Source organism: Triturus cristatus, chromosome 12 (genome assembly GCF_964204655.1).
Source record: "Triturus cristatus chromosome 12, aTriCri1.1, whole genome shotgun sequence".
NCBI lineage: Eukaryota > Metazoa > Chordata > Amphibia > Caudata > Salamandridae > Triturus > Triturus cristatus.
The window spans coordinates 498475008-499051723 of record NC_140595.1 but is presented as its reverse complement, the minus strand read 5'-3'; positions in this window follow the sequence as shown (position 1 = coordinate 499051723).

Sequence of the window (576716 nt, the reverse complement as noted above, 5' to 3'; positions counted from 1 at the left end):
AAAATGTTTAAGTTTCCCGTCAATAAATCTGAACTTTTTTATCCAAAAAACTTTTGATTTTCCTTGATGTTTGGCAATGCTCAGCACTTACCACAACTTAGACACATCACCTCTTAGTCAGACCAATTGAGTGTATTCATTCTAGTGACAAAAAACATACAGTTTGTTGTGCTTGCAGTGTCCACATTTGTTCCTAAACACTATCTTCTGGTTACCTTAAATGTACTGCATGATCAGTCCTTATCAAGAATTATACAAAGAGTGAAGTCATTTTTGTTAAGAACCCTGCAACGAATTTTCAAGTGAGCTGCTATTAAAATTCAGTGCGAGTTACACTTCAGTTCATCACAGACACCTCTCTCCAAAGGTGTTTGTCTCAGTGGGGATTCTCCTTTCTCCAGCAGAGGTGTGTACATGTCTACATGCAGGCGGGGAAAGCCTTAAGAGGGAAAGATCAAGCCAATACGAACAAAAGCATTTTACCCTACTGAATGTGAAAGATTTATTTTTTGAATATATGCATGAAAGCAAGGCTAATCAGTAGTTTTTTAACCCCACCTGTGAACTCAGACAGACACAGCCACAGCATTATATAGCACAATTAACATTTGAAAACCACCATTGGATCAATTTGGTCTGTCCACCTCTACCTTTTTTAAATACTGTAGACCCTTCATAGCCTATAATTGGTTTTGCTTTCCTTTCACATTATTAATACTTCCATTTGTTTGTGGAAAGTTTGCATTCTTTTTAGGTCCCGCCAACCAGAAATTGCAAGCTGTTTGCAATTGAGGGGCTACAGCCCACCCTTTGCTTCCCATTGGTTGGCATTATTTTCATTCTCATTTTTTTGGATTCTTACTTGATGGCTACACTTGTCCATGTTGTGTCTATCCCTCCTCTGGCGCATAGCCTATTTACATGTTTCCTTCTAGGGGTCACGTTCAGGAAACAACTTTTTTTCTTTTTTGCTTAAGCACTACACAAGACTACATGGGTTTTCCAGCTTTCTCCCTCAAGTGCTTATCTCCACCCAGGCCTTTTTGCTCTTTCTTGCCTGTGTGCTTCTTCCCCCACCGCTCCATGTTACTCTCATACCTGTTTTCTTTTCTTCTCACCCTCCATGTTGCTTCCCCTAGCATCTGTGTTGCTTCCACTTGTGCACCAGACCTTCGTGTTCCTTTCAACCCACACCAGGGCCGGACTGGTCATAGCAGGCACCGCTGTTTCCCCGGTGGGCCGCAGGGGTGGGGTCTGGTTTTGCAGCTGTGGGGGCCTGTTTTGTCACTGGTGGCCGGTTTTGCAGCAGTGCTGCATTATTGACCCCCTGTAACAAAATAAAAGCGGCAGCGGTGCGTGCCACTAGAGCTTCTCAGTACCACAAATCCATCCCCCCGGGCCGGTTGAGTGGAATATCTAGGACTGGTTTTTCTTCCCAGTCCGGCCGTTCCCCACACCCTCTCCGTGTTGAATCCCCCACTTGCGTTTGGAAAAACAAAACGCTTTTGAGCTACTTTTTATTTTATTTAGAGTTCCTAGATTTATTGAATTTTACAAAGTAGCATGAAAGCGAGACCTAAAAAAGATACCCTGTGTTCCCTACTCAGTCCCAAACCCTGACCTTGCAGAAGCACTGAAGTCTTTCAGAAGTGTTCCTTAGTAGTGTCCCCTAAGAACTAGGGATGGTTGTGTGAAAGTGCCTCATGAAAAGGGTGGAGGAGGGCGGCAGACTCCATGAAGGCCTGCAACAGAAATGGGATGCAGGTAATCAATATAAACCATTCAGTGAGCACATGATACAAAGTGCACAATTTCAAGGCGCTTGAATAACACATATCATTATAATCTAGCGCAACAGTACTCACCTATGCTGTTATTCCAACCAAGGCCAATAGGCTGCTAATAGGTTTTCACAAAATTTGGCCAACCCACTGAGCTATCTTACCAGTTCATAGAAAAGCTCATAGAAAAGCCTCCCAAACTGGTCATGAATTAGACACTAGACCCCAGGTTGGTGAAACAACAACTTTTGTCCAAAATAAAAGAGCAGCTTGGGGGTAGCAACAGGAGCCAGTGCAGCTAAGTGGAAAGCCATGCTAACAGGTCCCAACAGCAGGGAGGAGAGGCAGGATGAGGGAGAGATCTGAACAGTTTAAAAACCAAGAGCTGGATGGTCATATTATAATAGGAATCCCAGTGTAGCACATCCCACAAACCAAAGTGTCGCCAAACACTCAAATATTAGGTGTTAATAGCCCAAGGGTTATTTTCAAAACCTCAAGAGGAAGAAAAATAGAGTCTGCCCTGCCATCTTTTGGATCAGTGATGCCCAATCAGCAACCTTATTTGATACTTTAAGGGTGGTAAACAGCATGTCGAAGGCTTCAGGAAGACAGGTAAATACCGGCATGCACTGTCAGAAATATCACACTCTGTACACGGGAGGCTGGGTATTTACTGTACAACTACTGATGCGTCATCATTTAAAGTATATTGTGCCAAGAAAAGGAAGCACTACTTGGGGTAATGAGCCAGGCACTTAAGGTACATTTGCTATGTGGTGTCATTTCCTGGGAACCCGACCTTTAAATAGTGTGGCCTGCCTTGAAACTAGAGATTTTTGTACTCAGCAATGGATGCCACGTCCAGTCCCTGAAGCCTCCTCTGAAGTATGGTATCCAGAACTGCAGCGTCCTCCTCTGAAGTATGGTTTCCAGGACTGCAGCGGCCTCCTCTGAAGTATGGTTTCCAGGAGTGCAGAGGCCTCCTCTGAAGTATGGAATCCAGAACTGCAGCGGCCTCCTCTGAAGTATGGTTTCCAGGAGTGCAGAGGCCTCCTCTGAAGTATGGAATCCAGAACTGCAGCGGCCTCCTCTGAAGTATGGAATCCAGAACTGCAGAGGCATCATCTGAAGTTTTTTGTCCAGCACTGGAGGCCTCATCTTGAGTATTGTATGCAGAGCTAGAATTCTCGTCTGGAGTATTGTAAGCAGCACTGCAGGTTTCGTTTGAAGTAGTGTATCGAGCAGTGGAGGAGCCACCTGGAGTAATGTTTCCAAATCTGACAGCCTCACTCTCTAGTCCTGAAGTACTAGGTCCAGTACTGGAAGCTTTGCTTAAAGGTTGTGTACAACTCTGGAGAGATGAATCCAATTCTGACAGTTTCAACCTGGAGTATTGGATCCAATCCTAAAGTCCCTCATCTGAAGTAGTGTGCCCACCATTGCAGGCCACATATGAAGTATTGTGCCTAGTACTGCTGACTTAAGCTGGAGCTTTATATCCACTTCTGACAGCCTCACTCTGCAATATTGGGTCCTATTCTGAAGGCCCTAGTTAGAGAATTGTGCCCAGCATGAGGGCCTTCTTTGAAGCATTTTGTCCAGCACTGGAGGCCTCATTTGGAGTACTTTGTTTCCAATACTATAGGCGGCATCTAGAGTTTTTTTATCCACTGTAGAGACCTTGTCTGGTATTGTGTGTTAGGGACAGAAGCCATTATTTGGAATATTGTATGCTCACCACTGAATGTTAATTTGAAGTTTTGTGTTTAATTTTGATAGCATCACTCTGGAATTGTGGGTCCAGTCCTGAATTACTGTGAACAGCACTAAATGCATCACAGGTAGTACTGTGCAGGCCTGGTTGAATTTTAAATCATGCAGGTGTTATTAGCCACTATGTGTAATTATGTGCCATTCTCAATAAATATTTATTTTGAACAGCGGAATTTGCAGTAATTCACAGAAAAATGCACCAAAAAGACACAGAAGCAACAACAGAACGCAAGGAGCTTTTGTTTGCCGTGCTCTTGTTTAAGTGCATCCTCACGCCTAAAATTGATTGGAGTATACATTTCAAGCTAAAATGTAATGTGATATGACAGATTTTTATTTCACGTAATTTTGCATTAATTTGCCATAATTTTGCGTAATTACATGAAAGCAAATTATATACATTTCGCACACCTCTTGTATTGTGATCAGCACTGGAGCCCTCTTGAGTATTTTTGTGTCCAAATTAGAGTTTGCATCTGTAGTTTTCTGTCCATCCTAGAGACTGTTAGAGCATTAACGAGTTGGGCCTTAATAAAATTAATTTATTGTTTAATTTTCTCCTCAACCCAGATTACCACTAATTATCATATCAAATCTCTTTGGTTCTCTGATGGATCTTGTTCTTTGCTGAAATACACTAGAAAATTTAGGGAATGAGCAATCATCGAATGAGGAACAGGAATAAGATAATTGAGTAAATACAATATCATGAACAATCTCCTCAAGTAATCCCACCTCCAGGTCAAATAACCAACCAAATCAGATTGAACTGAGCTACAACCAAATAATGAGTCAGAATCAGCAGAGTAATGTATCTCATTTTGTAATTTTTGTTTAAGACTCAAATGAAATAACATACAGCCTAAAGTCAAATTAGTTCATGTAATAGGCATTTGCAAACCCTGCGAGATTCAAATATGGAAAGCAACCTACCGCAGCCGAGTGGGATATTTATGTAAAGAAAGTTGATTAGCAGAGAAATTCAGTTGCATCTCATACCAACCCTTTGGGAAAGTTCAGTAAATTCCAAATTACCAGTAACAGTTCATGGACAGAATCATTTGCCTCTGTCCACACTGCAGCGTCAATGCCGCAGCTGTTTGACGGGAAAGCCCTTTCAGCCGAAAAGGTTCCACCACACTAGCATACCATCCGGCAGCAGAATGCAGAATTTCGCCACAATTTGTGTTGTTTCTGGAATTCCTAAATGTCAGTGTCTGTATCGCAAGATGGGTAAAAGTGAGATAGAGCGAGAGCGTACGAGAAAGCGTCATCAGTTCAGAATTTCGGCAATTATACTCCATCAGTTGTGGTTTACACCCCTTGACATCACCAAATTTGTCGGACCACTCTGTCTCATTGGTCCCTCTCGATAGGATGAGATGATGTAGTAAGTAAAAGTATACAGTTCCGGAACAATTACGTAATCATTACCTGTAATTTCCTTAGAGCCACTATAGTTCAATCATACAATCATTTGTTACATTTAGAGAGTAGGCAATTTTATACTTTCATCCTTTGTCTGTCCATTCTCAAGCATTTTCTCTCAGAAGTAACACTTTGGTTGCAAGTCTAGTCAAGTAAGCTACAAGTGTAAAAGAAGGCGTTTGAAAGTTATAACACAAAGTGCAACTTCGTGAGAAGTTCCCATAGGCTTTAGACTATTCAGTTCATGAGTTCATACTAGGAAAAGAGGCAAAGTTGAGGCCTTCATGAAAAACAGCTTGTACACGATGAAATTGTGTTAAAATATGAATCTCCCATTAGCTAGAATAAGGCATTAGTTCTTCAACTAAGCATACTAATATTACTTCAATATGAATTGCAATTATTTCATGGAAGTACAGTGTACTCATAATTATTTTTTAATAAGTCACCATCATTTCACACATAATTTTGTAAGTCTCTTTTGCACTTTATGTATTACAGCAATACGAGGTTTAAAGGCACATCAATGATAAACTTTACTAAATGAAATTAACATAACTGCGTGTACCACCTACTCTTTCTCGTCATTGTCAGTGCTCAGGTTATACATTTTAATATTGCTATCCATTTTCAAACACATGAAACATATGATTTTCATATAAGAGTTTTCTAGGTTTTCGTTTATTTATCACGTTTATCTAAACACAAAAACACATGCTGCTAAAATATCAGATTTCACATCTACTTATTGACTGTTATGTGTTGCCCGAAAACTATTTTACATGAGTGTTAAAAGCCTATTGTGGAGGTGAGGTGCCATTCAGTCAGAGCCTGATGTGCAGCTGTGGAGTCACGTACCCTTTTGCGGTGTCTCGCACCCCACTTCCCCGTCACAAGTATGTGACAGCAACTGCTAGGCTGCTCAGGCTGTAAAAGAACCAACTGCTGCTGCTGCGGCCGTGAGGAGAGAGGAGAGAGGAGCAGCAGGGGAGTGGCATGGGAACGCCAGCAAAAGGGAGCTGTCCCGGTAGCCTCGAAGCTTCGCAATCGATTTCAGGCAAGAGAGGAAGACGCCAAAACCGCCGGCTCCTAGCCCGCCACCCTAAGCCGCCCAAACCCGCTGCCCCGGCTGATCCCCACACAGCAGGGGCCCCTACTCAGCACCCACAAGCCATGGGCAGCCAGCCGGCAGTGTGCTGAGTGCGGTCGAGTGCAGCAGAGCATGGCTCTCCCGCCGCATTGCATCGCATCGTGTCGCCCAACTCTCAACAGTTGCATCAGCGGCAGCGCCGGCACAGGGAAGCATTGTGCAGGTGAGCAGCGGCCACGGCAACAGCCAGACAGATACCACCGCGGCAAGCAAAATACAGCGGCATACAGCAGTCAGCACACAGAAAATGGCAAGCGCGGCCGCCATTAGTCGGCGGCCGCAGTGAGTGTGAGTCCTCGGCGGTCTCACGGAGGCGGCCAATCAGATCGGGCGCAGCCAGTGACCCACCCGGTGAGCCTTGCTTGTCTCCCTTCCACCTGCTCCATGCTCCCCGGCTGGGACCAATCCCATACTTTGGGAGTGCGTAACCACGTCTCCTCTAAAAGGGCCATATTCCTGCAACTCCCCAGCATTATCAACTGAAGCAACTCCATCAGCAGTAGCACCCAAATGGAAAGTGAGTGACGCGGAGCAGTTGGGCAGTTGGAGGAGCACCCTTGAGCATCCCGGCACCCAGGCACTAGACCCGGACCTGGTTCAGCCGTGTCAACAGCAGCCTGAGGTGGGGATCAACAACAGCAGACATGATTTCCCCACCATCAATCACCACCTTGTTACTATTCCTTCAAATCCTGGCAAGCCTAGCAAATCAATAAATCCACTGTGACCAATTACTCCACAGCGCATTTGGCTGGTCAGCCACTCAGCCTCTCAGCCAAGCAGCCAATAGCGCTTCACTTAGCAAAATGGTCCCCAGAAGAAAGGGCCAACTGCATACGACCCCTGAGGAAATAGCCATTAGTCATTCCTCCATCAAAAGGATCACAAGGAGCAAATTACTAACAGAAAGCTTAAACGAAATGCCCCAAGACGCAGAAAAAAGAGGGTCGACCAGATACTTCTTCAAGAAAAACAGCACCCCCAGCACCGGCCAGGACACACCATCTCACGGCTCTGACCCATGTATCATTCAAGAGAGCAGTTCTATAAAACTGAACGGTCAGCCCCCGATTACACTTTCACATTCAAGGGTGGCTCACCCCCCTGCTTGGAGCCCAGCAATGAGCAGGAAATCATTGACCCAGCCTGCGGGCAACTGGATTCAGAGCAGATTAATGGATTACCCAGTGATCAAACCCCTTCTCTACCCATAGACAAGGGGCACAACTCTACAATTGGCAAGAACCATGAAACAGCTCTGATCAAAGACGATCATGTTGCAGTGATAATGGCGCAAATCCATCAGCCTATAGGCCACGGCCTAGACCTCCAGAACACGGAGAGCACCGTGCCCCTACCAACACCTACGAGCTCACGGTTGCACTCAGCTGACTTGTGCCTAGAGTCCTCAGCAGCAGGGTAGCTCACAGCTTTGTTCCTTTAACATCTAGGCCAAAAGATTGAAAGAACTTTAGAACTAACCCCAAACCTGCTGGGGTTGGGTCTATTAGTGCCTTCACGGGTCTCCAATACTAAAGCATACCACTACACCCTCAATGATAGCGCAGACGCAGACCTGCAGAAATCATCCACGACCGAGATAAAGAGTGCTACCAATACAGCCCTACTGTGGCAGTCATCTAAGATGGAAGTCCAAATAGATCTTCTGCACTCGATTGCAGGCCACCTAGGCAACATAAGCTCCAGGGTGGAAAAACTAGAAAATAGGATCGCCCAGTACCTGGCCTCCAATCCGGGGGAATGTTCCTGCTCCTGCTCAATCCTCATGGAAAAATGGATGTCTCTTCCTGAGGTCTTAGAGGGCATTGTAGAGATAGCCAAAGGAAGCAGGGAGACGCCGATTTTGAGCAACACGGAAGATAGGGCGACGGCTAACAGCTATCTCCAGGCAGTGAGACAGACAGAAGGAACCCTATCTGACCCGAAAACAACAGTCGGACTGGGCCAAAAAGTGGCACAAAGATTGAGAATTCCTCCCGTAGATCCAAAGTAGCCCAAGGTACACAAAGCCTCAACAGTGGGGGATGCAGGGGTAGCAATGTCCTGGCAAATGACTCACAAGAACATACTCCCAGCAAAATGAACATTCACAAACCAACTCTATCAAGGAGAGCCAAAAAAAAGCTGAAGAAACAACTGAAAAAAACAAAGTTAAGAGGGAGACAATCGCAGCTATGGAAGATCGATCACTAACCCCCACAAGGGGACACCAAAGTCAGCCAGCTCTATCCAATCTTCATTGCCAAAAATTGGGGCTAGAAGGACTCTTCCATTGCCCCGCCTCCCGGAGACCAGCAAACACGGCCAATTTCACCAAGGAACCCTACTGCGAAGGGCCAAAAACCACTTGCAAGTTCAGGCTGGCCCATAAGCAATGGATCAATAGTGGGAACAAGTTCCGCACCAGCGGAAATAAACTCCTAGCCAGCGATGGCCACAGCACCGCCGCAGCCGGATGGTGCAAAATCATTCCAGCAAAGCCCCAAGCACCGGTCCGATACCAGGAGCAATCAAGGCCAGAGTAAGAGGTCCCAAGTAGGATCCACCATAAGCAAACAAGGAAGCATAAGCCTTGGAACAAGTTTGGCAGGGAACTCCCTAGGAAGGGAAAAGCGGCCCAAACCCCCGGCACACCAACAATCGTCCACGAGCCAGTCCTCACCCCAAGATTCCACAGCACAGGACAGCACGACATTCTGAACCGGGGCAACATTCTTCGCCTCTTTAAACACCTGGCCACCCTAGACCAGATACAAACTGGGGACCTAGAATGGGTGAGATTTCTGAGTATTAAGGGGGACACGCATGGCGATTCAACAGTGGTGGGCCTGAGGCAACAAGAAATACAACAAGCCATCCTGAATAATTCCACACAACTCGCTAAGTGGGGCTTTGATGTTCAGACTCTGTCGCACCCAAAATATCCACAAGTCTTAGCACCAGATAATGGGGACAAGGGCCCTTGGTCGGTCCTGCATGGGACAAACAGCTCAGGATCCCTTGACAGAAGTCAGACAAGCTCCAAGGACCCCACGGCATCAGGATTTCATGCAGAAACAACCATCGGGTCATCCGCGCAACACCCCTCGTACCGGACAAAACCGGAATTTCAAGAAGATGGCAGCAGCCCTAACAGCGGTGACACCAGGCCCGGCAGGGGAGAGGCCAAGGGAGGAACACCTTCTAAGCAGCAATTAGGCACAATCTCATGGAACATTGCAGGCATCAGTAAAATCAGTGAAAATGAAAATTTTAAGCAGTTCCTGGAAAATGGAGACTTGGGCTCTGTTCAGCACTCCATTGGCAGGGTACCACAAACATTATGTTCCAGCAACAAAAAGGAATCTCTTTGGCCGTCTGTCTGGAGGTCTATCAGTTTTCATAAGACATGTCTGCACCCTCGCTGCAACAGACATCAATCTGAACTCATCCGGGTTGCAAGCTCTACAGATCAGAGACCTGAATCTCAATTTACATCCAAAGCGGCTTTTGATAATGAAATTACTACATCAACCCGGCACAGACCACCATGAAAGACCAGATGGAGGCACTGTCATGGAAATTAGGTGACCTTTTAAATAAATACAGATCTCACCAGGTTATCCTAGCCGGGGACTTCAACTTGAAGGATCTTGATAACGCCGAATCTCCCCCTCGGGGACTGGGCCGGTCTGCACCTCTTCACGACCTGCTCAAAAATCACAAGCTGACCACAACCCACGCATTGAAAGAAGCACGCTCAAATACCTGGCATCCCCAACCTACCTTCTGGGACATCTCAAGAATCGACTACATCATGGTCAGTGAGGCAATGGCGGCTAGTCTGGAAGACTTTGTAGTCGAGGTTAGGATGGAAAGTGATCACAGGCCATTAAGAGCGGTGTTCCAGCTGGAAGTACCGTCAGCCACCATTCTCCAAGTCATTGGAGAGTCAAGAGGGGACGAAAAACATAGCGTCCTGAGGAGGAGCAAATGGTCAGACAAGATAGGCAAGAAGCTTCATATATGGTTGGATCGGAAACAGGAAGGGAGCCTATCAACGCTGCTCTCACCCATAAAGGACTGGGAGAACACTGTAGAGGACCTACAAGTGAAGGTGGGTCACCCCCAGTCACAATGCTCCAGGTCCAAAGGGCAACTAAATGTTGGAAGCACTTGCTCAACCAAAGACATACACTAAAACAAACGGCTCCTGCGCAAGGCCCTTGCAACAAAGAAAAGAGGGGGTAGTCAAACAGAGGGCCCTATGGTCGCATCACTGAGGGCTGCCCAAAGGAGGAAATTGTGGGAACACAAAAAGCCCACATAGAGAGGGACTGGCTCAAAGTCTTCTCCCTGCTCAAGCAGAAGAATCCATCAAGATTATGGAGACATATAAATCAGCTAAGCAGCAGAGGAGTCTTAATAGAAAACGGAGTAGCAGAGCAAGACTGGCTGATCCAAGTGAAGCAATTATATTCAATCAACCCTTTAAACAAAAGCAGCGCAGAAGAGACTAGCTGCTGGTTGGGACAACTTCAGCAATTTAGTACAAAGCTAGGAGAAACGACTCCCAGCCTTGGCAACTCTCCCATGGGTGAGAGCGCCCTGGCTGAGGTGCACTGCGTACCGCCAGTCCACTTAAACCATCAAATGGTCATCAAGACCCACAAAAACATGAAGAAAGATGGGGCCCCCAGGCCCAATGGGATACCTGCACCGGTCCTTAAAAAGGCCCCCGACTTTTGGGCAACAATTCTAACTCCCCTTTACAACCACAACTTTTCGACAGCTAAAACCCCTGATTCTTGGAAGGGCTGTATTTTGGTCCCTATTTTCAAAAAAGGGGATCACTTAAAGCCATCAAATTACAGGCTCATCGTCCTGCTCGATCTTGAAGCCAAGGCCTACGCCCGCCTCCTAATGAAGGATCTGGAGACCTGTGCTGAAGAAAAAAGCATCATCCCCTTCTATCAGAACGGCTTTAGGTCACAGTCATTGACCATGGACAATGTACTAGCGCTAGCGCACCTATCAGCCCAGGCAGCTAAGAAGAAATATTCACCACTCTTCTGCTGCTTTATCGATTATAGTTATGAGAGACAAGGGAACCCGAAGGTAATACACTAGGGACCTTGGGCGTTAACTTATTACAAAAAACAGTGGACCCTAGTAGTTGGGAGATTAAGATAAGGATAGACACAAACTAAATAGTATTTATTTCCTTTGTCCAGCCGGACAGGAATTTATTTGGCGATGCACAAAATCAGAAAGTAATGTCAAGGGGGCACAGCCCGTGACCTACAGTGAACAAGACAAAACAACAAATATAGGCAACAGCGAGCAAATCGGTCTGTATACTTATAATCAGTGAACAGACTTGATTATAAGCATATTCAGTACATATGATCCTATTGTGTCGACGACGTTTCGATGCCGAAAAACAAAATAAATGTTATCATCTTCAGGGATCCGCCAGAGATGCCACGTCCTGCGATTCTGCAACCGACACCACTTGAGCCGTGATCTGGACGGTTTCCTTGATAAATACGCGGAATATCCTGATATCGACGCACCACTGATGGTCGTAATCTTTCTCTACCTGAACGACCTTCCCCGCTTTATGGACCAGCCTTGCATGAAAGGCAAATTGTTTATAATTTCAAGACAAACATGATTTATATATTTGTCCTGAAGATGATGCCATTTATTTTGTTTTTCGGCATCGAAACGTCGTCGACACAATAGGATCATATGTACTGAATATGCTTGTGAATGCTATGTACAATGGTCACTCAAATTATAATCAAGTCTGTTCACTGATTATAAGTATACAGACCGATTTGCTCGCTGTTGCCTATATTTGTTGTTTTGTCTTGTTCACTGTAGGTCACGGGCTGTGCCCCCTTGACATTACTTTCTGATTTTGTGCATCACCAAATAAATTCCTGTCCGGCTGGACAAAGGACATAAATACTATTTAGTTTGTGTCTATCCTTATCTTAATCCCCCAACTACTAGGGTCCAATGCTTTATCGATTATAGCACAGCCTTCGACAAAGCTGTACGCAGAAGATTATGGTGGAAACTAGAAAAGTGGGGTATTCCACCAAACCTCCTGAAGGCAATTTGATCACTATACGAGGACACTTGGGTGCAGGTCAAAACAAGCGCCAGCACAGTGTCCCCGAAAATAACAATGAATAATGGGCTGAAAGAAGGATGCGTGCTGGTCCCCATCGTATTTAACTTGTACACTGCGGATTTGGGGGCACGCCCTGAAAGGAGCAAGCCTAGTAGCACCAAGACTAGGATGCGTGAGGCTGCCGGTGTTACAATACGCCGATGACACAGCTATAATGGACCACATGAAGGTGGGCCTACAAAGAGCCCTAAATGCACTGAATCGCTTCAACAACAAGAACAACCTGACAGTTAACCAGGAGAAGACCAAGGTCATCATCTTTGGCAGCTACCATCTGAAAAAAAAAGCACAGCGGCTAATGGGTAACCTGCAAATTAACACAGTGGCTTCATATAACTACCTTGGGGTTTGGATCACGGAACGGGCCAAGGCGAACGTCCACCTGAAACAGCAGTCCTCTAAGGCCAATAAGGTCACATACCTGTTGAAGCAACTGAGCCAACACCTGATAAGCCCTTCTGTCAGACCGATATTGCCCGATGTAAAAGCGAAACTGATCCCTGCCATTAGTTATGGCCACCTGGCCTTCCCTGGGTCTCAGGACGCCCTCCTCAACTCAGCACAAGCCAAAGCATATAAATCAGTGCTCCACATCCCGATGTCCACGAGGAAATCAAGATTAAGACTGGAGCTGGGTTTAGCGAGGCCAGATTTGATGTGCCAGGGGGAAATCATAAAGCTTTCTCTAAGGATTCTAAGGGCTCCAGCCGATTTTCTAAAATGTCAATTGAGATCTATTTTCGAGGGGCCACGCTCGGCCTGGCACACTAGCCTCAGCAAAGCGATCAACATACTGAAGATCAAAGAGGAGAGTTTACCAGTGCTGTAAATAGACAAGTACGCGAAATATCTTTTGATCTTGCCTTCAAATCTCTCCGCTCAAGCTCCCACTTAGACCCGCTGAACAACTCCTACATGGTAGGTAAAGCACAAACCTACCTAAGAGAAGCTCTCACACCACAAGCCCGAAGCAAAATTCTTTTCATGAGACTAAGCACACTAGGAATTGCTGACTTTAACCACACATGGGCCCACAAGGGGGGAAGCCACAAATTGTAGACTGTGCTCTTACACAAGGAAATCTTGGCTGCACCTCCTTTGCTGTTGCCCTGCCCTCAACAACGAACTCCGGCTTCTCCTGCGCCCGATTTGTATTACCCACAGAATAAAGTCCTGTAGTGAAGCGTCAGCCTTGTGCTTTTCCACAACAAACACGATGACCCTAGCAAGACTGGGGAAATTCACGCATCAGATCAGGATCGCTCTAAAGGCTGCCAATGAATACAATCAAACTTTGGTGACGAGCGCTGCAAATCCAGTGAAGAAAGCAGTCTAGCCCCCAACAAGCACTGAGGCTCTTGTCCCCCTTCACTCACCCCTTTAAGAGTGCACTATTATATGGACTCTAATCGCAGTGACCAGAGGCGAACGGTTCCTAGACTTTTTAAGTAGACTATTTTTTTTGTAACATTGGGGGCTCCACAAACTTGCGCAAGGGCACTCGATCATTACTACAAATCCAGGTGCCAGCTGTACGAGTGGGTGCCGGGGAGGCGGCACTTTTACCAAACACAAACTGAAGTTTTTACTATTTTTAGTCTTTTTATCTCTCTACATGTCGATACTTTTTACTGTAATGATTTTTTAATTAATTGTACAGTCAATAAATAAATGTCCTTCTTGAAGCTGTCCGCACGTAAGTGTGACCGCCTCCAGAGGGGCCCAACCCGTGCTGTCAGCCCCCTCGCCTCCACTGGCATTTATTGTATGGCGTATCGACCTTACCCATCAAAGCGGTTTCCGATTCAGTCCCAAGCCAAGGCGGGCTCTGTAAAAAACTCAGGGGCATATTCTCAAGGAGTTATCGCCGAGTTAACGACACTTTAGCGCAGCCAAAGTTGCGATAAATACATCAGCCCAGTCACAGGCTGGTGCAAACTGCTGATACCACCAGTTTCCCTGCAATAGCAACCTAAAAAAACATTGCCACGGATGACCCCAACAACTATCGCTAATGAGATGCAGAATAGGCGTTCGCGAGCAAAAAGCAGCGACAATACCACTCCACAACATTCTCAACGACCAGCCCGATCTGCGATAAGAACACAAAACAGGTGATAAGGAGCGTTAGCAGCAGGAAACTAACACCTGCTCTGACCTGGTGCAAAGTCGGACGACAACCAGCTGCAGCCAAGGGAGCACAGCTCATAGCCAAACATGAAGCACAACAGATGCCCCCGGGCAACTGAACATGTAGCCCAGGGCACCAAGAGGGCAACAACACATACCCCCACCCCGGACCCCTCCCTCCTGACAAGGAGAATGCACATCAACCCCACAAAACCATAACCCAAACAAATCGCCTGAAGTCGCACATCCACAACACCTAACAGAGAGGCGTGGCCACAAAAATTGAAACACACATCCACATCATATAACCAGAACAAAACCGTTATTACAGATGAAACAAATAAAAACAATCATGAAGAGGCACTGTGTGTCTTCTCTGGGCATTCCGTGAGTCACAGCCTGCAAGACAGAAAGACAGATAAGAAGGTGTGTCATGCGCCCATCAAAGGACAGAGAGGGAGAGCGAGAGAGGGAGAGAGAAAGAGAGAGAGAGAGAAAGAGAGAGAAAGAGAGAGGGAGAGAGAGAGAAAGAGAGAGGGAGAGAGACAGAGAGACAGAGAGAGGGAGTGAGAGAGAAAGAGAGAGAAAGAGAGAGGGAGGAAGAAAGAGAGTGGGAGGAAGAAAGAGAGAGGGAGAGAGAGAGAAAGAGAGAGTGCTGACACTGCGGACCCAGGCCCCACTGCTCACCTGCAGCCACCGGTTTGTCTCCAAGCACGTGCTGTCATGCACTGCAGTTCCCCAGGTCACTCATCTGAAACAGTTGCCAGAGACATGAATGGCAGAGTCCATACAGTAGCACACGCCATCATCGCTTGCCTGCCCTGGCGCACATAGGCTGCTGCACCCCAGCCCCTCCTGCCGCCCAGCAGAGACTGCCCGCCCCTGCATGACCAGGCCTCACTGCTCACCTTCCGCCACCGGCATGTCTCCAAGAGGGCCCACCACGTGCCAGTTGGATCTCCAAGCCCGGGGCCAGCGACCATGGCAGCCTCCACATCATGCAGCCATGCACCGCGGGCCACCAGGTCACACACATGATTCTGGGTCTTGATTTCACAATGGCAGAGAACACATCAGTGCACAGGGCATCATAGCAAGCTGCACACCCGCTCAGCCCAAAAGGTGCCACTAACTCTGTGAACTGTGATGCGACACCACATGGCCGTAGGCACGCACTGCCCACTGGCTCAGGCCTACATTGTGGTCCAGCAGGGCTCACACCAATGCCACCATTCTAGAATGCCCAGACGGCACATCATCGTAGGCTGCATACCCGCTCAGCACTGAAGGTGCCCCTACCTCAGTGCACCGGAAGACACCATCCCGTAGCAGTGTGCCTGTGCCTACCGCAGTGCATCCGGTGCCACCAAGTCTGTGCACTGCTAGCCATGGACCATTTATGATTGAGTCCCATGGTGCGGATGCCATCATGTCACCCCGGCACTGGACAATGTGACGTGGCAGGGCCCTAGGCCCTCATACATAAATGATACCCACACTGAGACACCCAGTCAGAGTGGACATGGCGTCCAGCATGTGCGCCAGGCCCTTTTTATTGGCACGGTCACATGTGCCAATAAAAAGTGGGTGTGGTGTGGGTGTGAACCAGCCCTGAGGGAGTGGCCGTGGCATGCGGACAACTAGACCTGTGAGCAGCAGATCCCCACAGGGAAGACCTTGGACATGTAGCGTTGTTGTCCCCCACCTCCTTGTAGCGTCGGCCCATCTCTGGCCAGCCAGAGTCCTTCTGTGAATGACATGTTCCTCAGTAGTGGAGGAGTTCAGTCCACAGTCTGCTATCTGTGTCATGGGTGAGCAAACAGAATATGGCAGTCCATGTCGAGATCCAAGGTGAGTGTCGCAGAATGCACGGGACACTGAAAGGGGATGATGCTGAGGGCAGAACCAAGTAGTAACAGGCCATATGGCGGACATGGATGCTACCGCTTCCTTATGACCACGAGGCCAGATTCATCTGGATCTTCGTCCTCTGCTGTTTCAGGTGCCTCACATGTGGGTGGTGGTGTTCTCTCTCCAGCACTGTGTGGCAGTGACACCCCAGGTGCCGGAGGTGGAATGTTTGCCACACTGTGTGGCACTGATACATCAGTGGGCGGAGATTTGGATGGATTGGTAGCAGCAGCATGCATTGGCGCCTGGCCTTCTGGCTGCAATGCCATGAGGATGATCTTTATGGCATTGAGGGACCCAGCTACCTCTCGCTGGTGTGCAGCCAAGCCACCCGCTGTTTCCGCACCCTTACGCATGAGTCCCAACTCCTGGGCGAGCTTGCTGGAGCCACTATGACTAGACAGTCATCCTTGCCTCTGAGACAGGACCCTGGCAATGTCGGACATGGTTTGTTGGAGAGCATGAAGCGGATTGTCGGTGTCCATTAAGGACTGTGAGTGGTCCCTGATGGGACTTATACACCCACGTATGCTGTCTAGTTTGTCTGCCATGAGGTCGAAACCCACCTGCACCTGTTCGGCCAGCTTCTCCTGGTGCCCCAACACACAGAGTTGGAAGGCCATGTTTTGGTAGTGGGGGCCCTGGGAGGCAGCCATGGTGGTGGGTGCTGCCTGCTGTGTGTATTGTGCAGGGGGAGGGTTCTCCTCATAGCAGCTGGGCTGACCTGCCCCTGGGAGTGGGCTACGAAGGCTTTCCATGAGCTGTTGGAGGGCGTCGGAGTCGAAGGTCTGGTTGTCCTCTTCGTCATCAGAGAAGAGAGGTTGGGACTGCTCTGCAGGAGGTGTTGAATTTCCCTCTGCAATGTGAAGGGGAGATGCAGTTTAACATTGTGTTCACATGTATGTTGACGCATTGAACATGTTTACATGCAGACTGACTGACAGTGTACATTGTGACTGTTTGTGGGGAGCTGCCTATGTGATGTGGACATTTTGACCACTTCACGGATGTGTGTTTGTACTTGTACATTGTCAACTGACATTTCCCTGCAATGCCATATGTGATTGGCCAGTTACTGCACACAAGCGGAACCAGTTGTGTCCCTTGTTCTGTTGTGGACGTGTTGCGGATTGTGCCACATCATTGTCAATGTTGTTGTGCTCTGCGTGTGAGGTGTGTGCCGCGTTTTGGGGGAATCGCCCCTGCAGCTCTGAGTTGGCTGCCACTGATCCCTTACATGCGGTGTGCCTCTGCCTTCTGTGCTTCTACAGTGCTGGGATGTTGCATTCATGGGTGCATTGGTATGTTGGTGGGATTTGAGGGTCTGGGGCATGGTTTATCCGATGATGTGCTGTGCTTACTTGTGCATGTGTGCCATTATGCCCATCTCCCCCCTTCCCCCAGTCCCTGGTCATTGCTCACCCTGTTGCTGTTGTGTCCGGTCCTGTTGAGCAGTGTCCGGTCCACCTACTCCTGCCACCATCTCCCCACTGATGACTGTGGACACCATTTCCTCCATCTCGTCCAGCTCCTCCTGTGGCGCTGGACTGCCACCTCCAGTCTGCATTGCTGTCTTCCGGTTGTTTGCGAGTTTCTGCTTGGTTTTGCGTTTGACATAATTCAGCACCTCTTGACCTCGTCCATTGTCCTCTTCACCACTCCGACTGCATTCACCTTGTTCACGATGGTCTGTCATATTCCATTTTTAGTTGCCGGTAACACAGTGGATGTGACGACAGTAGTTGATGGTGTTCTCTCACCTCCGTTATCAGGATCCGGTTTTCCTGCGGACTAAACCTTTTCTTCCTACTCTTCTTCTCCTTGTCCTTCACTGACCCTGTAGACTCTCAGGCTGGTCCTCTGGGGTGCTTGTGGGGTTCTGGTTCTCCTTTGCACTTGCTCTGGCTGACTCCATCGTGCTTCGATGTTGTTTGGTTTTTGTATGTGTTTTTTTTCACCTTTTGTAGGCATTTTCCCGCATGTCGCGTGGGTATTGCAGGCCTGTGGCTGGTTTTCGCTGATTTTTGCAACGCGATTGGCGTCATCGCCGCTTTTTTCGCGTTGGTGTTTCACATTGCGGCGTCGCGTTGGTTTGACGCGTTGTCGTGGGACTATCGCATGTTCCCGTTGGCTTGGGGATACCACGTTGACACGGAGTTATTTTCCCACGATGGACTGTAATGTGGTGAGTTGCGATAAGCTACTCTTGCAGTAGTTACCACACGTTCTTGAGAATATGACCCTCAGTGTGCTAGTCTTGGATTACTTTCAGCTTTGCTGTGTAGAGCAGAGAGTATTGGACATGCAGTACCCGCAGTCATTTTTTCACATCGAGGGAAGATTAGCATTGTTGATGTACCAATATTGTGTAATCGGAAAATTCTGATACGCTTCAGTTTTCTAATTCAAGAGGGGCCTTCTACTGGGAAGCCTGCAAGATGGTGTCCCTGTCTTTGTAATGCAGGAGCCATGCTACGATGGAATTTGGCAGTATGCCCAGAGGCAGGCTGCATGCAGGCAGCCTGTGGGCCAATTCCAGGGAGAAGTATGAGGACAGCACCTGAGCTGGGGTGAAGGATTTGATCCAGTCTAGAAGGAAGGCAAACATGGGGTGGGTTTTCTCTGCCCCTTCTGGGCGTCCCATCACACATATGTTATTACACCATGCCCGTTCTTCGGCATCTTCTGCCTTGTTCTCCAGGCGCTGTACCCATTCGATGAGGTCTCTGGTGCATTTCACCTGGCTGTCCAGCTGTGGTTTGAGGTCAGCAATGGAGTGTTCTGTGTCCGTTACTTGGATAGCCAGTGTCCACTGGTTGTCGCGCAACAGTCTCAGTTCTGCACGAAGTTCCCCTATCTTAGTTTCCAGCAAAGGCCAAGAGGTTTCTATAGCATTCAGGATGGCATCAAGTTTATTGGAAGGGTCCTGGGAGTGAGTTGGTTTGGCTTGCTCAGGTGCAGACTATTTCAGCAGCAGTGGCGCAGGGGACGGCAGCCTAGAATGTCCCTTGCTGCCTTTTGGTGACCCATCGCAGGTAGGGGTGGCCACGCCCAGGTGTGGAGGTGAAGTTGGGCAATTAGTGCAGGGGAGGTGAATGCTCATTGCCTCTCAAGTGAGCACCTTTTGGCGGGAGGATGGTGGGCAGGGAGGGGAGAAAGTCATTGTTTATGTATCCAGGCCAGGATCCCGGTGGTGGGTCCTCATTTGCCATTTTTCAATGGAGGTTGGGAGTCTTTCTCTCATTTGAGGATCAGCTTCTGATGCTGGGACTGTTCCCTGCCCCAACACCCGGCCCCACTGCTCCACCCGTCAGAGTATTCCAGGGAAGGTTCACAAGTCCACCTCACCCCAGGGAGGACCCGGGGTGCCAACTTATGGATGTGGCCCTAGGGCAATACGCAATGGACTCACAAAAATATTTTGGCAGTCACTGGCTCATCTGCCTCACAAACAGTGCTATGGCTCCCTTTCTGGGCCCCAAGAAGCCAATTCCAACCTTTCTGGGTTGAGTCTGCATAGGTCACTCTGCACAGGCTATGGTATCCCTTCCCAGTTCAGGACCAGGAGGATGGGGGGGAGGGGAAGGTTCAGCAGAGGACTCTTCAATAGGGGAGTCTCTTGGACTTCCACCCCAAAAGTGGCCTTGCCATGCTGTCATTTCCTGTCCCCTACTTTTGCAGCCTCCAGTGAAGGCCTCCAGTTGGACAGGCCCGGTGCTACAATCGAGCACCCCTCGGTCGTAGGCATCATACTGTCGCATCGGGCCCACCCGCCATTTCAGCTTCAAGAAGAAACTGGTGGGCACTTTTCTTTCCACTTCTCAAGGAGCACCACGGCGTCCCACTAATGTGCCGCCCGGGTGCGGCTGTCTGATCAGGCTGAGATTGTTGTCTGGACCACCGTCCCACTCCTCTCATCATTGTGGCACTGGAGACAATGGAGGCCAAATGAGTGTGCAGCACTGGCAGTGGCCTATGGCCTACCAGTAGAACCAGACTCTCCTGCTTAGATTCTGTAGCGAGGGAGAGCAGCCGTTGCTGTGTCCCCACTGCATCGCACATGCAGCCCTGCTGCAATGTTGGGATATAAGTCCGGGTTTGAAGGATACATTTGGATGTTCCTGCCCGCCAGCCTGGAGCTCTGTCAAAGGCCAACCACCATCTTTGACGGCTTGGCAACTCCCTCCGCGGCAGAACCTCCTTACTGTGTGCTGTTTTCTGTTTTGCTGTGGAATTGAAGAGATTCTATTTTTATGACACACACTGAGCTGGACAGGGAGCTATTGTGTCTATTGTTTGATTATTGAGTTCTGAATCTCTGGACCTACACATTATCTCTGTGAGTATTATTTGACCAGTTGCCCTTAATACCCTAAAAGCCAGATGCAGATGTGGTGCACTTCACCCAGTTTGCAGAGCCATAGGACACAAGTGCAGTAGCGGCCCGTGGTGGGAGTGCTGCCGGGCGGTGACGCAGGGCAGGGGAAGGGCAGGGTGGGGGGTAGTAAACTACAGAATACGGCCAAATAGAGGTAAGTAAACATATAAATGAATAAAACGAATTTTGTTGCGCGCGCTGCATCGCATTTGGCGATGCAGCGCAACGAAATTCATTTTATTCATTTATATGTTTACCTACCTCTATTTGGCCGTATTCTGTAGTTTACTACCCCCCACCCTGCGTCACCCCCCAGCAGCACTCCTACCACTGGCCGCTACTGCACAAGCGGCAAACAACCTTAAACCCCACCTCCCTATAGCACCATGCCTGCCCTGTGGCACCCGATTGGGGTCTGATAATCCCATTTTGAAGTCAACCCAAAAGGTGAGAGCTGGAGGAAACAATACAACAGTATCAGGTGAGGAGCTCTGAAAAAGTAGAGTCAATGCTTCCGGCTCTGGATGGGTTTAGTATTATGAAGGATAAGGCTATATTGTAAATAAGGGCAAAGAGATCATTTATAATCTGCATTATTAAATTGGTATAAAGCATGACCACTGCACTTTGCAAACTATATTGTTGTAAACACCCAGGTAGTGAGGCTACAATTTCATTTAAATCTTTGTTTCACTTTAAAGATATCTCAAACTATTTATTCACCCATATTCAAATCTTCTAATAACCAGGATGCCATCACTTATTTTATATTTGCCAACAATGAAACGTCCCCAAATGTCCGGATGATTACAGCAGGTCTCTACTCCCCACACCGATCAAGACATTTATAAGGTGTGAGTGAAAGATTGTTTACCTGCATGCCCTTCATTTGACACCGGTTCTTGCCAATATAATTCTCCTTCAGTAACAGTTATCTCTCCCCTTGAATGTGGGGGCTGGGTCCTGGGTGTTAGGGAGGAAACCCTGGCTGGGTAGCCTGCTCCCCACATGAGAATAATGCATTCTGGTTGCACTAACCCAGCCACTGCCCTTGCCCCTTATTCTATCTAAGGTTCAGGCCTAATGCTTTGATCCCCGACTGAACCTCATGGAGCTTGTGTGAGCTCCTGCCAATTGGAGACTCTTCTTGCATTCTGTATTTTTCTATTTATAAGGCACAACCACCACTCAAATAGCGTACCTTGGCACTGATAAAAACGAGAAAATATATCACCACAGAAGCACAGTCAGCTATGAGGAAAGAGGACAAGAAAACATAAAATAAACCTGCAACAACCTTGCCTTGTAGCTACTATTTTCCGTCCATGCTACTACCATAATGTTCTCCCTTGGTTTGTGGGTTGTGGGGCTTGAAACCGTAATTCCAGCTAGGGGCTGGTATTGAGGTTTTAAAACTGGTTCACTTTGCAAAAATATTGTTTTAGCTGCCCTTTGCCTATGTTCGCATCCTTTCATTCTGAGGTGTAGGGGCCACCGCTTAATTTGTGAAATAAAGGGTGCCGGTGCCCGAAGCTCTGCTCAGAAGCTGGAGACCCGGTGCAATTAAACGTTGGCGCACCGAATACCTAGACTGTTAGTCTTGAACCTACTTTCCGACACTCCCTCTCCCTTTTTCTCTCTCTTTCATGTTCCTGCTTTCTCTCTTACGCTTTCTCTTACTCCGTCTTTCAGATCTGTCGGGCAGATACATAAGAACTGACGCATCTCTGCATATTAGCAGAGATGCGTCAGTTCAAGTGTGTCATGCAAAAAAACCCGTGCGCCACCATAGATGCGTCACATTTACAATGTGGCGCACCATGGCGCAAGGATTGACAGATGCGTCACGCATCTGTTGGCGTACCAGTAGCGCATTGCTGGAGTCGTGTCGCAAGCACGACGCAACTCCAGCAATGCTTAGGAATGCCTATTCCTAATGTGCTGCGTCACTCCTTATGCCTGCTTCAAGCAGGCGTAAGGTTTTGAAGCAGTGGCATCTTAGAAGTGACTCAGTGAAATCCGGTAGAGTTCACTGCGTCACTTTTACGAGACTTTCTTGCATCGGAACGCGCACCCTGCATACATTATACCTGCACCAGGTATAATGTGACGGAGGGCTTTACAACTTGACACATCTCCCTAGATGCGTCACGTTGTAAATGTGTCGCCGCGTGACGCATTGTTTACGCTGCGCCACAAAAGTGATGCAACGGTGCATAAAAGTGTCGCAAGGGGCTTGTAAATCTGCTCATGTGTGTTTCTTTCTTGCGCTTGTTAAATATATGATGTCGCAAATAAGTGTTGGTGCCTAAAAATAGGTGCTGGTGCCCCGTATCGGCAACCACCAGCTCAAATTAAGCACTGGTAGGGGCCCATCAACCGGCTGACATTGTGCTAATCCGGGCATTGCTCCTACCCTTGGTTGCAGCTATACCCACGGCTTGACCCTTTAAAACTGGACTTCTAAATTGTCACTAGGTTTTGCGTTGAGTTGCACGACGTGAGCGCCCACACAAATCATTAGTTAACGCACACCCTGGTAAACTGTTCCTTTGAAAATGCACCTAATTTTACATGGGAATACAGGAGCTTTAACTCTAGATAATGTTCCCTTTGTTTTGTCACTTTGTTGGACAAAGGATGGGAAGCCCCAGTGCTCGTAGAAATTACTTTAAAAGTTAGTACCTCTGTTCCCAGAACAGCAATAGCCATTGAAGGTTTACTTTGCAGGCCTAATATTGTTTTCAAAAAGGTTAGCCAGGAAAGAGTTCTTTCCATGGTATATTACATTTTGTTGAAAATCCAATTGGAATGTGGATCCTCTCACTCCTTGTGAATCGGTAATCTGAATTGCGTTGATTTAGGTTGCCTGGTAAGTAACTCCCTCCTGGGCAAGAGAGCGAGAAAAAGCAAAAAAATGGAAGCGTTATCTCCCGTGGGAGTAACGTCTCTTACTCAGCACTCCGATATTTGTAAAATTTCCAATATTTGTACAGCAACCGTTGGTGTGTTTGAAACACTTTCTTTAATTATTCTTCTGTATGATATTTATGAAGTATTCATACTATTTCACTCATAGTATTCAAAAACTGTTTCTATCATTCATCTTGTTTCTGCCCAATGCATTTCGGGCGGACCCTTCATCAGGGGTCTTACGTTCTGAAAGCATTAAACATGTTTCAAATAAACCAATGGAACACAAATGCAAAATATCAACAGACATTTACAATTTTCATTACGTTGTGCTAGCGGAAAAGGTAATAGCCAAGTTGTCATAGGATAAAAGGAAAGGGCGCCGGACGGTAGGAAAGATAGTACCATCTACTGCATTGCGGTGAACTCAGGTGTTCTTAAAATAAACGAAAAACCAATCGTATACTTGTATCACGTGGTGATTGTGAAGTGCACGGCTTCAAATTAACTTTGACAAAGGAGTTTCCAAAGTGGCCTTACGATCATGTGAGGTCGTAGTGACTGAAGAGTTCATGCGAAATCTACGTGACAGTAAGTGATATACCGATAGTGAAACAGTTTATAACGGTGTCAAAAATAAATAGTAAGATCTGACCTTTTTACTAAGTTTCACCAAGGTCCAAGGTATCTACCATGGTTCATGGTTTATATTCAAAATAAAAATGGCGGAACGTTGTAATTACACTTTCTGTAGAAAAGAAAGTCACATATATACTAATGAGTATACCGAACGTGAAGGAACATAGGAGTTAATAACGGTGATTTAAAACTGCCGTGAATATTCTAAATGACGGTCATTGTGTCGTGGAACCTTACCGTAATCGGTGAAATCAGCTGTATTCCGCCAAAAAGAATTCCCGTTCGTGTTCAAAACGTTAGCTTCCTGGGTGCAGGAAGTAGAGTGAAGATTCAGTCACGTGATCATAGATTTCGAAAACAGACTGTGATGTGTCTTCCCGGTGTAAATAAAGTTGAACGAGGACAAAATGTGATGTGAAATAACAGTGTCAATAAAGGTGAATGTGAAATATTACACGAATGAAGTATAAAGGTGTACGAAGCTAAATCGTGTGAAAAAGCTAGTTACACCGGATTGGTATTGGAAAGAGGGTAAAAAAAATGAAGTGAGAAATCAGAAGGGTGATCGCGTGGATACGATGATATCAATACGATAATAACGAGTGGTACATAAATAAATGCGTCAACCAGCGCTAAATTAATTGGTAGCTGAATGTTACAAGAAGCAATTAAAATCTAGCCGTTCATTCAATCCTTTTGGCTGGAGGGTATTGAGATGGGTAATCCAAAATATCTCTCTTCGTAAGAGATGTTGGGAATTGTCTCTCCCTGGGAGAATGGGTCCATTCTCTAATATGCAGAAACGCAGTTGACTGGGGTTGTGATGCTGTTAATTGAAGTGCGTAGCTACTGTGGATTTCATGTTTCTTAATCTGATGTTACTTTTGTGTTCGATAATCCGGGTTTTTATTTTTCTCTGGATTTTTCCAACATAAGCTTGACCGCATGGGCATTTTAACATATAGATGACATTACTGCTGTCGCATGTGCCTGTGACTCGTAGTTTTATGACAGATCCTTTTGTTGGATGTAAAATTTGGTTGCCCTTAATTATAGCGTTGCAATTACTGCAGTTGTGGCACGGTAAAGTACCACGATGTTTTATTCTGGAAACATCTTCCTTGGGTTGCAATAGTTCCTTAAAGTTGCGCGTGCGCTCATATGCAAATTTTGGAGTGTTAGAAAAAATTCCTTTGAAGTCTTCTTCAAGCGCAAGTAATGGACAGTGTTTGAGAATAATTCTCTTGACATTGTAGCTTCTTGTAGAGAATTTGGAGATGAAAACTGATCTTTGTTCTTCTTCTTTGATTCTTGGAATTAGCAACTGTTTTCTTTCCAGTTTCCGGACCCTTTCCATAGCTTCATTGAGCGTGGCTTCCGGATATCCTCTCTGTTTAAATTTGTTGATAGTGATGGTTTTGGATTCGTTGTAATAATCCTGTGTGGAAGAGATTCTTTTGATACGGAGCAATTGAGAAAAAGGTAAATGTTGTTTTAATGATGGTTGATGAAAACTGGTAAAGTGTAGGAAATTGTTTCTGTCAGTTGATTTGGTGAATACTCTGGTATCCAGTTGCCCCTCATTGTTAATAACGAGTACATCCAGAAATGATATTTCCTTTTTGTCGATGTTGAATGTAAAACCTATTCTCTCATCAACTAGATTGAGTTCTTCAATTGCTGTCATTAATGCAAGTTCCATGCCTTTCCACAGTACAAAAATGTCATCTATGTACCGTATGTACAAAATGAGATTACAGCTCCAAATTGGGTTACACAAAATGTGGTCTTGTTCAAATTTATGCATAAAGAGATTCGCATATGCCGGTGCGGCACAATTGACCATTGAAGTTCCTGACGATTGAACGAAAAAATGTTCACCTGATTTAAAATAACTATGGTACAAGGTGAAATGTAGTAATTCCATCAGAAACACTTTGAACGTTTCTTCTTTGTCGCTTGATATTAAGAAGGATTCCACTGCTGTTAAACCCATGTTATGGGGTATAGACGTGTAAAGAGATTTCACATCAATTGTGCATAGTGTCATATCCTTTGTGAATGATGGTTTGTGTGTTTCTAGGATATTGAGAAAGTGAGTGGTGTCTTTGTTGTAAGTACTCATACTTTAAACAATGGGTTGAAGATGTCTGTCCAGGAACTTTCCTACTGGTTCATGAATGGAATTAATAGTAGAAACAATAGGACGAAACGGTGGTGTATTGGCATCTTTATGGATCTTTGGGATCATGTAAATGTATGGAATTGCGGGGTTGATTTTGGTCAGATAGTCTTTTTCTTTAGTACCAATGATTCCTTGATCTACGGCGGTGTCAACTATCCGGCTTAGAATGTGTTTGAATTCATTGGTTTGATCCGTATCAAATTTCTGGTAAATATTGGTGTCATTAACATGTTCATTGACATTTTTAGAATAAAATTCTGTGTCCATGATGACTAGAGCGCCTCCCTTGTCAGCTTGTCGAATAGTTATATCTTTGTTCATAGCTAGTTGATTCAATGCTTGTCTTTCCTTTTGAGTTATATTAGTAACTTTTGATCGAGGTTGTTTGAATGTTTTGTGGACGTCTTTTAAAACAATTTTTTCAAATGCGTCAATTACTTTGTGACTGACAGGTGAAATGAATTTACTTTTGTTTCTTAGGCCCAATAATTTGTTCTGTGGTGGTATTTCTGGTGTTTCCAGAACGTTGGAAAAAAAATGTCTTAACCTCAATGTTCGAAGGAATTTATATATACTTATTTGTGTCTCCACGATGTTCGAGTGGTATGTTGGAACATACGAAGTTCCTTTTTATAATGTTTGCAGCTGGAAACTTGAGATGGGTTGCTTTGATATGTTCATTACTAAAGTTTCTGGCTTCTTGTGTTCTTGGCGATTGTATCCAATGTGGGTCTTCTTTTTTGACCTACCCCTCCGGGTTCTTCTTGTTGGACGGTTCCTATCTCTGAAAAAGACGTATCCGTAGATGTAGAAGGTTCGCTGTCTTTTGGTACAGAAGAAGATGATTTGTCTGTTCTTGGATGAGTGTTTGAGGGTGGAGGCTGTTTTCTGTGTTGAAATTCATCCGAAGATGAAGTGTCTTCTGAGGATCTACCAGTGGTTGGTCTCTGTTGTCTTCGCCGTGCAGATATGTCTGCCCAAGTGTAAACCTCTCCAAGTCTATAATCCCTGGTATCTCGTTTGAATTTTCTTATCTTTCAATCGTTAATTTCTTTTGAGTAGGTTTCCAATTGTGCATTGATGTCTTCAAGGACGTTGTCCCATTCTTCCTTATTTAAGGAGGTACTTAGTTCTTCTTTGAGTTGAATGGCCTCTTTATTGAGCTCGTCAATGAGTTTTGCCAATTCTTCAATGATTAGCATTATCGGATCTAAGGAACATTTATTAAGAATCGCAAACCATTTCTCCGTAAAACGTGCATTGTTTTTGCATAATGTGGATTTGAGTGATATCCGTAGTCCACGTGGTATTCTTTGGGCTTTGTGATATTTTATTAATGTGCTGGCCTGTAAACGTTGGTTGATAATTTGCTTTGACATGTACATCAATTGTTTGATGTTTGATTGGGTTGATCCGGTTGTAGTTGTAATGCTTTCAGTGTCTTCAATTAAAGAATAAATTTGTTGAGTGTCTTCATCAGTCAACAAAAATGTATCAGCACGTTGGTCCGATGTGTGTGCTATATCTTCAAATTGCATGATGATTGATTGGGTGCGTGTCCACGTTTGCTCAGGTGAGAATTAATGTTGAAAATCCAATTGGAATGTGGATCCTCGCACTCCTTGTGAATAGGTAATCTGAATTGCGTTGATTTAGGGTGCCTGGTAAGTAACTCCCTCCTGGGCAAGAGGGCGAGAAAAAGCAAAAAAATGGAAGCGTTATCTCCCGTGGGAGTAACGTCTCTTACTCAGCACTCCAATATTTGTAAAATTTCCAATAATTTTACAGCAATCGTTGGTGTGTTTGAAACACTTTCTTTAATTATTCTTCTGTATGATATTTATGAAGTATTCATACTATTTCACTCATAGTATTCAAAAACTGTTTCTATCATTCCTCTTGTTTCTGCCCAATGCATTTCGGGCGGACCCTTCATCAGGGGACTTACGTTCTGAAAGCATAAACATAATGAAAATTGTAAATGTCTGTTGATATTTTGCATTTGTGTTCCATTGGTTTATTTGAAACATGTTTAATGCTTTCAGAACGTAAGTCCCCTGATGAAGGGTCCGCCCGAAATGCATTGGGCAGAAACAAGATGAATGATAGAAACAGTTTTTGAATACTATGAATGAAATAGTATGAATACTTCATAAATATTATACAGAAGAATAATTAAAGAAAGTGTTTCAAACACACCAACAGTTGCTGTACAATTATTGGAAATTTTACAAATATCGGAGTGCTGAGTAAGAGACGTTACTCCCACGGGAGATAACGCTTCCATTTTTTTATATTACATTTTGTGACATTTTGTTATGTCATGTTATGACATATTATGTTATGATATAGTATGCTATGGTATATTATTATATGGTGAATTCATTATGCTACGCTATAATGTGTTTTGGTATGTTGGTATGTAATGCAAGTTATGCTAGCTTGTGTTATGCTATGTTTCGCTATGCGACTGAAGAAAGCGAAGGGAACAATACATAGGTGAAAATTCGAAGGAACCCTGCTCTTGAATATGTCTTTGTTGACATGAGGCCATCTGGCAACATTTCTTCCTCTTTCTCTCCTGGTTTATCCATCACTTCTTTGCTGGTGTTAAACCGTCACTTCCCTGTGTTATGTTCTCATTAATTAATTTTCATTCTGTTTCTTCGTGTCCTACTTAGTAGCTTCTTCTTATCTGCAACGTTTTGCTCTCTAGACTGACCTTCTATTTTATTGTCTCCTTTCCTACTCACATATTTTCTTTCCAATCTAGCCATTCCAAACAGATTCTCATTGTCATTCCTTGCAGTCTAGGGATGTGTCATTTCTACCTAATACACTCTGTGCCATGCATTTACCTAATTTCCAGCTTCTCAGGTCCTTGTGAGAGCTTCACATCCACTGCAAATATTTTTATGAATTCTGGGTTTTGTAGTCCGAATTATTTCATGGCATGGATACTAACACAAGTCCATAATTGAAAAGAAAAACCTGAACTTGAAGATTTAATTATTCAAGGACCTAGAAATATTAGAGCTCTGTAATAGCTTCTACCCCCATGCCCTGCATGCTCAGATTCTTTTGCTGACATTGTTTTTAATTCATTTATAAGTTTTAATCTCCTTTTGAAGCTGAATACATTTTCCCTATATATTAAGACATAGGATTATTGACCCTTGTGTTTCCTTAACTGGACTGTTGGACCTGGCCCTTTTTGCAGGGTCATGCCCACATGTTTTGCTTTCTTCCTACTATTTTTTCTGACCTGTTGTTGTTGGCTTTAGGGCTCTGGACACTTTACCACGGCTAACGAGTGCTAACTTGCATATTCTCTCTGTCTACATTGTATTGGTGATTGGTTTATCCATGACTGGCATATTTGATGTATTAGTAAGTCCCTAGTAAAGTGCACCAGGGGTGCCCAGGGCCTGTAAATCAAAGACTACTAGTGGGTCACCATCACTGATTGTGCCACACACATGAGTAGCCCAGCAAACATGTCTCAGACCTGACACTGCAGTGTCTGTGAGTGTAGTTTTAAACTGCCATTTTGACCTGGCAAGTACACCCATTTGCCAGTCACCCTTAAGGTAGTCCCAAGGCAGCCCCATGGGCAGAGTGAAGTGTATTTAAAAGGTAGGGCATGTACCGGTGTGTTTTACATGTCCTAATAGCAAAATGCTGCTAATTTCGTATTCACTATTGTGAGGACTATCTCTCCCATGGGGTAACATAAGATTTGCCTTGAAAAATCTTTACAGTGTAATACCCCCTTGGGAGCTGATAGAGATTTGGAGATTGGGGACTACGAACCCACAATTTAAAAGCACTTTTTGCTGGTGAAATTAGTTTTTAAATTGCATGTTTTAAAATGCCACTTTTAGAAAGTGGGCATTTTCTTGCTTGATCATTCTGTGCCTCTGCCTGTCTGTAGCATCCACGTCTGGGTGAGGATGACATTTGGGCTCTTGTGCATGCACTCTAGACGGTCACACAAAAGAAGCAGAGGAGTGCCTTGCAGATCCTGATGGGCCATCACTAGGCTGATGGGCCTTCCTGAGTTAGAGTGGAGGGAGAAATTGTCACTGACACCTGAATAGGACTGTGGCTATCCTCACACAAAGCGGCCTCACCTCCCCTGTAGAGTGTCTGGAGCCAGGTCAGGGAAAGGCAGGGTCTTGTGCACTATAAATATTTTCCGTTGAAGTTTGCCTACTTCAAAGACAGAAAGGGGTATAAGTATTGGACCTCTGACACTCTATAATCGGAAAACTTCAGGACTAAAGGACATTCTGCCAGGAAGAAGAGCTGCATGCCGTAGGAGGGACCACCACTTTGCCTGTTGTTTTGTTGTGCTGGCTTGCTGCTTCTGTCCTGGGAGTGAAGGGACTGTATTTTTCTTTCTGTATCCTGCTTCTAAGGTTATCCAAGGGCTTGTGTGTACTTGCCTCCTGTTAAGAAGTCTCAGGGCCATTAAAGACTTCACCTACTAGTGCCTGGGCTCTTCTGCTGAAAGCCCTAACTTGGAAAAATTATGCCAAATCCAGTTCCTGGACCTTTCGAAGTAGAATCTGGTGATCTGAAGAGAAAATCCAGGCATCGACTGTCAGCACTTGTTTTCTCGTCACAGCACTGCTCTGGGGCTAAGCAATCGATGCATCGCCTGCTTTGCGGCTGAAAAATCACAGCAGCCTGAGTGCCGAGCATCAAGTCAACGACATCTGTGGCACCCGCTCTGATTCCGACAGGGCACCTGCTTTGCTGCTGAAGAATCGATGCATCACCTACTTGCAGCTATGAAATTGGACCATCGCCTGCATTGCAGCATCGACACAGCACATCTGGATTTTCGACACATCGTCCTTCAATGCTATCTCTTCATCGACATTACCCAGCAGTAAGGAACCGAGGCCACATGTCCAGAGATCGACACACCACCTCCCCTTCTATAAAGGAACTGCCGCATCACATCCCCTGACAGTAAGGGACTGACACATCAGCTCCCTTGCCTACCAGTAAGGAACCGATTCATCACCTTCCCTGAGAGTAAAGATCCAATGCATCACTTTGCTTTTCTGGCACCTCACTTCCCCATCGCCTGTTTCCTCTTTGAAGAATTGAAGGCACTTTGAGCTGAAAGAAATGCATCCATAGATTTCTATGGACTGAACTTATTTAACCTTTGAAAAGGGAAACCTTTACTTGAGTATGTTGGATTTTTTGGTCTTGTTTTATTCTGATAAATATTGGCTATTTTTCTCAACTGGTGTGGACTCATTTTGTAGTATTTTCACAGTGTTACTGTGTGTGTGTGTACAGACACTTTACACATTGCCTCTGCGATAAGCCTGACTGCTTGTGCCAAGCTACCAAGTGGGTGAGCAGGGGTTATCTTAACTGTGTGACTCCCTTAACCTGACTAGAGTGAGGGTCCCTACTTGGACATGGTGCAAATCACTACCATCGAGAGACACAATTCATAGCATGGGCCATAAAAGTTACATGTGATTCCAAAATATTCATGATTGCAGCCCACATATATGCAACAGTTCCTGAAATAAATATGGACCATAAACTCTCAATTCTCATATAAAGCCATAAACGCAGACAGCAAGAGCTTCCACCATAGGTCTTTTCCTCAGCAGTGTGCTAACCGAAAGTCGTTTTAAAAAATAGAAAAAAGATCAAATGGAAGAGAAACGAAATGGTAAACAATCTAAAGGTTGTTAAATTGCATGATTGGTACAGCATGCGGCTGTCTGTATTTTTATTTCCTTAATGATATGGTTTGTACAGGACGGCATGCCTTTAAATGCCAAGTTACTCAGACAAACGCCTCAGCCAGAACAGAAAACTAAAACAGGTTCAGCAGTGCAAAATCAAAGTGCAAAACATGTAAGCTGTTTTTTGTTTAAATTCCATATGGTTCCGCAAATTTCCCCATCTGATAATAATGGAAGTTATCACCACATGGGATCAAGGAAGTCGGTTTTAATTGGCAGATGGAAGGGACAGTTTTTTTCCCCATGCGGTGCCGCAACAGTTTTCTAAGATAGAAGATTGCTGTTGTTATCATCAAAAAGAACTCCAAATTACCCTCGATAAACAAACACAAGTCAATATCACTGCATCTGCATGAGAATTTTGACCCCCTCCAAGACTATGCTTTCATATTTGACCAGAAACTCCCAGCAGGGCTTTTTTACAGCACAACTTTGCCATGCTTTTGTTCCACTATTAATTCTTTGCGTATTTCTTGTTTGTGGGTCAAAATGAAAATGCAGAAAACATTGCTTATTCTTTCTACTGGAAGTTTTATGTAATGCCTCTGTAATCCGCACTTCTATAAAAATGTTATAAATATTATTAGTCACAACAAGTAGGATTTGCCAAGTAATACATTGGAATAAAACCACTTAGACAGGTATATCAGTAACCAGCTCAGATCAAATGCCATACACAGACAGGCGGGGCTAGTGAAAACATACAGGCAGCCAGCCCAGTGTTTCTTTGGTTAATCCCTCCCAAACTGCCGGCTAGGGGCCCCCGAACAGCGTCCCAATGGTTTATTCTGTTGTGAGAACGTATGTGCAAACCTCCTTAACCAGCATCCATTCAGTAGGATCAGTGTGTGGAAAACTTGAACAGGTTATTAAATCCGTGGAGAACAGGAACTCTTAGATATGAGACTTTCCGGTGATAGTGTAAAAGAAACTCCCCAATCATGCTCATTCGCCTCAATTTTTCCATGGCCACGCAAGGTGCTGATAGCAGAGAACACACGAAGCCTTTCAGCAAGACTGGCGCACTCGCGGTGACACTGGGAAAACAAGGCCTCTGAGTAACTCGCGTAACAGCCGTCATTACGTCATGAACTGCCGATATCCGTTGACGCGTTATCTAGGCCCGAATTGAATCGGGGATGAATCTAGGTGGAAAATATGCAGTCGAACTTGAAATACTGACCATGAAATACGTTTATTTTCCTTGAATCATATTATGATATCAGTAAGCCTGCAGTCCCACAAATAGGCCTCCTTCTGAGAATGGCGAACGAATGCTGCGTGTAATGTCAAAAATACGACAAACATCAAAAGCCAAACCCTCCAGTCCAGGCCTTCACTCCTCATTCCACTCTTCCTCAAATCAAGCGCTCCTTTTTTTTATCTGAGCAGCAAGACATCCATTTGCAACCCAGATGAATCTAGAGTAATGGGATCAGTATGAAATAATATATATATATTTTTAGAAAAATACAATACACAGGATTCATATTTCTTTTTACTGCTGCTCTACCCATGCCGTGGGGCATTTGCTAGGTCGCCAAGGTGGCATTTTGATAGATTACTTCCTTCGTGGAAGCATATTTGCCACAAGCCACAGATATTTTGCATGAATCAGTAAATTTTGAAAGTGCAATGGGTGTACTTTATCCATCCAAAGTTGAAAAAAAATGTTTTATGAAAACATCCATTCTGCCATGCACTGCAGAGTTTTGTAATCCAGCATCTTTATAGCACAAACCAGAGCTAAATATGAATCTTATTTATAATTTATCTCCTGCGGGTTACTTAACATGAGTTTGATACAAATCCAAAGAAAACTCAAAATGTAATTTCATATTTCTCTTCACAGTTTATTGCCAGTACCGAATTATGTTGTTTCTTTCACTTCGGATGCTGACACAGTTTGATGGAAGCCACTTATTTAAAAGCAGAAGTTTGTTAAGCACATAAATAATACAGACATTCCATTTTATTTTTCTTGGGCTGTAGTAGCAGGAGTTTAGGCTTTAATCACATTTGTGTTGGATATAATGCGACCAGTGTTTACTTAATTATTGCTTAAAACAAATTTCGCTTTCAGGATTTCAAATTGGAAATGTTCTGGAGATATGACAACAGTTTACTCTGGAATTTTTTTGCAACTACTTTTGATATGAAAGGCCATAGTCAGCAGTGCAAGAAAGAAGGCTAAAATATTGTAAATTAAAAGAACAGCTGTAGGTTTAACAGTTCATTAATGGCCATTCTTATTAGAGCCATCCCGCGCAGAGCAACTGTGTGCGAACCAGTATCTCTAACAATCACCAACAATAGGCGTTCTAGAATGTTCGTTTGTTTGATGATGTTAGCTGGGGATTTGAGATGTACTGAGCGATCACTCACAGGATGTCCCATTTAATATATGTCAATAAAACACATGCACTGCAACTGAGCACTGTCATCTAGCCTTAGAGCTTGCTGCCAAGGGCTATATCGTTTGTTAAAGGCCCTGATCCTGAGTTATAGGCCCAAGCCACTGGCCTATTACGAGGGAGAGGGTCTTTAACAACCATTATAGTCAGACACAGAAGGGCTATAAGGCTATTAGAACACTTTCTCTACTAAGGGCAGAATATTCTAAATTAAAAAAGGAGAAACACAGATTGAAACATTGGAATATTGGAGCGGAAGGCATATACCAGCCATTATTAGCAGCAGAGTCTCACTACTGTCTTCTATGGAGCACTCAATATCTCAATATACTAGTGCTATAATATAGCCTTACAGCCCGTCGTAGCGGGTTTATCATGCCCATTAAAGGCCCACTCCTGCTTTAAAGGCCCGAGCCGAAGGTGAAGGCCTTTAAGAAGGGAGCAGGACTTTAATGTTGGTATAGTCCAGCTACGGAGGGCTATAAGGCTATTAAAACATTCCGCCACTAGAGGGCAGAAAGTTTTAGCAAATAAAACAAAGGCCTCACGAAGCCCGAGGGAACTGAATTTTGAGGCCTTTCTTCACAGCAACAGCTGTGAATGAAAACATTGAAATGTTGGAGCTCTGGGCTTCTACAAGCAATTAGAAGCCCAGAGCACGCTATTGCTTTCGATGGCACTCCCAACATTACACTGTTCAGTGATAACAAACCTACATGCTTATCTTCCAGAATTCAAATGTATGTCAGCATTTAATTAAGCATGATATTGCAGATTCTTAGGCGACATTCACATTAACAAAATCTGCACAACAGTGGGGAAGAGGTGTGTAAAGGAGATATGAGTAAGTGCCTGTGTATGACAGAGACTGAACACAGTAAAAGATAACACTTACTTGACATTCATGCTATTTGAAGGTGTTTCACTCACCAGTCATTCATGCTACAACAGAGACCTAGAGCGAAATACAGCTGTTCGTGAAAAGCGAGCTCATGCCCTATTCTGTTTAAAGTACACACATGACCCACCTCATAAACACAGATAAAGAAAGCAATTGCAGCCTTAAATTAACAAGCAAAGTGAAGCAGATGAAACCAAGGTTTTAACTTCTGTTTTTCTTTTACTGTTGATGGTCTTATAGTAAAGACACTGGATTTATGGTGAGTTTAAAGAACAGATTAATCTAACAAAGCTTTAGCTAAAACAGAACTTGTGGAAGGATAAATGAGCAACTTCCACAAACACACAATTCAAGTTTCCTGGTGGTGTGCTGCACCTCACACAGTAAGAAACTCTTTATTAGTGACAGGGAGGCTTATCAAACCAATGTTACGCAATTCACTGCTTTATCCCAGTGGATAAAGCTTGCCTCGAGAAGCACAACCACACACCACCAAAGTGTATCTCTGGGGCCACACTACACAATAAGCGCATTTTCATTGTTTGAGCCGGGAGCACCTTAAAAAAGGTGTGTCCAGCGCAGACAATAAAATTGTGCCCTATTATGATGAATACACTGACCCCAGGGCAGCCGCGAACTCGCGCTGCCCCCGGGCAGCGCATTCAGGTAAACAATGGAATGGCTGCTTTACCGCCGCTCTGTGTTTTCACAGTGCAGGCGGACACCTGCCTGCACTTTTGAAGGGGATGAGAGATCCCTTTACAGGCGGGTGCAGTCAGTGACTGCCCCCACCCGTAAGGGGATATCTGGGGGGTCCATGGGATCCTGTTTCCCCCCACCAGAGGGCTGGCATCAGGGGAAGCAGTACCAGGGCGCATCCTGAGGGCTTCTTTGTATCTGTAATGTGGCACAGTCGCGGAGCCAAAGGTATTCCCTCATTTACATGAGGCATGCCCCCATGCAAATGAGCGCACGTCGCCTACAGATAGCGCTGCTGCATCGGTATTACAGAAGGGGCTGCACAAGTGTCTGTGTCCCCTTCTTTAATACCAAAGTGCACCGAAGACATGCAATGTAGGCGCAAATGCCCATTGCACCCCCAGGGCACTTTCTGTAATACAGCCCTAGTGGCCAGCCCTTCCGGATCGTCTCATGCCCAAGCCTCTTGCTATCTAAAGCAACAGAATGTTCTAAGACCTCGGTTCACTAGGCCAAACCTCTCACGTCTCCCAGCAGTGGCCAAAACACGTCTTCTCTGGTTCCTGGTAGCAACCTTTCATTCCTCCTGAAATTGTGTCCTCCCACAGAATGGTGATGAATCCTTGAAACCCTCTATACTGCCCTTGCTTGGCAAGAAAGGGAAGCATGGGCTTACTGGGATTACTCGACTCCAGTGGTTGTCTTTTCTTCTCCAGTATCTCCTGCTTCAATGTAAGAAGACTGCCCAATAGTCGAGGACTGTTGAACAGACTCCATTGGGTGCCATCATGTCCTCTAGTCCTTCCATGAAGCCTTTTGAACTTTCAGGTTCACCCTCTTCTCAGCAACCAAGGTGTAAGTTGTGGGTGGAGTACTTAGAAATATATTTAGCTGCCACAAGCACTGTGAGTGATAGTAAGAAACCTCTGTTACTCCATCCAGCAATACAACGCATCTTTCAATTAAACTATCAAATACTTTCACAGAGGGTCATTCTCTATACACCTGTGCAAGTGCAGACCTTAACACACAGTCCACAACACTGCAACCACAGACTACAAATCAGTCTTACTACACCAGGCTAAACAAAGATTACACTTTTCAAACAACTGGAAAGCCCCTGCATGGTGCAATATGAAAGAGTAAACATGCCCCCAGCTAAAGCTGTGCCTCAGGGAGACTATGTCATCCCATCCACCAAGATCCTGGAGGTCTCTCTATGACATCCTGAAACTGGGACTCTCCCTCAAACTTACTAAAGCAAGGGCATCCCTAATGGAAGCAGGGCTAACAACCGCCTTTTGAAATTAACCTTTTAACCAAATACAAAAATAATTTACGAAAGGTAAACAGGCTCTAAAACCATAAAAATCCCTAAAGTGTGGCCACTCTCATTCACGCTCTCAGGAGTATGTCCTGCTCAAGGGACGAAATATTAATTTTTCAGGAAGGTAAACTATTGTGCTAAAGATTGCCACTCAACTGCGTCCCATGCCTGCACCAGTAAAGAGAGTTTGGGCAGTGGAACTGGTATTGTCTACACCCAGAGCAGACAACATGGACGATAACAAAGAATAAGAAACAGCGCATGTGGCCTATGCAGTAGACCTCTAAGACATCCAACGTTGATCACAAGTCAAATGTGCCATTTGAGGTTGGTGCTTATAGACACTGAATCATCCATAAATGTAATATGTAAGGAAGAGTTTTACAATCTCTCGTCCCCTCCTGTGGTAAAAACAAACAACGTCCAGATATTCACCTAAGGCAACATTATTCTGCTTCCGTTGTATGAAGTGTTCCAAACCAACGTCACACATGGCAAAAACCATATCTCTACAAAATTCTAATAAACTCAGGCAGGGCCTGGAGCCCTCATTAGCTGCGGAACCACTGAGCTGCTTCGCCTAGTGCAATTTGCCTATGTTGTCTGTGTATGTTGCTTAGAATTGCGTCTGAAGGAATTCAAATCTCACTTCTATTGCATTTGGCTGCCTATAGCACAAAATTATTTATCTCCAGACTGACACAAATGTCCTCCTTCTGGTGCTATGGCACCCAGTAACCTTTCACCCAAGTCTACACAGAACTGCAAAGGGGAAACAAATTGTGAAATCTTAGAAAAAGTCGAGGTGCAGTCTCGCTTGGTATCCCCTGTGTTGTGGCATGCAAATATGAAAATCCCAATGGGGTCCCAAGGGAATCGGTGCACAAGCAGCTGTCCCCTTGGGAAATTCCGCGCGGTGGAACAGTCCACACAGCGCGTGAGGGCTCTAGGCAGGCAGGGGGCGGGGCTTAGCAGCACGGGCAGAGCAGGCAGCAGTTAGGGAAAACAGTGTTTTTTTCTGTGAGGAGATTGGGAGGCTGTTGTTTTTGTGACACAAGCCTTGACAATTTTTCCTCATTTTCTGCTAATTTTGGTGGGTTTGTCTTCAAGCTTTGCTTCAGGATGGCAGAGTCAGAGGCTGTGAAGGAGGCATTGCGCATTATTTATGACGCAGGTCGTGAGGACCTATTGCAGCCTGGTGTCTCAACAGTTTTAGCGGCGGTGGGGAGACGCCCGAAGAGGATGGCAGCTCAAGGACTTTCGGAAGCAGTGGCAGCTTGTTTACCTGCGAAGAGCCGGTCGCAGGGGGCTGTGGGTCATGCTGAGGTGGAAACATCGACGCTGCAACATAGAGGTCGTGTGGCGCGTCGCAGCGGAGCTAGCAGGCCACAGGCTACCAGATGTCACTCGCTTCCTGACAAGTCTTCAGGTCAGTTGAGGGCGGTATCTTTTCTCCGCATGGGGCGTGCTAGGAGGAGAGTACAGGGCAGGGGTGGTACTACCTCCAGTAGACTTACTACACCAAGTTCCCTGTCAAGCAGGTGAGGGGGTTATTATGACATTGGGGTAAAGGAAAATTTGGTTTTGCCGGCGCCTATATCAGTTTTTAAGAGAGCGCACGTCGTTGGCAAGGTGCTTACAAACATTGCTAATTTTCAAGGAATGTCTTCTATTAATATTGCGCCTCCTGTGTCTTTTGAGGGACGCTCTGCTGTTTTGGTGGATTATTCTAGTGACAGTGGTGATGACGGTGAGGGGGTGCAAATTTTGGCAGCGGGAAAGCACAATAGTACGAACGATAATTTTGTTCCGGTGCAGGGTACTGCAGAGGAGGGTGCCGTTCCTGAGGTGCTTTTAGCCCCGGTGCCTAGGGGCCCGCCTGGGGAGTATGTCAACTCATATTTACACGACAATATCAACACTTTAGCTGTTGATTTAACAGACTCAGCGTTTGAGGAGGTTCAGGAATTGGATGGTGCTGACTCACTGTCTCACAATATATACCCTACGTCACGTTCTGAACCTCCTGGTTATTCTTCAGGATTTTAATCTATTTTTCCGGAATCTCGTTCTCCTCCTTGTTTCTCACAGTTTTCTTTTGACTCTGCATTAGGGCCAAGTCGAGGGCAATGGGTCTGGGTGGATCATGCCACTCCATCTTCAGCAACGGGAAGTGCCACGCAGTTTCTGGATGGTGGTAAGTTGGTAGCGGCGTCTGTCACGAGCGGCTGGAAGTCTTCATCCTACAAGGTCCCGCAGATGGCGGCGGGCGTGTCCAAGTACAAGAAGGCGAAGCATGGCGCGGCTGTTGGTAAGGGTGTGGTGTCACAGAGCGGATCAATGGCGGATTTTGTTGTGACCAATTGGGATTGTTATGATGGCGGGGTGGGAGACGGGGAAATGCCGAGTGGGAGTAATAATGATTTGGTCATACCTGATGAATATGCTGGTTAAGGTTTGGTGGACGAAAATATACATGAAGGTTTTCTATTTGAGGAAGGGAATTTTGATGCAAGAGCTATGCGTCAAGAGCAAGTAGCAAAGGGGTCGGGGTCAACTGTTGTTGCTAGTATTTTTCAGAGGTCACGAGCGGGCAAGACAGTGGAGCAGGAACGGCTTCGGGGGCAACAACGGCGAGAGGATCCTCAGGAGTTCCAGAAGCGGGCTACTCAATTGACATCAGGTAGGCCTCAGTGGTGGTCTTCGTGGCCGCAACCTCTGACAGACAAACCTAGTGTACGGTGGGGGTGGGTGATGACTCAGTGAAGGAAGGTTCGGGTTGCGGGGCTGGGGAGGTGTTTGGTAAATCTGCAGAACAGGTGGGAGTGGTTTCAGGTGCTGTGGGATCCAATAAGGCGACAAGCATTGATAAACAGGTTAGCACTGATAAACAGGTCTTGGATGGGTCTGAATCCTCATCTGGGCAAGTTTCAGGTGCCGTTCACCCCATGTTTAAAAAATTACCTTACATGGGTTTGTCCATGCCCCGGGTACGCATTTGGCTGAGAAAACTAAGAAGAGGATTTGGGACCACGAATTTGTAGATGTATTCAATCTCCTTCATAGGGATATTCAAGCAAAGGAGGGGTCCAAGGAAGAAGAGTGGGAGCTTTCGAGGCATCCTAGGGTCCCAAAAAATATCGAAAATTGGACGGCAGTGTTTTTAATTTATGCAAGCGTCTATTGTGAAAAACATCAGGGCAGGGCTGTTGCAATGTTTAAGTATATTGATATCATACGCAAAGCACATTTACAGTCCGGGGGGTTCGCATGGCTCAACTATGATGAGGAGTTTAGGGCTAGAGTAAGTCTTTTCCATGATAAGCCTTGAGGGGATGTGGATCAGGAACTGTGGCTTCAGTGGATGTCCTCGTCTCAGACGCCTGCGACAACGTATACTGTAAGCGGGCTCCCAATTACTTATCGGCCCTTTCTGCCTTGCCCCGCCCAATTTGGGGCGGGTGTTGTGGGAAGAGGACAACTACCAGTTACGGGATCATGTTGGAACTTAATTCGAGGTTCCTGCATCAGGCAATTTTGCAGGTTTAAGCACGAATGTTCTCAGTGTGGTGGTAAACATGCCATCATTCAGTGTTTTGCCAACCAAAGGTTTGGGGATCAGGGAAAATCACCAAGAGGTAGGGGAGCTTTTCCGCAGTTTATCTCAAAAGGCTCATACCCCAATTAAGTTATCGGTCATGACACAGTGGTTGGAAAGGTATCCTGATACGGAATCAGGTTCAAAATTCCATTGGGGTTTCAAGGAGGGTTTTAAGATAGGTTATCAGGGTCCCCGTTATAATAGGTGGTCTGACAATTTAAAATCGGCGAAGGAGTTGCCTCAAGTGGTGCAGAAGAAATTGAATTTGGAGATACAGGAGGGCAGGATAGCAGGTCCATTTAAGCACTGTCCTTTGAAGAATTTGATGATATCTCCATTGGGTTTGGTTCCCAAAAAATTGGCAGGTGAATTTAGACTAATCCATCACTAATCATGGCCGGAGGGCCAGTCTATTAATGATTTCATTTCCCCGTCAGACTCCAATGTGTCTTATACATCTGTTGATGATGCCCTGAGGATGGTACGCACAGCTGGGAGTGGTGCGGAACTGGCTAAATGTGATATCCAGTCAGCGTTTCGTTTACTGGCTATTCACCCATCAGATTTTGAGCTATTGGGCATGTTTTTCAATGATTCTTTTTACATAGACAGAGTCCTCCCAATGGGTTGTTCGGTGTCATGTGCACTCTTCGAAATGTTCAGTACTTTTCTCCAGTGGTGTTTTTTGGGAAAAAGTGGTCACAAACAGGTACGTCACTATTTAGATGATTTCTTGTTTATTGGCAAAGCTCAGTCACATCAGTGCCACAGATGCCTGAACATTTTCCAACAATTGGCTGAGGAGTTCGGCGTTCCTTTGGCTCTGGAAAAAACTGAGGGTCCAGGTACCAAACTTACATTCTTAGGTATTGAAATTGACACAGAATTTATGATGGCTAGGTTGCCGGCGGCTAAAGTGACTGAGATTAGGTCATTTTATTGGAGATCCTTGACAAGAAAAAAGTTCAGCTCAGGCAGGTTCAGCGTTTTTTGGGCTATTTGAATTTCGCTTGCCGCGTGGGGCGTGCTGGCAGGACTTTCTGTAGACGCTTGGGGATGGCGATGTCTGGGGCATTTCTTCCTCATCACAGGATTAGGCTCACCAAGCAGATTAAGGAGGATTTACTAATTTGGCTGCAATTTTTGAAGGATTTTAATGGAGTCTCTATATATTTTGTGCAGGATGACACCATCTGGCATTTTCAGATTTTTTCAGACGCTTCTGGAGCACATGGCTTCGGCATTATTTGGGAGGGTCATTGGTGTGCGGAAAAATGGCCTCCACATTGGCTACAACAGGGTCGAAGCATAGCCTTTCTTGAATTGTTCCCTCTCATAGTGGCTGTTTTAGTTTGGGGGGAGGAGTTTAAGGATAGGAATGTTCTTTTTCATACTGACAATATGGCTGTTGTGGAGCTAATTAACAAGCAAAAGGCAAAAGATGTGCGTGTATTACACCTGTTGCGTGTTTTTATGCTGCAAAGTCTCAGATTAAACATTGTGTTTCGAGCAAGACACATTCCAGGTGTTATTAACTCAATTGCGGATGCTCTGTCTCGATTCAATTGGCAGACATTTCGCAGTTTGGCGCCGGGGGCGGATGGCTGCAAAACTTCGAACCCGAAAGACATCTGGGCGTTGGGGGATGAGAATCGTTGATCTGGTGGAAAATTCTTTAGCCCCTTCTACTAGACGCAGTTATCATCAGGCCTGGTTGGAGTTTTTAGGTTATGTTAAGTTTCACAAAATGGTTCTTTCTACAGAGGGTATCAGAGAGGTTATGTTACGGTTTGTTTTGCATTTGGTCAATTTGGGGTTATCTCATACAACAATCTCAGGAAATTTGGCCGGCATTTCGTTTTATAGTCGGTTGTGGTGGGGACAGGAGTTTACAGGGGATGTTTTATTAAGGCGTATGTTGAAGGGACTGGGGAGGGAACGTTCTTCTTCTTCGGAGTTACGTGAGCCAATCACTTTTCACATTTTGCAACAAATTTTAAAGCAGTTAACAGTGTGCTGTTATGATTTGTGGGAGGTTTCACGTTTTAGACTTTGTATGATTTGGCTGTTTTTTGGCGCTTTTAGAGTTTCCGAGTTGTTAGGTCTGCGGGATCAGAAGGGCATGCAGGTAGAGGATATTCAAGTGCAAGGTGGGAAGGTTAGGATTCTTTTGAGGAAGTCAAAAACTGATCAGCTGGGTAGAGGCACTTGTATCTTTTTAAAGGGTAGCGGAGTGCAGGATTGTTGTCCAGTGAAGGAATGGGAGTCATTCTTTGTTTCCTTAGGCCTACAACATAGGGACATATTCATTCACAAGAATGGGAGTAAAATTACTAGTGGACAACTATTGGCAGTTTTACGTAAAACATTGTCATTGTTGGGAAAAAACCCTGCACTTTTTGGGACTCACTCTTTTCGGATAGGGGCAGCGACTGAAGCCTACAGATTGGGTTGGGGTTTGGATGACATTAAAAAGATTGGGAGATGGAAATCTGATTGCTGCACACGTTATGTAAGGAAATGAGATGGTTTTTAATATGTGGACTAATTTTGGTTTTTTCCCGCTAGGTCGTGTCAAAAGTTCATTATCATCAAAGAGGCGGACATGTATAGTGGGCCATTTGTTTGTAAAGTGGTCAGCCAGCTTCGCCCAACAGCAGATTTATGCCCGAGCTCTTGGTTTGCCTAGCAAGGGACATGAAGTTGTATGGCGGGGCAAAAGGGGGATGAAGTGGGATGATTTATTTCCTATGCTCTCTGAGCTGTCTTCTGCTAGAGGTTTCCCTGATTTATTAATAATCCATTTGGGGGAAAATGATCTTGTGGCACTGTCCGGTTTATCCCTTTTGAAGAAAATGAAAGTGGACTTGGCGGTGCTCAAGAATTACTGAGTAGGTACAACTCTGGCTTGGACTGAATTTATTTACAGGCACCATTGGAGGGGAGCTCGCAGCCACACGGCGATGGAAAGGGCTCGCAGGAAACTCAATAGGGAAATGAACATTTTTTGTTCTGCAATGGGGATAAAGTTTTTAGCTCATGATAATATCACAGGTGCGGAATATCATCTTTTCAGGGAAGAAGGGGTGCACTTGTCACAAATGGGCTAGGCATGCTATTTAATGGAGTTGAGAGATCTATTGGCGGATTTTTGGGGTGAGAATCTTTGGTATTCTTTTAATATCCACTAAGTTTGTGGCAGCAAACATATTTTTTGTTTAAAGGTGGGGGGGGGGAACCAGGAAAACTCTCTGGTTTTCCTGGGTGGCGTTTTTTCTTGGGGGTTGGATGGTCTGGAGCGGGCTTATCCTTCCCTCTGGGGTGGGGCAAGGGCGTTGGAAAGGTTGATTGGGATTGTGCATTTCATGGGGTATTTTTGATGAGAAGTCTTGTGGGGAATGTTTGGTTGGATAGCAAAAAGTTTCAAGAGTAATGACAATGGGGTTTTTGTTCCAAGAATGTTTATTGTAGCAAGATTCTAATTTATGTTGCCTGGCCTAATAAAGTGACCTTTTATGCTAAGTGCAAATATTTGGTGTGGTTGTTTTTATTGCGCGATGGGGTCCCAAGGGGATCGGTGCACAAGCAGCTGTCCCCTTGGGAAATTTTGCACGGTGGAACAGTCCACACAGCGCGTGAGGGCTCTAGGCAGGCAGGGGGCGGGGCTTAGCAGCACGAGCAGAGCAGGCAGCAGTTAGGGAAAACGGTGTTTTTTTCTGTGAGGAGATTGGGAGGCTGTTGTTTTTGTGACCCACCCACCCTCCCTATAAGAATACAATAAAAAAAAAAATATATATATATATATATATATATATATATATATATATATATATATATATATATATATATATATATATATATATATATATTATCTACTGGCGATCGCCAGTAGATAGTTATAGTTAGGACCGTGTTTCCATAGGAAATCTCAAAATTCTATTTTGAATAACTTTGGCGCCGGTTGACGAATCTTCGCGAAATTTTCAAAACTAATGGGGCACTCCGCTCAGCTCCTACCCTGAAAGTCTCGGGGGGATTCGTCAAGCGGGGGCTGAGAAAAAAGGGGGGTCCCAAAACACGTTTTCCCCATGCATTTTCCCATAGGACCTTTAGTCGAAGGTACCGCCCGAACGGCTGAACAGAATTACTTGAAATTTGGCAGAGAGGTAGTCCTCAGGTCAGGGATGTGCCTTTTGCATATATGGAGTCAATCTGTTCAGTAGTTCCTGAGAAAATTGCAGTTAAAAGCACATACATATCTATAGCCGCGCACCGTGCACGCACCGTGCGTGCACCCTAACGTGCGCGAGCGTAATTCTGATTGGTTGTTACATGTCAGTCAACGTTCAAATCGGTCGAAATCAGGAAGTGTCGGCCGCCATTTTGTTTGTTTTCAGTGAGAGAGTGGAAAAGGAAGGTGGCGAACGTGAAAAGGGGGCAGGGTAGAGAGTTCCTGACCCCCTAGCCTTTGTCAGGGGGTCCCTGCAGGACCCCGAAGGCAGAAAAAAACATTTAAAATTCTTTTTTTTTTAAATCGCGGGTGTGCGCGCACCGTGCGCGCACCGTGAAAAACCATAAAAAAAAAAAAAAAAAAAATAAATATATAAAAAAAATAATATTAGCATTTAAAAAACCGTACAAATTCACTGAAAAAACCATAGGTTTCACACACTTTATAGTTAGGAAATAGCATTTAAAAAACCTTGCAAATTCACTTAAAAAACCATAGGTTTCACACATGTTATAGTTAGGTGGATATTTCACTCGTAAAAAAACAATGAAATTCCACCGCTATAGTTAGTTCAGATAACTATAACTCGCGCGACCGCCACTCTATCACAAGGATGATGTCATCAGTGATGTCAAGAGTGATGCCACTGACCATGTCATGAGTGATGTAATATGTGACGTCATGAGCAGAGGATTGCGGGCGCGCGAGTTATAGTTATCTGAACTAACTATAACGGTGGAATTTCATTGGTTTTTTACGAGTGAAATATCCACCTAACTATAACATGTGTGAAACCTATGGTTTTTTAAGTGAATTTTATATATATATATAAAGTCACGTTAGGTCAGGTAGCATTTTCCTGGTTCGCTGATTGATCCTTTGGGGGCGTTTTTTTCTTGGGGGTTGGATGGTCTGGAGCGGGCTTATCCTTCCCTCTGGGGTGGGGGAGGGGCTTTGGAAAGGTTGATTGGGATTGTGCATTTCATTGGGTATTTTTGATGAGAAGTCTTGTGGGGAATATTTGGTTGGGTAGCAAAAAGTTTCAAGAGTAATGACAATGGGGTTTTTGTTCCAAGAATGTTTATTGTAGCAAGATTCTAATTTATGTTGCCTGGCCTAATAAAGTGACCTTTTATGCTAAGTGCAAATATTTGGTGTGGTTATTGCGCGATGAGTTTCGCCTATGCATCAACATGCAAATCCCTATGGCAGCCATTAAAAGAGATACTCCTCAAGTGCAACATTGTAAACCCCATTGCAGTGTATTAATATTCTAAAGTCGCCCTAGACTCTGGATACAACCACCTCCCTCTTGACTTGGAAGCTCAATACACAAGAGCCTTTTCCATCCACGTGGGCTGCAAGGCTACAAAAGACTTAACTGTGGCATTTGTAGCATAGCCATTGTATTCCAGATCTGTATCTGCAAAATCCAATCAAGATTAGAAGGGTTCATCAATGTTGGCAATGACATCTTGCCTCCACCAAAACATTTGATGAGCACAATAGAAGACTACAGATAATTTTCAGGTGATTAAAAGTCTCTGGGCTGATGCTAAACAAACAGAAATCTTAGATCCTACTGCGAAGCATCAATTTCTTTGGCTTCCACTTCTCTATGAATAGGGTAGTCCACATCCCATAAAGTTTGTGAATGTGAAGTCTGCTCTCCCACTGACATTAGTCTCAGAGATCTGGAGTTTTCTGGGAATGTTGACTTACAGTGGATGATTTATCAAAAACTTCACATCACTCACAGGTTCACTAAGAGATCGAATTAAACACAATGCCACTTGGGACTGGTACAAAGAACATCAGCACATGTTCCAAGTCACGAAAGACACACAGTCTGTTCAAATGAGTACTTAAAGATTAAAAATTATCCATATACGCCTTTGGCCTGTAGTATTCCTGTTGCCAAAAGAATTGTGAAGAGAGTGGGATCCAGCTGCTTACACGGGCCCGCTCTTACACAGAATATTGATGCTCACATATTGAAAAAGAGGCAATTATGATTCGTTAGTGATGGTCAGCATTTCTACATGTAAATGTTTGACACTCTTTCCAAGTCTCAACCAATCACAATTCTGCCACACCCTTGTTCCACAGGTCTGCTTCCAATTGCCCACCCTGGATCAGAAAATGGATTCTCCAGTTGCAGGAATACTCGTTTCCAGTGGTGTACATGCCAAGATTCTCAAAACTTGCTGATAGACCAACCAGCACCCCTGACCAGCTACACCTGAAGTAGCTTAGTTAGGCTTCTAAGAATACGTCTGTCTGATAGTGAAAAATCCTGACTCATTCCTTTTTCTTTGGAAGAAATATTAAAGCCTTTGTAAACGACCAGTATATATATATTATATATATGTTATCAATGTTCCTTAGAATGGGAACTGAGATATCTTCTTTTGAAACCATTTATGTCGAACCAAAGAAGCCCAAAGAACATTTGCTTAACTGCACCATTTGATATATAAGCTCACTGTCACACAGGATGGCTGTCTGTTATAGGGGAACTGACGTGTTACCCTCAATCAGCACAAGATTGAATACTACAACTAGACCACAGCAACCACCAAGGTATAGACAAAACAAAGCTCAGAATCTACATCAACGTATGGATTCCTTCACTTGATGAGGATGTAGAAGCAATGATTAGCGAGACGGTGGCCTGTCAAGTAGTAAAGGCAGCCAACCCACCACCACTAAACATCACAGAGTACATACCTTAGCCACCCTGGTTCTGTGCCAGCTTAGATTTTGGAAGACTGCCGATGGATGACAATCCCTTATGGTGGTTGTGAGAAATCGGGTTGTCGTTTGACTGGGTTGTGAGCCCCATCCTAACAACAGCCACAATCCCTGAGAAGTTGAACCACAAAAAAGTCACTAAACTAACCTGTGCTGAGCCCTGGGTAGCTTGGCACAAAAAAAACAGCCAGGTTTAACTTAGAGGCAATGTGTAAAGTACTTATGCAGCACTCAAACAGTAATAAAGTGAAAACACAACACAGGTAAAATCCCACTCCAATTTAAAAAAATGAGTACATTTTCATAAATTATTTGACATGAAAACAACAAAAATCCAATCAGTAGAACCAGAGGTAATAATCTTTTATGTTTTTAGTAAAAATTAGCACATAAAGGATCAAAGCGCTAACTGTGGACATCTAGTCGCGTGAGACCGGATCGAAGTTGAAAAATATGGCCGATCGTGATGGAGCGTGGGTTGGATATGTAATAAAACAGGGCTTTTTGCCCCCACTTTTGGCCCCCATTTGGACTACTGGATGCTGTTGTTTTTACTCTGACAGTGCACTGAAACCTGCTAACCAGGCTCCAATACCAGTGCTCTCTACCTAAAACTGATCTGTGTAAATTAGCAATTCCAATTGACAAGGACTTTACCCCCCTTTTAAGTCCCTAGTATATGGTATCAGTTATACCCAAGGCATGGTTGGTAAAGGGGTCCCCAGGGCTTGCAACACTGTTTTTGTCACCCTGAGAGACTCGAATAATCTACTGACAGCAGGCCTACCATTGAAGACTGGAGGAGCAGTGCAAACTGCTCAAACTCAAATTTACCTTCACCACATGTGATATATGCCAGTCTCCCACAAGAAAGGTCTCCCAAAGCCCAGGAGGCAGGGTGCATTATATTAAAGGTGTGGACATGTAAGTGCAAGCTTCTATGACCCTATTACCTTTGCCATTAAAGAACACTATTAGTGATAGATGGTCCCAAGGATAACATGGGGTGGCACCCTGGCAAACCTGAGGTTGGCAGCTCCGTCATGGTACCACCTAAACTTGTTGTGTTTGGTATAAGACAATATGCCTGCTCACTCTTGATATGAATCTTGTGTCGACGGTGATGAGTCATGCACCCAAATGGCTGTCTTAGAGGATGAAGAAATTAAAGGAGTATGAATCACAAAATCTGTTATTACCAGGGTCTAGGGTTCTGGTATAATGAAGGCCCTCATTCACATGCGATCTGTGGAGCAGTATATCTTGGTTCTCCGCCTTGTCCGCTATTTGAGTAGCCTCATCATTGGGACTTTTATCACTCGAACACTGGGTTCCCCAAGTGATCTCCTTTTATTACCCGGAGGTGGACGGTACTGCCCTCAGTATGGAACTTTAATTACTGAGGATGGGGCAAGATTAAAAAATGTGGGGTGGTGCTCTGGTGGAAGTGTTACTGTTCCACTGTACCTAGTGATAGATCGTGAAAGGTCGACATGTTTCGGCCCTTGGTAGCCCTCAGGGGTCTGTGGGCCTTCTTCAGGACCGGATCGAGGATAGCTATTGTCAGGAATAGCCTATGGTAAGTAAGTACGTTACTCACCAATATTCATTGAGCTTATTCGCTTGTCTTCATTTTTGAGTAATACTTGCTGATTTACAGCCTCATGCATCAAGCCAAAATCCAGTCGGTAAAATACCGAATCGCTAATAACACCCGTTAGCGATTAAAAAAAAACGAATCCCAATGCATCAACCAAAACGGTGACCAAATAACGAATTGCTAAATGAAATCCGGTAAAATACCGAATCGCAATTAACCAACATGCAAAAATACCGAATCGCTAAATACCGAATTAGCAATCACCGAAATCACTAATAGCTCCCGGCAAGTGCCAACGGCTAATAACGAATCGCTACCCAATGCAACAACAGTCGCAAATACCGAAAATCCCAAAAATCGCTATTTAGCATGAGCTAAATAAGGGGAATCAGAACCTGGAGGTAAAGTTAAAAAAAAGAAATTTGTGAATAAAAAAAAATGATCCTACAGGTGCAAATGATTGTGGTAATCACCAACCCCTTAAATGTGGCCAAGGAGACCCTGTTGGCTACCACAAAATGGCAGCCCTCTACGTGCTTGCAAGGAGGATGCGTATCAATGCGGCAGGACAGCGCAGGAGAAGGGTCCAGGAGAGAGTTTTCAGACTGCGCATCACCTTGCTCGGCCAGAATGAGGACGAGGTGTACGAGAAGTATCGACTCAATCGTGCCATGATCATGCGCCTCATTGCAGACCTGGAACCATTACTGCAGCACCAGACACACCGGACCAATGCAATCCCTGCGCACGTCCAGGTCCTATGCAGCCTGCACCTACTGGCCTCAGGAAGTTTCCAGGGCGTAATTGCGGTAGCTGGAGGCCTATCGCAAAGCGCACTCTCACGCTTCTTCCAGAAATTCCTAGATGCCATGCTGACAATGCTACACTCCCACATCAGCTTCCCCACAACCCCACAGCAGTTGGACCGCAACAAACAGGCATTCTACCAGGTGGTACAATTCCCCCATGTAATTGGATGCATCGACTGTACGCATATCGCCATATGTCCACCGGCAGCAAATGAGTACGTATTCCGTAACCGCAAGTCATACCACTCAATCAACGTGCAGGTTGTGTGCGATGCCAATCACATCATAACGGACCTAGTGGCACAATTCCCAGGGAGCACACACGACTCCTACATATTCCGCAACAGTGGAATCCACAGGCGTCTACTCAACGGAGAATTTGGAGAGGGACTCCTGCTTGGTACGTACAAATCCAGCTTCCCAACATGAACACCACACACGTATGAACTTCACCATTGCTAAGTCTTTGCTTCTATCTTCTAGGTGACAGTGCTTACGCCCTGCGTGATTTTATACTCACCCCATACATCAATCCAGCAACCCCACAGGAGCAACGCTACAACGCAGCACACATTAGCACCAGGAATGTAATAGAGAGGACATTTGGGATTCTGAAGAGTCGCTTTCGAATCCTACACAAGACTGGCGGCGCCATGCTATACAAACCTGAAACCTGCTGCCGGATTATTGCCGTATGTGCAATGCTGCACAACATTGCGACCAGAAGGGGGATACCCATAGAGGTGGACAGGAATGGGGACCACCGGGATGACCAACCACCCGCACAACACCAACAGGCACACGTCCCTAACACAGCGGAGGGCCATAGGAGGCGGACATACATCATGCAACATCATTTCTGAATCAGGTGAGAATGATACATAACTAATTTGTTGGGGGTGCAACTGTTTAATGCACAGTAGCACTGCGGTATGTGCAACAAAACAAGCAATGGAAAAAATGCACCACATGTAAGAAGTTAAAACAAATGTGCGTTAAAGTCATGGCTGTGCAGACTCAGGAAGGGGAGGACCATGGTTGCCCCACCACGGTCAGGTAGGCCTGTAATTCTGTCTAGTGGCGCTTGCCACGTACACCAAGCCTCCGCTCAGGTGTCTCCGACGCCTCACCACGCCCTGTCCCCGTGGAGGCCCGTGAACTGCGGCGCCTGGTGCTGGCCTCTGCCACTGACACACTGCTGACACTCGAGGCAGCCTCACTGCCATCTTCCCCTCCCAATGCACCAGCACTGAATGTGCCGCTCTGTAGGTGTTCGACAGCAGCGGTCATCTGCCCTAGTGCCTTTGCTACATCCCCGCAAAAGTGCCCAAGGTCCACCTGCAAGGACACAGAGCGGCGTGCCAACACTGCAGTGCTGTTGCTGAGACGTGTGATGGCCTTTGTAGAGGCCGCGGACCGCAACAACTGCTGACGGTGCCTCCTCCTCTCGCACTCATGGCCCTCCCTCATGGCACGGGTGAGCTCTTGGATGTCCTCCCTGAGGTGCCCATTGCCCTCTGCCACCACAGTGGACATGTCCCTAACCGCCGCACTCATGGCACGCATTTCCCTAGCAAGGCGCACGATATTAGAGCTAATTGTTGCCATGTGTCGTCCCTGCAGGCGCTATACACGTAGCATCCTCTCCTCGATGACAGAAGTGTGTGGGAGATCAAGGTCGCCTGAGGAGACAGAACTTGGCCGAGCCCTGCGCCGCTGTTGGAGTCTGGCGCGTCCAGGTGGTGCAGCAGGTGGTGTGATGGTGCGCAGACTTTGTCCCAATTGTGTGGAGGGTGTTTCCATCACCTGCAAGGGCGCTACTTGGGACCTGCGCCTCTGCACTTTAGTGGCTGTTGTTGCTGCAGCTGGTGTGGATGGTGCAGGTGCTGGTGTGGCTGGTGCTGGTGGTGCTGGTGGTGCTGGTGCTGGTGGTGGTGGGGTGGCAGGTGGAGGTGAAGGATGCGCATCCTGCGCTGTCTCCATGTCGGAATCCACCGGTGTCTCAGATATGATCAGCTGGCCGCTGTCGTCCGATTCCCCAGGAGATGCATCTGTGTGTGAAACAGTGCATTGTTAGTGGGATAGTTACACCTCCGTAGTATTGTACACGTACATGTCCCTCTGTGATCCACTAAATAAACAGTCTACATCCATGTTCAACTGATGTGGTGATCCGTAATTGTATTTACGCCTGTACATGCACACTGGGCTGACTAGACTACAACTCCCATGATGCACTAGTGTTAAGAGTAAAACTGTGTGGCCCAAAGCTGCATACACACTCAGGTCCTGCTGGGGGCATGGGAATGGATTTATGCTATGCTGGGTATGGGCACAGGCATGCATCTTACCTTGGGCACTTGTGGCTGCGCCGGACGTGTCCATCTGGGTCACTCCCACGACGGCTTACCGCTCGATCGTCCCTTCCATCAGGTCCTCCAGGGCAGTGTTGGATTGTACTGTTGAAGGGCCGCCTCCGGTCCTGCTCGCCTCCCGGAGCCTCTCCGCAATCCTCTCCTTGGCACGCTTCCGCAGGTCGTACCACCTTTTCTTGAGGTCGTCGATGCTGCGGGGCGTTACACCAACTGCATTCACCCTCTCCCGGATGCACAGCCATATGCGCCGCTTCTCCTGCTCAGGCACCTTGAGGGACAGCTTACCGAAAAGGCGATCGTGCTTGCTGCTGACTCCCTCTATAAGGTACTCCAGCTCCCTGTCAGAGAACTTGCGCTTGCGCTTGCGTGCTGACTCAGCGCTGGATGGCACTTCCTTCTCCATGTTGAATAGGTTTGGCTTCACTCTGCACAGGCAGTCTTCACTCACAGCTCCTGTTTGCTCCTCTGTCGAGGCAATGAGGGTGGGGCTGCAGTATTTCCTGTTTGGTGATGTCATCTGCACGTTCCCGGAGCGACGCGGTCAATTGCGATTTCGCTAATACCGAATTCGCTAATAGCTAATTCGGTATTATCGAACTCGCAAATAGCTAATCGGAGTTTGCATGCCCCGCTATTGATTATTCGGTAAATATAGCGATTTTTAAGGAATCGCTAAAATTTACCGAATCTGTTGATGCATGCTCATTAGCGATTCCTTAATAACGATTCCTTATTTCTCGCTATTAAGGAATCGCTTTTGGTTTGGTTGATGCATGTGCCCATTAGTCTATAACCCTTTAAAAGGGGAATGATTTGGCTCCTGCGGGGTTGTGAAGTGATCTCGCTCTTGTTGTGCTCCTGGTCGTGCTTGTGCTGACTCTGTCCTTATCACCCCGAAAATGGTTGTCTTAGAGGATGCTCACCTGGTTTCCCCAGATTCTCTGTGCTCTGGCAGGTAGCCCGCGCTTGCTGCACCAAGACAGGATTCTGACCTCCAGTCAGGCAGTGTGATCACTCCCAGGAGTCAGGAACATAGGCTTGGGCAGGAATGAGGTCACACCCCCTCCCTCCCAGGCAGTTGAATTAAGTGGTGTATCAAGGCGGTGAGCTTCAAAGGCTGCACCACTTCTGATATGCATCAGAGCTGAATCCCAGTGGAGTAAACAGCCCTCCACCGGCCCCAGGCACATTTGTACCCAGCAGGTGGGAAATTAGATATTCAAAGAGGTGTACACCTCCAGAGGTCCAGCCACACCTCCAGGGTGGAAATACCAGTCTGTACACTGGAAGAAGGGTTCTGCAATTTTTTGAAATGGCAGAATAGAGGATTCTGGTTAAAAAAAGGTGACCAGAACCCCCAGATGTGATATTTCAGGGGCAAATTAGCTGTAGGGACTATCAGCCCATTGGTTACTTGCTCCCACACTTCTAACTCTCCAAAATCTATGATTTAAGGGACACCCCTGACGAGAATCGTAGTTCTGAACAACCTGCATCAAAGAGGACAGAAGAAGACACCTGTGTCTGTGACAACAAGACTTGCACAGGACAAAAGAGGGACCCCCTGCACCTGTTGCAACGCTCCTGAAACTGCCTGATCAAGACTCATCCTAGTCTATCTCTCAGTTCCCCCTAAAAGAGGGACCCCTGTGGAAACTTGTAGCAGCCTCAGACTCTTCTGGACTCGTGGCAATAGTCCCCTGCAAACTGCACGTAAAACAATGCTGTGGATCCAAAAAATCACTGGCCATAAGCAATCCAGCAACCGACCACTTCACTCAATGCTGCAACTAGACAGAACTCGATCTGACCTTTGATCAATGACAGCAACCACCTCGTTGTTGTGTTTTTCGATCTTTTTCCCCAACAGCACTGTTTCAGCCTGAAATCAGCTCTCCTGCGGCTCCCTTTCACCATCAGGAACAGCCAGTAAACTCTGCAACTGGGCCCCACAGGCCAGGTAAAATGTAACTGACTGTCGTTGCTTGGTCCCCCATCACCTTTAGCCTGTAAGGGTACCACTCAACTCGACATACAAGTGATCGATTGTCACTAGTGGGTTTTCACATTGACTGCAATAATAAAGTTTCTATTGATGATTTTGCACTAATTTTATATTTTTTCAAAATCTATAACTCCAGATTATATATATATATATATATATATATATATATATATATATATATATATATATATATATATATATATATATATATATATATATATATATATATATATATATATATTATCTACTGGCGGTCGCCAGTAGATAGTTTTAGTTAGGACCGAGTTCCCATAGTAAATCTGAAAATTTTATTTTGAATAACTTTGGCGCCGGTTGACTTATCTTCGTGAAATTTTCAAAACTAATGGGGCGCTCCGCTCAGCTCCTACCCTGAAAGTCTCGGGGTGATTCGCCAAGCGGGGGCTGAGAAAAAAGGGGGGTCCCAAAACGCGTTTTCCCCATGCATTTTCCCATAGGACCTTTAGTCGAAGGTACAGCCCGAACGGCTGAACAGAATTACTTGAAATTTGGCACAGAGGTAGTCCTCAAGTCAGGCATGTGCCTTTTGCTTAAATTGTGTCAATCCGTTCAGTAGTTCCTGAAAAAATCAAAAGTAAAATCACATACATATCTGGGCGGAGCCTAACCACACATCTCATCGTGAGATCTGATTGGCTGTCATCACTTCATCCAAGAAGTGTTGGCAGCCATCTTGGGACCAATATACATGATAGCACCTCATTAAAAAGCATTGCAGTTAATAGAAGGTTTTAAGACGTTAGTTACATTATAAATCATTTGTTGATGGTACCATACTCATTTTAGGAATTGTGGTGTGTTCTAAGGTGATTTTACCATGTGAAAAAGCCTTCTGCTGTGATATCATGAATCATGTTTGAGAGAAAACTATTTTCTCATGCTTTTCCCACAGAGGTTTGGAAGGTGATCTATAAGCTAACTGTGAGCATATTTTCTGTAAATTCACATTATCTTTCTCAGTCATGTGAGAATGAAGTCTGACATTCTCAGTAAAACATGTACATCCAACAAGGGCAGAGACTGTCAGTTGATTCCTTTGTGTTCTACTGCAGCTTCCCAGAGTGTTCTAAAGAACAACTAGAGCGCTAACAGTCCTACTTATGACAAACGTATGGCACACCTGAAGCCATCTTGGTTGGAATAAAGTGGAAATTCTTAAAACATTTAATTTAAAAAGGAACAAAATGAGGGGGTTCATTTTGCCATAGAAAGTATGATTAGTGCTGCAGAAAGAAAAATTAGGGCACATTTTGAGTGACTTCTCAAATCCTCTTCTATTTCATTAAAATATTCTGATATGCAGACTGAAACATGCACTTTCAATACCAGCAGCAGACTTCCCTGGTGAGCAGTAGCTTTACTACAGTGATCTAATAAGCAACTAGAGTGCTAACATTCTGAATTTATGGCAAATTTGTGACACATCTGAATGCCTTCTTGATGGAATCAAACTAAAAAACGGAAAGTATTTTCTACTGAGGAGACTGCAGTAAGTGAGGAAATTAGGAAACTTCATAACAAATAAATCTCCCAAGATGGCCACCAGAGACAAAAGAGCCCAAATGTAGCCCAAATATCACCCAGATGTAGCCCAAGTATAGCCCAATGACAGAATGTCCCAGAGTGTTCTAACGAACAACTAGAGCGCTAACAGTCTTACTTATGACAAAAGTATTGCACACCTAAAGCCATCTTGATTGGAATAAAGTGGTAACACTTAAAACATGTAATTTACAAAGGAACAAAATGAGGGGGTTCATTTTGCCATAGAAATTATGATTAGTTCTGCAGAAAGAAAAATTAGGGCACATTTTGACTTCTCAAATCCTCTTCTATTTCATTAAAATATTCTGATATGCAGACTGAAACACGCACTTTGAATACCAGCAGCAGACTTCCCTGGTGAGCAGTAGTTTTACTACAGTGATCTAATGAGCAACTAGAGTGCTAACATTCAGAATTTATGGCAAATGTGTGACACATCTGAAAGCCTTCTTGATGGAACCAAAATAAAAAACTGAAAGTATTCCCACTGAGGAGACTGCAGTAAATGAGGAAATTAGGAAACTTCATAACAAATAAATCTCCCAAGGTGGCCACCAGAGACAAAAGAGCCCAAATGTAGCCCAAATATCACCCAGATGTAGCCCAAGTATAGCCTAATGACAGAATGTCCCAGAGTGTTCTTAAGAACAACTAGAGCGCTTACTGTCTTACTTATGACAAAAGTATGGCACACCTGAAGCCATCTTGATTGGAATAAACTGGTAACACTTAAAACATTTAATTTAAAAAGGAACACAATGAGGGGGTTCATTTTGCCATAGAAATTATGATTAGTGCTGAAGAAAGAAAAATTAGGGCACATTTTGAGTGACTTCTCAAATCCTCTTCTATTTCATTAAAACATTCTGATATGCAGACTGAAACATGCACTTTTAATACCAGCAGCAGACTTCAGTGGTGAGCAGTAGCTTTATTACAGTGATCTAATGAGCAACTAGAGTGCTAACATTCAGAAATTATGCCAAATGTATGACATATCTGAATACCTTCTTGATTGAATCAAAGTAAAAAACTGAAAGCATTTCCTACTGAGGAGACTGCAGTAAATGAGGAAATTAGGAAACTTCATAACAAGTAAATCTCCCAAGATGGCCACCAGACATAAAAGAGCCGAAATGCAGCACAAATATCACCCAGATGTAGCCCACATGTAGCCCAATGACAGAAGTGTGCAAAACACTTATTTTTTGTGTAATTGCAGTTTTATATAGTGCAGACTTGTCAGGTATTGGAATGCTTTACATGAGCATTGGTTACATCACACAAGATCAAATTCATTTTGGTTGCAGACATGGGGAGATTAAGTGATTTGACCACAATCACAGAATGTTGAGCTGAAGCAGAAACTCCAACCTGGTTCCCCAGTTGCAAAGTCTGCAGCTCTGGAAGTAACACCACATCCTCTCGCGAAGGTGCAACATTTAATCAAGTGGTCAACTGGATAAAAAAACATAAAGATTACAAATAATTTAAAAGTTCTTTGTCGCTATTTGAAAACTCAAATATGTCCTCATTTTAGTTTTTTAGAGCACTAACCGTAATTTTGATGAAAATAAGACCCTCTCCTATATGTAATTTCTAAAGGAAATACTCTAGGTATTACAGTTTTGATTACATCAAGATGACGTCAGGCGTTCCACACTTTTGTAATAAATATAGAATGTTAGCAATCTAGTTGTTCATTGGGATACTGTTGAGAGGCAGAGACCAGGGGCACGGACTCTGAAAATTGAAGGCAGGTAGGAGAGTGCAGAGGCAACAATTTGACCACACTGGGCAGGCAGGAAGGGCAGTGGCAGCACAACAGACTATGGAGGGCAGTGGAAAGGGGGGCAGGGGCAGCAAACCAACAATACAGGACTGGCAAGAGAGGCTGTGGCAATATAATAGACCATTGTGGGCAGAAGGAAGAGGCAGTGGTAGTACAACCATACATGCCAACAGACCGGAATCAGCCAGGAAACGTTCAATGTTTTTAAGCTCAAATGGGGTTTATTTGATCTGTCTCCTGTCTACAATCCCCTCTTTTTCAATGTAACTCAAAGGGGAAAATCAATACCCCAGTTTTTTTTTCAAAATCTCCCTCTTACCAAGTTCAAAATGTTCGCAAGTATGGTACATTGAATCATGGTAGGCAGGAGGAATTGGGGTAGGGACATGGACTCGGATAACAGAGGACAGGAGGGACATGGAGAGGTGCACCAAATTGACCCTACAGGGCAGGCATCAGGGCTTGCAGCAGCACAATACACCACACAGCGCATGCGGGACGGGAGTGCAGCACAACAATCCATTGAAAGCAATAGGGAGGGGACAAGACCATGCACATGGACAACAGAGAACAGATGGGAAAGAGGCAATGGTAGCTAGCTGACCATAATGGACAGACAGGAGAGAAAGCTGCAGCATAACAGACCATAAAGGGCAGGAGGGACGGATCAGGGGCATTACAATGGAACAGACAATCCAGGAGGGAGGGAATAGGGGGTCTGCACATGGAAACAGAGGGCTGCGGGCCAGGTGGCAGGGCAGGAGCAGCAAGATGACCATGGAGGTCAGGCAGGATGGGCACTAGAAACAAGACACACCATGGAGAGCAACAATGAGACTATGGTGGCATGCACACAGACCATGGAGGGAAGGTGGGAGGGGGTCAGGGGCAGCTAGCTGACCACACAGGGAAGGTGGGAGGGGCCATGGCAGCACAGAAGACCATGCATGGCAAGCGGGAGGGTTAGTGGCAGCACAATGGCTATGATGGGCAAGAAGGAGGGTGCAGGGGCATGCACAAAGGACCATGGAGAATAGAAGGGAGGGTCAGGACCTGGGCACAGACAAGAGAGTTCAGGGGAAGGGGCCTCACAACAGACCACGCGGGGCAGGCAGGAGGAGCAGTTGCAGCACAACAGATCAGGGAGGGCAGAAGGGTGTGGCAGTAAAATGGACCATGGAGGACAGGAGGAAGGGGATAGGGGCATGGCATGTGGACAGGCAGGGTGGAGGTGGCAGGGACAGGTTACAGTCATCTGACAATGCTAGGCAGGTGGGAGGGGAGTGGCAGCTCAACAGAACACTCAGAGTAGATAGGAGTGGCAGGTCCATGGAACATAGTGGGCAAAAAGGATGGAGCAGGGGCATGCACAAAGACATCGGAAGGCAGGGGGAAGGAGAATAGGGGCAGTAAGCTAAGCACAGAGTCTAAGCAGGAGGTCAATGATGGGCCATAGAATTGGGCAATGGAGGGCAGGAGGAGTGGACTGGTACATCATGCTAAATGGAGGGCAGTGGCAGCACATCAGACCATGCATGGCAGGAGGGAGGAGGCTAGTCCATGGATTCAGACAACGGAGGATAGGGAGGAGGGGGATGGGGCAGCAAGCTAACTGTTCAGAGAAGGTGGGTATTAGGAACGTTATTGTTTTTAAAATGTTTGTCTGTGCGAACTACTTAAAATATGAACAAGTATGCAGCATAATCTCACTTTTATTCAGGAAGAAGAGGACGTTTGTTACTGTGACTCTGGGCTCACTTGGCAGAAACACCCCCTGACCCTCCACCCACATCACAAAATGTAATGCCTGTGAAAAGGGTAGGTGGACGCAGTGTTATATAGAACATAGTCCTGAGAGCACGATTGAAAATGAAAACTAGATGTAGTATATGGTATAAACTATGCACCAAAAAGTGTGATATAAGATGAACCGGGGCGTGAAATATAATGTGCAATACATTGTGCGCAATGACAGATTAATTGGAGAGCACGAGATAGCAAAGGCACTAGCGCGTGCAATGCGATATGCGCCTTGGAGTGTAATATGCGCAGGGCAGTGTTGTGTAACATAACTAGTCTCTAAAGTTGTAATTTAAAATATGTGCTGGGGAATGTAACGTTGCATATGCACTGTGACAAAGATATGGATGCCAGATTGTAATATGTATGGCATAGCGCTGTGCGTTATAACATACACATCGAGGAAGGCACGTTAGATGGGGCAATATAACCCGTGCGAAGGCAAGTGTGGCATGACATATTCACGGGGTGGTGTTACAGTGCACATGGGCTAGAGAGTGTCATAGCATACGCACTAGCTGGTGGAATACAACACAGAGGTGTGAGGCAATCGGCGGGCACTAGTGGGTGTAACACAGCATTGGGCTCAGCCAGGAGCATGCTGTGACTCTCAAGTGAGGTTCGTCTCCTTTCCAGAGAGTAAAATAAAAAGTATTACACATCCGGCGGTGGATGTGTTTTTTATTAACCGTGAGGGGGGTTTCTTGCATAGTTTGGTCGAATTTTTGTCGAATCCCCTTTGAATGGCTTGGTGTGCGTGATTATTAAATGTGCCCGTCAGTAGCTACCCATGTTTGTATAAATAAACGACAAGGGTGTCTACTTGGAGAGTACCCACCGGCGGGGGCGCCGGGATTAGGCACGGTAGGGCGTCAGACACGTCAGAGCTTCACTAGCGGTGTAAATTCCATTTTGATTCATTCTATGCATAGTCGCCTTTTAATGAATATCACGCAAATCGTCATGGTGATAGATACATACGGTTTGTCCAGCATGTCCTAGGTGTTTCTATAAATATATATATTTTTAAAATAATAAACAACAAAGGCCAGTCCCGGGGGATGGGGTCCCCGGAGCCATAAGTGGCCTGAGGAGTGGGGCAACGCAGCCCCCTCCTAAAGAATTTCAATAAAAAAAAGGCCATGACCCGGGGGTTGGGGACCCCGGGGCCGATTAAGGCCTTGGGAGGGCCAAATTTATTTTTTTCAACAAAATATTAGGGTGCAGGCCCTGGGAGATGGGGTCCCCAGGGCCAGTAAATTAGAAAAAGAAGGGGGGCCACACAGCCCTCCTTCTTAAAAAAATAAAATAAATAAAAGACCGGCATCGCGCTGGAGGCCACGCCCCCTCCTTGCAGCACTCTGCAAGCGTGCCCCCTGGCCAGTTGTAAGTTGGGGAATTAATTCCCCTTCAATACTGAGGGTCCCTGAGGGCCAACTAGCCCAACAGGTATCTCCAGTGTGCGCCAGGGAGCTGCGTTGCAGACAGGTGTTCTGTGGCCACGCCCCTTTTTACACCTCTATGCAACGCAGCTCTGTGGCGTTTACTGGAGGTACCTAGTGGGCTAGTTTGACCCTAGGGACCCTTAGGTTTCAAGGAGACTTAATCTCTCAACTTAGAACGGCCACAGGGCGCGTTTACACAGTGGTGAAGGGAGGGGACGGGGCCTGAGGTGACATGTGCAAACACGCCCTGTGGCGCGTTTTAAGTTGGGGAAAAAATTCCGTTTCAATCCTGAGAAAACCTGGGGGCCAACTAGCCCACCAGGTGCTTCCAGTAAGTGCCACTGCTCTGCGTTGCAGAGAGGTGGTGCAGGCCGTGCCCCTTTTTACACCTCTCTGCAATGGCGCTTACTGGACGTACCTAGTGGGCTATTTTGCCCCTAGGGATCCTCAGGATTCAAGGGGACTTAATCTCCCAACTTAAAAAACGGCTACAGGGCATGTTTACACAGTGGGGAAGGAAGGGGACAGGGCCTGAGGCGACGTGTGAATACACGCCCTATGGCGCGTTTTAAGTTGGGGAAATAATTCCCCTTCAATCCTGAGGGCCCCTGGGGGCTAACTAGCCCACCAGGTGCTTCCAGTAAGCGCCACTGAGCTGCGTTGCAGAGAGGTGGTCCAGGCTGTGCCACTTTTTACACCTCTCTGCAACGCAGCTCTGTGGCACATACTGGAGGTACCTAGTGGGCTAGTTGGACCCTAGGGACCCTCAGGATTCAAATTAACTTAATCTCCCAACTAAAAACGGCCACAGGGCGTGTTTACACAGTTGTGAAGGGAGGGGACGGGGCCTGAGTTAACATGTGCAAACAAGCCCTGTGGCGCGTTTTAAGTTGGGGGAATAATTCCCCTTCAATCCTGAGGGCCCCTGGGGGCTAACTAGCCCACCAGGTGCTTCCAGTAGGCGCCACTGAGCTGCATTACAGAGAGGTGGTCCAGGCCGTACCACTTTTTACACCTCTCTGCAACGCAGCTCTGTGGCGCATACTGGAGGTACCTAGTGGGCTAGTTGGACCCTAGGGACCCTCAGGATTCAAATGAACTTAATCTCCCAACTAAAAACGGCCACAGGGCGTGTTTACACAGTGGTGAAGGGAGGGGACGGGGCCTGAGTTAACGTGTGCAGACAAGCCCTGTGGTGCGTTTTAAGTTGGGGAAATAATTCCCCTTCAATCCTGAGGGACCCTGGGGGCCAACTAGCCCACCAGGTGCTTCCAGTAAGCACCACTCCGCTGCGTTGCAGAGAGGTGGTCTAGGCTGTGCCCCTTTTTACATCTCTCTGCAACGCAGCTCTGTGGCGCTTACTGGAGGTACCTAGTGGTCTAGTTGGACCCTAGGGACCCTCAGGATTCAAGGGGACTTAATCTCCCAACTTAAAACGGCCACAGGGCGTGTTTACACAGTGGGGAAGTGAGGGGACGGGGCCTGAGGTGACGTGTGCAAACACGCCCTGTGGCACGTTTTAAGAGGTAGTTTTAATCCCCTGCCCTATTATATACTAGGGGCTTACAGAGGAGGTCATGCTGATCACAGGGGGACCCCAACGCATAGTGTTCCCTAGTATATGTAGGTGTTTTCACTGTATTCTGAGTGTCTTTTAACATAGCACTGGCTCTAGGACTGGTTAGTCAGACTCAGTTACCACCAGTATCCGTCTGAAAAAGTTGAGGGTACAGGATGATTTTGCAACAAGGCTTCTTTCTGCTCTTCTGTTTGTTCTTTCTGCACGTTATCCTTCTTCCTGCACTTTTCTTCGTCTTTGAGGACTTCTGTTGCTTCTTTCTGCATTTCTTTTTTTTCTTTCTTTGCGTTTTTTCTTCTTTCTTCACATGTCCTATCTCTGTAGGCATAGTTAGAAATTAGCATTTAAAAAACCTTTGAAATTCACTGAAAAAACCATAGGTTTCAGGCACGTTATAGTTAGGAATTAGCATTTAAAAAACCTTAGAAATTCACTGAAAAAACCATAGGTTTCAGGGGCGTTATAGTTAGCTGGACTTTTCACTCGTACAAAACCATTGAAATTCCCCTGATGACATCATCCAGTGAATGTGTGTTTTTCTGAAAATTAAATACGTTTTATATATGTATATCTCAAGGTCGATGGAAGAATAAATGGGTTAATAAGTGTCTAAATGGATGATTTTTTTAATGAAAAATTGATTGTATAACTGACTGATTAAGTGTATCTTAGTGAATACATGGGTTAGTGAGTAATGTTTATATATATCAATATCTGTATCAGTCTCTCACTTTGTGTATAAGTGGCTGCATGGGTTGGTGAGTAGCTACATGAGTGTCTATATGGGTTATTACTTGGTTTTTCGAGTATCAGTATGAGTGTCTGAGTGTCTGTATAGTTCAGTGGGGGGTGATACACTAGGGAACACTATGCGTTGGGGTATTCTTGTGATTAGCCTGACCTCCTCTGTAAGCCCCTAGTATATAATAGGGCAGGATGAAGGGAGGGGGGGGCTGAGGTGATATGTGTGCAGACACGGCCTGTGGGCATTTTAAGTTGGTGGATAAAGTCCCCTTGAATCCTGAGGGTCCCTGGGGGCCAACTAACCCACCAGGTATGTCCACTAAGCACCACAGAGCTGCATTGCAGAGAGGTGTAAAAAGGGGCACGGGCTCGGACCACGTCTCTGCAACACAGCGCAGTGGTGCTTACTGGAAGCACCTGGTGGGCTAGTTGGCACCCAGAGGCCCTCTGGATTGAAGGGGAATTATTTTCCCAACTTAAAACGCGCCCCAGGGCGTGTTTGCAAATATCACCTCAGGCCCCCTCCCCTCCCTTCACCACTGTGTAAACGCACCCTGTGGCCGTTTTAATTTGGGAGATTAAGTCCCCTTGAATCCTGAGGGTTCCTAGGGTCAAACTGCTCACTAGGTACCTCCAGTAAGCGCCACAGAGCTGCGTGGCAGAGAGGTGTAAAAGGGGTACGGCCTGGACCACTTCTTTGCAACGCAGCGAAGTGGCGCTTACTGGAAGCACCTGGTGGGCTAGTTGGCCCCCAGGGTCCCTCAGGATTTAAGGGGAATTATTTCCCCAACTTAAAATGCACCACAGGGCGTGTTTGCACACGTCACCTCAGGCCCCTTCCCCTCCCTTCACCACTGTGTAAACGTGACCTGTGGCCATTTTAAGTTGGGAGATTAAGTCCCTTTGAATCCTGAAGGTCCCTAGGGTCAAACTAGCCCACTATGTACCTCCAGTAAGCGCCAGATAGCTGCGTTGCAGAGAGGTCTAAAAAGGAGCATGGCCTAGACCACCTCTCTGCAACACAGTGCAGTGGTGCTTACTGGAAGCACCTGGTGGGCTAGTTTGCCCCTCGGAGACCTCGGTATTGAAGGGGAATTATTTCCCCAACTTAAAACACGCCACAGGGCGTGTTTGCACACGTCACCTCCGGCCCCATCCCCTCCCTTTACCACTGTGTAAACACACCCTGTGGCCATTTTAAGTTGGGAGATTAAGTTCATTTGAATCCTGAGGGTCCCTAGGGTCCAACTAGCCCACTAGGTACCTCCAGTAAGCGCCACAGAGCTGTGTTGCAGAAAGGTGTAAAAAGTGGCACGGCCTGGACCACCTCTCTGCAACGCAGTGCAGTGGCACTTACTGGAAGCACCTGGTGGGCTAGCTAGACCCCAGGGGCCCTCAGGATTGAAGGGGAATTATTTCCCCAACTTAAAACGCACCATAGGGCGTGTTTGCACACGTCACCTCAGGCCCCGTCCCCTCCCTTCCCCACTGTGTAAACGCGCCCTGTGGCCGTTCTAAATTGAGAGATTAAGTCCCCTTTAATCCTAAGGGTCCCTAGGGTCAAACTAGCCCACAAGCAATGTTCCCCCTAATTTCTTTCCTCTATGTGCGCCAGGAACCAGACCGCACGTGTGCGCAGCGCCAAATGTCACTCAAAACGTTTACTTTAAAAAGTGAAAAGATGGTGCATTTTCACACATACAGTGCCACAATAAGGGTCTTAGGAGCTGAAGTTGTAAACCAATGCATATTATGCTGCTAACATAATGTTGCAAACGAACTAGATTTAGCATTCGAAAACAGTTTTCCTTTTATGGCATTGATAGCCTGGGAATAGACTCGAAAAGCATAATATTGGGGATTCTCAGCTGTCAAGTGCTGTTAATAGCCCTTAAATGCTTTTTTGTCTGCCATAGCATAGAAGACTTTTTAGTTTTATGTTTTGCATTTAATTTGCTTTCTCAAAATGTCAATGTCGTTGAGTCTTTGGCTGAATAACATATTTACTCAACTCCCACTGCATTAGGGTTATGCTGGTTTTCACATGGCAATACATGTATTCCAAGTTTTCAAACAGAGCTGTAAGAAAGTAGGATGTTTCTAAGGCAGGAAGAGGAAAACATGAACATGACAGTGGGCTAGCTAACTTAGATGGAGTTGTGCTGGATATTGAGGATAAGAATTGGGGATAAAAATAATGCAAGCACAATGAATGAGGTTGCACTTCAACTGGGCATAAGGAGGGAAAACTAAGGGACAATGTGGGGGATCAAACTCTGAAACGTTATGTTTTTGTATAGTGCACTAATCACCCCAGAGGGTTTCCGGTCACTAGGGCAAGTAAGTGTGTAGGTGCTTGGTCCCAAAGGTCATTATATGAAGGGCCAGGACTCCAGCCTCTTGTATAACTTAAGAATTGAGGTGTAGGTTTTGATGTATTGAGGGAGGTCGGTCAATGACTTGGGTGCGCACACAAGCTGCAATGGCAGGCCTGAGACATTTTTGAAAAGCCTACTTATGTGGGTGGCACAATAAATGCTGCATGCCCACTAGTAGTTTTTTATTTACAGGACCTCGGTACATGAAGTACCACTTTACTAGGGACTTACATGTAAATTAAATGTGCCAGTTGAGTGAGAGCAAATGTTACCATGTTTAATGGAGGGAGCTAAAGTACTTTAGCACTGCTTAGCAGTAGTAAAGTGCACAAAGTTCTAAAGCTAGTAGAAACAGGAGTATGGAAGGCAAAAGGTTTGGGGAAAACCAACGTAAGAATGTCAAGTCTAACAGAGAGAATATGCTGTTGGTCAGTTGGCCATGTAGATTTGTTCATATTTGCTTAGAGCAAAGAATAGTAAACATCTTGCATTCTATCATATGACATAGTGTAAAATGTGGCTGGTCTAATGCTCTCTGCACATTATCACTACACTTGCACATCCTCTTTTATCAGTCATAATATAGATGACAAATAATCAATTCATTTGAGGTCACGTTTGTAGATTAGTATCTTCCAACAAAATAGCACAATTATGTCCATGTAATGGGGTACAATAAACTGCTTTAGCAGTTGTTGTGGAAGTTCTAAATGTATCCTTCACAAGATGATTAAGTTGTAGCATTATTATTTTGTGACCCTTCAACAGCACAATACTATATCAACTTCAATATAAGATGCCACATAATACAATGAACAGTAATTAAACATTTTAATATTAGGAATTTTCATTACTCATCTCAATAGTATTTATTTTCCCATTCTTATAGAGGTGAAAGGTTGTGTTGGCCTTCCACACATTGAAACCTTTGATCTGATGGTTCTACTGGGTGGTGATGGTGGCATCACTCCAAGAAATATTGTGGACTTCCAAGATTATCTTTTATCTGAGAGGAGTTTGAGAGGTCTCTGCTAAACTGCAGGTGCTTGGTCTAGATGCCAACTATCGATTGAACTGTATGGTGCATCTCACCCATGTGCATCTCTCCTTCAGTACTGACCGCATGTGCCCACATGCATCCCCCTGGCTCCGGACACTTGCAACGTTTTTGATTTGTGGGTGCTGCCTCAATTAATAAAAATGCATAAGCTGTGAATTTCTGTGTCTGACAGAGCATAATTATATGCAACCTGGCATATAGCACTGATTCAGTCACATTAAAATGTTGTGTACTGCATAATTAATGTCATATCCTCCAACATAACTGCCTCAGAAATGTATATTCAACTGCTACTATCATTTGGAATTCCCCTATACCTCCCCATTTGTCCTTCTACCCCTCCGCCCCCACTTACTTTCTGTTTTTATTTTTTTGCATCTTTCATATAGCGCAAACTCGACCCGAAGGTATTGGAGCGCTGTACATGAGCACCGTATTTACATTACATATTCAGGCACAGGGAGATTAAGTGATTTGCCCACAATCACGGGATCTGGACGCGACCTCGAGGCTTGAACTCTGGTTCCCAGCACCAAAGTTCATCAGAGCAAAATGCCACAATAATCCCCGCACCGCGATTTACTAACAAAAAGAGTAGAGCCAGTTTCAAAATACAGTGTGTACTTTCTGAAAGTACACGCTGTGTTTTTAAACTGGCTCTACTCTTTTGTTAGTAAAGCGCGGTGCGGGGACGATTGTGGCCTTTTGTTTAAGTATTGATGGTAATCATAGCCCGTGAAGGGGCTCTGATTACCATCAATACTTAAACAAAAGGCCACAATCGTCCCCGCATCGCGCTTTACTAACAAAAGAGTAGAGCCAGTTTAAAAACACAGCGTGTACCAAAGTACACCCTGTGATTTGAAACTGGCTCTACTCTTTTGGTAGTAAAGCGTGGGGACGATTGTGGCCTTTTGTTTAAGTACTGATGGTAATCAGAGCTTCTTCACGGGCTGTGATTACCATCAATACTTAAACAAAAGGCCACAATCTGCCCCGCGCTCTGCAGCCACACACCCCCAAGCCAACAAGCCCCCTTACCTGTACTCCGTCACAACGACTCCTCCAGCACCGCAGTCAAAAGACTCTTGCGACATCCTGGCTGTGTTGTGCGCGCTCCACAGACGGCAGTGCACGCTGATGTCAGGTGAGGTACCTCCAGTAAGCGCCACAGAGCTGTGGTGCAGAGAGGTGTAAAAAGGGGTGTGGCCTCTGAACACCTGTCTGCAACGCAGCTCCCTGGCGCATACAGGAGATATCTGTTGGTCCAGTTGGCACTCAGGGACCCTCAGTATTGAAAGAGAATTAATTCCCCAACTTACAACTCGCTGCGGGGCGCATTTGCACAATGGTGAAGGAAGGGGCGTGGCCTGAGGTGACATGTCTGCAAACATACCCTGTGGCGCGTTTTAAGTTGGAGAATTAATTAATCCTCTTCAATCCTGAGGGTCCCTGCGGGCCAACTAGCCAACCAGGTACCGCCAGTATGTGCCAGAGAACTGCGTTGCAGAGAGGTGTTCAGAGGCCACGCCCCTTTTTACAACTTTTTAGCTAGCTGCCCCTGACCCCCTCCCACCTTCCCTCCATGGTCTGTGTGTATGCCATCATAGTCTCACTGTTGCTCTCCATGGTTTGTCTTGCTTCTAGTGCCCATCCTGCCTGACCTCCATGGTCATCTTGCTGCTCCTGCCCTGCCCCCTTGACCCCAGCCCTCTGTTTCCATGTGCAGACCCCTATTCCCTCCATCCTGGCTTGTCTGTTCCATTGTAATGCCCCTGATCCGTCTCTCCTGCCCTTTATGGTCTGTTATGCTGCAGCTTTCTCTCCTGTCTGTCCATTATGGTCAGCTAGCTACCATTGCCTCTTTCCCCTCTGTCCTCTGTTGTCCATGTGCATGGTTCTGTCCCCTCCCTATTGCTTTCTATGGATTGTTGTGCTGCACTCCCGTCCCGCATGCCCTGTGTGGTGTATTGTGCTGCTGCAAACCTTGATGCCTGCCTTGTAGGGTCAGTTTGGTGCACCTCTCCATGTCCCTCCTGTCCTCTGTTATCCGAGCCCATGTCCCTACCCTAATTCCTCCTGCCTTCCATGATCCAATGTACCATACTTGTGAACATTTTGAACTTGGTAAGAGGGAGAGTTTGAAAAAAAATTGGGGTATTGATTTTCCCCTTTGAGTTACATTGAAAAAGAGGAGATTGTAGACAGGAGACAGATCAAATAAACCCCATTTGAGCTTAAAAACATTGAACGTTTCCTGGCTGAATCGGGTCTGTTGGCATGTATGGTTGTACTACCACTGCCTTTTCCTTCTGCCCACAATGGTCTATTATATTGCCACAGCCTCTCTTGCCAGTCCTGTATTGTTGGTTTGTTGCCCCTGCCCCCCTTTCCACTTCCCTCCATAGTCTGTTGTGCTGCCACTGCCCTTCCTGCCTGCTCAGTGTGGTCAAATTGTTGCCTCTGCACCCTCCTACCTGCCTTCAATTTTCAGAGTCCGTGCCCATGGCCTCTGCCTCTCAACAGTATCCTAATGAACAACTAGATTGCTAACATTCTATATTTATTACAAAAGTGTGGAACACCTGACGTCATCTTGATGTAATCAAAACTGTAATACCTAGAGCATTTCCTTTAGAAATTACATATATGAGAGGGTCTTATTTGCATCACAATTATGGTTAGTGCTCTAAAAAACTAAAATGAGGACATATTTTCTGAGTTTTCAAATAGCGACAAAGCACTTTTAAATTATTTGTTATCTTTATGTTTTTTTATCCAGTTGACCACTTGATTAAATGTTGCACTTACGGGAGAGGATGTGGTGTTACTTCCAGAGCTGAAGACTTTGCAACTGGGGAACCAGGTTGGAGTTTCTGCTTCAACTCTACATTCTGTGATTCTGGTCAAATCACTTAATCTCCCCATGTCTACAACCAAAATGAATTTGTTCTTGTGTGATGTAACCAATGCTCATGTAAAGCACTCCAATACCTGACAAGTCTGCACTATATAGAACTGCAAAAACACAAAAAATAAAAAGTGTTTTGCACACTTCTGTCATTGGGCTACATGTGGGCTACATCTGGGTGATATTTGTGCTGCATTTGGGCTCTTTTGTCTCTGGTGGCCATCTTGGGAGATTTATTTGTGATGAAGTTTCCTAATTCCCTCATTTACTACAGTCTCCTCAGTAGGAAATGCTTTCAGTTTTTTACTTTGATTCCATCAAGAAGGTATTCAGATATGTCACAAATCTGCCATAAATTCTGAATGTTAGCACTCTAGTTGCTCATTAGATCACTGTAGTAAAGCTACTGTGCACCACAGAAGTCTGCTGCTGGTATTAAAAGTGCATGTTTCAGTCTGCATGTCAGAATTTTTTTAATGAAATAGAAGAGGATTTGAGAAGTCACTCAAAATGTGCCCTAATTTTTCTTTCTTCAGCACTAATCATAATTTATATGGCAACATGAACCCCCTCATTGTGTTCCTTTTTAAATTAAATGTTTTAAATGTTACCAGTTTATTCCAATCAAGATGGCTTCAGGTGTGCCATACTTTTGTCATAAATAAGACAGTAAGCGCTCTAGTTATTCTTAAGAACACTCTGGGACATTCTGTCATTGGGATATACTTGGGCTACATCTGGGTGATATTTGTGCTACATTTGGGCTCTTTTGTCTCTGGTGGCCATCTTGGGAGACTTATTTGTTATGAAGTTTCTTAATTTCCTTATTTACTGCAGTCTACTCAGTAGGAAATACTTTCAGTTTTTTACTTTGGTTCCATCAAGAAGGCATTCAGATGTGTCACACATTTGACATAAATTCTGAATGTTAGCACTCTAGTTGCTCATTAGATCACTGTAGTAAAGCTACTGCTCACCAGGGAAGTCTGCTGCTTGTATTCAAAGTGCATGTTTCAGTCTGCATGTCAGAATTTTTTAATGAAATAGAATAGGATTTGAGAAGTCAAAATGTGTCCTAATATTTCTTTCTGCAACACTAATCATCATTTCTATGGCAAAATGAACCCCCTCATTTTTTTCCTTTGCAAATTAAATGTTTTAAGTGTTACCACTTTATTCCAATCAAGATGGCTTCAGGTGTGCCATACTTTTGTCATAAGTAAGACTGTTAGCGCTCTAGTTGTTCTTTAGAACACTCTGGGACATTCTGTCATTGGGCTATACTTGGGCTACTTCTGGGTGATATTTGTGCTACATTTGGGCTCTTTTGTCTCTGGTGGCCATCTTGGGAGACTTATTTGTTATGAAGTTTCCTAATTTCCTAATTTACTACAGTCTCCTCAGTAGGAAATACTTTCAGTTTTTTACTTTGATTCCATCAAGAAGGCATTCAGATGTGTCACACATTTGCCATAAATTCAGAATGTTAGCACTCTAGTTGCTCATTAGATCACTGTAGTACAGCTACTGCTCACCAGGGAAGTCTGCTGCTGGTATTGAAAGTGCATGTTTCAGTCTTCATGTCAGACTTTTTTTTAACAAAATAGAAGAGGATTTGAGAAGTCAATCAAAATGTGCCCTAATTTTTCTTTCTGCAGCACTCATCATACTTTCTATGGCAAAATGAGAATTTCTGTTTGTTTTGAGAAACTGAGTATATGTTATTGATGTCTTTGCTTGTAAATTGAGAAATGTAGGATGGTCTCCTGCACAAATATTTATTTAGTATACATTGTCATGATAAAGCATGGACCAGAAACTGAACAAGAAGGGAGACCAACGGGGTGCCTGGCACTAACACATTTCATGCTTTTCAGGAACATTACACTGTGGGCTCTGTGGGTTGTCCAGACAGTGAAGGTGTTGGAAAATGACCCTCTCTACAAGATCACCACTAACTTTTTGCCTCCTTCCTCCTATTTATATTACCTCGCTTTTGTTGCCTTTAGGACTATGAGCACTTTACCACTGCAGACCAGTGATAATGTGCATGTGGTCTCTCCTCTAAACATGGTATACTTGGTTTAAACCTGTTTGGCATATTTGATTTACTTATAAGTCCCTTGTAAAGTGGTATACAATATACCCAATGCCTTTAAATCAAGTGCTACTAGTGGGCTGCAGCACTGATTGTGCCACCCACAGGAGTAGCTTTTCAAACCTGTTTCAGGCCTGCCATTGCAGTGCCTGTGTGTGCAGTTTACTGCCACTTTGACTTGCCATTTAGAACTACCTGCTAAGCCTTAAACTCCTCTTTTATTACATATGTCACCCCTAAGGTAGGGCTTAAGTAACCCTAAGGGCAGGGAGCAATATAAGAAAAAGGTAGGACATGTACCTTTATGTTTTGAATGTCCTTGGCAGTGACAAACAGCCTATTTCCTTTTTCACTACTGTGAGGCTTACTCCTCTCATGGGCTAGCATTGGGAATTCCTTAATAGACTTTTAAGCTGTAATTCCTGATCAGAGAGGAGTAGTTTTTTCATGTTACTGGCGAAGTTGGATTTAATATTACTATTTTAGAAATGCCCCGTTTGAAAGTGGACATTTCTCTGTACTTAATGCTCTGTGTGCTTGCCCGCCTGTCTCAAATACACGTCTTGGTTGGGTGATAGCTACACTTTTTGTCTTTCCTCTAGACAGCCACAAAAACAGAAGGTGGGGGTCATCTGTATTCTGAGCACTCATCTGCATTCATCTGCATTCTGATGGGTCTTCCAGGGCAGGTAAGGAATGGGAGGGGCTGACACTTACTCTTCAATAGGTGGTGTCCTGTCCACACACAATGCACTGATTTACCCCCCAGGGTTAGCCTGGCAGGCAGGACTAGGTTGAAAGGGGTCCTTGTGAACATCAGTGAGTTCTTTTGAAGTCACCCCCTACATCAAATGCACTTTTTGGTGTAAGTACTGGGTCTCTGATACCCTGAAATCAGACAGACATTTCTGGATCTTGAACTGAACCTCTGTCAGGAGGACTGCGGTGCTGCTTAAAGGACTCAACTGGACTGGTTTTCTGGAAGGACTGCTTTTCAGCTTGGTGCCCTGCTGCCTGCTGCCCCCTGACTGCTGGAAAGACTCTCTCTCCCCTCAAAGTGATCTCCAAGAACTTGCTGGCTTGCCTCCTGTTTTCTGAAGTCTCAGGGACACAAAATACTTCCTACAATTCTTCTGGTCCTGCTCGACTCTGCCTTCTGTGTGTCCCACCCTTGCCTGAGGTGCCCCATTCAAGCTTTGGGCCTCAGAAGTGGATTCTGCATCTGATTAATATCCTGCAGCTTCACCCCATCTCTCCCTCCTGGAGAGAAGACCTCCACCCTGGGGAATGCTTGCTGTGAAGGGCTAGGCCTCTGATGCTACAGCTTGGGGAGGAAGGTAATTAATCCAGCCAGGCAGGTTCACACCAGACCTGGGCTCTGGTTCTGAGCTGAGTCAGAGGAATATGTCATATCTGGATGACCCACGAGCAGTACAGATATGCCTTTGGACATTACAGAATGGTTCTTTTCACACAACTTACAGTGTACTTTTGTGCGTGTCTGGAGTTTGTAGGCCCAAGGGATCTGAAACTAACTTATGTGGTCTCACTTTTGATAGAAGTATAATTGAGTGTTCCTACAGTGAAACAGTAAAGCACACTGACTATCCCTTACATGTGTACCCCCACAATATAAGGCCTATTCCATGTCACCACCCAACTCTATAGTCCCTAAACCATTCTATCAGTACCCAGCTCCTGCGCTGCACACAACAGGAATCTCCCCCCATACAGCCCTTACACGGCGGCACATACGTGTGCATACAAGTCCACATGTAACCAGCCCATGCCCCTTACCCTGGCTGCTTCGCAGCTGCATGATCTCACTAGGTGTTCACCAGCAGAAAACACATGCAGTCAATTTTACCATGAGTTTACCGTGGGTGAGTTCCATATTTTGAGGCTCCCCCACAGTAAAAGATCAAAAATCAGGTGATCAAAAAGTGAAACATCCAGGCAGCTCAGATGGCCAGAACCACCTTCTCATAGGTGGTAAGAACGTCCAAACGTTGTTTCACCTGTGTTTTCGATCATGGCCCATACTTCTTTCTACAATAATCAGACCTCATCACAATATGCTTTTCCTGCCAATTGATTTTAGGGTTATGCAGTCTTAACAAAGTGGTACTTAGCACAATTGGAAGCATAGGTAAAGCAATAACATCTAGTGTAATCAATTTGTCATGTCCATTTTCCACGACAAGCAGCACCGCTTCGGTCTCTCACTGAACATTGCTGAGGAGAAAGGAGTACAGTCTATATACCCAGTACTGCTTCAGCTAGAGTTTTCTGTGCTAACCGGATCTGTTGTTTATCACAGAAATTGTTATCGATGATACAGTCTGAGGCTCTGCAATCAATCAAAGCAGTTGTCTGAACTGCTTCTTTTGGGGCAGTAAGACAAAGTCTCAGATGAAAATGTGATCTCTTTATAGCAGACACCTTTTTTGATTGTAAATGCTTGTCCAGTGTTTGCTCTGCATAGACAAGCATGTTTGTTTCCCTGTAGCAATGGGTAATTTCCTATGAAATTTCCACCCTGCCCCCAGTAGAAACATAGCCTCCCTTTCTTTCGACGTTCTTGTTCTTCAGTACTCAAGGTGCTCCATGTTCAACCGATTTGCATAAGTTCTTCACTGGTCATTTCAGCATTTAGCAATTCAGAAACGTTGATCGTAAACCATCTTTGTGGAGGGGGCTTTCTTCTCAATGTTGCAACCCTGCTGTTAGGTCTCAATCTGCTATATCAGATCGAAGGGTGCCTCAAGCTCTGTAGGGTCATTAGTTATTAGGGACAAACAATCTTTTAACTCTTCTGTTAAACCATTATAAAAGGTTGCTGCCACTGCCTCATTGATTCAATTTGTTTTTGATCCCAGCTACCGGATTCTGAGAAATTGGGTCTTTGGTTGAATGGGGTGTTAACCTTGTTCGAGCAACAGCCACAAACTCTGTCATGGTGAATCACAAATTCACTAAATTAACCTGTGCTTAACCCTCTAGAAGTTTGCACAAAGTAGTCTGGTTTAACTAAGAGGGTAATATTTTTCGCTTCTTTCTGGCCTGGAAGATCTGGGTCCTATTTTTCAGCCCCACCCAGCAATGACAGAGCCTCCACAATTTCCAATACTCCAGTGTTTGTCTCTTAGCATGTGTGCAGTTTGTCCCTTTACACAGTTTATCTCTCGGACCTTTGCTGTTCTTCCCATGAGTCATGATACCTAATGACAGAAATACCTCATCAGCAAAGTCCTAGCAGCTGATGGGCAAGTACATCATACCTATTTGGAATGTCCCACCAGTTCCAGTCTTTCTTCTGGAGAATCCAGCACCATCTGAAAAATACAAGGACTTGGTACAGTGATTCTTTTGCTTCCTTTTCTGATGCGTTTCCACTGTGGTTGAAAGACTTTGGGGCATATGTATGAAACCAAAATTTAGTCGCAAATGCTGCGAATCGCAAAAAACAGCGTTTGCGACTAAATGTTCGCAATTTCATATGTATGAAACACATTCCTAGTGAAAATTAAGAAATCAATAAATTAGCGATTTCTTAGGCTGCGAATCTCAAATTTTGCGATTATGTTTGCGATTCCTTAAATTGCGATATTCTCAAATTGCGAAATTCGCAATAAGGATATCGCAAAATAAGAAATCGCTAGCAAATGTATGAAAAACTCGCTAATTGCGAATTTACGAAATTCGCAAAATAAGAAATCGCACTTAACACCAATTGCATGCAGGTGGTAAACTTGTGCAAGTTACTTAAACCACCCCACAATGCAACAGAACCAACCACAATGGCAGCACTGTTTGTGATAGCCAGGAGGCTGCGTATTCGTGCTCTTGCACAGAGGAGAATGAGACAGGAACGTATATTCAGGCTGCGCATCATTCTGTTCCAGCACACTGAAGAGGACATCTATGACAAGTACAGGCTGCACCCACAGACCATAATGGACCTGATTGAGGAGCTGAAACCCTACTTGGAACACCCTACACGCAGGACACAAACAATTCCCACACATGTGCAGGTCCTGTACTCCCTGCACCTCCTGGCGTCAGGGAGTTTTCAACGGGTAATAGTGGAGGTTGGTGGGGTGTCACAGAGTGCAGTTTCGCGCTTCTTTCAAGCCTTTCTAGATGCAATGCTACAGAGGCTCTCACATCACATATACTTCCCAAACACCCAACAGGCATTACAGCAAACAAAACTGGACTTCTACCAGATTGCACGTTTCCCCCACGTCATTGGCTGCATCGATGGGACCCATGTGGCCATCACACCCCCATCAGCAACTGAATATGTGTACAGAAACCGTAAATGCTACCATTCCCTGAACATACAGATTGTGTGCAATGCAAAGTATATCATCACTGACATTGTACTCAAATACCCCGGCAGTACACATGACTCTTTCATCTTTAGACACAGTGGAATACACAGACGTCTGAGTGCTGGAGAGTTTGGGGAGGGATACCTGCTAGGTAAATACATGGCACACATCCATACATACACTACATCACTGGAGGGTGGGGACATTGACTCACCTATTGTGTCTATCCCTGCAGGTGACAGTGCCTATGCAGTACGGGACTTCATTCTGACCCCGTATCTGGATCCAGCAAATGCAAGTGAGAGGAGATACAACAGAGCACACAGATCTACACGCCGCGTCATTGAGCGTACGTTTGGAATCCTCAAGAGCCGTTTCCGGTGCCTGCATAAAAGTGGAGGCGCACTGCAATACAGCCCTGAGACCTGCTGTAAAATCGTGGCAAGCTGTGCAATGCTACATAACATGGCTATGAGGAAAGGCACCACAATTGATGTGACCGATACAGACACATCGATGATGATCGCCCTGCCCCCCTGCCAGACAGGAGTCGGGGCAGCTGCTGGACGCTAGAGACGGACTGAGATCACACAAAACTACTTCTAGGTGAGCAATGATGACATGAGACAAAAAATCTTTATAATGTGTGCAGTGTTTATTCACACTTCACAATCATTAAAAATGTAGCTGTACCCAGCACATGTTATGCACACAGTGCAGGTACGGCACAAGTAACTGCAATTTGCATAGTTGGGTTACTTCACCCTTTTTGTATTCATTGTCACCGGACAGTTCACCTCCTTCGGTGATGCATTGGTGGTGTTTGGCGTCCAGGCTGAGTGCCCTCTATGGTGTTCCTGGGTCCTGCACCCTGTCTGGAACTGCGCCGTCTTTTTCCAGGCAATGTAGGAGTGATGCTGATCCTACTGGAGGTTTCTTCACTCTCGCCAGAGGCCATGAGAGCGCTGCCAACTGAGTTGGCCGTCTGCAGCTGCTCTACTGCACTGGTGACCTGTGCTAATCCTCTGGCTATGTCCTGGCAGCAGTGCGCCATTTCCACCTGCATTGTGACGCTTCTGCGTGTCAGAGTGCTGGTGGTGGTGCAGAGGCGGTTCACGGCCTTAGTATATGTGTGAAGGCGTGCATTGGCATGTCGGGCAGCCCTCTCACTGGTGGCTTGGTTGTGCCTCAGAGTGTCACACAGGTCACGGATGGCACCTGCCATGGCCATGATGCCCTCCCCCATGTTTTGCTGATCTTTGTGAATGTGGCTTAGCTGCCTATTGATTGACCTCAAAGATTTACTTTGCAGGCGCTGTTCCTGCAGCATGCTGTGTTCTAGCCCAGAAAATACGGTTTCTTCCGCTTCAGTGGCAGTGCTGCTCCTGGGCCTTGACCTGCGTGTATCCTGTGGTTGAATCCTTGGCCTTGGTGTGTCCTGATTGGGCATGTGTGACACACCCTGACTCCCCTCTCTTCTGTCACTGTCCTCCTCTGTGGCCGGTATTTCATCCTCAAATGGAGGCAGTGGGGGCACATGTGTGCGCTTCCTGTGCTGGATTGGGTGGGCTCCGTATCATCACTAGAGTCCTCAGGATGTGCAGGCTCCTCTCCCTCTGCACTGTCGTCACGTGCCCTGGATCGTGCTGTGGATGTAAAGGGGACTACATGAGTTTCTGTCTTTGTCTGCAATTTGCAATCAATAAAGTTCCTACAGTTTGTATCGGCTAACCTCTGACACTGTATCATTCACTTATCCCCAACCCACATGTTGCATTAGATTTCCTATGTCTCATGGACACACTGTCAGACATATTACTACAAGTTCCATGATGCATTGCTGGGTGTGCTGTAAGACTTGGACTGGAATAATATTTTGTGAAGATATTTAGCGCATTTGTGGAAGTGTGCATGGGATCAGGATCAGTGCAGATTGATTTTGCATGCATCTTACCTTGGCTGCTGGATGCAGGGTCGGAGCTGTCAATGTCAGCCACACCACCAACGCTCTCAGGCAGGAGAGTGGACTCCACAAGCTCCTCGTGGGGTGTTGGCTGTGCTGCTGTGGATGGTCCTCCCCCAGTCTGGTTTGCATCCTTTAGTCTGGCTGCCACCCTCTCCTTCGACCTCTGGTGCAAATCATACCATCGCTTGCGCAATTCCTCGATGGTGCGATTGGTCACTCCCACTGCATTCACCTTCTGTTGGATGTCCAGCCAGATTTTGCGTTGTCTTGCCTCTGGGCTACGCAGTGCCTTTTTACCAAACAGGAGCTCATGGCTGCAAACCATCTCCTCTATGAGGACCTCCTGCTTCTTCTCAGAAAACGTGTGTTTCCTCTTCCTCTTCTCTGCAACCTTGCCCTCATGTTGCTTGTTGGACTCCATTGGTGTTTGCTCTCTCCTGGGATGCCTCCTCACACTCTCCAAACAGCCTCTGGGTGTGGCTCAGGTGAGCAGGTGCAGGAAATCACTCCAACTTCCTGTTTGTGATGTCATCAGGCTGCACCTGTATTTTAGATTCCCGTTTTTGCGATTTCTTAATTAGCGAATTTCGCAATTAAGGAATCGCAAATGAGGTTTCTGAGACTTTTTTGCGATTATTAAGAAATCGCCAAACATTTGCGATTTTTTTTTTTACATCTCGATTTGCGAATCTCAAACTGCAAATCGCAAAATATCGCAATTTGAGATTCGCAAAACAGGAGTTTCATACATATGCCCCTTTGTCATAGTGGTCCTGTTATGATGACTTCAAATTATCTCTTTATTTTGTTTTGTGGATGGGTGTAGCATCTGTGTGTGAGGCTGTAGCTTTCCTTTAGGTTCTCTCCCAATAACTGGACCATGTTAGTTTATCCATGAGTTAAATAATACATATAATTAATTGGCCCCTCCTGCTGTGGTGCTTCTGTGGCAGGACCCTCTATAGAAGTATATATCTCCCGTGGTACCCTGTGCTGCACACAATAAGAAACACTTCAGGAGGTACTGGCACAAATTGTGCTACAGCAAACAGAAAAGTTTACACAATTTAGCAAAAGGAAGGGTAGAACAATTAAGTGATAGTCCCTGTTATGGAAAAAGAGGAAGTAAAGACACAAAAATGCTTAGTGACCAACAATATTAGAGTAAATAATTTGCTGTACAATTTCCCACCCACAGATCCCATCCCAAAGTACTTGAGCAATTTAACACCTAAAGTAACATTTTCTAAATATTACATTCTATGGACCATATTTATCATTATTTCATACAACACAGAAAGACACCTTGCTGTGCTGCGTTGGCAGAAAGGGAGAGGGCAGGAATGAACCACATCTATCAAGTTATGATGCATTCCTCCTCTGCTTGCGCTGGTGCAAAAACTGCTGCCTAGTGTCAATGCAGGTGCCCTTGCACCAGGATGGTTGAACAAGAAAATAGCAACTTTCTAAAAGATGTATTTTCAAACTCAGAATGTAGAAATCACCTTTCCTAAAAGATGCATCTCTAGATTCTGACTTCAAGCATACTAAACTTTATTTTCTGATCTGGTCCCGATGGTAAGTTATATTTATAAGATGTTATAAATTAACTCCAATGCTTTCCTATGGGGACAGATAGTCTTACAATAGTGAAAACCGAAATTGGCAGTATTTCACTCTCAGGACTCACCACACACATCAGGGCATGTCCTACCTTTGACATACACTGCACCCTGCCCACAGGGGTACCTTGGCCCTACCTTAGGGGTGAGTGACATGTAAAAAAAGGGAAGGTTATGGCCTGGCAAGTGGGTGCCCTTGCCAAGTCGAAATGGCAGTTAACAACTGCGCACAGACACTGCGGTGGCAAGTCTGAGTTACCACTTGTATGGGTAGAACAATCAGTGCTGCAGGCCCACTAGTAGTATTTGATTTAACAGCCCTGGCACACTCAGTGCACTCTACTAGGGACTGACCAGTAAATCAAATATGCCAATCAGTGAGAACCAATCATAATAACAATTTACACAGGGAGCACTTGCACTTTGACACTGATCAGCAGTGGCAAAGTGCCCAAAGCATCTAAGCCAGCAAAAACGTAATCTAGCACAGCATCAACATTACAGGAGGTAGAGGCAAAAAGTCATGGGAAACCACTCCAAAAATTCCAAGTGTAACACCAGAGATTTGACAAATGATGGAAGGACGTCACTCCATTTTGAGGAAGAGTAACATCAGTTTTTTATAGATGGGTTGGCTTTCTTTGAAGAGAAGAGTAGAAATTCAGTTCTCACTGGGTTTAGTTTGAGGTGGTTATTTGTCATCTAAGATTGAATTCTTTCCAGGGTGTTAGATAAGAGGGTGAAGTCATCTGGGAAAGAGACTTTTAGGTGTATTTGAGTGTCATCAGCATACGGCCTTAAGTTAATACTTTTATTGCTCATTTTAAGTGATAGGGTCGTATAAAAAAATATGGTGTGAGGTTTCATAGGGGAGAATTCAGGTTTAGGGAGTACTGGAATATTAGACACAATAAATAAAATAAAAGAAAATGTATTGCTTTTCATGGGTCTCATGATTTCCCCCAAAACTTTTGCCTTCACTCCTCCCGGTTTGCGGAAATAGTTTTTGCTGATCTTAGGACATACTTTACCCCTGCTAACCAGTGCTAAAGTGCTTGGGCTCACTTCTTTAAACATGGCAAAACTGGCGTACACCCAACTGGCACATTTAATTTACTTATAAGTCCTTAGTAAAGCTGCATGTACCCAGGGCCTTAGATGCTACTAGTTGGCCTGTAGTGCTTATTGTGCCACCCACTTAAGCAGCCCTTTCAAACTTGTCCCAGGCCTATGATTTGCAGCCTGGGGCAGTTTTTAACTTCCATCTCGATATGGCAAAATACAACTCTTGCTTTGGCCTAAACCTTACTTTTTAATACATATAATCCACCTTTAATTTATGCTCTAAAAAGCCCATACGGTAGGGCATAATGTACTTTTAAGTTTCACATGTCCTTGTAGTGAGAAACTCTTTAACATGTTTTTCACTACTGAAAGGATTACCTCTCCAAAAGACTAACATTGGGTTCCCTTAAAACAGATTCTAAGTGATAATGTTTGATTGGGAACAGGTAGAAAAGTCAAGTTTAGTCTCTATTGAACTGTAATTTAGATGCCTCTTTAATGGTAGAGTAGAATTTTAAAAAATAATTCAAAAAATGTCAATTTTTGAAAATTGTAATTTTCTTGTCCTAACCCTTTGGTGCCTTCAGCCTGTATTCTGGGCAACATGCCTAGATGTAGTTGGCAGTTGACCTTTGTGTATTCCACCCAGGCAGTATCACAAAAGGGGAGACTGGGTGTTGTCAGTAAGGTCCATCTTCATAAGTTAGGAGGGGTGGAGCTGTCACCTACCATACTTGCACTTCAAAGGCACTGCTCCAGCACACTCACAACAAACCTCAGGCTAATCTATTGTTACCCCAGCCCCCTTGGAGCCAAGGAAGAGGAAGGAACACATTAAAAGCTCTACACATTAAAAAAGGTAGAGGCCACTAAAGTCTGAAGTTAATTGACCCACTTCAGTGAGCACAAAATGTCCTCCTTTTACAGGTGAGGATTTAGAGTTGGCAAAGTATGATGCAGTGTCAGAACGTGAGGATTGTACAGGACTGTCTGAGTGCAGGCACCAGGAGACTCTTGCAAGGCAGATAGTTGTTGGGCACTAGGATAGAATGACACCTTCAGGAACCATTTTCCTTCAACAGAGAAATGACACATTCAGAGAACTAAATTCCATAGTATACAGAAATGCACTAATGGCAAACTGCTAAAAAGCTTAAAGCTGAAAGGCCAGGCTCATTAATGCAATGAAGAGCATTAAACCATGAAAAGAAGGTGTGTCTATAGTTTCTGTTTTGAAGGTTTCAATAGAGCTTGGGGTTGAAGACCAATCCCAGAAAAGCTGTCTTGTGGTTGAAAATGGTTGTTCCACACACATAAACAAGCATGCCAACAGATAATGTGGATCTCCCAGACAGAGACCTCTGTCTTAGAAGAGGAGAAATGTGAGATCGACACCCCAGGACCATGAGAATACAGAACCACTGCAGTTATCACAAATGGGCTTTTGGTTTATTATTATTAGCTCAATGTTCAGGAAAGCTTCTTCGCGTGAGCCAGTAATGATGCACCATAGACAGAAATTACTTCAAGTTGATCAGGTGGGATTTTCAGCAAATTTCCTAAACTGGCGCACTTTAAATTTTGCACAGAGGCAGACAGGAAGTTAATTTGGGTTTGAACAGCAGTAACCAAGAATGCTCTGTCTCAGAACCTTGCAGATCATGACCTTGGGACTGACAATAGAGAAAGCTTGCCTGAATTCAAGGTTTGAGTTGATGAATATCACCCTAACATAGCTGCTATAAAGTTGGGTAAGAGTGGCGTCAGGACCCACTCCCACTCCTTCCAGTATTTTTAGACAGCCAGTGACATGGTTATTTTAGACTGTCGGAATAAGGACTGTGGCTCTTACCCACCATCAGTGCCCTAAACCATGATGAAGTTTACAACATTTTCAAGCCCATTTCAGAGGCCTAGTTAAACGTTTCCTGCCTTTTGGAACACTGGTAATCATTTTGAAACTGAGTGTGGTCCCATAATAATGGAGGACCACACCCTGATTTACCTGCCAGTGGTAGACATAAGATTTAAAGGGATTAAGAAAATTTAGAAAATGTCAACATGGCCCTTATACAGGGGGGGCCTCCGCACGACCTGGATATTGAGTCGGCCTGTGATGCCTTAGACAGACGCATCACAGAGGCTCTCGATAATAATGCACCCTGGTCCACCAAGGTATCAGGGAGACAAAAAAAGTCTGCCCCCTGGTTTGGGGTGGAATTTAGAATGGCCAAGGCAGCTTGTAAACGCCTCAAAGACGGTGGAGAAGAGACTTCTCGGCTATCGGTAGGAGTGAATAAAAAGCAAGTCTTAAGGAATATCATGCACTAATTAGGAAGACAAGGGCTTCATACAATGGGGGGAGGATAGAGACAGCGGAGAACTCAGTTAAGGAGCTGTTTAATGTCTTTAAAGAGATATCCTCCTTGTCCACTATTGCTGCACCTGTGATAGGTTCAGTGGAGTCCTGTAATCGAGTGGCAGACTTCTTCTCAGAGAAGGTAGAAAAGATTTACTCCGCCTTCCCGGTTTCGGCTCGGGATGGGCGCAGGGATGCTGTTGTATCCACTAATATATTGGGGACAGAATGCCTTGATATTTTCACTGTTCCATTCCATTTCACCTTAAATAAGATAGCCACCAACATTAAGTCTGGCTCTCCCAGAGACCCTGCATCGCCCAAGGTGCTGAGAAGGAGTATTGAGACTCTTGAGCCCTATATTAGATATCTTTTAGAGCTCTCCTTTACCTCAGACATCGTCCCAAAAAAATGGAAGGAGGCTGTTGTTCTCCCTTTGAAGAAGAAACCCAATGTCAGCATGGATCATTTGGACAATCTCCGCCCTATCTCGCTACTACCCTACTTTGCGAAAATCGCTGAGAAGGTAGCCAATATCCAATTGACGGCTCACATTAGTAAGCATAACCTTCTCCATCCGACCCAATCAGGCTTTCGAGCATCTTATTCTACTGAATCAGCCCTGCTTCTGTCTACTGAGACCATCCGGAAATTTGTGGATGAGGGACAAATGGTGGCCTTAATTCTTTTAGATTTGAGTGCCGCATTTGACACTGTGGCTCATCACACATTGCTAGAGTGTCTTAGAAAGGGAGGGGTGGTCGGTAAAGCCTGGGAATGGATGGAATCTTTTCTGCAGGACCGCAGCTTTCAGGTAGCACAGGGTCTCCACAGATCAAAACATATCAAATTGAAGCAGGGGGTCCCACAGGGGTCTACCCTTAGTCCGACCCTATTTAATCTCTATGTCACACCAGTGGCAGAGATTACGGAGAACTTTGGGGTCAAGGTTGTGTCGTATGCTGACGACATGGAACTGGTTGTGTTTCTTACTCAACCAGATGAGATGGCAGCCAGTAATCTTACAACACGTCTGCAGAAGCTGGCGTCCTGGATGGCCAGTAATTGCCTCAAATTGAATGGAAACAAAACGGAGGTGCTGGTCATAGGCAAGGCACCATCAGTGTGGACATCGGCATGGTGGCCACAGACACTGGGCCCCACACCCACGCCTAGCGAACAGGTTAGGAATCTAGGGGTGTGGCTTGATAATAAGCTCTCATTTGAACACCATACTAGACAGGTGGCAGGCACCTGTTTTGGAGTCCTGCGGGGACTCAGGAAGACGTTGGATCTGCTACCTACCACAGTCAGGAAGACGATGGTCCATGCCTTAGTGACATCTAGGCTGGACTATGGAAATGTCCTCTACTTGGGAGCTAACACTAAGTGCATTCACAGGCTACAACGCATTCAGAATGCAGCAGCTCGCCTGGTCTTGATGTTGCCCAAGAGAGCCCCTTCCAACAGAGCTTTGGCCACCCTGCATTGGCTTCCTATTAAGGAGCGAATTCTATTTAAAGCGCTCTGTGTGAGTCATCAGATTGTACAGAGGAAGGGGCCCACCTACCTTCATAACCTCCTAACCTCCTTTGCCCCTACCCGTCAGTTAAGGTCTAGCGGGAAGGGGCAGGTTATCATACCTACCATCAAGAGAGCAAGGATGGGCTGGCGCTCCTTTCGCTTCATGGCAGCACAACAGTGGAACAAACTCCCGTGGGGGCTCAGGACGGAGGTCTCAGAGACGACCTTCCGTAAGGAGCTGAAAACGTATCTTTTCCCCTCAGAACAGAGTAGCAGGGAGCTCACACGGGTAGAGACTGTATTTTGACAGGGTAACCGGGGCCTTGTTTTCCGTAGCGCGGGGACACACTAGCCTAGTGTAACCATGCACTCTATAAATTTGCTTATTATTATAAGGTAAACCTCTATTGAGGAAATAGATGTTTTCTTAAAAGACAAAAGCTCAGAAGGGCCAAGACTTAGAGAGATTTCTTAAAGAGATAAAAAACACTTTGTACTTCCTCTGAGAAAAGGAAAATACATTCTTTAAGACGGCGACTGAAACAACATGAGCTTTGAATCTGAAATTTTGCTTGTGGATTCTTAGTAAGACAAAGACTTATTTTAAAAGCAGAAAGGATTTTTTGGGAGAAAAAGTCAAAACAGTTTGAGTGAGCGTCATTCTCAAAGGATCAGAATATAACCCTAAAAGGTGACTCAAGAGAACCAAAGATTAAAAAGATCGATTACAAACACAAGATTTAAAAAAAAAAAATCTTGTGTGGAGAGAAGCGCTCACAGACTTATTGTCACTCTTGAGACTACAGAACTTGTAAAGAATCCTCAGGAAAAGATTTGATTCATAAAGTTTAGCAAAATTCTAAGCAGGTACTGTTAGACGGCGACCTCAGAGGAGCCCGGAAAGGGGGTCCTGGCTACCCTGAGACCCACCCTCAAAGTATCGTAGCCGGGCACTGGCGGGAGACTCCTCAGGAGGAGGAATCCCGTATCGAGGATCGTACTTCTGGCACCACACGACACAGAAACACCACACCGTGCGTTCTTAGGAATCACTCTTTATCAAACAGGTTAGCACTGCAAATATGTACAAGGAGAGCGCGGGCTCAATGAGTCTCGGAAGGGATAGGGGGTAGCGGGACAGTCTCTGGTAAGGTTCAAGGCAAGGACGTACCCGGTGCACAGCTCACAATCCTCGAGCTGGGGGGTAGGCTTTGTTGTCGTTGGGGTCCGGCGGGACCAGTGGAGTCGGTGGAAGCCGCGAGTCACTCAGCGGGCTCAGGTACAGTTCGGAGGTCTTACGATCTTCAGGGAGCCGCGAGTCACTCAGCAGGGCTCAAGTACAAGTTCGGAGGTCTTACGATCTTCGGGGAGCCGCGAGTCACTCAGCAGGGCTCAGGTACAAGTTCGGAGGTCTTACGATCTTCAGGGAGCCGCGAGTCACTCAGCAGGGCTCAGGTACAGTTCGGAGTTCTTACGATCTTCAGGGAGCCGCGAGTCACTCAGGAGGGCTCAGGGGATTCTAAGTTCCAGGAGCCGCGACCGCGTCAGCAGGCTCTCGTTGTTCCAGCGTCGAATCTGCCGGACAGTCTCAGAGCACCCCTTGTTATAGGTCGACCCCTCTTTGATGTCCGGAGTCTGTGCAGGCAGGGGTCTTGTCACCTGGGGGTCGCTTGTCGGGGTTTCCTGCCATTGTCTTTTGATCCTCTCAGGGCCGGGTCGGGAGGAGTCCCAGACACCCAGCAGGCGTGGAGCCAGCTCTCAGGGAGGCCGGAGGGCCGATCAAAACTCATCGTCCCAGGGGAGTTCAGAGGTGCGATAGAACTGCTCCTCCCTCTCTCATCCCCTGGCAAGCGTGGTGTCCTCCAGCCGGAGTGGCGCCGCTAGGCCCGGGTCGCGCTGGGGCCGGGCGGCCATCTTGGTGCATGAAGTGGGCACGCGGGCCCGGGGTGGCCGAAGGGAGAGAGGCCATGGACGAGGATGTCCGGGTCGGGTGCGTGTGTTCTGGTGGAAAGGATCGGCTAGGCCGTGGGCTCGGGGCTGCAGGTACCAGGTTGGGTGGTGCGGGGACAAGTAGAGCCATGCTACGAGGCCGGGTCCAACACGCGTCCCCCCCAGCTGAAAGCCGGAGAGAACTGCCCATCATCTTGGGGGGTTCTCTTCGCTGAGGCGGAAGAACCGGGAGAGGCCGTCAGCGTTGGCGTGGTCCGTACCAGGGCGATGTTCTACGGTGAAATCCATCCCCTGGAGGGAGATTGACCACCGCAGTAGCTTAGGGTTTTCTCCTCGCATCTGCATGAGCCATCGCAAGGGCCGATGGTCGGTTTGGACTTTGAAATGGGTGCCGAACAGGTAGGGGCGTAGTTTCTTGAGTGCCCAGACCACGGCAAAGGCTTCGCGCTCAATGGTGCTCCATCTCTGTTCTCTGGGCAACAGCCGCCGGCTGAGGAAGGCGATGGGCTGGTCTAGGCCTTGGTCATTCACCTGGGACAGGACGGCCCCAATGCCATGCTCGGAGGCATCGGTTTGGACTACAAACTCCTTGGAGTAGTCGGGAGCCTGGAGGACGGGGGCAGTACACATGGCCTTCTTTAGGGCATTGAACGCCTCCTGGCAGGCAGTCGTCCACTGTACCTTCTTTGGCTGTTTTTTGGATGTGAGTCCTGTGAGGGGGCCGACAAGACTGCCATACCCCCGGATGAATCTTCGGTAGTAGCCAGTGAGGCCCAGAAAGGCTCGGACCTCCGTTTGGGTGGTGGGGGGTTCCCAGGCCAAGATGGCGTCGATCTTCGGCTGTAGAGGGGCGACCTGGCCACTCCCGACCTGGTGCCCCAGGTAGACTACTGATCCTTGCCCAATTTGGCACTTGCTGGCTTTTACTGTGAGGCCTGCCTGGCGCAGGGCGGTTAGCACCCTCCGGAGGTGCTGGAGGTGCTCACTCCATTCGGAACTGAAAACGGCGATGTCGTCTAGATAGGCCGCGCTAAACTGTTCCAGCCCGGCCAGGACTCTATTCACCAGTCGCTGGAAGGTGGCCGGGGCATTTTTCATTCCGAAGGGCATTACGCGGAAGCGGTAATGCCCATCTGGGGTGGAGAAGGCGGACCGCTCCTTGGCTCCCTCGGTGAGCGCAATCTGCCAGTATCCGCAGGTGAGGTCGAATGTGCTGAGGAACCGGGCTGCCCCGAGTCGGTCAATGAGCTCGTCGGCCAGGGGAATGGGGTGGGCATCGGCTCGGGTGACGTCATTGAGCCCCCGGTAGTCCACACAGAATCGGAGCTCGGGGGCGACACCGGGGGCCGCTGCCTTCGGGACCAGGACCACGGGGCTGGCCCAGGGACTGTCAGATGGCTCGATTACCCCCATGGTCAACATCTTCGAGACTTCAGCTTGAATGCAGGACCGGACCCGGTCAGGGACCCGGTATTCTCGGTGTCGCACCGGCGGGCTGTCCCCGGTGTCCACGTCATGGACACACCAGTCAGTGACTCGGGGGATCAGGGAGAAGAGGTCGGCAAATTGTCCTAGGAGCTGGCTGCAGTCCTCTTGTTGCTGGGCAGTGAGAGCTGGGGAGAGGTTCACTCCTTCCACGGAGCCATCCTGCTCCTTGACACACAGGAGGTCCGGGAGGGGATCGGACTCATCTTCGGCCCCGTCATCGGTGGCCAGCAGGAGGCTCAGTTCTGTCCGCACGAAGTGAGGCTTGAGGCGGTTCACGTGAAGGACCCGAAGGGGATCCCGAGGCGACTGGACGTCCACCAAGTATGTGACTTGACTCTTCCGCTCAATCACTTTGTAGGGCCCGGTCCACCTGTCCTGGAGGGCGCCTGGCTTCACGGGGGCCATGACCCATACTTGTTGGCCCGGCTGGAACTCGACCAGAGTGGCATTCTGGTCGTACCAGCGCTTCATCTCTTCTTGGCTTGCCTCTAGGTTGGCCTCGGCCAGTGCTCGGAACTTCCTGGTCTGGTTCCGGAGGGTCAGAACATATTGGAACACATCTCGTGGGGTGGTCTGGGGTGCCGCCTCCCACCCTTCCTTAACCAAACTGAGGGGACCTCGGACGGGGTGTCCATAGAGTAACTCAAACGGGCTGAACCCTAGGGACTTCTGGGGGACTTCTCGGTAAGCGAACAAGAGGCAGAGGAGCAGGACGTCCCACTTACGCCGGAGGGGCTCTTCTAGGCCGGTGATCATCCCTTTCAGAGTCCTGTTAAACCTCTCTACTAGGCCGTTCCCTTGGGGATGGTACGGGGTGGTGAACTTATAGGACACTCCACATTGTTGCCACAGGGACGTCATGTACTTCGAGATAAAATTAGTGCCGCGATCGCTCACGACCTCGCGGGGAAAACCCACCCGGGAAAAGATCCCCATCAGGGCCCGGCCCACCACGGGGGCCGTGATGGTGCGTAGGGGGATAGCCTCAGGGTATCGGGTGGCGTGATCCACTAGGACCAGGATGCAACGGTGACCTTGGGAGGTGGGGGGGTCCAGGGGCCCCACGATGTCGATCCCGACTCGTTCAAAGGGGGTACTGACGACCGGGAAGGGTTGGAGGGGAGCCTTGCGCTTCCCCCCACTCTTCCCACTAGCTTGGCACGTGGGACAGGACTTGCAGTGGGCTTCTACAGCTGCTCTCATTCTAGGCCAGTAAAAATGGGTCACGAGACGGCTGTAGGTCTTGTCTTGACCCAGGTGGCCGGCGAGGGGGACGTCGTGGGCTAAGCCCAGGAGGAAGTCTCGGAAGCGGAGGGGTACCACCAGCACCCGTCCGGATCCCAGCTCCACCGACTTCTGCTCACTGTACAAAATGTTATTTTCCCAATAAATTCGGTGCGTTCCAGTTTGGTCGCCTGAGGCTTGGCCCTCGGCCTGGCGCCGCAGTCCGACCAGGGAAGGACAAGTGGCTTGCTCCCGGCAAAATTCCTCCCGGGTGGGCCCGCCCTCGTGGCGCCATTGGGCCAATTCGGGTAGATCGCCTAACTCGGGGACCGGGGCGGTGTCGGACGGTGAGGGTTCGTCGCTGGTGACTGGCCCTTCCGATGGGGGGACGGGAGGACCCTCGGGGGTTACTGTTCTGACTTCCTTGGTCGGGGCGTCTTCGACTTCTCCCAGGGGGGGAAGTCGAGCTGACATAGATCGGGTGGTGGCGCACACCCACTCGGGGAGCCCCATCATTCCTAGGTGGGCCTTGCGCTCGACGTGCTTCCAGGGAGAACTCTCCAGGTCGTTCCCTAAGAGGCAGTCGACCGGCTGGGAGGTTCTTACGGCAACCCTCAGTTTACCTGTCACCCCACCCCACTCAAACGGCACCAGGGCTACCTGACACATACTCTCTCTATTATCGGCGGAAATTACCGGGCAAAAGACGTTGGGGAGGATCTGCTCCTCGGGGACTAAGTGCCTGAGGACACCGGTGATGCTGGCCCCGGTGTCCCGCAGGGCCTCTATTTGGTGGCCATTGATCTTGACGAGCTGCCCGTATTTCTTCGTGTTGGAGGGCAGGAGGCTACCAGGGACCATCTCTCTATCTCCCAGGGATACTAGGGCCATAGCTGCGGGTTCCCACTCCCCGATTTCCTCAACCTCCTCCCCCAGAGCTATGTTGGCTATCTGTCTTGCAGGGGTGATTTGGGTGGCCATGGGGCACTCTGGGTCATTGGCGTAGTGCCCGGGCTTCTGGCAACGAAAGCAAGTGACGGTTACCCGGTGTCCCCGTCTCCCGGGGGGTCCCGTTACTGGTGGGGGGGGCGCTGGAAAAGGTGGAGGTTGGGTCTTCGGGGGGCTAGGCTGGGACTCTCGCTGCCCTCCCTGGTTCCCTCTCCTCTCTGGCGGGGTGGTCCCTGACTGGCTCGGGGGTATTCTCCTACCATGCCCCGGGGGACCCGGGTGTTGGTCCAGCGGTCTGCTTCCACCGCCAGCTTCCGGGGATCGGTGAGTTTGCTGTCAAGCAGATGCTGGCGTAGTTCCACAAAGCAGTTCGCAGCCAGGTGTTCCCACAACATGAGGTTGGTGAGTTCCTCAAGGGTGGTGACTTTGCTGCCCTTGATCCACCCATCGAAGGCCCGACTGAAAAAGTTTACATATTCCACCCAGGTGGTGCCCGGGATTTTCCTGCAGTCCCGGAATCGCTGACAGTACATCTCGGGGGTGAGACCGTACCTTGTGAGTAGAGCCTCTTTCATGTGGCTGTAGGAGGTCTGCAGAGAGATGGGTAGGTCGAGCAGAGTGTCTCTTCCTTCGCTCAGAAACCATCCCCACAACCCCGCCCCCCAGTCCTTCTGCGGGACCCGATGGGAGGTCATGGCGACCTCGTAGGCCCTGAACCATTGTTGAATGTCATCGTTTTTATAATATTCTTTGACCACGTCCTTGGGGATGTGGACCTTCTGTTCCGCTGGGGAGGCCGCCTCTCGGTTTCCCGGGGGCCTCCCTTCCTCGCTTCTGGCCTTGAGCTCGATTTCCTTCAAGCTGCGTTCGTGCTCTAGTTGGAGCTTCCTTCCTTCGTGTTCCCGTTGGAGCTTCTTCTCTTCTAGCTCGCCTTGCACGCGCATTTGCTCTACTGCTAGCTTTTTTTCCGCTAACTTTAATTCGCCTTCGATTTTGAGTTTGGCTAACTCGAATTCGTGATTGCGGCTTCTCTCTCAGTCCGCGAGTTCTTCCGGGGATAGGCCCCCGTCTGGTACGATGCCTCGCACCTGATTGCTGCTGCTTTCGCCTTGGGGGGGTTCGGCTTCGTCGGGGCGCTCCCCCGTGCCTTCCGGGCGGGAGGCCCCGGCATCCACCCAAGCTTTCAGTGCTTTCTGCAAATCTTCTTTGGTGTTGAGACCGGTGGTAGTGATTTTAAGTTCTTTGCAGAATTGCTTTAGTTCTTTGTGCGTGTATTCTTCCAGTTGTTCCACCTGGAACACCCTGTTGGCGTTGGTTTCTGCGGGGATCATGACGTTTCCTTCTGCCATCTTTGTCGGTAGTGCGTCCGTCGTTCACGGTACGATCTCTAGGTGATGGGCCCGAATCCTGTCGCTTGCCACCAATGTTAGACGGCGACCTCAGAGGAGCCCGGAAAGGGGGTCCTGGCTACCCTGAGACCCACCCTCAAAGTATCGTAGCCGGGCACTGGCGGGAGACTCCTCAGGAGGAGGAATCCCGTATCGAGGATCGTACTTCTGGCACCACACGACACAGAAACACCACACCGTGCGTTCTTAGGAATCACTCTTTATCAAACAGGTTAGCACTGCAAATATGTACAAGGAGAGCGCGGGCTCAATGAGTCTCGGAAGGGATAGGGGGTAGCGGGACAGTCTCTGGTACGGTTCAAGGCAAGGACGTACCCGGCGCACAGCTCACAATCCTCGAGCTGGGGGGTAGGCTTTGTTGTCGTTGGGGTCCGGCGGGACCAGTGGAGTCGGTGGAAGCCGCGAGTCACTCAGCGGGCTCAGGTACAGTTCGGAGGTCTTACGATCTTCAGGGAGCCGCGAGTCACTCAGCAGGGCTCAAGTACAAGTTCGGAGGTCTTACGATCTTCGGGGGAGCCGCGAGTCACTCAGCAGGGCTCAGGTACAAGTTCGGAGGTCTTACGATCTTCAGGGAGCCGCGAGTCACTCAGCAGGGCTCAGGTACAGTTCGGAGGTCTTACGATCTTCAGGGAGCCGCGAGTCACTCAGCAGGGCTCAGGGGATTCTAAGTTCCAGGAGCCGCGACCGCGTCAGCAGGCTCTCGTTGTTCCAGCGTCGAATCTGCCGGACAGTCTCAGAGCACCCCTTGTTATAGGTCGACCCCTCTTTGATGTCCGGAGTCTGTGCAGGCAGGGGTCTTGTCACCTGGGGGTCGCTTGTCGGGGTTTCCTGCCATTGTCTTTTGATCCTCTCAGGGCCGGGTCGGGAGGAGTCCCAGACACCCAGCAGGCGTGGAGCCAGCTCTCAGGGAGGCCGGAGGGCCGATCGAAACTCATCGTCCCAGGGGAGTTCAGAGGTGCGATAGAACTGCTCCTCCCTCTCTCATCCCCTGGCAAGCGTGGTGTCCTCCAGCCGGAGTGGCGCCGCTAGGCCCGGGTCGCGCTGGGGCCGGGCGGCCATCTTGGTGCATGAAGTGGGCACGCGGGCCCGGGGTGGCCGAAGGGAGAGAGGCCATGGACGAGGATGTCCGGGTCGGGTGCGTGTGTTCTGGTGGAAAGGATCGGCTAGGCCGTGGGCTCGGGGCTGCAGGTACCAGGTTGGGTGGTGCGGGGACAAGTAGAGCCATGCTACGAGGCTGGGTCCAACAGGTACTCTGATACTTTGTTTAAGTGAGAGTTTGGTATGTGAGATGAGGGCATGAGCCACACGTTAATTAAGGTCAATGTGTTAGTGATTATGCCTTTGTAACCTGGTTGCAACATTTTTAGACAGGCATCTAAACGATCTGCTTGGGATCATAAATCCTTGTTGAAAGGTGGTTTATTAGAAGGTACAGGTAGTTATCTACAGCTAGTAATAACACCACAATCACAAATAAGGTCCAGTCAAGTCTCAATAAATTAATCCTTGCTCAACCCTTGGTAGCTTGGCTGACGAGCTGTCACCATTAACTTAGGAGAAAGGTGTGAAAACATTTCATATCACCAAAACAGTAAATAAGTAAAGGACACAACATATTGAAAATCCAATACCAACTTATAAATATAGAGAATATTTTTATCTTCAAAATCTAGCGCCTAAAAGTGTAAAGCGCCAACTACGGCCATCTGGTTGTGCTGGACCGGGACAAAGACAAAGTTTAAGGCAGACCGCGATGGAGCGCAGGTCGACTATGATAAGTGGTTGGGCCCGGTCAGGTTTTTACCTTCTGACAAAGCTACTTTTTTTAAAGCTTTTTCTCTCGATGTTGAGTAATCAGGTCCAAGGAGCTGGATTTCGATTTGATGATGCTGGCCTGCTCCAACACAATGCCGGCAGGGCAAACCTGCTTGGTCAAGCCGAGTCATGGTTCGACATCGCTGGCTTGACTCTCGTCGTCAATGATGGTCTTCTCATAGAGCTTTTTCACAAAAGTTGACAAAATGTTTGCAAACTTTCAAATCTTCTTCTGAAAGGTTCTGAAGGGTCCGGAAGGGTCTACAGCACCAGCCAAGGGTTCAGAAGCTCTGGTTTACCTCTTGGGGTCTGAGAAATCAGCTGCCACAATACACCTGGTCAATCAAAGTAAATTCCAGGTGAAGCTGTTCAGCTGGAGTTGTCCTTGAAGGGGATTTTGCAGATGGCTTCGTCCAGCCCTTTTTACCTACTGCTGCTTAGGGAGTCCACTCCTCATCTTTCAAGATAGGCAAAGTCCTCCTGTTATGGAGCCTTTAGAGTTCAACAGGTACAGGCCTTCTGAGTGCAGTCCTCTTTTGTACAGTCCAAGGGTCCAGCAGGGCAGGCCTTCTTCTCCAGATGTTTCAAGGCAGGGATCTGAGGTGCTCTCGCAGCTCTCCCATATTTATTCCCCATTCTGGGCAGGCAATGGGGGGGGGGGACACTCCAGCCATTGGGGTTTAAGTTGCTGCCCTCTGCCATGAGAACTTCCTGGGAAGTGTGGCATATTATTGTCCCAGAATGCAGATTTCAGCAAAAATCAAAATGGAGTAAATCTCTCCTTGGAATTCATGTTTGGATAACCCAACCCACAGGTGTGGCTATCGTTTCCCCTAAACTACCCTTCCAGCCCCTCTTCTAATCTAACTAGATGGGCTCCCATCTGTCTGGGGATCAGGGAAGTGGGGGCTGGCCTGGGTGTTATGATATCTGGGCTTCTCCATTTGAAGACCAGTTTATCTCCCCAGCCCCCCTTCCTGGCTTATCCAGAAACCTAATTTCCTCACACCAAATGGCTGTATTGTTTCAGAGCCAGACCTCTTCATACCAAATCAGGGAGCAGCTTGGCTCAGGCTGTCAAAAGCTGGCAAATCAGAAGAGGCTGCTACCGGGCTGCTTTAGGCAACTTCAGGAAAGTAAGTTCTAAAGCTATTTTCCTACAATAATTATAATAAATCAACTTAGCAAGTTGTTGGATTTATTGTAACTATTATTTTTATACTGAATTAAGTTGCTAGCTCACTCCTGTTAAACGTTAGACCTTATTAAAGTTTAATAAAGGCTTTCCATGTTAGCCTATAGAGCTAGCAGTACTACAATGGGGTAAAAATAGCTTTTTTCCTCACCAGGGAATATAAAACATCTTTTATAATCTCCCTGCTTTTTGTAACAAGGCACCCTACCCGTGGAGCACCTAGGGAAGACCTTAGAGGTGACATATATGCAATAAAAAGGTAATTTTAGACTTTGGAACTACTTTTAATACCAAAGTCAAATTTGAAAAAAGTTTTATTTTAAAACTAGCCTGCAAGGCACGGCTGTCTTTAAAAGGAAACCAGACACCATATACTCAGGACTTACAGGTAGGTTGTCTGAGCCTATGATAATAACATCAATTACCATATATCTTTTTAACAGAGCACTGGCCCTGGGCTTGGTTAGCAGAGCCCATTCAGAGTCAGTAGCTACCAGTATCAGTCCAAAAATGGGGGTGATCAGGGCAAAATGGATGACTTTCCTACACTCCTTCCATCACAACACCAGGAAAAGGGTACAGTGTTCATTCTCCACAGTTGAGTATGAGATCCATCCATCAGGTAGAAGAGATCTTTAATTGTATCATACACACCAATTCGAAAATGTATTCCACAGACCACCCTATAATGAGTTCTCACCTTCCACAGGATCTGCTCCCCAGTATTCCCTTCCTAGCCCACTCCCCCCATACTTTGAGCAAGTTTGGCTTGTGATTTTATCCAAGCCTGCTACAGCAAGGTGCATTCTGCTCCCACATAAGTATTCACAGGCCCTGACCAAATAACTGGCCTATAAAACATTTTCCACCTCAGCAGAATGGATACTCTTCTAGATCCCCTGTCCCCCATTTCCAAGGCTGTGGAAAAGATCCAGAAATAAATAGCCACTTCTCATGCTGAGAATGCTGCTTTGGACAGCCATGTTGATTATTTGTAAGTACAGATTACTCTTGTGCCTTCCAGAGTTCCTGTATCCTCTTTGGGTAGCACCTCGGGAACTTAAACTTTCAGTCCCCATCACACAGTTTCAACTCTTTTTCCCAGTCAGTCCTCTCTAGGCCCTTCTCAGACATCATCTCAAAATCCTTAGGTTGTAGGGTTGCCTCTAATGTGTTTGCCTCCCCCCACAAGTTACAGAGGGGAAGCAAGAAAGGATCAGCAGTTTCTGACCCACGTTCAGCTGCACTTTCTTTGTAGGCCCCTTTCTTTTCCTGACTCCCAAACCCAAGTGGCTTTTCGGATTTCTTACTTGACTGGAGATGCAGATTCATGGTCAGTTCTATTTGTTGAAGCAAATGATCCTATTTTATACAACTGGACGACCTTCTTGGCAGAATTTAGCTGAATCTTTGATAGGTAGTCCATAATTCAATCCATGGACAATGAAGTGATGAACCTCAAGCAAGGGTCTCAAGAAATGTTGTCCTATTTGACACAATTCAATCATTTGGTAGGGGATTTAGGATTGCCTGGTGGCAAAAAAGCATCTGTCTTTTATCGCAACCTTTGGGACAACCTTAAGGACTCCCTCTCCCACATAGAACCAGGAACCCAAACCTGTGCTGCCCTAATAGAGTTAGTGTAGTGCTTAGACCACAGAAATTCAGAGCACAAAAGCAAGAGATGCTGTGTTGATTTATGATTCTCTGTCACCATATCAACGGAATGAAAAACTGAAAAAGAACCTATACAGATATGTAGTGCCATGGGTCCTCTATTGAAAGAGGAAAAAGAATAGACATTTCTTACCTATATTGAGGAAAATCAGGTCATTTTGTAAAGGTGTGTCCCCAGAAGCCTAAGGTAGATTTAGGCGGAAACTTTCAATGCCTGGCGGTAGTGGGAGGAGCTGCACTGAACAAATACATCAGTCCTCCACCCCATAGTTTGCCAAACACACTCCAGGAAGTGGTGGCCCTTCTCACTTTGGCATATGAACTGCAGTTCAATCAATTACGTTTACGAGATGAGATTATGATTGACTCTAGGGACACTGGCAATTTTATTGGCACTCAATATGCACAGGTCATTTGTTTGCCCCTTATTCAGAAGCAACAACAAGAAAAGGTCAATTTAATTTTGGCTTGTAATGGTCAACAACATTAGTAGACTATATGTTTTGATGTTATAGATGATCCTCAGTTTAAAATCTTGTTACGGCTTCCCTGGCTGTCATTCCATGACCCCGATAATAGATGGGATTCACTATCCATCACATTCATGTCTCTCTATTGCCAGAAAACTGTAAATTGAAGCAAAAAGATCTCACTAATCCTCCATATCCACCCCAGGACCTGGCTCATGGAGCTGAACATACCATAGCTGCAACTGAAGAACCAACTCAAGAGTTACCCGAGTGCTATTTCACTTACGGTGATGACTTCGATAAAAGAAGGCTGAGACATTGCATCCATTCCTCTCTTTTAACTGCTGCATAGACCTCTCAGAAGGAGCTAAGGTTTCTAGCAGTCGTGTGTGCCCTAACTGCAGTGGAGAATGAACATCTAAAACAGTGTCTAGAGGATACCGTCCTTCATTCCCCGAGCTGCGCCGGAGAGCTACAGGATGATGTTGCCCTTTAGATGCGATTCAATAGTAAATTCAAAAATGTCAAGGAGGAAAAAATATATATAAACACTCTTCAATAGGGGACTATGAATTCCTCTATAATCAGTCCATTGTCCTGTCATTCATTTCATTTTGTTTAAACAAGAGACAATCACATACCACAAAGCACAAGATAACATACTTTAATTATTGTAATCTGATATCACTTCATCATAATTTTTAAGCTATTTTCCAAAACGCTATATACATATATATACACACACACTTACAACAATTATAGACAAATTGACATACAACAATCCTATACAAATCACAAAATATAAACAATAATTCATAAATTCCTTTCCACCCAATTCATCAAAAAGAAAGTGTCCACCTATTCCATACAGGAAATACCCTCCGAGGTAGTCTTGTCAACACAATCGGTTCTATTATCTCCAGAACCTAAATCGCACAATTGTGCGAAAAATATATTTCCAGACTTAATCAGGTAATCATCAGACTCCTCTTATTGTAATCTGTCTTTTGAAGTTTTCAAATTTACTGTGTGTGTTCTAAAGTCAACAATCGTTTTTTCAATTGATTCTAACAAAGCCTTGGCATCAATAATCGTGGTATCCGCACCAATCTCGTCCTCCAACTTCTTAATCTCTTGCATTTCTTCCTCACTAATTCTCAGAGCAGTCTGGATAGAAAGAACTATCCAGTCTTGTGAGCATTTAGTGCCCACTCCGCTAAAGTCCAACAAATATGGTTTGTCTTTTACAAAAATCACCGGTATATTCTTAACCTGCAAGCCTGCTGGAATTGTGTTACTTTTAAAGTGTTCTAAGAGTAATTGGGCATGTAATTGGGTTCTGGTATTCTTTTTTCTTAATTGTATAAGGCGTTCACCTTTATCCGAGTTGTAAGTACCTGATGTTACTTGGTCTCTACCCAACAGGGAAGGGATTTGTAATAGTCTATTAATTTCTTCTTCCGAATATTGTTCCATATGAGGTTCAGACATTTCCAGTCTAAGTCAACTAAGCGCACCAACCTTCAACAAAAAATAAATAAACAAATTCTATAGTCACTACAACAAAAAATACACAAAATGTCTTCAAGGTATGCGATTGAACCAATCACTAATACATTGAAAAAGTTTTATATCAGTTCTCCAATACAAAACTACCCTCACACTTAAAAGTGTAAACAATTATGTTCAAATAGTTTTGGGGGTGTACCCAAATAACCCTCCTATACCTGGGTAAAGAGCAATACAATAGTATTCATCACCATCTTGGACCGTGCCACAGTCTTTGTGAGTCCAACCCATGGTGGACCAATCCCAGAAGACCTCTTTTTCATAAAATATGGCTGTCCCTTTTATCACCTTGTCCTGAGGAAGACCCGCCGTGCCTATAAGTAAATCACGCACCCCATTGGGTCGAAATGTCGACGCGCTCATGATAATCCTGACCCTACTTTCTCCGCCCCACGTGAAACGCACATTTTAAATCCTAAGCGGCGCAGAGCTTTATGTACCAAGAGATGGATGTCCTTTGAATGACCATTTTCAGCATTTCGTACAACACTGTATATATTTTGTTCACATTCAGCACTTTTTTCGCACCTTTTTTCACCATATCACTTGCGCTGTTGGAACAAATTGTATGTTCATGAACTTTGACAGCCTGTTAATGTCATTTCGAAACCATAACATGTAAAAAAAATATGGATTTACCCTTAAATACAGACCTTGATTGATTTAATTTTGGTGTGTCTTTGTTTTAGTTTTTTGATTCATGGCATTTGCTTATTCTTCTCTTCGCTTCATTGATTATTACTGAAAGGTTTGAGTATTGTTATTCAGTAAACCTATAATAAATTCTGTACCCAACAGAACCGACATTTTCCATATTCTTGTACACCCAGGTTCAGATGGGCACTGGGTCAGCTCATTATACTAGATGTAGAGGATAACTTAGCCAATGGTTTCATAAGATCCTCCTGTTTACCAGCCGCATTACTGTTGTTCTTTATGCCAAAGGCTAATGGAGACCTTAGCTGATGTATAGACTACTGAGTTACAATCAAAAACAAGTACCCTCTTCTACTCATCCCAGTTATACTTGAATGGATCAAATCCGCACCTATATAGTCAAAATTAGACGTCAGTAGAGTCTATAACCTGGTTAGAATATGCAAAGGAGATGAGAGGAAGACAGCTTTTAAGACTTAGTTTGGCCCTTATGAATATTTAGTGATGCCCTTCGGGCTGTGTTTCACACCCGCAGCCTTCCTGTTCTTTGTGAACAAAGTATTCTGAGAGTTTTTAGACCATTTCGTAGTCATCTTCATCAATGACATCCTTGTGTACTTGAATTTGGAGGATGAGCTCAGGAAACACATACATATGGTCTTACAAAAGTTGTGTGAGAATGGGCTCAAAGCCAAATTGACCAAATGTGAGTTTCCCACCACAACAGTAGAATTCCTAGGTTTTGTTTTCACCCCAGTTGGGATTCAAATGGATACCAAAATTATCAGTGCATTGGTTGACTGGCCATCTCCAAAGTGAGTAAAGGATATTCAATCTTAGGATTCTAAACATTTTACAAATACTCCATTGTAAATTTCTCTCAATTGGTTACTCTCATAACAAGTCTTTTGAGAAAAGGTGCCATTTTTAAATGGACTCCAGAGGCAGAGGAGGCCTTTCAGGCTTTGAAAATCGCATTCACCACTGCATCAGTCTTACAACACCCACCATTGGATCTTCCTTTTACTGCAGAAGCCTGTACTTCTGATTCAGCTGTAGGAGCAATATTGTCCCAAAGGGATCACAAGACTTCTGAGATCCATCGTATTGCGTTTCATTCTCAAAAGTTGACATCCTGTGAAAAACATTATACAATTGCCAACAAAGAATTCTTAGCAATTAATGATGCTTTCACAGAATGACATCATTACCTGTATGGAACCCCCACATATTACTACCATCCATACAGACCACTGCAACCTGCAGTTTAGTGTGCAAATACTCTGACACCAAGACAACCACTTAGGTTTCTATTCTTCACTGAGTATCCCTTTACCTTCATGTTTTGCCCAGAAACCCTAACTTGAAAAGCAGATCTATTAACACGCATTGAGGAGTCTGTAAAGGTTAAAGATACACCAGGACGTAATATAACCCCAGAACGGTTTCTGGCACCCATTACTAAGGACTTCTTTGATCAGGAATTATTGCAAACTGTCCCCAAGATACAATTAGACAACTAGGATTCTGAAAAGGCACTCAATTTCTGCACCAAGGAGTTCCTTTGAATGCACCTTAATTTACATTCCAAACTGAGAATTACAGAATAAAAGTTTGACTTGGTGCCACAACCACCCTTTAGTAGGTCATCCTGGGGTACCGAAAACCTTGGATGCAGTTCGGGGAAGTTTTTATTGGCCAACAGTATGTCATGATGTTAAAGAATTTGTACAGCAGTGTTTGATTTGTATTCAAAGCAAAGCTGACCATCAAAAGTCACAAGGGCTGTTAAAACCTATGCCTATCCCTGAACAACCATGTGTAACCTATCAATGGATTTTGTAACTGATGTGCCATCTGTTTGAGGATACAATACGCTACTAGTTGTCATAGATTACTTGACCAAAACAGCCCACTTCATTCCCACTAAAGGGATTCTATCCTCCCCAAAATCGGCTACTTTATTTCTGGATAACATTGTAAAAATACATGGTTTACCCAACAGTACGGTCTCTGATCGGGAATCTCAGTGCACTTAGAAGGTTTGGAAGTCCCTCAGTAATCTATTGGGAATGGACTGGAGTTGAAGTTTTCAACAAGCTTGCAGTCACAAACCACTGGCCAATCAGAAAGAACGAATCTATCCGTGAAACAATATATAAGATGTCACCTTCTGCAATGTGGGGGGTCCTGGTTAGATTATAGGTATTGCAGATTTGCATTACCACAGGGTTTTCACAGTTATTTTTTTTTGTATGGCTACCATCCTAAGTTATTCCCAGAATTACTTCCTGAGTACCCTTCTTACCAACCTCCTATGAACGTTGGAGGCTGAACCCTCACTTACACCCAAGGGAATCTCCCCAAATCTCTGCAAGCTTTTAAAAGACAAGCTGACAAACAATGCTGTCCACCTGACATTTATCAATCAGGGGACAGGGTGTGGCTTTCAACCCGTCACCTTGCCATAAAAGGTCCCCAATATATGACCCCAATTTATTGGCCCTTTTACAGTAAAACAAATGATTGGCACCTCAGCAGTCAAACTGGTCCTCCCATCTACGATGCAAGCGCACACAGTCTTTCATATGTCGTTGTTAAAGAAGGCTTACCCAGCTTTGAAAGTTTTTATGCCTATTTTGCCAATGTTGAAGCAGAACACTAAGCCATATAAAGTACAAGACATCCTTGATTTTAGAATATGGAACAACCGGGTATGGTACTCGGTGGATTGGGGGGGCTATGGTCCGGCGGAAGAATCCTGGGAATTAACACCCGAGATACATACGCCACATGCTGAAAGATGGTTTCACCATGACCCTGTCACTGTGCAACTGCTTAACAACAGGGACTACCTCTCCGTTTGGTCCATAGAGACTCTTTACTGTTGGATCGTATACACAGAAGACTATTTTATCCACAGCATTTTGGACAAAATGTGATCCTCCCAGTAAGCCTGATAACCTTAGGCTATAATAAGCCCACTTTGCCTTGAGAAAGCCCCAGGCTTGCACACCAAAGGGGGTGAAACAAATGTTGGCGGGCTGCAGCTTGCTTATTTCTGTACTATATTAATGATATTTGAAAAGCAACAAGAGCTAATAAAATAATGAACAGAATGCACTCTAATATCAAGACATCATATTTATATTTTGTGACTAACTCATTTGGGTCTTTTTTTTTCACAACAAAATATTATTTTCAACAGCCAAAATACACCCGTGGAGGCCATACTCCATAGCAGCAAAATATACACAGTACAAATATTGATGTCAACATTTTGTGTCAAAATATGCAAAGGAGAATCATATGCATAACAACATATTACAATAACTAACAACTGAAGTGCCATATATCCAGTGTGGGATATGATACGTGTCGAGTCAACCCCAGAGTAAAGAGTCAAATCTCTGATTCCTCGATCACCCAACCTAGCAGTAGTCAATCTATTGTGCGATCTGGAATAGGTTCTAACTAAATTCCTTGGAAGTCTGCCCATCTCTTCCATATCTTGGGATGTTTCTGTTGGCAACCCCATGCAGCAAATATGGGTATCTCTAATCCCATACAAAAATCTAGCCCCTTTCTATAGGCCCCGAGAGAGGGCGGGGAGGTTTCCTTCCAGGCCTTCGCAATGTCTTGCTTCACAAGGGTGAGGCCCAATAACAGAAGGTGACGTTTGTAGATATTCCCCCCAATATCATCAGTGATGTGCAGATGAGTCAGTCGGGGTGAATGAGCCCAAAACCTGCGGCATACATGCAATAACCCAATTCCAGAATCTAGAGAGAGATGTGCATAACCAAATGGTATGGAGGAAGGTTCCCTCAGCCGCCCAACATCGCAAGCAGAGTGGAGGGGCAATAAGTCCAGCCCGCCAGAGTCGGTGTCTAGTGTAGTATACCCTATGTAGATATTTGAAGTGTATGCACCATAGCCGTATCACTATGACAGCACTCCGAGGGGATGCCAGCACCTCAGTCCATTCCTTATCATCCAGAGGGCCCAGGTCTGTCTGCCAAGCCTCCCGTGTGTTAGGCAATGTCATGTGACTATTTGTGATGAGTATGCAATATATGTTGGTAATCTTGTGTTCTCCCAGTTCTCCCATGAAAACTTTGGCCTCAAGTGGGCTAAAATGAGGTATGGTCTCCTGGAGAGCGAGATATGGAGAGAAGGCATGGCGGAACTGGAGGTATTTATTGAATTGTGATTGACGCATCGCATATTCTTGTTGTAGTTCCTGAAAATACTTCAGGGTCTGTCCATGTAGGATATCCCCCATAGTGGAAATCCCTATAGCCTCCCATCCCGAGAAACCTAGAAGCCCCGAAAGCTGTGGCATAAGGCCATTGTGCCAGAGCGGAGCCTCTTTTGTAATTCTGCCCACCATTCCATCTGCCGGAGCGTGCCGCAGCGTGCGTTTCCATAGTTGAAAAACTGTGGCAGTCGTCGGAGGCAAAGCTTTCCAGGCTTGGCCCGCATAGAGAAATGTATGAAGGGTCATGCTGTCCATCAGCCAGTGCTCGAGTGCATACGCGGGATCCGACTTATCACCATACCACCAGTCATTTAATATGAGAAGGTGCGATGCCGCATAATACACCTGGACATCAGGTGTTGCCAGTCCACCGCAATATGTTGATTGAAAGCACGTCTTTAACACCACCCGAGCTGAGCCGCCCCACTAAAAAAAATGTCGGAGAGTAGAGTGAAACCATCTTGAAAATGGCCGACCTCCCGAGTGGTAGATGTGACCAAGAGTGAGTCTGCTCCTTGATTTGCACCCAGAGGGGAGCTTGATTTCTATTCCAGGACAGGGGCTGTGAGGCAGCCAGGAAGACCCCCAGATATTTAAAGCCATCCTGCACCACCGTGACCTCCTCAGACCACCCGCACTGCGCAGGGGACACAGGTAGGATTCTTCAGGAGTTCATATGTAACCCAGACATATCGCCAAAGATCTGCATGATCCTGAGGAGTCTGTGTCCCGATCAGTCAAGTCTTGTAATGAAAAATAACACATCGTCCGCGTATAGAGCTATGTGATCAGGCCGCTCCCGGTCATTCCAGGCCATTGCGCTGTGTATCCACCTGCACCCATGCCGTGAGAGGCTCCATAGCAGGCACAAAAAGATATGGGGAGAGAGGGCAGCCCTGTCGGGTGCCGTGCCCAATAGGAAAGGTTGGTGAGACGGTGTCCGCCACACGGACGGAGGCAGTGATATCAGTGTAGAGTAGTTGAATATATTGGAGCAGACGGGGGCCAAAATTAAGCCGATTAATGAGCGCAAAGAGATACGTCCAGCTCAAGGAATCAAAGGCCCTATCCATGTCTGCCAACAAGAGAGCAGCCGGCTCACCCAAGTGGTCTACCGAGCCAGCGGCATTATGGGCACGTCAGATGTTGGGTGGTGTGGCCCGGCATGAAGCCCACCTGGTCCAAATGGACCAGACCAGAGATGTGTGGGACTTTACGATTAGCAATTATCTTGGCAAGTAGCTTAGCCTCGACATTGAGGAGTGATATCCAGCGATATGAAGAGTGTGATTAGGGAGGCAGGCCCGGCTTCAGGAACACCACTATCTCAGCGTGACGCCAATCTCTTAAAAGAGATCCGTCGGCATGAAGCAGCAGAGAGTGCGGCAAGGTAAGGAGCAATAAGTATGGATTGGTACTTCCCATAAAATTCACATGGAAAGCCATTTGGGCCGGGAACCTTGGCAGAATGCAAGTCTCCTCTGTTGTTATTGGGGCATCAAGGTCATCTCCCACCTGGTCCGAAAGGGCACGCGGAGGTAAATCATCAATAAACTTCTGAACCAGCTGGGATGATATAGTCTTTCGGAGGGTGTATAGCTCCGCATAATAATCTGCAAAGTTTGTGGCTATCTGTCGGGCATTCGTGAGAACCCTCCCATCAGGATCACGCAGACTCGGGATAGAAGTGGGGCAGAGTGCTCTTTGACACAGACGGTGCAATAATGCACTTGATTTATCACCCCATTGATATATTCGACTACGGGTAGCCAACCAGGCCACCTGAGCCTTGTCCAGCAGCTCACTGGCATAAACCTGCTAGGTATAAAGTAATTGTCTATGCAAGTCAAGACCATCCGCGCCATGGACCGCACGCTCCCCAGCCAGTAGCTGGGCCTCAAGCAGCACAAGTTTTTCCCGGCACAGCTTACGCTGTGCTGTGCAGTATGCAAAGTCTATCCCTCACCGTTTAGGCTTCATAGCCTCCCACACAACAGCAGGTGATCCCACTGATCCAACATTATGTGAGAAATAGTCTGTAAGGGCATTGTGTATATGGGTCCTATATTTATTATCTACAGGAGCCAGAGTTATAAATGCCAATGGAAGGGGGAGTAGGTGTATCCCTTTTCTGTGGGATGAAGTCGTCTCCAGGTGTCCACCCAATCTAGACTCTACATCAGGGATTTCAGTTTTGACTCGTGAGGTTCAGCTACATTTCCTGCGCTACGCCACCTGTCTCTAGAAGGACATAGTGTGTCATTCCAATCACCCCCAACTAGGCATAGACCAGGGGATCTCAACCCATAATCACACTAGCATTCTGTCAAGTTCTAAGTGAGGGGCGGGGGGCATATATAGATCTAAGGACAAGCAATTGGCCGTACAGCGAGCCAGTGACTATGACATATCTACCTTGAGGGTCTGTCCATGCTTTCTCATGTACAAAGGGGATTCTACAGTGGATTAATATCACGACACCCCGGGAGCCCCTGGTGATTCCTGAGTGGAAGGCCTGTATAAACTCAAAACGCATCAGACATGGAAGTCTATACCCAAGCAGGTGGGTTTCCTGCAAGAGTAGGATGTCTGCACCATAACGTTTAGCTTGGCTCAAAATGGCCCCTTGCTTGACCTTATCCAATAGACCTCTGACATTCCAACTGACCACCCGAAGGCACCGCTCTGTTAACCCCGACATGTTTATTGCCAGGTGGATATCAATGTATATATTCGGGGGACCGCAAATAGTGATCATAGACCTTGACATAGCTGTCGAATTAACATGTACATGGCACTGAAAGACAAAAAACAGTAACTTTCCCCAACATCCCCCCTCCTCCCTCCCACCCCAATACCTCATAAACGTAGAAGCATCTGTAGTGGCATGGGGCCTCCCCAAGCCCCAATGGGGGTCCAGGGCAGCACCCAGCCAATGGATCCCTGTGTGGCTTCCCCTAGACACAATGATGTCTCAAGGTCCAAGGGAGAGCATTAAAAGGTGCAGCCCATATTAATATGCCACCAGCAATAAAGTGTAAAACACACATTACGATAAGGGACAAGGTAAGATGTCTTTCATGGAGTAGTGTCCGTGGGCCAAATGTGTGATTTGGTATGAGATTTGGAGTGCTTTTTGGACAATGACTGCCGGCGTTGCTCACCGGGACCTGGGCAGGCCCATGGCTCGTCCCCCCAGACGAAGAGTCCAAGTCCAGTTCTGGCAGCGTATGCGGTCTGAGCTTGATATTTTCATCAGTCCATGCAAATACCTCCTCAGGGGAATCGATGAAGTGTGTACGCTCTTTACAGCAAGGATTTTAAGATGGCGCAGTTTGGCCTTTGCCTCCATGAAGGCCTGCCAACACTGTTGGACCAGCCTAGTATAGTCCGGGAATATCATGATCTTTTTTGAAGTGAACAAGAGAGGATCCTTAAGCCTTAACCTGTTGAAGGATAATGTCCCTGTCCAGGGCCGGACTGGGAACCAAAACCGGCCCTGGCAAAGAGCTCGGCCCAGGGCCGGTTTTCGGCCCATTTTGTTACAGGGCCGATTTTGCAGGTATGCTGCAAAAACGGCCCTGTAACAAAAACAGCCCCTGGGGGCCCAAAACCGGCCCCCACCCGTGCGGCGCACCGGGGGATTGCCCGGTGCCCGCTACGGCCAGTCCGGCCCTGTCCCTGTCTTTGAAGTTAAAAAACTTGTGCAATCATGGGTGTAGGTCTCGGGCCCAGTGGCGGTTTCTGCAGCAGGGCCCGATAGGCATGTTCGATGATGAAGCAAGGGGACAGGAGACCGGGGGAAGCCAGTCCACCAATCATTTAACCAGGAAGTCTGCCACATCGCTGCCCTCACAGCCCTCAGGGAATCCAACAAAGCGGAGGTTGTTTCGGCAGGCTCGCCCCTCCACATCCTCCACCTGTATCGCCAAGCCTTTTGCGAAGGATTCCAAAGCGGTAACCTTCTTCTGAAGTGTCGGCACAGAGTCTTCAACAGTCGATATCCTAGAACCCGCTTCGGTTATGCACTGCACCACATTGCACAGATCTTGTCTAAGGAGCATAACATTAGACCCAAAGTCCCCCATCTTTTCCTCCAGCATATCTCTGGATTAGGGGTGGGCGGAATTTGCGGAATTAACCTTCGCAAATTATCGCGAGAATGTTTAAAATTATCGCAAACAAGCAGAAATATCGCGAAGATGCGGAAGTTTTTTTCCGGCATGTTCGCGAGATTTTCTGCATGGTTGCGGGTCGCCAACTTACCCATGTGGTTGCTTGCGGGCGCGGCCATCTTGTTTTGAGTTGTTCTCGCGGTGCATGATCGCGAGAAGAAAGACGTGATCGCGCGACGCATGACGTCACTGCGGGCGCGAACTGTCGCGAGACAGCGCAAATGGCTAAAAACAATACAACATCTCATGGAGAACGCGACCGGATCAAGAAAACTTGTCGGCGAACGCAGGGATTCAGGTAAGGCGATCGCGCGCGCGCGAGAATGTATCATTTTACAGCGCGAGCAAGAAACAAATTATCGCCAAGCTGCGGAAACCGGAATTTTTGACATTTTCGCGCTCTCCGCGGAACGCAAAAATGTCAAAATATCGCAATTTCCGCGAACGGAACGAAATTTTTGCCCAGGCCTACTCTGGATTATGTTATGGTGGCAAGTATGGGCGCATTATCTGGCATATCCGGTGAAGGACTGCCTGCAGTCTGGACTAGCGCAGCTGTGCCAGTATATTTTACCATCATACTCTGTCGGGCCGCCGCACCGTGGTTCTTTTCCCTAGAAATGTTGTAGGAAAGTGAGGTTATCGTGATAGATGCCCCTCAGCAAAAAGTGGATGTGAGGGCGTGAGCTCCGTAGGGACAACAAAATGAGACAGAGAGGGGGGAGCCAGCCGGGTCAGGGCCCAACGAGCACCCGCAATGCAGGGAGCTGTGGAGGTAGGGACTACGGCACCAGGCAAGGCAACTCCGCAGTCCATCACCGTCCCCCCTCTGGACAGGGGCACCGGGTAGGCACCTTCTGGCAGGAGGCCGAGACACAAATCACGCGTGGCCTTGCTCACCCAGGTGATGCAGTCGGCTCCACACGGACACAGGTAGCAGAACTCCTCCCAGACAGAAAATCAGAACAGTCTATAAGTATCCCAAGGGCCCGGGACCAGCAGCACAGACACAGGGGTCATTATGGTGCCTCCAGCGCACTCGAGGGTCGCCCTCCCAATGCAAAATATATCAGTGAGGTCAGCACTGGGGCCACATGTCCTCCACGACCAGCCCATGTCACCCCAGGGGGCACCTGTGGGCCGAGAAGAGTAAGTGCTGCTCAGGGAAGAGGCAAAGTACCGCATCAGGCCCCTCCACGCAAGCGCGGGCATGCCACGGCCCGATAAGGCCGCAGAGTCTTGCTAGAACGCACACAGCCGCGCTCTATGTCCCCAATGGCAGCGTTGCGGCACCTGTGGCCTCTTTGAGGTATATCGTCACCATTTAAAACAGCACTGATGTAATGCACGGATCACTAGGCCCCGGCCACCCGCACACACCAGGCTGAACTGACAAGTACGTAGCCATTTGTAATCCGTTAGACAGGTACACCACGATGTCAGACCCACTCATCTCCACATCCAAGCAAGTCCGCCGGGGTGGGGCGACAATGCGTGGAGGCTCGATATAGCCGACGAGGCGCAACCGGTTAGCAGGCAGCACAACCCTACCAGGCTGCCCGATGTCTCAGGCTCCCTCGAATGTTGAGGGGAAGAGATTCTCTGTGGCTCGGCACAGCCACTGGGTTTTGTTGACTTCTACATAGATATTGCTCCCCCGGTCGTCGCGCCCCACCATAGAAGAGCATCAAGGTAGCATGGCGCTCACCGCAGCTCGACACCGTGCCCCCACAGCAACGTCTCCAGCGCAAGGGTGGGGATCGATAGGCCACAACTTTCCCCCTGCACCGGAGCGTCCCCAGGCAAGGCAGATGGGTCGGGCACGGCACACCGAGTGCCGCCAGACCTCAGGAGCGTTTGCATATATTATAGGCCCGCATAAAGGCCAAAGACAGCAGGATATATGGTGGATTATTTTGGGGCTGCAGGAGCTCGTCTAGAGCGTGTCCACAATGTTGGACTGGTAGGCCACGCGCCATCCCCCATTTGGGTCTTTTTGACTCATATATTGCATATGACTTACCTAAACCTTTGATCAATAAATCTTTTAGTATTCTGAGTTGTTAGGGGTACAGGCTATCTAGGAAATTGTTGGCCATCCATCTTTGGGTAACCCCTCAGCAGTCTACCACAGAGACCTGAAAGGGTCTAGATTGCACTTTTTGTTTGCTAGTCCAAAGATCAGTTGCATGTCTTCTGCATTTATGTAATAGTGGGCTCCTTTTAAGGGAAGCAATTTTGACCAGGGAAAGCATGTGGATATTGAATAAAAGTGGATACAAATGTACCCTGTGTGACACTGCAACTAAGCATCTTTTGGGTTTGAGTGGGCGGGACAAGGGCAAGATTGCAATTTGTTACTGTTTTTAAATTAAAATTGCATCCATTTAAGATCTGTCTGATTGTCAGGAAATTGGTATGGCATTATTGATGGCAATGAAGGCCTGCTGAGAGATCCAGGAGCACTAGTGCCCTGTCACCACCTTCATCAACCAGTCTTTTATCAATCAGTCTATCATCAAAGAGCATGATAGAGCTTCAGAGCTTCTGGTGGGTATCTAACCTGGGTGGGAAGAGAGGCAGAGGACAACTGGTCTTAGATTCTATATTTGGACAGCCTATCGATTGCTTGGATTGTAGGAGTAGAGTCTGCTTTTTTGATGTAAATTTTAACAGCATTAACCCATGGTCAAAAGGGGAATCAGAATAGTTAGTCTCCGAAGTGAAGGCCCTAAAACCAAAAATAGTGTTTCTTATGGTGAAAGCACTAAATGTGGCCAGAAACACGAATGACTGACCACAGACTGTTATGAGTGGACAGTAGATGGAGATGGGATACATTCTTGCCTGAATGCAGTGGTATTATGCCCTGACCTAATCTGAGACTCTGGTACTGTGCTCTTTCACAGTGACAATAAGAGAATTTAAAGATGAGTAGGAGTAATATGTTGCATAACTGTTTGTTATCACTAACAATTAACTTTGGTACGAGGAAAGTGACTCCTAGTCTCTACCCTAAATTAATGGGTGAGGTAACATTTGTATGGACTGAACATTGAGTTAGGATCAATGCTTCTCACATTTCCAGGTGATTTAAAAAGGTCTTCACTTGCTAGGGATAGTCCCAGTAACTACAATGGAAAGCTTATATTCTACACAAAGGGGTATATAGGTGTTTAGATTTACCCATGTGCCAAACTGATATCCCTTCTGACAGTAAAGAGGTAATTAAGGGACTTTAATGCTCACCAGTAACCAAATATGACATGTCTTATGAGTTCCTCCACTCTGACACCAGGAAGGAGGCACTCTTGTCTAGGCACCTTAAGATTTTACTGTTTTCAAAGAAGTGTGCCAACCAAATTTCTAAAACTGTAAGTTGCTTTCATATATACAAATAAAGTTAATTTAGGAAAGCCAAGGAGATGTCTTGCAGTTTTGTTTAGTTGTGAACATCCTGCATATGTTTTACATAGAGGATAAGGCATTTCATGCTGTATTATAAGGATATTGCAAGCCACCAAGGAGTTCCGGGTGATTGCAATATCCTTATAATGTAAACCAGTAGATACTTTATTTCTTACAATAAATGACCACACTATCAATCTTCTCACAAAATGCTTAAATCCTTGATGTGTTGCTTTTTTATGTGAAAGAGAGAGGGCATTTGTAAACATGAAGAATCAATTTATAATCTCTAGCACAAAATTAAAAACACCAAAAATCAGTTAATATTTCTTGCAAAATTATATCAGAATCAGTTTAATGCAATCCAGATAAAAAAAACTGTGAATGTGCAGAAATATGCAGAGAGATTCTATCTTTCCTTTCTTTACCTAGAGCGTGGAAAAATAAACATGTTGGATAAATGTCTCCTTTCTGCTTATTACTGCTCATCTAGTTTTCTATTTTGGAACTGCAGCTTTTATTATGCTCTGTGACCTGCCTTTGTTCTAAACTTCTGGCTCTGGCAGCAGGCATTTTGACATCAGAACTCAACTATAATAAGTTATTGCAGTTCAGCGGCTATTACAGGTGGCTAGCTAAATTACAAGTCGCCTATAGGAAGGGGATTAAATACGGGATTTTTTAAAGGTACATAACATCACTTTGTTAACTAATCTGTGACCTACATTTTGAATAGTCACAGCACCCAAATTACATTCAAAATATTTTGCAGAGGTGTGCATAATTCCCCCGCTCCCAAATGTATGCAAAATGTTAACAAAATAACACATTATTGTGTAATGCATGGACGAAATTGTTTTGATGGCACCTCAGGTGATTTTTTGTTGAAAGGTATACCTTGCATTGAAACGTTACTCAAGATACTGCAGGACACTGGTTCAAACAGAAAATGTGTGGTTTGAGGAGATAATGGGGTATTATTTACAAGAACTGCCACTAAAGAGTTTTTGCAGAAGTTAGCAGCAATTTTTTTTACGTGGCCTATCACCGAAAACTATCACCCTGTTATCGATGTATTTAAAATATATCGCTAGATGGCGATAGTATCAGCTAGCCGCGGTGAAAATTGCAGCTAACACTACTGTCAAGGCGATACAAATTTGACATTAGCAAGAGAAAAGTGACATAAGCCTAATTAGCAGCAAAAAAAATCACCTTAGTCAGCCCAACGTCACTTTTCAGCCTCTAGAGGGAAAAATCGCCTATAAATACACTCATAATGAAAAAATAAACCAAACAACAATGGAATGGTGAATGGATCAGCCAGGGCCAAGTCCAGCACAGGTCAACAACCCCACCAAACCCCCCAACAGCCAGGATGACCAACCAGAGTCCCTGGGGAAGAGAAAATGTAGAATCATGGACTCATTAATGAAAAGAGGCGCATTCTTGGAGAAAACCAGTAATGCAGCACTTTTAATAGCGTCATCCTTGTGACAACATGACATCCGATGCCTGGAAGCACGGACAGTCTCCGGGGCCCGGAGGACTTGCTGGGCCTGCATCTGAGACCCGGAGTGGGAGACGTCGGTGCTGTAGAGTTGCTGCAACATGAGGGTGGAGGCGGGCTGCATTAGGCCCAAGCCTGTGGGCCATGGCGTTAGACATTGAGGCATCGGTGATTGCCCTTACCTGGTGGTGAAGTCTGGCAGTTCACATGGAAACACATTGCTGACCTGTGTGAGAAGACCACCTGGTGCCCCTTGGAGCTGTGATTGGTAGAGGTGCTCCTGTGCACCTACGTAGGGAGGTCTGCATTGCATAGCACACGCCACCACTACACTGGGGTGCATGGAGGAGATTGCCTATGGTGGGCCGTCCCTCTCTGAATTACAGGCCAGAGGAAGTGGTGCTGCCCGGATGCTGTGTAGGGTGAGGCCCCTTAGCTGGGCTGACCTTCTGTGATGGGAGCACCGCAACTTCACGCCTAAGGGGGCGCTTTTCCATCACCTCCATCGGAAAGTTCCCCAGCGGAATAATGTACCCATGCTTGTGAAATCCCACCTGGCTGAGGCTCCTGCCGGCTGAGTCACAGATTCTGAGACAGCTCAGTGGATTGAATCCCTCTGTCGATGTCCAGGTGAGGAGAAGGTGGGACAGGGAGCGGAGGAGGCCTCGGGGTCATGTCGGGCCCAGGCCTAGCACCTGTGGGTGGCGCACACTGTGCCCTGAGCAATCCCTGCACTGCGGAGGACCCACACTGCAGAGGACACCGCACAAGGCTGGTGAGGGACTCCACTAACTAACTCAACTTGCTGATATTGGGCATTGGTAGATGTGGGTGCTAGGGGCCAGCTAGACCCCTTGGGTATGCAGCTTGATCCGCCGTTACTCGCTGGGGAACACTGAATCTGGTCACCACTGTTAGATCGGAAGAACAAACTGGGTGGTACTGCCTTTCCTCCCCCCCTGTCAGTTTGCTGTTTGGTGTACGGGGAACTATCTCTTAGGGGACAGGCTCCTCCCACAGCACTGCACTGTCTGGTAGCTGCTGCTGCCATCCCCATCTGCTGCTGCTGGTTCCTCTGACCCGGAGGTCATGAGTTTGAGACCCACCTCCACCCGCAGGATCTTGCCTGCGCCTCATCCCTTTAGGTCCAGTGGTAGAGCATCACTGCTCTGCTTCTTGACTGCCCTGCTGTCTTTCTTTTCTGCTGTTTATGTCCCTCATTCTGCTCTTCTCCGTTGATTTTCTACCTTTGGTTTGTTTGTTTTGCTCTGTTTGGCTATGTTTCTTCTGTGCTCTCCCTTGTTGCAGCTGCGATCCCCTGCAGCCCGCTCCATCCAGTGTCCTTTCCGGTATTTCCCACCTCCCAGCTGTCCTGCCACAAGCAGCACTACTTAATGGTGGCCTCTGTGCAGCCATGTGCAGTGGGCATGCCACTGGTGCGCCGAAGGCATGCCAAAGGGACCCTGCCTCTTGGACACTCCACATATGATGCCAGCACCCTCCTCACCCTCAACCCTGGACACCACACCACCCGCCTTCTAGCATTACCGAACAATAACCTTGCTCCCTTCACCTGCTGAAAGTGCAACGCACCTTCTGCCACATCAACACACCTGCGCCTCTCGTAGCCCAGCCGACAAACAGCGCACCTGACTGGCTCAAAAGCATCCTCCTCAACGTGCGGGCCCTCCACAAACATGCCACAGAAGTCTGGGACCTCCTCGATGCAACCTCTCCAGACATCACCTTCTTCATGGAAACCTGGATCAACCTTTGCTCTGGACCGGATATCGCCATCACCATCCCCGACGGCTGCATAATCACCCACAAGGGTATTTTGAGAACCAACCTATACATTAATCGGATGATTCTCAAAATACTGATTCGTAGTGGGTTGCAATTTCGACCTACCTCATTACTATGCATTTAGGTAGGTCATAGATTGAGACGCATTTTGATTGGCCGCAATGGCAGCAATAGGGCTTGGCTGGAGTTAAGAGGTTACCATGTCTGCGATTGCTTTTAAATAAAGCAATCTTTTTTTTCAATGCAGCCCGTTTTCCTAAGTGGAAAATGGTATGCGTTTAAAAAACATACACAAACCTTCTTTATGAGTAGGCAGTGGTCTCTATAGACCTCTGCCTGCTCGTAAAAAGCTGATTTTGAACATTCTCAAAAAGGAAGGGGTCATATGGGGGCCTCTGACCATTTGTGAATGACTTACCACCTCCTTTGAAGAGGTGGTAAAATATTAATATTTTGCAACCAGATTTCTGTCGCAAAGCATTATTACATTCCTAAAGGAATCAGTCTACGGAAGGAATGCCCTTGCATACCCCTGCCAAATACCAACTCGATGTCTATTCTCAAAACCAATTAGCGATTCAGTAATTTTCTGTACCACATTATTGAATCCCTAATTGGGTTTGGTGAATAATAAAATGCCATTTTGTGGTCAGCAAGGCTCTGATTTTACTAATTGAACCCTTACCAACTGTAAAATGGCATGATATCTGAGAGCACTAAGGTTTTATGCATTAGGAATTTATGGCTAGATGTACGAATAGGAATAGCATTTCCCTAATTGCAATTGTTTGTGAATCACAATTAGGAAATCACTATTCCTAATATATGAAACTCTTTTGAGTTTCATTAGCAATTTATGGTGGGTCACAAATAGACCTACCTCATGAATATTGATGAGGTAGGTCGCAATTTGTGACCACTACGATTCACTGCCATCCCATGGCTGGTGGCCTGCTGGGGTCAGCAGACCACCATGTCTGTGATTTGTTTTAGGTAAAGTAATCTTGTTTTTTTTAAATGCAGCACATTTTACTTAAAGGAATATGGGATGTGTTTAAAAAGAAAAAAAGAATCTTTGAAATTTGATTTTTAAGAGTAGGCAGTGGTCCGTGTAACCGCTGCCTGCTCTTAAAAAATATTTTGCCAACCATTCTCAAATGGCAAGGGGTCCCTTGGGTACCCCTTCCCATTTGTGAATTGGTTACCACCAACTTTGAGCCAGCGGTAATGTGCGAATGCTTACCGACCGCATTTTTGTCACAAAATGTTTGTGCGTAACAATGTAACCGGTTACCTAATTGCAAATTGGCCTTTGTACATTTGGAAATGCCTTTTTACATTAGCAAGTGGCCCGATTCTGTGAATCGGGCTGTTTGCAACCTCAAAAAGGCTTTGTACATCTAGCCCTTCGAATTACAATTTGGAAATCACAATTTTTATTTTTGTACATCTGTCCCCTAGTCTGCCCCTGTTAAATGCAAAGCTACAGAACATACTCAAACGCACAATTTTGGAAGTAAGAAAGGGAATGGAGTTTTCAGACAGGACTCGACATGAGAAAAGTGGCCAGCCATTCAAAGAAATAATTCACAATTGGTTAAAGAAGCACAAGAGGCATAGCTGGGGAGGAGAGGAGGGACTGCAAGTAAGACTTCCTCTGCATATAATGAGGATCATTGTATGGATCTGTAAGTAATTACTTTCTTTTTTGCAAGTAGTCATGGATACAGTCCACTGGTAATCCATTTTCCTATATTTTAAATTAGCTTAAAATATTTCGAAACCATGCATCAGATAGGGCTTGTGTGTGCATGTTGTTTGTTGATTTTGGCAAAACATAACTTTTGGACTATTTTGTGGTTCATAATGATTTCATTTTAAAAATCAAGGAAAGTGTTTGTAGTATAACTGAATATGCCGTGTTGACGAACAACACAGTCTTGTATGTTAAAATGCGCACCAATGTGGCTTTGCAACTCTAAATAAGGGTCAGTTTGTTCAGACCTATACATGGGCCAAATTATAAACAAAATATCTAGGGGTCCTTTTTTCTGGTAATGTGCCATGTTAACATGTTATCCGTGCTAATGAATTTTGACCTGAGAACTGTATTCATTGCTGTGCATTAAACCTCTATACATTGAAGATCATATTTACTAACATTTCATGAAGCTCAACACAGCATGGGAAGTTGCAGTGCTGCGTTGCATGAAAGAGAGATAACTGAACTGCACCGTATATACAATGAAATGGAGCAGTTCAGCTCTCTCCCTGCACTGGAGCACTTTGGGCTGCCTACCGCCAAGGGATGAACCCTGGCATCATAGACTAAAGGTGTCTTCTTTGTTGTCAGGATAGCTTTTGTGAAGGAAGTAGTGCCTTCCTGCGCAAAAAAATCCTTCAATGCTTATTCCTGCTTGTATATGTGCGGCAGAATGCAGCACACATGCAAAGCAGAATTAACAAGGAGAAATAAATATATTTCTCCTCTTTGCTCCAGTTTCGGGTAGGCACACCATTTTGGAACAAACCCATGTTTACTGACTTTAGTAAATATGGGGTTGAGCCAAAATACATGTGTGCATGGGAATGCCAATGCTCCGCCCAATATAACGCATTCCAGACACAAGGTAACACAAGGTAGCATTATGCATTAAGTCGCTGGTGGACATTTCTAGCATTGACATGAACCACTAACATGGCACTTCCTGCCAATGCATTGTAAGTAGGGGTGGGCGGAATTTGCGGAATTGCGTTACGCAAATCTCCGCGAAACGGTAAAAAATCTCCGCGAACACGCAGAAATTCCGCGAACACGCGGAATTGCTTGTTCGCGATGCTTTTTTCCTGTTCACAATTGCTGTTTGCGTGCTCGGGGAGAAATATCTCCCGAACACGCATTTTGAGATCGCGAACAAGCAAAAATTTCGCGAAATCGCGGAAAGCAGACCTTTTAGCAATTTCGCTTTCTCCGCGGAACGCGAAATTACGCAAATTACGCAAATTCCGCGAGCGGAACGGAATTTGCCGCCCAGGCCTAATTGTAAGTTTGATGGACGGCTCTGTTAACATGAAAGAAAAGGATGTCAAACTTACAACTTTTTTTTTCAAAAGGGAAAACAAAGCTGGATTTTTTTAGTGAAAATATATATTTAAAAAAAATGCCTTAATTACTATGGGAATTTCCTCCCATGGCGAGGGGGCCATTGTGCACTTTTCTATGGCCCCTACTGCCTGTTTGATCATGCCAGTCAAGTCAGCAAGGACAGCAAGTACAGCCATCCAGATAATACATGCCACAGGAGAGATTATCACCAGCTGAATGCCAGTGTCCTTGCCTACTCTTTGTGACTGGTGGCATGGATGCAGAGTGTTGTACTGTAGTAAAAGGAGGCAACCGCATCACTCTACTGTGGTTTGGAGGCCTAATTGACCTATATCTGGCAACATATTCTCCCAGAATACCAGAGAAGTATCTTACAGATCAATTAATGCATTTCAATCATACAGTAGAGTAGATGTGATGGACAATATACTAAATAAAGCAGACGGAGGCAACCTCATAATTATGATCATGCTTGGTCTATCGCTGGTATTCAATATAGTGGAGCAGGTTCCTTTGTCTGCTAAGTGGAGGATACTACCTATACTGTAGGAGGGAAAGCCCACCCCTGGTTCTTGACCTTCTTTTACAGTTGATACCAGAAAGCAAAGCTAGGGTGTATCTTCCTCTAGAACATCATTATTGATTGATGATCAAGAGGAGTCTCAGTTGCCTATATTCATATTTTATGTGTCTACAGATTATGTAATGAATATGATTCTTGAGTATGACCTGATGGTAAAATCACATGGGAAAATACCCAGGCCATTATGAAGGCTAAGTGGACTCTTGATAAATATAAAACATCTTGAATCTAGCTAAGATATAGCTATACCATGGGCTGCATCCTCTCAGCATGTCAAAGGCTGATTCATTCTATTCTGTAAAAGTTTGCAGCTTAAGAAACCATTATATTCCAATCTCATTTAAAAATTCTTTGACACAGATACTTAAATAGTAACCAAAGTGAAGCACTTTGGAGCTCATTTTGATAACATCTCCAGTAGATGGTGTAAAAAAAAAATTTGATATGGTGTCTGAAACTTAATTATCAAAGCTATTGCTAATTGTATGCTAAATTATGCAAACACACCTTTTCTATACATTATTGGAAATGTTCCATAAGGTGAAGAATGCACAGAAAGCATAGGTCATGAGTCAGTAACACAGGAAAATGCCCCTTTTTGCTTGGTTACTGCTACTTTTTGCTAGATTTTATAGCTTTTTTTTAACTATGTGTACTGGGACTCTGCTTCTCAGGCCCCAGTGCATGTTCTCCGACCCTTAAACATGTTTAAAATGGCTACACTCCTAAATGGTATATTTAACTTACCTATAAGTCCCTAATATATTGGACAAGGTGTATCCAGGGTGTTATAAATGGGATTCCTGTTGGCTGAGGTATGCACCCTAGCCAGGCAGGAACCACCACTCTAGTCAGGATAAGTAAGATACTCACTAAAAGATTACCTGTGCTCACCCTCTGGTAGCTTGGCACTGAGCAGTCAGGCTAAACCAAAGAGGCAATGTGTAAAGTATTTGGGCAACACACACACACCCACATACACACACACACATACTAACACAATGAATACACCACAAAAATAATATACACAGGATTAGAAAAATAGATTATTATATTCTGAACAAAACAAGACCAAGATGACAAACATCCAATGTACAAAATTTGAGGTATTGATATTTAAAGGAATAAATGCAATAAAGCACTCAGAAGCAAATAGTGCTAAAAAGGTTAGTCACGCTGGACTGAGGCAAAATCAAAGTTCAGCCAAACTTTGTGGAAGTGCAGGCTGGCTACAGGACCTACGCAGGCCCCAGTAAACAAAGTGGCTTTCCTGATCGCAAGCAACATGGTATCGATCTCCTCCATGCATTAAAGGCAATGCATCAGTTTTGATTCATGCAGTCGGGTTGATGTATCAAAGTTGAGCCTCGCAGTCAAGACCTCAGATCAGCGCTGCATCGTCGTCAAACCTCACAGTCGAGTTGATGCGTTAAAGTGGAGCCTCGCCGCCTGGAACCCAGATTGGCGCGGCGTCATCATCGAACCTCGCCGTCAGCTCCTGTATTGTCGTCGAGTCACGCAGGCTGTCTCCAGATCAGCAGTGCATCAGCGTCAAAGGGCACTGCGTCGGTTCTGATTGACTCAGTGGTGACAATGCATCAATTTTGTAGCAAAACAGCTGCAGAACCCACTTCGTAGGCCCAGTACTGGAGAGGACACCTCATGCAAGAATACAACTCTTAGATAGAAGAGTCCAGCAGCACCAGCAGGGTTGCAAGAAGTCTTTTGTGTCCATGAGGCTTCAGAAAACAGGAGGCAAGCCGATAAGTCCTTTGATATCACTTGGAGGGAAGGTGGAGCAGAGTCAGTAGAGAGCAGCAGGCAGCAGGGCAACAAACAGAAAAGCAGACCTTCAAAATCATCTGTCCAGTTGAGTCCTCCAAGCACCACAGCAGTTCTTCTGGCAGGGCTTTAGTTACAAGTCCAGTAGTGTCTAATTTTAGGGGGGTCAGAGACCCATTACTTATACCCAAAAGTGCCTTTGATGTGGAGGGCGACTTCGAAGCAGCTCGCTGCATCCCTTTCAATCCAGTCTTGTCTGCCAGGCTATCTATGAGTGTAACCAGTCCTTTGTGTGGGGCCAGGACACAGCCTATTCAAGTGAAGTGTTTGCCCCCCTTCCATCCTGCCCAGTATAGGCCATTATAATGCAGATGTATGTAGAGTGGTACACAGACACACGTATCCTTCCTGGTATTGGAGGCTGTCTAGAGGGAATGCAGAAAGTGTAGCTGTCACCAACCCCAGATGTGTATTGGAGGCAGGCTGTCAGGCACACAGAGCAGGAAGTACGGATTAATTTCCACCACAGGAATGTTAAATCAAAATTCAAAAGTAAGGAGGATTTGTCATTACCAATCTAAACATGTGAAACATAAAAAAGCGACTCCTCTCTGATCAGCAATTACAGCTTTAAAGTGTATTAAGGAATTCCCAATGCTAGTCCATGAGAGGAGTAGGCCTACAGTAGTGAAAAACAAGAAGACGGCCCCCAGGTGATTAGTTTGCACTTTACAAATACCAGATACGTATATACATACAGACATGGATACCTAACAGTCACTGGCAGATGAAGCTCACACCTGGGTCTGACTCCCTTTAGTCTTCCTGGCCAGCCAGGCTCCAGTCCCAATGAGAGAGGAGCTGCATCCAGAACTTGTATTGAGTGACCATAGACGAGTGGTTCCTCAATTGTCTGGCTGCACCTCTAGGATGGGCACAGGGACTCTGCACATAGAAAGAAAAGTTCTGTCATCTTGGTCTTAGGTAGAGAGGGGCTTTATGAGATTGTTTGTAGTAGGGCACACAGGAACTGCTGCAAAAGTGGGTAAGGTCCCCAGGGAATTTGTTGCACCAAAAACATTTACCTATTGGTTAGGGAGGGGACAAGAGTCACCCCTGCTACAGGCCTGTGTGGCACCCCGGACACATTCTTCAGAACACTACTGGATCTTAGAAAGACAGAGGAGTGTCTACACCTGCTGTTGTGACATGTGAGGAGAACCCTATGGGCTGGATATACCACCACTTGCACTCATGACCAAGAAGGGGACTCGGAGGGTCAGTTGGCTGATTTCCTGTTAAGCTACAGGGACACAAAAGCTGCCAAAAGCCCATTTTGCTACAAGGGCCGACCCGACCAGTTTCAACTAGACCTGCTCTGGAACATGCAGGTGACTTCTGTTGGGATGAGTCCTGATCCTCAAGTGCTGGAACCCTTGGCTTGTGTAAGAGTGTACCCCTTCTGCCTAAAACTAAACTCCAGAACTTAGAAACCATTTCTAGACTTTTGGCTTGGAGGACTGACATAAGACAGGGACAAACCTGCCTAGTCAATTTGAGTAAGGATTGTTGCCACTGGGCCAAAGATTCAGGTTGTTCCCACTCAGAGCTTTTCACAGCACCAAATCCAATTCAGCAGGGCGTCTTGGAGAAGGCATCCACTTTAGTGGAGCTTTGTTCAGCTACTGCTTTCAGCCTTGCCCTACTGAAGGTATCTGAGCTCCAAAAAATTGGCTAAGTCCATGGCAGAAATATGAATACATTTGGAATGAAATGGTTGAACAAATACATTCAGTGCAGCTTATCACCCATGAGGGTATCTAGGTGCAGTCCATGGGCATGGGGGAGATTAAGTGATTTTCCCAGAATCAGGCGATGTTGAACTGACACCGAGATGCAAACCCAGAACCACAGCTGCTGAGTCAGTAGCTCTGGCTGCTGCACCACATCCTCTCCCACGGAAATCTTCATCAGACAAAGGCGCCAACAGTAAACAGGCTGTGAGGGACCTTTCTTGGGCATGAACTTTAATTGCTCTCTCTCTGATCTTTCCTCCTAAACTTCAATGGGTACACCTGGACTTCGTCTGATGGCTTCCCTTGATACAAGGAAACAATCTCTAAGGGCTCAATTTAGAGTTTGTCAGAGAGGGTTCTCTGTCACAAATGCAATGCAGTGCCTTCTCTGCTAAACAGGCCTTCAGTATGTCAACCGGGGTGACTATTTCCTCCCCACTCTCGACATACACCAGACAATATATGTACAAATGGCAAATCTCCAACAGCCATTACACTGTCAGGCAGTAGGTCTGCCCGCCCTATGTAGACCGGGTGGACAAATGGTACGTTTTTACTGTCTGTCACTGCCAGGTAAAACCAGGGGGTAAAGGAACACTGCAAAATGAACCCAAGCCATGGCAAAAAACTCCCATTATGAGGGGGTCCTGTTTTTATATTCTCAAAAACAAAATCCCGCTTTTGGATTTTGTTTTGAAAAATTGGAAAGAATGTTATACGTTTCAATTACCACTCCGTCATGTTGATGGAGTTATCCATCAAACTTTCAATGCACTTACAGGAACTGCAGTGATGATGTTTCCTGGAAATGCAAGAGATGTCTGTGGGCCAGCGGACATTTCAAAATGTGGTGTTGGAGTGCATTACTTTAGTCATGCCGATGGTACTGAATCCATCCGGCAATATCCAAATCATGCCTTAAGTCAGAAAGCAAAATTTCAGTCTGGCATTACCTGGTCTCTGTATCCAACCTGTGCTCTATCGTGAATGGCCTTAACTCACTCCTAGCTACTGGTCAAGTGCAACCAGGTGACAACGGTTGGCACATAATACTTTTTGGTGCTAGTATTATCTAAAACTTTGAAAATTCAGATCTCTGGTTTCCCTTATTGAATTTCTGTTGTTTCGGTGTAATTTTGTTCATTTAATATTCTAGATTTTTATCAATTGGAGTGGGATTTTTATTGTGTTGCGTTTTCCACACTCTAGATGGTTTGGTACTTCTAAATTCTTTACACATTTTCTAAAGCTAGCCTGTCTGGTCTGAGCCATAGCTATCATGTGTTGACCTCAGGTTTAAATTACTGAAACCTTTACCTGTGTTAGACTACCATCCACCCCATTTATTAATCCACTTTCACACATGGTGTAACTAAAAGTCTCTAGTGGAATATGGTGGAGCCAAAAGTCAAGTAAAATTGTTTGGACATATTATTTAAACTCCTTAATGGTATTGAAACATTCCATTTCCAGGGTACAATTTCACTCTACAGCACCTCCAGAACACTGTGATCCCAAGATAAAAAATTCTGCATACAGATAACTTTTTGATTAATTTATACTGCAATTTTGCTACTTCATTTGTTTTTTCTTTTGAGTTTTTGTAAAGTGCTGCTAACCACCACACAATGGCCTCAGAGTCCTTTTGAGGTGTAAAGGCAATACAATTCCAATGTTGAAATTGAGAGTGGTGGTAATTAATCAAGCAGCAAGTATGATCTGTCCTAGAGAAAATCGGCCATTAAATATTATCTTGATTGGTGTTAAAACCTTGATGGAGGAATAGTCAAAGAGACCAAGTGAACAGGTCAGTCTTTGGCATCTGATGGGTCAGACATGGAATTCAGATGACGTATGATATCTTAGGGAGCAAAAAGTAATTTAAAAGACATGGTGAGAAGGTGATTTCCTGAATTTGAAGGCATTATTTTCCAATCAAAAATGAAGGAACAGGGAGTCCCAGAGAGTGCAACCCTGAACCTGGAATTATTGACCTGCAGAAAAATTGTTGGTTCATCAAAATGCCTCTGTTAGCGGACTTTTGGATTGCCAGAGCACTGAGCCGAACATCCAGATTTCCCTGCGATGGACCTTTTTAGATTTCTAAGAAATAAAGAGGAGTTAACATCATCTAAAAATTCAATTTACAGTGTGCCAATTTGGCTACACAGTGCGGACCCAAAAGTCGATAAATGAGATTAAATGTAAGGTTATTACAAATTCAAAGTCAAACTGATGTATAGCAATCTCAAGAATATGCTGTAAAATATGGTATCACTACTGGCAGTATAAATAATCAGACAAAGTTTAGTCTCAACAGCATGAAACATACAAGGAATTCAGTAAAAGCAATACAAAAATTAAGGAACAAAATCTGGTGATCAGTATATTATTTCCGGTCCTCTTGCCTATACATGAGTAAATCTAAATTACATAAACAAGACCTGAACTAAGTAGCATTAGCTTGGGGAAACCATAACTAGATCTAGTAAAGCAGAACGGTGTCAGAGGATTGTATAGACTTCTGTAGAACTTCTCCAAAATCAGGAATATTGAATAGCATAAAGCCACATTACAGCAATGTAGACAAGAGATCTGTACCGCTCTGAGTTTAAAAGGAATTTGCCTAAAGCTAAAGAGTGACCACCAATGAAACCTCCACAGAACATTTTAGAATCCCACATCACTTGTCCCAGTACTTTTCCACCATCTCAAATAGAACTTGAGCACCGTATTCGAAACTCCCATCTCCCAGTATGAACATCTGAACATTCTTGGATTCCTCCAGTCTCTAGATATAACATGAATCAGGGTCCTCCCTTTGTTCGTTAGCGCCTCTCGTTCTTGCCAAAAGTTCTTCTCCTGAACCTCACTATCTCTCATACACAATGTGCCTTTCACTAGCTATGAGATCATATGAACGTACCTGCAAAGAAGAAGAAAACATTTCAACCCCAGCAAACTTTCCAGTTGAAGGACAAAAATTAGATTCCAAATGCTTAAGGCCTTTAGTCAAGCTAACTTTAGAAAAACACTTCAATACACATCTTAAATGCATAGTTATGAATACATATACAGTTATAAAAATAAATGCAGGATACTATATTAATGAATATGTGAGTATTAATACAGTTAAAAAAATTACTCAAGCTAGACAGATGCAGATAAATAATAAAACTGCAATTTGGTATCATATAAGAAAAACATTAGTATGCACACTCATGTAAATGTCTGAATTATACAGCAAATGCACCTTCAGCATTTTGATGAAGTGCATCATTTTACATAAATGATATTAAAGCACACAAATATATGGTGCTAAATGCACCTATATGTGACATAGTCGAGATGTGAAAGTATGGAGCCAAAATTATGGTGCTCCAGGCTTCTGGATGGTTAGTAAAGAAAGAACACTTTTACAGGGTAGTTCGGTGGACAGCGATGGTGTGCTCTTTCTTTTTCTAGGAGCCAGTGGGGTGTGAGGATAGGGGGAGCATAGTCCTCCTATTAAGCCAAATGTTAGAACTTGAAACATAATTTTGAATTCTCTGCGGTTTTATGAGCACATGAAGGAGAGGCCAGTGTAACAGCTGTTTTAGTAGTTAAGGCCTGACTAGACCACACCGAGAACAATACTTATTTCAGGAAGCAGTGAAACAAAATCAGAACCTATTTATAGAGGGTGGAATGCCAGTTTGAATACTGCATTGAACTAGGGGATGTAGTAGAGATTGCAGTCAAAAATCACACTCCAGTTTTAAGCCTATTGTCCAAAGATAGGTGATGACCCCATATCTAGTGGACAAGGAAGAGGGAAGAATACTAGTCTGATCAAGAATGGGGGCAGGAACATGGCTCTAGAACTCCTCCCACTGATCCGTATTCAGAAGATTCCTTCATAGTCTTCAAATCTTAATTGAATGTCCATGTTTCCAATCATGATCTCATCAATAAAGGCAGCTGTGAAATCAGCCATGTAGGAAGACTTTAGTTAGATTTGGACAGAGGCACTGCCCCCAATTGGGCCTTAAAATCCCCACTGTACCTATGGTAGGGCATCTTTTCATATGGAGGGGATCACAAACTATATATCACCCATTCCTCCGTCAAATACGGAACACTTTTAAATGTATAATGCAGTGGAGAGTCCTAATGTAGCTGTCCTTAAACTTTGAGCATACCATAAATATATAGGACCCGATTCGTAAAGGTAAACTTACACTTTTGTGCAAGTTTACTCCTTTTCGGTATGCAGAATATGTCTCCATTCTCTGTTTGTTCTGCCCATGAAACAGGAAGTGATGCAGCATGTCTTTTCCCAATCAGCTAGGCTTACCACTATCCTGTCCAGTGCCGAACGCAGGGATTCCCTCCTCCCTATATAAGCAGTGTCTTAAAGAATCACCACAAAGATATTGTGAACCGACTGATGTGTTCATATATCTCATACTATTTTTTTATATATTTTTTTTATTGGTGTTTATTAGTTACCAAACATACACCCATTTCAGCAAATACAGTGTTCAATGCGATACATGCTTGTCACATTTGAAAGGGGAAAAAAAAGAGGATAAAAGAAGGAACAAAAGATAATCCACACATATAGCAGTGTCATCTCATACTTACAGGTCAGTGTTTGGGTGGAACTTGTGGCCTTCTATCCAAAAAGTGTGGGCATATAATAAGGGAGAGATTCTGTGAACAGGAATACTGGCCTGCTGACTCCTATACTTCCACTTTCATGACACAACATAGAGCCTGCCCTATTTAAAGGGAGAATTAAGACTCAGAGGAATGATCCTGCTACCAAGGAATACAGAAAAAGCATTTGGATATGCCGCTATCCAGAAAATTAAGAGGACTTATTGAGTTTTGTACTTAATTAAAAGAAAGACAAAATACCTCCTCTTTAATAGGAAAATAAAGGAAGGACGAAGAAATAATGAAGGACCATTGAGTTTTCTAGCCAACATACATGAAGGGTTCTCAGAGCACCGTGGACAACTGCCATTTGCCCAATTTTCTTCTGCTTCAGACAGGCTTTGTGAGGGTCATTTTGGTGTCAAATATATTAGACAAATTAAAAAACTCTATCCTTCTCGCACTCACTAGAATTTGTATACTTGCTACAGAGGAAATATTTAAATATTAGTGCTTTTCTTCAACCATCGACAACCACAGTTTAATCAAATATTCCACTTTCCTTACACCATGTTTACCATTTGCATGTAGTGTTGCATGGAGTCTGCTGAAAAAGCAGAACTGTGTATTAAGACGACAGGACATCAGAATGTAGGGACAGAGTCTCCCTGCAAGGTTAGTACCTGTCAGACCAATTTTGGCTAGCTCACAGTGCCTTACCTGTGGTCTTAATCTTCCCTGAGCAACAGTTGATGTTGGCAAACTCGAACATGACCCTCTAGTCCCCAAGGGAACCGTGGAAACAGATCCTCCCATTTCGTTGCTCACTTACTCACTCACGCATGCCAGTAGTAAATATAAGAAAGACACAAAGAAAGTTTACAATACATTTATAGAAACTTTTGCCATCTATTATGTAGCAAACGCGCTGCAATCATTAGGCAGATGCAACTAACCAAAGTAATTAGCATTACTAACAGACTGTAGAGGACAAACAACCCAACCATCGCAAATTATATATCTGTCTAGGTCTACCTGTACTATGTGAGCACAGGTATATGTTTGCGATCACTGGGATTGGCCTTAGACCCCATACCTGGTGTATGTATTTAGGTGGTCCGCATCATGATTGTAAACAGTCCCCTCTGCTGGAATTCCCTCTCTGGCCCCCAAAGGGATGAAACTCAGTTTATATGATAGAACTATTGTGCTGGAGATGCAGCTGTGTGACCATGTTCTGTCTAAACTGTAAGAGCTGTTGCTGAATGAACAAATAAAACAGTACCCTATGTCGTTATGTATTCCAAGCAACCTTGTACAAAATGTGTAGAATAAATCTCAAGAAGAGTCCCTGAATAGCAAACAACATGTACAGCATGTTCTCAAAATAATGTTGCAAAAACAAATGTGTTATATGTGACTATGCAGCTAAAGGTCCAGATTTCCATACTTGCCAGTCCTACTGCCTATCAATATAACATTCCTTCTCAGCTGTTTTTTTTCTATACCTGTGGATGATGCAGCAGCACCCAAACACAATGCACAATGCATACATTTTGTACAAATACAGACCCTCGGTGAGTAAAGAAGTGGAAGAGCAATAAAGACTGCCAATATGATTGCTCTTCCACTTCTTTCCTCACTGAGGCTCTTTATTTGTACATAATATATGCATTAAAACAGGTTCATGACTACTGGAATTAGGAAACAAAGAACAGAACGACCGACCGAGGTCCAGCTCAACCAAAACACATGTATCATTAACAGTCAACAAGTTGGTGCAAAGACACTTCCTGCATCCGTCGTCCAAAGGTGCAAAGCGAATCACAATGTTCATCCAAAAACGGAAGGTGCACTCGTTGAGATTAAACACAGAATCAGGTAGTCCAAAAAAAGTAATAATTCTTTCTTTATTCTGATAGTTTTAACACGAACAGCACACAGCCAACGTGTTTCGTTCCAAGCAGGAACTTCGTCAGGGCTATTTGACTGGCGGGTAAATTACCCCAAAGAAGGTTTATATGATCCTCAAAAGAGCCACGTCTCATCTCAGGAAAAGAAGGGCCATAGAAAGAAAATTATATTCCTATAGCTAATAATACAGCCTGACAATACCAATAAAAGATGACCAATATAGTCGAACTTATTGCAACAGAATCAATGCAATATGTTACTAAATATTAAAGCGCACTGCCGGACCTTGATGCAAAACGAGCTGGATAAACAGGTAAGTTCCTTGTTTTATTGGAAATATAAAGCCGAACCGGATAGTGAAGATGTGAACAACCCTTTTTTGATTGAAACGCGTACCCTGGCGTAGGGTCACGACTACTGCTCATGTTTCCAACTTCCATTCTTGCCCATTGGCATTATTTTATTTACTTACCAGCATCTCTGCCTTGCAAACATTGCCATACTGATTACCAGGCCATCTCTGCTTACCCTGTTTTTGTAGTGTATTTGCACACAGCACACTGTGACCCCTCTGCCTAAGTTGGTACATTGTTCCTGCCTATATGTTCGAGTACCCTGCCTTGAAACTAGAGCACCATCCAGACAAATTGCTGCCAATTTCCCCTTTCCTCCTCTCTTTGCACGCCTATCTCACACACCCCCTCCTACGTCACACTGATCGATGCTGAACCACAAGACAAGTCAAGAACACCTCACTAATAACTCACGTCTGCCTTCAAAAAACGTCCTACATAGGATCACAACAAATACAACACTCTGCCAAGCACTAATTCCATCACAGTGTAGTTCGCTATGCGTCCCACGATGCGCATTGGCAGCCCATAACAGGGAATGAAGTCCAGTTTTAATGTTGAAGTACAATAGAAAAAAAAAAATTGATCATTTACTTAAATGTTCCCAGGGGCGATTCTCCCCACCTCCTGATTTCACTCACATGCAGTAAAACTGCAACAAACTATCCACATGTCGACAACATTTAAGGAAAATGACATACTCACAAAGAAACTCAAAGTAAATATTTTGATTTGTAATTGAATTTAACATAAAACAGTGTCAATATGTACAATTAGAATCTCCAGCTAATCTGAGAGCAAAAGCACTCTCTTAGAGTGTTTTGAGAAAACGAAACAAAATGTGTTGAAATCACCTTGAAAAACAATAAACACCTTTTTCAGAGTTTTCCCCACACATGAAATTACTCTTCTGGCCATACCAAAATACACAGCAATACTTTGCAGAGCAGTTATATTTGTTGTGAGCTGCATCTAGTTACGAATTATCTCTTTAGGAACCATCGATACAAAATTGAAACCTTTCTCACGTTTGTTTAATGCAGCCTTCTCACATGGACAAAACATCATAGAAAGTATCTTTTAGCTTTGAAAACAGACTGACCATTGGCAACTTCGTGTGTAATTAGAAACTGCCCAGTTTAGGGAAATGTCTATTTCTCCAAGGGCCTGATTACGAGTTTCGGCGATGAGAGGGCAGGCAATATTCCACCGCCATGCCCCTGCACCCCCGAGACTCCCCACCGCCCGCCCACCAGGTTACAAGTTATTTGTAGTCTAGTGGGCGGGTGGCGTGGCGTTCCCGGGGCGGTGCCTCTTTCAAATTGCCGCGGTGCCTTCGAAAAAGGCACCACAATGGGAAAGCCTCACAAGGTTTCTGCATGGTATGGACTGAAAAGTCCATGGCCTGCAGGAATATTTGTGTATGCACACGGAGGGGCACATGATATGCCCCTGTGTGTGCATGCACAAGTGGAGGAGGCACAGGTGACCCTCTAGGTCCCTCTTTGTTTCCTCTCCACCAGGTTTGAGATGGAGGAGGAATCTTCATGTCACCGACGGCGGAGAGGAAATTCGTAATAAGTTTGGCGGGACCATGTCAGTCCTGCCAAGCATACTGGGGTCTCTGACTGCCACGCAATCTCCAGTAAATTGCAGTTCCCTGGCGGCGGCAGTGGTCCCAGGGCGGTCTGACTGCCCCACTCGTAATTGGGCAGTCAGACCACTAGTCTGGCGTTGATTGGACCGCCACATGTACCCACCACGACTCTGGTGGTCCTCAGACTGCCAGGCTCATAATCAGGCCCTTAGTGTTACTATAAATAATCCTGTTTTGCTCATAATACGTCGTGAAATCTTAAACACTGAACTTTGATATGAAACAGAATTTGAGTATCAAATAAGCACTGAACTTGGCATACAATCTTTTTTTCAAAAACTTTTAAGTACGAGTAATGTTCAGACACCGCACATCAGATTCAAATATCTATATGAAATTTTGTTGACAAAAATGTATTTCCCATCAGTGCACCAAAATACAGGTACATTCAGAGTAAAAAAAAAAAACGGTATCCTATGCATGCATGCTCTCTGTGCAGTTATGAATTTTTTTTTATTTTATTTGTGAGTGTGCAGGTTTAATTTACTTTTTAAATGAGAAATATTAGTTGCATTTATATATGTTGCAGAGTGGAAAGAGTCATACTATAGGCCTCCCTGTAAATGTTATAGTGGAAAAAGTGATACAATGGTCTAATTTACTTTAAAAAAAGCATTTTTTAGAAGGTGAACCTGGTTTGAACTTTATCTGAAGACAACTGCAGTTCAGATATCAGAGCTCTGACATGCTGAGGGAGATTTCCAAAGTGTTTTAGTTCAAAGACTAGCCAAATTAAAGGGACACAAAAACTTGTTTCTCAGTATGCACAAGAACAACGGCACATTTTACATAACTTTGTGTATTTAGCACATTAGAAGACTTAGCCACATTTTGCATATCCATTAGCTACTGCTCCATTTCTAACATCCAAATGCATTTTCCCAGAAAGCTGCCTGTGGAAATCTGCATTCCCCACCAAATAAGGCATTTACATTCTATGGCTTGTTATTTAACAAGTGGATACTGGGTGCTGATATATATGTATAGCTATAATTATATATTACCTACTAGCAGTCACCAGTACTTTGTTATATTTAGGACCTAGTCTCCATTGTAAAGACATTTTTGTTTTGCCAATAAATTTGGCACCATTTGACGAATCTTCATCATATTTTCTAAACTTGTACAATAATTCTTACAGCTGATGTATTGAAAGTTCTTGATTCATGTTTTGTCAAGTCGGGGTTCGCAAAACGCACTTTTTCCATGCAATTTCCTATTGGGATTTTGCAAAACACTACACCCCAAACCAGTGGACAGAATTACACCAAATTTTGCAGAAAGCTAGCTCTTGGTCCACAAAGGGTACTTCTTGTGATTTGGTGTAATCCATTCAGAAGTTTTATAGATATTAATTGAAACCAAATATATCTAGGGACGTGGACCCTCCGTAGATCCACCCAAGGGGGGACTATGATTCCACGCTCCGCTGCAAGGATCTGATTGGCTGGCTGCAACATGACAGAAAAGTTGTAGCCAGCATTTTATATTCAGGAAACGGTCCTAGGCTCAAAAGAAGCATGCAAACTAAATGAAGGGGTCAGTTTATAGCTTGCCTGACCCCATGTGTGAGTTATAGATGCGAGGTAAGCATGTAGAATGAACAGCAAAGTGCCAGAAATTGTTTTGTTTTGTCTGCACAAGATCCACTGATCCATCGAAGTGCTCAGTGGGGCCCCCGTGTAAATCCACGATAGATACACGAAAAACAAAAAATACATATATATATTCACACACCCACTCAGACACAAAGACAGATGCTCTTATACCCACTGTGATACTCCAGCTGCCACTCTCACATGCAGTCATACACCTAGACAGGCACTGTTCCACTCACAGTGACACCTAGACAGACACTCTCACATGCACTCTGAAACCCATACAGACACTATCAAATACGCTCACACATCCAGACAGACAGTTACAGCCACACTGATGCTTATACAAACACTCTCCCACCCACTCACATACCCAGACAGACACTCTAACACCCACTGTGACACATAGGCAGACACTCTCACACCCAAGCAGACACATAAGGAGACACTCGCACACCCAGTGACATACCCAGACACTATCACATCCACTCTGACACCCATACAGATACTCTCACACCCAGTGACACACACAAACACTCTCACATCCACTCTGTTGCCCACACAAACACTCTCACACCCAGAGACACACACAGACACTCTCACATCCACTGTGACACCCAGGCATCCAATCTCACACTCCCTCACTCACACAGACACTTTCAAACCCACTTACTTACAAAGATACACTCTCACACCCACTCACACACCCAGACAGACACTCTCACACCCACTCAGACACTCCTCTCACACCACTCACAGATGTGCCCAGACACTTACACACCCACTCAGAGACCCACTCAGACACTCACGCACCCTCTCACAGACCCACACTGGGACATACACACCTACTCACAGACCCACACAGAAACTCATTCATCCACTCACAGACCCTTACAGACACTTACACAGCCACTCACACACCCACACTGATGCTCAGACACCCATTTACCATCTCATGCAGACACTCACACACCCACTCAAAAACCCACAGAAGCACTTACACTCCACTCACACACCCACACAACCACTCACACACCCACTCACAGACTCATACATCCACTGACACACCCACTATAGACCTGCATAGGCACTCACACAGCCACTGGTACCAGTGAATGTGTTAAAGGTAAAGTACATCAGTAATTAGGGAGTATTTGGCTTTTATTTCAGTCGTTTTTACAAAGTAAAACATAAATGGAAAGTACAAATAGTAAATTGCGACATGGCTGGCGGATCCGTGAATCCATCATGAAGTTGCACGGGGGTCACGCTTGGCTTTGTGGTAGATCCGCGAATCCACACAAAAAAGCATTCAGATTGGACTTCTTCCCTGGAAACAAACAGCCAAATTGGGCTTGTTCCCTGGAAACATGGAAAGGGTTAAAAAATACTGACCATTTACAAGTGGTAAAATAAGACATGAAAGGAAGCTGATGATTTGTTAATTACTACAGTGTAAGTAAGAGCACATGTTGAAGGTTAGCTATTTTAGCTGCTTTTATACTGAGAGTGGAGGAAGACTGCCATAGTTGTGGCTTGAAAATTCCAATGAAAAGAGATGTTAACTAAAGTTGTCCAAAAGCAATCAGATTTTACAGGCATGTTAATTAGGTTGCAGTAGAACAAAAATATATTTAGAAAAAAAGTGTGAGTGTATATAAGCTGAAAGAAAATGTATAGCTTTTAGACACTATAGTAGAAGGCAAAATAAAAGCGAGCTTAGATGACAATATCAAACTAATATTAGAGTGAGCAGGAAAGGAGAAAGGAGACTTGATATTGCCTTCTACTGCAATATTCGATGGTCAATCATTTTTAGATAGTTTTCAGATGGAACTTGTTTCAAGAGACTAGTTCTTCACATTATGCCTTGATAACCACTTGCTGCAAGGATGACACTGGATACATTTGGAAGTAGCCTTTTTTGCGCATGAAGTTATACTAACATTTTTCCAAACTTTATTCTTTTTTTGCAGGTGGCATGTCTTCCTCCTCATCCAGTACAGGGTCAGGATTTCCTTGTTAGTTTAAACACAAACCTGCATCTATCCGAAGCTCTTGGTTACAATTGCATAATAATGTATTATTGTGTGCTCTTACATAGAACTTGTCCCATAAAAATGCTTTTTACAAGTCTGTCTTGATAATTACTTGCTGCAGATATTACTCTGCAGTAACGTGAGAAATACACAACTCTGCCTTTACGTTTTCCTGGTGTCTTTAATTCAGTAAAACACACAAGATGATGGACGGAATGTTGCACATTCGCAAAACATTCACCCCCAGTCACAGATCTGCTTTTAATCCATCGTTATTTTGCTCACCACGCCACCCCAGTTCAGACATGTCCATATGCAAATCAGTCTTGACCCTGTGCCTCATGGGAACAGTCCAGCCCCAACTGCCAAGCCATGTCTTCCCTGGACCAGAATCAAGCATCCTAGGACCGGTTTCGGGGTTTCACCCCTCTTCAGCCAGGATAGCTTGACTCCAGTTGCGTAGTGAGCACGGTACCCACGTCTGGGCATACCCTTCCCACATAGGGCGAAAAGCAAAACACACAAGATGATGGACGGAATGTTGCACATTGGCAAAACATTCACCCCCAGTCACAGATCTGGGTTTAATCCATCGTTATTTTGCTCACCACGCCACCCCAGTTCAGACATGGCCATATGCAAAACAGTCTTGACCCTGTGCCTCATGGGAACAGTCCAGCCCGAACTGCCAAGCCATGTCTTCCCTGGACCAGAATCAAGCATACTATGACCGGTTTCGGGGTTTCACCCCTATTCAGCCAAGATAGCTTGACTCCAGTGGCGTAGTGAGCACGGGACCCACGTCTGGGCATACCCTTCCCACATAGGGCGAACAGCAAAACACACAAGATGATGGATGGAATGTTGCACATTGGCAAAACATTCACCCCCAGTCACAGATCTGCTTTTAATCCATTGTTATTTTGTTCACCACGCCACCCCAGTTCAGACATGGCCATATTCAAATCAGTCTTTACCCTGTGCCTCATGGGAACAGTCCAGCCCGAACTGCCAAACCATGTCTTCCCTGGACCAGAATCAAGCATCCTAGGACTGATTTTGGGGTTTCACCCCTATTCAGCCAGGATAGCTTGACTCCAGTGGCATAGTGAGCACGGGCCCCACGTCTGGGCATACCCTTCCCACATAGGGCGAACAGCAAAACACACAAGATGATGGATGGAATGTTGCACATTGGCAAAACATTCACCCCCAGTCACAGATCTGGGTTTAAACCATCATTATTTTGCTCACCACGGCACCCCAGTTCAGACATGGCCATATGCAAATCAGTCTTTACCCTGTGCCTCATGGGAACAGTCCAGCCCGAACTGCCAAGCCATGTCTTCCCTGGACCAGAATCAAGCATCCTAGGACCGGTTTCGGGGTTTCACCCCTCTTCAGCCAGGATAGCTTGACTCCAGTGGCGTAGTGAGCACGGGACCCACATCTGGGCATACCCTTCCCACATACTGCGAACAGCAAAACACAAAAGATGATGGACGGAATGTTGCACATTGGCAAATCATTCACCCCCAGTCTCAGATCTGGGTTTAATCCATCGTTATTTTGCTCACCACGCCAGCCCAGTTCAGACATGGCCATATGCAAATCAGTCTTCACCCTGTGCCTCATGGGAATTTAATTCAGTGTCTTTAATTTTAGTTTGTTTCTCTCAAAAGGAAAAGAAAATTATCCCATGCATACTCTGCACAACTCAGGGTTACAAACCAAGTTGGCACATCTAGATTTTGCAACAGACACTCCAGCTTCATATGATGACGATACCAATACTCATTGGTCCTGTGTTGGCATGAGGTTAAATTGATCAAATTTTCCTCAAGCTTCTCATCTATTCCATGAATTTTGCAACAAAGTCTTTTGCAGATATATTTAGTAGATTAATTCCTATCTTTAGAATATGATTAACAGTATATGACAGTTCAGATAAATCACTTTCCAAAATGAGATGGAATAGATATGGAATGCTTAGATGAAATGTAGGATCCTCTGAATATAATCTGGTTGACCTATACTCAGCTGTAGGTATTTGCACAGGGCAGTCATTATACTGTCAACCTATTCCAGTTGAAAATAGGTGAGGAAAACACTGAGCTTCTAAATATTTCTCTCACACACTCATTGAAGCTTCTTTAGCTTGTTTCATCTGATATAGTTCAATAGCATCTGCTATAAACTCTTTTGAATGCAGTGAATGGATACTATAGTGTTCATATATTTCTTTGGATCTATTTCTATCCTTTTTCGCAAACTGTCCAATTGAAGGCAACTTTTCTCCCTCCATGTAACTTCTATGTGCAACAACTTCAATATATTTATAGTACACATTATTCTCTTTAAGATATAAAGTAGCTTCCTTCATCATATGTACATCCACTTGTTCCTGCCGGATTTATTTGTATTTTGTGGCCACGCCATTCATTGGAATAACACGTGGCTTGGATGGCTGAATGAATTTTCAAATGGTTAAATAAGTTATGTTATTTGTTAATTGCTTGGTTTAAATTGTATATTTGTGTGCAATTCTGGGTCTTTTTCTATAATTTATGTGATTGTTTTTTCCCCACTGTTCAATGATGATTCTTTTAAGAGTACATCATTTTTGGTGTATGAGTACAGAAACGAAGATCAGTAAAAAAGGGAAACTGCTCCCACAGAAAATATTTTTATAGTGACACGCATGTGGCATTTTGCACAGTGAGTAACTATCTTACTTAAATGTTCACAGGCAGCTGGTGTTATAAAGACTTCTTCTGGTAATGGTTCTCCGAAGGATCCTGGGGAGGTGGACTGTCCTGCTGCACCTCGTTTCGCCCGCATCATCCAGTTGTAGACCCTTTTATGATTATTTTAAAGTGCTTCCATATGAAAGTTGCCCCATATGAATACTTTTTTGCTGTGCCCCTGGTTAAATGCTTGCCACAAATATTGCAGCGCACATATTTAGCTACACTCTTCTTTTCCCCTGAAGGTATTGTAACATGGTTACAAACATCCGTTTGTGTTCTTGCAGGTGGTATATCTACCTCCTCATCCTCCACAGGTTCTGGATGTTCATCCTGGATAGAACATTAACCTTCAGACAATTTTTTTTATTTTGGCCACAAAAGAGAACAAAAGCAGAGCACCACTGGTTCTGAATTCTCTTTCTACAGACCCCACTGGAGAAATAAATGTTTTTAGGTCTGGTTTAAAACAAAAGCTAACAGCAGTGCTTCTTCACTGTGCAAGAATGCACCCATACAAAACTGTTTAATAGTAACAATCATGTGGCATTTCACTCAGTGAGTAACCATCTCTCTTAAATATTCACAGGCAGCTGGTATTATAATGAGTTCTACTGGTGATGGTTCTCCCAAAGCTGCTGTAGAGTTGGACAGTTCTGCTGCACCTGGTTTCTCCTGTGTCATCCAGTTGTAGACCCTTTCATGAATTGTTGTTAAATGCTTCCACATGGAAGTTGACTCATGTGAATACTTTTTTGCAGTGCCCTTGGATAACTGCTTGCAGGAAATATTGCACTGCCCATATTTAGCTGTAACCTTCTTTCGCCCTGAAGCTATTGTAAAATGCTTCCAAAGATCACTGTTTTTGTTTTTGGTTGAGCAGATGTGTATTTGTAAACAGGTACATATGTTATGTTATGTTTATTTGTTAATTGTTTGATTTAAATTGTTCAGAAATGTGTTTATAAAATGTATTTGGAAGTTTTAAAAATGTGTATTTTAGTTTCACTCTTAGGTCACAAACCCACCCATACAGGTACTCATACATGAACTCACACACCTATAGTCAGTCACATAGGTACTGACACACTTACACATATACTCACACAGCCACTGAAAATCCCAGTCTGCCACACACCATTTCACAGATGCAAACACCTACTGACATAGACTCATACACCCATACAGCCATTTACACACCCACTGACATATTGATACAGTCACTCACACACCTATGTATACACTGATATACCCACTCACACTCCTACACACACCGAAACAGCTACTCACACACATAGCCATACACCAATAAAGCCACACAGAGATTGGCACATCGATGTACAGATTAATACAGTTACTGACACTTCCAGGCACTTACCAATACAGTCACTGAAAGACCCAGACTCACACTAATATACTGACACACCCAGGGACACACCTATAAGTCACTTCCACTCATACAGTCACTCATACAACCTTTCACTCATACATACTGCTACTCACATAACCACTCACTAATCGATACAGTAATTTACAAACCAATTAACTCAAACATACAGCCACTGACATACCCCGACACACTCTGGTGCAACTACTGATACACTCATCCACACTCTGATACAGAAACTGACACACCATGGCACACACTCATACAGGCAATGACACTCCCAGTCACATATTGATAGAGTCACTTACACATTCAGCCAAACACTGATACAGTTTCTCAAACACCCATACACATACTGATACAGACAGTTGCATACCTTATTACACACTAATATAGATAATATTACACCCACTCAAACATTAATGCATCCATTAACAGACCCAGGCTCACATAGATGCATAGACTGACCCACATAGGCATACACCAATGTAGACACTGGCACAGTCAGGCATACACCAAATGAGACACTGACACACCCAGGCAAACACTAATGCATGCAATAACACACTTAGACACACCCTTATACATAGACTGACACACCCAGGCATATACCAGTGCAGACACTGACACACCCAGGCAGACACCAAAGCCGATACTAACACACCCATCCAAACAGTAATACATCCAGTAACACACCCAGACACACACTGACACAGACACTGACAAACTCAGGCATACATTGATGCATAGACTGACACACCCAGGCATACAGCAATGCAGACACTGACACACCTAACCAAACTGTAATGCATGCAATTACCTACCCAGGCACACACTGATGCGTACACTGACACACCCAGGGACATACTAATGCATATGCTGACATACCCAGACATACACGAATGCATATGCTCACATACCCAGGCAGATACTGACACAGCCAGGCATACACTGATGCATCCACTGATACAGCTAGGCATACGACAATGCAGACACTGACGTACCCAGGCACACACTGACCCTGCCAGGCATACTCTGACACACTCAGGCATACACTGATGCATTGACTGACACCCAGGCATACGGCAATGCAGACACTTACACAGCCAAACACTAATGTATTGAATAACACACTAAGGCACTCACTGACGCGCACACTGACACACCCAGGCATACAACAATGTAGACACTGACGCACCTAGGCATACAGCAATATAGATAGTGACAAACCTAGCCAAACACTAACACGTGCAATAATACACTCAGGCACATATTGATGCACACACTGACACACCTAATCTCACACCGAAACAGTCACTGACACATTAGAAACACAGAGTTAGCTCTTTGTTTGACCAGATGGTGGTTCTAAAAAGAACTGTAGTTTTTTTCTAGAAGATTTTTTTAAACCTTTTTCTTTTTTTCTTTTTTTTAACAAAAAGTGAACAGGTTAGTAAAAATGGTAAGGTTCAGGAAATGCAAGAAGCAACTGGCTTCAGCCTTCAAAAAACATTAAGTGGTCAATAAAACAAACAACATGCAGTGATGCTTCTTCACTGTGTCCAGAAAATGCACCCACAGAAGACATTTTTAGACAAGCATTTGGCATTTTGCACAGTGAATAACCATGTCACTCAGTTATTCGAACGTATCTGGTATTGTAATCACTGCAGCTGATGATGGTTCTCCCAAGTTTGCTGTAGAGGTGGAGTATCCTGTTCTAGATGCTTTCTCTTACATCATCTGGTTGTACATACTTTCATGTATTGTTTTTAGATGTGTCCTCACAGAACGTTTCCCATGTGAATACTTCTTTGCAGTGCCTCTGGATTACTTCTTGCCAGAAAGATTGTACTGCACATAATTTGTGGTTACTTTCTTTTCCCCAGAAGATATAGTAAAGTGTTTCCAGAGATCACTTTCTTTTGTTTGAGGTGGTGTTTCTTCTTCCTCATCCTCCACACCTTCTGGATTTTCCTCCTGGACAAAAGATGAAGCTTCAACCATTCTTTGAAATTATCCAGAAAAAGTGAATAGAAATATGAGCACAACTGGTTCTCAATCCTCTTTCTTCAGACTTCTCAGGAGAAATAACTGTTTTTGGGTGTGGTTTAACATGTACATGGGTGGGGTCCAACTGTACCCAATGAAAAGGTAAGGTTTGGGTGTGTCATCGAGTGGATTCACGATTGTGGTCCGCAAAATTCCTAAAACAAGTAACTTTCTTGAAAAACAGGAATAAGGTGCTATCTATATACTTATAAATATGTTCACACTGATGACATGAATGAAAGTAGAGGGATGCACATATGGAAAATAATTTGACACATTTTCTGCAGATCCGCGATTCGGAAAACGCGGATCCATTCTGATCACATGATCAGAATTAAAAACCATAGAGCACATGTAGTCCTTTCTATGGTTTGGGACAATGGAACCCACACATAATAAAAAAAAACATAAAACTTGATTAATGTCATTTACAAAGCCATTAAATAATTTATAATAAGTAAATATATCTTTTGAATCTTTTAAAATGTATGTAACTAATTTGTTGTAAAAATCAAGATCTATAGTTTAGAAAAATATGTTTCTAACTGAAAATATAAATACATATAGTATATTTAGTACTAAAAATAAACCCAAGAGAATAACTGAAACAACTAAAAATTACACAGATAAAGTACATTGAAAATAGAATTTGTAAAACCTTAGAAACTCATTAAAAAAACAAAGGTTACAGGAACGTTATAGTTAGAGTCCGATTTCAATGAAATTCATCAGTTATAGTCACCTGAGCTAACTATAACTTACGCCCCCACAATGCACTGCTTATGACCTCAAATATTATATCACTCATAATATGGTCAGTGACATCACTGATGGCATCTCAAATGACATCACTGATGTCATTTGGGATGATGAAAGGATCAATCACTGATAAAAGGATTTCTCCTGCATGGAGGGAGAGGCTTTTCAGCCTTTCCCGCTGTGCAAAAGCAATGCCGGCTCCAGCAGGAGACGGGGAGCTGGCAGGGACCACGGTGCCTTGAGAATCCCCCCACGGTCCCAGGGAAAAAGAGATGCAAGAGGCAAAATAAAGGTGAGAAACAAGCAAAAAGAGGTAGAATAAAGGTCAGCAATGAGCAGAAAGAGGAAGAAAAATGGTCAGAAAAGAGACGCAAGAGGCAGGATCAGGTGAGAAACTAGCAGAAAGAGGCAGAATAAGTGTCAGAAAGAGGCAGAATAAAGGTCAGCAATGAACTGAAAGAGGCAAGATAAAAGTCAGAAACTACCAGAAAGAGGCAGAATAAAGGTCAGGAATAAGCAAAGAAAGGCAGAATAATGGTCAGCAATGAGCAGCAAGACGCAGAATAAAGGTGAGAAATAAGCAGAAAGAGGTAGAATAAAGGGAAGAAATAAGCATAAAGATGCAAAATAGAGGTCAGAAACAAGCAGAAAGAGGCAAAATAGAAGTCAGAAACAAGCAGCAAGAGGCAGAATAAAAGTCAGAAATTAATTGAAAGAGGCAGTATAAAGGTAAAAAATGAGTAGAAAGAGGCAGAAAAAGGTCAGCAATTAGCAGAAAGAGGCAAAATAAAAGTGAGAAATTAGTAGAAAGAGGCAGAATAGAGGTCAGCAATGAGCAGAAAGAGAAAATAGATATAAGAAATTAGCAAAAAGAGACAAAATAAGGTCTGATCAAGGTCTGATAAACATCTGTTAAATTTGTGTAATGAGCAGAAAGAGGCAAAATAAATTTCAGTAAATGAACTGAAAGAGGCAATACAAAATAAAAGAAAGGTTAGAAATGAGCAGAAAGAGGCAGAATTAAGGTCAGCAATGAGCAGAAAGAGACAAAATAAAGGTCAGAAGTGAGCAGAAAAAGGCAGAAAACGAGCAGAGAATGAGCAGAAACGTGCAAAACAGAGAGAACTCGACACACACACCTACTCACAAACCCACTCAGAGACTCACACATCCACTCTCAGGCTTACTGAGATTCTCATGCACTCACTCACATATTCACTGTTAAAGGTGGGTGTTTACATTTAGGAAATAAAATTTAAAAACTTTAGAAATTCCCTGAAAAAACCAGAGGTTACAGGATGGGTATAGTTAGGAAATAGAATTTAAAACAGCCTTAGAAATTCACTGAAAAAAACAAAGTTGACAGGTTCGTTATAGTTAGACTCAGATTTCACTCGTACAAAACCATAGAAATTCAGTCGTACTAGTTACCTGAACTAACTATAACTTACACCCCTGCAAGACACTGCTTATGAACTCATATATTATATCACTCATGACATGATCAGTGACATCACTGATGACATCTCAAATGACATCACTAATGACATCATCCACAGGACTATTCACCCCCACAGAACCTCTCATACACCCATTCCTACTCCCACACAACCACTCACAAACCCATGCAAGTATTCACACACCAAGTCACTGATCCATAGAGCCCCTCATACAACCACTAACTCACTCATATAGCCACTCATGCACCCACTCACTCATCAATGAGTCACACACATCCAGTCATACAGACATTTACATACATACTCATACTCCTCACACAGCCACTCACACATTGAGTCAGTCACCCATACAGCTAATCACACACCTTTTCACTAATCCATACAGTCACTTACATAGTCACTCACTCACTTATAAAGTTACTCACACACCCACTCAATCACCCAAACATCACTTATATACCCACTTACTCAACCATACAGTCACTCACACTGCCCATCACTCACAGCATCTCACATACCCACTATACCATACACCACTGACACATCCACTCACTCACCTACACAGCCACACACAGTCACTCACTTACCCATACAGCCACTCACACACCAATATAGCCCTTCACTCACCCCCACAACCACTCACAGACCCATAGAGCCACTCAGACACCTACTCACACAAGGATACACAAATTCACACAGCCAGTCACATAATATGTTACAAATAGAATCACTCATTAGTAGCACACAACGCAAAGTGTGCCCATTTAACATGTGTAGTATCTTAGTATATATCTTTAGTACTATGTTATTTGAGATATCATAAATAATGCTTTGTGGGGGTGTAAGTTATAGTTAGCTCAGGTCACTATAACATCTGAATTTCTGTGGTTTTGTGAGTGAAATCTGAGCCTAACTCTAATGTTCCTGTCACCATTGCTCTTTGGTCTCTTAAGTGAAAATATATATATATATATGTGTATATTTGTGTATGTTTAATTTTTTACATGGGGGGCCTCTTGGAGCACCTAGCCCCGGGAACCACCACCTCCCAGGGGCTTAATCAGAAAAGAATGCAGGGGGCCATGCGACCCCAGTCGTAGCCCCAGGAACCACCACCACCTTGGGGCAAATTCTAAGAAAGGAGAAGGGCTGCGCTGCCCCACTCTTGGAGCCATACATGGCCCTGGGGACTGCCCCCCCCCTGAGCAAGCACCTGCTATGACCCGGGGCTGAAATAGGCACAAGAGGGGGGCAGCATGGCCCCCTCCCCTTGTAGCTTGAAAAAACAAATAAATAAATATCAAGGCTGGGTCATGGTGGATGTGGTCCCTGGGGCCAGAATCATTCCCCCTCCCTTTATTATTTTTTATTTAAATCCCCCAAAAAAGGACTGGCTCAAATTGGCACAGGTAAGTAGGGCCTGAGGCCCCGTGCCATAATAAATACAAAAAAACTATTTAAACAAAGATGGCAACTCATCAGAGGCACTGCCCCCTTTTGCTGCCACTCTCCAAATGCGCCTCCTGGTGCATTACTAGTTAGGGGATGGAGTCTCCTTGATTCCAGATGATCTTTTGGGGCCAACTACCCTTAATGTTACCTCCAGTAAGTCCGATACAGTGGGATTGCTTAAAGGTTGTTGGAGGTCACACCTCCTTTCTCACCACTCTGCAAACGTACCTCCTGGTGCACTACTAGTTGGGGGATGGAGTCACCTTGGCTCTTGAGGGTCCTTGGGGGGCCAATTACCCCTCCTGCTATCTCCAGTAAGTTCCACACAGCAAGATTACTGAGATATTGACGGAGGCCATGCCCCCTTTGTCCATCACTCTGCAAACGTGCCTCCTGGCACACTGCTGGTTGTTGGATGATGCCCCCTTGGCATTCTAAGGGCTCCTGAGGGCCCTTTAGAGCCTAACATGCCCTCCTTTTACTTGCAGTAAGTCCCACACACCTGAATTTCTGAGAGGTCTTTGAAGGCCAAGCCCCCATTCTCCACCACTGTGCAAACACACCTCCTGGTGCACTGCTTGTTGGGGGTTGAAGTCTCCTTGGCTCTAGAGTGTCCTTAGAGGCCAACAAGCCCTCCTATTACCTGCAGTAAGTCCCACACAGCAGAATTGCTGAGAGGTCTTTGAAGGTCACACCCCCTTTCTCCACCACTCTGCAAATGCGCCTCCTGGCACACTGCTGGTTGGGGATGTAGTCCTCTTGGATGTTGAGGGTTCTTGGGGATGCAATGTAATGTGTGAGGTCAGAAGCGGTGCATTGCGGGGGCGTAACTTATAGTTAACTCAGATAATTATAACCGCTAAATTTTACTGGTTTTGTATCTGTGAAATCTGAGACTAACTATAACAACCCTCTAGCCTTTGTTTTTTTCATTAAGTCCAAAGCTTCAGAAAAGGGATGCCACTTACCTCGTGGAAGGTGGAACGGCCGCCAAGGGATCATGCTCGTTAGGATATATGCAGCAAAACCCAAAAGATTTTGTTCAAAACACAAGGGAGAGATCCAAAAATGTTTCACTCCTGGTTTATTCTGCAAAAGCACCATATGATGCATTTCGGCCAGATGGCCTTGTTCACACGACCTATGGATATATATATAGACTGTTGAAGATAGATACTATCAACGTCCATTCATCATATCCAGTGGTACGATATATCCGATAATTGCCATGTCCGAAGACGCGTTACGTGAACGTGAAAAAGCAGCCGAAGAAGTTTTCACCAATTTACCTCAAATCCCCCTCAAAACCAATCCTAATTCAAGTAAAGACTCCAATCAAAGTGGTAATGACATAAAAACTTTATTGAGAGCACTAGAAAAAAACAGCAAAAGTGAACTGACAAAATGGTGGGAAATTAAATCATTGGAGAAATATCATGAAGTGGGCAGGATACCACATGGGTTACGAATTATGCTAGCCCCCAGTTTTGACAGTCCGAACCCGCTTCTACTAAAAGAATGGGCAGAGAGCAATTTAGAGGCGTCTATGCATCTGGTATGTTTACTGATTAAATATGCCCGCATTGATCGTGACGTAAATCTCAAAGAAATAGAACGCTTAAATTCTGAGCTAACGAAAGTTCGCAATTCATCTACCAATGACACCATTGACAAAGGCATTGACGAAATGAAAACTCGCCTCCTCAAACAAGAAACCATCATTAAAAACAGAAAGGCTTTCAAATTTGCGCGCGACAAAAGAGACTATGAACTCGGACAAGTGTTCACATTCGCGCGCAAATATGATTATTTGAGAAAATCCAGAAACAGTCGCAAGGAATCCAGTGACAATGCATTACAGGCCACAACATCCAATGCGAATGCCTCCACGTCTGACCTCAGTTCCCACTTGAGTGACTCAGACTCAAATTTCAGTGGTGATTCCTCCAGCACCAACAAAGAAGATTTAGGTCATTTGACTTATGCTGAGGAAATTGATTTTTTAACCGAGGACCGCAAAAAATCATTGAGATCTCGGAACACCACAGCACAACCACACAGACAAGAAACCAACGCAGAAGAGAGAGGCGCAAATGCGCCAAGAGGAAGAGGAAGGGGGCAGCAGAGAAAGAGATGGCAACAACGCTAGCATCAGCGGATCGCACCATCATCAATTTAACGGATGTGGAGCTCAGCAATGCAGAAAAACAATTGCTAGCTCTAGGTCTCAGTTTCTGTCCAGAAAGTAACTTCAATTACAGTTCTACAAGAATCGATGTTTTCAAATTTATACGTAAACTTAAATTCACCAAGTATTATACCATCAAAAAACAAGTCAATATAAACGATGCCAGCAATGAAACAACCAAAAAAAGTAAAGAAAAAGCAAATAATGTTTCAGTCACTAAGCAAAAAACTACAAAAGAAACTACAAAAAAAACTACAAGTGCTCCCGAACCATTGCAAAGTCAAGAGCTATCTAGCCAAGCTACCAATCAATGTGAGAACCTCGTGGCCGGTGATCTATTATTGTTGAAAACTTTCCATTCACTGAGTGATAACAATGATGACCTCAGCAGTCACAGTATCAACACACAAGAACTGACGGACATAGACGGTATCAACATCTCCCTTCCTGGTCTAAGTCCCTTTAAACCTACCTCCACATTTGTTCCTGTTATGCCCCGCGACGCGGTAGATATTTTTCACGACAGGATTGTTGAAGAATTAAAGAAAATCCATATAACTAGAAACAAGCAAAATCAGAAGGGATTTTACTCTAAACATCAACCACGTGCTTATTTCCAACTGATGAAAAAACTCGGCACTAATCATGAAATCATCATCAATAACAGCGACAAAGGTGGAAATATAGTACTGTGGGGCAAAAAGGAATATAAAGCTGAAGCCTATCCACACCTTAACGATGAGGATTGTTACCGCAGAACCAATACAACTGAGTTCAACAAAATTAGTAAAAACTATAAAGACGACCTCACGATGTGGAGAAGAGACAATTTGATCAGCAAGGACGAATTTAATTTCCTTCACAACCCGTTTCCGGTTCTTTCAACAATGTATTTCATACCTAAAGTTCACAAAGGCATCAATCCAGTACAGGGTAGACCAATCATTTCTGCCAAAAAAAGCATTTTTGAAAACACTTCTCGTTACATTGATTATTATTTACAGGACCTTGTAACTCAACTACCAACATATCTACGTGACAGCAAAGATTTTTTGTGCAAACTCAACAATCAGATTTGGTCCTCAGAATACTGTTTCATAACATTGGACATATCTTCACTCTACACCAGTATCCGGCACACTGATGGAATTCAAGCTATTGAATTTTTTCTCAGCAAAAGACCCATTGAACTTTATTCCCATAACAAGATGTTGATTTCTATGATCCGTTGGTGTTTGTTTAACAACATTTTTACATTTGATGGTACTTTGTTTCAACAATTGCAGGGAGTTGCGATGGGGGCATGCTTCTCCCCCAGCTACGCGTGTTTACACGTGGGCTGGTGGGAGGAGCATGTCCTACAGCAAGAACACAGGTCCTTGTGGAGCAAACATGTCATTAGGTGGTGGCGTTATATCGATGACATTTTTGTCATTTGGCATGGTACGCATGAGGAAGCTGAGGATTTTGTCAACAAAATCAACTTAAACACCATCAATCTACACTTCACAGCCAACATAGACAATTTAGTCTGCAACTTTCTTGACATCAAAGTGTACATTGAGAACGATCACATAGAAACATGTTTGTATCGTAAACCATCAGCAGGCAACAGCATTTTACATGCCAAAAGTTTCCATCCGGCCCACACCATCACCAGTCTCCCATACGGCGAATATCTTCGCATTCGCCGAGCATGCAGCAAGTCTAATGAGTTGATCCGACATCAAAATGAGGCCACACAGAGGTTCTTAGAGAGAGGATATAATCCTCACAAACTCAAATCAGCTAGAGACAAGGCTAACAGCACAGACAGATTATCATTACTCAGCAACACGTTGCATACATTAAACACACCCTCAGCAAATCCTACAGATGATTCCCAGTGCAATCAAGCGACATGTAGGCTCATTACCACATATAGCAGACAGGCTAAACAAATCAAGTCCATTATCAATAAACAATGGCCTATTGTTTTGACAGATTCCACGCTTAAACAAGTACTCCCGATGAGGCCTACCATTACTTTCCGGAAGGCGTATTCAATGCACAACGACTTAGTGAGATCTAGTCCTGAAGTAACATCCAAAGCCAGTTGGCTATCTCCCAAATCTGGATTTTACAGGTGCAGTTCCTGCCGCGCATGCAAATTTGGAACAAATACAAATAGCTACACCACTGCTTTTTCGACGGAAAGTTTTCCCATTAAAGGGCACTACTCCTGTAGAACGGAGTATGCAGTCTACATGTTAGAATGCACTTGCGGACTGAAATATATCGGCAGCACCAAGTTACCGGTGCATGCTCGCATTCTCCAGCATTTGCGAGCCATCGTCAATTCAGACCCCGCATATCCAGTGGCCAGACACTTTAAAATGATACATGCCAACAATCTCAATTGTCTTAAATATTGCGTTCTAGATTCCGTACCCAATCCAAAAAGAGGAGGGAATCGCGAAAAGCTATTGCGACAATTGGAGTCTCGCTACATCATCGAGCTTGACACCAAATGCCCTCATGGTCTCAATATTGGGGAGGACATGCACCGCTTTCTGTAAGCAATGCCTGGCCAATACACGGGATTTGGGCACCAGTCAGTTGTTGGGCCATTCCATCCCAGCTGATCAATCCAGGTCCCAGAGTGTTAATTACTGATGCATTCCATCTACATGCCCACGGTCAATCCGTCACTACCAAACATGCAAATAACATCTTACGATGTTTTTGGGTAATAATCTATTACTGTCTAATCCTCAACTTTGACACTGACATGGTCAAATTATTCAAACAGTTGTGCACTTCCATTTGGAGTTCTACTAGACCAACACAACATTCAGGGTTGTTTTTTAAGGGGGATCCCTTTTGTCAGCCTCAGGTATTCATACCTTCTATGTTGACAGAGTGCTCGTTAATCCCTCTCCACATTGGAGTTGGTGATTTTTCGGCTGTACTGAACTTATCTTTTTAACCACTAGCACTTTACACTTAACTGCATTGGCACCTTAGCACTGAGCACTGTCCATTACTATAGCATACTAACTGTGGCACTCTCGTGCACATACCTTAAAATATGGATTTAACCACTTATATGAAATGTTTCTGGGATGTTATCTTGGGTGACCATCTTCAGTTTATCAGCATACCTGCTTACAGCTATCAAATGATTATTTAACCTGTGGAGTCATAATACCTGTTTCCAATTGAGTATTTGTACCCAGTAACAACAACTGCCAGTTTTATACAACAAATAGTATTGAATTGTTATGTATATATCATGCATTTTTTTATTTATGGAAGTTTTTCAGGCCAACAGACTAACCACCTATAAAAATAACTCCTTTCCGTGATAGATTGAATCTTTGCGTACAGCTGACAATGTTAGTCATATGAATGGTCTACACAGTAAACGTATCAGCAGAAAAACTTATATTTTGTTGACAGTTTTCAAGCCCAAGTTTACAACGTTGCAGAAGTATTTTTCGTGATTCTTTCAATAATGTGACATCAAGTCGTCAATACAATGAATCTACACGCAATAGTGTTTTTTCTATTTCCTTAGTTATGCTTTCTGATTGTTTTCAGGTGCTAGTTGGTGATTTCACTTTAAATGTACTGTGATGCACGTAACGCGGTCATGTGAGCAAGGGCCGAGTGGCTCGAAACGCGTCATGGACTAGGCACGTAACTTATTGAATAAACACCATTTCCATGCACTGGAAACTGAAGTTGTCCGTTCCTTTCGTTGTGCGAGACTGCACATTTGGGAAGTTTCTTTGATATATATATATATATATATATATATATATATATATATATATATATATATATATATTACCTACCTATTTATGGATAATAGGGTTAACATCACAATTCTAGTTATTGTTAGGTGCATTAAAAGTTTCAGTAATTTAAACCTGAGCTCAACCTCTGGTAGCTATGGCACAAAGCCGAAAGGTTTAACTTAAGAAAATCTGTGAAGCGTTTGGAAGCACTAAAACAATTAAAAAGTTAACAACACAACTCAACAATAGTCCCAGAGAAATAGTTAATATTTTAATGAACAAAATTACACTAAAACGACAGCAATACACGAAGGGCCACCTGAATTAGGAAGTTTTACATTGAAGTACAAATAAGGTTTGCATCCGACAGCGATGACGCGCGGTTCAGACACAAGGTCCAGGTCAAAGAGTTACCTTCAGACCTAGAAACCCTTCTGGCAAAAAAGTTGTCATTGACAAGCCATCAGCTGCATGCTGGAATCGAACATGGGATTCTGAAATGTTGGGTCTCAGTGGAGTTGATGACAAAGGCAGGAAAGCTCTGAGGCGGGTGAAGTCCATGCCCAGAAAGGCCTTGACGTCGAGCAGATGCTGCTCTGCATTGGTCCTAGTGAAGCTCTTTATGTTGAGACTTAGAAACTTTTCAGGAAGTCAGATCTCCTTTGGCAGAGCAAACCAGCAAGTTGAGGGCAACCGGCATTCAACGTCCATGGCTACAGCTTTGTTTAAGACCACAGTCTCTGTCGGTACTCCAGTCAGAAAGTTTTTTGTTTTTTTTAAGTTTATTTTTATTTTGCAAAACCAACCAAAGACAATGACATGTTCAGCATAGTGATGACATTTCCGTGAAGATCAAAAATAAGCAGCCCCTTTCCTTGCCATCATATCAAAATGAAACTACAGATGTGTACAGTACCAATCATGCAAGCCCTGTTACTCTTCTGTGTACTCTCCCCCTCTCTCCCAGAAAACCCCTTGCTGTGTATTACGAAGATCTAACTGTAAGGGCCCACTACTCCGGTGTGCTCTGTCGGTCAGGAGGGGGACGTTGCACCTCGGCGTCTGTATCCAAGTCCGGTTCAGTCGAGTGCGTCAGTCTAGTCTGATATAGAGTCCAAAAGTTCTTCGTACGATTGTGAGGTGGTAGCAACTCGCTATACTTTTCCGTCTGGGTGGAGCAGTATGTCATATCTCTGGTCCACTGTGCTATCGTAGGCATGGGGCCCCGCAGCCAACACATCGCCACACATCTTTTAGCTAACAGTAGTGCCATATTACTTAAACGTTGTGTAGCTTTGGGAAGGGGCTTGGAATATCCAATTAGTGCCAGCAACGGGTCTGGGACTAGCGCCAGTTTCGTGATAATGTTGAGTTTATTAAAAATCATACTCCAGAAGTGAGCTATCCCCGGGCATTCCCATACCAGATGGATGAAGTCTGCAATCCGTTCACAGCACCTCTCACATGAGGGCTAATCCCTTAAGCCATACCGATGTAATCGTTCCGGGGTATAGTATACCCTGTTAAGGAATTTAAAATGGACTAGCCTATGCTGGCAATTCAGTGAGATCTGTTTAGTGTTCATACAGCAGTAAGACCACATGACATCCATGAGGTCAACCTGCAAATCTCGTTGCCAGGCTAACCTTGGTTTCGTGTCTGTGCTGCCCCTGGCTGACATGGACATATGATATATTCTGGAAATCATCTTAGCGGGAGATTGCGCTTTGATGACGGCCGTGAGCGCTAGCACCTCAGGAGGCTCCGCCATATCATCACCTAATAATTCCTTAAGCGCATGTCTAAGCCTATGATATTGAAATTGAGCCAGGGTCGTGGGGGTGGATTCAACATCCAGCATGTCAGTCCATGAGCGGACTGTCCCATCAGTAAAGAGGTCACCTATAACCTGTGCACCAAGTGTATGTAACGCATTTATAACACCCCTATCCCTACACGGCACCAGCCAGCGGCACCACTCCAAGCGGGCAACCGGCAAGTACAGCAAATAGCCCGCCTGCATGGACAGCAAACTCTGCCAAGCATGTGTGATCAAGTCAAGGGACTGTAAGATGTCCGTACATCGATTGGGCGGCGTAAACAGTAAGGCTGGAAGGGGTACAGGGTCCGCGACTATCGACTCAATCTGCACATGGGGGATATCGGCCGGGCTGTGTATCCAATGATCTACATGGGAACTTTGAGCAGCCCGGTAGTATAGTTCCAGGTCAGGTGCTCCTAGGCCACCTAGTGAGTATGGTAGCATCAGTATATGTCAGGCCACACGCAGTTGTTTGCCCGCCCAGGCCAAATGGATCATTAGAGTTTGTAGGTGTTGAAAGACCACTCGAGGGAGTATCATGGGGATATTCGTAAAGAGAAAAAGGAAGCGTGGCAGGACCACCATTTTCATGAGAGCCACCCTGCCCATCAGCGATAAGGGTAGACATATCCAGCGCTTAACATCCTCTTCCAATTTAGAAATCACGACTCCGTAGTTCTCTTTGAGGACCACCTCGGGGTCTGTATGTATTTTGACGCCCAGATATCGCACCTCGTCTGTAGTCCACTGCAAGGGATAATCAGGTTCTACAGGTATCGTAGCAGGGGTCAGGGGGAACTTTACAGATTTGTTCCAGTTTAACCGTAGACCGGACAGAGAGCCAAATAGTACAATCTCCTGCAGCACAGGTGCGAGGTTGACATCCGCATCGCGGATGTATAGGAGTGTATCGTCCACATACATGGAGGCTATCAGGCGGCAGTTCGGGAAGTGTATGCCTCTATGGCTGTGGTACTCCCGAAGGGCGCACGCCAGTGGTTCAGCAACCAGACCATAAAGAATGGGAGACAAGGGGCATCCCTGCCACGTGCCCCTGCGTATTTGTATAGGCTCGGTAACCAGATTGCCTATTTTTATGCGCGCTGAGGGAGCGTGATATAATACCGCTATAAGCTGTAAGAACACCTCACCCACCCCCATGCGAGTGAGCACCTGCCGCATAAATGGCCATTCGACGGAGTCGAACGCCTTCTCCATGTCGAGGAATACCGCAATGGCAGGGATTCCGGCTTAGTAAGTTGCAAGGCCGCAAAGACCGTACGAAGGTTATAAGTCAGGTTCCGGCTTGGTACGAAGCCAGCCTGTTCCGTGGTTACCAAGGTCGTGACGAGGGGGAGCAGGAGGTTAGCCAGTATTTTCGCGAAGATCTTTGTATCTACATTCATCAATGACAACGGCCGGTATCAGGCGCACTTGCCTGGAGGTTTATCCGGTTTGAGGATAGCTACTATGAGTGCTTCCCTCATAGATGGAGGCATCACCCCTGAGGTGCACATATCTTCGTACAGCGTAAGCAGGTGTGGTAGAAGCAAATCTATGAATGCCTTATAAAAGGCAACAGTGAGGCCGTCATTTCCCAGTGCACTACCCGCCCTCATGCCAGAGAGTGCCAGCAGTATTTCGTCCTGTTCTATCGGGCGCATCAGGAACTCCCTGTGCAAATTCGTCAGCCATGGCAGCTTAATATGAGTTAAATAATCTAATGTTTGTTCATCTGGGCTGCATCCTCTAGAGGAGTACAAGTCGGAATAGTATTGTCTGAATTGCTCCGCCACTTGGGCATCCGTGAGGGGGGCGTCCCCTGTGGCCGAAGCAATTTCCGGTATTGCAGAGGCTTCCCTATTCCGTTGAAGGAGCCATGCCAGGACAGCCCCCGGCCTCTCCCCCTCGCCATAAGTGCGAGCTGTGGCGTAGTTACCAAGATGCCTAACTTCCGCATCTGCCTCCTCATTGTAGTCCTGCACAGTCTGTGCAAGTTCCGCTCTGAGTGCCGCATTCGAACCAGTCAACAACGAGATTTCCAACTACTTGATCTTGCGCTCTAGGTCAGACAACCTGGCTCGTATCGATTTGAGGACCCCCCATGCTTAAAGATGGTAACCCCTCAAATATACACTTTGAAAGCCTCCCATACCGTTTGGAACGACTCAACCGAACCTACATTCGTCTCAAAGAAAGGTTCGATAGCAACAGACATCTCTTCTTTAAAGGCGTTGTCCGTTAGGGAATAGGTTGGGAAACACCACATAAAGGGGGGGTACCAGCGACTTAGGAGTCGCGAGGACCAGCAAAAGGGGGGAGTGATCCGATAGGTGCGGGGCAAGATCGTGCAGGACTGGATGCGCTGCATTACCGGTCGTGTAGCAAACCAATAGTCTATTCTAGTATGAACATTATGGTATGCGGAGTAGTGCATGTACCCACCTTGTCCCGTATGTTTCGTGTGCCAAACATCCCACATGTCTAACCGGAGCAGCAAAGATTCGATAACAGTAGCCAAAGCGGACACCCGTCTGTCCGGGCTCTCAGACCTATCCAGTGTGGGCTGTCTGATAAAGTTAAAGTCTCCCCCCCACAAAAATTGGGCCGTTGTGTGAGTGAGGGAAAGTTCAGTCAAACTGCTGTAAAACTCAGGGTTATCATAGTTAGGGCCATAAACATTGAGGATATGCAGGTCCAGTCCTCTAACATTGCATGTGGTAAGTACATACCTCCCCTGCCTGTCCGTCGCTAGCAGTGTCAGTTTAATGGCCTTCTTAGGGTTAACCCACGTCAGTACCCCTCTAGCGTGTGTGGTGAAACCGGCTGTGTGCACCTTGCCGAAGAGTCCTTTAGCGCGCAAAACCGGGCTATCCTGTGGTAAATGCATCTCCTGGAGTAGAGCTATATCAACGTTATGTCTACGTAAATAGCTCAGTATCTTCTTAACTTTCCTAAAGTCGTTCAGGCCTCGCACATTCCACGTGAGCACTGCAATTGTCTCAGGGCCAGTCATCAAACATTCCCTCCCCCCCACATCAAACCTAGCTCAACAGGGCCTAGATGCTGAAACATCCTGTCTCGAATACATTGAAAAGTAGCATCTATTCCCAAAGATCGCAAAACACAATACAAGCCCCTCACCGCCCCCACCCACATTAGACCAGCCCCAGCTTGGCCATGGCACAACCCTGTAAACCCAAAAAGGCTACCCTCCCAACAACAGAAAGAACATTCCCCAGTGTAATTCACGTGTGGGTGGATGTTGCTCAGCAAAGAAATAGAACGGTTCAGGTTTGTTAAGGCCCCACTCCATGCACCATCAGGTGGATATTGTGCAGCTGCATTGGGACACACCCTGCACGTTCAGCTATAGATTCACCAATAGGTGAGTTGTTCTGTGGGCAGATCGGACCATAATGTCCCTGATCTATAGGTGTCAAACTTAGGGTCCCACCACCCTATAGCAGACCCTCCCATATTACAGAGGGCTATTCTTCCAGTCAAGGGTCAGCCCCACAGCTCCCGACCAGGAGTTAGTCTCTAGCCCAGGCCTCAAGTCAGTGCAAACACATCCCAGGGGAGCATGTCCAGGAAGCTGTCCCAATAGGCCATCATGAAGGAGACAGAAGCATCCCCACATCCTGTCCCATGACCCCCATCGCTGTCCCCTCCACTCCACCCCCTCCCCAGCAGTATACTTATCGCACATGGTTAATAGCTAGGCATCAGTCCTGCTCCTCCAGCGACCAGCCTGTTGCCTCATCAGACAAGTGCTTCTCTGAGCTGTGTCTCATCTCTTTGGACCATCCTTTCATGGCTGACTGCAGGGTCTTCGGGTCCGTAAAGATATGGATCGGCCCTGCCTGTTGACATGTAGTCTCGCCGGGTAGAGCATGGCATAGTCCGCACTCAATTCTCGGAGTTGTCTCTTCATCGGAGCAAATTGTCACCGAGCGTCTTGGACCCTCTCCACCACACACATATCAGAGAAGGAAGACTCACCAAGTAGGGTTTTCAGCAAGTGTTCAATAAAGAGTTCCATGTTGCCAGTTGGTTTATTTTCTGGAAGGCCTGTGATGCGCAGGTTACATCTTCGAGAACGTGCCTCCAAGTCCTCCATCTTGTCTTGCAGGAGCCTCAAAACCCTGCCAAGCTGCTTGTGTTCAGTATCCAAGGCTGTTTGCGCTTGTTCTGTCTCCGTTAGGCGACGCTCCGACATGTCAAGTCGCTCTGCGTGCTTGTCAAGCCGTACCGCCATGCGGTCCATTCTATGTGACAGCGCATCCATCTTAGAGCCAAGGGACGTGATGCCCCCCTGCAGATTCTTTTCTATGGTCAACAGTAGGCCTTGTATGTCTTGCCTAGGGTCTGCGTCAGACTGCTCACAGTCTCTGGTTCCATCCTCGGTGGCAGCGTCAGAGGATTTGGATCTCTTCTGCTCGAAGGACAACTTCGGCTGTGCCCTGTTCACCCTGCCCATCCTGGCCTTTGAAGGCACCACTGTGCCCACAGGTCTGTATCGTCGCAAAGGGAATCTGCCTCAACAGTAGGAAGTGGCCATATCACACCACAGTCGGGGGGTACAGCTCCAGGAGTATCGCACGTCAGCGCCCCACTGACAGAGCGCTCCTTCACCTCCGGTTGCCCAGGGCCTCCACTTCAGCCTCACTGATGCCAATGAAAAGGCAAGTTCGCAAGCCCTTCTGCCGCAGTGGTAGGGGGGGTACCTAACAGTGGCCTAGCGGCACACCAGCCTCCAGGGGGTTCTGTGTCAAGTCTGCAACTAGGCCTCAAGCAAGACTCGCAGGCATTGAAAGACAATCCAGGCTGCCTTCCCTGAAATCTTTGGCGCGGGCGTATCTCCCCCAGGGCAGCACAACCTCCTTCTAGTGGTCTATAGCGGTCAGCTGACAGTGTGGCCCCCTGAGTCGCACCATCCGCAGCTCAGCAGTCGACCTGCTCAATCTGAACGCAGCGTCTCAGTTGCTTCTGCCCCCAACTTCCCCTCCAGCTCAGGGACTAGCCTGCCGTGGCCGCATGCCCCGTAGCATTCAGAAGAGGGGGAGCATGAATGGGCGGTCTCGTGGGTGCAGCGGTTGGGTCGATCTCAGCTCAACCTGCCCGTGGTGCCAAATAGAGGAAAAGGCTCACCTTCGGGCCTTCCCCGCATTAGCCGCAACGTCCGCGAAGCCTGGCCGGGCCCGCTGCTCCGGACCACTCGCGTCGTGGGCTCCACACCAGCTCGGCCGCTCAGCGCGTCCACCAGAGCCCTTCCGCAGTCCTCTTCAGTGCCATCGGAGAGAGGACGCCCGCCTCAGAATCACCCCGCTGCGTTGTAGGCCGGGGGGGGCTTTACCGCAGTGTACAATCGCGCCGAACACGCACCACTCCGCCCTCAGCCACTGTCGGACCAATCGTTTGCCGCCTCCGGCTCTCGCTCGAGCCCAGGGTCTCAGGCCCAGTTCGGCTGCCTCGCGTCACAAGCCAGAACTTCAGTCCTGAGTGTCGTAGAGCTGTCGGGGGCACCGCAAAATGTCCCTGCGGGGTCCGTGAGCTTGGCAATCACTGGTTTCATACACTAGCAAAGCGCAGCTGCAGGATGATTGGAGGATTGTGTGACGGTTTCAGGGAGCTCTCGGCTCAAGTGGCCATCTTGGTCGCAAGCAAGCTCCGCCCCCCCTTCTCCAGTCAGAGAGTTGACAAAAAGTTTCTAGGTCCCACTTCTACAGTTTGGGATTAGAAGGAGTACACTCTAACACCAGCCAAGGTTCCAAGATCTGATGGGCACCACTTAGGGGTTAGGACTCACCCTAATAGAGGCCAGCAGCAGGATCCAGAGCAGGTCAAGTTGGAACCGCTCAGCTGGGAAGCTGCTGAGAGTGAGGCCTCTGGAAGTTTGTTGTGTCCCTGTATCTCAAACAGGAGGTCAGCCAACTGACCTTTGAAGTCATTTCTGGTGTTCTGTGTTCAAGATGAAAAGGCCCAGTCTTCCTACAGGTTCAGGTGCAACAATTATGCCTGCCACTAGCGTGTGGGTGGGGTTCACTCCTGGCCCCTCCCTATCTAATGGGGAAAAAATCCCCAGGGGTATTCCTACACTCTTCTGCAGCGGTTTTGGAGTGCCAGAAAGCAGAAACCACCAGAATGCTCCATTCTATCTAAATCATACATGGCAGAACCTTTCTTTCCCTGTTCAGAGCTCCTGTGCCCTGCGCAGATGTGCGGCCATGGAAATGAACAAAACCTTATCTGTGGTCACTCAAAGCCAGTTCTGGGAGAAGCTCCTCTCCCACTGGGATTGGAGCCTGGCTGGCAAGAAAAACAAAAAGGAAGTAGGGCCAAATGTGAGCTACATCTGCCAGTGACATGGCAGACATCCTTTGAAGATATACAGCGGGCTGGATGCAGACCCCAGGCCATCCTTCGAGGGAAGGTCAACTTTTCCCTACACCCAAGGCCTTTGCTCAGTGCTGGGATTCAATTTGCAACTCATCAAGGAGCTATTCAGCTGGGTGACTGTTGGAAGCTTATGCAAATAGGCTTCTAGAGGCTCTAAGTAGATTAAAAGAAACATTCAAAAAGTACTTTTGCTAAATATTACTACAAATCTGACTTTAGAATCTATAATAAATATTTCAAAACGTTCAATACCAAACTCTGTATATGGTTCCTAGGTGAAGATAAATGATTTACTTTTGCAGTCTAAGGGCCTTATTACCAGTTTGGCGGTCCATAGATCCGACCACTGCCACATTACAGGACTGCCCGCATTATAATGACTGTGACAGTCAGACCGCCACAGGACTGCGGCAACCGCCCAGGATCAAGGATCCCAAGGCAGTCGTGCAGCAGTCAGGAGGAGTAAAATGCTGGTGGAGCCGCTGCAGCACGGCCAAGAATATTATGAGTTGCCTGTCCACCGCCCATTTCATGACGGTGAGCCTGCCATGAAAATGGAGGTGGAGAGGCAGCAAAGGGGGCCCTAACAAGGCACCCTGCCACTTCTGGGCCTGGTGGTGAATGCGGGGGGAACATTTAGTGCCCACTTGGTTGTGAACCCAGCATGTATACCACACCGTGCAGGTACATGCAGTCGGCGCTCTGAGAGCAGCGGTTTGCATGTCAGGTCCTTCAACGACCCTGACAGACTGCTGCCCTAGACCACCCGCCAGGCCCGGATTTAACTCTTAATCTGGTGGGCGGGAGCACCATGGCTTTGGCAGTCCTACAGCGGACAGTGCTTTGCACCATCCACTGCAGGACCGCCAAATTCGACATAAGGCCCTAAATCTGCATGGCCTCATTACTGGTGGCACATCTGCGGTCATGTTTTGCATTGTAACTTTGGTGGTGGTTCAATATGTTCTTCAGTACACGAGTAACATTTATCTTGCAGGCTGTAGGTGTACTTTGTACAATATACTATGGACTACTGATGAGTTAAATGAGCCAATTAGGCATATAGGCAATGTTGACTTGTTTTAGAGGTCTCATGCCCTGGGGACTGAATAGCAGAGTCCCAGTTCACAGAGCCAAAAAACCAACAACATCAGTCCAAACAAAATGGAGATGATCATGCATAGAGAGTCATTTTCTTACAAGTATGCACTAGCAACTGGGAATGAATGAAAATGTATAAATATGAAGAGTGTTAGCCTACTAGAGGCATAGCTAGTATTGTGTGAGCATGTGACAATGCATTTGTAATGAATAAGATTCAGGCTTACATTTATAAGTCTCTTGTTCTCACTTTCATTAGAGGTTTTTCTTTAAAAATGATTTGATGGAATACCACATAAATATCATTGACCACTTGATTGAGTCTGGATGCAAGTGTATTCAATTCATTTGTAATAGGAGTGCTGGACCTGACCCTTTCTGCATGGTCACCCCAGCTTTTTACCTTCTTCTGACTTCCTTTGCAGAACCTGTTTTTGTTGTCTTTTAGAACTCTGTGCCCTTTGCCTAGCTAACCAGTGGTAACATGTTTGTACTCTGCATTGAAAACATGATTAAATTGGCCTACACCTGATTGGTACATTTAACTTACTTGCAAGTCCCTAGTATATGGTAGTAAATGCACCCATGGTCTGTTAATTAAAGGCTACTAGTGGGCTCCCACACTCATTGTGCCACCCACTAAAGCAGCCATTTAAAAAATATCTCAGACCTGCCACTGCAGACTGCAGTGCAATTTTAAACTACCATTTCAACCTGGCAAAGTAAACATTTTACCAGGCCTAAACCTTCCTTTTTAATACTTAGAAGTCAGCCCTAAAGGCTCAGTGGGTAGGGTGCATGGCATTTTATTTAATGATTTAAGAAAGATTTATTGGTTTTAGAAGATTGAACATAGGTCATACATATATTGAGAAGCCTCAAAAGACTAAAATATGCAGACACAGTTTATATTGAAGGTTATCAACAGGACTGCTTAATAATAAATTATATGAAAGTAGACGAGAAAGGAAGAGAAAGATTAGAGTAGAAAGAAGAAATGGTGATGATAACACAATAAGGCAAATACATTTTTAGCATTATTGAAGAAAAAATAATATTAGTAATGAGTCCAATATTCACTGATGCTTTATTTGATAAAGAGAGAAGACTAGTTTTTCCCTTATGGGTCGCGTCTTATGTCTCCAAAAGAATTGCTGTAATGTGATGTTATCTGCTCCTCTTGTGTAGAATAACAGTTCTTTCCAGACTTAGAAGGGTATGTTGTTGGTGCTTTTCCAGTTACGGAGTATAGTTTTTATAAGGATGAGGTCAAAAAGATATATGTCATTAACATTTGTTAGTTGTGTATCATGAGGACAAAGAACAAGATATGAGAAACAAAATATTGGTTTAATTTGCAAAATATATTCAATAAAGCTAAATACTTTTAGCCAAGATTCCCTGAGAAGATGACAATAAAAACACATGTGAGCAAGGTCTCCTGTTGTAACATGACTATTCCAGCATATCAGGTAATTTCTTAACTTTTTTTATACATACGTTACGGAGTCTGAAAAGATCTGTGTAGGAGATGATATTTGGTTTGCAACAGGGAAGGTATGATTTTATAAACCAGAGGTCCACATTTCTTGCTAATTTTAAGAGGAGTTGTCTATATTGGTTTCATATTCCCATTTGGATTGAGTAGATGTCAGTAATTTAGAGGATTTAGGGAGAAGGACGGTGTGAACACTGGAAACAAAGTGACTGCTGCAATTGTACAAGGTTATCGTATCTGTTTTAACCCATACGTTAAAAAATTTATCAGAATCCTTCTGGGTTTCAAACGGTTTGGATTCAGTCTGAAAGGGTCTCGGTGTACCCTCTGGATATCTAACGAAATCTCCTCATCAGTTTCTTCCAACTGTAACTCAGTTTGTAGTAAGTGGACAATCAAGCCCTTTAAATCGTCCCCTTCCTTCCCCTCTGGGAGCTTCAAATTTTTTAAATTATTCCTACGCTGTATGTTTTCCAATTTTTCCAAACGCTCCTCATAGGCTTTTTCCCTAGACTTAACCTGCTCTAGCTCCTTGCTGTTCTCATCAACCTTGCCTTGAATCACCTTAACCTCCGACTCGAGAGATACTGTACGCAAATTTAACTCATCAAATTTGGCTTCCAATAACCCAACTGCCTCCCTAATTCCATCTTGCTTCGCCTTAGATTCCTCAAACCCCCTGTGCATGTCCAAATCGAGCTTTTTTAACAAGGCGATGACCACACTGTCTGTTAAAGGTACAGTGTGTGACATATTATAGGATACAATACAATATTGTGCATGTCCATATTAAAGAAAGAAGAATCACAGGACGTAATGGAGGTCATCAAGACCAAAGAAGTCAAAGGTTCCATATGCCACAGATCATTCGAGTGTATAAACAGAAACATTGTCATATATCGAGAAAAATACGTTATTTGTATCAATTTACAGGGTAAATGTAATGTGATCCACATACGCGTAACGGTATGAAATTTTCGACAAGTCATAGAGTATGGAACACGAGAGTGAATAAATAACAGTGCCAAAAAAGTATACATTGGTGAAGAACGGCAATGACGAAACGTATATATGACACATTGTGGGCCAACAAAACATTAAAGTTTGGTGTGTAAATAAGTAAAAGTTATATATTTACAGGTTTGTACCGGGTCATGGGCATCAGGGTGATGAGTTGATATTGCGTCGGTAGGGTTTATCACGAGAGAGAGGATTTAAATTAGTCTTTATAATGGAACTGGTCGTAGCGCATGCAAGGCGAGTATGGTGATATCTCAATTATAGACGAGAAAAGTGAGAAGGCTTAAAGCCAAGTGGTCGTGATTCAGTGATCAGGTAAAATCAGGTGGCGTGGTTGTTGTGTAATAAAATGCTCGAGGTGAGTATCTTGGTTGGTTGTACGCGAGATCGTGAATAGGGTAATCAAGGAGGGAATTTACAGGCGTCTGAATCATTCGAAAGAGTTCATTAACGTGCACTAGGTATTTCATGCGTGAACTTATAAATCGGCCGTCAAAAAGTCGAGGTCGGCAGCACGGCAAATTGTGGTCCCAAACGGGATAGACGTATTTATATTTACGTGGCGCGGTATTGTGAGGGCATATGTAAAAGGTTTAGCGTGCTCTTGAATGATGAAGTTAAGTAGAAACTGATAATACAGTGGTGACAAGACTTGACGTGATTACAGCAAGACGTGATCAGAGAGGCGTTTTCACTGTGCGTGTTTAATTTTAAATTTAAAAGTATAACAAAATACGAGTATTGTGGTCGTGCAGATTTATATTTTACAGTGATGGTATTCGTGACGAGTGAGGTATTTAAGCGTTAGAGGCAAGGAAGGGCAGAGTAGAGCTTACCGGGTATTACTGAAAATGGACGTTTCCACGATGTGCTAGAAAGATATAGTCGGATTCTAAGGGGAGGGGATCAAAAAGGAGAAAAGAAATCCTTAGTTCAAAGAAGGAGGTAAAGCCGACGGGAGTAACTGCTTCGTTGCAATGCTTACCTCAAATCTTGGCTAATGCCCGGTACGAGTGTTCTGTTTCATTCAGTTCTGTTTGTGCGCTTAGCGGAGGCAGCGTAAATAGCGGGGCTCATGGAAGGACATCCGGGTCGGGACCCGGAAGTGGCCTGGTTCGTGCGGGAGCGCCATTTTGGATAGGGAAGGGGACGGGGGAGGTAGATTGGCCGTTTAAATGTCATGTTAGTAGTCAAGGACAAATAAAGTTTCTAGTAAGAAAAATTATAAGGATTTAGTTGAGTTGAAAGGGGCCAATGGATCATTGGCCATTCAAGAAGGTGCGTAGAAATATAAAGCGAAATTCTAGGGGATACCAAGGGTCGGACTGTGGAATGGTTCTGGATATATAGTGTAGATTTTGTACAAAATACTATTCAGACACATTTCCAGGGGAATGAGAGGAAATTCTAGGTTTTAAGATAGGGATGTTAATCATAATGGTTTCACAACCTAGGGAGAAAAAACAATCAGAAAAGGTGGACATTCAGTTAATACAATTAGTCATCTCCCAGCCATACATGCATTTCTGCATCTTTGTTGAGTCCTAGTTCAGTTGTTTTGAAGTTCATGATCAGCTCGCTTTCGCGTCTGCGAAGTCTCAGTTCTCGGTTTCCTCCTCTTTTGGTCTGGTGTACAATTTCCAGTCCATAGAAGATGAAATCCTTTTTGTGTTGATGTTTGTCTGCAAAATGTTCCGTCAGGGGGTGACCGGATGTGTGTTTGTGGATATTACGGTAATGTTCTTGTATCCGGATACGTAGGGGTCGGATTGTACTCCCGATGTATGGTAGGTTGCATGGACAAAGGATCACATAAATGCAAAATTTGCTATTGCAATCAATCCATTCTTTTATTGTGAATTCTTTTCCTTGTGTCATTGGTATCTTTTTGGTTTTGTCGCGGCTCAGTTTACAGACACTACAGTTCTTGCAGGTATGGTATCCTGGCGGTCTGTCTAGAAAGGTGGTAACTTGTTTGCGTTTATCCTCAAATTCTGATTTGCACAGTATGTCTTTTAGGTTCGGGGCACGTCTGAAGGTTATCTCCGGATAGGTTTTGATTTCATCAGCTAGATTTGGAGTGTGTTGTAGCAGGTGCCAGTGTCTTTTCAGGCTTTGCCTGATTTGGTGATGACCAATGCTGTAGTCTGTAATAAATCTTATTGCTGAGTCATTCTTATTTTTTCTTTTACCATCAGTTGTAAACATCTGTTTGCGATCTAACTTTGATACTGTTGTCATGGTGTTTTTAAGTGTGGACTTCTCATATCCTCTTTCGGATAGTCTTGATATGATCTCATTCCCTTTGGTTTCGAAGACTTCATCCTCGCTACAGTTTCTGCGGGTCCTCAGAAGTTCTCCTTTAGGGATATTTTTGATGTTGTGACGTGGGTGGAAGCTGTCAGCTCGCAGGATGGAATTAGCTGCAGTGTCCTTTCTGTAAAGTTTGCTTTGTAACGTATTGTCTTTGACATAAAGAGTAACGTCCAGGAAATTGACCTCCTTTTTGGAGAAAGTGTGAGTCGTTTTGATTCCCCAGGGGTTTTGGTCGAGTTTTTCCAGAAATCTTTTTAGAAGTGTTTCATCTCCTTGCCAGATGCATAAAATGTCATCGATGTATCGTCGCCAGAGTATTATGTGTGAGGTAAAATCGGCGAAGTTATGGTCCCACAGCCAGAATTTTTCCACGTGGCTCATGAAGATACATGCGTACGGCGGCGCGAATTTGGCTCCCATAGCTGTCCCGCGTCTCTGTCTGTATATCTTCCCATTGAAGCTGAAGACATTGTTTTCCAAGCAGAAGTTCAGCATTTCAAGAGTCATTTTGTTGCATTCCAGTAAGTTGGCTGATTGTGTCCATAATGAGAGTTGTGCTGCAGTTAGTCCATCGCGGTGTTCGATGGATGTGTACAGGCTGACAATGTCAATAGAGACTAGTATGAAATCTGGTTCCCACGTTATATCTTGGAGTTTGTTCAGAATGTCTTTTGTGTCTTGGATGAAAGACGGTATTTCTTTCATTAGTCCCTGTAGTTTTCTGTCCACGTACTCTCCTATTCGTGAGCAGGGCGAATTAATTCCTGCTATGATGGGTCTTCCTGGTGGAGGGTAGGTGCCTTTATGTATTTTGGGAAGGAGGTAGAGGGTTGGCATGGTGGGGTACGGTATGTACAGGAATGATTTTTCTGATTGGGATATAAGTCCCAAGGTATACCATTTGTCAAGTCTGGTTTTAATGGATTTGAGGATGTCTGCGGTTGGATCATTCGTGAGAAGTTCGTAACAGGTGTTATCCCCAAGTTGTCGATTTGCTTCTAGTATGTAGTCATCAATGTGTATTGTGACCGGGTTTCCTCCTTTGTCAGCCTCTTTCACAATCAGGTCTTTCCTGTCTTTTAGTTGTTTTATCGCTCTCCTCTCTTCTGGAGTGGTGTTATGTGGGAGGTATTTTAATTTTCGTTGGTGTTTAGTGTATTCTTTTTCCAGATCACGTGTAACTGCTAAGTGAAAGGCATCTATGTTGTTCCCTGCCGGTAGTTGTGGTAGGAAGGTAGATTTCTTGGTTAATTTGCTGTCTATGGAAATGTTGGTTTCAATTCCTAGTTCCAGCGCAGTTGTGGTCAGTGTATCTGAGTCATTTTCTTCCTCGCTCAGGTGAGTTAGTAAATCCACATTTTCTAGTTCTTGGATTGATAGTTCCGAAGTGGTAGCTATGAGTGGCGCTTCCTGTCTTATGTCCCTGTCTGCAAAGAAAACCTTGAGTTTTAGTTTGCGAATGAATTTGAAGAGATCTATTTGTGTTTTGGTCAAATACCATTGGGCAGTTGGGCAGAATGAGAGTCCTTTGTTGAGTATGCTGGTTTCGTTTTCGGACAGTTGGATGTGGGATAGATTTTTTATTAGGTTGCTGGACATTATGTTCTTCTTTCCATCTCCTTTTTTCTGGATCTCGTAGTTACGCCGATTGTTGGTGTCTGTTGGCGTCCAAATTGTTGGGAACCTCCCATGGTTGTAGTATTTGTGGTGTTTGAGGCTTTCATACCGAGTCGGTAACGTAGTACTTCCTCTAAAAAATTGACCTTGCATCTTGGATTTTCACTTTCCGATGCCGGTGCAGGTGAGTCGATGTCAGAGCTAGTAGTGGTTCCTGGGTATTGCTCAGAATTGTTCGTATTTGGAGTATCTTGTGGTTTCGTGTCGTACTTTTTGGCAAAAGTGTACACTCTTCCGAATTGGTAGTCAAGTTGGTCTCTCCTGAATTTACGATTCTTTCTTTTTATGATATCCTCTTCGTATTCGTCAATGATTTGATTAAGGATCTCGTAGTTCTTCTTTATGAGTTCTCCCCAGTTAGAATCCTCTATGTGTTTGCTTAATGAGTCAACTTCAGTTTTTGCTATATTGTATTCCTCTTCTGCATGATCTATGAGTTGTCTGATCATGTTATTAGAACATTCTTTAAGGTTCTCCTCCCATTTCTTCATGTATTGAGGGTTGGTGGAGTCTGAAGGGGGAAAGATTAGTATTCTTAACCCCCGTGGGATTCGGTCTGCTTCAAGGTATTTTTTTAAAGATTCTGCTTCCCACCATTTGCTGGTTTCTCTTTTTACTGCGCGTTCCAAGTTTTGAAATGTATTTCTTGCTGATGTAGGGTTTGGTTTGGACGTTGTGCTCCTATTGGTTAGAGGTTCAGTTGAGAAAGTTTCCTCAATCCTTGTTGAACGTTGTGCTCGTCGGTCTTGGCACGATGCCATGGGTTCTGTATTTGATGTATTTTACAAGTTTTCCGATGTCACCTGGTAGGTGGTGTTTGTTAGTATCTATTCACAGAATTTCAAGCTTATCGGTTTTCGAGGATATGGCCTTATGGTAAAGTTTTTCTTCGGAAGAGGGGAGAAAGGCCCCTATCCCTTACTCGCCAGGTAATAAGCGTTAGTCGAGAGGTACTGGTTCTTGCCCAATGACAGGGGGAAACCCCTATCCCCCTAGTTTTAGCAAAAGTTCTGATGGGTTGTCAAGGCAAGATTAGTGTATTCTGATTCTTGGAGGAAAAAATTCCAATTCAAAGCAAGTTGATTTAAACGTGAGCTAGTCCTTTATTTGCACTCATACATAGGGGTGGGTATGAGAAAAAACCAAGGGGTGGCACAGCCAACACGTGTTTCGCCCCCTACATGGCCTATAGGCCTGGGGCTTCTTCAGGGCTGTTCATTTTAAGGGTAGGTAAAAAACATTTGGGATATGCGAATGCATATGACATGTTAAGCACAAGAGTTAAAGAGAAAACAGGCCAGTGAGTCAAAATGTAAGAACGTTAATGGGAGAAGAAAACAGAAAGAACAATAAGATACACATTTAGGAGTAATGTTTAACAGCGGAGAATTAGTAGGGAAAAGGATAGTGCGTTTTATAGAAGAAAGCCAAAGGAAAAAAGAAGGGGGGTTTGTTTTAATTATTTGGAGAGGTCACGTGAGGGTTAGTGTGGACGGTACAGTAGGTATCAAGAATAAGTAAGTTAAAGGTACAGTGTGTGACATATTATAGGATACAATACAATATTGTGCATGTCCATATTAAAGAAAGAAGAATCACAGGACGTAATGGAGGTCATCAAGACCAAAGAAGTCAAAGGTTCCATATGCCACAGATCATTCGAGTGTATAAACAGAAACATTGTCATATATCGAGAAAAATACGTTATTTGTATCAATTTACAGGGTAAATGTAATGTGATCCACATACGCGTAACGGTATGAAATTTTCGACAAGTCATAGAGTATGGAACACGAGAGTGAATAAATAACAGTGCCAAAAAAGTATACATTGGTGAAGAACGGCAATGACATATATACGTTTCGTCATTGCCGTTCTTCACCAATGTATACTTTTTTGGCACTGTTATTTATTCACTCTCGTGTTCCATACTCTATGACTTGTCGAAAATTTCATACCGTTACGCGTATGTGGATCACATTACATTTACCCTGTAAATTGATACAAATAACGTATTTTTCTCGATATATGACAATGTTTCTGTTTATACACTCGAATGATCTGTGGCATATGGAACCTTTGACTTCTTTGGTCTTGATGACCTCCATTACGTCCTGTGATTCTTCTTTCTTTAATATGGACATGCACAATATTGTATTGTATCCTATAATATGTCACACACTGTACCTTTAACTTACTTATTCTTGATACCTACTGTACCGTCCACACTAACCCTCACGTGACCTCTCCAAATAATTAAAACAAACCCCCCTTCTTTTTTCCTTTGGCTTTCTTCTATAAAACGCACTATCCTTTTCCCTACTAATTCTCCGCTGTTAAACATTACTCCTAAATGTGTATCTTATTGTTCTTTCTGTTTTCTTCTCCCATTAACGTTCTTACATTTTGACTCACTGGCCTGTTTTCTCTTTAACTCTTGTGCTTAACATGTCATATGCATTCGCATATCCCAAATGTTTTTTACCTACCCTTAAAATGAACAGCCCTGAAGAAGCCCCAGGCCTATAGGCCATGTAGGGGGCGAAACACGTGTTGGCTGTGCCACCCCTTGGTTTTTTCTCATACCCACCCCTATGTATGAGTGCAAATAAAGGACTAGCTCACGTTTAAATCAACTTGCTTTGAATTGGAATTTTTTCCTCCAAGAATCAGAATACACTAATCTTGCCTTGACAACCCATCAGAACTTTTGCTAAAACTAGGGGGATAGGGGTTTCCCCCTGTCATTGGGCAAGAACCAGTACCTCTCGACTAACGCTTATTACCTGGCGAGTAAGGGATAGGGGCCTTTCTCCCCTCTTCCGAAGAAAAACTTTACCATAAGGCCATATCCTCGAAAACCGATAAGCTTGAAATTCTGTGAATAGATACTAACAAACACCACCTACCAGGTGACATCGGAAAACTTGTAAAATACATCAAATACAGAACCCATGGCATCGTGCCAAGACCGACGAGCACAACGTTCAACAAGGATTGAGGAAACTTTCTCAACTGAACCTCTAACCAATAGGAGCACAACGTCCAAACCAAACCCTACATCAGCAAGAAATACATTTCAAAACTTGGAACGCGCAGTAAAAAGAGAAACCAGCAAATGGTGGGAAGCAGAATCTTTAAAAAAATACCTTGAAGCAGACCGAATCCCACGGGGGTTAAGAATACTAATCTTTCCCCCTTCAGACTCCACCAACCCTCAATACATGAAGAAATGGGAGGAGAACCTTAAAGAATGTTCTAATAACATGATCAGACAACTCATAGATCATGCAGAAGAGGAATACAATATAGCAAAAACTGAAGTTGACTCATTAAGCAAACACATAGAGGATTCTAACTGGGGAGAACTCATAAAGAAGAACTACGAGATCCTTAATCAAATCATTGACGAATACGAAGAGGATATCATAAAAAGAAAGAATCGTAAATTCAGGAGAGACCAACTTGACTACCAATTCGGAAGAGTGTACACTTTTGCCAAAAAGTACGACACGAAACCACAAGATACTCCAAATACGAACAATTCTGAGCAATACCCAGGAACCACTACTAGCTCTGACATCGACTCACCTGCACCGGCATCGGAAAGTGAAAATCCAAGATGCAAGGTCAATTTTTTAGAGGAAGTACTACGTTACCGACTCGGTATGAAAGCCTCAAACACCACAAATACTACAACCATGGGAGGTTCCCAACAATTTGGACGCCAACAGACACCAACAATCGGCGTAACTACGAGATCCAGAAAAAAGGAGATGGAAAGAAGAACATAATGTCCAGCAACCTAATAAAAAATCTATCCCACATCCAACTGTCCGAAAACGAAACCAGCATACTCAACAAAGGACTCTCATTCTGCCCAACTGCCCAATGGTATTTGACCAAAACACAAATAGATCTCTTCAAATTCATTCGCAAACTAAAACTCAAGGTTTTCTTTGCAGACAGGGACATAAGACAGGAAGCGCCACTCATAGCTACCACTTCGGAACTATCAATCCAAGAACTAGAAAATGTGGATTTACTAACTCACCTGAGCGAGGAAGAAAATGACTCAGATACACTGACCACAACTGCGCTGGAACTAGGAATTGAAACCAACATTTCCATAGACAGCAAATTAACCAAGAAATCTACCTTCCTACCACAACTACCGGCAGGGAACAACATAGATGCCTTTCACTTAGCAGTTACACGTGATCTGGAAAAAGAATACACTAAACACCAACGAAAATTAAAATACCTCCCACATAACACCACTCCAGAAGAGAGGAGAGCGATAAAACAACTAAAAGACAGGAAAGACCTGATTGTGAAAGAGGCTGACAAAGGAGGAAACCCGGTCACAATACACATTGATGACTACATACTAGAAGCAAATCGACAACTTGGGGATAACACCTGTTACGAACTTCTCACGAATGATCCAACCGCAGACATCCTCAAATCCATTAAAACCAGACTTGACAAATGGTATACCTTGGGACTTATATCCCAATCAGAAAAATCATTCCTGTACATACCGTACCCCACCATGCCAACCCTCTACCTCCTTCCCAAAATACATAAAGGCACCTACCCTCCACCAGGAAGACCCATCATAGCAGGAATTAATTCGCCCTGCTCACGAATAGGAGAGTACGTGGACAGAAAACTACAGGGACTAATGAAAGAAATACCGTCTTTCATCCAAGACACAAAAGACATTCTGAACAAACTCCAAGATATAACGTGGGAACCAGATTTCATACTAGTCTCTATTGACATTGTCAGCCTGTACACATCCATCGAACACCGCGATGGACTAACTGCAGCACAACTCTCATTATGGACACAATCAGCCAACTTACTGGAATGCAACAAAATGACTCTTGAAATGCTGAACTTCTGCTTGGAAAACAATGTCTTCAGCTTCAATGGGAAGATATACAGACAGAGACGCGGGACAGCTATGGGAGCCAAATTCGCGCCGCCGTACGCATGTATCTTCATGAGCCACGTGGAAAAATTCTGGCTGTGGGACCATAACTTCGCCGATTTTACCTCACACATAATACTCTGGCGACGATACATCGATGACATTTTATGCATCTGGCAAGGAGATGAAACACTTCTAAAAAGATTTCTGGAAAAACTCGACCAAAACCCCTGGGGAATCAAAACGACTCACACTTTCTCCAAAAAGGAGGTCAATTTCCTGGACGTTACTCTTTATGTCAAAGACAATACGTTACAAAGCAAACTTTACAGAAAGGACACTGCAGCTAATTCCATCCTGCGAGCTGACAGCTTCCACCCACGTCACAACATCAAAAATATCCCTAAAGGAGAACTTCTGAGGACCCGCAGAAACTGTAGCGAGGATGAAGTCTTCGAAACCAAAGGGAATGAGATCATATCAAGACTATCCGAAAGAGGATATGAGAAGTCCACACTTAAAAACACCATGACAACAGTATCAAAGTTAGATCGCAAACAGATGTTTACAACTGATGGTAAAAGAAAAAATAAGAATGACTCAGCAATAAGATTTATTACAGACTACAGCATTGGTCATCACCAAATCAGGCAAAGCCTGAAAAGACACTGGCACCTGCTACAACACACTCCAAATCTAGCTGATGAAATCAAAACCTATCCGGAGATAACCTTCAGACGTGCCCCGAACCTAAAAGACATACTGTGCAAATCAGAATTTGAGGATAAACGCAAACAAGTTACCACCTTTCTAGACAGACCGCCAGGATACCATACCTGCAAGAACTGTAGTGTCTGTAAACTGAGCCGCGACAAAACCAAAAAGATACCAATGACACAAGGAAAAGAATTCACAATAAAAGAATGGATTGATTGCAATAGCAAATTTTGCATTTATGTGATCCTTTGTCCATGCAACCTACCATACATCGGGAGTACAATCCGACCCCTACGTATCCGGATACAAGAACATTACCGTAATATCCACAAACACACATCCGGTCACCCCCTGACGGAACATTTTGCAGACAAACATCAACACAAAAAGGATTTCATCTTCTATGGACTGGAAATTGTACACCAGACCAAAAGAGGAGGAAACCGAGAACTGAGACTTCGCAGACGCGAAAGCGAGCTGATCATGAACTTCAAAACAACTGAACTAGGACTCAACAAAGATGCAGAAATGCATGTATGGCTGGGAGATGACTAATTGTATTAACTGAATGTCCACCTTTTCTGATTGTTTTTTCTCCCTAGGGTGTGAAACCATTATGATTAACATCCCTATCTTAAAACCTAGAATTTCCTCTCATTCCCCTGGAAATGTGTCTGAATAGTATTTTGTACAAAATCTACACTATATATCCAGAACCATTCCACAGTCCGACCCTTGGTATCCCCTAGAATTTCGCTTTATATTTCTACGCACCTTCTTGAATGGCCAATGATCCATTGGCCCCTTTCAACTCAACTAAATCCTTATAATTTTTCTTACTAGAAACTTTATTTGTCCTTGACTACTAACATGACATTTAAACGGCCAATCTACCTCCCCCGTCCCCTTCCCTATCCAAAATGGCGCTCCCGCACGAACCAGGCCACTTCCGGGTCCCGACCCGGATGTCCTTCCATGAGCCCCGCTATTTACGCTGCCTCCGCTAAGCGCACAAACAGAACTGAATGAAACAGAACACTCGTACCGGGCATTAGCCAAGATTTGAGGTAAGCATTGCAACGAAGCAGTTACTCCCGTCGGCTTTACCTCCTTCTTTGAACTAAGGATTTCTTTTCTCCTTTTTGATCCCCTCCCCTTAGAATCCGACTATATCTTTCTAGCACATCGTGGAAACGTCCATTTTCAGTAATACCCGGTAAGCTCTACTCTGCCCTTCCTTGCCTCTAACGCTTAAATACCTCACTCGTCACGAATACCATCACTGTAAAATATAAATCTGCACGACCACAATACTCGTATTTTGTTATACTTTTAAATTTAAAATTAAACACGCACAGTGAAAACGCCTCTCTGATCACGTCTTGCTGTAATCACGTCAAGTCTTGTCACCACTGTATTATCAGTTTCTACTTAACTTCATCATTCAAGAGCACGCTAAACCTTTTACATATGCCCTCACAATACCGCGCCACGTAAATATAAATACGTCTATCCCGTTTGGGACCACAATTTGCCGTGCTGCCGACCTCGACTTTTTGACGGCCGATTTATAAGTTCACGCATGAAATACCTAGTGCACGTTAATGAACTCTTTCGAATGATTCAGACGCCTGTAAATTCCCTCCTTGATTACCCTATTCACGATCTCGCGTACAACCAACCAAGATACTCACCTCGAGCATTTTATTACACAACAACCACGCCACCTGATTTTACCTGATCACTGAATCACGACCACTTGGCTTTAAGCCTTCTCACTTTTCTCGTCTATAATTGAGATATCACCATACTCGCCTTGCATGCGCTACGACCAGTTCCATTATAAAGACTAATTTAAATCCTCTCTCTCGTGATAAACCCTACCGACGCAATATCAACTCATCACCCTGATGCCCATGACCCGGTACAAACCTGTAAATATATAACTTTTACTTATTTACACACCAAACTTTAATGTTTTGTTGGCCCACAATGTGTCATATATACGTTTCGTCATTGCCGTTCTTCACCAATGTATACTTTTTTGGCACTGTTATTTATTCACTCTCGTGTTCCATACTCTATGACTTGTCGAAAATTTCATACCGTTACGCGTATGTGGATCACATTACATTTACCCTGTAAATTGATACAAATAACGTATTTTTCTCGATATATGACAATGTTTCTGTTTATACACTCGAATGATCTGTGGCATATGGAACCTTTGACTTCTTTGGTCTTGATGACCTCCATTACGTCCTGTGATTCTTCTTTCTTTAATATGGACATGCACAATATTGTATTGTATCCTATAATATGTCACACACTGTACCTTTAACTTACTTATTCTTGATACCTACTGTACCGTCCACACTAACCCTCACGTGACCTCTCCAAATAATTAAAACAAACCCCCCTTCTTTTTTCCTTTGGCTTTCTTCTATAAAACGCACTATCCTTTTCCCTACTAATTCTCCGCTGTTAAACATTACTCCTAAATGTGTATCTTATTGTTCTTTCTGTTTTCTTCTCCCATTAACGTTCTTACATTTTGACTCACTGGCCTGTTTTCTCTTTAACTCTTGTGCTTAACATGTCATATGCATTCGCATATCCCAAATGTTTTTTACCTACCCTTAAAATGAACAGCCCTGAAGAAGCCCCAGGCCTATAGGCCATGTAGGGGGCGAAACACGTGTTGGCTGTGCCACCCCTTGGTTTTTTCTCATACCCACCCCTATGTATGAGTGCAAATAAAGGACTAGCTCACGTTTAAATCAACTTGCTTTGAATTGGAATTTTTTCCTCCAAGAATCAGAATACACTAATCTTGCCTTGACAACCCATCAGAACTTTTGCTAAAACTAGGGGGATAGGGGTTTCCCCCTGTCATTGGGCAAGAACCAGTACCTCTCGACTAACGCTTATTACCTGGCGAGTAAGGGATAGGGGCCTTTCTCCCCTCTTCCGAAGAAAAAAAGATGACCACACTGTCTGAATGAGCCTCACCCAACACACCTTCACTCCCTACATCCTTACTCTCTGAACCTCCCTAAAAGTTCAGTGACTCAGCCATGACGGAGGAGGACTACCTACTGGGCAACCCACTTCTCCAGAAGATTCTAGCGGCTGCGCTGAAGAAGGGCTTATTAACTGTTGGAGAGGCAAGAATTGAGGTCAGGTCGGACCTCTCTGTGGTAACTGCAAACAGACAGTTGGAGTTGGGTAAGAGAATTGAACCTCTGAGGAGGTTGGGTGCCACGGTACAGTTGAAATTTCCGGCGTTTTTAAAAGTGATGTGGAATAATAAGATGCATACTTTTAGAGCGGTGGAAGATGTTGATAGTTTTTTGGAGCACTGTCAGGGCGGAGGTTTATAATATATTGATACTACCACAGGTCATTGAGGGTAATAAAAGTTTTGTGGCAGGATCAGCACGTCCACTAGAACCGGCACTCGGTAGGCCTAGGTTGGGCCTAATGTTACTGGTTGGGTTTTCCCGGGAGGGGGGTGGGGGGTTGAGGGGAAGGAAGTGAGGGGGGTTAGGGTTGGGTGGTTTGGGGGAGGGAGGTGGGGAAAAAATTATTAAAAAGGTTCTCATGAGCTACTTTTTCACCTGGGTGGTAGAGAGAGTGAAGTGGGGGAATGATGGTGGAGGGTAGGATAAAGACGGTGACCTGGATGTCATGGAATGTAAATGGTCTAAGGGTTAAAGCAAGGAGGGATAGGATTATGAAATATCTGAAAGATGCTCCAGCAAATATTATGATTCTTCAAGAGTCCCATTTAACGGAGGAAGAGAGCAAGACATTTATTGGGTCACTCCGGTGGTTAAACTATGCTTTTTATACGCCACAGACACTGGTAACAAAAGGCATTGCATTGTTGGTCAGAAGAGGGCTAGACTGTCAGGTTGAGGGCAAGAAGGCAGACATCAAGGGTAGGTGGTTGATAGTAAATATGAAGATAGGTGGCCTTATGTATAATGTTATAGGTTATTATGGCCCAAATCAAGATGATGTTGGTCCACTGGATGAACTAGCTAAAGAGATGATGGGTCTTACGGGTTTCATAGCTTTTGCTGGGGACTTCAATACAGTACTGGATCCTAGGCTAGATAGATCGGCGAGCAGTAGAGCCCAGGTAAACAGTAAAATGGCATCTAGACTAAAGGGTTTGATGGATCAGTTTGGATTGTGTGATGTATGGAGACAGAGGGCAGGCGAGAATGTAGGGTATACTTTTTACAATAAAAAATATCGCCATAAATCCAGAATTGATTATTTTTTAATAGATGCAAGACTAGTGGATAAGGTAAAACAAATCATGCATGTTGGGGGACATCTATCTGACCATTCTGCGGTTACTCTAGAACTTGTGGTTGGGACTCCCGATTTGGATTCAGTATGGAGGTTGGATCGTACAGTTTTGTACGACCAGGAGGCAATGCAGTGTCTACAGCAGGAATTCGAGATATTTATTGAACATAATCTGGGCACGGCTAGGATAGATATTGTATGGGAGACGGCTAAGGCCTTTCTTCGGGGCAGATTAGGTGCTATTGGGGCTAGCAGAAGAAGAGACTATTTCTATGAAGTAGAACGTCTGGAATTGGAAATCAGGCAGGGCGAAGCAGCTATTGTAAATTGGGGGAGAGCCCAGAAGGAAGAGATTGTTCAAAAATTGGTAGAATTGAAGGAGAAATTAGCCTCCGTAGTTAACAATCGGGTAAAAGAAAAATGGGAGGCCAGTAGATTGGCCCATTTTGAATATGGGGAGAGCACAAGTAAATTATTAGCCTGGAAAGCTAGGAAAGACCGGATAAGGAACATGATTAAAGAAGTGAAAGTAGGTGAAGCAGGAGGCATAGTTACAGAAACAAAGGATATTGTGGAAGCCTTTTATAAATATTTTGTGGAGGTATATAGGGAAGATCTGGTCCCGGATATGAAGCTGATAGAGGACTGGTTAAAAGTTTTAAAGCCCTTAACTGAGGATCTACAGAACTTTTTGGATCAAGAGATAAGCCAGGGAGAAATAGACGAGGCCATCAGACAAGCTAAGATAGGCAAGGCACCTGGCCCAGATGGCCTTCCGGTAGAAGTGTACAAAAGTCTATCTGGGAGTTTGTTGTTGTTATTATCTAAGGTATTCAATGGGGTTTTTCTTGGCAGTATAGAGCTTCCCGCTTCCTGGAATCAGGCGAATATAATTGTGATTCCAAAATCTGGGAAATCACCAAAATATATGGAGTCATATAGGCCTATTTCACTTTTAAATAGTGATTATAAACTGTTTGCAAAGATTATGGCAGATAGGTTGGCTAAGGTGATCCCCGGTATAGTTCACGAGGATCAAAAGGGGTTTATTAAGGGCAGGTATCTAAAGGAACTAACATTTTCCTTGATAGCCAGTATTGACGTTGCTGTCGATTAGAAGCTTCCTCTGGCGATTGATGCTCTTGATGCCGCCAAGGCTTTTGACCGCGTAAATTGGGTTTTTCTGAAGGCTTTAGTAATGCACTTGCGATTGGGGAAAAATTTTGGTCAAGCTTTAATATGTCTCTATCAGTCTCCCACCTCAAGAGTATTAGTCAACGGAGTATTAACCAAGCCTATAAAGGTAATGAGGGGTACTAGGCAGGGATGTCCTTTGTCCCCTCTTTTGTTTGATCTTTATATCGAACCGTTGGCTTGTAAGACCAGGGAGGCAGATAGTATTCCTCCTTTCAGATTTCAGGGTTGGACCAGAAAGATTGGCCTCTATGCGGACGATATAGTCATTTTAACATCTGACTTGAATCAAACACTGGCTACGATAGATACAATTACGAAGAATTTTGGCGAAGTTTCAGGGTTCTGCTTGAACACGGATAAAACTGAAATTATGTCCTGGAACCTGGCAACGGAGGCTGTAATTCCCAAAAAACAGATTAGATATTTGGGGGTCCAAATTACTCAGAATATAAAGCAACTCGCCACCATCAATTTTGTTAAAATCAGGAAAGATATTTCCATGCTAATGAAGGGTTGGAGTCATCTTCCACTAACTATTTTCGGTCGAGTTAATTTGATCAAGATGATGGTGCTGCCGAAGTTAACTTTTTTATTTGATTCTATTCCTCTTATGTTCGAGAAAACTGGGTTGGCAAAACTGCAGAGTGAGATAGGGGTATTCATCTGGTCTTCCAAGGGATCTAGATTATCGTGGAAAAAAATTAGGAGAAAGTATATTAAGGGAGGTTTGACAGCCCCGGACTTTCAGATTTATTCCTGGGCTTTTTTGCTTAAAAACTGCAGAATGCTTTTGGGTAGTCCAGGGAACTCAGTCAATGGGGAACTATTTTCTGCCTTGTTGAAAATTGAGGGGGTCAAACAGGTTGGCTTTATGTATAAATGTTCGGACCCAAAATACTTCAAAAAAGTAAGATTGAAGATCTTGAGAGATTTGGCTATGGTTTGGTATCGGGTCAGAAGGGCCACAAGAATTCCTTATTTTAGTGCTGGAGCACCAATCTGGGAAACTCCAGGCGCCCCAAGTTGGACGGAAGATGCATTGGCAAAGGCTTTAAAAACAGTAGGTCCCCAGAAATGGGGCGAACTATTTGTGGATGGAAGTCTATTGCCGTAGTCTGTTTGTGACTTATACTGGGGGGGCTAACTTTTCTAAATTTAAATATGTTCAGATTCAAAGCTGGGTGGCCGGGAAAGAACATCTTATTGGACGGCACAACGACTTTGAGGAAAGTTGGCATCGGATGTTTGCATTAAAAAAGAGGTGGCGATGTGGTATTGGGCTATTATTGAGTTGGAAGATGGCCCTTTTCTATTGCCGGAGACCCTATGGAGAGAGTGCTTGCCGAGGATTGCGACAGAAGAACAATGGCAAGTAACTATGTTGATTCTATATAAGGTGGTAAAGCCTGCAAATTTAAGAAGGAATCATTTGTTCACTCTCCACAGGGCATACTGGACTCCAAAGAGGTTGGCCAAATTTAAAGATGGTGGTAATGTAAGATGCCCTAAATGCAATAGCCTAAATGAGGATGACATTCATATGTTCGTTACATGTCCGGCGATCAAGATTTTCTGGGACGCTGTAAGTAATTGTTTGTCAGTGATCCTAAAGCAAAGTATTAAGGTAAGCCCTGAAACCATCATTACAGGAAGATTGGATTTGCAAGGTAAGGGCTTGGACGATAAAACAAAGTTGGTGTTCTATGCTATTTTGTTGGCCCGGTGGGAAATTTGTAGACTTTGGGTTTCTCCTGACCCCCCGACAGACTTGATCTGGATTAGAGCTATGAGAGCTAGAGGTAAATTGGACATGGCAGCTCCCCATAAAAAGAAGTGTAGATTTTGGACTTTATTTTTGGAGCATTATGGGTGATGGGTAGGGATATAAGGTGTTTAAATTTTGGTTATTGTAAAGATGAAAAGTAATGGTCCTATGATTAAGTTGTTTCGAATCTCTTGGAGGAAACTTGCTTCGGAAGGTTCGGTTACGATTTGGCATCCCCCCCTCTGCCTTCGAGTAAGCGAGAATCTTTCGTATATGAGACAAATAACACCCTAGGGCGTTACAATGAGAGAAAGGGTGGGAAATGGCATATGAGGACAAAAAAAAAAAAAAAAAGGTTATCGTATCTGGAAAATATGAGGAGGAGAATGTGAGTTTAAGTTTGGGGATGACTGATTTAAATCCAAGGAATCAGTAGAATTCCATATTGTGTTAGCAATATTTAATTTCTAAGTTTGCAAATGTCTGAGGGAATTGAGGAAGACCAAGTTGGTCCAACATAAATATATCAGCCAGGGTCTAACTTGGCCAGTCGATACAGATTACTACACACATTGTGTTAATGAACACGTGAAGGACGCCAATACGTACATCGAAATGGCTCAAGATCCCACGAAAGAATTTTTGAAAACACTCAGTTGCATTTTACAGACAGGAGAAGAGGAAGGCAACATTGATGCAAACACCCAAAAATTCCTATTTAACCCAACACCGAAGGTTCCTCATATGTGTATGCTTCCCAAGGTACATAAAAACAAGCAAAATCCACCGTTTAGACCCATAGTAGCAGGCTGTGGGTCTATTCATGAAGCAATAGGACGGTATCTAGATTACCATTTGCAACCTCTGGTACAATCATGGGAAACATACATCAGGGACACTACTGATTGTCTGTTGAAGTTGGAAGCTATTAAACAACATTGTGGAAACGACTACCTGTTATGCACGATTGACGTGGTGGCGCTTTATACTTCTATAGCTCACGATGAGGGACTTGAAGCGGTAGAGTGGAGACTTCTTCAATCATCAATGACTAAGGACATAAGCATTTTTCTTTTGGAATTACTACATTTTTCACTATATCATAGCTACTTCTCATGGAATGACAAATATTATTTACAGATTACAGGTACATCAATGGGCTTTCCAGGAGCCCCAGTCTACGCTAATACCTTCATGGCTCATTTTGAGCATCAATATATTTTACAAAACCCAATTTGGCGGACAAATGTGGCTATTTTTTTACGATACATTGATGATATTCTAGTAATATGGAAAGGCTCAAAACATCTTTTAGAGCAATGCATTACAGAATTGAATTTGTGTAATCCAAGAATACAGTTTACACACGACATTCAATCAGAAAAAATTCATTTTCTGGATATTGAGATTCACAAATCTACTCATGGCCTAGTTACCACGATGTACAGAAAGTCCACAGACGTTAATAATGCCCTGCATTATACAAGTGCACATCCAGAATCAAAAGAATTACTTCAGACTACAACCGATGTGAGACTGACATTAAGGCACAACTGGGAAGATACAGGGACAGAGGTTATCCTGAAAACATACTTTTGGAGGCAGAACAAAAAAGTGGTCCAAAAAAGACGAGAGGATTTACTCTCAACCACCCAAAAAAATCCTTCTAAACGGGAAGTTTTTGTATTAAAACATTCAGTTCAATCGACACAAATAAAATATATAATTCACAAACGGTGGGAAATAATTGAACAAGAGTCTGACTTCCAGGAACTGTTTAGGGATCCTCCACTTTTTGCACACACCAGGTCTAAAAATCTGAGGGATTTTCTTAAAAGTCATATCATCACCAAAAGTTTGAATAATGCAGGCATGAAAAAATGCCATAATTGTGGGCAATGTGGCAACGTAATTCTTGGGAATGTTTTTACACATCCCCGTACAGGTCAAAACATAACATTGCAGCACACATCAGACTGTAATACAGAGTGGGTAATCTATGCTATCAAGTGCCCTTGTGGATTTGTATATGTTGGAAGAACTAGCAGAAAGATTAAAACTGGGATGATTGAGCACAAAAGCAGGATTCGTAACAGAAATATGAATTCTTCCTTAGTAACGCACTGGGTTAATACAGCACACACAATCCCTCAGTTACGATTCACAGTCTTAGAGCGCCTCCACATGCGGTCAGACACTGACATAAACACAGCCCTAGCATGCAGGGAGACGCACTGGATCAAATTCCTGGGAACAGTCATTCAGGGAGGATTAAATGATCATTACGAATTACTATGCTTTATTTGAGATTTTTACTCACATCTCTGTACATTATTGTTCATTAACCCAAGTTTCTCCTGTACAGGATTTGCACTCGGAGTCCTTTTCACTAGCATATCTACTTTCACATTTTACTATCTACAGCTAGAGTTTACCCTTACTTTTAACCCGGTAATTCATTAGTTTCCATAATCTTTTTCAACTTCATAGTGTTGTTATTTTGACTTTAGCCGCTCTTAACATTTTGAACATTTTTTCGTCTCCTAGTAGTTATTTTAATGCGTCTCTTTATAATACAGACCAAGAACGTCCAATACAGAGAGTCCTTTGTTTATTTTTGTCACCCAAGAGTTTTTTTCTAGATAGACACTAGCCGCTCTTTATGACACATGCGCTTAGGCGTATGTTTGTCATTGCCGGAAGTAACCCTGGGAATAGGCGGCTGCTTTTCGTTCAAGGTGAGACGCGAAGGCATTTTGTATACACAAATTTTTCGCATCTCTTGTATACATATTTTTGAGGTTCCAGTGGTTTTAGCTGATAGAAGGTCTCTCTATTGTCTATGTCTCTGGTTTTAGATCCATATTTTTTCAAATCCAAGAGGCGAGGCACATTACACGAAACAGGCGGTTGAAGTGGGTAAGCCAATTTTAAAATGTTGCGTTTCTTGTGTTCTGAGGTTCGATGGAACATCAGGGGTTAAATGAGTTAGTGACTGTATGTTTTTTTGCAGAAGCTTGCGTACTTATCGTCTTGAACATCCATTTGACCCGTGTTATATTACGCTGTGGTAAGCACACACATAGTGCCTTTGGGTACTTCACTGGTCTATTAAACATTTAGGCATTTTTACAATTGAGCACTTTTGTTAACACAGCATCTGTTGCGCACATTCACTCTCAGGTGAGGGGTTCTGTTTCACTGTCTTTCTTTTTGGTCATCTTTTCTGGATTCCTCGAGTGCAAATCCTGTGAGAAAATAAATGCATTTTGTCTTTTCTGATTTCTTAATTTATATTCATATGACTTTTGTTGTAGCTCCGGTTGGAGGTCTTCAAGACACGACAGAGAAAAATAATTCATTGTTTGTTGTGATTCATATATCCCCTGACGAAGGGTTAGCAATTAACCCGAAATGCATTGGGATCGTTTATGAAACATTTTCATATGTATTATGGAATTTAATTTATGTGTTAAATGAATTGTGTCGCTAACAGTACATCTATGTATAATTGCTTGAAATACAAGGCATATTGTTGAATAGCTCCATATTCGCATTCATTTCTCAAATGTGGATCATTTTATGCCTTTTTATTGACAACACTTTTTCTTGAATACTTTATGCACTTATGGTTTACATTTATTGAGACCTTCGGGTCCAAGCAGTGATTCACGTAGGTTATGGTTTTCCAAAACCTCCTTAAATTAATGTTACAGCCAGGGATGTAGACTCACTTCCCCTCACGTGAAAGCACGCTAAAAAGAGCCCTTACAACTCTGGTGTTAAATTATTACGTTACGATTAAGTTAAAAAATAGGTGTGCAGGCCCACCCCATTTTCCAGTTGATATTTGAGCCATCAACTTTGATTACGTTATTTTCCATATGGAATCCAAGTTTTGTGGCTGATTTTGAGTCAATAGATAAAATCACTTGTTTGGATTTATGAAAAATCTTAGTGGAGTGAGGGAGATTCACATTAGTAGCTGTTAAAAAAATAAATAGGATTGGAGGTTTGTTGGATCTGATGTTCTACTTCAAGCCAAATTGGCATGAATCTGGTTGTGATAACCATTCAGAGCTTTGTTTGAAGAAGACAACTTTATGATATAATTATCAGTGTGCTAATCTGACCCCATCCAAGTTTTTGCGTAATCTTAGATGTTTCAGGGAGATCCTTGTTCTCGTGCCACACCAAAGGAATTTAAAAAAAAGACCGTCTAGTTTGTAAAAGACATCTTTCGATAGGGAGATCAGAATCATAGAAATCATAAAATTAATCATGGGTGTGATCATCATTTTTAGTGTTTCAATTCTCCTCCACTAAGTCAGAAATTTTGGGGACCAGTTTTCAAGATTTGCGTTGCGTTTCGTAATGAGATAGAGTCATTATGTTAATGGGATTCATTCAGATCATCATTATATTCAATGCTGAGGTACTTTATAAATTTGTTTTGCCAATACAGGCCAGACATACCCAGGACTTCTTTGTCCCCCAAATTATTAAAGTCCATCACTTCAGACTTATCTTTATCTAATGTATATCCTGATACTTGTGAATAAGCTTCAATAGTTTTTTCAAGGCCTGATTAGAAGATTCAGAGTGTTCGGTAAATATTAATGTATCTTCCAAGTATGCAGCTGCTTCAAGCATAAGATTACCAAATGTAACACACCAGCAATATTCTTGTTATTCCTTCCGGCTTGTAATAAAGGTTCAATTACTAGAGGAAAGAGTGCAGGTGGAGGTGGGCAGCCTTGTCTCATACCCTGTTTTAGGTCATAATAATCAGAAATGGTACCAATGAGTCTTACTCTAGCTTTAGGATGAGTGTATACGGCCATAGCCATTTGTTTATAAGCATTTTCTATTGCATTTTGCACAGATGGTATAGCAAGACACTTGATTCTCATGACTGCTTAATCATAGCAGTTAGCCACGGTACAGGGCAGTAAGTTATTATGGTATCATAGATCAGAGGCAATACAGATAAATGTGGGCTCAAGCCAGCTGCCACACCCACTTCTCCCACACACAAGCATGTCTCAAGGGACACCCCCGGGCTTCATACACAGGTCACTCTTGTTGTGCACACCAGTCCATTCAGCATCTCCAGTGCGAGAGGGTAGGAGGGACAGTGTTCTTCAAGTGAGCGGCAATGTCTTTTGGCTACAATGAGTGCTGTGCCCTAAAGTTCCCAGAGCCCTCCATGACCCCCAGCAGGAGCATCAAAGGCAAAAGGTTTTCCTCCAATCCCAGAACATCTGTTAGCTCTCCCACTGCAGTTCAGAATTACTGAATCATGGGACACAGCCACACCATGTGATAAAAGTCAGTGGGGGAGTCAGTACAATGGGGGTAGGTGGGTTCAGGATGGAGACCCGTCTGGTGCAACCTGGCCAGAGTAAGAGAAGCACAGTATAGATAATAGGTCAGAACCAGACTCAGCCTGGAAGAAATAGTAATAATCCTGGGTGCCATCAGTGCATCCCGCCAGTCATCTTCAAGGGGACTAGTCAGCCCTCCCATAGAGTCCAAAGGTGAACCTGAGTTCCCAGGACGTTTATTAGTGTACGGTATACTTTGGAGATGCCGTCCCAAGCCAGTGCACCCACCCCCTTTTTCATAACTTAAAAGGCTCCCTCGAGCCGCCTGAGCTGACGAGCTTGGGAGCGCCTGCATGCCCGGAGTGGAATTGTGCCTGAGAAAATTAAGCGGCAGCATGTCCAGCAACCTACGATTATTTTCCCTACTGATGACGGAGAAATCCAGAAACACGTGTCTAGGGATACGCTTTGAAAATGATGGAATTGAGCCAAGTAATATCTCGAACTTTGTCCTGTGCCAAAAACAACAAACTACATCGACCAAGATGCCTAGAGGTAATGACGCTGAGACGTGAAGTCAGTGTGCTCCCACCCCCTTTATCATAACTTAAAAGGCTCCCTCGAGCCGCCTGAGCTGACGAGCTTGGGAGCGCCTGCATGCCCGGAGTGGAATTGTGCCTGAGAAAATTAAGCGGCAGCATGTCCAGCAACCTACGATTATTTTCCCTACTGATGACGGAGAAATCCAGAAACACGTGTCTAGGGATACGCTTTGAAAATGATGGAATTGAGCCAAGTAATATCTCGAACTTTGTCCTGTGCCAAAAACAACAAACTACATCGACCAAGAGGCCTAGAGGTAATGACGCTGAGACGTGAAGTCAGTGTGCTCCCACCCCCTTTTTCATAACTTAAAAGGCTCCCTCGAGCCGCCTGAGCTGACGAGCTTGGGAGTGCCTGCATGCCCGGAGTGGAATTGTGCCTGAGAAAATTAAGCGGCAGCATGTCCAGCAACCTACAATTATTTTCCCTACTGATGACGGAGAAATCCAGAAACACGTGTCTAGGGATACGCTTTGAAAATGATGGAATTGAGCCAAGTAATATCTCGAACTTTGTCCTGTGCCAAAAACAACAAACTACATCGACCAAGATGCCTAGAGGTAATGACGCTGAGACGTGAAGTCAGTGTGCTCCCACCCCCCTTTTTCATAACCCAAAAGGAGTTTACCTTCCAGCAGGCTGAGCTCAGGGAGAGGGCTAACCTGGGATATGTATGTGAAATGTGTGTCTCAGTTGTAAGTACGTATAGTATTGTGTGGAAGTAAGTGCATAAGTACCTAGAATGGCAATATGTGTGATCCTGACAATGTGTCAGCTAGCTGTGTCATGCCGATGAGGTCCCATTTCCCAAATCCCTGCAGTGCCGCTACCTCATGCAAGCAACTACCATGTCAAGTGGGGTATTTGTTGTGTAAGTTTAGAGTCCCATTGACTGGGGTGATGTTCTGCCCTTCAGGCAAGGAAAAACACTCTGGTCACCACAGAAGCGGCATGAGGGAATTGAGATCCGTAAAGCATGGCCATAATCTGTAGAAATCCCAGGAGTGACTCTTCCAACTGGTAGGTGGGATCTGACCATCCCCCATTGAATCAATCATGGATTACCATGAGCTGTGAGGCAAGATAATAAAGATAGATGTTGGTCATCCCTAGGCCTTCATCGTACAGGAAAGGTTGGCAATGGACAAGGGCCAGACAGGGCCTGGACTTGTGCCAGAGGAAGGAGATTGTGACTCTATCCAGATTCCGCGGCATGGATATTGGGAGATTTTGAAATAAAAAGAGAAATCTCTGCAGAATCATCATATTGTAGTGGGCTATTCAAGCCATCACGGTCACCTGAAGGGACTGACATTTGTGAAAGCCATAAGCATTTTAATAAAGTCTTCTCCTAGGTCGAATTTGTTAAGAACTGCTTTCCAAAAGGGCCAGTATACCTTCCCAAATGCCTTTTCAGTATCAAGGGCTATTGCAAATGTAGGAGAAGTTGACAGTTAGGCCTTTTCAATAACGTGCCAAAAGAATCTGGTATTATCACTGGATAGTCTATTTTTAACTAATCCAATTTGGATGTGGTGAATTAGTTTAGGAATTAGATTATCCAACCATGTAGCAAGAACTTTAGCATAGACTTTACAATCTGTATTAATCAATGACATCGGCCTGTAATGCTTTGGAAGAGATAGTTCTTTACCTTCCTTAGGAATGGCAACAATAACTGGTTTAGCTGGTGTGCCAGTAATTTATCCTTTAGAGGAAAATGACTGATATAAGTTTAACAAAGAGGAATTTAATTCTAGCCAAAAATGTTTACAGAAGGATGCAGTGTATCTACCAGGACCCTGGTGCTTGGACATCTTTAATCGTTTTATGACTGACCAATCTTCATCCGCTATATAAGGTGTGGCAAGAGTTGCTCTTTTCTCAACAGTAATGGTATTGAGATTAACATTTTTAAGGATTTCTGTACACTGCTCATAATCAAATTGTTTGCTGTTATCATAAAGGGTTCATATAGAAATGTATGAAAAGTTCAGCTATTTGATCCAGATTGGTGTATATTATACCACCTGAGTCTCTTATACTAGTTATCGAAGATTTATTCTCGTTAAATTGGAAATATGCAGCTCGCATCTTACCATCTCTATTAGCTTACCACATCAGGGTACTTTTTTTGTTTTTTAATCCAGACACTAGCCTTTAAATTCAGAAAGTCATTGTATACATACTGTTTGTTATTTAGTGTGGTTAATAGCTGTGTATTAGACATATGTTATCTTTTCTTCATTGAGTCATTAGTTTGTTTGTTCATGGAGGATCTGATACTGATGAATGTACCTCTGATAGCTAGTAAGAGGGGAGGTTTCACTGACTGGGTTAGCATCAAGAAAGTTCTGAATTTCAGTACAAATTGTAGCTTTATGTTCATTGTCATTAAGAACCTCATTGTTTAAGCTCCTGAGGTTTTTATTAATAATTGGCACACCCCATTTAAGCAATAAAGTGATACAAGAATAGTTATAGATATGATTGATTTCTATAATAGTAGTATTAATGCAATGAGTGGGACAACCCAAAAGCATTAGATAGTCTATCCGTAAGTAAGAAAGGCGCGGTGGAGAGAAGAACGTGAAATCTAACGTATCTGGATGTTGAAGTCTCCATGCATCCTTCAGATTGAAACTCGAGCATATGTTTTCATATATTTAGGAGCTTTAGGGGGGCTGTAGGAACACCTAAATGATCTGTCTATTGTATAATTCATTGGTAAATTAAGGTATCCCCCAAAGAAGATCAGGTATAAAAATGATATTTGAAGAGCGCTCTTCTCAAAAGTCTGGTTGTACCCCATTTGACGCATATACATTAATAACATAAAAGTATTTCCCCTCTTTACACATGTATGAGATTATCCATCTGCCTTCTCTATCAGATTTCTAGTAATTATGGCGATATTAGATTTCTTGGTAACTAGGGTTAATGCATCATGTTTCTTACATATCGCAGGAGAATAGGGTACATCCCTTGCACATCTGTTCAGAAAAGAGAATAATATCCTATTTCATTCTATAGAAATAAACAGTCACTTTGTGCCCTTTAACAGGGTGATTCAGACCCGTGGCATTGAGTGAGAGTGAAGCTAGCAGTAGCTGTAATAAATGGACAGTTAACAACCAATCTGGTTAAACCATTTCGAAAACATCACACTAAATGAACATTTTGAAAGCAATCCAAAAAACAAACTAGGACTCCACACTAGGAGAATAACTATGCAAGAGTACAAAAACATAAGCAATGTGGTACCAAAACTGATAAAGAATCTTTTATTAGGAAATATAGAAGTACTTCATGGGCATATAGAATGTCACAAAGAGTAACATCTGCATGAATACCTGGGTATAGCAAATCTACTTGTCTCAGTCTGGAGAAGAATTAAACTTGGAAAATTAAATATCCATGTCTACATCGCCAAGTTCATCCAGCACCTATCTCATTCGATGCGAAGATACACTTGGAGCCATTCAGAGAGACTCAAAGTTTTGATGGACCTGCAAACAAAAATTCCATGTTCTTGGCTCTCATCCTTGGTCTAAGGGCCAAGAAGGCTTTCTGAATGTCCACTGTGGTTTCTGGGAAGTCTTGGGAGACATATATCTTATGACCTTTCCTGATGCAGTGGCTATTTTTCTTTATGTAGTTCAGGATTAGTTATGTTCTTGGAATTTGAGAGGTTTACACACAGTTGGTCTTGGAGACTTCTTATTTGAATTGAGATGGGCCAAGACCCCATGAGCTCTCTCTAATTGAAAGTCTTTTTGAAAGGATAAGCATGTTATTTAAGGAATCCATGTCTCCAATAATTTGATACAAGCATTAAAGTCCTGACCCTCTGATCCTTCAAGTAAGCCAAAATATGAATGCTGCCCCTTCTCTTCTGGTCTTCCAAATCGGCTCTTTGTGTACACAATGTGAGAGAGCTGGTCATAAGACTAGCGATCTGTTTCACTTGAGAAGATACTCTGTCCTCCAGACTGCTGGTTTGGTACTCTGCCACTGCAATTCTGCTGTTCCTCTGCTTAACCTCATTTTTATTTATAGTAATATCAGATTGCATACTGTCTATATTGTTTTCAGTGGAGGTGGACAGATCATGTACTTCTTCCAGTTTCTTAAGTATCGACTCCATGATAGAGAGTGATTCAGATTTGGGTTTAATGGGAGAGTCAGGGATTGGAGGATGTTTCTTCGATCTTTTTATGGCCCTTTTTAGTTCCTTCTGGTCTTCCTAAGTCATTTCCTGTTAGAACTGGATTAACAGTGAAGCAACCACACAATGAAACTGAGATCATCCCAAATTTATCTGCAGGATATTTTACTTCTGAGGTGATGGATGCTGCACTGCTAATAAGGAGGAGCTGCACATGCAGTAAGTCGAAGGATGTAGTGTTCCGGCACAGAGTGAGTGTTATAATGACTGACTGCAAAGGTTAATGACCATGTGTTAATAAAGTCGCATTCGGTAGGCTTTGGTATGAAGACGCAGCCCAATTGTGATCATTGTAACCCAAAGAAGTCAAGGGTTTGCAGATTATGCTTCATTAGTAGGATTGCCTTGAAAATTCCACATGAGCATAGAAGGAACTCAATGATCATTAGACAGATCCATGATCCACAGGAGTAAAATTTCATGAGGTACAACGGGCAGGTATTTGATTTTCTGCCAGTATGAAGGGAGTTCAGTGTAGCCTGGAGGTAGGCCAGATATGGAAGATTGTAAGAGCACATTGAAGGGTCACATTTCCAGCAAAAATACAGAAACAGCTTGTGAGTAGGTACTCTCAGGGAACTCAAAGAGAATGAAGATCTCATTCAGTTAGGTAGCTATTTGATGATTGGTATGTTAAATAGTTGAACAGTATCCCAAGTATAGAAGGCTGCAAAAACATAAGAAATAGAAGATCTTTCCTTCATCAAAAGGACAATCAGAAATCTCTCCCCTCCAGGTTAAACAGTAGTGGGATGTTTGCTAGGAGCAGCAGCCAATGTAGCTCAAAAATAGCCCAAGTATGAAAAGCCAAAAAAAGATATTTTTAAATGAACTTTTCTCCATTAAAACTCCAGGTATTGCATGAAGGTAACATTGACTATGGATTGAAGAGGTAGCAAATGCCCATCTCCTTATGGTATTCTATTAGGTAGCATCATGGCCGTGACTCTCCAGCCATCGTGGAAGTCAGCATGGGATACACTAGCATGGCAAAATCCGATTAATGGGCTGTTTTGGGGTATGGATATGATCATTAGGTTCTCTGCCACTGCTTTCAACCCGTCTAAGGATTTGGATTCATCATAGGCGTGTGCAAGGCCTCCACATCTCCCACACTGGGTCGCCGCTTCTGAACTAAGTGGCCGTCTTGAGCCATGACATAGCCATGCCCCTGGGTGTATGATATTTAAATAGTAGGACATGTGTTTTTAGGTTTTACATGTCCTGGCATTGACAAACTCCTAAAGTAATTTTTTCTCTGTTATAAGGCCTATCTCTCTCCATAGACTATCTCTTGCATAATCTTAAATTTAATAAGTGATAACTTCAGATTGGGAGCAGAGAGAGCTATGCACATGAACTGTCAAATAGGATTTTAAGTTACAATTTTGAAAATACCACTTTAAAGAAGTTGTCGTTTTTCTGGCCCACAACAATTGTACCTTTCTGCTAGTGTACTGAGTTATGTGACTGTGAATGGTCTTGCTGTTGCACTTTCTGTATTGCTCCACACATGGAAACAAAGAAGGCATAGGTGTGAGGGGATTGGGAGTTCCTGACCGGATGGCTGGAGAGCAGCTGTTCCTGCCCTGATTACTCTTCAAAAAGCTCTACCTTCAGTACACACAAAGGTACTCAACACCAGGTCTGCCCTTGCCTTTGCCACCCTACAAAGCTTGGAGCCAGGGGAAGGGGAATAGATATCCAGAACCGGTTGTAGGTGTAGGTCAGGGATTCGCCCATACAAAGAATGGCACAAGGTATAAAACTGGGACCTTGAGAACCACTCCTCAGAACAGTCCTGGACCTGTGGAAGATTTAGAAGTAGGACTGCCCTTCTCTCTGAGTAAGAAAGACTGCTCTGCTGGCTGAAGAAGGAAGATTGAACCTGCTTAGCTTGAACCCAGGCTTCCCAGAGTGACTCCAAGAGTCAGTTGGTACCAAGCATTCAGAGGCCTCCCTGCAACAAACCAAGCTGACCAACACCAAGTGGATCGGCCTTGATGTTCCTGAGCTCTGCTGCTGGCCTCTGGTAGAGTGAGTCCCGATCCCCAATAGTTATCCCCCTGGTCGTAGAACCTTAATTCACATCAGAGTATACTCTTCCTGAAGAAAAGATAAAGATGCAGTCGTTTTGGACTCCTTGCAATCGTAATGTTACCTCTTTGCACTGAGAATAGATAGCCTATGACAGCTGCCAATGTACAGCTCCAGCGACAACTGGCACTTTGCACTACAACAATGACCATCAGTAACACTTGATCTGCTCCTCATGCCGAGAACCTAATCCACGCATCCTTGCCAACGTGAATGGCACACTTCATGGTGAGGAAGAGAACTCTTCAGCAGGTCTGACATGGACCTTGTACCCCACCCTTGCTCCATCATGATCATACTAAACTTGTGACTTTCCTTCAGACTAGTGCGAGTGGATAACCGTGAGTGGTGCTTTGTGCTTCTCAGTAGTATTTTTACCTAAGAATTTAAAAGCTAGCATCTCTGGTTCTATCGACTGGAGTTTTATTGTTCTGGTATCATTTTCGTTATTAAAATGTGCCCATATTTTTCTATATTGGGTTTAGGATTCTTCTTGTGTTGTGTTTCACTTTATTGCTGTTGTGTGCTGCATAAATACTTTTACATTGCCTCTAAATTAAGCCTAACTGCATTTGTGCCAAACTGCCAGAGGGTTAATCACAGGTTAGTTTAGTGACTTTTGTGGTTCACCCTGACAAGGATTATGTTTAATTTTTGAGTGGTGCTTCCACCCCTCTCAACTAATAACCGAATTTCCTGGCTAATATGATATACTTTAATAAGACTTATTTTTATAGTATGTACTAGCAACTAATAAGTGTTATCTTACTAGAAGTGTAACAAGAATTGTTTTAGCGTGTAACAATTTGTTTGAAATGTTATCCTTAAAATTAATTACAAATAAGCCAAAGATGAATGAGAGTTTGTTACCTGGCAGTTTTACTATTCCATCAAGTAAAAGAGTGAAGTATACAAATTGCATGACTCATAGATGGCAAAATGTTTGTTCTTTCTTCACAATATATTTTTGCACAGAGACATAATGTAATGCCAGGAAAGATATTTTCTATGTTTATGTAAATGTATTCTATGTGCACATTAAAAACATTTGCAATATGGCACCCACAATGTGAGCAAAGCCGTGAGAAGCGGTTGAAGCACGTCATGGTGGGCAATATCCAATATTAAACACATTCAGCAATTCTAGAGTGTTGCTGCCTGTTTATTAAATTGGGAATGGAGGTTGAAGTAGCTCCATCTGGTGAGCTGAATCCTTATTGGCATTGCCACCCTTGTTATGGCACACAGTGGCGGTTGGACCACGTTTCCATCAGAAAATAATGTTTTGTTTGTTTATAATTTTGGTCCCATTTGACGAATCTTCACAAAACCTTCAAATAAATAGTGTCACCCACCTCAGCTCCTTCATAGAACGTTTTAGGGTATTCTGTCAGGCTGGAAATGAGAAAAAGGGGGTCCCAAAATAAATTAACCTCATTCAATTATCCATTGAAAAACTGAACAGTGATAACACAAACACTGTTGAATGGAATTACCCAATTTGTGCAGAAAGCTAGATCTTGGTCCAGAAAGCATGCTTTGATGTGAATCCATTCAGCAATTTTTGAGAACTTAAGGTTTAAAAAACACCCAGGCCACCCACACTACAGCTACTCCTTGGGGCTGTGGGGGGACCCCCAAAGAACCAAAGGTGCTTGCTGACTCCCCAGCCAGCACTCTTTATGGGTGTCATTGGGAGCCTACTTCTTTCCTTCACTCTAGCTCAGATGGGAGCAGCTTATTTGTGTTCTCCTGTTGGAACTGGAGCAAAGTTGTGTTCCCTGGCAGGCAGCCAACCCCACACTGTGCACCACCTTCTGCTGTGCACAAAGGGGGGTTGGCAACAGGGACAATTTGACCTAAAAGCAACTCTAGACTGTAGTTAAAACCATTACATCTATCGGCCCATCAGAGTTCCCACTGGCAAGGTCATTTTGATCTACTTTGAATTGTTTATTGGCCCTGTGGCCAGGCCCTGTGGCCAACCCACCCGGAGGCTGCCAACTCCCGAAGTCTGTCAACCCCATGCAATGCACAGCCTTTGGCAACGTGATGTAGGGTTGGCCTTCAGGACCCAGGGACACCATCACCTGGGGCTGAAACATATATATTAAGGGGAGGGGGGCATTCAGCATGGCCCGTTCCCCAAGCCTTATCAAGCCCTGGGGTCCCCATACCCCAGGGCCAAATATAACAAACAATGGAGAAGCAAGAGGTCTCACATTTTATTTAAATTAAAGCTTTGGGCATTGTAAATGGCAATGTCTTTTACCTAACAAGGGAGGAGTGAGGGAACAGTGGGGCAGACTGCCAAAATGCTCCTTTAGATAGTGCATGCATGAATGCGTGGGTGCGAGGGTTTTGGTACAGGCTGATAAAAGGTGTACCAAAAACATGTTAAACAAAACGAGGGAAGTGCGGTAAAAGATGGCTATAAGGGCTGACCTGTGATGTGTGATCACCAAGTGTATGTAGGGAGGGAGGAGCATCTGTATGGGAGACTACATGCAGGTGTGCTGCATGGTTACAGGAAATGCCCTGAGCCTACCACACTTCGACTGTGCTCGGTTTGTACTGCACACAGGACATTACCAGTACAGGCATTACCTCAGACTCTGTGTTGAGTCCTCGTAGGCCATGTCATGTGTGCCCAGGGTACAGTAGAGAAACACAGGTAATGGAATGTGCAATGATGCACACAGGGTGAGGGCTACATACAGTGAGTACATAGCAAAGGCAGAGTGGGAGGGGGGAGAGCTCTGTGCCAAACAGCAGAATCTTGCCCTTGATATGCTTGCAAGTTTCAACCTTTGTTTAATGCGCAAAAGGCACAGACAAAGCCCTGAATGCACACTACATGATGTGCCCTGTTTTGCGTGCTGTATTGTTTTGTTTCAGATTGCTAGTTTTAAGCCCCTACAGTGAAACTTTTACAGGGTATTTCTTTATCTGTTATGAATGTAATTCAGCCCTTTTTTCCTAAATTCTAGATTATTAACATTCAATTAACTGTTTTAAAGTCAGTCGTATAGAAATGTATTTGCAGAGAGAGGGCCGGAGATAGCATGGATACACAATGCACCTATTACAACACTCTCTGGCCTGAACCTTGCAAGGCACAGCCTCAACTCCATTAGTGGAGTGAAAGTCATAGTATATTGTCTTGGAGTGAAATAATGTACCAGAATTTTTTTTTTAAATTGACATTACACAATATTGAGAAGCCCTGTTTTGGTAATTACCTGTGCTGACTCAAGAAAAAATCTGCCGCAAGCCAGATGATTAACAGAGACAACAGACTCTCGCTTCAGAAGAACAGCAAGCAGAGTAGAAGTGAAAGTGAAATGTTAAACTCGCTCAGAAGTCAGAAGATGTACTTGGAACAAACAAAATTTAACACGGCCCAAGTATTTAATAAAAAAGGACATTGTCTTGGTAAGGAATGTGCTGTAACATCCAGAGCTGACGACTTTGGAAGTGGGGAACCGGGTTCGAGTCTCGGTGTCGGCTGTCCCCTGGTGAAATATGAAAGCAGACATGCCCTTTCCAAAAGCACACACGCTACCTCCTCGAAAGTAAAAAATAAAATGGAATGTGAAGCGCAGCGCTGTGCCCGTCCATGAAGTGGGTGCTGTGCTGATAAAACAAAAGAAAGTATGTTTACACATGCTACCGGTTGGAAAATGCAAGCCCAACGTCATATGTGAAGAGCACTGCAGCTGTTCAGAACAAGATGCAAAGAGTGCACAAACACTACGGAAAAATCCTACAGAGAAAGGACACTGTTATAGACCAATACTCCAGGCGAGACTTAAGACACGAGAAGGTGGGGCATATACACAAAAGAAAACATAGAGAAGAAAGATTTTCGGAACGATGCAGACTTTAACTAATCGGCATTGAGGGCATGGCCAAAGCCCGTAGAAGTGAATACAGCATGCCTTGCAGAGCACCACATGCACGCTGGTAGGCTTGATCTAATAAAAAAGGGTAGGGGTGACATGGCCCTCCTCCACAAGCCCTATCAGGCCCGGGGACCCCATCCCCAGGGTTTTATCAAATTCTCAGGCCACTCAGCCCCCTCACCAAGACAAAAGCACTTAAAAAGGGTAGGAGGACCTCACAGTCCCCTTCCTGAGCCTAATTAGGCCCTGGTCTCCCATCCCCCAGGGCCATAGGTGGGTGGCCTGGTACCCACCTGGGGCACCCACATACAACATGCTGGAGGACAGCAAGCATGGTGCAGGAGCCCTTTTTTGCTGCAATCCCACTGGCCTCCCATGAAATGCAGCAAAATCTGCTATTTCTTTAAATTTGGTCCCCAGGGAGGATCCGTCTGGATCCCCCACACAAGGCCATCGATCCACTGACTTGCTGATCTCGTTGGAACAAGTTTCACACTCCAGTCCAGAGAATCCAGAGAATCCAAACCGGAGTTTCCTGCGCCCTCGTAGCAGAGCAGCCACGGAGTGCGGCGTGGCGGGCTGCAGTCTTTCGACATGTGGGACTCGCGGGACTGTTCCCCGTACCAGTCACCCATTACCCGCAGAGGCTGCTTCAAACAGCCCCCGGACCAACGGAGTACGGGGGCGGCGCAGACTTGCGGGACTGTCTCCTCCCCGCTCCCGTCACCCGTCACCCGTCACCCATGGAGGCAGCTTCTAACAGCCCCTGGACCAATGGAGTGCGTAGACTGGACTGACGGCAGTCCCTATTCTGTTTGCCCCATGAGCCTGAGTCTGCAAACTGTGGGGTGCTGGGGTGCCGGAAACTTGGAGCAACGGCTCCCAATCTGCCAAACCTGCGAGCTCGAGCCCGCCACCCTGCAGAAGCAGCCAGAGGCTTTAGAAACGGGAAAGGCCAGCAGCATGTGATGTGGACCGCTGTGTTGGCCCATCTGTGCGCTGGAATTCTCCTCCTTGCTGTGCCTGCCTGGAACTTCCATCTTTGAGTCCTTACCGCCAATCAAAACGGTAAGGAGGTTTGATTGCAAGCCCCATAATCCTGATACTTCTGACGTTCCCGGGCTCTTTCCTTTCATCTTGTTTCGCCTCTGCCCCCTCCCAGCTGCCGAGAGGATTGCTGCCACCATCCTCAGCAGGCCAATTGGGGGCCTTCAGTGGCAGTGACAGCACCAGTACGAACAGTGGAGTGAGGCAGAGTGAGTGTGCCCCTCCACCGGAGAGCGTACCATGATCAGCTTGGTTGGGAGGTTTCAGTGGCAGAGGCAGCATTAGCGTTAACAGTGGAGAAGGGCAGAGTGAGCGAGCCCTCACCACCGAAGAGTGTATCATCATCAGCTTGGATTATAATCTTGTAATTTGAACTATGAGATCAGGGAGGGTCAGGGTGAACGAGTAACTTTGGGAAAAAAGAATAAGTCAGTTACTGGGAAAAAAGCTATGGGCACCCAGGAGATGTGGAAGGAAGACAAAGCCACTAAACGTCAAGAAATTTAAAATCACAGCTTAACGAAGACCCTCTAATTGATTTTTCAAATCAAGGGGACCCACCCGAAAGGAAGGGTTCACAGGGAAATCTTTCAGACCCTAGGCAAACTACTTGCGACATTCAACCCAAAATTTATACAAAATTTGCCTTTTTAAAAGATGCGGTTGCAGTGCTGTTTTCAACCAACAACAATCTTATAGGCCTGCAAACACCATTATTGTCTGCTGCACCAAATAAATGTGAATTGTCTCCCGAACCTATTCACTGTGATCTCCAGCATCCAACAATACAATCTTCACCCTCAAACTTACATACGAAGGGGGAAACTGGGCCATCAACAAATTCCTCTCAATATTTAAATCCGTCAGAATCAAAGACAGAACATCTGCAGCCAGGCTCTGAGGACCTAAATGTGAGCATTCTTTGCTCCCAGGCTAGCAATGGCATGCAGGGCATTATTTCACAAAACAAATTGATAGTGAGAAGTCCCACATCCTCCAGTAACTCAGTGATTCCTAATAGCACACCATAATCAAATCTCCGGCAAGGTAACACTTTACCGTCAGTATCTTCAGAGCCCCATGAAGGAAAAGATAGCGGGCCACTCTTGTATTTAAAGACCCCAGAATGGGATGAGATTCTTGCAGCCTATATGCAGGATTCCCACAAGTCACCAATTCGTACTTGTGAACTTGGGAAGAGAGAAACAATTCCAACTGAAGCACAAACGATGCCTATGTTTTGTGCTTGGCAATCCCTCCTCAGTAAGACCCAGTTATCAACCGACGCATTACAACTGCAGTCTAAAATGATGGATATCCAACTTTCATTATTAAATACTATGGCAGTGTACATAGCAGGGATCGATGGTAAGCTTGGAGAACTAAATTGCCTTATAAAAAAGGGTGCAGGACAACACCTCATATGCTCAAATAGAGTGCTCTTGCTCTAAAATCGTTGACAAACTGGCATCGGTCATCTCAATCTTAAACGATCTATTAACAAATGTGAAACAATGCACGCAACCTGGGAGGCCGACCTACCGGACAACAAGATCAGAGGACTCTTCTTGTCTCAACCACATGGGGGAGGGAACCCCTGATACTAGTAATCAAATGAATAATTTAAGTATATAACTATTATCTAATACAGACTTTCCAAAGGAAAATAGTACTAAAGAAGGGCAGCCAATATGTGGACCCCCAATATGGTGGAAGGGTGGCAAGATCCAAAACTAGGAAATGCCAAATATAGACGCACATAAAAAAGAAAGGAACGGAATAAAAAAGCCATGGACCTGATGCAGCTCTATCCTCTGTTTGAGACCTTAAAACAACCAGATGCCAAAGTGGCGCACAAAGAAACTGAGTCTATACAAGGAGAAGAGGAAAAGGGATCATCACGCCATTTAGAACCGAATTGTGTGAAGTCAGGTAAACAACCTACTGTGACCACTAAAATCCAAACAGTAGCCAGTATTCATAAGGCACCTCATGATACTCCTCCAGCACAGCAAGCAATTGCCTCTAGGCCTACGACAACTCAAACTGAGGTAACTTTAGATAAAAGAACTGTATCACCAACAGATAGAGCTTAGAGGGATAGAAATAGCTCAAGGGATGAAGTACTTGTCATAAAAATCAGAAATAACCTTTCTACACAGACAGAAAAATCATTGATTACAAACCTAATTGTGGATCCAGCTCCGACGTCTTCCACTAATGTTTAACCTGCTATTTCCTTCGGAGATCTTACGAGCATTACAGTACCTAGCACAAGCCAGCAAGAATGTATTACTAAGATATCAGACCACATCAAAACAACTTCCAGCTCAATCTCTAGGAGCACTACGGCGTCTAGCTGGAGTCCGCAAGTAAACATTCCCAAAGCACTAAATCACATAAAAATATTTCCAACTTAGAAAACCTTTGAGCTGAAGAAAAAATTGATTACAGTAAAGCCCCAGTTCTAATCTTCATCCCAGAATACGTATCTAGAGGCAGTCATGATATCCTAAATAGGGGAAATATTCTAAGACTCTTAGCAGCTATTCCAAGTCTAAGTAATATTACATCTAAAGACTTGGATGGAACACAATTTGAGAACTCGGATGCGGCTCCCAGGGGTGAAGCAACCAAGACCACGTGGTCCTCAAGTGAAATTGCAAAAAGAATTCTTGTGGAAGGCCCAGCATTAAACAAATGGGGAATAAAGGTTATCCCTGGACAATCGACAGGATACCCACTGCCTCTACTACTACAAGGACAAAAAGGGCTACCAGACACGAGGAAGAAACAAACCACCTCTGTACTAAAGGGAGCAAAGGGCTCCACAGACACAGTTTGTTTCGCAAACAGCTCCCATGGAGTTTTAGAACGGGTTGCCTGGACAAAGCCGTAAGATGGCATCTGAGGTATTATAAGAACAATAACACTCACTCGTACTTCACCATGACAAAATTCAGGTGGAATGAATCAAAAAAGGCCCAACGCTAGACCACTACGCATGTGCTCCTGGAATATAAACGGCCTAAATTCTGAATTCGCTGATCCAGAGTTGCATACTTATCTTGCGTCCTTTGATATTATTTTCCTTCAGGAAACTTGGTTAGTGGAACCCGTCTTCATTCAAGGATATATAGGCTTTTTCACACCTGCCATAAAACATGCAAAACATGGGCATCCTTGAGGGGGACTGGCTACTTTTATCGCGATAGCTAGTGGAATCCTAGGAACAACTTTGGACAAAAAGGACTTGGGAATGAATGCGACCAAATGTATTATAAACATCCAAAATGCTGCGACAGAAGTTATTGTGATCAACACTTATATCCACCCTAAAAATAAAGTTGATGGTAGTAAAACGGTAGTGCATGAATTAACTAGATTGCTGGAAACAGAGAGTGCGACCCACTTTATAGTATCTGGGGATTTCAACCTATACCTAATGGGCTCTTTGGCAGATGATCTATTAATCTCCCAATCTGCGTTTTGGGAAATACCGGACCAGAGCAGTAACACACTACGGAAAAGGTAAAAAACGGGTTACCAACTTCTGGAGGATCTTGAACATCTATCTCTCAGGGCCTTAAATGGAAGGTTTCAAACAGATAACCTGCCTAATGCTACATACCATTCTAGCAATTCCAGCTCATGTTTGGACTATACATTTGTCTCTCTGAGTTTATTTCAACATATCTGCTCATTTCTAATAAAGGTCAGAACTGGTAGTGTTTGTTATCAAAAGAGGGACTGGCGGGCTTTTATTTAAGAAGGTCCAGCATACATGCCCAATTAGTCGTATTGAAAAGAAAGAGTATGCAGTTCCTAAGCGAGACGGGGGAGTGTGGGTGCAGAGAAGAGACCGTAAGAAAGAGGAATTCCTCTATTCGGAACTAGGGTCCTCACACACCCAGCAAGCTAGGTGTCATGCTTCATCATATGGACCTGCTCCTCGTCGGGCCGGCGCTGCAATGCCCGACGGGCACCCTAAAAAGGGGCTCTTTGGCGGAGATCTTTAGTTCCTGGCCGTATGATGCAGTGTGTGTGAGAGGAACCTAGTGGTGTAGATGTGAGTGCAGGTGTGTGGGTTAAAACAAGTTGGAGAGTCCAGAAATATAATTTTATTAAGGGTGGCTCTCCACCTGATTAAAAATGAAAACAGAGTGGCAGCTGGCTGATATTATGATTCAGCTTGGCTAAGCTCTTCTGTGGTGGTCGACATGTTTCTTGCCCGGTGGTCCTATTGATCCGTGGCAATTCCTCAGGACCTATTGAACTGTCAATAATCTACACAACGTGGTAAGTACAACTGTTACCTGCCACCTGTTATATGGAAAACAATCTCGCCATATGCCTAAGGGAACCTAGAAAGAAAGGAACGTTTTAAGGAAGGCATCCCAAGCAAAGGCAGTGATCAAAATAAGTACTGTACAGGTCGATCTCACATAGTGGTGATTACCCCCTTGACCAAATGGCACAAGTAAACGTCCTTTGTCACCAAGTGTCAACATACCCTATACAGTGAGTAGGAGTTCTCCTACAAAAGTGAAAATAAAAACAATTTAAAAACAGAAGACTGGAAGTGTTCTGCTCCCTATAAGGAAGTTATATGAAGTGACTACAGGTATCTCCATAGTGGAGTCATGGGACACTCACCTATTGTGGTGTGATACCCTGCTCCTATCCGTGGCCGTGGCGCCACCGGGACACCAAGATTCTGGTGTCCTAGTAAGAAACAAAATGGTACATGGAATAACAAAATAACTGGCCCGACAAGTATCGTCAGCATATTAAAACCATATCGCCCGTGTGCGATCCCGTCACATGAGCTGCTGTGATGCGAGTCATAAACCACAAGGGATAATAAGATGATAAAATAGCACCACGAAGCAAACTAAGAAAGAAGAAGTCACAGAAGTCGTGAATGCCAACCTGTTCAAGGTATCAGCCAGTCAGAAATGCGTAACCACCAAATAAAGGTCCCACCACATAATCGCTCGCTCCACGCGTTGAGTCTAGGGCAAGCCCGGTTTGCCGTAAAAAGTAACCAGCGAAAACCCTGGGAAGCCACGAGCTCCCACGGAGTGCCGAGCAAAGTGCGCCAGCGGACCGATAGATGTGCATCTCGTGCGGCACACTGACAGCATATGGTATTTATATGCTCAACGCATATAAAGGAAATAATTGACCAAACATATCTAATAAACTGCAGACGTATGAAGAGCTCAATGGTAGGGCTTGACCAATGGCACAAAACTGTAAAGGATACGCTCCAGGAAATTTAAAGCAACGAAAGCACAGCAGTAAACACGTGGGAACGACTCATATGTATAATTTATGAAAAGCATTCTAAACCAGTAAAACCCAAAGGTAACAACAAAATAAATAAAGAAGCTGCTACTGTAAATCATGAAAACAGATTTCGGGAATATAAATCTAGGATTAACAAAGCACTGAGAATGCTTAGGAGTAAGCTGGGTGATTTAACTGCATTCGTAGAACTGAAGTCAAATAAAGAACAAATCAAAAAGCTAAAATGGAGAATTCAAAGACAACGAACTATGGGCCATATTGCTTTTCAATACAAAATGTAAAAATGCCATTAGATTTTGGTGCACAATAAACCAACTCCTGAATCCAGACAACAGAGGAATTAATTCTCATATTTCAGAGGCTACATGGGTCCAATATTTAAGAACCTACTTCAATGATCCATCAGAAGAAAATTTACTGACGAGTCTTCCGGTAATTCCTTCAAAAATGCAGTACAAGGACGCATCGGAGTCAAATATAGAAATTATCAAAAAACAGATAATGGAAGGACAGAAAGAGGGGGTCCCTGGCCCAAACTGTGTGTCTCTTGCGGTCTTCAAACACAAGCCAGACCTTTGGGCAGAAATCCTGGCACCAGTTTTTACTGAGGTTAGGAGCATACAAATTATTCCTGAGTCTTGGAAGGGGTCGATAATATCTCCCGTATTCAAAGGAGGGAATAGATCACTTCCGGGAAACTATCGGCTCATAACATTGATGGACGTCGAGGCCAAATATTTCGCCGAAACTGTCCTAGAGGAGTTAACATCATGGTCCTCTAGCACCAACATAATTCCATACAATCAGACTGAATTAATAAAATCGACCGGCACAATCACAAATATTTTGGCAATTTCTTTACTCATGGATGCGGCCCACGCATCAAAATGTCCTTTATATTTGTATTTTATACATATAAATCAGCCGTCGATTGTGTCGACCGGGGAAAATGATGGCAGAAACTAGTAAATTCGGGTATACCACAGAATCTTTTACAAATGTTGATAATGCTTCATACTGATACATGGGCCCAAATTAAAATAGGAGCTGGCACACATCTTTCTCGGAAAATTCAAACTACCCGAGGCCTAAAACAAGGCTGTGTTTTAGCACCAACCTTATTTCATCATTTCTTGGCGGACCCGACGGAAATGCTGTGATTATGTAACCCCCATCCCCCGAAACTAGGGGCAAACTTAATATCATCCTTTCTTTATGCCAATGATGTGGTACTGGTGAGTCGTACTCGGGTGGGGCTCCAACAACTTCTTGATTCAATGTCTACTTACTCGCAAACCAATGGCCTGCAGATTAATTACGGGAAAACGAAAACTATGTGTTATAATGTTAAGAAGACACAAGCATAGGCTTGGTTTATGAGTAAACAACAGTTGAAAAACCCAGCCGAATACAAATATCTTGGAGTAATCATAAATAATAAAGGAAACTTTTTTGCACAGAAGGAGGCAATCAAAAAGAAAGGTCTGGTTTAGCTTTTATCGCCCCTACTAGAAGTTGTAAGAGTAAAATTTCTTCCAACAATTTCATACGGAAGTGAGGCTTTAAGAGGGCAGGATGCAACCACGTTGGACAACATAGTCTCCCAAGTTTATAGGATTATATTCTCCTTGCCAAGATACACCTCCCTGGATCAGATAAGGCTTGAATTCGGACTATTAGCACACAATCACTAGCCAGGCACTGCTCATATATAACATGCTCGAACAAAATTAGAAAAGCTGAATTGAATACATTGAATTATATCCTGTGAGTTGAGTTACAGCATCATCATATATCACCAGGCAGAGAGTATCTGCAAAAGTCTCTCGAGTATACAGGTCTTGTCCAGCTTTGGGAAATGTCAATTGACCAATAGGCCTTTAAACGTTTAGTGAAGACGTCTCTTAAAATTCAATCAACAACAGAATATAAAGATACACTAGCTCCAAGGGCACATGGGTGGATGACACTAAACAATTATAAGTCCATCTCACCACAAGGTTACTTTACCACCGGCTATCCAGTTTTTATTAAGCAGCAGTTTTTAAGATATCGGCTGGGGTTACTACCAGTCAAAGAACATATGGCTCCTTTGTCTATCACTTGTCGCCTTTGTGGGAGCTGCAAGGAGGATCTTTTGCATTTGGTTTGTTCCTGCAATACTGTAAGGGAAGAAAGAAAACAACTGTTAACAAACGTTTCAACCTAAGAGGAATAAAAACAAGAAGACAGGCTATTTTATCCTGCTTCGATCCAGGGGACTCTCAACTAAATTGCAGTTTTGTCAAATTTCTACTGAAAGTGGAGCAAAGATTTAAAGAACTTGAAAATCATTCTGTGTTTTTGACATAAGAAGCAATTTAACTGTTATACCAAACATTTAGAAGCAAATTAGAGTCCCCACAACATTACTAGGGGTTGAATTATTGACTCTAACTGAATCCCCCTAAGGACAACCAATCAACTTGAATGTTCTTTTTCCCTAAATTATGACCTATGCTTGCCTCCTACCATTACAAATATTTGTATACTACAGATTTTATTTTCGAATTTTGCCTCATTATGAATTTCTGTTTTTTTTATGTATATATAAGTTACTATCAAATGACAATATTAATTGGAAGGCCGTTAGGGCGAATTTTAATCTCTTGGCAGATAAACAAATTGAAATGTTTCCGCGTACCAGCATTTTCAATTTTAAATTGAAATTACCAGATTTCTTTTAATCCGTTATATTTGATAAACAACGTTTTTTATTAATCATTTTAACTCACTATGGAAACATATATTCTGTATATATTGCAAGGGTTTTAAGTAACCAAGCAATTGTTCAAATAAAAACTCAAAACTCAAACCCACACAAGGCCTAGGGGGACAGGCAATTCCTTCCCTGCCCCTTTAATATTATTAGTTTGTTAACTTCAGTACATCTGACTAACTCCCCATATCATCTAATGGCTGCCAGATAAATTGTTCTCCTGTTGCTGGAAGCAAATCACAACTCTCGCTCCTACGTGAGGCTGTCTCCATCTGGAGCGAATTGGCCCTTGGGAAAAAGGCTACCTGGACTTATCAGAACGCTCTATTTTTCAACTGACTCTTGCGGGAATCACTTGGACCCAATGGTCCGGATATACAAATATTTTTATACCTTTTTTTTCAAAAACTACTGAACAGATTTACACTAAATCACAAAAAGCACAATGTATGGACCATGATTTCGGTTCCTGCCATATTTGGTGTAATTCTATTCAGTAGTTTTTGAAGTAGCACTGCTTAAATACGTGCAAAAACAACAGTTGATGGACAGAATGCAGAACAATGCCATACATTCACCCCAGTACAGGGATCTGGGCCTAAAGCCATCGATATTTTGCTCACCATGCCATTCCAGTTTGAATCCAGCCATATGCAAATCAGTCTTGACCCTGTGCCTCATGGGAACAGTCCAGCCCGAACTGCCAAGCCAGGTCCTCCCTGGACTGGAAACAAGCATCCTAGGTTTCGGGGTTTCACCCCTCTTCAGTCAGGATAGCTTGATTCCAGTGGCATGGAGAGCACGGGACTCACGTCTGAGCAGAGTCAAGACTGATTTGCATATAGCCAGGTCTAAACTGGGGTGGCATGGTGAGCAAAAGAATGATGGATTTAACCCAGATCTCTTGACTGGGGGTGAATGTTTTGATTTGTTCTACTTTCTGTCCATCAATTGTGTGTCTTTTGCTTTCTCGCCCTAAGTGCGCCAGGTATGCTCAGACGTGAATCCTGGGCTCACTGTGCCACAGGAGTCAAGCTATCCTGGCTGAAGAGGGATGAAACCCCGAAACCGGTCCTAGGATGCTTGTTTCCGATCCAGGGATGACCTGGCATGGCAGTTCGGGCTGGACTGTTCCCATGAGGCACAGGGTCAAGACTGATTTGCATATAGCCAGGTCTAAACTGGGGTGGCATAGTGAGCAAAAGAATGATGGATTTAACCCAGATCTCTTGACTGGGGGTGAATGTTTTGATTTGTTCTACATTCCGTCCATCAATTGTGTGTCTTTTGCACTGCTTAAATAAGTACATGGAAAATGCATGGGGATTTTGCATTTTGGGCCCCCCTTTTTTCTCAGCCCCCGCTTGACGACTGCCACTCGGTAATATAAATACATATATCAAAATAAAGATTAAAGGACTGCTATAGTTTGCTAATTTCATCTTAACATGCATGCGCTGACAAACTCTTAAATTCAGAACTTGTAGTTCAGTGAAATAACTGTTACTTACAACCCCGTCATGCACTGCTTATGACCTCACATATTACATCACCCGTGAAATTGAAAATGACATCATTGACGATACCGCTGATCACATCTCAATTATCATCACTACATCACTAATGACATCATCCAAAGATTGTGACAGTGTGCTATAGGTTCTGTGGACTGCATGTAATTCCCCAAGCTATGTTGATACCCAATCTTCTATCAGCAATCAAATGATAATGAACATAGCCTTTGGCAACATGCACAATACATTGCATGTATGCGAACTCACCCACGTTTTGTGGATGTTACCCTTTTTTCCTAGTATCATCCCTTTACATAAAAAAGCTTCCATAGACTTTAATGGGCTCACCCACCTTTTTTAAACTTTTAACACATTCCAAAAATGTATTGTTTTCTAGTCACTCTACCCTCTTAAACACCTAACATGACCCCCTCTTAAACACCTCATATGATCCGCAATTTTGAGCCAAGAGGCTGTCGGGTTTGCATTAGCCAGTGATAAGGCATCTTCAGCCAGGCCTTATGGACAACCCTCCATAATTTGGTCAAATACACTGCACACATTCCTGAGATGAGTAAAATGGAGTAATATCTCAAAGCAATGTTTACAATCACATTATGGGTCAAACCATCTTGATGTGGGTCACCCTTACATTATACGTTCTTCAAAAAAATGCAGAGCCTCACATCCTTCAGGCAATTTCTACAAATAAATATCCACTTTACATAGAATATATTTGTCAATAGCACTGTATGAAAATTATTTAACATGGGCATGTACCCAGGCTTCCACAGGTAGATAATCTATTGTGAACAGAAGCTTTGGCTTTTCTCACTGAATTTTGGCTACAAACTTTGGCTTTAAGCCACAATCTACCTTGAAACATGCCCCTATAACCCTCACTAAGTGCACAGAAACTTGTTTAACATGGAGCTCTGCTTGCACCTGGAACATAACTTGCAAAGCAAACCGTCCACCAAATACCTTTCGTCGTGCACAGCCAGTAATGTGAATAGCAGTATTGTGGATGATGTCGCCAGCCTGCGGCCAGGTCCAGTGTCCCCCATGCTGATGCCCGGCCCTGCTCTGCATGACCCTTGACCGTCCACAGAGGGGCTGATGTGCTGTGCCATCCACTCTGATAGCACTATGCTAAACCTGTGCTTAAAACCCTTTTAGAAAACAAACATTAGAGGTGAGCTGACTGGAGTGACAGTGGTGTGGTAGAGTATTCAATATAAAGGAGCTAAAACTTGGGAACTACCCAAGGTTTCCTGTTTCCTTACTTTTTTGAATAATGTATGCAGCACTGCCTTAAAGGGCCAACAGGCACATGCATCAAGCAAAATACCGGTCGCAAACGGGCAGATTCTCAGAATCTGACCCTTTGCTCCCGGTATTTTTGCATTTGGGATGCATCATCCCAAATGCAAAAATCGCTATTTAAGGAATCTCAAAATTGGGATTCCTTAAATAGCGATTGCATTTAAGGAATCCCTAATTGAGATTCCTTAAATGCAATGCATTACAGTTTAAAAAATAGCGATTTCGCTATTAGCGTGAGCAAATTACCATGAGGCTGGACCTCATGGTAATTTGCGAAAACTTAGACAAATGCACTTATTTGCATTTTTCTAAGTTTCATGTTGCCCACACACATGCCCTTAGAGCATGTGTGTATGCAACATTTGTGCAGAGTGAACATACATGGGTGCAATAGGGTGTCATTTTGACACCCTTGCACCATCGAAATTGCGGGAGCAATTTGCGAGTACCTACTGGTACTCGCAAATTGCTCCCGCAATCTCTAATTCATTCCTATGGGCCTGGAGGCCCATAGGAATGAATGGGAAGACATTCCTTAATTGCGACTCGCAATTTGCTAGTCGCAATTAAGGAATTTGTGGGAATCGCTATTTCTTTAGCGATTCCTACATGCATAGGGTTTTGCTATTCCTTAATTGCGATTCCTTAATAATCGCTATTAAGGAATCGCAAAACACTATGATGATGCATGTGCCTGTTAGTTTTGACTTGTGGGTGGTCCCTTGTGTCTGGACAAAGCTATGTCTCTCTGGTGAACTCTATCAATAGTCACACGCATATTCAAGGGTTGCTTTTATGCATTCCAGGTTGGTTTTGATGGTATTATACAAATCCAAAGCTGTAATAATGTACCTGAAATGGCAAAATGATTTTGTTATTTTTGTTTTACAGCATGGTATGGTTGGGACTCACTAATCCTTGCTTTAAGACATTGCTGCAAAAATTACTAAAGGCTTTGTCACTCTTCAAGCTCGGTGTTGATTACTCTGTGCTAAATCTTTGCTTAAAAACTTTGATAGAAAATAGATATTAGAGGTGAACAGTTTTGGAGTGTTGATAATGTTGTAGTTTTGGAATTACTCAAATAGATATACAAGCTGAAGCTTTGTGACTTTTGAGGATTATTTTGCAGTGATTTGTTTGTCTTGCATGTTCTCTTGCCTCAGTTAAAAAATTTCCTTTTTGACCCCACATGTATACATTTTCACTATATAAGCAATGTATAGAGTTCTGTGTTGATTAATTCCAAACTTTCTTTTCTGAAATAAAATGGTTTGGGGCTAGATTAATGTTTTAATGTAATGCTCACACATTTATAACATAAACCTATTTATATTGCTACATTATAATATTTCAGAGCTTAGGGAACATATTTGTTCAATCGCTCATGATAAAATCTTAACGGTTAAGAGATAATCTCTCCATTGCTCTCAACTGGAGGCTTGTCCTCTATGTGTATGTCATAAGCACATACATGTATCTTACTTGGGGCCAGTAAGATCTGGTCTCAAATTAGTCTTGACAATGCTATTTACTCTTCTTTTCTTCAGTTGTTAAATTTGGAGACAGATTGACTCCTGCACCTTCCTTGATATTCTTTCAATGAAGGTTTATGAGGTGCCTCATATATTCCTCCATATACAAGATAAGTAGCCATCTCTACTAAACAGTTGAAGGAGCATTAGTTAACCTCTCTAATATGTTTCTGAAAAGTAAAGGATTAGTAATTTTAGCCTTCAGAGTTCAAAGACTCACAGGTTCCTTGATCAAGACATCTAGTCAGCCTCATGTTCTGGTGGTACAATTCCTTCAATTAATTCTTGCTTGACAGCTTTTTGCTCCATTTTGAATTAGTTAGGCCATTTTTCTTAAGAGGTCCATTAAGAAATAAACTACATCATGTGTGGATGATCTTTAAGTCCTTTCCTAAATGATGTTCATAAAAGTAAGCAGATAGCCCTCCGAAGGGGTGCCTATATAAAAGATCAGTACTCCTCTGTGGTGTTACATAATATTCAAATAGTAATCACTTTTGCATACTATAAAAGGTCCAAGGTATTGATTATTCTTTTTAGAACATGTCATTCCACAATAAACTCATAGAGATCATCATAAAGTTGATCCTTTGATCAGAAAATATCTCTTTAGGAAATCCAACAATTTTAACAATGCCAATGATTGCTTTGGCTGCCACAGAAGCAGTCATCCTCCTCAATTTAAGTGCTTACCTTTTCACATGGTCTGCAACCACTAATAAATATGTATCCCTAGACATCATGGGAGGCTACAGGGGTGAGCAATATAGCGCATTTTGTTGTTGGCATGCAGAGTAACGAAGTCCTGGAATTGCTGTCTATGGAACCATTAGTTATTCCCAGGTTTAAGGTTGCAAACCCAAGGACTAACTTTAGTATGCTCTATCCTCTACAGAAATTTGAAGTGACAAGCTTCCCTTCCTACAGCTTGCACAGCAGCAATTTGCCACAGCATCAATAGGGACAGTCCACCCAAACTACCAAGCCAGGTCTTCTTTGGACCAGAACACAAGCAATAAAACTGATGAACCGCAATCATGCGCCACACTGGTGAAACTGGTCTTGGGCTGCTTGTGTTCTGCTTCAGGGAGGATCTGGTCTGACAGTTCTGGGTGGACTTTTCATAAGGGAGCAGGGTCAAGACTGAGTTGCATATGGATGGGTCCAAACTGAGGTGGCATGGTGTGCAAAATTATGTGGACTGGGATGCTGCCCTGAGTAATTACTAGTGGATAAGATGAATTCAAAAATTCCATCCATCTCGTTTTTTGTATCATAAAGAAGTCTGCTGTACCCTTCACCAGGGACCCAAAGATAGCTGTCCAATAATCTGCAGTGCACGTATAGTTAAGATTATTGATGCCTCTGTTTGAAAAACACACTTCCCCTGTACCCCTCCCTCCTTTGTTCTCTTGAGGGACAGTCCACCTTGCCATTTTCTCAGTACGCAGTAGCTTCCATACTTGCTTTCTAACTAGGTCCAAACCACAGAAAAAGGTCATAATTTCTTTGTCTGCCCATTTCCTAGTGAGCTTAAAACTTTTTCCACTCGAGGGTCTTAACCTCAGATCTACATTGGCACTGTCTATTTTTCCCAGATTCAGAACACATGTCACTAGCTTTAGTAGCTTAAAAGAACTTAAACTCTGAATTATGCACACTGTGAAGAAACTGGCATCCCATTAAACATTACAAATGCTGTTGGCAGGAGAAAGTGCTGGTCTCTGTACTACTATCCATCTGGCGTCTCATCATAGGTGTTTCAGCCTCACCCACAAAGTGAGCATGTTTCATCACACAACTTGATATCTAGCACTTGGGGAAGAACTCATGAGGTTGTCTTTAGGCATATGCCCAGGAGTGAAAGGATATATATGAACTGTTACTATGCCCTAACCCCTATTCTCCTATACCTGTTCTGTGTGTGTCTAACTATATCACAGTCTATTTTAACACATAAGCTAAAATGTATGAAGATGGGCAATGCAAGGTTTATTAATTGTCCCATGTGGCATAGGTAAAAACAGAGAGATACTTATTATTATCTTAATGTTATGAAATGCATCAACATGTTTCAGCGTACCTCACAGTATTTGCACCTTCATCAAGACTATTAAACCTATAGAATACACTATACCACATCAGTTTAAAGTATTAGGGTGACACAAAAGGTGTATATCACAGCTCATTTACCAATTTTGGTAATGAGGTTGGATTTCCTCATGTAAGCTTTCGAGCAGACACATTTTGGTTGTTAATACTTTCAGGTAGTGTCCACTCCACACAATCTCTAAATCTGTCAGAGGATAACTGCCTCTAAGGAGTCATCCTGTGGGGACAATGGCTGCTGCATTTCCCTCTGAGGATCTGATTACAAGTAGGATGTATTTAGGTTGGGAGATGGTAAGTGTCCTTCACGATTCTGGACAGTATCTCTACACCTGAATTAAACTATTTTGCAATTTTGTTTTTGCTGGCTTGATTTTCTGGTCAGTAGAAATAATTTTTTGTGGGTATTTGCTTTGTCACGCATGCCACACTTTCATTAAGAAGACATTTTGATCATGACTTTGTTTAACTAACATTTCAGTGCTTTGCAGAGCAGTCACAGAGAATGGGTGTCTTTAGTACAGATCTAAAACAGAATGTATATATAATCATATTCTTAAAGAGTTAAGTTGAGAAACTAACAACTTTTGAACATTAGAAATTCAAAACTACCGGCAAGCAGTTGATTTTATACAATCATACTTAACCTTTTCTAATAAACTGTTTTGTATTTTTTTGGTTGTGTTTATGTTTCCCAGACAACCCTGTAATAGGATGACAAACTGCTGTAATATGTGATTGAAAAGAATCCTTGGGATTACGGTGCTTGGTTTCCGGCAGGGTTTCCATGCCGGCCTTTCTGACATGGAACCCCTGTCAGAAAGTGTGTTTGGGGCGCCCCTAGCAGGGGCCCCCTTGTGTGCGCTGCCTCCAGTTGGGTGCCGAGGGTGCACCTATGGTGCCTCCCTGTTAATCCCTGCACCCGTGGCAGGCACCTAGAGGTGCCTGCCACAGGGTGCAGAGATTAACACTACCTCCCATTTCCCCATGGGAGCATGTACTATGGCCAATTTACACCCGTGGCACATGCTTCCATAGAGAAATGTCAGAATGCGACCGAGCAGGCGGTCGGGACCGCCGACCACACAGGCAGTCGGGACCACCAACCAGAGGTCCATCCCAATTACGAGACGGTGTTGTTCGTCCAACATCGCTATTGGCCCCTTAGTATCTTAAAAAGGCAGTCCCAAATATTTATTTTTTCACTGTATAAACAACTTTGTATGAAATCCATGCTTAATACAAGTAATAGAAATCCAATTGAAATGCTAAATTTACCCTCTTCAGGAACGCCACTTGTAATTAAGTATCACTACCCTTGTCCAAGTTCTCTTGTGGTTTAATACAAGACATGCCACTAGAACTTTATGTGCTACATCTCTGCTCATGGTTGGGCAACAGCCCACAAAAAATCATGAATCCGTAGAATTTGGGACAGTGATATCCCCCATTATAGACATAAGATACTCCTATATAGAGCTAACCTGCATCCTACCACATTGAAACATCTTAAGAAATCATTTGTCTTCCTGCCAAGTAGAAGAGCTTTTTTGATTACCTGAGTCGGGGATGAAGATCTGGGGAAGCTATTTTTGCCTGTGGCATTTTAACCATTACTGTTAGATACTTTGGTGAGGCTCACGATTTTATGTCAAAGTGCCTGGAAGCGCTGTGAAAAGAACCCAATAAATGTGACCGCCATTTATTACCCCACACTACCGCCCCAGTGCGTGTGCCTGCCATTGGCCAACACTGGGGAGGTAAATAAAGGCACCTCTGATGCACTGCACCAGAGGGTGTCCTTTATTTTTCAGGAAGAGCTTCCTGAGCAATCAGATTCAGATTGTTTTTTGTGTGTGAAATGACAATTGACGTGCATGGCTCTCTGACGTCAATGAAGTAAAAGTGAAAGTAAAATGAGTCTATGGGCATACCTCCACACCTAGAAAATGGTGAAACAGTATTTTTGCCCCCTGGGGAGCTGATGGGGGTTATTATCGCATGCCCCCAGACGCTTGTTTGACCCGTTCTGTAATACTGAAAGCACTGGTGCACATATGACCCCAGCGCTTTCTTAAGAGGACATTTCCTCATTTGCTTGGGGGGATGCACCATGAGGGAATCCCTTTGCTTCTGAGCCTGCGTCATATTATAGATGCGGGCGCAGAGGCAAAAAAGCTCTCAGGCGTGTGGTAAATAATTTTCCTTTACCTGGACTTAATTTGATACAGAAACATAATTAAATAGCTCAGTAAAATGAGAGGCAGAATCCGTGGTATTAGAGGTTCGGAATGGGCTTTATTCCAATGATCGATTATAATCGGTTGCTCCAAGTTCCATCACCACGGAGGTTCAGGAAGTGAAGTACATACTTTATTGACAAGAAGTAACCTTTATAGTACATACATTACAATGAAGCGAATGCAATAGGCGTAACAATTGATAAGGAAAATGACGATCTATCTGCGTAACCAAAAAATGGGTGTAATAAGGAGTAAAAAGGAACATAATTGGTTATGATGTCACATATAGGTGGATCTATAAGATAATACTTGGCATAGATGCGCGCGCAGCAGTATGACGTGTGATTGACGTGCAACTAGGGGGTGAAGGGGGCTTGACATTTAGCTCTACATGTGGAGACAAAAAGTCTGGGAGGTCAAGTCAACCTAATCCCAAATCATATCTAACATCCTATGTTTAAAGAACTATGTTATCCATAAAAGAAGGACTCTCGGACAGAATATATTCTATACTGACTGTGCGTGCGTGTACAAGCGTCTAAGTGTCTACACTGAAAGCGAGGGGGTAGGAATATTCCATGGTAACAGGGCTATGAATTACTTGCATGAGGACAGAGAAGTCGAGCCTTTTGCTCGGTAGCTGGAAGGATGTTTACTTAAACTACTAGACAGGAATGCATCGGCTGAGGGGGAAGCAGATAACTCGAAGGCGAAATACAGTTCTTGGCAGAGAATAGGCTGATGTCAGGCTTCGTGAGCCGCGCAGAGAATGAGACAAAGTTCATGGTCACAGATGCAGGCTCGAACTGGAGTTTTCAGAGGCAGAAAGCAAGAGGAGTTTGATGACAGAATCAGGGCCTACTTGTCTGGACTGTAAAATGGCATAAGTGAACCATATAAAGCCGGTGGCCTTTCATATTTAGGAATGGAATATCCGGCCTAGTCATGGCGGATCTGACAGAGGGCATGTTGATGGTGGACGCACATGTATTTGCGTCTTCATAACTGGAACTGGAGGGAACATACATGTACTTGTGACATGCACATAGAACCGTTGGGGTCCAAGATAGGGGACATAACTGATCGGGAAAATCCATATTTCCACATTCCCTCCTTGTCCCCTACTTGCCCGTTAAGAGATATCAATCTTCATCAATCCATTGATCTGTTAATATAACATCATTTGTTCTTCTTTCTTCTTCCGGGACGAACGAAATCTTGGTGGTGGAATACACGATGTGGTACACAGACCACAAATCGCTGGTCCACATTGCAGACATAGACAGCAACTGAATAGTATGAGAAGGCCAATACCTAGGAAGGATAAAACTCTCCATCCCCAGGCCGATATCACACTCCAAAACCAACTGGACCAAGTCCAAGTGCCTGGGTTCTGGTGTATCTGGTTTACAATCTTATGAAGGCGAGTGATGGCTTTATATACAGATGGCGAATTTTCTGGTATGAATACGCAGCAGCTTGATCCGATGACCCTACAAGCTCCGCCCCTATCAGCCAGGATGACGTCAAGAACAAGACGATTTTGAAGCACAACAATCCGCATAGCAGACTGCTCTTCCGTTAAATTGCCTAAGGCGGAAATAGTCTCATTCACTACTGCTTCAAGGGTTCTAGTTAATCTACGTATCAGTTTACTATTAGTAACAGTACCTATATAAGGAAAGATGCCTTTATTGAAATCTGTGTATTTTTCCCATGCTGTTTCAGTGTAATCGACAATTGGGAGATCTCTCCGCTCTCTGTTGTGTACTAAATGAATATTTCTGTAATAATCAGGAGGAGCTAGGAAAACAGGTGGCAAAAGGAATGCAATGTAGCAGGTACCATCCCAGTCTAGAGGTAGACGCATGTATGCAGTCTGACCACATATAAAGTAGGAGTGGCGATAAGCTCTAAATGAAGATTTGCCTCGATCACTGAATTCTACTATAGTAGTGCATTTACTATGGCCCATATGTATGGAACCAACCTTTCTTACACATAATTCACCCTTCGCTGGGAATACTGACATGGTGGGCAAGACTAGTTCAACTTCGGATACGACATTTAGAATCATGAGATTAGGTGTAAAATTACCTAATCCATATACTTCATTTTCTAGATCAGTTCCTGTTCTCTTGGGGCGACCCTCCTTGTCAGGGTAGCAGACCTTGAGTAAAACTAGGTTCAGATTTCCCCATACCCAATGATCTTGGTAAACTGCTGTGTCTGAGTCTATGGAATTGATTAAACTAAACCATGCTCCACAGGATCCATTATGTGTAAACGGATGTGGAAAGAAAGGCAGGACTCCTTCATAATTCTGATAGGGAGGGAGTCGGCCACACACCCAACAATTAGTGGCATTACTAGTCTGATGGGAATGATGTAACATACTAATGAAAGTGTTATTGCGCAGCGCAAGTCTATAAGACAATTCATGCGGAGGTAAGTCACTAAAAGAATGTTCAGCAGTAACATTATAAACATGTCTAGAAATAGGGTAATATATGTGCAACAATATGCTTGCAGTAATTATTAAAAGACTCAAGAAAAACAAGATTATTAATGTCACTATGCAATGGCTACGCAGTGATTTACAATACGCCTGTTGTTTCATCATTTTTCGCGACTGTCCATGATTCAGGTCTAGAGGATACATGTCAGAGACAGATTCAACCGCTTCACCTAGGAGAGGACTTAAACAATCAAATCGTCTGACGTTCTAGGCCTCAATTTAACTTTATAGAGTTCGGTTTCAGTCTTTTCAACCAAAGGAAGTTTTGAATCAGTCTGTGAGGGAGTGCAGGGCACAATGTCTATATCCGAGGATTGTCCATGAAATTTCTTGATATGACTTGAATGAATCCAGCCCTTGCGGCCCTCGATCTTCACGGCTGTTCTTGTGGTCAGCAGAACCAACTTGGGTGTCTTCCACCTGGGCTCCAGCTGAGTCTTTCGGTCGAAATTTTTCACAAACACGAAATCACCCGGAACTACGTCATGGGGTTTCACCTCAGTGTTGTCGGGAAATGCTGCAGCAACCTGTGAACGACAAGATTGTAGTGCAGACATCAAGGAAGCCAAGTAATCTGTCAGCATATTACAGTCAATATCAGTTATTTTGCGTGGTATGGGCGTCCCCCACATATTTGGTGGTCTGCCGAAGATCACCTCATACGGGGATAGCCCTGTTCGAGAGTGTGCTACCATTCTCATGTAAAAGAGTGCAACTGGTAATGCTACTATCCAGTCGACACCTTTCTCTCTGCATATTTTGGACAGTCTGATTTTCAGTATCTGATTATGTCTTTCTACGAGACCTGCTGCCTCGGGGTGTCGAACACAGTGGAATTTCTACTGATATCCTAGCAGAAGTGAAACATGTTTCATTAATTCGGATGAGAACGGCTGGCCGTTATCTGAGTAGACAACACGTGGTAAACCGTATCGTGGGAAGAATTCTCGAACCAACTGTTTGGCAGTAGTCGGGGCAGTGTAATCTGAAACCGGGTATGCCTCCGTCCAACGGGACAGAGCGCAGACAACTACGAGAACATATTTGAATCCTCGACATCGTTCCATCTGGATATAATCCATCTGGAGGACTTCAAAAGGGTGGTCAGGAGGATGAAATCCACCCTGTTCTACGGGAACGCTTTTTCCTGGGTTGAACTGGCAACAGATCATACAGGTACGGACCTTTTGTTTGGCTGCTGCTCGTAAATGTTTATTGAACCAAATGTGTTGAATGCTGTCTAGCATAGCTTTTTCTCCTAGATGCGCTGGACTATGTATAGTGTTAATTATAACTTGGACCATTGAATCAGGGAGGAACCATACAGACTTTTCCTTCATCATCCATCCTTGGTCCGTTTGGATCCCTCCTAATTCAGTCCATTTCTTTATTTCGTCTGGTGTAGCATGTGTCTGTATGTCAATTACGTCAAGGGTAGGATCTTTAACTGTCATACAATGTGTCGGTGTCGGGACTATTGTCTTTGTCATGTCGGGGGTTTGAGTTTGAGCAGTCTGTTTAGCTGTTCTGTCGGCTAGATCATTGCCTTGGGAAATGATATCAGTAACCTTCGTATGAGCCTTACATTTCATAATTGATATTGCAATGGGTAGATGTATTGCATCTAATAAGGCATGAATGAGGGGTCCGTGCTGAATGTGGGCACCGTGGGAAGTTAAATAACCTCTCTCTCGCCACAGCACGCCGAAGTCATGTACAACTCCGAATGCATAACGTGAATCAGTGTATATGTTGACTTTTTTATTTGTGGCTTGAATACAGGCTTGTGTCAGAGCGATGAGCTCTGCGGCTTGAGCTGACAAAGTATTTATACGATTAGTTTCAATGACTTCAGTATCTGTGGTGACTGCGTAAGCAGCCACTAACTCTCCTGTACTTGTTCTCATACATGAACCATCTACATACAACGTCAGGTCTGGATCTGACAATGGGACATCTGTCAAGTCTTGTCTGGGTTTTGTCGTTATAGTAATAACTTCAATACAGTCATGAGCTAGTGGGTCTGTTCCGGTTACTGGCAAAAGTGTGGCAGGATTCAACGTGTTACAGCGTCTGATTTCTATATGTGGCTGAAACAATGTAAGTTCATACCCTGTAAGTCGCGCTATAGTCAAGTGTTGTGTTTGCGTTCTATTTACAAGGACCTCTACTGTGTGTGGTACTTGAACTGTCAATGGATGTCCTAACACTATGGCATCGCTTTGTCTGATTGCTAAAGCTGTCGCTGCTACTGATTTCAGGCATGCAGGCAAAGCCTGAGCTACTGGATCTAATGTACTAGAAAAATAAGCACATGGTTTGTGTGCTCCTGCTTGTTCCTGTGTGAGTACTGACAAGGCAGTACCTTCGCGTTCTGTAACAAAAAGTGTAAACGGTTTTCTGTAACATGGTGTTGCTAAAACAGGTGCTTGACACAAAGCTTTCTTTAGGCTTTCAAAAGCTTGTGTATGTTCTTGAGTCCAAGGGAGAACAGTCGATGTGGCTGCCTCCTGTGTTGTCAACTGAATGAGTGGTTTTGCTAGAAATGCATACTGAGGGATCCACTGCCTACAATATGAAGTGAGGCCTATGAAAGCCCGTACCTCCTTTTGTGTCTTGGGTATTGGCATGTTAGCTATTAACTGAATGCGGTCGGGTGTAAGCTGCCTTCCCTCCTTGGACAGCGAGTGTCCAAGATAAACAACTCGCTGGACACAGAATTGCAGCTTAGAAGGGGACACCTTGTGCCCCTTTTCGGCTAGAAATTGTAAAACTGTCAGTGATGCTTTTTCACATTCCGGTTCGCTTCTCGCGGTGATCAGCAGATCATCGACATATTGAAGCAGAGCAGTATTAACTGGCATGTGGATACTATCGAGTTCTCGTTTCAGTGCTTGGCTATAGATGCTGGGGCTTTCTGTAAATCCTTGAGGTGCGCGTGAGAATTTAAAGCTACGTCCATTTAAACTAAATCCGAACAAATATTGGCTTTCCGGATCTATTGGGACGCTGAAAAAGGCATTCTTGAGATCAATTACAGTAAAGAATGTTGCTTCGGAATCAATAGCTGTCAGTAATGACGAGATATCTGGGACCACAGGAAATTGTGGCACAATGCATTTGTTTAACTCGCGCAGATCAATAACCAATCGAAATACTGGCGGGGCCTTAGGATCTGTTCGTTTAAGAATCGGAATTATCGGTGAATTACATACATTGGAGTCTGTTTCTACAACTACTCCTTGGGCAATAAGCTCGTCAATGATTTGTAGTAAAGCCACTACAGCATCTGGTGGTAACTTGTATTGTCGCATTCGTGGTAGCACCACTCCTGCCTTTAATGTGACTCTATATGGTGTAATATTCATGCAACCAACATCAGTAGGGCCTTGTGCCCATAGACGTGTAGGTAAAGTCTGCAGTCGGGGATCCATGTCTCTAGACACATAGTGACCTTTAAAATCACGTAAAAACAACCTTACTCCTTCCGGAGAACAACATATTATGGCTCCTAGAGCTTTCAATGTTTTTATTCCTAGCAAGTTTTCTGGACATGATTTAGTAAGCAATAAATCTGTAGTTCGGGTCAGAGGTCCTATCGTAAGTGGCAGAGGTTGTGACACTTCATTAACAATAGGTTTTCCTGAAAAACCAAGGGAAATATTCTGTGAGCCTGAGAGGGGTGCCCCTGGAACTTCACTACGTTTTATAGTTGTTCGACTTGCCCCTGTATCGAGTAAAAATTTCCTATCTTGGCCTAATAATTCACTATGTACATAAGGTCCTTCTTGATCTACAGGAATCTCGATAAGGGGTAAATCAACTTCCCTCTCTAGGCTAGTTCATGCGTAACGCTGATACTCAGGATATTCATACTGTGCGGTCTGATACATTTGTCGTGTTGTTGTCTGTGTGGCAGCAACAGGCAACGGTGGTGCAGCTGGCACAAACTGTATTGGCTGTTGTGCGGCTGGCATGGCCTGGGCATGCTGCAGAGCTCCTTGTTCATTCTGCTCTTGTCTAAATGGCCGTGGTCTTTCTTGTGTTTTACCTATGGCGATATTATGTTTTAAAACTGGACAATCGTGTACATAATGACCTGGCTTTTTACAATAATTGCATGTCCCTTTTACAGGTCCTGCTGAATCGGAATGTGTCATACCCTTTTTATGTCCTTCAGCTGGAACTGTCTGGGAAACCAACATTTTCATTTTCGTGTCTTTCATGCGTCTGTGTTCATGTTCTTGTTCCTCTCTAATTCTATTATGATGGTACTGTAACATTTGTAACATTTGTGATGGAGTGTTACCTTGCCAGGTACTCTCGAATTTTAATACTCTATTCTTTACTGGTGGCAGGGCATTTTCTACTAATTTTGTTACAAACAGATGTGGGTATGATTCGCTACTTGCTTTTATGCCACTATTTATACCAAAACATTTTTCAAATCGGGCATAGTAATCACTAGTGTCTTCATCTTGCTTCTGTTTACAGGCTGAAATTGTACCCCAATCTTCCTTTTTCGTAGTTAATAAACGTGGCAGTACCTGTACTAATAAACCTGGCAGTGCTTTAGTTTTATCCCCAAGTCCTGCTCCTGCAGTTCGGGCCTTTTCTTCCGCTTCTAACACTGACCATTCTATCTTTTGGTCTCCTACCTCCCACTCTTTTTCCTTGAGTTTCTCATAAATACCAGCAGGCATCAATACCTTTAATATTGTCATAATGTCGGGATAGGTATACTCTCCCATGAGTAACATGTCTTTAATTTCTCGGTGAAAACCCGCTGGATCTTTGTCATGACTGGGTACCACTTTCTTCATTTGTAACAATTCTATTTTCGATATGGGCGTATATACAAATACGCGCTTGAACTCGTTGTCCTCGCCTTTTATTGGGTGCACTTCTCGTAAGGGATTCTGTCTATCCATGTGATACGTGGTTCTTTCCTTGACGGGCAATGAGACATGCTCTGCGCATACAAAAAGAATATACTGCTTTCTTGATTCTAGAATTTCTTTAATTAATTTAGTACCTGCACCTCTCCATTTATTCATAAGCAATTCAGTCAGTATGTCAGGTAAGGGACCAGGGTCCGAATGCTGACTTCGATATAGTATAATGAGTTGTTGAATCATATAAATCCCAGCTAACCTCTGTTCATCTGGGGTAAGATTCAAAAATGTGCGTACTACTGTATCATCACTATATTTTCCGGGACTGTCCACCCAATGGACAGCTGCCCTGGCTAAATCTTGTTCATCCATAGAATCGAGAAAATGATAACCCCTTCGTTCTCGGAGTAGTTTGTCGGCGGTTTGGAACGAATGCTCGTTAGACCTTATATTAATTATAGGTATTTGGAAATTCCTGTTATTATCTGGACATATCGGACGTATTGAGTCAGTAAGACGTCTATTATTATTACAAGATCTTCCTCTACCTACATAGGCTATGGTGTCTGACTGTCCTGTGGGCAGTCCTGACCCTTCTTCCTCGCTTTGTTCGAACTCGTCTACCTCTAATCTCTCTTCGTGTAGGCGTTCTATTTCTTTACGGATCTTTCGGCACATGGCTATTATACAATTTTGTTTATCATGTCTCCCTTCTGATATATTCTGGCTCCATCTTGTAAGAATTTGCATTGCTTCCGGGTCTACCCCCGGTCGGTCTTGATTTCTGATCACACAGTTTATGAGGAAACGTAACAGTTCCCCCTGTATCTCTACTTTCTGGTATTCCATAGCTCTGTTAATACATTCTGGATCTCGCCCTGTTTGGACAAAATGATATATTTTATCTAGATGCGCAGTCATTCCTGGTAACTTTCCTAAATACACTGCGGCTCGTCTGATACGCAATGATGCCAGGGTCATTTCGTCCTCTTTACCGGGCACAGGGTCATATCTGCAATCTATAAGAAGTTCCTTCAGCGTACGGGCACTTATGAGTTTGGGTGTACGTGAATGTGCTGACTCTTGAAAAGTAAGTTTATTTATTCTGGGTGGCGTAGAAAAGATATTGGTAGCACCTCCCGTGGCCCCATCTGGGGTGTCGGGTGTGAAAGGATTCGTCGAACGTGACACAGCAACTACAGGTGTGGACACAGCTATAGAAGTAGCTGTAGGAGCGGATGCAGAAACAGATGTGCTTGCCAGAACTTGTGACTCGATTTGTTGCTGTAGGGATACGGGTGCTGGATCTTGGCGTTGGACCTCCCTGGTATGCGGTCTATGCGGGGCGGAATTAGCATATTCGGGAGCTGCGTCATCTAAATATGAGGAAAGAAAAACATCTTCTGCGGTTCTAGGATGCCCCTTAGGATGTACCTTTATTGGGAACAATGGGGGTGGCAAGTCTTTCGGTATTTCTGGAGTAGCCTTAGGTAATCCTTCGGCCAGAAGGGGATACATACCATTCATAAGGGCGTTTCTTTGTCTGTCTACTTGTTCTGATTTCACTCGGATACCTTCCTCAATTAATAGATTTTCTCGAACTTTATTTGAACTTTCTTTATTCTTTTCTTCCTGTCTACGTGCTTTTTCTGTGCGTCTATGAGATTCTTTACGCCATAACTCAACGGCGTCTTTCTGTGACTGTCTGACTTTCCTTTTCCATAACTCTTCCTCGACTTTCATGATGCACTCTGCATCCCAGGTTCCCGCTGCGGGCCACCTCTGACTTTCTGGTAATCCCTTGGTGTAGTCTACCCATAAATCAAGAAATAATATAGCGTCTAAGCCATGTTTGTGATACATGAAGTGCCCTGGAGTGTCCCTAGGAGGAATAGGGACGGCTTCTTCGAGAACCCCTTTTCTAGTAGTGATCTGTCTTAATTTCGAAAAGAGCGGCATATTGACAACTGATCCGATACTTAATCTTGAACACACTTAATACAAAAGCACAGTAATGAACAACCATTCATACCACAATATGCAGGACGTTTAACACATTAAACATTAAACATTAAAACATTTTTTAACCTTTAAAATAACCAACAATGATGATCGTCTGCATAACTAATCACCAAGCTTAATTCTTGACAATAACTAGATACTTCGGAATACTTGATATACTGCAAAACAGTACAGATACACTGCTAAAACAGTGCAGACCGGATTTGTGTACCCAAACCCGTCTTGACCGGCACAACCCATGTGCACGTCAGAAATGCCTCCCCAGCAATGGTACTCACCGGGTAGCTTCGGAAACGGAAGGCCTCGGTAACTTGAACTTGAACCGGACTGGACTCGACTCGACTCGTCGGACACTGGGCTTGACTTCGAACTGGTGGGTCTCTGTATACCTCGGATCTTGCTCTCTCAGCTAGGCTCTGGTCGGGATACTTCGCACTTCTCACCGCCTCGTCTGGGTGTTGATCGCAGTCTCAGTCGCCCCCGCTTGACCGGAGGGAGATACAGGAAATCCTGCTGGTACGCGTTATTGTCCGTCCAGCTGTGGCAGGAGACCGGGCCTGCAACGCACCGCCGGCGCGTGAGATGAGAAAGTGTCCCTGTTCGGGCGCCATTCATGTGGTAAATAATTTTCCTTTACCTGGACTTAATTTGATACAGAAACATAATTAAATAGCTCAGTAAAATGAGAGGCAGAATCCGTGGTATTAGAGGTTCGGAATGGGCTTTATTCCAATGATCGATTATAATCGGTTGCTCCAAGTTCCATCACCACGGAGGTTCAGGAAGTGAAGTACATACTTTATTGACAAGAAGTAACCTTTATAGTACATACATTACAATGAAGCGAATGCAATAGGCGTAACAATTGATAAGGAAAATGACGATCTATCTGCGTAACCAAAAAATGGGTGTAATAAGGAGTAAAAAGGAACATAATTGGTTATGATGTCACATATAGGTGGATCTATAAGATAATACTTGGCATAGATGCGCGCGCAGCAGTATGACGTGTGATTGACGTGCAACTAGGGGGTGAAGGGGGCTTGACATTTAGCTCTACATGTGGAGACAAAAAGTCTGGGAGGTCAAGTCAACCTAATCCCAAATCATATCTAACATCCTATGTTTAAAGAACTATGTTATCCATAAAAGAAGGACTCTCGGACAGAATATATTCTATACTGACTGTGCGTGCGTGTACAAGCGTCTAAGTGTCTACACTGAAAGCGAGGGGGTAGGAATATTCCATGGTAACAGGGCTATGAATTACTTGCATGAGGACAGAGAAGTCGAGCCTTTTGCTCGGTAGCTGGAAGGATGTTTACTTAAACTGCTAGACAGGAATGCATCGGCTGAGGGGGAAGCAGATAACTCGAAGGCGAAATACAGTTCTTGGCAGAGAATAGGCTGATGTCAGGCTTCGTGAGCCGCGCAGAGAATGAGACAAAGTTCATGGTCACAGATGCAGGCTCGAACTGGAGTTTTCAGAGGCAGAAAGCAAGAGGAGTTTGATGACAGAATCAGGGCCTACTTGTCTGGACTGTAAAATGGCATAAGTGAACCATATAAAGCCGGTGGCCTTTCATATTTAGGAATGGAATATCCGGCCTAGTCATGGCGGATCTGACAGAGGGCATGTTGACGGTGGACGCACATGTATTTGCGTCTTCATAACTGGAACTGGAGGGAACATACATGTACTTGTGACATGCACATAGAACCGTTGGGGTCCAAGATAGGGGACATAACTGATCGGGAAAATCCATATTTCCACAGGCGGCACACTGACAGTGCACCACCTAAAAGGTTAACCACTGTCAGTGCGTCCCATGAGAGCAGCCCTCTGGAGGGGGAACGGGGGTCCTAGGGACCCCCAGACATCCTCTTGAAGGTGGGTGCAGTCACTCACTGAACCTGCCTGCAAGGGGATCTCTAATCCCCTTTAAAAGAGCAGGCGGGATACCATGGAGCGACTGCTTCAAAGCCACTCTGTATTTCATTTGAATGTGCTGCCCCAGAGCAGCATGAGTTTGCCCTGGGGCAGAGCATTTTTTGTAATAGAGACTCACTTTCTTGATTTGCACAGAGGGCACCTGTTTTAATGTGTGCCAGGGCACAAACAGGGAAAGTGTGCCCTATAGATAATAGGGCCCCAGGGAGGTTTTTAAACTAAATGGGTGGGGGTTGCCTACCATGGGCATGGCCATGCCCCCAACCCACCTAAATGGGGAAACAGTCTTTCTGCCTCACCTGGGTGCAGATTGGGGTAGGTACCCCCAGATTTGCCCCCAGGGGCAGAAAGCCCACTAAAAGCCAGGGAATGTTTTTGTTTTTAAATATAGAGGTGGGGGCTGCCCACCAACGGCATGGCCATGCCCCCACTCAAACTAAATGTGGCAACAGTCTTTCTGCCCCTCCATGGGGATAATTACCCTTGATCTGCCCCCTGAGGGGTGTAGAGTGCCCACTAGACTCAAGGCAAAGTTATTTTTAAAAACAATACAGGGGTGGAGGCTGCCACCATGTGCATGGTTATGTCCCCACCCCAACTAAAGGGGTTAAAGTATTTCTGCCCCCCGGGGACAGATTGGGGTAATTAACCCTGATCCACCCTCGGGGGAGATAGAAAGCCAACTAGATTCCAGGGAATGTCTTGTTTTAAAATATAGGGGCGGGTTGTTTTGCATGCCCAAGTACATCAGGCAACTGTCTTTCTGACCCCTGGGGGAATATGGCAGCAATATATACTTTTAATAAAATAATAGTGTGAGAATTCCCAGACAAACATCGTGCCCCACCCTCATCTCTAAAATCTTAACAGTCTTTCTGCTCCCCTACAGACTAAAGCATCCCATCACAATGGCAAGCAAGAGGACATTTGATTCTTTTGAGTGCTGTTTTTACAAATGAGCCAGGAGAGTTTGCCTAACTTCGAGTATCATGCCACTTGCAATGGTGAACTGCTGCACATTTTGGGCTTGTGTGGGCTGCCACTTGGAAAACCTGCCAGAACCAGACAGTTTTGAAAACTAGACATCTGGAGGATGCATCCCACATAATTTTCTTATCCACAATGCCCAGTAAACCTTAAACATTGACTAAAAACACACATTTTTCTCACAGTTCTCTAAGGAAACCTTCTGGAATCTGCAGGAAGTCACAAATTTGCATTCCCCTAAGAACATTTTTACCTTACTTGTAAGAGTGGAGCAAGAGACCTTGACACAAAAGGCCCTAAAGTGCTACACAGAGAGATTAGCAATAGGGGTAACTGTGGGATTTGGGGACATGCTCGGCCACCACCCATGGAAACCTACCAACCACAGACATTTTTGTAAAGTAGACAACTACGGGATTCCAGGGTGGTGTGCCTTGTGTGAATCTCATGAGGTTTTCTCACACACGATCAATGTTCTCTCTAATTTATTTCCTCTGTGTGCGGCTGTGCAAGATCTCTGCACTGCAAACAAGTATAAGTATAAGTATAAAGAAGCTTGTAAAGCGCTCGAATGCCAAACGGCGTCTTGGCGCTGAAGTGTGTGTGGTCGATGAGAGAGGGACAGTCACTAGTGAATATTAAACAGCTGAGACTTCAGGGTTTTCCTAAAAAATGCGAAATTATGTTGAAGTCGCATAGCCACTGGGAGCTTGTTCCATAATTTAATTGCACAGTTGGCAAATGAGCGACCGCCCCATCTTGCTAGTCTAAATCTGCGGGTGCAGCTGAGGCCAAGATTGGCCGAACGCAGGTCACGAGAGGGAGTGTAGGACCTGAACCTATCCCTTCCGTCAGTTGCACCCCCACCAAACCATGCCCGGTGTACCAGACAAAGCGCCTTAAACTCAATTCTCTGCTGGACTGGAAGCCAGTGTAATGATCTTCATCCCTTGGAAGTGGGATGTCCCCTAGGTAGATTCAAGATGACACGCACCGCTGCTTTTTGCAGTGACTGGATCTTGCCGACCTGGTATTTATCAATACCCAAGAACATAGCATTACAGTAGTCCAGTCTGGACATAAAAAGAGCGGCCATTACCGTCTTCTGCAACGTCTGAGGGATGAAAGGAAAAATTTTCCCAATGTTTTTAGCAGAAGAAAACAGGAGGAGGTTAAACTGTTGACCTGAGCTGACATATTCAGCTTATCATCAAAAATCACCCCCAAGTTCCTCACCTTAGTGACTGGTAAGGGACACTGCCCGGCCTCAAGTGGCCACCACAGAGTGTTCCACAGAGGAGGTCCCCTACCAAATTCCATGACTTCTGTCTTCTCGATGTTTATCTTTAGGAAGCACTGGCGCATCCATTCCATCACATCCGTTAAACATGCATGAAATTTGGCCGCTACTAACTCCGTTACTGATATCACCAGTTGTGAATCATCAGCGTATGACACAAGATTAAAGCCATGTTTCCTGACTACTCTGGCTAATGGCCTGACATACACATTGAAGAGGGTCGGGGAGAGAGAAGAACCTTGTGGGATGCCACACGGCAAGGTAAAATTACCTGAATGTAGGCCCGCCCAATTTAGGCTCTGCTTTCTATCATCCAAGAACGAGGAGAGGAGGGCCAAGGCCCGCTCAGTGATCCCTACCTCTTTTAGTCGCTGTACCAATACCGCATGATTGACGGTATCGAAAGCGGCAGATAGGTCAAGGAGGACAAGAATTGCCCTCCCTCCTCCATCAACTACTGTCCGAATTCCCTCCGCTGCCGTTATTAGGGCCGATTCAATGGAGTGTTTAGGCCGGAAGCCATGCTGGGACCGATCAAGCAGGCAATGTTTATCTAGGTGGTCAGTTAGACTTAAATTTATAGCCCTCTCCGTGACTTTAGCTATCAGTGGTAGGTCCGAAATAGGTTGATAGTTTTTAAAATCTGACGGCTCCAGAGAGGCTTTTTTGAGAAGAGGCTTAATACTGGCCGTCTTCCAGGCAGCTGGATAGGTCCCTGCAGCCAATACTTGATTGATCAGGGACGTGAGGGTGGGACCGATCCTTTCAGCCGCCAGATGCATCATTTGCGGAGGACAGGGATCAGTAGCTGAGCCTGATTTTATAGATCTTCGCAGATCCAATACCTCCTCTTTAGACGGAGGACCAAAGGAGGTAAGACTGCACACCAGATTCTCCTCCGTGCATGGTATCTGCTGCTTGCAAGAGGCGGATGCTAAACTTAATGAGTTGGCCAGGTCATCATATATTGTCTGCACCTTATTTTGGAAGAAGGCTGCCAGCTGATCACAAAGAGCCTGGTCGGGACTGAACAAATTGGCCTGTTGGGGTTTGGCCAAAAGAGACACAGATTTAAAAAGTTATTTGGCAGCGTCCGAAATTCTCCGAGTAAAATATGCTTTTTTTGAGCTCAGAATGGCCTGCTTATATTTATTCAAGGCCTCATTGTAGGCTGCCTTACTGATCCTGCTATATTCCACTCTCCATTGTCGCTCGTGCCTTCTGCACTCTACTTTCAACTTTTTAAGCTCTGGTCCATACCAGGGAGCACCCAGTGGACGACTATTTCGTGTGGCAGCCTGAAGGGGGGGCAACACAATTAATTGCTCCCAGAATCCAGTCATTGAACTGAGTTGCTGCCACCTCGTTGTGCTATTTAAAACTGGGGGGGAATGGTCCACAGCAGCCGTTAGGTCTGCGCAGGTAATCTTATTCCATCGCCTGAACGCGATCTTAGTAGCTTTATGGGGAACACCCACTGACACTGACTTAACCCCAACCTTAAAAACTCTGCTCTATGATCAGTCCAGGGGAGGGGTTCTGCCTTACAGAATAATACGTCAGGGTGGCTAGAGAACACGCCATCTAAGGTGTGACCACCAATATGAGTGGGGACCGGGACCAATTGATGCAGACCAAAAGCTGCCAGACAATCTAAGAGTCTGGTGGTATCTGTATTATCATCAAGCTCCAGAGGCTATGTGCACCAAGCAACTGACCATGCATGCGAGGTCTGAGCTTAGCAATATAAATCTGTGGCAATTACCACTCCAAACCTTTTTTTATGAGTGCAAAACAGGTGCATTGCACATATAGTTCTATTTAACAGGGTCTTAAGACAGTTTTTCAATGTAGATACACACCCTTGTGACATGCATTGCTTACTCCAGTAGCACCCACACCCCAGGTTTACAAAAGGACAGGACACAGAAGATGACACCATTATAAGATTTTGTGGAACAGCAGGGCAGTTATTATTTTCATGATATATATGTTTACGCATGTGGTTGAGGAATGGACTCTTGGTGCATGCTGGAGGGAGTCTATGTGCGCTTGTGCATGTTAGAGGAGACTATGCCCACACTGCCCTGCAATCCTGAAACTGAGTCTGAAATCATGCATGTGCCATCCATTTCTGTGATGGAAAGTTCCGGAACCCACAGCAATCCACAAAAATCCTAACACCAAGCATTCAAACATTGTCACACTTGTGCAGAGAAAAACGCTGCACCACTTCTGTGGTTGGACCTCGTGCCAGCAACAGGAACAAATCAAACTGAGGTTATGGGAGTCCACACGCAAGGGTTCCCATTGACCATGGTTTGATCCATTCCTGTTGTGGCATTAGTCCCAGCCACATAAGTGGGGCAGCATTTTTATCAGCACAGGTAGGGCAATGATGGGCGGTAGGAATTTTGTAGATTTCTGTGAAATCCGGAAGTTTCCATCAGATAAATATGAGGAAAAAGCATGATTCAGGCAAGGTTTGAGGTTTGCAGGGCAAACAATCTCATGGAATCCATGCATGTCACCCCGTTCTGGATTCCCCTAGGCGTCATGTTTTAAAAAATGAACAGGTTTGCTAGTTTCCCTAAGTGTAAGGGTGAGTGGAACTTATGAAGTTTCACTCCATGGAAATCCGTGGAGTTACATAGAAACTCCACAAGATTACACAGAGTTCTGCAAGCAGGCAGAATTCGACACGTTGCACTTCTCACTCTGATTTTTAGCACTGGGAACTTGTGCCTTGCTATGAAATCATCATGAACGAAACCATTTGGCGCACCAGAGGGCGCTACTTCTTTCTGCCGCTCGAGTCAATTTTCGACTCGAGTTGCAGCTTGCTCAACGAGTATGGTTGCAACCTGCAGTGACCAGCCACAATGAGAAATCCCACAGGGAGGAGTACTAGCATCCAAAACTCACACTAGGGGCTGCACATTCTCACTCACACTTACCAACTTAACGTTGATGAGCTGCACAAAAACTCTGCCATGTGGTGGTTGCCAAAACTCTGTGTTCTAAGTGGAATGCGGAGTGGACAAAACTCTGCAAACTTGCCAGCTGAGCAGAGTTTATCTCCCACCCCTACTCAGGTGCTGGCTAAGCTAGCTAGGGACCAAAATCCACAGCTATTCACTTTGCAAAAAATGGGTCAGTTTTGAGTGGAGAAGTGTGATCTATCCATATTGCATTTTAACCATTTTCTATGGCATGCACTAGGCCTACCCCCACAAGTGAGGTACCATTCTTATCAGAAGATTCAGGGAAATTCTAAGTGGAAGGAGGTTTGTGGCTCCCAGCAGATACCAGAACTTCCCATCAGTGAAACATGAGGAAATTGTGTTTTCAGTCAAAATTTGAGGTTTGCAAGGAATTCTAGGGAACACATCATGGTGAGAGGCATACAAGTCACCCATTCCTGGATTCCCCTAAGTGTCTAGTTTAAAAAAAAGTACAGGTTTGCTAGGTTTCCTTAGGAGTCAACCAAAATCCACAGCTACCCATTTTGCAAAAAAAATGTCAGTTTTGAGTGGAAAAATGTGATGCGTGAGGAAAATGCATCTTTTTAGTTAAATTCTGAGGTTTGCAAGGGATTCTGGGTAAATTAAAATGGCGAGAGCCACACAAGTCACCCCATCGTAGATTTCCCCAGCAGTCTAGTTTTAATAAATATACAGTTTTGCTAGGTTTCCTTAGGTACAGTATGAGCTAGGGCCAAAAATCCACAGCTACCCTATTTGTGAAAAACAGGTCAGTTTTGAATGGAAAAATGTGAGGTATCAATTTTGCCTTTTGGGCAGTTTCCTATTGTGGGCCTTCCAAATCTAAACCAGTGTGTAAGAAAGAAGACATTTTGAAACATATTCCGTAAATCAAATGCTATTATAGGTAAAAACAAATTCAGAAATGTACAAATAACCACGGCTCCTAAACTCCATATCTTGTGCCTATTTCAGATATACATATGTTTCCTTGATACTCATTTTTCACTCTACATATTTCACAATAAGAAGTGGTCACAATGAAAAATAATTGTACGGTGCAGCTCAGTTGTTGGCTCTGGGTACCTTGCATTCTTGGAGAACCTACCAACCCCACATAATTAACCCTGGGCGAAGTTCGCGCAGCCGCGCTATGCGAGGCTACGTGAGCATGCTGAGTTGCTTGTTTCCACAGGCTCGCGTGTGCTCGCGCATGCTCGCTAGATGTTTTTGACGTTTGGCAACGCGGAATACGTGTTCGGGGGAAATATTGCACAAACTTCACCATGTGGTCGCCAATGGGCGCGGCCATCTTGTTTTCCTATCTTTTGCAGGATTCTGGGGCCTGTTTTTCAATCCCTCTCCAATCATTTCAATCCTTTGTTTTTTACACTGTTCTTCTGAACTTTTTTATTTATTATCTATCCCTCTCTGTCCCCAAGTCTAAATTTTGCATTTTATTTCTACTTTTACTAGTTTTTTTTTACTTTTCTACTGTTTTTTTTTATTACTTCCTTATGTACTCTCCTACTTCTTCACCTAACTTTACTTTTTCCTGCAAATTTTTTTTTTACTGCCCCCCACCCACCACAGAACCATGGCTGAGAGAAAGGGTACCGGCTCCAAGGGTAAGGCGCCTGCGCCAAAGAGCCGCCTGCCTTGTGGCAGACTGGGTCCGCCAGGGGTGCAGGCTGTGTCCCCTTTTGGCAAGGTGGAGGTGGCCGCCCTTGTTTTTTTTGTGCAGCGCCACCTCCCCTTGACCTTGGCAGCAGGCGGCAGGCCTAGCTTCGAGTACGCTACCCAGGAGCATCACTGCTGATGCGCGAGGGTGCGCCGGGCAGTGTTTCGCTGCTCTGGGGTCACGCGCACACATAACCAGCTGACCCACCCGTGGTGAGACGTCTTGGACCGGAAGAAGGACCTGCTGGACCTGCTAGGTGTCGAGGTCATGGGGCTTGGTGAGTAGCTAATACTAGTAGCATTGTGTGTTCTCTAGACTGTGTTACTGTTATTGCGAATATAATTTTTTTCCGAGTAGCAAGAATGCTGCTGCTTACATTGCAGGTAAATTAAGTTTAAAAATCTTCTGCGATAATTATTCTTCTAGACACAGATGCTTGGCGCTACTAATCTAACTTGTTGTTTGCAACTTTATGCTCGCTTGGGGTGATTATGTAAGAGTTTACTTTAGAGAACTTAAGTTAAGTTAGGTAATGCTAGCGCGACTCTAGTCCTTCCTTTTTCCTCCTGTCACTAAGATAGTGCTGGATAGGTAGTTTAGTTACTTAGTATTAGTTGGTAATTTTTAAGAGGTCTGCGTGACGTGTCCTCCATCTTGTCATGTGCTGTTGAGTGCTGCTTTCTCCAGTCCTTAGTAGAACCTTTTGTAGTTTGTTTAGTGAGGGAGTAATAGGCTTAGCAGAACGTCAGCAGCAAGCAAGCAACCAACAATTTGGTGTATGCAAAAATGTATGCATGTGTCCTCCATCTATGCATTTTTGAGGACTAAAATAAATGGAAATGCAGACTTAGTGAACAACTGGCCCTTCTGAATAGGTGGGCTAGGTCAGGTGGTACTTAGGCGTAGTATTCTGGAATCAGACTGGAGCACTGGACTAGTGTTCATAAATAATACCTAGACGGTCTATTAATCCCCCGATACTACCAGTCGATCAGATTAGATAGGTCAATTTTATTGCAATTGTTATTTCCCCAAAAGTTTTTTTTGAGTGTTTTTTAAAATTTTTATTTGTTTCACACCAATCATCAATGTTTGTCTCTTACTTTATTATATCTTACATGATCAGCACCCAGGGGCAAGAAGACAGGGTCGGAGTCGGCGGGAGCAGCTGGAGAACGCCAGTGCCAGGACCACGACTGCTCATCTACTGGGGGCTCTGCTGCTGGCCCCAGTAAGTCTTTCTGTTGTTAATATTAATAATTATATTTCCCTAGCTTTTACTGCACCTTATTTTTTCCAAACTATCATTTCCGTTAACTAATTCTATTTTGTACCAAATCTTCTTCGATTTAGACAATCTGTTTCTAAATTCTTGTTATCCTTGTCTCTAACTGCCTCTGCTATGACTCTCTTTAAAACTAATATTATTAGTCTGTCTGTAGCTAAGCTTGCCCTGTTGGCCACTCTTTAGTTAAAAGGTTTTATTAAAACTCAGATTCACCAATAGCTCTAGCCACTGAGTCCAGTCCTTTGAGTTGGCCTCTTCTTGTCTTCTTAATCTTGAGAGGCTTTCCGTCAATTCCCACCAACAAAATGCCCAACCAGATATTTTACTATTTTGGATAGGATAGGACATACTACTACTAGTAGTGTCTACTCTACTCTAGTATCCGATTTGTAGTGATGTATGTATGGTGTATGCATGTATGTATTTTAACTTTTTTTTCAATCTTGCTAGTGAAAAATAGGGGGAGGTGTATATGGCATCTACAAAATGTGTAATGTTTTTTCTAGGCGTACCGACCACGACCACCAGTGCTGGGGCCAGCGGTGGGGCAGGCGACGCCAGCCAAGAGGGAGCAATCGATGCGGCAGCTGCCACAGGGGTGGGTGAGCCAGCAGCAGTGGAGGGCGGTGGCAAGCTATACTTATATTCCTTACTTATTGACAATAGTTACACACTCGCTGCAAGGGTGTTCTGTAAGTTGAGAGAGACTAAGTTGTTGGGAACAATGGTTGAAGAAGACACCCTTTACTAAGCATTAGAGCAATAGCATTAGCGGTGGGAGTAGTTGAGTAACTAATGGTCTCTTCTATATGACTTCAACTCAGCTGTGAAAGTTTTATGGAGAAGACTAGGAGTCAGATCAGATGACCTTGATGGATGGGTTGAACGAAAAGGGAAAGAAGGATGGAAGGAGGAAGGACGTGCGAGATGTAATATATATGACTGGCAGAGAAGGATGCGTGGGATGCATGCATAGATGGCTGATAGGAATCAGATGCATGGATGGTTGAAGGATGGGTGGAAGGTGAAAGAAAAGATGCCTGCCTGGGTGGGTGAAACTGCATGGGTGGATAGCAAGAATCCTCTGGGGTGTTTCATGGGTCATACTCAAAGGCAAGCAAGGAAGGAAGGACGCATGGGTGGTGGTTTAAAAAAATAAATGTTTGTTGTTGGTGAAACAAACTAAGGTTTGTTTAGAGATGAAGAAGAATGATAGACATGTTTAATTTGAATGGATGGATGCCTGGGTGGTAATCATCATAGATAGCATAGTTGGAGACTGTCACTGGATGAAGAGTCTTTGAAGAGAATGTAAAAGAAAAAGAAACCGCGCAAGAGTAGCAAAGCCAGGAATAGAAGTTGTATTTTCAGAATACTCCCTTGACTCACAGTAGTTTGCAAGAACAGCATATATATTGTTTATGTATGTTGTCATCAAGCGCCTCCCTCCGACTCCGAGGCCCACTCCCTACCTGTGTTAATTTATTTTTGACTGTGTCAGCCTGCCATGGGTGGCCTATATGCTGCAAGGTTACACAATCAATCAAAACAAAGTACCTCATGTCGTCCCATAAATAAGCAATGATCATTTGGATCAGATATCATCTGCCTTGTTGTAGTATAGTAGTCAGGGCAGGGTGAAAGTGAAATTGTGCAGTTGCCTTTGATGTAACATAGTATGGCCAGTGCCACTCATAATAGAAAAATAAGATGATTGTGTAGTAGTCAGCTTCCCCACATGCAGACAGTAGTAAATAAAACTAACGCGAGTCTGCGTCACGACAAGTATGTGTCTTGGGCGCAAGCTGACTGAGCTGGCATGCTGGCTACAACAAGGTTACTTAATTTAGCTAAACAAGAGAGAAGAAGAAGACTGGTGTACTCGAGTGAGTCCATAGTGCTAGTATAATGCCTGAAACTCCCACAAATGTTAAAGGCCAAGAAAGTGGGAGGATAGATACCACAAATGTTATGTACTGTGCTTGCTAGTGCTACTGTGCCACTATGTTTAGAATTAATTTGTCTTACTGTTTTGCTAAGAGTATATTGTTTACAATATTCTTTTTTCTTCTTGATATAGCTACTCCTTCCAAACCAAAATCATCTAAACCGGACAGGAAGGAATTGGCAGCCATGGCCCGGCACCGGAAGCTGGAGGCCATCCGTACAGAATACTGGCGGCTGGTGGTTCTAGCGGAGGAGAAGGAGGAGGCGGCAGCAGCTGCAGCTTCCTCCAATGCCACGGGCCCCGGCCAGGCCCCAACAGTGATACTGCGCCACGGTCTGGCAGCCGCCCACCGCACTTCATCGAAAACTGCTGCCCCCCCGTGGATGCAATTGTCGATCTTTTAAGCTCTGCATGCTCCTCCAAATGGTGCGCCTAGAGGAGCAGGTAAAGGAACTAAAACCGGTGACTGCAAGCTCGGCGATAGAGAGATCCTGTTGGATTGCCCCTTTTTTATTCCTTTCTTTGGTGGGTGGGCATTGGGCGCACGTTGGGGAAATCTTGGGGTTATATCTATGGACGATTTTATTTTTGAACAGACATTGGTTGGACTATTCTTTTTGGACATTGGTTGTGGTTAGGGAGAGGGGTGGGTCAGGTGTTGTGGGATTATTTTTTACATAGTTTATTTTTGTTAGGGGATTAAATTATATTTATACTTAAACTTTACATATGATGTAAATGTTTTGTGGGGGGGTTACTCTTTTATGTCACACGGTTTCCTTTGCTGCTGCAGGGCCACAGTCAGTGTCTGATTTAAATAATCTGCAGATTTTTTTATAACACACGAACAGATAGATGCAGTACCCTCACTGAGTGACTTGTCCTACTAGTACTGTCAGTCTCTCCTCCTAGTCTATGCATTCTGCAACTGGACTCAAGGGTGTGGGTGTGTGAATTAATTAATTCATTTCCATTATTAATTATGCTTCTCCCAAAATTCTTCTCTTACCTCTGATTGATGTTTAAACCTAGGCACAGCGATGGCTGCATGGTGATGATGGTTTGGTTTCCCAAGATGCCATGGTTGTGGTGATAGTAGTAGACACTGACAGTAGCATTTGCAAATAAAGAAAATGAGACAGTCAGTTGCCTGAAAGAGACTCTGGAAGGAGTAGTAGAACAAAGTACAGTACAGTATACAAGAATACTGCCAAACAATAAACCATAATAATGCTGATTAGCAATGCTAAAGTAAAATAAAACAAAATGGTGGCGGGATAGCCTAGTACAACAACAAGTTACAAACTGTAGTTGTGTCGAGTCACTCGACACAAGCGTAACCTTTAGTGATGTAAAAGGAGGATGATGACCTTTGACCCTGTCACCAGGCAGGTCGCTCCCCCCATCCGCCACGCAGCCCCCTGTGGGTTGAACCTCCGTTACCGCTTTTGCCGCCTGACTGCTCGCTCCCTTTTTTATTCTGTACCCCTGCGCTTGGCTTTCTGTGCCACTTTGTTTTTTCATTCTGTGCCCCTGTGTTTTGCTTTCTGTACCCCTGTGCTCTGTTGTCCCTCTCCCGCCATCTTTTCCCGCCGTTTTTTCCCCGGGTTTCCCCCACCGCTGAGCCCCTGCGGCCCGCCCCCTTCACTCCCATTGGCCGCCCCGCTCCCACCTCCAAGCTGCTCCTCCCTCCCTCTGCCCTCATATGGAGGCCGCGAAGCGGTGGTAGAGAGTGACCTTTGACCCTGTCACCAGGCAGGTCGCTCCCCCCATCCGCCACGCAGCCCCCTGTGGGTTGAACCTCCGTTGCCACCTGACTGCTCGCTCCCTTTTTTATTGTCTACCCCTGCGCTTGGCTTTCTGTGCCACTTTGTTTTTTCATTCTGTGCCCCTGTGTTTTGCTTTCTGTACCCCTGTGCTCTGTTGTCCCTCTCCCGCCGTCTTATCCCGTCGTTTTTTCCCCTGGTTTTCCCCAGGTTTTCCCCGCCGCTGAGCCCCTGCGGCCCGCCCCCTTCACTCCCATTGGCCGCCCCGCTCCCACCTCCCAGCTGCTCCTTCCTCCCTCTGCCCTCATATGGAGGCCACAGTTCAGTGACACCATCGCCGACCTCATCAGCACCCATGCCCTCGCTTCCACGGACTACATCCTCCTCGGGGACCTGAACTTCCACCTCGAGAACAACAACGACGCCAACTCCAGTCCCCTGATCGACAACCTCGCCAACCTCGAACTCAAACAGCTCGTAACGACACCTACTCACATCGCTGGACACATGCTCAACCCCATCTTCTCCGCAAGCCCCCACGTCTCCTTCAACCACACCACCGAACCACACTGGACTGACCACAGATGCGTCCACTTCACCTTCAGAAAACCCACCACACACCACCGCACCCAACAGCTACCACGCCGCTGCTGGGGCAAGGTCACCAAGGACCAACTGACTACCGCCCTCACCCTGAGACCACCCACCGACCCCACTGACCCAGACACCGCCATGACCAACTTCACACAGTGGATCAACGACTGCGCCAACACCCTCGCCCCTCCCATGACCTCTACAACCAACCACACCAACAAGAAAGCCGCCTGGTTCACCGAGGACCTCCGGATCTCCAAGCACACCTGTCGGAAGCTGGAGAAGAAATGGCTCCACGACCGAACACCAGACAACCACACAGCCCTCAAGAGCGCCAACCGCAGACACCACCAACTCATCAGGACCGCCAAGAAGACCGCCTTCAAGGACCGCCTAGACAACAACACACACAACACCAAAGAGCTCTTCAGCATCGTGAAAGAACTCTCCAACCCCAGCTCCAACACCAACGACATCCCGCCATCTCAAGACCTGTGCGACTCCCTGGCCACCTTCTTCCACCGCAAGATCACCGACATCCACGACAGCTTCAACTCCGACCCCCCCGCACCCACCACCGAGTCCACCACCCCTGCGACTACCACTCACACCAGTCGCCTGACCGTCTTGTCCAGCGTCAGCGACGAAGACACCATCAAAACCATGAACTCCATCCACTCCGGATCCCCATCGGACCCCTGCCCTCACCACGTCTTCAACAAAGCCAGCGCATCCATCGCGCCCCACCTCTGGAAAACAATCAACTGTTCCTTTGAGACAGCAACCTTCCCAGAAAGCTGGAAGCACGCCAAGATCAACGCCCTTCTGAAGAAGCCCAAGGCGGACCCCAAGGACCTCAAGAATTTCCAGCCCATCTCCCTGCTCCCTTTCCCGGCAAAAGTGACCGAGAAGATTGTCAACAAACAGCTGACCCGCTTCCTCGAAGTTAACAACATCTTGGACCCTTCCCAATCCGGTTTTCGCAGCAACCACAGCACCGAGACCGCCCTCATCGCCGCCACTGACGACATCCGGACCCTGATGGACAAAGGAGAAACAGCCACCCTCATCCTCCTGGACCTATCAGCAGCCTTTGACACGGTCTGCCACCGCACCCTATCAGCACGCCTCCATGACGCCGGTATCCAAGAGAAGGCCCTGGCCTGGACCACATCCTTCCTCTCTGGCAGAACCCAGAGCGTCCGCCTCCCACCCTTCCACTCCAAAACCACCGAGATCATCTCCGGCGTCCCACAGGGATCCTCCCTCAGCCCGACGCTGTTCAATATCTACATGGCCCCCTTCGCCCACGTCGCATGACAACACAACCTCAACATCATCTCCTACGCCGACGACACCCAGCTGATCATATCCCTCACCGAAGATTCCCACACCGCCAAAGCTAACCTCCACAGAGGAATGAAGGCCGTAGCCGACTGGATGAAGGACAGCAGACTGAAGCTGAACTCAGACAAGACAGAGGTCCTCATTCTCGGACCCACCCCATCAGCCTGGGACGACTCTTGGTGGCCCACGTCACTAGGCACAGCACCGGAACCCACGGACCACGCACGCAACCTGGGGGTCATCCTCGACTCTACACTCTACATGACCAGGCAAGTCAGCACCGTCTCCGCGTCCTGCTTCAACACCCTCCGTATGCTCTGCAGGATCTTCAAATGGATCCCCCTCGACACAAGAAAAACCGTTACTCAGGCCCTCATTACCAACAGACTCGACTACGGGAACGCCCTCTACTCAGGAACTACAAACAAGCTTCTGAGACGACTCCAACGCATCCAGAACGCCTCGGCCCGATTCATCTTCGACGTCCCCCACCGCAGCCACATCACACTCCACCTGAGAGGCCTGCACTGGCTCCCCGTCAACAAAAGGATCACCTTCCAGCTCCTGATCCACGCACACAAAGCACTGCACAACACCGGACCCAACTACCTCAACAACCGACTCAGCTTCCACACCCCCACCCGAAGCCTCCGCTCAGCCAACCTCGCCCTCGCCACAGTCCCTCAAATCCGAAAAACCACCGCCGGCGGCAGATCCTTCTCCTACCTCGCCGCCAAGACCTGGAACACTCTCCCACCATCCTACGACAGACCCAGGACCTGCTGGCCTTCAGAAGACTCCTCAAGACCTGGCTCTTCGACCAGTAGCACCCCCCCTCCCCAGCGCCTTGAGACCCTCTCGGGTATGTAGCGCGCTTTACAAATGCAGTGATTGATTGATTGATTGTCATCATGATGGTGTTGTCCAACTCAGTCTGTAGTGTATCGAGTGAGTCCAGATACTATATTAAAAAATTGATCGGCCTGCAGTAGAAGTACAATGTTTTTACTAAACAGCAAGAAGGGAAACATTGACTTGAGTCACTTTTAGTGTGTAGATTAAATACTAGTACACTTTGACTTCACTTCATGCACAACAAACAACAACACAAACACCAATCACTCAGAGTCAGCGTCCAATGCATGCCATTCATTACCTGTTCCTGCTCATCTTAAGTTAAGGGGCAGTCTCTCTCGGCTCGGAAAGGAGGATAGCTATAGTCATCATGTTCCACTTCTTTTGGAGGGACTCGATGAGGCAACATTTATTGTACTATTCTCCATCCAATCATCTGGCTTGGGGAAATGGATTTAGGGCGAGTCAGGAGGAGGAGGATGGAGCAGGAGGAGGAGGAGTGGACTTAAATGCACACAGCTGCAACTCCAATATGGCAATAGAAAGAGAGTACGGTGGTGATGGATTTGTTGTGATTCGAACCAGAAAAACAGATACAAACACAAATAATAAACGTAAATAAGGAAGTAAGAACGTAACAAGTTGAAAGCCTAGTTGTCAGGGAAGTATAGCTCGTCCTCAAACTCTGGTGGGTCAACCAGAAGTAGGTAATCATCTAACACACTACTTCCACCACCTAAGTCGCTGTCCTCATCTTCCTGCTATGATTCACGTATTTTGTAATTTGGTGGTATAAAGTGCTGATTCATTTTGATCATGGTTAACCTCACCGCGTTTTTGGGCATGAGACTGGTCCTTTTCACTTTTACAATGGCACCAGCAGCACTGAAAACACGCTCAGAAGAGACACTTGTGACAGGGCAAGCCAGATAATTTATCGCCAGCCTGCTGAGCACTGGCCAGTGGCACATCTTCCCATACCAATACACCAATGGGTTTCGATCAATGAAGACCTCTATTGGGTCATCCAGATAGGCCTGGACCATCCGCTCAATACTCAGGGGTGCTCCACTGTGCTGGGCCTCTTTTGCCTTTGCATCAGCACTGGACCTAACAAGCTCTTGCTGTAGATACCAATCCTGTGCCAATTTTACTGGGGCTGATGATCCTGTTTTTGCTGTTGTTGGTGACTTCGGTGAACCAAACGCACTGCCCTCTGGCTCTGAAGTTGAACTTGACGCCAAATGCCCTGCTGCAGTACTCTTTGTGGGTTGGAGTAGCGGGCCTTTAATTAACATACGTTCATTTTCCAAGTCACTGGCTGCCTTAGCTATCCAAGTTTTGTACTGGGCAACAGCCACTTCTGAAAAAGGAATTAATGTCTTAGTGTACAGTGCTGATTTGTACCATGGATCCGGAATTGTGGCACAAATGCAATGTTTGTCTGAATCAAAGCTACTTTGCACCCTTGTATTTTCAGCTAAGCGAAGGGCTAAGCTCTCCACCAACTCATATGCTTCATTTTTTTTCTTCCACATCTTTGTACGATTAAGACACCGCCTTCATCTGATGCTCTAGCATGTGCAACAATGGGATAGCTTGGCCCACAGTACAGTCCTCCTTGCTGACTTCACGCTCAAAAGGAAGTAGCATCTCTGTCAGGCATTTAACTAGGCTTCATTTGTCCATCTCAACGGTCATGCCTTTCAAAGTAGCACTAGCATCCCCATGTCTTTGCATGACATAGTCATTGATTGGTCTGTACTAATCAAACAGACGATCAAGCATGTAATAAGTTGAGTTCCAACATGTTGGCACCTCCTGGATGAGTGCTTTGACTGGCATTCTGTGCTCACGTTGAATGATCCTCAGCTGATACCGGGCTTTAAAATAATGGCTGAAATGTGTGCATATTCTTCTGCAGGTGGTCAGTAAGTTTCTGACTCGGTCTTCTTCTTTCAGAAAGTCTTGAACAATGATATTAATGCAGTGCGCCAAACACAGGACCCTGAAATAGCCACCAGTGCGCATGGCCTTAACTATATTACTGCCATTGTCTGCGGCAACAAAACCAATGTTAAGCCGTCTTGGGTGCAGCCATTCAAAGACCTTGCTGTTAAACTCTTCCAAAATGTTTTCAGCAGTATGAGATTTTTGCATGGCAAACATGGCTACAGTTGCATGTTTACGAGTGGCATTAAAAATCTCAGCAGTGTCAACAACACCCATCTTTTCTCTAACCCTCACAAAAGAGATCCAGTGTGCAATTATGCACATGTATTCAGTGGCTTGGCAACTGGTCCACATGTCTGTTATCAGGTGGATATTGTGAACAGCACTCTGCTGCAAAACTTGTCCAAGCAATTCTAGCGCATCGTGATGTAGTGCTGGAAAAGCAACTCTGGTGAAATAGGACCGTCTGGGAACCTTCCATTTTAGGCAGATGGCTGTCACAAATTCCAGAAAATCCACCCCTTCCAAGAAAGAAAAAGGGAGAAGGCCCAACGCTAACATTTTCGCCATCTTCGCATTGTACAAACGTGCCGTTGGGTGGATGCCTTTGTACTGCCCCTCTGACCTAAAGATGCTGACAATGGTAGGCTGGATTTTTTTCCTTTCAGGTGCCGCTGATGCAGGTGACTTCTTGAACCCAGTTAGGCTCAACAACACACTTTTTTTCATTGTGGTACTCTGTTGCCTTGGTGTCTCAGCCTGACTCTTACTATGGTGCCACTGAGATGTTGCTGAGGATGTGGGCGGTACCACTGTACTGCTGGGATCAGGGCTACTTTGTGTACCAGAGAGAATGTCTCCCTCTTGTTCACCTTCCACCGCGATCATATCTTCTTCTACTTCTTCATCCCCACCAACAGCAATGGGTGCAGTTTTCTTGCCTTTAAGGTGCACCTCCCACTGGATCAAGTGGTGTTTTTTCAGATGGGTTGTTTGGTCTCCGGTACCATAGTTTGTACCAAGCTTACCCCGACTAACACCATGTCGACAAATTGAGCATATAGCAACATTCTCCTCCTTACTGCTAACCAAAAAGAGGTCCCAAACTGGGGAGGTAAACTTTCTTGCGCTGCTGGAGGTGCCACTTGCAATGCCAGATGAACTGGAGGGTGCGCCTGGAATTTGACTCTGTGCAGTGCCAGTAACACTACCTACTGAGGTGGTGGTTGTGCTGGATGTAGGTCCCTGCCGGGTGTTGGTGTTAGCTGTGTTGGTGGTATCCATGCCACATCCCTCACAGCAACTTGGGATGGGGTAATAATGTCGGTCTCCATCTCCACTGGGGTGGGAGTGATGTTCATGATGACTGGCTCGTCATCATCCTCCGCTTCTACATCTACCTCCATAACTCTAAGGCTTTCTGGAACCTTCCTTTTCCCTAGCCTTGTCATGTGGCGTGCCTCACTCTCAGACTGAGCTGGTGGCTTCAAAGTGGCATCTAGATCATCAGAAGGGGGGCTTGAAGAAGAAGTTGATGGACTAACCCTCCTTTTTCTTGCTGGGGATCGGGAAGACTATGGATCTTCTGAAAGAGAGGTTTGTTCTTCTTCCTCTGCAGGAAGCTTGATTTCCTGAACTGCCCCTACTTCGGGAGGAACAACTACTATTGTGGACGATGGTTGCGGCTGTTGTTGCGGCTGTTGTTGCGCTGTTGTTGCCTACTTATCTGCTGAGTTTCCTCCTGCGTTGATTGGGTACTACTTTGCGATAACGATAAGTCAATTTCAACATCACTGCTTGTTGGCGTTTGCACAATTAGACTGGTTGCCTCTGCGACACCCAAGGACTTGGGCCTAGCTTGGTTGGGTGGGCCTACTGATGCGGAGGTGCTGCTCCCAGCTTGGTCCCCGGACACCGCTGCTGCAGGCATAATTTTTTGTTTCCTAAAAAACATCTTGGCCGGCACACCAATCTTGGTAAGTGCCACTTCCTTCTTCTATTCCTTCTTCTCACTGGCAACTTTCTTGGTACTAGAGGACCTGGTACCTTTCTTTGGGGCCATCTTCTTCAGATGTCAGCAGGACGCAGTTGCACAAGTTGCAGAGATGTCTGTGGTCACATGTCACGTGATGTTGCGTGCAGCAGGACTTCTGTCTGACAGTACAACGGGTGATGATGACACCTCCTCCTCAGTCTTTTGTGCACCTAAAAGCAAAGAAGCCAGAAGAACATCAGTGAAATGTTGCATTTGTTGTTGTGTTTCAATTACTACTAGTACAAACAAGCAAATATATTATATAACAGTGTGTGGTGGTCACACTTGTTAGTGTTATATTATTACATTTATTAACTCAGTTATTTTTTTTTAAAAAAAAACAGTGTAGCCATTTGTGAGACTTTGACAGCAAGGGCTTTCATGGTGTACTGTTACTGTGTATACTCAGGAAGGATAGGAATGAAGAAGAACAAAAACAAAAATACAAATGTAATGGAAGTGGAACCTGTTTGGCATTAATTTGCGCATCAAGTCATTCAGGGAGCTGTAGCTGGCAAAGGAGATGGAAGAAGTAAGCCAAGAGGAACAAAGGGAAGACATGCAGGCCTATATATGGCAAAAACATCACACTACTAAACTACCACCACAAAATGGCCGCCAGCCCCATGGTCACTCACAGTCACAACAAGCAGGAGGCCTTGGAAACAATGACCTCAAGCAGGCCTATGATGGCCAGGCAAAGGAGGCATGCTAAACAGCACAGCTTTAATGCAAAAATGCAAATACGAAAATCCACAGGGCTAAACAAGGTTTGCAAGTTAAACAACAACAACCACACACCACACACACACACATCCAACAAAGGCATTTATTTAACACACACCAAAAAAGTGAAATAACCCAAACAACCACATTTTGTAATTCAATCCAATGTCATCCATGCCCTAAATGATGTTTAAATTCAACAGACACCACAGAGACAGTTGTTTCATGCACCCATGAGTAGCTCTGGGCATACTGCCTGAAAGGCCTATATTGGCAGACTAGGCCACAAGCTTGCAGGTCTATGGCAAAAGCACACTGGCTGGCTCCACAAAATGGCCGCCAGCCACATGGCCAGGCCACCCACAACAACAAGAAAGGGAAGACAGACAATGCAGGCCTATGGCAAAAGCACACTGCCTGGCTTCACAAAATGGCCGCCAGCCACATGGCCAGGCCACAACAATGAGAAGCATAGGCCAAGAGGAACAAAGGAAAGGCATCTAGGCCTATATATGGCAAAAGCATCACACTACTAAACTACCACCACAGAATGGCCACCAGCCACATGGTCACTCACAGTCCCAACAAGGAGGAGGCCTTGAAAACAATTACCTCAAGCAGGCCTATAATGGCCAGGCAAAGGAGGCATGCTAAACAACACAGCTTTAATGCAAAAATGAAAATCCACAGGGCTAAACAAGGTTTGCAAGTTACACAACAACAACCACACCACACACACACACATCCAACAAAGGCATTCATTTAACACACACCAAAAAAGTGAAATACCCCCAAAAATACATTTAGCAATTCAATCCAATGCCATCCATGCCCTAAATGATGTTTAAATTCAACAGACACCACAGAGACAGTTCTTTCATGCATCCATGAGTAGCTCTGGGCCTAGTGGCTGCCTGAAAGTCCTATATTGGCAGAATAGGCCACAAGCTTGCAGGCCTATGGCAAAAGCACACTGGCTGGCTCCACAAAATGGCCCCCAGGCCACCCAAAATAGCAAGAAAGGGAAGACAGACAATGCAGGCCTATGGCAAAAGCACACTGTCTGGCTTCACAAAATGGCTGCCAGCCGCATGGCCAGGCCACAACAACAAGAAGCATAGGTCAAGAGGAACAAAGGAAAGATTATGCAGGCCTATATATGGCAAGAGCAGCACACTACTAAACTGCCATCACAAAATGGCCACCAGCCACATGGTCACTCACAGTCACAACAAGCAGGAGGCCTTGAAAACAATGAACTTAAGCAAGCCTATGATGGCCAGGCAAAGGAGGCATGCTAAACAGCACAGCTTTAATGCAAAAATGCACACAAAAAATCCACAGGTCTAAACAAGGTTTGTAAGTTACACAACAACAACCATACCACACCACACACACCCAGATCCAACAAAGGCATTTATTTAACACACACCAAAAATACCTCCAAAAAACACATTTTGCAATTCAATCCAATGCCATCCATGCCCCAAATGATGTTTAAATTCAACAGACACCACAGAGACAGTTGTTTCATGCACCCATGAGTAGATCTGGGCCTACTGGCTACCCAGTATAAATTTAAAAAACTGATGAAAGGTACAAAAAATTGTAGTTGCAACTTGCAATGCCCCAATCAAACAAACAACACCAATTCTCCAACTTACCTGTAAAATCTCAAATATTAAAGTCCTCAAATCCAATGATATATGATGCAGCAGACACAAAGAGTGATCCTTCCAGCTCCAAATCCAATTGAAAAGTGAACAGGACATGGACAAAGCACTGGAAGGAGCCTGCTGGACAGGAACAGGAAGTTGGAGACTCTGGGGCACTTCCTTCCCCTTAAAAAATTAAATAAAGAAAGAAAAAGGGCTCCTTGCACAAAAACGTACAGCCAAATGTCAATCTGAGGAGTTTTTTTCATCCAAATCATCATTTTTGAGAAGGTTTTATGGTGCTCGATAGATATTCTTCTCCAGATTGCAATTTCTGCATGTTCGGCATCGCGAGCTTCATCGAGCTTCCGCCGGATGTCCGATGGTGTGTCCGATTGACGTGTTCGCGATCGCAGACTATCGCGAGATTGCATGACCAGCTACCAAAATCTTGTGGTGCACGCGAACGGATAGGAAATCTCATCGGCGAATGCAGGGATCCCGGTAAGTTGCTACCGCACACGCGAAAATGCATTTTGAACGCGCGAACAAGAAAAAAACTCTGCTACGCTGCGGAGCTCAGAGTTTTCGGTAACTCCATGTTCTACATGGAAGGCGGAGTTGCAAAAAATCTGAAAACTCCGCGAGCGGAGCAGATTTTAACGCCCAACGTTACATATAACCCCGCAACCAGAAGAGGCTAGCAGACGGAACAATATATTGTTTTTTGTAAATTTCCCATTGTGACAAAAAGTTGAAGATGAACATTTTGTCATAAATGTCATATATTCCACACTCATTTTCAATATTTCTTTACGTCAAAAGTTAGTTGCTCTGGAAAAACCTTCAGGGATCTATTTATTTGATCCACCTGCTGAATTTTGAATTGTATCTACTTTTCTGAAATCTACAGCTACCCTGGGTCCCTAATGGATTTCTCAGTGGTTTCCACTACAAACTTGAAGTAGGTTGAGAGCACAAACAAATGGGCTACTCTTTGAAAAAAGCTAAAACAGTGGTAAAATAAATAGTTTTTTTCAAATTCTGCCCTCCATGTTCCTGAAAGCTGGAAAGTTTAACACAGCAAATTGTTTGCTGATGCCATTTTTTGGAGAAAAGAAACAGCCACTTTTCATTTGGAGCACTTTGTCCAATGTTTCCCCAAAAACTTAAGTGTAGCTATATTTGTCTATTTTTTTCCTTCCTCTCCAGGGATATCCACAAACGCTGACTACTGTTAGAATCTGAAAGATGTTGCAAAAAAAGGACACACATTTAGCATGGATATCTTATGTGGAAAAAATGTAATTGAGCCCTAAGAACGAACTACCCCAAATAGCTGAAAAAGGTCTCAGCACTGGGAGGGGGGGGGGGGGGGAGGAATTTAAGGGGATAAATATAAATATCATCAAACAATTTTTAAAAGTGATATAATTATTTTTCAAAAATACCACGACTATTGTACAAAATGAACTTACAAAAACAATTTATATACAATTATATTTTTGTTAACAATATAGGGGCTGATTATGATGTTGGTCGGAAAGGCTCTGAACGGCATTCGGTTTGTCTAAATCCGATTAAGAACCCGTGTTTCCGACTGACTAGGAAACACATCCGAACAACATATTACGATATTCAGAAACCGGTCGGTCGTTCTTGCTCGGTTCCGATCGGCATTCAGAGAAAGCAAGACTCATAGGGCTATACGTACCGCGTTTCCAACTGGCGCATTACGATGGCGTATTCGGACAGCCTTTCTGAATCAGATTGTCCGACATGGATCGGCTGTCGGAATTCGACATTGGGGGCCAGTAGCAAGCCCCCTTTCACCCAGTGACCTTCAGTTGGGGCTTGTGGTGGTACCCGTGGGTCCCCTCTTTCCAACCATGCACAGTGTGGCAGGCACCACGGGGTTCCCGCCACAGGGTGCAAGGTTTTTTGCATCCACCCCTTTCTTCAATGGGAGCCTGTTTAGTCGGTTGGAACACAGGCTCCCAATGAAGTCAAAGGGAGTCTGACCAAAAGGTGTTCGGAAACATCGTAATTGGTCGGTCGGAATCCCTGAATCCGATTCGATCAGAAACGATTCCGAGACCGAGTTGGTCGGAATGTTTTCCGACCGACATCGTAATGATGCCCATAATTCATGATACTTAAAACAGTATTAAAAATATTAATCTTACCTTCATTATTTCTGCTCATCAACATTCCTGAAACTATATTTTCATTTCTCTATATTTTTTCTCCCATATTTTGTCCAAACACCAGTCTGCAAGATCTTTCTATTGGCCCTGGTACGGTGTGATGGGATTTCTCCATGTTGTCAGAGAACCGATGCCTCAAGTAAAGGGAGGAAGCTATGGCAACTGCCACTATATGTTGCAGACAAAAAAGAGCATGGTTATTTATCACAGGGCACAATATTCACCCATTAAAAACAAATGTTTTGTTGAGGTCACCAGTTCCCTTGAAATTATGCTTAATCTGTGCTGCCAAATACTAATTATGAAATGTTTGAGGGAACAACAAAAGCCTTTAAAACGAAGGCTTTTACAATGCCAGTCAAACAACAATGAAAGACATTATCAAACGGCCACATAGGGAAACATTAAAACTCCCGTTACCATGAACTCCAATATCACACATAGTTTTACCACGCATTCGGTTGAAACACATAATTAAAATAAATATTGTAATGTGTTTTAGCAATGTGAAGCACAAAAAATATACTTTCTGTAAATTCCCAAACTGTGTGTGAAAAATGTCAAATATGGCAACCCAGTTCTGTAAATAAAAGCATATTACACATTTTAGTACAGCTATATTTTTTAGGAAATGCATACTGATGTATCCTGTTAATGCTGTAATCCGACCGTTATGTTAACCATTTCATTTTTCGCATTTCCCAAGGCAAAATGGCTGTGATTGTTTCTGTGGAACTTAAAATAACATGAAACATGAATGATCAAAATAAAAAAAACGTTCTGTCACATTCTAATCAAAATGCATGGCAAACATATTTAGTTTTAAATTATGGTATGCCTCAGAAAAATGTATAGATGCAGCAGACCACCATTTTGTCCTCAGGGGTTCACTGTTATTGTTCATAACCACACACCTCTTTGAGTCCCTGTGAGAAATTTAGTTTTTCGTCAAGACTTTTGTAACAAGTAAGTACAGCGTTTACAGCACACAACTTTATTCTCAACATTTTAATTGAGAATAACTACAAATAATTACATATTTTTTTAATTAATAGATTACTGGCCGGTATTACTGCAGCCCTACATTTTCCACAAACAACAGAAACCATACAAATGGAAGCAGTATTTAAAATGTATTTTAAAAATACCTCACGATAACTTTAGGAAATTCAATACTAATATGACTATAGTAACTGCACCTCTCTGGGCATGTACTTGGCAGTGATTTAAGGGAAAAACGTTTTACTCTACTACCACTAGGGGCATAACAAGTCAGGTGCAGGACAGTGACTGGGGGCTAATTTTCTACTCTTACTCCACTGGGGGCATCCCACAGGGCAGATGCTGGACAGTGGATGGGGAGCTAATTTGTCATTCTAACTCCGCTGGTGGCGTCCCTCAGGGCAGGTTCTGGACAGTGGCTGGGAGGCTAATTTTCTATTCTAACTCCATTGGGTGTCCCTCGGGGTAGGTGCTGGACAGTGACTGGGGGCTAATTTTCTATTCTAACTCCGCTGGGGCACATCTCAGGGCAGGTGCTGGACAGTGACTGGGGGCTAACTTTCTAATCTAACTTCACTGAGGGCATCCCTCAAGGCAGGTGCTAAACAGTGATTGGGGAGCTAATTCTGTATCACTCCGCTGGTTGTGACCTGCAGGGCAGGTGCTGGACATTGTCTGGGAGCTAATTTTCCATTATAACTCCACTGGGGGAGTCCCTCAGGGCAGGTGCTGGAAAGTGGCTGGGGGGCTAATTTTCTATTCAAACTCCATTGGGTGTGCCTCGGGGTGGGTGCTGGACAGTGACTGGGTTCTCATTTTCTATTCTAAGTCTGCTGGGGCGCATTTCAGGGCCGGAGCTGGACAGTGACTGGGGGCTAACTTTCTAATCTAACTTCACTGAGGGCATCCCTCAAGGCAGGTGCTGAACAGTGATTGGGGAGCTAATTGTGTATAACTCCGCTGGTTGTGACCTGCAGGGCAGGTGCTGGACATTGTCTTGGAGCTAATTTTCCATTATAACTCCACTGGGGGAGTCCCTCAGGGCAGGTGCTGGAAAGTGACTGGGGCTTATTTTCTATTCTAACTCTGCAGGGGGCCTCCCTTAGGGCAGGTACTGGAAAGTGACTTGGGGCTAAATTTCTATTCTAACTCCATGGGGCATCCCTTGGGGTAGGAGCTGGACAGTGATTCGGGGCAGATTTTATATTCTAACCCTGCTGGTGCGCCCCTCAGGGCAGGTGCTGGACACTGACTGGGGGTTAATTTTCTATTAAAACTCATCTGATGACATTCCTCAGGGCAGGTGCTAGACAGTAACATGGGACTAACTTTCTCTTGCAACTCCAGTGGGAGCATCCCTCAGGGCAGGTACTGAACAGTGACTTGGAGCTAATTTTCTATTGTGACTCCGCTGGCAGCTTCCCTCAGGGCAGGTGCTGGACAGTGATCGGGGGATAATTTGTTATTCTATCTCCGCTGGGGGCATACCTCAAGGCAGGTGCTGGACAGTGTTTGGGGGCTAATTTTCCATTATAACTCCACTCGGGGAGTCCCTCAGGGCAGGTGCTGGAAAGTGGCTGGGGGATAATTTTCTATTCTAACTCCATTGGGTGTGCCTAGGGTAGGTGATGGACAGTGACTGGGGGCTAATTTTCAATTCTAACTCTGCTGGGGCGCATCTCAGGGCCAGTGCTGGACAGTGACTGGAGGCTAACTTTCTAATCTAACTTCGCTGAGGGCATCCCTCAAGGCAGGTGCTGAACAGTGATTGGGGAGCTAATTTCTTATCACTCTGCTGGTTGTAACCTGCAGGGCAGGTGCTGGACATTGTCTGGGAGCTAATTTCCCATTATAACTCCACTGGGGGAGTCCCTCAGGGCAGGTGCTGGAAAGTGACTGGGGCTCATTTTTTATTCTAACTCTGCAGGGCAGGTACTGGAAAGTGACTTGGGAGCCCTTTCAACCTGGGTTAGAATTAGTGTGTTGTCTACCTTCAGACAAATGCTGTGAGTGTAGGCTACAGTACAGTACTGAGAGCGCGCGAGGAGTGCTGGAGGACCTTAGCAGCGGAGCGGACAGGCAGACAAACGCTGCTGAGAATGAGCGCCGAGAATGCTGAGACCGCCACTGCGGAGTGAAGGTTGCCGAGTTGCGGTCTCCCGCTCTCGTTTTTGCTCCCGTTCTCATTCCCGGTCAAGCGCCTCTGATCCCCTCAAGTAAAATCTGCACAACCCTGCTCGGCCTTGTTGGGTCTGTCCCACAGGGTAGGCATCATCCCTGTCGATTTCTCCCAGCAATCAGTAAACATCAAGCAGGTGGTGGAGTGGGGTCAAGCAGGATGAGAGCGGCCTTGCCTGGCTGAGGGGTGACGGGGGTAGTGCTGACCCCCAGGAGCTCTCCTGCTTCCAATCCCCAGCTCTTTGGACTTTGAATTCAGTCAGCAGTTTTTCCTCCACTGAGTAATAGGACTGGTATGGACCAGATCGACCCTTAGGACCTCTGTGTCACTGTGCTACCGAGCCCCCAGGATTTTAAGGAGCGGACGAACAGAAGAGCAGAGGAGCAGGTTCCTAGGAGGGCTGTTTCTTCCGTCCAGCAATATAGAGAGACCCACGTGAGCGAGTGGTTATGAGAGAGGACGTGAGTACAGCTCTCCATTAGGGAGGCTGCCAAGTAAGAGCTCGGCGACTCACGAATGCGGACCGGCTAGGTCTGGGTGCAGCTTGTGGGCCGCTTGATAGCTCTGCACAGTGATTGGGCCGGATTTTCTATTCTAACCCTGCTGGGGCGCCCCTCAGGGCAGGTGCTGGACAGTGACTGGGTGCTAATTTTCTATTAATACTCATCTGAGAGCATCCTTCAGGGCAGGTGCTAGACAGTAACTTGGGACTAACTTTCTCTTGTAACTCCAGTGGGAGCATTCCTCAGGGCAGGTACTGAACAGTGACTTGGAGCTAATTTTCTATTGTGACTCTGCTGGCAGCGTCCCTCAGGGCAGGTGCTGGACAGTGATTGGGGCTAACTTGTTATTCTATCTCCGCTGGGGGCATACCTCAAGGCAGGTGCTGGACAGTGTCTGGGGGCCAATTTTTCATTATAATTCCACTGGGGGAGTCCCTCAGGGCAGGTCCTTGAAAGTGGCTGTGGGCTGATTTTCTATTCTAACTCCACTGGGTTTGCCTCGGGGTAGGTGCTGGACAGTGACTTGGGCTAATTTTCTGTTCTGACTCCGCTGGGAGCGTCCCTCAGGGCAGGTACTGGTGAGTGACGGGGGCTAATTTTGTATTTAATCTCTGCTGGGGGTATCCATCAGAGCAGGTGCTGGACTTATAGAATGTGAAAAGTTATCATGTAAATTGCAAAATACCAAAATATGTCATTTCTTTCAACAGATCAATAGACCATCTTCACTCCTACATTTGTCCCATGTGCCACCTAGATAGAAAATACATTGCAGTGTCATTAAGTCTGATATTGCTTGAGAATGATGTTTGAATGTACTGCAGATCATCTCTCTGCACAATAGCTAACATATGGCTATTTCCACTGAAGAAGCCCAAACGCTCAATGATATTTCACATGAGAAAAAATATAAACAGGAGAATGTATCATTAACAAAGCCGTTGTTTATTCTCAAATAATTACACTAAATTGCAGTGCTTAAAAAGTACTTCATTTTACTTTCAACTACCAGCCTATTAAAGTACCAAAAGAATCGTATGTTTACGTTATAACCCAAAAAAGCGGCAGATGCCATCATTAACTAGAATAAAGTCCCATAGCCTGGAAACATTTTGCTGTGGTAAGGCGAGTGTCTCAGGCCACAATCCCCACCCAAAGTCTTTTGTTTTAATCTCCATATTCAAGTAATAAAGATAAGTTATTCTTCGCACACGTGGGATCCATTGATGCAAAACTCCCAGTTGCACTGAGTATTTAGTGGCTTGTTTTAAGCAGCTGAATTTGAAACTCAAAATAATTCTCAACGCACACACATGAAGCGTTTAAAATGCTCCAAGCATGAGAGACCACTCACATTCCGTGCTTGTTTCCTGTTTAGAAGAAAACTTATTTAAGAGGCACGGATTCTAAAAGCAATGAAATATTTAGTACCATTTTATTTTACCTCAGTGTCTATAAATGTTTATTTCTCTACATTTTGCAAAGGGAAGTTTGCCCCATGTTTCAGACTGCTAAATACTGTTATTTTTGGTCATATATGTAAGTAGAATTCAAGATTTCTTTCCCCTAAACTAAAAACAAATTCCAAATTCAATAGATCTGGGTTATTTGAATTGTACGTGTTCTTTGTTGTAATAAATATTTGTTGGATGGAAGAAACGCTGCAGAGTATTTTATTGAAGATTAAAGTCAAAGTCTTATGCCTGGATTGTCTCGTTAATCCTCATATCAATTCGGAAACGTGCGGTTGATGTTATTTATCCCATTTGATATAAAATGATGCCAAGGTGTCGCTATTTATCACATGCAATATAATAATGCACAATTACTGAGACACTTTGAATTGAGGCCTAAAAGTGTAATTCTGTTTCATCGTGTTCACAGAATCGTGGGCACTCTATAAAAATATAAGGCCCGATTCACAAAGGTAAACTGAGACGAAAGTCTAACTTTACGACTTTCGGTACTCACAAATGACATTTACGAGTAGTAAGGTTGGAGTTTTGTCTCGGGTAAACTTAAGTTTTGTTCATAAGTTTAACCGAGATCAAAACTGAGAAAAAGGTCTAACTTTACTACTCGTAAATAAATGCCCTTTGTGAATGCCGAAAGTTGTAAAGTTGGACTTTCATCTCAGTTTACCTTTGTGAATCGGGCCCATCCAGTTTGCACAAGTGGTAATGTAATGGCCAGGTTTGGCTCATAATAGGTAGCCCCCCAAAGAAAAATGTGAAACCGTTTTTGTTTGCTTTTGACCTTTTTAACATAAAAGACATGGGGCCCGACTCACAAAGGGCCTCCGCACTCATGGCGAAGGGCTTCGCACTCGAGTCAGGGGCCCGCAACGATGGTGGCACCTCCACATTACAGGTTCTCATTGCGGAGGTCCTGGCACGACTGTGGGCCACCCGCCACAACTGCGGGGCCTCCGCCACGAGTGCAGAGGCCTTTTGTGAATCAGGCCCATGGTGTGAAAATGCTCTGCACTACCTTTTAACACCTTGCGTGCTGTGCAAATTCCCCCGCTGTGTGGGCGAATTATTGAGTGGGCAGGGTTCGGACGGCCCCCGGCCATCCTCCGCACACACCCACTGTGACGTCACATGCAAGGGGTTAAGAGCAGAGAGGGTGAACATGAGGCCCTCCCTTTAAAAGGAGGAAATCCCTAAGGTGCTTGCAAAGCTTCTCTCATGATTTTTTGAGCTTGCTGTGACGCACCTCATGTGCACTGATATCACAGCCTGTGAAACTTAAAGTAGCCAGAAACTTTAGGGGTGCAAAGGGTGTGTGCACCCACTATGCTTGCCCCTGCGGCACAATGGTATTACAGAAAGGTCCATAAATGCTTATGGGGCCTCTTCTGTAATACTAGTAGCACCGATGTATATGTAGTACCAGCGCTATCATGAGAGGGCATTTCCTCTTTTACAGTGAGGGAATCTCTCTAGCTCTGCACCATAATATAGACATGGGCTAGGATGTAAATAGGCCTTTAGGAGGCACATCACAGTGTGCCACACAAAGGAGGTGCATTGTCAGTGTGCCTCCTGAAGGCAGCCCTGTGGAGTGAGGAAATGTGGTGTCACAAACACCCCAGACATCCCCCTTTGGCAAGGACAGTCACTCACTGCCCACGTCTCAAAGGGGATCGCTTTCCCTTCTTTAAAGTGCAGGTGGCATGTCATCATGAAACACGGATTGTTTTGAAGTAGCTGCTTTGTATTTCACTGAATGCACTGCCCAAACGCAGCACAAGTGCACAGCTGCACTGCAGACTGTGCATTAAATGTAGTAGGGTGACCTGTACCTGTTTCTACCCGGTGCACATGTTTAAGGTGCACCACAGTTCAAACAGGGGCAGCGCACGCATCCATAATATGGCCCGCGTCTACCTAGACCACCAGGAATATGCAAGGTGGTGGAGCGGCTCCACAGGCATAGTAACTGCTCCTCAACAAAGTCACAAACAGTCTTCCTATTCCCCCAGGGGACTTAGATTGGGGAATATACCACTAATGTCTGCATTGAGGCTGAAAGCCCACTAGCCATCTGGGTTACTTTCTGTTTAAAAAAAGAATGGGGTGGGGGGCTGGCCTGTCTTAGCACTGAAGCATGTCCTCCACCCCTAAAAGGAAAACAGTCTTTCTGTCCCCCCAGGTGTTAGATTGGGGAATGTACCCCTAATTTCCTCTTGGGGTGAGAGCAAAATACCCCAAAAATACCAGAGATAGTTTTTTTCTTTTTAAAAAGGAGCAGGGACTGGTTCACCCTGGCCTAGGGCTCTGCTCCAAACCCTAAAGCAATCTCAGTCTTTCTGACCCCTTAGTTGCCCCATATATTTTCTCTCTCTCTGGGGTATGAGGCAGAAAGGAGACATCAGAGATTGATTAAATAAAAAAATGGATAAGGACCAGCCTATCCTGGCCCTTAACTTCACCCCTAAAGTGCCCACAACGTTTCTACCCCCATAACCATCCCAGTGTCAGATTTGGGGATTATCTCGCATTTTACACAGAACAGAAAACACAGAAATCACAGTAGACACCAGGAATTTGAGGCCTTTTTAAAAAAAGATTGGGTAAGGGCAGCTGACCTTGTCAAAAGGACATACTCCTACCCATAAAATGCACACTGTCTTTCTGCCACCATGGGGGAAAATTAGGAGATATGGGGGAGGGGCGGACCCACCACGCTCTTCTACGAGGAAATTAATGCCATACCACTGAAGACGACGAGAGTGGTTTCTCACCATCCAATGTGAGCTGACATCTTATTAGTGAGAGGTACTGCTGCAATACTGGTGCCCGGGCAGCTCCAATCTCTTCGTGAGCCTGCCACGAGGTGTGGGGGTGAGAGGAAGGCCTGAGGGGGGCCTTCAGGCCTGGGAAGTCCCAGGGACAGTAATACTCTCTCTGGCGGTGGAGTTGAGCGGTGGGGGGCATCCGTCCCCGCTGCTGACGCCACTGTGCAGAACTGCTGCTCCGAGGTCCAAGCAGACCGGTGCTCACAATGCTACTAGGGGACTAAACAACCATGAGGTAGCCAGTCTCACTGATGAAAGAAGCAGACGCATTCCAGAGGGGGCCCCGATGGATGGCGATGTGACGTGGGCAGTGCTGGTGCCGCAGTGGGGCCCAGATGTTTTGATAGCAGCGCCTGCATCAGTGTCAGCCCACCAACTCTTTCATGGACTTGCTCCTGCTTCTGGTGAGACCGAAAAGTATCTGATGTGCCCAAGGACACTGATTAGGGACTTCTATGATAACTGCAAATCTGGGTCCATGTACTTCTCTAAAATGGCGGCCACTTCCATATATCATTTGGACGTGAGACCTACCCACCTGCCCGGCACCATATTGCCCATGATCTCATAATCATGCCCTGATGATTTGATTTCCTGAATTCTAATGTGACCACACCTCAACCTGTTAACCAGCACATGCCATAGCTTGCCTGTTGAATGGATGACCCTGGAATGATACCAGCAGCACCCAAATTATACCTCTAGTTCCTAACTTACACCGATTGCTACTTCTGGTTGAGCCTCAGATAGCAATATAGACACTACAGATCACATGACATCGATACTCTAGCTCAAGATCCTTGGGGAGGCTGAATGACCAAACATCTCCTCACCTCTTTGTTATATAATAAAGTTACGGTCTGGACAGCCACAAGGTATTGGCAGAATTTACCATTTGAAGCTCTCAATCTTCATGCCTTGCAAAAAATTTCAAACAAACAGGGTTGTCATTGGCCCAATGACCACGGACGACTGTGTTATTGTGGATAGAGGTGTTTATTTGGTTCAGTACAGAAAGGGTAGGGGTTTCTCAGGAGGGTTATGAGTCTTGGTCCGTCGTGCCTTCCACTGTTGCCATAGGGGTCAGGTCGCCTCTTCCTTCCCGTTCCTTTTCTTCCCTGGCGGTGGTCGTCCCGATGGAAAAAGAAGAGAGAGGCTATCAGTAAGGGATCCCCTGATCTGACAGTTAGCTTCCTATCAGCCAGTACTCTTTCTCCCCTCTTCTGTCTTTTACACTCTCTTGAGTCCTGCACCCACCCTGGTGGAGTTCCTGCCCCCATTAGCACTGAGGAGCCTCTTGCTTCAGAAGCTTCCCCGGGTCCTGGTGCCCTATTTTGAGCCTGCCTGGGACTGATGCCTTATACTGCCTGGTCTTTCCCTTCCCAGCAGTTAACACAACATAAACAATACTTCAAACTGAAAAAAGAATAGTGAGCAGAGTGTCCTACCGGGTTGGGAAACGGGAAGAGAAGGGCCTCTCTGCTTTCTCCCTCATCCTTGGCTTCCCCTGCTCCCTCCGCTCCCATCTATAGTCCTGTGAAGAGTGCCTGCGTGCAACCACCCGCCCAGCCGGCACCCGGCTCCCCTAAGGACTTGCCTGAAGCTGTGACCCGCTGACAGGGTCATGGCCGCCTCTTCCAGCATGCCTTCCGCAGGGGACGCCTCTGCTCGCGGTGTTTGGTGTCTCTGCCGGCCTTCGGTCTTCTCGCGTTGTCGTCATCTCCTCTTGTGGTCTCCGGCTCCTCCTCTGCTGCCGTCCTGTTTTTGTCCTCGCATCGGGCACCTCTGAATCTCAGTCCACCATCGCCGAACTCCTCTTCACTCTCGGCGTCTTCCGGGTCTTTTATTCCTGGCATGCCTGTCCTCCCTGGAGATGATGAAGGTCCTCGCTCCTCGGTGCCCCCGGGGTATCCTCTGCCATTCCCCTGGAGCTCCTGCCACAAGGGTCTCAAGCTATTTTCCAACTGATTTGAGGATATCTCGCTCGCCACCCAATAAAGAAGGTGATTTGACCCCCACTAAGGAAGATCTCCTGTCATCTCTTCGGAACTTCAAAAAAGAATTCCGCGAGGACTTAAAAGCTGACCTAACCACCTCTATAATGACCCTCCAAGCAGCAATTACCTCTATAAATTTATAGATCTCCAGCAAGATGTAAACTCTATCGGCACTAGGGTGCTTGGCCTAGAAAATACTTGCCAAACCCCCACCCAGTGGGTAGAACATCTGGAGAGCTCCACCAACCATCTTAAAACACATCTCCACGCCATGCTCCTGAAGTGCGAGGACCTTGAAAATTGCTCTAGATACTATAACATTAGGATGCGAGGCCTGGAGGATTTAGCGGAGGGGCCAGACCTAGAAGCGTTTGTGGTGAGCCTGTTATCAGAGCTACTGGCAATGGGGTGCCCTAAGGTCAAGCTACAGTGAGTCCACAGGGTAGGTCTGCAGATCCAGAGGGAGGGGAGACTACCCAGAGATATTCTAGCAAAGTTGTATTCTTTCAAAACTATCGAAGCCATCCTCCAAGCAGCAAGGAGGTTGAATGAAGTGACCTTTCAAGGAGTGTTCTGCCTCATATTTCAAGACCTTGCCCCAGCAACCCTGACAAGGAGACAATAGTTTAGGCCAATTGCTGAGAAACTTCACCAAAATAACATTAAATATAGATGGACGTATCTATTTGGCCTGGCTTTCTCATAACTTCCATAATCTGCCTGATTCTGAGGCTCTTCTTGGAGAGAAAATGTTGGATCCGGAGCACTATATCGATTGAGTGGAAGACCCATCCATGAGACCCCCTGATGATATTGGCTGCACTGTGGCTTCCACAATGCCGCTCCATGGGACAGGGGAAAAGGAGCACCTTCAGCTGAAGCAGTCAACTTTGATCCACTGTGGCAGACATATTTGAGGACCTTTGATTCTCTTACTGGTTGTATCTAGTAATAATTGATGATGCATGCAGCCAGTTTGTATGGTAGGCCCCATCATGATTAAGCTCCTTTTTGTGATAAATTATCTTTGACTCCCCAGGGGTTTACACAAGATGTTCACTGTACTTTATATAGCTCCCTAATGTTGCCTACTCCTACTGTTATACTCGTTATTTTCATATGAAGGTTTAATGTGGTTCATGACTTTCATGCACACACTCCTACAGTTATTTCAATTACATTTGGTGATGTGCTGGAGGGGCGCAGGGACGAGAGTTGTACTGGAGGCAGCCGACAAGGTTTTGATGGAGGGCCGGGAGCACGATCGTTCCACCGACACACACACCCACCAAACCAAAGGTACAGGCCACATTAACCTGAAACGTCAAGGGCCTTAATTCCTCAGTGAAAATACACATGCTGTGGAAGTACCTTACTGATAGGCGTTACGAGATAGTAGAGCTTCAAGAGACTCATCTGAAACACATGGAGGAAACATGGCTTCGCCATAAGCACTACCAAGCCATTTATCAATCTACAACGTCCACTAAACATTGTGGGGTAGCCCTTTTGTTTTATCCATCCCTTTATTTTCACCCTCTAGGTAGCAAAATAAACAGAAGGCAAATTTTGATGGTGAAGGGAAAGATATCCGGTAGGCTATGTACGATCGCCTCAATTACAACAACACAAATTCGGCACAAGTGACCCTACTCCAAACAAGGAGTCTGCCCCAAGTTTCTGCAGCTCAAAACAAAGAGTTGAGCAACCTAATAGATGAGGAGGAGGTTCAGTTGGCGATAGCCACCCTCAAGTTATGGACATCCCCTGGACCTGATGGATTCACCGCTCTAATTCATAAGACTTTCAGGGGCATATGTACAAGCCCCTACCGCCACCACAACATCACTTTTACCAATGCTGAGGTGGCGATAGGGGCTGCACCTTATGTACAAGGCAGCGTTTAGCCACATAACGTGGTTTAACGCTGCCTTGTACATAAGGCCCCCTTTCACGCTATGGTTAGCTTGAATGGGGTGGGCAGTGGGTGTTGCAGTGGCCATTCTGTGGTAAACAAAAATCTTCTTTACCGGACTGAATTTCATACGGGATCTTGAAATAAAATAAAATAGCTCAGAATAACAAGAGGCAGAATCCGTGGTATAAGAGTTTCTAAATGGGCTTTATTCCATCAAAATGGCCGACTCGAGTCGCGGCCTTCAGGTTCCGTCACCACGAGGGTTCAGGAAGTGAAGTACAATACTTTATTGACAGACATGCATTTTTATAATAAGTACATTACAATGAAACGAATGTAGAAGGCGTAACATTTGATAAGAAAAGTGACAAAACAGGTACGTAATCGAAACTAGGCGTAATAAGGAATAAAAGAAACATGATTGGTTAGGATTATCAGACATAGGTGGATCTATAAGATAATACTTGGCATAGATGCGCGCGCAGCAGCATGACGTGTGATTGACGTGCAACTAGGGGGTGAAGGGGACTTGACATTTAGCTCTACATGTGGAGACGAGAAGTCTGGGGGGTCAAGTCAACCTAATCCCAAATCATATCTAACATCCTATGTTTAAAGAACTATGTTATCCACAAGGAAGGACTCTCGGACAGAATCTAGTCTATACTGACTGTGTGCGTGCACAAACGCCTAAGTGTCTATATGAGATGCGAGGGGCAGAAAACTTTCCATGGCAGCAGGGCTATGAATCACTTGCAGGAGGACGGAAAGGCTGAGTCCTTTGCTTGTGAGCTAAAGGAAATGTTTACCTAAATCACTAGACAGGAATGCATCGGCTGAAGAGCAAAATAGATAATTCGAAGGTGAAATACAGCTTCTTGGCAGGCAGGCGAAAACTGGCCGAGGCAGGCACCGTTAGCTGCACAGGGAGTAGGGCAAAGTTCATGGATACAGATGCGAGCTCAAGCTGAAGCTGTCAAAGACAGAGAGCAGGGAAAGGCTTTGAGGACAGAATCGGGCCTACTTGCCTGAACTGTAAATTATGGAGTAACTTAGCCATATAAAGTCGGTGGCCTTTCATACTTAGGAATCGAATATCCAGCCCATCGATGGCGGATCTGACAGAGAACATGTCGACGGTAGACACACATATGTTTGCGTCTTAGAAACTGGAACTAGAGGGAACATACATGTACTTGTAACATGCATATAGAACCGTTGGGGTCCAAGATAGGGGACATAACTGATCAGGAAAATCCACATTTCCACATTCCCTCCTTGTCCCCTACTTGCCCTTCAAGAGATATCAATCTTCATCATTCCATCGATTTGCTCATGGAGCATCATTTCTTCTTCCTTCTTCTTCCGGCATTTTGAACGAGAACTGTGATATGGAATGCATGATGTGGCACACAGACCACAAATCGCTGGTCCACATTGCAGGCATAAACAACAACTGAAGAGCATAAGAAGGCCAATACCTAGGAAGGATAGAACTCTCCATCCCCAGGCTGATATCACACTCCAAAACCACCCGGACCACGTCCAAGTGCCTGGATTTTCGTGTATCTGGCTTACAATCTTATGAAGGCGTGTTATAGCTTTATATACAGATGGCGAATTTTCTGGTATGAATATGCAGCAGCTGGATCCGATGACCCTGCAAGCTCCGCCCCTATCGGCCAGGATGACGTCAAGGACAAGACGATTCTGGAGAACAACAATTCTCATCACTGATTGTTCCTCTGTCAGATTGCCTAGGGCGGCTATAGTCTCATTTACTACAGCTTCAAGAGTCTTGGTGAGTCTACGTATCAGCTTACTATTTGATATTGTACCTATATAGGGAAAGATACCTTTATTGAAATCTGCATACTTGTCCCATGCCGTCTCAGTATAATCGACAACTGGGAGATCTCTTTGCTCTCTATTGTGTACTAAATGAACATTTCGATAATAATCAGGGGGAGCTAGAAAAACAGGTGGCAGAAGGAATGCTATGTAACAGGTACCATCCCAATCTAGAGGCAAACGCATATATGCAGTCTGACCACATATAAAGTAAGAATGGCGAGAAGCTCTAAATGAAGATTTACCTTGATCACTATATTCTACTGTAGTAACGCATTGGCTATGGCCCATGTGTATGGAACCAACTTTTCTCACACATAATTCACCCTTAACTGGAAATACTGACATAGTGGGCAGAATTAGTTCAACTTCGGATTTGACATTCAAAATCATAAGATTAGGCGTAAAATTACCTAATTTATACACTTCATTTTCTAAATCAGTTCCTGTTCTACTGGGGTGACCCTCCTTATTAGGGTGACAGACTTTGAATAAAACTAGATTCAGATTTCCCCATATCCAATGTTGTTGATAAACTGCTGTGTCTGGGTCTATGGAATTTAATAAACTAAACCATGCTCCACAGGAGCCATTGTGTGTGAACGGATGTGGAAAGAAAGGCAGAACTCCTTTGTTATTCTGATAGGGAGGGAGTCGGCCACACACCCAACAATTGGTGGCATTACTAGTCTGATGGGAATGATGTAACATACTAATGAATGTGTTATTGCGCAGCGCAAGTCTATAGGACAACTCATGTGGGGGGAATTCACTAAAAGAATGTTCATCAGTTATATTGAAAGCACGTTTAGAAACAGGATAATACATATGCAACAATATACTTGCAGTAACTAAAAAACTCAAGAAAAACAAAATTAATAAAGTCACAATACAGTGGTTACGCAGTAATTTACAATAAGCATGTCGTTTCATTATGATTCTGGACTCTACATGATTCAGACCTAAGGGATACATGTCGGGACAGATTCAACCGCTTCACCTTGGAGAGGACTTAAACAATCAAATCGTCCGACAGTTTAGATCTGGACCTGAGTTTCTGCTTGTAAAGTTCGGTGCTACTGGCCTCAGCCAAAGGTAGCTTTGAGTCAATGGGGGAAGACACACGGGGAGTACTGTTTGTGTCAGGAGGAAGTCCATGAAATTTCTTTATATGGCTGGAATGCACCCAGCTTTTTCTCCCTTCGATCTTCACAGCTGTTCTGGTCGTCAGCAGGACCAACTTAGGACGCCTCCACCTTGGCTCCAGTTGGGTTTTCCGATCAAAATTCCTGACGAGAACATAATCGCCGGGAATTACATCATGAGGTTTCACCTCGGTGTTGTCGGGAAAAGCTGCGACTACCTGTGAACGACAAGATTGTAGTGCAGACATCAAGGAAGCCAGGTAATCTGTCAGCATATTACAATCAACATCAGTTATTTTACGGGGTATAGGCGTCCCCCACATATTCGGTGGTCTACCAAAGATCACCTCATAAGGGGATAGCCCTGTTCGAGAGTGTGCTACCATCCTCATGTAAAATAGCGCAACTGGTAAAGCTACTATCCAGTCCACACCTTTCTCCTGACATATTTTAGACAGTCTGATTTTTAAAAGTTGATTATGTCGTTCCACGAGACCTGCTGCCTCGGGGTGTCGGACACAGTGGAATTTCCACTGATATCCCAACAAAAGTGAGACATGTTTCATTAATTCGGATGAGAAAGGCTGGCCGTTATCTGAATATACAACACGTGGTAAACCGTACCGTGGGAAGAATTCTCGAACTAGCTGCTTGGCAGTAGTCGGGGCAGTGTAATCTGATACGGGATACGCCTCTGTCCAACGGGAGAGAGCGCAGACAACTACGAGAACATATTTGAATCCTCGACAACGTTCCATCTGAATATAATCCATCTGGAGGACTTCAAAAGGATGGTCAGGAGGCTGAAATCCACCCTGCTCTACGGGAACACTCTTTCCTGGATTAAACTGACAACATATCATACAGGTACGAACCTTTTGTTTAGCTGCTGCTCGTAAATGTTTGTTGAACCAAATGTGCTGAATGCTGTCTAGCATAGCCTTCTCTCCTAAATGTGCTGGACTGTGAACTGTAGCTATAATGGCTTGAACCATGGAATCAGGGAGAAACCATACAGATTTCTCCTTCGTCATCCATCCTTGATCTGTCTGGATCCCTCCTAGTTCAGTCCACTTCTTTATTTCTTCTGCTGTGGCATGTGTCTGTATATCAATTACGTCAAGTGCGGGATCCTTAATTGTCATACACTGTGTTGGTGTCTGAACTATTGGCTTTGTCATGTCTAATGTGTGATTCTGAGCAGTCTGTTTAGCTGTTCTGTCAGCTAAATCATTGCCTTGAGAAATGATATCAGTAACCTTCGTGTGTGCTTTACATTTCATAATCGATATAGCAGTGGGTAGATGTATTGCGTTTAACAAAGCATGAATGAGGGGTCCGTGCTGAATGTGGGCACCATGGGAAGTTAAATAACCTCTCTCTCGCCACAACACGCCGAAGTCGTGTACAACTCCGAATGCATAACGTGAGTCAGTGTATACATTAACTTTCTTATTTGTGGCTTGAATACAGGCTTGTGTTAGAGCAATAAGTTCTGCTGCTTGGGCGGACAAAGTATCTATACAATTTGTCTCAATAACTTCAGTGTCTGTTGTGACTGCATACGCGGCCACTAAATCTCCTGTACTTGTTCTCATGCACGATCCGTCTACATACAACGTCAGGTCTGGATCTAACAACGGAACGTCTGTCAAGTCTTGTCTAGGTTTCGTCTTTATTTCAATGATTTCAACACAATCATGAGCTAGTGGGTCTGTTCCAATTACAGGTAATAGTGTAGCAGGATTCAATGTATTACACCGTCGGATCTCTATGTGTGGTTGAAACAATGTCAATTCATAACCGGTAAGTCTTGCTATGGTCAAGTGTTGTGTTTGTGTTCGGTTCACAAGAACCTCTACTGCATGTGGTACTTGTACTGTCAATGGATGTCCTAATACTATGGCATCGCTTTGTCTGATTGCTAAAGCTGTCGCTGCCACTGATTTCAGACATGCAGGCAAAGCCTGAGCTACGGGATCTAATGTACTGGAAAAATAAGCACATGGCTTGCGTGATCCTGCTTGATCCTGAGTGAGTACTGACAAGGCAGTACCTTCGCGTTCTGTAACAAAGAGTGTAAAATGTTTGCTATAACATGGTGTTGCTAAAACAGGTGCTTGACATAAAGCTTTCTTTAAGCTTTCAAAAGCTTGTGTATGTTCCTGAGTCCAAGGGAGAACAGTCGATGTGGCTGCCTCCTGTGTGGTTAACTGAATGAGTGGTTTTGCTAGAAAAGCGTACTGAGGGATCCACTGCCTACAATATGAAGTGAGGCCTATGAAAGCTCGCACCTCCTTTTGTGTCTGGGGTATTGACATGTTAGCAATTAACTGGATGCGATCTGGTGTAAGCTGCCTTCCCTCCTTGGACAGCGAGTGACCAAGATAAATAACTCGCTGGACACAGAATTGCAGCTTAGAAGGAGACACCTTGTGCCCCTTGTCGGCTAGGAAATGTAAAACTGTCAGAGAAGCTTTTTCACATTCTGGCTCGCTTCTCGCTGTGATCAGCAGATCATCGACATATTGAAGCAGTGCAGTATTGACTGGCATGTGGATACTGTCAAGTTCTCTCTTCAGTGCTTGGCTGTAGATGCTGGGGCTTTCTGTGAATCCTTGGGGAGCGCGTGAGAATTTAAAGCTGCGCCCATTTAAACTGAATCCGAACAAATATTGGCTTTCCGGATCTATTGGGACGCTGAAAAAGGCATTTTTGAGATCGATTACAGTAAAGAATGTTGCTTCGGAATCAATTGCTGTCAACAATGATGATATATCAGGGACCACAGGGAATTGTGGTACAATGCACTTGTTTAGTTCACGCAAATCAATAACCAATCGGTACACTGGTGGGGCAGTAGGATCAGTTCGTTTAAGAATCGGAATTATCGGTGAATTACATACATTGGAGTCTGTTTCTACAACTACTCCCTGGACAATCAGCTCATCAATGATTTTCAGCAAAGCCACTACAGCATCATGCGGTAACTTGTATTGTCGCATTCGTGGTAGTACCACTCCTGCTTTCAGGGTGACTCGATAAGGTGTAATGTTCATGCAGCCAACATCCGTAGGGCCTTGTGCCCATAGATGTACTGGTAAAGTCTGTAGTCGGGGATCCATGTCTCTAGACACATAGTGACCTTTAAAATCACGTAAAAACAACCTTACTCCTTCCGGAGAACAACATATTATGGCTCCTAGTGCTTTCAGAGTTTTAATTCCTAACAGATTTTCTGGGCATGATTTAGTAAGCAATAAATCTGTAGTTCGTGTCAAAGGTCCTATCGTAAGTGGTAGAGGCTGTGATACTTCATTAACAATAGGTTTTCCTGAAAAACCAAGGGAAATATTTTGAGAGCCTGAGAGGGGTGCCCCTGGAACTTCACTACGTTTTATGGTTGTTCGACTTGCCCCTGTATCGAGTAAGAATTTTCTATCTTGACCTAATAATTCACTATGTACATAAGGTCCTTCTTGATCTACAGGAATCTCGATAAGCGGTAAGTCAACTTCCCTCTCTAGGCTTGTTCATGCGTAACGCTGATACTCAGGGTATTCATACTGTGCAGTCTGATACATTTGTCGTGTTGTGGTTTGTGTGGCAGTAGCAGGCAACGGCGGTGCAGCTGGCACAAACTGTATGGGTTGCTGTGAGGCTGGCATGGACTGTTGTTGAACTGGCATGGACTGTCCATGCTGCATAGCTCCTTGTTCATTCTGATCTTGTCTAACTAATCGTGGTCTCTCCTTTGCAATACCTGTAGCTATATTACGTTTCAGGACTGGACAATCGTGTACATAATGGCCCAGTTGTTTACAGTAATTGCAGCTTCCTTTTACAGGAACTGCAGAATCACCAGAATGTGTCACACCCTTTTTGTGACCATCTGCTGGTACTGTCTGAGAAACTAGCATTTTCATTTTTGTATCCTTCATGCGTCTATGCTCGTGTTCTTGTTCATCCCTAATTCTATTGTGATGATACTGTAACATTTGTAGCATTTGTGACGGAGTGTTACTTTGCCAGGTACTCTCGAATTTCAATATTCTATTCTTTACTGGAGGCAATGCATTTTCCACTAATTTTGTCACAAATAAATGTGGATATGAGTCACTACTTGCTTTTATACCACTATTTATACCAAAACATTTTTCAAATCGAGCATAATAATCGCTTGTGTCTTCATCTTGCTTTTGTTTGCAGGCTGTGATTGCACCCCAATCTTCCTTTTTTGTAGTTAATAAACGTGGCAGTACCTGTACTAGTAAACCTGGTAACAGTTTAACTTTATCCCCGAGCCCTGAACCTGCAGTTCGGCCCCTTTCTTCCTCTGCTAATGCTGTCCAGTCTATCTTTTGGTCACCCACTTCCCACTCTTTTTCTTTCAGTTTTTCATAAATGCCAGCAGGCAAAAGCACCTTTAATATCGTCATAATATCAGGAAAGGTGTACTCTCCCATCAGTAACATGTCTTTAATTTCTCGGTGGAAACCCGCTGGGTCTTTGTCATGACTAGGTACTACTTTCTTCATTTCCAATAATTCCATTTTTGATATGGGTGTGTAAACAAATACACGGTGAAACTCATTGTCTTCGCCTTTTATTGGGTGCACTTCTCGTAGGGGATTTTGTCTATCCATATAGTACGGCGCTCTTTCTCTGCGGGACAGCGAGAGAGAATCCGGATTTACAAAAAGGACATACTGCTTACGTGACACTAATATCTCTTTAATTAGCTTGTTACTAGAACCTCTCCATCTGTTTGTGAGTAGTTCCGTTAATATATCAGGTAAAGGACCAGGGTCAGCATGTTGGCTCTTATATAATATGAGGAGTTGCTGAATCATATAGATTCCAGCTAAACGTTGTTCATCTGTACTGAGATTAAAAAACGTGTGTGCTACGGTCTCATCACCGTATTTTTCAGGACTGTCAATCCAGTGAACGGCTGATCTGGCTAACTCTTGCTCATCCATGGAATCGAGGAAGTGGTAACCCCTTCGTTCTCGTAATATTTTATCTGCGGCTTGAAACGAATGTTCAGGAGACTTCAGATTTATTATAGGCGTCGGATACGTTCTGCTATTATTTGGGCATACTGAGTGTATGGGATCAGAAAAACATCTAGTATTTTCACAGGATCTTCCTCTGCCTACATAAGCTATGGTCTCTGACTGTCTTGCGGAATTCCCTGATTCGGACATTTCATCTTGCTCAAACTCGTCTGTTCCCAATCTCTCTTCATGAATACGCTCTATTTCTTTACGGATTTTTCGGCACATGGCTATTATACAATTTTGCTTATCGTGTCTCCCTTCTGATATATTCTGACTCCATTTTGTAAGAATAAGCATTGCATTCGGGTCTACCCCCGGGCGGTCTTGATTTCTGATCACACAGTTTATGAGGAAACGTAACAGTTCCCCCTGTATTTCTACTTTCTGGAATTCCATAGCTCTGTTAATACATCCTGGATCTCGTCCTGTTTGAACAAAATGATATATGTTATCTAGATGCGTAGTCATTCCTGGTAACCTTGCTAAATACTCTGCGGCTCGCCTGATACGTAATGATGCCAGGACCATTTCGTCCTCTTTACCAACCACTGGGTCATATCTACAATTTACAAGGAGTTCCTTAAGCGTACGTTCACTTACGAATTTAGGTGTACGTGAATGTGCTGACTCTTGAAAAACAAGTTTATTTATTCTGGGTGGTGTAAAGGTAATGCTAGCACCTCCCGTGGCCCCATCTGGGGCGTCGGGTGTGAATGGGTTCGTTGAACGTGACACAGCAACTATGGGTGTCGATACCCCTGTAGAATCGACTGCGGAGACAGATGCGGAAACAGATGTGCTTGCTGACGCTTGCGTCGGGACTTGCTGTTGCACGGGGACAGATACCTGATCCTGACGTTGAACCCCTACACCAGACGGTCTATGTGGTGCGGCGTTAGCATATTCGGGAGCTGCGTCGTCTAGATATGAGGAAAGAAAAACATCTTCTGCGGTTCTGGGATGCCCTTTTGGATGTACCTTAATTGGAAATAATGGGGGTGGCAAGTCTTTTGGCATTTCTGGAGCAGCCTTAGGTAGTCCTTCGGCTAGAAGGGGATACATACCATTCATAAGAGCATTTCTTTGTCTATTTACTTGTTCTGATTTCACTCGGATACCTTCCTCAATTAATAGACTTTCTTGAGCTTTATTTGAACTTTCTTTACTCCTCTCTTCTTGTCTACGTGCTTTTTCTGTTCGTCTATGAGATTCTTTACGCCATAACTCAACAGCGTCTTTCTGTGACTGTCTGACCTTTCTTTTCCATAACTCTTCCTCCACTTTCATGATGCACTCTGCATCCCAGGTTCCCGCTACGGGCCACCTTTGACTTTCCGGCAATCCCTTGGTATAGTCTACCCATAGATCAAGAAACAATATGGCATCTAAGCCATGCTTATGGTACATAAAATGCCCTGGAGTGTCCCTAGGAGGAATAGGAACTGCTTCTTCAAGCACCCCTTTTCTGGTAGTAATCTGTCTTAACTTCGAGAAGAGCGGCATATTGACAACTGATCTGATACTTACTCTTGAACTCACTTAATACGAAAAACACAATAATGAACAGTGAACAATGAACACTCATTCATACCACAATATTTGAACACTTTAAACATTAAACATTAAACATTTTAACAACGACCGACAATGATGACAGTCTGCCTAACTAATCACCACGCTGAATTCTTGACAATAACTGCATACTTCGGAATACTTGATATACTGCTAAACAGTACATATACACTGCTAAACAGTGCAGACCGGATTTGTGTACCCAAATCCGTCTTGACCGGCACAACCTATGTGCGCGTCAACACGCCTCCCCGGCGATGGTACTCACCGAGTAGCTCCTTGAAACGGAAGGCCTCAGAGAATGGACAGGACTCGATGACTGCGGACAGCGGACCCTCTGGACATCGGGATTTCGAAATAACTGGTGGGCCTCTGTATACCTCGGATCTTGCTCTCTCAGCTAGGCTCTGGTCGGGATACTTCGCACTTCTCACCGCCTCGTCTGGGTTGATCGCAGCCTCAGTCGCCCCCGCTTGACCGGAGGGAGCTTACAGGAAATCCTGCTGGTACGCGTTTATGGTCCGTCCAGCTGTGGCAGGAGACCGGGCCTGCAACGCACCGCCGGCGCGTGAGATGAGAAAGTGTCCCTATTCGGGCGCCATTATGTGGTAAACAAAAATCTTCTTTACCGGACTGAATTTCATACGGGATCTTGAAATAAAATAAAATAGCTCAGAATAACAAGAGGCAGAATCCGTGGTATAAGAGTTTCTAAATGGGCTTTATTCCATCAAAATGGCCGACTCGAGTCGCGGCCTTCAGGTTCCGTCACCACGAGGGTTCAGGAAGTGAAGTACAATACTTTATTGACAGACATGCATTTTTATAATAAGTACATTACAATGAAACGAATGTAGAAGGCGTAACATTTGATAAGAAAAGTGACAAAACAGGTACGTAATCGAAACTAGGCGTAATAAGGAATAAAAGAAACATGATTGGTTAGGATTATCAGACATAGGTGGATCTATAAGATAATACTTGGCATAGATGCGCGCGCAGCAGCATGACGTGTGATTGACGTGCAACTAGGGGGTGAAGGGGACTTGACATTTAGCTCTACATGTGGAGACGAGAAGTCTGGGGGGTCAAGTCAACCTAATCCCAAATCATATCTAACATCCTATGTTTAAAGAACTATGTTATCCACAAGGAAGGACTCTCGGACAGAATCTAGTCTATACTGACTGTGTGCGTGCACAAACGCCTAAGTGTCTATATGAGATGCGAGGGGCAGAAAACTTTCCATGGCAGCAGGGCTATGAATCACTTGCAGGAGGACGGAAAGGCTGAGTCCTTTGCTTGTGAGCTAAAGGAAATGTTTACCTAAATCACTAGACAGGAATGCATCGGCTGAAGAGCAAAATAGATAATTCGAAGGTGAAATACAGCTTCTTGGCAGGCAGGCGAAAACTGGCCGAGGCAGGCACCGTTAGCTGCACAGGGAGTAGGGCAAAGTTCATGGATACAGATGCGAGCTCAAGCTGAAGCTGTCAAAGACAGAGAGCAGGGAAAGGCTTTGAGGACAGAATCGGGCCTACTTGCCTGAACTGTAAATTATGGAGTAACTTAGCCATATAAAGTCGGTGGCCTTTCATACTTAGGAATCGAATATCCAGCCCATCGATGGCGGATCTGACAGAGAACATGTCGACGGTAGACACACATATGTTTGCGTCTTAGAAACTGGAACTAGAGGGAACATACATGTACTTGTAACATGCATATAGAACCGTTGGGGTCCAAGATAGGGGACATAACTGATCAGGAAAATCCACATTTCCACAATTCCACCACAACATCCATTAATTTGTACGCTGCTCCTTATGTACAAGGGTGGCGTACATAGGAAACATGCAAAAATTAAGACCAGGTAAATCCTGGTCTTAAGTTGGTGAAATAAAGAGAAATGCATTATTTTTTCTCGTATTTGTTTTTTCCATGCCTTGCGCAGCACACATGGAAAAAACTAAATGCCATGGTTTGTTTATGTACAAGAAGGTGTCCATTCCTGTACATAAACAAACCTTTAAAAAAATACCATTTTGTCACATTCATGTGTGCTGCATGAAGCAGCACACATGAAAGTGACAGATTGGCATTTTAGGATTTTTAATGTGCAGGAAGTGACACCTTCCTGTACATAAGCAAACCATGGCATTTAGTTTTTTCCAATCATCCCCTGCATGCAGACTCCCTTGCACTATGGTGCCAGGGTGCCTGCGTTGGCGCTAAGTTGCTAAACTTAGCGCCATTGCAGGGGGAAACGCAAGGCTGCACCACATTCTTCTAAATATGGTGCAGCCTTGCATCTCAGGAGTGGCGGAGCGTGCCATTAAGCCAAGAAGGTTAATGCCACTCTCCGCCACTTCCCCTCCTTAGTGCGGAGCACACTCCATACTTACCACGTCTATTTAATCATATAGCGACTAACAAGATGGTCTCTCCCTCAATGTGTGAAGCGCTCATATCTGTTATCCCTAAACCGGGAAAGGACCAACACTATTACGCATCCTACAGGCTATATAGCCTTACTTCATTTAGATGCAAAACGCTATACCCAGATTTTGGCCACATGTGTAGAAAAGATTCTTCCTGAACTGATCCCCCTAGACAAATTGGGCTTTATTTGAGGGTGACAACTGCACAACTGGAGACGAATAGTTCACCTGGTCGAAACATTTACCAAAAAGCAAATTCCAACTATCTGATTAGCGCTTGATGCTGAGAAAGCTTTCGACTTGGTGGACCGGTCCTTCCTTTTCCAAACCCTTCATAAATTCGACTTCCATGACAGGTTCATCAACAAGGTCCGAGCATGCTATGCAAATCCTCTTTCACGAGTAGTGGTCATCACCTGGATAAGGTACCTGCATAGCTGCGCTCGCGCTGCTGCTAGCGCTCTGTTATTTTAAAAATTCCAGTTTTTTGCATTTGTGTTTAATTTAATTTACTTGTCCCTGCTTTTAACTGGGACCTGGCTGGGTGCTCCCCCTCCCTCTTACTGCACTTAATAGATTCAAAAAACACCGCCGTTTTGGTGGGTCCGGGTCACGGGGGTAGTCCTGGTTGGGCGCCATCTTTGTTTGGGCATTGCATCTCCCGGCGGGCGCCATTTTGAGCGTTCTTGCGCTCGGACAGCCTCGCGGGACACCTATTTAAAGTCGCTCCCCCCCGCGCAGCGGGGTCGCGCAGTGGGACGCCCGTCGCTTAGCCGGAGTCTTGCCAGAGTCTTGCCAGAGTCTTGCCAGAGTCTTGCCAGAGTCTTGCCAGAGTCTTGCCAGAGTCTTGCCAGAGTCTTGCCAGAGTCCTGCCCGTCTGCGCCCGTCCGCGCTTAGGACGCGCGGGGCGCAGCGGGTTTCTCTTTGGCACTTTTCTTTCTGGTGTTGTGATGATCACCTACTCCAATGAGACTCTGCGGTCCATTGGACTGACCATTCCGAAGTGTGATCAGGCACATATCCATCCTCTAAGCGGCCCATATTGGTGTGCCTGCAAGAGATGGGCACTTGCCTCTCCCGTTTACATCCGCCAGAGGCCTTCCACTACCGCCTCTCGGAGCAATGGCTCGGCGCATGTACTTCGAATACTTAGCCTGAATGTCAGGTCCTTGGTGCAACACCATCAAGCCATCTTGGACCTCATGCAGGATGAGACCCCAGATATATTTGCCATCACGGAAACATGGTTGCAGGAGGACGACGCAGCCATTATTAACCTGGCCTTCCCCCCTGAGTACTCCATCTTCACTCTAAATCGTCCAACTAGAGGAGGAGGTATTGCCCTTGCTGTTAAATCTAGCTTCTCCTGTAGCTGGATTGCCTTAAATATTGCTGGGTGCGAAAGCGCCTCTTTTAAGATCTTGATCAGCCCCCAGTTCTCGATCTCGGGGATGGTGGTATATCGACCCCCAGGCAGCGACGTTGCGTTCAGAGAAGCTTTCCCTGACGCCGTTAGCTCTCTGGCAATTGGCTGCGCCAATTTCTCCATCCTGGGAGATCTCAACCTCCATTTTGACAATCAGAGCGTGCCGGCTGTCATCAATATTCTAGCTGATCTCGAGGCCCTTCAGCTGTGTCAAAAGGTATCACAACCCACCCACGTAGGAGGGCATACACTGGACCCCTTTTTTACCAATCTAACGGAAGCCACAGTCTCTTCCATCTCACCCCTAGGGTGGACGGACCACTTTTTAGTGGCTATCCGGGCCCCTTTGCCTGAGATCCCCTCTATTCCCCCAGCTAGATTAGTCCCTAGAAGGCACTGGAACAAACTTAGGTTAGAGGACCTACACCACGTTTTGGCTGTAGATCCGCTAGGACCCTTGGACAACGTAGAAACGGGTTATGACCAGTTCTGTCAGTGGATTACCAGGGCGCTTGACTCATTGATTCCCATCATGGCAAGCAAACTTAGCTCCAGAGAGTCGAGCCCCTGGTATGACAGCACCCTTCGTGCTTTGAAAGGGAACTGTAGGCGGGCCGAGAGAGAGTGGCGGAGGTCTTATGATACTGCCAAGAAAGCATTGTATCTGGCTTCCGTTAAGGTTTATCACCGCGCCATCTGTAGAGCCCGCGCGGCGTTCTACTCGGTAGAATTCGCCAACAGTACTAACCCGTCTAAATCCATATTTAAGGCCCTCAAAGATCTTTTGGCAAAAAGAATTTCCTCCCCGGCAACGGCTTCTACCTCTCACTGTGAGGCTTTGGCATCTTTCTTTCTGGAGAAAGTGCAGGGCATCTACCGGGCTTTTCCCTGTACGGGGCCACCACCGGGGGCCCTGGATATTATCCCTGGCCTCCCCACCATGGACTCTCTTCCCCTGCTTCTACCTGAGGGATTTGATAGGTTGGCCCAGAAAATCAAATCTGGATCACCTTTGGATCCGTTAAGACCTGCCCTCTTCAGGGACCAGTCTTTTGTGGGACGCTCCATGGTGTGCTCCCTGATTAACATCTCGCTGGCTACGGGCACAGTTCCAGCTAAATGGAAGCGAGCAGTGGTCTCTCCTATCCTGAAGAAACCCTCATTGGATCCTTTAAAACCGGAGAGCTACCGGCCCATTTCCTTGCTCCCTTGGCCGGCAAAAGTTGTGGAGGCCCACGTCAACCAGGTTCTTTCTGAACATCTTACCTGAGCCAACATTCTGGATGCTACCCAGAACGGGTTCCGTGCCGGGCACAGCACGGAGACAGCCCTTCTCGCCATGGCCGAACACCTGCGTATGGTGCTGGATGTGGGACAGACGGCGGCGCTAGTATTATTAGATCAGAGCGCCGCCTTCGATACTGTTTCACACCGCATCCTTCTGCAGCGCCTGGAGGAGACAGGCATTGGTGGGCTTGCCCTACAGTGGTTCCGTTCCTTTCTCGACGACCGTTCCTTCTGCGTTGCCATACCACCGTACCAGTCCAAATTCCATCCTCTGGGCCTGGGGGTGCCGCAGGGATCCTCGCTGAGTCTCACGTTATTCAACCTTTACGTGAGACCGCTGGCTGATGTCGTCAAGCAGTGGGGCATGACTATGGTCTCATTTGCCGACGACACTCAGCTAGCGGTTACTATCAGCGGGGATGCTGAGCAGGATGCCCCTAGGTTCCAGAGCGGACTGAGGGCGGTGGCGAGCTGGATGAATGCCAACTGTCTCCAGCTCAACGCCAAGAAGACTGAGGTCATGGTTGTCGGGAAGGGGAAGGAACTCTGGGGGGACAGATGGTGGCCTCCGGACCTTGGGCCGTCTCCAATTCCGGTAACGGAGTTGAGAAATTTGGGAGTGTGGTTGGATCCCACTCTTAGCTTCGTCGGGCACACTAAGAAAACCGCGGCCTGCTGTTTTGGGGTCCTTCGGGACTTAAGACCTGTCCTGAAGTTTTTTGACCCCCCCTACCAGGCAGCTGGTGGTTCAGGCAACAGTAATATCTCGTCTGGATTATGCCAGCTCTCTCCTGGTAGGGGAAAATCAGGCAGAAATCACCCGCCTTCAACGTGTCCAAAACGCCGCAGCTAGAGCCATAGTTGGCTTGCCCAGGTCCTGCTCTGTCTCTAGTACCCTTCGATCTTTGCATTGGCTGCCGGTTAAGACAAGAATTCATTTTAAAGTTTTATGTCTGGCTTTTAAGATCTTGAAGGGATCAGCCCCCCAGATCCTCTCGAATCTCTTGTCTTGCTATGTTCCGACCCGCTCTTTGAGATCACTGGGCCAAGCGCTCGCTGTGGTCCCGAGGTTTAAGCTCAGCCGAGCTGGTGGCCGGTCCTTCCGGGTAAAAGCAGCAGTGCTTTGGAACTCTCTTCCGATTGAGATTCGCTCGATGGAAGACCTTCTTTTGTTCCGTAAAGCCATAAAAACCTTCCTGTTTTAATTTTTTCCCTCTTACTAGCTGCGCCCTTTTCTCTGTTTTCATGCTCAGTGTTAGTTGTGTTTTACCTTGTCATGCGCCAGGACGCCCCTTAGCTGGGGCAGCTGTGCGCACTACAAATGTTCCTAACATAACATAACATAACATAACATCAGAGTCGGCTCGAGATTTTTGGTTTAAGTCATGGTACCCACCAGGGATGCCCACTTTTACAACTTTTATTTGCACTTAGCATAGAACCCTTTCCTGAGACCATTAGAGCTACACCGGAGACTCAGGGCATTCCTTTTGGATCTGTGGAACCCAAGATCTCTCTATTTGCAGACAAAGTGCTGCTCTCCCTTACTGCACTCTCCACCTCATTAAACGCTCTACAAAGAGCATTGGCTATCTATGAGAGGGTGGCGAGATATCGAATAAACCTCCATAAATCCTTTCTTCTAAACCTGCCCCTTCCTGCACACGATATGGAGCAACTAGTGTCTACGACCCCCTTTCAATGGAGGCAAAAAGAAATCGCCTATTAACGAATCAAACTCACCCCCAAGATTTCAGACCTTTATCGAGAACATTTTCTCCTGTTGCTTTGCCAGCTCAAACTAGATCTCAAACGCTGGGCCCCCATGTACCTTTCATGGCTAGGGCGTATCAACGCCATTAAAATCAAAGTGCTGCCATGAATTTTATACCTCTTCCAAGGCTTTCCCACTGAGGTGCCCTGAGAATTCTTCTCAGAGCTCTGTTTGTTGGTCATACACTTCATCTGGCAAACTTGCAGAGCACGACTCCCCTACAAACAACTGCCACTCTCAAAGGAGGCAGGGGGCCCCTCCCTGCCAGACTTTTATATGTTTTACAAAGCAGCACTGCTGGGGGCTATAGTAGAATGGTCCCAGAGATAATTGGGCAAGCATTGGCTCCATATGGGTAGGGCAGTGGTGGGTTGCTACATCTGGGATGTCCTCTGGAAGCCATGACAGAATCGTCCATTTAACGCCTAACTCAGCATGCCTACACAAATGACCCTTAAGGTGTGGGACACTGTTGCCCGATTGCTTGGCTAGATCGCCTTTACTTCCCCATACATCACTATTCACTTCAATCCTGCTTATTCCACATCCTTCACACCGGGACCCTCTGATTCTTAGAGGGAAAGGGCTGTCTCGTCATCTCGGACCTCTTTCATGGTTGGGACATTCTCACTTTCAAACACTGTCAATGAGATTTTGGAATATCATCCTCCGAAAGATACCACTACCCTCAATTGAAACACTGGGTCCTACAACCGGAAGTCTGTCAGGCAGCCCCCAGAGAGCGATTATTTATTGAGAAATTTATTGAGAGGTCCAATCTCAGCCCTTTACTCCCATTTACTTAACACTTTCCCCTCGGGCACACCACGACACGTCCAATTCTGGACAAAGGTCTTTGGTAATCCAATTTCTGAAGATTAACGGCAGAAGGTGTGGAAAGATATCCCCTGACACAATCACTCCCTGAGACTTGGAGAGGCCCACTACAAGGTCTTATTTGATTGGTATCTCTTTAATACTAAACAAAAAAACATATTTCTGAACACACCAGATCTCTGCTGGAGCGGTTGCAACCCACTTGGTGGCTTCTGGCACATATGGTGGGACTGCCCGATCAAGCAACCATTCTGGGCAGAACTTTTAGCACAAATTAAAACTATACTCGGTTACCCCATTCAATCCTCCCACGGATTTGCACTATTGGAGTTACGTGACAACTCCTAAAAACACCAAACCTCAAGCAATCATGCCATTTTATGGCTTTGCTTGGGGGCTGCCAAGATGATCCTCGTGGCCATCTGGAAGAAAACCACGGCACCCTCTATTACACAATGGCATGCCAGGTTATAGCAAGCACCAATGATGGAATGGATGACAGATATGCTGCTAGACACATATTCAATTTTTGAATATAAATGGGGGTCGCTGGTCACTTTTCTCGCAGAAGGTCTGCAGCTCACTGCTTGTCCAACCCGCATTTGAACTTTAAACCTCTTTCAGTTTTGACCCTCCCCGATAGCCTGGAGAGCACTTTCACAGCTTCCTGGTCTTGTACCTAGGTGCGTAGTGCAGCCAACACCCCTCTACCAGGCATACTATATGAACCTTTTTTCACTATGTCTTCCTGCATGTATTATTGTTTGTTGGGGGGGTATGAGGCACTGGAATTGCCTTACTCACCTGACCAGCTGACACTGTTAAATTAACTTTTGTCTGAAATGTTTATTAAGCCATGTCATAAGCAACTGTATCCATCATTAGCACTTTGTTGACATGTATAATGGCTTTCATCTGATGTATGTTGTCACTATGCTAATGTGCCTGTAAAAGCTTAATAAAAAGAGTTTGACAAAAAAAAGAATGGGGTGGGTTCCAGCTTGCCAGGCATTGGCTTGCACACAGTCCGGTAAAGTCCAGTCAGTTTTTTGCCCTACCCCCCGGGTTGTGGGCACCATGAATAGGCATTCAAAAAAGAATGGGATGGGGCCAGCTGGTCCTCCCATCAGACCGTGTGCCACCCTAGAGGGCAATAGTTTTTCTGCCTCTCCTGTGGGGCGATTGAAGACTTTATCCCCAATCTTCCCTCACCAGGAGCGTAGAAAGCCCAGTTGGCACCAGGGATAAGAATTTTTGAAAAAAGGATCGTTCAGTCGGTCCTGACATCGGGCTACACTTCCACCTCTAGAGGGCAACAATCTTTCAGTCCCAATTGGTTAAGCAAACTGGGGATGTTCCCACTATATACCCTCTAGGCATTACAGAAAAAGCCATGATTCCACACTGGGTATTTGTGCCTCCTCCCTGTTCATCCTGGGCTGTTTGCCTTTGTGCCTGAGCCATATTACAGACAAGGGCTCAGATGTGCATCATCCAAGGGTGTCCCTAAGAATGGTTCACAGGGGTTTCAGGTAACCCCTCTTCAAATAGAAACTAATCCGCTCCAGTGAAAATTGGAGTCAGGGCTTCCAACCATGGCCTTGTCTTTCACTAATGCACTCTCCTCAATGTGAGAGCATAATGTCAGGGTTTTATTGGTCATCAAGTCCACTGTCTTGGTCTGCACCAGATGCATCTAATAAAGAGTGGACGATAGTATAAATATGGATAGAGCATCTGCCGTGCTATTCAGACCCGAATTTCTTTGTTGGGTAGTGACCAGTCCATCCTGGTATCAGGCCACATCCCATTCTTTGGAGCAGTCTTCCAATGCCCCAAGGACCTTGAATTTGAATACTGCTGCCATCCCCATGGCATGGAAAGGAAATTGAGATTCATTTGAGCATACGTTTGAAACATAAGATGATGTGTAGGGGGTAACCCTGGCCATTTTGTCTCCTCCAGATAGTAGACTAACTATATGCTGCCCAGGAGCAGGACCCAATGCCAAGATGGGCCAACGTCCCACACCATTCCTTTTTTTTTTATAGCAATCCCAGGTGTCTAGTGGGCTTTGTGTCCCATGGAGCAAGAAGATAAAAGAAGAACTCTCCAATCTTCCCCCGAAGGAGGTAAAAAGATTGTCTGGGGCCCAGGGCTAGAGGCTGAAGTCCAGTGACAGGAAAGACAAGCCCAACACCCCGGGGATGGGCCGATACAAGGTAAATGCCCCAAAAAGTCAATGCCAGGGCAAATTAAAGCCCACCGGATTACTAGGTAAACAAAAGTGAGAAAAGGAGTGGGAGGAGCACTGGACTTTCATGGCATTGGGCTCACGAGCAGGAGCCATGTAGTGTTCCTGCCCTTAGAGGGAGGCACGTGTTCTTACCCTCAGGGCCAGCAAATGTTACAAATGTGCAAAAACACTGAATTTCTCTCTTTCCACTAGAATGGCTGCAACATTTCAGCCTGGAATCGTTCAGCACCCAAGAAACTCTAGAAACCCTGAGCATTTCTGAAACGTAGCATGCAAGAGGAATCCAAGGTGGTGTGCTTTGCATGGATCGCTGTACGTTTTTAAACCAGAATGTCCTGCAAACTTCAAAGTATGGGTCAAATATTTATTTTCCTACAGTTATGTGACAGAATACTGTGGCACCGCACGCAATGGCCAAATTCTTAACACCCTGCATTCCCACACTTCTCTTGATTGAAATGTTGCCCCTCATGTGCGGGTGAACTCAATGCAAGTCATAGGAATTAACCAAACCTGTAACCACATTAAGATCTCATTGTCACCACATTGACTTCACATGGTCCTAATTTTGACTGGGTCCTGTTGCAGGCGATAGGTCCACCCTTGCAAGTGGGCAACCTTTATTGAAGAAATGGGAGAATGCTGTACATTAGCACTTTTGTTGATCCCAACAGATTCCAGAAATTTCCTTTACAGAAAAATGAGAAAATCTGTGATTTTAGCCAAAGTTTTTTGTTTGCAGGGCATTATTTGTAAGATAAAGTAGTGGTATCCACACAAGAAATCTCTCGGTTTGTAAGGCTTCTATAGGAGCTGGCAGACCTGGCCCCAATACCTCAGCTACCCACTTCCTCAAAATGAGTGAATTTCAAATGAAAAATCTTGAAATTTCCTATATTATTTTAGAGCCTTTCCTGTCACAGGCAAGAGGTCCACACATGGAAAGAGTAGTATGGCAACGCGCTCACCCCTAGACTTCATCCCCCAACCAGTAGTGTGCCAATAGGGGTTCTTGGCCCCCAATGACCTTCAGCAGCCAAAGGGACTTCATCCCCAACCAGTAGTGCGCAAGAAGTCCCCATTGCAGAGTGGTTGAGAAAGAGGCAGGGCCTCCGAATAAGTCTGAGCAACCCCACTGTGGAGGACTTTTTTGTGGGTGTTATTTAGCCTCGGGGAGGTGGTGATCCCCAGGGCTCGGGGCATCCGCGCAACCCCCCCATTCATTTGTCTTTAACCCTGGGGAGGTGGTGTCCCTGGGGCTCAATAAACCTCAGGTGTGGGGCTCTGTGTTCCCCCTCCTTCGTAAAAAAATTCCCATGGGACCTGGCCCATCCAGGGGCTGGACCCTCTACTTGTTTTTTTTTAATGTTCCCACTGATATGGGGCTTTGTAGCATTTACGCAGCAAAAAATAAGTGCATCACTTGTGGCAGTGAATACTGCATTTATGTCTTACATTGCCCTTGTAGATATAGGTACGCCGGCAGTGATGGAGCAAGGTTTTGTGATAAAAGAGACTTGCTCGGACGCAATCCACCCAAATAACGTGTAACATCATAATCAACCTGTTTTGTGAATACTAATATTACCTTAAACACGACATACAGTATCCAGGGGCAGCTTTTCTATGTGTATTACTAACAAGTAACCCGAGTGTCATAATATGGCCGCCAAAAACGCGGGAATTTCATTGTGCATGCGTCTACTGCATCTACGTAGTATGACGTATTCTGTCGCTTGGTGGGAAAACTTTGCAGCTGCGCAATAGCTTTAAATACGGCCACTTAAAACTCACACATTAACGCATATGCTACTGCTTGAACTAAATCTCGTAAGTTCTACTAAACACTAATGCGAAAGATTTAAATAAGTAAATGAAGATGGAGTAGAGATAAGTGGTATACAGTGAAATCATTTATTGTCAAATTCTAACATGTCTTTTTCTGACTTTATTATTAGTTCATGTTTGGGCCTCGGAGGGTGACTGAAAATCCCTACCCACTTGATGTTCACGCAGGCGCACAAGAACCTGCTGAAAACCCTGTGACAGCACCACTTGAAACACAGCCAAGGCCACATTGGCCAAAGACGCCTGGGAACAAAAACCCCTGAACCGGACGAAAGCAACAATTTTTAATAAAATGTATGAACTCAAATTGATCATAATGAGAAATGCGGGTGGGAATAAAGCTATGGGAAAATAAATTAAGGGGCAGAAACATAGAACAATAGTCCACAGTGAAATTATTACTTTTAATATGGTGTGATGAACTCACCTCTTCGCCCTGACTAATCAGAATAAGGGAAAACACAGAGATTACAATATTGGTGTGAGGTCATGAATATAGAATAGTATAATTGAGGTATGTTAGCTAGAGACTTTGTCAGACTTGTCAGATTCGCTATTTTCAACTCGTCACTGACCCAACGTGTATGCTGCTACCCTGTCTGAGACGCTGTCTCAGACCCTGCTGCTGCCAGAAACTCTGCTCGAGAAATTGAGATACTGATCGTTAATCTAATTATCTAGAAGGGAATTTCGGAAGAGGGACACCCGAGGAGAGTAGTATCAGAGAGGGGTGCAACACTGGCATTGTACTTAGAAGAGGTCACCTTCGCAGATCCGAATCTGTCCAAACCCTCTGTCTGCATCTTGTCCTGGTAGATTCTATCTGGCTTATCTTCAAAGAGTTGGGTTCATCTATCACCTTAGGTAAATATAAATCTGAGAAACTGTCATTGTACCTGCTCTCTCTCTCTCTCCTTTCCTTTTCAGGTTACTTCTTCATTGATCATTATTTTTGAACATGCTTTGATGACTTAATTTTGCCTCTTGAAATGATGCGTTTAAACTGTGATTGATTTGGACTCACATAATTATTAATTTAGATAAAGGTTTTCCAAACTTTCTGAGGTTGTGGTTATTTCAAGTATAAGATAAATGTCATTTTCTACCTTAAACTATCTCGGAAACCTGATTCATCGAGAAAGAACCCATTAAGGAGATAACATTGGTAAGACTTGGTAAAGGTGAAATTAAATTTACAGGTAAAACTCAAAAATTGATATCAGCAGGGTTTGCTAGCTCATAGCTTGAATGGTTTGGGCCCAGGTGAGTATTTAAGTATGTGTGTGAGCCACGCTCTATCAGTTTTTCTTTGGTAGCAGAGGCATAGTTAGGTACAAAATATTGTGGATTAAATATTTTGATTTATGCATTAACAACCACTATTCGTTAAATGTTATATTTCATGTTGTCTAGAAATTCCCGGGAATATTGAATAGTGGGTGGCGAATGGAAGCCATACAGCAGTGAGGTTACTTGTCTGGATCAGGAAAAGTGCTGAAAGTTACACTGGACTAGAAGCACTGATTTAGGGATTATTTTCTTTCATATAAAAGTGAGAGTAATTGGTAGCAAAGGAGTTCGCTGGTGAAACTTTGGTCTTATATCACCTAGAAAGGATAATACTGACTGAGTAGCAGGTTCTTTGATGCTTGTGTGAAGAGTAAGCAGAAAGTTTTACTCGTAGTGTATGAAGAGTAAGCGGAAGGGTTTTGCTCGTGGTGTGTGAAGAGTAAGCAGAAAAGGTTTGCTCGCAGTAAAAAGGTTAGCTATTCTTTGAATTTAGAAGATCAGACACAGTAGCGAATGTTTCTATGTAGTTGATTAATGAAACGTTTATGTAAAATTGTGAGAAAAAAAAGTTTTCGTATTGCCTTGCAAAGGAGGGGTCAGTTGCAGGTGCTGCACTGATGTCACAGAGGGCCGGTCTGGGATTGGTTGAAACAGCAGGCGTGTGACTGTCGTGAAGAATTGTAAAGGAGGGGTCATTAGTGAGGAGTGATACTGGCGTCATAAAGAGCCACGCCAGTATTGGCAAAACACATAGCAAAACAGAATCAGATTGGTGAGAAGAAAAAGAAGCCGTGCCGGTATTGGTCAGTTGTTAAAGTAAAAGTGAACATTTGATTCGTTGAAAAATAAAAGCCATAATAATAATTGATAGCAGGTCTTGCATGTGGAGACACGATCCTACATTTAATAGGGAATCACCCAGACAGAAAGTATTTAGGTTTTGCCGACGAACAGTGCATAAAAGGAACATCACGTAAAATGTATGGAGAGAAAAGAAAAATGTCATTTATGCAGAGAATTGAGAAGTATTTTAAAAAGGATAAACCCATTAAGACTAGAGAGGGAATTCTCATTCCTCCTTCGAAAACTCCTGCATCCTACATGATGGTAGAAAGAGGTTATCATACTTGTGTATGGATAGAAAATTGGATAGAATATACAAAAGTTGATGGGCTATTGGTGTTCCCAGAGAACGGAACATTTAATGGAAGAATTTTGCATAACTTACGCACTAGAATGAATGAGTTAGAACCAAGACCCAGATTAACTCAGTATGAAGCCCTAGAAGAATGGGAAACTGAGGTATTTGAGTGAGATAGACTTAAGAGTGACAGAAATTTGAGCAGATATTATCCAAAATTTCCACGTGAAACTCGAGATAAGCAGATGAAACAGTGGAGACAAGCAAAGCTAACTGAAGGGTTATATCCTGTATTGGTGACAGAAGAACAAACAGGAGGAAAGTGCACGGAAAAGAAAAAGCATTTAACGTTAACTGGTTGCGGGGAATCAGAAGATGATTATTTAGAAGATATTTTAATGAAAAATCCTCCACCTTATCAAGAAAGACCAAATAGAACTACTCCGAGTGCTCCGATTTTAGACACACCCTTAGTGCCACGAATAGTACATGAAAGAACAATGGAAGGGGGACTTCATAAAAAGAAAGGGAAGCGATAAATAAGAATAGAGACAAATTAATGTAGAAGATAACGCAGTTAAACGCACATCCTGAAGCTCTGACTATACCAGTGACTATAGGTCCTGCTGTCCCATTGTATGTAGATAAATCAAAATGTCCTAAAACACCTGTCATGACTACACCCCTCATTGAGCCGAGAAAAGAAAAGTTAGTAATTGATGACCAAGCTAGTGATTACGACTCTGTAATTTCATTAATCGACTTACCGATAGGAGGGCAAATAAATGACACACCCAGAAGAGTCTCCCCAAGTTGCTCAAAAGAAGTTCGAATTGAGACAGCCAATGGATCGAAAAATGCCACAATTATAACCCCAGAAGAAATAGAAAAAACTAATTCACCACCGAAAATATTAGACATATTCAAATTGAAAGTTGAATGAAAAGAAATGATGGCTGGGAATGTAGGATTAGATAGGTTAAATACCTATAACGAGGAAGAATTGCTAATCATTTCCAGGAGCATAACACGAAACACAAAAACATTTCATGAAAAATTGGTGAATTTGGCCTCTGAAATGGGAATAGAAATAGGGCGATCCAAAGTATTGCAAAAACCATATAGAGGGGAATTTTCTGATAAAGCTTTAGAAAATATGAATGTATCAGGAAGAAAATTACAGTTTAAATAATTAATGATGATATTGCAGAAATGGGGAGACTTAGACAGATGGAAAGTTCGGTGGTCAAAGAAGAAAGAGGAAACCCAGGCAAATCGGGTCACATCTGAATATTTAGTAAAAGGAACAGAAAAGGCAGAAAAGTTGTACCTAATGGGAGAGGTTCCAGGAGGGGGATATGATTGTACATGTCCCATGGACTCGACAGGATATATTATCATTTACAAATGATTTCCCAAAGTTGAGTGAAAAACCAGTTTAATGGTATAGGCAACTTGAAAAGTTTGTGAAGGTATCGAAAGTTTTGTGGAAAGATTTAGATGGTCTCTTTGATATAGTGGTGCCTGCTGATTTGTGGACTGAATGTAAAATCACAGTTGATTGGCCTAATGATGAGTACCCGAGAAATGAGAAAACAGGAGCTTTCTTGAAAGGTAAAATTCCCCCAAAGGAAACAGATTGGATGAATATAGATAGAACAACCCAGGAAAAAGATGAGTCTGTACATGCGTATTATGAGCACCTTTTACAGGTGTTCAAACAGTATAGTGGATTTGAGAGTATTGGGGATAAGGATATGATGCATTTTGAGTATCGATTTGAGTCTGAGTTAAGAAAATAAATATCTGAAATGATTAAGCAGCATAATTTGTGCTGGCAAGCAAAGCCAATAGACGAGATTTAAAAATATGCAAAATATTGTGGAGATGAAATTGACAATAGACGAAAGAATTTAGAAGAAAAAATGATGTGGGCTCAAGTGAAGTTGGCAGAACAGCAAGAACTCCAGTTACAGAATCAGGTGGGAAATACAGGAAGGGGGTAAGGTCAGAGGGAAAATAATGGGGGTAAACCAAAAGGACAGTTAAGTAGGGAAGAGGCCAAAAATAGGTTTTCCTGTCATGGGTGCGGAAAATTGGGGCATTGGAAGAACGAGTGTAAAAGCATACAAAATAATAATGGCCCAAATGAAAATTTAAATCCACAGACGCAGAATGAGGTGCTAATGAATCAGCCCCAGCAGGGTGTAAACCTACAGAGTCAATTGCCACCTGCCCCTTTGCCAAATTTTGTGAGTCAAGCCAAGTACAGTGCGGACACAGGACCCCAAGAAGGAAGTGGTAAGAAAAACTATGTAACATCGCATTTTCTTTTGCAGGATACATATTTTGGAGATCAAGATCAATGACGGTGCCTGAGAGGGGGGGGGGGGGGGGAGAGGAATGCGTACTTGGCGCATCCTTACCGGTAGATCAGTCAGGTCCGAACATTGACGGAAAGGTAGAAGGAAATTACATTACCTTTGTGTTGGACACTGGTGCTACCCGTTCTACTGTGAGGACAGCAGATATCCCAAACCTACCCCTCTTGGGAGAAGCGATCTAAGTAATGGGCATTACTAATAAACAGATTTGGACCCCTATTACAAAACCAATGGAAGTGTGTATTGGGAACTTTGAAGAAATGCAAAAATTTGTAGTGTGAGATTCTAGTCCTGTAAATTTATTGGGAAGGGACTTGTTGTGCAAAATGAATTGCACCATATTTTGCACACCGGACGGTGTTACCATTCAGACCCCTGATGAAGATTGAATTATACAATTATGTTAGCCAAGCAAGGAACTGGGGAAGATGAATTATATTCAGTAATGACCAAAGACGACTTACCCGATGAAGTCAAAACAACAGTGAATCCTGAAGTATGGGATTTTACAGGAAAAGAAGTAGGGTTAATGACAAATGTAGACCCTGTTAAAATGACTGTGAAAGAAGGTGCAGTCTATCCAAATACTCGACAATACAAGATGAGTCCCGAAGTAAAGGCAGGTATTGCTGCAGAAATTGATCGAATGGTCGAAGAGCATTTTAAAAGAAATCATGAGTAGTCCCTGTAATTCCCCTATAATTGGCATTAAGAAACCAAGCAGAAAATATAGGGTAGTTCAAGATTTAAGAAAGATCAACAAGATTGTTTTGCCATGTTGCCCTATAGTACCCAACCCTGCAGTGATTGTGTATCAAATACCATGGAATGCAAGATGGTTCACTGTAATTGTTTTATGCCATGCGTTTTTCTCCATCCCATTACATCCTGATAGTCAGTTTTTATTTTCCGTTAAATTTGAGGATCGTATCTATGTTTGGAATCGCGTTCCTCAAGGGTACACAGAAAGTCCGTCAATTTTTATTCAATTTTGAAAAAGTGCCTTGAGACATTGGTGCTGCCTTGGGAATCAGTTTTGATGCAGTAAATTGATGACGCATTGGTCGCGTCTGAAACAAGAAGTGATTATGTAACTGATTCCATTGCCTTATTGAACCATCTAGCAAAGGGTGGACATAAAGTCTCCCCTGAAAAATTGCAATTCTGCAGAAGCGAAGTAAAGTATTTAGGACATCAAATAGAATGAGGATCAAGAAGAGTGACCACTGAGAGAACAAAAATAATGAAGCAAATGAAGCTACCACAGTCACAAAAAGAAATAAGAATGTTTCTTGGTGTTGTGGGATATTGCAGGCAATGATTGTAGGGTTTTCTCCATTGACAAATCCCTTGATACAAATGAAAAAGAAACAAGCAAAAGACCCAGTAGAGGAGGATGATCTGAGCATGTAATCTTTTGTAAAATTACAAAATTGTTTATGTGAAGCACCTGCTCTAGTTATGCAAGATTCTTCGAAAGAATTCGCATTGTTCTGTTGTGAGAGAGAAAACTGTGCCCTCTCAGTTTTAACACAGAGACATGGTCTAATGCAACGTCCAGTGGTGTATTTTTCTGCTACCCTACATCCTGTAGCATCTGCATTGCCAGGATGCTTAAAAGCCGTGGCTGCAACATGTGTAAGTATAGAACAAAGTGAATCAATTATAATGGGACATCCTGTTAAGGTATCTGTCCCTCATGCAGTTGAAATTCTGCTAACAAGAACACGTACTCAGTATCTCACCCCGAGCAGATTAACCAAATATGAAAGGATCATATTGGGAGCAGAAAATGTGACCGTAATCAGATGTACAATTCTTAACCCAGACACCTTGTTGCCAGACCCATACGATGAGGAAGTGAAAGATGAAGCTGAACACGAATGTCTTGATGTAACAGAACTCAGTACTAAACTCAGACCAGACATACAGGATGAACCTTTGAAAGATGCTGAGCACGAACTTTTTGTAGATGGCTCATGTATGCGTCACGAGGAAGGAGGGCTAAGCGCTGATTATGCTGTATGTACATTGGCTGGAATAGTCGAAGCATCCTATTTACCAGGAGTCAAGTCTGCACAAGTAGCCGAATTGATAGCTTTAATTAAAGCCTGCAAAAATGGGAAAAATTGGAGAGTAACCATTTACACTAATAGTCAGTATGGTTACGGGGTTGTGCATGCCTTTGGCCAGCTTTGGATGCAGCGGGACTTCCTGACTTCTTTAGGGTCTACCATTAAAAACGGAATTTTTTTTAAAGAAATGCTTTAAGCAATACAATTACCAAAAGAGGTGGCTGTGGTAAAATGTGCCGCACACAAGTCAGGAAATGATCGTGTGACTGCAGGCAATCGATATGCTGACCAGGTTGCCCAACACTGTGCTAAGTTTCAAATGGCAGTAACAAGAAAATTAAACATTGTGGAATCAGCTGCCAATTTATGCTATTGTCAGGAGTACAAACATGGAGAGAAAAAGAGAACTCCGAGATGAAGCAGGGACAAAAGAAAGAGAAGAGTGGGAGAAAATTGGTTGTCAGAGAAGGGCAGAAGATGGTGTATGGGTATACTTAGATGACAGACCTGTACTGCCAGACTGTATGCTTGCACCCATGGCTAGGATGTATCATGGAGACACCCACATAGGTAGAGATGCAATGATTAATGATAGACTCTTTAGACGGGATTGGTTTAATCCAAGGTTCAGGAACATTGCAGAGAGCCTTTTCCAAAGATGCTTAACATGTCAGCAAATGAATCCTGGCAAAAGAACAATAGTCTATACAAGGAAAATTGAAAAAGCTGAAGGTCCTTTTATAAGACTTCAAATTGATTTCATTCAGTTGCCTGTTTGTCGAGGATTAAAATATATACTTGTCATCGTTTGTCTATTTTCAAAGTGGGTGGAGGCATACCCCACCAGAAGAAATGACAGCTTGACAGTGGCCAAACTCTTATTAAAAGAGTTCATATCGTGTTTCGGTTTTCCTGTAACTATTGAATCAGACCGAGGGTCTCGTTTTAATAATGAAATAATTCGATTAATTTGCGAAGCCTTCAAAATTGAACAAAAGCTGCACTGTGCTTACCACCCAGAGGCATCTGGAGTGGTAGAACAATTGAATGGCACAATTAAGTCAAGGCTGGGAAAGGTGTGTGCATCCACTCCACTGGATTGGCCTGATGCTTTACCCCTTGTTCTGATGGCACTCAGAAGTATTCCAGACAAGAATACCGGATTGAGTCCCCATGAAATAATCATGGGAAGAACAATGTGGCAGGCATGTATACCAGGACACAAGCTGTTAAATATAACTGATGATTTGGTACTGGAGTATTGCAAAGAGTTGGCTGACCAAGTGCGTTCTATATCTCACCAGGTTGGAGAAGACGCAGTCCCCAGGCAGCCAAACCTAGCGCATGATCTGAATCCCGGTGACTGGGTTGTAGTGAAGAATCATACTCAAGAGTCGTGCCTAGCACCAAGGTGGGAAAAACCACATCAGGTTATATTGATTACAACAACAGCAGTAAAATGTGCAGGTTTGCCTAACTGGATTCATGCAAGCCATACTAAAAGAGTACCAGCACTAGATGAAGAAGAATCTCAACAGACACAAGCAGGAGAAGGGGCGGAAGGTTGTACAGCTGAAGGATCACGAATAATAAATCCTGAAGTATCTGAGAAGGAACAACCAAACACCAGTCAAGATGATTGGATCCAAATAGTTCAGATACCTGAAGAAATTATAAGGACAAGAAGCCAAACTAGATTAGCTAGTCAGGAAAAGAGCGAGGAACAGGTAGGAACAGAAGAACACACTTAGGTAAGTGAAACCACAATTGTTAGGGAACCTGAGCAGGACCAGATAAGGAAAGAGCAATCTACTCAGACAGACAAAGTTGAAATTACAGCCCCAGTCTCTGAGGAGGGACAGATAGAAGAAAATCAAGAAACAGAAAGACCTGAGCAGGAACAGACAGGTGAAGTCAAAAAGTTCAGGTAAAGACAGAAGAAAAGCCAATTAAAACTGAACCTGAACAGGGTCAAATTAGGGAAGAAGAACGCATCCAGGCAGAAGACATCAAAATGAGAAGCCCTGGACAAAATCAGGCCGAGAGGAATTCGGAAAACGAAAATAACCAAGTTGTGCCACAACTTGGTGAAAATAAAAGAACACTTGAAGAAGGTAAAAGCGCAGTGCAAGCTAAAAGAATCAGGAGAGGTGATAATTGGCCTAGTGTCATCAAGAAAGTGAAATACCATTTTAAATCCATAACAGAGGAACCAGAACAAGTAGACAAAATATCTAGTCAATCTGGACCGTCAATTGAAGTACCAAAACAAAGATGTCCAAGATTGAAAATGAGAAATAACAAATTCAAGGGACCCGAATGGACATATGTTATTCTCGAAGATTTTGAAAATTTGGAGATAATTGGAGAAGATGATGAAAGCTTAAACGCAGAACAAATTGATGAAGAAGTGAGACCAACCTGAAAAGAATTTCCTTTTGCATTCTGTCACAAAATTTAATACTAAGGTGAAGAAGAGAAATCTTCTTATTCCAATTGATAAATGGCTGACAATAGAGCTGCTGGAAAACTGAATTGTTTGAAGAAATGTTGTAGAATATGTATAAGTAGTATATTTATAGTACTCATAATATGGTTAGTATTAACTATGCCCATTCCTTATATTATGGTTACAAATGTAAAAAATAGCACAAATACACATGGAAAGGTAGATACCATCAAAGGAGACAAAGTAGAATTAGAAGCACCAGTTGAGTTAGATTTACATCACACTGTTAATAAAAATGATACAGACTTGAATGTTTTTACCAACTTGTTAGTACAATATGTAGAAACCATGGAAGTTAGTGATTGTTATGTATGTATGAAATTACCCACAACTGTAGCAGAAGGAGTAACATATCATCATTTACCATTGACATATGGTATTTCGTGTAGCGCTTTAGCTAATTTATTTTATAGAACAGGAAAATTGCAGCATTATTATTCTAATGTAGATGTGATTTTTTCTGAGGTACCTATGCGAAAAAGTATGAACCCTGTCCTTAGTACGAGAGACTCACAATTTATGGGTGAATATTTTCTAACAATGAAAGCAATAGATACAGCCGAAGCACACAAGCACAATTTAACTTGTAAATTACATGAAGAAGAGAAAATATTTTTTAATTTAGTTGAGGGAAGGAGACAGGATTTTCAAAAGAGAGCTGCTGAACCTAAACCTCAGATACCTAAATGGGCTGAGGAGGAAGAGCATTATGCAGATGGCAAGACTCATGCTGAAATGTCTTTGGATCTTGAAAAGAAGGGAAAAATCTGTCTTCATAGGTTAAAGATTGAACATAACTATATGTTTGTTGGTTTCAGTGAATGTGAACATAATTTCTTAGTAATTGGGGGATGGGGACTAAACGGAGGGTTAGATCCAGTATTTCCTGCAATCTATTAAGTGTGTGGTAATTAAGCCTAATTTAGGGTGCCTGACCACTGGTATGGGAGTTGCTATTTTGGAATAGTATTCCCTAAAGTTTATCATGTAAAGAGAATCGCTGGAAGCAATGAAGGCAATAATGAACTAACAGGTGTAAAAAGAGCTAGTTTTTCAGAAATAGTAGGTGATATTTTTGGAGCATTGATACCTTCAGTGGGAGTTCTTCTGAATTCACGGAAAACTTCTCAGTTGTCTACAGTAGATGATCGGTTATCTACTGACACTGCTGGAGGATTCTTAATGATCAACACTGAATTAGTTGCGGTCAGATCTATGGTTATGCAAAATCAACTTGCTCTTGACATTCTATTGGCAAAAGAGGGTGGAGTCTGTAAATTATTGAAAGCGCAACATTGTTGCACGTATATTCCAGAAAAAAGCGTTGAAATTGGGAAATGCATTAAAAATATTACGAAATTAGAAGAAGAGTTGAAACCACTGGAAGTTGAAAATGTTTGGACAAAATTGACAAATATTATAACTAGTGTAGATTGTTGGTTTTCTAATATAGGTAATGGTATTCTAGGCCATATAATACTGCCCATAATGGGAATAATACTCTTAGTATTAGCTATAATGTTCTGGCATAAATGTTGCAAAGGGAGAAAGAAATATGAAATGAATGAAAGAGGTAAAAAAAGAAAACTCGAGGAACTACAACTAGAAGAATTAAAAGGAAATTTTTGCAAAAGAATTAAAGGATTACAGTGTAAGGGGGAAAAAGAAAGGAATGAAAGGGTTGAAGAAGAAACTGAGTTGTGCTAAAGTTGGCATCTGATTTAGTAGAAATTAGTGATGACATTAAATGCCATCAGAGAGGGGATTGATGGAGCAAAATTTCGTTATAAAAGAGACTTGCTCGGACGCAATCCTCCCAAATAACGTGTAACATCATAATCAACCTGTTTTGTGAATACTAATATTACATTAAACATGACATACAGTATCCAGGGGAAGCTTTTCTATGTGTATTACTAACAAGTAACCCGAGTGTCATAATGTAGCCGCCAAAAACATGGAAATTTCATTGCGCATGCGTCTACTGCATCTACGTAGTATGACGTATTCTGTCGCTTGGAAGGAAAACTTTGCAGCTGCGCAATAGCTTTAAATATGGCCGCTTGAAACTCACACATTAACGCATATGCTACTGCTTGAACTACATCTTATAAGTTCTACTAAACACTAATGCTAAAGATTTAAATAAGTAAATGGGGATAGAGTAGAGATAAGTGGTGTACAGTGAAATCATTTATTGTCACATTCTAACGTGTCTTTTTCTGACTTTATTATGGGCCTCGGAGGGTGACTAAAAATCCCTACCCACTTGATGTTCAGGCAGGCGCACAAGAACCTGCTGAAAACTCTGTGACAGCACCATTTGAAACACAGCTAAGGCCACATTGGCCGAGGATGCCTGGGAACAAAAACCCCTGAACCGGACGAAAGCAACAATTTTTAATAAAATGAATAAACTCAAATTGATCATAATGAGAAATGCGGGTAGGAATAAAGCTATGGGAAACTAAATTAAGGGGAGGAAACATAGAACAATAGTCCACAGTAAAATTATTACTTTTAACATGGTGTGATGAACTTACCTCTTCGCCCTGACCAATCAGACTAAGGGAAAACACAGAAATTGCAATATTAGTGGAAGGTACATGAATATAGAATAGTATAATTGAGGTAAGTTAGCTAGAGACTTTGTCAGACTTGTCAGATCCGCTATTTTCAACTTGTCACCGACCCAACGTGTATGCTGATACTCTGTCTGAGACGCTGTCTCAGACCCTGCTGCTGCCAGAAATTCTGCTCGAGAAATTGAGATACTGATCGCTAATCTAATCTTCTAGGAGGGAATTTCGGAAGAGGGACACCTGAGGAGAGTAGTATCAGAGAGGGGAGCAACAAAAGAGGTCACCTTCTCAGATCCAAATCTGTCCAAACCCTCTGTCTGCATCTGGTCTTGGCAGATTCTATCTGGCTTATCTTCAAAGAGTTGGGTTCATCTATCACCTTAGCTAAATATAAATCTCAGAAGACTGTCATTGTACCTGCTCTCTCTCTCTCTGCTTTCCTTTTCAGGTACAGTCTTCATTGATCATTATTTTTTAATATGCTTTGTAGACTTAATTTTGCCTCTTGAAATTGTGTGTTTAAACTGTGATTGGTTTTGACTCACAAAATTATTAATTTAGATAAAGGTCTTCCAAACTTTCTGAGGTTGTGGTTATTTCAAGTATAAGATAAATGTCATTTTCTACCTTAAACTATCTCAGAAACCTGATTCATTGAGAAAGAACCCATTAAGGAGATAAAATTGGTAAGACTTGGTAAAGGTGAAAGTAAATTTACAGTTAAAACTAAAAAATTGATTTCAGCAGGGTTTGCTAGCTCATAGTGTGAATGGTTTGGGCCCAGGTCAGTATTTAGGTGTGTGTGTGTTTAACTTGAGCTGGTGACCCAGGCTCTATCAGCAGCACCATCTGTCCTTCATAGAAGAAAACCTTAGAACATTATAGAGCAATAAATAATCTTGACCTATCCTACCCTGTAGACATTGGCCCAGACAACAGAACCAGAATGCTGAACATTTGCTGTCTTTTTGGGATTGATAGGATTTGAGAAGAAGCTCATTCTTTTGCAGTCAGAATATTTTAATCTGCTCGGTAGCAAGTCCCCTGGTGGCCTCAGCGAGGATGAAGAGCTTCATGTACACATTGGCTGATGTGGTAGTAATTTAAGTGATCTTACATGACTTATCTCATCTATCATTCAACTCCTCTCTTTTAACCTCTCTACAGTATAGTCATTTATTGGACCTTTCGTTTTGGTTTGCATGAGTCCATAGAGTCCATAGTGATTTAGTTTCTGTGCTGGTTGGATAACATATTTTCTTTTATTTTGCACATTTTTCTCTATTCATGTGGTCCGAAATAGTGATTACATATTATCCCATATATCTCTTGGTACATTTGACATCGGCTGTTAAACCGGGCTTTATATATTATTTTACTATTTTCCTACTTTCATGAAATTAACAAGGCCACTGGGCCATCAATAATAAGACGGAGATGTATTTTCCCATGCATTATGTGGCAATGAATAATGATTATTTATGGTCTGTTGCTATGTGTAAACCCTATAGCAATGTTTTGGCTTCTGGGCCTGCATTTTCTTATCCAATTATGGTGCCACATCATCAGCAATTACCCCTGGCCATTGTACAATTGCACTTGTATATCCAGGGAATACTTTCTTTTGATCACGATTTGTGTCTCTATTATAGGTTTCACATGCATACATAATTGAATCTTGCATATGTGCATAATTGATTTAGGAATTCCCACTGGTGCCATTATTATTTTATTTGCAACATCATCTATGCACAGACGGAGCTTCTCTTTTCCTCGATAATGAGAAATTCTTTTATTTTTGTATTAAAACAAATTAACTTTAAACATTATAGCCAATTTATAATAACAGCCCTGCAACACAATATAATTTGGATGCCATATCAAGCGAAAAAGCTTTTTGTGCATACTCACCCATTTCGTGCTGGACAATGACGGGAATGTATTTTCTATGCCTATGGTTTTGGTTTTGTTTTAAGTGGTGATTGGGCACATTGACTGTGTATGAGGCTGGGACGAAAACCCTTGCTGGTTGAAACACGTATTTGAATAAAATTGGTGGAATTTGAACAGAATGTTGAGAGAGGGATTTCTTTGAGTCAGAATTTGACATGTTGTGCTTTTTGAATATTGATAACTGACTCTGCACCCATCATCCTGCACCAGCCTCATTTGGTGGACGTGACCGGCTTGCTGCGGAACATTGGTAAATTCACATATATACATATATCCATATATATATGTAGAAGCTCCACGGTTTACCCACCTGGCAAAGATGCACTCCACATCCGTGAGCTACAGGCCTTTATTTAGGTGAAAAAACGACCAGCATGCCGATCTGCAATTACAGCTGACTTGTTGTTTTACACCTGACGCATTTCAGTGCTTCTTGCACTTCTTCAGAGGCGCGACAATCTGGTGTGCAATGCTGACACACCTCCTCACTTAAAAATTAACGCCCTCCAATGGGCTGCTCAGATGAGCCTGTGTTGAATGGTGGGACTAGTAGTGTTGTCAATGAAATTCTTTCCATATTGATGCACTACTTTACTGCTGTTGCATACAATTTCAAGTCCTCAGATGGGCCTCAGCATACGAGTCCTGCTTATAAATCCTGCACAGATGTCCCACAGTAAAGCTCCGTTTGATACGTGGCCCCCAAGTCTCATAGGGTGGTGCGTCTTCCGCGGCTGGGCTGCCGTGTGAAAATAGAAGCTCCAAGGTTTGCCCACCTGGCAAATACGCACTCCACATCCGTGAGCTACAAGCCTTTATCAAGGTGAAAACAGGACCAGCATGCCGATCTGCAATTACAGCTGACTTGTCGTTTTACTCCTGACGCATTTCAGTGCTTCTTGCACTCCTTCAGAGGTGCGACAATCTGGTGTGCGATGCTGACACACCTCCCCACTTAAAAATTAACACCCTCCAATGAGCTGCTCGGATGAGCCCGTGTTGAATTGTGGGACTAGTAGTGTTGTCAATGAAATTATTTCCATATTGATGCACTACTTTACTGCTGTTGCATACAATTTCAAGCCCTCAGATGGGCCTCAGCATACAAATCCTGCTTATGAATTCTGCACAGATGTCCCACATTGGAGCTCCATTAGATACGTGGATCCATGGCCCCCAAGTCTCATAGGGTGGTGCGTCTTCTGCAGCTGGGCTGCCACGGGAAAATAGAAGCTCCAAGGTTTGCCCACCTGGCAAAGAAGCACTCAACATCCGTGGGCTACAAGCCTTTATTAGGGTGAAAACAGGACCAGCATGCCGATCTGCAATTACAGCTGACTTGTCGTTTTATGCCTGACGCGTTTCAGTGCTTCTTGCACATCTTCAGAGGCGTGACAATCCGGTGTGTGATGCTGACACACCTCCCCACTTAAACATTAACGCCCTCCAATGGGCTGCTCAGATGAGCCTGCGTTGAATTGTGGGACTAGTAGTGTTGTCAATGATATTCTTTCCATATTGATGCACTACTTTACTGCTGTTGCATACAATTTCAAGCCCTCAAATGGGCCTCAGCATACGAGTCCTGCTTATAAATCCTGCACAGATGTCCCACATTGAAGCTCCGTTTGATATGGGGCTCCGTGGCCCCCATGTCTCATACGGTGGTGCGTCTTCTGCGGCTGGGCTGCAGCGTGAAAATAGAAGGTCCAAGGTTTGCCCACCTGGCAAAGACGCACTCCACATCCGTGAGCCTCAAGCCTTTATTAAGGTGAAAACAGGACCAGCATGCCGATCTGCAATTACAGCTGACTTGTTGTTTTACACCTGACGCATTTCAGTGCTTCTTGCACTTCTTCAGAGGTGCGGAAATCCAGTGTACGATGCTGACACACCTCCCCACTTAAAAATTAACGCCCTCCAATGGGCTGCTCAGATGAGCCCGTTGAATTTTGGGACTAGTTGTGCTGTCAATGAAATTCTTCCCATATAGTGGGAGTGTCTACATGCTTTAACTCTTTACAAGCCTCTGATGATGAGTACAGGCTCAGAAACGCGTCAGGCTGAAGATCTATGTGAGCTGTAATCATCGGTGTACAGAGATGTCCTCTGGCCGCTATAAGCATCCACGCTACTGCTTGAGTGCTTCCTCGCCTGTGGGCACCTTGGAGCGTTTGAGGTTATCCGCGGTGGCCCGGCCGCGGAGGAGCGCACCACCCCATTATGACTGGGGTCACAGGCCTGGAATCGGCTGTGCCTACCGAGTGAAGCAGTAGTACTTCCTCGCCTGTGGGCACCGTGGAGCTTTTGACATATAAATATGTGTTTGTGGGTGTGTGTGTATTTATTTCTATCTATCTATATCTGTCTCTCTCTTTCTCTCTCTATCTCTCTCACTCTCTCTCTCTCTCTCTCTCTCTATACATATATATATATGTTATAACTCAAATTGCCCTCAGCTTAAGAACGCACTCGACTTCAGGAGCAACCATCCGGTTTATTTTTCAGGAACACGAACTGCAGGATTCATGTGCATTGTTCTCCGACGCGTTTCGAGGCTCATGCCTCCTAGTCATGGATAATTGGCATTCGACAGATGGCTCCGATTCAGCGTGCTCGTTTAAATACCTTTAGTAGGCGTCGCTCATGGCGTCTTTGTTTGCAATGCAGGCTGGACCTTGTAGTAAGGATCAGAGTTTCGTTTTCACCCTCCAGTGGGCTCTGTTGAATGTCAATGTTTTTAACCTATTATTACCCTGAGTGGGCCATATTCACTGCGTCCGTTGTTGTTTGTTCCGCTCCTGAAGCGCTGAAATTAAACAGGCAAAGTTCCCGCTCACAGCCTCTCACTTGTGGTTTGGAGATGGTGCAGTCCTTCACGGCAGGGCTGCCGTGGTTTAATTATAACTCAAATTGCCCTCAGCTTAAGAACGCACTCGACTTCAGGAGCAACCATCCGGTTTATTTTTCAGGAACACGAACTGCAGGATTCATGTGCATTGTTCTCCGACGCGTTTCGAGGCTCATGCCTCCTAGTCATGGATAATTGGCATTCGACAGATGGCTCCGATTCAGCGTGCTCGTTTAAATACCTTTAGTAGGCGTCGCTCATGGCGTCTTTGTTTGCAATGCAGGCTGGACCTTGTAGTAAGGATCAGAGTTTCGTTTTCACCCTCCAGTGGGCTCTGTTGAATGTCAATGTTTTTAACCTATTATTACCCTGAGTGGGCCATATTCACTGCGTCCGTTGTTGTTCGTTCCGCTCCTGAAGTGCTGAAATTAAACAGGCAAAGTTCCCGCTCACAGCCTCTCACTTGTGGTTTGGAGATGGTGCAGTCCTTCACGGCAGGGCTGCCGTGGTTTAATTATAACTCAAATTGCCCTCAGCTTAAGAACGCACTCGACTTCAGGAGCAACCATCCGGTTTATTTTTCAGGAACACGAACTGCAGGATTCATGTGCATTGTTCTCCGACGCGTTTCGAGGCTCATGCCTCCTAGTCATGGATAATTGGCATTCGACAGATGGCTCCGATTCAGCGTGCTCGTTTAAATACCTTTAGTAGGCGTCGCTCATGGCGTCTTTGTTTGCAATGCAGGCTGGACCTTGTAGTAAGGATCAGAGTTTCGTTTTCACCCTCCAGTGGGCTCTGTTGAATGTCAATGTTTTTAACCTATTATTACCCTGAGTGGGCCATATTCACTGCGTCCGTTGTTGTTCGTTCCGCTCCTGAAGTGCTGAAATTAAACAGGCAAAGTTCCCGCTCACAGCCTCTCACTTGTGGTTTGGAGATGGTGCAGTCCTTCACGGCAGGGCTGCCGTGGTTTAATTATAACTCAAATTGCCCTCAGCTTAAGAACGCACTCGACTTCAGGAGCAACCATCCGGTTTATTTTTCAGGAACACGAACTGCAGGATTCATGTGCATTGTTCTCCGACGCGTTTCGAGGCTCATGCCTCCTAGTCATGGATAATTGGCATTCGACAGATGGCTCCGATTCAGCGTGCTCGTTTAAATACCTTTAGTAGGCGTCGCTCATGGCGTCTTTGTTTGCAATGCAGGCTGGACCTTGTAGTAAGGATCAGAGTTTCGTTTTCACCCTCCAGTGGGCTCTGTTGAATGTCAATGTTTTTAACCTATTATTAACCTGAGTGGGCCATATTCACTGCGTCCGTTGTTGTTCGTTCCGCTCCTGAAGTGCTGAAATTAAACAGGCAAAGTTCCCGCTCACAGCCTCTCACTTGTGGTTTGGAGATGGTGCAGTCCTTCACGGCAGGGCTGCCGTGGTTTAATTATAACTCAAATTGCCCTCAGCTTAAGAACGCACTCGACTTCAGGAGCAACCATCCGGTTTATTTTTCAGGAACACGAACTGCAGGATTCATGTGCATTGTTCTCCGATGCGTTTCGAGGCTCATGCCTCCTAGTCATGGATAATTGGCATTCGACAGATGGCTCCGATTCAGCGTGCTCGTTTAAATACCTTTAGTAGGCGTCGCTCATGGCGTCTTTGTTTGCAATGCAGGCTGGACCTTGTAGTAAGGATCAGAGTTTCGTTTTCACCCTCCAGTGGGCTCTGTTGAATGTCAATGTTTTTAACCTATTATTACCCTGAGTGGGCCATATTCACTGCGTCCGTTGTTGTTCGTTCCGCTCCTGAAGTGCTGAAATTAAACAGGCAAAGTTCCCGCTCACAGCCTCTCACTTGTGGTTTGGAGATGGTGCAGTCCTTCACGGCAGGGCTGCCGTGGTTTAATTATAACTCAAATTGCCCTCAGCTTAAGAACGCACTCGACTTCAGGAGCAACCATCCGGTTTATTTTTCAGGAACACGAACTGCAGGATTCATGTGCATTGTTCTCCGACGCGTTTCGAGGCTCATGCCTCCTAGTCATGGATAATTGGCATTCGACAGATGGCTCCGATTCAGCGTGCTCGTTTAAATACCTTTAGTAGGCGTCGCTCATGGCGTCTTTGTTTGCAATGCAGGCTGGACCTTGTAGTAAGGATCAGAGTTTCGTTTTCACCCTCCAGTGGGCTCTGTTGAATGTCAATGTTTTTAACCTATTATTACCCTGAGTGGGCCATATTCACTGCGTCCGTTGTTGTTCGTTCCGCTCCTGAAGTGCTGAAATTAAACAGGCAAAGTTCCCGCTCACAGCCTCTCACTTGTGGTTTGGAGATGGTGCAGTCCTTCACGGCAGGGCTGCCGTGGTTTAATTATAACTCAAATTGCCCTCAGCTTAAGAACGCACTCGACTTCAGGAGCAACCATCCGGTTTATTTTTCAGGAACACGAACTGCAGGATTCATGTGCATTGTTCTCCGACGCGTTTCGAGGCTCATGCCTCCTAGTCATGGATAATTGGCATTCGACAGATGGCTCCGATTCAGCGTGCTCGTTTAAATACCTTTAGTAGGCGTCGCTCATGGCGTCTTTGTTTGCAATGCAGGCTGGACCTTGTAGTAAGGATCAGAGTTTCGTTTTCACCCTCCAGTGGGCTCTGTTGAATGTCAATGTTTTTAACCTATTATTACCCTGAGTGGGCCATATTCACTGCGTCCGTTGTTGTTCGTTCCGCTCCTGAAGTGCTGAAATTAAACAGGCAAAGTTCCCGCTCACAGCCTCTCACTTGTGGTTTGGAGATGGTGCAGTCCTTCACGGCAGGGCTGCCGTGGTTTAATTATAACTCAAATTGCCCTCAGCTTAAGAACGCACTCGACTTCAGGAGCAACCATCCGGTTTATTTTTCAGGAACACGAACTGCAGGATTCATGTGCATTGTTCTCCGACGCGTTTCGAGGCTCATGCCTCCTAGTCATGGATAATTGGCATTCGACAGATGGCTCCGATTCAGCGTGCTCGTTTAAATACCTTTAGTAGGCGTCGCTCATGGCGTCTTTGTTTGCAATGCAGGCTGGACCTTGTAGTAAGGATCAGAGTTTCGTTTTCACCCTCCAGTGGGCTCTGTTGAATGTCAATGTTTTTAACCTATTATTACCCTGAGTGGGCCATATTCACTGCGTCCGTTGTTGTTCGTTCCGCTCCTGAAGTGCTGAAATTAAACAGGCAAAGTTCCCGCTCACAGCCTCTCACTTGTGGTTTGGAGATGGTGCAGTCCTTCACGGCAGGGCTGCCGTGGTTTAATTATAACTCAAATTGCCCTCAGCTTAAGAACGCACTCGACTTCAGGAGCAACCATCCGGTTTATTTTTCAGGAACACGAACTGCAGGATTCATGTGCATTGTTCTCCGACGCGTTTCGAGGCTCATGCCTCCTAGTCATGGATAATTGGCATTCGACAGATGGCTCCGATTCAGCGTGCTCGTTTAAATACCTTTAGTAGGCGTCGCTCATGGCGTCTTTGTTTGCAATGCAGGCTGGACCTTGTAGTAAGGATCAGAGTTTCGTTTTCACCCTCCAGTGGGCTCTGTTGAATGTCAATGTTTTTAACCTATTATTACCCTGAGTGGGCCATATTCACTGCGTCCGTTGTTGTTCGTTCCGCTCCTGAAGTGCTGAAATTAAACAGGCAAAGTTCCCGCTCACAGCCTCTCACTTGTGGTTTGGAGATGGTGCAGTCCTTCACGGCAGGGCTGCCGTGGTTTAATTATAACTCAAATTGCCCTCAGCTTAAGAACGCACTCGACTTCAGGAGCAACCATCCGGTTTATTTTTCAGGAACACGAACTGCAGGATTCATGTGCATTGTTCTCCGACGCGTTTCGAGGCTCATGCCTCCTAGTCATGGATAATTGGCATTCGACAGATGGCTCCGATTCAGCGTGCTCGTTTAAATACCTTTAGTAGGCGTAAGCTTACTGTACGCGTACGGTGCCGTGCGCGAGCTCAATTCTGATTGGTGGTTACATGACTGTAAACATTCGAATCGGTCGAAATCAGAAAGTGTCGGCCACCATTTTCTGTCTCTCGCACTGAAAAACAAAGGTGGATAACGTGAAAAGGGGGCAACGAAGAGAGTTGCAGACCCCCTAGCGTTTGTCAGGGGGTCCACGAAGGACCAAAATGTATGAAAAATACATTTAATAATTTTAAAAAAAAGTGCGCGTACGGTAAGCTTACCGTACGCGCACGGCAAAAAAAAATAATTACAAAAAAAACCGAAATAACAATCACATTTATTAAATAAATTGAAGGACCCGCAAGGGAGAAAAAAAAATTGTTACTGTGTAAAAAAAAGCGAGGCGCGCACGGTATGAACTGCGCAACGTGGGCGCTCGGTGCGCGAAGCGTGGGCGCAGGGTGTGCGCACGGTGAAAAACCAGAAAAAAAAATAAAAAATAAATACATAACTTAGCATTTAAAAAACCGTACAAATTCACTGAAAAAACCATAGGTTTCACACACGTTATAGTTAGGAATTAGCATTTAAAAAACCTTGCAAATTCACTTAAAAAACCATAGGTTTCACACATGTTATAGTTAGCTGTACATTTCACTCGTAAAAAACCAATGAAATTCCACGTTATAGTTAGATCAGGTAACTATAACTTGCGCGACCGCAATCCACAATGTGTCATTTCAGATGTCATCATTGATGTGAAGAGTGATGTCACTGACCATGTCATGAGTGATGTAATATGTGACGTCATCAGCAGTTTATTGTGGGCGCGCAAGTTATTGTGACCTGATCTAACTATAACGTGGAATTTCATTGTTTTTTTACGAGTGAAATGTACAGCTAACTATAACATGTGTGAAACATATGGTTTTTTAAGTGAATATATATATATGTATATTCACTGAAAAAACCATAGGTTTCAGGCACGTTATAGTTAGGAATTAGCATTTAAAAAATCCTTAGAAATTCACTGAAAAAAAACAATTGTTTCAGCGGCGTTATAGTTAGCTGGACTTTTCACTCATACAAAACCGTTGAAATTCCCCCGTTATAGTTGGTTCAGCTAACTATAACTTGCGCGCCCGCAATGCACTGCTGATGACGTCACATATTACATCACTCATGACATGGTCAGTGACAGCACTCATGACATCACTGATGACATCTCAAATGACATCACTGATTACATCATCCAGTGAATGTGTGCTTTTTCTGAAAATTAAATATGTTTTATATATGTATATCTCAAGGTCGATGGAAGAATAAATGGGTATATAAGTGTCTAACTGGATGATTTTTTTTTTTTAAATTGATTGTATAACTGACTGATAAGTGTATCTTAGTGAATACACGGTTTAGTGAGCAATGTTTAAATATGTAAATATCTGTATCAGTCTCTCACTTTGTGTATAAGTGGCTGCATGGGTTGGTGAGTAGCTACATGAGTGTCTATATAGGTTATTAGTTGGTTTTATGAGTATCAGTATGAGTGTCTGAGTGTCAGTATGGTTCGGTGGGGGTATTACGTAGTGCATAGATGCATGAATGGGTGACTCACTGTTTGTATTTGTTGAAGACAGCATGTGTGCAGGACTGTATGGGTGGATGAGTGTGTGTATGGGTGTGTTAGTGAGTGAATGACTGTCTCAATAGTGTCTTTATGAGTAACTACATATGTTTTAAACTAGTATATGTGACTATAGGTGCATATATGTGAGTATACGTGAGAGTGAGTGATTGGAAGAGTCCTGTATGAATAAGTATGTGTTTCTATAAGTGATTGTTAAAAAGACTAAGTATGTGTAAGTTTCTGTAGAAGTAAGTGTGGTGGTGTGTGTATAACTGTATATGCAAGTAAATGGATGTTTGATTCTTTATTAGCATGAGTGACTATGTGTGTGAGTAACTCTATGGATGAGTGGCGTTGTGTAACAGGGTGTATAGGTGTATGAGTACATATGATGAGTGTGTATATGTATGAGTGACTGTATAGGACTGTTGGTGAATGAGTGGATGTGTATGTGGATTTTAGAATTACTGAATAGGTTGTTGTAACTGGTATTGGTATGTCCACTGTTTTGAAAATGTTAGTTTCCATTTTTGAATGTGTGTATCAAAGGTTATATTAGGGTGAGAGGTGTTCTGCCACTCTATCACAAGGATGATGTCATCCGTGATGTCATCAGTGATGTCATTTGAGATGTCATGAGTGATGTCATGAGTGATGTCACTGACCATGTCATGAGTGATGTAATATGTGACATCATCAGCAGTGCATTTCGGGCGCGCAAGTTATAGTTAGCTGAACTAACTATAATGGGGGAATTTCAATTGTTTTGTACGAGTGAAAAGTCCAGCTAACTATAACGCCCCTGAAACCTATGGTTTCTTCAGTGAATTTCTCAGGTTTTTTAAATGCTAATTCCAGCTATAACATTCCTGAAACCTATGGTTTTTTCAGTTAAATTCAAAGGTTTTTTAAATGCTAATTTCTAACTATGCCTACAGAGATAGGACATGTAAAGAAAGAAGAAAAAACACACAGAAAGAAAATGCAGAAATGCAGAAAGAAGCAACAGAAGCAACAGAAGTCCTCAAAGACGAAGAAACGTGCAGGAAGAAGGATAACGTGCAGAAAGAACAAACAGAAGAGCAGAAATAAGCCTTGTTGCAAAATCATCCTATACCCTCAACTTTTTCAGACGGATACTGGTGGTAACTGAGTCTGACTACCAGTCCTAGAGCCAGTGCTATGTTAAAATACACTTAGAATACAGTGAAAACACCTACATACACTAGGGAACACCATGCGTTGGGTTCCCGCTGTGATTAGCATGACCTCCTCTGTAAGCCCCTGGTATATAATAGGGCAGGGGAATTAAAACTACCTCTTAAAACGTGCAACAAGACGCGTTTGCACACGTCACCTCAAGCCCTGTCCCCTCCCTTCCCCACTGTGTAAACACGCCCTGTGGCTGTTTTAAGCTGAGAGATTAAGTCCCCTTGAATCCTGAGGATCCCTAGGGTCCAACTAGCCCACTAGGTACCTCCAGCAAGCGCCACAGAGCTGCGTTGCAGAGAGATGTAAAAAGGGGCACGGCCTAGACCACCTCTCTGCAACGCAGCGCAGTGGCGCTTACTGGAAGCACCTGGTGGGCTAGTTGGCCCCCAGGGTCCCTCAGGATTGAAGGTGAATTATTTCCCCAACTTAAAACGCGCCACAGGGCGTGTTTGCACACGTCACCTCAGGCCCCATCCCCTCCCTTCACCACTGTGTAAACACGCCCTGTGGCGGTTTTTAGTTGGGAGATTAAGTTCATTTGAATCCTGGGGGTCCCTAGGGTCCAACTAGCCCACTAGGTGCCTCCAGTAATACTTTCTATTTTACTCTCTGGAAAGGAGACGAACCTCACTTGAGAGTCACAGCGCGCTCCTGGCTGAGCCCAATGCTGTGTTACACCCACCAGTGACCGTCGAGTGCCACACACCTCTGTGTTGTATTCCACCAGCTAGTGCATATGGTATGACACTCTCTAGCCCATGTGCACTGTAACACCACCCCGTGAATATGTCATGCCACACTTGCCTTCGCAGGGTTATATTGCCCCATCTAACGTGCCTTCCTCGATGCCTATGTTATAACCCACAGCGCTATGCCATACATATAACAATCTGGGATCCATATATTTGTCACAGTGCATATGCAACGTTACACTCCCCAGCACATATTTTATATTACAACTTTAGAGACTAGTTAGGTTACACAACACTGCCCTGTGCATATTACACTCCAAGGTGCATATCGCATAGCACAGCTAGTGCCTGTGCTATCTCGCGCTCTCCAATGAATCTGTCATTGCGCACAATGTATTGCATATTATATTTCACACCCCGGTTCATCTTATATCACACTTTTTGGTGCATAGTTTATACCATACACTATATCTAGTTTTTATTTTCAATCGTGCTCTCAGGACTATATTCTATATAACACTGCGTTCACCTACCCTTTTCACGCGCATTACATTTTGCGATGGGGGTGGAGGGTCAGGGGGTGTTTCTGCCAAGTGAGCCCGGAGTCACAGTCACAAACGTCCTCTTCTTCCTGAATAAAAGAGAGATTATGCTGCATACTTGTTCATATTTTAAGTAGTTCGCACAGACACACATTTTAAAAACAATAAAGTTCCTAATACCCGCCTTCTCTGAACAGTTAGCTTGCTGCTCCATCCACCTCTTCCCTATCCTCTGTTGTCTGACACCACGTCCTAACCTCCTCCTTCCTGCCATGCATGGTCTGATGTGCTGCCACAGCCCTCCATTTAGCATGATGTACCAGCCCACTCCTCCTGCCCTCCATTGCCCAATTCTATGCCCCATCATTGACCTCCTGCTTAGCCTCTGTGCTTAACTTGCTGCCCCTATTCTCCTTCCCCCTGCCCTCCGATGTCTTTGTGCATGCCCCTGCTCCATCCTTTTTGCCCACCATGTTCCATGAACCAGCCACTCCTATCTACTCTGAGTGTTCTGTTGAGCTGCCACTCCCCTCCCTCCTGCCTAGCATTGTCAGATGACTGTAACCTGTCCCTGCCACCTCCACCCTGCCTGTCCACATTCCATGCCCCTATCCCCTTCCTCCTGTCCTCCATGGTCCATTTTACTGCCACACCCTTCTGTCCTCCCTGGTCTGTTGTGCTGCAACTGCTCCTCCTGCCTGCCCCGCGTGGTCTGTTGTGAGGCCCCTTCCCCTGAACTCTCTTGTCTGTGCCCAGGTCCTGACCCTCCCTTCTATCCTCCATGGTCCTTTGTGCATGCCCCTGCACCCTCCTTGCCCATCATAGCCCTTGTGCTGCCACTAACCCTCCCGCTTGCCATGCATGGTCGTCTGTGCTGCCACGGCCCCTCCCACCTTCCCTGTGTGGTCAGCTAGCTGCCCCTGACCCCCTCCCACCTTCCCTCCATGGTCTGTGTGTATGCCATCATAGTCTCACTGTTGCTCTCCATGGTGTGTCTTGCTTCTAGTGCCCATCCTGCCTAACCTCCATGGTCACCTTGCTGCTCCTGCCCTGCCTCCTTACCCCCAGCCCTCTGTTTCCATGCGCAGTCCCCTATTCCCTCTCTCCTGGCTTGTCTGTTCCATTGTAATGCCCCTGATCCGTCCCTCCTGCACTTTATGGTCTGTTATGCTGCAGCTTTCTCTCCTGTCTGTCCATTATGGTCCGCTAGCTACCATTGTCTCTTTCCCCTCTGTTCTCTGTTGTCCATGTGCATGGTCCTGTCCCCTCCCTATTTCTTTCTATGGATTGTTGTGCTGCACTCCCGTCCCGCATGCTCTGTGTGGTGTATTGTGCTGCTGTAAACCCTAATGCCTGCCCTGTAGGGTCAGTTTGGTGCACCTCTCCATGTCCCACCTGTCCTCTGTTATCCGAGTCCATGTCCTTACCCCAATTACTCCTGCCTTCCCTGATCCAATGTACCATACTTGCGAACATTTTGAACACATCACGGGCCGGAAATGTGTGTGTGTGGAAGTACCAGCAGCATTAATCTGCATCTGCCCTAGTGGCATCAATGCCATGATGAGGATCTGCAGGGCATGGAAGATACCAACAACTTTTCGCTGGTGTGCATCCGTGGCAGCCATTCTTTCCGCATGCATATGCTCCATGTTCTCCATTATCCTCATCATCTGTGCCAACTCTCAGCTGACAGCGCTGTGGCCACTCTGAGTAGACAGTTGTTCTCCTCTCAGATGCATGTCTCCAGCAGTGTCGGGCATGGATTGTTGGACATCATGGTGTGAACTGTGGGTGTCCGTTAGTGAGTGTAAGTGGTCCCTGATGTGACACAGACACCCACGTATGTCATCCAGTTTGGCTGTCATGTTGTCGAACCCCACCCGCACGTGTTCAGCCACCTCCTTCTGGCAGTCTAACACCTGGCCTTGGAATGCCATGTGTTCTTGGGCGAGGTGCTGTGAGCCAGCCGTGGTGGTGGTTGCTTCCTGCTGTGTGGTCTGTGTAGGGTGTGGAGTCACCTTGATGCAGCTGGCCTGCACTGCTCCTAGGAGTGGAGTGTGGAGGCTGTCCACGAGCCATTGGAGGGTGTCGGGGCAAATGTCCAGGGGGTCCTCTTCATCATCACTGAAGAGATGTCTGCTCTGCTCTGCAGGAGGTGTTGATTGTCCCTCTGCAATGTAAAGGGGAGATGCTGGTTGAAAGTGTGTTCCATGTATGTTGACCCATTGTACATGTTTACATACAGACTGCATGACAATGTACATTGTGACTGTTTGGGAGGAGCGGACTATTTCATGCTGGACAGTGGACATTTGAACTACATCAGGGATGTGAGGTTGTACGCGTACACTTTAATCTCACTGTTTCCTGCTTTGCCAGATGTGATTGACCCATTTCTATGCACAAGCGGAACCAGTTGTGTCCTCTGTTCTGCAGTGAAAGTGTTGCACTTCGTACTACATTGTCGTCAATGTTGATGTGCTGTTGTTGCTATGTGTGTGTGCTGCATGTTCGGTGAGTCGGCCTTGCAGCTGGGATTTTGCTGCTCCTTATCCCTTTGGGGCGGTGTGTCTTTGACTTCTGTGCTTCTACAGTGCTGAGATGTGGCAGACTTGGCTGATTTGGGCTCTTGAGCATGGTCTATCTGCAGATGTGTTGTTGCCGTCAGGGGTTGTGTGTGCACGTGGATGTGTCAGGGTGTGACCTACTCCTTTCCGGATGTGCTCCACACTCAGACACCTCAGTGTTGTGGTGTGCAGCATGTCATGATTATTGGAATGCAGCCATTCTTTAAGTTAAGATTCAAAGTTTGCTTTATTCGGTTAAAATTTTAAAACCATCAAAGCACAGAACAATAATTCTATGTACAGGCAAATGCAATTACAAAAGATATTTTAACACACAAAAAATAAATACAAAACAATTTGGTGCTAAATACAATGACAGTATGTCTTTCAATTAATTCAGTAATATTACAATCTAAAAATCATTTCTCCTTAAAAATTCCATCTTCAACAGTTTGTTAAGCACAATACTCCTTGGGAAATGAGGGGAATAACTAAATAAACTGAGCCCTATTTCTAGATCTTAAAGCACCCACGATGAAGCTTGCAACCCCAAAACAAATCAAAGGAGACTCCAACATTTGTAAATAGGCCAACGCAGGCCTTACTTGCTCAAATTGACGATTCTTGAAAATCGGAAGAATATATTTTTTACGCTGAGAAGAGTAAAATTTACAAAAAAATATCATGTGCAACATGTTTTGTTCAGAGATGTTGTCACAAGGACAAGGCCCCAAAGTTCCCTCTTTGAAGAAGCCTTTGGGGTAGGCCAATAGCCAAGGGAGCATACCGTGCTTAAACCTTATTAGCAAAAACATGTGGAAAGGTTTGTTAATGTAGGTTAAGTAAGGCTGGATCTCGCCACCTGAACTCAACATAACAAACCTCCTAACTGTCGGTTTCCCCAACTCATCTCCTTCCCTTGACGACATTGCTCTTGTCAAAAATTGGGTCTTAAGGGCCTTGATTTGCTCTTTACTCAGCGCACAAGGACTGGTAAACAGTTCAAGACAGCCAAGCGACTTCAAGTTATTTTTAATATAACAGATCCATGGGATAGACATAGCTTCATCTAGGGACAAGCAATCTTGAATAATTTGTTGGTTTAGATTTGGAGGCTGCTGCGCCAAAACCCTCAACCAGCCTAGTAACGGTGCCACAGATATTTGGTCAGCAAGATATCCCACCCCCAGATCCTCATGTATATTAAAAGTTGGTGCAGAAGGGGGAAGAGACAACAATTTCCTGAAAAAAGTATTTTCTACTGCTTGGATGTCAGGAGAGGCCTTATAACCCCAGACCTCACTACCATATAGGGCCATGGGAATACACTTAGCTCTATAGATTTTTATTAGAGCAGGGAGTGGTTTACACCCCAAACGCTTTGCAAAGCCCAACAGAGCGCCTGTAGCTCTAGCAAGGTTATTCTTTTTCTGAGCATGTTGCATGACCCAAGAAATTCTGTCGTCAAATACGACCCCTAAATATGGGAAGGTCTGCACTTTTGTTAAATCCTGCCCATTACAGAAAAATTTCACCCTTTTCGCCCTCCCCGTACCTATTGACATGGAATGTGATTTTTTAAAATTTATTAATAAGTCTAAAGAGACCATAAAATCATAGAATCCATTTAAAAGAGCTTGTAAACCTCTCGCGGTTCTAGCCAACAGAACAGTGTCGTCCGCATATAGTAATGCGGGGATCATTTTAGAGCCGGCTTTGGGAATGTCTTTACTAACCGAAGTTAAAACCACACCCAGATTGTTGATGTAAAGCGAGAAAAGTAGGGGGGCAAGAATACACCCCTGTCTTACTCCACGCTTTACCTGCCAAGCATCTGTCTGACTCCCGTCTTCACTATAGCGGACAACTGCGGTAGTGTCCTCGTGGATAACAGCCAAGAAGGAAATCAGTACCGGATCAAGCCCCAAGGCGGCTAATAAGGCCCATAATTTTTGCCGATTTTCAAGGTCGAAAGCAGTGGACAAATCCATAAAAGCTAAATGGAGGTCCCCCTGCTTAGCGACCGTGTATTTCCCAATAATGAGATGTAAGTTAAGGCATTGGCCTACAGTACCCCTTCCTTGTCTGAACCCATATTGTAGGTCAGAAATTATGGATTTCTCCTCCAACCACACTGTTAAACGAGCAAGGACAACTTTACCCATTACTTTCATGGCAGAATCCAAGAGAGAAATGGGCCGGTAACAAACCGGATCTTCTCTTGAACCTTTTTTAAAAAGAGGGACAATAACAGCTTTGCCCTATGATTTAGGAGCACCGGCCTCAGAAGCAGCATTAAAAACACGAGTTAAAAGTTTAGCCCAAAACCTTGAGTCCGCCCTATAAAGGTCCGCGGGGACTCCATCCGGTCCTGGGGCTTTGCCTATTGCCATAGCCTCAATGGCCTCCAAGACCTCTTCCTCCTTAAAAAGGATTCTTGAAGCTAATGTGTTATCCGCATAATTTACTGGATTAGGATCTTGAATCTCCGAGTAAAGACCGCTAAAATGGGCCACCCATCTGTCTGGCGGGATGAGACATTCTTTGTTAGTATTCTCCAGCTCATTAAAAAGAGGACTATTTATCACCTTCCAGAACTGGCTACTATTTTTCTGAATACTTGCGTCTGACAAATCATCCCATGCCTTATTTTTTAACTGGTTTTTCCTGTCCTTTATTGCTTTTTTGTAACCTCTTCTAGCCACTGCTATCTTACTAGGGTTATTCCCGGGTTCTTTCAGTGCCGATAAGAGAACAGAGTGAGCACTAGAACAAGCATGGTCAAAGCAGTTTTTGAATTTCTTGGGCCTTGGTTTCCCATGGCTGGTAAGATTCCCCACGACTTGTTTAGTAATTCTGTCAAAGGCACCCAGAATGACCCTCGGTTGTGCCACTGCCGAAAGACACAGGCTAAAATCCTCTTTTTTACTTTCATATAAATTATCAAGGAAATCGGCCGGGGTAATAACATCCCATCTCAATCGTCTACCCTGACTAGTAGACACTAGATTTGTGTTAGAGATCGGAGGTAAAGGAACATCTTTCCTCAATGCCTTAACTTTAATTTCCAGAGTAAGTGGATTGTGATCACTTAAGGCATTTTGCGTAACACGAAATGTACCCAGTAAGTTCAACATAATGCGTGATACAAAGATGTAGTCAATTGTAGTACAATGGCCTTGACCTGTAAACCTATGGACGGGAGCCTGCAACTCTTGAACAGGCATGTGTAAGTGATAGGTCGATACCATATTCTCTAAATATATCCCGCCCTTAGAGTGTTCGAAATGGGTAGCCTCTTGTGGGCAAAACTCATGATGGTTATTTGCAAAACAATTAAGATGACATACATGAATATTAAAATCGCCAAAAAGTAAAAGCAAATGAGGTTTAACATTAATTGCGTCATACTCGTCCAAAAAACTGAACAGTGCTTTGAGATGCTCTAACTCATCCAACCTAGTGAATGAGTTATAAAAATTAACCACCAAGAATGATGGCAAATTAGCACATTCCATTTTCACCGCTAAAATATGAGGAGAATTGGTTACTAACAGCTCCATACTATATAGCAACTTTAGACTGAATAATAACAAAAGACTCCCTCGTGGTCTCCCCATGACAGAAGGCACAGCATATTTAACGAAGGACTGATACCCATCCAAGTAGTAAGGATCTGTAGCCTCCCATGTTTCTTGTAAAGCAATTATATGATAAGTGGAAAGAAAAGCCCTCCAATTTTGATCACCTCGTTTAGAGCGAAGACCGGCAATGTTCCATGATAAAGCAGTAATAATATCTATTGCTGGAGTGCCTACTACACACACTTGCTCTTTTGATAAACAATTTTCCAAATTAAGTGAAAAAGGTAGTGGGTCAGCTTCTACTCCATTAGAAGGCAATTCAACACCTAAATTATCAAAATTAATGATAGGAGCTATTCCGCTCTTAACTACAGAAACTACCTCGGGACGCCTCTGCGTGACTCTTGTGGCAACCTCTTTCTGTAAAGGTAAGTTTTTGCCTATTAAAGCAGTGAAATTGACAGTATTAACCACAGCAGGTGTCCCAAAAGAATTGGAAGAAACTATACTGGAAACATCATTATGGGTATAGACTCCATCGACCCTGAGTCAGTCATTAACATCTAAAGTACTAAGGACTTCATATCTGTTACTTAATAGCAGTGATTTACTTGCAGGGACTTGCTGAAAGGGGCACTCTCTCAATCTGACAGGCCCCAAAAAGGGTGGTGGATAAAAAAAGCCCAATGGGAGAACATTAACGTAATCCTGTTGAATTCTAATAGACCCTGCTTGTCTTAAAATATGGTCAACTATATCGGGGGAGCTAAAGTTCACAACGACACAGTCACCCTTCAGAGTCTTATTGGACATACCCACCCAGGGGACCCTTCTCACCATTTTAAAACAATCAAAGAGGTGACTCCCCAAGACTGTCTTACCAGCCAAAAAGTGGAGGGCTTTATTTTTCAGGGAGGACCAATGCTCTTCCTTGCCATCACAAATTTTCGGGACATTGGCCAAAATACCCGTATATGGGCAGGCCTCTGGTGGCAAGCTTAATGGACGGTCCTTATGTGTAGGCTCCCCCGAGTACTTCGTCTTTCAGTATGACCCCTCGGCCCTGGACTACCACTGTTGATTCCCCGAGCAGGTGGAAAAGGGATTATAGGGCCCACAACAGGAGTTGACATTGAGTCAACCAGTTCAGACACTCTAGAAGTGACTTCACTTAGGGGATGAAGATCAGAAGGAATAGGCCTTAACACCGGAGCACTTTGACCAGCATTATGACGTTCGATAAGAATAAGTCTATCGTCAATCTTACTGAGTCTGTCCAAGACTGGCGATATAATCGCCCTCAATCGCTCGTCCAACAGCTTAATCAAATCGGCTGAAATATCCCTCATAATAGCTACGTCCCCTTGGGCCCCAAGCTCAGTAAGCCCATTTCCCTTAGAAGGAGTTGCCTCAACCACTGAACTACCTCCCGGATGAACCAACCCTTGACCGGGATCTTTATTCCTAGGATGTTTAGCATGTTGGCAATTTCCTTTGGGGGCATGGGTAGCTTTTCTCTTACCCTTGGGAACTTTAACAGGGGCAACAGAAGAGGTCTTTAACTGCCTAGTGCGTGAGGCTGGGGGAGAAAGAGAAGGACTAGAGACATTCATTGAAAATTGGGCACTGGTCTGGCAGGTCTCTAAAGCAGGCCCAGAAGAGGTAGAATGAGTAGCCTGCATGAGAACAACTGAATTAAGCTGGGTAAAAGGCTCTAGTGACAACCTTCTTTCCACAATTTCAATTTCTTTAGACACGGCATTTTCAGCTTTTTTTAAATAGGCGTCTAAGGTCCCTGACCCCCCCGCTGTAGAGCCCTTGTTATAGTTTTTCGCCATAGCGTAATCTGCCACTGATGACTTAATGCAATTGTTACCACATCTATCACACCATGAAATACCTTAACTGGGCAAACCTTAACAACTGACCCGGTATTGCAACAAATAATCCCAAAGTACGTGTGGTGCTGGTTAGAGGGGTGGCCCAGCCCAGCCTTGTCCAGCCCCGGATGGCCACAGACGGCCCGCCCTCTGCCCGGGCTCAGCCCGGCGCCGCCCGCGCGCGTCCCGCAACGCGAGAGGAGCGACGGTCCTTTAAGCGCCTCCGGGCGCGTATGCAGCGCAAAGCACTGTGGGGGCTGTGGTCTCCGGCCGCGAATGGTGGTAGCAGCAGCGGCGAGGAGAAGGCACCCAGAAGCGACGGCAGCAAGACCAACACCGGTGCGCCCGGGAAGAGTCACCAGCCGGTAGGCAAGTTTAAAAAGAACAGGGTTCCCGCTCTACAGGAAGAGTGACGGTCCTTTAAGCGCCTCCGGGCGCGTATGCAGCGCAAAGCACTGTGGGGGCTGTGGTCTCCGGCCGCGAATGGTGGTAGCAGCAGCGGCGAGGAGAAGGCACCCAGAAGCGACGGCAGCAAGACCAACACCGGGGCGCCCGGGAAGAGTCACCAGCAGGTAGGCAAGTTTAAAAAGAACAGGGTTCCCCTTCGGTCCCAGTTCAGATGTTTGCCGTGCTATCGGATTTGTGCCAGGATTGTCGGGAAGAGACGCTGGTTATCGCGGAGCTCTCCTAGGCAGCGGCCATCGTTGTCGGCTACAAGCCACGCCCCAGACTTAACATATTTAAGTTTGAGAGACCTGTTGCTTGTCTCTGCTGCTGTAAAGCATGGCTAAAGTACATTGTCAATGCCAAGATCCCTCGTAAAGTCAAGACCTATTGGCAATTAATAATGTTTTGAAGATCGGCTGACCTCAAGCCAGGGAAACGAGCTTTTTCACTCAAATAAAAAGTTAATGTTAGGTGGGCCATTCTATTCATCATGCAGTGTCACTTGCATTGTCAGTGAGGCTCACAGACACGCAGATTTGCTGGTTTTTACACGTGTGCATGGGTTGGTTGTGGAATTGATGCTGTGTGGGGGGACACCCTTATGCCCTTAGTGGACGTGAGCCTACTTGCTGTTTGTATGTGTGCTGCAGTCTGCCAAGGGGATCAAGGACATGTTCAAGAGTCATTGTGGGCGTACAGTGTGCTCTACGTAATTGTGCATTTGTGCTATTGTGCCCATCTCCCCCCGTCCCCCAGTCCCTGTTCGGTACTCACCCTGGTGCAGTTGTGTCAGGTCATGTCGAGCAGTGTCTGGACCCCGAACTCCTGCCACTGTCTCCCCACTGATGACTGTGGACACCATTTCCTCCATCTCATCCAGCTCCTGGTGTTCCGCTGGACTGCCACCTCCAGTCTGTATTGCTGCCTGATGGTTGTCAGGGAGTTTCTTCGTGGTTTTGCGCTTCACATCATTCCAGTGCCTCTTGACCTCTCCAATTGTCTTCTTCCTCACTCTGACTGCATTCACCTTGTCCAGGATGGCCTGCCATATTGTATTTTTATTTGCCAATGGCACCGTTGGAAGTGACGAACAGTTGTTGGTGGTGTTCTATCACCTCCGCGATGATTATCCTGTTTTCCTGTGGACTGAACCTCGTCTACCTCGTCTTCTTCTCCTTGCCCTTCCATGATCCCGAGGTCCCAGGCAGGTCCTCCTGGGGGCTTTTGGGGTTCTGGTCATCCTCTGTACTTGCTCCGGCTTCCTCCATGGTGCTACACAGTTTGTATTATTTTGTTTCGGTTTTTCGGTGTTATTATAGTGTATTTATCCACATGACGTGTGCGAATTGCAGGCCTGTCGCTGGTTATCGCTGATTTTTGTAACGCGATTGGCCACATTGCAACTTTTTCCGCATTCGTGTTTCACGTTTTTTGGGTGCCGCGTTCGTTTTAACGTGCTCATTTGGCACGTTATCGTGAGACTATGGCATGGTGTGGCTGTGTTGAAAATACATCGTTAACACGCCGTTATTTTCCCGCGATGTGCAAAGTTGCGTTAAGCAAATTTTGCGATAGTTATCACACGTTCTTGAGCATATCCCCCTCAGTCTTTAAAAAGAGCTGGGATAGGTGCAAGCTCATTCTTAGTACAAACCTGCAAACTATGGAACATCTTGACCAAAAAGTTACAATATTCAGCAATCTTCTGGAATTTAGAAAGGCAATAAAAATATAGCTCTTCTCAAAAAAAGCCTCAACCTCCTAAACGTAGTACTTGCATAAGTGACCAAACAACACTTCATAAGTATTGTCAGCACAAGTGGCAGTGCTGCTCCAGATTACATGGATCAAAAGGGTGACAGATTAGAACTCAACTTCACTACACAACTGGATAGACTAAAGTTAATGGATGATTTGCCAATATTTTCCCTAAACAATGATAAGCCCAATTAATGGTTCAACCTGTGCAACAATCACACCATAAACAGCAAGCTTTGCTCAGCACACACTATACAACAATGGTAAGTACCAGCTTACGGTGCTGTATTTATGCTTGCACTACACCACAACAATGGGTTTATGTATGAGAACACTCATCCAAATCTCTTGGGGCCATGAAATGCTATCTAAATGATACATAAAGAGTAGCTACTTACATAACAATCTAGCTTGGCAAGGGCTTTTTAAAGCACTGTATAAATAACTAAACTATACATTGCAATGGTAATGGTGATAGTGTTACTAATGGTGGTGGTGATAGTGATAATAGTGGTGTAGTAGTTAGGCACTACATCGTAAACATCTAAAAATATTATGTATTGGAACTCTAGATTCCTTTTAGAAAACAATATCACATGGCAATCACTCTGCATACCAAATTTGGGTCCAATCAAAAATATCAGAGAGGATGTTGGATGGTAACCTTTGAAAAGAACTGAGCACCAGTCAAGCGTATGAGAGAGGACCGTGAGAGTAGTGAAGCAGTGACAAGTTGTGCAGGGACGGCCAGAAGCGGAGTAATCATGAGGCACGGTAATACGAAGGGATAAGTGAAGACAGCCATGAGTATGTTAAAAAACAAGGTGGGGCAAAACAGAAGTTCACTGTTTGAGATGAAATTCTTTTCCTGTCAGTGGTTGTCCCTTCTGGATGGGAATCAAACAGGCAACATTACATCACTCGAACTGCCTGACAAGCCAAACTCTGAATTGCTGTCCTATTATGTGACGGACATTGACTACAAACCAATAGCTGATGATGATTGACATAGTCTCCCAGTCTATGTATGCTGTTCTGGAGGATAAGCTGAAGCGGGAATGACAATCCAACTCCAACATAGCAATTCCGTAAAGAGGTTGACCAAAATATCCTCTCAGTATCTAGTATTGCCTAGAATATAAACACATAACATTTTATGAGACTACAATAGGTTGATGCTGCATGTAAAACTGTCCTTAGATCTGACTTAAAAAGTAGTGCTATGCCCCACCATCTACTTTTTATAATGGTATGGTGACACTGTATGAGCAATCTTGGAAAATCTCAGGTGGTGTGAGACTAAGGGCCAACCCACATCACACCCTCTAAAACACCACAACAGTTAATCGATAACTAACCAGGGATGGCCTAGCCCATCAGAATCCAACATCCCACAGTGAACACCCAGCTCTACAGAGCTGGATCTAATCAAGCACAAGCAGATGTCTGTTGCGGAATTTAGTGGCAATCCATAGTTAATCACATACTATATACTAATATATAGATAATAAACCACTGGTTCAGCAAAGTTGCATAGATCTCAACATGTATGTTGTCCTCAAATTGGATGACTGCTTCAAACAGCGGCATGGTACTATCTTAGCATAAAAATCTAAAGAGATGATAGTTCAAACAGCTGAACCAAGTCAAACCTCCTCAATACAGCAGAATCCTTACCTGATGTTCCCTATAGAATAGGTTGCTACTCTTTAGGGCTATTTAAGACAATAAAAGTCTGAGTTCAGCTGTCCCGTTCATATCGACACATGGTCATTTACACTTACAGCTTTTCAACTCTACTTGCAACTTTCACTGAGAAGCAGACGTTTTGCACAACCTGCAGTTGTTATTTTAATGCATCAGAAATATTTCATTGGGTTTCAACAAAACACCACTACGCTACCTATGGAAGAAAAGGATGAAGAAAGATATTCTTCCTGTTTTGTGCCACGAGATTTACAGAATAGTCCTTAGAAATATAATGCTAGCAAGAATACAGAGAAAGTTTCTTCTGATTTGTTCAGATCTTTTTATTAGTTTGCAGTGCTTCATTTGTAAAACGGTAAGTGTCAGGGCCCTTCTCAGGAGGCCACTTCAGCTTGCACCACCCATTGCCCCTGCCAGCGCCACAAAAGACAATACCAACACAACTACCAACCACCAGAGTATGAAAGGTTACCCACAGTTATAGGAATCGCCTGGGAGTCAGGTATTATTAATGTATATTGAATGAATAAACAACTGCTGTTGTGCTCATCTCAAAAATAGTCATAAGAGCCGGTGTTTCGAATTAAGGGGTGCATTATGATGTCGTGTGGATCACGGCCGGTGGCGAGCGGTGGCGATCCGCACGCAATCACAGCACAATTTACCCCCTGCCATATTACTATAGCGGGGGGTACCGTGGTGGATGGAAAGTCGGATTGCCGGCCGGGCGGAAAAGGTACACAATATGGTGGCGGTGGCTTGCAGGCACCGCCATCCATATTAGGATGCCTGTGGTGGGTATGCCTTTCCATGGCGGAGACCCCGCCATGGAAAGGCATACGGTAAATGACATTGGGGGCCCATTGCAGGCCCCCGGGTTAGCTGCACTTGGGGGGTACCTATGGTACCACCTTTATTGCCACGCACAAGGTGGCAGGCACCGCGTGGTGCCTGTCACGTTGTGCATGGCAATGCACAACATGCAGATTTTACATTGCGGCGCATGCTGCTTACAGCATCGCCCGCCGCAATATAAAAGATGTGGGATGCGACCGCCAGGGTGGCGATCGCATCCTAATTGGCCTAGCGGGACCGCCGCACCTCTGGCGGTTGGTCCCGTTTACCGTTACAGTGGTGGGCGGACAAAGTCTGCCCGCCACCGTAATGAGGCCCTATGTGCTGGTGCTGAGCACCGGAAACCACCAGCTCAAATTAGGCAATGTTAGTTTGCGATATATTTTCATAAAAAAGCACTTTGAAATATTTTTACAGCATGACGCCCTTCAAATCTTCTTATACATAACAGCAAGCAATTAAAAAGCAGATAGAGTTTCTAAAGTAAAAGACTAAAATAGCCTGATCCACACATTGTCGAAGCAGCTGAAACATTTTAATTCCATAAAACAATCATGATAATATATTATCAGTACGTGCAAACACAGTTATTTTACTTTCCGATGTTGGGGTTCTGGAACAATTCATTCTTAAACATTGAAAAACAGAGTACTTGGAGAATATATCTTGTGTACCAAAAGAAATCAGTAAAGGAAATCATGACATTCCTAGATTTATATTGCCAAATCAGGGGCAGTTACTGGAAGGTGTAACAGCACTACTACTGTATTGGGAATGTTCCCAAAGGCCACTAGGACCACCTGATTACTAGCATACAGATCTAAATAGTCAGCAAAATCCTGTGCGCAGCTATGAAACAAAGTTTGTTTAAAGCATTCAGGCTCCACAATCACCCACCTTAGGTGCCTTCCCTGATTAGTTGGGGAATAGTCTCCTAATGGCCCCTGGGCTCAAGTTAAAATGGGCTGCCTGGAGCTCAGGGTACAAGAAGCAGGATTGTGATCACTAAAAAGAGTGCGTGATATGTTAAAGCTAGATATTAGTAAATAAAAAGGGGGAGAAACAAAAATAAAATGTATACTGGTGTAACAGCCCCTGCCAGTAAAAGTAGGAAGTATCTGCAATGCTATAGAGTTAGCCAACTTGTCCAGAGAGAAGACTAAATTATTGTTAAATCATCATCATCAAATATCTTTATTTCGGTCGTTAAGACCATAAAAGAAAAGCAACATAGTACAATAAAAACATAGCAGTATTAAAACATTACACAGTTGTGATAAAAATATTATCTCAGTCCATCAACGTTGCTTGGAATGGTTTTAAGAAGACGTGAGCGTGTAAACCACATAGACGTTAGAAACTTGGCAACGGCAAAGGCAATTGGGGGCGAGATGTCAGATTTAAGTGCTCTAAAGGCTGGGAGATGTTGTTTAAAACCCATATTTCTAAGTAATGGGCAGAGCCAATACTTCCTTGCTCTGCTGTACACCGGACAGAAGAATAAAACATGTAAGTCTGTCTCTTGTGTCTGCTTGCAAAGGGGACAGAGGGCCGTGTGTGCTGAGTGAGACCACAGGGCAGTGTATGCCCTCAGAGGGAGACTGTTATAGCGCCATTGCATGTAAAGCTTTCTTGTGAGAGTGGGACCCATATCATTATAAGTTGACTCTAAGTGGTAAAAATCTTTAAAAACCAAGAAATGGGCAGTACACGAGCCTTCCCTCGCTGTCCTGATAGCACCTTGTAGGTGGTGTTCACGAAATACCTTTGTGATAAGTTTGCGGGAATTCCTGGTGCATGTGACCTCTGGATCATACCACAAGTCGGGTCTACCCAGTGTCTCACAAGTAAGCTTTATGTAACTTAACCATGGTATTTGTATGTTGTTACGGAGGCGGAGAATCTCTTGCAGCTCTGCTCTGTATTTGGAGAGTTCTGGGGACGACCATATTTTACACCATAGGATTAGGGGTTTTAAGCCAAGCTCCTCTGAGAGCGGTCTTAAGCCCAGGTCTAATCTGAGTGGCAGAAGAGGAGTACTGGTCGGTAAAGCTGTCAGCTGCCTGAGAAAAGTGTTCTCTGTTACCTGAAGCTTCTGCACAGGCGTATGTCCCCAGATTTCTGCACCATAAGTAATAGCCCCCCGGGCCTGGACCTTATAAATTTGTATACGTGGGCCTAGGGGTCTGTATGTAAGGCCCTTTGTCATCCTGGCAATGCCACCCACGGACTGGGTCGATTTCATATTCGCTCTTAGTTTATGTGGCTCCCAGGTCATGCGTTCATTAATAACTATACCCAGGTATTCAAAGGTAAAATCCCTCTCCAGCCTAGAGGATCCAATACTGGGCGACGATTGTGTGGTCGGGGGTGGGTTGAAGATCATAAATTTAGTTTTGGCAGCATTGATCTCCAACCCACGCTCCTCGCAGAAACCTACAAAGCCATTCAAGACCCGTTGAAGTCCCATGGGGGATTTGGAGAGCAGCAGGGTATCATCCGCAAACATAATTGCGGGAACCCTGCTGCCGTCCAACTTAGGAGCATCAATATCTTTCAGGGTGCAAAGATGATCTACGACCCCGTTAACGAATAGACAAAAGAGAGTCGGGGCGAGAACACAGCCCTGCCTAACCCCCCTGTCGACCGGGAAAGCATCAGACAGTGTTCCATCCCTTCCACATCTTACTCTTGCATAGTTCCCCTGGTGCAACCTTCTCAAAATTGAAAGAATATCCCCGGGCGCCCCCATCTTGGTTAGCACCGACCAAAACTTATCTCTGGGTACCAAATCGAAGGCGGCACGAAGGTCTACAAAGACTGTGTAAAGACTGCCGCCCTCAATCAGCACCGTCTTCCAATATAAAAGGTTTAAACGGAAGATTTGGTCGGTGGTGGAGATGCCACGCTGGAAACCCGCTTGGTAAGGGCTCATAATCGCCATTTCTTCGATCCAGTCCTGGAGGCGATTTAAAATGAGCCTACCAAAAATCTTCTGCGGTACGTCTATTAGGCTAATGGGTCTATAGTTGGCTGGGAGCAGAGGGGAACCCTTTTTAAAAATTGGTACAATCTCCGCCCCCAGCCAAGTACCCGGAATAGCCATACCTGCTAAGATAGCGTTATAGAGGGTCGCAAGATACGGGGTCCAAACGTCTGGCTCCTGCTTGAACAAGTCACCCGGAAGCCCATCCAAGCCAGGTGCCTTACCTGTGGCAAGGCCAGTCAGGACGGCTCGTACCTCCTTGAAAGTGAATGGTTCACCAGTCTCAAGAGGGGAGTGGGAATGGTTAGAATTTTCCCCTACATCCTCAGGCAGTTTATAGAGAGACTGAAAATGGTCCTGCCATACCTTGGCTGAGATGTTAGGTTCTGAGGCAGGTGTCAATTCCTCGGAGCCCGTGTTGACACATCGCCAAAATTTGCGCGAGTCTGCACGGGCCAGGAAATTAGTGAGATTAATCCATTTATCATATTCCCATTCTCTTTTAGCGTTTGAGGTCAAAGACTTGTAGACACTTCGTCTGGCCCTGATATCCACGGCACACCTACCTTCCTTGATTGCACCCAGGAGGTCGGCTTTCGCCTTTCGGCAAGCGCCGTTGTACCATGATGGACCAAAAGATTTTCTATTAGTCCTGGCTATTGGTTTCGTTAGACATTCAGAAACCATTATTAGGAAGTCGGCATGCAACTGTCCCAAGTCAGAATAGGTAGCCTCACTAATACCTTTCTCTGCTATCCCCTGAAGTTTCTCCAATAGAGGCAGTGCTTGAGCATATAAATTATAAATTTTTTCCGGATGGGAAGATATATGCTCCCACTTTATTCTGCGTCTATTGGACTCAAGTACCCGGCAATCTTCAGATTCACCCCTACAAATTCCCCTAACTTGGGAACCGGGGTGACTATAATTTAGTTCAAGGGCATTATGGTCACTATCACTCCTGGATGTAACCCAAAAATCTGTTACAGAGGACCATGAACACACAGGAACCAAAACATAGTCCAGTCTGGATTCGCTGCCCATTCTATTAAAAGTGCATCTTGCCATACCATCAGATTTAGACGTGCCATTGCAGGCTCGAAGGCCATATTTCAACGAGAGGGAGTTGATTTGCAGAGCCAAGGGGGACCATGTCTTGGGAGCCGGAGCCTGAGTAGGAGGAATATGCCAAAAGAGATCCTCCTCCGTGGCCAGACCCTCCATGAAGCCAGGGAGGGGCTCGTAATGGCAATTGAAGTCCCTCCTACGAGATAGGCAGTGCCCTCTGGTATGTCATTTAAAACCAGAGCGAGCTCTGTGATGGTAGATGACTCCTGGGAAATATTGGTTGGGCGTGAGTAGAAATTAATTAACAACAGACTAGCGGCGTTTGGCCACTCCAGCAGCACAGCAAGGATGTCTGGAGAATTAGTAGGTAATATATCCGCCCTACAACCTAAGTCAGTGGCCACCCATATTGTGAGGCCACCTGAAGGGCGCCCCCTACCCCCCCACGTTGCAAGCTTAGAGAAGGTTGCAAAGCCCTTATGAGCAATATTTTCTCTAGCCCAGGTCTCTTGTAAGAGACAGATGTCCTTCTGCTCGATAAAAGAACACCAGGATGGGTTATCAAGTTTGTTAGAGAGGCCCGCAATGTTCCAGGATAGAATTTTGAGTGGTGAGGAAATTGCTGCCGTGCAAGGTGTACTGGGGGGTGAAACCAGAACCGACTCCGACCCACGGGGAGAGGTTAGGCCGTAATCAATTCCCTGCTTGACCCTCGCGGGAGGGGTGTTCCAGGGTGGAGAAGCCACCTCTGAGTTGCCTTCTTCAGTGACTTTAGTGTACGGAAAATGTTCCTCCTCCTTAGGGGGTACTGGTTGTCTATTCTTAGTTGTGTTCAAAGCGCCACCACCCACAGACAAAAACGGTCAATCCACCATGTCTAGAGTAGAGAAACGATTGTGGGTGGGTACTTGATCATGTCTGGGGCACCCTGTCAGCCAGCGATCCCTATCCGCCTGTGGAGCCCTTGACCTATTTCTCCAGGGTACTAAATCCCACCCGTCCTCAGCTTGTGTAGTTGTTGTTGTGGGAGGGTAGAAAAAGGAGAGTGGGAGCGATTGAATAAGAGTACCCGTAGTTGGATATGGCCAACTACATATGTGAGAAACTGTTCGGGGATCCCTGAAATTAATCAATACACAGTCTCCCGGGATAGTTTTTTTGGTATTACCCAGCCACGGGAGTCTCCTAACCATGAGGACCTCACTGTTAGTGCCCTCTGGTAAGGGCCTGTTTTTTGAGAGCCAGTGGATGACTTTGTTTTTCAAAGCCACCACTGGTTCACTGATAGATGGTTTTAATTCAGGGATACCCGTTAGGATAACTGTGTACGGGGCTGACTCAGGCGGTAAGTTGACTGGTCTGAATCTGGTATTGAATTCCTGCGCCTGTGGAGGGGAGGGAAGCAGTGTATCACGGGGAGTGGGGATGGTATTCTGTGGAAGGATCGTGGGTGCAGGTTTTAAAGAAGAGGGAATCGATCTGGGCAAATGTAGATGGGGGAGCTGTTGTAGACCAGGACTGTCCCTAGAGAGTGGTATATCTGTGGGCTTTATAGGTGTTTTAGTTGATTTAGAATTTACCCCTAGCTGAACCATATCATGATGAAGATTATTTATAGATGATTCCAATTTAGCTAGGCGACCTATTAATGGGGTGAGTAACTCACTCAAGAGAGATTTTATGTCTGCAAGTGAGGGGCCCTCCACCCGTGCAGCAATTTTTGGACTCACTGGTCTTTTGGTTAGGGGTGCTGCCGCTCCCTTTCGACCCACTGATGGAGAGTTTGTTTTCCCCCTGGAGGCAGGCATCAGAATCTTTGGCCTGCGCCCTCCTGCAGTTTGGGCCCTTCCCTTCTTCTTAGGTATTGCTCCCTCGCGATTCCCTTGAGTAGAATCTACACTGGGAGTATCATTAGTTTTCATGGTTGTCTCAGGGGCTATATCCAGACTGCTAGTTGTGGGAGCAGTAGAGAGCCTTGGAGGTGGGAGGGATAGTGTAATAAAATCAAGTGGAGTAGAAATATCGCAGTCTGTGATAGATGAAATCGTAGTGCTCGGATTCAATGATGTAGAAGACACCGGCAGTCCAGGCGGTCCCCCCTTGACATTGTCAGCCAATTCTGGCAGTTGCGGGGGGGGAGGTAGCGTGTTTAAGAGGGCCTAAAGACGATCTTCTAATCCAGTCTATTTCTAGGGAAATACGCTTCTCTAAAGTGGTTATGTCGTCAATCAACAGGGATCCAGCCTTTGCAAAATATAGGTCCAATGTACCTGTGGGCTTGGCAGCAGCCTGGGTTGTTTTGCTCCGAGTTTCTCTCACAGTCGCCATTGATGCAATCACAGTAGAAGCGAAAGAGGGTAGGCCCCTGTCCCTGCCTCGCCTGTCCTCGAACAGCCTCAAACGGCCCGCTCTTAGCCCGGTCTTCGCTCCGGGCGCGTTCCGCTGGCGCGTAGGGGCGGGGCTTTTATGTTGTGCAAATGTTCAGAAAAGGGGAGGAGCCGGGAAGAGTTCACAGGTGTGCTCGATCACAAGAACAACGAGCACCCTGGTCCTCGCAGTCCCGGGCTAGCGATGTTAGGCGGCAGCCTCCCCGTATACTTAGTCCATAGAGCACAGCAATCCCAGCAATCCCTGGCGAAGGGAATGAGCAGCTTCACAGTGTCCAGCAGCCTTGTGTGACGAGCGGCTCCCGCGGAGCGGGGGCCGCGAGCAGTAAAGAACTAGATGGGGGAGGGGCCGGGAAGAGTTCACAGGTGTGCTCGATCACAAGAACAACGAGCACCCTGGTCCTCGCAGTCCCGGGCTAGCGATGTTAGGCGGCAGCCTCCCCGTATACTTAGTCCATAGAGCACAGCAATCCCAGCAATCCCTGGCGAAGGGAATGAGCAGCTTCACAGTGTCCAGCAGCCTTGTGTGACGAGCGGCTCCCGCGGAGCGGGGGCCGCGAGCAGTAAAGAACTAGATGGGGGAGGGGCCGGGAAGAGTTCACAGGTGTGCTCGATCACAAGAACAACGAGCACCCTGGTCCTCGCAGTCCCGGGCTAGCGATGTTAGGCGGCAGCCTCCCCGTATACTTAGTCCATAGAGCACAGCAATCCCAGCAATCCCTGGCGAAGGGAATGAGCAGCTTCACAGTGTCCAGCAGCCTTGTGTGACGAGCAGCACCCGCGGAGCGGGGGCCGCGAGCAGTAAAGAACTAGATGGGGGAGGGGCCGGGAAGAGTTCACAGGTGTGCTCGATCACAAGAACAACGAGCACCCTGGTCCTCGCAGTCCCGGGCTAGCGATGTTAGGCGGCAGCCTCCCCGTATACTTAGTCCATAGAGCACAGCAATCCCAGCAATCCCTGGCGAAGGGAATGAGCAGCTTCACAGTGTCCAGCAGCCTTGTGTGACGAGCGGCACCATATTGTTAAATAAGATATTATTTAGCTCTATACATTCTCTTGAGTGTCCATATGTAATCCTTTCTTGGTTCCACAGGAAAAATCTTTAGTTACTGCATTGAGTGCTCTAGCATAAATGTATATTAAAATCACCAGCAATGATTAAACTTGGTGAGCCGTCCCCTTTTACAGGTATGATTAAATAAAAGAACCCAGGAATTAAATATTAGATTAATTCTGTGACCCTGGTTTCGCATTATAGAAAGGCAATACATAAAATGCAGGTGAACCAGGCAAAGTCATGCTTAATGCTTGCAGTGCAGATGCGCCTTAATGTAATTCATCAACCCGCCCTTCAACTACCAATGAAATGTAAGTCACTAGTCCCCCTTTAGCCCTACCAGAGTGCCAATCAGCCGCCCGAATAAAATAAGCATTAAAACCTCTAAAAAGAAACAATTGGAAGTCTCACATGATTCCTGTAAACTTATCTGTAGGAAACTGGGTTTTTGTTGCAGTATCCATCCACCTTTTGTCTGGTATCTGATGCAACTTTGAATGAGAGTGCACTGGGTTCCTGCTTACCAGGTCCCCAGTACCAGTGTTCTTTCCCTAAAACTGTACAATTGTTCCGCAATTGGTACCCCTTTAGGATCCCTGTAGGTCCCTAGTAAGTGGTAACCTTGGTAGCTAGGGCCTTTGAACTAAAGAGTGTACTTAAGGGCTACAGCATTAATTTTGCCGCCTTAATGGACCCCTCACCAAGCTCATGCAAGCTACCATTGCAGCCTTCAAGTCTTGGTGCAGACAACACCAAAGAGTCGCCATGGCACATTCCTGTGTTACAAAGAACCAGACAATAATGATTGTGTGGAGCAGCATAGACTACTATAGAATTTATCAAAATATTCATTTGCAATCGTAATCAAGATAACCAATGTGTACATTGTATTGTCAATTTCAACAATTTCTTTAGAAACTACTTTTAAAACACTATATGAATTGGCATAAATCCTGCCACCATTTTACATTTTCAAAATCTTTTTACAATTCAAGACTATTTTCTTTGTGTGGTGCACGCCCAATGCATTTCGGAATCTGATGATTCTTTCTTTAGGGGCAGCTAGAAACAAAGTTGAAAGACAGAGGAAATATATTCAATATTTAGCACGTTCCTATGTGAACAACAATGTTATTAAGAATATAAAGCAAGAGTATTGAAAGCGAATGCCCAAACTCAAACCCATCACCGAAAAAGTGTGCTACTGTAAAGACAGACTTCAAATTAAAATAAAAACATGCTCCTGGTAATAAGATATATGTGAAATTTAGAAACAACTTAATGGGTTTCAAAATACACTGACTATACAAACACCGTGTTTGCAGAGTGTCGCAAAAATAACATACTGAAACTTACCACTAGTGTGCCATAATCCAAACATTTATATGAAAGTTATGAAGCTCATGTTCTGAAAAATGACTGCAAAACCAAACAGAAGATACGTGATAATATGATGAGTGCTATTCTTCGTTTAGTGATCATGCTTTCCTGCAACATGAGTCAACAAGGTTGTGAACATTCTGTACATAATCTAAATCCATTTAGTTTGTATGCTACACATAAGGCATGTTATATTCTTACTTACATTGTTGTTCACATAGGAATGTGATAAATATTAAATATATTTTCCCTGTCTTTCAACTTTGTGTCTAGTTGCCGCTGAAGAAGGAATCATCAGATTCTGAAATGCATTGGGCGTGCACTACACAAAGAAAATAGTCTTGGGTTGTAAAATTATTTTAAAAATGTAAAATAGTGGCTGGATTTATGTCAAATTGTATTGTGATTAAAAAGTATTTTTTAAGAAATTGTTGAAATTGACAATAAAATGTACACATAGGTTATCTTGATTAAGATTGCAAGCAAATGTTTTGATAAATTCAATAGTAGTGCATACTTCACCACACAATCATTTTGTCTAGTTCTTTGTAATATAACACATGTGTAAACAGACAGGACACCTTCCAGCATAGCACACAATAATAAGTTTACTATTTGATGAAACAGTTTACGTTGATTTAAATTAAGTATGCATCGTATTCTCCTCTTTAGAGTTTTCATAGTTACACATCCCTGTGTGCCATGCCTGCCAGCACAACATGTGGCATAGGTAAGACACTCCTATGGCAGGCCTTACAGCCCTAAATTAGGGTGCACTATACCCATGTATGGGCATAAATGCGGGAGTGGATAAGTTCTGTTGATATCTAAGTTCACCCTTAGATATTAGCAGTGCACAGGGAGTTGTGCAGGACCAACTCCCTGGGTACCACACGACCTGCACCAAGCACCAACAGTGAAAGTCCAGTCCAGATTCTCACTGCACCAGGACCAAGCAGCCATTGAGGGACGTCAGCATCACTGAGACCCAATTCAGGAGTGGCCCAGCTGCTTTTATTTTGCCCCTGCCAGCTGTTTATCCCTGACTTTGAGGTGCATCTTTGCTCACCCAGTACAGCCAACCTAACCACTCTGCACCTGAGTTGCTCAATAAGGGTCCTGAAAAACCAGCTGTGCCCCCATGCTCCAAGATCCCTTGCGACCTCAGCCCCCATTTGGGTGCCCTCGGACTTGCCCACAAACCCACCTGTGTGGCCTCTTTTCAGGTGGCCCCCCTTCTCCGTACTGTGCCAGCTACCAGCCTCACTGGCACCCTGCTCCAAGCAGAACCCGGGTGGTTATTGAAGAACTGCTGGTAGTACTTTAAACTTTGCCCCCCTTATGTTCCAATCCCAGAAGGTGAACCCCTGAAACCTACTAAACCTACCTTTATGCATCTTTGACCTTTCCTCCCGTAGGATTGCATTGTGCTTAAAAGTGCACAGGTTTGACCATTTTACTTACCAGTGAATATTTCTATTGAAAACTGTACTTACATTTGAACGAAGTTCTTGATCTTTAAATATATACAAAAGAAGTGGTATTTTTCTCATTCGTCTAATATTTATTCTATGAATGTGTGTCACATTTATTGTTTCTGTGAGTACAACACATGCTGAGCACTACCCTCTGATAAGCTTGACTGCTCCGCCACACTGCCAGAAAAGACAGCATTAGTATTATCTACTTTAGCCTCTATAAACTAATACGGGATGCACTGGACTCTCTGCACAGTGTACTACTTATAAGTACACTATGGGGTCGATTCCGATCCGGGTCGGACAGCTCTCCGAGAGCTGTCCATAGCCTTACCGTGCGACCGACCCGTACCTGGAGCCGCTCTGTCCTGTTGATGAAGTACGATGCGCATAACTGCCAAAATCCCGACCGACACATAGGCTGTGACACAAGCTCCATTCTCCGTCCGAGCCGTAACTCCTAACGCCGAACCGAGTCGCCCGGAAGTAGTATCCATAGCAGTTTCCGCCCTGACAAGTACGATGCGTACTTCCTACGCGCCGGACGGGTTGCCACGTACGGCACGTCCCAGTATCCGGAAAAGAAGCATTTCAGGTACGATTCGCGCCACAACTCAATCCACGGCTACGAGACGGACAGCTTGCAACAGGTACGAGACGTAGCAACAAGCAGCGTGTACGAGACTAACACATCATGAATCTCATCGTGCAGGTCATACCAGTACTCCTCATCTATGATCGGATCAGGAACAGACGCGGACAGCGCAGACGGTAAGTCAGACACCTACCACACAAACAAACGACACGTACCCGCAAAATGGCACACACACACAGGGGAACGACATCCTGGCCACTAACAACAGGCCACCATAGGGGTTGTGTGGCCAGCACCACTACCACCCCCACCCATAGGGCTTATGTTGCCCAGCACTACTGCCACCCCCACCCATAGGGGACCTGTTGCCCAGCACTACTGCCACCCTCACCTATAGGGCTTATGTTGCCCATCACCCCTGCCACCCCCACTCATAGGGCTTATGTTGCCCAGCACTACTGCCACCCCCACCCATAGGGGACCTGTTGCCCAGCACTACTGCCACCCCACCCATAGTGGACCTGTTGTCCATCACCCCTGCCATCCCCAGCCATAGTGGACCTGTTGCCCATCACCCCTGCCGCCCCCACCCATAGGGGACCTGTTGCCCAGCACTACTGCCACCCCCACTCATAGAGGACCTGTTGCCCATCACCCCTGCCACCACCACCCATAGAGGACCTGTTGCCCATCACCCCTGCCACCCCCACTCATAGGGGACCTGTAGCCCAGCACTACTGCCACCCCCACCCATAGGGGACCTGTTGCCCATCACCCCTGTCACCCCCACTCACAGGGCTTATGTTGTCCAGCACTACTGCCACCCCCACCCATAGGGGACCTGTTTCCCAGCACTACTGCCACCCCCACCCATAGTGGACCTGTTGCCCATCACCCCTGCCACCCCCACCCATAGTGGACCTGTTACCCATCACCTCTGCAACCCCCACCCATAGTGGACCTATTGCCCATCACCCCTGCCACCACCATTCATAGGGCTAATGTTGCCCAGCACCCCTGCCACCCCCCCTCATAGGGGACCTGTTGCCCATCACCCCTGCCACCCCCACTCATAGGGCTTATGTTGCCCAGCACTACTGCCACCCCCACCCATAGGGGACCTGTTGCGCATCACCCCTGCCACCCCCACTCATAGGGCTTATGTTGCCCATCACCCCTGCCACCCCCACCCATAGTGGACCTATTGCCCATCACCCCTGACACCCCCACCCATATGGGACATGTTGCCCAGCACTACTGCCACCCCCACCCATAGGGCTTATGTTGCTCATCACCCCTGCCACCCCCACTCATAGGGGACCTGTTGCCCAACACCCCTGCCACCACCACTCATAGAGCTTATGTTACCCAGCACTACTGCCACCCCCACCCATAGGGCTTATGTTGCCCATCACCCCTGCCACCCCTACTCATAGTGGACCTGTTGCCCATCACCCCTGCCACCCCCACCCATAGGATAGGTGATGCGCCACACATCCATCATAGTTCAACATTAGGTATGTCAGAAAATACATCCCCCCTAACATCATGACAACAGTGTGTAGTCTGTGACCAATGCCCACAACAGTGATTATGACTTTGAACATACAATGTAACTACCATCACATGTGTGACCAAAAAATGAGTGTGGCCTACACAAGGCAAGCATCACTATCGCACTGTGTCAATGTAAAAATAACACCCCCTCACTGTGTAGAACAAAAGTTAAGTGTGGGGTTCCAAACTGCAGCAAATGTCGAGCATTGTGGTGATGGGGTATACACACCCCCTCATCACAGTGACCAAAAGGTAAATGTCATCATGGTCAAAGCTGCAAATGCCAAACAGCATGTATGATTCCCAGACCCAACACATGAAACACTTTTGGGGCAAAGTAGTGGTTGTGTCCCATACCCACAGAGATGTGGTGAGGCTAACAGTGCTGTGAAAGCATTACATACTGTCGGCCATGTGCAGACAAGCACCACACATGGGGGCTGACAATGCATACAGTGTACAATGACACAAAAGCAGAAGTGACCATCACAAAGCATACACACATCTCGAAAATAGACACACAAATCAAAACAACCTGTGTAGACTGTAGATGTCAGGTCACAAACTCCCATTCCATGGCAGCAATGGCACCTAACAACCAGGATGAATGTGCACAATGATGTGATATGACTCATAGGGACAGCAGGGTAAATCACAAAAACAACATCCAGACAATGGCCCCCAACAGCAATACCAATGCACTGGTCCAGATGCACAAACACAAACAGGCAACCTCACACTGCACATCTGACACAACGTGTGTCTCAGTATCCCCAGGCAACTACACAACACATGAGGGGGGCTGAACCACAGTGAGACAGATGTGGACACAGTGCCATATAAAAGTAACCCATCATTGGGACCTTCTTAGTGGGCAATCAGGCATTGTGAGATGAGAGGGAGCACAACAGACACATGTGACACAAGCTGGAATGAACACAAACTAACACAGCAAGAGACTGACACACTACAGCCTACCCCCAGGGACCAGACATTGGGGTGACACAAGCATGCATGACACCTCCACTGTGATGACAAAGGTAGATGTCGTACAAACAAACGTACATCACATCTACACAAACACAAATCACTCAGCATGGCCCTTCATCCATGGACAAACGGGAGCTTGGGGCCCATCCATGCAAACATTTACATCAGTCCACCCTCAACACCACACACCCTGAACTGCACCAATGTGCATCTGTGAAGCACACATGGACAGGTGAAATTGCACATGCACCCATGACAAACACAGGAATGTTGGGAGGAACTAAGGTGAACAGACTCATCACACAAGGACAGTTCACAACCCTGGTGAATGACAGACATACTGCACAGTATGCGGTACATGGCCATGATGTCAAAGCTCATGTAACCTTCAGAATACCTGCCACAGTCCCAGGACAATGCAGAAGCCAAGGAGAACCACAAGGCACACATGCTGACACCTGCAAACATTGCAGTCCTGAACCAGACAAGTGGGAGAAGTCACACACACATACACATGTCTCAATCACTGAAAGGTACCACCTAGGGACAACTACATGAAATTGCGAACAAACAAGTGTCTTGGGACCCCTGACTGTGTCCCATCTGAATCTGACAACATCATCACAACTCAGAACTGACAAATCCCAATGATGAAACACCAATTAACAGTAGTGCGTCATGCATCCACACATCCAGTAGCCCATGGCAAATTTGTGGGATGAACACAGTACCACTCAGCAAGCATAAACAACAGGAACATATCAAGGGAACACTGTCTGTGTATGAAAAGGGATGAGGACACACGCACACACATGCTCACACAACACACACCATGGGCCCAGACTATGTCACGGAACAACACACTTACTTGAGGGGACCCAACTCCGGTGTAAGCCCAGCTGTGCCAAACATAGTCACAGCACGTCTCAGTCATGTTAGCAGAACACTTGGTCATTCAGCCATCAGTAACCACACATCGAAGGCTCTGGTCAAAGCAGCCTGGGTACGGGAGTCTCCCTTAAGTCATCTGCACATACTCAACACATATGTACAGCAAGTTGCACAGAGGACCCAGTTGCTCCTACACCAATGATGCCCACACCTGTAGGTCCAGTGGTGATGCACCCAAAGTCTGGGGAATAGACAAATTGGACAATAGGAGGCACATCATATGTGCATGTGTGCAAGCCACAGATGTGACCATGCAAATGAAATGTACACAGAGATGTCAACAAATTGTTGATCATGACACACCCAGTTAGCTGCAAAGGACGACATGGATACCGACCAGAATAAGATACATATCTCATAGACCACATGGAGTACCTCACTTCAACACCTCAGTATTCAACATTGGAAATCAAGCATTACAGGTGCAAGGTCATGCTGAACATCATCAACCTAATGTACAGCTAAATCAAGTTCACAAAGATAAAGATAAAAGCTTTATTCAGCAGATGAAAATTTAAACGTCCGTTCAAAAAAGGCCAATGGCCAGTCCATTATCAAATGACAAGGAGTGAACTTGAGTGACAACTGTCACACGTTGCTTGCCTGCACTGCTAAGGACAGGGGACATCCCCTCGGAGGGGCACACATGGGGGCAGGCCAGGCACCGCAGGGACAGGATCAGGGCACAGCAGAAGGAGGCAGTGAAGGGGTGGTGGATGCAGGAGAGTCACTTGCAACTGCAGTGGAGCTGACTGAAGTGGTGGGTGCAGTCACAACTGTGGGGCACAAGTCAGATGGGGTGGGTGCCGGCACAACTGAAGTGGGCAGGTCAGATGGAGTGGATTGGGTCCCCACTGCAGTGCCCAAGTCAGATGGGGTGGTCGTGGATGCCACTGCAGTGCCTAAATCCATGGGAGCGGAATGGGGTGCAGGTGAGGTCGGCAGGACAGAGGGGGGACACGGTCCCCACATCAGTGGCACTAACAGGTGTGGAGGAGCAAGTGGTAGGGGGGAGGGCCTCAGCATTTTGGGGATGGTGTATCTGTGGTGGGGGACGGAGACTTCGTCGTTGAGCTGCGGGGCAGGGGTGGGGTCTTGCTCTTCTGGCTCCTGGGGGACTTGCAAGTTGGGACCTCAGTCTGACTGCGCCTGGGGGAGGGTGTCCGGGTGTGAGGGGCACGCCCCTCTGTGTGTGGGGACTTCCTCTTCCCCTTGTAATCTGGATCTGTTGGGTCGGTGGGGAAGAGGCCAAGCTCACAGAGGAAGAGCTTCTGTGGAGATGGGGTTGCAGGTGAGGCAAGGGAAGGGGGCTGGGAGGGAGAGGTTTCGGAGGACTGCGGAGTGGTTGTGGATGACTGTGTATGTGTCTGCAAACCATCCCCTGTGAGTGTGGTATCAGTCCCCTGCGCTTGCTTGTGTGTACGTCTAGACCTTGGTTTGGGTGTTTGTGTGCTGCCCGTGTCTGTGACTTTCTGAGAATGTGCAGGTGTGTGTGTGCTTGGGACAGGTAGGGTGCTAGGACTCGTGGGTGGTGCAGGGGTAGGAGGGGTGTGGGACTGTTGGAGGTGGGACACTGCTGCCATCAAGGAGCAGGCCATGGACTGATTGGTCCTCTGTAGGGCAGACATGCCCGATGAAATGCCCTCCATGAACGACACCAGTTGGGTCAACAGACCGGTGTCTGCATGGAGGACACTCAGCATTGATGTCTACCCTACATGGATCTGTCTAAGTAGCTCCACAGACTCCTCACTCAGAGCAGCAGGGGACACAGGGGCAGGGGGTGCGGTGCCTGGCACAAAGGAGACATGCTCCAAAACACGGGAGCCTCCACGGACCTCTGGGATGGGAGCCGATGGGAGGGTGGTGATGGTGGTGGTGGGGGCAGTGGCGGGGACAGCCTCAATAGCTTGGGTTTGGTGGCTGCTGGCACCCGCCTCCACAAGGGAGTCATCCTCAGAGCTGCTGTGGCCCTCAGCTGGGGTGGATGGTGCTGAGGACTCCTCGGTGTGGCTCCACTCGCCCTCCGTGCCACTGGGTCTACCCGACTCCTCTCCTTCTGTCCCAATCAGGCTCTGTGGCTCCTCCTGGTCCATGGAGCTGTCCCCTCCTGTGGCCGTGGATGTATCTGGATAGAAATAGGAAGAAAGAGAACAACATCAGTCACCTGCACTGACTGCACACACCACAGTGAGTACATCACATCACAGGGCAAGGCCTGGCATCATCAGCTGAACACTGCTCAACACTGTTTAGAATAAGCCAATTGTCATTCTCACCATCGACCATGGCACACATATCCCTCCTGGACTCCTGGACTTGCAACCCATATGTTTGTTGCATGTTGGATGCTAATACCCAATGTGCCGACATGCACCACCCACACATTTGTTCGACATGCAAGTGAGCATGTAGGAGTATGTCACTATACACACAGCACATCTCTTGCCACTGAGAAAGTACAGGTGCCCGGATGAAGGGAAGGGCAGAGACTCATTTCACATGCTTGTGATGCATGCCAGCAACACACATTATGATGTTCACATGTCCTGATAGTCAATGCCACACTGGGGTGCATGGTGCACACTTGAACACAATGCAGGATCACTCATAGCAAGTTAAATGCCATGGCACTGGCATGCCTGGAAAGACAGTCAACACTGTCTCCTGTCACAGGGGCAGGGCATCCAAACAACAACAATATACACTGTGTCACAATCATAGCTAGCTCAGGGGTAAATCAAACTCTGCTGATGACAAGTGCACTTGCCCATCCCCTGCAAACAACATATGCAGGACCCAGAAGACCCCACATCATGCAAAACAGACATATGAGTCTCTGCGAACACAACTCTCTGTACATTAGCACATCACAGTCTGGTGTGCATGTAACCCAGCTGCCTGAAGTGCACAGTTGCATACACCATTGTGCGATGTCAAATGATCACACACTTATATGTCACACAGGTCTTGTCTCTCACAGTCACATCTCAGATGTCCTGCTGACCCTCAAAATCATTAACACCCCAGTTGTACATAACAGGAAGCCACACCATAATGACACAAAGGCAGACACCTGAAAGCACATGTCACTAAGCACAACCTGTAAGTTTATACACAGGAGTGGGATAACAGAGTGTTTCTAAATGCCCTTGAGTAGGCATGACTGCCCAGGTCTACGTGAAACAGTGTTTGGCCCTGGACAGTAGTCAGGTGACTAAGCAAGTGTGACATACTTGATATACATACTCCTGAGGCCCACAAATTGGAGTTCCCTGCTGCATGGGTTTGTTTGAAAGACCCCGGCCACATGTGGCGAGTCAGACCAGCAATTGGAACACATATCAAGGGCACACACAGATCACATGTCAGATCCCAGGCAGTTGGTAAACAATTGACCCACCCATGAAACACACACCAGAGTCACGGTAACAGATGCTGTCCGGAAGCTGAAGCATAGCAAACTGCAGGGACACAGTGCCCTAGTGACACAAGCAACAGACTGTAGGGACCACACCTGTGGAACAGATGAGGAGGGTGCATCACACAATTGAGGGACCTGAGTATTGTACTACAAGACCTACGTAATGTGGAAGTGTGACCAGGCCAAAAGACTGTAATTAGCATGTCAGACATAGTACACAGATTAGGCATGGACTTACCCCCTCCTTGCTGCTGTCTGGCCTTCAGCTGACTATCCAGGTCCAGGAAGACCACCGCCAGGATCCTGTGCATGTGGGGGGTCAGGGTTCGGTGTCCGCCCCTCCTGCGAGGAGGTGACAGCTTCAGCTGGACTCTTGCGATCCTCCGGGTCCATCCCCGAAGGTCCTGCCACCTCTTCTGGCAGTTGCTGATCCGGCACTTATAGACCTCCACCGAACGATCTGCCCGGGCGATGGTCAGCCATATCTCCTGCTTCTGGTGGGCATCAACCTATGAGGATGACAAAGTTAAAAGTCCATTAACACACAAGCCCCATATTTGTGCTGCACACAGTTGGATATACATGTAGCCATCACAAAGGGAGATGAGTGACACAGGTAGTGCACCCATGGGAAAGGAAAAATGTCCTGCATGTCTGACATGTTAACAATGCCTGGAAAGTTTAAGCTTGCACAAATGCACTTTAGCAGCAGAACACCTGTTCATTACATGTACATACACAATTTGGGGGATGAAAGTACTCAGTGAGAATGCTTGCCACTGGTGTACACACTGCTAGTACTGCTAGTCAGACAACATGCATGATTAGGAAGGCAGCGGACAGCACACTCACCTGTTCCCCTGGTTTCCCTTACAGCTTGCTGTACTGTGGAAGGAGCCCGTCCAGCAGGGCCTGGTTCTCCTCTCAGTGAAGGCTGGGGCCCTCTCCAGAGTACGTGCCATAGCAGGGGCCAGAGGATGCAGAGACAGCAGCAGTGGTAGCAGGGATGTGGTCCAGTAGCATGTAGTGCAGGCAAGTGAGCTCCCTGTGGGACAGCCAGCCTTATATCTGTGCTGAAGAGGCAGACTCTGTGCCATGTGTCCCCAGTGATAGGTCCAACACGGTTGCATTCTATGAATCTGGCCAATCCATGGAAATGTGCGACTCGTACACGTCTTCCGCATCGTTCAAATCTTCACCTTCATGAAACCCTAGGAATTACAACATTGTTGTAGGCATCCAACTGAATTTCCAGCGCACAATTCGTACAAGTTCTGAATCCACATCTGTCTCCATGACAGTCCAGAGCCAATGGGTGCGCACGGCTCGGTCAACTGACTGTACAACGTGTATTTTGAAAATACACATGCACCCGTCTCCATATGATCCAATGGCCAAGGCGTACGCCTGTCTCAGAACATGCCTGCCCGACACGCATGCATGATAGTCACCCGTGTCGGACCTCATTGCAGTCAATGGCAAAGCGTACGCATGGCTCGGTCATGAACCGTGCAATGCGTAAGCATTGTCACCCACGTCGGACCTCATTGGTGTGACTATTTGACGGCTTCAACCCACAATTACTTGCCACGGACACATGTGCACACCTACCACACTACAGCATTGGCCACACAGTGTCCCATGACATGTAAGGCTGCATTCCCTGTGTGTTGGGGGGGACAACATTTGGTTTGTTGTGTGGCACTTTTGTTCAGCCACTCCCAGGCTGTGCACGTGTTAAGGCGGGCATAATCCTTTGTGTGTTGTGCACATTACCACTGTGATGTGCAACTGTACAGTAATGGACATGAGTCATGGACACAGTTGCCGGTCGGATATGTTTAGGACATGTCACATACACCCTGAGTCCTGGGGGTGATGGCATGTATGTCACAGCGAGACCTGTAGCCAAAATTTTGATGTGCACCCACAGTCTGTGTGCATGTTGTGTCTCAGATGTGGATGATCAAATGTGCCCAATGGGAGACAGTCTCCACATCCATGTGGTATGTGCAGCAACCTTGATGGTGTGTGTGTGTCTAAGAGACGTACATGTTGGGCCTGCAGAGACAACAGTGGCCTCTACCTGTGGGCATCACGCTTGCCTTGCGGCGTGTACGTGATACGCCATGTCATGCCAGTGTTGATGTGGCAATACAGGGACCCTGTGATGCCTGGGAGACATCAGGCCTCACTTGTCACTGTGGTGTGTGTTTGTAACGTCACAGCAGTACATAGGCAGGGTGACACAGCCCAATGATTGTCCATTGCACTACATGGGACTTATGTGGACATGTGGAATTGAGATGTGAGGTGATGGTAATATGGGTGACATATGTGTCCATGCCCAACAGCACACACCTCAGTACATTGTGTAATATCATGATGTATCATGTGATATTGAGCCTGGTCATGGCCACATGGGTGGATGAACCGACAATCTTCCTTTGTGCATCTCTGTTCTGCAGGGCACCAGCTGTCCATCGACCATTCCCAGACCTTGGAACCATGCAGGAACGCGACTCCACCGACGGTACCGCTTCACCAGGCCACTGATTGAGAAGTTGGCGGAGCAGTTGGCGCCACATCTGCTACCTGGCCGGACATACCCTACAGCACTGACCCCAGAGGTGAAGGTGATGGCAGCCTGCACTTCTTTGCTACCGGTACCTTCCAGTACACTGTGGCTACAGCAGGTGGGATGTCGCAAACTATGTTTAGTCGTGTGCTACGTGATGTCTTGGAGGGGATGTTGCATTTCCTTGACCTGTACATCAAGTTCCCTAGCCCAGCTGAACTCCCTGAAATTAAGGATGCCATTTATACACTGGGGAGGGTGCCGAACGTCATCGGATCTATTGATGGTACACATGTGGCCCTGATACCACCACAGGCACATGAGCAGGCATACTATGTACAATGTATGGAGTTAGCCTGGAATGTGTTGTGGCTGCTCTGTTGCTGTGTGTGTGTGTCTGTGTGCCACTTGACTGGATGCATGTAGTCATGTGTCCATTCAGGTGGTGTGTACTCCACAATAGTGTAGTACTGCTAACTTGTTTCTGTGTTGGCTTCTTGTGACATGTTCTATGCATGTGTAATGCATTTCTCTCCTGTTGTGCTGTGCTTTTGACTGTGTCTTGTGTCTGTCCTTCCCAGGGTACTTTGCCTGTTGTTTGGTCAACACTGACCCCCAACACCCAGAATCCAACACCAGTGTGGGAGTAGTCAATTGCCATCAAGTGATGTGCCACACACCCCTGGACTTCAATTCTCAGACACTCTGTGACCGTGTGTCCACCGTAACGTACAATTGCCTTGCAAATATTTGTGAATAAACATGTTGCTGATGTGTAATTAACCTGTGCTATGCTTTGTTAGGTGTGTTGTCTGTCTTCCCACATCTGAGTGACATTTGCTTACCTCACCTGTGTACTTGTTACCACTGACTGTGGATAGGTGTTGTGTCTGTGCATACCTATGTGTTTCAGGTCAACATCATTGTGTGGGATGAGTAACATGGCGATGATGAGTATGTGTTGTGTTGCCATAGTGGTGTGTCTCCCTCACATGTGTCACATCACCATGACTCACCTGACGGTGGTCACATTGTTGTAGTATTTGGCATGCACTGTGTGGGTTAGCAGATCGACATCTCCATGACACATGACAAATTGGAAACACAAAAGAGGTAAGTATGGAATACTGGTGAGTTTATTTTCGAACATTTGTGGGGAAAGTGCACAGGATGGTGGGTGCTGTACATTGGTTTTTGAATCCAAAGTTCACAGTAGAGTTGGAAGTGTTGGTAGATGAAATGTCCAGAGTAAAGACCAACATGAACCCTCCATGTCATGTGGGCGTGTTGTGTACGATTGGACAAGGTGAACGCGTTGCGCACAAAGAACATTGTCCTTAACAGGTTTAGAGGCCTGGGGGATGTGCTGGGACATCTGCCCCTCACATGTCCTTCTTTGGATGACCCCTCTTCTTCTTGGGGGGATCCTCAGGTGCAGGCCTCTGCGGTGCAGGGGACTCTCTGCCAGAGTCCTCCTCCCTCCCTGTGGCACTTGCAGATGGTGTGGCAACAGATGTTGTGGCCACACAGGGAGGTGTGGACATGTTTGTGGTGATATGGCGGAGGCATTGGAGTATGTCCTGATGCACCGCAGTAAGGGCATCCCACTTTGCCTCCATGTGGGCATGGTGGGCAGCCTGCTCCTGTTGTATGTCCTTGAGGATCCCCACTACCTGGCCAAATCCTCCGGTGCTATCCTGGTACGCATCTATGATGCGCGCCAGTTGGGGGTCATCATGCAGTCCAGACCCCTCTGCAAGGCACGCCCTCTGCCTCCCACCCCTCCTAGCACCCCTATCCACACGGGCAGGACCAGCGGCGGGCCGCACAGGTGACACTGGGACCCCTTGGGTGGTGTTGCTGGTGGTGTTGCCTGTAGCTTCCGAGGGGTCCTATGTCCCTGTGCTGTGGGTGTTCAGTGGCCTTGGTCTGTCCGTGTTGGTGGGGGTGCCCTGTCTGTTTCCAGATGCTGGAGGCGTGGCTACAGGGGGTGCAGATGTTGATGTTGCTGGTGCTGCATGATGACTCACACCGGAGGTGCCAGGTTGTTCGTCGTCATCCGAAGAGGACAGAGACAGAGTCAAACCAGAGAACTGAGTGTCCACCAGAGTCTGGGACTGGGAATCCTCTTCATTTGGTGCTGTGTCCCCAGCACCACCTGTGTTTGGAAGAGACACACAATGTAAGTTATGTTTCTACAGGCATCAATGGTTCGCAAACATGACATATTCTACTGTACGAACGGATGCCTGCCTGTACACTGCTTTTTTCCGGCTTGTCACGGTCAGAGATTGATATTGTTGTTGCACATTGCCCAGCCATAAAGAAACATTTCAATGTGCATGTCGAAGTGTGTGCATGCCCAGCTCATTGATAGATATGTCTGTACATGACCATTATTACTCAAGGGACATCACATTGCTGACACAGGTGAGTCATCCCTGTACACATGTGAGCTTTAACAAGGACATATGTGCTATTCCACTGGGGATATGTTGCACTATTAGGGCATATGTTGTAGCAGAGTTTGCTAGTGTTTGTGTGCCACATTGGTGTATTGCTACGACCTGGTCACAGTCCGGTATGCCTGTGATCTCTTTGGAGGAAGTGTTTTCTTCCAGTGTTCGTAGTTCCCATCTCATTTCCTACAAGTGATGATGTCACCGTCGTTAATGAGTCTGGTGAAGAGTTTTGTACGTGCATATGTGTTTTGACTTGTCAATGTTCCCCATGTTGACATGGATTGGGCAAGGTAGCACTCTGGCTTTTCAATGTTCATGACAGTGAGGGCCGTTGGTGTGTGTGTTGCAGTTTGGCAGCTGTGAGTAGCATGTCTCCTCCAATGCAGTCCAGCTTTGACCTTGTGTCTACAGTGTCTATGTCAGTGAGTGGTGTGTTGTGTGAAGGATGCCTATGTTTCAGCACGATGTAGGGGTGGAATGCAGCTCACAACAGCACCGAGTGTGAATGAGACCATGCTATGGTGTCGGCTATATTGGTGAGTCCATTCCATTCACTGTCAGATGTCCCCTGTCACTGATGTGTATGTGAGTTCCTGTGTGTTTTGAACAATGTACCATATATATGGTTCTCCACATTTGTCATCTGCAAGCCACACCTCCCCTGCCCGGCCAAGGGGCACCCCTGGAAACTGCATCCCCAGATAATGATATTGAACATATGGTTGCAATGGCTGTGTGTGCGACCGGGTTTTGTTTGGTCAGTGCATATGTGTGATTGTCAGCCACATCATTTCTCAGGCCCAGTGTCAGACATCTTGACAGTCCCTTCCCACTCCCTGTGGGGTGAGCATGTTTCAGTGTGAGCTTGCTGGGCCATGTGGGTGGCTGGGGATTGTCTGTGACTGCAACTCCCATCATGCTCTTGGCTACACCCCCCTTCCCAGCATGCCCATTCTTCCTTCCTCTTGACTCTGCTTCCCTGTGAGGGGGTTTGACAGCAATGGCAAGAGGGCTGACTGTGAAGTCCTGGAGTTTGTTGGTGCCCAGTTTCCAGCATGGCCTTGTGCTCCCCACAACAGAGCCCAGTGTCAGACATCTTGACAGTCCCTTCCCACTCTCTGTGAGGCGAGCATGGTTCAGTGTGAGCTTGCTGGGCCATGTGGGTGGCTGGGGATTGTCTGTGACTGCAACTCCCATTATGCTCTTGGCTACACCCCCTTCCCAGCATGCCCATACTTCCTTCCTCTTGACTCTGCTTCCCTGTGAGGGGGTGTGACAGCAATGGCAAGATGGTTGACTGTGAAGTCCTTGTGTTTGTTGGGGCCCAGTTTCCAGTATGGCCTTGTGCTCCCCACAACAGAGCCCAGTGTCAGACATCTTGACAGTCCCTTCCCACTCCCTGTGAGGCGAGCATGGATCAGTGTGAGCTTGCTGGGCCATGTGGTTGGCTGGGGATTGTCTGTGACTGCAACTCCCATATTGCTCTTGGCTACACCCCCTTTCCCAGCATGCCCATACTTCCTTCCTCTTGACTCTGCTTCCCTGTGAAGGGGTGTGGCAGCAATGGCAAGATGGTTGACTGTGAAATCCAGGTGTTTGTTGGTGCCCAGTTTCCAGTATGGCCTTTTGCTCCCCACAACAGAGCCCGGTGTCAGAAATCTTGGCAGTCCCTTCCCACTCCCTGTGAGGCGAGCATGGTTCAGTGTGAGCTTGCTGGGCCATGTGGTTGGCTGGGGATTGTCTGTGACTGCAACTCCCATATTGCTCTTGGCTACACCCCCTTTCCCAGCATGCCCATACTTCCTTCCTCTTGACTCTGCTTCCCTGTGAGGGGGTGTGACAGCAATGGCAAGATGGCTGACTGTGAAATCCAGGTGTTTGTTGGTGCCCAGTTTCCAGCATGGCCTTGTGCTCCCCACAACAGAGCCCAGTGTCAGACATCTTGACAGTCCCTTCCCACTCTCTGTGAGGCAAGCATGGTTCAGTGTGAGCTTGCTGGGCCATGTGGGTGGCTGGGGATTGTCTGTGACTGCAACTCCCATATTGCTCTTGGCTACACCCCCTTTCCCAGCATGCCCATGCTTGATGGATCCTGACTTAAAGCTTCTGCCAATCCAGGTTGCCTTTCGGATTCTGGGTAGCAACATAAGGTTTGCCCCTGGAGAATGCCGAGATCTGTTGGGGGAATACCATTTCAAGGACTGACTGGGGAACTGAGGGCCGGTGTCATGTAAAGCCGTATTGGTGATACATAGGGCCTTAAATTTGATGCAGCTTTTTACCAGAAGCCAGTGCAGTTTCTGAACTTCCTTTGCAACAGATTGAATTAGGAAATGCCAATGAGAAGCCTGGCTGCTGCATTCTGTGCTGTCTGAAGCTTATTAAGATGTTTTTGCTGCATATTCAATTATAGACCATTACAATAGTCTAACTTAGATAAAACTAAGGTGGTAATCACAGTCTTCTTGGTGTGGGCAGGTATGAATGGCAAGATTGTATTTATTGATTTGAGTAGTTAAAACTAGTGGAGGCGATGGCATTGACCTGCTGCCCAAAGTTCAAATTTTCATCAATTAACACTCCTAAGATTTTAGTCTTGGTCACCAGGATGGGTAAGGGGCCCACTTCATTCGGCCACCAAGCAGGGGACCAGGCAGGGGGGATGTTTCCAAACAGAGCCACCTCAGTTTTACCTGAGTTTAATTTCAGGCAGTGCTTACTCATCCAAGAACGGACAGCCAGCATGCAGTCATGGAATTGAGCCAAGATTTTGCTTCCATTATTGAAGGCTAACAGGACAATTTGGGTGTGGTCAGCATAAGATAATTTCCTGTCCACCCTATCAGATGGTGGGCTAAACCAAATAATTTCCGGTCCCACGCATAAGGCAGGACACACCTTGGACCTTATTTGCACTAACCTAACAGATACCTCTACAAGTGACCCCATCCCTGTAATCTGGTCTGATCACTACGTGATCCCTTTTACCATCTCCTTCTGCCATCAGGATCGATTGAGACCCCTGTCCAACTCAGTGGGTCGTAACTGGAGGATGATTTCCCCTGAGAATTTAGCCCCTCATCTCTCCTTGTCCGCCCCCGAGGAGGCTACAGATTTAGACATCAGACTGTCTAATTTCAACCATTGGATCACTTCTGCTATTGACCTCCTAGCCCCTATCAGACCTATTAAATCCTCAGGAGCCACCCCTTGCGCACCGTGGTACTCGGATGAACTCCGCATTTGTAATTCGGCCTATAAACAGCTTGAGAGAAGTTGGAGACGATCTTACTCCCCAAATAGTAAATCCAAATATAAATCCGCCCTTAAGGAGTACAGGAAGAAAATCATAGATCACAAAAGATCCCATCTAGAGGAGAAAATCTTCCGGGCACAAGGGTCTTCAAGAGTTATTTTCAATACCGCCAGATCCTTCACTAACCCTCTTGCCCTTAAGCGTCAACCCCCGGTGTCCCAGACCCTTTGCGACAGTCTATCTAACTACTTTGAAGACAAGATTGCCACTATTCAAAATTCCTTTCCCAGCAAGATTAATCCTGACAATCTCGAACCATGCACAGTCAGCTCTAATCCCACTCAGGTCGTCTCTAACTTTGAGGTGATTACCCCGGAACACTCGCTGGCAGAATTACTAAAATGCAAATCTGGTTCCCCCCTGGACCCCTGGCCGGCAAAACAGTATAAATCCTTAGCCCCCCTGCTCAATCCCATCTTAAATGAAATTTGGAACGACTCCCTCCAGACAGGAATCTATCCCGACTCCTGGAAGCACGCCAGATTGGTTCCCATACTCAAAAAAGCAAATGCAGACCCCACCGAACCTGCTAACTACCGTCCCATCTCCCTGCTCCCTGCACCAGCTAAAGTGCTTGAGAAACTCGTACAGCGGCAACTGGCTAGCTTCTTGGAAACCAATGGTGCCTTCCACAACTCACAGCACGGATTTAGGCCCGGATATAGCACCGAGTCCGCCCTCATTGAGATGGCTGACGCCATCAGATGGAAGTTGGACGAGGGATCTAGAGCGGTGTTGGTGTTGCTCGACTTGTCGGCAGCATTCGACACCGTCTCCCACTCCGTCCTCCTTGACCGTCTGCAGGCAAAAGGCATACAAGGCAAGGCCTTGGAATGGTTTGCCTCCTTTCTGTCCAATCGGACACAGGCAGTATTCACACCCCCATTTACCTCGGATTGTCGCCCTCTCAGGTGGGGAGTCCCTCAGGGCTCCTCACTGAGCCCCCTCCTGTTCAATGTTTATTTTTCCCCTCTGGCCGAGATCATCGCTCAATCCGGAATCAAGCCCACTTTTTACGCTGATGATATACAGCTACTGTTTTCATTTGACTCCCCTTCCCAATCTACCTTTGACCCGTTGAAAAACTGCCTCCGCAACATCGCAAGCTGGATGGATAACAATTCCCTCCGGCTTAACGCCGGCAAAATCGAGGTTATATTTTTCCATCAGCCCTCGCCTCTGGACCCCAACCTGTGGTGGCCCCTTAAACTGAGTACACCCCCTTCACTCAAAGGCTCAGTTAAAAATCTCGGGGTAATCTGGGATACCAATCTCTCTTTCCAAAAACAAATCCAGTCGGTATCCGCGGCCTGTTTCTCTAGGATGAGGATGATGAAAAAGTTCATCAATTTCCTCCCTAGCCAGACTAGGAAAACTATCGTGCAGGCTCTAATCACCTCCCATCTGGATTACGCCAATGGACTGTACCTTGGTCTCTCCTTGGGCCTCCAGCGTCGCCTCCAGACAGTCCAGAATGCTGCTGTTCACCTGATTTGTGGTCTCCCCCTTCGTGAACGCATCACTCCCCATCGACATAGGCTGCACTGGCTCCCGGTTCATAAAAGGGCGGAATTCAAGGCACTTACCCTAGCTCATCGGGCTATCAAGGGAAAGGGTTCTGCATACTTATCCTCCTGCCTTCGTCCATACAGCAATACCAGACTTCTCCGCTCGAACTCTAAACATCTCCTTTCCACCCCCAGAGTCAAAAAAGTTCGTTCTGGGGGAAAAACATTCCAAGTCTGTGCTTCCTCCCACTGGAACAAGCTACCCTTGTCCATCCGGACCATCCAGGAGGAACTCCCCTTCCGGAGAGCTCTAAAAACCTTTCTCTTCTGTTGATACCAATTGAGTCAGACACAGCATCAGGCCTCACAGAAGCGCCGGGACACCCCGTTGGGGTATCTGTGCGCTATACAAGATTCCCTAAATAAATAAATAAATAAGATGTCAGAGGCAGGTCAAATGATCTGATCAGATTGGCCAACAGGGAAGCGTGAAGGGAGAGGATTCCTAATGGCCCAAAGCTACTGACTGTTGTCTTTCTGAAATAAAGGAAGTGAGTAAGGTTAAAGCTTTCTCTTTAATACCAATGGTACTCAAACATCTAATCAGCAGCTCGTGGTCAACAGTGTTGAATGTTACAGACAAATAAAGGAGAATAAGTGCTGTCACTCCACCGCTATCCAATGCAGCACTAATTTCCTTGGTGGCTTTGATCATGGCCGTTTTAGTGCTGTGCCCTGACCTAAAGCCAAATTGAGTTTCATCAAGAAGTTGATTGTCTTGTAGATAGTTGGCTAACTGAGTATTCATAACTTTCTCCACTATTTTAGCAGGAAGTGGGAGGCGTGAGATCGGGCGGTAATTAATAGGTTCTGCCGGGTTCAGGTTGTGTTTCTTTAAAAGAGGTAGTACACAGGCCTTTTTTCAAAGAAATGGGAAGACACCTATACTAAACATGGAGTTAAAAATGACTGAAAGACTGATGCCTTTGAGTTCAGGGACCTGTTTCAGAACCAAAGGAGGACTAGGATCATGTGGAGAGCCGGACTTGGCCCGGTTAATCATATTGGCTATCTGATCCACGGTTACCGGAGAGAATTCTGCAAAAGAGGATTGAGTGGAGTTGGTCTGAATTATTTCGGCCCGAGCAACGGAGGAGGTAGATGCCTCGAATTTAAAATAGATTTCTTCAACTCTGGAAGCTAAGCGCTAATGAGTCACAGAAGGCTTGGGAGTGATTGCTAACAGTATTACTAGAATGCGTGGTAAGTTTAGCTACCACCTGAAACAGCTCTATGGTGGAATCTTTAGCTCTATCTATTAATTCAGTATAGTAGTTACTCTTTTCCTTGATCACTAGGTTTTTGTATTTAGACAAGGTGACCATTGTCCTTCCTGTCTTCTGCAATTTAGTTTTTACTCAGAAAACCAAAAGGCTGATGGGATTTTCCTATTGTTAAAGGGCTTTTTATGAGGAGCTAACTAGTTGGCAGCAGAATTTAGCCAGTTGTTGAAAAGTTGAGATGATGATGAGTTGAGATGATGTAGCAATTTATGTAGAACTGGGGACTCATGCTCTTGGCCCCTCCTCACAACAGGTTGGTTTCTGGGACACGAAGTTCCAATGCAGAAAGGTTGGTGCTGGCATCCCTTGCTGCAGGAAGATGAAGCGCTTTAAATGGTACTGGGCTCTCCTGCTCCTGGCCCCTCCTGCTCCTGGCCCCTCGTCACAATGGCTTGGTTTCTGGTACACAAAGACCTAATGCTGAACAGCTAGTGCTGCTGTCGTTTTAGTATTCAATATTTGTATTTATGTTTGATGGTTAAAATTGTTTTTTTCACTTAGTGTATGTTGAATTTTTTTATTATTACATGTGTTTCTGTTATTTTTCTTGTTTAATATATTATTGGTAGAAGTAAAAATGTATTTAAAATTTCTCTTTTTCTAAAATTTTATAAACAGGAGTTTATAATTTAAATTGATTTTTTTGCTTATTTTTAATGATGTTGTTAATATTGTATGTTTCGGATTTTTTGCTATTGTTTCCATATTTTGTTTGTGTACAATATTTTTGGTTTCGATATTTGTGTTGTTGATATTGTTAAAGTAGATTTTTTTAATGATTTTATTTGTGTCATCAATATTTCTGTTTTTTTAAATTAAGTAAAGGGTTGTGATATTTTGGTAAACAATATTATTTTGACAATATTTTGGTAAATCGATATTATTTTCTACAATATTCTGCCATGTCACCGGCAGACTTCTAATACTCCTAGTCTGTCAACAGACAGATTGTGCCAGCTTGGATATGATTTCTTTCTGGGTTTAGGAATTCTGATTGCATGTGGGTCATGGATTTAAACCACTAGACAAGGAGCTTGCTTCCCCTTTTCTTCTCAGAAGTGATTAAGATAGCTGACCGAAGGTCAACAGGGGCCTGGTGGCTACTATGCAAAAGCTGTTTGTGATTAAGCTCCTGAGGCTTATGTATTGTTGAACACCATGGATTCTCAGAGCCATATTTTTGTGAAATCTCTGCAAAGAATAAAATGTACTCACTCACTCACCATTCTTGCTGATTGAGAAGTTCTGTTTAGATGCTTGCATAAGCACTCATATTTTGTAAAATCTGTTCTAAAGAAGAATTTAACATTAGGCATTCATCATAGAGAAAGATTCATGATACAACAGGAGATGTTTATTATCAGGATTCATTTTGAAAGTCATTCCCTTTTTTCAGACGTTGAAACTGCGCTTTGGTTAAGATTTTGAGAGAAAGAGACTTTCATCATAGAAAAACCTGAGTCAGTAGATGAGGCATCGTTTGTAATCCTCCTTGCTTATATATTCAATTGTGAAGAGCAGGCAATGTCATTTTTATGAGTCCTAACCTAAGATTAGATAAACATTGAATTAAACAAGAATAAAGAAATAGACATTAGCAACTAAGAATACTGAGTATCCAACAGTATTTTTAACACTACGAAATATGTGGAAATGTCTAACATCTGGTTAGATTTATAGACATTTTAGAGCTGTGGGGCATAAACATGGTTATCTAAAGCACATAATGAAGGGAATTAGGGTAATATAGTATTCTATTTTGAAGACAAATAAGCACAGAACCCTTGCATAGAAAGGCTCACTGGAAAAACAAGAGTAAGTTAAATATGATTTTGCCGATACAAGATCTATGAACTCTAGACTATGTGAAAACATATGTATATATATGTACTTACAACTGTGACATTTCACATTGTGTGGAATGAATTCCTAGACTTTTATGAAACAGCATCTTTTAGCATGAACTACTTGGAAGTTAAAATAGGAAAGTTACTTTTTTGCCCCCCCCCCCCTTAATTTTCTTCTCCTTGACAGATTTACATGAAACCTGTCGTGCTGAGCCAAAATAGGATGAGCTTTTTTGGAACTTTTGTGCATTTTGAGAACATTTTTAAAAACAGTTAAAACATTAGGTCTGGTTCTGGTTGAAACACACAAAACTACTGAAATTCTCCATTTGTGGTTATCAATAGAATGAACAAATGTTGTAACTTTTGCATTGGGAAACTATGTTCCTATTTTTTAATTTGTCTGAAAACTCGCAAGTTTCAACACAAAATAGAGGAATTTTCATCCACCTAAAATGGCACCTAGTGGATGGCAATTCTTTTTTTATTTCATGTTTCCAGCACTTTGACAACATTGGTTTGAGGTTCAATGTGCTTTTTTCCATTCCTCCATTCTTTGGGGTGCTTTTAAATACCCCCTGGCATCGAGCTTTTCTCATGGTAGCCCCAATTATTGTGGGTGTATTTTTTCCATGGTACGAACCTCCCTCTCAAGCCAATTACATGTGTGAAATAATTTAAAATGTGATTGGCAGCAGTTGACTTGTGATATAAAATTGCAAAGATATATAAAAGTGTTAACACTTTTAAGCCCGCTCTGCAATTTATTTTAAAGTGTGTATCTCCAAACCCACTTCACTGATTTTCCCTAAACACGTCAAAGCACAATTTCTGAGAAAAGTCCTACTTTCATGGTAAGTTAAGCATGCTTTTTAGGTCGAGGACCGTCCGGTCTGCCGAAGGCAGAACCGGAAGTCGGAGATTTAATGTTTCTGAGAGTGGCTCTTTAGCCCGCCTCTCTTTTTGCCTCTCCTCCATTGGCTGGCTTCCTAAACGGAGGCCAGCCATTGGAGGAGAGAGCCGTCCCTCCAAATAGGCTCCGTCTTTTTCAGATTCCGGGGCGTGTTCCGTGCTGTTCTTTCCACTTTTTAGCCACGCCCTTTTTCGAACAGCAGGAACACGCCCCCGAATCCGAAAATAACGCTGCCTTTCTCCGAGGCATTTCTGCAGCGGAGGGGACCGCTCTGCTGGACCTGGTATGTCGTCAGCAGTGGGGATGCCTCCTGCCCTTGAACCCCTGCTGAATGTAGAGGCGAGGCCCTCCCTCCCCTGGGCCTTCTTCATTCGATCTGTCCCCGCAGTGGAAGCTCCCGCCCCGGTTCCGCCTCTCATCCTCTCCTCGAGCTGTGCTCGGCTGCACGTACTCTGGGCCACGGTTTCATCATCGCTACCAGGCCTGCTCTTAAAGGGGCCGCCTCTGCATCAGAGCCGGCCTAGATCCCTGTGCCTGCACGAGAGCTTACCTTGCCATCGTGCTGAACGGGAGATGCAAAACTAGCACCGATCCCTTCTGTTTCCGTAGCTGCCAAGCGGACCCATGTAGTCGCATTCAGCCAGCGTCCCGTTACATTCTGGGACTTTAATTTTACTATCAACATTGCAGTTATGATCGTAAACATCCCAGCATGCACATTTTTCTTGACTGGAAATTCGGAAATGTAACTATAAACGCGCACAGTGCCTTTCTACACCCGTTAACCCCTCGCCTTCTGGATTCGTCTAGAGAAACTACTCCGCTTTCTTCACCTACCACCCCTTATAAATACCCAACTATCGATAGCCACGTATGTTACAACGGGAGCCTGTGATAACCTGTCCCACACCGGGCACGTTCATCCAGGCATGCCTCTTTCGTATCTGCCCTGGGCGTTCTACTCTCTGATTCCGAATTGCAGATTATGGACTACAGGTGTGTAGGTGGGGGAGGACGTCACACGTGCACGGAGCTGATCAGTGGATGCACCCGCTGCCAGGGCTTTAAGTGGGCCAGGTTTTGAACCCGGTAACTTAAATGGGCATTGAGGGGTCCTATGTTCATATCAAACTTACTGGCAATAACTGACATTTCGGCAATTGATGTTAAAAACATTGAGTAATCCATGTCATTGAACTAGTGTCTGGGTATAGTTCACATCTTTAACACTATTAGGCAAGATTAAGCTACTTCCAGGGTGTTGTAGTTTATTGCTCTTAGAGTGTGTTATTTGAAATAGATCGCCTCTAGCTGTATATAAAGGTCGCGGTTGCTCTGGAGTGAAGCAGAAGGCAGGGTTTCCCACGCTGCCGGTCAGTGGCTCAAATGTGTTTAGAATACATGGCCATCCAATTCCTGGCCTCTCAGCAGAGTGCAGACCAGTGGCCACATTCCTGTGTGATTCTGTCCCAACGTGTGCAGTAGGTACACAGATGTCGAAATATTGACTTGGAGAATGTGAATGAAAATACAGGGCTTGCAGGTGAGTACGCGCGTCAGATGCGTTTGGCGGAGTAGATGCGACGAGGCGGATTCAGGATGGAGTGAAGAGGGCTGATAAAAGGTTTGTGTATAGATGGACGGAATGTGGATAGGAAACAGGAGTACATCAGTGAACATCTCCGGAAAGATTGAGACATCAAGGCCACTATCCCTTCTATAGGCCACCGTAATGTTTAATCCAGTCTCATGTGGAAAAACTGAAGCATTTTCAATATTGCCAACAATTATGTTCACTCGTTTATCTTGAATAGCTGACAACCACTGTATGTTAGTTGTTATATTTCTCTGGATGCAATAACCAAGCTCAGAGGCAACCACATACCGGTTGAGTGGTACAGTATGCCTTTCTCCGAGGCATTTCTGCTTCGCCTCGGAGAAAGGCAGTGGTTTTCATGGCGACTCCCTCCCCCTGCTGCCTCCTTTGTTGTTGAGAGCTGAGAGCCCCCTGCAGGCTCTGGGAGCCGAACTTGCGCAGCGCCTGTCATCTGGGTCGGGCTGCTGCTCTCTTCATCCTCCTGGGTGGGGTCGGGGCTAAGCTGTTCCTGGCAAAAACCAAAGGAAATGATGGACGGAGTGTTGAACATTGCAAGCACTCGCCCCCAGTCAACTGATCTGGGTTTAATCCATCACCGTTCTTTAGCCCACTCTGCCACCCCAGTTCAGACATGGCCATATGCAAATCAGTCTGACCCTGTGCCTCATGGGAACAGTCCAGCCCGAACTGCCAAGCCATGTCTTCCCTGGACCGGAAACAAGCTTCCTAGGACCGGTTTCTGGCATTTCAGCCGTCTTCAGCCAGGCTTGCTTGAATCCAGTGGCAAAGTGAGCAAGGGACTCACGTCTGAGCATACCCTGCCAACTTATGGCGAACAAAGCAAAAACCAAAGGAAATGATGGACGGAGTGTTGAACATTGCAAGCACTCGCCCCCAGTCAACTGATCTGGGTTTAATCCATCACCGTTCTTTAGCCCACTCTGCCACCCCAGTTCAGACATGGCCATATGCAAATCAGTCTGACCCTGTGCCTCATGGGAACAGTCCAGCCCGAACTGCCAAGCCATGTCTTCCCTGGACCGGAAACAAGCTTCCTAGGACCGGTTTCTGGCATTTCAGCCGTCTTCAGCCAGGCTTGCTTGAATCCAGTGGCAAAGTGAGCAAGGGACTCACGTCTGAGCATACCCTGCCAACTTATGGCGAACAAAGCAAAAACCAAAGGAAATGATGGACGGAGTGTTGAACATTGCAAGCACTCGCCCCCAGTCAACTGATCTGGGTTTAATCCATCACCGTTCTTTAGCCCACTCTGCCACCCCAGTTCAGACATGGCCATATGCAAATCAGTCTGACCCTGTGCCTCATGGGAACAGTCCAGCCCGAACTGCCAAGCCATGTCTTCCCTGGACCGGAAACAAGCTTCCTAGGACCGGTTTCTGGCATTTCAGCCGTCTTCAGCCAGGCTTGCTTGAATCCAGTGGCAAAGTGAGCAAGGGACTCACGTCTGAGCATACCCTGCCAACTAATGGCGAACAAAGCAAAAACCAAAGGAAATGATGGACGGAGTGTTGAACATTGCAAGCACTCGCCCCCAGTCAACTGATCTGGGTTTAATCCATCACCGTTCTTTAGCCCACTCTGCCACCCCAGTTCAGACATGGCCATATGCAAATCAGTCTGACCCTGTGCCTCATGGGAACAGTCCAGCCCGAACTGCCAAGCCATGTCTTCCCTGGACCGGAAACAAGCTTCCTAGGACCGGTTTCTGGCATTTCAGCCGTCTTCAGCTAGGCTTGCTTGAATCCAGTGGCAAAGTGAGCAAGGGACTCACGTCTGAGCATACCCTGCCAACTTATGGCGAACAAAGCAAAAACCAAAGGAAATGATGGACGGAGTGTTGAACATTGCAAGCACTCGCCCCCAGTCAACTGATCTGGGTTTAATCCATCACCGTTCTTTAGCCCACTCTGCCACCCCAGTTCAGACATGGCCATATGCAAATCAGTCTGACCCTGTGCCTCATGGGAACAGTCCAGCCCGAACTGCCAAGCCATGTCTTCCCTGGACCGGAAACAAGCTTCCTAGGACCGGTTTCTGGGAAGACATGGCTTGACTGGGGGTGAGTGCTTGCAATGTTCAACACTCCGTCCATCATTCCCTTTGGTTTTTGCTTTGTTCGCCATAAGTTGGCAGGGTATGCTCAGACGTGAGTCCCTTGCTCACTTTGCCACTGGATTCAAGCAAGCCTGGCTGAAGACGGCTGAAATGCCAGAAACCGGTCCTAGGAAGCTTGTTTCCGGTCCAGGGAAGACATGGCTTGGCAGTTCGGGCTGGACTGTTCCCATGAGGCACAGGGTCAGACTGATTTGCATATGGCCATGTCTGAACTGGGGTGGCAGAGTGGGCTAAAGAACGGTGATGGATTAAACCCAGATCAGTTGACTGGGGGTGAGTGCTTGCAATGTTCAACACTCCGTCCATCATTCCCTTTGGTTTTTGCTTTGTTCGCCATAAGTTGGCAGGGTATGCTCAGACGTGAGTCCCTTGCTCACTTTGCCACTGGATTCAAGCAAGCCTGGCTGAAGACGGCTGAAATGCCAGAAACCGGTCCTAGGAAGCTTGTTTCCGGTCCAGGGAAGACATGGCTTGGCAGTTCGGGCTGGACTGTTCCCATGAGGCACAGGGTCAGACTGATTTGCATATGGCCATGTCTGAACTGGGGTGGCAGAGTGGGCTAAAGAACGGTGATGGATTAAACCCAGATCAGTTGACTGGGGGTGAGTGCTTGCAATGTTCAACACTCCGTCCATCATTCCCTTTGGTTTTTCTAAGCTGTTCCTGCCCATACGCTCTCCTGCTTGTACGGTGACCCAGAGTTGTCAAGATCACCCTGCCAACTACTCATTTTCTCGGAGGTGCCCTGTGTCCAGCTCCGTGGGTTAAAAGGTCATTAGCTCTTCAGGGTGTGTTATATGTACAGTCAGAGCAGGAGAGGGGGGCGGCTGAAACTGGTAGCATCCACGCTCTGAGCTCCTCTCTCCCTCCACTCTGTTCCCCTTCCCTCACACGCTAACCTCCCCCCCCACCCCCCCCTTTACTTCCCTCCCATCGTGGCCACACGCCCTCTCTGTTCATCTCTCGAGCTCCCTCCTTGGCGCCACATTTCTTTTTTTCTCATCTCCTTTGCTCTCCTTATCAGTTCCTCTCTGCCCCTCCAGTCCTGCTGTGTCACTTCCTCCCTCTGTGTCACTCCCTCCCTCCTTCCTTGTGACCCCTCACTTCCTCCTGCTGCCCTTCACCTCACACGTTTCTCTTCCACCACTCAGCTATCTCCTCTCTCTTCCTTTGGGTCACTCTTTCCCTCAAACTCCCTCCTATCTTTCACGTGCGCTTCCTCTTCTTTCGTGCCTGCCTCCCCTCCCGCCCCAGCAGTTACACTTCCCTCACCAATCTCTCTCTCTTCATCTTACTTTCTCTTATCTTCTCTCTTCTCATACCCTTTCCTCGCACCCCGCCCCCGTCTCCCTTTCTGCATCTCGTTCTCTCCCTGCTCTTATCTCGTTTTACCACCTTCTGCCCCCTCCACTACCGCTCCTCTTTCTCTCTCGGGACCCACTCTTTTAACTTCCAGTGGTGTCGGCTCTCCCCCGCCTTCCCCACCCCCACAGAGAAGGTATGTATTACTACCTCACAACATCCCTCTCCCTCACTCTCTCTATCTCACTACCTCACTCTATCTACCTCACTCTCTATCACACTACCTCACTCTCTATCTACCTCACTCTCTCTCACTACCTCACTCTCTATTTCAATACCTCACTCTCTCTCTGTATCTCACTACCTCACTCTCTCTCTGCTAATGCAATAGGTATCACATATGCAAAAAAAAAGCTAATGCCAATAGAAATGACAATGCCATTTATTTACGGATACAAAAATAATAAAAAAAAAATGAGCAATACCAATAGCTCTACCTATAATATTGCCGAGACCATTGCATTGTAAATGCTTGTTTTTTGTTAGCAGTTACGGGCTGTAACAATGAGCATTTCCTATGTGAGTTAAAAGGAGAACACTTCTTTTTTCACACACACTGATAACTTTATCTTTCCTCTGGACACACTTTCCTGAAACTTGCCATGCTGAATCTCATTGACAGCTTTCACGCAATTCCATCCACAGGTAAAAGTTACACGCAAATAAAAAAAATGCCTTTTCAGTGGACCATAACTACACAGTGGTGAGCACTACTGTGTAAGATAAATAAATAAATAAGTAATTATACTGGCGGTCGCCACTGGGTAGTTATTGTTGGGACCACATTTCCATAGGAAATTGATGGTTTGGTTTGCTTATAACCATGGCGCTGTTTAGAGAATTTTCACAAAACCTTCCAAAAAATGCTCATCCACTCCAGCTGCCTCTTGAAACATTTCAGCGTGATACACCAAGTGGGGGGCAGAAAAAAGGGGCTCTTAAATGTGCTTTCCCCAAGCAATTTTCCATAGGAATATTCCACACAGCTGCAGCCAAAACGACTGAATGCAATTACACCTAATTCGGTAGAAAGCGAGATCGTGAGCCTGAAAGTGTGCTATTTATGATTTGATGTAAATCTGTTCAGTACTTTTGGACCAATTAAGGTTCAAAATGTATGAATATACTGCACTGCTGAAAATCTGCGGATCAAACAGATCAGAAGATATGATCTAATTTGCTGCTACCACATTAAAAAGTATTTAGCAGCAGCCATTTTAGGATTAGGAGGCTCAGTCCACTGTTCTGCAAAAACATGTAAAAGGCATAGAGGGCAGGGTAGGGATTCTCCAGTGGGAGTGATGTGGCACATTAAGGTAGATCAAAAAAATAATAAAAGGAAAGCAGCAGCTTGATTGGCCAGAAAGTAAACAGTTGATAAAACAAGCCCATCCACTGTAGAAAAAAACAGGAAGAAACTTCTCATTACCAATTTCCATTAGTGTTTGAGAGGGTAGGGTGGAAAAAATTATATCTACACCCTCCATGGCCTCCTGCAAAACAGGGAAATGGAGTCATTGAACAGAGGAAGAACCTACCATAACTTACACCATCATCACAGGATGAAGATATAATGGTGATGCCTACAACAGCTACAGTGCCACCACTGACTTGGCACAAGAAGGAATCTGCTGTGTGGCAGTTTTTATGGGTAATCCAAGGCAAAAAAAGTAAATGCCTGAAATGTCACACAAACATTGTGCAATCAAGTGCTTCATCATGGCTATCCTGAATTCAGAATGTGAAAACACCATAAACCGATGCACCCACATTAATTTGCCCAGGTCTTGTACAAGAAAGAACATGCAGTAGATGAAGAAATAAAAGAGGACCTGCAGACGGAGTAAAAGAGCAACAGGAGGAGCAGGACTTCAATATGTAGCATTTAATGACATGCTGAAATGACTGTCATCAGGTGGCCTCTTCAGGTGAGTTTAATGTAAGAATTTGCACTGAAGCAATGGACACACACTAAAAGAACATCATTTAAAGTTGTACAAAAACATAACAAGTGAGGAAGAAAGTCACAACCTTACTGTGTTAAAAAAGATTTTAAAAAATAAATACTTACAAAAATAAAAACAGCTTTTTGCCTCTGCTTCTACCTCCCTTCCCACTACTGTCTGTTTTGCATCTGTATTCACCTACCCTCTCGTGTCAGACCTATGTGGGCTGTTGTGCCACCCCTGCCCTGCTTGCTTGCCCTCTGAGGTGAACTTGTTGTCCTGCCCCTCCTACTGGCCTTCTGAGGTCAATGTTCTGCCCCTGCCCTTCTGCGGCAACAATTAATGGACGGAATGCTGAATGAATCAAACAGTCACTCCCATTCAAGAGATCTGGGTTAAATCCATCGTTCTTTTGCTCACTATGACACCCCAGTTTGGACCCAGCCATATGCAAATCAGACTTGACTTTGATCCTCATGGCAACAGTCCAGCCTTAGCTGCCCATCCAGGTCCTCTCTGGACCAGAAACAAACATACAAACATACTGCGACCGGTTTCGGGGTAACACCCCTCATCAGCCAGGCTAGCTTGATTCCAGTGGCACAGCGAGCAAGAGACCCACATCTGGGCATACCCATCCTACCTCGGGTGAAAAGTGGTGCAGCAACAATTAATGGACGGAATGCTGAATGAATCAAACATTCACCCCCAGTCAAGAGATCTGGGTTAAATCCATTGTTCTTTTGCTCACTATGCCACCCCAGTTTGGACCCAGTCATATGAAAATCAGTCTTGACCCTGTTGCTCATGGGAACAGTCCAGCCTGAACTGCCTAGCTGGGTCCTCCCTGGACCGGAAACAAACATCCCGGGACCCTTCATCAGCCGGGCTAGCTTGAATCCATTGGCATAGCGAGCAAGGGACCCACGTCCTTGCATACCCATCCCACTTTGGGCAAGAGTGCTGCAAAAGTGCTGCAGCAACTGCCCCTGCCCTTCTGGCCACCCCTTTGTGGCCCATGTGTTGGCGCATCTGGCTAACCCCAGCAGTCCATTGTGTTGCCCTTGAACCTCACACCTGCCATCCGAGGTCAGTTTGCTACCCCTGCCCCTCTGGCAAGCCATCTGTTGTACTTGTGCTGTCCCTGCCCCTTCCACTTATCATCAAAGGTCAGCTTACTGCCCCTCTAGTCTGCCCTTTGTGGGCCACGTTCTACTCCTGCCTCTCCCTCCTGCCCTCCATGGTCTGTTGTGCTGCCCCCGCCCCACTGCTTACTCTGCAAGGTTAGGTTCCTGTCTGTGCCACTCTGGCTTACCCTGTGTGGAACCTTGCCCTGCCCTTCCCACCTTCTGTCAGAGGTAAGATTTCAGCCCTGTCCCTCTGACTTGCACTCCATGGAAACTTGGGTTGCCCCTGCCACTCCTGCCTGTTGTCCTCGGTCCGTGTGATGCCCGTGCCCTTTTGAATTGTGGAATGAGCCTGGGTTAACTTTCTGCTGTGTGGGACCAAAGACTGTGTGCAGTAGGGTAAGTTAAATTAATACGATAAAAAAAGAAACAGTAAATTCACTGACAAAGCCAAATATTAAAATAATAGTATAGTTAGATATGGAAAAATCTCCTCAACTTACAACATAAAAAACCTCAGAAATTCTGTGAAACAATCCAACGTCAAAGTCATGTTATATTAGGTGAAAGTCACACACTATGTAATGTTTACAAAAACAGAAAAGGGGCAGAATTTGGCTGCAATGAAGATGTTCTCTCTTCAGTTTAGCTCCACCAGACCTTTTGTCTTTTTACATAAAACAGGTGGAATGCTGTATTATGAAATGTGAAAGGCCCAGTTGCTATAGCCCAGCAACATCAGGCAATCCTTACATTGCATGCTAGCATCCTTTCCTGTGAAGTTTAAGGTCCTAAGTCACTCCCTCATAAAGGACCCTGAGTTAACTAGCAACCTGACTCAAGGCCCAAGACAGGCAACTGGAGATTCCCAATGTGCCTAACTATCTCTTCTCTATGTCGGGAGATACTGGTGCTGCAGCATAGACTGAGAAACCTGCAAGCCACCTCCCCGACAACTCTGTGTGCCCGCCATTGAGGAACGCTAAGTGAGGCCTCATCCGACAACACCTGCCGCTATTCAGGGAATCCTTGCAGCATCTTCTACCTCCAGCTGCGCGGCACTCACCATGTTTGCTGATTTTCGGGGTACCCTGTGAGGCTGCTGGCACCATTTCTTGCAGGTTGTCAACTGTAGCTGCAGCCAACGTCGATTCGGATGCCTACCTTCCACTGATGTCGGACACCTTAGTGGCACTGCCTTTTTCCACTGCTTGCTCTCCTGGCCTGGCCTCTTTGCTCATTTCTAAAATAAATACTGCCACCTTCTGGATATTATATGCATAGTGAAAGTCCACTCCTCTCCTCTTCGATGGTGCTCTCCTGTGTCAATGAATATCCCTATGGGCACTCATCTCCTGAGAACTTCAGGAAGGCTAGAAACATATGCACATTTATCGAGAGGTGGTGATGCTGCTGTGCAGTCGAGGGGCCCTACATGTCACATCCTCATCGGATGCACCGGCCTTCCATGGTGTACATACCACTTGCTCTGACCTGGGAACACGTCTATTCAATACCATAGTCTCCCAGCCTCTCTAGGGGAAATATCGATGTCCACATTTTAGACTGCACTAGTGGCTTTTGAAAGTAATTGATAATTTCCTCTGCCCACAAAAGATCACATATCCTCTAACCAAGTAACGCTCCCTTTACATCAATCACAGATTTGAAACAACCCCGTTGATCAGGGTCAGGGTGAGAAGAATAGGGATCAATCAATTAATCAATCTGTCTTTTATAGCGTAGCTTGTCACCCTGATGTTCTCCAGGTGCTGAGGTTATGTGAGCCTTGGTAGAAAAGCCATGTCTTGAGCATCTTCAAGAACTCTTCAAGGAAAGGAGTGGTAAGCAGGTGGAGGGTAGGTCAATCCAGGACTTGTCAGCAAGCTAGGAGAGGAACGACCTCCACAGCAGCTCCAACGGATGCAGAGGATGTGTACCAAGGCAAGGGAGGCAGAGTGGAGCTCCCTAGTCAGTCAGTGGAATGTCAGGCGGATGTTGATATACGTGGGTCCAGAGTTGTGGAGGGCCTTGTAGGTGTGTGTCAGGAGTTTGAAGAGGTATCCTTTCTAGACGGGGGAGCCAGTGGAGGGCTTTGAGGTGAGGGGCAGTGCCGGTTCTTCTGGTGATGATCCACCTCTGACCAGACCCTATAGACCTTCTGAAAACTTTATACTACATAACTGCTTCACAGTGGCGTAACAAAAGTTTAAGGGGCCCCGTGCAATGTACATGGAGGGGCCCCCCTCCAGATTTAATCTGGAGCGCTCAGGCCTGAGCACAGTGCTGAGGGGCCCCCCTGCAGCTCGGGCCCCCCCACACTGCGGGGGATGCGGGGGCCTGTGTTACGCCCCTGCTGCTTCATTGTATTTAACCCCCAAACACAATTAAACTATACACCTCACATCTTCATATTCTGCAGGCTTGTAATCAAAGAACACCCATCTGCCAGACATCATAACATATGTCCTAAAAAATCCCATCTACATTTATTGTTCTCTGAGAGTCTAGCAGGGAGGTCTGTTGCCAAGATTCCCCACGACCAGGTCCTAACAATGTCCCTTTCTACTCTTCACAATACCCTTCTCGAGGTCAAGGCCATAAATATTTCTTTCTACACAGTTGAATAGTAAGTATTGTGGATATTAACAAGTAGCTAAATGCACCTAACTCTGACATGGGCCAATTCACAATCCGTTTGAAATCCACACTTAAAAAAGTGGAAGAACTGGAGAAGAAAAGGATATTTGGGCTCTTCAATGCAAAGTAATCAATATAGAGGAACTTCAGTTGGAGGGATATTTGGATCTTCTGAATACCAGAAAAAGAAGATAGAAAGGTCACTATTAGATTTCTGACAACATTTTTGCCCAGTCTTATGGAACTCAGTTTTGAACCACAACTCAAATTTCACATAGCTCATAGAATTCGTTTATTCAGAGAGTCTTCAAAAGATTCCCAGAGGCCCATATTCTCCTTTCACGCCTGTCAGCTCTTTCAAACGTCTGAAAAACATGGTCAGCACCAATGTAAAGAAGATAAAAATATTAATTGCAGAAGACTTCTCCTCTTAAGCAAATGTGGTAAGAAAGAAATTAATTTCTCTCCGCCCACTATTAAAGAATCATGACATGAGATAGGGTTTCATTGACCCAGCGATCATGTTAGTCACTATCAATGGTAACATTAAGGAATTGTTTGCTCCTTGCTCCATGGACATTAGACCAAGCACCACTAGCAGCCAACAAATATCTTCAGAAATCCTACAATCAGTTCAAGCACCCAAGGCAATCGAAAATCTGGGCAGCGATTCCCACTTTCAAAGACGTCCTTCTTCCTCCATAAGGTGAACCAGTGGCAGTATCTCCAAAGATCAGGAAAAGTCCTGATCCCCCATTAAGGAGGAGGACAGTATTCCTTGATAAACAGATGTTTTGTTTCAAGATCATGAAATAACACTGTACTAGTCCTTATTGGTGGCCACAAACGATCCTCCATCTATCCTCCCCCATTATCATGCATCAAAGCTCTGGGACCTCCCTTTTTACACTGATGATTCCAAGTTTAGGAATTGGTTCTGGCCAAGCCTAACGTTGACTCACCGGTTAAACAGTAAATAGTTTCCCCAAGTACGGTCCAGGTAGTTCAATTCCATGCAATTTTTCATTTTGGTCCCTTCTTTCTCACTTTACCTATGTAATGCTTCTAAATTACTACCCTATCTACAGTGCAGTAACCACATCAAATGGAAGAAGATCCTCACATTTCTCGCAGCAAAGAAACCAGACATCACCCTCCTCCAGGAGATCCAACTATCCCCTCTGGAATCCTCAAAATTGAACATATATTGGATCAGCCATGTCCTGTCAGCCTCCGGTACAAACTACAAAACAACAATATTGTAAAACTGGTCCATAAAAACCTTCCAGGGTATGCAAAACCTGTGAAAATTCTAACAGATGCTACATCTTCACCAAGTTACAAATCCACACCAGCAATGTGATAAGGCTCAATATATGCCCCCATTGGCACTAAAGTGTACTTCATCTCTGATCTAAATAGACTATTGACTATCTTTCACACTGCAAAGCACATTATAGGCGGCAATTGAAATATCATGTTGGATGCCTTAGTCAACACATATGACCCTTTGGAAACTCACATGAAATCAGACAGATGTTTATTGTTGGACTTACTAGATGACAACTCTCTCATGGATTCCTACAGCCTCCTGCACTGCTGAGACAGACTATACATATTTCTATCCTGTGTTAATGGCACTGAAACTAAAACTCATTACTTGTTAATCACTGATGCTGTCTTCGCACGGGTACTCAACTGTAATATACTGGACAATGGCCAATCTGGCAACTCTGCTTTACACTTATTGATAGACCTGGATGTTTTTGTCCACTGATCTAGGGATCCATATTGGCATTTATTTTCCTGCAATTATGCATAAAAATGCTACTCCTTAATTCATGACTGCCACTGATTCTTTTTAAATGGTTAAAATGCAGATCTTGCCTTGGAGCAATTTTTAAAATAGTGGTAGTCCTAAGATGTATTTATATTTTCACATGCTGCAATTGCAATTTCCATATTCCCATTTACTCAAAGCTGATAAAATGATTAAACGCTTCATCTTGGGGACCATGCAACCTCAAATACATTTTGGCTGCTAAAATATATACTTTCCAGAGGGCTTCAAATGCCTCAAGTGTCCTTATACTAATTGTATCACCAGTTGGCGCATCTAGCCTACTATTTCTTGACGAACCTGGAAATCCGAGACAGGTTTAACAATAAAAGGCACATAAAAGGATACATTTGATCTCCTGCATGTATCTACTTTACCACCTCAATTTGGACCCAGCCACATGGAAATCAGTCTTGACCCTACTCCAATAGGGACAGTTGAATAAGAACTGCCATGTAAGGTCCTCCCTGAACTGGAGCACAAGCAACCCAAGACCGGTTTCATTCTGATTTGGGCCCCCGTCAGTCGGTTGTAGCTTGGTTCTAGTGGTGCAGCAAGCAAGGGATCCACATCTGGGCATACCCTTAGCCACTTAAGATGTTACATTAAAAGAGGTGATGGGAGAAATGCTTGTGATAACTTTAACCACTGGCAATTGCTCAAGGTAGCATTCCAGCCCATTGTACTTTACCCACTATGCCACCTCACTTTAGACTCCGTAATATGCAAATCAGTCTTTATCCAACTCCACCAGGAACAGTCGAGCCAGAATTACCTGGCCCAGGTCCTCCCCAAATCGGAACGCAGGCAACACAAGACCAGTTTTGGGGATGTCAATTGGTTGCAGCTTGGTTCCAGTGGCTCAGTGAGCAAGGGACCCACACCTGGGTATATCATTAGCCATTTAGGGCCAAGGACCCAAAAGGTAATGGGAGGAATGCCTGCAACAAGTTTGTGTGCCGGCAATCCCTTGTGGTAGCATACAGGCCTGTCAATCTTTTGCCCACTACGCCACCTCAGTTTGGACCCAGCCATATACAAATCATTCTTGACCCTGCTGCAATATGAACAGCCCAGCCCTTCTTAGCAGGATAAGTCCTACCTTAACTGGATTACAAGCCACCCAAGACCAGTGTTGCCCTGATTGGGACTTATCAATCGAGTGTAGCTTGGTTACAGTGGCAGAGTGAGCTAAGGCTTGCTCAAAACATTGACAGAGCATTAGAGAGCCTCAGACCTTAATGGCAAAATGTAAATGTTCGACAGTTTGCAAAATCACACCAACAGACACTTTCTTTATTGTCCAAAGGTTAAAAAAGTATTTATGACTCACAAAAAATTGCAATATTGCACAAACATTTGCAGAGGTGCATGTCGAGTTTGCACATTCTCATTTCTCCTGTGTTGACGCTCCTATAGCTTTACTTGCATGGGGATGATGCTTTATTTCCTTGGTCACAATTGTTGAAACATGTAACCATCAGTGTATAAATATATTGAAACTTTGCATTAAGTAGCACCCACCAATGATTGCACGTGAAGCCATTCAGTTTGGTGTCTTTTGATTTAGCCATAACATGGCCCATTGTATTTCAACAACTAAGCAAAAGTGAAAACATGAAAGCACTTTTAAGGGAAAAGAAGAAGTGGAACCTGCTGACCTAGCACTGTCACCGTGTCTTGGAAATATGAATCATATGCAAGCTGCAGATAATACGCTGCTTTGAAAGTCTTGTTTTAGTAATTGTTTCATCTGCTTTGATTGGGGCAGGAACTAAATTGCTTAAAGATGGGAATGCCAATGTTTGTTTTAAAAAAACAACCAACTCTCTCTCAACACCTGTGACTCATTCCCCAGAGATCTGCTCAGATAATACAGTTCACCATGTACAATATATCTCTACAGTTCAGGCTTGATGAAAATCAAATAAGGAAATAACTAACGTAACATTTCGAAATCTTTTCTAAGCTGTTATTGCTCCTTACAGTTTTTAAATAATAAATTCCATTTTTTCTGCCAACAGCAGAGCACATTATGGTCCACTGAATAATTTGCAAAGCAAATCTGGTCAAAACTGTGGTAAATACGAAATCACTACAAAGTGGAGCTAAAAGAGTCAGAGCTGGCACCATAAAATGTAGATTATGTCAAAAGATACACTGCATGTTAAAGGGACTCCCTCACCCCCACATCATTTACATGATTTCCAAGATGCCACAATGAATGTGATGGACTGCCCCCTCACCCACAAGAGCTACACAGCCCTTGAGAACGCCACCACATAATCTTTGGTCTCTTCCTTCTCCTGCTAAAAATATATGGAATATATCCCACTTTTTGTCTACCTATCAAATATATTCCTGATCCGAAGGTACTACCATGTATTACAAATAACTCTCATTCCTCCCACACTTAAATGTTTCTCCATGCACTCTCAGACTTTTCCTGCCATCACTGAAAAGGCCTATTGCACATCAATCTATTAATTATAGAAGTCTTAAAAGGGCGACAGTCACCACTGAATACTGTGAGTTGACTATGTAAAGTAAACATTTGTGGTCTTTGATAGTAACAGGAATGCCAAAAGGTGGTTTATAAGTTAGTCACTAAGAAATGTCTCTTTAGTAGTTTGGTAATATTTATTTTCTCAAACGTTGCAACTGCCTGATAAATGAGTGGATGTAAAATGACTCAACGGTTAGTAAATCAATTGTTGAAAAATTCAAAACAGTTCATTACAAGTAGACACAAAGCTTAATTCTTTAAAGCTCTGTATAAAATTGAGGCTAGAAGGCATAGCTTATTTTTTACGTTTTGCAGTTTGTTACATTATTTTCAGTTGAATGGGAACCCAGGTGGAGCATAGCACGAGCCGGTCTCCGCCTGGGCTATTCCGTGCAATTAAATGGCTGCGCGCGGGGTCAGGTGTAGCTTGTTAGGTAGGAGGGGAGGGGTTTCAGGAGGTTTTAATCAAAGGTGGATTGCTGGGAAGGCACTTGCGTCAGCAGTGCCCTGGGGTGGTTGTCGCTGTTTTTCCGTTGTTGCTGCTTTCTCGTTCAGGTATTTTTTACTGGGTTAATTGTTATATTGTGGCTCGGTATAGTAGATATGTCCGGGAGCGAGGAGGTGTGCGCTGCCATTCGCGTGCTTCCAAAGAAGGCCGCCACCTTAGCCATTCACGGCGGTCATTTTGTTTTTGTTTTCGCTCTAGTCCTTTCATCGTGACTAGGCGGTAACTTTATCCATAGAAACCTCCTTCCTTGACAGACTCGGCAATATGCGGTCGCGAGGAGAGGCGAATCCACCTGAGAGTATCCACTTTCAAGTAAGTGAGTTTCTATTTCACAGGTACAGACCGGGTAGTCGGGGGCAACCACCATGGCTCAGCCGCGTTTTTTCTACCCTGCCCACAACGAAGCTTTCAACATTGCTTCTTCCCCATTTTTTCACCTCCAGCGTTCCAGTATGAACTTCTCAGGCCCTCGACGACCATGAAGGTCAGTTTTGCTTCGTAATTAGTATGTCTTTTAAACCCTACATGTTCATTATATGTTTGTATGTCTTGTATCATGTCAGTAGGAGTCCACGAGCTCCTTTTTGAACAACACGCTCCCATTAACTCCGCGTTATTAGACAACACCATGCAAGAAACCACACAGGATATTACCGAATGTTTTGTTCTGTTTTCACACCAGCACGCATGATCTTTGAAAAGCACGCAACCAGTTATCTAACCATTTTATCCGTCATGTCCATTTTACAGTGTCACGGGGTAACCCTCTGTTTTCTCTGTTTTTTTAACGTTATACCTAAGCACTATTTGACGGCGCCACTATTTAGTATGGCAAAGTTAAGAGAGTGCGTGTTTCTTTGTGTCCTGTTAACCAAGCATGGTAAAAGCGCGCGCACTAATCAATGAGTGAACATGTATACCACTATTTCACGGCGCCAATATTAAGTATGGCTAAGTTAGGAGGGTGCGTGTTTCTTTGTCTCTTGTTAACCAAGCATGACTAAAGCGCGCACACTAATCAATGAGTGAACATGTATACCTTTTTTAACCCAATTCGCCTACACCAATAGGAGTAGGTTATACGTGATAACTCTTCTCTTTTTATTCACAGATACTACTGATTAATAGATCGTATGTATTAACCTTGCTTGCCTAATAATTGCAGCGCGATCTAATATTCTTTCCTCACTTTAGGTCACTTAAGGAGTGGTACTCACAGGGCTGGACCCTGTGTTTGTCCTGATGAAGAGCACTGGGGAAGCTCGAAACTAGTTGACGTCCACTAGGAACCCCTGACCCATTACAAACAGGGACCCTAGAGACCAACCCCATTTTTAATATATCAACTAGGGGCCCGATTAAAGTAACTTTACCCACTAGTTAGATATTTTTAACTCACCCACTCCACATCACTGCACTACACATAGTCACTCAAAAACAGTGCTCCTACGTAGTGTCGCAAGCCGTAGCACGCCTCAACCCGCAACGGGTTGGGATGGCCCCTATGATGAAGCATGTCACCGTGGGGAAACCCTGGTGAGTGAGGGGACTCAAGAAAGGACATTTTTCCTTTCAAACTGTGTTTTTTTCTGACTCCAACTGAGCGAGAAAACTTTTTCTATAGCTAGGTTCTTTATTCTGACACTTTGGATATTTTTGGTTCATGATTGATACAAGAGGGTGGACCTAGCCTTTCTTTCCCTCTCTCTCCCCCTTTTTTCTATTTTTGGTGGGTTTTCAGGTCAGGTGTCTCATAGGGAGGTGGCTCTCTCTGGTTCAGTCTCTGTGGGCTCGCACACAGTGTTGGGGACTGATGAATTTATGCAGGTTGACCAGGAGGTTGGTGCAGACAGTGAGCAGGTTGTGTTTTAGCATTGCCAGAGCCGTCGGGGATTCCCAAGGGTCTCCCAGGTAGGGGTGTCTCATGGGGATGTTTTTGATGTACCCTCAATTTATAATGTTCCTTCACAGCCTCCTCATTCTTTTGAATCCGTGATGGGTTCACAGTCTGGTCAGTGGGCCTGGGTGGTACATTCGGAAGGGGCTCTGCAGCAGGGTCCGGTAGGGTGTCTTTGCGACGTTTGGGGGAGACACGGGGTGCAACGCCTTCTTCAAACATGAGCAGTTTGAAGGCACAGGTTTTTCCATCCTCGGCGATGGAATTTGGTGGCTCCGCAGGTCATACGGTAGAGCAAGATGCGGCTTTGCTGGAATGGTCTGATGCACAAGGAAGTTCACGTGTGGATTTTCCTTCACATGCTGGACATCAGATGCGGATGGCGGAGCAGCATTGGGGGTCGTATGATGGGGGTGTGGGAGATGGGGAAAAGCCGGGGTTGAGTTCTGCTGGTTTGGATCTCTATGATGATATTTTGGTTTATGGGGATGACAGTGATTTGGAAGAAGGGGAACTGCGTGAAGTGGGCAGTGTTGAATCATTGACGGTTCCGCACTTAAAGAGTGGGATAAAAAGGGGTTCATTGGAGGCAACTAATGTGCTTAGTATGTTTCAGAAATCTAGAGCGGACCAAACATCGGATCACGACCGGCTAAGCGGCCCTTGTCAGCGGGATGACCCTTAGGAATTCCAGAAATGCTCAGCTCAGTTACCATCAGGTAAGTCTCATTGGTGGGACACGTGGACTCATTCTGATCTTAGAGAGCCCAGTAAGTGTTCTATTGGTGTTGGGGATGGGTTGTTGGTCACTGACTTGACCCCTCAAACTGCAGTGGGAGTACAGAATTATGTTGCACCAGTCAAGGTTACGGGTAGTGCCACGTTAGATGCGGGTCCCACTAGTCAACCTAAACAAGGGGCTGAGTTACTTAATTCTGGGAAAGATGTACAGGAGGAAGATCGGAACATTCATAAGAATCTCCCATATATGGGTATTTCGATGCCTTTGGGGTCCCACCTTTCTGAGAAAACTAAGGTTAGGATTTTGAAGCATGATCTTGTGGATGTTTTCAAGTCATTACATAGGGACATTCAGGCTAAGGAGGGATCCAAGGAAGAAGAGTGGGCGCTTGCCAAATGGCCTAGGGTTCCTAAAAATATTGACAACTGGTCATCCTCTTCCCTCATATATGCGAGCGTATATTGTGAGCGTCATCAGGACAGGACAGTGGCTTTGTTCAAATACATTGATATCATTCGCAAGGCCCAGATGCACTTTGGTGGCTATGCGTGGCTCAGCTACGATGAGGAGTTCAGGGCCCGGCTCAGTATTTTTAATGACAAGCCATGGGGGGAGGTGGGTTCCGAACTGTGGCTCCAATGGATGTCTTCCACTCACCCACCGACAACGACTCATACTGTCAGTGGTTTGCCAATCACCTATCAGCCCTTTCAAGCTCGTCTCGCCCAGGATGGGGCAGGTTGGCTTGGGAGGGGACAACCACCGGTCCCAGGGGCCTGCTGGAATTTTAATAGAGGATTCTGTAGAAGACAATTTTGTCGCTACAAGCATGAATGCTCGCAATGTGGGGGAAAGCACCCAGTCACTCAATACTTCGCAGGCTCTAAAGTCGGAGATCAAGGCAGATTCCAGAGGGGGAGAGGGATGACTTTTCAGTATCCACAAAAGTGCTCCTACCCCAATTAGGCTGGACGTTCTAGAACATTGGGCTCCTATCCAGATGTAGAAGCTTCATCTAGTTTGTACTGGGGTTTCAAGGAAGGGTTTAAAATTGGATAACAGGGGCCACATCAGCGGAGATGGGCTGAAATCTCAAATTTGCTAAGGAGCTTCCTCAAGTGGTGCAACAAAAACTACATGCTGAATTACAGGCAGGTAGGATAGCTGGCCCCTTCTTGCAGAGTCCTTTTGCAAATCTGATTGTCTCACCCCTGGGAGTGGGCCCCAAGAAAACAGAAAGGGATTATCGATTGATCCATGATTTATCCTGGCCGGAGGGTCAATCTATCAATGATTTCATTTCCCCAGTGGACACAAGTGTGTCATACGCTTCTGTGGATGATGCCTTGAAATTGGAGAGGTCGGTGGGGGCTGGGGCGGAGTTGGCCAAGAGCGATAGTAAATCGGCGTTTCACCTGTTGCCGATCCACCCTTCAGATATTGAATTACTAGGCATGTTTTTTGATGGAGCATTTTACATTGACAAAGTCCTTCCCATGGGATGTTCTGTTTCTTGTGTCCTCTTCGAAAGGCTTAGCACTTTTTTACAGTGGTGTTTTACCCAGTTCAGTGGACATGCTCTCGTCTGCCACTATTTGGATGACTTTATGTTCATTGGTGCCAGGCAGTCTAATCAGTGTAGTTTGGCATTGAAAAGTTTTCAGGATATGTCTCAAGAATTGGGTGTCCCTTTAGCTCCTGAGCAAACGGAGGGTCCTAGCACCAGACTAACATTTCTAGGGATTGAAATTGACACAATGGACATGATGGCCAGGTTGCCCGCAGGGAAGGTGCAAGAAATTAAGTCCTTCTTGATATCGGTCCTTGATCAGCCAAAATTGGAACTCCGGCAGGTTCAGCGCCTGTTGGGTTATTTGAACTTTGCATGCAGAGTTGTCAGGGCTGGCAGGACTTTTTGCAGGCGGTTTGGGATGTCAATGTCTGGGGTCTTCCTCCCGCATCATAAGGTCAGGATCTCCAAGGCTGTCAGGGAGGATCTCCGTATCTGGTTGCATTTTCTGGAAGATTTCAATGGAGTCTCCCTTTATTTTGTTGAAGACAACATGTTGTGGCAGGTTCAACTTTACTCAGATGCGTTGGGTGCTCATGGGTTTGGCCTGTTTTGGGAAGGGCGGTGGTGTACAGAACGCTGGCCTTCCCATTGGTTGCAGCAAGGACGCAGCATCGCTTTTCTGGAACTTTTTCCTCTGATTGTGGCTCTTTTTGTTTGGGGGGAAGAGTTCAGAGACAGGTCTGTACTTTTTCACATTGATAACATGGCAGTGGTTGAGCTCATCGACAGACAAAGGGCTAAGGATCTGAGAGTTCTTTGTCTCTTGCGGGCTTTTATGTTAAAAAGTTTACAGTTAAACATTGATTTTAAGGCTCAGCATATTCCTGGTACCAATAACTCAATAGCAGACGCTTTGGCTCGCTTTCATTGGCAGAAGTTCCAAAGTTTGGCGCCAGTGGCTGCCCTCAGCAAGACTTCGATCCCACAGAGCGTTTGGGAATTGGGGGATTGAAGATCGCAGAGTTAGTGGAGAAGTATGTGGTCCCCTCTACTAGAAGATGCTATCGTCAGGCTTGGATGGAGTTCCTAAGTTATGGCAATTTTGTTTTTAAGTCCGGGATGGTGGTTGTTTCTGAACAGTTGATTCTGGCCTTCGTCTTCGCATTTAATTAACAGGGGTCTGTCTCTCTCCACTATCGCTGGGAAGTTGGCAGGTATTTCATTTTATGGTCAGCTGCGGTGGGGGTATGACCCAGTTGTAGGTTGTTTGGTAAAGAAAGTTCTAAAAGACCTTAGCAGGGAGCGGAAAATTACAGCGATTTTATGTCAGTCAGTGACTTTTGACCTATTGCAACAACTTTTGCTTCAGTTGCCTTTTTGTTGCTATGACGATTGGGAAGTTTTCCGTTTTCGTTTGTGTATGATTTGGCTATTTTTTTGAGCATTCAGGGTTACCGAGCTGTTGGGATTGTGTGGCCAACCTGGCATTTGCATTGACGAGGTGTTTTTGCAGCAGTCAAAACGTAGGATTCGGCTGAAGGCATCTAAAACAGACCGATTGGGTAGGGGCACTTGGGTATATCTGAACAGGAGTGGTGTACAGGGATGTTGCCCAGTGGCGGAGTGGGAACACTTTAGCAGCGCAGTCGGTCTTGGTTCTGGTGCCATATTTTGTCATAAGGATGGCTCCAAGCGGATGTATGACGTTACAACGCACACTATTACAACGCATGCACTTACAACGCATTTTTTACAACGCATAATCCATTACAACGCATGACATTACAACGCATGACACTACAACGCATTTTTAAAAAATACCTTTACAACGCACTACCATTACAACGCATACTACCTTTACAACGCATACCATTACAACGCATAATATTAAATTACATTTAAGGTAAGTATTAGATAGTATAGGGGTAAAAATTACTATTCTAACTCCAGGGGGTGCAACAGTAGGGTAAGTGTTGGATAGTGTAGGGGTAAAAATTACTATTCTAACTCCAGGGGGTGCAACAGTAGGGTAAGTGTTGGATAGTGTAGGGTTAAAAATTACTATTCTAACTCCAGGGGGTGCAACAGTAGGGTAAGTGTTGGATAGTGTAGGGGTAAAAATTACTATTCTAACTCCAGGGGGTGCAACAGTAGGGAAAGTGTTGGATAGTATAGGGTAAAAATTACTATTCTAACTCCAGGGGGTGCATCAGTAGGGTAAGTGTTGGATAGTATAGGGGTAAAAATTACTATTCTAACTCCAGGGGGTGCATCAGTAGGGAAAGTGTTGGATAGTATAGGGGTAAAAATTACTATTCTAACTCCAGGGGGTGCATCAGTAGGGTAAGTGTTGGATAGTATAGGGGTAAAAATTACTATTCTAACTCCAGGGGGTGCATCAGTAGGGTAAGTGTTGGATAGTATAGGGGTAAAAATTACTATTCTAACTCCAGGGGGTGCATCAGTAGGGTAAGTGTTGGATAGTATAGGGGTAAAAATTACTATTCTAACTCCAGGGGGTGCATCAGTAGGGTAAGTGTTGGATAGTATAGGGGTAAAAATTACTATTCTAACTCCAGGGGGTGCATCAGTAGGGTAAGTGTTGGATAGTATAGTGTAATATTATGCGTTGTAATGGTATGCGTTGTAATGGTAGTATGCGTTGTAATGGAATGCGTTGTAAAGGTAGTTTTTAAAAATGCGTTGTAGTGTCATGCGTTGTAATATCATGCGTTGTAATGGATTATGCGTTGTAAAAAATGCGTTGTAATGGTAGTGCGTTGTAAAAGTTGCGTTGTAAAGGTTGTTCCCCCTCCAAGCTCACTAGTGCTCTCATGCTGGCAGTTTTAAGGAAGACTCTCCTTAAGTTGGGAAAAACTCCGTCTTTGTTTGGTACACATTCCTTTCGTATTGGAGCTGCTACAGAAGCGATAAGGTTGGGTTGGGCATGGGATGACATTCGGCGCATTGGGAGGTGGAAATCTTCTTGTTGTGCTCGTTATGTTAGGAGAGGTTTTTTTTTTTCCTTTGTTGCTAATTTTGTTTTTCCATCTAGGTTGCATACAGGGCCCACTGTCAGCGAAGATGAACACCTGGATAGTGGGCCATTCGTTCATAAAGTGGGCAGCGATTTTTGCAGAGCAACAGATCTATGGCAGACCACTTGGACTTTTCAGTGCAGGGTATGAAGTTTTATGGAAGGGTAAAAGTGGCATGCGGTGGGAGGGTTTGTTTCCTACGTTGACTGACTTGTTTTCTTCTAGGAGTGCTCCGGATATGTTAATCATACATCTGGGGGAAAATGATTTGGTGTCATTGTCTGGTTTTTCCTTCATCAAACAAATGAAACTGGATCTCGCTGTTATCAAAAATAATTGGGCGGGCACGTGTCTTAATTGGACTGAATGTATTTACAGGCAACATTGGAGGGGGGCCAGGAGTCACACAGCAGTTGAAAAGACTAGGCGCAAGCTCAACTGGGCTATGAAAGTTTTTTGTCAAGCTATGGGGATTAAAGTTCTGTCTAACGATAACATTACAAAAGAAGAAGGACACTTATTTAGGGACACTGGTGTTTATTTATCACAACTGGGTTAGGCCTATTATTTGCTGGAAATGAGGGATTTACTTGCAAATTTATGGAATGAAAATCTATGGTGTAATCACAGTTTTTGGTGTTTTCCTTTTCAGCACAGTTTTGGGTGGGGCCAGGGGTTTTCCTGGGTGGCGTTTTTTGGGGGGGTAAGTCTGGAGCAGCCTTACCCACTACTGGGGGGTGGGGAATAAATGACTGAAGGCAGGGGTGGGGAAGAGAAAAGTTGGGGGTTTACAATGACATGGGGTGTATTATATGAAGTTTTGATTGAGTTGGGTGGAATAAAGTTTGGGATTTTTGTGAAAAACAATGTAAGTTATTTTATGATATCATATTGTTTTATAGTTATGCGATTGCGAAATTTTCAACTGTCTTAATAAGGTGGCCTTTTTTGCTAAGATAAACAGTAGTGGGCTGTGATTATTGCGTGATGGGAACCCAGGTGGAGCATGGCACGAGCCAGTCTCTGCCTGGGCTACTTCGAGCAAATAAACGGCCGCACAAGGGGTCAGGTGTAGCTTGTTAGGTAGGAGGGGAGGGGGTTCAGGAGGTTTTAATCAAGGGTGGATTGGCGGGAGGGCACTTGCGTTGGCAGTGTCCTGGGGTGGTTGTCTCTGTTTTTCCATTGTTCCACCCACCCACCCTATATATATATATATGTATAAAAATAAAAAAAAACACGTTACTTGCCACTCTAGGACAGTTTTTGAGGTTTCCCAATTTTTTCCTTCTTTATTGAGGCGTTTTTTGGGGGGGGTAAGTCTGGAGCGGCCTTACCCACTCCTAAGGGGCGGGGGGGGGAATGACTGAATGCAGGGGTGGGGAAGAGAAAAGTTGGGGTTTACAATGACATGGGGTATATTATATGTAGTTTTGATTGAGTTGGTTGGAATAAAGTTTAGGGGTTTGTGAAAAACAATGTAAGTTATTTTATGATGTCATATTGTTTTATAGTTATGCGATTGGGAAATTTTCAAGTGTCTTAAAAAAGTGGCCTTTTTTGCAATAATGAACAATAGTGGGCTGTGATTATTGCGCGAAGTATATTACCAAATACATTAAAACATATAACTTTGAATGCTGACTGATCATCAAAATTCGTAGTCACAAATCAAAAATATTTCAATTTATTGGTTTCTTTTACCTGTCAGTGATTGAGAATGATAGAAAAGAAGAGAAATGCAAAGTAGGGAATTGAATTTTAGAAACGTTTGAAGAGTGAGGCACTCTGTAAAATGTAACATTATCATAATATCTATTATATCTAAATTAGACTTTTTAGTTTCTTAGAGATGCATACATACCAACCTTGAAATTTACACTAAGGTCTAGATTACAACTGGCATCTTGGTAAATGTAGGGGTAGGAAATATAATTGGGATTAGAAGATTATTGGGAATAACATGTAGGAATCAGTGATTCTCTGCAGATTCTCGCCTGTTTTCCCCAATATTTTACATAGAGATTCAACCTGCTCCTTGTGGAAAACAAAAACTTATTAATACAATGAGCCAGGTAACACCCATTTACGGGCTAGTCGGAATTTATAGGCCTCTTATAATGAGGGCCTAGTTTTTAGTAGGCTTTTCGAGATAGTCTACTACCAGAACAATGTCTTCCAGCCTTGTAAAAAGTGGCAGATATTGCTGCCAAATTTCAAATTATGTCAGTATCCTTGAATTCCATATTTTTGACATTCTTTGGAAGCAGTGATAGCTCTCACAAGTAAAGGTTTCCTACATTTACAAATTGGAATTTTCCTTACTATTGTATAGAGCCAAAATACAGTCTTATATAATTAATGCCAAATAATTAAACCAGTCAAATACCAATGACACCTTTGTTTTAAGCTGTAAATATTACCAAATACCTGATACAGAGATTTCACATCTAATTCACAATGAATTATTGCTATTAAGCTGCCACACACCTTTCACCATTCTAACCAATGACTTACACAAAGTAAATAGAGTTTTCTGCTGCCTCCAACTTTTTTTAAAAACTTTGATTTAAAAAAAATATTTATCAGGATTTGTTTTGATTTGCACGCAGATCTCAACACAGTTTCTGTCTGTGCCCCCTCTCCTTAGGGCACGCGTCTTTCTCTCTGAATGGCTTGAATAAAATAAAATTAAATACTGTGTGATTGTTTATTAACCTTTCTGGGTTATCTGTTCAGTGTTATGTGAGGATACTGCACATTAGAAATATGCAGACCGAATATAAATGTTTTGTGAATCAGCTCCTATTTGTGTTTGCAGAGTAGTAGACAAAGAGCATTGCATCATATATGTGAGAGGAAAAACGTGTTGTGTTTCTGATTGTTGATATGTCATTCATCAAAGTGGTGACTCCTCCCTCCCTTTCTGACTGAATGATATTATGACTGGGGGTGAGTGTCTGAAAAGTTGCAGCGCTCCGTTCATCATCTCCTTGTGTTTGCTTTGTTCGCCCTACATTGGCAGGGTATGCCCAGACGTGGGTCCCCTGCTCACATCGCCACTGGATTCAAGCTAGCCTGGCTGATGAAGGATGTTAGTAATCACATAAGGGGGCTAGAGGAGGTTTAAGGACCTGCAGTAGCCAACTCCCCATTCATAAATACACATCACAAAAGAAGCTCCGAGTCCGTTTTGGTAGGGAGGTCTAGAATGTGACTCAATGTGCCTAAGTGCATAACAATGGGATTTCCCTTGTTAAGGACAGTTCCCCTCACACACCAGAGGTGTCATGCTTCATCATGGGGGTACCTCCTCGCGTGAGAGACCTAGTACTCATGCGGGCTACAACCCCCTCGCTGCGAGGGAGGAGCTCAGGGATGTTTTGATAGGGAGGATGGGTGTACTAAAACCTTATGAGAGCTTGGTGTGTTGGAGGAAGGTGCAGTGCTGTGTTAAAGTGATTAAAACTGGCTACAGGGTCAGCTATAATGCTATTTTTGTTCAGCTGCCCGGTGTCAGGATTAAAACTAAAGTATCGCTCGTAACTCAGGTGCCAGGATTCAAGGCCTCTGCGCACTTACAGGGACAGTTTCAACGCTCTGTCCATCATCTCCTGGGTTTGCTTTGTTCGCCCTAAGTTGGCAGGGTATGCCCAGACGTGGGTCCCTTGCTCACTTTGCCACTAGATTCAAGCTAGCTTGGCTGATGAAGGGTGTTACCCAGAAACCGGTCCCAGGATGCTTTTTTCCGGTTCAGGGAAGACCTGGCTTGGCAGTTCAGGCTGGACTGTTCCCATGAGGCACAGGGTCAAGACTGATTTGCATATAGCTGGGTCTGAACTGAGGTGGCGAAGTGAGCTAAAGAATGATGATGGATTCAACCCAGATCTGTGACTGAGGGTGAGTGTCTGAAAAGTTTTAGCGCTCCGTCCTTCATCTCCTTGTGTTTGCTTTGAATTATATTAGTACCAGAAGCTATTTGCAGCACAGAAAGGTCTCTGTGGCACCAAACACTATCAAAACAAGTAGATATTATTATTGTTACAGTTATCATTGGCATGCTGAGATGCACTCTATACTTCTACAAGATACTCCAGCAAGGGGCATGATACCAAGAATGGGGGCAGCTGATCTTCCTGCCTTGGATCTAAAGGTTGCTCCTTCCAAATAAAATTCACCATACCATTGCCAAAATGACACCTTTTTGAATACGTATACAAAATGAATAGGGATTGTTCAATTAATTTTGACAGCGTTACAAAATATCCCAGTGCCCAATTCAAAACGTTTTTCCCATTCGTAAACACACATTTATGGCTGAAAATACCTCAATGTATGCCTATGAGGAATTCACAGAAGTAATTCATTGGAGGTGTAAATGTGGATTACTACAGCACAAGTAACTTTTGAGGGGATTCACAAGCTGAAATCTGACCCCTTTCTACCCTAAGTAATGACTAAATGTTCAGTTTTTCCTGTTACTGTTAGTGATAGTGTTGTAGGGTGTGAATTGGGCGAAGAGGAAAGTGAGTGTTCAACGTTCATAATGAAGCAGTGATAGCTCTGGTTAACAGGCAACAAGTGAGAGACATGAGGCTTTTGAATATGTCTCAACATTTTATTGTGGGCTTTTTCCATTACTGCATTATTGTTAGAGCCACACATGTGACATTTGTTAATAATAACATTTCTGATGCTTTGTCTTGTTCACAGTGGTGGAGATTCTGTGGGCTAGAGCCGGGAGAGGACCAAGCTACCCCATTATATGCGGTTAAAATGTCAATAGCATGCTCAACAGGAAGAGAATATAACCAAGCCTTGAGGGAGTTTTTGGCTCGTGGTGTGCAAAGGCTTGGGTGGGTGGAGAAAGATTTGGAGGACAGATGGGAGATATTTGGGCTTTTGTCATGGCTATGATCAAGAAAAATATGTCAATTTTTACCATAGTGGGTAAATTAACCGCTGTACATTTGTATGAGAAATATTTTAGGGGTTACCAGCCTTCAGCAGCAAAATGGCGTTTGGGACATTTTGAGAGGATGCTGGAAAGAAAGTGGGTCTATGAGATTTTCAAGGAGACCTGCTTCAGTGCATTTGTTGATGGATATGTTAATACATCTGCAGGGCATGCATGTTGGTGTTTGAAGTAGTGCTGTTCTATTTATCCATAATATGGCTACCAATAATTTTGCGATGAATGTGGCTAAAATAGAATGGGTGATGTGTTTCCAAGTTACGAGGATCCAATAAGGACGGTTGATGTTTCCAAGATTCATGCTCAGTTGTACAGGCTTCTATGGGATTGTGCTTCTCCTTTAGAGAGCCATCTATTCTTGTTGGTGTATGTGCTGGGATTCTTTTGGGTGCTTTCTGGACCTGCAAATATTTCAGATTGATCCATTAATGATTTCACTGGCAGCAGACATTTTCTAATAGAACTAATATTTTGAAGCTTTGTGATATCAACATGTGTACAAGCTCATTTCACCTTGAACGTCCTCATTCCAAGTGCTTTGGGTTAACTGATGTAGTAATTTGGTTCCTAAAAGTATGGATACCTGGGAATTGGTAATTTGAATTGGAAATAACCTGGCAAATAGATGCGTCTGCACTCATTTTGATGAGTTACTCTCCATTTTTTTACTGGCTCCCATGTACAGGTTTTTTTTTTTTTACTTGACCACTTGTAATTGTGCTACAAATGTAGTTGTTTGATGCCAGATGCTGGTTAAAAAAAGTTATAAGACAGTCTGGCTGAGGAATATAGGGGTAAGTAAGGTGGAGACAGCGCCTTAAATGGGAAACAATAAGTGCAGGTACTCACGATATTAAGCTGTGGACGAGGGGTGGGTTTGGGACAGATCTAGGGACTGGCTAAGAGGCAGGGCAAGGGTGAACAATTAAAGGAATCTAGATTTTTAAGAGGCGTTTCTGGTATCTGGAGTATTCTTTGTGTCCTTATGTGTAGAAGATTGTAAATTTAATATCTTTCAGATTTTCCATGTGTACTAATTATCTCAATGCATGACACATAAGAGACATTTTGCAATTATATACCATGTACAGTAACGAATAGTGTGGGAACTTAAGAAACAAAACTTAACAAGTGATATACCATGATCTCATTCTAACACCTGTGGTTTTCTAATGTTTAATGTATTATCACTACGATGCCCAAAAACTTTAAACCACATTAGACCGTCCAAGCTGTCTTCATGTAGTTTACTCTACTTCATGTCATATACATTGGGGATTATAAACCACAGGAAAAAGTAGAGTAATACAACCAATAATTAAATGGGCATTTTTTTCATGAAGATGAAAAGTAAATACATTTTTAAAACACCCAGCATCAACTCTCGAACTGTACGTCAATAGATGTCTTTTATTACAAGCAGTAGATTCCAATGAGCAGAAGGGTAGGTTAAACAAAATGGGCAGTTTTAAGTGTATGCCTGCAGAGCAGCCTTACGTGAGTATACCACAGAATGACCTTTCAACGTGTATGGCTTCTACAAACCTTAAAATGTTTTAGAAATGTTTAACCACCTTAACCCTACCAGCAGATAAGGTCTGTAATAGCCTTTGTAAAGGGAATGGCCTCTTAGAGCCAAGGTGCATTCACTTTGAGACAGCGCGGCCTCCATGCAGGAAAAAGCAGGTCCCATTGGAGAGATCGGGAGGCACAGAACTGCTACAAGCTAACCCTGGTGAGTACGACTGGCTATTCTGATGCACGGCCTGTGGGGCTGGCAGCTATATACCAGCAAAGGTGACTGGACACAACAGCAGCTACACATGCCAACATGCATAGGATCATACTGGTAGTTACACATGCTTACATATCAGTCAATACAAGTGTTTATCTTCTCCTGAAATCTGCTCTGCTGTGCCTCGGTTATCACCCGCTCTTCCTCACTGTCACTTTTTCAACCCCTTACACCTCAGCCTAGCTACAGAGATGTCCTGGGGCACCCTACTGCAACATCGTATCGTCATCACTTAGGTTTCCCACGAGTCGCGGTAGGCAGAACATTCTGCCTTTGAGACTGACAGGCTCATCAACAGCTATTCATTTTTTTTTAAATTCTTTTTATTGCAAATTTTTAAATTAATAAACAGCACTGATCATACATATACAATTATTTCACGTATGAGGATTAATAGTTCAATTTTTTTAAACATCCAATATCTAAAAATTTAGTTTTTCCCAACATACAATTTAGGTAAACTCTCAGAGGGAAGGGAAAGGAAAAGAAAATCAGATCAAATCAGAAAGTTAAGAATTATCCACAGTTGAAAAGGAACTCTAACAAATATCCTTTAAGATAAAATTCTAGCAAGCAAATATATTAACAGATGGAAAGCACCAAAACATAAAATTATATGTCAATCATTTTTCAAAACTCTAGGGCCCAGTATGAATTTGCGATTCCTTCCAATTATAGATAGGGTCCCAGATACGTTTACCCCAAATTTTCCCTCTTTTCCCCCTTCTTTCGTAAATTCCCCTCTCCAAGTTAAACATCGCTAGTAGCCTAGCTAGCCAAAATTGAAAGGTTGGGGCGGCTTGATCAAGCCAGGCTGCAGCGACACAAATTCGGAAAACTGCCACAGCAAAAAACAGAAAGCGATAATGCAAGACTTGCCCCTGGCTGTTATCAACCCCGAGAAGAATTAGGGTTGGGCTTAGTTTAACTATAAGACCCAAGGTGTGTTCACAAAAAGCCATAATTGAAGATTTTATTGAATCAAGCAGCGGACAGGTGGAGAACATATGTACTAAGTCGGCATTTATTAGGTTGCAGCGTGAACAACTAGTTCCCACCTGTCCTCCCCACTGTGCTATCTTTGCCGGGGTATAATAGAGTGAGAAGATTGTCTTGTAATGCTGAGCCTGAAGCCCAGCAGAACATAGAACTGTCTGCCCCAGCTCTAGAGACTCAAGGAAATTATCCGAATCAGTGCCCAGCCTATCTTTCAATTTTTCACCATGCTTTTCCAAGTCATCATGCTTAAGTGAGGTAAGTTCACAACAAATTCCTTTTACAGTGCAGCCCTTGCCGCTTCTTATAACATCTATGACTTTAGTTTTACCAAGCCATTGAGCCCACCCAGCTTTTTACCCAGGAAGCTTCTGATCTGGAGGTATTTACAGAAGTTCTTAGAGCTTATCCCAAATTTGTTCTGGATATCCTTGAATTGAAACATTCCCTCAGAGCTCATCAAATCCCCCACTTTCGCAAGGCCACGCCCTGCCACTCTGCCATAATCTGATCGAAAAAGATTTCTGGCAGCGTGGGATTGCCAAACACCTGGGTATAAAAGTTTGTTCTACCCAAACCCGTCTTTTTCCTAAGGGCAACCCAGATTTTAAAAGCTGCCAGCATAGTTTTAAACTTTGTTCTTTTAAAATAGTTAGGCTCGCTAAATTTCATGAAACAGTTTGTTGCTTCCTCACCCACCAATAGCCTGTAAACATCTGGCAGCCTAACCTCGGCACTTGGATCTTCCGATTGCCCACCAAACAACACACCCAGATAGTGGAGAGCCGCAGCCCAATAATAGAGTTTAAAGTCTGGAAGCGTCCAGCCCCCTCTTACAGAAGACAGTGTCATATAACATAAAGCCCTCCTTGTTTTAACGTGTGCCCAGACAAATCGATTAACCAGCCTATCTAATGCAACAAACAATTGCTTCCCAAATTCTAAAGGAATGGCCCTGAATAAATAGAGTACTTTTGGTAAAAATACCATTTTAACCTCGTTACAGCGGCCAACCAAAGATAAGTGCAAATTGTGAAATTTGTCAAAATCTTTTTTAGCCTTCCGGATTATAGGATCAAAATTTCTTGCCACCAAAGCATTCAGATCAGGGGATAAAGAAATACTCAGATAAACTGCTGAGTCTATCACCCATGGATAGGAGAGGCTAATCCTCCGATTAGTAAATATCTGGGTCTTCTGCTCATTTAGAGCATATCCAGAAATCCTACCAAATGTTAAAGCAATTTCCTCAACAGCCGCTATAGGTGCTAATGGATTGGGGTAACTAAGGCGACATCATCCGCGTATGCGAGAACTTTTGTTGCAAACCCGTGAATAATTATTGGCTCAATTTCCCAACAAGCCTCTAGTAGCCGAATTAAAGGGTCTATGTATATGGCGAATAACAGGGATGAGCTTGATCTCAAAAGGTGTGGTATATTTCCCATTTATTCTTTAATAAACCCCTGACCGATTCCAAATCATTTTAATGCCTCCCATAAATAATCCCAGGAGACCCTATCAAAGGCTTTTTCTGCGTCCAGAAGTAGCAGAGCCATAGGGTCCCCTGAGACTTCCGCTACGTCAATCAGACTTATTACACATCGCGTATGCTGAGTAGTCCCCCTCCCGGGTATGAACCCATGCTGGCACGGATGGATGGTTTTCACTATAATAGTATTTATAATATCAGCGCCTGCCCAAGAGACGGGGACCGAGCTCCCTGATTGTGCGCAATGTATCGTTTCAACCAGATTGGGTCCGATTTCGTCCAGAAAGACCTTATAGACCTCCAAAGGAATCTGATCAGGTCCCGTGGCCTTGCCAAAAGGGAGATTTCTCAGCGCGCCATAAATCTCATCCCGCGTCAAACTTACCTCCAGCTTTTCACTATCCTCTATTTCAATGCTCTACAAAGGTATACTATTGAGGTAATCCTGAGATGAATTCTGCGAGTCCTGAGATTCCTCACCGTATAGTCGATGATAAAATTGTCAAAGCACTTCCTGGATCCCAGAGGGATCTGTGACTAAATTTCCAAGCTCATCAGTAATCTCATTTATCTCGCTTGCGGCACATCTTTGTCGAAGTCTAACGGCCAGTGTATGACCTACCCGCTCGCTAAATTCATGACAGTGCTCTTTTTTTGCTAAAAAACATTCTGATGCCTTTACAGCAGCCCGTTCTCCAATCTCTGCCTTAGCCCAAGCAAGTCGATGCAAAATATAATCAATTAAGGAGCCTGTATTTGCCGCTATAGCCAGCTCCTCTTCAATCCTGGCTAAGATTTTATAGAGTGCTTCTTCACGTTGGGCCTCCCTCTTCTGCCGAAATAAACTAAAGCTGAGAGTCTCCCCTCTAACTCTCGCATTAAATGCGTCCCACACTACTCCAGCACGAGCACTGTGTCTATTTATATAAAAAAAGCCTTAATCCACCCCTTCATATGAGATACATATTCAGGAACTGTTAAAAGCCCTCTTTCGAAGGTCCAAGTCCGCTTACCCCGTTCTCCTTTAGTAAAAACCAAAGTGAGAGCGAGAGGGTTGCGATCCGATAATATCCTTGGGAGTTTCTCTATTCTAACGTGGTGTGCTAATGAGTGTAAAACAAAGAATTAATCGAGTCGGAAAAGCGCATTGTGTGGGGCAGAGAAAAAGGTACTACTGTGGTCATTGGTATTTAAGTGATTCCATAAATCTATAAGTCCATGATTATTAACCATATTATTAAGTGCCTTATAAACCTTTCTTTTGCGTCCTACATATTTGTCGCTGGTGATTCCGCAGAGTCCGCCAAGCCCATTAATATTAAAATCACCACATACTATAAGTGGAGTAGGCCATTTAGCTAACTCATTATCCAAAAACTCTAGTAGCTCTGGGTCATCGGCTGTTGAACCGTACACCGAGCACACAGTAAATAGCTCCCCAGAGAACACACATTCCGCTAAAGCCCATCGACCCCATCTATCTGACAGTATTCTTTTAACCGTTATATCTTTCGTGCGGGTGAGGATAGCTACCCCTCTGGTTTTAGTACCTTGCTTTGTGGCCACCAGTAATCTAAAACCTAATTGTTCTAAGATCCCAGCTCTGCTACCCTCTATATGGGTCTCCTGTACACATAATATATCGGCTCGCAGTGTTTTCAATATTATTGCCGCCCTTTGTCGTTTAGCTAGATCATTAAGTCCACAAATATTAATTGAGACGACCTTAAGATTCAAAGAATCCATAAAGTAACTTTTGATAATTTCCCTTCTGCATTAAGTTAATATTTTTTTGTTTGCCTTTTTTTTAATACCATCACGTCCTCCCCTTCCTTTTTATAAAAAAAACATTATCTAAACTTCCTAAAACTTTTAACCAAAAATATCCGCATACGTTGTGCTATACTGTGCTGTGACCTACCCCCCCGAAAATCCCGAACCCCCGGGACCAAACCACCCCCAGCCCCCGCCCCCCCCCCACAACCCATACAGGCAAATAGGTCAAGCATGACCTATGTGTGGCTACCAATCTCACATCTCGAGTTACCGCAACCTCTTCTTCCCCTCTAGCCTTAAATATACCACCACCACCAAACCTCCCCCCACTCAGCTTTGTGAATAAACCAACATAGGACATAGGAATACGTAGAGATACAGTATACCAAAGCATTAGTCAATAATCCAATAGGCTAATGTCAAACCCCATGTAGTTTAGCGGCTACATCACCCCTCCCTTTTGCCTCCTTCAGCTCCGTCAAATATTCTTGAGCTTTCACTGCAGAAGGGAACATTCAAATCCGCCCATTCATAATAACTTTAAGGAAATAGCAGGTACGCTTAACAACCCAACCCCTGAAATACAGTTATCAACTGTCGGAGTCTCCATCTGCGCTCCACTGTAGCATGGCAAAAATCGGGGCGTGCAAAAAAAGTGTGCCCATCAAATGTCCGCTTGGCATCAGGTCTTGCCTTGTCTATTATAGCTTGTCTAAGAAGAAAATTTCCAATATAGATCAGGATTGCTCTTGTGTGCTCATCTTGCCTAGTTGAATTATTCCTCCTCTGCACCATTGGAAAGAGATGGACCCGCTGGACCTCCATATCCCAATTCCAGTGGGCAAGATCCGGGACCGCTCCCTTTAGCAAGGACACCACAAAGGGCACTATATTACCCCCTTCTGCATTTTCAGCAATCCCCAATAAGTGGACATTCTCCGTTGACGGTTCTCGAAATTCTCAAGTTTCCAGCAAACGTCCATTGCCTGCTTTTCCTGCTATAAACAGCTATTCAGCAGCACCTTTTTATTCCATGAGCTTGCTGTGCTTCTTGTATGAGTACCAGTACTATCCTTGGCCAAGGGGAAGTGGTAATTTTCAAGAAGTGAACATTTTGAAGTGCAGGTACCAGTGAGTACCAGCCCATTTAAAGCACCTGGTTTACAAAAGATCTGCAGTAAAATGACCTGCCAACTTCTCGAGGTAGAAAAAACAACCTGGCAAACAGTAGGTCCAAGTGAGGAAACAAAGATGATCTGGAGACAGCAGATGGGAGAGCAGGTCAGATCAGCTCACTTATGTATGCACATAACTGGAGAATTTGATGTGGGTTTTCGGTGGCAGCAAACAACAGATCAGCAGGGAATTGTTAAGCTTGTGGGCCTCCTTAGATGGCCCACAGAGTTAGGATTAAGGCAGGGTTGAACACTCTTGGACTGCGGTAGATCAGTAGGTATCTAGGGACAGAGAGAAAGGACTAGTTCCTGTCACAGGAAGGCAGTTTGGGATATATTCAGAAAAAAGGACATAGCTTGGTCTGGTTCCTGCACAGAAAACATAGGTTGTGACAGGTACTCTACATGTTTTGGAACAGGTTGTTCCCCACAATAGCACTTCACTCTACTGGATTAGGGATGGCATTATAAAAGAAGGTGGCAGCTGATAGTCATAGGATACAGATGGGTTAACCTGAATCCCAAGTTGGGAAGGTTTCCAACAGATACTCCCTCATAAATCTGTGCATGCTTCTCTCCCACTTCCCCTTCTTCCACAAGCCTTTGTGGGCAGGCTGTGTGTCTGGTTATGATCAAAACATTTTCAAAGAAACAGAGAAAAACTATATTCTAACCGCAACAAATAAGATCTGTTTGAATAGGTCAGCCTGTAGCCATCTAAGAAGCATCACATCGAGAAAGACTGTGCACTATACCGTAGTAACTACGATCAATGTGACTATTGGCATCTCTGGAAGAAGAGAGCGGAAACCAGATAACAGTATATGTTTGACTCAAGGTCAGATTGAGTGAATTTATTGAATTTCCGCTATTCCCATTCAAACAAAAAACAGTGTGCTACTATATTACCAAGATACTGAAACCTACCTTCATTACCATGCACATTAACCAAATCTATGCCCCCACTCCCCCCCCAAAAAAGGTTTAATTGCAATGCCAGGTCGGTGTGGCAGTTTGTGTTGACCACATCAGATGCTGTTTTGGAATATAAGCTAGCCCTGTGAGTCAAATGCTCATGTTCACATCTGACTAAAAGTGTTGTGTTCATCTGGCGTAATGACTAAATCAGAGGCATGAAGTTTGACTACATCACTTTAGCATCAGGACCAGGCTAGACAGACTAAGGGGAATGCTTGCTTTGTTGGGCGTGCAACCAGGAATCAGAGGGAAAAACTCAATTATGTCTAGGGCAAACAAGTATGCTGTGCAGCTTCCCCAAGTTGCTTTCTGCCTCCCTGAGATCTCCCCCCGTGCCAACCAGAACATGAAGGTATTGTCAATGCTGCGTTGTGGCTCCTTTGTTTCTGATCCATCTTGACCACAATGGTCGCACATCCCCTAGAGGCTCCATACTGCATTTTATATTTCACTAAACTGTCATCTCAGGACATTGTTCACTTAGGTGTCTAAGTAACTGGGACACTTGACTACCAGCTTGAATCCTCCTGCATGAACTCTTTTTAACAATCAGTGTAAGGAAAACATTCACCTAAGCCAGAGAAGAGTCAAACATCTATTTCATGGTGTTCGTTCCTTAAAGCAAGCAGGAGCAAGACCCACACAGATGTTGTCCCCTGCAGACCAGGCACCTCACTTATGCATCATTACCAGTATTCAATAGATGCTTGCAGATGATGTTAGCATGCATGCCACCCTCATTCAATACCTAAGTGAGTTAGATTTGCCATATAAATTGTTTTGAATGTGACTTATTTTAATATTTTTGAAAATACATTGTACTAAACTGTTGCACCTTTGACTGTGAATTAAAGTCTAATTTATTATCAAGGTTATAATAATGATTGAATATAAAATGTATTGCGCACCATTCTAGTGTTACGAATATCTTATTTTTCTAGCCAATGCCACCCTTCAAGAGTAAGCCTTACCTTCATTACCAAGTTCAAAACAGGATCAAAGCCAAAAAAGTGAGCTCCTGACATCCAGTGAGCTTTCAATAGCATCTGATTGCTGAGGTTCCAGGGACAACAGCCAATGCTCTTCATTATAAATGATCAGTTCTCCCTGAGTTTCCCAGGGGTCAGAGAACTAGCCTAAAGGTGAGGTAGTTGTGAACCTGGAAAACATGGCAGATCAAATGAACTAAGTGCCCCAGTTTACGTCTCACTCTATCAAATAACTGCAGTAGGCAGCCACCAATCCAAGGAAGACAACTGTGGTCATCTTGTAAAAACATATCTTGAATGCAGAAAACAAGATAAGAGCAACTAATTTATGTGATCAGCAGTAGAGATGTGGAAATGTGAAAAGGGAAGGTCTAAGAATCTTGGTTTGTCCAAGCAACAGCAACATTGGAAGAGACCATCATGGACCAGAGTTGTGTTGATTTCATGATTTCTTTTTCTTCCTAAATGGAATAATAGTGTAATTCAATAAGAGCATCTTGAGAAGGTCCTAAAGCAGAACTTCCCTCCGCGAAGATTTTTATGAGTGTTTTTCCCAGACAATAGCTTCGCTGCTCAAAAAGACTGACAAACAAAAATAGCATTAAGCTTATCATTTTGTCTCTTAATAATTGTAAATTGATGTGGTGACTGGTCTGTTGAAGTGGGCATTAATATTTCAGGATGAAACTTAGAACTGGGCATATCTTTCTGTAACCCCGTGTGAGTAGCTTCCCTCAGTCTGAACTGCGTCCCACTCAGAGGATGTGGGCCCGGGTTCAACAAAAGAATAATAAAAGAAAGAAAAAATCTGGATAGGCAAGAAAAGTATTGAGTCCAAATATCAATTTCAAATGTATGTGAAATCTGTCGGGGTACTGGGTGAGGAGCAGAAGTTCTGCTTTGGTGAAAGAACTAGGGGGCATATTAACAAGGCGGCGCTATAAAATCATCACCGCTTTTGCGGCCGTGTTCGGCCGAAAAGCGACGATAATTTTATCGCCTTATCAGCAAAGACACGCTAGCGCGTGTTTTGCTGACTTAGCCCCCGTTTCCAGCACTCCTAACTTTGCATCGCTAATGAAATGCAAAGTAGGCGTGGCTGTGAAACCAACCAGGGAAAATATCGCGAAGGCAGCTTTGCAATATTAATAAGGAAGGGTAGCGATTATTTAAATCGCGTTAAGTATGCCTTAACGCAGGAATTTAACGTCTGTTAAATTCCTGACTAAGGCATACTTAACATGGGGGGTGGATTCTGTGGCTAAGACCACAGGCCCTATCATCTAGGATATCGCCGTTTTTCATCATGGAAAACGGCGATATCCACACTATCTCTGGAATTTTTATCCCCTCGGCGATGCAGGTTTTTGATAACGCACTAACCGGGCGATAAATTCCAGCGATAGCTGGTGATAAATATGCAAACGCTAAGCACGCTTTGCGATATTTATCGCCGGCCCTTGTTAATATGCCCCTTGGTGAGTGGGAATCAGGGGTTGCACACACCCAATATTCCTATTCTGGAGACTGTAGCATAAGTGGTGACAGAAAAGAAATCAAATTAATGCCCCAGTCTAAAGCCCTCTGTTGAAGCAAATATGGGGGATGATGCAGGGTTTAGCTAAGGGGCAATGGCAGAGAACATTTCATGCAATGAAAAGAGATATAGGGAACGCGCACCAAATGTTGCAAGGCCTGGAATAGAAAATATCTGGCAGATGTGAAACTAGATAGTTTCAAATCTTAGGATTGATGTAAAAGGTGGGCCCTGAGGAAAGAGGGCTAGAAGCCACTTAGCTAAGAGCATGAATTTAGAAGAACTAGGGACCCAGAGACTTTTTGAATGGAAGCAAATGCATACAACAAGTTGGAGAGTGGGTTAGGAGGTGTTGAGTAAGAGCGCAGGTACTGAGGTTGTGCACAGGTACAAACTTGTTGAAGGCACAGTTGAAACAGAGTTAACCAAAACATTAAGTCCAACATTACCTTGAGTTACTGAATGGGAGAAGTGAAGATGGCAGTGGGCTTATGTTTCCATATGCAAAAAGGCTCTACTAAAACAGAAGGGAGAGATGTAGTAATGTCCTAGTGCCAGTCGGGAGTAGTCACAGTGAAGTCAATGGTTCATAGCGTGTTCTAGATCAGTTTCACTTGGAGATAATAAGCACCGTGTGGACAAGACATATATTCTTTTCTCTGTGAAATAAAAAGTAAAGCACCACCAGTTGTTGGTTTTGATGTAACAATTACACTATGGATTCAATAAAGCGTGCCCCTAGGTCTTTTTTAGCCAACTGCATGAGACATTATACTTAATTCACTGTGATTGGAATATCCAATCTTGTAACACATAATTGCATCTAATGTTTAACCACACATGCTGCTCAAAGTAATGATCCTAATAAATGATAACTCAATTATTTCGAACAAGATTTATGGCGTGATTTGTAGTTTGGCTGATATATGACTCAGTCATAACTAGGACTGGGTGGAATTTCAATTACGCCAGAGTGATCAGAGTAATTTAGTAACTTTGCATTACTCTGTGGCTCAGAATTACTGATAATAATGTGATTAGTGATTAAGAGTAATTCGCGGGGGGAAAACCTACTGCAAGAGCACATTTAGCAAGACACTGCTCATGCTACTGTTTATGTTGTGTTGCGCTATTTTCTTAGTGCAAAATGCACCGTTTGTGTCCATTTTGGAAATGAGGGAGCATTGTACGCTAAGAAAATAGCACTTGATGCTGGGAGTAAGCTGGAAAATCCCATCTCAAGTGTGTATTAGGAAAATAGCACTAAATGCAAAATTACTCTACTGGCATAATCTTGCAGAATTTTGGGGTCATTTTGCATGAAGAAGCTGCATGGAATTTTGCGAATTACACCCACCCCTAGTCAAAATATACTAGTGGTACAGCGGACGGAATTTCAACCTTGTTTGCACCAGAGCATCCTGTCTGCCAAACTCTAAATCAGAACTATACAGAGCAAAGGCAGGGGAGAGGATCCTTGCATATGATGTGTATTCACAGCACTACCTCTAGTACTTTTATATTCTCAATATTTAATACTCTTCGACACAAAATTATTAGGCAGAACTTGCTACCCATAAATTTCAGACAAGCAAGACGAATCTCTGTTATACTTGCAGATTTTATAGACTCCAACTATCTGCTTTTATGTATCTGTTTTTTTGAATCAGGAGTTTTAAAAAGTATGTATAAAACTTTGTAATTACAAGAAAGGGAGGGCCTTTGTCAGCATGTATGACATGTTGTTTTATCTTGATGAATTGTTTCGATATTGTAGCCTCTGGTGATGCTTGTATTTATTGATTTTTTTAATCAGTTTGTTGTATATTATTAGTTGAATATGTACTGTGTGTTACTTTTTTTTGTCAATCAAATAAAGTTGTTACTGAACTTAACTCAACTGAACTGGGCGTACACGTGCTCGAAAGTAATTCTATGCATCGTCATTATGAATATCATTCAATTATCGATATTTTGGTGCCATTGGCTTATTGGCTCCAAGAAAGCCCTTTTCATCATTGTTTTTAACTTCTACAGAAAGCGTATTTCGTTAGAGAAAACCTGGTGAAACTTCAAACACAGTACTGTATGCTGACAAATATGGCCGAACGCTCTCCTGAAAATAAAACTAAATCACACGTTCCTTTCGCTGCTAGCCATGTATCTATTCAGTGTTCAGAAATGTGAGCTGCTGGGAGACGTGCTGAGCAGTGAACCACATACAGAAGCTTTAGAACACAGTCTTCACTCAGAAAATGTATTTTCCAATTTTTGCTGCAACGCCTCCTTGGGTACAGACAAGTCGGTGAGCTTTGATAGAAACTTTCAGAAACTTAAATTGTCGTAATAGAGTCGGGTATGGCGCATAAGGCTTTTTCAAGAGGTGTGTTTTTAGTTGTCTGCCAAAGGCCCGGATGCCTCACAGCGTTCACGCGCCTGTCAGCCATAAAGATGGTTAGTAAACATAAAGCCTTATGGCGCACAGAATAGTCCATGCAACGTGGGTGGCAAGAAGGCAAACTTAGACTCGGTTTGAGGCTTTGGGAATGGGTTCTGAAGCTGAGACAAAGACACGCTGCAAAATAAAGTGAAGGGAAAAAAGATGTGGTTGTATAATAAAAGCCTGGTGCTCTGCTTGAGGAAATGACCTTTCTGCATCGCAATGCATTGAGATATGAAAAAAAAGATGGTTTCCAAAGTTTCCAAGCGTTTTTTTGTAGCTCTTTCAAGTATTTCTTTCAGGAATGTGCCTTTTAAAAAAAATCAAGGTTTACAAAACTGTTGCAGGTAACAATTACTTGTACCCGTCAGAGCGCACAATGTGGAGCAGTGATGGGACGTCGCGCGAACAGGAGTTTTGCCAGCATTGAAGCGCGCGGATTATTTACAGCGTGAACACATTTATAAACAGTGTATATTTACCGCGCAGGGACCCACGACCAGAGGGCTGTGCGGCCTTCTTGACAGGTGAAATTATGACAGAAAAAATACGGGAACGTAAGTTTCTAATCATAAACAGATATTCTACACGTGTTGTTATTCCCTTGTCCCTCATAGTACAGGGGTCAGTGAACGTGGTATTCCAAAATAAAGTGGAAACAACTATGGGTGTGCAGAACTTTCATGTGAAACAGTTAACTGTTCTTAATGGAGGCATTTGGTTTCCACATTTAGACTTAAGTATAAAAACATTTGCACAATGTGCCAATTTTAAACGTGTACTGTGGTGGTGGACAGCCTTGTGACAGCTTAAGCTGAAGGGCTCTGGTCACCTTTGTGGCACTCACTCGTACCTCCACTTAGGTCAGAGGAAAACGTCCACAATATCCAATGCCTATGTACTGCTTACACAAAAGATGGTTTCATTTAAGTGTTTGGGCACCATTAGCATGGCGGGCGGACGGACTTAGCTCGCCATAGCCCCGGGAAATGGGACCGCCCGCAATGCATGCAGCAGTCCCGCAGTTACAGTTAGGATGCGCCCGCCACACTGGCCAAGAAGGCATGTCGTGCTCTTCCATGCACCGCGCGGTGCCTGCCGTGTTGTGCATGGGGGCCCCCCCATGTGCACCCCCCAGGATCCCTGGGGGCCCGCTATGGGCCCCCAATGGCAAAAACCGCCTGCCTTTCGCCGCCACGTAAAGGCAGGTCCCCGCCTGCATAATAATATGGATGGCGGTGTCTACCAGACACCACCACCATATAAAATGCTTTTCCGCCCGGTAGGCAATCGAGCAGATTGCCTACCGGCGGAAAACCGGCAGACGGTCTTCCCGTCCGCCACGGTCCCCCCTGCCATGGTAATGTGGCGGGGAAAATCCTAAGCGTGCGGAGGTTTTTGGCGGGCAGATCGCCACCGCCATATGGGCGGTGGCGATCCGCCCGTTATCCTAATGGACCCCTTTGTCTTTAAACAAGTCCTGGACATTTCATAGGAGAAAATCCACTTTTCACATCAGACATTTCAGACCTCCAAAGTAGAACGCATTAAATGAGGCTGATATTCTGTTGGAAATGTCCAACAACATCCTGTAGTCGAGCATATTGAGCCTGATTACTGCATTATATGGCTTATTAAAAGTGGATATTCTTGCACTGCACAGATATTTTACTACAACTAAAATGCATGCAAACCATGCAACATGCTCATACTACACTTTGTACATGGTATGTTTTACTCTGTTTTAATAATTATGTTAATACATTTGATAATTCCTGTCTTCTGCGATTGTGGAAATCATTATTGCGATCCCAGATATCTGTGATTGATTTTAACAGCCAATGGCCCTGACTATAAGTTGCACGCACTGGGGTAACTTAAAAATTGTTATATTGCATCCTAAAGTACATCCTGGGAGGAAGGAACTTCAGAGCTGATTCTTTTATTAAGGATGCCTTTAGACTGTGGTACAGTGGATGGAGAGCATCAGGAGGTGGAGTGTGTGGAAGCCATGTTGGATGCCGTTCAGAAATTCAATAGTGCTTTTTAAGAAATTGAGTGGGAGGAAGCTTATGGTAAGGACATAGTATTACAGAAGTTCATGACATTTCTCATGAATTGGTGGCCCAAAGATAGAAATCTTTACCTTAGTTTAAGACCCTTTAACCAAGTTAATAGGAATTGACCCTTGTCCATAATATGGGGAATCGAATTGATCTATTTATATCAGCACAATCCTTGAGGAATACTCTAATACAAATTGCTCACAAACGACACTTGGGCATTACTAACTCCTGCAAGAATCTCAAAAAACGTTATTGGTGGCCTTCTTTGGAAATCAAGAAGGTAAATGGATCAATTCATCTTCACTGTACTATGAAGGGAGGATTAGGGAAGCTACAAATGTCCAGAGAGAGACCTTCAACATATTCAAGGAATTGAGTCACACAAAAGAACAAAGGACAGTCGCTAATTAAGCGGACTGTGAAAAGGTACAGGACTTCTTCCTAGCTAAGGTTAAAAACATTATCACTGAAATAGGCAATACCTGCATTACCCCCTGTCCCCTATCAGTGGTGGACTCACCAGAATTCCTAGGTACCTCTCTCTCAACCTTCCCGGCACTCGATTCAAATGGCCTAGCACATATTGTGGCCAAAGTCAAACCCGTGTCTCCAGAAGATCCCTGCCCACCTCTGGTGTTTAAAAAGCTCATTTTGGCAGTAGAGTCAGAAGTACTGTTCCTAATAAATCTCTCTTTGACCACAGGGAAGGTACCTCAAAAATTCAAAGAAGCTACGGTGATCCCACTGCCGAAAAAAGCTGGGGCAGACCTGAACAATTAAAAAACCTTCCGACCAATCTCCCAGCTACCTTTCTTGGCCAAAGTTCTTGAGCAACATGTACTCAAATCTCTCTCGACCTTCTTGGAAGAACATCGGCTGCTACACACACGACAAGCAGGATTCAGGGCCCACAACAGCACTGAGTTGGTGATGCTCTCAGTGCTGTATGAATTGAGGCTAGCAGCTGACAAGAAGATTCCCTCGGCACTGATCTTGTTGAATCTCTCAGCCGTGTTTAACACGGTGGACCATGCACAGCTGCTGGCCTGTGTCTGACGGCTGGGAGTTAACTGGACGGTACCTCAGTGGATTAAATCCTTCCTGGAAAATCGGTCTCAAAAAGTCCAACTAGGGGAATGTGGGTCCAGGCAGGGTGTCCTCCGTTGGGGGATCCCTCAAGGCTCCACGCTGTCCCCCTTGCTATTCAATCTCCAGCCGCTGGTTGAAGCACTGGCAAAATTAGACTGCCAGGTGTTCAACTACGCTGATGACACCCAGCTAATTGTCCGAGTTAATAACTGTCCCCAAGCACAGCTCAATGTCCAGAACATCGTCCGGCTCACCATGAACTGGATGACTTCTAATTTACTGAAAGTAAACCCGGATAAGACTGAGGTGCTGGCTCTAACCACAGAGGCCTCACCCTGGTCAAACCTTTTCTGGCCCCAAGAGCTCAGTACCACACCAACACCAGTACCAGTTGTAAAGAGCCTTGGCATCAAACTAGACACCAAACTAACTTTAAACAATCAGGTGTCAGCGGTAGTGAGGAGCTGCACAGGTCTGTTGCGGCAAATCCGAAAGCTCGGTACCCTGCTGTCATTCTCTACCATGCGCACCGTCGTGACGGCCCTAATACTGTCACGATTGGACTATGGGAACGCAGTATACACAGGGCTCCCTGACAAACTTCTGGGGAAACTCCAGGTGGTTTTAAATGATGCAGCAAGGCTGATCTTTAAACTACCAAGAAGAGCACCTGCTACTCCCCTGCTAAAACAGTTACACTGGCTCCCTATCAAGCAGATGGTCAGGTTCAAGGGTCTGTGCATTGCGCATAAAGCTAAACAAGGAGTGGCGCCCAAATACATCAAAGATCGCCTGAAGCCCTATGTGCCTAGACACCACCTCCGGTCATCTGAGGCCAGTCTGCTGGCCTGCCAGCGCTTTAACAGAACTACTTTGGGGGGACGGGCTTTCTCAGTCGTGATCTCCCAGATCTGGAACAAGCTTACGGACAATATGCGTAGGAAACCCATGCTACTTCCGTTTAGGAAAAAACTCAAAACCATCCAGTTTACTGAGGCATTTGGTTAAATCCACCTTTAGTGCGCTGACTACACTTGGGACCAGGGGACTCCGGTCCACGCTACTAGCGCCTAGAGACCTTTGGTGATTGGCGCTCTATAATTATAATCTAACATTAACATTAACATCTTGTGAGTGTTTACTGTCAGATATACCTTGGAGGACTTCGGAAAGTTCACTTCATTCAGTGCTATTTCCTCAAGAAGCATGGCTGAAAGCTGAATTGGACTCTGCCCGATCTTTTGTACGTATGCTGTCAGGTGAGAGATATAGGATTGTTTTAGGACATCTTTATTCTAAATAAATTTATTTTTGATTTTGTGAGAACAATCCACACTAGTTGTATTATCAGGTCCATAAGGCAAGTTTTTGCCACTGAAGGTCCTCCCAAAGAGTTGATTACTGATAACAAGACACATTATACTTTTTCACATATAAGGGGTTTCATGAGTGATCTATGTATTAAGAATTTGCAAGTTGCACTGCACCCACGTTCCTAGGATGTTATGATTGAGAGAAAAAATCGATTTCTTAAAGAGGGAGTGCAGACTACATTTGCTACAGGTTTACAGGTTGTAGATTTCTTGAGACAGAAATTGCGGATGTACCTTATTACCCTTCATAGCACTACAGGTGTTTCTCCTTTCAAACTTTTGAGAAAGAAGGATGTAAGGTCTAACTTGTGCCTAAATTGGATTAATGTTAGACAATCTTAATCTTGAAGTTGTATTGAAGTAGAAGATGGAATACATAGCAAAGTGCTACAGAGGCAGGCAAATATTAAATTGCATTGTGATGAAACATTTCATGCCAGAGTGGCTGATCTGAATGTCATAGAGTGGGTAATGACCTAGAAACCTAACAAGGTTAATAAAGGTGATTCCAAATTGACCACTTCAGTAAGAATAATAAGAGTCTCCAAAGGAGCGCTTGTTCTTAATGGGAAGGGTTGATGGATTAAAAGGAGTGTGGTAAAAATGGAATAAGCTAAGATAATTCCTGAAGCTCAAAATGTGTCATTTCAAGAAATTATTTATGTTTGGGTGACAATATTGTTTTTTGTGGTGATGATGTGAATGGAAAGCTTTTGAAAGTGGCTCTGCAGAAGCCATTGTATCTGGTTACTCCTCTGAGGAATAAAGTTTCGATTTTGAAGGTACTAATTAACATAATATTTTCACCAAGAAGTTATGAATCGGAAATATTTTTTTCACAGTTGCAGAAGAGACACCATCTTCTACATTTATTGATCAGAAAGAAATTAATCAAGTAGCGAAACATGCTGATTTTGAATGTGATATGTCTCTACCATGTAAATTTAAGGATTTTTTAAAATAATCATGTATATTTTAAGTTTCTAATATGTTAATAGGAGGAAGACAATGTATTATTTAATGTAGTGTGTTTGTACTGTGTGTGTGGGGAATGTGTTGGGAATGTCATTAAATAAGTCTGTGCTACACTTACTTATGTGTTTGGTTCCATGTTCTGGATTTGGAATTGTCCAGCTCGAGGATCCAGTCTACAGCACTGGTTTTTCAGTTCCTGCTGATCACCAGGCAGGATGGTCCTCTGTGGTCGTGGGGTTCTTTTTTCTGGCAATAAATTCATTTAAATACTCCTTTGGCTACAGTAAGTTTCAGCAATAGGGGCATTATATGCACCACCCATCAGTTAAAAAGTGAATGAGACTTAGCTGCTGCTGTAGCCAAAGTCTTGTGAATAAACTCAGGTTCTCTTACACTCGGAAAAAGTATTCAGAATCAAATGGAGCAGAACCTTATGAGGCGATTCTGCTTAGCCTGGCTCACAATCAGCTCAAAATGGCTAAATATCCAACAGAGATTTTGAACTACATTCTGTAAAATAACAGACACCGATGGAAGCCAGCAACATTAGCTAAAAGTAGTTTAGGTCACCCAAGTTTAGGAGTAGTGCTGTCTACAAATGGTCTACCATAGAATTGTCTACCACAAATGTTGTAACACTAGATATTGTTTCTCTCTTAATCAAATCAGTACATCAAATCAGCTTTATTCTGCAAAACCCATGCCACAAAAGGTAAAAAAATATAAAATTACGGAGAAGCATTTCATTGATGTTATGAGCACATTCTCGCAAAGCGTTAACCAACACAAGCACTCAAGAAAAACTATTCTCAGCAAGCTTAAAATCATTCATGACAACTCCCATGACTAAAATGCTTAAAACGTAAAAACATAGAAGCAGAACAACCATCAGAGAATAGAGCTCCTGATATTCCTACATTGAGTAATAAAATTAACAAGGGAGATAGACATGTGTACTGAATTTAATTGTTGTAAAAATGTATATGCCATCTTATAGGACCTTATATCAAGTTGGTGCAAAATTGGGTCCAGGATACACCTTCTAGGTTTGGTAAAAAAGTGGCAGAAAAACTAAAGTGAATGGAAGATTGCACAGAGCGATCACCACACAGGCAAGGATGTAACGTAGACCACATACACATTTCAGAAAAAGTATAAAACAAAAGAAGTAGAATAAACCTAAACAGAGTTAAAAGAAATCTATGATACAAAGTAGAAGTAAACGAAAAGCATGGTTCAGTACTATTAACAGATGCAATGAGCATGTGGTCTACAACAGCAGATTTAGATGATTCAAAAAAATATCTTGTCTCCACACATTTATCTATTAACAGATGTTTCCTTGATCTTCCAGACCATAGATTTCAGGAGTGGGGGAAGGAAAAATCTCAGGTTTGCCTATCCAGGCGAAGCCATCTCTTACATTCATAATCCAAGGGATTCAGAGGCTAGTCTCCAAGGACAGACAATATTTTTGTGTTCAAATATATTTTATTATTAATTTTAAAAAAGTACATATGAAAAACATTAGTAATACATAGAAATCAGAAATTGATCTATAATAGTGAAGAATTAAAAAGATAAAAAAGAATACATAACAAATAACAACTGGACTGGGATAAAAAAGAAATAGAAGTTATCATATAAAAATGATAAATATAATGAGAGATAGCCGTTATTACAAATTCATCAACTACTAAGTATAAACTTGAGAAAGATGAAACAGAAGGAATATCTATGTATTTCCCAGTAAAGTCAAATATGAGTTTGTATTACTTGGTAAATAAGATACATCAGCAGGTGAGAATAAATTAAAATAGGAAGGGAGGGAGGAAGAGAGAAGGAGGAAAATATTTGGAAGAAAGAAAGAGAGATAGAATGGTGGGAAGGCACATCAACTACACCTACAAAAAATTACGTTAAAAAACAGATTGAAAAGGATATTGAGCTACCAACCCTTGAGTAGACATGTCAATATAGTTATCCAAGGAGCGCCATACGTTGCTAATAATTGAAGGCGAATAATGTTTTCTTTCAGCCACAGTATGAGCTTTCTGAAGATATGAAACCCACGCCCACCAGGCATGGTAAGAAAGAAGATGAAAAGATTCCCACTCTGTGAGTATAATTTTAACAGCAATGGATAAGAGCAAATCTAAGAGCCCCATATAAGTATTATCAAGAGGTAAAGGGGTAACTATAGCCCATGGACCAAGCAAAATCATAGGTAAAGAGAGAGCTATAGATGTATTAAAGATTAGTGACAAATGTTTCTGTATCGGTCCCCAAAAAGAATCTAATAGTGTACATTCAAAGAACATATGTTGATGCGTGCCTTGTACTGAATTTCAATTCCAACAAAGATCATTATCTTGTAACTTTAACTTGTGCAAGCGAGCAGGGGTCCATTGTAAAAGATTAATTGTGAAGAATTTGGATTGCATCAGTGAAGGAGCAATTTGTTTACGCAGGGATAATTTTCCAATCAGTTGCCAGGTATCTTGTGAAATATGTTTAAAGAACTAATCTTCAAAATGGTGAGACCGTTTAACGCAAGCAATTGTAGATTGCGAAGGCAGTGGAGCAGATACAAATTTATACATTTTTGAAGTGGAATGGCCTGAGTGTACCCACATAGAAACAAGTGAGACAATAACCAGATCTGTGGAAAGGGTTATTTTAGAAAGTTTGACCTTTAGCTTCGAAAATGAATAGAAATCCATGTTACTGAGATTATATTTTTTGGCTAGGAAAGAAAAAGGAAGAGGATCATGACAGTATCATATAGGTCTTTCACCAGTCTCATACCCTTGGCAGCCCACAAAAGAGCAGTGTTAGGTTCAATGTCAGTAACACGTCTAGTATTAAACCATAAAGATGACCATCTTGATTTATGAACAGGTTTCAAATCTTTCTTATCAATATATTTCAATGGACTAACTGTATCTGATATAATACACTGAGAACGTACTAAAGAAAGGTTCGAGGCTGTGAGTAAAGAAAGATTGCAAAAGGAAATGCCTGATTCTCGTTCAATATGAATCCATGGAGTTATATGTTGGGATTCTGGTAAGAACCAAATTGTGCCCTGAGCCACCAAAAAAGAAATCTGGTATATATTATAATCCGGGAGGTTACAGCCACCCAATATAGAAGGTTTCTTAAGATATTTGTAAGCAATTCTAGCTTGCTTATCATTCCATTAGAATCTTGAAGTGATTACTTCAATCTCATGAAAGAAAGAGGAGGAAACCTTTATAGGTAGCATGAAAGATAAAAAAAGTAATGATTGGGGTTATCATCATTTTAAGAGTTTGTAACCTACCACACCAAGAAATATATTTGGGAGACCAAGAGAAAAAATGATCCTTAACTTTATTTATAATATGGGATCCATTATAAGTAGAAGTATCTGAAAGATCTTTACAGAACCAGATCCCTAGATATTTAATACAAGTAGATTGCATTTAAAACCTGAATCACCCAGGTGAGAAGGAAAACAGAAAGGATTTAGAGGGAGCAATTCCATTTTCTCTTTGTTAAGTGTATAACCAGAAACGACCGAAAAATCACGAATAATATTAGAAATAGAGAGGGATCGCTGATTCAATATCTTCTGAAAAGATAAGTACATTGTCGGCTTAAGCAGCCGTATTAAATATATGTGTTCCAAATTAAAACCCCTTAATCTCTGGGTTCAAATTAAGCAAGCGAAGAAGTGGATCAATGGATAGGATAAAAAGAAGGGGTGAAAGAGGAAACCCTTGTCTAGTACCTTGGCAAAGATTAAAAAAGAGGACACTGTGCCAATAATCCTAATATTAGCTTTAGGTTGCATGTAAGGAGCTATAACCATATTAATAAAAGAATTATCAAGGTTATGAGATTCTAACACTGATTGTAAAAAAGGCCAAGAAACGTTGTTGAATGCCTTTCGTAGTCAAGGGCAATCTCCGTCGATGGCAATGAGGAAAGTTTAGCTTTTTCTAAAATATGACAGAACGTACGAATGTTGTCCCTAGCAAGCCTACCCTTGACAAAACCTGTTTGGGAATCATGGATGCGATTAGGAATGTAGCATTCTAGACGATTTGCAAAAATCTTTGCTTCCATATTTAATAAGGAAATGGGATGGAAGTTTTTGGGATCAGAGTGATCCTTACCTTCTTTTGGTATGGCTACAAGCCTCAGCAGTCGTACCCGAAACCTTGCCAGAAAGAACATAATTGTTGAAAATCTTCTTAAGATATTTAATTATTGAAGAAGTAAATGTTTTTTAAAAGGCAATAGGAAACCTGTCTGGTCCGGGAGCTTTCCCTGAACGAGTAGCCTTTGATAGCCTGAATGATCTTGTCAATATCGATTGGCTTACCCAACTCGATCATATTGTAATGTGAAATAGTTTTATTGGGGAGAGAATTAAGGAACTTTTGACAGGTAAACTTAGTGCATTGATCCAGAGGGGTATATAGATTTTCATAGAATTCCCGAAAGACTCCAAGAATTTCTTGGGTATGAAACTTTTTCGAAACGGTTTTATCAGTAGTATGAGTAATATGAGTAGCATTGGTATTCATATTCTGATATTTTAAAGTAGCAGCTAACAACTTACCAGCTCTATTCCGTAACAATAATTGACGAGAACTCAAATATAAGTTATTTTAGTAGCTATGGATTTAAAGGAATATTTTAAATGTCTTATATCTTGTAGGAGCGATTTATCATTAGTATGTCTATATAATTCCTCTTTCCAATTAATGTCATCTCCCGAAGACTGAAGAGATTTCCTAATGTCCTGTTTCTTTTGGCCATTTTTTAAAATAATGTGACCTCTTATTGTACACTCAAATGCATCCCATAGTACTAATGGATAATCCACTGATCCTTTGTTATCTTTGAAGAAATTATTAATCTCGGTATTATGTTCTTTGACCTCAGCATCAGCTTTTAAGATTTCTGTGTTTAGACGCCAATTACGAGGGCCTTTAGTATTCATAAGATTAAGGATGGTTAAAGAGACTGCAGCATGGTCAGAGACAATTATTGGATGAATCATAACATATATAGTATGTTTTTAAAGAGAAGCGTCAACCAGAAAGTAATCAATACGAAAGAAGCTAGAATGCAAGGAGGAGAACAAAGTGAAATCGCTACCTGTAGGATTGTGTAATCTCCATGCACCCAAAAGATGATGAGACAAACACATATTAAGCAAATGGTTGTGTGCCCTAGGAGGTTGAAATTTAAAAGCAGAATGTCTATCCAAAATAGGATCAAAAGGAAGATTAAAATCACCCCCAACGATTGTTCTTGAATTTTGTGGAATGTCAGTAAGCTTTTTATTTTTTGCCCGCCAAAAACATGGGTCATCTATACCTGGAGCATATAAATTCAAAACACATAGAGATCCCAAGACATTAGTCGTACAAGTAAGTAACAATCTTCTTTTGGTATCATGTTCAGCTGCAACTATAGACAAAACAGAACCTTTAGAAATAAGGGTAATAACCCTGTTTTCCAGGAGCTTCGGAACATGAAGCATCTAATACCCAATCTTTCCTCATAGGAAGAGCTTCTTTAAAACCTATTTTAGGGGCTTATTACGATGTCCCTCCGCCATCGTCGTGGTGTTGGGACCACCTGCTGGTAAGACGGGGTTCCCACTGTGTGAATTAGGATGTGCTCGCCACTATGGCAGGCACATCTAGGGCCCTGAATATTGCGGACGGTGCTGCTGGCTGCAGCACCGTTCGCAATGCCAAAAGGCCACGTCTTGCATTTCCATGCACAATGTGGCAGGCACCGCAACAGGCCCCAGAACCCAGCCTCTGCCAGCCTTTTCATGGCGGTTCCACCGCCATGGAAAGGCTGGATGATGCCAGCATTGTAATCTGGTGGGTGGTGCCTGCGAGGCACTGCCGCCATCACAACCCTGCTGACTGCTCCGCCAGGCAATCGTGACGATTGCTGTGGCGGAAGTATGGAGGGCGGTCTATGTGCCCGCTACATTCACAATGCGATTCCCACCGACATCTTAATGTGGCGGGGGAAATGTGAGTCAGATGGCGGAGTGATCGCCACCACCGGCCCGGCGGGGTGGTCATCGTAATGAGCCCCTTAGTCTCTTGAAGCAAGACCACATCAGCAGATAAACTCTTACAATAATCCAAAATCTTGGCCCTCTTAACCTGGTGATTCAAACCCCTAACATTAAGGGAAACTACATTTAAGCCGAGCATTGATATACATGGATTATAAAAAGTGAATACTTCTGGTAATAGAGCACAAGGGCAGTTAAAATATATTTACAGACCAAAAGAAATGAAGCAGATGTCCTAAAGTTAAAGTGAGGATAAAGGAAAGGAATGAAGAGTAGGAAGAACAAGAGAGGGATCAAATGCACTCCAAGAAAAAACGGAGCAACATCGAAGATCAACCCCACCAAGGGATGTCTGTAAGAGACGGATTGTATGGGGAATCTACATGGAGGAGCAACAGCAGAGGCTATCATCGGTGTAGACAACTCAAAAATAAACAAGCTATAGAGCAGTGGAACAAGTGTTACCATCTCACATGCATAACTATATCACATATATCTCTTGTGAGTAACATTAGGTAGCAGGAGACTGAATAAATATAATATAACTGGAACGTCTGTAAAGAGATGACATTTCATAAGCAAACAAAGCAGGACTATAATAGCACATAAATACCAGCTTATACACACTTGAACCCATCCATAAAGTTTATTCAGATAAGATCTGTAATGGTACGTACAATATATCAAATAATTAGCCAACTGTGAAGTAATAGTAAGCTATGAGCATAAATATTGACGATGTAGCTCATGAATGATATAATGATATAACATTGATTGTGGCTCTGAGGACAGAAATACATAGATATATAAAATAATAGAAAGATGTTAGCAAATAATAAGGCAGATCGTACAAGATCTGTGAAGATATTAAATAGTATGTAACAGCTCAACAAACTCCCATAGATAAAGGGCGCGAAGATAAAGGATGAGAGAAATGGAATAAGAGATTGAATACTTACCTAAATTAAAGAGGCTATTAAACGAAGTATAGGATTAATAAAATAATATTTTCATGAACAATATCATTCCAATTGGAGCTAAATATTAGATAGGAGATTAGATGTAAATGGAACGTTTTCCATGAGATGCCATTTCATAGACAAGCACATCATAACCGAAATTACATATACATTTCAGTTTAGACATACATTAAAGTAAATAGAAAGATCATCAAATAGATTTCAAATTGATGCATACAATATTATAAAATACCTATACAACTACCAGTAATAGCAAAATAAAAGCAACGAATAATAAAGATGTGACTGATAATGACATAACATAAATGGTGGCAATGAAATCAGAATAAAAAGATATATAACATAATAGATGTTCTTTAACAGAGAGAATTAGATTTCATTGGTGATCAGTGACGTTATTAAATAATATATAACATGTAAAGATACTTCCACAGAGAAAAAGGGCACAGATAAAGGATAAGAGGTAGTATAAGAGGTACAATACTTACCTATAGCAAAGGAATTATAACAAGAAAATAAAGATGAATGAGAGAATAAGTTCATAAATAAAGTCATTCAGTTAGAACAATATGTGTGAAAGTGACCATATCAACTAGGTATACCAACATTATACAAGACATATCTGTAGGAATGTAATCCCAAATAGAACTAAATACAGCTCAGGGTACTGCATAGTACTGTAAAAACGTATCAATTAGTAGAATGTAGCTAATCTAGAGTGAGAAAAGCATCAGTACAGTTACAGCAGAATGTATTATAAACTCAAAATCTAGCAAAAACACAACAGAGATTGCAAACAAATATGCAATAAAACCAGCATATACAAAGATATATGGTTTCTTATAACAAATGAATATGCAATGATATTACAAATACTAGTCAGCGACAAAAGGAAATTGGTTATATGGAAAACATTAGTAATAGGCCAGGTCAATCTATACAGATCACTGGGAGCGAGAAGTACCAGGAAGAGAATCTGAGTCCATCTGGGATTCAGATTGATTATCCAAGAACGTCGAAAGATCTGAAGGTTCATAGAAAATCTGTGGACGAACTTTGAAAATGATCCAGAATCTTGAAGGCTCACGAAAAGATAATGGAATGCTCCTATCAATGAGCCTTCTGTGTAGGTCCAGGAAGTCTCAGCGACAAATTACGGTGTCCCTGGGAAAATCTTGTGAAATATAGGCTGGGCGGTGAACTTCGCTCCGTTTGCGGAGTTTGCAGAGTTTTCTGCACTCCGCACTCCGCAATCCGCGGAGCTCACAGAGTGCAGACAATTCCGCTTCACAATGTGCAGAGGAGTTTTTTCATGCTCGCGACCACAAACAGGTAAGATCGTGAGCGCGAGTTGCCGCTCGGGTAGAATTTATGGTTCTAGGCGTCGGGGTGTGGGCCCATGATGAGCACCTCGGTTTTGCCCATGTTGAGTTGTAGGCAGCTGTTCTTCATCCATCTGGCGACAGCTTCCATTCCGTCTTGGAAGTTGCATTTGGTGATGTTAGGGAGAGGATGAGTTGGGTGTTGTCTGCATACGAGGTGATGTCGAGTCCGTGTGTTCTGACGATTGATGCGAGCGGAGCCAGGTAGATGTTGTAAAGGGTCGGGCTGATGGAGGATCCTTGTGGGACTCCGCAGGTGGTTGGAGTGGGTTCTGAGAGAAACGGAGGGAGTCTGACATGTTGCGTTCTGCCGGAGAGGAAAGAGAGGATCTAGTCAAGGGCCTTGTTCCGGATTCCCGTGTCATGGAGTCTGTTGGTTAGGGTGTGATGAGAGACAGTGTTGAAGGCCGCGGAGAGGTCTAGGAGGATGAGGGCCTGTTGATGATGCAAAGGTTTAAAAATCAATGGCCTTGGAGAAGACATAGTTCTGGGTTTAAAGGTTGGAACCCGGTGAGCTCGTTCTATCTCAAAGTCTTTTTTGAAAGAGAGATGCAGGGCATTTGGGATCCAAGTAAGCAAGAAGTCAATCACTGAAGGAGCAGAATTCTCACTTCCTTCCGGTAATCCAAAAATACGAAGATTACTTCTGCGATTCTGATCTTCCTGTTCTATTACATCTCTCCACGCAGAAGTAAAGGAACGTTCCAAACTTTGGATGTGCTTTGCTTGTTTATTTGCAAAATCTTCCAAACTACTTATTCTCTTCTCAGCATTAGAATAACGTAATGAAAGATTTTTAAGGTCATTACAAATTGCTGCCACCTCCACCTGCAGCAGATCTGTATTAGATTTTGTACTTTGAGCTATATCATGGATGATATTGAGCTTGAGTAATATAGCTTCTAGAGTTGAAACAGAATCAGGAATACCTTTAGCTGATGAGTCCGGGGTAGGCGAGGCATGTTTGGAGCATTTCAGGTTCCCTTTGCAATCTCTGTTTTTAGTGCTAACACCCATACCTTCCACCATTGGGTAAGTTCGTAATAACCACAACCAGATAGCCTTAGTATGTTTGAAAGGAACAGTCAAGGCAATATGGGAGTCCCCCTAGGCCACTGAGGTCAGGGTAGAAAATATGCCTGCTGTGCGTAGAAAATGTCCTACTATACACTGTAAATCACATGCCCAAAGTGATGCAGGAATTATTTATGAGGAGGGGATACTAATGCCAAACAGTGAAAAGGCCAACACTTCTGAGGAATATGTAGCAAAAATCAGGCTCTGAGTTATGACTCACTAAGAAGATTAAAGCCTGTCAATGAGGGATGTGCCACACAATAAAGTTCCTGACAGCAGCCACCATTTTGTAGCCACCAATAATGAACGAAACACGCACATCCAGCACTGATAGAAATACATTCCAAGATCAGGGTTCTGGTTTTCAAAGTTGTTGCATCCAGGACCTCTTGTTGATTTAGTTCTATTTGGGATTACATTCCTACAGATATGTCTTGTATAATGTTGGTATACCAGCATGAGAAATAAACCTCCATTAGGAACATATAAGCTGACTCCAATTCTTATTCGCCGTGCCATGATGAGGCTGACGTATCGGGTACCGTTTCAGAGCTCCGTCATGGTCAAAATACCTTGCGTGTAGCAGTCCCCAGTAAGACAGTCTAGAACACTTATAAACTGTCCCCAGAGCACACGGACCATTCCGGTGCTGTCTGCCATCAAAAGGTAATAAAAAATCACCCAAAACACATGCCAGCTTGAGCGTCCGCACCAGTGATACCTCAGAGCTCAAGAAAATGTAGCCATCTTTGTTGCGCGCTAAGTCACACCCCCTCCAAGGATAGACAATCTAAAATAAAGGTACAATGATTTCTCAGTTATCCCCACATCAAAAGCCTGAGGATTGAGGGACATAATTTAATAAAATTCATATTATACCTGACTCCAAACTCACAGTGCCAGGCTATGCCATAACTACTAGATGGTACCGCTAAAACTCTTCGTATAAATGCAATCTCTAACCTTTGGATCCTCTTATGGTCAGTATAAGCCTACATTTCTGCCCCATATGACCCAACCTAGATGCATTTACACTTATAGATCTCAAGGATTTCTTTTATTGGTTGTAAAGCCCGTTTTGCTGTAAATCAAAAAATTGCTTCACTGCACCTTTCAAACTGTTGCATTCTTACAATAATAAGGGGTTGCCAGGTGAGGCTGTGATTTATCGGGACTCCCAGATATTGAAAAGATTTAACCTTACCAATTGTCAACATAACAGGACTTTTTTTTTTTTTTACTTTGTTTGATTTTTGAAGCCCAATTGTGGAGCATGACATAAGGATGGCATCATCAGCATACAGAAGCAATGGGACCAGGCGGGTGTAAATCCAAGGCATGTCAGACCTAATGAAGTAAAATGTAAAAAAAGATCAATGATATACAGAGTGAATAAAAAAGGGGCCAGGACAAAACCCTGACTGAAACCCCTCTGATTCCAAATGAGTTTGAACATTCACCAGAAGGGCCATACAATCCACAAGTGGAAATCCTCGATTACAAATGGGCAAAAAAATGGACGATTGAAAAATCCACACAGGAATACAAAATATTATGCCACAGCCTTCCTCAGTTTACACTGTTGAAAGCTCAAGACAAAACCATAAAAGCTAAATGGATTGCCCCGGCTATTGCCACTTGTACGTAGAAATTGACAAATAACAAATTAAGCATAGGTCTATGGTTCCCAAACAGTTGTGAAAGGGGTATTGTGCCTCAGCCAGGATATGATTATCATGGGCCCAAGATTCAAGTCTGACTAAAATTACACACTCTGCCACTTTAACCAGTGAATCCAAGCAAGAAATATATCTTTAAATAGCTGGGTCCACTTTATCACTGTTTTAATCCTTGGCACTATCACAACTCTGTCCAAGACCTGGGTGGTTGGGTATTGGTGTCCACCTTCAAAACATAAGCAACAATTGGTGTCACAAAGTCTATATAATCCTTACAAATATGTACTGGGACACCATCAAGGCCCGCCACTCCCCCAAGCTTTTAATAACTGCAGACCTTAGCTCCCCTAATTTGAAGATGAGACCGGCTGGAGCATTATATTTGAAAATCCACTGTTTTCTGAGGCGGGGTCCTCTAAGAAATACACCTTTGCAAACTATTCTTCCCATTTAACTGGGGCAATAACCATGTAGATTGACACCAAACAAGAGTCCTTAAAATAGGAAGCATTAATCACTTTCCAGAATTCAGCATGACTACATAAAGTGCTAGCAGGAGGTAAGGAATACCATGCAGCCTTCCTAATGATTGATTTCCTGAGAATAAGCACCCGTTTTTAATTAGCCCTATATAGCTTAACTTACATTCAATTGTTTGGGGGCTTATTAAGTGCAATTTAAGTAATTTGCAAGCCTTGGAGCAAAATTATCAAACCATTTATATGTTTTTTTTCTATGGAACACTGTGAGGGCCTCAATCTCATTTTACTTTAAACCTCAACTAATCGCCTCAAGTGAATTACAAAATTAACACTGGATCCTCGTCTGCATTTAAACAAGTAGATAAATGGGTGCCACTACGATGTACCAATTGTATCAGAATGTCAGTGAGATTAATCTTATTCCATGATAACAACACCCCCTTGTTTCTAACCAACGCTAAATCTCCAATGTAGGGCAATCTCACTGTCAAAGGTTCTCTACAACTCAGGTAAAGGATTAAGGGATTATGATCACTAGCACAGTGAGGGGGTAACATAAAGTCAAGCGCCTTTGTACACATCATCCGAATGAACCATAAAGTCAATTGTAGAGAAAAGGCAGGAATTACTGTAGATAAGAGCCTCAATATGTCAAAAGCGAAATGAAGATTGTATTTCATAACACTATTATTCAATGCATCACCCAAAACAGTGTGGGAAAAATATGTTTGATCAGAGCACTGAGAATTTTCCAACACACACATCTCTGATTCACTGACAGAATATCGACCACAAAAATATAGATGAAAAAAATATTGAGAGAAAAATATAAAATACAAAAATATCGACTCCCTATTTATAAAAAGGTAAGTAAGAAAATATTGAGAAAAAAGTATTGTTTCAATAATATAGTATTAAATATCGATTCTAAAATATATATAATTTAACATTTTAAAATAAACATACACTATATACTAACTTTACATTATAAAAACATATAATTAAATGTATATTTTAATAAATGCAACAAATAAACTTCCTTTTAAAAAGGTAAACATACAAATAAACTAGTATTTTAATTCATAATATAATTTAAAAAACCTTAAATAGCATTATATTATCAAAAATATATCTAAACATATTTAAATATACCAAAACATAAAATATTAAAAAAGGGAATCAATTTAATTAAAAATGAAAATTAAACAACACACATATTTTACAATGTAATTAAAAATAAGGTACAAACAAAAAATATTGTAAATTATACATATTTTATTATAATAAATCAAACACATATTTATATAAATTACAGCATAAAATAAATGATTACAAATTAAAATAAATACATATGCATTTCCTACCACATTAAAGAGATTTTTTTTAATACTAAATAAATATAAAAAATAATTATTTCCACCTAACACAACACAACAGTAACAAAATATTTGACACTACACAAAAATAAGGTTTACTATTCTAACTACAATAAATATAAAATCACATAAAATATAACATTTCAAAATACTACAATTTACTATTCCCACTACACTTAAAACAACAATAAAATGTATAATAAAAAAAAACAATTCCCACTCCAGTCAGTGCAACAGTAGGGAAAGTCTTGGATTGCGGACGGGTAACGTTTACTATTCCCACTCCAGTCAGTCTAACAGTAGGGAAAGTGTTGGATTGCGGATGGGTAAAAATGACTATTCTCACTCCAGTGAGTGCAACAGTAGTGAAAGTGTAAAATTGCGGAAGGGTAAAAATTACTAGTCCCACTCCAGTGAGTGCAACAGTAGGGAAAGTGTTGGATAGTGGAGGGATACAATTTACTATTCCCACTCCAGGCAGTATAACAGAAGGGACAGTTTTGGATTGCGGCGGGGTGAAATTTACTATTCCCACTCCAGTCAGTTCAAAATTAAAAACAAACAAAATATCATCAACAAAATAAAAATATTTTAAAAACTAAGTAAATTAAAAAAATATATAAATGTTGAAAATAAAAATGTATTTAATATTAAACAATTAGAAAAATATAAACATATTATAATATTAAATACATATCACAAATACCTAAAAATCTTATTTTAAATACAATAAAAAATAAAGTTTCATACAAATAAATATTTCCATTTAGAATTTTTTTATTAACAAATACATTAATTATTATATAAATTTAGTTGATTTACTTCCTACCTTATAACATAACAAAACTCACAACCCACATCTATAATCTAAAAAACAAAAATTATGTGCACAATTAACATAATTAATTATCAATTAAACAAATATTATTAATTAGAAAACAAATTAAAATTCATAAAAATTAATTACCGGTTCCGACAGGCGGTCATTTTCCGACCACCTGTTGGAGCTGCTGCATTGCCCAGCATGACAGCGTCGGGATGTTGATATCCCTTTCCGCCTGCCTGTTCATGGCGGTTAACCCGCCATTAGCAAGTTGGCTGAAAGGGAACTTGGGGGCCCGTAACGGGCCCCCCTTCAGCCCAGGCACTTTTTTGGGGGGTTAGGGGACCCTACATTTCAATGCACCATGTGGCAGGCACCGCTGGTTCTTCTTCCACGAAATTTTTCTTCAGACATTTCAGACCCGAAGCTAACTAGCAGGCCATCTTTCCTGACCCTTGAGTGCACTTCCAGAGCCTTAAAGAAAGGTAGAATCAGGACTACAACTTGCTCCTGAGTTGTCTGGAAGTTCATTTTGCTTGCCAGCAAACATCCCAGAAGACTTTGTTTTAAAAGGCAGAACCCCTGAGCCAGCGTCTTAAGCGCATAAACTCCAGCACGGCCATGCTATAAGACAATAAGGAGAACAACCACAAGTGATTTGAGGGCTCCAGGAACTTTTCACACTTGCCATGGGCAGAGCAGATTTCCAGTGCAAGAGCCCACATTGAGTCGTTCTCTTTGCAGAGATTTTTGTGCCATTGGCACAGACCAAAAACCACTGGAAGGGTGTGGAAGGAGTGTTCCTAGACGTTAGTGGCATCCATAGGGGTTCCCACCAGGAGGTTGGAGTGGTTACAAAGAAATGTTTCCATGGTGGGAGGTATGAGAAACAGTTGTGATTCTCACAGTCCCCATGGTTTATCTAGGGGGAGGGGAAGCTGTCCAACTGTGCCCTAAAGTGGGTAATCCAGTAAGGGGATGGTTCTTTAGAAAGTATATATAGTGGTATCCCCTTGTTTCCCATGTGGGCTAATGACTAACCCTGTGGAGATCTGAGAGGTGGTGATGGACTCTTTAGATTAACAGAAGGGTTTAGTAGGAGACCCTGAGATGTCAGGGTAGGGCAGGCAACTGGCCATGTACAGTGAAGTATTCACCCTAAGGACTGGTTTAACTGAACCTAAGGTGGTGATGCCCAGGCTAGTCTCCACTCTCCAATTAGTTAGATCCTGTGGTCCGACAGGGGTAGGAGGAAACCTCTTCTCCTAGGGATTGTCACTCTGAGCTATCAGAAGGACAGGATACAGCGGCTCTGCTTTAGCAGACTCCTATCTGGTGCACTTTAGGTGTATCAGCCCTGGGGGCCAGTCACCACAAGGCCTCATGAAGCCCTGACTTGCCAGGAAGTGGTTTGGCTATTGGGTGCATACCCCAGCTAAATGGTGCACAACTAGGTGGCCAGGTTGGGCCTATCTTGAGTGACAGACCATGTGCATCATTCTCTGTTGCTACTAGACACTTCTGCTCAGGATTATTGCTCTGAGCTATCAGAAGGATAAGCTGCAGATGACCTTGCCTGGCAGACTTCTGAAGGGTGCACTTTAGGTGTACCCATTGTGGGGCAGATGCCCATGAGGCTGAAGGTGATTGTGTGCACCTACAGGGTGACCTTTCAAATTTCACAATGAGAGATTTACACCCCTAATTGGTCTCCTGCTTGCCTACTAGGAGGCTGGGAAGGGGCCTTTAGTGAGAGGGTGTCAGGTGTGGCTGGGCGTAGGCAAATAGCACTCCGAATGAACCCTATAGGCCTTGAGAATCCTTCAGTTGAGTGTTTGGACCCTGTTCTCATGGAGTACAGAGGGCAGGATCTAGGTTCCCATGATGATTCGCTTGGGAGATAGCAATCATCATAAGACCAAGAAGGGTTTAAGTGTTCCTGGGGGGGCATTGACTCTGTTCTTGCCATGGAGAACAGGGGGAACTAAGTTCCAAGGGTGGTTCTTGTAGGTGGAGCTGCTGAGAGATACTCTAGAGGGCTTGAGAATCCTTCGGTTGGGGACGTAGACCCTGTTATCCCAGAGGACGGGGGACTCTACATTCCCTGGACAGATCCCTTGGGAGACATCAGTCTTCCTAAGACTGTAAGGGATTTGAGTGTTCTTAGGGGTGGGGCATGGACCCATCTCTCGTAGTGGAGAACAGGTGTATCCAAGTTTCCAGGGTGGTCTCTCTACAGAGCTACCTGGTGGACGTGTGTTGCCGGCTTGCCTGACAGAAAACCTCAGCCCTCCTGACACAGCCCGTGTGGTGGTGAGTGACTTTAGATTGACGGTTGGGATCACTAGGCTGGAATCTGGTGCTCCAGCTGGGATGCAGGCCAGGGATCAAGGTGTTTCATTGGATTTGTGAGTAGGCTGTTCTCTCTTTAGGACAAGCAGTCATCGTGCAAGAGTAGTGGCAACTATGGACCCCTGCATAAGTACTGAGGATGAGAGTCGGAGGTCCTGGGAGGGGTCTGAATATGATATGCATCTATAGGGAGTAGGGACCCAGATGAGTGAGGGTATTGGGTTGTAATTTCTCCAGAGGGAGAACAGGCAGTGACCCAAGGACATGTTTTAGACCTGTGTGATTTGAGATAGCATCAGTGCTGAGGCCCTTAACACTTACCAGGAAGAGATTAGTGGGTCCAGCATTGCAAGGCTCAGGGTAAGGGGGGCCTAGACCTGCTCTGGTCATGTTATGGTTTAGTGTGCCAAATGCATCCCACCTAGACTCTGCTTTCCTGTGGGGTAAGGTGGCCTTATGGTTGAGTTAGTGGGTGGTCTTTATGTCAGAAGGTCAGCGTAAAATATCTGTGGTGTCTGAAAACAGGTGAATGGTGTGTCTGGTTAGAACCCATTGACACTCATTACCACTTACTAGCCAAGAGTACCTATGAGCATTAGCTGGTTCTTCCCGTAGTGTCAGCCATCAGTGACATTTGTAGCAACTTGGGTTCTGCCCATTTAGCCCCGCAGATTTGTTTTCACTTTTTTATCACACTGCTTTTGAAACATTTACTATGGGTGAGTCTCATTACTTGAGTCTCATTCACAGAAATTACATGGTAATTTGACTGTACATGTTTACCACAAGTATCCGCCTTTTAAGATAAGGCTTCTGCAATGCTGTTACCGTAAGGGGTACTAGGCTAGTTACACATGAAAATGTGTGCATATGTTTAAGCACATGTGTGCAAGCTGCATGTGATACTACTGTCAAGCACAGCCTGATAATTGTGCACAAGTAGCCTGGCACAGAAGGGACCCTTCCAGGGAAGGCGCTGAACCGGGGTAAGCCTTACAATATAATTGGGCATTCATAGATAAGTCAGTAGTGTTTACTGGATTATCTGTAGTGTCGTATAGACATAGGTGACATCAGCCTTAAAGTGCAGATTTTCTCCACTTAGGCCTAAACAGTCTAGTGAGTTGTTGGGATTGAAAATGCATGCAGAATTTGAATATGCAGGTCCCAATAACATCAAACAATCAAGCAACCAGGATTTGTAAAGCTCTACAAATAATCCGTGAGAGTCTTGAGGTGCAGGGGATGCTATATGCTTCATGGAAATCTTGTTCATTTGAACAGCCAGGTCTTGAGTCCTTTCCTGAATGGCTGGAGTGTTGGGGCAGTCCTGAGGTGCAACATAAATGTACATCTTAAAGGCCGTTCAGAATTGTCAGATATTTCTGGCTCAGTTCAGAATCAGATTCCAAGCCATTTCTCCCTTTACTGAACCAAGTTAATTACTCCGCTCTCCAGGAGAGCGAACAAAGTCCTTCCCCATGCAAAAGGAGCAATTATCAGTGCTCGACTCAGATTCTGAGAAAAAGGGATGGGAAGGAAAATCTTCTCCTGTTAATTAGCTGTCACACTGCACCTGGGTTAGTGTAGCTCAGTCCCACTGTACAAAGGAGGAAGCCCAGACATTTGGAGCCAATGCAGGAGGGGCACCTCTTTGAAGTTTTGCTGGGAAAGTATCTGGCAGTGATGTAAGCTGGTATGGACCTGAGGTCCTCAGAGGAGCTCTGCATATAGACAACTTGACAGTGCCATATTGAATTGTCCCAGAATGCAGTGCAGGAAAGTTGGGACAAAGATAGAGGCATGATGTGGCATCCTGGGATTGGTCAGGTGTACCCGATATCCATAACTGTCAACCCATACTTAAAAGCCCCTGCATAGGGGAGAGTCAGGGAGCAAGACCCTGGACCTTGATGGGGAAGGAGGCAACACCATGGACTGCTGGAAGTACAAGCAACCTGATACCCTGCATGAGGGACTAAGGGATTTAGAATCCAGCTGTCATCAAGGACTAGATGGGTCTCTCCGGGGCCAGTGGTACTGGCCTCCTATGCCCCCTGAGAACTACTTTATGGAAGATCTGGACTTCTGTGCCCCAGCAGGAGGAGAAGAGCCCCAGGAGCCAGGCAAAAGAGAAAAGCAGGAGACTGCGACCAGAAGTAAAATGGGTCCATGATCATCAAAAACATCCCAAAAGGGCCAGAGATATGCAGCTTTTAGGGATTTAACCACTGTCCCCTGCTCAAGAAATGGAGATTGTGGAGCTCTGCTGTGACTCCTAAAGATATCTCTGGGGTGGGCCAGTTCCCAGGTAGTGGCCGCAGTTTTGATTAGTTTAGAAAAGAGGCCGTGTGTGTGCCTCACGGACGCCATCCCCCAGGGTGTGACTTAAAACCAATTATGGTGAGCCATGCAGCAAATGTGAGGTCCTGGCTAGTGCAGGATGGGCCATGGGATCCATGAGGCAGCCCCATCACAAGATAGGCACACGCTGCAGGTGCAGTATCCTTGAGGCTCCCCTATGTTCTCCCAACATTTCTGAAGGCTGTAGGTTCCCTGGTCGGGACCAGGGCACACACCATTAACAAAACACATATGCACAGCCTTGGGGCTGGGACTACTTGATAATACCCTGCAAGCTCTTTTGTTTTCCTATTTTTCTGTCCAGTGGTGCCCCAAGGAAGGACAGGACATCCACTGTTGTTGTGGCTGCACAGAGTGCAGCTTCCCACTTCAAAAGTAATTTTATATACTACCCATAAATCTCTTGGGTAATTGAATTCATAACCCCAGGAGAGTTCTTCATTGTTTTTAAAGCACTCCATAACTAAAGCTCTACAGCATGGGAGTTGAAGGACTTCTAGTGGTTGATCCATTGGCTGCATTTTATGTGTAATAAACAGTATAAAGAAAAGCTCTTTTACAGGTTATTTTGAGTTCCAGTGCTTTATTGGATATTGCTGACAGTGACATTCAATAAACATTGCAATGCTATGGTTAGAGACTTCAGTGCTAAGAAGAAGATAGTCTGGTCCTCAGCACATCCAGCTCCAGTGGTGCTGAAGACGAGACCATCTGTAAGGGTTTACAATAAACATGGTTACTGATTTAAAACATGTGGTGATCCCTTACCCCCGACAAAGCCAATCACTTTGACTTATATTTTAATGTGGTGACCCTATTGCAAAGCCAATAGGTCTGCTATATTTAAAATGATACCCCCAATATTGTGATGTTCTTTGTGGTATAGGTGTAGGGTGGTACTGTGATTTTGGGTTGGTCATTAACCACTGGGAGGTCAATGCAATTTCAGAATGTCACCAAAGGTATTTCTGCCTAACTAATGCACATATTTGTAATATAATGCAAAGTATGTAGTAGTATGTATGTGATTGCTGATAGTTACATTATTCTAAATTTTTAACATGTGTGTGGGTGACTGCATAGATGGGCAAATGTTTTGTCATGGCTGTTTGGCTAGTTTGTTCACTATTGAGTTACAAAAAACCCCAAATGAGTTAATTTACAGCACATCAACACTTAAGAGCCGGAGTTTAGTGAATGCAACTTTAGTCTACATGTACTGCCTTCCTTGTGCATATATGTGCCTTCCATGTACTTGCTTATCTGTATATTTGTTACTTTTCTTGGTTCAGCGTATCCAATGCACTACCCTCTTTCTCACCTTGTGCCGCTCTCGGTGTGTTCTCTTCCTGGGCTCTCTGGCTCATCTCAGGCCTCAGTCTGCTGCTCTCTCCGGTGCGCTGCCCTGTTTCTCACCCTGTGCCTCTATTGGTGTGTCCTCTGCCTCCACTCTCTCATTCATCCCTGGCCTTGTGCTGCTGCTATTGGCCCTTTCTAGACTCTTCCCTACTTTGCCCCTCCTTGCATCATCTCATACCTCTTTGTTGTTCAGATTTCCCAGACAGGCTTTTCTAAGCCCTTCCCTCTGACTCTTCCCCCTCTACCTCCCTTTTTCTCGTCACGGGCCTCCTAGTGCTGCTATGAGCACAAAAGGGAAAAAAAAGAAAAATCTGGATCCTTCCCTCCTCTGTCCTTCCGCTGTCCTTTTCAATCCAAATGGCGGACTGGCATGTCTGCTGCTAAAATTGATTTCATGTTTCACTATGTTAGTTTACCGCTGGTCCTTTGTGGGTTCTGGAGTGGCATGCTATGCACCAAAGTGGTGCTTCAGCACCTCATTGAGTTGGCGGGTGCTATATAAATGCAAACCTTTTCTCTCTTCTATCCCTCCACTAGCCTACTCAATCCAAATAACTGACTAACATATCCACCACTCAAATTACTTTCATATTTTCACTATACTAATTCACATCTATTCCTTTATGGGTTCTGGAGTAGCGTGCTACTCACTGAAAAAGCGCTTCAGCAAACCATCAGGGGTAGCAAGCGCTATATAAATGCAACCCATTTTTTCCTCTTCTATCCCTCTACTATCCTTCTCAATCCAAATAAGTGACTAACATATCCACCACTCAAATTACTTTCAAATTTCACTATACTAATTTACCACTAGTCCTTTATGGGATCCGGAGTAGCGTGCTACTCACCGAAAAAGTGCTCCAACACCTCGTCAGGGGTAGTAAGCGCTATATAGATGCAATTGCACTACAATATAATTACAATATAATAAATGTGTTTTTCATTTTTCAAAGAAAAAGCACTGAGTAGACAACGATTTATTAAGAGTTGTTATAGCGTGCTAGGGACATAGATTACTAGCCTACACAACCTACCCTTAGTACGCCTTGGACTGCTCTGCTTCTCTACCCTGAGCGAGTCAAGTGCTACAATAGGGTACTTGCTTCCCAATGAGCAGAATATTGTGGTCCTATTACTTGTGCAGGCCTTACATCCTGCTGAACTAATAAATAATCCATGGCACTTTTAAGCAGTAACATATTTTTTTTTCTCTTCTATGAAGAATTGATATCAACAACTTACCAATATTTTAGTCCTACAGAATTCTTTAAAAAGTATTTGGACAAAACATCAGTTAAAAAACTATAGGGTTGCAGAAATATGGGAAATAAATATCACAAGTATTTAAGTAATATCATTTTTAATATTATCAAAGTTTTTAACATTGTTTTCAAAAACATAGTGGTAAAAAATATAGGTTTCTAATTATTTGAATGTGTTATGTTATGTTATGTAATTAAGGACTTATAGAGCGCACGGCTACTCGATAGAGTGTCCCGGCGCTAAACATTCTAATTTCCAATTTATCGGGATTACACTTAAGTTGGTGTAGTCGGAACCAAGAGAAAACCTCTGACAGGCAGGCGTTTATTGCTTCCCCTCTAAAGTCTGTCTTCTTATCGCAGATAAAGAGCAGTTGCGTGTCGCCCGCATATGATACGATTTTGGCTCCATGGGCTTCGGCCAGATGCACCAAGGGGTCATATAAAGGTTGAAAAGCGTAGGGCTAAGGATTAAGCCCTGCGAGACCCCCACCTTTACGGAGGGAATGGGCGCTGCAAAAGGAGGAGACCAGACCGTTTGTTGGCGGCCTTTCAGAAAAGTGGAGAACCATCGGAGAACCCTGCCACCACAGCCACATTTTTGAAGTCTCAGGAGCAGCTGGTCATGGGGCACGGTATCGAAGGCCGCTGATAAGTCCAACAGTATCAGCACGGCCTTCCCACCTTTGTCTAAGGTCTCCTTGATGGCCTCTGAGACTTCTAAACGTGCGGTTTCCGTACTAAAATTTGACCTGAAACCGGACTGACTCTAGTGAAATACTTGATTGGTTTCTGCACATGTGGTGATGACACCATTAACATATTTTTCAAAAACCTTCGAGAAAAAAGGGAGCAGGCATATTGGCCTATAATTTGCGGCTAACTCCGGGTCTGCCCTTGGATTTCTTGGCCGGGCAGGGGTCAGACGGAGAGCCAGATTTAAGGGCCTTCATAATTTCCAGAGAGTTGTCCAAGGATATTGGGGGGAACTGCGTGAGCAGCGGGCCCTTTGGCTGGGTAGGCCGGGTAAAAAACGCTCGATTTTCACCCTTGGCCCTGGGCAGCAAAGAAAAAGTATCTTGAATGGTTTTAATTTTCTCATGGAAGTAGGAGGCTAGGTGGCTCGCCCAAGCTTCAGTCAGAGTAAATGGCCTTGCAACTGCACTTGCCGATAGAAACTCCTTGACTGTTTTAAAAATGTCTTTACTTTGATTAGCAGACTGCTATTTTTGAGGAGAGGAAAAGTTTTTTCTTTTTTATAGTGCACCTTCAGTGCCTGTTTAGAGATTATTTTATCAGTGGGGTTAAAGATTGTTTGCCATGCCCTCTCTAGGTGTTTGCAATCACTCTAGCTTTTCCTGAGGGCGACCGTAAACCATGGTGCTGAGGCACGGGAGACCTTGACAGGTCGCACGTAGGCGGGGGCAAGCTCATCAGCACGAAGCTGGAGCCAATTGTCCAGACCTTCTGCATCCTCTTCACCATTCCCGTAAAAGGGGATCGGGTGATTGCTGAGGGCAGTAGTAAGAGCCTTGGCTGTAATTTGGCTAAAAGGTCTGAAGCTACAAGAGTATGGCCTTCCCTGGGATTTGCAGGAGTTACGCACCTTCTCAATCGTGAAATCAATTATCGAGTGATTGGACCATACTATCGGACCCGGGACAGACGTCCCAATTGTATCAGTAGAGAAAATCTGGTCCAAAATATGTCCTTTCACATGAGTCGCATGAAGGGCATAAGGTATAATTTTAAAAAGAGCTAGTGAGTCACATAGTCCGAAAGGCTCCTGTTCAGTGGAATTATCCATATGAATATTAAAATCACCTAAAACTAGGCAGTGTTTAAAATTAATGGCCAGAGGAGAAACAGCATTGCTGATAGAGTCAAGGAACTGGCCCACAGGACCGGGGGTCTAAAAAACGAGATGCCTGCCACAGATTGTTGCGCTGACACCTTTACAAGAAATCCCAAACTTTCGGCACCAGCTATATCATCTATAGGAACCTTGGTGCAGGAAAAATTATGTTTATAGATTATAGCAATGCCTCCCCCAGTACCCATTGACCGATCCCTCCTAAGCAACTATATAAGAGTATTAAAAAGGTAAAAATATTTTAAAAGGAATAGTTATCCTGGTGCAAAATACATTAAATTCTAAAACACAGTTGACGTTCTGAGTCGATCGTAATACAGCAGTACAGCAGCACAAGTTACCCGCTGCGTAGTCGACACATCAAAGGTTTTATGGGCGGGGAGCACAAAATAGCTAGAACGCTGACCTGAGCTTGCGGGCCCACTCCTACAGGCGGACACTGTGGTCGTGGATCAACAAAGAGTATTAAAAAGGTAAAAAGATTTTAAAAGGAATAGCTATCCTGGTGCAAAATACAAATTCAACCTTCAAATTGTAAAACACAGTTGATGTTCTGAGTCGATCGTAGTACAGCAGCACACATTACCCGCTGCGCGGTCGACACATCACAAGTTTTATGGGCGGGGGTACAAAATAGCTAGAACGCTGACCTGAGCTTGCGGGCCCGCTCTTACAGGTGGACACCGCGGTCACGGATCAAGAAAGAGTATTAAAAAGTTAAAAAGATTTAAAAAGGAATGGCTATCCTGGTGCAAAATACAAATTCAACATTAAATTCTAAAACACAGTGTTTTAGTTGATATATTAATATTAATTTTATGTGATACTGTTCAATATATAACAGTTATTTATTTTAAATATAGCTTGTCATTTTAAGTGATTTAGAATTCTTTTATTTTATTTTTCATTGTAATGTATAGTGTCATATTTTGCAAGCAATTTCAACAGAAATGCATTTATAAACTAATGCACATTAATACATATTTACAACATGTCAAGAAAGCATAAAAACACATATATGTAAAATGCACTGTATGTAACTACAATATACTCATAATGTATAAAACATACAAAGAACTTAAATGAAGACAAGAACAGCAATGATAAAACTATATCTTATCACAATACTAAATATGGCAAGAATCACTCACCACTAACAACATCCAAAGATTGGTTTGCCTTACATACACTCCCAAAACTCCACGTAGTCCCATCACATAGAACCACTACCTTGCGTTTCATTTCTCTTACTCTCTGTGGTTTAGTAAATCTACTCTCTCCTTTTCACACATTTCCCCCCTTCCTTATTACCATACAATCTACTTCTCTTAACCATTGTCTCTTCACCCTTTGTGTATAATCATAGTATTTCTTAGTTTTATCCTGAAGACCTGAAACTCTTTACTTGATAAATTAACGATCAATCCATACATCACTAGTGCCACTCAACCACACAGGACATTCTTTCCTTCCTGGCTCTCTTCCCTTCAAGGAAACAGAAGGTGATACCCCTGTCACTGAATGTGGTGTTGTCCTATGTGCCCACAGCATCTTCCTTAATTATTTTTTCCACTGAAGTCAGCTAACCAATGAAAGTTGAATTTTCTTCATACCCATCCTGTTAACCCTTTCGACCAATCCATTGGCTTGTGGCCTAAACAAAGCCACCTTTTCATGAATAATGCCCATCCGGGAATGATAACTAGTAATTTCTAGAGAAACTAATTGGACCAGTTATCTGATACCAAGATCTTTAGGAATCCCTTCCTCCATAAAAATTCAATTACATTAGCAGTCGTGATCTGCTCAAAAGTCTCCATGACAAACCACTTGGTATGATAATCTACTATTATCAAAAAATATCTGTTTCTCAGACCAAGTCTGCCTACAGGGCCTATAAATTAATGGCCAACCTTTCCCATGGTTTCATGGAAAATTCCAAACATTCCAAGGGTGGCTTCCTGACCACTTTAGTTTTGTCACTATTCGCACACGCCATGCATGTTTTTACCACATCTTCAACATCACAATCCATCCCAGGCCACCAATAGGATTGACGCACCTTCCTTTTTGTCATGTTCCTTCCAGGATGTCCTTCATGGGCTAGACCAACAATCCAACTCCGAACTCCAACTGGAGGAACAATTTGACTCCTTCTCATCACCTCATTAAACACTACATCATGATCGATTTTATCCTCCCGCAAAATAAGTATGTCATCCTGATAGCATATAACTCGATTGATATCTCCAAATATGTTTTTCATCACTCTCTGAAAGACAGCAGATTCTAAGGCCAATCCAAATGGCATCCTTTTATATTTGAATGCTCCCAAAGGTGTTACAAATGATGTTAAATGACGAGACCCTTCATGTAAGTTCACCTGATGGTGTGGGCACATGGGCAACATATAATCAAAGGGGGGGACGGAAGAGCTGGTTATTTAAAGAGGTCCTGTTCCTGTGCTCCAAGAGGTATACTTGATTCACAATAAGGAGACAGTTCCTCTCTTCAGGCAGGGGTGATTAGGATCACTAACCGCCTGCAATTTTGTGGTCTCGGGGGGGAGATCTGTATTTCAGATCTTAATGCCCTCACACACTTGTTAGGGTGTCATGCTTCATCATTGGGCGCTCCTCGTCAGACCGGCGCTGCAATGTCCAACGGGCCTGGTGGCCGTATGAAGCCGTATGAAGCACACGCGTTTATGCATGCTAATCGAGGAACGCGCTTTTACAGTATGGAGCTCTACTCCGGAACTAAGTTACACTGTAGTACGCAGTAATACTATTACCACATATGGCTCTTTTCATTTCGGCACTAGTCACTATCACCACGTGTTTTTAAAGACCTTCCTTTACAGATACGCCCGTATATCTTACCAGCACGGGTTACTCCGCGCACCGCTAGTACGGTACCGACCTCCGGTGCCACACTTTGGAGTATACCTGTTACCTCCTTATGAGTTGACAGTGCCACACTTTGGAGTATACCTCTTATCTCCTTATGAGTTGATAGTAATTGGCGAGTTCGCAGCACCGCTGTGTGACACACCCTCCGAGTTAGGCTGTTGGACTGGTTGTCATGAGGCACTAGCACGGATTCTAGCCTGACTTACTTTGATTGCGAAATCCGTACTCACTAAATGTTGTTGCACATTTCGGCCCACGACCCCACACGTCTATGATTAGGCGGACTTTCACATCATTGCATGGTGCCACCCAAATTCTCTCACTGCTCAGGGAGTGTCACTCGAACTGATCGCATGCATATACATTTGTAACCCCCTTTTACCCCTTCTCATCCAGTGGGCCGGTTCCAGTGGTCGGGTCGTCTTTCCTTCACCTATGAGGCCTCCAGTCCTAATTTTCTGAGGTAAGACCTTTTCATGAGTCTTCCCTGACTAATCCTCTCATAGACTACTAAAAGGGTGTACCTCATAAGTCCTAATGGACTGTTTTATCTTTAATTCTTACGTTAGTTCAGATATACCTTTACTTTATTTCCCCCTGACTGTCTATATACCAGACTAGAGACCTTCGCTTCTAGCATTGGCCTGAATGTTGGATAGGTTTACCTCGACCAGTTGTTGATGGTATTTCGGTGCTCTCTCTTGCCCTCCTTTTTGTCTCCATTTATCTAGGTGGAGCATCTCTATGACAACCCTGAATTAGGGTTTTTGCTTATTTTGGGGTAGATCCCATCTCCTAACAGACAGACAGATGTTGCTAGACATTTAGATCTACCTTCGGTCCTGATGAAGTGTCACTCTATCTCGGAGCAACATAGACAAGAAACATGTTGACCTCAGTCAACGATAGGCTACCTAGATACCTTGACTCATTGCAGTAGCCTCACTGATTTTACTTAGTCCCAGCCCTGACACCTTTATTAAAGAATCAACAGGGCCAGGGCCTATTTTATTCACCTTCATACACAAACTAGGAGCCACTGACCTCCTCCACTCACACACACAATTCACAAACGGCGTTCTCAGATCAGAAGATCTCCGCTAAAGATGCCACCAGGCCCGTTGGACATTGCAGCGCCGGCCCGACGAGGAGCGCCCAATGATGAAGCGTGACACCCTAACAAGTGTGTGAGGGCATTAAGATCTGAAATACAGATCTCCCCCCTAGACCACAAAATTGCAGGTGGTTAGTGACCCCTGCCTGAAGAGAGGAACTGTCTCCTTATTGTGAATCACATAGGACAACACCACATTCAGTGACTGGGGTATCACCTTTTGTTTTCTTGAATTTCATTCTGTCCTCGTCCACCGTCCTCAACTGTCTCTCGTGTGTCCAGGGGTGGAAAACCTATTGTCTGTCCCATAGCAGACCAACGCTCATCGCCATGTAAAGATAGATATTACTGCTGTTTTTTCTTTCTACTTTTATTTTTAGGTTCCCAGCAGCATACATTTGACTCTCCTTCACTGAGCCAGTATTCTTCTCCCCTCATTAGAATTCCCCCGCAAACACATTCTACATTCTAATACAGTAAAATTCTACAGATAGCCGAACTCCATTCCTGCACAGCATAGACAGTGCAGTCTATGCCATGCAGGAAAGTGTGTGAATGCACACAGGGGGGCACAACAGGCACAACATGTGCACCCCTGCAAGCATCCCATGGCCCTGAGTAAAAAAGGGGCCTTGTAGGGCCCCCTTTATTTCCTCACCACCACAATTTTCATGGTGGCCTCACCGCCAAGAAAACTGTGGGGGTGAGGAAAATACTAATATTTTCATTGGTACCACTGCAGTACCGCCAGCATAATAGGGCCTCTCACAGCTGCACCATAAATTGTCAGGGGGTATTAACTCATCTTTCTAAATTAAAAAGTGACACTGTTTTATTGCAAGAAACTCATACGGTGCAATCAGAAATTGTTAAACTGAAAAAGCATTGGGTTGGTCTTATTTTTCTTCGCCAGACACAGGTAATCGTAATGGAATGGCAATACTATGTAACAAATGTTTGGCTTTCCAAGTTATTTTTCAAGATTTGGATTCTACTGGTAGATGGATTGTGGTTTCCTTCAATATCAATAAAATTACTATTAAAATTCCCAATATAAAAGCACCCACACAACCAGATAAATCCTGATATTTTCTCTAAATTGGTGCTCCTCACTGATGATTATTTATTTTTTGGAGATGACTGTAACATTGTCCAGGATCCTTTTACTGACAGATATTCCAATTTCAAATGTGTTTTGTCATACATGCACTCACAATTCACATCTACTGTAAAACAAAGGGCTTTAATTACCTACAGGAATATACGTTTTTCTCTCTGGCTTGTTTTTCTCAATCTATTATTGATTGTTTGTTTGTTTCATAGCCCTTAGTACAGCACATTACACACCCTGAAATTGTTATTTCTGCCCATGTTCCAGTTATGTTGGATTTTGACCTTCTTCCACCCACCCTTGGGAACAAATGATGGAGGTTCAGTAATTATCTTCTTCTTGATACTAATTTCACTCAATCTTCTGAATAGACAGTTTAGACACTTTTGGGACACTTTTAAAGCTGCATCTAGAGATTTCATTATTTATTTTATGACCCAGAAGAGGAAATCCTCCTCTAAAAAATTACTCAAATTTATGAACCATATAAAACAATTGGAACTTAAATGTTATATTTCTAAATCAAAGGCATGTTTAGGTAAATTTATCCAAGCTAAATTCACTTTTAATAAGAACTCAACAGAAATTGCTAATTCATATCTCCTCAAACCAGCGGTAAATATCATAGAGGAGAACGTAAATCTAGTAATTTCCTTGCTAACTACCTGAAAATGAAAAAGGAACATATTAAAATAGATTCCATTTTACCTTCGACTAATACTATTTTTCATAAGAATGAGAACATTTTAATTCAATTTACTAATTATTTTATTCATCTATGAACTCCTGATTCCCAAACTTCTCAAGAAGATACTTTATAATATTTATCCTCTATTACCCACAACTCATTTTATAGATATTGACATCTCTTCATTAGATAATTATATTTCAATTGAGGATATTATTTTTGCAATGCGGTCCCTTAAAAAAGGGAAAGCTCCTGGTCCAGATGGGTTTACTATAGAATTTTATTATCATTTTTCTAATTTTTTTAATCCCCGAATTGCATTATCTTTTTACTCATTTGGTATCATCCAAATCTGCTGGAGGGTCATTTCAAGATGAGCTAATCTGCCTTATTCCCAACGATAATAAATGGACTGATTACAATGACGGTCTCACCAAAATCAGAACCATCATATTTTCCCCGCCATATTTCAATGACGGTAGGATGGATGGCGGTCAGAAAGCCCTACCGCCACGCATCCGACGAGCTCAAGGAGCCATAATCTCTAGAATGGTGGCGGTGCCCGCCAGGCACCACCATAGGCATTATTATGTCCCTCGCCGCCAGCCGTTTTATGGCGTTCACCCACCATAAAAAGGCTGGAGGAAAGGTCCAGTGGGGGACTGTAGCAGGCCCCCCTTCCTACCTGGCCTTTACTTTTGGGTATTGGGGGGCCCATATGGTGCCCCCCTACAGATCTCTGCACCATGTTGCAGGCACTGCATGGTGCCTGCCACAAAGTGCAGGCATATGTGTTATGTTGATTTTTTGAACTGCTGCGTGTGCTGTAGCACGCAGAAACCGTCGCAATACAAAACATAGACATTGCGACTGCCTTGGAGGTGGTCGCATTGTAATTGCAGTGATGGAACTGCCGACAGCAAGTCGGGCAACCCCGTTTTCTGACGTACGCCAGCCATCTTAATCAGCCCCAAAGATCTTACAATCTGCAAATTCTATAGGCCCATGTGAATTTAGATTAGAACATTTTTGCTAAAATTCTTGCACTACGTCTTGAGCCATTACTTCCCCAATTAATAACTAGGGAACAATCTGGTTTTATTAACGGAAGACATCTCACTGATAACACTAGACTATTTTTTTATGTCTGTGTAAATCTAACTAATATAAACAGTATCTAGCTACTATTGCATTAGAAGGAGAAAAAAATGTTTGATCGAGTTAGTTAGCCCTTCATTTTCTCCACTTTTTTTTGGTTTGGTTTTGGGTTTAAATTTATCAATCTTGTCTCTCTGTTATATTATTCTCTTAAAGCTTCTATCTTGTTGAATGTTCCTATATCCTCATAATTCCCCCTTCATATAGGTGTTTGGCAAGGTTGTCCTTTACCGTCACCTTAATTTATTCATGCACTGGAACCTTTTCTAAAGAAACGTCATCTAAATCAGCATATTCATGGTTTTCAATATGGAGAACAACAATTACAATGTTATGCAAATGCTGATGAAATTCTTCTTTTTATGTCAAATACTCAAAGTTTATTGCCAACCTTTTTAGCAGAACTTACATATTTTGCTTACATTTCAGGATGTACGTTATATGGAGATAAATGTGAAATTCTCCCTTTAAATACATTTTGTTTTCATGCTCATTTTATTGATTCTAATTTTCACTGGAACCAAGAGAAAATCTAATATCTTGGTCTTTGGTTTCATTTCACCATTAAAGAAACAGTCTCTACTAACAAGAAACAAGTTCTCTCATCTATCACCTCTCTTATTTCTTGATGGAGTCCCCTATTTTTGTCCTGGTGGGGCAGATTAGACTCCTTAAAGATGATGTTAGTTCCAATAATACTTTTTACCTTATCTAATATTCCTATAAATACTCCATGTTTTTATTTTTTTTAAATGTATTAATTATTATCTAATTTCTTGTGGAATAATTCATGGTCGAAAGGAAGATGGCGGAATGTTTTCGCCTCTGAGAGCACCTCCGCCCACTCCCAGCTGATGGCCGCCACCTAACGGCTCCCGCTTACCTCCGCTGCTGACTGAAGAGATGACAGAGAGGAACGACACGGAAGAATACGGAGAGTCATTTGGGAAAGAATCGCAAATGAACGGACTTTCTGCCTCACTAATACCGTATCCCAGCCGCTAACCGCCGCTGCCGATGTGCCGGGTAACTGAGATCAGCTGCGTGGTGTTTGGGATCCGCGCAGCAAATTGGTTCGCGTTTGGGACACCGCGAGTAGCTCTCCTGACATTTTCTCCCTGACGACCCTTCGCTGTATCGGACGGAGGTGCGCATAGCCGCGAGGAGATTTTTAGCTCTTACAAAAGCTCGCCTGGCAGTTTGGGAGCTGGGCACGGGCAGTGGACAGCAGTGGCGCCCCCACGAGCGACCCGTCGAGGACGGACGGGGCTCTCAGTGAAGACATTAGCGGCTCAACCCGGCCCGGCAGGAGGAGCAGAGGCGGTCAGGTCAGTTCACTCAAGTTCTGGGGGAGCGTCTGAAACGGCTTGCAACATTAATGGGGTACAAGGGGACACTGCAACTCTTAATCCCCAGTTGGGGAAGCCTATGCTAAAGCTGCTTCATTCCGGCAAGGTATCCGCGCTGCTGCGCTCCTGTGGGTCGGATTCGGTTGTTCCCACTAATCAAATGGCTGATGTACTTAATGCTGCAGTAAATGAGGGCTGGGGTGAAGTGGAGGAGTTAGCTGAAACATCTATTCCTTCTGAGGAGAACGCCAATGGATGTAGTAACCACCCCGCTCTCTGTAAGGAAACTTTCTTCAGATCCAATCTAAGGAGCTACTTAATGAAGTTCAAGATCTCAGTCAAGAATATATAGTATCATCCCCCTCTAATGTAATTTGTGGAGGCTCGTCTATCTCTTCTTCACCGGAACAGTCTAGTGTCGCTCCCGCCCAGCTTGGTTCTGACCCCGACCCTAGTTCTGTGAGCCGGGGGTCTCCCCTTGATGAGGACCTAACTGGGATCAGTGGCAGTCCCGCTATTGGAAAGGAGAAGGTTAATGAATGCTCCACAAAGCAGCCGACGATGCCCCCTAGCCCTAATCTATATATGGATACTGAAGAGATAGGCCGTGGTATTACTAACTGTACTACTGAGAGTTGGAGGATTCAGAAAGGGAAAACCCACAAACAATGCAGGACGGGAAAGGGCGGCAGAGGACGGGGGGTGTGAGTGGGGCTAATACGAAGGTCTATTTATTAGAGACACTTGAGCGGCTGAAAGGGACAGTTAGTAATACAAAATCAAGTTTGGTGCTGAGCCCTCTTCGGAAATGGGTATCTACAAAGGGGGAAGTCAGATCAATCGTCTCAAGGCTATCTAACTCAGGAATTCCTGTCCCTCTCCCTGCCATAACTAAAACCACTCCGATTCTAAAAGATCAAACGGACCACGCCTCAGCTGGCCCAGTTGGCCCTCCCTCTGTCACATCAAAGAGTATGTCTGCAACGGAGTCAGTTGGTCCACCTTTTGATAGTTTGGCAATAGTGGATAGTCTTCAGGGCGGATCTCAGATCCCGTACCGAGACCTGGGAGTTGAAGCTGAAACTGCAACAGAGAAATTTCTTGAAGAATGCCCTCAGGATGGAACTTCTGATGAGGAACCATCTCTATCCAGGATTATGCTAGCACTCAAGACCCAAAGATTGGAAGCCCAGCAACACTACCAACAAGTCAGGGCTGATAACTCTGAAATTAAAAAGTCACTGGCCGAGGTTAGTAGTAAAGTATCTCACTTAACTGTAGAGGTTTCTGATCTTCAAGATAGAGTGGCTGCAGTAGAGGAGGAAAACTCTCTTACTATGAAACAGGTTGGCATACATGAGTCGCAGCTGACCAGTGTCCAATTAAAATTGGAAGACCTTGAGAACCGCCAGAGACGCATGAACCTGAGAATTTTCGGAATTCCGGAAGGCAGCGAAGGGACTGACCCACGAGCATTTATTGTTGGTCTTTTCCAAAAAGCATTCCCAGACTTAGAGGACTGGGACATGGATACTCAAATCCAAAGAGCACACAGGCTACCACTTTTTCTTTCACGAGATACTCAACCCAAAAGAAATTTTGCTAGGCCTATCCTAGTTTTTTTGGGTAATTTTTTGTTACGGCAGGCCATCTTTTTTAAGGCTCGTCCAACAGTGCCTGTCAAAGTGGGCTCTTTTTCAATATTTGTACGCTCTGATCTTTCAAAACCTACTATGGATAGGCGGTGGCTTTTACGCCAACTTATGGACCCCCTTAAAGCTATTTGCTCTCAGGTCATACTACAGGAACCTGCCCGCCTGAAAGTTATTAAAGACGGTCATACTCATTTTTTCTCCACGGAGCAGGATGCAAAAAAAGCTCTCCATAAATGGCAGACTGTAGTAATGGCCTGAGTTATGTTCTTTGGTTTTCTCACTTTCCCTTGACGATGTCTGTTTGGTTGTATTTTATTTCACTTATATCCTCTAAGGTTAAAGAGATATCTTTCTTCTGTGGATAAAAAAATGTTTTTGTTTTTGTTTTTGGTCTGGTTAGGGGGTTGGCGGGAGTGGGGGGGTCTCAGTGGGGAGGTGGGCGTTTGGTGTTCTCTTTTTGCTGTCAATTAGGACAGCTTAGTTTAAGGGTCGATTCCTTTCTATGGATATGGGGTGGAAGCTGCTTCTGGGTGGGGTGGAAAGAGCTCGCAGCTCGGGCAGGGAGAAGGGGGGGTTAAATAGTCACAGTACACTAGGTAAAATAATTAAAGTTTGGTTGCAAATTCATTATGTCAGTGTGTTTACAGATGGATCTAGTAATTGTGGAATCAAGATGAATCTATTTTATTTCAAGTTATGAGCTGGAATGTATGTGGACTGAACCAAGCTAATAAAAGAAGACTGGTTGCGGAAGAGTTGAAGGTTTTCAAACCAGACATAATTGGCCTTGTGGAACACATGTGGCTTATAAAGACAGAAATTATTTTAAACAACTCGGTTACGACTTAATCATCTGCACATGCACTATTCGTGGGGTAGCATTAATGAAAGCCAAGCGTTCTCCGTTCAAAATCTTACGGACCTTGGCTGATCCCAATGGGAGAAGGTGATTGCTCAGATATTTGTTTCTAATCGTAAAATGACAATTTGTACAATATACGGCCCGAATAATGATTCTCCTGATATTTTTACTCTTCTTAGTTCGGAATTATTAGACTGGTCTGGGGACCTGGTGGTGATGGGTGATTTAAACTGTATAATGGATAAGAAAGTCGACACTACAAACACTAAAATTAGGAGTAGAATGAGTCGAGTGAGGTTAGCAATTCAAGACTTGCTTTATTTACACCAACTAGAGGATGCTTGGAGAGTGCTATATCCTATACAGCCAGGCTTTACCTATTTCTCATATCCGCATAAACATTACTCGCGGATAGATATGATATTTGTTAAATACAAGCTGTTGGAGAATTCTAGTATGGTTGTATGTCCTAAGATCACCTCGGATCATAACCCTATAATGCCTATATTAGCTTTGGGCAAGGTCGAGGGTGCTAAGGTTAGAGACTTCTCATTTCCAAAGCATCTGCTTAACAACTCTGATTATATAATATTTATGCAAGATGCTCTCAAGGAATACCTTGCTAACAACCTACACTCTACATCTCTGGCAGTTGTTTGGGACTGCCTGAAGGCATATGTAAGGGGGGCCACACTACAATATATAGTTAAACAAAATCGGTCTCATTTTAATCTAATGGATAGTGATTACAGGAAATATACGGAGCTAGAACAGCAACACGCCCAATCTATTTTTCTAAAAAAAGTTGAGGAACATCAAATATATTTACAGGATATGGACTTGAGAGCAAAGCTTAGTAGAAGGCTTAAAGATAAAGTGGGTACTGACTTTATTAAGTTTAAAACACGGCAGTACGAGTACGGCGAACGGGTTGGACGGGTACTGGCACACCAAATAGCAGACCAAAAAGCTAAGGTCTATATAAAAAAAGTTATTGGGCTTAATGGTAACATTTTCTCAAAACCGCAGGAGATTGTGGAACAATTTTGCTTATTCTGTACTAAATTGTATAGAGAGGTAACAAGTCATAATACACAGTTAGTTATTACTTACATACAGGAGAGTGATTTGCCTTTATTGGACTCATCTCAGATTTTAAGTCTAGAGAGAAACGCTGATCTTGTAGAGCTCAATCTCACAATCAGGGCGTTGCCCGCGGGTAAAACAGTTGGGGAAGATACTCTACCACTCGAATTTTATAAAGTATTCAGGGATCTTTTAGCTCCAATTCTGCTAACTTTGATTAATGGGATACTTATGGGTGGGGACTCCCCCCCCCTCCTGGAATAAGACTAATATTGTTGTATTTCCCAAAAAAGACAAGCCACCCGATAACCTTGGTTCATATAGACCTATTTCTTTAATTAATTCAGATGCTAAAATATTCTCTAAACTTTTAGCATCTCGCCTTGCCCCTTTGATGCATCATTTAGTGTCTGAGGAACAACACAGCTTCATTCCTGGTAGGGACACTACTGCGCACATTAACAGGGCTATAGTCGCATTTGACGTTGCAAATCAGCTGGATCAGCAGATTGGGATGATCATGTTGGATGCCGAGAAGGCCTTCGACCGGGTGGCCTGGGGCCCCTTGTGGAGCACGATGGGCTCTTTCGGCCTCGATCGGAGGTTTATCTCGGCTATTCAGAAACTTTATTACAAACCTACTGCCACCATCAAGTACAGCGGTCTTGCCTCGTCTGTGTTCAGTATTTCTCGTGGCACACGGCAAGGGTGTCCGCTCTCACCTTTATTATTTGCATTATATATTGAGCCCTTTATTAAACACTTACTCCACAATACGTCTATACCACCAGTTGCTCTCAATGGTGCTCTCCTGAAAGTTACCGCATACGCTGACGATATTGCTGTTTTTACCACAAGCCCAGTAGAAACTATCTCTGAACTAACTCAAGAAGCGCAGCGATTTGGGTCCCTCTCTGGATACAAACTGAACTTGAACAAGACACATTCTATCCTAAATTTTACATTGCCATATGCCCCATCTACATTAGGTATTACAACTTCGGCCAAGTATCTGGGGGTATGTCTTAGTGCCTGTACTGATGATATCTTTGACTTAAACTATACACCGCTTCTGAAAAAGGTCAATAATGATTTACGTAGGTGGCAAAAGCTCCCGCTGACTATTGTTGGGAGGTGTAATATAATAAAGATGAATATACTGCCTAAATTTCTTTACCTCTTTCGCGCCATTCCCTTAAGGATTCCGGTGTCTTTTTTTAAGCGTTTAGATAGCGCCGTCGGTAGTTTTATTTGGAACTATCGGAGAGCAAGACGGGCGCTCAGATACATCAAGCTTTCCTTTAAGCAGGGAGGTTTTAAACTTCCAGACTTTAGAACTTATTTCTGGGCTGCCTTCATTAGCCGAATTCAATCTTTAATTAAGGGACCGGATGTGAGGAAACCTTGGCTGTCTTACCAGTTGGCAATTGGCTCAAATACGGGCTTCTTGCTTCAGTCTGTGTCTGATCCCAACTATTACAAAAGAGTCCGATTTAAGACTATCCGACATACCTTTCATATTTGGCAAGACATTTGTAAAAAGTTTAATCTCCCAGATTTGCATGAATTTACTTATCTCTGGGATAATCCTAAACTTCCCGATATTTTCTCGGATTCAGTTACGCAATTCTGGCAACAACAGGGAATTACAATGATGAGGCAGCTCTATGATGAAAAAGGTTTTAAGTCATTTCAGTCATTACTAACGGAATATGGGCTTACGTATAATTCTTTTTTTAAATATCTACAAATTTGGAACCTCTTTATGCAAGGTAAAGGGCTGCTGGCTCTCCCTCCAACAACAGAAGTTCTTCGTGTAATTTTCAAGAATGGTAATCGTGGTCTTATAGGGAGAGTTTACGGCTGTTTTATGGATGAATTTGACGATGATCTGCCTCAGGTTACAACAAAATTAAATACCTTGTTTGGTATAGCGGTGACTTCTGATGAGGTCCCAGATTCACTTGTTAGAATTAGTTCTTCTGTCACTTCAATCAATTTAAAACTACAACAGCACCGCATTTTATTTATGCTGTATTATACCCCCAAAAGTGATTGCTAAATGGTCTACCTCAAGCAATTCTATTAAATCCTATTGCCCTAAGTGTAACAAATTTGCTGCAGACTTACGGCATATGTTAGTTACATGTCCCAAGCTTGCTGATTTTTGGTGTAGGATTGCCCAGGAACTGAGTAAGCTAACTGGTAAAACAACGGTATTATCAGAGAAGGAAATCTTACTGGGGTTATTATTGGATACAGGCAATGTCTCAAATTTTTTTGTGTCAATTTTTATGGCTTGTGCTCGTCTGACTATCGCTAGAGTATGGATAGAAAAACTTAGCCCCACTATTAATGAATTTTGGTTGCTATTGAGGGGGGTCTACGAAATGGAATTGGCATTGTCAAAAGCAAGGGGCCCGAGATCTTTGGTCAAATTTGGATGGCTATGGTCCAGTCTACGGTGGGATTAAAAAGTATTTTTCTCTTTATTTTGTAATTATTGCTGTAACTTGATTTGGTCATGATCTGATATGATAATTCTTTTGCATATATCCATCTGTACTTACTTATTCATTGTAATTGTATCTAATGTAATCTAAAAATGCCTTTTTTGAATTGGTTTTTTCTTGCTTGTAGAAGATAAAATGATATTTTCTTTTTTCTTATGTGACTGTGACTAATAAAGTTAAATATGAATAAAAAAAAAAAAGGAATAATTCAAAGGTTTGTATGTCCCCACAGAATCTTAAGAATCCCAAACCTTTGGGAGAAGTTAATTTCCCAGATTTTCATATTTATCATACTGCTTTCTTCCTCAAACAAGCTGCCTTTTTACTAAAGGAGGATGTCCTATTCAGTCACCCGTCTGGGATGATATTGAAGATTTTTAATTTATCTTTTTTTTTCTTCCTGAACTCCTCTCACAAACCTCTTTCTATGTCTCTTTCTATTTTAAAGAACTCAAGATCAATTTTTACAAACCTCAATATGGCATCATAAAAATGTTAAAATAAACACTAAAACTATATTATGGAAAACTTGGCATAAGAAGGGTTTAAAGTGAATATATCAGCTTTTTGAGAATGACTCTTGTGTTTCATTTACTGTAGCTCAACAGCATTTCCCCCTTCCCTCTTTGTTTTCAATTAAATACGCTTCCTTAATACCGTCCATTTACTCTTCTTATATTCGTTTACCAGATGACACTTTTCCCACCATTCCCTCGTCCATTTTAACTTCTTCCCTTACGCGTCACAAATTTAAAACAAAATTCTTGCTTCCCCAGAAGATAGACAGACTTGGAGTTACAGTGGGAGCATGACTTGGGTACTTCTTTTTCAATCCCATTATGAAATAAAATTTGGCTCAAAATACGAAAATCCTGAAGAGCAGCTAACACCATTCAAACGTTATTGTTTTATTTATGATTGACCTAATGATTACACCTACCATGTTACTTAAGATATGTCACACTTCCTCCCCTTCTTGTTGGTTTTGCAACACATCTCCCAAGGATTTTAAACATATGCATTTTGGATGTCCTGCCTCATATAAATTTTGACTGGGGGTTTAGAAACAGACAAATACTATTTTTAATACACATGTCCCTCTTAATTTTAAAAATATATTTTTAGGCAGCCTTTCAGATGATAGGTCTTTATACAGTGATAGAATTACCATATTATATTTACTTCTTGCAGTAGCATTTCAACAAATAGCCAAATCTTGAAAAGATTCCACAATTGTATCTTTTCAAGCATGGTGGTATACTGTTTGTTATAATCATAGACTGGAAAAAGCATATGTTAATCCCATATCACTTGCCATCAAAAGAGACATTCTTTGGCTTCCTGTGATGACTCTTCTGGATTCCTCAGCGCAATCAACCATCATTTATGTTCTTCGAACCGAAGAAGGTCCCAAACCCACATGAACATTTATTATCTGTATTATTAACTATTTTTCATAATGTTCCTATTGTGTTCTCATATCTATGTTTTATAACAATGATATTATGTATAGAGATTTCTTCATAGTATATATTTGTATTATCTTATTTTTCCTTTTTTCATTATAACGTTATAAGATTTCCTCTTTTATTTCCATTCTTTTGTTTTATGTACTTCATTGATTGTACTTTATCAAATGCTAATAAACGTTCTTTTTTAAACTTAAAAAAGACAGCTATTAACTTTATAAGACACATATATGAAAAACACTTACAAGGACCATCATGGGAAATGCAATGGAGGTTGATACCTGTAATCTTAAATAAGAGATCATACATTGAAACACACAACCAGCACAACATATGGATTGATGGAAATATATGTAGGTTTCTATGTTTGCAAAAGGTGCAAAACACATTACCAACAGACAAATGAAAAGTAATACGGACATTTAGGTTTAGTGACCCATTCAACAGTCTAACTTATCAGGCTCCACTCCACCAGGGATTACTGTCAAGCATTCAGGAGGTAGAATCTACAAGTCCTTCTCCTCCCAGGGAAAGAGTTTGAGACAAATTATTTAAGCCAGAAGAAAATAAATGAAAGAAGGAAAAAGGAAGAAGAAACAGTGAAAAAATCAAGACTCCTGACTTAACTGACAAAAGTTCAGCTACGAAATGTTGTGGTGGAGTGAAATGGCAAAGGATCATGGTCTGAAATGGAGAGTGTTTTATAATGTGGTATGCAGGTGTTAACAATTAGCCAAAACACATCAGGTGTATGATGCTAGCATCCATCCTACAGCCACAGGAATAGCCCAAAGCTGACTACTTCCTGCAACAGACTCACTCTGTTGGCAAACTGCAGCTAGAACACCACCACACACCTGTGAAATCTAAATATACTCAGCACAACCCTGCAGCCCTGACTGCGATGGAGCACTATTAGGCAGCATTAGAGTCCCCCGCGTCAGAAGGGGTGGCCAGTGTAAGCGGCGTTAAACACTCTGTCGACACGGACCAGTAAGTCAGCCAGCATACATCTAAATATGGCGGGCGGACTGCATGAGCTTGATGGAGTACTTGGAACCGCCACTGCGGCTGGGTAACGGTAGTACTGCCAAGATCTAAATCAGGCCCAGTTTCAGGGAAGGACCAGTTTAGGGAGCGGGAGAAGAGAAATGACAGTAAAACAAAATGTTATTTCAGTTCTATTTGAACAATTAGAGGGAGGGGATGGCACAAATAGTAAGAGAAATCAATCCTGAGAGCACAACCTGAAAGACATTCCTTTAAAGTGTGTTGTTTAATGAAGATCCGAATTAGAAGTTGAAGTTTACCTCATGCTGATGTAGCAGATCCACAAAATCTTTTTTATTTCCCTGCCAAGTAATGTGTGATTTTAGAGTTCAGACTTTTGGGAATTAAGCAGGCCTTTTGGATACACATTGCCTCTCAGTAGGAAGCTAGTTCAGAATCTGATTTCAGCTGCGCTGTGGTCAGAGTTCTGCATCCTGAGACAAGATGTGCAGCACCATGTATGATGGCTTTCAATGGAGCTAAATGGATTTTGGGAATTCCAGTAAGAATATCAATGTTGTAGTCCAGCCTAGAGGGAACCAATAACAGTGCCTCATCATTTGAGTCTTGTTCTGGAAGAAAAAATTCAATCCCCGGGATGATTCATAGCTGGTAGTTAACATTTGTCGCAATGTTATTTATCATTTTTGAATAATTATGTTTTTCTTTACGATGAAACAATGGAACTTGGAGTTGTCAGTATTGTTGGACTTACAGTCAAGAATCTTTGGGTATATTTTTTAACATTTGCACTCCCATTGCATGGCCTTTTTAATGTATACTAAATAGATGTCACATTTGTGTTGCAAAGCGCTATTCAGGCAACTGAGCAAAAGATTAGTAAATATGTTCCAGTATCATTTAGGCAAGATACTACTGAGTTGTCTGATGGAGAAAGAGAGATGACTAGTAACTCAGTTTTAATTGCATTAAATTTAAAGTGAAGATGGGTCATTCATGCCTGCAAATCCTCTAAAGCACTGGCAAGATGAACAATGTCCTCTCTGGAAGAGATTTCATATCATTAGCATGCTAATTGTGTGACATTTGTCAAAGGAGGGTTCTTTGAGCTAGAGGTAAAGATTATAAAACCCTGGAAAAACCAATAGTTCTGACCTATCATTGTCTCTTTAGCAAGCTTGGAGCCAGGGCAGGGGATTCAGGAAATTCCATGCACTTCAAAGCCATTGTCCAGAAGCTTCTCCCACCTTCTGGAAAGAGAGCACCAGAGTAAAAAAGGGGACCTCGTACCAGGAATAAGGATGGCGTGCAGCTGGAAGGACTGAAACTCTGTTTGACTGCTGCTCTAAACGACTACTGCCCAGCTGGATTGATGCCCTGTTGTCCTGCTGCTTGCCGCCTTCTGCCTGAGGACAAGGATTGAATCTTCAACTGTCCCAGGAGCTCCAGAGGGATTCAAAAGGTTCAGAGACACATGGACACAAACGGCTTCCTCCACCTTGAACCCACACCTGGACCCAGAATGAGTGAGTTCTGACCCGCCGAGCAGTGACCCTACAGTCCTCGACCCTTGGAAGTGATTCTAAAGGTGCTCAGGTAGGCAAAATCCAAAAGTGGGGACTTAAAAAATGTTTTGACTAAAAACTGCTTTGAGAAGCAGGAGGAGACTGGTATCAACCTGCTCACGTGGTCGGATTGACTTTGCAGCTTCTCCTGCTATGTTTTTCTTCACTGCAGCAAATCCGTTGCAGCAGTCTTTTGCTAAAAGGGTATCCCACCTCATGGAACTGTCTTTGCCTACAGCTCTCTGCCTCATTCTGCCGGAGATTTTCAACTTTCATTTCAGAGACTATGCCTGATTGTAATAATCTTCACTGCGGCTTTGAACCAAGGCTCTTCAGCGATGACGCTCCCTCTTCGGTCACCTCCTGCAGCCTTGCCCCGCTGAACTTTACCATCTCAGAACATTTTTCTCAACAATTTTTCAAAGTCTGAAGGTAAGTGCTGACCAGGCCCAAACCACTTCTTCTATCTGAACAGTCCTCCATTGCAGTTGCCTTATTTTTTCACTTTGACCCGGTCTTGCGCAAGTAGATGTCCACGGTTGGTGCTTTTACCTTTTAGGTGCTACTTTTTACTAAAAAGTTTACAAATTCATAACTCCGGCTCTACTGATTGTATTTTTGTCATTTTGGTGTCAAATAATTTATTAAAATATACTCTTTTTTAAAAAATTGGTGTAGTATTTTTCTTGTGTTCTGTTTTCACTTTATTACTGTTTGGTGCTGCATACATGCTATACACGCCGCCTCTAAGTTAAGCCCTACTGCTTTTGTGCCAAGCTACCAGAGGGTTAATCACAGGTTAATTTAGTGACATTTTGTGGTTTACCTTGCAAAGTACAGTGGGTGTTGCTTGACCAGGTCTCACACCCTAGTCAACCAACAAACCAATTTCTCACATACACCATATTGCCTTTGATGGTGCAGAGAATGTGTTGGGCAGAAGGCTCATCCTATAGCCAGGCCTTCCACCCAAACTCCAGCACAGCCAACGTCTTCTGAACCAGTCCTTTGGCCATGTGGTGTAGAGGTTGGCTACAGTGTGTGGCCTATAGCCAGGCCATGCTTCCAGTTCCCAGCCCACTGTGCAGCAAGCCTGCACTGCACATTGCCTTCAACACGTTGCAGCACAAGTTGGCTACAGAGCCATGCCAGTAATACATTTTGCACTCAAGCCATAGTACTAACCCCCACTGTGCATTTTATTGAGCAGGATAGGGTAGAGAGGGGGCTTATTTACCAGATAGGGGATGTGTATAGGGTGCAGTAAATACCTTAGAGTGCGTCTCATCAGAATGAGAACATATTTGCACGTTTTGCCGTTTTACCAGCATTATTCTTCACGATGGGTGTATGGATGGATGGATGGATGCATGGATGGATGGGGGTGGATGGATAAATGAATGGACATTCATTTTCCAGTGTTTTTCTTTGAAATACTGAATCTTTAATACTTTTTTCGGACCTATTAAACGCTAATCTGTTCATGAGTATGAAATATTTTGCAAAGGAAATGCACTGAAAATAATTTTCAGGGTAAGAAACACACTTACAATACAGCTAAGTGATACGTTCCCTGAATCTGAATTTCTTATGTATAAGGCATTGTAAAGGCTCCCAGAGTACAGGCCACAGGCCAGCAACGCCAAGCAGTCGCATGCATGCTCGAAACAGTCTAAAGCACATACATTCTCCATTCACATTACAAATGATCCTTTGCTTTTGAACTGTAAATTATGTTTAGCATTAGCCTGGCCATGATACTGCAATTATTAGGTGGCCTATGTCTAAAGGTTTCGGCAATTAGAAGTCTAAACTGGCATTACTATAATATACAGCGATAATATATGTCTGTTCAAGACAAAAGAATGGTATATATTCGTGTCTTTAGCATGAATCCCAGAGAGCAAGGACGCTGTGCTGCTCTTAAACATTTCAATTAGCCATGACAGCTCCACAGTGAGCCCACAGATTATCTCTGTATTGCTGTTAGGTTTTTATTAGGCTTTTCCCACAAATTACACATTGGTACAGTGATCTATAAATCTACACCAGCATCGGCAGCATCATTCTTTCAGGAGATAATGGAACCAATTACATTTCTTTGTAAAGTTTTTCTTTTGATATGGTTATATTTTAATTACATTGTTGCTCCTTTTTCATGTCTCTATCCTCTTTATTTAGGCTGTGCTGCATAATTCCCTCTCCAGCCTTCATGCCCCGTAAATAAGGCAAACTAAGCCCAGGCCCCAGAAATTCATAGTTGTTTCAATTTTTCAACAGCACTCCATTTTATTTCGTGCAGCTCTTATCTTTCTTCAGCCCCTGCCCAACATTTGTTACCATAACACACCCTACCCAGTGGTGAAGCCAAAGTGGGCAAAATACAATTTTGGTGAAATGGTGTATGACAAATGTCTACACTCAATGAATCAAAAAGTAAACAGCCCTCCAATTTGTGGTGTGCATACAGGGTTCTTTACTCAGATTTGGTAGGGTCGCTCTATCGTGAGTGGCGTAACTTAAAATGATGGCTCCACCCTACAGAATATGAAGAAAGACCCCTCTGTCTCCAATTCTCAAAGATATTCTTTGGTTTTGGGCAGAATGGCCCCTCCACGAAGGGCTGTGGGGCCCCTGAATGGTTGGGGGACTGTGGGGGTCCTCCGTTACACTACTGCCAATCACATGGCACAAAGCAACTCAAAGCATTGCATCAATTTACTTACTATTGGAGCAGCTATCTGGCAGAGGAATTGGTGCCTCCATGTGGCAACAGATCCTCCAGAAGTGCTAGTAACCTTTCATTGAAACCACAAAGATTCAGCAAGAAGAAAACGTACAACCGAGCCTTCTCTGGGATGACGCCCAGGATCTGGAATGCACTGCCCCCAGAAACTAGACTGATTCCCTCTACGGCATCTTTAAAAAAAGAAGTCAAATCTCTTCTCATGGCTAAATTCACATGAGCTATGTGTATAAGTGTTTATACGATTCTTAATTGTACAGAACAATACATTATTTACTATATACCTGTTTGTTTCCTATATTTACCCTGTAAAGCGCTCTGATACCCACAAGGGTCTTGTTCGCGCTATATAAAACCTTCAAAATAAATAAATAAATAAACCCCTAGGAATGACCCCTCTTACCTAACACCCAAAATAAGCCTTTGTAGTCGACCCTCATCAGTAGATATCTGAGACTCCAGTGTTACCTGGTTACAAAACAATAAATAAACACATATTTGCATATTTATGGATCTTTGTATAGCAGTAATATGTTGCTCCCATGCCACTACATGGGCTGGAACAAATGAGTGCACAACCTTTTGTGTGTTTGATAATTTGTGCAGGGGTTTCACTTTCCCCCTTGCTCTTTTGATAGATTGAATATAGCACAACATTTGCTGATTCTAATTAGCACCTCTATGTTTTGCACATCTAATGCTTTTTTGTCCAAGTATGGCTGTTTATGCATTCTACTGCGTAAAAAGTCACTCATATATTTTGTTGTTCGTAGGCTGATGTGTGAGTCTGTTAAAAAATTTAACATAGTGTCTTGGACGTTTCGGGTGTTTAATTTGGAAAAAGACTTCTGTTTTCCCATACAAGTAATGAATTGTTAAGTGAAAGTGCACTATTTTATGATGAGCAAATAAAAAGTTGCTCTAAACTTTTTTTTTACATGCTTTCGGTTCCGAACATATGCTGATGTCAATTAGCACCGTCAAATTTTGTTCAATAGGTAATATGGAGCAATGCCCATGCAAAAGAGCTTCTTCTCACTATTGAGGACAAGCAGAACATTTTCTTCCGCCTATCTAACTCACCCCAGATCAATTGGTTACAATTAGTCCTGTATTGTAGGTTAATATTTTTGTCAACGGAATGTATTATAGGGCTTTATGGATTAATATGCTATGCATTTAGTGTAGGCTTTTCTTGTTGGACGCTAATGTCCAATTGCAAATGGAGGTAGGCTTAAATGTGAGGGCTAACTATTTGTCTGAGGCCTCAGGTGCAGAAGAAAAAGTCCACTCTAGGTGTGAGGTTGTCCTCCCTGCAGTCCACCTTGATCGCTACACTTGCGTTCACAGACAGAGTACCACAGGACAGCTGTAGTTGTAATATACCCAGAAAATGATTCCTGGTCCTATCCCTAGTCTTGTTCTTATTTCCATATTCTTTTTTTGCAAGTTTTCAATAACCATCGCTGTATACTGGTTATTTTTGGGAACCTGGCGTACAATCAGGTATGTGTTTGAGTGATAACTACGCCAAACCAACTTTGAATAAAGCTTGCCCTTTCTTTCAGATGCCTTCATAGGTAAAGCATAAAAAATGACCTCTCGTCATGAATGTGCTATGTTCCACATTCTGAATTAAAATGGGTAAGAGTGAAAAACTGATATATTTCAAACGAGAGGTACTGAGTGACATTAAATAGATACCAAGAGTAAAGGCTGACTTGCCTATGATGTCACTCAATTCTCTGGGGTAAAACACAACATTCTGTTTCTGCTTTTAACCCATCTATAATGTTCTGCTTTGTATGGTCCCCAAAATCATATGCTCCTGCTTTCAAATGCTACACAAAGGAGTAATGGGGGGACATGTTCCAAATGTATAAAATTCTTGGCCTTGTGCTGCATGCACCCACCATCATCATTGTTCTCCTACCCCCACCCCTCCCAAAGCTGTGCTAGAACCAGTGCTAGACTAACAGGCTTTCTTAGAGGTCTGACAGAGCAGACTGTAATCCCTTTACGGTGTTGCAACAGTTGGACGCAACTTTTAGCACCTATTGTTCCTGCATCATTGCATAGAATAACAATTATTTTGAAGCTGGCATGCACAATTGCCGCTTCCAATGAAAACTCTACAGAAGAATTCAGCTTCTGTCATATTTAAATGAACTTCAATTTGCTTTTCTAATTTAAAAGTGACCAGACATACCAGAGTGCATGGTTTTAGAATTAAATGGGGCCTGGCATTGACACACCTGGATCAACATAAAATACCCTTTTTTTCCTATAGATTGTACACTCATTTTCCAATATTTTAGGAATATCTTGGTATTTTTAGGTTTTTAGAAACTCCCCTGCCTCTGAAAGATGCCTAAGGAGAACAACAATAGACAAAGTGATAGAAGGAATAATTGAACTAATCTCAGGCATTGGCAGCAACTTGCGACACATTTCAGACTATCGTTTTTCAACTACTATGCCACTCTAGACAGAGAAGGACCATATTCAAATCAGCATTGCTCCTGTTCCATTAGGAGTCAGGCCAAGTCCCCTCCAGACAGCAACACAAACAATTTGAGACTGTTTTGGCCTGCTTAGGCCTCCTCAATAAGATATAGAATAAATCCTGTGGGACAATGAGAAAGTGACCAACATCTGGGTAAACCCAAAAGTGTGTATTTTTTGCCCATAAGAGTACAATTGATGTTACTAGCTGAGAACTTCATTCATTCTCAGAATCCAAGTAGGTAGGCCAAAAAATACAGCCTACCTTCCTTCGACAGGAAGTAACATGGAGATGCCTAGTGCCACATACTAACATTTCTGCAATTAGCACAAAGTTCAGAATCTAATCGCTCTGCAGCATTTAATACAGTGTCTCATTAAGTACTCTGAACCAGACTAATTGATTTTGGTGTTGAGAATACGTCCCTGAAACTGATATTCTCCTTTCTTTCAACTAAAGCCCAGATGTTCTCTTTTGGACCATTTTAATCAGATCAATGTTATTTCATATGTGGGGACCCTCAAGGCTCGAAACTGAGCCCCGCACTTTTAAAACTTGACATGCCCCCTTTTGCAGCCATAGTTATAGCCATTGATCTCAAGTTGATATCCTAAGCAGACAACACTCAAAGTGTCCTACTATTTTAGACAATTCTTCGAGGACCAAACTAACGTTCGAACCTGCCTGAAGGAAGTCACCACTGGATACACAAACATTTTCTAAGACTGAAATTCTGATGTTTGGCAAACAAAGTGAAATATGAACATATGGCCATCTGACCTGTGGGTGACCCTTTTAGGACCCCCACCACCTCCAGTCAACACAACTAGGATTCTTGCCGTCTTGTTCAACCCTTCACTGTCCTTTTTGCTCAAAAATTTCCAAAGTGGTTTTTTTTCTTGTTCTACTTATTTTGCACAAAGTCTTACCTCTTCTTCCATCTGATTCTAGAAAAACTATTGTTTAAGCCCTTATTTCCTCATGTATTGACTACTGTAACTCCTTATACATAGACACTCCCAGTGCAGTCTGCAAGCAACTACACATTATCCAAAATGCTGATGCCAGGCTGATTCTTGATATACCTAAATACACATTGGAGGAACCTTACCTCTCCTCTCTACAATGCCTTCCAACCCATAAAAGAATCCCCTTTAAAGCTCTATGGTTTGTACACAAAGCTCTGCATAATTCCAGACCTGCATATTTTAGGAGCAAATTCTCTTTCTACAAACGCCCACGGAGTCTCAGATCAGTGTCCAAACATCTGATTAACATTCCTACTATCAAATTCTGCTGGCTGGGAGACAAATCATTCTCCTCCGTGTGTCCAATTCATGGTATTCGCTCCATTCACCCCTGAGATCTCAACATGATCGTACGCTTTTACGGAAAAATCTTAAATTTGGCTTTTCTTTTCATCAATAACATCTGTAAACCTCTTCTCCAGTAGCATTTATTCTAGCACCAGGATGCATTACATAGCTGTGCATGCTGCAGCCATAGTCATTCATTAATTGATTAACTCATTTACTGATTACGAAGAAAATGAAACGTTACTTTTTTTTCTCAAAAACTTCATCAACATTGATGGTGTGTGGATGTCATTTAAAGATCAAGGAAGAAGAAATGTTTCCAAAATTTCACAGCTGCGCCTTCCAGAGACCACCCTGGGAGGCTCATCACTAGCCTTAATTCCAAGTTGGACCATGAAGTAGAGATATATCCTATCATCTCCATCATTCTGGCTATTTTGTTCATCCCATTTTAGTAGTGGCAGAAGGGAGAGGAGTAGAGTCAAGTGTGGTGGAGGGGAATGGGCGAGTCAGATCCATCACTAGTCAGGAGGGTGGTTATAACACCCTTGCGATCCCTCAACACCTGGTTGCAAAACAAAAACCGACATAGAAGGTTTACGCTTATCGGCACCTCTGTCTGTGTAAGACCATTTTATTTAATAGTGGAACACTCTTACAAAAGGAACAACGTGCATCTTCCTGGGCTTTCTGTCTCATACCACGGATATCATCCCTTCCCAGGACCTCTGCGACAAGCTCGGATCCTACTTCCCTCTGAAAATCAAGGCACTCTAAGACAACTTCAAAGACCAGACACCCACCTCCGAATCCACTCCCTGCTCCAGCAACGCCAGCCAGCCCACCATCTCCTCCTGAACTCCAGTCAGCAGCCAAGACACCTTCTTGATTATGAAAGGCATCCCCTCAGGGGCCCCCATGGACCCCTGCCCCCGCACATTTTTCACAGAACTGCCACCAACATCGCTCCCGAACTACGACACACCATCTACACCACCTTCAAGACCGGCACCTTTCCCGCAACGGGAAACGCGCAGAAGTCAGACCCCTGCTCAAGAATCCCTCAGCAGACCCCTCTGACCTCAAGAACTACCAAACCATCTCCCTCTTCCCCTTCACGGCCAATGTCACAGAGAAAACCGTCAATGCACAACTAACCAAATTCATCGAAGAAAACTCCATCCTGGACCCCTATCAATCCAGATTCCGCAGCAACCACAGAACTGAAACCACCCTACTCACAGCCACAGACGACATCCGCACCCTCCTCGACCAAGGACACACCACAGCCCTGATCCTACTCGAGCTCTCTGCAGCATTCAACACCGTCTCCCACTGCACACTCACCACCAGACTCCATGACGCTGGCATACAGGGAACCGCCCTTGACAGGATCCGCTCGTTCCTCACTGGCAGAACCCAAAGAGTCAGACTACCATCCTTCCTCTTCAATCCCACGGAAATCGTCTGAGGAGTGCCCCAAGGATCATCGCTCAGCCCCACGCTCTTCAACATCTACATGGCCCCCCTCGCCGCCATCTTCAGAAAGCACGGACTCAGCATAGTATCCTACGCCGAAGACACCCAGCTCATCCTCTCCCTCACCAAGGACCCAATCACCACCAGACTCAACTTCCAGGAAGGAATAAAGAATGTCACATCCTGGATGAGCAGAAACTGCCTGAAGCTCAACTCGGAGAAGACAGAAGTCCTCGCCCTCGGACCCTTCCCCTCGGCATGGGATAACACCTGGTGGCCTACCGCCCTCAGCAGCCCCCCACACCCATGAACCATGCCGAAAACCTCGACATCATACTCAACTCCTCCCTCTCAATGACCCAACAGGTCAACGCCATCACCTCCAGCTGCTTCAACACCCTCCGAATCCTTCGAAAGACCTTCAAGTGGATCCCCCCAAGAATCAAGGAAGGCCATCACCAGCCTGCTCATCACCAGCAGACTGGACTACAGCAACGCCCTCTACGATGGGATCAACAAGTCTTTTATGCGCAGGCTCCAGACCATAGAGAACACTGCAGCCAGACTCATCCTCGACATTCCTCGACACGAGCACACCACCCAACACCTACGAAAACCCCACTCGCTCTGCGTTGAGAAGAGAGTCACTTTCAAGATACTCACACGCCTACAAATGCATCCACAACACCAGACCTCAATACCTCAATGAGAGAATCTCCCTCCACGTACCCAAGAGAAACCTCCGATCCACCGACCTCGCCGAAATCCCACGCAGCCATAGAGCCAGAACAGGTGGAAGAACCTTCTACATTGCAGCCAAGACCTGCAAAGAGCTCCAGCTCAACATCAGATGAGCCCCCTCCCGAACATCTTCAGGAAGACGCTCAAGACCTGGCTCTTCGACGGAACGGAGCTGCTTACCCCCCCCAGCACCTTGAGACCCTCACTGGTGAGTAGGGCACTTATAATTCCCCTGATTGATTGATTGATACCTGGTAATTCTGAAACAGCAGACAAGAGGGTCATATCAACTAGGTAAGCTACTTGGATAATCTCTTAATGCAACCAGACATACTTTAGAGAGCTCAGATTACTAGGCAACATTGGGCACAGCACAATTGGGAAAGGGTGAGGTCTGATGAAGCTAAATGGAGGATGCTCAATGGCAGAGACTGGATATGTAATCACCTAGTCACCACTTAGCAAGTCAGGACTCTCAGCAGAAGAGCAAAGGCACTGGCAAGTGAAGTCTTTGATTGCCCTGAGACTTCGTTAACAGGAGGCAAGTACGCACAAGCCCTTGGAGAACCTTGGAAGAAGGATGTAGAAAGCAAAGTCCAGTCCTTTCACTCCCAGGACAGAAGCCGCAAGCAGCAGGCCAGCAAAATAAAGCAACAGGCAGAGTGGCAGTCCTTCCTACAGGATCCATTTCTTCATCCTGGCAGAATGTCCTCAGTCCAGAAGTGCTCTGATTTTGAGGTACAATACTTATACCTCTTTCTGTCTTTGAAGTAGGCACACTTCAAAGGAAAGTCTTTGTACTGCACAAGACCATGACTTTCCCTGACCTGGCTCCAGACACACTATAGGGGGGTGGAGACAGCTTTGAGTGAGGACAGGCAGAGCCCTATTAAGGTGTCAGTGACAACTCCTCCTACCACTCTAGCTCAGCTCCTTTTGTGTGACTGTCTAGAGTGAATGCACAAGAGTGCCAACTGTCAGCCAACCCAGATGTGTATTCTACAGCCAGGCATAGGCACAGAATGGTTCAGCAAGAAAAAGCCTACCTCTTAAAAGGCAAACACACAATTTAAAAAACATCTTCCTAGGAGGAAGAAGGCAAAACGTTTGGGGATAACCCTGCAAAAAGGGCCAGGACCAACAATGACTTACCATGATCCCCGGCTGACTGATCCCTATCACCCATTATGTACCCCTCAATCCATGGCCTACATCAGCAGACATTCTTCCGGATGGCAGCCTTTGCCAGATGTTTCGCGATATGCTTTCATACACGTAATGTGCTTGGGCACATACAAATAAGCACAGCCATCTTCCATGAACAAAACCAGTTGCTACTATCAGCCAAGTCTGCCATGCTAGCAAAAACACAAAATTAAAAGAAAGCAGAGATTGATTTGTCCTGGAAGGTAGAGGGAACATAAAAAAATAAACATGTGGAGTCATACGGTCAGAGAAGTTGAGGTCAAACAGCCAGCAGTTGCTAAAAAGGCAAATGCATTTGTCTGCACTTGAATCATGACGTGCCATCTGCAAAGTTATCGCCTTTTAAAAAATCTGTACACTTTCTGCATCTTGTTTTCACACTAGACTCTACCACTTGTGAAGGAAAGGTAAACCTACTCAATCCATTGGGGTTTCTTGGGACACCTAAAACTGTTTAATGTGATGAGGAAGCCTATTAATCGGAATAGGATTTATAAATGTATGTTGATACAGCCCTGATTTTTCTGCAAAGGGGAAAAAAACTTTGCACACCCCTAAGGCACTGCTTTTTTAACTTATGTCTTGACATAATATTTTGTCTTACATACTGAGGCTCCTTAGTAAAACAGAGTAAAATCACTATCTCTATGTAAGCTATGGTTAACTTTAGTCATAAAAACCTTAATGTTAGTATAAAAGGCCTCTGAGTTTATTAAATAACACAGAGAAATTGCAGTTATCATAACAAAATATAACTGAAAAACCCCTTAAGCACCCCAGTTATGGTTAACTCTGCAAACCATAGCTTGCAAATCATAACCACAGTAGGGCTGGCCTTTTGTCCAAAAGTCTGTGGGTGGGCTAGGCCTGGCAGGTCCAACCCTCCTTGGGTGGTTAACCCAAGATTCACATGGCATTTAGCTTTATGCAGGTGGGGTGGCTTCCGTGCACACCCAACCGTTGCATGTGCTTAATCCTCACTGCACTTTTGTTGGTTGTGTGCAACTGAGAAGCCCAAATTGTTTTTAGAATTTGCAGATCTTGTGCTGGATTAGCAGATTGAGAGACTACCAAGATAAATGGTTATGTCAGGGAAGGTTCTCGGATCTGTTTATCTCTGTATACTCCTTATAATTTGATTTTAATGCCAGGCGGTCCTTGGTGGCCCTCTCATATTGGCCTATGGTTGAGGATACTTTAAACCTGTGCCTCTTTTTTTTGTTTTGTGCTTGGTGCACCACATAAGAGAGTGAAGCGCAGAAACTAAAATATGTAATAGGACAAAAAAAAACTAATTCTATTGCATGACTTTGTGTTTTTTAAATGGATTCACGGATCCTACCTGGATTTGTGAATCTGCAGCGGATCCTCAAATTAGTGGTCAAAACATGTTTATAATTCAACCTTTTTCAGACTGCCAATATTTTATTCCAGTGCTAAACTTTGAGGACAGATCTAGTTTCATGCCACGATTGGTGTAATATAATTCCAGTGACTTTTACATTAGTGGAGCGCAAAGTTTCCAGTGAGATTTAACATTTTCAGGCCCTCATTTTTTTAACCCCTACCCTACTTTTTAGAGTTTTATATAGCACAAACTAGACCCAATACATCAGGTATCAGAGCGCTCTACATGAGCGCCAGTTTCCTTACATGAAGAATGATTCATTTTTGTTAGGCATGGGGAGATTAAGTGATTTGCCCAGAATCACAGGATGTTGAGCGCTGTTGCCAAGACTCGAACCCAGTTCCCCAGACTTGAGGTCCATTGCTCTAGCCATAAGGCTACATCCTCTAACCTGTGCTTCCCCCAGACAGATGTGTATGAAACGTGACATGTCAAAACCTAGACACTCACTATTTAATTTATTTTGTACAGATTTGTCAAATGGCCTCAAAGTTGTTGGCAAAGAAATAATCACTGTTGCAAATAATACTCAGATCAATCATAACTATAGAGTTGCTATCACAGTAATGCTTGTGACCTCATTATTGATGTGACATATGCAACTAAAGATCTCATAGGTGAGATTACATATCACATTACCATTAGCACTACCAATGATATGATCATGAAACTGGTATTATTTTTATGTTTGAGTAGGTGTTGTGTTTTAATGATGTGCCAAATTTTTGTTGTCAGTTACTGGTATGAATTGTGGGAAATCATGAGCGTTGCATTTGGTGTGGGAGTTTTGTTTTGCTTCTGTGTAGTGAGTTGAGGATTGCAGAGCTAATGATAACTGGCGAATTTAAGGATGTTTTCTATTTTAATTAGTAGGTCACCTTTTAATGTTATTACCACAATAAGGACAAGCATTGGCATAGCCAATAGGTCTCGCCTTTGGGACCTTATAAGTGTTTAGCCTTGCAATAGTTGCATAATTAAATACTTATATGGTCCCAAAAGCGAGACCTATTGGCTATGCCAAGCGGCCGTGTGGCCGCGAAAGTGATCGCGATCAAACATCAAAGCGGCCGTGCTGCAGCGAAAGTGAAAGTAATCGCGGTCAAGCGCGGCGCGCGCACGCCCGCGCACATGCACTGTAGCTCTAGGCTGGCCTGGTAGCACTTTTTGGAGCCCTCTCAATAAGTCTCGCCAGACCAGCGCATGCGCTGAATCAGGCGAGACCTAAAAAACTGAATGAGAAAAACACTGTTAACTTATTTTCAGATGAGCTTACATGTAACACAAATGTAACGCATTTCATCCTAGTTTTAGTTAAAAACGTTTTTAAAAACAATATATATGAAAAAATATATATATTTTAATTTTGAGATCGTTATTTTACCTTTTTATGCTGTCACTGCCAAATATATATAGAATACATCTGCAGATGTGTAGAGAGTAATCCGATATTTGTTCACACTTAGGAGGGAGGGATGGGGCATTATGGCCCTCTTCAAGGCCCCTTCACACGATTATTAATGTAATAAATGGACTATCACACTCTGCATATCTAATATCTAATTGACAGCGATAGCATAAAAGGGTAAAACGAACTCAAAACTGGTCCATTATGTGCGAACGGTTTTATTTCACTGAATTTGAGATTCCAGAGACAGGTTAGTATCTTGAGAGTGCATTTATGCGTTATATTCCTACTCATCAACCCACGGCTTGGCTTTCTGGCGTTGTATAAGTGCACACACTCGCACGAAGAGAATCTTCAACACAAGATAGCTTCAAACCTTTCAGCCCCCTCTTCCTTTCTCTGTCGATGGCTCTGTCCCATCGCCAGCCATTTTCTTCAGCTGTTCCATTGATCTTTCAGCCGCTCTGTTGCATCTGATATTGGACACAGTGGGAGACAGAATAACTCAAAAATCAGTAAACCAGCAGACAGCAAAATACAATGGAGGATCACAGTGACATGGGAGAACCGAGCATCGACTCTGGCCATTTCATGTCTACTCGCTAAATCAATGTGGCATGACAGGTTTTTGCGGTGCTCTTTGGAACTCATAATAGTACTATTAGGAGAACTAAAAAGCGCGGCGCTAAGCAAAAGTCTCATTTTGTGGCAGCCTAGCAGAGGACATGTAGCAGCAATAGCTTTGCTTCAGTAACAATTTCCACGCTGGTTCGTGTTGTGACTAATTGACTGGGGATTTGTACAGCTTTTGGATTAGTTCTAGGTGCTTGTGTGAATCTTATGTTGTTAATTGGTTGGGCAAGTGAAGGCACTGGAAAATGGCACCCTACGCTAGCAGTGCAAGCCTCCCCACACTGGCTTCAGCACGTGTGCTTCAGCACGTGTAGATCTAGGTCTAACTCTTCACATCCATTCCCTAGAAATTGTATTTTGACTCAGATTTACGACAATCTATTTTTGTACCTTAGGTTTTATTGGCTCCATACACTAAGGACATATTTGCAAGGCCCCTGCACCACAGGAGCGTCACTTATTTTTTAGCGCACTTTTCTTGAGCGCAGTGCGCTGGCCATATTTATAAGGTCACGCAAAGCCACCCTGTTGTGTTTATGAATTGGGGTTACAACACACCCTCTGTGGCTTTTTATGGCTTTGAAAATGTGTCCCCTTTCACGCATTTCTCTGCATAAAAGGGGCATTCCATGGGTGTTGCTGTATGTGTTGCCACACAACACCCATAGATTTTGATGCATTCCCAGATGTACAAAGTTTTGGAAACCTGGGAATTCGTCAGATTCTAGTGCCTCCCAAGGGGAGGAGTTAAATACCTTTATTTCTCCTTATTTTTTACTCTTTCTATGTGTGCTGCAGAACCACAGAAGGAGGAAAATGCCATCAGTGGTTGTTTTTGGCAGGAAGGTGTCCCTTCCTACACAAAACAATCTTCCCTGCAACGCAGGCACCCTTGCAAGGTGCAAGGGTGCCTTCATTGGCGCTAGGCAGCCAATTGTGCACCAGCGCAGAGGAAAGCACAGAGATGCGTCGTATTTCTGTAAATAAGATGCATCCCTACACTTTTCTAATGACACCGCTCAGTGCAGCAAGATGGCTTGCAGCGCCGTGCTGCATCATTTTCTAGTAAACATGCCCCTAAGATTGGATTAAAATATGCATAAGCATTACTAAAAAACAAAACTACAAATTACACCATTATGTGTGTTTTAAGTTAAATTAATGTATGCACTTCATCTGCATAGACATTGATACACCAAAATGGCAGGGATAGTAGAAATTATATCACATGGCCTTTGACCTGCACTGCCATAACAGGAAAGGATGCGTTGCTGTGGAGTGTGCTGCTTTGGGGCTTCCTGAGCATGAACTCAAAGGCTATGTACAATGGATGTAGACCAATGGCCCTGGCATGCAGCCAGGCATTGCAACCAACCCACCAAGGGCAATGAATTCCAAGATCACAATGCCCCACAGTCAACCCACAACCGACGGGTTGGCCCACATACCATAGCCTTTTGTCTGGCCTTATTTTCTATTTTTTTACCCATGGCTTGTAGTTTAGAACTGCAAATCCAGAGCAGGTGTCATCCCAGGGTACAGCGGGAACATGACAAGCTTTTACTACCCATGGACACCCTTTGGGAGGTTTGGGTTAAAGATCTGATTAACTGACATTAGTATAACTTCCACTGCTATGATGCACTGCTTAAGACCTCACACGTTAACGTTGGAAATTTCTATTTCTTCTTGGAAAGTTTTGCAGTTGTCTGTCAAGCAGGGGCAGAGAAAAAGTGGGGGTGGGTCCCAAATGCTTTTTCTCCATGCAATTTTCTATCGAAAAATTAGACAATAATACAGAAATGGCAGCAGAACAGAATTGTATCAAACTTCGAAGAAAGCCAGGTAGTTAAAAATCTAGAGATATCTTTTATCACAAGATTCCGCAGGAGTCTGGAGGGACGATGGGGCAAAATATGGGGTTTAATTGGCTTGTTCCACTGAATTCCTGGGGGGCAAAGAACCTGATTGGTGACTGCAACATTAAGAAAAATGCTATGGCTGCTATTACAGGACTCAGGGACCCAGTCGCTGAGTATGTAAACTATTTTAAAAAGGGAGATAAGGTGACAGCATAGGGATACTATGGACCCTTAGAACTTGGAGGGGGTCCCAGAGGGACCTATCTCTTTGGGCTTAAATTATTTAAAAAGTAAATGTTATGATGGTCCTGCTGGACCCCAGTGGCCCTTAGCACTGCCCACATGTGGTCAAGACCAGGAGAGACCAGTCCTACCTGTAGTAGTGGCTCAACCCCTAATTGGCCTTGTGTGCCTGGAGGGAGTGGACTCTCCATGAAGAGCAGTGCAAATAGCACAGGCTCTGCAGAGCAGGGTCTTATCCGCATAATGGGGCTTAGGTATTTGGAGGGAATGAACTATACGCACAATCTACTCACTCAGGGCTAAAATGTGCATAGTAGGGGATTGCCCTCCCAATATTGCTTGCATATCTACATGGTGAGGGCTCAAAGCCCAGTCTGTACGCTTAGTGCTGATTGTGCATTCTAGGGCTTGCCTAACTAATGGAGCTTAGGTTCTGGAGGATATATTGCTTGTGTGTCTAGAGGGATGGGCTCTATGCACAGTCTGCACCCTAAGTGCAGATTGTGTATAGTAGAAGCTTGCCCACTTAATGGGGAATATGTCTCTGGAGGGAGTGGGCTCTACACACAGTCTGTACACTCAGCGCTGACTGTGTGCAGTAGGTGCTTGACCACCTAATAGCGTTACCATTTCTTGAGGGACTGAGCTTAATGCACAGTTTACTAACTGAGCGCAGACTGTAAATAGTAGGGTCTTGTCCATCTTCTGGGACTTAGGTCTCTGGAGTGTGTGTACTGTATGCACAGTCTGCTCACTGACTGAAAACTGTGCGTAGTAGGGGCTTACCCACATAATATAGTCTATTAGGAGTCAACTCTCCTTAAAGAAGGATGATCTTTTGGACTCTGAGAATGTTTAATTTTTTTTAAAATTCTGTCCCCAGAGGATGTTCCTCTGGGACCCTCACCCACAAGGACAAGTGGGTCTGAGTAACCCTAATCTGCCTTGTTTTTGCAAAAAAACTTTAGGACCTGGGAACCAAGTTCCTGAGTCCTGAAATGGCAGGTGGAACATTTTTCCTAATGAAGTAGCCACCAATCAGGTTGCTTCGTGCTGTGGAACTACAGCATTACCAGCCAATCAGCTTTCTTTTTTCATCATTTTTTTCCCGCAGGAGTCCTGTATGACTTCCATGGGACCCCTGCAGCAATAGAGACCTATACATTTTGAACCATAATTTCTCAAGAATGATTGATCAGATTTCCACCAAATCACAATTATCACCAAACGTAGTGTCATTCTGTTCAGATGTTTCTTGCTGTAGCTTTGTCTAAAGTTCCTATGGAAAACCGAATGGCAAAACATGTTTTGGGATCCCCCCTTTTTTTCTTGGCTACTGCTGGATGAGTCACCCTGATACTTTCCAAGATGGAGCTTAGGTGGATGAATTTAAAAAAAAAAATGTTTGTGAAGATTCATCAAATGGTGCCAATTAAGGTTCAACATATTTCAGGCTAACTATAATTTATGCCCTTGACATGTACTGCCTATGACCTCGCATATTACATAACCCATAACGTGTTGATATCACGGAAGACATCTCAAGTGACATAATTGATGACATCAAAGATGACATTATCCAGACCTAGGGTACATCTAGACCAACTTTTCTATAGCCTCTTTACTGCTAATGGGCTTAAGCTTTAGCAACATGCTTGGCCTCCCAATAGACCCAGGATGTGTGAAGGGATTGTGCCATCTATTGAATAGTTGTTTGCAGTGCCAAGATTGTGGGCATCAGAGAATGGCTGACTCGTGTCTTATTGGATGCCCCCAAAAGACCAGCTATCTGAAAAGACTTCACTCCAAAGCAAAGGCTGTATATAGTAGGTACTTTGTCTCCTAAGGGGGATTGATTTTCTGGAGGGAGTGGGTTGTTACCCACAAAGTGTGCCTTACAGAGTTAAGACTGTGTGTAGAAGAAGCTTCACTACCTAAGGGCCATGGAAGTCTAGAGGGAGAAGACTCCCTGTGGAGGGGTTGTCCAGAGGGTGAAGACTGTTCACAGTAGGTACTTTCCCACCAGTTTCTAGTTCACTGCATATGAGAGGTTGACTATCCACAAACGGTTTGATACAGGGCAAAAGGTGTACGTAGCAGGGTCTTGAACACCTAATGTGGCTTGGGTGTGTGGAGAGAGTCAGGTCTCTGTTGTGCACAGGGCGAATATGGTGTGCAGCAGGGGCTTAGAAGCATTTAATTTACAGGGCCTGGGTATATGGCATACCACTCTACAAGGGACTTACAAGTAAATTGGGTATAATATGTCAATTGGGTATAAGCCATTTAAACCATGTTTAAAGGAGAGATACAAGCACTTTAGCACTGGCTAACTGTGGTAAAGTACACAGAGTTCTAATGTCAACAAAAACAAAATCAGCAAATAATGGAGGAAAAAATGCAAAAAGTTTGGGGGTGACCCTTCAGAGAGGGCAAGGTCCAACATTGTCTATCGACAAACTATTACATACAAGGCCAAGGCTGTGCATAGGCGGAGCCAGATTCATATAAGGGGGTTTGTATGTCTGAAGGTTAATTTATGATTTACATGATTCTGCACCATTTAGTAATTATTTTCATATCTGAAATGCTCTACTGGTTTATAGAGTAATTTAAACAGCAGTAGTTTGAATGATGTCATTAGTGATGTTATCAATAAGGTCATTTGAGATGTCTTCAGTTATGCCATCAATGATATCATTGAACATGTCGTGAGAATTGTAATATGTGAGGTCTTAAGCAGTGAACAGTGGGGGTGCAAGTTATAGTAAGCACAATAACATTTTTTGTTTTAAAATGCTAGTATTTATATTATTACAATGTCTAACTGTAGTGGCACTTTAACCTTTGTTTTTTTTTCTGTGAACTTCTACGTTTTTTTAAAATGTTTCTAAATTCCTAGTACCTCATCTATCACATAGCCTTAACCTTTGTTTTTTCAGTAAATTTCTGGGTTTCCTTTAACATACAGTAAGACCTTATTACTTTACCTAACTATAACGTGGATTTAACCGTTGTTTTTTCCCCAGTGACATTCAGGGATATTTTTATCATATTTTCCCAACTCCGTCACTGAGTCTAACTTTTGTCTGTTTGCAGTAGGAACCTAGATGCACAACCTGGATGCAGGGCCTGGGCTATCCCACACAGACGGCCAACACCCCACTGTGCACAGCCATATGCATTATGGAGTTGGGTGCACAGCCTTTTTAACATCATTTTCTTCAGTCCCACATTACCCCAGAACTCTCTCAACGTACTCCAGACGGAGTACATGGGGGCTGTGCTGGCTACTGTTGGACTCAAGCTGTACTTTGCAAGTGTGTCCCACAACAGTGTTGTGGGACCAACGGGCATAATTTGTTTTTTATTTTACCCTAGGGGTTCCCTTTAATATTCTACTTTGTACTCAAATTCAGGAGATGGGGCAGCGTCTGGGTGTCATGCAATGGGTATTAAACATTTCTCGCTCAATGTTGCGACTAGCTAATCAGATTGCTCACCCGTGTTAACCAGATGGCCTACAGCAAAAAGACCCTCTCAGCCAATCAGAATGGGCTAGTATTTGAACTTCCTGACTCACTGGGCTCCTGCGTTCTCCAGTGGGACCAACTGTCCAGAGATCTCTATTTTTTTTATTTTAATTTCTCAAAAATAGAAATCTATTCTGTAGTCATCCTCCCCATGTCTCTATTGGGCCCCAAGGACCGCATTCCCTGGGCCAATTTGTAAATACAAGAGGAGGTGGTGCAGCCATTGAAGTCCCTGGGGTTGCCATAACCTGGTGTTGGCTCAAAGAATGGGCCCCGGGGAGCCCACACCCAGGAAACAGCAGTTTCCCTTCCTGCAGGAGCATGGGCCGGGAAGTTCTGTCTGCTACCACCTAGCGGGAGCTTTAAACATGCTCCCACTGGGTGGAAAGAGACATATGTTTCCCTGCTCGCACTAGCAGTGCGAGCAGGGAAAATCAGATTGGTCCTGCCCATCGAGATCAGTGAAAAACAGCTGCTCACATCAAGCAGGAGTAAAGCCGGCTCCCAACGCACCCTCTTGGTGTGGGATTGGCATCTTATGTTGAAAAAAAAAACTAGAAATTCACTGACAATGCTAAAGGTTAAAGGGATGTTATAGTTATGTGAAAATGCCTGTTAAAGCATAGGTTTAAAACAAGCAATACCACTGAAATTCACCAGTTAAATTTATATCAAGGAAGCATAACTCATGTCCTAAAGTAACTATAGGTTGTGCCCTCGCCATGCACTTTTAATTACCCCACATATTGATTCACTCATGGTATCTTCTATGACATAATTGATATTATCACTGCAACATTTGCAATGGCATCATTGCTGACATAATTGTGCATGGCAGATGCGTTTAAATGAAGGGGAGCAGCACAAATGCGTCTTTTTTGGCTGTTTGGGCACATTTTGATGGGGTTATTTGTGTTTTGTTCCTGGTGTTGCTCTGTAGCCACCAAGGGTGTTCATTATTGGGGATCCTGGCCTCTTCATTTATGTGATTTCTGAAGCAGATATTTTTCCACTGATATCACTCAGATGAGGGAGAGCTTAAGGCCTGCCCTCCTGCCCATTATCTCTTCACACCCAGGGCCTGCTACTCTGTCTGGGCTCCTGGTACTTCTCGTTGGCCCTAGGTCTTGCTCAGCAACACTCTGCAGTCCTCAGAGCAGCATACCCTCTCTGCCAGCACTCCCCAATCCCGTGCCCTAATGTACACTTGCAGGGTGCCCACGTCCCCTTTGGGGGTCACCAGCTTTCATGGCCAGCTTACAGAATTTCAAGTGAACCATTCCATCCCTTTCAAGCTCACACCTCTGTCCTCCTGAGGAAGTGGAAAGGCCAGTGCCTCTATCCCTAGGGAGTTGTATCTACACAGTCTAAGTCAGTACAACTCCATAGTGGCTTGACACTCCAGACAGGGATTTATCAAAAAGTAGCCTATTTTGGTTTTGCAGCACTTCTCAGAGTTTCTCATAGGGATTTTTAAGTGGGGATAAAATTTTCCAGAAAATGTGCTCTTCTGCCAAATCTAAACCCTATCATCCTACACAGCATCTGGGAACTTTTAAAAATGATGACTTCAACTTATCACCCGTAAAAACTCTCTGAAAGCTCTCATTCCAGCTGCTAACGGCCACTGCCAAACTGCTTTCTTTACCTAGATAGTTCGTACACAGATTTTGGCTTATTGTTTCTCTGGAAAGTGCACCGCCAGGCTTATCAGGCAATACGAGTGTAATTAACGTATGCTGATTATTATTCCCCCATCACTCTTCCTACCCCAACAAGAAGCGTAATCCCTTACAGAGGGACCTGTTGAGTGGTTAAGTCTTTGATCTTCCTGCTGCCCAGCGGAGCATTTACCTTGGTCCAACAGGGTAGTTCAAAACCTGAATCTATTGAGGGACTGACTACTGCAGGGCTGACCCAGAGGAATACAAACAAACCTAAAGTACAGGAAGGAGTGCATGTATCATTATAACAATATTACATTTGCACTTTGCACCCATGTTTACCTATGGAGGCACTATTTTCACACCTCTCTAGGTACTTATAATGTACGGTTATTCTTTAATGCAGCTTTTGCCTACAGTGTAAATACAGATAAGCACTACAGACTTACAGTGTTGTTGAAGGGAAATGGGAACAATGCTTACTTTTTAAATGCATATTTCACTTATGAAGTATACAAACAAATGGTGGTTGGAATGCTTGAATTAATCTCAGCCTCTGGTAATCACTCAGGTTGCATTCTAATCCATCAATATTTTGCACACCTTTTCACCTCAGTTTGGACCCAGTCATACAGAAATCAATCTTGACCCTGCTCCAATAGGGAAGCCCTGCTTGATGTAGCACCCTAGGTGGCCAAGGATATGTCCAGAACTGGGTCTCCTACTCACTGTGACACTGGAACCAAGCTACACCCGACCTAAGAGCGCCAATCAAGGTGAAATCATTCTTGAGTTGCTTGTGTTCTGGTTCAGAGAGGACCTGGCCTGGTAGTTTGGTGCTGGACTGTTCTATTGGAGCAGGGTCAAGACAGATTTGCCTATAGCTGTATGGTTTGGAATGCTACCCCAAGTGAATGCAAGTGGTTAGACTTAGTGCAAGCATTCTCCCATCACCTTTTGTGTGTTCTATTCAACTATTAGTCATGCTCAGAACATAAACAATGTATGAAAGGTCCCATCTGCAACAGGCTACCCGGGTGTGAAGATACCAGGCTGAGTTAGACAATAATTCCACTCGCTTACCCACATGTTCGCAAATGTGTAGGCACACATGATCACATGCTGCCCGTCCATAGCCTCTCACCATAGCAGTGCAGCAGCAGAGCTTTCTTTTAAAGGCGGGCAGTGGTGGCTAGCACTCAAAACCATTTTACTAGAGCTCATAGTGAGTGAATCTCAGTTAGTGAAACTCACTCACAGCTGAAATCTAAAAACAGGTTGTCCACAAATCAAAAAATCTTGAGGGCTAAATGCACTTAATGTCTTCCTCTCCTCTAAACGTGTTATCTTATTACATGCAGGACAGGGAATCTTTTGATATCAAGACTAGTCAATGCCTATTATAGATTGGCAAATGTTTATAGACTTTAGGTTGTGTATGGACCAACATATATCTACAATGGACAGGACAACTTGCATCATAACATATTTTAATGCACCTGGCCTTTGTTTCATTGATATGTTGACCTTTTTATTTAGATGTACACTACTGTATGTTTATTTATTGACTACTAAGAAGTTAGGCCTTACAATATGGCTGCCATGTTATCTAGTGTGAATGGACGCAACACCCATTCAGGATGTTATACTTGGATACATAATAATTCTTTTATGGTGCCATCTCCAATTTTGATTCTGTTACCAAGTGTGTAACAAACTTAGACAAATCAGGTCAGCGTTCTTTTTGAACCTCTGATAAAACGAATGATTTCATACTTGCTCTCATTAAACTCTCAAGGTCTTTTAAAGAACTTCCCTTTTTAGATTTTGCCTATAGTAAGCATTTGCTGTCAGCAAAAGCTATTTTTTAATATAAAAAAGCTTAAAATGCGATCAGAACCTGCCCATGCTTCACCGCTACTTACCACTGTCACTCTTGTTCCTTTGCTTTTTACTGGTCATGCCTTCTGCTTCCGGTGGACTGGGCACATCCTTCTACATTCTTCCTGGGGTTGTTGGCCCTACTGTGGAGCATGGACATAGCTTTCTGTTTGTGGTCAATGTCCTTTCACTGGCCACATGCTGCTCCAGGTATATAAGAGTGCCTGGCACTGTACAGCATCCCTGCCCCCGTATTCCTCCTGCTGTATGTTGTTCTTTTTCTCTATCTATTCGCCCTCTTCCCACTGTTTGTTTCTGTCTCCACCCCTGCCATTCTCCCACTTTCTGTTGTTTGTTACCCAATCCACACTCCTTCTGCTGTCTGATTTGTTTTCCCTACCCTACTCTTGCTGTCTGTTGTTTCCACCCAACCCCTGACCTCCTCTCACCTTCTGTTCACTGTTTACCCAACTCCTGCTCTAATCCCTCATGCTGTTTGCCCCTATCCTCCCTGCACTGTTTTTACACATATTGCATAGCAGCGCAGGATGATGAGCAACATGGCCTAAAGAAAAAAAGTGCTATGACATGGTTAACGATTGCAGCGTCATAGCATTTTTTTTTTACCTAAAGCCATGTTGCACAGCTGCTGCTTTGCAACATTTCTAAAAAAACACATCGACCAAACCAATAAATCTTGCATAACGAAAACTTATTGGCTTTGCCAATGCTTTTTTCATATGGGCACTCTGAACTCATATTTCTAATTGCAATGTATTTCAGATCTGTGGGCCTTTATAGTTTTCTAAGTATACATGGGATATCAGGCACCAGATATTATACACAATATTTAGGGATAACTTGTTATACGAATGTTACATCTCTACTGAAGTGTTTGTACCTTTGCTCCCTTTTTCTGGCCAAATCTTGAGCAATATAATACTTGAGTTTGACCAATTACTTATTTTACAGTTTAATCAGGAGACACAGGACTGAAGAATGAACAAATCACACTAAGTGATTTGTACCTTAATTGATACTTCCACCTTTGTGCCTCCCTCAATTTGTTCTTCAATACTGGTGCATGCATTTTAATAGACACATTTATTTTGCTTGGCGCTATGGGGCTTGGCACTCCTCTATTTACACCAATAACTTTCTATGCGCATGTTGTAATTGAGCACTTTAACCTTTTCCATTTCTCACAAATCTATGGCTCTTGGTTCTTGTGGTTGGTCAGCAGCATACTCGTATGCTTTTCATTTTTGACATATATAATATTAATTAATAATTAATTATATTAGGTTTAAATGGTCCTGTATTATAAACCATGTAATGGGACATTCGGTTGGCTTTTTGTGTTTTTGAATGTGATGGCTATATTGTACATTTCAACCATGATATTTAAATATTCAAACTATTCTAACTTCTAACCAACCCTTTCAGATTTCTAGTTTGATTGGCCAACTTCTATTTTGATAATAGGATTTTAACATTTATGTGTGTGTCTGTGTGTGTGTGTGTTTATGTGTGTGTGTGTGTGCCTGTTTCTGTATCTGTTTGTGTGTGTGTTTAATATAGGAAATATATTTTCCTGGCAAATGGGCAATAATGCGGGCCAGTGGATTTATGAGAATCTGTGGCTGGACTGTTTACCGCATAATTATGGATTAACACATTTTCCATAATATTTGCCACACAATTGGCGTAGTCTGCATTATTTGTATGCCTGAGCAAAATTGTGCCATTCAATGTAAAAATTGACCCCAAATGCATTAGAGCAGCAGAACACAAAAATTGATGTGAGGACACATTTTGCACTAAAATATAGAGCAAATTTAGTAGCATGCATCGTAGATGATTATGAATAATTTCACTGAATTTTGCTGAAATTATGAGAAAGCTCACCTGTAATTATTTGCAGAGTTCATAAAAATGCTGTTTCGATCTCAAAGAGATTAAACTAATACAGCCAAAAAAATTGCTGCACAATTTGTGTTTTTGCCTCATAATTTACATAACCATTCCACAATATTTGGTCCTTCATGCCACATAATCCATTAACACTGACAATTATAATGAAACTTAAGGTTCCCAGTATGGAAACATGTGAAATATGTTTTTTATACCTTTGTTTTTTACGCAATAAAAGCAAAAACATGAAATGTATATATAAATCATTTTGCCGCAACCTGAGGAAAGTGTTACGACCACTATCTTAGAACTCGGGAACTCAGTCCTTGAGTCCTAGAAAAATTTAGAAAAAGAATATAAGTGGGGAGTGTAAGGGGTACTTTGACCCCCTGGGCCATTTGCGGCCCTGGGGGAAATACTTTTTTTCTTTCCATTCTATGAATTAATTGCGGTAGATTTAGATCTACAGATCGAGAGGAGTGGGACAAAAAATATACAGGTGGGTGGCTGTCTCCAGGGGATTGGGTGCTCAGTGAGTGGGGTATCCACAGGATGTTAGGTAAAGGGCCTGGCAGCAAGACAGGCCCTGCACCCAACCCCATGCCATGCATGGCCAAAGGCTGTGAGATCTGGGATGATGCACTGGACATCTTAATTTACATTTAAAAAACATAGAAAGTTAATGAAAAAAACAAAGGTTAAAGTGACAGTTATTTTTAGGTATTTAAACAACCATAGAAATTCACTGAAAAAAAAAAATGTCAGAGAAATTATAGTTAGTTGAGAATGTCAGTTAAAATATACCCTTTTAATGTGAACAAAGCCACTGAAATTCACCAGTTATAGTATCTCGGTTAACTATAACTCGTGTCCTAAAGCAAATATACCTCACACCCTCGCCATGAACTATTGATTACCTTACATATTACAACCCTCATGGCATGTTCTATGACATCATTGATAACATCACTGTATATATATACTGTTACTGAAAAAAACAAAGGTCAATGTAACGTTATAGTCAGGTGAAATTATCAGTGACAACACAATGCTTTAAATGTTCAAAAATACTAAAATTCACTAGTTATAGTCTCAAGAAGCTATAACTCACGCCCTAAGGTAACTATATCTCGTGCCCCACCATACACAGTTTTGTCATCAATAATTTAATTGTAAATGTTGCTGCGATATTATCAATGATGTCATAGAAGATGTCATGAGTGATGTAATATGTGGGGTAATTAGCAGTGCTTTGTGAAGGTGCAAGTTATAATTATTTGAGGTAACAATAACTGGTGAATTTGAGTGGTTTGTGCATTTAAAACTTTACATTATTACTGACATTTTCAGCTAACTGCAAAGTTAGTTTAACCTTTGTTTTTTTCAGTGAATTACTACTGTTTTTTTAACGTAACATAATATTTTATTACCGTACCCAAATCCAACCCCCCCGTAGGGAGGCAACCCCAATCCGTGTATGGCCGAAAGTTGTGTGCAGCATGGATTTGGTCATAGGCCCTATCCTGCCCCCACACCCTACAACCAACCCCCTGGAGGCAGCCAACCTAACACTGTGCACTGCCTTTCGGTGTGTGTGCCATGATGTTGGCTACAGTGCTTGGCCTGTGAGTGGCAGTGTGAGTGCCTGAATGGGTAAGTGATCGGGTGTGTGAGTGGCTGTATTGGTGAGTGATTTGCAGTATGAGTGGCTATATGGGTGAGTGTGTGGGTATGTGAGTACCTGTATGGGTGAGTGAGTGGCTATGTGAGTTCCTGTATGGGTGATTGAGTGGGCATGTGAGTGGCTGTTTTGGTGAGTTAAGAAGTGTGTGAGTGGCAGTATGAGTGAGTAGAAATGTGAGGGACTCCATGGATGAGTTATTGGTTGTGTGAGTACTGGTATGGGTCTGTGAATGGGTATATGAGAGGTTGTGTAGGAGTAGATGTATGTGAGGTTCTATGGGGGAATGAGTGGTTCTGTGGATGATGTATTCCGTGTTGTCAATTGAGTTGTCATCAGTGATGTCACTGAATATGTCATGAGTGATGTTATATGTGCAGTCAAAAGCAGCGCATTGTGGGGGTGTAAGTTATAGTTAGCTCAGTGTTGGAAACTAAAACAGCGATATGATTAAGCATTCACTAAAGACATTAACTCTCCTTTCTTAGAAAATGTCTGTTGTCTTATGTTGACTAATGTCTGGACTCCATTTTGTATTGTCATGTCTCCACGTGCCGTGCACGAGAAGAGTCCTACCTTCTCGCTAGTTGCTCTTGTAATCTGCCTAGTAACAGTCTATAAATAGCTCCTTTGTCCGTCTGGCGCATGCCCAGACTTGACCACATCTGTTATCAGTTAGTCCTTGCTTGACCATGTTTTCGCGGGCTCAGGAAATTGGTTACTCCGCCCACATATTGGTTCTGTATCGAAAATGTCCATAAAAGGTAAAGAACTTTGCCTCATGATGTATCCACCCACTTATGAGCCCCTCCGTTATGTATAAAAGGGGCCGTGTACGCAAGTTCTTTGTACTACTCTGTGCAATGCTGAAGAGTGTTGTATAGGTTGTAGGACCACCCTTAAGGGTTAATAAACTTTGTCTTTGTATTTGCAGCTTCCGTGCCAACTTCCTTCTAACCTTTGTTACAGGAGAGCAAACCCTTGTATTCTGCGGGCCTAGCTGGGGCTTGTATTCATCAATTGGCGCCAGTCACGTGGGGCTCATCGGCGACTCGGATGCTCGAAGGATTGGTCGTGGCGAAGGTGAGGAATTTGACCGGGGATGTGATCACTGCCAGCGGCGTCTTTTAGCCCTGGCATCCCGAGGTTTTTCTTCCTCCCCTTCCGAACTGACCTTCTGGGTGGCGCCGGTCCTCGACTGAGATCTCTTCTGTCGGTTTGCTGTGATAGCCGTTTGGGCGAATTTTGGAACTTGGCAGTTGGAATCTGGACACTCTTGATTGGTAAGAACCGTTGTACTGTACTTGCTCCGAGTTTTGAAGCCTGAGTTGGCTATTTGAGTTTGATTTGTGATGACCGGTCATATTTTGTATTGATTACTGTGAGAATATATGCGTTGCAACACATATAGGCAGGTAATGTGGAGATATTTCTCCGGAGTTGTGTAAATTTGAAAGGCCAAAGTTTAAGTGCCATTTTTTTTGATAATACTGCATACTTTGCATTATTTTTGAGCATGCCTGCTTTTAGCGCACTCCGTAAGTGGTGCTGCTGCTTTAGAAACCGGTTAAATCTCGAGGAATCTGCTCCAGCCCCCCCAGAGGGGACTCCTAATAGGGATATGTATGTGAAGCATGGTCTCTCCTCTATAATGTACAGCACAGTGTGGAGGAAATACACCAAAAAAGATCCTGAGTTACGATGGCCTTTGTATGGATCGTTTGATATGCGTAAGATTGAGTATGTGGAACAGTGTATGTGTAAACGGCGTGCTCGGCAAGACATGTTTGAATGTGTACGGTTATGGGTGAAGGAAGTGCGTGAGCGAGAGAAACGTGAGAAAGCGCTGTTTGATAAAGAGCAACGGAAAAATGATCATGTGAGAGCGCAGGAAGCGAAGCGTCGGGAAGAAAGAGAACTGGCGGAGAGACAAGAGAAAGAGCGTAGGTTGCAAGTCTCGGGTCAATATGCTGTCCACCAGCCACTTTATCCTGTCCTTACTAATCTTGAAGATGATTTTTATTTATTAGATCGTTCTCCGCCTCCTTATGCTGGCGCGTCCGCCCCGAGATCGCAGGATTCTGGAGTGGTTTCGGATAAGGTAGACACGCGGTCTATGTTATCAGTTGATCGTATGGGTGAGCTTCGGAAAATTTCTCTTCGTGCATTTAAGGGCAAGTTATCCCTTACTGAGTTATTGGATTCTTTGGAACAGTGGCAGGACAGGGAGAAGTTGTATTTTTTGGGCGCCTTTTCTGACGAAGTGATTTCTGCCTTTCGGAAATATTCAGAAGTTTTTGAGCCTGATGATGTAGTATTAGATGCTAAAGCATTGCGTAACGGTGTTTTTTCTCCCTCTAAGGCATCTGATGCGGTTCGACGACTGTTTGCATTGCGGGACGCAGTGAGTGACCTTAAAGAGAGAGCGCGCCTAAAGGCAGCGGAGGAGGAGCAGTCGAATCTACGTATCGGCGATGACCAGTCATCTACCTACCACTCAGATAAGAGCGAACTAGTGCATGCTAAACCGATGCGAGAGGCAGCACCTTTGTATGTTCCTCCTAAAGGAGCGGGAACTAGTTCGGATATTACTTCCGCCGATGCTAAGGGATATTTTGTGTATAATTGGGTCTATACTCCCTGGCATAGGGCTGATGTTATGGCATTAAAGAATGCATTGCCTGACCCCCGCAAGAACCCAGCGGCCTTTTATGAAGAGGTCGAAGGGGCCTTGAATTCTTGTACTATGACTTTAGCAGATATAGATTTGTTCTTTGGACTCATATTACCACCTGATATGTGGAGATCTGTGCGAAAGGTGGATGATGTTCCCGCTTTTAAGGCTAGGTGGTCTGAGATTGAGGATGAGGATAGGGAAAGAAAACCCGCGCAAAAACCACCGCGGATTATTTTAGATCTTCCTGCTGCTATCTTGACTAAGTTGAAAACAATTATCCCCCCTAAAAAGATTGATTGGAATATGTTAGCGTCGTGTAAACAGAAGGTTGATGAATCAGTCTCAGATTTCTTTACGCGCTTTGAGGAGACGTTTCATGATTTCAGTGGTCAGTCACTTACCGATGAAACGGGTCGCCATCTTTTTGTGGATAAATATGTGGCAAATTTATTACCGGGAATAGCAGCTCGTTTAAAAACGAGTGAAAGTTCTTGGTCCACGTCGTCTCCGGCATCCCTCTTGACTATGGCTCAGTATTATGAGCGTCAGGAACAAGAAGCGAAGGGGCAGGAGGAGAAGAAATCGAAAGATTTGAAAACAAAGGTGATGTTAGCACAAGTATATGGTCCGCCTCGTCGGGGTGTCGACAGAGGTAGAGGAGGATCTTATGGTCCCCCTTCCGGTAGATCAGATGTTAATAGAAATCAATGTGCGTATTGTAAGCAGGCGGGCCATTGGGCCAGAGAATGTCCGGTATTATATGCATCTCGTCAGGGACGTGGCCAGGGACCACCGCGAGGTAGAGGGGGCTTTTCGAACTTCAGAGGACATTCCAGTGATCGTGCCCGTTTTGAGCCTAGCGTGCAGCAACGAGATAGACCTAACGTATTTGATCGGCAAAATCAGTATCAGATGACTGGGAATGACCGCCCTGGGTACTATGATTCACAGCACGCATAGGATTGCGTTGGATGGGGGTTGGAATCAGTTGAAGTACCGGTTGATCAGCAGGGTCCTTATGTTTCAGCATGTGTTTTGGGGTCTACTGATCGGTTCCTAGTTGATACCGGAGCTACTCGTAGTGCACTATCTAAACAATTGGTTCCGAGGGCTCCCCCATCTGGCTTAATGGTTACATCGGTAGGGTTTGATGGTACACTCTCTCGAAGCCCTCTTTCTCGACCCCTTCCCTTCCATGTTGATCACTTTTCTGCACCCTGTCCGTTTTTACTCGCCCCGAACACACCTGATAACATTATGGGTCTCGACATGCTTAAGCACTTCAGAGCTACGATCCGCTGCTCCCCTACTGGAGTACGTGTGATCTTGAACGATAATCACCCCCTGACAGACCGGATGTGTGTGGTTGCGGAGGACACTGCATTAGCCTCTCTTCCCCATTCTTTGTGGGCCGTTTCAGATACTGATGTGGGACAGATGGTGATCCCGCCTGTCCACGTCCGTGTCCAGGAGGGTGCGGTATTACCGCGCCTTCTTCAGTATCGCATTTCCCAAGAGGGGGAGGAGGCACTCATACAGATTGTGCAGGATTTGATCAAGGTGTTAGTAGTGGAGGAAGTTCCCTATAATGTCTGCAACAGTCCTATTTTGCCAATTTTGAAGAAAGATACTGGCACCAGGGTTTATCGTTTTATCATTGATTTAAGAGAGGTGAATAAGATAGTGATCCCTCAGTATCCAGTGGTTTCTGATATCACGACGTTACTCACTTTGGTCCCGCCAACGGCGACTGTGTTTTCAGTCATTGATTTGAAAAATGTCTTCTTTTCGATCCCTATTCACCCTGATAGCCGATATCTCTTCGGTTTCACTTTGAATCATAGGTCTTATAGGTTTTGCAGAGTCCCTCAGGGCTACACAGAGAGTCCCAGTATTTACAGTCAAGCATTGAAAAGGCAATTGGATTATTTTGTTCTGCCTGACGGTGTCGCCCTCATACAATATGTCGATGACATCTTGTTGGCGGCTGACACTGCTGAGCTGTGTGAGCAGACTACGTTATCCTTGCTTTCCTTTTTGGCATCTCACAATCACAAAGTGTTGAGGAAGAAATTGCAATTCTGTAGACCAAAGGTGACTTATTTGGGTCACCTTTTGTCTAAGGAGGGGCGTGCACTTACACCAGATCGTATTCAAGCAATTTTGGACACACCAGCACCTTCCACACAGAAGGATGTGCGTGCATTTTTGGGTTTGGCCTCTTTTTGTAGGCAATGGATATTGGGGTTCTCGCACATAGCTAAGCCATTGTTAGCACTTTTGACAAAAGACACTCCGATTCCTCTTCCCTGGTCCAATGAGTGTGAAATTGCCTTTCAGCAATTACGGCAAGCCCTTTGTTCAGCACCAGTGTTAGGTACCCCTGATTATACGAAGCCCTTTTCACTGTATGTGCATGAGAAAGATGGATGTGCATTATCAGTTCTAGTGCAGATGCACGGCGACAAGCAGCGCCCGTGTGCATATTTTTCGGCTGTACTTGATCCTGTTGCCCGAGCATTACCAGGGTGTTTTCGCTCGGTTGCGGCGGCAGCTGTGTCAATACGCCAAAGCGAGGGAATTGTGTTATCCCACAAGCTGCTGGTATTAGTTCCCCATGCTGTTGATGCCCTGCTTAATCAGACAAAGACGCAGTATCTGACCAGTGCCCGTTTAACGGGATATGAGTTGACGCTTTTGGCTCCTCATATTACGTTAAAGAGGTGTGTAACGTTAAACCCAGCCACATTGTTGCCATTTCCGGAAACTCAGCCTGAAGCACGAGAAACACATGACTGTATTCTTGTGACTGAGGAACAGACAAAGGGTCGTATTGATCTCCAGGATACGCCCTTTACAGATGTAGATGGAGAACTGTGGGTGGACGGATCATGCCTGAAGCTACCAGATGGTACGACTTCAGCAGCGTATGCAATTACCACATTACAAACAATAGTGGAGACAGCACGCATACCGCAGAAATCAGCTCAAGCAGCGGAACTGATAGCATTAACACGAGCGTGTGAGCTCAGTGCAGGATTGCGTGTGAATGTTTACACAGATAGCCGCTATGCCTTTGGAGTAGCGCACGATTTCGGCTTACTCTGGAAGGAGAGAGGGTTTCTAACGTCACATGGAACCCAGATAATGTATGGGGAGTTAGTTCACAACCTCTTGACTGCACTCACATATCCAGAGAAGATTGCTATAGTTAAATGCAGTGCCCATAAGAAGGTGGTTGATAAAGTTGGAGAAGGGAATGCTTTAGCAGACCGGGTGGCGCGAGAGACTGCGATGCAGCCTGGTGCTACTGCAATGTATGTTGTGAAGTCACAGACAGAAAGATGGCACGATGCCAGGAGAGAAGTGCTGGAGATACAGAGGACCGCTTCCGATAAGGAACGGGAACAATGGTCCAATGATGGAGAATTAGATGATGAAGGGTGTTGGAGAAGTAAGCAGATGGATAAATGGAAGTTACCCACTGCTTTCGTACAACCTATGGTCCAGATGGCACATGGACTAGCGCATGTCGGAGCTTCCGCAATCGTCAAATTACTCACACGAGTTTGGGAGCATCCGGAGATCGCTAGTATGGCAGAAAGGGTAGTGCAGACCTGTATGATTTGCCTGAGGTATAACCCAGGAAAGGGTACACGAACTCCAGCAGGAGGGTTTGCGACACCCACTGCACCCTTTGAGGTTCTGCAGATGGATTACATTCAGCTTGAACGCTGTAACAATCTGAAGTATGTTCTAGTAGTGGTTTGTGCCTTCAGTAAATGGGTGGAGGCCTACCCTACGAAAGACAATACTGCAATGACCACAGCAAAGATGCTATTGAAGGAGTTTTTCCCTCGATATGGGGTTTGCAGATTGCTGTGGAGTGATAACGGGCCCCATTTTGTAGCAGATGTCATTAAGTATGTCCTGAAAGGACTAGGCATAACGCAGAAGTTCCATGCGGTGTTTCACCCGCAGTCTGCGGGACTGGTTGAGAAATATAACGGTACACTGAAGCTAAAAATTGCTAAGATTCAAGCTTCAACTTCTTTGACTTGGCCAGATGCTTTACCGCTGGCATTATTGTCAATTAGATCGATACCGCATTCTCGGACCGGTCTCACGCCCTATGAGACTGTGTTTGGGCGCCCAATGAATATTTGGGGCCCACCAAAACCACAGTCAATGTATGATGTACCTTGTGTAATGATGAGTGATTATCTGGCACAGTTAACGGATAATTTGGTTTCTATTCATCAACAGGTTCGAGAAGCGCTCCCTGATCGGTCCACAGGTGAAGGCCATAACCTCCGACCCGGTGACTTGGTGATGGTGAAAGCTTTCCAAAGGACGAACAGTCTGGAGCCAAGATGGGTCGGCCCTGAGCAAGTTCTGCTCGCAACAAGGACAGCTGTGCGAGTTTCCAATCGGAAGAACTGGATCCACTCCTTGCACTGTCGTAAAGTGCCGTCTGGATTGGTGGATCCTGCTGTGTTGACCGATCATCGAGAAATCCTGACTGCGGAGAAAGGCCGTGCTGTGGAACCAAACGACACTGCGGAGCTCTTCCCAGACCAAGTGATCCCCGGAGGAGGGAGATATCATCTTCGACCGAGGAAGTGATTCTTCTTTTCTGTATCCAGATACGTTGTCAGAACGGCCCTTTGGTTAGTGAAACGGAGAGCCAATGAGGCAAGGGGGGGGGATCAGCCCTGCATTAGTGTAGCGACACCCGTCTTGGCCCGCTGGTGAAGAAATCAACCGCTGCCTAAGGGGAAGAGTTCTGACAACCTCTTAGTTTCAGGAAGATATTGACTTTTTTTTTACTCTAAGATGGAGAAGAAGAAGATTCTTTGCGCAACAGGCTTTATTATTACAGTAGCTATTGTTGGTATAGCTACATGGTTTGTTGAGGATGTGACTCCTGCCCGGGAGTTGCTTGTTTTGACTACTCCAGTGCCTGAGGAGCACTACTTTTATACACTTCCATATCAAGAACTGAAGCATCGTCAGTCTTATTTGAATAACACTTTCATCCAGATGTTGCATCATACCCATGTTGCTACGAATGCTACAAACTGTTGGATATGTGGTATGATGCCAGCTCATCAGAAGAAAGGAGGAACGCCATTCATACCTTTTCCTTTTTCTCATAATGGCTCCTGTAGAGCATGGTACACTTTGCTTTTTGCCACACGGAAACCTACAGTGGGACGATTACTTTTCAGACTTAATAGGGAATGTCATCAAGATAAGGATGGCTATCCACAAGCGAATGGGACAATATGGGAATGGGAGGAATATCGACCGGACAATGAATCGATTCCCTACATTTTCACGAACACCAGAGACACTACAGGACAAGAGCGTTTTGTGATTCAAGTGGCACAAGCTCAAGCGGACCTGTGTGTCCAGAGTGTGGGTCATATTCCTGTCGGTGTTAGTGATTGTATCATCGTGCTGAATATAGATGGGCTAAATAATAGTACTTTCTTAGCATCCCATAACACATACTTTGTGTGTGGGAATAAGGGTTATTATCGCTTACCGGCCGGCTGGTCCGGAGTATGTTATGTAGCGTTTGTATTACCTCCTGTATTCTTAGCACCTGCATCTTATCATAAAGATTTGAAGTTGTTGAATAATGTGACCGTAAATAGGTATAGACGTACTCTATCTATTGATGATGTCGATCAAACTGATACGAGTTTGCAACAGTATATTGATTTCAACTTAGGATTGTTTTTCTTTGTTGGAGCTGCCCTAAATAGTAGGAATGTTCGAAGATTGACAAGAGTCGTAGAGGCTGTGACAAATCAGACTGCTGCCGCACTGGGAATCTTACAGAAGAATTACAAATTACTAGAATTGTCGCATTACAGAATCGCATGGTATTAGATGTTATGTTAGCTGATAGAGGTGGAGCATGTAAAATTATCGGAAGTAGTTGTTGTGTGTTTATTCCTGATCATACGCCATCAGTTTATAGCGCTATTAATAAACTACATAAAATTGCGGCTGAGATCCATACAGAAAATGGCACTTGGTCCTTTTCCGGATGGTTTTGGGCATTGATCACTACATGGGGATGGAAGGTTTTAACTGGTCTCTGTAGTATTGTAGCAGTTCTGTTTTCCTGTTGCATTTGTGTCCAATGTGGTCCTTTACTCTGTTCCCTATGTGTGTCATTCTGTATTCCTGATAAGAAAGCTATCGCCAATGTCACCCATCAGAAACATTTAACCAAAGAGGTGGAAGAGATGATGAAAATTGACATATTTGATGATTATCTTAATAGGCCGAATGTCTTCAGTAAATGCTGAAAGGGTCGTCTGTTGAAAACTAAAACAGCGATATGATTAAGCATTCACTAAAGACATTAACTCTCCTTTCTTAGAAAATGTCTGTTGTCTTATGTTGACTAATGTCTGGACTCCATTTTGTATTGTCATGTCTCCACGTGCCGTGCACGAGAAGAGTCCTACCTTCTCGCTAGTTGCTCTTGTAATCTGCCTAGTAACAGTCTATAAATAGCTCCTTTGTCCGTCTGGCGCATGCCCAGACTTGACCACATCTGTTATCAGTTAGTCCTTGCTTGACCATGTTTTTGGTAATTGGTTACTCCGCCCACATATTGGTTCTGTATCGAAAATGTCCATAAAAGGTAAAGAACTTTGCCTCATGATGTATCCACCCACTTATGAGCCCCTCCGTTATGTATAAAAGGGGACCGTGTACGCAAGTTCTTTGTACTACTCTGTGCAATGCTGAAGAGTGTTGTATAGGTTGTAGGACCACCCTTAAGGGTTAATAAACGTTGTCTTTGTATTTGCAGCTTCCGTGCCAACTTCCTTCTAACCTTTGTTACAGGAGAGCGAACCCTTGTATTCTGCGGGCCTAGCTGGGGCTTGTATTCATCATCAGGTAACTATTTCTGCTGCATTTCTCTGGTTTTGTAAGAGTGAAATGAGGGACCAACTATAATGGCCCTGTAACCTGTGAATTTCTAACCTTTGAGAGTGAGTGTGTCAGTGAGTGCATTAGTGTCTAAGTGGGTGTGTGAGTGGGTGCTTGAGTGTCTAATTGGGTCTTTGAGTGGGTGTGTGAGTGTCTGAGTGGGTATGTGAGTGGGTGTATGAGTGTCTGAGTGAGTCTATGAGTGGGTGTGAGAGTGTCTGAGTGGGTTTAGGAGTACATCCATGAGTGTGTGAGTCAGTCTGTGATTAAGTGCATGAGTGTCTGAGTGGTTCTAAGACTGGATGCATGAATATCCAAGTGGATCTGTGAGTCAGTGTGTGAGTCTCTGAGTAGGTCTATGAGTGGGTCTGAGAGAGTATGAGTAGTTCTGCAAGTGGGTGTATGAGTGTCTGAGTGGGTCTCTGAGTGGGTGTATATGTCTGAGTGGGTGCATGAGTCTCTGAATGGGTCTGTGAGTGTGTGTATGAGCCTTTGAGTGAATCTGTCAGTGGGTGTGTGAGTCCCTGAGTGAGTTTGTGAGTGGGTACGTGGGTCTCTCAGTGGGACTGAGAGTGGGTGTGAGAGTCTGAGCAGGACTGTGAGTGAGTGTATCAATCTCTGTGTCGGTCTATGAGTGGGTACTTTAGTGTCTGAGTAGAGTCTGTGACTGGGTACATGAGTGTCTGAGTGGGTCTGTTACCTGAGCTAACTATAGCTTACACCTCCACAAAACATCACTTATGACCGTAGAAATTCAGTGGAAAAAATAAGGTTGCAGGGACATTATAATTTGGAAATAGAATTAAAATAACCTTAGGCTGACATTTCACTCGTACAAAACCAGAGACTTCAGCAGTTATAGTTACCTGAGCTAACTATAACTCACACCCCTGCAATGCACTGTTTATGACATCACGTATTACATCACTCATGACATAATCAGTAAAATCACTGATAACATCATTGATGACACCTCAAATGACATCACTGATGACATCATCCCATGATCGTGTTTCGTAAAGATATACACTAAGCTACTAAAATACTATTCTTTTTTGTACTAGTAATTAGTCATACTATTTCTAACATATCTGACCTGAGTAGCTGACTGACTGTCTGCATCAGTGTGTGAGTGGATGTTTGAGTGGCTATATGGGTATGTGAGGATTGTTTGAGTGGCTATATGGATATGTTAGCTGGTATGTGAATAGCGGTATGGGTGAGTGAGTGGCTCTGTGAGTAAATGTTTTGCAGAGTACGTAAGTGTGTGAGTGGCTGTTTGAGTGAGTTAGTGGCTGTGTGAGTGGCTGCACAGGTACGTGAGTGGCTCCAGAGCAACAAAAGGATAACCTTCAAGGTCCTCATGCATGCCTACAAAGCCATCCACAACACTGGACCAGTATATCCCAACCACTGCCTCTCCTTCTAAACACCCACCAGACATATTCACTCTACCAAACAGGCCCTGGCTAGTGTCCCACAGATCCACAAGACCTCGGCCAGAGGAAGATCCTTCTCCTACCTCAATGTAAAGGCCTGGAACTCTCTACCTCTACATCTCAGGTAATCATATTCACTGCCTCAATTCAGGAAGGACCTCAACCCCCCAGCACCTTGAGACCCTGACAGGTGATTAGCCATGCTCTATAAGAACCCCGAATGATTGATTGATTGATTGATTGATTGATTGATTGATTGATTGATTGATTGGGTGTGTAAGTGACTGTATGGGTCACTGTATAGCTGTGTGAGTGGCTACATGGGTGAGGGAGTGGGTGTTTGAGTGGCTGAATGAATGAGTATACAGCTGTTTGAGTGTGTGTATAGATGAGTAGGTGTGAGTGGCTGTTTTGGAGAGTGAATGTCTGTGTGAGTGGCTGTGTCAGTGAGTTGTTGTGTGAATGGATGTATGGATGTTTGAATGGGTATGTAAGTGATTATGTTGGTGTATGAGTGGGTGTGAGTGGTTGTATGGGTGAGGGAGTGGCTGAGTCAGTGGCTGTATGGATACATGAGTGGGTGTGTCAGTAGCTATATTGTGACTGTGTGGGTGAGTGAGTACCTGTATGGGTGAGTGAGTGGCTGTGTGAGTTTTTGGTTGGGGATTGAGTGGGTGTGTGAGGGGTTGTTAGATTTGGGGGTCTATAGTTGGCAATGGTTTGCACCTTTGTCCAAATAGGGACCCTTGAGTCTAGTCAGGGTAAGGGGCTACACTCCTAAAATAACCCCTGCTTATCCCCTTGGTAGCTTGGCACAAGCAGGCAAGCTTATCTCAGAAGTGTGTAAAGCATTTGTGAACACATACAGTAATATAGTGAAAACACTACAGATGGACACGAACACAGGTTTAAAAAAAATAAGTATTCTTTATATAGACTTAACACAAGACCAACGACAAAAATCCACATTACAATATTCCAAAATAAGACTTTAAAATGGTAGAAATAGCTTAGTTCACTTTAGATTATAAATGCAACACTTTACTCTCAATGTACCTACGATGCGAAATGCAAAACAAACAAAAGGGTCGCAGGGAAGGTGATGCGCCGTTCCTTACACTCAGGGGAGTGGATGCGTTGGTTCCTTACTGCTGCGCAGGGGAGTTGAGGCTCGCTTCCTTACTGTGTGGGGAGTTGCCGCGCCGGTTTGTTACTGCGATCTGATGTGATGACGATCCAGTGCGATGCGACAAAATGGCGTCTTGGTTATGGTGCAACAACGTAGATGCAATGCGTGCACGCCCGACGGCCGTGCGGCGACTTGGTAAACTTCTGAGCCGCAACAGGCCCTGCGACACGCTTCTCCAGTGATGCGACGGCTACCTCGGCGGCACGCTTCTCCAGTGATGCGACGTGCCTCGGTGATGCGATGGTGACAGCGGCAATGGCAGCACGCTTACTCGGCGATGCAACGGCAACAGCTGAGGTGGCAACACGCTTCTTCTTTGTTGAGTCACGCTTCCAGCTCCCAGCGACACGCAGTCTCTTAGAAGGCCCAGCACAACAGCAGGCACTTCAATTCCCAGCAAGGGAATTCAGGGGGGAGCTGGTGGTGAAGTCTTGTATACCTGAGACTTTAAGCAGGAGGCAAGCTCAATCTTCAAGCCCTTGGAGATCTTCTTCAAATTGATGAAAGCACACTCAGTCCTTTTCTCTTTTCTTTGACAATGAAGCAACCACTGCACGCCAACCCCCAAACAGCACACAGAACAGGGGAGTCTCCTCCTTCAGTTTCCTGGTTCTTCTCCTCAGCAAAGGTTTGTCTTGATTCCCAGAATTGATCTAAAGTTCTGGGGTCTAGGCCCAAATATTCATACTAGTAAATCCTTTGTCCTCTGAATGCAGAGGGTGCCTGTACATAGCCAGAACCAGTTCTGTGCAGCTTCCTGGCAGGAAGTGGAGACAGCATTGTTGAAAGCAGACCTGGCCCAGGTAGCTGAAAGAAAAGCTCCTCCACCTACTCTATATTCTATGAGGGCTCAGGGGAGTGAAAGGAAACCTCCGTCCCCCACTCGCTATGCAGCCAAGGTCCTATTCAGCCCAGCCCTGACTCATCAGACTGCCTGAGCCCAAGCCCTCCTGTCACTCACAATCCAGACATGCAATACACACCCAAGCAGAGGCAGGCTGGATGGTTAGGCAAGAACATACCTACTTTCTAAAAGTAGTATTTTCAAACACATAATGTAAAAATCACCCACACTAAAAGATGTATTTTAACATTCTGAGTTCAGACATACTAAACTCGAATTTCTACCTTGCTCCCTGGGTCAGTTAGGATTATAAGATGTTATAATCAAACTGCCCATTCTGGCCTATGGGAGCAGGTTGCCTTGCAATAGTGAAAAATAAAAATGGCTGTAATTCACTATCAGGACATGCCACACACATGAGGGCATGTCCTACCTTTCACATACAATGCACCCTGCCCTTGGGCCTACCTTAGGGGTGGCTAACATGTAGCAAAGTGAAGGTTTGGGGACTGGCGAGTGTGTGCACTTGCCAAGTCGCCATGGCAGTCCCAGACTGCACACAGGCTCTGCAATGGCAGGCCCGAGCCATAGTTTATCAGCTCTGCAAGCCCACCCACAGCATTTGATTTACAGGCCCTGGGCACACACGGTGCACTGTACTAGAGACTGACAAGTAAACTAAATAAGCCAATCACGGAGTCACTAATCCATTACATCACTTTAAAATAGGGAGCACTTGCACTTTGGCACTGATTAGCACTGACAAAGAGCCCAAAGCATCTAGACCAGAAAAACATGTAGCAAAAACACAGAGGGCAACAGCGAAAAAATGGAAGAGAGACCCATGCCAATAGTATCAGGTCTAACAGTGGCTATTAGGATATATGAGTGGGTGTGTAAGTGGCTGTATGTCTGTATGACTGGGAGTGTGAGTGACTGTATTGATGAGTGAGTGGGTGCACTAGTGACTATATGGGTGAGTTAGTGGGTGTGTGAGTGTCAGTATGAGTGAGTGGTTGTGTGAGTGGCTCAATGGCTGAGTGATTGGATGTATGAGTACTAGTATGGGTCTGTTTATGAATATGTGCGGGGTTGTGTGAGGGTGGGAGTATGTGTATGAGAGGGTCTATGGGATATGAGTAGGTATGTGTGTGATTCCATGGATGATGTCATCAATGATGTCATTTGAGATGTCATGAGTGATGTCACTGACCATTTCATGAGTGATGTAATATGTGAGGTCATAAGCAGTGAATTGTGGAGGCATAAGTTTTAGTTAGCTCAAGTAACTATAACGACTGAATTTCACTGGGTTTGTACAAGTGAAATCTGAGCATAACTATAACGTCCCTGTAACCTTTGTTTTTTGAGTGAATTTTTAAGGTTTTGTAAATTCTATTTCCTAAGTATAACATCCCTGTAAACTTTGGTTTATTCAGTGAATTTCAACATTTTTAAATTAATTTCCTAACTGTAACCTGTAACCATTAGAGCAGGTGTGTGAGTGGCTGTATGGGTCTCTGAGTGGGTGTGTGAGGGTTTTTGTCTTTTAGGTGTATGAGTGGCTGTATGGGTTTGTGTGTGGGTGTGTGAGTGATTGTATGGGTGTACATGGCTGTGTAAGTGGGTGAATAAGTACCTGTGTGGATTTGTGAGTGGGTGCATGAGTATCCGAGTAGCCCTGTGTGTGGGTTAATCAGCATTTGAGTGGGTCTATAGCTGGATGCATGAGTGTCTAAATGGGTCTGTGAGTGGGTACATAAGTGTCATAGTGGGTCTGTCAGTCAGTGCATCAGTATGTCTAGGTATGTAAGTGGGTTTATGAGTGTTTGTAAAGGTCTGTGAGTGGATGGATGAGTCTCTGAGTGGGTGAGTGAGTGGGTGTATGACTGTCCGAGTGGGTTTGTGAGAGGCTGTATGAATCTGTGAGTGGGTGATTGGGTGATTGAGTGAATGAGTAGGTTATTCAGCGGCTGTGAGAATCTCTGAGTGGATCTTTGAGTGGGTGCAGGAGCATCTGACTGGGTCTCTGAGTGGGTGCATAAATGTCCAAGTGGGTCTATATCAGTGGGCACAAGAGTGTCTAAGTCAATCTGGTGGTGGGTGCATGAGTCTCTGAGCTGGTCAGTGGTTGGGTGCATGAGTCTCTGAGTGGGTCTGTAAGTGGGTGTGTCTCTCAGTGGGTCTGTGAATGGGTGCATGAGTGCTTGAATGATGGATCTACAAGTGGGTACATGATTGTATCAGTGTGTCTGTCAGGGGGGTGTGAGTCTCTGGGTGGGTTTGTGAGTGGGTACTTAAGTAGGTCTGTGAGTGGGTGCATGAGTATATGAGTGGGTCTGTCATTGTGTGTTATAAAAAAAGAAGGGTATCTCATAGGAGCAGGTCTTCATACCTGCTCACCCTGTGGCAGTCCTCCTGTCCAGCTTGCCCATAGTCCACTACCCTCTGCTGCCTTCGGTTTTGTGCCCCCTCTGCTTGCTTTCTGCTCATCTTCAGCCTCTTCTCTGCGCGTGCCTCTTCTCATTTCTGGCCTCTATTTTGCCTCTTTCTGCTCATTGTTTCTTTATTCTGTCTCTTTCTGCTCCCTTCTGACCTTTATTCTGCCTCTTTCTGCTCGTTTCTGACCTTAATTCTTCCTCTTTCTGCTTGTTTCACACTTTTATTTTGCCTCTTTCTGCTCATTGTTGACCTTTATTCTGCTCATCTCTGACCTTTTTTGCCTCTTTCTACTCATTTCTCCCCTTTATGCTCCCTCTTTCTGCTTGTTTCTGACCTTATTCTGCCTCTTTCTGCTAGTTTCCTACATTTATTTTGCCTCTTTCTGCTCGTTGCTGACCTTTATTCTGCCTCTTTCCCCTCATTTCTGACCTTAATTCTGCCTCTTTCTGCTCATTTCCCACCGCTAGTTTTTTTATCTTTCTTCTGCCTCTTTTGTTTTTACCTTTATTTTGTCTCTTTCTGCTCATTTCATTCCTTTATTCTGCCTCTTTCTGCTCGATTCTTACCTTTATTCTGCCTCTTTCTGCTATTTTCTGACTTTTATTCTGCCTCTTTCTGCTCATTTCTCATCTCTATTTTGCTTCTTTCTGCTTGTTTTTCACCTTTATTTTAAATCTTGCTGCTTGACAATGGGCAGGGAAACAGGCGAAAACTGTGCTCTTAGCAGGCAGGAGTGGTTTCACAGCTCTCGCTTGCTGAGAGCGGAGTTCGTGTTTGCTTTGACTTGGCGGTAGTCTTGTAATTCTCTTTTAAAATTGAATAAATCGGACTACAAGGAATAGAATTAAAAGAAAACATTATTTGCAAGGAGAACATCATGTATAGACATGTAAAACTTTGCACATTTTCTAATACATGGTTAAGTATAAGTTGAACCCTTAGCAAGCCGTCTTTGATTTCTACCAATTAGAACATACAGTAAAACAGCACATGTACAATATACAGTTCCAGTGCAACATATTGTCATCCAACTTTTCACACACTTAGTCTGCCCCTCAGGGAAACTGTTATATACTCACACACTCAGACCGTGACTTGCTCACATATTTATAAATAATATAAATAATAAATATATAAAACCACTCACACTACCACTCATAGGTAATCTCATGTAGTTTAAATGCTTTTCTATATATTTCATACTCACTTCCAACAACCTCACATACACATATACCTTTTCAATGAATTTTTTCTCAAAATGAAATGTAATTCACATACCTGAAAATTTAGTTTGTTGATGAAATAGTTTTTTTGCTCTCATTAGAAAGATTTGATAGTCTCTGGAAATATGAAAACTAAGCAGAAGAATGGCACACCACTCTCATACAAAACAATCATTAATAGCAACCTTTTCAACTTTGTACTCTCTGATAGTGCGAAAGGCAGCAAATAAAAACACATCTTTTAGTTCTCCACTTCTGAATAGTTAGCACGTGTTTTTCATTTACTTTTATAAAGAAGACTAATATGGTGGGGTACTTGTGCATATTTGTGACTTATTCAAGACTGTCGTGACCAAATCCGTGAAAACAATTGGAGTCCAAAAACATATTTACCTTGCTAATTTTATGACCTTAATACTACAGTACAGTTTGTTAACATCTCCTCACTACAAAATCAAACTCTTATTATTAAAAGCAGACAACTCTCTCTTTAACAACCTTCCCCTGTACACTCTTAGCACAGTCTCCATAGCAATCCACTAGAACCAGTAGATCACAAGCTCAGAGCACATTCTAGAAGGACCATACAAAATGAGCTGCAGCAGGTGTGGTTTACTGTATAGAAATGAAAGCACACCCAAGACTGCATTACAATGTTTTATTTTTCCCAGAGCTAATCATAGATCTATTTACTAATCCTTTCAAGACACTACCTAATTTTATTCAGCTGCATTTCTATAGCATCCAATCAAATATGCTATTTCTTAATCCTGGAGCACACCTCCATTTTAACTGACTTTCATTTTGAAAACTGTCTCATTCAGCACCAGCCATCTCCTGTGTCCTACTGCTGCTTCATTTTAAAATAGGTAGAGTGTGGATTGTGGGCTACAGCTATGTTTTTTGGGTTAGAGAGTCTGCTAGAAAGAGTGGCATTGACAGGGATTTGAGTTTGAGTCTTCCTGAGGGTCGGTCCAGCGTGTGACAGACAAAGTTTACTGGCAGAGCCTTCACCCTGTCAGGACCTGAGGAACTATCTGTCCATGCCTCCATAATAAAAGCCATTTTAATCAGATGCTCTTCCATGAACAGACTGCATTCCAGGCTATGCTTAACCAGTGCCCTGGCATTTAACAGTAAGCATTTCCATGGTGGAGCTTTTGTCACTCGGTTCTGTGGGCCCTTCCTCTCTTTGAGCAATGAGCTACCATGGCATGCCAAGATATCCTGCAGGGGATATTGATAGATCATGCGATTGGTGACCAAATCTTCCGGACTTGTGCTAGGTAAAAACCTAGGGCAACAAGCCTTCCCAACATCTGGGTCCAAATTTATAGGCAAATCAAAAAATGCTTGTCCTATGGAAACATGTTCCTAACCATAACTACCTACTGGTGACTGATCACTGAAAAAAAAAAACGTTACAGGGATGGTATAGTTAGGCTCAGATTTCACTTGTGTAAAACAAGGGCACCCCAGGACATAGCAGCAGCTGGCCCTGGGGACATAGCGGTCCCCAGGACTGTCTATGACTCTGGAAGTGTGTCCGCATGGAACTCCTCCTTTATTCTCACTAGGCCCTGCACATCCTCCTTTATTATGAAAATGCCCCTGGGACCTGGCCCACCCGGGTGGGGGCAGTTACAAATCAAGTGCTGGAACCCACGCTTCATCTTTTTTAAAATTTTGGGTTGGAGCCACGGATCCTGCTTGACTCCTGCTGAAATGTTTTATTTTAAAATGATATTTTGACCACCCTCCCCCAAGAGGTCTAGGGGTCAGAGTATTTTTACCCTTTATCTTTTGGGACTTAGCTCAAGAGGAGTTCCAAGATGGCTGCCAACACTTCATGGTTTAAAGTTTTGGCAGTCAATCAGATCACAGCACAAGATTGAGAGGGTTCTGCGTCCCGATATATGCAATTGGAAATTTCTTTTAATAACTCTGCAACTACTAGATGGATTTACATCAAATCACAAAAAGGCACTTTCATCTGCATTTCTGCTAAATTTGGTGTAATTTAGTTAAGCAGTTCAGGCTGGAGCCATGTCTAAATTTCCAATTGAAATTAACATGTTGAAAATGCGTTTTAAGAACCCCCATTTTTCTCGGCCCCCACTTGATAGATCACCCTGAAACTTTCAGCGCAGCAGCTGATATGAGTTGGAAATTTCACGAAGATTTATCAAACAACGCCAAACTTATGAGCAAATGAAAATATGATTCTTCTATGGAAACTAGGTCCTGACTATAACTACCTACTGGTGACCGACGTGCCTATATCTTTGGCGCGGTTTAATGAATCTTCACAAATTGTTCCCAAAAAAGTGTCATTGTGAGGCTACCGGGTGATCTGTCAAGCGGAGACTGAGAAAAAGTGAGGGTCGAAACAAATGCGATTTCCCATGTTAATTGCCACAGGAGCTTTGAACACGACTATAGCCCAAAATGCTTGATGGAATTACACCAAATTTGGAAGCAACATAGATTTTGGTTCACAGATCATGGTTTCAGTTATCCGGTGTAAATCTGTTTAGTAGCTGTTGAGAAATTTAAGGGAAAGCAAATAAGGATATCTGGGTGGAGCCTAAGAACAGATCTCATGGTGAGATCTGATTTGCTTGCAACGCTTCAACCAGGAAGTGTTGGCAGACATCTTAGGACTCGGCTACAGCTGAGTCCCACAAAAAACATTAAAAAAAAGGGGCAGGGTAGGAATACCCTGACCCCCTAGGTGTGGTGGTAGGGTCCTCCTATGACTCTCGACAAGGCCAAAAATCACTTTTTAAAGAAAATAGTTTGCAGCAAAAAAATGATAGCGGTGCAAATCCATGGCAAAAAAACCCAATTGCGGGCTCACATGCTTGTTTTGAAGTTTTGAATGCATTCTGTGGGTGGCCAAGGTCCTGGGTACATTTTTCTAAAAATTGAGGTGGGTGCATGGGTTCCCCTCCTGATGCTCATTGAGCCCCAAGGACTATCACCTACCTGAGGCTTTATAGAAAAAAAAGAGGGGGCACACAAGGCCCCCATGGGCTCTATGAGCCCCAGGGACAACCACCTCCCTGGGGCTAAAGAAATATCGATCAGGTCCCACACAGGACCCATGAGCTCCGGTAACCACCATCTCCCAGGGACTGAAAAACACTTAATGGGGGCTTTGCCAACCCCCGCGGTCCCGGAGACCACCACATTTTCCCGGACCAAATATTTTAAAAAATTGGAGATGAGCAAGGTGGCCCCCTTCCCGGGCCATATACGTCCCGGCCCTGGCCAATGCAGAGCAAAGGAGGGGGTCCAATCGCCACCCTCCTGTAGCCAGGTTGCCCACCCCCGGGACATAGCTGTTTGCTCTGACTTGGTGGCAGCTTTGATAGCTCTCACCAAGTCAGAGCAAACACAAACTCCGCTCTCAGCATGCAAGAGCTGTGAAACTGCTCCTGTTTGCAGAGTGTGGAGTTTTCCTCTATTTCCCTGTCCGTTGTCAAGTGGGCATAGAAACAGATGAAAGGATTGCTCTGACAGATAGGGAGCTGCATGTTTGTCAGCTACCTGTCTGTGACAGCAATACTGGCTCCCACAGGAGGCAGGGAGCCGGCTGAGATCATAGGGTCCTGCCGCGGTCCCCGTGAGACACGATGAGAAGAGGCCAAATGAAGGTCAGAAACTAGTGGTAAGAGGCAGAATAAAGGTCAGGAATGAGCAGAAAGAGGCAGAATAAAGGTCAGCAATTACCAGAAAGAGGCAAAATAAAGGTCAGCAATGAATAGAAAGAGACAAAATAAATGAGAGAAACAAGGAGCAAGAGGCAGATTAAAGGTCAGCAATGAGCAGAAAGGGGCAAAATAAAGGTGAGGAATGAGCAGAAAGAGGCAGAATAAAGATATCAAATGAGCAGAAAGAGGCAGAATAAAGGTCAGCAAAGAGCAGAAAGATGCATGAGAAAGGAGAGAAACAAGCAGAAAGAGGCAGAATAAAGCTCAGAAACAAGGAGAAAGAAGCAAAGTAAAGGTGTTTAATGAGCAGAAAGAGACAAGGTAAAAGTAAGAAACGAGCAGAAAGAGGCAAAATACAGGTTAGAACTGGACCGAAAGAGGAAATATAAACATCAGCAACAAGCAGAAAGAGGGAAAATTAAGGTCAGAAGTGTGCAGAAAAAAAGGCAGAAAACTAGGGGTGGGCTGTAAACTTCATTCTGCCAGCATAGTTTGCAGAGTTTTGCCACTCTGCTTGGAACACAGTGTTCGGCAAAAAGTCTGCCAATCACTGGAGGAGCAGAGTTTACCAGATTTCATCCCCCAACCAGTAGTGCGCAAGGAGGCATGTTTGTAGAGTGGTTGAGAAAGGTGACTCCGATGAGGTCTCAGCAAATTCACTGTGGGGGACTTACTTGTGGCAACAAGAGGAGTTCTTGGCCCCCAACGGCCCTCAGTAGGCAAGAGGACTTCATCCACAAAGCAGTAGTGTGCCCGAAGGGCCCTGTGCAGAATGGTTGAGAAAGGGGGCAGGGCCTCTGATGAGGTCTCAGCAATCCCTCTGCGGGGGACTTACTTTTTGCAGCAATAAGAGTTCTTGGCCCCAACTACCCTCAGCAGCCAAGAGGAGTTCATCCCCCAACCAGTAGTGCACCAGGAGGTGTGTTTGCAGAGTGGTTGAAAAAGGGGCGGGGCCTCCAGCAAGGTCTCACTAATCCCACTGTGGGAACTTACTTGTGGTGACAATAGGGGTTTTTGGCCCCAACGACCCTTATCAGTTGAGGGTAATTCATCCCCAACCAGCAGTGTGCCAGTAGGTGCGTTTGCAGAGTGGTTGTGAAAGGGGTTGGGCCTCCAACGAGATCTCAGCAATCCTGCTGTGGGGAACTTACTTGTGGCAACAATGGGGGTTCTTGGCCCCCAGCGACCCTCAGCAATCAAGGGGCCCTCATCCCCCAACTAGTAGTGCACCAGGAGGTCCCTTTGCATTGTGCTTGAGAAAGGGGGCAGGCCTCCAATGAGGTCTTAGCAGTCCCACAGCGGGGGATTTACTTGTGGCAACAATAGGGATTATTGGCCTCAAACGACCCTCAGCAGCCAAGGTGACTTAATCCCCCAACCAGTAGTGCTTCATGATGTGTATTTGCAGAGGGATTGCGAAAGGGGGCGGGACCTAAAATGAGGTCTCTGCAACATCACTGCCAGATCCACTCAGACACTCATATACCCACTTACAGCCCATTTGTGCTCTCTCACACCCACTTACAAACCTACTCAGATACTCATACACCCACTTAGATAGTCATGCACACACTGACATGCTCAGAGTCAAAGGTTAGTGGTTACAGTTTGAAGCTTCCTGCCCAAGAAGGCCATCCTATTCTGGAGGAGGTGTGAAGCATCTCCACCCACAGCATGCTTTGTCTCTGTCCTCTGAGAGCACTGGTCTTCACCCTATGAGGTCAGAAACATGTCTGGCGGTGGCAGACTGGCAAAAACAAGTAAGAGACCACACCAGGGCTTGGTAGGTTTTTAGGTAACCCTATTAAAAGGTCTCCTGTGTGAAATTATTAATAAATCTACCACTGGAATCAGTGAGAATGTATTAATACAAGATGTTTTGTATCAAACATCTTAAAAATCAGTGAAGCCATCATGCACCTGGGAAACAAGTTTTGACAAGTATCCAGCCCATGTGCTCTTTATGGTTTCCCTGTGCACTTACAATATCTCAGAATAGACTGGACATTGTAGGTGTATATCTGCTCATGCTGATATGCCCACCCATAGGATATAGTTCACCCTGCCTTAGGGCTAAAGGCCTGCAGTATGGGGTGACTTACCTATACCTTATGGAGTGCATGGAGGTCAGGACACACAGGGCTGTGTGCCATATTAATTTTTCAGTTTTCTCTGCACCAAGTTACTCAGCCTGCAATGACAGTTTGCAGGGCCTTGGTGAGGAGAGCTTGGGCTGGCACAATTTGTGCTGCAGACCCAGTGGACCCTCTTCAGTCCAATGCCCTAGGTACCGGGGGTACCAGGGGTACCATTTACTAGGGATTGTAGAGGTAGCTGAAGTGGTGCCAATTGTGGTACATTTTTAGGGAAAGAACACTGGCACTGGGAACCTGGGTAGGGAGGACCCAGTACACCTCAGTTAAAGTTGCATCAAAAACCAGGCAAAAAGTATGGGGTACTGCAATAGACACCCAGTTTCTCACACCATGTTTGACCCTGATAGGTAAGGGATATGTCCGTGGGCAGAAACTTTTCAAGGTAGTGAATTTTGACCCAAAGGGAGAACAGGTGTGCATAGTAGTTGTTTACTGGTGCTGCTTACATGCATACTCAAAGTGTAACATAATATGTATCTCTAAAGTGCACCTTCGCTCTCTGGTGCTGAATAACATGTTTATTGGTAACAAGCTCGGTGGTACTCATTTCATTGACCTATAGGATGAAAGACTGAATGGAACCATAGGGTTACCATGAGGTCAGACAGATTCCTGGAGTGGATGCACTAGTCCACTGAGACTTGGCTAGCCTCAGCAGCACCCCTCCTATGCTTCAAAGCTGTATGTGCCTCAGCATATGAGGTAGCATTGTACTAACTCCCTAATCAACATGTTTTGTAAGGAGCAGAGTTTTGTGGCTGTTAGTGGTTAGTGAGCAGCTTACAAATAATTCTGCCAAGGACTGAATCATATGGCTTACTCTAAGCAGCAGCTTTCAAAAGCACATGTCACAATGGCTAATGACTCTAGAAAATTGTAACAACCTTATAATTTTTAGATTAGCTGCTGGTTTAAAAAGTATTACTTTGATGTTACCATTCAAAAAGCTAGGGATATAAGCAGTTACTGGCAAATATTAGTCAGTGGATATTTAAAGGCTCATCTGGCGAATTATATCATAATACTTCTCAAAACTCCTAGTGGCATCATCCAACAAATGAACTTTCTTAAAAATGCCTGTTATTGGGGTGGTTAGAGATGCAGGACAGTGTAAAGAGAACTGTTGTTTCCCTTCTGCACTACATGGTCCTTTAATTTCCACAAAGACGGCAGAAGTCCTATTGGCTTATCCATGGAGACTTTGGCTGATTAATTTTAAGATTTCATGCTCGCATCTAATTTTCAGTTATATTTTGCCACTTTAACTGCACTAATAGCAGTGAAAGATTTGGGGTTTGTGATAAACCAAAGGTTACAGGGACATTATAGTTAGGCAATAGAATTAAAAAAACATAATTCTCTAAAAAAAAAGGTTACAGGGATGTTATAGTTTGGAAATAGAATGTAAAAACAATCTTAGAAATTCACTAAAAAACAGAGGTTACAGGGAAGTTATAGTTAGTTAAAAAAAAAAAAATGGACGGAATCCCATCACCCACCAGAGTGGTATGCTTCATCATCTGGGATTACTCCTCTTGGGTGAAACACCTAGTGCAGCCCAGGGCTACAGCTTCCTCACTGTGAGGGAGGAGCTCAGGATGTTTTAGATACTACTCTTATACAGGATCTACTAAAATCCAGCAGATGTAAAGCACTGAAGTACTTGAGTGATGGGCGCAGTACAGAAAATTCAACTAAATGTGATACGTGTTTTAAAACTAACTACCATGAGAAAAAATTAACTTTATTAGTTAACTCTTGGTGTCAGGGTTAAAAAGAGTGCATGTGCAGTTTGAAAATATTAACTGCATCTGTCAAATGAACAGGTCTATATGTTTCGTCCAGTATGACCTCAGTGGTGTTGTGGCCTTCCTTAGGACCTTGGTGTTAAATACTACTGCGTTGCAAAATAAAAAAATAAATAAAAAACAGTTAAAGGTGTAATTTAGAATAAATGGAACCTACAGCACCAGTAGTCTCACTTTCGGTGAATTATGATATACTCACATGAGTAATATATGTTCATTGTTTAATATACCTTACAGTGTACAGATATAATTAAAATGTAAAGTAAGCTTAGCCATTGATTACGAGTAAAATGCCTCACCTCACCTGGCAACAGCTCAGGACGGGAGGCACCACTTTAAAAAGCTCAAGTTCTGACATTTGAAAAGGCAGTGACCAATGAAGTATCCGCGTTGTGCACCTCTAACAAACGACATTTCCACAATTTGCCCTCTAATGAGAAAAAGGCTTCACAGACTCTGGCGAAAGATGATTCCATTACCATCAAGCCGGTGAACAAAGGTGTTGCCATTGTCATCATGGGCACACTGATATATTGTACAGAATGTTTACGTCAACTCGGTGATAGACGCTTCTACCAACCACTGAAAGAAGACGCGACTCAGAGGATCATACAAGAAATTTCTAACCTTGTGGATGAAGCTAAGAACGAAGGGTGGATTACGACCCAAGAGGCAAGCTACCTGATCACTATGCATCCTGTGTTGCCGTATTTTCATGTATTGCCTAAGATACATAAATCTCAGAGACCACCACCTGGACGTCCAATAATTTCAGGCATAGGTTCCTTATTGGAACCTTTGTGGACCACTTTCTACGACCAATGGTGAGCGAGATGCCTACGTATCTTCAAGATACCAAAGATATCATAAGAATGTTACCAGAGATACAATTCAACGCCACAACTGACTATTTAGTCTCTTTTGACGTTGAGTCTCTTTATACAAGCATCCCTCAAGATGAGACCTTGGATGCAATAAGGCTGTTACTGGACAACGGAGATCTCAATACCATATCACCTGTACATTTCATCATGGAATGTGCCAGAATTGCGATGAAATAGAATTTTTACGGGGCGGTGATGTGGGGCAGAGGAGGGGCAGGGTGGGGTGTTGCAAAATGCGGCATACGGCCGATTGCAGGTAAGTTACGAAAAAAATAAAGAAAAACAAATTTTGTTGCGCGCGCTGCATCGCATTTGGCGATGCTGGGCGCGCAACAAAATTCGTTTTATTAACCTTTAAGTGTTTTTTTATTATTATTTTTCACTTTGTTACGCAGTAGCATTTAACATTGAGGTCCTGAGGCCACGACACCACTGAGGTCCCACTGGCTGAAATATGTAGACCTGTTTATTGGACATATGCAGTTAATATTTTCAAACTGCACATGCACTCTTTTTATCCCTGACACCAAGAGTTAACTAATAAAGTTTATTTTTTCTCATGGTAATTATTTAGTTTTAAAACACATAATACATTTAGTTGAATTTTCTGCACTGCGCCCATCACTCAAGTACTTCAGTGCTTTACATCTGCTGGATTTTAGTAGATCCTGTAGTATCTAAAACATCCCTGAGCTCCTCCCTCACAGTGAGGGGGTTGTAGTCCTTGCCTGCACTAGGTGTTTCAGCCAGGAGGAGAAATCCCAGAAGATGAAGCTTGCCACTCCTCTGGGTGATGGGATCCGAACTTATTAAAGGACTCCTCCTATTTATGATTGAGAGCCTTTGCTTGTGTCTTTTTGTTTTATGTTTCTAGTGCTTTTTGAAGGCCCCCAGACCCGTGGATAATTGTGTGTTTAGCAAAAGCTATAGTTAGTTTCAGATATTACACACTCAAAACCATACAAATTCAGCAGTTATAGTTATAGTTTTCTTCAGCAACTATAACTTGAACCCTCGCTATGTACTGCTTATTAACTCTAACCTTGGGCGTAGTGGGCGTAGTGGGGCTACGTGGAGCATCGCGTAGTGTGGCCAAATCTACGCACACTCGCGCGCTCCATGTAGCCCCACTACGCACCGCCCGACTCCAGCCCGCCCTCATTTTAAAATAATTTAAAGTATTTTAAAGTAAGAGAAAATGCCTTAGCTGTGGTGCGGCGTCCCGGGGCTCCCTCTTCCTGGTTCAGCGGCAACTTCTTCTCACAAATGCGCAAGCGCGGACGCCCGCGCATACGCATTTGTGAGAAGAAGTTGCCGCTGAACCAGGAAGAGGGAGCCCCGGGACGCCGCACCGTCGGTAAGGCATTTTCTTACTTTAAAATACTTTAAATTATTTTAAAATGAGGGCGGGCGGGAGGTGGGTGGCGGGCAGCTCTGCTCCGCCGTGGCGTGTGCGTAGCGTTGCCTGCTACGCCTACTTCGTGAACAGCGAAGCAGGCAGCACTACGTACACTCTGTGGGCGGAGCGGAGCACTACGCCCACACTACGCCCACCATTAATTAACTCACACATTACATCATTCATGACATCTTCAAAGGCATTATTATTAATATCAGTGCAACATTTACAGCAAAATTATTGATGAGATAATTGCGCATGGCTCTGGAGCAAGTTATAGTTATATAATTATATGGTAAGCAAAACTTGCCAATTTCTTTTTTTAATTTTGCCCAAATCGGGAGGGTCCCTCTGGGTCTCCACTATGCGGCCTAGGAGGGCAGGGTATCCTGCCCCCTTATATTTTTTATTTTTAAACTTCAGGACAGAAGACCAACTCCCTGAGTCCTGTAATGGCTGCCAGCAACATTTTTCTCATATTACTGGCAGCCAATCAGAGCGCTGGTCCTGCCAGAGTCTGACTCCTGCTGGAACGAATTGTCCCAAGGTAAAAAGTCTCCCTGTGGCAATCAGAAGGCTCTTTTTTCCAAATTGGGTATGAGCGACTTTCCTGAAAGGCCCTCAAACCATAAGGTCCATATATATAAATATTTCTGAACCTTAATTTATAAAAAAACAGTTGATCAGATGTATACCTAAAGCACAAAAAACACACTTTCTGGACCAAGATCAAGCTTCCTGCCTAGTGTGGCGTAATTCAGTTCAGCAGTTTTTGCTGTTGCACTGTTTACAACAATATCTATGAAAAATGCATGGGGATTTTGCACTTTGTGACCCCATTTTTTCTCAGCCCCCACTTGACAGATAACCGCAAAATCTTTCAGGATAGAGCTCCGGTGGAGGAACATTTTTGGGGAAAAGTTTTGCGAAGATTCATCACGTAGTGCCAAAGTTATTAGCAAGCCAAAAGGTGCTCTGTCTATGGAAAAGCAAACTTAACTAAAAACTAACCAGTGGTGAAAATAAATGGGGCAAAATAATGGTTGTATGTGTTTATGGCAAAAACTAACTTTAAGAAAATGGGTATCGTAAAGTGTTTTCGTCGAATCACTCCTGAGGAATTTTTCTTGTTGATGAAATCAATGTGGTGAAAGCCTCTCTTGATGAAAAAATATCTTCTCAAAGCTGATTTTCCTTTTGTTAACCTTCCAAATTAATTCCTGTACCTTTTCTTTACTTAAGGGTGGTGCTCCCCCTTTACCTCCTCCCTCTCCGTTCCTATTACATTCACCACTGCCTTAAGACCTCCTCTATGGCACTCCATCTTCTGCTTGATGCCCCCTTCCAACTACCTCTTTCTACCCAATTCACACAACTCTACTCTCTTTCGTACCTGTCAACTCACACGGTGCCACCATGTGACACATGATATCAGCTCCCATCACACGATCACCCGGTGAGGAGCCGGTATCACACATGGCAGTAAAAACAAGCTGAAAACCACTGTAAATAGTGGTATTCTAGCTCCATTTCTGAGCATTTGAACTGCCAATGTCCATTAAAACACCCAAGGGCATCAGCACCAGCCTTAGCAAGCTTTTTGGGGGAGGGGGAGGAGGGGGCAGGGTGGGGTTCAAAAGTGCCTCTTAGGTACTTCTCAGCGTGAGGTCCTGCCCCCTCAAAGGCCTTGCACCCTCTTCACACTGTGAGATTTTTGTTCAAGTTGTCAGGTATGCTCTTTTCCCATCCCAGTTTCCAACCTATGTTTATCTTTTCTTTATTTTTGTTTCCTCATCTATCGGGTCGTAGTAGACAAAATGGAAGAACTACTGTGACCCCCCTCCCAATTTTTCTTTAAAAACATGAAATCTCACAATGCCTGCATTATTAGGAATTGTAATAATATGTTTTTGGAGCACTGATTCAATCCCAGGCTCAGAACCCTTTTCTACCCCAAATTTGTTTTTGAGTAAAACGCATATTGTCATTGTGACATTTTTCCAAACTGAAGCTTTTTTAATTGAATTTTGTCAGCTGACTTTCTAGAATTTGGTAATTCATCGCAATGACAGAATACCCAAATAACAAATGTTATTTGGAACAAATTGATAATTGAAAACAATTTCGCTCATTTCTTACTACAGTACCAAGTTAAAATCCTGTATTTTTATGAGCTTGTGACCATGCTATATACTTGCATTCCATACAAACACAGCCTTCTAGCATGCAAATATTTTTGGTAATCAAAATCCATATATTTATAAGAACGTACAAAAATGATACTTGAAAGGTTTGAATTTTATTTATGCAACTACATCTTTCTTTGCCAGAACACCATGCACCATCGATTAAAGAGAACCACCATGGGCAAATGCTTTTCCTTTAGCTATGCCAAATTATTCATGGCTTGGTGGGAAAAGCAAGTTGTATGGTCTATTTGCTCTGCCGGCTAGACAACAGACATTGCCTTGTGTCTAAGATGCATTGTTGATTTGTTGTTGATCTGTAAAGGAGATTTCTTAAACTGAACCACAAGTTTAATTTGGTACTCAAATGTGCGATTAGCAACAGGAAAGGAGAATATGTGTATTTAACATTATTGTCCTTATTAGACCTTTTAGAAACTGAGCGTTCCATAAGTTTACAGCTAGAAATAGCTAGGGAGTTTTACTACGCAGAACTCTGCGAAGTTAAAAAAAACTCCTCGAAGTTGCGCAAGTGGCGGACTGCAGTGCCAACTGCAGTTTGTGCTGGTATTCCTGCCGCGCGGGTAGAAAGTCTACCCAAGCAGCAGCTCGCACTCACGAACTTACCGTTCGCATTTGCGAACTTACCGTTGATGATCGAGAAAGGGGAAATATTCCGCTGCACATCGCGAAGCGGAGTTTTCAGAAAAGTCCGCAAACTCCGCGAACGGAGCGAAGCTCACCGCCCAGGCCTAGAAATAGCGTGTTATATGAAAAAAGCAACAACCTCAAAAGGTGCAACCCTTATGGCAAGGTGTTGAAGGGTGACAGAAGTTGTAGCATAGACTTCAGTTCCATGAAAAACACAAGAAAATATGTGGACTAGGTTCAGGACGTGTGGATTTCTCAAACATTTACTGATAGAATCTTCCAATAAAATCAGGCATTTCAAGAAAGCAAACTTTCTTACACAAATGAAGAAGCCCATTGAGGAAGTGGCCATGAGCCTAATCATGGCGTATAATGTACAAGCTGAGAGAGTAAGGAGCATTCTGAAAAATAACTAAAACATTTTAAATTCATAGACTTCTGTGACTGACACCATCAATTACATTCAGGAAAAACGAGACCCATACATGCGGAATTAGTAAGGAGTTATTTAAGACCTTTCACTCCTACTATTAATCAGCAACCCCTATAGGTCTACCATGTGTGTCATAATTTTATAACTTGTTCATACCTGGAACGAAGGGTAAGTGGACAATAACAAAATTAATTACTTTCCTTATCTGCTATATTGTTTACAAATTAGAATACCTTTGTAGAAAATGATATGTTGCAACATGATTTACAGTTACATAAAGAATATGAAAACATCTCAAGGCAATCACCAAAAAGAATGAATCATACTCTGTCACAGCACTTTGCTGACTAGCATAGCAGCAGCTATGATTTTCTCTCATACTTTGATAAAAACAGAGCTGATAATCATTCTGAAGGTAGGGAGAAGAACCTCAAGATACAACAATTTCAATCCAGAAATATTATTCATTTTGACACTCTATATGTGAAGGGCTTGAGTATGGATGTGGAACATGCACTTGCAATTAACGCTTGTGTTAATTAACATTATGTTTTTTACAGGATAAGCTAGTTAATGTGTCATTGGAAAAGTATAGATTGTTTTTTGTGCTTTACTTTTAGATGTCTTAATTATGCCAACTTTGGCCAACTTTGGACTGATTATTTAATCAAACTTTGATATTATGCCTTCATGGGCTAGATGTTGATCTGTCCAAATGAGAATCAAAGCTGGTGGCTCACCTATTTTCTACATATGAACGATGTTTATAGTTAAAAATAAAACAATTGTTGAAATAGAAATACAATGATATTCGATATTGGTTGGAACTCACGGAATTCCACTTTGCAAAATTCCGCTGAGTTACATAAAAACACTGCAAAATTCCGTTGAGTTCCGCCAATGGGTGGAAATTTGCGTGCTGTGCTGTTTTCACTGCAATTTAGTGCTAGTAACATGGACAGCATAAAAAAATCTGTGAGAAAGGTACCACGCATTGTGCAAGAGAAATTCCACTTGAGCGGCAGCAAATCTGCTTGAGAACCAGCCGTCTGAACATGGCCGCTCGCGACTGCCTGTGTCAGAAAATGGCACCAGGGGATGCCAAATCTCTCTCATGTTAGCATTTCTGGAGCCTAACAGATAAAAATCCCTCCACGCAGCAATTGGCAGAATTTGACTGGAGCTCCGTGTTACAAGACTAACGCAGAGTCGACAAATTCTGCCAATTCTGCGGGTGGAATGAAACATTCCACTTACCCCTAATTTTGACCACTTCAACTTAACTCGCTTTTTTTTTACTTGCCCATAATGTTGGCATGAATAACAATGGTGTACTACTAATGTGGAGTACCATTAAACCTTAATAACAAGGGTTTGAATCTCGATTATACACAAATCTTGTGTATGATATTATTATTGTTTCAGGTTGCCCAAACGGGTCATTTGTTTGCTCTATTTTGTGTGCTTGTTACTTGAATGTATCTGTAGAGTTCCTGCCCTGTCAAAGAATCGCCTTAGGGTTGAAACTTGTTAGTTTCTGTCCTCAATGTGGAGTAAATACAGGATTCCATTACCAGTAAATCTCTATTCCCAAAGTGGAACAAATAAAGTATACCGTTACTGGTAAATCGAAGTTCCAACCACTTTCTTTGGAGATAAAAGTGATTTTTGTGTGCGTGTGTATGCTTGTGTTTTTTTTTCCTATCCTCCCTAACGTTTCCAGATTTGTTAATTGCAATGCCACTGAAACAAGGGATGGCTTTATGAGGAATTGTAATTCATGCATGTAATAAGTACGAATATTTTCTATGAGAGGAATGGGTATGTATGTTTTCCAAAGAGATAACATTGTTTTTGATAAAACAGTATGGGTCAACTCTGTGATTGGTATAATTGGTCAATTGCATGTATTGTGTATGCTGTATGTCCCCATTGCATGATTAACATTTGACTAGGAAGAGAGCATTCAGTTGAATCTATCCAAGTACTGTTAACTGGTGACAAGATTGTTAGGTTAGCTTAGCACCAATGTCTCACAGTACTTACATCAATTTGCTGAACTGTAAGGTAGTGGTGTGCAGATTAGGGGTCATTGTTGTACCTTTTGAAATCTAACAATGGTTTATGGTTTCATAACAATTTCGCTAAGATTAGGGGCTGGCCAGTTTAAATTAAACTAATGTGTTTTATATCAAAGATATCTTTTGTTAGAATGGTGGGGATGGGACACGAGCTAAAGGCAGCACCTAAACTCATAATGTTTTTATTTTTATGTTGAAGACATTCTCAACATATGACTCAAACTTAATCTCCATTTAACTTTTGTATTTTAAGTAATTTCATTGATTTTAGGTTTTTTCATTGTGTCTGTTTATATAGGTGTTGGTAGTGTGGATGTATGAGAGAAGGTATATTGATGTATGAAGTAGGCAGAGGGCCAGGTTCCAGCTGATCTCTTCTCCATGGCCTGCACAATATTGTGGGTCATGGAGTAACAGGACAAAAGGCACTTGCTTGAGTGCCTTATTAGCAACTGTCAACATGGTGCAGGAGTAAGTTCTATCGGATCCATTTCTTTGTGGCCTACAGAACACTGTCAGTGAAAGAGAAGTAGACCAGCTGATAGCTACATTCATTTTTTTTAAAAGCCATTAATGTCACCTTGATGAGCAAGGCATAGGAGGGTAGTATGTGAATCTGAAGGGGGATGGAAGCACACTCCTGCAGGCTGGCCCTCTGTCCGGCCACCGCATCTCTTCCTCCCTCTTCCTGGCTTCTGTTGGCACAGAAAGCACCCAAGCTCCCCTAAGACAATCACAATGCTGCATTGTAGCATTGTGATTGGTCTGAGCACCGTGGTTCAGCGCTCAGGCAGGGACTGGGAAAATGGGGATGTTCTCCAACCAGACTGTAATGCAGCCTGGGTGGAGAACAAGCCCAGTGCGCATGAATGTTTGGCCAGCCCCAGAGGGCCGGTCAAACATTCATGCGCACTTAGGAGGATGCCACCACTCCTCCCCCTCCTGCCCAGCCTAGAACGGCCCCACTAAACTGCCTCAGCACGGAAAAATAAAATGATAATAACATTGCATTATTGTCATTTTATTTTTCCTTTTTGCCGCGCTGAAAGGCAGTGGGGCAACGCTCCTCCGCTTTAGTGGAGGGGCCGCCAATCCTTGAGAATGAAGCTGACTAAATTGATGATGAAGAGGAAATTGCAATAAAATGGTAGTTTACTTTCTTAGATATGTGTTCATGTGAATAGGCTGTCTTCAAAAATCCAAACATTCGGGTTACTTTACTGACTTTAAAGAATTGCTGTAGGAAGGATCTTGTATCCAAAAACAAAGAGTGAAGTTGATCATATTCAACTTCTTTGTTCACCCAAGCTCTTCTCATTTACTAGTCTTTTTAAACAAATGCTGTTTTACTTTGCCCAGCTATCTGCCAGATTCTCTTATAATTGTGCAGTGATTGTTTATTAATTTATTTGTTTGTTTATTTGGATTTTAAAACTTTTCCAGTGGAGTCTATCAGAGGGAGGGTGAGTCCACTATAATTGAGTTTTATGTTCCTGGTGATGTTGCACTTCACTTTAAGGGCCCTGTCCCCTTTCTGGAGGGTAGGACATTTTTGATACTTTTAAAGAGAGACAGAAAAATCTCTTTCTAGAGACTCATCTTCCCATTCCTTTTAATTGTGGCCAAATTTAATTGGTTTTTGAAGTCTGTAGTAAGCAATTTCTAGAGCTTTAGACCCTAGGCACTGATTGTTCTACATTAGTTTACCTTGTAAATTATCTAGTTTATGTGATCTAATGTGATCAGATTACATTTGCGTTACAACAAACAAATGATGGACGGAATGCTGACAATGCAGACATTCTCTCCCAGTCAAGAGATCTAGGCTAAATCCATCGTTCTTTTGCCCACTACGCCACCCCAGTTTAAACATGGCCATATGCAAATCAGTCTTGACCCTGTGCCTCATGGGAACAGTCCAGCCCGAACTGCCAAGCCATGTCTTCCCTGGACCGGAATCAAGCATCCTAGGACCGGTTTCTGGCTATCAGCCGTCATCAGCCAGGATAGCTTGACTCCAGTGGCGTAGTGAGCACGGGTCCCACGTCTGGGAATACCCATCCCACTTAGGGCGAAAAGCGTTACAACAAACAAATGATGGACGGAATGCTGACAATGCAGACATTCTCCCCCAGTCAAGAGATCTGGATTAAATCCATCGTTCTTTTGCCCACTACACCACCCCAGTTTAAACATGGCCATATGCAAATCAGTCTTGACCCTGTGCCTCATGGGAACAGTCCAGCCCGAACTGCCAAGCCATGTCTTCCCTGGACCGGAATCAAGCATCCTAGGACCGGTTTCTGGCTATCAGCCGTCATCAGCCAGGATAGCTTGACTCCAGTGGCGTAGTGAGCACGGGTCCCACGTCTGGGAATACCCATCCCACTTAGGGCGAAAAGCGTTACAACAAACAAATGATGGACGGAATGCTGACAATGCAGACATTCTCCCCCAGTCAAGAGATCTGGGTTAAATCCATCGTTCTTTTGCCCACTACGCCACCCCAGTTTAAACATGGCCATATGCAAATCAGTCTTGACCCTGTGCCTCATGGGAACAGTCCAGCCCGAACTGCCAAGCCATGTTTACATTTGCAGCACTTCAAGTTTTGGATGGGTATGTGTGTAAGTATTTGGTATTTGTCTAAGGCCAGCCTAGCCAAAAGGCAGACCCACACTGCAAAGGGTGAAAGGCAAAGATAGAGGCAACCAGTTACTGGGCTCTCAGAGCAGAAGCGTACTATTACTACACTTTTGTGGGGATGGAAAAGTCTCTCTCACGGTAATAGACATGAACCCCTTCCCTGAATTACCTTGCTGCTGTGATTTCTGGATCCTTGGTACCAATTGCTGATTGCAGGCGAACCGGGATCATGCACGTATGCCATGATCCAGGCCTGTCTCATGAACTGCGGTCTTCCTTAGACTAGGAGAGACACGCATCTCGTTTCCCTCTAAGGGGTGAAGGGCTACTACTCTTATCCCAAGCTAAGAAGCACGCGCACAGTGGTGAACGCATTTCATTTTTATTAATCAGTAGTAGGACCAGGCCTTATTATGGGCAGATGTATGACCGTTTTGCATTTGTAAATTGTGACTTGCAAAATCGCATGTACTGAGCAGTCGCAAATTGCCCATTTGCGCATGCAATTTACCACTAACTAGACGCAGGGCGGAATCAGGCCCAACCTAAAAAAACAGCCCCAGAATGCATCAGAAACCTTTCCATAATGGCTGCCCTGTACGTGTTAGCGAGGAGGAGGCAGATAATGGTACTGCAGCGGAGGAGACAGGAAAGGATATTCAGAGTCAGGCTAATATTGTTGGATAAGACAGAGGAGGAGATTTATGAGCAGTATAGGCTTAGTGGCAGTGTCAGACCTCATAGACACCTTGAAGCCACAACTTGGGAGCAGAACCCTGTGCAGCAATGCAAATCCCAATATACATGCCCAGAGATGATGAGGAAGTAGACCAAACAAAACTCAATTTTTACAGATTAGCAAGGTTCCCAGGTCAGAGGGTGCATAGATGAGATCCATGTGCCCATATGTCCCCCATCCTGCTTTGAATACATCTTGCGTAAAAGGAAAAGCACACATTTCCTCAACATCCAAGTTGTGTGTGATGCTAAAAACATAATCACAGACATTGTAGCCAAATTACCTGGAAGCACCCATGATGCATATATTTTCAGACACAGTGGTCTATACCAAACGTTAGAAAGAGGTGACTTTGAGGCTGGATACCTCCTAGGTAATGTTATTAGCAGTCCCCAGATACATTTAGTACACTTGTATGTCTGTAAGCATATAACCTCACCATCACATATCTCACAACAGGTGACAGTGCGTTTGCCCTGCGTCCATAGATCCTCTGTCTCCCAACAATATACATGAAAGGCAGTACAACACGGCACACAGGTACGCAAGGACAGTGATTGAGTGTACTTTTGGAATCATAAAATCGCGCTTCAGGTGCCTATACAAGAGTGGGGGAGCTCTGCAGTATGCACCAGAGACAGTCTGTAAAATCGTGGCAACTTGTGCCATGCTGCACAACATGGACTGCAGGGGTGGAATTCCCATGGATGTGTCTAACACATATTCAGAGGATGAGGACACTGGATCACCTGCCCTACTTCAAAGGGATGGTAGCGCTGCAGCAGAGGGGAGAAGGCGCAGGGACCAGATTGCCAACAAATGTTTTTGAAAGGTACGTACACATCAGTTAGACACTCACCTGTACATAGGACAGAACAATTTGTGACTATCAATTGGTGCTTTATTGTGCAAGCATTCATAACCAAACTAAGTACAACATGCCCATCAGTAAATGTAGGCATAAACTACAAATATAGGCATAGACTACAAATCAAATCAGTTGGGGTTATGTCACAGCAACATATGAATGATATGGTAGAATAACATTGTGTAGTGAGCCAACACAGTTCATTCTTTGCCCCTCCGAGCAGCCTGGTCAGAGCTGCCACTACCCAAACCAAGGTGCCGGCTGCTGCTGCGGTGCATCACAGGTGTCTCCGTAGCTGTGATGCTGCTGCAGCTTGATTCCTCACTATCAGTGCCACCCATGGCACCCCCACCAACAATCATATTTGTCTGCAGTGATTCCACTGCTGCAGTGATCTTCTCTAGGCCACGACCAACATCTCCACTGTAGTAGCCCACTGTAGTGGCCAATCTCCATCTGCAGCCCAAGGGTGTGCTGGCTATGTAGACTGGTTGCATGAGCAAGCCTACTAATGGCCCTGCTCAGTGTGTCTAATTTGTGGCCCCTGTTGAGCTCCATGCGCCTAAGCTGTGCCTTTTCCTATGCCCATTCTTTGGCTAGGTCGGCCACTGTATTATTAAGGGCATCCAGTTTTGACTCAATCCGGGACTGATTTTCAGCAAGTTTGTCCGTAATGATGAGGAAGCTCTGAGTCATCCTCACATTTCTTTGCCTTTGTATCTTGTGTTTCAGGCGCTTGATTTGCAACATCTCCCAATCCAGTGCTGCAGACATGGCCTTTCTGGCTGATCCAGCAGAGGACAGACTTTGCTTCCACCATAGGGACTGCTGTGTTGGCTGTGAGAGCCGCACCCTGGTGGTCAGAGTGTCGTGTTGTTGGGGTCTGTGTGCGGCTGGTGTGACAATGGCCGAGGCCTGTGAAGTGGTTGCTGCCTCAGTTGCTGGGACTTCAGATGAACTGTGCCCACTTGTTTCTCCCACATTCTGCCCTTCCTCCATCTGCTCACGCTCCTGGCTATCCGCAGTATCATCAGCAGTGTTCTCTCCTTCCAATGATGTGCTTATGTGACAAAAGACAAAACATCTGTTATTCAGCGCCAAGACACCTACGGGTAATCGTGTGCTTTACAAATACACCTGTTATGTTATGTTAAAGATGATAGAATAAAATCAAAAATGTGAGTCACTGTTTCAGTGGTGTTGCAATGTTTATCATCTAAAGTCACTCCCTCACTACACTGAATTTGTCACAGACTACATCTCCCATGATGCAACATGAGTGTTGTTTGTTTGGTGTAAATGGATGTTTGTTTGTGGTTGATTAGTATGCATGCACAGAACAGGCATCAGTGTGTATTCACACATCGCATTCACATTTCTCACTTACCAGGATTTGTTGCTGGTTACGATGTGTCAAGGCTCCCGAAGCCTACTACAGCTACCCTCTCCAGGGTAGCTTCCACCATAGCTTCAGCTGCTGAATGCTCAGATTAAGTGGATGGCCCCCCTCAGGTCTGTTTTGCCTCTTCCAGCTGTGTAGCCACCCTCTCCTTTGCCTTGGAACCCAGATTGTACCAGCGCTTTTTGATGTCATCAATGGACTGGTGTGCAACTCCAAGAGCATCCGAACCCAGATCTTGCGTTTGTCAGACTCTGGCAGACGGTGTGAGGCACTATCAAATAACTCCTCATGGTGGTTGAAACATTCTTCCGTTATTATGTCAAGTTCCTTGTCAGCAAACTTTAGCTTCCTCAGCCTCTCCTTGGTACCCTTCTTGTTGGCCTTGCTGCTCATGCTGTCTCTAATGCTCACTCAGCAGTGTAGAACAGTGCTGCTGCACTTGGACATGTGCTTGGGTTTTGATTAGGAGTTTCCTTGGACACCACTTCCTGTTTTGGGGTCCTTCAGCTCAACCAGGAAGTGTATCCCATTTTTTCCCCCAAATTTGCTATTTGCGAGTGCATTATTGGGCTGTTTCAGGCACACTCGCATATTGCGGATGCAAAATAGTTCTTTTTAACAGGGCTCGCTAATTGTGTGCCTTTAGTGACTCGTAAATAGCGAGTTGGCGAAATAGCGTTGCGATTCAATATCGACTCGCAATCATGTTTTCTATTCCGTTTGCAGGTACCAAATAGCGACTCGCTATTTCCGAGTCGCAAATAGCGACTTGCTATTTTCGCATGTCGTACATCTGGCCCTACATGTGTCATGGATGTGGAGCCTTCTGTTCCACTGATTTGAAGTTCTACTGCTGTGTGCCTAGCTCTCCTTTGACCTGCATCAGGTTGAATGTAGCATCGGATAGTACATGCATGTCTGCGAGTGTGACTGGAATGTATACTGTGAGTGGTGCCATACATGGAAGTCTGCACATCTGTCTGCATGTGTGTCCTGGGATGTAGGTTTATCTGTGAAGGGTGCAGTATATGGAAGTCGGCACACATCTCTGGGTGTGCGAGCTGGGATGTAGGTGTGCTTGTGAGAGGTGAAGTACATAGAGGTCTGCCCACATGTCTGTGTGCGTGTGCTGGGGGTGTATGTGTACCTGTGGAGTTGTACAATACACAAGAGCCTGTGCGTATGTAAGTTGCATGCACTCAGGGATGTATGCTTGTTAAGGGCACAATACATGGAAGTCTATGGGTTTCATTTTGGGAGTGTCAGGGCTAGTAGGATGAACAAGTTGGTATAGAGGAGCCCCCAGGCAGATATGTGGATAACTGCATTCCTGAGAGCTGGTTAGGATACACACTGAAGAGTCAGGATATTTGATTATGAAAGAAGTCACTGGTCAAAGGGGCATAGACACATCTCAAGAAGGGGATGGGGCTGATAAGGGAACCATAAAGAGTAGGACCGGGGGACTTTGCAACCTTTTGAGAAACATATATCAGTGAAGCTGACTTCCAGGATTAATCCTTGAGTCAGTTTCATGGCATGTATGTGGGGGGAAGCTGCTGCTGTGATAGACTGCTCTCTGGAAGAAGTATTGAACGGAGGAGTGAGTATTTCAAAGTGGGCAAATCTGAGAAAATAAACTTCGTAGGCAAAGACTCTAAATCACATTTGTGTCTTGAAATGTATTTTAAAAAAGGAAGCTCGAGAGACACCCGATTTGTCAAACTGAATCTGCACATCAGTGTGGAAAAGCTCAGCACAAGTTCTGCCTGTTGTGACCAGGACTGGGAACTGATATTTTGCCAGTCTCCCTGCTGGGTAAGGGGACATCACCCAGGAGAATCATGAACACTTGCCCCAGAACATCAAGCACAGTTTCTGCCTAATTTTAGATCAGTGCACCCTGTGAGGAGAAGAAGATTACTTGGAGGGAGGAAGGTTCAGTGGGTATCCTGCCGAATGGCTCCTGGGATGCAGAGTGTGAGATTCTGATCCATCAAAACCAGCTCACCCCCATATGCCAGGTGGGGTCTGTGGGGAAGATTGGACCATTGAAGAGATTAGGCCATCCGCCCTTGTCCTCTGCTGAGACACCTGTATTCCTGGTGGGAGCCGTGGTTAAGAATAAAGGCAGCCTTTATGGTGCCATGCTGTGACAAGAGAAGGGCCATCACCCCCGATATGCCAGGTGGGGGCCATGGTGAAGATTGAGAGTTGTTACCCTGGTGCATCGCTGTATTGAGAAGAGTTCTGTCACAATGTGCTGTGCTGTGACATGAAGGGTTGTGTGCACTGTTATGACCTCCTTGTGCCAGGATCGGAGTGAGGTGTGAAAACCATCATTGCAGGACAGAGTGCAGCTGTGAAGATGAAGTGGGTTGTGACCTGTGAAGGAAAAGCAACAAATGAAGTAGCTGAATCTAGAAGCACCAAAGACCTGCTGCCAGACTCAAAGAGAGACTAACCACATGACCAGAGGAGCCTTCTAGTTGCCTGCCACCTCAACAGCAGCATCCAAATTTCTGCTTGCCGCCAACATGTGCCCCAGGGACTCAGAACCTCTACTCAAGCAAAAGCAGTTAATACTGAATACCAGACTGATAAGCCTCTGGGAGAGCATGCTCTGACTGATGCACTATGGCGTGGGGACACTTTGAATTTTGCAAAGCCATTGTGGAACTTCTGAGACTTGTACTCACTAGTGAGGCTTAGCTTGGATGTTACCTCACATAACTGCAGAATAACAACTTTCTTTAGTCAAGGCGGTGGGACTAGAAAAGCTGATTCAGGTAACTCCAGTGGGTCGAACTTATGAAGACTGAGTACATGATTTATGGAGAGCTGTATTATACTTTGTGTTTGTATATAAATACTACTTTCACATAAAAACAAGTATTTGACTGGATAGTCATTTATTAGGGCTGCTGAAAGTATTTTGAGTTCTGAGCGTGTGTTCACCCTTAGCCTACTTCCTCCCCAAGACGCCTTGGACTGCTTGACTCACGCTACCACTGAGAGTCAAGTACTGAAGGGTATTTGGTCCAGGTGCTCAGATCCCAAAATTAGCCTGGTCAGTTTGACCCAGTAGCTCCTGCTCACCCTTGGCACTCTGAACAGGGTTCTGACAATTGTAATGTATTGTTCTTTAAAACAGTGCATCTTCAGCTCTTTCCTTAACTGTGGGCAGGGTTACAGCGGTCCTGATGAACACGGGGATTTTGTTGCAGATCTTGGTACATATCTAGAGAAGACATATTGGCTTGTTTTTTTAACTTTTTATATTTTCACACTTGTTTTTTTCAAGTCTGCTGGTGTTCTAGTTGTGTATGGAATGTGGTGTCAAATCCTGAGCATATTTAGATCTAACACTCTGTCAAAGGTTGAAGGTGATGCAAAGCAATTAGAATTGTACATCAGTAAAAAGTGAACTACATTAAGAGCTGGAAAACATACATCAGTGTTGTCAAATGTAAGCAGATTGTGTCTGCTTGGTTTTGTAATCTCTAGAATTTCAACATTTCTTTCTAATGTACTCCTTGGTGAACAATTTGTACAGTGATTGATAGGTCAATGGCTCCAAGACTATGGTAAATTTGATAATGAATGCTTCCTATAGAAGTCGGACAATCCTTGCCTGCATCATGGGATAGTGATTTGTATCATTCTCTACTTCAGAAATTGGGAGTGCAAAGGAAAGATCCACTAGAACCAGACCACAAGGTATTTTACTGTTTGAGCTGGACTTGTAGCGAGACCTCATTCTTCGGATAAAATGAATGGTAATCTTAAACTCCCACAACAAAACAAATATATTTGTTATGTGGGGTGTGCCTGATAACCTGCCCTGAATTTGCTTATTAATCACTTTCCTCAGTGCCTTCTTTGTGTGTCTCATGTAGACTTCTGTTATATAATTGGGCGCACGTTTTATAATAGCAATGAGTCCCAAGGAACATGCCCAGTTCTCTTCAGTTACCAGTTGTCGGCTGTGAAGTGCAAACTTTCAATTCCAGTGCTACTTCTTGTGGGGGCAAAAGGAGTTTTGAAGAAATGAAATACTCTAGTGTTGTCTTCCTCCATATTTGCGATTGCACATATATTTGAGGCTCTATATTGCTAATGTTTAAAAGAGAGTAAATGAAGAATCTTAGGACCAGATATTGGGGCATATTATCAAGCACTGTGTTAAAATTATTGCTGCTTTAGCGGCAGACAACTGCCGCTAAAGCGGCGATAATGTGCTTGATAATATGCCGCAGAGAATTCCCATAGAAGCCCATGTTGACACCAGAACATGGGCTTCTATGGGAATTCTCTGCGGCATATGATCAAGCCTATTATCGCCGCTTTAGCGGCAGTGTTTCTGCTGCTAATGATGCAGCGCAAAATGTCAAATTCCCCCTTCGGCACAGACCAACTACCTCGGCATCCAATTCACTCACATTCATTCATTGGTGGGGCCCATAACACCAATGTACCTACACTCGGTTGACCTGTTTTCTGAGGGAAATACGTTTCTCAATGCTGACATGAGAGGAATACCTTTACTTTACCCTAAACACATTGACATTAAACCTAAGATATCCCTCCCATACGGAGATAGATCATTTAGTTGAATTGGTAATTGATGATTAACTCGTCTACCTTTGCTCTATTACTTTCCCTTAATCTTCTTCTTCAAATGATCGACACAACATATTTGTCAATTAATCAATTATTCTTTATCTAAGAAATATTGAAAGAAATATTAGAAATCATCATTAGCATTTCAGAGCATCATATGTACCTATTCTGGCTAAAGTCGTCCTCTAAGTCAGTCAGTCAAAGAGAAATTGTTCAACAAAGTTTAGGCTGCAATTCAGTCTCTCATAGATTCAGGATAACAGCTGTCCAGCAGTGTCACCGTCCTCTCCATCAGCATAACGTCAGGTAATCGAGTTTGTCAAAGAAGAGCGGGCTCTGTCGTAGCGTAGAGAGTACCTACCCTAATTTCCTACCTACTTTTATAATGAAAATAATGTCAAAAAGTTCTCAGGGTGTCGGATAATGAAGTCATCCAACTTGCTTATTCCGGCTTTTAAATCAAGCATTGTCCTTTCTTTTGGATGGGTTCCCGGAACGACCTTGGAGGGTACATGTTCTCCCAGGGTCAGGTCCAGGCCACTGTTGCTGACGGTGACGCATGCGCACTTCACCCAGAACCTCGTGTTGTCAGGGCAGTCACGTTTAACGTCTCGTTCAGCCATCTTGTTTAGGCCGAAATGGTCAACTTAAGCAAAAGAAACACAAAAACTTAATTAAAACATAGAAATGGCTAATAAAATGTTATCCCCTTGCTAATACCCATATGTGGGTGTAATTATCTAGCAGAAGCAACACTCAGAGCGGTTTATACTCACTGAATAAAGCACAAATCACAAATATATCACTTAAAGCAACATATAACATGTAATATTCTAATTTTCTACTATTAATATGCGTACACTAGTTAATTCACAATTAATATAGCCATGCAAAGTGCAATTCCAACGTGTAATTCTCTTGTTAATATAGTTGGTGAGTTATCACTTCAAACCGATTAATAATATTATAATGAATTGATTATTTGGATTAATATAAACATGCAGAATGGGGGGGGGGTATACAAAATGTTGTACTACCCGCTCCATCAATCTCCCCTTTGGTGATTATATCACCACACTAATATAAAATTTTGTAACCCTTTTATGGAAATTTTGAATTGATTTCTTATTTCATTCATATTTCAGTGTTCCCTGTTTCTTCTCTTTTTGCTGTTTTATACATGCTATCCTTTAACTCTTCAAGTTCTATTTCCTCAAATTCTCTTTCTTGTTTCTTATCCCTTCTCCTTAAGTTTTCTATTTTTATTCTTTTCTGGTTTTTATTCTTTCTACAGCAAATACATCCTAGTCTAATTATTAATACTAAAGAAATCACACAAGTTAATGGAAATAATATCTTACCTATAAATGTACTACCTGGTTTTACTACAAAGACTTTAATAGCTGTTATTTTCTTACCAATCTTCTCCCAAGCATCTTCAACCTCCAGTGGTACAATTTCGTCATGCAATTCTGTAATATTCTTAATATAAATTTTAAAATCTTTACTTTCCTCAGGAATGTAAGTACAACAATGTTGAACTTTCAGCACTCCACAGACTCCACCCTCTGTTGCCAATAAAATACCAAGGGCAAGTCGATTTTGCATTACCATAGCATGCATGGCAACCATTTCAGTATTTACCAATAAGAATCCTCCAGCGGTGCTTGTTGACAAGCGATCCACTACTGTTGAAAGTTTTCTAATTTTGTTCGCATTCAGAGATATTCCCACTGCGGGTATCAGTGCTCCAAAAATATCACCTACAATTTCAGCCCAAGATTCTCTCTTACTACGTGCTAAATAACTACCTAAACTATGTACACCATCTTCTCCTCTATCCATGTGAAAAGTCTTTGGAAAAACCAGGCCAACATAACATGTGCCATACCAATGGTCTGGCAAACGATAATATGGCCTGTTCCCACAAATGAAATACAGTCCTGGAAAGACTGGATCTCTTCCACCTTTAAATCCCCATCCTCCCATGATCCGGTATGTATCATGGCACTCACTATTCCCTAGAAAATAATTGTCATACGCCGTCTGATTCCTTCTTATACACAATTTCCCTTTCTGAGGCCAATCTAAAGCCATAGTTGGACTCGATTCTCCTCTTAAATGTTTCTCCGTTTCTACATCCCAAACCGTTTTCTCCACTTTCCCTTCTGAAACCTTCCTTTGTATTTTCAATCTCCTTTCTTCAACCATATCCAAAAATGTCTTCTCCTCTTTCTTTTAACTGCAAGTCAAATTATTTCTGAATATATATTCTAACGTTAGTTCATTTGTCTCTAAGAAAAATTCACCTAATACTTTTGCAGGTTTTACTTTGTTTCATTTGTTAATTGCTGGTACTTGTGAAAATATAGTATCTACATCTAAGAAATAATACTCTAATTTACCTGTTTGATAAAACAAACTAGCTATTACACTACATGTTATTCCATACGTTACAGGAAGGTGATGATAAGTCACTCCTACAGATACAGATGCAGGTAATTGCATACAAATGTAGCAATCCCTTCTAGTTGGAACTACCTTTTGAACTTTCCCTATATTAGTTATGTTATCACTATGTCCTTGTAATGTATCTACAGTAACTTTAAATGGAATTAGTAGAGCAAGAACACTCCAAAGAAGCATTAATAATCCTGTACAACAACAACATATTTTGCACCATCTTCTAAGGAAGGTACATCTACTTTTGCTACTTTCTATGTTTGCCATCTTTCTAAAATGAGCTGTGTCTTTTGACTTAGCCTCTTCTACTTCACAACTAGTTTCTAAGCCTAGGCTTCTAAACACCTACGTGGTTCTACCAGTTTTTGTCTTTTTCAGTATTTTATTGTTTTTCCATCAGTAATTTTTCTTGTCTCATTCAGTTTGGCATCTCATCATCTTTCACCTTCCCTTCGTTTTCAACATACAGGTTGTCCTGAACATCCGCTTCTTCTCCAATATCGGACAAGATAACTCTCAGGATTTCCAATTCTTCGTCTTCCTCCTCCACTTCCGGTACAACCACCTATGGATTTCCTTGGCTATCCGCCTCTTCCTTCACTTCAGGCAGGGCCACATATGTCCATTCCGGTGATTTATACTTCTGGTTAGGTTTTCTTGTTCTTTTGCTTTCTTTGACTACTGTCTGTTCTTGTTCTTTCGATTTTTCCTGACTTGTTACTTCATTCACCTGTTTAGCTCTTGGCGAATTTACACGTGGCAGCTGATATCTCAGTATCTTTATTTTGTTTGGCCACACCTCGTCTTTGGCCGCTCTTTTCAATTTACTCCCTTTATCATTCTTTTCAGTTCTCCAAGCTCTCTTTCTCAGAACTCGGCCTTCTGGTATTTCATCTTCGCTTTCCTCAGATTCTGTTTCAACTTGCTTTTTACCTTCAACAAGTTCTTTTTCCACCTCTTTTGTTTTCCCTACTTCTGTCCCTCCTCGAATCTCCGTCACGCATCTTCCTGCTGACTACTTGTCCCTGCTTCTAACTGGATGTTGGAGTTCCCTACACCTCCTCGGGGGTCTTCCGCAATAATCTTTCCCTCTCTCTCTCTCTGTATCTGGCACCTGTCCATCTAAAAGTGTTGTTTCAGGTGGAATTTCTCTCAATCTTTCAACTGGCACTTCCTTCTCACAGATTTCTTTTATTGTCTCTCCACTGTCCTTTTCTTTGTTCTTCTTTTGTTCTTTCTTGGACGAGTGTGCTTTTTGTTCTGTTTCTGAGTCTGAACTAGATTCAGAAATCTGCAATCTCTTTCTTAGGGAGTTACTTCTGGGAACCAAAGTTAACCTTGGCTCTGTCTCCCCCTTTTTAGAATTTTCTCCTTCCTTATCCTTTGGCTCTCCATCATCTGACTCAGTACTGGATTCTGATTCATCAAAATACTCTTTCTCTTTACAATCCACTGGATTTGGAATTCTCAAAGTATGACCTGCATGGATCCAGTTCTTCAGTCCAGCACACTTCACAGCTGTTGTTGTAGTCAAGATGACTTGCCTTGGTTTTCCCCACCTTGGAACCAAACAGTTTCTTCTTCTGTGTACTTTTATCCTTACCCAGTCCCCTGGGCTTAGATCATGAGCTGGCTTCTTTTCAAGAGTGGTGGCATCCGCTCCAACCTGATGAAACACAGAATGAACTGAGTCAGCCAGGCTTTTACAGTATTCCAATACCATGTCATCAGTTATTGTCATCAGCTTGCTGACTGGTCTAAATACATGTCTCATTGCGCATCCCATGAGGATCTCATGAGGTCTCAAACCAGTAGTTCTGTCTGGTATTGATCTAATAGTCATGAGTACTAGAGGCAAGACATCGGGCCCTTTCATACCTGTGGCTAAACACATTTTCCCTATTCTGTTTTTGATGGTACCATTCATTTGTTCTACTACACCAGAAGCCTCTGGTCGGTAGGCACAATGCAGTTTTTGTCGTACATTCAATGCTTCACAAATCAGTTTTATAATCTCATTATGAAAATGTTCTCCTCTGTCTGATTCAATTGTTACTGGGAACCCAACCCTAGGTATAAATTCCCTCAACAATAATTTTGCCACTGTCATTCCATCATTTCTTCTTGTTGGGAACGCCTCTACCCACCTGGAGAATAGGCACACCATCACCAAAACATACCTCAACCTGTTACAAGGAGGCATTTCAATGAAATCTACTTGCATTCTGGTGAAAAGCCCTCCCTCTCGACCTATTGTTCCTAGACTCACCACTGTCTTTCTTCCTGGATTGTATTGCTGACAAATTAGACATCTTTGACAAATACACTCCGCCACAAGCCTGAACTTGGCATTATACCAAGTTTGTTTAAAAGACCTGGCGTCTCTCCCTATATGTCCCTGTCAATGATACATCCGTGCTATGGCAGACATCATGCTATCAGGCATAACTGGTCCTCCATCTCAATAGACCCACACATGATCTTTCTCTCTTGGTGCGCATCCTGCTTTTACCCACTGTTTTACTTCTTCCTCTCCTGCTTCTTCCTGCAATTGTCTTACCTCATCCCATGTTCCCACAGTGTTAGTAAACATTGGGAAACAAGAAATCGATTCCTTTTCCTTTGCCCAATTGATTGAATTCTGATTTCGTGCACAATATTGTGCCATGTCATTGGCAAACTTATTTCCAGTGGCAATATAATCACCACTGCGACTATGAGCAGCACATTTTACCACAGCCAATTGCCTGGCCAGCTGAATTGCCTCCAGCAACTTTCCAACCACTTCAGCATTCTTAATGGGAGTCCCACTTGAGGTCAGGAATCTTATTTGCAGCCAAATTTGGCCGAAATCATGGCCATACTGTCTATCAGTTATCACAGTCACTCTCACACTTTTCCCAATCTTACATGCTCTGGTCAGGGTGATAAGTTCAGCTACTTGGGCCGACCTTACTCCTTTCAAATAGGATGCTTCCATCACTGCTGCAACTGTACATACTGCATATGCTGCACTTAGCACTCCATCATCTGGTCTCAAACAGGATCCATCAACAAACATGACATAATCACTTTCTGGTAAGGGTCATCTTTTATGTCAGGCCTTGGTTTTGTACAAAAATCAAGTACATCCAAACAATCATGATCTGCTTCATCTCTTACCTCCACATGCTCTACATCAGGCAACAATGTTGAAGGATTCACATTCACAGAATCTCAGAAGACTCACATTTGTTGCGCCCAAAATGACCTTTTCATATTTAGTCAGTCGGCTGTGCGTCATATACTGAGTACGACTCCTTGTTAAAAGAATCACCACATCATGAGGCACAAACACTTTCACAGGATACCCCATCACAATTCCTTCACTCTGTTCCAAACTTCGACATGTAGCAGCTACTGCTTTCAGACACCCAGGAAGGGCTACAGCTACTGGGTCCAACATAGATGAAAAATACGCAATTGGTTTCCTCAGTTTTCCATGCTTCTGTACTAGAACAGAGAGTGCACATCCATTTCTCTCACTGCAATACAACTCAAACTCCTTATCATAGTCAGGCATACCTAATGCAGGCGCTTCACACAATCCTTCTCTCAATTTCTTGAATGTGCCAACTCCTCTTTGTTCAAATCAATTGGATCTCTCACATCACTTCCTGTCAATCGTACCAAAGGTTTTGCAATCAATGAAAAATTGCCTATCCACTGATGACAATATCCAACCATTCCCAGAAACATTCTCACTTATCTGTGGGTCATTGGTGGACTCATTCTTTTTATGATCCTGATTCTGTCTATGGTTATTTTCCTGTGTCCTTTCTCAATACTGTGTCCCAAATATTGGACTTCTCTTTTACAAAATTGTAATTTTGATGGTGACACTTTTAGTCCTCCATCTGCCAAATGATTTAACAAAGCTACCGTGTCTACCTCACAAGGTTCACGAGTATTTTGATGCCACAAGTAGGTCATCGATATACTGGACTAGTACTGAATTTTCAGGCATTTCTAGACTCTCCAAAGACTTTTTCAATAGCTGATTGAATATTGAGGGACTTTCTGTATACCCCTGTGGAATTCAGCACCATGCCAAAATACGCTCGCCGAAACGAAATGCAAAAATGTGCTGACTGTCATGGTGCAATGGGATGGAAAAGAATGCATGGCACAAATCAATCACTGTATACCATTCTGCGTCATGAGGAATCTGATATGAAATCACAGATGGATTTGGTACAATGGGGCAACATGGCACAACAATTTTGTTTATCTTTCTCAGATCTTGCACTATTCTGAACTTCCCACTAGGCTTTTTCAGTCCCATTATTGGTGAATTACATGGGCTACTCATTATTTCTCTCAAAATTCCTTGTTTTATCATTTTCTCAATCACAGGAGTAACTCCTTTAATTATTTCAGGGGTCAATTTATATTGTGGGACATTTGGATAACATACTCCTTCTTTTACGGTTATCTTTACTGGATCTACATTCCTCATCAATCCTACATCTTCTCCTGTGAAGTCCCAAACTTCTGCTTTTACTGATTGTTTCAATTATTTTGGTAGTTCATCAGGATTGAATACAGCATATGTTCCTGTAATCTCTTTTTCTTTATTTGCCAATGTCATTTTATATAACACATCATCATCAGGTGTTTCAAAGGCTATTCTATCTGGAGTACAAAATATAGTGCAATTCATCTTGCACAATAAATCCCTACCGAACAAGTTCACAGGACTAGTGTCACACACTACAAATCTGTGCATTTCTGAAGATTTCCCTATACTAACTTTCACTGGTTCTGTAAGATAAGTTTTAATCTGTCTGTTGGAGACCCCAACTACTTGGATCGTTTCATCCGAGAGTGGAAGATTCTTAACATCAGCTGATCTAACAGTTGATCGAGTAGCACCAGTATCAATTAGGAAAGTAATATTTTCATTATTAACTTTTCCATCTACCAATGGGCCTGTCTGGTCTACTTCTAGAGTTGCGCCAATTACGCACTCTTCTTCCTCCCTTCGGCACCGTCAATAACCCTCTTCTGAATCGCTTTCATCGCATTGCAGCCAATACTGCGAAGCAGCGCTAGCGCGTTGCGGCTTATTTACCTGTTCTTCGTTGTAGAATCCATTCTCCTTACTATACTTCTTGCAATTTTTGTTCTGTGGAAAAGGTGGTTTTGGCACCTGATTCTGTTGTTTTTTACACCCTGCTGTTGTCGTTGCTGTTGACCACTCACCTCATTCTGCACCTGTGGATTCAAGGATGAATTTTCATCATTAGTACTTGGTGGATTCTTACACTCGGATTTCCAATGCCCTACCCTACTGCAATTATGACATGGAAATTTCTTTTTAGCTTCCTCAATATTCCCTTTATTTTTCCCAGGATTGTTTTGACCCTGCTTGTTCCACTAATTGTGCTTCCTGTCTCTCTGCTACTTTTACCTGTGCCCACATTGCCTTCTCTTTCAGTTTTCGCTGTTTTGCTTCAATTTCATCACTGAAATATTTAGCATGTCTCAATAATTCGTCTATTTTCTTATTTTGCCAATCTACCGTATGCTGTTTTATCATTTCACTAATTTCTGGACGAAGACCATATACAAACCTGTATACGAAATGACTCAAATCCTGGTCACTCAAATTCTCATCTCCACTGAATTGTTTAAAGGCTAAAATAAACCTCTCATAATAGGCATGTACTGATTCTTTGCTTTCTTGATGTGTTCTGTCAATTTTCACCCAATCTGTCTCCTTAGGGGGTACTTTGTTCTTCAAAAATGCCATAACCTGTTCGTATTTCTTCATTACCTCAGGGTCTGGAGCTCCTGTCTTTGGATCCCTTGGGTTTTCCTATGTCGGCCAATCTATTACTATTTTGCATTCTGTCCATAGATCTGCTGGTACAATTATATCAAACAGGCTATTTAAATCAATCCACAATACTTTGGATAATTTCACAAATCTGTCCACCTGTCTATACCACTCGACGGGCTTTTCATGCAGTCGAGGGAAGTCATTCGTAAATGACAAAATATCCTGTCTAGTCCATGGGACATGCACATATCCTCCTCCTGGAATATCTCTCATAGGGTATTCTGTCACAACCTTTTCTTTTTCTCTGATAGGATAGGCTGAAAACGTTTTGTCTGAATCTTCGTCTCGCTTACGATACCATCTGCTCTGCCATTTGTCCACATCTCCCCATTTTCTCAACAAAATAATTATATCCTTAATCTGACCTATTCGTCCTGTGGTATTCATGTTTTCAATGTCTTTTGCAGTGAAATCTACTCGATAGGGTTTCTGTAAGGCTTTTACCTTTTCAATATCAATACCCATTTCATTTGCCACTTCTTCTAATCTTTCATGAAGATTTTTCGCTCTCCATGTTACGTTTTTGCACAGAAATAACAATTCCTCATCTTGGTACGATTTTAACTTCTCTGTCGGGATAGTACCTACTATTAATTCTTCCAATACCATTCGTAATTTTGCTACATCTATTGACTGAGATTCTTTGTCTTTCTTTTGCAAGCTTCTCAACCATTCACTCAACTCCTCGGTAGATGGTCCTACTGGCTTCTCTACATTACCTTGTCCAAAATCTTTTTGTTTTTCTGACATGGTCTCTATCATTGTCATACGTTTCTCTGCACAGTTCTCACCTACAAACGGGTTGTTTGAAAAATTTGGTTCAATCATACTCATAGTCTGTCTCCATGGATTCTCACTCTGACTCACTCTTGGTTGTTCAACCAGTTTGTTACTTTTATAAGGGACTGTCAAACAATGTTCACTGTCTTTTTGCGTGTCAAAAATAGGCATTACTGGACCTATCGTTACTTGTACAGTTACCGCTTCCAGATTCTTAGTCAATTCTCTTATTTTCTCTGTTAGTTCTAGGGTTGTTTTGGCTAATTCTGCTGAATTTTCTCCATCCAATTTTCCTCCACACATCTTTTCTATCTCTCTAATAGAATTGTTTCTTCCCAAATCTTGGAACTCTGGTTCCGATTTTATGATTCGTACTGTTTCTTTCATTGGGGCACTTGGAGTTAATATTTCTGGTTCTGGTCGGCATGGTGGTGGATTCTTATAGAACACATCATCAAAACCATCATCCTCGGACTCATTCCCTCCATATCCTTTCGTCTCCACATTATGCCTCTTTTCTACACACTTTCGTCCTTCATTCTCTCCTGCACTTCTTATGGGAAACAAGCCCTCAGTCATACTCAAGTACCTATATCCTCTACCATTTCTCGGTCTTTCTCGGTCATGCATTTCGTCTTCCCAATCCGTGCCATGCATTTCGTCTTCCCATTCCGTCAAAGCCTCAAATTGAGTCGGTCTAGGTCTCGGTTCTAAATTCATTATTTTCTCTCTCAAATTTCTCAAAACAGCCAAATTAAATGAACCATGTTCTGCAAAAGCTAACACTCCGTCCTTCTTCGTATACTTAACCCAGTTGTCTAACCAAATACAGGTGTGATATCCATATTTCGCAATCATTAAGGATGCAGGGGTTTTCGTTGGTGGAAGTAACTGTCCTTCCCTAGTTTTGTCCTTCTTAAACCACTTCTTAATTTTACCAAACCATGACTTTTTCTCTTTTTCTGGTGGATCGTAATACATTTTCCTTTCTTTTCGTGTCTCACTAGTTTCTCCCTACAACTGTACCGCTATTCTGTCCAATCGCAGCACGACTCACACTAACGCACCAATCCGGAGCGTCTATGTCACTGTCACAATTCTCAAATTCCAGCGCGACTCACACTAACGCACCAATAGGGAGCGTTTTACGTCACCCTGTATTTCTCCACTCCTAGCGCGGCGCACACTAACGCACCAATCCGGAGCGTTTTGCAGTTCTGACTGACTGTCCAATCCCAGCGCGGTCGTTCTGACGTCAGCTGCGGCAGCTCCTGCTCCTGTCTACCCCTCCTTTACAAATCTGCTCAGTAAGTTTTTGTTTCAATTTTTACAATTCTGTTAGTAACAACATAAAAATGTCTCCATTGTCCGCTTCGCTAACCAAAGAATAGCAATTAGACCTTTCTCACGAGAATTCCGTCTTTCCCGAGAGCAGCGCTTACCTCTGCCCTACTACGGAATCGTTACTTCCGTTGATAAAGTTGCACATCCCTCTACTTCACCCTTCTAACAAGCATTAGCTAACTGTTTCTCTAGTATTTAAGACACATAGTTGGAGACCCAATGCTCCTGAGAAATAAACACAGAGTTTCGCAATTAACCCAAATGCTATTTCGTTTACGCACTTTCACACTAGAAAATGTAGTACATTCACACAGAATCCTGTCTTTCCCGAGAACAGCGAACAGTCTGTTCTACTACAGAATTATAACACACGTTAACAAAGCAGCGCTTCCCTCTACTTTGTCCTTCTAGCAAGCTCAGAGAATACCTATTACCTTTCCAGTGATAAGCGTTATCGGAATGCCAGTTGGATCCCTTGTACCTAAGACCAGAATTTCACAGGTAACCTTCGCTATCATACATGTCTCTCGCACAGAAAAATGTCTCTAATGGCAACACACGGCGATGTCACCGAATCCAACCCAGAAAATGCGTTGTGCAACTTTAATCGTCACACGTTTCTCCTGTGTACCTACAGGATAACAACAATTCCGTCTTTCCCGAGAACAGCGCTTACCTCTGCTCTACTACGGAACCGTTACAAACTTCCTACATCCCAGAAGTCATGCAAACAACATAAAACTCAACACAACTCACCATAGAGTGTTAATACATAAATCAATATCAATACCCAATAATCAATAAGCTATTTACAAGCAAATAATCAATAACCAAACAAAACAATAAAAACCATTGTCTTGCTACCAGAAAACTGATGCAGCGTAAAACGTCAAATTCCCCCTTCGGCACAGACCAACTACCTCGGCATCCAATTCACTCACATTCATTCATTGGTGGGGCCCATAACACCAATGTACTTACACTCGGTTGACCTGTTTTCTGAGGGAAATACGTTTCTCAACGCTGACATGAGAGGAATATCTTTACTTTACCCTAAACACATTGACATTAAACCTAAGATATACCTCCCATACGGAGATAGATCATTTAGTTGAATTGGTAATTGATGATTAACTCGTCTACCTTTGCTCTATTACTTTCCCTTAATCTTCTTCTTCAAATGATCGACACAACACATTTGTCAAATAATCAATTATTCTTTATCTAAGAAATATTAGAAATCATCATTAGCATTTCAGAGCATCATATTTACCTATTCTGGCTAAAGTCGTCCTCTAAGTCAGTCAGTCAAAGAGAATTTATTCAGCAAAGTTTAGGGCGCAATTCAGTCTCTCATAGATTCAGGATAACAGCTGTCCAGCAGTGTCACCGTCCTCTCCGTCAGCATAACGTCAGGTAATCGTAGCGTAGAGAGTACCTACCCTAATTCCCTACCTACTTTTATCATGAAAATAATGTCAAAAAGTATCAAGATCGGGGTTTAGAGAGTTCTTATTGGTCAACTTTGACTTGCGGGGTACAGTTCTCAGGGTGCCGGATAATGAAGTCATCCAACTTGCTTATTCCGGCTTTTCAATCAAGCATTGTCCTTTCTTTTGGATGGGTTCCCGGAACGACCTTGGAGGGTACATGTTCTCCCGGGGTCAGGTCCAGGCCACTGTTGCTGGCGGTGACGCATGCGCACTTCACCCAGAACCTCGTGTTGTCAGGGCAGTCACGTTTAACGTCTCGTTCAGCCATCTTGTTTAGGCCGAAATGGTCAACTTAAGCAAAAGAAACACAAAAACGTAATTAAAACATAGAAATGGCTAATAAAATGTTATCCCCTTGCTAATACCCATATGTGTGTGTAATTATCTAGCAGAAGCAACACTCAGAGCGGTTTATACTCTCTGAATAAAGCACAAATCACAAATACATCACTTAAAGCAACATATAACATATAATATTCTAATTTTCTACTATTAATATGCGTACACTAGTTAATTCACAATTAATATAGCCATGCACAGTGCAATTCCCACGTGTAATTCTCTTGTTAATATAGTTGGTGAGTTATCACTTCAAACCGATTAATAATATTATAATTAATTGATTATTCGGATTAATATAAACATGCAGAATGGGGGGGATATACAAAATGTTGTACTACCCGCTCCATCACTAAAGCGGCAATAATTTTAACGCCGTTGGTTGATAATATGCCCCTTAGAGTTTAGTGGACCAATTACTCTGTCACGAAGTGACAGTTATCCTGTTCACCATACTACAAACCCATCATATCCTATGACACTTGTAATAAGGTGGGTGGGATAACCTTCCCAATTAAAATGGAGTGACCCATCCGTCAAACCCTAAATCGCCACCGAGACTCTTCAGGTATTGCCCTCAAATTATATTTTGATGGTCAGAACTTGGAAGAGATCACAAAGCTATTTCCTTTTGAGTGTCATTTATAATGTATTTAGACAAGGAGTGCGCCATTTTGAAAAGGTTTTTTTTTTTACAAACTTCCCATGATTCTCACAAAGAGAACTAATACTACTTGGAGTTTGCTAAGTTCTCCACGTGTGGGCTTTCAAACTAAAAATCAGGACTTGCTGCCCATTTTAAGCACACATTTCGCAATTGTTTTTAAGTCATGGAGAAAACATTTATAAAGATAACTCACAACAAAATACCTCATGGGGTTTCAGCAACAACTAGTACTTTTGCCGGAATATTGTCAACCTGCATGGAAAAACAGCGGTGTGTAGAAGTAGGAAAGTGGTAAACTCTGCTAACTATGGGTATACTGTTAATAGGGATTTACACAAGACTTTGTGCAATAAAAAATCAAGCACCCCTAATTTTAACCCGTTGGGCTGCACTAACGATGGAATCTTGAAGTCAAATGTTCTCTAGACATGGGCCAAACAATGTACCCATCATTGGCTTCAGCTGGAGGTTTTCTGTAATATACAATTACTCAGTGGGCCCGTAGGGGTCCCCCCACCCCGTATCAGTAACTGGGGGGCAGAGCTACCCGATCTAAATAGGGGACGTGGAGGCTCACTGTGCATAGTGCTAAAAAAAAAGTAGAAATGCGTGTAATATACCAATATAAAAAAATAATATTTTTTCAGATCATTGAGTAAACTATTTCCTTCAAGCAGCGCAAATGTTTTATTATGAGTAATACTTTTTACAGATGATTCCATGCTCCCTGACAGCTATCCATTACAAATTCCTGCTCGCTTTCGAGATGACCAAACCTATCCTCCACGCTGTCATCTGGGGATTTCCCTCCTGCATACTTTGTGACAGCACTCGTGTCACTCGTCAACACAACAAGATACTCCGGGGTGGCAGTAGTGGGAGGACTAGGGCGTCATTTTTTTTTCTCGCTTCCAGCCCTGTTTCTGTCTGTTCTAACATCCTGCAGTTAATTTAATAACCCCCGATTACAGTCAGCCTTGCCGGACGGTTAAACACAAGTGACAAGTTTGTACAGTGCGTACAGACAGCAGGGCTGATCCGCGAGCCTGGGGTGATGAAGGTTGTCATATTCTCCAGTGAAGCAGCGCACGGTGCTAGAATCAATGCCCTAATCAGAAGCAGCTCCGGGCCGTTCAGATACATCACGCACTAACAGCTCTCTAATTACATTTAAGGAATACATATCATACATATATAAACTGACATAAATATCGCCGTGCCGTTACGGGACGTCAAGTGGGATAAGTGTCATTCCCTCCGCGTCCATCCACGGGTTCAATACCTGCTCCGGAGGTGCTGCGTGCAGCGTTATACGGCTGATTGAGTTATGACAGCTGCAGCCCAACAGGAGAGGCGGGCGGGAAGGGACCGGGCCCGGCCGCAGACAAACGATGATGAAGCGATCACTTTAAAGAGCCATCTCCATAATATTTCATGCTCACTGCACGGCGCGAGGCAGCGCTGACTGCGGGGCTAACGGCTCTATCAATGGAGGTGATTCACGGCCTCGGCTACTCCCAGTCGTAATATTTCACACAAATGGATACCGTGGCTAGAAATGATATCTGCATCAATATTAACCCTGAAAGGACTAATGGACGCGCGCTATAATATCCCGGACATCTTTATAATGCATGTTGACTGCTCTTGGCAGAGGATGATTTTTCTTTTCGTACATTTTAAACACTATATAGTTCACGTGTCCATCTTTTCCTATGTTCTGAGAGATGTTGACTATCTGTCCTGGTGTAGGAATGTCCGTAGTGCGCAACATTCCAAAAATGACGCACAGTTTAACAGTAGGTATAAGTGAAAGTGCAAGTATGATTTGCATATTTGCTTTGTCTATTAGCAAAAGTTTAAAGCTGAAGAAAGTACTGACAACTTGGAATCAAAGACCTAAGTTTCCAATTCCAGCTTTGGCACATGACAAAAGGTTGTTTGATCCTTGGCAAATCGCTTACTTTCCCTTTGCTGAAGGTGTTAAATACATGATGTGTAAGCAGGTGAAATAGAATGCAATTGTATAATTAAAACGTGTAATATCTCCATTATGTATATGGTCTTGTAACGTTCTCCAAATGTTGCTCCTCTATTAATGCCTAATGCGTTATTTAACTTGAGGTAGGTTCTTGTTATAAATATCAAAATATACCTTTTAAGAATCAACATATGACCATAATACATACTTCACAGCAGATATAACATTGAGCTATTGTGAGAGGTTGTAAAAAATCGTGTAGCACATACTTTGCGCATTACTGGCTTAACACACTAATACAAACAGCTACCCACTAAAGAGCTAGATCATTCCTATTCACAAACTACACCTCTAAAGTTATCAAATCCCAGAAGGTCAAAAAGCAGTGGTAAATGTCCTCCAGCCCAGCCTTGGAGTTGGTCTAGCACCACACACGGCAATTTATAGGGCCTGCAACCCTCTCATAGCAAAAGATGGAGGCAATTGACGTAATTACATAGGAATCAATACTAAGTAAGTTAAATGATTTCAACATATACATTTGATACATATGTAAATATATAGAGAGAGATAAATAGATATATAGATAGCTAGATGGACAGATAGATATGTGGATATATATATGTATTTGCTTTGGGTGCTTTTGTTTTTTGAGTAAATTTGATGTCACATTGTTACATTAGGCCCGGCTAGAAACGCCATTTTACATGCTCACGTTCTTAAGTTGCCTTCTCTCTTAAACATGATGACATTTGAGACACATTAATTTGCGAGAAAATACAGGATAATATACTTCATACTCAGCTTTGCTTCCACTTCCACTTCATAGGCACATTATCAAATACCTTGAACATTCTGTACAAGGGCTAAGTTCATCACACAAAATGTAGTAATCTCTTTTGGCCAATCGGCGACAGAGCTGTCACAATAGAATAAGCGATAACCCCCAGCGCCATGAGACCTTTGGGGGTCTGTAGTTGCGCTTTAAAAGTCACTTGATTGATTGATTGAATAGCAACCTGACTGCAGCTTCAGAATGGTAATATGGGTGATGTTATTATATATGCAACATCAATCCTTTGTTTAGATGGAGGAGCATTTCACTGGCACTGAGAGGTCATCCACATGCCAGAATTCCAGCCCAGCTGATTCTTGTTTACCTCATGCGAGGAATGCTGCCCAGCTCTCCACCAGACGGCAAGGCTGATGACACTTACCCACAGCTAATGGGGAGTTATCCACCCTACAGGGATTAGGCAGATTCACTCACCTTAGACACAATAGGTTAGGCTGCTCTAGGAGGGAGTATATTGTATTACAGGACGTGTACGTAAATATATATTCTCTGTAATAAGCAAAATGGTTGAACTGTTTATCTTTTTCACCATTCTAGGAATGCTAATCACATTATTCTGTTTCCTTCTATTGATTTTTGGAGCTCTCGTATTTTGCTCAAGAATCACAATGCTTCAATAAATATTGAAACAATTTACAGTGTATTTCTTGTGTATCTCTTTGGGTATGCAGAATTAACTATGCAAAAGGGTTCTAGATCTGTTACCACAATTTCTTTGGGGAGTCAAGGCTGTCATATTCTGAGGTTGCACATCCGTTTGTTACCTTGCCGGGTTAGTGATACAGATTGGGCACTGTGAGCTAGCAGTACTAAGGTCAACATATCTGGATGGTGTGCTTGGAGTCAGTCTCACACAGTTATGATGGGTATATTGTCCAACAAATGCCCAATTTTACTTGTGAAATTATATGCTGCACAACATGGCGCCGCCAACGTTCTAGCTTGGTGTAGAAAACCGTCTCTCTGTACAGTGAACTAAAGGGAAGTACATTATGTAGAGAGTCCGGGATATCCCCCAATGGGTATGCGGAGGTAGTAGATAATACTAACTCTCTTTTTGTGGTAGTGTAAGCGAGCAGTTTAGGCTTATCAGAGGGTAGTGTTACGCATTTTTTGTACTCACATAGGCAATATATGAGAAACACACTCAAGAATAAATCTGAGTCCAATTTGTAAAAATAATATAACGTTTTATATAATTTTTAAGACCCAGAACACAGTTCTAAGGTAAGTACTTTCAGAGATACGATTTTGCAAAGTTCAATAAATATATCTCAATTACGCACCTTAGGAAACAATGGGGGAAAAAGCAGAATGCATAGATATTCAGGAAATGCTTTTAAAAAGTTCACCTTCTTTTTTTAGGTTGATGTTGGGACCAAGTCCAAAGTTCCAGCAGGAGAAATTTGGGAGTTTACCCAGATGAGCCGAGAGCAGAGTACTGAGGTCTTGGAAGCTGGTGCGCAAAGAGGAGGTGGGCCAATTGAAAATGCACTGCACAGAGGGAGTTGTAGGTAAGTCTGGTGAGTCTCCGTAGAGGGAGCAGGTTGCCAGGGCCTGGTGACCAAGGGAGCAGAGCTGGTTTGTCGGTGCTGGGCCAATGGGGCCGGCTGCAGATCGAATAGGTCAGCCAGGCGTCATGCATCATGAGTTCCTTGCGGGTCAGGAGCAGGCAACCTGGAGAGGCCATCTCGGACAGCTGGGCCACTCAGGAAGTGAGTCTTGGGTGTTTTAATGTCCCTCAACAGGTGCTTGCTTCTGGTGCTTTGGGACTCTGGAGTGGAATCTTCTTCTTGGAGTTAGCCATTGGGGGTCTGGTACCCGGGTATTAGTCTGCTGCTTCTCTGGTAGGTCCTGATGTCTCCAATCTAGGAGCATAGACAGATCTGACACTCCGGAGCTGTTGTACTTTTTCTCGCTAGGTGGTTCACATTGCCTGCCTCACACTAGGGGTTGTACAGGCTAAGTGGGAACCCTCTTCCTAATCTAACTACATTTTCCTGCCTTTCCTCCTACCAAAAGTGTAGCAGGAAAGAGAGCTTGGCTCCCCCTACTATCTGGAGGTTCCTGGGTTGGATTTCAAAGGCAGCATCGCATTTGAAGCTTCCCTCCCAGGAAGGCCATCCTGTCCTGGAGCAGGCTTTGTCCCTGTGATCTGAGAGCGCTGGCTCTCAACCCATGAGGTCAGAAACAAAGCTGGTAGTGGCAGGCTAGTAAAAACAAGTCAAGAACCACACCGGTGCTCTGTAGGATTTCAGGGAACTCTTTAAAAGGATCTCCTGTTTGAATATATTAATAAATACACCACTGGCATTAGTGAGGATTTAAAACTAGATGTTTGCTACCAAACCCCCTAGGAATTATTGGAGCCATCATGGAGCTGGAAGACACGTGTTTACAAGTATCCATGTATTCTTTCTGGCTTCCCTGTTCACTTGCAGCATCTCAGAATAGACTGGACATTGTAGGGGCATATCTGTTCATGCTGACATGCCCACACATAGGATATAGTCCACCCTGCCTTATGGCTAAAGGGCTGCAACAGGGGTGACTTACCTATATCTTATGCAGTGTATGAGTGGCATGACACACAGGGCTGTGTGCCATGTCGACTCTCTGTTTTTCTTTACACCACGACACTCAGCCTTCAATGGCAGAGTGTGTAGCATTGGTGAGGGGTCCCTGCTGTGACACAACCAGTGCTGCACATCTTAAAGGCCCTCTTAAGTACCCTTGCCCTAGGTACCAGGGGTACCATTGACTAGGCACTTTCAGGGGTAACTGAAGTTTTGCCAATCATGGTATGGGTTTTGGGAAATATATCTGGAATTGGGGGACCTGGGTATCAGGGATCCACTGCACTCACAGTTCAAATTCACATCAGACATCAGGCAAAAAGTGGGGGATAACCATGTTGAGAGGCACTTTTCTACGTGACATGTTATAATCAAGAAGAGAGAGGAGAACTGAAGAGGCTAGTCCGTTTCCCCAGTTTATATGTTAATAATCAATGAGAACTAGCTCTTGTATAAATTGTTTGTATGTCTGCGGGTGGGGGAAAACCATTAGGACATACAAACAATTTATACAAGAGCTAGTTCTCATTGATTATTAACTTTTCTACCTGACCCTGCCCAAATAAAGAGTCTTCATCATCTAAGTGGAAGAACCTGGAAAGTCCATCTGCATTGGCATGGGCAGTCCCAGGTTGTGTTGCACTTCAAAGTCCATTCCCACTAGGGATATGGACCACCTTAGCAGTTTGGGAGTTTCTCCTTTCATCTGCATTGACCATCTGAGAGGCCTATAGTTGGTCTGAACAGTGATGTGAGAACCACACAGGTATGGTCAAAGCTTCTTTAGAGACCAGACCATAGCAAAGGCTTCCCTCTCAATGGCACTCCAACACTGTTCCTTGGGCATAGACTTCAACTGATGAAAGCCGCAGGCTGGTCTTGACTATTTATTTGGGATAGGACTACTCCTATCCCATGTTCAGAGGCATCAGTCTGCATAATGAATTGCTTGGCATAATCTGGAGATTTCAGAACAGGTGCAGAGCACATTGCTTCCTTCAGAGTGTCAAAAGCCTTTTCACAACTCACTGTCCAGTTCACCTTTTTAGGCATTCATCTGGAGGTCAGATCCGTGAGGAGTGTCACAATGGTGCCACACTCCTTCACAAACCTTCTGTAGTACCCAGTCAAACCAAGGAAGGCTCTGGCTTGAGTCTGAGTTGTTGGAGCCACCCAGTCCAGAATGGTCTGGGTCTTGGGTTGTAATGGTTGAACCTGGCCTCCACCAACAAGGTGGCCCAAGTGTACAATCGTTCCCTGCCCTATCTGGCACTTGCATGCCTTGATAGTGAGGCCCTGCACTTCTCAGAGACTTTAATACGTCCCTAAGGTGGATCAGGCAATTCTACTAAGTGGAGCTAAAGACTGCAATATCTTCGACAGAAGCTGCACTGTAGGATTTCAAACTGGCAAGGACTTTGTTCATCAACCTTTGAAAAGTTGGCAGGTGCATTTTCAGCCCAAATGCCATCACAGTAAACTGATAATGCCCATCAAAGGTTGAAAATGCAAACCTTTCATTTACTTCTGGATTCAGACCTATCTGTCAGTACCCAGATGTGAGATCAAAGGTACTCAGATATTTTGCTGCTCCCATCCTATCAATTAATTCATCTGCCCTTGGGATTGGGTGTGCATTGGTTTTGGTCAGAGCATGGAGGCCCATACAGTCCACACAGAAACTCATCTCTTTCTTACCACCCTGGGTATGAGGTTTGGGGACTAATACCACTGGGCCTGCCCAGGGGCTCTCAGATGGCTCTATGACTCCCAATTGCAGAATCATGTTTACTTCTTCTTTGATGCTCTCTTGCACATGATCAGACTGCCTGTAGATTTTCTTTTTGACCTGTAGGCTTTTACCAGTGTCCACATCATGGTTACACCAGCTAGTCTGACCAGGGCTCAAAGAAAAGAGCTCAGCAAACAGATTTAGGACTTGCCTGCGCTCAGTCTACTGCTGGACAGTTAGGGTGTCTGAAAAGACCACTCCTTCCACTGACCAATCTTTTGGGTTATTGGACAGGAAGCCAGTCAGAGATTCCCTCTCTGATTCCTGATCCTCATCTGCACCATGAGCATAGTCACATCTGCCCTGTCATAGTAGGTTTTATGTCGGTTTACATGGATGAACCTCTTAGAGTTCCTGCAAGAGCCAAGGTCCACCAGATAGGTGCCATCCCCTTTTTTTTCTAGGATGGGTCAGGCCCACTCCACCTATCTTGGACAGCCCTAGGAGCCACAGGCTACAAAACCCACACCTTCTGCCCTGGTTGGAACTCCACCATAGCAGCCTTTTGGTCGTACTTTGCTTCTGGAGCTCTTGGCTTGTGTCAGGGTTTTAGGGCCAGATGTACGACCGATTTTGCAGTTGCAAACAGGAAATCAGCCCGTTTGCGGCCACAAAATTAGTCTTCCTCATGTATAAACCCTATTTTGCGAGACAGTAACCTATGACCAACTCGCAAAATAGGGTTTGTGAATCGCTAATAAAAGGGGCTTACCAAGGGCGTCCCTTCCTAATAACAAGTCGCACTTCAATACATGATCGCAAAGCACTCGCAGTTCACCACCTACTTCAAGTAGGTAGTAAGATCCCTTCCCCTTTGTGAATGGATGCGGAAATATTTTTTAAGAGCAGGCAGTGGTCCCACGGACCACTGCCTACTCTTAAAAAATTAAAGAGAAACGTTTCGTTTTTCTTTTTTAAATGCATCCTGTTTTTTTTTAAGGAAAACGGGCTGCATTATTAAAAAAAACTGCTTTATTCAAAAAGCAGTCACAGACATGGTGGTCTGCTGACTCCAACAGGCCATCATCCTTGGGAGTGCTAGCCATTCCCAATGGGGTCCCAAATTGCACCAGCCTCACGAATATTAAATGAGGTATGCAATTTGTGACCCCATTAGGAATAGTAAACAGTGTCTGAGACACTGTTGTACATTACATTTTGAAAGTTACAAATGATTCAATTTGCGACTCGCAAATTGTAAGGGTTGTACATTTGGCCCTCAGTTTGCTTTCTTCATGTATTCAGCCATCCTGGAGCAGAGGCCAAGCACATGGTTCACTATGTCCTGTTTATGTTCATCAAGAGGTTTCTCTCATCTCTCTTTCACAAGGCACAATGGTCCCCTAACACGATGACCAAACAAAAGTTCAAATGGAAAGAACCCCACTCCCTTCTGTTGCACTTCTCTGTAAGCAAAACACAGGCATGGAGGTAGGACATCTCATGTCCTCCTGAGTTTTCCAAAAGTCCACCAATGATACTTGTCATGGTCTTGTTGAATCTTTCAAAAAGGCTATTACACTGCAGATGGTAGGGGGAAGTGAACCTGTAGGTCACTCCACACTCCTTCTACATGTGTTTTAGGTACCCAGACTTGGCGTTTTTACCTCTATCTGATACCACCTCCTTAGGGAAGCCCACCCTGGTAAAGATACGAATGAGAGCCCTAGCCACTGCAGGGGCAGTGGTAGTCCTAAGGGGAATAGCCTCAGGATACCTGGTGGCATGATCCACTACCACAAGAATATATCTGTCTGCTGATGCTGTAGGAGGGTCTGCTCAGTGGTGAGTACAAAGCCCTCAATCAGGGTATCCTTCATGAGGCCATACAACTCAGCATCTTTTTCAGGCAATGTCAGGAGTCTATCCCTGGATTCCCTGAGAATAGTTCCCACAAGAGAGAAGCCCAATTATGCCCAGCTACTTTTCTTGCTACAAGGCTCTCTCAATACAGTAAACCATTTGGTGATGTCATCACCCTCTGAATAGTTAGGGACCAACCATTTGGAGAGTTTTGAGTCATAAGCAACTCCACTATACCTAATAAATTGCATGCTGCCAACTGAGGTAGGCCCTAGTCCCATCTCTTTCTTTGACTTTCTAGATCCAGGAGCTGAGCCTCTCAGTTCAGTCTCCTGGTCAATCTTTCAAGCATGAGGTTCTCATCAGAGAGGGTCTCAGCTGTGTCTGACAGGACTGACTCATATCAAGCCTCAGCATCATCTTAATTGGTATTATTCTCCTTCTCAGACTGTGCTACAAGTTCCAGGTAATCTTTCTCAAACTGAGCTATCACCTGTCTCAGATATTCATGTTTAGGAATTGCACCTGTTTTGATTCCATAGTCCTTACTAATGGGCCTACATTGAGATTTGTTTAGGTCGATGTAAGGAGTCAGGTTGAGCTCTTGAGCCTGGCTACTGTAATCAGACAAACATTTACTAAAGTTGGGACCTTTTTTATGAAGTAAAAAAATTAACAAACAACTAAATACTTTGTCGTAACTAAAGTACATATTTTAAATGTTCTAACCACTTAGTTTCAGGGACTTAACCAAGGCATTAGCAGTTAATTTTTAGAAATGTAGGAGAAATAAACTAATCCAAAAATTAGACTATCAAAAGGCAATGTTTGGATTTACTCATGTGGTCACTTATTCTGAAAGTGGTCCAGCAAATGAAAAGTCATGTACCCCACCGCTGATCCACTAATATAAGAAACCCCCCCTCTGTACAGTGTACTAAAATGAAGTACACTATATTAATAGTCCGGGAAATCCCTCAATGCAGAGGTATAAGTAGATAACAATAACTCTCTTTTTGTGGTGGTGTGGTCGAGCAGTTAGACTTCTGAGAAGGTAGAGTTAAGCATTTGTTGTACTCCCAGAAGCAATAATTGAGAAACACACTCACGAATAAATCCAAGGCCAATAAATAAAAAATAAAAATATATTGATTTTTACATAATTTTTGAGAACAAGAACACAGTTCCAAGGTAAGTACTTTCGGAGATACGATGCTGCAAAGTGTGATAAATATATCACTTCTATGCACAATTACACACCAGAGGAAACAAGGGGAAAAAGCAGAAAAATGCATAGAAATTCAGGCAAGGCTTTCACAGAATTCACCTTGTTTTAGGTCGATTTTGCGACCCGGTCCAAAGTTCCAGCAGGAGAAGTTTGGGAGTGTCTAGGATTGTCCGGGAGCAGAGTGCTGAGGTCTTGGAAGCTGGTGCGCTAAGACGAAGGGAGACAGTTGAAAATGCACTACACAGAGGGACTTGCAGGTAAGTCCAGTGGGAGGAGGTCAGCAGGGCCTGGGGACCACAGAAGCAGACCTGGTTGGTTGGTGGTGGAGCCAGTGGGGCTGGGTGCACAATCATTAGGTCAGCTGGGCAACATGCATCTTGAGGTCCTCGCGGTCGGCAGCAGGCAATTTGGAGAGGTTATCTCAGAACAGCTGGGCCACTCAGGAAGTGGGTCTCAGGTGTTTCAATGTCCTTCGATGGATGCTTATGTCTGGTGCTTCTGGAGTCTGGAGTAAACTCTTCTTCTTGGTGTTAGCCATTGGAGGTCCGGTACCCTGGGTATTGGTAAACCACGGCTCCGATAGGTCCTGGTGTCTTCAAACGTGGTGAGAAGACTGATCAGACTGTACTGACGTGGGAGATGCACGTCTGCAAACCAGACTTTATGGGATCGTGCCTGCGGTGTGCCAGGGAGTAATACCTTCACTCCAAGAGAGCTTATTGCTGATTTTTTAAGGTGGAGGTGCTCCAGGGTTTTTGGAGTCCTTTCAGGGTTGAGAACGACACAGCACCAGCGATTGTCGAATCTGGGAGCAGGAGACAGGGTTCAGTTCTTGAGCAGCAGGTCTTCTTTGTCCTGGGCTTCTCTTGTCTAATCAATATGATGTTCAGGTCTTGGGGTGCCACCTAAATTCTGAATTTCAGGGCGCTACAAGGGGAGACAGGTAGTAGCCAATGGGCTACCTACCTTTAGTTGTTTACACACTCTAGTAACCCCTTCCAGCGGGAAGAGGCACTACCCTAGCCATGATAGGAGATTTTTCTGAAGACGGTGGATTTTCAGAAGAAGGGTTCACATCACCTGCCCCACCCTAGGGGTAGTGTAGGCTAAGTGGGAATCCTAATCTAACTACATTTTTCCAGCCTTCCTCCCACCAAAAGTGAAGCAGAAAAGGGGCTTGGCTTTCCCCACTATCTGGAGGATCCTGAATTGGATTTCAAGGTTGGCACCGCCTTTAAAGCTTCCCACCCAGGAAAACCATCCAGTCCTGGAGGAGGTGTGAAGCACCCCGGCCCAGAGCAGGCTTTGTCTCTGTCCTCTGAGAGTGTTGGCTCTCACCCAATGAGGTCAGAAACATGTCTGATAGTGGCAGGCTAGTGTAAACAAGTCAGGAACCACACCAATGCCTGGTAGGTTTTCAAGGGACCCTCTAAAAGGGTCTCTTGTGTGAACTTATTAATAAATCCACCAATGGCATCAGTGAGGATTTATTAAGACAAGATGTTTGGTACCAAACACCTTAGGAATCAGTGATGCCATGATGGAGCTAGAAAACTTGTGTTGACAAGTATCCTATCCATGTACTCTTTATGGCTTCCCTTTGCACTTACAACATCTCAGAATTAGACTTGACATTGTAGGGGCATATGTGCTCATGGTGATGTGCCCACATATAGGATACAGTGCACCCTGCCTTAGGGCGAAAGGTTGCAGTAGGGGTAGCTTACCCATATTTTATGCAGTGTATGGGTGGCATGGCACAGAGGGCTGTGTGCCATGTTGACTCTTCAGATTTCTTTGCACCAAACCATGCAGTCTGCAATGGCAGAGTGCATGTCACTGGTGAGGGTCCCTGGGGTGGTGCAATCAGTGCTGCAGCACCAGATGACCCTTTTCTGTACCCATGCACTAGGTACCAGGGGTACCATTGATAGGGACTTACAGGGGTAACTGAAAGTTTGTGCTAAATGTGGTAATAACATAACCTAACATGTGTATTGTAAAATGCACATTCACCTCCAAAGGGGCTTCTTGGTGCTGAATAACAGATGTTTATTGTCACCCAACTCAATGGTACTGATTTTATCGACCTCAGAAAGGATGACAGGCTGAGTGGACCCGCCTGGAATTGAACCTATGACCATGAGGTCGAACACAGGCCCCTGCAGTGAATGCACTAGTCCACTATGCCACCAGACCCAGATGCCGGTACAGGTTTTGGGAAAGAGATCTGGCACAGAGGACCTGTTTAGCAGGGACCCAATGCACTCACAGTTCCAAATCACTTCAAACATCAGGCAAAGGTGGTGGCTAACCATGTCAAGAGAGGCACTTCCCTACACTTAGGTTCTTATTTAATGGGTCACCTAAGTAGTTTTCTTCTGTGTACCCAAAGACCCCATAATTGGAGAGGTCCATGGGTGTTAGGAAAAAATCTCCCACGGCTGAGTTTGTAAATCCAAAGTGTTGGCTGTAGGTTGTTCAAGCTTAAACATTTCAAATGATCACCCCAGGTACCCTCTCTGAATTGCACATATTCATATGGCTGAGGAGGATGCAGTAACTGACATACCAGTGAACTGCAGACATGCGGTTACCCAAATGTTATTCCAACGAGGACTACCCTTCATGAGTGGCGACATTATCCTTCATGGTTGAGGCCCACAAAGCATTCAGGACAAAGGTATTCTATTCATTGGTACAATTCCCTGTAGCAGAAGCACGGACACAACAGTTTCAAGCGTACACTGAGGCTGCAGTTCCTAACAACTACACAGCTTATGAATTACCAAGAAAATCAAAATTGGTTTTAAGGCGCCCTATCACACTCAGGGCCTGATTCTGATCCGGTAAGGAAAGGATTTCCACCTAGGACCTGATTACGATGCGGTTAGGAACATAGGCTTCCATTAGAAGTCAATGGGAGTCCAACCAAATTGTATCTGGAAGCATCTGGATGCATCATACTTGGTCGGTCGGACTCTCCCGATCAGAGTCGGTCAGGAACCCTTTCCAAACCGATTAGATCAGGAAGATTTCTTAACCGCATCAGAATCAGGCCCATAATGTTAGACTAAGTCCTGTTCGCATTGAGGAGGCAACATGGCCAGTTTTAGCTGGTTACACACTTAATCCAGATATAGAAAACCTGGCAGCTCCAGACCTAAGTACGCTATACACAGAACTGGTTAGAATATATAGATGTTTAACGCAATTTGTCTTGAGAACAACAACAATAAATCCTGCAAGGGCTGCTCAAGCTGCACAACCACAATTGGCTACACCTTGCATCAGTTAACAAACCATAATAGCAATCATAGGTAAAACTCCATTCAGACTGGAGGAAATTCTGTTCTGGAGTGTACAAAAAAGCCAGCGTGAGGCAGTGTTTCCTCATACAGGAACTCAGGAAAATCACAAAATTCTCACTATAAGTCTGCCAATGGAGATGACTTCCCCGGTAGAAGAGGTGGAAAACTACTCCACTTGGGGTCTCCTCTTTGCTGCAATATATACCAAAACACACAGTACACCCTCATTAGTTGTTTTGACGGAGGTGCTTAAACAGATCCAAAATGAGTACAGAGCAACCCCAGCCCTGGATTTGGGGATGAACCTGATAGGCAAGTGCGGGACCTGACCCTTTTTTCAGGGTTATCCCCAAATGTTTTGCTTTCTTCCAATATTTTTTTTGACCTGTTTTCAGTGGCTTTAGGACTCTGGGCACTTTTACCACTGCTAACCAGTGCTAAAGTGCATATGTTCTTTGTCTAAATTGTGTTGGTGATTGATTTATCCATGATTGGCATATTTGATTTACCAGTAACTCCCTAGTAAAGTGCACCAGGTGTGCCCAGGGCATGTAAATCAAATGCTGCTTGTTGGCCTGCAGCACTGAATGTGCCACCCACATGAGTAGCCTGCAAACATGTCTCAGACCTACCACTGCAGTGTCTGTGGATGCAGTTTTAAACTGCCATGTCGACCTGGCAAGTGCACCCATTTGTCAGGCTCAGACCTTTCCTTTTTAGTATATGTAAGGTGCCCCTAAGGTAGGCCCAAGGAAGCCAGCCCCATGAGCATGATGCAATATATTTAAAAGGTAGGACATGTAGTAGTGTGTTTTACATGTCCTTCGAGTGAAATACTGATAATTTAATTTTTCACTATTGCAAGAACTATCTCTCCCATAGGGTAACATGGGGATTGCCTTGAAATACTTGAAATATCTTTTAAGTGCAATTTTCCATTAGGAGCAGACTGAGATTTGGAGTTTGGGGTTTCTGAACTCACAATTTAAATTTACATCTTTTGGTGAAGTTGGTTTTTAAATTGTGTTTTTGAAAATGCCACTTTTAGAAAGTGGAAAAAACAACAGTGTTGCCAATACTGACTCTCAATCACAAACTATATCTTCAATCTGTGATCACACAACTAAATTGGATGTATGTCGTTACAACGCACACTTTTACAACGCATGCACTTACAACGCATTTTTTACAACGCACAATCCATTACAACGCATGACATTACAACGCAGGACACTACAACGCATTTTTAAAAACTACCTTTACAACGCATTTCCATTACAACGCATACTACCTTTACAACGCATACCATTACAACGCATAATATTAAATTGCATTTAAGGTAAGTATTAGATAGTATAGGGGTAAAAATTACTATTCTAACTCCAGGGGGTGTAACAGTAGGGTAAGTGTTGGATAGTATAGGGGTAAAAATTACTATTCTAACTCCAGGGGGTGCAACAGTAGGGTAAGTGTTGGATAGTATAGGGGTAAACATTACTATTCTAACTCCAGGGGGTGCAACAGTAGGGTAAGTGTTGGATAGTATAGGGGTAAAAATTACTATTCTAACTCCAGGGGGTGCAACAGTAGGGTAAGTGTGGGGTAAAAATTACTATTCTAACTCCAGGGGGTGCAACAGTAGGGTAAATGTTGGATAGTATAGGGGTAAAAATTACTATTCTAACTCCAGGGGGTGCAACAGTAGGGTAAGTGTTGGATAGTATAGGGGTAAAAATTGCTATTCTAACTCCAGGGGGTGCATCAGTAGGGTAAGTGTTGGATAGTATAGGGGTAAAAATTACTATTCTAACTCCAGGGGGTGCAACAGTAGGGTAAGTGTTGGATAGTATAGGGGTAAAAATTACTATATTATGCGTTGTAATGGTATGCGTTGTAATGGTAGTATGCGTTGTAATGGAATGCGTTGTAAAGGTAGTTTTTAAAAATGCGTTGTAGTGTCATGCGTTGTAATGTCATGCGTTGTAATGGATTGTGCGTTGTAAAAAATGCGTTGTAAGTGTAGTGCGTTGTAAAAGTTGCGTTGTAAAGGTTGTTCCCCAACTAAATTACTTTGATCGCCATTTATTAAAAAAAATCAACACACCAATGCTCATACTCTTCATTGATCCAATACTCAGACTTTTGACTAAATGATAATACAGAGAACAACATGTCATACCTTGAGCACACTACATATAGCCCATAGATAGCAATTACATCATAACAAATCAAACATTCCTAAACCTATGTTTTACATACTTAAACTGGAATATCGTGCTCAAGTTCTGAATTCACTTGCCATAGAAGGAGCTTAATTACATCTTACATTTGATGCTCCTATTTATTGTGTTTCACAACCACATAGTGCCCTAATGGTAACCTAACGCAATAAACACTATTACAATGTTCACTCAATTTTTATCTCTAAGATCTAATGTTCATTGTTTTAGATCCATTTGTTGGATGAAAAAACTGTTGACGTGGTTCGGACCTTTTCTTACTAAATTATATTCTGTAGCAAATATAATATTAGGTTTGGCATTATTAAGGTTGTCCAATAGGAGAAAGGCATCATTATGTGTGGCGGTTAAGTGTTCAGGAATTTCGATGTCTTGGCATCTTCTAGGGACAGCAGGAGTATCACTGTTGGCTTTTTTAATTTGTGCATCTCATTTTAAAGTGGGTATAGCTGGGAGCTGTCCTGTGATATTTTCAGATACTTTAGTGAGCATATATTATAACATTTTAGCAGTGGTCTCTATGGAATCAATGCTTGCCTCTTTTAAACCTTGAAGTATATGTATAACTTCAATTTATGTGACATTTGGGGGTGGTTGTGTTCTCTCATGTTATTATTAATATTATTTTTCATAGTAACCCTCCCATAACATGCATTAGTGTAGTATTTTGTACATTTCTGATCAACATTATTGGTTTTTGTGCTTTCTTGGCTGTAAGAGTACCCCATGTGCGAGAGTAATTGTTTGCCTTTCTGTGACATGATATATCTTGCTCTTTCTGTATGAAAATAAATTTAGAATGCAGTTAAATATTTTTTATGTTTGCTTTGTTAATGTACACAAACAATCATTTTGCATTTTATACTTACATGTGTGTTGTGAGTTTTAATCGCTGGTCTGCTTTTTTTTAAGTTTTCAGTTGAAGCTGTTTCAATGAGGATGAGATATTTTTTATCTTTGGAAAAAAGGTGGATTGGTAATATTTTTTATATATATTTCTAATGTTTATTTGTGGGTAGTTTGTAGGGGTGTAGGGTTTTTTCTTTTTCTTTTTTATGTTTAAGGTTAAGCTAATGTTTGGAAGTGCTTTAATTTTACTTGCTTCTTATGTGCCTTTCTACAGGTGTCCTCTAGTCAGAAATCTCAGTGGTGTAGCAAGGGGGAGCGGTCTCCCCTGAGGGCGCCATAAGTTTTGGTGGCAACGGCTGCCCCCCGCTCTTATCTGCGGCTGTCACAGGCGACAAATGCAGGAATCACCAGCACCCCCACTCTGATATGCGGTTGCCGCAGGGACCACCACCGGCGGCAAATGGTCTAGCTACGCCACTGAGAAATCTATTTAAGCTTCTCTGGCTGGGGCTTCAAAGACCAATTGTTTCTACAGTTCCTTTTTACTTATAAAGATTCCTCTATTGAATAATGCAACCTGATGTTACGGATGACCGCTTGTGTGATAGAGAGTAGCAGTGACCCAGAATGTTTGCGATTAAGCTATGTTTGAGGTCATTTGTCTTGTTTATAAATAACAAGATCAAAGACCTCTACTTGAAATTCAGAGACTAAGCTCATCATGCCAATATCTTTGGAATTCCGGTTCATATTTTTGATGTAGTCTTTCGACATTTGTTAGCGGACTACCCCGGTTAAAAACGGCATCGGTATACTGCCCCTCATAAGTTGCATATTGAATTTGATCAGGGCCTTATTAGGGACCAATGTAAGGTCAGACAAATGTTGCCACATCAGCCCTAGGACTTCATAGAGTGGGCACAGCATGTGAGTGACCTCATTCACCTGAAGGGGAACCCGAGAGGTACTCCCCCAAATTAATATTTTGGGGAAAAAGGGTGCATTTTACAAAACAATTTCAGCATAAAGGGCCGGATTCACAATGTTAAACTTACACTTTTGTGTAAGTTTACAATTGTTTGCTATTCAGAAAGGTTTTTTACGAGTAGTATCTTTACGACTGTGGAGTCTCCGCACATAAAAAGACAGGATAGTCCTATCTTCTAATGGGTGGAGACTCCGCAGTCGTAAGGAAACTTCAAGTAAAATGCATTTGTGAATAGCTAATAACATAAACTGCACAAAAGTATAAGCTTACCTTTTGAATCAGGCCTCTGTGTCTTTTTCCATCTTCATTTCCCCTCACCCCTCCTTTTATTTGCTGTCATTCTCTCAGTAGTTCTCTTCCTACTTCATCATAACAATGTCTTCATGTACCATCACTCAAATAAATAAACTGTTACATTAGGTGTGCTCTCACTAGCTAAAAATATAGTTATCAAATGTAGTTAGTCAAGAAAAGAAAAATAAATATATCTCGTTCAAGGTGCGAAGAACTGAGGATGTATACGGTGTCTGGGTGACTGACACTTTCAGTTCACTGTTGAAGACACCAGCAGTGCTAAAAGGATGCCATTGCTAATATTGAAGTATGCTTAGCCATACATTGGAGTTAATTTCAGCACAATTCACGTTATAAATTATTCTGAAAATAAAAATAATTTTAATTTGAAGCTCACCTATTCTAACAGGCACAGTTATGTGCCATATCAATCCCAAGGTATGGTTTGGTAATCCAGCGAATATTGTAATAATACACTTGTGATGCACTCACAGTCTTGTGTTTGCTTGTGCTTAGACTGATTTCCACTTGAACGTGACAAGGACAGAGAAACAAGCAACGAAAAGCAGTTTAAGAATTGCTGCATAATAAGTATTAAAACCAGAGATATGCAGCAGGCGCAGAAAAAGCACAGTAAAACCTGGAAGACACCGGCACATCCAGAGTGGTGTAATCAATAATTAATTAATCATGGTGAAACATTTATACATTATGGAACCATTCATTTAATATTTCAATTAACTGCTGTTTGGTGTACTAAACGGCATTCCCCGTTGTTATGAAAACTCCCTGTGCTCGCACATCTAGATGTGCTAAGTGATTTCTGTTCTAGCGTGCATAATTGTAATGACACTCTTTCATTTCTATGCCATCGTTAATGTAAACTGGAAAGATAAATTTTTCTTGAAATATAGATTTCCTCTGTACACTGAATTTTAATGTTAATGCCTGCTTGTTTGAAGTATCCATGCTAGTGTTGAGACTTTTCAGATGGAGTCTACCATTTGAAAGACCATTTCGGGGCTATATTTCAACATTTTAAGTCCACTTGTACCCTAGTGGATAACTGAGACAATAGTGTATTGTTAATGGTGAGGTCACTGCAAACAAAATTGGACAAATATAGAATTCTTCTCAGGCCTGCCCAGACTCCTTCAAATCTATTAATGAGTTATATTAGTACTTGACACAGTTAGGGAGAAGTTAAAATCATGGCATAGCGGTGGGACTTGGGTCATTCAATGAAGATAGTACACTCCAGGAGGTTTGCTTACGTTTTTTTCCTTTAACACAGAGCCCAAAGAACCCATGTGTCTGACTAGCAAAGGAGGAAGGCAGCCAGAGACCAGGTATTAAACAGAGCCAAATAATACCTCTGATCCTCCACCTCACTATGGATAGAAACAGTCAAGATGTTACCCACAGGTGTGCTATTTCCTGATAGGACTTTAGTTTGACATTAAAAGGAAGCCTATAGATTTGTGAGAGGTGGAGAGATGTTCAATGAGGTTGACAGGAATGGCAGAATGACACCATATGAGCTTCTTACATTTGCCACAGGGTAAACAGACAGAATATCGAGTTGTTATTATCGACTTGCACTAATATCGAGTGCACAATATCGGGATACAAAAATATCGACTGTCAGAATACAGTGGTAAATAATATCGAGTCCAAGGTAAGTAATATTTTTAACAATATCGAAGTCATTAACATCGTTTTAAACAATATAGAAGTCATTAATATCGTTAGCAAAAAATCTAGTTGTTAAAAATATAGTTTTTTTAGTTAGTGTTATGTATTTTAGTATGTATTTTAAATGTATGTGTTCTATTTTTTGTCTAAGTATTGCATTTGTTTTTAAATATATGTATTACATTTTTAGAAGTTATTAATTTTATTTTAAGTACATTTTGCGTTTTAGTTCCGTAGCAGGTTTTGGGCTTATAGGGGAATAGGGTGCTAAGTAATTTAATTAGAATACATTTATTAATAATTTTTAGAAGTTATTCATTTTATTTTAATTACATTTTGCGTTTTAGTTCCGTAGCGGATTGTGGGTTTATAGGGGAATAGGGTGGGAAGTAATTTAATTCTAATACATTTATTAATCATTTTTAGAAGTTATTAATTTTATTTTAATTAAAGTTTGTGTTTTAGTTCAGTAGCAGGTTGTGGGTTTATACTGGAATAGGGCGGGAATTAATGTAATTATAATTAATTAATTAATAAGTTTCTATTCATTCATATTTATGTATTTAATATTTTATATTGTTGGTTGTGGTAATTAATTCATTATTAATAATGTATTATTTGGTTGTTAATTATTATTAATTAACTGGTAATTGTGTCTATTGTCTCATTTTTTAGGAGCGGGTTCAGGGTTGATAGGGGACTAGGGTGGGAAGTAATTTAATTATAATTAATTCATTAATATTTCGAATTCATTTATAGTTATGTATTAATATTTATTTATTGTTAATTGTGGTTATTAATGTATTATTAATTATTAATTGGTTGTTAATTTTTATTAATTAATTGGTAATTGTGTTAATTATGTAATTTATTTAGGAGTGGGTTGTGGGTTGATAGGGGAGTAGGGTGGGAAGTAATTTAATTGTAATTAATTTAAACAAAATATATTAATTCAATTCTTATGTATTTAATTATTTTTTTGTTAATTGTGCTCATTAATTTATTTTTAATTATTTATTAATTGGTTGTTAATTATTATTAGTTCATTGATAATTGTGTTAGTTGCGTAAAATTTTTAGGAGCGGGTTGATAGGGGAGTAGGGTGGGAAGTAATTTAATTTTAAGACATTTTTAAATATTTTTAGTACAATATTTATTTAATGTTATTTTATGGTGTTTATTGTGTGAATTAATTTATTATTATTTTTTTTTATTTTGCTTGATAATTGTTATTAATTAATTATTTAACTATCCAACACTTTCCCTACTGTTGCATTCATTGGAGTGGGAATAGTAATTCATTCCCCTCTGCTATCCAACACTTTCCCTACTGTTGCACTCGGAGTGGGAATAGTAATTTTTACTCCTCCGCAATCCAACACTTTCCCTACTGTTGCACTTGCTGGCATGGGAATAGTAAATTATTCCCCTCAGCTATCCAGCACTTTCCCTACTGTTACACTCGCTGGAGTGGGAATAGTAATTTTGACCCCCTACGCTATCCAACACTTTCCCTATTGCTGCACTCATTGGAGTGGGAATAGTAATTTCTACCCCTCCACTAGCCAACATTTTCCCTACTGTTGCACTCCCTGGAGTGGGACTAGTAAGGTATTCCTCTACGCTATCCAACACTTTTCCTACTGTTGCACTTATTGGAGAGGGAATAGTAAATTATTCCTCACCGCTATTCAACACTTTCCCTACTGTTGCACTCGCTGGAGTGGGAATAGTAAATTATTTCCCTTCGCTATCCAACACTTTCCCTACTGTTGCACTCCTTGAAGTGGTAATAGTAAATTATTCCCCTCCACTATCCAAAACTTTCCCTACTGTTGCACTTGATGGCGTGGGGATAGCAAGCTTTACCCCTCCGCAATCCAACACTTTCTCTACTGTTGCACTTGCTAGAGTGGGAATAGTAAATTATTCCCCTGCGCTAACCAACACTCTCCCTACTGTTGCACTCGCTGGAGTGGGAATAGAGATTTTTATCCCTACACTATCCAACACTTTCCCTACTGTTGCACTCGTTGGTTTGGGAAAAGTCATTTTTACCCCTCCGCTATCCAACCTTTTCCCTACTGTTGCGCTCCTTGGAGTGGGAATAGTAATTTATTCCCCTACGCCATCCAACATTTTCCCTACTGTTGCGCTCCTTGGAGTGGGATTAGTAATTTATTCCCCTATGCTATCCAACACTTTCCCTACTGTTGCACTTGTTGGGGTGGGAATAGTAAACTATTCCCCTCCGCTATCCAACAATTTCTCTAATTTTCCACTCGCTGGAGTGCTATCCAACACTTTCCCTACTGTTGCACTCGCTGGAGTGGGAATAGTAATTTATTCACCTCCGCTATCCAACACTTTCCCTACTGTTGCAGTTAATGTAGTGTAAAATGTAGTTTTAAAAATTAATACATATTTTAATAATTTAATTTATAATATATATTTTGTTTTTGTTTTTTTATGTTACAGGTGTATGTATATATATATATATATATATATGTATTTATTATTTTTAATATATTTGTAACATTTTTAAATTTTATAAAATGATTATTTATTCATTATTATTAAGTAAATATATTTTACATTTTGTATATGTATGTTTAATTTATTTTACATTACATTTATTATTTTTAATTGTTAACAAGTTCTAATTATTTTAAATATTTTTTATTAAGTTATATGTATTATTTAATGTATTTTACATTATTTTTTATACTTTTAAAAATACGATATTTTTTACTTTGATATTTTTAACAACTATGGGGTTTATTAGGATGGCGCACCCTAGTGGTGCAGGAACCGGCCGCCAGACATGCGGCGGTCCCGCACTGCTAATTAGGATGCAACCGCCACCGTGGCAGTCACATTCCGCATATTTGACATTGCGGCGGTGCTGCAGTAAGCAGCACCCGCCACAAGGCCAAAGTGCCGCAATGCCAAAGTGCCAAGGTGCAGAACCGCCATGGAAACCCAGTATCCTAATATGGATGGTGGTGTCTGCTAGGCACCGCCACCATATTGAGGCCCAAGTCCGTCTGGCCGGCAAGACTGGCGGAAACATGCCAGACTCACTTTGCGTCCGCCGCGATACCCCCTGCCATTATAATACGGCGGGGGGTAAATCGGGTTGGGATGCGGGCGGATCGCCACCACCGGGCTGGTGGTGGTGAACCGCCCGCCATCCTAATGACCCCCTATATTTTTTTTCTCAATATTTTAGTACTTACCATTATGTAGATATGATGTTGATATTTTTGTCGTCGATATTTATGTCCCGATATTTTGGGAACAGGATATTTTTTCCATCTAAACTTTGTCAGTGATCCTGCCACAGCGAGCAAGTAGGGTGGATGACTTACCTGATCCTTCTGGCCCTGCAGAGTCAGGGAACGAACAGTTCACAATTCCCTGGAGAGTGAATACTATGACCCTTCTTCTGTGTTGAGGTGCTGGACTACAGAAGAGTGTGTAGCATTAGTCCAACGAGCAGTGGAAATGTGGTGAATGTGGGGAATAATAAAATGCATTGTGGATTTCTGCAGCCCACTATTGAAAGAGACCCCTTAAAAGACTTGATGGATAAAACAGCTGGAGAGGAATAATAAGACAGCAGCGGTTGCACTCAGTCAACTTTAGGAAGAAGGACAGCAGGAACAAAACTGGAAGGTAAGGTAAGTAAGGAAGATGTATCAACCACTGTGGTACGTCATCATATTAACCACATCAGGGAAGTGAATCTGAATGGAATGTAAGGGTGAGAAAACAGTCATAGCTTCCGAGAAGATTTGCATGAAACAATTCAGTTGACTCAAAATGCATTGCTATTGAGACTAAGGGCCTGATTACAACTTTTGGTGGTGTGGAGGCAGGTGGCATACCACCGCCACGCCCCCACACTGTCAAGAGCAGCTGCCACCTCCCCACCAGATTGCAACTTAAAAGTGGTCTGAAAGTGGTTTGAAAAAGTCACCACAATAAGAATGCCGCCCAAGGTTCCTGCATGGCATGGACTGTAGCGTCTGTGCAGTGCAGGAACTGGTGTGCATGCACACAGGGGGGGACAGTTTGTGCATACACATGACGTGAGGCACCACAGGGTCCTGAAGGGGCCCTATTTGTTTACTCTCTGCCACAGTTTTCATCGGGGTGGAACTGCCATGAATACTGTGGTGGAGAGGAAACTCATAATATGCTTGGCGGGACAGCATATTGCAGCCTCAGGACTGCTGCGGCATATCCAGGGCATGACGGTTCCCTGTCAGCGTGGACAGTGCCATGTCGGTTCGACTGCCCAAGTGATAACAGTGCAGCAGTGGCTGGACCGCCATGCATCCACAAGCCTGATGGTCCTCAGACCGCCAGACTCATATTATGCCCTAAGTTGGAAGATCTCCTCTCAAGTGTCCTGAAAACAGTATAGCATAGATGGGAAAAGAGCAGTGGGTAGAGGTCAGCTACATTAGCTAACACTATAGATACAACACAGATGGTCGATCCAGAAGGTAGTAGGTTACAAACCATTGGGCCTTCTGTTACCTCACAACTTGCCCTGGTGGACAAATTATCCAGAGATGGGCAATCTACAGGGCCATTAGAGTCACCATTCGATTATAGCAAGGGACTTTGAAAATCACAAGTACTAGCGCTCCTAAGGCACTCACGGGCAATAAAGGGCAAGGCAATAACTTGAGGATTCAATCCTGGAATTTGGCAGGACTTAAAAATAAACTACCTTGCCCAGACTGGGGGCTCTTCGTGGACGAGCAGGATATCTGTATGTTCCAGGAAACCTCGGCTATGGAAGATTTCCAGAGGTTGGGTTTTGCAACTTTCAATATCTTAGCCACTTCAAGAGGTAGAGGCAGACCCTCAGGGGGCCTGTCGATCTGGGTGAGAACACACTTCGGCTGTAGAGCCGATCAACTCCCAACCCCCTCGAGTGACATACAGTGTGTCTTGCTTACCTTCACTTCCAAGATAACAATTTCCCTTATTAATGTCTACTCTCGACCCGTTCCCACCGGTCAAGAATCTGTTACCATAGACTAATTGGGTCTTTTTATACCTACTATTGAACCAGCCACACGGTTGATCATTGGGTGTGATTTTAATTGCCTTTTCGAACCCCTTACTGACTCAAGTAATACCTCCCCTAGTGAAGAAGATCTACAATGGCTAATCCCAGATCCACAAATACAACCTATTAAAGCCTTGTCTGCATTGGCATTGCAGCTCAACTCACTTACGCTAGTAGTCTTGTTAAGAGTATGCAATGGCCGACCAAAATCGCACACACCAGGGCAGTTAACGCTTAACAGAGTAGGCCAAGCTTCTTTGCTGGACTATATTCTGGTGGAAACCAGATTATGGCAAAAGGTTACTGATTTCTATGTCATCACGAGGCAGGATAGTGACCATAATGCCCTGATTTTGGTTCTGAAGTCATTGAATTTGGGTCCCTCCAACTCCCAATCCAATTCTATACCTGCGAATAGTGTGTTAAGTTTAACAAACAGTAGAAGGAAAGATAGGTGGGAGAAATTCCAACAGTCACCCCATAAGCTGGCAACAGTTTATCAACTAATAATTCCTTCTATGGTAAAAATGTGGTAGGTAATATCTGTAGAGGGTCAGGCATTGGATGCTGGGAAAGTTGCCATAATTCATCAAGAGCTATCATCTAAACTAGAAGACATATTCTTCCCAACAGTACGCTGTAAGACAAATACTCAGCTCAAATGTCCCTGGTTCAATTCTAAATACCGTAAAGCCAAGCAGGCCTTATTGGATGCTGTGAAGGCAAAGGACAAGCCAGGCATCAAACTAACCCGGGTACTGTACAAAGAGACCGCTCAGCAGGAGAGGAAAAATTTGGAATTGGATAGATGGGATAATCTCAAACTCGCACTATCGAACAAGGACATGAAGTCCTTTTGGACCATTGTGAGCTCAGATACACCCAAGAGAAGCCAGCAATCGAGCCAAATATTGCCTCTGAAGTGTGGGAGAAACATTTTCTTACCCTTTACACCAGTCATGAAAATGTAACTGAAGCTCCTACACTTCGAAAACTAACCACCGAGTCATGCCAGGGGGCAGCGGAGGAGATTCCCTTATCTGAAGTGGCGAATGCCAAATTGTCAAATTCTTTTAGTAACTGTGCGATTACTTAAAATCTTTACAGTATAAAACACATGAACAGCGCCCCCCTCCCAACCTCCCTTCCCCCAGGAACAACCCGGTATTCAGCTTTAAAATAGCACCATGGCTACATGGGCTCTGTTTACTGCCTCATGTCCATTTAAAACTTCAATTTAAAAAAGAGTTAAAATATTGGGTCACCACCCTTTCAAATTTTTACTCCTGTAGGGATCAATGGTTATGTAAAAATCCAACAGGGTCATTCCCTCCGTGATGTTAATTGTCATTAATAAAAGTTCTTAGCATGCCTCCTGGTTCGCCCCATGTTCAATTTATGATTCCAGTTACAATGTGAAAAACCCCTGGGTTACTTGACAACTGACAGGGTAAGGGCACCAGATGATTTTCATTACAGAATGACAGGGACCCTGAAATCTGTAGCCTTTTGATGGGAATCAAGAGCAATTCTAATTTGATGGGTAAACTTGCCAACTCTTGCAAGTAAGCAAGCTGTGGTTTCTGAAAAGCACTAGTCCGAGGCCTCACTGTAAGTTCTTATGCCCATGTCCCTTAGGGCCGGGCGCAGCAAACGACGACGATCGCTGGGCAGCTTTGGGCAGCAGCATAAGAGATGTAGCCAGGATTCTTTGTGGTAACTGCATAACCGTCAGGAGATGATGCTGTCTGTACGTGCCCATTTGGGTTAAAATCCGAAATCTTGAGGGCCGTCAGCTAAGAGGCAACCTGGGGTGATGTGTGCCATAAGAAAGGCTGTGAAAATCCCTCATAATGTAAAGCAGCTATATTGTCTCCTGGCTTCTGCCGTACACTTCATCCACGCAGGCTCGTGACAAACCCGTGGGCACATCCTATACACACAGCTTGTAATGTAAACATGTATACTAGCTGTCTCTTGTAACTGTGATCTCTGTGCCCAGGGCCACTATTTAAACTATTTTGTAATGTGGCATGTATTTGTAAAGCGCTCTACTTCCATCTGCTTCTTGCCACAAAATAACAGATGTTTATGGTTGTACAACTCAACGGTGCTCAGATTATTGTGGATGAAAAGGGGAGTGGGACCTCCCAGATTCGAATGTGTCACCATGTGTGTCAAATACCGATTCCTGCTGTAGGTGCAAGAATTTGAGGGACATGCTAATACACAGTGATATTGATGCAGATTGGGGTGTACAAAATCTCCCTACTTCCACGGATAGAGTAATTTCACAGTTACACGCACATACACTCACCATACACTAGGGCCCATTTCACTAACATACACTCAAATACTCCACCAGCACTGAACCTGTGGAAAGAAAACTCCTAAACACCCCACATCTACACTGAGGTCGATAAGACCTAGTTATTGTAATTGTCATAATCTAAACAATCTATACAACAATAATCAAATAGAGTACTCAATAATCGACAAGAAATAATCACCAACACCATATTTAAAATTATGATTCTTTATCTAAAATTTGTCAAAAGAAATTAATCAGAATAAATCATTTTCTCATAATTACCTATTCTAGCTAAATGTCAGAATGGGTCATCAGGATAAGTCTCTCAGTAGAAGTCTCCTGAGTCACCGTCCTCACAGCATCGATCCTCACCAACGCAGGTTTGGGAAGAAGTGGGAAAGTGGCCTCTCACCCTCTCTAGGCTAACAATATTTATAATGAAACTTGCAATATTAAAGAAACATTAAATGTTCTACACGTCCGCCGAACCGCTGAGCAGAGCGAGCAGGAAAGGATGTAGCATCGCTACATTTGGGAAAATCTCCGCTCAGAAAAAAATCACAAAAATAAAAAGACAGAACAGGAACTAAAAAATTGTATCCTTTAACATCCACATTTCCTCAGTGCTAACACGATGACTTCAGAGTCCATTCAGTTCATTCTTTATGGCTCCTTTGTCCTCCAAGGTTACTCAAACATTTCTTGGTTCTTGGAGACTTGCCCAGCACTGCTACTGTCCTCACGGAAAGTTTTAACCAAGCGAAGACTGTGGTCAGATGATTCAACCATATTCAGCAAGGCCCTCTCATCACAAATCTTTCACTCGAGGCCAGGCTGCAAACGGCGGACATTTTACGCTAGGCCAAAATGGACCATCTTAATTAAAAGAGACAAAAACAACGTTACCACAGCATAATGATTAAACAGTGTTAACCCCACTAATACCCTTATGTGTATGTAATTATCTAGCTTTTGCAACACAGAAAAGCATTAATTCAAAAAGCGTTTCGTGCTTTAGAATAAACAGCACTCAGCAACGTTTATTTAATAAAACATGCACATTTATTAAATAGCAATACGAAAGCATTCCCTCGTGTCGGTTTTCTTCTCATTAGTACGTTGATAAGTTTAAACATATATACAAAACAAATAATTAGTGATTATTAATTAGTAATTTAATTATGACAAATAGACAAACCAGAGCTTAAAAACCCAATAGATTTTCATCAGAAAATCCTGCTCCAGCAATCCCCCCTTTGGTGATTTTATCACCAAATAACCCAAAAAAAAAAATTTAATGAAATTTAGTCCCATTTTAGGAGAAATTGGAAATGTCTTTTTCCCCTTACACAACACTACACACTAGACACTCTTTCATCATCCCTCTTTGTTTCTAAGTAGACACTCTCCCTTAATTCTTCTAATTCAATTTCTTGTGGTTCCCTTTTCAACCTTTTATTTCTCTTTTCATTGTTTCTTTTAATTAATTTCTTTTTCCCTCCCCTGTTTTTACAACACAAACACACCAATCTCAATATCAATAAAGCAACAATTATACAAGTTAAAGGAAACAATATCTTACCTATAATAGTACTACCTATTTTTGCAATAAAACTCTTAACAGCAACTATTTTATTAGCTATTTTAGTCCAAATACTTTCAGCTTCAAGTGGTACTAATTCTTCATGCAAATCAGTAATATTTTTGATATAGACCTTCAGGTCTTTGCTTTCGTCTGGAATGTAAGTGCAACAATGTTGAACTTTCAGCATTCCACAAACTCCACCCTCCTTAGCCAATAGAATATCAAGAGCAAGTCTATTTTGCATAGACATGGCACGTACGGCAATTAGTTCCGTATTCACCAAAAGAAACCCTCCAGCGGTATTTGTCGATAAGCGATCCACCACTGTTGACAGTTTCCGAATCCCATAAGCATTTAAAGAAATTCCCACTGCTGGAATTAAAGCTCCAAAAATGTCACCCACTATTTCAGACCAAGTTTCCCTCTTGAAGCGCATTAGTAAATTAATATGTTCTACATCTTCTATTCTATCTATATGAAAAATCTTTGGAAAAACCAGGCCCACATAACACGTGCCATACCAATGGTCAGGCAACTTGTAATAAGCCTTGTTCCCACAAACATAATACACTCCCGGAAAAATTACATCTTCTCCACCTCTGAAACCCCATCCTGTTGCAATGAAGTATGTATCATGACATTCACTAGTCCCAACAAAATATGTATCATATTGGGATTTCCCTTTTGTAATGCACAGCTTACCCTTCTGTGGTGCATCTAAAGCTAAAGTTGGACTAGCTCCATTTCTCAATTCTTTTCCCATCTCAATGTCCCAAATTGTCTCACTCACTTTGTATTTCCCTGCCTTTTCATGCATACTCAATCTCCTTTGCTCCACCATGTTTAGGAAAGCTTTCTCCTCTTTTTCCAAACTACAAGTTAAATTATTCTTAAAAATGTAATCTAATGTTAATTCTTCTTTCTCAATAAAAATCTCACCAAAAATGTTAGCTTCTTTAGCTGGATTCAGCTCTTTGTTCATTGGCAAGTGCCCAAAAATACTATCTTTGTTAGACATCTTATAATCTATTTTCCCTAACAGATAAAAAACACTACTTAATACACTACAAGAAATTCCATACGTAGCTGGTAAATGGTGATAAGTAACACCCTCTGAAACGGATGCAGGTAATTGCATACAAACGTAGCAATCCCTAACTTCCATTGTTTTCACATATTCGTATAGCAACTTTGAAAAAACATTACTAGAAAAATCATTAATTGACCTATCTTTATGCATGTAAGTATTACTAATTCTAGCTGGAACTACTTATCGCGAACTCTTCTCTACATTTGTCTCATTCTCAGTATTTATTTCAAATGTACCTATTGAAACTCTAAATGTAACTAATAAAGCTAAAATACCCCATAGTAGCATTAATAATCCAGTACAGCAGCAGCACATTCTACACCATCTTCTTAAGAAGGCACATCTACTTTGATTATTCTCTATATTAGCCATTTTACTACTTTGACCTTGTCTTTTGACTTAGCCTCTACTACTCCACTACTGAAATTTCTCGAACTTTGGATTACTTCAGACAGCTGAATTTCAGACTTTCTCCTTTTCACTCTTCTCCAAGTAATTTCTTCAGTTCACTCAATTTGGATATTCATCACTTTTCACTCCTTCTTCTTCAGCAACATCAAATTGTATCAGATCATCAACAACATCCTGTGCATCTGACTCTTCTCCAATGTCAGTCAGGATAACTTTTAAGATTCCAACAGATTCTTCCTTTTCCTCAACCACTTTTCTCAAGATCCCCTCCGGATTGTCTCGATTCACTGTTTCTTCTTCTCCTTCTTCAGACAGTGCCACATAAGACCATTCCGGTGATCTGTACTTTTGGTTGGGTCTTCTAATTCTCTTTATTTCCTCAGGTTCTCTTGACTCCTTTTGCTCCTTCCTCTTTACTTCGTTTTGACTCGACACTTCATTCACTTGTTCAGCTTTCGATGTATTCCCTCTTATCAGTCTGTATCTCAGCCTCTTTACTCTGTTGTTAGGCCAAAAATCTCCTCTTACGACCTTTTTCGGTCTTGTTTCTGTATTATTTCTTTCTCCAATCCAAGTTCTCTTTCTCAGAACTCGACCCTCTGATTTTCCATTCTCACTTTCATCCGATTCTGTTTCAAATGCCTCTTGTTCTTCAGCAGTTTTCTTTCGCTCCACAGTCTTTTTCACCACTATTTGAGACTTCCCTACTTCTGTCCCTCCTCGGGTCTCCGACACGCAATCTTCTTGCTGTCTACTTGTCCCTTCACCTAACTTGTCAAGAATGTTCCCTACACCTCCTCGGGGGTCTTCCGCAATCTGTCCCTCTCTATCTTCTTCTGACCCTACTTCTTCAGATATAATCTCAAGTGGTTCTTCAATCTCCTCCTCTTCTGATTCAGGAGTAATTTCTGTGGAACTGCTCTTTTCTTTTCTTTTTCCTCCACTGCTTTTTGGAACTTCAGGCTCTCTTACAGAATCTGATCTCCTTTCTGAGATTCTCAATGGTTCTCTTGAAGCCTTTTCTGCTTCTTTTCCTGAACTTTGATTTTTTCTCACTGGTTCTGGGTCTTCATCATCACTGGAATCTGACTCTTCAAAATACTCTCTACCAGTCCCATCCTTTGGGTTTGGAACTCTCAGAGTATGACTCGCATGCACCCAGTTTTTCACACCAGCACACTTCACTGCAGTTGTCGTAGTTAGAATGACTTGTCTTGGTCTTCCCCACCTTGGAACCAAGCAATTTCTTCTTCTGTGAACTTTAATCCTCACCCAGTCTCCTGGACTCAGATCATGAGCTTGCTTCTTCTCAAGTGTGGTAGCTTCTTCTCCAATCTGGTGAAACACAGAATGAACTGCGTCAGCCAGGCCTTTACAGTAATCCAAAATCATGTCATCAGTTATTGTCATCAACTTATTGACAGGTACATATGCATGTCGCATTGCACGTCCCATTATGATTTCATGCGGACTTAAACCAGTAGTTCTATCTGGAGTAGATCTAATAGTCATTAGCACTAGAGGCAAGACATCCGGCCATTTCATACCAGTGGCTAAACACATCTTACCAATCCTGTTCTTGATTGTGCCATTTATCTGCTCAACAACACCAGAAGCTTCTGGTCTGTATGCACAATGTAGCTTTTGCTGTATGCTCAATGCTTCACAAATCAAACTCATGAGTTCATTATAGAAGTGTCCACCTCTATCAGACTCAATCGTTACCGGAAATCCGTACCTAGGAATCAACTCTCTTAACAGTAACTTTGCCACTGTTACTCCATCATTTCTCCTAGTCGGATAGGCCTCAACCCATCTTGAAAATAAACAGACTACCACTAGTACATACCTCAGTCTGTTCACTTGGGGCATTTCAATGAAATCAATCTGCATTCTTGTAAAAGGACCTCCTTCTCTGCCTATTGTTCCCAGACTCACCACTGTCTTTTTCCCAGTGTTAAATTGCTGGCAAATCAAACATCTTTGACAGATACTTTCTGCAATTGTCCTGAACTTTGCATTGTACCAGGTTTGCTTAAAAGACCTAATCATCGAATCCCTTCCCAAATGTCCCTGGCCACGATATATCCTTGCCATTGCTGACAGCATAGAGTTCGGCATTACTGGTCTGCCATCTCTATAGACCCAAACATGGTCTGTCTCTCTTGGGGCACAACCTGCCTTTATCCAATCTTTCTTTTCTTCCTCCTCTGCCTCATCCTGCAACTGTTTCACTTCATCCCACGTCTCTAAGACATTAGTAAACATCACAGAACAAAAAGACATTTCACCTTCTCGTTCCCGATTAATGGACTGGTTATTCTTGGCGCAATATTGAGCAATGTCATTTGCATAACGGTTGCCCACTGTCACAAAATCATCTCCTTGTCCATGAGCAGCACATTTTACAACTGCTAATTCTTTAGGCAGCTGTATCACCTCAAGTAATTTCCCAATCACTTCAGCATTCTTTATTGGAGTCCCACTCGACGTCAAGAAACCTCTTTGTAGCCAAAGTTGGCCAAAGTCATGCACAACTCCAAATCCATACTGACTATCAGTCATCACAGTCATTCTCAAATCTTTCCCAATTTCACAAGCTTTTGTCAATGCCACTAATTCAGCAACTTGCGCAGATTTCACTCCTTTCAATGATGACGCTTCCATTACCTCTGAAACCTTGCACACTGCATATGCTGCACATAGCACACCCTCATCATTCCTCAGGCATGATCCATCCACAAACAACACATGATCACTCTCATGCAAGGGAAGATCCCTTATGTCTGGTCTCGGTTTTGTACAGTAATCAAGCACATCCAAACAATTGTGATCATCTTCTGTTTTCACACCCACATTTTCAATATCCGGCAACAATGTCGCTGGATTCACATTCACACATCTCTCAAGTGTCACATTTGATGCTCCCAAAATGACTTTCTCATATTTAGTCAACCGACTATGTGACATGTACTGAGTTCTGCTTCTTGTCAAAAGAATTGCCACATTATGAGGTACGAATACCCTTACAGGATATCCCATTATGATTCCCTCACTCTGTTCTAGGCTTCTGCATGCTGCAGCCACAGATTTCAGACAACCTGGTAAACCCACAGCTACAGGGTCAAGTGTCGATGAGAAGTACGCAATAGGCCTTCTCAGTAATCCATGCTTCTGAATTAACACTGAAAGTGCACATCCATTTCTCTCACTGCAGTACAATTCAAACTCCTTTTCATAATCTGGCATACCCAAAGCAGGGGCTTCACACATTCTGCTTTTTAACTCCTCAAATGCTGCCATTTGTTCTCCATCTAGTTCCAATGGATCTGTCATCTCACTTTTTGTCAGCTTAATCAGTGGCTTTGCTATCAGCGAGAAATTAATTATCCACTGACGACAATAACCCACCATTCCCAGGAACATTCTCACTTCCCTCTGGGTCTTTGGGGCCTTCATTTCCCTGATAATTTTGATCCTGTCATCAGTCACTTTTCTCAGACCTTTTTCAATATTGTGTCCAAGATAATGCACCTCTTTCTTGCAGAATTGCAATTTGGCTGGAGATACTTTTAACCCTCCATCGGCCAGATGATTCAGTAAAGCTATAGTATCTACTTCACAAGTTTCACGTGTCTTTGATGCCACAAGTAGGTCATCAATATACTGCACTAGTACTGAGTTTTCAGGCATGATCAAACTCTCCAATGACTTTTTCAATATCTGATTGAATATTGAAGGACTCTCTGTATACCCCTTTGGGATACGACACCATGCTAAAATACGCTGGCCAAATCTAAATGCAAAAATCGGCTGGCTGTCATGATGCAATGGAATTGAAAAGAAAGCATGACACAAATCAATCACTGTATACCACTCAGCATCATGTGGAATCTGATACAAAATCACTGATGGATTTGGCACAATAGGACAACATGCCACCACAATTTGATTAACTTTTCTCAAATCCTGTACAATCCTGAACTTCCCATTAGGCTTCTTTAGCCCCATTATCGGTGAATTACACGGACTACTCAGTAGTTCTCTCAGAACTCCCTGCTGAATCATTTTCTCAATTATAGGAGTTATTCCCTCAATTATTTCTGGTGTCATTTTGTACTGAGGAATGTTAGGATAAGTAATTCCCTCTTTCACTGAAATTTTCACAGGATCTACATTATTCATCAATCCCACATCCTCTCCAGAAAAATCCCAAACTGTCCTTTTCACTGTGTCTCTCAGTTCTTGAGGCAAATCCTCTGGATCAAACACAGCATATGCACCAATTAACTCACTCTCTCTATTTTCTAGAGTCATTCGGTACAAAACATCCTCATCTGGTGTTTCAAAAGCTATTCCATCCGGTGTACAAAAAATTGTACAATTCATTTTACAAAGTAGATCCCTACCTAACAGGTTCACTGGACTTGTGTCACAGACGATAAATCTGTGCATGTCTGAAAATTTCCCTATTTGTACTCTTACTGGTTCAGTAAGACGTGTCCTGATTTGTGTATTGGCTACACCAACTACTTGGATTGCTTCATCCGAGAGAGGAAGATTTCTAATATCTGTTGACCTGACAGTTGATCTTGTCGCACCTGTGTCTACTAAAAAAGTAACACCTTCTTCATTTATTTTTCCATCCACAAATGGTCCTGCCTGTTCTATTTCTAGAGTTGCACCAAGTATGCACTCTTCCTCCTCTCTTCGGCACCGTCAATAATCACCCTCAGACTCACTCCCTTCATTCTTTAACAAGTACTGTTGTACCTGGTTAGAACGCCTTGGTTTGTTTACCTGCTCATCATTGTAGAATCCCGAATCCGGATTATACTTTTGTGATCCTCTATTCTGCGGCAAGGGCGGTTTTGGCTCTTGACTCTGCTGTCTCACAACTTTCTGCTGTTGCTGCTGTTGATTATTCCCCTCGTTCTGCACCTGTTGATTTAAGGATTTTCCCTCATTATTCACTAATGGTGGATTGGTACACTCAGATCTCCAATGTCCCAGTTGGCCACAGTTGTGACATGGGAACTTTTTTTTAGCTTCCTCATGATTCCCCTTTCCTTTCCCTGCATACCTAGGTCTATTCCCTGCATTATTTCCTGCATTATTCGCCTGTTCCACCAACTGTGCTTCCTGTCTTTCTGCAACTTTCACTTGTGCCCACATTGCTTTCTCTTTCAGCTTTCTCTGTTTTGCTTCAATCTCATCACTGAAGTATTTTGCATGTCTCAGAATCTCATCTATTTTCTTACTCTGCCAATCCACAGTATGCTCACGAATTCTTTCACTAATCTCAGGTCTCAGGCCATATACAAATCTGTATACAAAATGACTCAAATCCTTGTCACCCAGGTGTTCATCTCCACTGAATTGTTTAAATGCTAGTATCAGCCTCTCGTAAAAAGCATGAACTGATTCTTTTGCTTCCTGATGTGTTCAATCTATTTTAACCCAGTCTGTCTCTTTTGGAGGTACTTTATTTTTCAGGTATACAATCACCTGCTCATACTTTCTCATTACTTCTGGATCTGGTGCTCCTGTTCTCTGATCCCTTGGATATTCCTCAGTAGGCCAACTCACAACTATTTTACACTCAGCCCACAAGTCTGCTGGAACAATTATATCAAACAGACTATTCAGGTCAATCCACAGCACTTTTGACAATTTCACAAACCTGTCTACCTGCCTATACCACTCGACGGGCTTTTCTCTCAATCGAGGGAAATCATTCGTAAATGATAAAATATCCTGTCTGGTCCATGGAACATGTACATATCCTCCTCCAGGTATTTCTCTCATAGGATAAGTATCCACTGGTTTCTCCTTTTCTCTCACAGGAAATGCTGAATAAGTCCTATCCCCTGATTCTTCTCTCTTTTTGTACCATCTATCCTTCCACTTCTCAACATCACCCCATTTTCGCAATAAAGCGATCATCTCTTTAATCTGTCCTGTTCTACCAGTACCATTCAAATTTTCAATATCTTTATCTGTGAAATCCATCCTGTAAGACTTCTGCAAAACTTTCACTTTATCAATGTCAACTTCATAGTCATTTGCTATTGCTCTTAATCTGTCATGTGTATTTCTCGCTCTCCAGGTGATATTTTTACACATAAACAATAATTCACCATCATGATGATTTTTTAGAATTTCTGTTGGAACTGTCCCTGCAACAAGCTCTTCTAATTCTACACGTAACCTAGCAACATCAATTGCTTGTGAATCTTTATCCCTCTTTTGAAGAACTTTCATCCATTCATTCAAATCTTCAGCTGTTATTTCAGTAGATTTTCTCACTGGAACCACTTTCTTCTGCGGTTCTAAAATTGGCATCCCTGAACAACTAGCTTCACCAGCATCCAGTCCTGAATTAGACTGTACCTCTAATCCTTCACTACATGTGTCATGTCTAAATTTTCCTGCCCTTTTTCCTGAATCTCCTGAAGGACCAGCCAAACTTGTCAATCTATTCCCAACATATGGAATAACCAAACCATTCTTACCCGTCCTCTGCTTATCAAAAACAGGCATAACCGGACCTATGGTTACGGGTACCGTAACAGCGTCTAGATTCTTTGTCAGTTCTTTGATCTTTTCAGTCAACTCTGATGTAGTTCTGGCTAATTCTCTCGTATTTTCGCCACTGCTTCTATTCTCTCTTTCCCTGAAAGGATTACCACTTCTTAACTCAGGTGTCACATTTTCTGTCTCAATGATACGCACTGTATCTCTTATCGGAGAAACAATTGGTGTACTCTCTTCTGGTTCTGGTCTATATGGAGGTGGTCTTTTGTAAATCATGTCATTTAAAACCTCATCCTCATATTCATTAACTCCATATCTTCTCACTTCTGCCTCAGGAACCCTTTCTGTTCCTTCTTCAACTGTTCTCATAGGATATAATCCCTCTGACATACTAGCATCTCGCCATCTCGTCATTCGATCATGATGAGTTTCACGACCATGTCTCCTCCCGAACATGTACCTATAGTTGCCTCCAGACCTCTGTTTCTCTCGCTCATGCACTTCCTCTTCCCATTCCACTAAAGCCTCGAACTGTGTCGGCCGTGGTCTTGGGTCAAGACATAACATCTTTTCCCGTAAATTTTTCAACACGGCCAGATTAAATGAACCATGTTCTAGAAATGCTAAAACTCCATCTTCCTTGGTATACCTAACCCAATTTTCCAACCATATACAGGTATGATACCCATATCTCGCAGCCATGAAGGATGCAGGCGTTTTCGATGGAGGTAACAATTCACCCTCTCTCGTTTTAACATCTTTATCCTTGTCGAACCAATTTTTTATCTTTTTGAACAAAGATTTTTTCTTTTTCTCTTCTTGGTAATACATTTTAACGTTTACCAAACTCTCTAATCCCTTCCGTAATACAACTGCACAATATGATTTTTTAACCAATAACAGCGCGACTCACACTAACACACCAATCCTGAAGCGTTTACGTCACTAGAATAGCTCTACCAATCCTTGCGCGGCTCACACCAACGCACCAATCTCAGTGCGAGCACTATTCTGATCTAATATCCAATCAGAGCGCGGTCTGTTTGACGTCAGCAGTCGCTGCAGTCGCTTCTGTCTCCTGTCTCTTGTCACTCGTCTACCCCTCCTTTACAAAATTTCTCAGTAGACTCCGTATCAAATTTCTACAAAATCTATTAGTTACAACATATAAACATCTCCATTGTCTGCTTCGCTAACCACAGAATAGTAAAGAAAATCTATTTCACAAAAATCCCGTTGACACAGTAGCACATCCCTCTACTCTGCCCTTCTAACATACATTCATTAATTGTTTCCTCTAGGGCTTATCCAAAGAGTCTTACAATCAACTAAATATATGAGCATTCACGCACATTCATACAAGAAAATATAGTACATACACACAGAATCCTGCTTTTCCCGAGAACAGCGAACAATCTGCTCTACTACAGAATTATAACACACATTAACCAAGCAGCTTACCTCTACCCAGTTTCTCAAACAAGCTCAGAGAATACCTATTACTTCTCCTGCGATAAGCTTTAACGGCGAACCTTACGGATCCCTGGGACTTAAAACCAGAGTTTCACAGATAACCTTCACTACCATACGCACTCCTTATATACCAGAAATATCTCTAATAGTAACATACGACAATGTCACTGATTCCGAATCCAGACAATGTGACGCGCAACTTCGATTGTCACACGTTTTCTTTTCTCCTGCATACATACAGGACCAACAATCCCGTTTTTCCCGAGAGCAGCATATACTTCCCTCTGTTGACCGCCATGGAGTGAATCCGGTCTGTTATTTTTTGACCCTCACTCCTTTTTAATCATTCCCAATTCGCAAAACTATTAAATTATATATTTTTTGACTCAATTGGGTATTTTTAATTCCAAATTCACTATCACCTCACAAAATCCCGCTCCGCAGTAACCTGGCGTTGTAGCACACTGGGATGGCACTCGGTCATACCCAGTGGAGCCCGATGATGAAGCATGTCACCAATCAGTTTGGTGAGTGAGGGCTTTCATACTTAATTTGTATTACCTCCCAAGGTCTGTGCTCCTCCCTATAACGTTTTGGGAAGGTCCCGACTCTGGAGACCCGTGCTTTTCGGATGGTAAGTGCCTTGCAGACACTACACTGACTTTGTTGTTCTGGAACTTTTCCCTTGAGGGGACTAGTCGTGTTTTTACCCTTCCTCTTCTGTTGTTGATTGATATACTTCCCTCTGCCCTACTACGGAACTGCTACTAGCTCCCAAGTTCCAGAAGCACTACATATAACTCAACATGATGACTCCAACATATAGTATTAGTACATATATCAACATCAATCAATAATCAATAATCAATAAGCTAATGTACAAGCAATCTAATCAGATCAAGACAATCATCAATAACCATCCTCTGCTACCAGGAACTTGATGCAGATTGGGGTGTACAAAATCTCCCTACTTCCACGGATAGAGTAATTTCACAGTTACACGCACATACACTCACCATACACTAGGGCCCATTTCACTAACATACACTCAAATACTCCACCAGCACTGAACCTGTGGAAAGAAAACTCCTAAACACCCCACATCTACACTGAGGTCGATAAGACCTAGTTATTGTAATTGTCATAATCTAAACAATCTATACAACAATAATCAAATAGAGTACTCAATAATCGACAAGAAATAATCACCAACACCATATTTAAAATTATGATTCTTTATCTAAAATTAGTCAAAAGAAATTAATCAGAATAAATCATTTTCTCATAATTACCTATTCTAGCTAAATGTCAGAATGGGTCATCAGGATAAGTCTCTCAGTAGAAGTCTCCCGAGTCACCGTCCTCACAGCATCGATCCTCACCAACGCAGGTTTGGGAAGAAGTGGCAAAGTGGCCTCTCACCCTCTCTAGGCTAACAATATTTATAATGAAACTTGCAATATTAAAGAAACATTAAATGTTCTACACGTCCGCCGAACCGCTGAGCAGAGCGAGCAGGAAAGGATGTAGCATCGCTACATTTGGGACAATCTCCGCTCAGAAAAAAATCACAAAAATAAAAAGACAGAACAGGAACTAAAAAATTGTATCCTTTAACATCCACATTTCCTCAGTGCTAACACGATGACTTCAGAGTCCATTCAGTTCATTCTTTATGGCTCCTTTGTCCTCCAAGGTTACTCAAACATTTCTTGGTTCTTGGAGACTTGCCCAGCACTGCTACTGTCCTCACGGAAAGTTTTAACCAAGCGAAGACTGTGGTCAGATGATTCAACCATATTCAGCAAGGCCCTCTCATCACAAATCTTTCACTCGAGGCCAGGCAGCAAACGGCGGACATTTTACGCTAGGCCAAAATGGACCATCTTAATTAAAAGAGACAAAAACAACGTTACCACAGCATAATGATTAAACAGTGTTAACCCCACTAATACCCTCATGTGTATGTAATTATCTAGCTTTTGCAACACAGAAAAGCATTAATTCAAAAAGCGTTTCGTGCTTTAGAATAAACAGCACTCAGCAACGTTTATTTAATAAAACATGCACATTTATTAAATAGCAATACGAAAGCATTCCCTCGTGTCGGTTTTCTTCTCATTAGTACGTTGATAAGTTTAAACATATACACAAAACAAATAATTAATAATTTAATAATTAGTAATTTTAATTATGACAAATAGACAAACCAGAGCTTAAAAACCCAATAGATTTTCATCAGAAAATCCTGCTCCAGCAATATCACCAAATATACCACCAACAGTGAACACAATCTACAGGGATTCTTTCCCTGTGGACACTGCAAAGCATGCAGACACAGCATTTTCCGCAAAGAAGTTGTCATTGACAACCGCAATAAGATCATCTCACAACTTCTCACATGCAGTACCACATTTGTGGTATATGCTATTAGTTGTCCCTGTAACTTATGGTATATTGGCAGTACTACATTGATGGCCAAAAAAAGAATACTTGAACATATGCGCGCCATAACCAACAATGACCCCAAATACCCAGTGGCAAGACATTTTCAGGCTAAACATTTTTCAGACTGCTCTGTACTCAGTTACTGCATTTTGGAACAGATCAAAAAGAACCGCAGAGGGGGCAATAGGACTCTTACTCTTAGACAGAAAGAGTCTAAATATATAGTAAACTTTCAGACCACCGTGCCGAGAGGGTTAAATGTTGATGAAGAATTAGCAATACATCTGAAAGAACATTAATCCACTCTTTTGAGATTTTCCATTTTGTCAATCTGTGTATCATTGTAGGTTATTTAGATCCCTTTGATCCTGGCCAGACACATTGTTTCCTGTTTTGATGTTATCTCTTTCCCATTAATAGTGTTTCAGATTTATCGCAAAATGTATTTGTGTCCATATAATGTTTTTTAGGGTCAAATATTTTAACAGAAATCTAATTTGCTTTTTTATTTGTTTGCAGGAGGAAAGGAAGGGGCCCATCACTCTATTTGACACTTCACTTGACACCACGAGTACGGGCCACCTAACCTTTTCTTCGTTTATCACTCATGTGGGCTGTCTTCATCACTTGGTATTGTATGCACATCATTGTTGAATAGTATCATGTTAGTCATGACAATTTGCTTCATGTTTTGCATACTTATGTGAATTTTGAAGGTTTATGCATTTTACATGGCATTGGAGTCCCTGAGCATCTTGATTTCTCATGCTCTTTGACTCTCATGTCATCTTTACCTCATGTCCATCCAGACCTGTAGTGTTCTGACATGTGGGTGTGCCCACTCGGGCGTGTATGTATTTATTTGTGCAACAGTTTGCTAATTGACACTTGTCTACTTTTTAAGCGTATGATACTAGGTACGTTGAATTTTACAGCGTGCACGCTCCTCTTGCAGTTTATTTCCCGAGTCTTTCAGCACCGTTCCAACATGGCTGACAATGTATTTGTACTCGCGATCATCACTGTATGATGTTCCAACCCCACAAGAAGTCACAGCTATGAGTTTGTTACTTTGGGTGTTTTGTACTTGCTGTGAGGTGACGTGCTCATTATTGGAATAGATCTTACACACTGTTATTCATTGTATTTACTGTGTTGTTTTACTACTCCATCATGGCTGCCTATTACTATCGGCTGTACTTTCACTATTTCCGGATGTGCATACTTCACGTGATGTCATTTAAGCCTATGGTTTGTAGTGCACTTTACATGTGACCAAGACTACGGCTGTAGGCGAAACGCGTTATGTAAATAAACGCTTTTGACAAGCTTACTCTCTTTTTTCGGATCTTTGATGTCCTGAGAGCACACGTAACGATTTGACTTTGGTGTAATTATTGAAGGCGGCGTGTGCGCCACTTCTCATGGGTCCCCGTGATTCCAGAAGGAGCTTCGTTGTAGTGGATATATATATATATATATATATATATATATATATATATATATATAAAAATTCACAATGTTAAGAATGCGCGTCACTCTCCTTGGCTATTGAGCTCTTTATTCCAACAACAACTCTCCTCATCCTACGCGTTTCAAACTTCTTGTTCTTGGTCACGGTAGTGATAACAGTCCCTTGTCTATTTCTGCTTTATATACTATGTGTCCACAGTAGCCAGTTATGAGGCATTGTGGGACTAGTAGTTCATATTTCAAACAATTGTACAAAATTGTTTTAATGCATTCGGAAAACCTCTAGTAATATCCTTATGGATACTGAGACACTTGTAGCTGTTAATGACAGTTATGTTTGAAAGAAGTCCCGCAGTCCTGCAAATTTGCATAACGGTTAAGCGTTCTAACTGGTGCCAGCTCTTTAGTAGATGTACTGATACTGCCAAATTATCCTAATGATAGTCTCGTGGTCCCCAAGATTCTTTGGGATTCTCCCACAGTTTACTGCAGGTTTGTTATGTGTCTTCCTATAGACTGAGTGTAAATTTGTAAGGGCTGAATGGCTTAATGTTCTTCCAGCTTACTCTGGTCCCAATGGTTTCTTATATTTCGAATTGTTGCCCTCTTGGATCCTTGATTGATTTCAAATTTCTTCCAATTCTGCATGCCTTGCAACTGGTGCATTTTACAAATCCTTTTTGTCTGTTTTGTAGCCATGTATTTGGTTTGTTTGTCTCAAAATGGCTGTTGACCAATGTATCAGATAGAGATGGGGCTTTTCTATATGATATAAGGGGACGCTCCCCTATTCGGGTTTCAATGTCCGGGTCTTTTTTCAGTTCACTCCAGTACTTCGTTAAGGTTTGTTGGATTTTGAAACTCTCTTTGCTGTAGGTTAAGATTAGTCACGGTGTGTTATTTGATGCCTGGACTTTCTTGTTGCTCATCTGTTTCCTGTTGTCTACCAGGGTCTCAGCCCCTGTTTTCAGTCTTGCTCTTTCTTCACCATGTTGGATGTCTCTGTGTTTGTATCCCCTTTTGAGGAAGCGGTTCTTGGTTTCCACAAATTTCGTTTCCATTTCCTTTGGTTCAGAGCAGTTCCTCTTCATTCTTATGAATTACCCATAGGGTATGCTCTTCTTCAGGGTATGGGGATGAAAACTTGACCCGTGCAACCCACTATTTGTTGCAGTTTTTTGCGGAAGACTGTAGTGTGTATTTTGTTGTGTTTTATATACACTTTTGTATCCAGGAAGTCAATTTCTTTGCCATTGATATAATGGATGGATTTGAGTCCCACTTCATTATCATTTAGGATTACTAGATATTTCAAAAACTCCTGTTCTGTTCCTGTCCATAGGAGGAAGAGATCGTCGATGAATCGAATCCAAAGGGCTATTTTGGTTGTGTATGGGTTGTTGTCTTCTCTCCAAGCTATGTTTTTCTCCCACCAACCCATCATGAGGTTGGCATAGCTTGGATAAAAGGGAACTCCCATGGCAGTGCCACTGCTCTGGGAGTAAAGTTTCTTATTGAATAGGAAGATGTTTTTTAGGCTCAGTTCAATCATGTCCATTAACATGCTGGTATGTTTCAAAACTCCTATTGGTCTTTGTTTTAAAAAGTACTGGATGGCCATTATTCCAATGTCATGTTTGATCGAGGTGTATAACGAGACTACATCGATTGTCACCAATAGGTAGTCTGGTTGCCAGGTCGTTTCCACGAGTATTCTTAGAAATTCTCCTGTGTTCTTGATGTATCAGTTGAGGCTAGGGACAATGGGTGCGAGGATGTAGTCAACATAAGATGCAATATTTTCTTGAGGGCACCACAGCTTGAAATTATAGGACATCCCGGAGAGTTTCTTAAAGTCTTGTGCACTTTAGGTAGAAGTATATGGTGGGTATCACTGGATTTTCTACCAACAGGATTTTTTTTCATTTTCATTGAGTAGACCGTAGTTTTAATCCCCCTGCCCTATTATGTACTAGGGCCTTACATGAGAAGTCATGCCAATCACAGGGGTACCCCAACCCATAGTGTACCCTAGTGTATGTAGGTGTTTTCACTGTATTCTAAGTGTCTTTCAGCATAGCACTGGCTCCAGGTCTGGTTAGTCAGAGTCAGTTACCACCCGTAGCAGTCAGTAAAAGGTGGGGGGTACAGGATGACTTTGTAACAAGGCCTTTTTCTGCACCTCTGTTGGTTCTTTCTGCATATCGCTTGCTTCTTTCGGTGCCTTTCTTCCTCTTTCTTCACATGTCCTACCTCTGTAGGCATAGTTAGAAATTATCATTAAAAAAACATTAGAAATTCACTGAAAAAATCATAGGTTTCAGGGACGTTATAGTTAGAAATTATCATTTAAAAAACCTTTTAAATTCACTGAAAAAACCATAGGTTTCAGGGAGGTTATAGCTAGAAAGCAGCATTTAAAAAAACATCGAAATGCACTGAAAAAACCATAGCTTTCAGGGATGTTATAGTTAGTTGGACATTTCGCTCGTACAAAACCTGAGAAATTCGGCCGTTATAGTTAGTTGAGCTAACTATAACTCGCGCCCCCGCAATGCACACATCATTCATGACATGGTGATTTAAGTATCAAGTATTTTATTTAGCATAGTTACTTAAAACCATTGCTACGGAGTATCTCAGAGTGTTTCATTTTTAAATTACAATTTTCTTTAAAATAGTATAAGACAATTTACTACAAATCAATAAAATCAGTGCAAAATATTTGTTTGGCAACATCCAACTCTTTTCCTTTTGGCTATAATATTGTTCTGTCCAAAGTTGGTAGCCAGAGGTCAGCATCTCGATTTTGTGGCATTCTCTTCTCTACTATTCTCAGATATTTTACCAGGCAGCAGTTCAGTTGCATGTCCTCAGGTGCGAAGCACACCAGCACAGCCTGCCTCCATGTGCGGATACCTCTCTGATTAAAAAGTGGCTTTAAAAGCTGTTTCTGTTACTTTGTTAGTTCTTTGCACGTGCAGAGCAGGTGCAGTATGTCTTCATGTGCTGCACCACACAGGCGACAGTTGCAGTTGGATTGTTTTTTTAGCCAGTGTGGATAGTGCTTTAGGCTTGGTAACAAGTCAAGTCGGTAACTCAGGAATTGTATTTTAGTGGATTTGGCAAACCCTAGGGCTATATATTTTTGAGCAGCGAGAGAGGAGTAGGAGCTCAGGATCATCCAGCCGTGCTCGATCCAGGATTGGCTCTTTACTGTGTTCTTTGTCATTTTTTTCAGAAGGCAGTGGCTTATAGGTGTTTCCCAAAGCTCGATGAGACCCAGGGTGGTCAAGCTTGCTAGTAGGTATTTTGTTGCTGGTGACGTTTTTTTCTGTTGTAGTTCTGACCATAAATACCAATTTAGGGTTCCTGGTTTGGATTTTCTTACTTTGACCCAAAAGATGACTGTCGCACCTTGTCTTGCAAGAGTCTGTTTTCATGACATGGTCAGTAACATCACTGATGACATCACTGATGACATCATCCACGTTATAATCTGATGCACCTCCTCACACCCTAATATGACAATTGATACAGCCTCTCTAAAATATAGACTACCATTTTCGAAACCATAGACACACCAATACCAGTTACTACATACCCACTCACTGATTCCTAGGTCTACGCACACATTCACTCATTAATCCATACAGTCACTCATACATGCAGTCACTCATCAATACAGCACTATCATTTGCACTCATACACCTATACAGACACTCACACACCACCAGTCATCCAAAGAGTTACTCACACACCAAGTCAGCCTTGCAAAGAATCAATCACACTCCCATTTACTCACTTATACAGTCATACACACACCACCTCAGGTATTCATACAGATACTAACACATACTTACTCTCTTATACAATCACTGATACAAGCACACACTCATCCATACAGCCACTCCCAAAATCACTCACTCTCACATATAGTCATTTATATACTCCAATACTCACAGATACTGCCGTTCACATTTGTAGTTACTCACAAATGTACCACTGAGACATCCATTCACTCACCAACACACCCATATGCACACTCACCCACCCATACAGCCCGTCACAGATGTACTCTTGAACCCATAAACCCAGTGAATTACCCACTCACACATCTATGCACAGAGTCACTCACCCCCACCCACCAACACAGACACTCAGGCACCCATACAGATGCTCAGACAACCAATCATGAACCCATATAGACACTCATGTAGCTACTCACCAACCCATGCAGCTGCTTACACACCAACTGACAGACTGATACAGACATTTACACAGTTTAGTCACTAACCCATGCATTCAGTAAGACACGTTTAATCACTCACTTATACAGTTAGACCCGCACCTACTAAATCATCCATTCAGATACTTATGCACCCACTCATTCTTCAAAACAACTTGGTATATATATATATATATATATATATATATATATATATATATATATATATATATATATATATATATATATATATATATATATATAGATATATATATTCACTTAAAAAACCATAGGTTTCACACATGTTGTAGTTAGCTGGACATTTCACCAATGAAAATCCCCCGTTATAGTTAGTTCAGATAACTATAACTCGCGCGCCCGCAATCCACTGCTCATGACGTCACATATTACATCACTCATGACATGGTCAGTGGCATCACTCATGACATCACTGATGACATCATCCTTGTGATGGAGTGGCTGTCGCGCGAGTTATAGTTATCTGAACTAACAATAACGGGGAAATTTCATTGGTTTTTTACGAGTGAAATGTCCAGCTAACTATAACATGTGTGAAACCTATGGTTTTTTAAGTGAATTTGCAAGGTTTTTTAAATGCTAATTCCTAACTATAACGTGTGTGAAACCTATATTTTTTTAAGTGAATTTGTAAGGTTTTTTAAATGCTAAGTTATGTATGTATTATTATATTTTTTATATATATATTTTACAATAAACTACCTATGTATATAGTTATAGATTGACTGTATCCTGTAATATGGAATGGCTCGTTTAAAATGTTTTTTTAAGGTTTTTCACTGTGCGTGCACGGTGCTTGCACCCCGCGAATTTTTGAAAAAAAAAAATGTTTTTTTAACCCTTCGGGGTCCTTCAGGGACCCCCTGACAAAGGCTAAGGGGTCAGGAACTCTCTACCCTGCCCCCTTTTCACGTTCTCCACCTTTCTTTTTCACTGTCACACACCAAACACACAAAATGGCGGCCGACACTTCCTGATTTCGACCGATTCGAATGTTGACTGACATGTAACCACCAATCAGAATTGCGCTCGCGCACGTTAGGGTGCGCGCACCGTGCGCACACGGTGCACGCTTATAGATATTTATGTACTTTTAAATGCAATTTTCTCAGGAACTACTGAACAGATTGACACCATATATGCAAAAGGCACATGCCTGACCTGAGGACTAACTCTTTGCCAAATTTCAAGTAATTCTGTTCAGCCGTTCGGGCTGTACCTTCGACTAAAGGTCCTATGGGAAAATGCATGGAGAAAACGCGTTTTGGGACCCCCCTTTTTTCTCAGCCCCCGCTTGACGAATCACCCCGAGACTTTCAGGGTAGGAGCTGAGCGGAGCGCCCCATTAGTTTTGAAAATTTCGCGAGGATTCGTCAACCGGCGCCAAAGTTATTCAAAATAGAATTTTCAGATTTCCTATGGAAACACGGTCCTAATTATAACTATCTACTGCCGACCGCCAATAGATAATATATATATATATACCATCTCCGTGACTGTGTTCCATCTGGATGTTACTACTATCAAATGCATCAGAAAGTGGAAGTAAGCATTTTCTTTATTCTGTGCCACAAAAATGAGAACTTTCAAAGACATTGGCACTCACCCGATTTTTTCTGATGCATTTTGGGAGATACATGCTTATACAGTCATGTGACCAATGAGCTTTTAAAAAACTGCCTACACGTACGCACTTTGCATACTGCTTCCTCCCGTGAACAAGGCTGAGCGCCGAAACATGTAGGGCTATGGGAAGCATTGCTGCTGCTGTGTCCTTGATTAAAAGGCTGCTGACTCCGGAAACGGGCCTCTGTGTTTTTGTCCACATGCAGTAATTTGGCGGGCCTCTTCGTGCCCGTTGTTGAGAGGCCACCCTGAAGGGTTGGAGGCTCCTTGAACGGAGGTTTGGTTTGGAGATATATATATATATATATATATATATATATATATATATATATATATATATATATATGTATGTATATATATATCTATAAAAACATATTTCAACTTTACAGAAACACACAGTCACTGGATAATGTCATCAGGGATGTCATTTGAGATGTCATCAGTGATGTCGCTGACCATGTCATGAATGATGTAACATGTGACGTCATCAGCAGTGCATTGCAGGGGCGTGAGCTATAGTTAGCTCAACTAACTATAACGGACAAATTTCTCAGGTTTTGTACGAGTGAAATGTCCAACTAACTATAACATTCCTTAAAGCTATGTTTTTCTCAGTGAATTTCTATGTTTTTTTAAATGCTAATTTCTAACTATAATGTCCCTGAAAGCTATGATTATTTCAGTGAATATATATATTTATATATATATAATATATATATATTTTTTTAAATGCACCATATATATTATGTATACAAGCAAACGTGCATATATAGAATATATATATGTATTCTAAATATGCACTTTTGCTTGTATACATAATATATAAGCCTGGGCAAAGCACTACGCTACGCTCGCGTAGTTTGCGAAGTTCGGGCAACTTCGCACTCCGCGAATTACACGTAGCACAGTGCGAACACGCGTAGCGTAGTGTTGTGTAGTGCTGCGGTCATTTTTTGCTTGCTCGCGGTCCTCAACGTCAAGTTGGCGACCGCGAGCAAGCAAAATGACATCCCGGCGAGACTTTTTCCTTGTTCGCGATCAGCAACATCAAGTTGGCGATTGCAAGCATGGAAAATAAATCTCCCGGCGAGATTCCCAACACGAGGAGGTCAGGTTTCTCATTGCGAGTGGTCGCATATGCTCGTGACCGCTCGCGATGAGAAACTACCAGTTCGCGTTGAGAAAGCTGCCGCTCGAGTAAAAATCTACTCGAGCAGCAGAAAACTACAGCTCGCACTGTGCAAGATGCCATTTTCAATGACTGCACAGTGCCGGTTGTTTGTCCGCACTGCAATCATTGAAAACGATATCTGGCACAGTGCGAACAAGGTACTACGCAGTTCGCAAAGTGCTACGCGTAGCTCGCGTAGTGCGAAGTGCACTTTGCGTAGCTTCGCGAAGTGCTACTTTGCGAACTACGCCCAGGGTTAATAATATATATGATGCATTTCTGAAAATATATGAAACTATATACAATGCATGTTTGTATGTTATGTATGAATGTGTGTATGTATGTATGCATATATCTATCTTTCTATCTTTCACTATCTAGCGCTGAGAGCCATGGGCTTTGATTTTGATGGTGATCCTCCTCCCAGCCTCTTCCTGGCCAGATGAGAGTGAAGAAGATAGGCTGGATCTCCAGAAAATTAAGGAGGGCTTGACACCAGTGGTGGCACTGCCAAAAGACTTCTCCTTCTCCATACTGGCCATTTTCTTTTGCAGGAGCACCTTCTTTGTGGTCATCATCTTTACTTGTTATATGAGTTAGCACTTAGTACAAGCAGGAGCACTTAGCAGAGGAACATGGTCACTGTCAGCTAATTCACTGACTCCATCTCAGTATTGTGTGTCACATGATGTCTCATGCACCTGCAGGCAATACAAATGAATAGTGATTTTCATTAGTGTCATTTATATAATTGCCATTAAACAATTAAATCACCTCATGCATTCAATGCAATTATGTTACACTATACAACCAACACCCACTTTGGTTGAATAAAAAATACAAATGTATACATTTTTCAAAGCACATAAACACAAATGAAAGGATGTTCAAGGCACATGAACAAAAGCAAAATAATCTTAATCATAAGTGCAATGTGTCCCCAGTGGAAGAAAGAAAACCACAACAATAAAGTAACCATAGTATAGGTGGGTATAATGAGAGAAATTGTGTGTTCACAATGAACAACTCTTTTGTTATTACTAGTCCATTTAATTGGATGAGTTGCATCATTTGTTTGTAATTAAATGTTGTTGATGACCTTTTGACTCTCAGTGAGGTAGAGAGGTTTGAACAGGACTCGAGTAATGTGGGAACATAGTAGTCAGCTTCCAAATTGGAACCAGGCCAGTCCAATATGTGAGGTTGGTGAGACAGGGACTTCAACAGTTTGTGGAAAAGGATAATGTACTACTCAGAAATGTGATAAACCCCTGAGATGAGAGCACTTAAAATGTTCTGCAGGTTTTGAAGTTGTGACTTCAAAAGACACTGAATTGCCAACTTTAAGCCTGCTGACATGAGAGTGCTCAATTCCAGCATAAACCTATGCATTATACACACCACAATCGGTGTTAACCTCTCCAACAATTTCTAAATAGGTGTGGTAGACACCATAGGGACCCTATGGGAGGCAGTGGGTAGGCAAAAATGTAATACATTAATTAAATATTAGCAGGACCCATTGTTGGTGGATCGTAGGTACAAATGTAATATATTAATCAAAAATAAAAATTGTGTATGACTATCAGGAAATAACTAAAAAGAAAAATTAGATAAATATGTTTGGTTCTCAAAAATTACCTGAATGGTGAATTCCGGTAAAAGAATGTAACTCGAAAATATATTTTTGAGTTCATTTTCCAGTCGTTTGTTTTAAAAAGACTGCTGTTAGTATTCAGAGTTGTGGTTTCGTGCTCAAAATGTAACTGAAGGGTCCGGTAAAAAATAAACAGAAATGTTTGTTGACCGCCCGCATTAAAGAATGGTCACTCACATTGGGAAGATGACACACATGTTCATGCAGATCAATTTGTTATTGTGCATTTTGCATTGAGATTTTTTCTCTGAATGGAGTTTATGTTTTACGTCTTGGCATAATCTTGGGAATTATATGATATTTTTGTTATGAGAGATTAACAAATTATCAACATTATCACAAATACAGCAGGGTAAATAAACTTTTGCCCAGACCTAATTGCCCCTCTTTTCTAGCATCAATTTACTATTTAATTCTTCTAGGAGCAATCTGGTGCCTTAATGTTGGGTTGCTGTAGGGTACACTGATTTGTGGAAAGGTCATGACAAAATTTCAGAAAGCTAATACACCCCTCACTTCCAGATCACAATCTTCCTACATAAAGAATTGGGCTAACCCGTGTCACCAATTACCTTAACCGGGGTAAATCGTAGAAGAAAGGGAACAACAAAATTCATGATGTGTGTGAACTGGAAATCATCACTGCTCTTAGTACACAAATTGGGTGATGTCAGATATTTTTATGTACATATTATGCAGATCATGGGACAGTATACTAGAGCTGTTGAACTCATCCACATAGATGATGACCAACGTGGCTTATTCCAGCTGTTTTCATATGAGAACTATGCATAAATATGTTATTTACAAAGCCTATATACATACGAATTTAGACTGCACATATTTGAAAAACGTAATCATGTTATCAGTTGTCTCAATGTTGAATGTTTAGTCATATTATTTGTTGTGGAATATTTGAAAATTCTATAGGTGAACTTGGTTTCCCATGTACACAACATGTACATTTATGTTGTGGTATTTATACACATCACCAGGCACTTATGAGATCGTTGTATGTCTGTGCACACCCATTTAGTGGTAGCCAGGATAGTTATCCACGAAAGCTATTAAATTACATTCCAGCAGTAGGGTATTCATGGAGTATGTCCTGGGCACAAAATAGCTGTCTTTCCTTTAAAACATGCAGATAGCCCGATTGGGGCTAATAAATATTCATGTATTCTACCAGTGTTGTTGCAGCTCCATTAGGTCAGCAGGATCAGATTTGGTCTGTTTTATCACACCAAGATGGTGACCTCCTACAAGTGAGATCAGTCTAGTGGCTGCCGATGAGAAGACACGAAGGGCCCAAGTATGAGTACAGCGGTCTCAAGACCACCATATACGCAGTGGCGGTCCGACCACCCGATTACAAGGTTGGGCATCGGACTGCCACAAGCGTGACGCAATACCACCAACGCCATAATGCTGGATCCGACGGGGTAGCCGTGGGGAAAGCGATGATCAATGGCGGCAGTGGCGACACAGGCACTGCTGTGTTGATCATGACCTGCCTTTCCGCCGACCTGTCCATGGCTGGGACCTTGCCATGAAAAGGTCAGCAGAAGGCAGGGAAGGGGCCCTAAACAGGGCCCCAGGGTTAATTTGCCAATGGGGTGTTGTGCATGGAGCACAAGTTGTGCCCCCCTCTGCTTGCACTGTTGTGTGTGCACTGTGTGCCATGCATCACATGGTACATGGTACACGATGCACTGACGTGCAAGTGGCACTGCCACTGCGCTGGCATATGCTTCAGGCTTGTTCTATGAGCTCAAGCATGCCGCCACCATGGCACTGCCAACACAGCACTGCCAGCCCGGCAGTGTTCTCATAATATGGCAGTCAGGATGCCATCGGCTTGGTGTTGTTCTCCCAAACACTGTAACAGTGGTCGGACCTCCAAACTCAGAATCAGGCCCTTAGTATCCAGTGGGAACATGAGGGTTAAACTTCCAATTCTTCTTGTAAGTGTTTGGTTGTCGATACTCATGGTTATACTGTACCTGACAGTGACTGGCTGTTCTGGAACTGATCTGAGTCCTTTTGAATGACTGGCAAGAGCTTCTTGCTGGTGGGATTTTGCTCCATAGATCCAGTGGTGCTTTTTATAATGTGGTTGAATCGAGCTTTTGGCCACTATTTATCCATGGGTGAATTGTACGCTCCCAATTGTTGCTTTTATGGTCAGGTAGACACTTGCAAATATGACTTTGGCAATAATTTGGACTGAGTGGGACAGTCTATAATTGATTTAGCCATGGTTACATTAAATTCTGGATTGCACAGGATGACACACACTCACCAGGAATATTTTATCGCTTTTCCCCTGGGTCGACTTATAATTGCAAAGTCGCACAGAACTCATGCTGTCAGGAACAAGCATGTGCAATACTGGTGATGTTTCTATAATTCAATTTACAGCAGGTTCCTTCAGGCACACAATGAGCTATGTTATAGTGGTTATTTATGTGATTTCCGTTACCAGGATGGACCAGCAGGGATAGTTGATTGTTTGTACCCTAGGTCTAGATGTAACGATTATGAGCAAACAGCACTATAAAGGGATTCATCTTACTTCCAACTTAATTCACTGTGTGAGAAAATTTCCAAACACATTCACTGCTTGTGTAATAGGACTCTGTATGCCACTCACACATAGGCTGTAATTATTCAGTTATAAAACAGGAGTATGAAATGAGATGACAGATTACCCCGACATATGGATTGACTGTAACAGTCAAGGAGAGGTATGTTGAGACTTTATTGGACCCGCTCGTGTGAAGCTTGTTGTTTAAACCACATTTTTTAAGAGCACTCTTTTGTTTTGATTACAGGTGGATCTGCTTAGTTTTATTACTACACCATTTGGGAAAAGAATATGATCTGCCCAACCACGAACTACGTTTCAACAGAAAATTCACAGCATAAAAAAACTATACAGAAAAAAATTATGATTTCTCCAGAAGAAGGTACTTACAGCAGGCCTAGACAGTTTGGTGAGATAATTCAGAAACTGTCTACAGAAGGAGACCGCAAGCTAACCGGCACTGAGGAATGAGCAGTGTTTCACTGGCCTGCCGTCCCAGCATTGTGTACTCTGTAGAGAGATCCGCCGGCATTGCTGCCCAGAGATATTTTGATCTCTAGAAGCACTTAGTATGCCAGAGGGATTCTGTAGCTTTAACCCGAGGATTTCAACCCAAAAATTCCTGACATTTAAGAATATTGCAGAACAGGCAGGGAGACACCCCAGTTGGTTCCTGCACAGACTTTCTGCCCGAAAATTGTGGCAGTTATTTTTAAAATCCCCACCATCCTTGAGACCCCATTGGAAGTGCCGATTGGAAATTCGTTTCCAGCTTTGGCCCGGCCACGCGATGTGTTTTTTCCTTGCACCCTTGTCCTGATGAGGCCCGAATGACTGGGCCAAAATGCGTCAACTTCACTGAATAGAGGAGTCCGATGAAACAATAGCATCATTTAAGAAATTTGATACACACACTTTGGATATATTTAGAGGGTGGACTTATCCCCTCATGTGTGAACTGAACTACCTCATGGTTGTATTGCGTATAAATACGTAGCTACCACTCGGGTAGTATGGGTAGGAAGGGATCAGAAACTAAGAGTACAAATGTGTCTGTTCTTTTTATGTTTGTGTAAATGGTCAACATTCCTCTTTTTATGTTTATGTGTCTCATTTGTTGTTAAAAAAGGAGAATCATTTAAGAAATTATAAGTTGCTTTAACTAGATTTGAAGGTGGTATGTGTCTAGAAAAAATTCAAGGTAGTAAATATGAAGGGACTATGTACCGAAAAGTAGGAATTAATTTGTGTGTGTCCTACTGAAAATTGTGTTGTTTCGACTCCTCTGCGTCACTCCCCTTGCTTGTAGTTAGATACTTTTTGCCCAGATGTGGGAGGAGGATTAGGGCAAGCCCCGTTGAAGTTTAAATAAAGAAGGAAATCAGCAAAATTAAAAGAACCCATCAAGAAGAGGTCTGGACAGAATTGCAGGGTGCAATCTCCTCGAAACATCCAGGTAAGTTCTGGATACTAATAATGACTGGATTTGAAAGCTACAAGATAGGTGGAGACTACTTTATCCTGTACAAGATTTGGAAAGATTATTTAACGAAATTGTATAGTGGTCATGAAAGTGAATGGATGGACACAAGAGAGGAATCAAGGTTAGAAGACTATGTTAGTTCACAAATGAATGAGTTTTCATCTCTTCAAAATCCTCTAAGTTCAATTGGACTACTAGTAGTTGTTCAAGTGGACTGCTAGTAGCGGTAATGAAACGCAATCCTCACGATAGACTCTTTTCTAACTATTATATTTGATTCAGTTATATACGCAGGACAGATTCTATCATCCTAGAAGGGTTCAATTTTCAGAAGTGGGTGGATGAAACAAAGCTCATATTTTGTCACCAGACAGGTTTTCAGCAGAATTATTCCACCTTAGATAACTTAGTACTACTAACTTTTTTAGCCCAAAAAGCTTGGCAAAACAAGTAATTAAATCTTTTCACATGCTTTATTGTGTTGTCCATTACTTTTGATGGGGTCAACTAATCGAAGCTGTTGACTCATTTAAAAGCTTGGGGATTGAGCAAGGTTTGCTAAAAATTCCTAATGCATTGCCTAATGAAATATGGGTTAGGGTGAAATTATCTTAGGGAAAAGAGATGACCCCAAGAATCTACACCATTATTGGCCAAAAACAGGGATGCACCTTTACCCCCTCTATTATTTAGTTTGCACATCCCTGATTTAACTGAAGTCCAACTGAAAGATAGTGGTAATTCACCCAAATTGGAAAGAAAAAATGTTCCGCCCTTGGCTTATGCAGATGATCTAGTGATTTCATCCACAACACAGATTGGCCTACAAATTCAAACAACTAAGGTTTTCCTATAATATGGACAATAATTCCAGATCAATGTTAACAAGACAAAGATTATGTCATTTGATTGTTGCAATCATAGATACAACTGGTTCACTGGTCCTAGTAAAATTGAGTTGGTGTCAACATACACTTATCTAGGTCTGGCATTAGATAGTTAATAGATTATGTTGGATTATGTTGCATAATAAAGTGGCAGTAACAACAGGTGCAATTAAGGTTCTCTATACAAAATATGGAGGGGGAGCGATAGCCCCCAGGCTCATGGTTGCCAAATCTAAAATAGGAAATAAGACTATTTAGTTGCATTCAGGATATTTAGACGACTACCAAATATAAGAACTCAAGGTATCAACAACAGCAATCATACATCATTTTTAATATGGGTACTAAAGATAACAAACATTATCTTTGCTTCAGACTCTTGTATTCAGCCTTTTATGAATTTGACGGTCAATGAAAAACACAGCAAAGAGCTGGCTGTTTGTACCGGCTATGTCACATAGGTCCAGAATCCTTGGAACATATTTCCTGTCTCTGTCCTGAATTTCTCAACCTCTGCTTGAGATATTTGAAGCATATTTTTAACAGTGAGGGAATCAGACCAATCAAAGATGCTATGGCATTTTGTTTTAGGGGCTTCACACCAAATGTTGTTGGTCACATAACACAATTTCTGTCCCAAGCAATAAGAATATGGGAAATGTTAACGTTTTGATACTTTAATATTCTTGATTCTTGTGTAGTTTTAGAATGAATATATTTAGTCTTACGTTGCATATTTTGTATGTTTTTTTGATTTGAGCTTTTTATAGTATATTACCATGCATTGCGTATTTATTTATTTTTTTATTCGATACAATAAAGAAGTATTATTATTATAGCAGTTAGTTAAATGATTTTCAGTTTACAGAATGG